General features: G+C 40.5%; 16 protein-coding genes and 5 long non-coding RNA genes across 30 annotated transcripts; 13 read left to right on the top strand and 8 right to left on the bottom strand.

Annotated features, from left to right (window-relative positions):
- The first annotated feature begins 1,259 nt into the window (after nucleotides 1–1,259).
- LOC143362559 (opioid-binding protein/cell adhesion molecule homolog) lies at nucleotides 1,260–81,487 on the top strand. The gene is made up of 9 exons (XM_076802833.1): nucleotides 1,260–1,358; nucleotides 44,608–44,815; nucleotides 46,381–46,539; nucleotides 57,759–57,887; nucleotides 58,056–58,196; nucleotides 71,405–71,554; nucleotides 75,106–75,171; nucleotides 75,531–75,632; nucleotides 81,134–81,487. Exons 1-9 carry the CDS (start codon nucleotides 1,305–1,307, stop codon nucleotides 81,343–81,345), a joined length of 1,221 nt encoding a protein of 406 aa, XP_076658948.1. The 5' UTR covers nucleotides 1,260–1,304; the 3' UTR covers nucleotides 81,346–81,487.
- Nucleotides 81,488–88,479: 6,992 nt separating this feature from the next.
- LOC143362387 (uncharacterized) lies at nucleotides 88,480–89,851 on the bottom strand. The gene is made up of 2 exons (XM_076802481.1): nucleotides 89,569–89,851; nucleotides 88,480–89,486 (listed from the first exon to the last, which is right to left on the bottom strand). The coding sequence occupies exon 2, from the start codon at nucleotides 89,359–89,361 to the stop codon at nucleotides 88,603–88,605; it is 759 nt and encodes a 252-aa protein (XP_076658596.1). The 5' UTR covers nucleotides 89,362–89,486; nucleotides 89,569–89,851; the 3' UTR covers nucleotides 88,480–88,602.
- Nucleotides 89,852–89,981: 130 nt separating this feature from the next.
- Brms1 (breast cancer metastasis-suppressor 1-like protein) lies at nucleotides 89,982–91,785 on the top strand. Of its 2 annotated transcripts, none has more exons than XM_076802483.1 (3): nucleotides 89,982–90,130; nucleotides 90,486–90,707; nucleotides 90,795–91,785. In XM_076802483.1, the coding sequence occupies exons 2-3, from the start codon at nucleotides 90,490–90,492 to the stop codon at nucleotides 91,267–91,269; spliced, it is 693 nt and encodes a 230-aa protein (XP_076658598.1). In that variant the 5' UTR covers nucleotides 89,982–90,130; nucleotides 90,486–90,489; the 3' UTR covers nucleotides 91,270–91,785. The 2 variants fall into 2 exon arrangements, with proteins under 2 accessions (XP_076658598.1, XP_076658597.1); XM_076802482.1 differs by lacking the exon at nucleotides 89,982–90,130 and adding an exon at nucleotides 90,201–90,291.
- Nucleotides 91,786–92,204: 419 nt separating this feature from the next.
- On the top strand, nucleotides 92,205–95,431 carry Eno (alpha-enolase). 2 transcript variants are annotated; one of them, XM_076802819.1, is made up of 7 exons: nucleotides 92,205–92,428; nucleotides 92,948–93,053; nucleotides 93,133–93,306; nucleotides 93,376–93,533; nucleotides 93,639–93,939; nucleotides 94,028–94,314; nucleotides 94,393–95,431. In XM_076802819.1, exons 2-7 carry the CDS (start codon nucleotides 92,991–92,993, stop codon nucleotides 94,712–94,714), a joined length of 1,305 nt encoding a protein of 434 aa, XP_076658934.1. In that variant the 5' UTR covers nucleotides 92,205–92,428; nucleotides 92,948–92,990; the 3' UTR covers nucleotides 94,715–95,431. The 2 variants fall into 2 exon arrangements, with proteins under 2 accessions (XP_076658934.1, XP_076658933.1); XM_076802818.1 differs by lacking the exon at nucleotides 92,205–92,428 and adding an exon at nucleotides 92,491–92,611.
- Nucleotides 95,432–101,959: 6,528 nt separating this feature from the next.
- Nucleotides 101,960–123,715, bottom strand: LOC143362546 (endoplasmic reticulum aminopeptidase 1). 6 transcript variants are annotated; one of them, XM_076802804.1, is made up of 15 exons: nucleotides 122,186–122,309; nucleotides 114,488–115,186; nucleotides 112,505–112,654; nucleotides 111,847–111,932; nucleotides 110,533–110,629; nucleotides 110,183–110,265; nucleotides 109,862–110,067; nucleotides 109,221–109,401; nucleotides 108,250–108,475; nucleotides 106,130–106,692; nucleotides 105,292–105,523; nucleotides 104,205–104,610; nucleotides 103,496–103,638; nucleotides 102,698–103,050; nucleotides 101,960–102,535 (listed from the first exon to the last, which is right to left on the bottom strand). In XM_076802804.1, the coding sequence occupies exons 2-15, from the start codon at nucleotides 114,525–114,527 to the stop codon at nucleotides 102,383–102,385; spliced, it is 2,919 nt and encodes a 972-aa protein (XP_076658919.1). In that variant the 5' UTR covers nucleotides 114,528–115,186; nucleotides 122,186–122,309; the 3' UTR covers nucleotides 101,960–102,382. The 6 variants fall into 6 exon arrangements, with proteins under 6 accessions (XP_076658919.1, XP_076658916.1, XP_076658917.1 ...); XM_076802801.1 differs by lacking the exons at nucleotides 114,488–115,186; nucleotides 122,186–122,309 and adding an exon at nucleotides 123,223–123,715; XM_076802802.1 differs by lacking the exons at nucleotides 114,488–115,186; nucleotides 122,186–122,309 and adding an exon at nucleotides 123,223–123,714 and having other exon boundaries at nucleotides 112,505–112,651.
- A 259-nt stretch (nucleotides 123,716–123,974) lies between these two features.
- Nucleotides 123,975–128,127, bottom strand: LOC143362562 (uncharacterized). The gene is made up of 2 exons (XR_013083667.1): nucleotides 127,922–128,127; nucleotides 123,975–124,112 (listed from the first exon to the last, which is right to left on the bottom strand). It is a non-coding gene; the product is annotated as an uncharacterized LOC143362562 (long non-coding RNA).
- Nucleotides 128,128–130,060: 1,933 nt separating this feature from the next.
- Nucleotides 130,061–132,784, top strand: LOC143362561 (high affinity copper uptake protein 1). Its single transcript, XM_076802836.1, has 5 exons — nucleotides 130,061–130,365; nucleotides 130,443–130,576; nucleotides 130,658–130,717; nucleotides 131,243–131,488; nucleotides 132,016–132,784. The coding sequence occupies exons 1-4, from the start codon at nucleotides 130,360–130,362 to the stop codon at nucleotides 131,439–131,441; spliced, it is 399 nt and encodes a 132-aa protein (XP_076658951.1). The 5' UTR covers nucleotides 130,061–130,359; the 3' UTR covers nucleotides 131,442–131,488; nucleotides 132,016–132,784.
- Nucleotides 132,785–132,880: 96 nt separating this feature from the next.
- LOC143362515 (uncharacterized) lies at nucleotides 132,881–133,495 on the top strand. The gene is made up of 2 exons (XM_076802747.1): nucleotides 132,881–132,995; nucleotides 133,060–133,495. The coding sequence occupies exons 1-2, from the start codon at nucleotides 132,917–132,919 to the stop codon at nucleotides 133,428–133,430; spliced, it is 450 nt and encodes a 149-aa protein (XP_076658862.1). The 5' UTR covers nucleotides 132,881–132,916; the 3' UTR covers nucleotides 133,431–133,495.
- Nucleotides 133,496–141,113: 7,618 nt separating this feature from the next.
- On the bottom strand, nucleotides 141,114–146,023 carry LOC143362460 (uncharacterized). Of its 2 annotated transcripts, XM_076802664.1 has the most exons (13): nucleotides 145,897–146,023; nucleotides 144,643–144,819; nucleotides 144,330–144,470; nucleotides 144,121–144,261; nucleotides 143,872–144,024; nucleotides 143,683–143,802; nucleotides 143,477–143,599; nucleotides 143,128–143,350; nucleotides 143,063–143,082; nucleotides 142,849–142,968; nucleotides 142,397–142,552; nucleotides 141,863–142,021; nucleotides 141,114–141,240 (listed from the first exon to the last, which is right to left on the bottom strand). In XM_076802664.1, exons 1-13 carry the CDS (start codon nucleotides 145,958–145,960, stop codon nucleotides 141,146–141,148), a joined length of 1,692 nt encoding a protein of 563 aa, XP_076658779.1. In that variant the 5' UTR covers nucleotides 145,961–146,023; the 3' UTR covers nucleotides 141,114–141,145. The 2 variants fall into 2 exon arrangements, with proteins under 2 accessions (XP_076658779.1, XP_076658778.1); XM_076802663.1 differs by having other exon boundaries at nucleotides 143,063–143,350.
- A 1,630-nt stretch (nucleotides 146,024–147,653) lies between these two features.
- LOC143362701 (uncharacterized) lies at nucleotides 147,654–152,482 on the top strand. Its single transcript, XM_076803088.1, has 5 exons — nucleotides 147,654–147,736; nucleotides 148,854–149,140; nucleotides 149,911–150,219; nucleotides 150,703–150,745; nucleotides 150,833–152,482. The coding sequence occupies exons 1-4, from the start codon at nucleotides 147,709–147,711 to the stop codon at nucleotides 150,721–150,723; spliced, it is 645 nt and encodes a 214-aa protein (XP_076659203.1). The 5' UTR covers nucleotides 147,654–147,708; the 3' UTR covers nucleotides 150,724–150,745; nucleotides 150,833–152,482.
- Nucleotides 152,483–156,472: 3,990 nt separating this feature from the next.
- Sosie (oogenesis-related protein sosie) lies at nucleotides 156,473–161,090 on the top strand. Its single transcript, XM_076802831.1, has 4 exons — nucleotides 156,473–156,982; nucleotides 157,853–158,002; nucleotides 160,462–160,596; nucleotides 160,671–161,090. Exons 1-4 carry the CDS (start codon nucleotides 156,523–156,525, stop codon nucleotides 160,745–160,747), a joined length of 822 nt encoding a protein of 273 aa, XP_076658946.1. The 5' UTR covers nucleotides 156,473–156,522; the 3' UTR covers nucleotides 160,748–161,090.
- A 1,191-nt stretch (nucleotides 161,091–162,281) lies between these two features.
- Nucleotides 162,282–170,398, bottom strand: LOC143362558 (EEF1A lysine methyltransferase 2). The gene is made up of 5 exons (XM_076802832.1): nucleotides 170,293–170,398; nucleotides 164,349–164,609; nucleotides 164,172–164,270; nucleotides 163,448–163,866; nucleotides 162,282–163,103 (listed from the first exon to the last, which is right to left on the bottom strand). The coding sequence occupies exons 2-5, from the start codon at nucleotides 164,402–164,404 to the stop codon at nucleotides 163,006–163,008; spliced, it is 672 nt and encodes a 223-aa protein (XP_076658947.1). The 5' UTR covers nucleotides 164,405–164,609; nucleotides 170,293–170,398; the 3' UTR covers nucleotides 162,282–163,005.
- Invadolysin (leishmanolysin-like peptidase, invadolysin) lies at nucleotides 164,198–296,445 on the top strand. Its single transcript, XM_076802811.1, has 15 exons — nucleotides 164,198–164,333; nucleotides 170,649–170,959; nucleotides 244,904–245,004; nucleotides 274,871–274,901; nucleotides 284,120–284,202; nucleotides 287,959–288,070; nucleotides 288,392–288,573; nucleotides 288,654–288,857; nucleotides 292,597–292,822; nucleotides 293,356–293,549; nucleotides 293,634–293,766; nucleotides 293,868–294,027; nucleotides 294,254–294,420; nucleotides 294,501–294,620; nucleotides 294,875–296,445. Exons 2-15 carry the CDS (start codon nucleotides 170,732–170,734, stop codon nucleotides 295,028–295,030), a joined length of 2,097 nt encoding a protein of 698 aa, XP_076658926.1. The 5' UTR covers nucleotides 164,198–164,333; nucleotides 170,649–170,731; the 3' UTR covers nucleotides 295,031–296,445.
- On the top strand, nucleotides 164,626–167,278 carry Fech (ferrochelatase, mitochondrial). The gene is made up of 8 exons (XM_076802830.1): nucleotides 164,626–164,763; nucleotides 165,011–165,209; nucleotides 165,291–165,512; nucleotides 165,630–165,731; nucleotides 165,881–166,046; nucleotides 166,122–166,229; nucleotides 166,791–166,955; nucleotides 167,022–167,278. Exons 1-8 carry the CDS (start codon nucleotides 164,730–164,732, stop codon nucleotides 167,217–167,219), a joined length of 1,194 nt encoding a protein of 397 aa, XP_076658945.1. The 5' UTR covers nucleotides 164,626–164,729; the 3' UTR covers nucleotides 167,220–167,278.
- A 5,639-nt stretch (nucleotides 296,446–302,084) lies between the features above and the next one.
- Nucleotides 302,085–304,888, top strand: Fnta (farnesyl transferase alpha). Of its 2 annotated transcripts, none has more exons than XM_076802560.1 (6): nucleotides 302,085–302,201; nucleotides 303,086–303,302; nucleotides 303,621–303,975; nucleotides 304,095–304,295; nucleotides 304,373–304,556; nucleotides 304,640–304,888. In XM_076802560.1, the coding sequence occupies exons 2-6, from the start codon at nucleotides 303,146–303,148 to the stop codon at nucleotides 304,736–304,738; spliced, it is 996 nt and encodes a 331-aa protein (XP_076658675.1). In that variant the 5' UTR covers nucleotides 302,085–302,201; nucleotides 303,086–303,145; the 3' UTR covers nucleotides 304,739–304,888. The 2 variants fall into 2 exon arrangements, with proteins under 2 accessions (XP_076658675.1, XP_076658676.1); XM_076802561.1 differs by having other exon boundaries at nucleotides 302,184–302,200; nucleotides 303,071–303,302.
- A 3,997-nt stretch (nucleotides 304,889–308,885) lies between these two features.
- LOC143362554 (Kv channel-interacting protein 4) lies at nucleotides 308,886–348,731 on the bottom strand. The gene is given in 8 exon segments (XM_076802829.1): nucleotides 308,886–308,908; nucleotides 308,947–310,580; nucleotides 310,615–312,813; nucleotides 316,619–316,831; nucleotides 327,973–328,046; nucleotides 333,373–333,561; nucleotides 344,511–344,840; nucleotides 348,422–348,731. Coding segments are annotated over 6 exon segments (1,227 nt in total). The 3' UTR covers nucleotides 308,886–308,908; nucleotides 308,947–310,580; nucleotides 310,615–312,702.
- Nucleotides 348,732–351,228: 2,497 nt separating this feature from the next.
- LOC143362486 (uncharacterized) lies at nucleotides 351,229–365,634 on the top strand. Its single transcript, XR_013083645.1, has 2 exons — nucleotides 351,229–351,326; nucleotides 365,430–365,634. It is a non-coding gene; the product is annotated as an uncharacterized LOC143362486 (long non-coding RNA).
- A 110,208-nt stretch (nucleotides 365,635–475,842) lies between these two features.
- LOC143362543 (uncharacterized) lies at nucleotides 475,843–476,796 on the bottom strand. The gene is made up of 3 exons (XR_013083665.1): nucleotides 476,783–476,796; nucleotides 476,417–476,684; nucleotides 475,843–475,943 (listed from the first exon to the last, which is right to left on the bottom strand). It is a non-coding gene; the product is annotated as an uncharacterized LOC143362543 (long non-coding RNA).
- Nucleotides 476,797–476,928: 132 nt separating this feature from the next.
- On the bottom strand, nucleotides 476,929–477,658 carry LOC143362542 (uncharacterized). Its single transcript, XR_013083664.1, has 2 exons — nucleotides 477,313–477,658; nucleotides 476,929–477,112 (listed from the first exon to the last, which is right to left on the bottom strand). It is a non-coding gene; the product is annotated as an uncharacterized LOC143362542 (long non-coding RNA).
- An 18,232-nt stretch (nucleotides 477,659–495,890) lies between these two features.
- On the top strand, nucleotides 495,891–517,614 carry LOC143362483 (uncharacterized). The gene is made up of 2 exons (XR_013083639.1): nucleotides 495,891–496,705; nucleotides 517,568–517,614. It is a non-coding gene; the product is annotated as an uncharacterized LOC143362483 (long non-coding RNA).
- A 17,323-nt stretch (nucleotides 517,615–534,937) lies between these two features.
- LOC143362633 (uncharacterized) lies at nucleotides 534,938–556,059 on the top strand. Its single transcript, XM_076802978.1, has 5 exons — nucleotides 534,938–535,292; nucleotides 543,285–543,532; nucleotides 552,976–553,116; nucleotides 553,323–553,460; nucleotides 554,410–556,059. Exons 1-5 carry the CDS (start codon nucleotides 534,938–534,940, stop codon nucleotides 554,626–554,628), a joined length of 1,101 nt encoding a protein of 366 aa, XP_076659093.1. The 3' UTR covers nucleotides 554,629–556,059.
- The last annotated feature ends 20,657 nt before the right edge of the window (nucleotides 556,060–576,716 follow it).

Genomic DNA, 576,716 nt, shown 5'->3' on the forward strand with positions numbered 1-576,716 from the left:
ATTAGGCGAGCGCGAAAGTCTGGAATTCTAACTCGAAGATAACGCGTCGCGGCACGCACAAAGGCCGGTCGCGTTTTACCAGAGGCATTCGTAACCGCGTGCGCTTTCGCGGTGCACGCGTTTGCAGTATGTCGCGTGGGATATGTTGTACAAAACCAAACTGTTCCGTGCCAGTAAATTCTCGGTGCTCTCTGTCGATGCAGCAGTGTGCAGAGAATGAGTTACTCGGAGAACGTGAGGCGTCACGTGTTTGCTCTGGGAACAATGTGTTCCGCAGAAACTTTGCCCTGTAATTTGGCCAGACACGTTCTTTTATTGAATCTCCTCGACCGGGCCACCGTCGCGTCGCGTCGCTCTAATAAATATCGGAGCTTGATATCTGCCCGTTCATTATTTAATTAGCACGATACAAGCTCCCAGTCGGTCGGTGCGCTCGATAATTAAGGCGACTTCATTAAGCTTCTTCGGCGTCTCGACCGACATGGATTCGAATGACAAGATCCGACGCCGTTTTCGCTGGACTTGTAATTCATTAGCCCATTTGCATCGTTAGCGTATATATATACGCTCAATTTATTTTTTCTTATAATGCTGAAATATTCTTGTAGACATTTTGTGCTTAAATATAATAAAAATAAGGTTTGGTGATGAAGGCCTTCTTTTCGTATTTCCTTATGATGCAAATGGGTTGATGTGTCGAGCTAACCCTCGAAGTCTACATAGTCCTTCTATAAATAATTTTAACGAATTAAAAATATTCTAATACAGTGAATTCTCGATTTATATCAGCAACGTCCGAGACCTCTCGAGTTTCGTGACCCCTCATGGGGTATACCCCGCGGTGGTGGGGATAATTCCGCGACGTTTATCGTCCAGGCCTTGGCGACATATAGAGAAAATTCACTGTAGCATTTTTAAATTCTCTGAATGTGTCCACAGTTTTAAATTTGACCTAGTTTTGTCATAGATGCATGAAGCCCAAATGCCTTACTAAAATAATTACTAGACTTTAAATCTTCATCTGCATAAACAATTCTATTGCTTAAAAATAAATCGAACGCTCACCGAGGAGTGAAATGAGGTGTGTTTTGTAGGTGTGCTTGCCCTCGAACGATAATTAGCGACGCCGCAGCTGCAAGAAAGAGGCGCACTTTGTTATAAGAAAAGAGATCGATTTCATCGATGGGGGCTGGTGATATATAGATCTAATGAACCCACGTTATAGCGGACTATTTAGAAGATAACGCTGTTGTGTTTCAGAGGGACCGAGCTTTACCGTGCCAATAACGAACGTGACGGTCCCAATGGGCAGAGAAGCGGTGCTCGCTTGCGTTGTCGCGAACCTTTCCACCCACAAGGTAATTTCTCCAGCAACGATGAACCTTAATCCTCTGCTTTCTTCCGCACTTTCTTCTATGGATAAAATTGCATTAAGCGGGCCCGATTAGCGAAAGTCCGGCTATATACAGAGCGCTGCTCGCCGCTCCGTTAGAATTTTAAAACGTTACCTCGAAGCGTCACAGGATCTCCGAGATATCATCCCTTTATTTTTTTATTTAAGCTACGGACAGGTTTCTCAACTTTACACGGTTCGTTTAGTTTCTCAATGCGTTACAATATTTTTAAATCACCCGATTCATACGTCATTTCCCGGATTGCGACTCGGAGACGTTATTGAAAGTTATCTTGCCATAATTCGAAGCAAGTCTCTTATATTACTACGCTAGTTCGTATTTAATAAATTGCTAATTTAAGTGAATAAAGTCGAGTAAATGCACTCAGTTTTGAAACATAATCTGCAGGAGGGAAATATTCTAGGTCGGAAGAATTGTTTCGTTTTGGAGTTAAAATTGCTTCGAGTGCAAAGGGTTAACAATAATCCAACAGCTATCCGATGTCGGATCTACACCAAGCAAAATTGACAGCATTTTTTCCTACCCTTTTGCCGCAAGAATCCTTCCGGTCGGCAAATGAAATTAATTGCTATCATTTTTATAAGCACAGTAGTGTGCGAATCAATGTGAACAGAGCAATATTTTTAATGTCTTAGTTTCTCAAGAGTAGTTCATCAAACGTGCAACAAAATGGCCGCTAACGTAGTCATGTTGCCAACTTTAGAAAAACAAAGACATTAAAAGTATCGGTGTGTTCACATTAATTCATAAATAAAAAATGAGTGGAAAAATGGACGTGTACACTACCGCTCAAAAGTATCCGGACACTCCGCGGAGGATACGTCGATGAATCCCGTATTTAATTTTAGAGTAGTATCGGTAAGTTCCACATACGAATAAAGTCGAGTGAATGCACTCAGTTTTGTCTTGGGGCCTCTGCGATTCTATTCATGCTGACAATTATCGAACACGTCACAAATATATGACGTCCGCAAGCTCGCCTAACAGTCAAATTAATTAGAGAATCTATATCAGAGAATCCACGACTTACTTCTGCTAAATTGTCTCAATATTTCACAAACAGTTGCATTTTTTCAAATATTTTACTGATAAAAATGGACAGCGAAACGAACGACGCTGGCGAATTTGACAATTTAACTCTGGTTAAATATGAGTTTTACGTAGCTGTAAAAATCGATCGCGCGTTTTGCCTTATGGTAAAATTGAATTGCCACCGATCGACCTCGTCGAACAGATTCCGTGCGAACCGCAACGACGAAAAATTCGCGGAACCTCGTGGCCGAACCGCATTAAACGGAGAAGATAATTGATAAAGGGAAACGGCTAGCAAATTGGTTGTAACAGCGCCCCCCCCCCCCCCCCGTGGGAATGGCGCACGATTCAGGTTTCATAATACGAAACGATAAAAAAGGTTCGCGTAATCGGTAGTTTCAACGATTCAAGTAAACGTAAACTCCATTGTCCAGAAATACATTCGCTGGCACGCTGCGCCCCCCCCCCCCAAGAACGATTCCAAATGGATTCTGGCAATATAGCGAATATCCTTCTCGTGACGCTGCAAACTTTCGTAAATTAAACTTCGTTCATCGCCGGGGATAATCGTTATTTTTTCTTTTCAATCCGCTACGTGACGCGTTGCAGTGCCCACTGTGAAACTCGGTTAAGTGGCCGGATTAACAGAAATGAATGAGATTTGGTTGATTTGGAACTGCGACGTGAAGCTTCTCGGAGGGGGAAAAAATTTCGAAATCCGCTTTGAGAGTGGTGTGCGCTTTGTTTGTTCGAGATGGGCGAAGAAATTATTGTTTATGTAACGCAGCGAGCGTTAAACGGCCGTCTAAGTGGACAACGGCACCTGGGGATCGTCGAAAGCGTCTGTTAGGATTGATGATTTCGCAGATTGGCAGACGCGCGAGATTCCCCGGATAACATTAATATTTGTGTTTGGCGAGTAAACGATCGCAGGTGATACAGTGGCAATTTCTACATTTCGGATAGGGGTAACAACACTTAATGAAGTCGCCGCAAATCCCTCGAGATTTGGCTGTTAGCCACGGCGCCGCGTATCATCCGTAAGCTAACTCTTCATCTTAACCGTGCGGCCATAGCTATGGCGTCGCCGCAGCGTCCTTGTCGCTTCCATTTTCCCAGGTTTTTCCTCGAACTGTCCAGTCCACCATTTTCTACACTTTTCACTGTCGTGCGACATGTATTATAGTATAATTGACGTGCGGTCGACGCGGTCACAAGAGAACAGTGGTCCTACACGATCTATGTCGCAGCATGTACCAGAGGATTCGGCTTAGATCAAGACTATACTGTACATACAAAGCTAGTTTAATAACTGTGCTAATACTTAAAAAAAGAAGCAGATAAAAAAGATAGTATAGAAGAGGTAGAAATAATTAATATTTATTTAAAAATCTACGGTCCATAGCTAAGGATTTGTGCTGAAACTTCAGTCGAAACGAAAGCCTCTTAATTAACGTAATTGAATAAGTTCTTTTAGAATACCAATATAAAATAATTATAAGCTTCTTTTTGACATAGCTCGGTCACCGAGCAGTTAATCGGCTTCCGTTTGTTAATTGGAAGTTGATGAAATATTTCAATATTCGGTCGGTTCGCCATTTTACTATCCGAGCGAAGTTCGCTTAGTACGTTTAGTTCGAAATTCTATTGAATTACTTATGTCGAACAATGTACGTAATTGTACAGTGAACAGAATATCTACGAATATTGTAACATTCGCGTCTATGAATATTTAGAGTTTAACGTTAATAAATGTCATGGGGCATTTTGCTCGAGACCCTTTAGAAATTCTGTTATTCGCAATGAATCGCGCCCGTTTACGTAAACATGTACACGTACGTGTATATGGAATTCAGGTCAAATCGGTGATACACGAACACACGTGTGTCGAACAGTTCCCGCGGAAGAGTTTCCTCTGTTTAATAACTTTTACCTGGCGTAGTCGCTGTTAGTAAAACGGAAGGCATCCAGTTATCGCATGGCCAATCAGCGAGCATTGTGCCCGAAAAATTGGAGCGTAAGTAAATTTCATTAATTCGCGATCGAACGATCATGAATTGCGGCCGCGGAAAGTCATTTCCGTAAAACAAATTGGCAATATCGCGGAATTTCTATTCGAAAAATCGACAGGCTGCATTACACGTATTTAAAAGCGGCTGGCAGAAACATGATTCTTATTGCATTGTTGCACGTTGTTTGGAAATTACCGAAACTAAGAGATCCTCTGGACTGAATGCAATTGCTAAGTTAAACATGAATTGTTGTCTGATGAAATGTAAATACTTGGAGTAGAGATGCGAAATGCACTCGCAGCATGTAGAGAGTAATTGTAATTGTACGACAACGACTAAAAACATACGAGTATTGCATTACATCCTCGGTTATTTCACACAATTATTCTTCCGCGGAATGAATCATGCGAATGTGGAAATGCAGTCAAAGTGAAACGCGAGAAACGTTCGTGGAAATATTGTTTTAAGAGTGCAATTTGGTCCAACTGCATACAGTTAAAAATATTTTTTGGTTGCTCAGCGTGTAGAGACGAACAATTTATTTCGATGCTCCGTATTCTTTTGCAAACGATTTCACGTGCCTACTGGACCGAACGATTAATTTGATTTCAGAGAATATTTTGTGTATCAATGCAGAAATATTTCGTGTTGTTTGGAATTGCCTCGTTTAGTAGAACACCGCAATAACAAATAATTGTGCGGGCTATTCGATTATATTTCAGGACCGAGAGCAAAAGAAAAGTTTTAAGTTCTTTATCAAGCAGTCGAGGAACCCATTTTACGCTTGGCAGTACAACGGTCGTGATAGAAGATAGATCATTCGTTTTAAGGGGTTCCGGTGTCCCTGGGGAACTGATGCACCGACGCCTTAAGGGTTTACACGTGCCTAGGAGCGATAAAAGTCGCGTAGCATTTGAGGATCTTTTTCAAATAGGAGGTTACATTTCGAAAATTTCGTTGAAACATTTCTAGGAACGTTGAGGAACGTCAATTTTTATTTAAACTGAACTCGGAAGAAAATATTTTCTTAAGACAGATAGAACCTCGTAGTAATCAATTTGTTACTATTAAGCGCGATTCCCTTTGACCCGGCGCTCATGGTGTTAGAATAGCAGCATATTGTCACTTGGTATGAAACACTTTAGGAAAAAATCCTTTTGAAAGGAGCCAGGGTGGAACGTATAAGGGCGATACGAGTACCTTGGCTGAGCAAGGACCGTGACTGTGCGCAATACCTATGCTTAAACCGACGCCCTTAAGCCAAGTCTACGTCCGCCCATTTCGGGAGCTGCTATATTCGTTTCAGCCTAACACCCTGGCTGTCTCTTTCCTCGCCACTGGCTCCTTTTGCACGTAACAACTTGCAACTGAATTTGCGATAATTAGAGCGAGCGAGAGACGGACAAAGCGAGTGCAGGAGAACGGGAGAGAGAGGGAGACAGATTCCTATTTCGGCGAATCTTTGCTCCGGCGTACGATTATCCGGCGGACGCAAAACTCGAAACAATCCCGTGCGGTCTCGTTTAAATAAATTTGAATTTATTTAAATAGAAATTATACCATCGGCCCGGCCGGTTTTCGCGTATCAAGGCTCGTTCGCCCCCTCCATTTTCTTTTTCGTTTCGACGAGTATTTAAATTTTACACCGATCGCGCGTGTTCCAAACGAATACGTAAGCACAGCCAGGCAGAAATTCGTCCGGCGAAATTGCCCGGCAAATTTCGGGAAAACAACGTTATCCTTAAATATGGAGGCCGGGGGACATACCAAAAGAATCTCCGAATCGCAATAATTAACTGCGGATTGTTACGCATTTGTGACACCAGTGGCCAAACAGTACAGTACCGTTAAAATTATTAACCCCTTAGCGCACAGTTTTTTTGAAAAAAAACCGGCCAAAAAGAATAAATTTTTGATATACTGCGCTTTTGTTCCATGGAAAAAGGATATATTTTATTCTTAAATAAATAAGTGTTATAGCTTACAATCCCATGTAAATGATAAATATCAATAAAACGATTTTTTTTTCTTTGCTTTCAGATTGTTATTTTCAATTCTCGATTATATTCGAGTGTGAAAAATTATAGCAGCATACAATACAACGCCGCTCGAATTATCTCGAGTGTGCACAGTTTGGCCTGTTTGGCGCGCTCGAATTAACTCGAGCGTACAAGTTAAGGGGTTAAGAGAAGAAATATATTTTTGTCAAAACCCTGTTGCTCGTAATTGACGAGGACAATTTTTATCTGCATAAAGACTCGCAGTCTAGCTATAACGTTAACCAAGTAGTAGAATCGAATTTTTGCATTTTAAAAATTAAAAATGATTTGCTAATTTATAGAACGCGTGTGTGTTATCGAGATTGGTAACAATTAAATCTAACGTAAAATAATAGATATCGCGCAAGATGTTAAGATGTTAATCAAATCAGAATCTTGAACGTACGAACATAATTGTTGGTTAACGATCAACATTGGCTGGCACGGTATTACATTACCGTTTAGCAATATCGGGAATGATGCGATGATTGTTTCGCGTTCCGATGGACAATTACCAACGACAGCAATTTGCATAGCTAGAATGAATGTTTAAACGCTTATCAAAGTGCTCCTCGTGCTCGGTTTTTCATATATCGTCGAAATTATCCGAGCACGTTTGTTGAAATTTGATTCGACGCGAGTACGAATAAATGGGTCCATTCGGCCATTTCATGCGCAGGCAGTTTTACGATTTCAATAATTTGGAAATATAAAATTCAAGGTGCGCTATTCGACTCGGCGAAGCACGTGACCCCGAGACGAGCCCGGGAATATTCGCCTATGAAATTCATATATTTAGTGTCGCAGCTGCCTGTTTATTTGACAGACTTACAATTAGAGTCGACTTAGCGTAACTATGCCAGGTTAAGCAGGGATATTGCGCAATTACGACTCCTGGCGGACGGAAGATGTTCCCTATCACCTTTCTACCTTCCCCACCTAACGAACACCGGAATGCCGGGAATACTGCTTTAATCAGTCGCGGGCTGCATTATTCGTCTAACTGCGGACTTCTAAACAAAAAGTGCCCGTAACCCAGCCTTTTGAACCGAAATACTCGCTCCACTATAAATGGCGTCCCAAATTTCCAAAACCGAACGAAATCATATCCTCATTTCTCAGAATTATTAACAGTGCAGTATTTTTTAGAACTACAAAGGCAAAACAGCGTCCATTATTTCTGCTTTGCCTTCTCGACACTTTGGTAATACAGTTAAGTCTTGATCCAAGTCCAATCCTCGGGTCCGTGCTGTGACATAGATCGTGCAGGGCTACTATTTTATTGTGACCGCGTTGACCCGCGTTATATGTGTGACCAAATATATGGTTGACGACTATGTTAACATACTTTGAGTATCATTTAATTTTTCCGGCACAGATGCTTCTATTTTTGTTTAAACGTTTCGTCAATGATTCATCAACGTTCGTGCGAGCGAGCTTACGTTGAACTCTGTTCATGAATACATGTATGAATAGTTAACGCGTAGCATTAAACGCAATTATATGATTGATAAGAGATGATACGGTGTAACGTTGATTTATGAATGAAATATGAGACGACGGAAAACACAGCGATCGTGACTAAAATATTAACAGTCATTCGATTGTGATACGTTATGCTGGCCTAAAATCTCTGCAGCGAAACATATGAAATAATTTCGGTTCCTTCGTTACTGTCAAATTAAAATCCGCCTGAAATTATACATTCTCCGCAAGAATATTGGATTTGTGCGTAAATCATTCGTCAGCAACAAGCGTTTCGCGAATTTCTGATTAAATAAACTTTCAATCTGTTGAATTCAATAGTCACTGGTACTTCTTTAAAATTCACGGTAACTCGCGGCTTTAATTAAATCGTGTATTCGTTTTTGCGATACAAAACTTTCAATTATCCATGGCAAAGCTCGCGAAACACTCTGAACATTCGAATATAAATAACGGCGCAAGCAATGTTGCAGCAAAGGTTAAACGCAAACGTGCAGATGAGACGTAAAAAAATCCTGGTCTCCACATTTATGATAGGATCATTTTAAAAGGAAAATACCAATTCAAACATAAAATCATTTTCACGTTGAGAACAAAATTTTCTGAATTCCATTTTAACCGTTTAAAGCTAAAAAAGACAGCAGTCGACACAACGGAAAATAAATTCAGGTGGATCCTGTAAAAAAATTTCGTCGCAACAACTGCAATACCAACTTTCGCATGTTTAGACTGGTTTTTCTGGAAACCGATTCGTGTCATCGAGATCTTTCTGTCGTCGAGCTCGGCAAACAACAATTTCCCTGGCGGTATAATCTTTCTCGGTAGAAGAAGTTCGCGTGGCACGACATCGGAAATTTTTATCAAACGATCTTACGAAACGGCAATTTTTATTTTTTTTCTTTCGTTTTTTTTTTTATTCGTCGAAAGAGGAAGAGAAGTAACGAGACGATTGTGAGACGATGTGAAATTCATGCGGACGGGTGTGCCGTAAATTCTTATCGCGCGCCAATAAATTCGATCTTGGATGATTTTACCGTAACAGGTACCCCGTCGGTGTATGTATTTTCTGACACCTGTCACGTTGCCGGAATTCTCCGGGCAACGGGGGACGACGGTATCAATGGAATAAGTTCATTTCGAGGCGGGTCTCCGGGAGAGACGGGCGTGAATATACGAGTGAATCTGCCGGAGATTTGCAACGCTTTAAAGAACAGCACACGCCGAAACTTTACTGGCCCCGCGGTGAACGCGTTCTTCTCCGCAGCCCTCCATTCGTTCGCACATTTTCCCCTGGCCGGACTAAGGCAACCTCGTTCACGAATCGCCTGAAATAGGAAACGTATTTCTTCCCTGACAAGGGAAATTCATTTGAGAAAATATGAGCTACATTCCGAAAAGGATTCCCCGGGCCCGCGCGCACGTACAATGCAACGCCCTGCACTCGTCCTGTTTTCTTGAGCACTAACGCGCTCCGGACTACTAAATGCTACCTAAATGCTCCCCCGTAATTTCCACGGCCCTTTAACCCCTGAATTACACCATTCTTGGCTTCTTCTGCCGCAACGAAACTCGAAACTGTGCAACAACGTGCCGTAAACCCCGCAAGATGCTTTTCATTAGGTGCGAGCAAAACCTTCCGCCATTTGCAATCGTTCGAACGAATTATAGTACGCCTTTCTCTGCGTGATTTCTGAGGTCATTTGAAACAACTTTTTCCTTTACGAGAATATTCTCCGCAGCTTCCTGAAGAAGTTATTAACGAAAAACACGGACCAATCAGAGCGCGGCTACAGCAGACGGATTCCGGCTCGACCAATGACAACGCCACGCTCAGCGCCACCTATCGCCGAGCCGGAATCCGTCTGCTATAGCCGTGCTCTGATTGGTCCGCGTTTTTCGTTAATAACTCTTTAACGAAGCTGCGGAGAATATTTTTGTAAGGGAAAAAGTTAATGAAGATAACTTTAATATTGCGGTAATACTTTTACCGTATTTTTTATATGATGATTTTATATGGTGATTTCCGGTATTCGTAAACGAAATTAACAATATTGTTTGGATTATAACGGAATGGTTAATGACTTTGTTTCTCGAAATCGAGAAAAAATTGATTTTCCATGGATACGGGATATTTTTTTTTATAAATTTTGTTCATCGTATCGAGACAGCGGCCGGTTCGACAATTTCAGCAGACAGTAGCCGTTCCTTCGCCTGCCATATTTATTGACACGGAGTTTAAAAGTTAATTTCACTCGATAAAACTCCGGAGGTTAATTTCATCCTTTAAACTTGAGTTATCACGAGTAAAAAAGATACACAGCCCATCCTGCGGTTAATCTATAAATCTTCAAAGTTTCATTAAACCTGACATCGGACATTGAAGGTACGGCTTGTAAGTACGCAGCTGGGAAATTATGATTAAGTGAAATATAATTGAGCCGAACTTATTGAATCGAGATTAAACAAGATGGGATATGAATTGCATCTGCTGGCACACTCGAGGAACTAATGAACAAAAGTGTTGAACAAATACGATTCGTATTTAAATTATTGGCTGTTCCAACCGTTATTAGACTGCGGAATTTTATGCAAAATAAAAATAGGCCAGGTCAATTGTAAGAAACAAATAAAATCTGCAGTCTAATTAGGCAGCAAACGATCACAATACATCGATGGGAAATATTTTTTTATTAATATTCACGCTCGAATGCGGAGGTTTTTCATCTGTTACTTTGATTACTGTTTGTGCAACGGATTAATTGCTTTAGCAATCTAATAAATGATTTAAACTTGCAATTTTTACCCTTTTTAGCAAATCGCTTGCAATCAATTCATTTTTAATACAATCTTAACGATTTAATCAGAGTCGGATACGAACTAGTAGAATTCCTAACATTATCGCCTAATTGGATCAAGGATTAGCGAATCTCTTTCCGAAAGATTACATTTTCGCCGGTGCAGCGCGTTTTGATTCAACGATAAGCGCGTGCGTTTCGTTCGGATCAATGGTCCGAGGAGCACGAGGAATTTTTAGTCGATAATCAAAATGCCATTTTCTGTTTAACGCGCGCGCGCGCGCGGACTCTCGCGGCCTCGTTAATTTAATGAGAAATTATCGCGGCGATATCGGGACGAACACCGAAATGAAAATCCGCGAGCGTGATCGATCGAGTTCTTTCGTCGGGTGCGAGTTAGATTTAAATTTACCGAACGCGCCGCGCGGGCTTTAAATTGTTCCAAACATTCGGCGGTTACCGATGTTGACACTAAACGAGTGTTCACCCTGCGCTAATGCTCGTTAATGAATTCTCTTTGATGTGCCGACACGATACGAAACACGGCGAGAGCGCGTTCAGTGTACATTCGTTCAAATTCGATCGGCCGCGCGCGCGCGCGCACACGCCGCGGCACATTTTATTCATTCGGTACTCACACGAACGTACGAAAGGCGACTAATTGGACTTCGGGACTCAGATTGTTAGGACGTCACCGATTGCCGCGAATTTCACCAATTGGAAGTCTAAACTCAACTGGACAGCTTTTTTTTCTCTCTTCCCTCCCCCACCCCTCTCAAACACGACGCGTTTCGAACCGGATAAGCGCGCGATCACTATGGACCGGATGTTGCTAAATGGAAATCGCTCATCTCTCTTCTTTTTTTATTACATTAGGTCGTTCAGAAAATTCTACAATTCTACAAATTCCTCGTAGAAAGCTCCGACCTACGTTGCGTTATCCGGGAACAAATAAACGCTGCGGTATTCCTCAGATTTCATTGAAAATGTAAAAAAAAGAGAAGAAATGTTACTTACCACGATTTCCTTACCCGGGCTTCTAATGAAAATTTAAATTTTACATTTACGCACAAAATCCGCAAAATTGAGATGCAAATAGAATTTTCTTCTATTTTTTTTCCTCGACTTTTCGAAGCTTTTTGTTGTCCTTTCTTCGTTTTCTCTTCCCGTTTTTTGAAGGTTTTTGTCGGCCGCGATGCACAAGAAATGCACAGTCTAATTATAACGATACCAGGAGCGCGCACGAAATTTCACATAAGGCGACGGGCTGAATACTTTCTTGCAGTATAATGCCGGTGTGTAGTTGTGTGAGCCATCGTGCAGGTTGTATATCAGATGCCCTATTCATGTCAGGAGGTGAATATCCGTCAAATACCTGCTAGAAATTGGATTAGAAGCGGCTTTCGAATGCAGAAATTTCCATCGTGGTACAGATATAATCATGAAAGGATTTTCGCAGTATTATAGGAACGCATGACTACGCATAAAATGAAATATTACTCCTTCAACGTGCAGCCAAGCATGACTTCGCCGGGTGGGTCTAATCAACGCGAATTACCTGTCTATTATGAAAATTAGTACAACGTTTGAAACCTGTTTATCCGAAATGCTGTGCGAGTAACCAAGCCGGGGCGGGGTAATTTAAAATTAATTTATGGAATTTTACGCACGAAAACGCGACGCCGGTATATATTATGTTTACTATCTAATTGATATCTCGTGCCACTTTGCATGTCGAAGAGGATTGTTTGATACAGATTTGTGGCTTGCAGTACAAATGAAATTCCGTTTCAAACGCTTTCTGGACAGCGGAACGATGGCGACCCGCATGAGAATCCCGCAGAACTATGCTAATAAAATGTGCTACTTTCTTTGCACAACCTTCTTTCCGAATGGCTCAAATTATTTCAGAAAATTGCTCAAACGAATCGAAAGTCTAGCGAGCAAATGCTTTACAAAGTCAACCTACTATAGTTGGTGCTAGGACTTTTGGAATTTTTTATTTTACATTTGCTATTTCTATTAGAAATTTTATTGACTCTATTATACTGTACATATGACTAAACTGTCAATAATTTGAAAAAAATATAATTTTAAATCTTCTGAATTTTTATTTTACAACTATTGATTATTCTATTACGAAAATGTTTAGACAAGTACGGGAAGATATAATTTAATCGCTTCGACTGCTCAGTTCATTTGCTATTAAATTATATGCTGTTAGTGTAAACGTTAAAATGAACGACCCAGAGCACTCTGGCCAGGGAGAGGTTGAAAAGCTGACGTTAACTCATTAGCGGAGTGCGGATCTTTATGCAAATTTACATTTTCAAGAGCGGTGGAAACAGGATTAGATAGAAGCTCACTCAATCAACACTTTAAGTAGTCAAGGAAGACGAAATCTGTGCTGATTTCTATTAAAATCGTATAGCTATAAACTTCCAACGATTCACAGTCCAGTAATGAGTGTAATCTTGCCACGGTTTATTTTCAATTAATTCGAATTGTACACCACGAGAAAGGGTGCAGAACCGGAAAATTAGAAACGGGATTCTTACACCTGAACTTCGTCTGTTATCTGCAGATTTCGGATCCTCCATCCACTGTTTCACGTACGTTTGGCAAGTCTGTGCCGAACGTGTAGGAGTTAATGACTCAAACGTAGCTCTTCAGAGTGGCCATTAATTAGCCTGATGACTAGAGTTAAGGTCTGCGTGATGTACACATAAGGAAACATCGTTTAACTTCGAGCAAACTTTCCGCCATATTTCTCTTTTGAAAATTTTTGGAATAATTCCTATTCAATGAACAGGGAACAGTTCCCATTTTCGGTCCCTAGGGCGCACAGTGGGCAATTTGGACAGAATCGGATTCAAAATCAAAGAACTTTCGATCGAAATGAGGTAGAGCGATGAAATTTTTTTTAAATTAAAGCTGAAACTTTGTAGAATACGGGAAAAATAGGGAGATTATTACCATCCAATCATTTCAACGAAAAAATTATTTCATTAGTTTTTGTCACAAAAATGTATTTTCTGCAAAATCCTGAGGTCGTAGACAAATTTTGTGGCCAGATTTGAAATCAGCGTGAAAAGATCTATGAGAAATGATGTATAGCATGTTAAAAAAAAAAATTTTCCGCGCGTGGTATTGGAAAAACTAAAATTTTCTTAAATTTATGCGCGTTTAACGAATTTTCTCGATGTTAAAAAACGTTCGTACCACAATCTCTCTATTTTGCCCATATTCTACAAAGTTGCAGCTTCCATTTTAAAAAAATTTCATCGCTCTACCTCATTCCTATCGAAAGTTCCTTGATTTTGAATCCGATTTTGTCCAAATTGCCCACTGCGGGGCGCGCTGAAACGTTGGACCGTTTTCGAGGTATCTCTCGAAACCAATCGATTTCTTCGGATCGAGATAATCGAGAGATCCATCGGAAAGGTTTGTGGGTGCGTGGCGGTAGCCTCGGCCCTGAAATATAATCAAGCTGGCGAAGTTAATATCGGCAGACGCGACAGCAACCGGCTTATACATGGAAGGGGCCATTCACGTGACGCCGCAGTTAAGAGGGTTTAGGGGCGAGCTAGGTCGAAGAAGGATACCGACGGTGATGTAAGGGCTTTCTGTGTTGGTACACGTGGATGTTAATCAGAATGGGATTTACATATGAGGCTCGCATTACTCGGTAGCCGAGCACATGCACCGAGAGGAGAAGATAACAGCCTCCGGAGAGAATGGCCTCGCAAGCGCAAGAGTCGCGTGCGAGCCTACATCTATCATAACGGGACACGTAAGGCATAATTATACATATATCGGCCTTGGGATTATTGCCCCATTTGCACTTCGGGTTACCGGAAATATTGATTCAACAACGACACCGTGGCGACAATGCGCCGAATCTCCTCCATTCGTCTTCGTTTTATCTCGATTCCTCGCGCTCCGAAACCTAATGCATAAACTAAAAATGTCACTCTCATCATACGGACGACATAATGCCGTGGATATCTTTATATTATTCAACATTGAAAAGTATTTTAATGAAAAACCGCTGAAATTTTATAGTGACGGTATGATGTCTTTGCCGAAAAGGTCAGAAGAGGTTGTGGAATGAAAGGGTGATTACTAGACTGCGGATCTTTATGCAAAATAAAAATTGTTCGCATCGATTTCAAGGAACAGAAACCAACTAGAATGTTATTTCTTTCCTTAATAATTTGAATAGATGAGAAATAATATATTGACGTCTTTAAATTTTCTAAATTTTCCTTCAATTTTCAATTTTATCTACTCAGCTTTCCTACAAATGCATAAAGATCCGCAGTCTGGTGATTACATATTTTATTTTTAGAATTTAAATGGTACAAGAGTAAACGGCGCGAACTGACGGGACGACCTAATATTTTATTTAACGCGATCGATCCGGATTCTAAGGAAAACGACGAACAGAATTTTAACGAAATTATTGCTCGAAAGTGAAATTGTTTCAAATTAAATTTGAACAGAAGGTAAATGCATGCAATGTAATACAGTTGAAAGGAATTAAAGGATAATGATTAATACATGCTCGCTGCTAGCTCGGTCCGGTTATTATCGTTCAGAGATATTAATTTAATACAAGTTGCATTGACTCGAGCCGAGTAGATCGATTCAACGGCACTGTTTGATCCCGTCGAAATCGGCTGATATGGTTCTGTTAAGTATCTCCTTTCAGGCCAGTTACACAGAGATTAATCCATCCCCCCACCCCCACCCCCACCCTCGTCACCGTGTTATCTTGAAATATCTAAATCCGTGCACGCATTCACTAAGGGAATCTCATTAATTATTCACGAGCAAATATCCGTGACATGAAAGCAATCACCTTGTCGTTCCTATCGTTTAACGTGTAGCTACTAGCCCGAATAGGAAATCAATGGTAAATATTAGACACCATTGATCACGTGTACCGTGGTATCATTATTTGCCCTGTATTTTGCGGCTCGCTGTACACAACTTGCGTCTCTCATTAAACCAGATTTACTTTTCGCTTATCCGAAGCGTCATAGGTTAGCGGTTCGGCGACGGGATAAAATCATGTAACGTTAATTAACGATGCGCTCTCTGCCTCGTGCGCGCGGATAATTTGTACAATTTTGTCAGTCGAACTCGAGAGTATCTCTGGTCGTTCTGACAGAATTTCAAATAAAAATTTCAGCGAACTATTTTAACACTAGATTTACGAAGCGCTAAAAGTGGCCAGTTTGGATTATTTTATACAAATACCAAGGATATATTCAGACAGATTTTTAGCAGGCTTTTACTATAATATACGTTCCAAGGAATGAATGTGTTAAGTAAATTTCCTACAAATGCATTTTTACAATCATAATAATTGTAAGTTAAAGAACATAAAACCCGTCATTTTGACGGGTCCCGTGAATCTAGTGTTAATTTACACAACGGTGCATTTTAATCTATGCACACGAGGATACGAAAACAGTCGTTCACGTTAGAAAATATTCCTCGCAGTCCCCGCCCCTTAGGTTAGGTTAAAGTAAAATGTGTAAAAATGAAAAGCGAATGTTTTATTTGAAAAACAGTCTTCTGGAACAGGTCATAATTTCGAAACAGACACACGACACGTAGAAAAGCGTGTTCGTGCCATAATGGTTATTTTCCGACAACTTCCAGCGGACGGTTAAATAATTCTGTTGTCGAGTACGCGACTATAAAAATCACGGCGCCACTTTTCGCTGAAGTTTTCCATTTGCACAAACTGTGCGATCTATATTGTTCTTGAACGCAGCGCGCCGCTACTGGTAATTATTGATACATTTTTGGCACGGGCAAGCCCCGGCGAAACTAACCGTGCTATGAGTGAAACGGGTCCAATTTACTAAGAACGGTTCACGGTAGAAAAACGACAACATGTCGACCAACGTTGGCTAACAGACCCTTGATTTCTATCTGGCTGTTTCGTGCCAGAAACAATTATTTTTAACGATTAAGATCCGGCCGGGTATGCGAGACTTATGACCCGTTCTCTGTATCAGGTTACGCGTGCATACCGGCCTTTCGCTAATTTCCTTACGGATTTCTAATGGCACTTTGGTAACGTTGTTTCTCGAAATTTCGCGACGTCCGAGCCAAGTTTTCGAACAGGAAATCTTGAACGCGGTTCGTTTCGCTTTAAGGGTACATCCGCCTATCGAGTCGAGCGAAAATGGGTCGTCTTTAGGAATTTATTTCAGGGAAACCAAGTGGCGTCGGGCTGAAAAACTTTTTGCCGCGTATTCAGTCATGATTCAGTGTAACACAAAAATTTTTGTTGCTCAGTCAACTCTCACGGTCATTCGCAGAAAAAATGTTTTTCTATTACAGTCTTGATAGCGCTCTTGCATCGAGTCTCACAGAGACAGATCATCTTTCCGAATTTATTTTGAGAAATCCAGGTGACGTACAGTTAAAAAACTTTATGGAGTGTGTTCGAGCGTGATTCAATATTATTTACAAATTTTTATAGCACACAGTATCCAGCGGTGGTTATTTTAAACAGACCCCGGCGCGTTGTGTTTGATCGCACAGGAGGATTTTTAAGATCGTGCTCGGGAAAATCGCAGAAATGCACGAATGCTGGAAAAATTTCTCCGCGATAGCGAATCGTGGCCGAATACATCGCAGAAAGTATTTTAGCCGTACGTCGTTTAGTTCTCCCGTAATAAATTCCTGAAGACGTACTTGTTTTGTGCGATCTGATGGAATGATTTGTAAGATTGCTCGAAGAAAAGCCTGTCTTCTATGGACGGTCGCTGGAGAACGCATAAACGCGGCGTGCTACAAAAATTTGTCCACAATACCGAATCATGCCCGACCACGTTGCAAAAAGTATTTCAGCTCTGCGTCGCTTAGTTCTCCTGTAATAAATTGCCGAAGCCGTTCCAGTTTCGTGTGATCTGACGATTTGTAAGATTGCACGGGGAGTCGCGTTCTCGCCGTAGGACGCATAAATTTTAACGGGTTTTTGTTAAGACTGTCTGTTTGCTTGATAAAGAAATATTCATTAATAGTTTATGAATTCCAGCGGGAGAGGACGGGGACGGGCTCTCTCGGAGCGAAAGCAAACGATTTCTATTCTGGACGGGACGTCACTCCCTTATTATTCATTTCTCGGGACATTAACTGTAAACGTGGTTGGCGGAGTCGTTACTTTCGCGAGAGGATCGGCCCGAGACGACGACCGGGAACGAAACGCTGAATCTCGATCTCGTTTCGCCGCCTTTTCGACTCCTATTATCGCGCGGCCCGGAGAACAATAGAAAGGGAAAAAGTTGCTCCGGGCTGCAAAAGCAATGAATTTCGATACAGCTTGAACGTCAATCCATTGGGAAAGGCTTGAGGAAAATGAAAAGGATTCCCCCCCCCCCCCGACTTTCTCAATGTCCCACGGAACAATGGATATCGATAGAGAGATGTCTTTGAAAGAACGAAACGCCGCGGACCCTCCTTTTTATCGTGACACGCGCCGCGACACTCCTTTCCATGCAATCTGTCGCGGCGCGATACATTCTGCACGTGTAGCGCAATTATTATTTAACTGACCCCGAAAATTTAATAAAACACCGAAACTCCGTAGCATTAAATTATGAATTCCATTTGGAACTCTCGTGCACGTGCGAATTTCATTTATTTTATCGAAAACAATTAATCAGTTGAATTAAATGCAGGAGGAGTGAATGATTCTGTCTTTTCTCTTTTTTTTTTTTTTGATTGATTGGAAAAATGCATATTGAGACGTAAATTATATCCAAGCAGAAGCAACTGCCGCGCAGCATGATCGTGTAACGTATTTTTATCGGAGCAACGTTCCGAGAAATTGAACATTGAAATAAATTCGAATTTGCTATGCCGCATCGAACAGCTGCGCGGACGAGATTTTATTATTTACATTCGAATAGTGAGCAGAGGAATGAATACATTAGATCGTCCAAAAAGTTCGCGTCGCTTCGATTCGAGAGATTGTGACATACTTCACAATTTATGTCTCATTTTACGAGCACCTGTAGGTTACATTCATTTCCACAATTTTATTACGTTCTCGTGATTTTTCGTGATCGAAACAGCTTTGTTGTCTTCGCACGTGATACAGAGTGCAATTCAGGTGCTTTTTATAAATTAGAAGTCTGAAGGAAATGAAAATTAGCGCGACAGCATTTGCGTGATCGGAATTTTCCAATGATATCATTTCAATTTATCGCTTATGCAATTCGCCAGCTGCAAATTCTTATTTAATTACACTAATTACGCTGTCCCGAACGTTCGCGGTTCACTAAAAAGTAAATTTACTTTTCTGCAGGTACTACGTGCAAATACAGCTGATAGAAAAACAGCGCGCCGCCGACAGCGACAACGAATAAAATTTATTTTCGCTTTCGCGGACTTTCATTATACCCTTTTGCGCGAAAATACGCAAAAGAAATATTTTTATAGCCTACGCCGGCTTCGCGCTTAAGCAGACCTTTTTTTTTTGCTTTGCGCCGGCGAGTAATGTTTATGCAATTTTTATTCAACTAATGCGCGCGGAGCATTGAATCGACCGTTCAGCCTACAGAGAATAAATTGATAGATTTTAACGAAGGTAGAAGAACTTTGAAAAATATTTTACATCCGAGTGTTTGTTTAACTGTGTTTTCAATGTTTTACAGCTGACCTTTTAATTTATTACTAGACTCTTCGACAACAATTCCTCTCAAAATAGCAGTAGCTTTTCATTTCTTACCGGATCGTGTAATAACAATTTTTCTTTAAATCATTCGCTGGAGTTAACCACACGGTTTGATAAAATTATATTTAGGATTATCATCGAATAGAAAAGTAATTAAGATACTGTTGTGGAACTGCTCATTTCTTCATCCCAGGTTCTTCATAAATGTATTTAGCGTTACCCTTTTAAGTCGTTTAGGTTTTCTTTGCGACGTTGCTGAACTTGCGACACCAAGCAAGCAACTTTTGCTTGTAATTAATGCTTCGTTCTTTGACGAAAATTCATTAACGATTCAATATTTTTAATTAAATTCCATGTCGCGAAACTGGACAACGTAGTTAATATTTCACTGAGTATTCTCTTGAGCAATGTTGCTAATTCTTCAAAATGTACTCGTAGAATTGTTAATTGGCATTTTATCTTTGTTCCTCTCTCTCTCTCTCTCTCTCTCTCCGTTTTTTCTCATATTTTCTAATAAGTTATATTTCACAAAAGATCAAGCCATTTAATTTCCACAATTGTGTTATAATTTCAATCGTGAAGCAACGAACCACGTGCAGCAACGTAATCAAATAATTTTATCTAGGATTGTTATGTGAAAGAAGATTTTTAAGCTTCTTTCAGCTGAAGTACAATTATCGAAAATCCTATTAACAGACTTCCCGTAGATAAAGTGTCAAGATTCCCCGTAAAATGAGGACGACAGGCGAGTATTTCAACGGCCACGTCCTTCTTCGCATAATTTTCTGTCCACCTGACAGCCTCAGTCTTTTGTCCACACTATGATCCTATGTAGTAACATGCTTCTGCACGAACTCTGGCCAGGATATAAACTTATCCTAACGTGATGGCGGCCAAGGAAACCGGAAGCAACCTCGTTCGATTTTAATAGCGCCATGAAAACGTTTTCCGCTCGTGACGTTTCGTTCCAGCGGCCGAAATGACGCCGTTGTCTTCATAAAGTTGAAAGGATTTCGCTCTTCTTGATCGTAAACAGTACCGAAGTCTATTATGGTTTACGAGCATGTGATATAATAATCCGCTGATAAAATTCCACCGTAATTTACTTGAATTACGAAATACCGGAATACGATCGCGTAAAATCCGGCTGCGCTTAGACACTGGATATTTAGACGAGGCTGCGCAAACACCGGAAACTTAACAAATAATAAACTCCGCGAATAAATCTATTCTATCCTTGGAACCTTGGAAACTTGAAAACTTTAATAAATTCGATTAAATCACATCTAACAGCGATCTCTATGGAAATGGTAAATTGGAAACGTAAAATCGTTTTCCGAAATTTTTCTCGAATTTCGTTCTATTTTCTCTGTTCCGGGCAAGTGTGGGTTCTTGGCTCTCCTCCGTGTTAATGGAAATCAGTTTACTTTCCATATAGTTTAAACGGCAACCATTCGGGAGGAGTATTTAGGTAACTTCGGGATTTACATGTTCGCCGGCATACTGCTCGGAGCGGTGCCACGATAATTCGGAATTTGAAACTTATTCCTCTCGTCAAACCGGCGAGCACAGCCTCGGTTTCGACTTCTGTTTCGGTCGTTAAGCCACGGGCAAGCCACGGGCAAACCTCGGGCAAAAACCCCGACAACGTTTCCCGATGCGATAAGCTTTTCGCCGAAACTGGGATACGCCCGGGAAGCTTGCTACATGTGGCAGGAATTCATAGTATCCACGTGTCTTTACGACTCTTCGGGGGCAATTAACGAGTCTGCCGATATTGTCCGGCCAAATAGGGTCGTCCGACAGAGTTCTCCATAAAAGTTTTATTAATTTCCTTATTGGCTGTCTCGACCTTCAAGCACCGGTGACCATTACCCGCGCGTAAACAACATTCTAAAGCTGTCGAAATTGCTTGGTCGAAATTGCCGTGTCCCTCTTTAGTCTATTAGCGATTACCATATAGGTGATGTATAAAACATTTCTACAATCCTGTAGATCTCGATCGGAAAATGCCAAAAATCGGAGTTTCAAGGCGCGTAACTTTGGAACCTAGCGAATTCCTCGCCTCGAAATTTCGATTTTTGGCATTTTCTCGTCAAGATCTGCAGGATTATGTATTGAAAAGTTAAAAATCTCTGGGTTGCCAAGGTGAAGTTTCGCCCTAGATACAGGATAATCAAATATTAAAGAAACCTAGCAAATTAATGGGAGTAGTTTACGCCCGCGATATTTCAAGTTTGAATTATAAGATAAGTCATCCCTGATTTCCGACTTTCCGGACTTTCGTACTTTCGTACTTTCATACTTCAACACTCCTCTGGATGCAAACAGCTGTCCCCACCTTGAAGCACCGGTGGACATTACCCGCGCGGCGTAAACAACATTCTAAAGCAGTCGAAATTGCCGTGTCAATCTTTAGTCTATTAGCGATCACCACACAGATGACGTTTAAAATATTTCTGCAATCCTGTAGATCTCGATCGGAAAATGCCAAAAATCGGAGTTTCAAGGCGCGTAACTTTTGAACCTAGCGAATTCCTCGTCTCGAAACTTCAATTTTTGGCATTTTCTCGTAAAGATGTACAGGATTATGTATTGAAAAGTTTAAAATCTCTGGGTTGCCAAGGTGAAGTTTCGCCCTAGATACAGGATAATCAAATATTAAAGAAACCTAGCAAATTAATGGGAGTGGTTTACGCCCGCGATATTTCAAGTTTGAATTATAAGATAAGTCATCCCTGATTTCCGACTTTCCGGACTTTCGTACTTTCGTACTTTCATACTTCAACACTCCTCTGGATGCAAACAGCTGTCCCCACCTTGAAGCACCGGTGGACATTACCCGCGCGTAAACAACATTCTAAAGCAGTCGAAATTGCCGTGTCCCTCTTTAGTCTATTAGCGATCACCACACAGATGACGTTTAAAATATTTCTGCAATCCTGTAGATCTCGATCGGAAAATGCCAAAAATCGGAGTTTCAAGGCGCGTAACTTTTGAACCTAGCGAATTCCTCGTCTCGAAACTTCAATTTTTGGAATCTTCTCGTCAAGATTTGCAGGATTATGTACTGAAAAGTTAAAAATCTCTGGGTTGCCAAGGTGAAGTTTCGCCCTAGATACAGGATAATCAAATATTAAAGAAACCTAGCAAATTAATGGGAGTGGTTTACGCCCGCGATATTTCAAGTTTGAATTATAAGATAAGTCATCCCTGATTTCCCACTTTCCGGACTTTCGTACTTTCATACTTCAACACTCCTCTGGATGCAAACAGCTGTCCCCACCTTGCAGCACCGGTGGCCATTACCCGCGCGTAAACAACATTGTAAAGCAGTCGAAATTGCCGTGTCCCTCTGTAATCTTTTAGCGATTACCATATAGGTGATGTATAAAACATTTCTACAATCCTGTAGATCTCGATCGGAAAGTGCCAAAAATCGGAGTTTCAAGGCGCGTAACTTTTGAACCTAGCGAATTCCTCGTCTCGAAACTTCAATTTTTGGAATCTTCTCGTCAAGATGTGCAGGATTATGTACTGAAAAGTTAAAAATCTCTGGGTTGCCAAGATGAAGTTTCGCCCTAGAATTGGTAACAGGGTAATCAAATATTAAAGAAACCTAGCAAATTAATGGGAGTGGTTTACGCCCGCGATATTTCAAGTTTGAATTATAATATAAGTCATCCCTGATTTCCGACTTTCCGGACTTTCGTGCTTCAACACTCCTCTGGATGCAAACAGTTTAAGTTCTAATAGAGTAATAGTAGAACCAACCGCTGCATCAAACTTTTCACGTTAAAGATTAAATCGATACTTCTAGTGTGCACGCTGTACACCGATCTTGCTAATCAAAACATCGTTTAACTTTTATGATTCTCTTGATGGGAGGATCTTGCGACGAAGATTAAAGATAAAGCAATTTGTTTAATCGTCGGAAATTATTCTAATACAGACAGTAAGATTTGATTGTGTCCTACCGTTAATTCGTGAGACTGCGGAAATGCACATATAAAAATCTTGAACAAATGAAACATTACAGGTACAATTTTGAAGTTATTTAAGAGGAAAGACCTCTGAGGCAATATTTAATTTGGAAAATATTGTCTAACACTCTGTGCTATTGTCACAAACGGCATGCATTCACAACCATAATGAACGGGAATGGGCACCATTGGGATCAAGTTTTCCACCGAATAGCAGCAGACAATCAGCTGATGATAAGTGGCGTGTCCTGCGGTGCGAAACATGCTTCCGTCAAGGTGGATCCGGAAGATTTATATCTCGCAAATATATCTATCTCTCGTAAATCCTACTCTCTCTCATACACTCTCCTTCCTTCCTTCTCTCTCTCTCTCTCTCTCTCTCTCTCTCTCTCTCTCTCTCTCTCTCTCTCTCTCTCTCGTCCTCTTGACCGTATAATGAAGTAGTTTGCGACGAAGGTCGTTCTGCTCCTTGGGAGCACTAAAGGATCCCAGTTATCTTAAGGGCTTAGGAACATCTAGACCAGTTGAAAAACATTGATTTTCCAAAAATATATTTGCGTCCCTGGGAACCCTCTTCCCGAAAAGTTTTAGCAGTAAATTCCCGAGGAAAGCCATCTTAAATAATAAATTTCCACGTTTTCTGAAACCGTGTCGTTTCTCGAGCTATGAAATATATTTTTGGGACCGAAGAACCATTTAAAACTATGACACGTTCACAATTAAACTGAAATTCTTGGGAATCATTTACGAACAGTGAACTGTGGATTTTTATGCAAAAGAAAAATTGTTTGTGATCTCCTAGCATCGAAACTTGGATTTTCGGAATTGTCTCGACAAAGTCTACACGATCGCGTAAAAAAACAGTTAAAAATTTCTGGTTTCCCGAGGTAAAGTTAACGCAACTCTTGAATAGACGTTACGACTGCTCTCGCCAAGTTTGAATAACCATTCTGTACATCTCGCGACACAAAGGATACGTAAAATTCTTGCCTCGCAGCGTTCTTCCACGTTGTTCCAAGGCACGATAAGAACGATAAGGATTCCAGTGGCGCGAGTACAAGTATGAAAAGACAAAGGTAATTGGCGCCATTAATTTTGACGGTATTTTAATGAAACGATTCGTCCTGGCCGCGGTGACCCATAAAAAATAACGGGACACAGATGGATTAAATATTCAAAATGTGGCAGTGCAGAAGGAATTTAATTATCTGATACTCGGTTGATCTATCTGCCTAACCTCCCCCGGCGAAGAAATATACGGGCTCCTTTCCACTGCGGTTGGGGGAGAGTCAGAAACCGGAAGTTATCCCTCCCATCCCGGTGCCGTGAAAGTAGGAATAGTTTTTGCCGTTGAAACCCGGCGATTCGTTCGGCAACTTATCGTCCTTCCAAACTTATTACACACTGACCAAATAAGAAGGTCCGGGGGTAAAATCGACTATGAGTTATACATCGGACATTCGTTATTTTCTAGTCGCCGCGCAAAAAACCGTGGCGGTAAGATCGCAACGATATCCGCTGGTTCTCACAAGTTATATCACTTTGCAGGAAAAAGTGTGATTCTTCGGTCGATACAAAACACACTCGCTATTTATTGGGAACCAGTGCCATATTTATTTTTTAAAGTCGAACAAAATATTCGGCCACCATAGACATCCAACTGTCGAGTCATCGGAGCCACTGTACGATACATGTCAACAACGCGGGACTTGCCAGCGTCATGTATCGTGCAGGAGACTCTCCTGCCTCCTCACGAGATGTACCCCGCGGTAGTGGGGATAATTCCGCGACGTTTATCATCCTTGGCGACATATACAGAGGAATCACTGTACTTATTAACACTTTGAACGCCCAACTAGAAACCCCAACAATTCCATAAAATCGAAGTAAGTTATTTAATGAAATAAAAATTGCAGAAAATTAAATGTATGATACTGAGTAATCCTCCAACTTTCTTGCATATCACAGATCCTAATCAAGTTTAGTACAATGAAAATATCAACGTAAAAATTCATTTTAAAACCTGCACAAATAATTCCGTCACCCACGTATTGGTGACGCGGCGACGAACGTGTTAAATTGTGCATTATAAACATTCATGAAGTGCAAGAAGTGAGAGTGGTGCCGCATCGAAAATAGAAATATATTAATTGTGTGTACGTCTATGAAGTGTTCTGGTTACGCAGAAATCATAATAATAATGAGATATTCGACACTCGGACTGGTCCCCATTAACGATAAGTTATCACCGCGTAATTGGATCCTTGACGAACGGGTAATGAAACATCGAGATAACTTTTCGAAAAAGATACGGCTCGCACGAAAAAGCCTCAACAATGGGAACCGAGAACGTATCTGCGTTTAAATTTTCCGAACAACCGGAACGCATTATCTTTGTACGAGAACGGGATTCGCATCATTTTACACTTTAGTTATCTGCCTCGCCTGTAGTAGCGTGTTAAATGCGGGACATTACTTCCGATCTTACCGAGGATTAGTGTCACAGCTTGAATCCGTGGCTCCTGGTGCGAGAATACGAAGTCCTCTGCGCAACCCACTGCTATGTAGAAAATACTGTCGATAGTAACATTATCATCGCCTTATCTAATCCGAGCTGTTCGATAATCGAATCAGGTTTCACCTGAAATAAATGGCGCGATTTAAGACTTCGCGAAGTTATCGTTGCGGGATCCTCAGGAATCGAGAAATTAAATTTACTGACATGAGTTCTCAACTTCTAGCTGACGAAAATTAGAAAGTGTGGCTTTTTCGAAGTTTTCGGATTTGTAGAGCTACTTGCAGTAACAATTTCCAAACGGCGATTGCTTCACTGCGATTTGTAAAATTAAATTTCAGAAAGTATTTTAGAAAATACAAATTTTACCTCGAGTGGCACGATCTTGGACTTCGTAAATTGTTCGAAACAAGAAAATTGTGATATTTAAAGAGTGCAATGACTTTTCATGTTTCCGTTGACGAAAATTAGAAAGTGTGGCTTTTTCGAAGTTTTCGGATTTGTAGAGCTACTTGCAGTAACAATTTCCAAACGGCGATTGCTTCACTGCGATTTGTAAAATTAAATTTCCGAAAGTATTTTAGAAAATACAAATTTTACCTCGAGTGGCACGATCTTGGACTTCGTAAATTGTTCGAAACAAGAAAATTATATTTAAAGAGTGCAATGACTTTTCACGTTTCCGTTGACGAAAATTAGAAAACTGCGACTATTTTAAACAATAATTTAATTCTAGTCGGGTCAAAGCATAAATTTCTCTTGCGTTTACTATAATGCCAACAAGGATATTACACACTGGTCGACTGTGGTACGATCTTTTATGCATGTGGTACAGTGGAAATTATTGGACAGTTATATTTTTATAGCTATTTTTTATGCTCATGGCGCAGAAGAACCTTCAAAGTGGAGGCTTGAAACACCTATTTTATAAAATAACTTTGGAACTGACGGAAAAGTGTGAAGTTGAAAAGAAGCTTCTATTCATAGTCTCCAAAGTGACGCAGAAACATTTTTAAAAGTGCATCAGATGGAATTAACATAAACAGAACGAGCCAGTTCGAGTAACATTTTTGTTCAACATTTGCTGACAGGGACTACGTGTTGAATTATTAACAATGAATAGAATTATTATTATTATTGGGCGATCGCCAATGGTACACATTAATGTTATAAAATTTTTATAGATTTTCGGGGATGTTTGACAATGCGTTCTTGTGTCAAAGTAGAATTTAAGAGGCGGCCGAATAGTTATGCGTGAAAGCGTTCAATAATTCAAAGGTAAGAGAAGCCATATTTTCCGCGCGCATACTCGGGTATCGAATATACGGGGCAACGGAAAACCAACATTTATGTTTCATCAAAGTCAAAAGAAAATTATATGTTTGTTTCTACAGGGTACACAAGTGAGGGAATAACGAGCGCGAAAGGTTCGTGTGTCCTATGACCGCTCGTTAACTTTCATCTCGGCCGTTTACGGGGTTGCTGTCTTCCGACAAAACCATCTAGCCAATATAAATCTCACAGTGAGCGTAACTGCGATAACTCATCGACGTGACAATGCGTTCTGTCTTCAGACCAGCGGAGCTCCGACGCGGTGGTCAATTTTCCAAATTCAGCTGGATTTTTTCCCCGGGAATGTAACCAAAGAAAAATCGGAAAAATCGAGAAAAATTGAAAAAAGCGACAGCGAGAAAAAAAACCTACGTACACTCATTCCGAAAATATTAACACTAGGTTTACGGAGCACTAAAAGTGACTATTTTACATTACTTTATAAAAATAACATGAATGTATCTATCAAAATTTTTAGCCACTTTTTAAAATGATATATGTCCAAAGAAATCAGTTTGTTAAATAATTCCTCATGGACGCATCTTTACAATCTCAATATTCGTAAATTAGATCCCGTAAATCTAGTGTTAAATACAACAGAATTTGAAGGGAGGAAAATATTCTGCAGTAAAACAAATAAAAAAATGACTATATTACTGTGTTCGCACCATATTTCTACGACATAAACCATCGACAATCAATTTTTGTGAATTGCCCACGACCAAATTTTATTTTGATTGGGAATCCAATTTGTAACACTCTATTTATTATCTTTTATCGTGTAACGAAAAAAAAGGGACGATTCAGTACGTTACCAAAAATTGAAAATGTTCTTTTCCGCGGTGGTTCGTTATCGGGAAAATTGCTTCAGAAAATACGATGTTGCTATTGTATTACGATACAATACGGTTTCAGCTTAATATTTAATTTTTTCACGGGTATCTACAACAAATTCGGATTCACGCGACCAACGGAAAATGTTCGATTTATTATTATGACTCTGTAGTTCCATACTGATGATCGTCAATCGCATACACTGCGTCGGCTGTAATAAAATATGTTTTTACGCCGTGTTTCGTATATTTTTATATTATTTTTGTCGTATTCGATTTATTTTGTTCAAATTAAATGCGTTTCGATGTACGCGCGAATAACGGTCCCATTGAAATTACTGCGCACCTTCCTTTTTCAATTTAACCGTGACCGAACAAAAATTTTGCGATTATCAACAAGAATTTTATTGTAATGCCAAAGTCCTTTCTTCTCCGAGGTATTTCCGCCATTAATTTCAGCCCTGAAACGTGCAAAAATTCCTACGGGAACGCCATTCTCAAAATATACTGAAACTAAAATTCCCATAAAATCCAGTTTACGTGTGCAAGCGTGATAAAAAAACACGTTAAATCTCAGCGAGTGCGCAGTCGCTGTAACGTTTACGCCAAGGGAAAAACTAGTAGCGTTGATTGCTCGTTACCTTCATGATTAAATAATTAATTTCTCTCGCTCGCATAACCGCCGGGCGATCCAAGATGTACAGTTTTTTTTTTTTTTTGGAGAAGTGCGCGCAAGTACCGACGACCGTACACGAATCATCTGGATCATAGAATAACAGGCGTTGCGAAATCGATGCATTAAACGAGCTTAACGGAGTAAGAATAATTAGGATGTTGGCAGTGCGCCGAGAATCATGCTTGCAGAACAGATTCGGGCTGGAAGAGAGTTCACACTTTGCTCATTACACGCGTTGTCACCCGCGTTTCTAACACCAACGCGCGTATTTCACCATTCTATGGTGAACACACATAGGCGGGGATTAATCAGCTGAGTCTGTATTCATTAAAAGATCGGTAGACGTTTGCTGAACGGTGGGAAACTTGAAATTCCTGAGTAGACTGCGGATTTCATGCGTCTGTGACAACAATGGGTTAGTGAAGTACAGCAAAGTCTCGATCCAAGTCCAATACTCGTGACATAGATCGTGTAGGGCTACAGTTTTCTTGGCCCCTGTTTTCTGGGCCCCTCGAGGGCTATGCCTCCCAGTGGAGGGGATAGGCGAACTGACTTAGATCGTGTAGCTCCATTCGACTTAGATCGAGACTTTACTGTGCGAAACAATAGAACCTCAGAAAGAATTTGCTATTAACACTAGATTTACGGGACCCGTCAAAATGACGGGTTCTAATATTTTTAATTTACAATTATTAAGATTCTAAAGACACATCCACGAGGAATTATTCAACAGATTTACATCTCTGGGTATGTGTTATTAAAACAAAATGGCTAAAACTTTGGGCAGTAAATTCTTGTAATTTTTATAAAGTAATGTAAAATAGTCGCTTTTAGCGCTCCGTAAACCTAGTGTTAAGAGAGGAAATATATTTTGACTTAACTCTTAACTTAACATTACATGGTTCTACACAAGGACTATTTAATGTTCGGTGTATATTCAATTTTCCGAAAACATCAAATTTTACGTGAAGGCACAAAAGAGAATTAGAACAGCGAACACAAAAAAAAAAACGGCGTACAAAGTTTAACAATCTTTCAAATAAATTTTAATTTGTGTATAATATTTGAACGTGCGAGGCACCGCCGTGTATTTAATAAAGCTCTCCAAAAAAAGAACACGAGGTAAAGAGAGAGAGAGAGAGGGACTTTAATAAAATTCCAATCTTCGTTACATGAAGTAATAACTGTAATCTGCAGGATCAATTGATACAGGAAATAAAGTCCGATATTACTTCAATTTCGCGATGTCTATTATAACGATGTAAATTTGCGTAAAGATTCGCTGTTATTATATTTTATCGGCGCAACCCGATCCCCGTGCACTTTATAATTGTTCCGTTGCGTTGGCGGGTTTAATATCGTCTCGATTTGACCGAGGAGGCGTGTTCGTTATCGGAACAATGATCGGTGTTTGTTCAGGAAAGTATTGCCCATACATACATATTCGCCGCGGGATCAAGACGATGATTATAACAGTGATGGAAGTGGTCAAGAACGAGATTACGATCCGGTATAGCAATTGCTGTTACTGTGTCCGAAACGGGTATTGGGCCGAGCGACGGCGGAATTTCCTGCAGGTCGTTAGATCGACGACTCCGATACCGTTAATCAGACGGCTCGAGGATTCTGAAACACGAAATACGGCCGAAACAAACGCGCCAAGAAGTGACAGTTCTATTAATGAGTCCCGCGGAATGATTTATCATTTTATTCACGGTCGGCCTTTGGATTGGCAGATTTTTTCACAAAGTCCGTGCAAACACACGCGCAATATCGGATCGACGGGAGAGCAATTTCCGGTGCGAGAATGCGCCAATTTTATTTATCTGTAATATTTATTTTAACACGGTTAACAGTCGACATTGCTTTTCCATCAACCCAACAGATACAAACGTAAAAGCCAATTGTCACGTTCGATGATTAAAAACCGATTTTTTGGCACATTCAGAATCGAATCGCGTTTCGAATATCAAAAGGAAAATATGATTAGCGGGTTGCATATTATGATTACCCTAATCGAATAAATAGATCCAATGCACGGAAACCTGTTACTTTTTCATCCGAATAAATTCGAAAATATTTTGCAGAGTATTCACGTTGATTTTCGGAAATTTGTCGTCGAAAGCTAGGAACGGCACGGATAACCGAACAATAGCGATGTTCAGATCCTTCCGTACACGGAGAAAATGATGTCTGTTGTCCTCGACCGCCTTTATATTATGGCCGGTATAAATTACGGACGCTGCGTGCGTGTATTTGTAGTTAGGTTTGTAACACGGCCCGAAATTACAGATTAACATTATTGAAACGGTCATGGGAATCAAGTACGTTTGTCGAGTTCATTCGGACCGTGCAGCATCCGTTTGTACGGTCATCCAACCGTGGTCGCGAAGCATTTCCGCTCCCTGAAATACTGCGCATTGCGGTATTTAAGAGCTTATTGTGAAGTTAATCTCACAGTGTTCTGCCCAGAAAGTAGCTCGTTTCATAGTTGGATCATCCAACAATAAAACAAATTATCCCCAACAATAGAATCACCGAGTCAAAATAATTTCAGACATTCTCTTTCGGATTTCGCGAAGTCGTAGCAATATTTTCTTCAGAAATATTGTACTTCTTTATTCGAGTACTTAAAACACTCTAAATTAAAAATTATTCTTGAATAATTCCACGAGGTCTAAATAAAATTTACCAATTTTTTACCGTTTCTTCGTTACTCGCTCGAAACAGTTTCAAAAATCCTGACCATCATGAATTGTTGCAACACTCCGTGGAAGAATCGTGTTTGCGAATTTTCCAATGGGATTTTCGGTGGAAGACACATCGGTGTTGTTAGTTGCAGCAACGAATTTGCAGAAAAATCAATTTGTTTGCACGTACCTAAACGGTTCGGCGGGCTATCGAGCCGAATAGTTGAGACGAATGCATCTCGGGAACTATTAAATCATCATCGTACGGACGCATCAATTCGCGAACTATAGTAGACTCTGTCTCGCAACCAGGATTTAGCCGGTTCATCCGGGGCGCAGTTGCATTGCAGCAGCGTTACCGGTCGCCGTGCACATCGTGTTTTCGTTTTGGTCTCGTTGAAAGAAAACATAACTGCGTATCATTGCGCCATTAGTAGATTGGTGGCGGCGCTAGTTGTTGAAGATACTATGCCGGCCAATGTCATAGCCTCGAGTGCGCGCGTTTAAATCAGATCGAGGTCCATTCCGGTAATTAAAGTATTCCGTTACCAGAGAGCAATTAAACAGATATCAATCTCACGGAATCGACGAGAAATATATATATATTTCTTTTTTATTTCTGGAATACCTTCGCAGCTATGTCATTCGCGAACGTAGTTTCGATTTTTCAACGATGCAGCACCGTGTAAATTTACATAATTTAAGCTTTTACGTCGCGTGACACACCGATTTCACGTTTCGCCGTTGAATTAATGTGCAATTAGCAGGAACAGCAACGAAAAAACAATTATCCAATCAACGTTAAGCGCGATGTCCATTAGTTTCGATATAATCGAGTCAAATTATCGGATGTAATTATCGCGTTTCATCTGTCGGTGTTAAAGTGTCGCTTCTTGCATCGGGTCTCCTGGAAAACAGTCATTTTCGGAAGTTTCCGAAAAAATGGCATAAACTGATTGCAAAAATACATTATAGTATACATTGTACACGAAAAGAATTTTAATTAGTACATTCTTTGTATACTGATTATTTAATAATCTGGTTAGATTGGACTTGAACGGTGAAACGGGGCAAGAGGCTATTTACTGCTGGAAGTAAACGTTAAAAGAACAATTTCGCTTCGTGACAACGCGTGTCTACATCCCCGGCAAAGACAAAAGAGGATGTCAGCTTATCTTCAAGCTGGAAAGTTCTCCTCTAGCGTGTGCTCATCCGCTTGACTTCATCTGATTGCCATTCGTTTAGCTTACTACATTATTTTACAGAAGTTATTCAAGAATGCCTTGACAAATTCATTCATTCCACGCCACTGAGTCTTCATGCGAACATTAATAACTATGGCGAATATCTGAATAATCGATCTACATTATTTGTTCGTTAACCTTTTAGCTCTACCGTACGCCATTACAGAGGCTTACATCTTTGACATCTCTTTGAAGGGCACGCCCACCATCTTGGATCGCTTGCCATACTCGCATTGAGAGCTATGTATTATGCCATGGCAAAATTTTAAAACCTATATTTTTTAATTAGGGAATTGGACAATGAGGGTTTAACAGAAAATTCGAAACCATCTGCTTGAGATGTAATGGCGGCTAGCTGAAGGTAAGCAAGGTTAGGTCAGGGAGGTCAGGTTAGCCCAGGCCAGCTCTGGAGGACCTCTAAAAAAAATAACTAGATCGTGCTACCCACATTTATAGCAATATTTTCAAAATAAACAAAGAATTAAAGACTAAAACCCAAAGAACTAAATTTGCTAAATAATTTCTCATGTATGCGTCTTTAGAATCTTGATAATTTTCAATTAAAAATATTAGAACCCGTCATTTTGGAAAGGAACACAATCCCATCGTTTTCCTTCGGTCGGTGAAACGCCATAGCGCGGTCGCGATAGTTTTTCGCGCAATAGTGATCGCAGCTCTATGACAGAGGAGGCAAACCGACAGCCTATAGGTATGTATATCGTTTCCCGCGGGACAAATGAAATTATTTCGAAAAGGACGACGTCGTTATTGCCGCGTGAAACGGAAGAAACTCAATTTCCGAAAAACTCGATGTCAAACGGCGTATTCTCGTAAATTAAATAATGCCGTCACGAGAATGAAATGCAACGCCGCGCGTCGAACGCGACAACTAATATGTATGTATGTCTCCTCCGCGATAATGAACAAAATTGCTTTCGGCTTGTCCATTTTGCTGATTGTTTTCGCGCGTCGCGGCCCCCGCTGTAAATAAAACGGTAAATGCTAACACCGGCGAGATCGGGGGAGCGAGGGGAGAAAAAAAAAGCGAGATCGAGAATTTATTTAAACAACGACGTTCGATCCGAGGACGCCGTGGAGCTCTTGGCAAGCTCTCTTAATTATTCGTATAAATTTTGCTTCTTACCGAGCGAATAACCGATCGATATAAATCATTCGGCCGAGCCGAGCATAATGTACTCGCTGGCTCGCGTTCAAGATGCCGATGATGTTACGCTTCGCTACCGCGACTTTCCGATATTTCCAGTATCATAGCGTATCGTAGATAAGAGATCCCTTTTGACAGTCACCGTACAAACGGAATAATCTACATATATCGTTGATCCTGTTTAATGAAACCTCGATGGCGAATTTCTTCCCCCATATTAAATTTGAATTAATAAATCCCAAGGATCTCGACTGTTTCGAAACAAACGAATCTACAACAATAGTCCAGACATCGAAGAACCTGTCATTAAATAATCTACAGATTTACACACGACAAAATTACACGCTTCTGAGGTAATGAAATAAAAATGTGTTTCTTCTTTTAACACTAGGTTTACGGAGCAGTAAAAGTGACTATTTTATATAACTTTATAAAAATAACAAGAACATGTGCCGCGCAAATTTTTCGCCATTTTTATAAATACCATATACCCAAAGAAACAAATTTGTTGAATAATTCCTCATGGATGTATCTTTAGAATATTAATAATTGTAAATTAAAAATATTAGAACCCGTCATTTTGACGGGTTCCGTAAGCCTAGTGTTAATAATTGTGATCAGTCGAAAATAGTGTAAGAATATTCTCAAAATCACCTAATGCCTGCATCGTTCTGAATTTTACCTATTTATTTTTAAATTCTCAAGACCTGTAGTCTTATTAATTTTATACACAATCCGGAATGTACAGTGGCCCTTTGAAACTGTTCGTAAATTATTTGAAACGGTTCTAAATCATTTTGATTTTTGCGTCAGCAAGACTGGTGAAATTAAACCGAATAAACTTGAATGCGAATACTTTTATGTTTCACTGCATACACGTACAATTTTGTGAAAAGATGCCGTTGAATGGAAGTTGAAATATTTCCTCCCCTTTTGTTGCAATGTATATAAAACGTTGCTGTCGAATTTGTGTGCGCATTTCTACGGCAAAAGATATCCCTTTTGAATTCAATTGATCTGAGCGCCAGTGGTCGAAACAAAGTAGAATTGCATAAAATTCGATTCTCATACGATCTCATGAAAATCGTATTTTATTTACGGCCTGGTACAAGTAAAAAGTAATGAAATTAGCTCGGTTTTTCTACAAATTAATTCGTACAGAATCGTTCAGGGGGTGAGTTTACAACCATTGTTCGTCTGTTATCGACGTATCCATTGATGCGCTTGTACACGGTATCTTTCTTTGAAGACTCAAGTATATCTTGGAAATAGTATTTCCTATAATCGGCCTTACGAACACGATAGACTCCTTCGCGATGACGACGTCATGGTAGATCCCCGCGGAAAATCCTGATAATATTTCTGTCATCGTTTCATACTTCAGAGTATTTATCCACGAGCAGTATTGATTGATCTTCGCGTTGCCCCGCGTACACACAGCAATCACTGTCATTTATTACTTATTTCGTAGCCGTTGCATCGCATTTAAAATGTTCTTCTCGCGATCTGCTTTTCGAGAGATGAATCTGGAAATACGTCAATAGCCATAACAGCTGTCCGCTTCCCCTCCAGTAATACGTTATGTTGTAAATCTGGAGTAATTGGAGTGGGTCGGACAGTTATTATGACCGTTAATATATCTCCAATCCTTCGTTTCGAAGAGCATAACTCTTTCCGAAAAAATAGGCGACCTATTCGCAATATGTTCTGTTAGATTTTTGGAACGACTGTAACGTTAGGTAATACTGTTGCTATACTCAAAACATTAGAACCTCTCAAAATTTCTTCAGAAGTATTTTAGTTGTCAATTACAAAAAAAAAAAAAATGATAACGTAATATGAACGATTACCTCGAAAAAATTAATGAAAATTGGTCAAATTTGCAGCGTTTATATAACACTGACCCCATTTTTGATCTCATAAATTATCTAAAATTGATAGATAAGAGTGGGAGCACCCCGTTGAAAGAAACCAGTGAAAGCACGCTAACGAGAGCCGAGAAAGTCCATCCATTTTCCGCGGAGTATCATCCAAAAATGATCTTCCATTCGATATCTCCCGATCCCTTATTTACTGTAGGCGGATGCGTCGAAAGTTTGCGCCTTATCCAGAAGGGCCCGGTGTGTTTATTGCGATATCCGCGACAATAAAATAGAGAGGTCGATCGCCTCGAAATGAAATGTTGCTGTATTATTTTTCTGGCGATCTGCCAGGCTAAACTCGAATCTTGTGGAAGCAATGAAAATTTGTTCTTGGAAGTTCGATTTTTAGGTCGGACGTTTCCCCCCCCCCCCCCCTCCCCCTCGCGGCGACTTCTTTGTATCAATATTATTTGCCGCGGTTATTTGTACACTTCCTTCGCTCCACCTTTTTCCAGCGTATCGCTTCCTCTGCTCGCTATTGCTCGTGTCACTCGGATTTGCCTTTTTCTACCCTGGCAGACTGACGTCGCAATAAATCTAGAGACATCATTCCGCGAGCGAAAATCGCGAGGTCTCCGCGCGCGGCCTCTACCGCTCCGATTATGGTTACCCTCCGATTACTTTACCGAAGCTGTCCCGTGCAAAAATTCGGTTAAGAGAATCTGATATGAAAATCAATTTTAACTGTATAATAAGTTGAACCCTCGGACCACGGGGACCATTCCTATAAATATGCAGGGCGAATCTAGTAACTGGGTCGGGCTATAACTGTGCTTTACCACTGCGCCGGTTTACTCCTGCTAAAACTCGCGCTACTTGATGATAGAGCTTGTGTCAAACAATGCGGAATTATTCTCCACGACTTTTCTTCTATCTGCGAGAAAGACTGTTCACCGATTTATTTATTGGGTTCATCTTTCTGTTGTTCCGATTAATTCGCCTGAATAATTGAATGTATACAATTTTTCTGGGAATGGTGAACATATTATAACATGTAGCGAAATTCGATTCAGTAGTTGACGGATTATATGCATTTGTGGCGGTGAAATATAAAATGGTAGAAGAGCAAACAGAATTTAAAAGTAACGAAATCATCCGCCCTTTAAAATTATTAAACGGGGAATCAAATTGTTCGGTTTTAGCGGCTGGTAATTTTTTTTTTTTTTTTTTTATTTAATTGTTTGATGTTGCTTCAACATCAAAGGTCATTAGCAACACGGTACATTTTCTTACAATGTATTATACATATTTGTATCCTTGATATACTTGGCAAGACCGGCGATATTTATTTTAATGAACATTTCAATATTCAACGGTGGCTGCACATAAAGTTCGCACTTAATGTTTTGAATTTCAATTCCTACGAGTGTAAATGAAACATTTAAATTGTTTGATCTGTAATTCAGAAGTCTTTTGGAGAACAATTATATGCTTCATACTGTTTCCGAGGTTTCCACAATTTGTTGAAAGAACATGATTTTCGTTCAACAATAGTTAGAACCATTTCGGCCACGCTATCAAGACCCATCGAGGTGTGACACGTACCAGTTAACGTTCACAGTACAACTGAACTCGCCTTAGAACGCATTATTATTTGGTTGACGGCCCATTTTCCGGGTCAGAGCATGAATACAATCCCCTCCGCGCCGGATTAACATTATTATTCATTTTTGACGTGTTCCTTGGATCCGTTAGCTGGTGATATTAACAAAATCGGCGGAGGCTAACGAAAACCAAACATAATAAAAACATATTTCACATTTCAAATTTCATATTTATCTGTAGACAATGGTATAAAGGATTAAAATATTTTCCTATTTTATAGGTTCTTGCTTTCCTATAATAATACGTTGTCACGTTGCAAAATTTGTCACTTTCCCTCCCATCAGGATCTTTCGAAGGGACCGGAACGCCCTCTTCCGGGTCGAAGGGTCGCTCGCATGCTTAGGGGGGGATCGCGAGGGGCGACCATTATGGTATTTCGCGGTTATGGTCCCAGGCCCGAGGGCCACTCGCGCGCGCCATTAGGAAAACCGCGAGTAGGGTGGGGGGAAACGAGGATCGACGCGTTACCGGAAATCGAAGGGTCACTGTCGCGTTGTCGCCCGTTCCGAAAAGACCTCTTAGTCGCGTCGCGGTAAATCATGCGAGTGCCGGATCAAGGTGACGACACCTGCCAACAAAGAACAACCATGAGAGATGCCTGGGCGAACAACGGGTAAGTCATTGATCCTCTTTAACACTAGAACGACGGGAGCAGTCAAAATGACTGGTTCCTAATTTTTTCTTTTACAATTACTGAAATTGTAAAAATGTTGTCATCGGAAATTTTTTAATGAACCTCTTCATTGAAGCACATATTACAATAAAAGTTGTATGAAGTCTGAATGGGCACAGTCTTGTCACTGTTACAAAGCAATATACGTCAGTCGCATTTATTGCTCCGTCGTTCTAGTGTTAATTTCGCGTGAGAACGACTCGTCTCTCGATATATGTCAAGAACACGGGTCTTGTCGGTGTCGTGTATCGTGCAGGAGACGTATGTCCACACTCCTCGGCGTCCGAGGACCCCCGAGCTTCGAAACCCCCCACCAAGTATACCCCGCGGTAGTGGGGATAGTTCCGCGACGTTTACCAGCCAGGCACTCGCGACATATATAGAGGAATCACCGCATACTGTTCTTGGTCAGTACAATAGACCATAGAACCTACCATAGAACGCGGTAAAAGAAAAATAATATAAAAACATAAATGTACAAAGAATTATTAAATAGAACGCGGCTAAAGAAAAATTATATAAAAATGAAAATGGACAATAAATGTAAAACGAATGATTTAAAATAGCTGTATAATCACTGTCACAGAAGTTTCAGATTTGTTGAACAATTTTTCGATCGTGTTGTACGGAAGTCGACTGTAGTTTGTTAGGAACCAGATGGAGCACCCTAATTTGCCCGAATCCGTTAAGCGTTTAAATAAATAACGGCGAGCAGCGCGCACGCGTGTCAGGCCACGTACACGAGGTGTTCGCAGAACTGTTTCGTCTTCAGCGGCGTCACGCGACAGTTTAACGACACGCGACACAATATTCATGGTTGTCCCCTCGGCGGAATTGAAAATATTAATAGCAAGGTCGCGTCGGTCGGAGAGAAACTTGCAGCCTCGCTTATTAATCGCCGACATGACAAAGCACGATTCTTTCTCTTTTCGCATTACGAGGCGAAACCGTTCCACTTTTGTACGCCGGTAATTTTTTCCTCTCATTTCCCCGGCGGTGGCGCGGCGTGGCGCAGCGATGCGCTTTTACGTCATAGCAATTCATTCTTACTTACAGAAACGCATCCGCGCATTGTGCCTCCCCGTTCCCCGCGCAGAAGCGTGAGTCTTCAAAATGAAAAGTCGGAAAGAAAAATGTACGGGTATCAACAGGTTCGCGTTCCCTTGCACCCGCGAAACAACCACTTTCACGTGGGCCGAGTAAACGCCGAAAACCGAATGCGTTTATTTGCACCTCGGCTCACTTTGCATTTCCACCCCCGATTGCACCGAAAAAAATGTGCATCGCGACGTTGTTCACCGTGTAAATTTTCACTGCGAACAGAGGGCACCGTGCATCAATGGTGTGTGCCCCCACTTGTATCTCATGCTTCATCCTTTTGATCAGAATAATTCTTGTTTATAAATTCCTCTTGTTGTTCGACTTGTTTGAATTTTTATGTAGTCGAGTAGTTTGAAAAGACCTAGAATTCCTACGAGCAACATAAATTACGAATTCGACAACGAAAAAATATTTTTCAGTAGCAACAATTGCGTCCCGTAGGTTTTAATATTGTTCGAATAATTATGAACGGTGCAGCACGTAAATGCACTCGTGCGATCGAGAAACAGTGCATTATCGTTAGCTAAAATTGCAGAAGATTTAAAGGTTGTTTAGACGGGAGTGGCAAACGTTGTTCCGATAATTCGCGTTCGCTATATACTTTTGACACTCCGACTATTCAAAATGGCAACCGGAGTGGAATTGCGATTCCGTGCACGATCGCGCGTCAAAGAGACATTAAAACAATTTTCCGTCCGAAGAGTAGGCTCCTAAGGTCCTGTAATTTGTGGCTCTGTGCGCCTCGAATAAATGTGCAGAGAGAGAGTCGTGGCTTGTTAGCGAATACTCTCATTAATCATGGCGAAACAGAAATTTTACAGTGAATTCGCAGGCGAAGAGAGCTTATATTTTAACAGGGCTCCGGGGTTAAACTCCGATAAAAATCCATTAGTATTAGCACGTTAGAATAATAATAAATCCTGCAATCTACTTGTCATTCGCAGGAGCAGTATCTTTTTTTTTTCTGTAAAGCTTGCGGGTAATCATGTGCACGGGAATGAAAAGCGAAGCTTAAGGTATTAAGCCCCTTTGTCTCGGCGCACAAAGGCAAACAAAGCGCAAATCACGTAATAGGTATCGTGTAATCTCTCGAGAATTTTTGACTGTGTTACCGGCGAGGTGAATGACCGTGTAATTGCGGAATAAAACCCGTAGCAATTCGGTTCCAATAAAGTTCCCATTGGAAAGGACCTTCGTCCTTGCTTTAAGCGCTTCTGCGCTTACGTACTCTTTATAGGCATTTAAACTCGCGAAGAACAAAGTGCACGCGGACAATTATTGGGAAATTACCGGTCCAAATTTTTGCTTGAATCGACTGCGGATCTTTGTGCGAAGTGAGAACTCGAAACAATAAGTATCCAATTTCTTCTGTAATAATTTTGATAATGGGACATTATTGGAACCGAAAATTCAAACTGCACACTCGCTGTGTCGTCAAATCTCTATTTTAGTTGATCCCGGCACATTAAAACTAGTGTTCCTGATTTCTCAACATTTTTTATTTCTCGAGAATTATCGAGAATTCTCGAGATATCTATTGGGGATTATTATATATTGGGAAACTTTTACCAAACTTTTATAAAGTGAAACATTACGCTTTTGTTTTGAAATGACTTCTCAAGAAGCACAATGCGTCTAATGTAGAATCGGACAATCTACTTCTTTTCTTCTTGTAACAAAATCTGTTGGCCGTAGAAAAATTTCTTTCATTTTGTGTGGATGCTGGCTTCGTCGTATACAGAACATGCAAAAGTTGCTGAAGATTGGGTGTCCTTTTTTCAATGGACTCAAAAATTTGGAATTTCTTTGTTAGAGTCCGGAATTTATTTTCTTCTGCCGCTAAACTCTTGACACTAAATTCTTGAAGGCTATCTGCAATTTCTAATTCTAACTGTTTTTTCCAGTGATAGTTCCTCATTCTGAGAATCTGAAAGTTTTTCACTATTTTCATAAGAATCATTGTCATATTTTCCAAAAAGTCTGCTTAGAATTTGTTTTGCCATTTTATACATATCTGCCTTAGATGTTAAATAAAAAAATGTATCTTCTGAATCCTTTTGCAGAGATTCTGGATTATGCAAATATTTTACAAGGGATACAACAATCTGGTCTCTTATTTTAGATATTTCTTCTTTCATAACAACAAGAAACTCATTACTCAATTCAGTATTCAGTTTTTCTAGTTTTAAATAAGAATTTAAGAGAATTTAAGAATTTATGTGTTATAAAACAAATGAGATTCATAAGAATTTTCCTAGATTTAAATTTCTCGAGAAATGAGAAATAATCAATTATAAAATTTCTCGAGAAGGAACACTAATTAAAACTGAGTACCTCGATCATCTAAATTCGTAAAGTGGATCTAAAAATTGTTTGAACGCTGCACTATCGAAATATCGTCGATATTTGAATCAGGATAATGTGGATAATGTTGAGAACAATGAGAGCATTGTGCAGTAAAATTAAACGATCGAACGAGCTTAGCTGTCGGTGAAATTCGATGGTAATTAAAACGAAGTGCCTGGCGATATAACAAACAGCGCCGACACATTTTCAACGAGTGCACTCCTGTTATTTCTATAAGGGAACGGTAAAATGGACAGTGTGATCTAGCGTTAACGATCGATTAGGTATTTCGCTGGTTGGCTGCCGTTGCATATTCTCGCGAAAGAAACGAGCAGCGAAATGGAACGGAGTAAAAAGAGCGAGAGGGGGCGTGCCCGCGGGCCACCTCCTTGTAAATAGCTAAATAATCGTAGCTCACCGGGCATTCTTAGCACATTTCCGCACGTTCGCAATGCGAGCTGCATTCCACGTACCTGTCATAATCCACGTAAGATACGAGCTCGACATAATAAAAGCCCCGGACACCGTCCGTCGAAACGGTCTCGTTTCAGAAACGAGCACGGCCGCGCACTAAGCGCAACCTATTTCGAAAACGCGACCAGCACCGGCGCGACGCGACGCGACGCGACGACGGTACGTTTTATATTCCGTTTCGCGATCGATTTTGTAATTTTCGCAATTCACTGGCTCGACCGAAAAGTCTCTCCCGGGAACTTTTTGCCCGGCGGAAGTCGCTGGAAAATTCCTTATTGGCTCGCGCGGTGTGTGTGTCCCCGGCGCATAATCGTTTAAAATTCCCGCCGCCGCCGCCGCCTCCCGCGCAGTATCCGTTTCTGCAAAAGAAATCTATGCGAATTTCGGAAGAACGGTTTGTTTCATTGCCGTAACTGCGACTCGTAATCATTCCACCGAGAATTTCCGCGCGACCTTTTATGGAGTTCAACGAAGCGGAAATTAATAGTACTTTCCTTTCGTTTTTATCGTAACGTATCTCTGTATCCAATGGAAGACTTTTTTCTCTCATTTTTCTCTCTCTCTCTCTCTCTCTGAGCACAATTTACAAGCACGGTGGAATGCCGCTTCGAAGCTTGAACGATGAATATTATATTTTATATTATTATTATTATTTTATATTTTAATATAAATGTATATCTGCAAGGGATTTTTATAACAAATTACGATATTAATTCCCTTTAGAATTCCCTAGGATTAAAGTATTCCAAAACACTAGTGAATTGCTTGCAAAAAAGTGTAACGAGATATTTGAAATTAATTCATTGATCGATCTAGATTCCAGGTGCACGGGAAGAGTGCATCGTTTCTTCTTTTTTCTTTTTTCGTTCGCTGTGCATCTCCAACTGTTTCGTCGTGTTACGTTATACAACATGCAACGATTTATTACATCACGTGTCAGCTGCTGTTTGTCCGCAAACTTCGCGATATGCTTGTTTGCAAATATTTATAAAAAGGCTTGCTGTGTGTCTGTCACGTGAGCCACAATCTTCACAGATTGTTTTAATTTCTCTGGGTGGTCTAGATTAATTCGACCATTTAATAATTTCCTAACGTTTATTCGTGGACATGTTGTGGTTACACTGTGGATCTTTGGCTCGTGAGAATTTTCAAAAAATACTGCTCGAGAAAATTTAATCGAATTTTTACCTATTTTCGTTTCGTAAAACGTGCAGTGATATTGTCCATTTTCGTAATTATTCAGATTGAAAGAGACGATTCTGTTTGCTTCAATTTCCTTGCAATTCGTCTAAAACAAGTTAAAAATTGCATAGGTCACTTCGAAAAGATGGTAGACGCTTTTTTAGTCAACTCGACGCCATATTGAAACTTAGTGTAATCTTATTGAGTTTTTTAAGACTACGTACGTGCTATAACCGTGCGTAGTGTAGAAAATGTTCCCGTCCTTGGAAGTATAATGCGTTTTCCGTTCCATCAAAATATGTAGTATGCGAGATACTTCCGGATCAATGAAATCGTTCTTAATACAAAATGAAATTCCCGCTTCATTTTATGGGCACTTACTGCGAGAAGATGGTTAAACATTCCTTCGGAACTGTATCAAATCATGCGAGCATTACAATTCACGCTTGTGCCTTGAAGTCTTCTCGTTCCGAGATAGAAATAAAATTATTTTCCGACCAAAAAACGATTTTCGGTCCAGCTTAGGATCGAACTTTAGGCGACTAATCTGCGTACAGACCGTAACAAGATTCCACCGTGTGTTTGAAGTTGTCCCCGGGAACCGTAGTTGTCCGATGTCTATTCCGCTCTTACAATACAAGGGGACAATGAGACATTTACAATTGTGCCATGCTCGACAATAACATCCTTTCCGCGGTACGGCTTGAATGACTATACGATGCACATGCTTCGAGACGCTGCACCACTGTTCTCAGCACTGTGCACCAGGGTTCATCAGACAGATACGTGTTTCTTCTCTCGTGCAACGCGACGCGGCAACGTGCGCCTCCGATTGGAATTCATTTTGTATTTTTCTTCCACCAGACAGTGAGAAAAAAATTACTCTCTAGGATACCATGAATGCTCAACCCTTGAACTTCATTTCTGATTAATGTCCGAGTCATTTCTGATTTCTTTCGATATAAGGCGATGGCTCGGGACCGGCTTTCGCCGTATTACGGACGAACAAGAAATAGAGGGGATGGCGATTTTCTTATTTCGAAGTAAAAACTTCATAAAAATTAAAAGAATGTGTCTGTCCAATTTGAGCTAATATATACCTAAAGAAATAAATTTGTTGAGTAATTCCACGTAGATGGATCTCCGCAATCTCAATATTCGTAAATTGAGAATATTAGGACCAGTTATTCTGACAGTAAACCTGGTGTTAAACAATTTTTTCTGGGTACTAAAATGGCTACGGATTTGAAAATTGGAGTCTCCCCTTTACAAGCACTTCGAGCGAATGAAGAGATTGTTTTCTGGGTGCTGCAGATGAGGAGATTGTGAAATGAAACGATAAAAAGCGGACGGTAACACGTTTTTCTTGTTTCTCGTTTTGCAGGTAGCATGGCTACGCGTGGACACACAAACTATTTTAACGATAGCCAATCACGTGATTACGAAGAATCACAGGATCGGAGTCACGCACACGGAGCATAAAACGTGGCACCTACACATACGGGACGTTCGTGTGCACGATCGAGGCGCGTACATGTGCCAGCTGAACACCGACCCAATGAAGAGCCAAACCGGCTATTTGGAAGTTGTAGGTTGGTTCGTTGAATTAACAAATTTATAAACAAATCGACACTTCTGGCACGAGCTCAACAAACTTTCCCAACGAAAGGGTTACTCTTGGTCTCCAAGACCGCTTTTACACGAGTTTCTAGGAATTGTTTCCCGGAAAATTGTTGAACCTTTTGCATTGGGATTTTGCATACATATTAATTGGTACGTGTGTGATTTGTTTAGAGCAAAAATGACACGAGTTACATACATTTTTATAGTTTTGAAAAACGTGTGGACATAGAAACTGGTTATCAGATTGCAGATTATTGTACATTTGTAGCCTGTCGTAATTTCTAAGGTGCAAGGAAATTTGTTCACCAATCTAACACTGAAATTATAATATTTTATCCCAGCCGTAAGGTTACGCTATTATCCTCGCTGGTAAAATAAATTCATCTCCAATTCCGCTACGTACGAAACGACACGTGGAAGTGGAAACTTGCATAAAGAATGAACGTTATGAATGTTAAGTAACGTAGAACTCGGAATATATTCAACCCTTTGCGGACTAGGATTTTTAAAAAATATTAAATGCCATCATTCATGTTCGCAGAGCGAAAATAATCCTCCAAGTCGGGGACGGGGTATAGCGCATTGTCAAGACAAATGAATTTTTTTCAAATCTGTCTGGACGAGTGAATTCAACGTCAAAAAACGCACGAGTCGCACGCTCGTACGTTTCCTCTAGAATTAATAGTTTCCGAGACAAACGGCCAAAAATATTTCGCAGGCTATGAGGTCTGCCTTCGGCCCCTGAATGTGAATGATGGCTGTTGAAAAAATCGAGTCGAATATGTTCTAGAGTTCCATATTATATGCAGGTTTCATCGGAATTGCAGCGACGCGAATAACAAGCGGTGCAGTTGTCTATTATCGACTGTTGCTAATTTCCAATCTTTAGAAAGCAATCAAAATCCATCGAGATCTTGAAAACAACCTCCACTATTTCCTACAGGTTGATTTCACGTGACTGAGCAGCAACAATTTTTCAAATTGATTTGTACAGCCGGTAAATAAATATTAGATAATATTCAGTCGACTGAAAAGATTTTCCATGTTTCGTAAAGACCTGTATAAAAATAATGGTCACTCTGTCCAATTAATTTCGATGGAAATATGCGAAAAGAAAATTCCAAAAAACCTTCACCCATTTATTTATGATACTTAATCGCACGACGCGAAGCAAACGTCAAAAAGTCTTAAATTTTCTGTAGAACTGTATACATTGCTGTATGAATTGATAATAATTATCGAATTTTTCAAAAGCGAGAAACTTTTTGGTCAATCAGTTCGATTTTAATAACGCGAGGAATTGACCAGGCCGCGGTGTAATTATATCAAGAAATATGGATAGCTGATGCATTCTGCAATTGGATTATCTCGGGAACAATAGGAATGGTGGCATAATGGAATTTATTATTGTATAACTTCGATTTCCTTTGTTACTCGCGGCGTCACAGCTGCGGACTCCAATCCTACGAATCGGTGGAGCTCGTCGTTAAATTAGCATCTGCTAAACAATAATACGTGTTGTTTCTGTTGTCAGTTCCGCCGGATATCTTAGATTATGCCACGAGCACGGACATGATCGTTAACGAGGGCAGCAACGTTACGTTGCGCTGCGCGGCTAAAGGAATACCCACGCCGAACATCACCTGGAGAAGAGAAGACGGAGAAACTATACTACGCGCACATGGCAAAGAAGGTAACCGTCGCAGATTAACACTGAGAACTAGCAATAAATGCGACCCGTGTATATTGCTTTGGAATAGTGGCGAGACTGTATCCATTCAGACTTCACACAACTGGAAATATTAAAAGAAAAATCACACTGAGATCATTCGAGAAATTTTATAGAAACTCACTGATATATTTTTAAATATTAATGCTTTCGCTTATGACGCAATAGCGAAAACCAGTACACAACGAATTTTGCCGGGATCATGACAGACCCTAGAGTACCATTGCAGAGCTAATGCAGCCTGAGCAGGAATGAATGAATTTATTTAATGATTTCCCATGAAAGTACTTCTACAACCCCACGGACAATAAAATGAAAAATGAGTTGTTTCAACCCCCCGCGATAAATCTGGAATTATAAATATACAACTGTTTCCTGTATTCAATTTCGGGTTGAACCAGTCCTCGACGTTTAATAATAATTTTCGCTGTGTTTCTCGCGTTTGTTCTTATCTCTCAATTACCATGAACTATTTTAGTTCAGTTCAGTTGTGTACCGTTTCAGTTCAGTAGTTCAACAGATTTTTGGAATTAATTTAAGAACATTAAAATTCTTGTTCAAAAGAAAATGCTTGCACTTCCTTCACGTTCAGCTCAGTCATCTAAGAGCCTAATGCCAGGCTTCCGGTGGGTGTTGATAGCGGGAAGAAATTTTTACTCCCGAACAAATAACCGTACAACCCAGTTTAGTTGTGTACTATTTTAGTTCAGTAGTTCAACAGATTTTTAGAATTGATTTAGGAACATTCAAATTATTGTTCAAAACAAAATGCTTGCGCTTCCTTTATACTCAGTCATCTAAGAGCCTAAAGCCAGGCTTCCGGTGGGTGTTGATAGCAGGAAGAAATTTTTATTCCCGAACAAATAACCGTACGACCCAGTTTAGTTGTGTACTATTTTAGTTCAGTAGTTCAACAGATTTTTGGAATTAATTTAAGAACATTCAAATTATTGTTCAAAACAAAATGCTTGCGCTTCCTTTATGCTCAGTCATCTAAGAGCCTAATGCCAGGCTTCCGGTGGGTGTTGATAGCAGGAAGAAATTTTTATTCCCGAACAAATAACCGTACGACCCAGTTTAGTTGTGTACTATTTTAGTTCAGTAGTTCAACAGATTTTTGGAATTAATTTAAGAACATTCAAATTATTGTTCAAAACAAAATGCTTGCGCTTCCTTTATGCTCAGTCATCTAAGAGCCTAATGCCAGGCTTCCGGTGGGTGTTGATAGCAGGAAGAAATTTTTATTCCCGAACGAACAACCATACGATACGACCCAGTTCAGTTGTGTACTGTTTTAGTTCAGTAGTTCAACAGATTTTTGGAATTAATTTAAGAACATTAAAATTCTTGTTCAAAAGAAAATGCTTGCACTTCCTTCACGTTCAGCTCAGTCATCTAAGAGCCTAATGCCAGGCTTCCGGTGGGTGTTGATAGCAGGAAGAAATTTTTATTCCCGAACGAATAACCGTACGACCGAGTACGTGGCGTCAGGGTGGAAATGCTGTTCGCGATAATTCCCGTTGCATCGATCAGTCTTAAAGAACGTAAATTCGCATAAAGATCCGCAGTCTAATCTTTTTTATGGTTCGACAGTGAACGCGTTAAATCCTCGCGAATCCCTAACCGTAAATTGCGAGCGAACAGTACGCGCGGGGGTGTTCCCAGGGGGTGGTGTTTTCAATTGGATCGAAGTCGATGCCACTGGCTAGCAGCCGTTCTTGTGTTTAAAACTTGAGCGTCGCGTCCGATGTATCATTCCGTTGTCAATAGCGTTTTCTGCGCGCGGCTCGACGCGACGCGACGCGACGCGGCTTGCGAAAAGAACGCGCGCATAGACCGAGAGAGAAAGAGAGAGAGAGAGAGAGAGAGAGAGAGAGAGAGAGAGAGAGGGATAGAGCAAGAGGAAAAAAAGCACGGTTTCCGTCCCCCGCGTTTATACGAAGTCAATAGAGTGTTAAGGAATATATGAGGTACGATGGACATGCAATGAAAATTTATCACCGGGGGCCGGCTTTCAAACTTACTTAACGAGTAGGACGCGTGCAGCGGGAACAGCGTATGCGAGAGCCTGTCGTTTCACCTGCATTGTTGGCATGCCGATGACGTCGGTATGAAATACAGGTCCCCCTCCGCCAGGTTTCATGCAGCAACACCAAAGTAATACCAACATTCTGATTCGCCGAGGCGAGGGTGTGGGGCGCGAGCATAAATCATCCCTTTGTCTTTTATTCGCGGCAGGACCGACTGTTGCTCGCGCCATATTCCTCCGCAGGAAACTACCTTGCCTGCGGAAAGAGAAATGTATCCTGCATTTTTTGAATGTTGCGCCGCGCGCATGGAATAAAGTATACCCCTCCCCTCCCCCTCCGTCCCGCGCTTTAACACTCTGTTCGAACCCGATAGCGTTATGCCGAAAGGAAATCGACCGTGCACGGGCCACTGGATTTTTGAGCAGCGCGCGATAAACTGATAAGAAACTCGCGGAATATTCGCACCCGATCCTCTAGACTCTCGGAAACGGTGCACGCGAAAATGGCGGAATGATCCTGGAACGGGGATTCGAATATAACGGGATTAGTGACGACATGATCCTTTCGAATTAGTGTCGCGGCTCCTAATGGCAAAGTACGATTGTGTTGGAAGTACGCGCGAATATTATCATCTCGTAAATAACGATGACACGACAATACACGTGGACCCGTTTTGAAGCTAGAAGCATCCAGTCGCATAATCCATAATTCAAAGATTTTTTCACAATTTTTACTTACAAATACTGCAGATTCGAACGTCTCGAAGCATTTTTCAAAGAATTTTCTCGTAAATGAAACTGCAACCATGCGATTAAATGGAACCGCTTTGTGCGATTATAGCATTCCTCCTAAAGATGACTATAGTAAACCATTTAAAAGAGTTCAATCTGACTTCTATTTTTCTGAAAACGAAATTCTTAATCAGCCTATTTTTCAGTCCAGTTAGCAAAATCATTTAAAACCTTTTGCGCGAAATAAAAAAGAATTGTTAGCTTTCGTCGAAGCAATTTTTCTGGTTTTCATTGTTTTTTTTTCTTTTTTATATCGTATCAGTATCGTGATGTTTGTCGCGTATCCTACCGTTAATTGAAACAAATATGCAGTTCAAATGTGGAATGTTTGCCAACGAGATGGGTGAATTTTTTCAGACAAATGCAACAAATATTAACGACAACTGATGTTTTTATTTTATCGTTATCACGGAGACTCTTGAGTCAATAAAGGAAATTTCCCTCTCATTTTACTCTTCACACAATTGAACAAATTATAATTTGCCTAAAAGTTTGCAGCCCAATAGCCGTAAACAGTGGTGTTATAGAAATGATCGAAGTCGGTCCATTGTGTTCGCGTGTGACAATAAAAGTATTGTTTGCCAAGTCGAGTGATCCCGGTTTCATTTGCTCGCAATTTTGCAAAATCAATCATTAAAATGTATGGTATTTGCTAGCCGAGCGTTTAAATTTCATTGTATGCGAATACATTTGCTTATCAAATTAGTGTGTGCATACATTGACTGAGCGCACACATTTGCCGAATTAACGCTTTCGCTAAACATGTATTTTGAATATCTGTCTATGAAAATTTAACAGTTACAATCGCCCGCGGCAAAAGTGTTATTCCGAGGATTACACAATTATGGCGGTCGATAGATTCTCGTTCGAAACGTTGAAGAAACCCTCCTATTTATGCTTAAAATAGTGTCGGACTTTGAATTTTGTAATTATCGAAATTGCCAAAACGCATAAAAGGTTACACGAAATCGGAATCAACGCGATCCTCTAATTTTTAATTCCTAATCTCTAATTGCCGATCTGAAAATTTCTGCCGCAAAGTGTAACATTGGGAACGCAGCGTTGATTGAAATCAGAAAGGGATTCGAGGAAGTTCGGAGTTCGCCAGTGTTCATTAAAGCGAATAAAAAACCGCGGGGAGCAACGACCAGAAAAAGTTCGTGAAACCGTTCGACATAACCTGAGAACATTTCGAAGTGTACCTACTTTCCTGTTATGGATTTACCAAGTTCGCGTTCAAATGGAAGACAGATACTTAGGAACTCTCTTCCTGCAAAAAAAGTCGAAATAAAAATGTGACTTGAAATGAACATCCATCTTTCGTGCGTTTTATCTTCCGCGGGATTACTTTACGGACCTGTCCAGATCTGAAATACTTTTTAATACACGTTTGCCTATTATTTATTCCATTCGTTCTCCTGCGAAGACTTCTCCGATAAAAGGACAGAAACGGAATAAAATCCTTCACGTTAAATTGAAATCCATTGAGCATGCGGACATGTATTCTTATATTCGTCTGTTTCATACGTACGTCTGCCATCGATTTTTCATTTACAATCATTTTCGTGAAAATATCAGGAATTTCAAGCGAAAAATAAATGTCAAGTGCAAAAATAATTGCGGGCTTTTGTTCCTCGATGTTAAAGCTATACAAAAGCCGCGGAGAACATTTTCGCGAAGGAAAAAAATTTTAATAGATTTCGCACGAATCTGCTTTCAGTTATTATTGTGGTTTGTTAATATTTATGACGACCGGTGACTCGGGATTTTTGCAACGACGGAACCGCTTCGAAAAAGCGAGGACGCATCATTTTCAGCGGGCGATGAGAATTCGAATTCAGTTGTAAATTTAATCAGCCGAATCGTTTTGTTCGCGCGCGGCCGTTTTCTTTGATGTGCTCCTCTTTCTCCTCTGTACGGTCTGTTCTTTTTTTTTTTTGTTTTTTTCTTTCGGTTTACTCATTGTCAGTCTGGGTACTCAGCCACGTGTGAATAAACCTGCGAATAAACCAACGATCCCATTTAGGAGCCGGACGCAAATACAAATACATGGTAAAGCTCCGGCAACGCAGCTGAATGTTGCCGCCGACTCTTTGTAAATCAAAGACCTTTCACGTTCTAACATTATTTACAGGTTGATACCAAACACAGGCAACGATATGCCGAATTCAACGAATCCGAATTCAAAGGCCTGACGTTTCGTCTACGCGATAATTGTTCAACTGAAATGGGCGGGCACTCAGAGAGGGCTGTTCTGGTTTTTCATTAAAAAAGAAATCGATTCTTTGCTTTCTCTCTTTAACCATAAGTGTGTAGAACATGCGTGCAAAAGGATCTGTGTGAATTCGCAAGATTGAAATATTGGTGGTGGAATCTTTAAACACGTCTTTCTTGAAACCATTCTTTTCTAATTGTGAGTTAAATTAGTTACAAAAAATAAATTATAGCGTAAGACATAACTTTGAAAATAATTCGTGAAAATTGTTCAATTTTGCAGCGTTCACTGCCCCCTTAACGTGGAATACGAAATATTGGATGCAGAATTTCGGCCTTTAATGCGAAATTCGAAATATTGACGAAACAATGAATATTGATTAATGGTAAATTGGAGGAATTCCTATTTCTTCCAATTTCACGTTTATTTGTTTTTTTTTTTTTTTTTAATAAGGCGGCCCTATTGGTAAATGCGACATATTGAAGAAAAATATGCATTGATTCGTGGTATTAGTTTTCTTTCAATATATAAACATTTGTAAAGCTCAACAATTTGTTCTGCAAAGAGAGCATGGATCAGGAACAAATTTAACGTTACTGATCTTTCTAAAGAAATTGTTATTTCTTCGAATTCCGCATTGATTTTCGTAAAATAAGCCGGCCCTAATGGTAAATTCGATATATCGGAAAAACAATGAATATTGATTCGCCATATCATTTTTCTTTCGAAATGAAACGAAGAAATCATTATTTTTTTCAATTTTACTTCTTTTATTTTCCCGAAACAAGAGCGCCCTTAATGCTAAATTCGATATATTGGGAAAGAATGAATATTGATTCTTAATATCGCTTTTGTTTTTGCACGAAATGAGGAAATTACTGTTTCTTCCAACTTTATTTATATCCGTCGTTACCAATAGACCGCGGACATTTGTGCAAATTTACATCTCACGACCCTTGCGTGTTAATACCTTCCGAAATTTAAAATTCTATTCAAATTTTAATCCAGCCGTTTTAGACAAACGCACAAAATTTTTATCTGGTTGAAGAAATTAATTTATTGTAGCTATTTTATTTCGTACAGTAAAATGCAAAATCTGGAATATGTGTAACAAGCAGTGACTCGACACCTTAAACTGTTATAGTTTCCTAAAAAGGGATCGTACAGCACTAAACTTGGACTCATTTTAAAGCTTGAAACCTCCGCTTTCATATCGCATCGTTTATTCTTTTTTAATTACTACACGTTGTTCCTTAGAAAATGTTTTTACCCGATAAAACGGGTGGGATGAAACAAGAGTATTTTCTCGAAAATACTGCAAATTGAAATATCTCCAAAAAACAATGGAAAATTTGTTCGATGACTGAAACTACTCTTGAAGATCGAATCTTCCCTCTTCCAATGGCTGCTCAAAAATTGACGTGGAATTTTTTTATGTCGGCGATTTTGTTAAAAATCGGAAACGCCCGGGAGCGCCGTATGAAAAACGATATCTCTTGAGCGACAGTCAATTTAATGCAAACGCGCTATCAATGTTGACAATCCCGCAGGAGCTGTTTAAACTAGGCGGTCGCTTTAAATATCTCAAAGTCGAGGCAGACTCGAAAACACGCGGCAGAGATGGCGCATCCGGTAATTGATGGCCCGCGGGGTTTTGCAGGTAATTAATTAAAGAGGAAATACGATTTGTATTGAATGGTTTGGTCAGTGGTTTGGAGGTTATCTCCCGTGAAAGTGATTACAGGTAGAGTCGACAGAGACTTCAATAACATAAATTGCTTTGTGCACAGATTAAGCGCGTAGGTAGAATGTCAGAGAGCCCAACGAATCGAAAATTAAACCGGGACTGACCGCTGTAACCGCCTTTTAGTTTTCCACCGCAAGATTTACGTTCGCTCTGTGTGTCCCTCTGCTCTACCGGTGTGGTTGCCACTGTAGTCTCTATCAGCGCTGGAAATGCAAGTTGAAAGCGTCCAATGGACATTCCAACTTTCTTGTTGTGCCCCGTCGTCCCTGTGTGTTGCTCTAGCATTATTGCTTCGGAACACAACGAGCCCGGCCACTTTGCTCTCTTCATTTCACTGTGTCCTTGATACAGATCGAAATGACATTTATCATTCTGTTAGTCTTCTTTTTCCTGTCGATCCTCCATTACCACCATCCCTGTAACTTTTCAACCCTTTGCACTCGGCGCCATTTTCATTCTAAAACTAAATTTTCCTTTCGTCTTAGAATATTTTCATTTCATTCGCACGAAACTGACCCGACTTCCACATATAATATTTAAATGTTCAGTAATCTATTAAATAAAAATTTTGTAATATTTTTTGCAATTTCTTTGAAATAATGCCACAACAATTCCTAGTGGTGCTTCAGAGTCACCACTCGAGTGCAAAGGGGTTAATGCTTTCAACCTTCCATTACACAGGTCAAAGTAATTTTTCGTACACATTTCTTGCAACGACTCGAGGGTTTTCGAGAGATTTTAATTAATTAGTAGACGCTCGTTCGAAATTACATAAACGCATAAAACCGGCAGTTAAAATCGTGAATCGTTGGCAACTCGTTTTCACGCGAGCTATATGTTATTTTATTGGAACAGCTGGCAAGATGGCGGCACCTTGCGCCATCTGTTGAATGGGTCTTTTTCCAAGTCAAGAATAACATGTACAGAGCGCCGTGAGTTTCAACGCTGAGGAAAACCATGAAATGCTTTTAATTTATGAGGAGTGCCAGGCGTTCGAATGCCGGCGAAACTGTACGTGCAAAGATTTGCAAATAAAAATCATTCCTCCGGCTGCACCCTTGATCGATCGACTGCTTCGAGAGACCGCCAGTTCCAATCGGGTGGAGTGAATGCGTCGAGAAATTAATCAACCGAACGAAACGGTTCATTTTTTACACACAGTGGGTCATGGTCCGCAAATTACAGTCTGTTAAATAATTCGAGGATATTTCATTCGGGATTACTGGGGCACTAATGGATTTTTCTAGATTTTCTTTCAGAATTAAATGGTTCTACAGTGGGATTAACAATGATTGCAAATCCGTCTATCGAAAGATACAAACGTGAGACATTGAGGGGACGCGAGAATTATCGAATTTACAAAGTATTTCGTGACTGAACAAATGTTTGCACGATCTCTTCGTCCAGAAAAAATACAAGCGAATCGCTTTTACCGTCGCCGAAGCAATATGGCAACTAGCTACTGACACTGCACGCAATCATCGAGTATTTGCAAACACTTGTCGTCCTCAAACACATTTTCACATGGTTTGCACATTTGCACGTTGCTTCCTTTAACCACTTGCAGACGCACTGTTTTTAAGGGATGAAACATCCCTTCTCATTTTTGGAAATACAGAAAAACGATATTTACTGTTTTAAAGAAGCTTGTGATAGAACCTTTGTGAATCAACAGTGTACAGAAATTTTTAAAAAATTGGCAAATACAAAAATTAACAGTAATACTTGTATCATAAATTTGTCTTTCAATTAACCTGCAAGAATACATGTGTCTAAAGAGCCAACAGCGATACATACATTAGTAATATTTAATATGCGGTTAATATACTTTATGATGTAATACTGTATAGAATCTTTAAGGAATATTTAGTGAAATATCCTCGAATCGGTTCAAACGTTTGGGACGATCGTCATTTTTACGTTAGGCTAGTTATTTAGGTTTAATGGCTTTATGGGTCACTTCTCTGTAGCCTTGTGTATCAGTCTACCGAATTTCATCGAGCTGTGAATGCCCCAATGTTTGCTATGAGCAATTTAGTGGAAGAATGATTGTGCTGCTCTTCCAAGGGGTAGATGGAGCATGAAAGGTTGAGAACACTGAATTCAATTATTCATAGAAAATGATCATAACATCCTACACTATTCCTTCATACGAAATATATGAAAATACAGAATAGATCATTAATGGTCTCTATTGCATTTTTCTATGTACTTTCACATTTTTGCGGGCAAGAAAATTATTATTTTTCTCGTTACTGATTTCTTTGTGGAACTTTCATCAACATACTAGTGACAGTTTTCTGGTTGAAACGACACCAAACACGACACAATTTGGATCATGTTTCCTCTTTTAATCCACGGAGCAATAGGACCTCGATTATCCGAACTATTCAGTAAAACATTCGAATAATTTGTACACTAATCTAATCTTCTTCACTGATTCATAGATCGTACGTGAAATAGATATCTACTTGGATAACAGAGAATTCAGATACTCTCAGTTCGGATAATCGAGGTTCCACCAAATCGTCTATTAAACAAGCAAATAAGGTTCGAACTACGTCATGTTGGGTATCATTTTAACCAGGAAAATGTCACGCCCATGATGGCGAACGTTTCATGCAAAAATAATCGAAAACAAAAAAGTTAAAATATCGAAACTAGAATTATTTTTGGCGTTTCCAAACGGTGCATCCAGCGGTACGGAGGATAAATTTTTCGCAAACGAGTAGGTCTCTTTCGCATCCAATTATTATCTGAATTTTCTCGATTAATATTACTCAAATATCGAGTAATGATCAAAAGCAGGTGTAACTTAATTATCAACCGCCCATTGCGCATTTCGAGTCGGCGATGCGCAAGCACGCAATCCGCGTTTTTCGGAGGATCCGTATAGCCATAACCGTCGCAGTAGGATATAATCAGAGTGTCCTCTGGTCGAAGCAAGAAACCGGTGTCGGACGTTGCGTCTGCAACATAATTCCCCCGCAACTATGTGCTGGTACGGTGGCAGCATCGAATACCCACTCGGATTAAATGGATTAACAAAAACCGGGGATTATTCGCAGTATCGATGGTGCGCGGAAGCCGACCCTCGCTGATCAGTTAATATTAATTTCGGACAGGCTATAACGAGCTTTTTGCCGGAGCGAAATCAACACCGGGAGTGCCCGGCTTCGCGAGTAATTATTATTCCGCCGAAACGGAAGTAGCGAAACCTGTGCCGGATTTATGACCGGGCACGGATAAATATGTTCTCAGTGAATCGCCGCGCAAAAGTTGATCCTCGGCTGCGAACTTTCCAGCGAATTTTCCAGCCGGGAACGGTGCGCAGTTCGCGCGAAAGACTATCGCGCGATCGAGCGATACTACTCGCGCGTGTATCTACACGCGGTTGCAACGTTTACGTAATTAAATGAGGCTCCGCGATATCAATAACACCACCCCGTAACGATACCTTCAAACATTTAATGACGTAATAAATTTATGTGCTTAACCTTTAATTGCTAACGTTATCAAACTTCTTGTTAATTTATTCGGCTTACGCGCCGGATAATGAACGGTTTATATAACCGGCAAACATTATGTAGATGTTGGTAGTTTAACCTCACTAATTCTCAAAACGCGTATGCTCGTCCGGAAGAAAGTTCGATCGTTTTCTGGGTCTAAAAAGTTTTGAAAAAATTTTTTTCTCGACGCATTATCACAAAACAGTTTTCATTCGATAATTTAATTTAATTGTAAATATATAAGAAAGTGTTAAGTATACCATCCAAGTGTAAGTATTGTAATTTGAGTTCGAATTGAATTGCATCGTCCCGTGAATTTTAACATGAAATTTATACAAAAACGCTATGATGCCTTAAGAATTCCTGGGCAATAAAGTTTTATCGAGGGTGAACGATATGGCTACATTGATCTTGTTCAACATTCTAAATTATAATAGCACGTAAAACCAGCTTATCTTTCTGCTGGCTGTGTTTTTCATCTTGGAATTATTAACCCTCATGCTCTGCCTGCGTAATGGACATTTTAATGTCCTCCAACTTACGTTAAATTAACCCTTTATGCCCCGAGGGCACTTCGAGGAACCATAAATGTACTTAAGTTTTTCTTTTCAGACTTAAGTGAATTTAGCTTACAGTGCTAAGCGTTTAGCTAACAGAAAATAAAAATGATCCAGTATTAAACACAAACGATTAACAATAAATTATGAAAACTTATTGCATTCAAAGTGCGTTGAGAAGTGTGCATATTTAAAATTTGTACATTCTCAATGGTTAAATATAGAGGTTAATTATTCTTCTTTTAAAATATTTTTCTCGCGTACTAACAACTCTAAAGAATACGAAGTACAGTAACATTAACCGTTTTTTTACTGAACAATTTTCTTGTTGCAGTGAAGAGCATAGAGGGATCAGTCTTCAACATCACCAAGGTCAACCGATCGCAGATGGGTGCATATTTCTGCATTGCATCGAATGGCGTGCCACCCACTGTCAGTAAAAGAATAATGCTCATAGTACAATGTAAGTGTCCTCAAACGATCATTGGATTTCGTTTAACACAGGTGATTTTTCGTGTCACAGGTGACACGCAACGAGTCATTGTCAATAATGTGAAATTATGTCATTTAGTGAGATGCAATCGCTGTGTAAAAGTTGCTGAACCAAAACGGGAATTATTTATTGTTACAGTTGCTCCGGAGATTTCGAAACATAATTATACAGTAGGAGCACAGGAGGGCCAGAGGATAACTTTGCAGTGCGATTTAGAGGCATTCCCGATGCTGATGAACTATTGGACGAAATCACCAGACGATGATGTCATCAAAAATGGTATGTGAAATCATGCTCTGTTATCATTCCCATCAATCTGTGTAGATTGTGTAGATCTGTGTACATCCAACCCAATGATCGTTAATTTCTGCAATTAATTTATTCCGAGCAGATACAGTCTCCACTCGATATATGCCCCACGTATCTAGCCTATAATTGTCCCAGAACTAATGAGGGGCCTCTCGAACTTCGCTGTCTTTTTCTACGTTCGGCAGTGGATCAAAGAATAGTATCTTCTAGCCGATCATTGTCCCTGGTCAGACCCATGTTTTGGACAATTATCGAGTAGACACTGTACTTCTGTGCTGCAAACCTTTTTCCTTCAGATTCAACATAATATATATAACACAGTCAAAATGTAAGATTGCCGAAAAGTTTGTCCAAAAATTTATCACACAAACTTCTCCTGCATTTTAATAACAGTGCTTTAGAATTTTCTCGAATGCATTTTTAAAATCCAGCTTAAACGAGCAACGCAGATTTAAATTAACTCTCCACGATATGGGAAAAAAATGCTCCTTAGTATGCACAGCTGCTGCTAACATAATTGCATTAAGAATATGTTTAACTTCGCGTTGCATATGTTTATAATTAATTTCGTTTAATTAAAATGTTCGACTGTCATTTCCTTTTTTAATATCAAGATAACGAAACGAAGTCGATTTAATTGACCTGCGAATGTATCGCTGTCGTTGAAAAACATTGCAACGTATACAATTCCGCATATGAATATAATTGTATCTCTTCTATCAGCGAATTGTTTGTCGATAGAACATTTCTATGTAATTAGATCGCTAATGAAATTCATGATTGAACAGCAAATGTTTTGTTGCGCTGCGTGAAATTGGTGAATACACCGAAAAGAAAATTGTTCGTAAGACAATTACAAATTAAAGTGAAATAACGCGGTTTCCCTTATCAACTGAGAAATGAACGATAACACGTTCGTTGAATGCAACGCTGGATGAGGTTTCGAAAATGCATTAACCCTGCAATGTATTCCATTAAGGCGATATCGCGAATACTGAATGCATCAGGATAATTAATTCAAGGATAGGAAGAAATCATACAGCATGATCTCGCGGCGGATGATTAACGATTTTTGCGTATGCATATTATATATGTATTCTTTATACAAAATGCACTCGCGTCACGTGAAACGCAATGATTCATCAAACGACCCGGGAGAGAGATAAAATACTTCGCTTCGAAATTTATAATGCGCAGCTACGATTGAAAAGAAATTATTAATGTTGACCAATATTGAAATTGATTGTTCGTAGAACTGCAACGAAATACTTTCTGGTAACTCATTATCGAAAACTGTTCATTCATTTCTTCATTCTTGACATACAATTTTTCCAAACAAAACGGTACAAAATATACGATGTTATGTTATAAGAATTGCCTCGATAATTTGGTGTAATAACTTCAATCATATTTCATAAGAATGTATTATGTAGAAACATAATGAATTGTTTTCATAAAACTAATCACGTTCATATATTTCTAGATTGACGCATTCAATTTAATTCGCGAACGTTCGTCTATGAACGACACTAAAAAAAAAAAAAAGAAAATGTTAAACTTTGCTTGTTTAGCTACCGTGTTTCGCGTCGCTCCTGCTCTTCTTTCTCGTGGGCACGCATTCCTTCATTAATTTCGTTTCACGGAAGTAATTTTAAGCTGCTGTGTCTAGCGTGCGGGGCTTGCAACTTTCAAAGCTGTGTGTGTGTGTGTGTGTCATAAATAGCCCGCGGATTTTCATGCAAAATAGAATTGTCTTGACGCAATTTGCAAAGACTGGTTACACGGAAGGGCTCGTTCCCTTTGTCGGCGATTTTCTGCCGTTCAAGTGAAAGTGCATTCGACATTACTTAACCGCGGATTTTATGCATTTACGACGAAATTGTGCGGCTGCTATTCGAAACGGTAAAAATATTAAAAGATATTAGAAAAACTTACCAAACTGATTAAACCGAGGAAAGAAATTTTTATTTGGCTGCTTCCAATTAATACAGAAATGTTTCATTTTGCATGAAGATCCGCAGTCTAATTGTGCTCTGCATGCGATTCGCGCAATTTCTAAAAATATATAAAAGTCCGCGGTGTCTAATTACAAGGCATTATTCGACGACGTCCGTGCACCGTTTAGAACTAAATGGCGACGTGGTTGCGTTAGTGATATCGTACTGAAAAATTTCATTAAAAGTCGAAATCGAAGAAGACGCGGATGTTACTTGGGCGAACAGAAAATTGGTAAGCAATGCCGCCAAACTTTTCCGCCGCAGCTTCCGAAGTTTCAGAAATTCCTGTCGGATGCTGGCGAAATAGTCAGCATTCAAAATGAAACCGGATTGCTTGCGGAAGAATAACCGAATTACCTAGAAATCCCTAAGGCTAGTAAAGAACTCTATGCAAATTCATTTCATCCTAAAAACAGAAACAATTCAAAAGAATCTGCTTACTTCAGTCGTTAGCAATCGGTGAATTAAAGGAGAAATTAATATATTCTTAATTTTGCTGTTCACTTCAACTCTTTAAAAATAAGGTTACAATCAATGAATTACGAGGGTCAATTTCTGCAGAATAATTTAAATTTCCTGTCTCACAAGGTTTCGTTATTTAGCAATTCTGAGTATTTTCTTTTCCGATTTATGCATGCCTCTTGCGAACAGCTCACCCCATAAAACTTATCTCTTGATTTTATTCATCGTCCACCGAGAAGGAAGGATGAAAAAAGCAGTGACTTCGTCGATCATGCTTGATTTCGCCCTCTCATGCTATACTCAGCATCTAGATAGAAATTTTACAGTTCTGCAGGTGATTTATAACGGTTCAGTGACATCAGTTAAACTTGCGTGCATTCGCCGCAGCTTTTGCAAAATTCTAGGCAATACATTTTATAAGATACCGTTTGCAGACAGACATAAATCTTAGGACGTTCCGGGGTGACGAAAAATTGTTGAAAAATTACCCGAGTTGTATTGTAGTAGAACTGCAGGAAAATGTAAGAATTGTAAATGTAGGAGAATCACAAAATTGTGAAAAAAGCTGGAATTTTGTGTCGAGTTAAAATCGATAAATCGTCAGAAATTGTTGTATCGCAGTTCCACGTAAACGAACGTCGTTTTTCGGAAAATGCAGATATATCCGGCGCAAATTGCATTGTGCGAAGTGTGCGCGCCGAGACGGAGTGTGAATTGGATAAAATCAAGTAAAACTCCGTGCGATTCGCTTGACAAGACACGCACACACACGTATACGAAGCGTACTTTCGCAACTGCGCGTTTGTAATGGACGTGTTCCTGGACTGCTAATTCAGTGAAGAGCGATTGAACCGTACCGGGTAGTGTAGTTAAAGCTGTTTTATTAACGAGCGTACGCACTGTACACGGCACATATGTACATACTGTACATTACCGGAATGGTCTAACAACGTCGCATTCGTATATCTACGCGAAAATGCATGGACCCATAATTACTTCGAATGAGACTTTGGTGCTACACTTTTCAAGGATTATTTACGGAACAATTCAGCGTCCCCGTGCGTGCAAGTAACAATGGACATCAATTTACGTAACACGGTTAAGCAGGGCTTCGGTGATCAACGCGGCAAAAATAATGATCCCGAAATTGTTCCGAATATATTCTACGGCTCTTTTCCGTCGACCAGAGTCGAAAGGTTACGGGCATTTATTCGCTTTTTCCTTGACCGAGACAACTATAGTTTCCCAACTTTTATCGGTCGCTGCGCGGTGAGAAAAATTGGCCAAAATTAATTTTCTCCGCATAAAGCATTAAGCAATGTGCAGAAGATACATTTATTTCTTAATAATTTCAGTGTGTTGAAAATAGTGAAAACAGTGTTTCCTAGTTCATTATTTCTTTTGACTATTTTGCATTTGATTTATTTACTTTTTTGTAAGAACGTGCACGAAATCCGCAGTCTAATTATCAGTACGACTTTGTCTACTCTTGATTCGGTGATTTCTGTGGTACAGAGAAAATGACCGGTGCCACGTTGAATTTCTGGCGAAGTATAGTTTCGCATAACAGTGATTTGAAGATTTCTTGTACACGCCTCGCATTTCACGGTAAGCAAGCCACACTTTCCCGTAATATCGCTGTAACAACTTGTTAACCGGTTGAACGTCACGTCGGTCACCGATGCCTGATAGTAACTTCGTATTCAGGTCGCATCGGTCACCGTTGACCCACGCTGGCAAACATACTAAATTGCGATTTATTGCCCGTCGCGCAAACAAGCAGAAAAGTCGCTTTGTTTAACCCTTAATTGTCGTGCTGGACGCTGACCCAATCGTTTCACCGTGCAGACTGGAATTATCATATTTCCTTTCCAATTAAGCGAACCGATTTGTTAAACAAATTTACGACGCTCGCTATGCCAAGTCCCAATCTTTATTGCATCCTCCTTTCAGTCAAAGACTGTTTCACTCGAAAGTGGTCCCAGGAACTAATAAATAGGAATTTTAATGCTTCACTATGTCAAGAAACATTGACACTAAACATATTTATTTTTCATCAAAAAATTAGTTTCATTGGTTCAAAGATTTGATAGTTTCGTAAATTAAACGTCAGGTAGTGCTACTTAAAATTGTATTTGGGACAAATATAATCAAACTGTGAACAATTTGAATATTTTCGCGAAGTCTTCCAGAATTCCATAACAACAATGGAAATCTCATTTTGCAAAGAAAATCCAACGGCGCGTTGGAAGGAGATGATAAACTTTCGTTAAACAATTCGACGGTCGAAATTCGTGTAAAACTTGAAGTAAAAATTTCAGACAGAAAAATCCCGTCTGAGGTATGAAGTCATATTTCCCGAAAGTTTGCGATTTCATTTCGGTTTTACCGCGATATGCAATTCCAGCCGCAATCGTGATGCTTCTTCCGACCATTTGTCGACAGCTTAATATCTGTTATTCCTTTCGCAAATCGTGCAAGTATTACGGAAATCCACGTGATCCATCTAGATTAAACCTGTCTCCATCCGTAAAAATAACTTTTCACATTCGGAACGTGTAGAATTGCGGCTAATGATAACGATAATTGCTGCAATTATTTCGATTTATTATTTCCCAGTTGCAATGGAACCTCGTTTATACGCCGCAATTACTGCTGAACCTCATATACATACACCGGCCTAAAACAATACAATTCTTTTTAAATTATATCAAAGCAGCTGACTGCTTTTCAGCAACTAGAAGAATTGGTTTTTGCAAAAAATTGCAATTGGTGAGAATCACAGGAGAAAATAAAAATGGCACTTTTCGCAACTTTTGCGCCTGTAATGAAACTTTAAAATATGCGTTTTGAAAATTGCACAAGTTCGAAAAGGAGAACCGCTAATTACATCGAAGTAAGGTAAAGACGATTATAGTCGAAATTAAATTAGGACCGTCTATTTCCGGTAACAGAGGCAATACACAAGTAATGAACTACAGATAATGCAAACGTGTAACGTCGAACGTGTAATGTCGGGATCAGCGCGAGCACTCGAATCGAATGTATAAATTTCGTCTGGCGATCATGAAATTTACGTTCATTTACCGAGAAGCAAACTATATCCCCGCGAAAACCCGGCCACGCGGTCCGTATTGTCACTGCCATTAAAACTGTCGATGCAATCACGAATTTGAAATTCAGCATATACTATCCGGCCGCGTATACATATAAAACGACTCGTCGATAAATCGCGGCAAAACTTCTAGGTGGCACTGTTGGGAATCGATGTGTATGCATATGTATACAGATATTCCGTGTAATTCCGCGTTACGCGATCCGAAATTATCTATGCTGCGAGATCGCGCGGGAAATATTGCATTAAGCTGACATAGAAAAATACAGGCGAGCACGGCTAACGAACCAATTTTCGCGATTGAATTTCTGCTTGATGGCGGCGGCACAAATATTTAATGTTCGCCCATCGAGTCGCATCAATGCTAAAAACTTCCCGTTACTTCGAACGACTTGCGTACAAAATAATATTGATCGAAATAATTTCAGATTTCTCTAATATTTTAGAATAGTTCTGATATTATAGGCCTAGGTTCTAATATTTTTAATTCACAATTATTAAGATTCTAAAGATTCCACGAGGAATTATTCGATACTCATTTCTTTGGGTATATGTTACTTAAAATTGTTATTTTTACAAAGTTGAATAGTCACTGTTGGAATTTATTTCATAAATAGAACAAAATTAATCTGTTATTTCTTTAGAAGGAAGGATCGCTCGAATCGGCTTTTGATATACATTGTATCTGCAGTTAATAGATCCTCGGTTGTTCATATTGGACTGTTGCTCGTCTGTTTTCCTAAAAACCGTAACGACGTGTCTGACAACGCGCTTTTCGAGAATCTATTGAAACATAAATTCTATTTCGTATACAGATAAAGAGTGTGATTTTATTATATATATATATATATATCCATATCCCAATAATTCAGTTTTAGTGCTCCGTAAACGCAGTGTTGGTAAACCAAGTCGAAAGCTCGTTTGATTCAATCCGGAGAAAATAATGGGATTTTCAAATGTGGTCGAATACTTTTTGCCGGGGTTTGGTTGTACACTCGTAGGATAATGGAGATGGTACGGATGATAGCGGGAACGTACGGATAATAGAGGTCTCGGTACATTGAACATGAACAGCTCGGAACGAGTTCGGTCAAAGGTGGCAGTAAATAGTTCTTGCAGAATTCCGCGAAAATCCGCAGCACTGGTGGGACGCGAGCATCGTGTTCCAGATAAATGAAAAGTTGGTGTGTGTGTGATTTAGATTCCTGTTCTTTGTTTCCGGCCGTTTCTCGCCGGGTTGATTACGTTCCCGTTTAACCGGGCAAAGTTCCGACCTTAGATTTTTATTGGATAGCCGGCAAATATTCCGCGGACAACGCGAAAGCAAAGGTAACGCGTATTTAAGCGACCTCCGCACGAGGGTGGTGTGCCTCAAGCTACTTACCCATGCCATTACTGTCCTTTCACCCCCTCTCGCGTTTCACTCGGCGTTTCACCCCACCCTAAAGCTCGCTATGGCATCGCGCGCGCTATCCTAGCCCTCTGGTCCGCAGCCTGCGTCGCAACGACTCCGCGCACCCTCCTCGGCCGTTTCAAACCAGACGTTTTCTGGGTTCGTCGGGGGCCATCCGTACAACTTTAATGACTCCCTGATTGTCATGACTTCTGGTACACGCGCGTCGCTCTTTTCGCCCGTGACGTGTGCGGTTCGCCGAGGGAAAACGGTGTCCGCTCCGTTATTAATTCGCCGGCGGAAACCTTCAAGCCGTCGAATCCCTTCCGAACGGATGCACTTAGGCTCGTCCGACGCTGCACCGTGCAACCGTGCACTCTCCCCGTCGTTACGCTGTCCCCAAACAGCTTCTTATTCTGGCCAGGCGAAATCGAGCCACAACACACACTCCCAAAGAAAAAGATAGCACGCGCGTGCTATCTTTGATTTCTCGCGTTCTAATTATGGTACAGGAAACGTGCCAATGATACAGAAAGACTACCTTCTACTAATATGTAAACACTATCTATATTGGAATTTCGACGAGATATTCTCTTAGGAGGAATGTAAGCACACAAATAGGCAGAGACAAAATGATAGCACACTCAAGGTTTATTTTGATTTTCTTCAATATGTCGCGAGGTTTAAGGAAGTTAAAGTGGTCAGTCGGTGTTCAGTGCTCTTCTTGATATTGGTATATGTCGCATTTCGCGATGGGCCGTGGTAAAAGATTATTTGACAGTGAAATAAACGCAATTCTTATTTTAAGAAAACGGAAAGTAACGATTACGGAAATTGCGAAAGAAATTGGTCGAAGCAGAAAAGGTGTATACAACGTATTAAAAGATGTGGATAACTACGGTAAAAGGAAAAGCACTGGAAGGCCAGCAGCCCTATCGCACCGTGACACAACAGCAATACTTCGTGCTGCATCCAATTCTTGTGCTACTGCAAGAGAAATTGCTTGCAAAGCTGGTGTACAAACTAATATTCGAAATGTTCGACGTGTGCTGCAAATGAGTAATATTATGAACCGATCGAGAATAAAAGCCAAGCCACGATTAACAAAGAAGCATAAGGAAGCACGCCTTGAATTTGCGAAGAAACATATACACTGGAGGAAAACCTGGAGGAATATAATCTTTACAGATGAAAAACGGTTTTGTCTGGATGGTCCAGATAATAGTGCATACTATTATCATGGCATTCGAAAAGGACAATTAACAAGAATTAGACGACAAATGGAAGGAGGTGGAATAATGATTTGGGGCGGCATAGGTTACAAAGGAAAAACGGATATTAATTTTATACAAGGAAAAATGAATAGTACAAGTTATTTGAGATTAATAAAAAATCAAATTGATAAGTACGCACAATGCATCGCGGGTCCAAAATTTGTGTTCCAGCAAGATAATGCTGCCGTACACACGGGAAAAATTATTCATGAATATTTTTCAAAAGAGAAAATTCCTGTTTTGGGATGGCCGGCGTGCTCCCCGGACTTAAATATAATTGAGAATTGTTGGGGATTATTATCAAGAGCTGTGTACGCAGAAGATAGACATTTTGAAAATTTAAATGACTTAAAAATCAGTATTAAAGAGGAATGGAAAAATTTATCGCTCTCTTCAATTGAAGTACTGTATAAATCCTTACCAAAAAGGATGATAGAAGTAATTGAGAATCACGGAGGTGTTTCACACATTATTAAACACAGGTACAGTTATATCATTTTCATATTTGTCTATTTTAAATGTATATAATATGGAATATTTTTCAGATGTGCTATCATTTTGTCTGTATTCATTTGGGTATGTGTATTTTTACGACGAGAATTCGTTGAAGAAAAGTCGATAAAAGTTATGTTTATATATGAGTAGAATGTAGTCTGTCTGCATCATTGGCACATATCCTGTACCATAATTATAACGCGAGAAATTAAAGATAGCACACGCGTGTGCTATCTTTTTCTTTGGGAGTGTGGATGTAAAAATTAATAGAAATATATAATATTCCTCGAAACTTTTCGGGAATTGAAATGGCACAGTGATCTCTCCGTATATGGCGGCAAGGCCTGGGTGATAAACGTCGCGGAACTATCCCCACTACCGCGGGGTGCACGACGTGAGGGGCCAGCGTCTTAGGGAACTTTCCCCGCGGCTTTGGCTCAAAGTCTGCCAAGTAATTTTTATCGAGCTCGGGCGTAAACAATAGTTATAAGCTGTCTAATGGAAAGGAAAAGAAAAACAACGACGGGCGGTAGCTTTCGAATTGAACGGGAGTTTTATTTCGGAAAATCTATTCAATGACTGGCCTGGTAATGCCCGGGAACGCGCGGTTCAACGTCGTTAAACTTTTTCATCTGCTTTTGAAACTCGAAGCGCCGGTGAAAGTTTTTCTACCATTTTCAACGGTCGATAGAGGAGAACTACTACATAAATGCATTCCACACTCTCGCTGTTACTTCCCCTCCCTCCCTCCCTCCCTCCCTCCCTCCGTCACTCCTGTTCCCCTGTGTTTCTATCGCATTCACTCATACATTTCTCGGTGAAAAAGTTTCCCTTTAACCGAGAAAATACTTTTCCGAGACTCGCCTCCTCGGATCATTACACTTATAAATTTCACTCTCTCACGGGCCCCCGAGCAATCTCGAACTGTTAATTGCGAAATCTCTTTACCCCCCGGCTTCTCGCCCGGTGCTCGCGCTTCGTTCATTATTAGGCTCGCGAACGTTTACCGCGAGAATTCATATTTTTCGCCGAGCAATTTACAAAAGGGAAAATGGAACGGAAGATTCTTTCTGTCGGACGACGATGATCGCCCTTTCATTTCTGAGATGAGCGGGCAGATACAGCACTGTGCATTACTGCTCGAACGATCGTGAATATCCAGAGAACGTCGCGATGCAGAAATTGCTGTAGCACTTTGTCAAAAGTCTGAATTACTTCTTCGTATCATTTTCTTTTTCTAACTTGTTGATATAATTTTACTAACGCTTTTATCTGACCGTTCATATAATTTTCATATAATTTTTCACAATAGAATCGTTGTCGCAAGCTGAAAAATTGAACTGCACTTGTTTTTGCTGGAGGAAAATTTCATTTTTCTTTCAACAATTTTCAACTTGTTCTCAGTGTTTGGAATTTCTCCCACCGTCCAGATCGTCGCGTAAACGTTTAACAAAAGCAAAGCTCGGCGATCGAGATTGATACGCATGCGATTAAAGCCATGGTATAATTAGAAGTGTGTTAATTATTCCGATATAAAGTCATGTATGCTAACAACAACGCGAAATATTCGCGCTCGCATTTCGAATGCGGTGTAACATGTAAAGTCTCTGTTACGTGAATAATTATAAGCAGTTCTGTATTTTACGTTCCATGACTGGAAAATTTAAAGTTGCATAAATTTCGTGTCTCGTGCCAGAGACGAATTCAAATATGTCCAATGTGAAAAATCATTCGTCTGCATCGTGTTCACGATTAATAACTGCAGTATTTATGGCAAAAATCAGTCGGTGAAACATAAATTGTTAGGAAAAGGAGTACAGTGAACAAACAATATTAATTGTGACAGTATTAATAATTGGACTACGGATTTTATGCATTTACTGTGAAGATATTAAATGATTTCAAGAGTGTTGTTACATTATTTTCTACTTATCATAGTCATTTTAACTTCTATCCCGTGCAATATTTCAGCGATTTAACAAACGCAGTTTCTGAAGAGGCGATTTTCCGAAATCCGTAAAATTTTATAAGCTGCACTGAACGCGCAGCACGGTCCGAATAGGAAATTAAATTTGTGTATAGTCGATAGAGGCAGCAAATTAACGTTTCATTCGGATTGTTGCTGCTGTTTTAGAATTTAAATTGTTCCAGCAAAGCAAGGCTGATCGCAAACTAATTGTCTTGAATTAGTTCCATAATTCCATATAATATGCTGAAATCGCTCCCACTTCCTGCTGCGTATAATAACGAGTGTATAGCGTGATTCGCTTCAATAATGGCAGTCATGGCTCCTTTTCTTTCGCTTTTGCCGCGTAAACCGTGTGGTGTAAAGTTTCCTCGTCCTCGGCGACGCGCATTTCGGAACGAAAACATGAAAACGAGGTGTCTAAAGAGGAAACAACAGTAATTGAAAGCCACGCTTAATGAAAACTAAGAGTCCTTACTCTGAATTAATTAGCACATTTGCGCCGGGATTAATATCAACACTGTGAATTCAGATTAATATCCACTTGCACGGCGAAAGTTGTTCGCGAAAATGTATCTGAAAATCGCACTGATTTCATATTTCTTCGTTCGTTGCTCGTTTGTCGCTGGTTTCTAATTAAATGAAATTAAGATCTTCTGAAAACTAGTGAAAAATTCAAGAAATTTTTATTACACACTTCATACAACTGACACAGTCTATTTACTACAAAATATATTTGATATTAAATGAAGTTAAATTAAGAGTTTCACATTCTTAAAACAATTTTAAAAATGGGAAAAAATTTTTATTTGGCTTCTGTTGCTTATGACTGACACAGACAATTTTTAGTTTTCATACAGATCCTTATTTCGTATAATTATTACCGTGATGTGAAATTAACCCTTTGCACTCGAGTGGTGACTCTGAAGCACCACTAGAAATTATTGTGGCATTATTTCAAAGAAATTACAAAAAACATTACAAAATATTTGTTACATTACAAAATTTCTATGTAATAGATCACTAAACATTTAAATATTATATGTGGAAATCGGATCAGTTTCGTATGAATAAAATGAAAATATTTCAAGACGGAAGAAAAATTTAGATTCAGAATGAAAATAGCGTCGAGTGCAAAGGGTTAAAAATGATGAAAGAAGTCATTTCTGGCCATCGTTAGCGTGATAGAAATATGGAAAGTTTTGCTGGGAGAATTAATGAGCACATAATAAAATAAGAAGTATAAAGTCAACAGAATTCACCGATCGATGATTTGATCGGTGATAAACGCGCGGCGAAAGAAGAAATATAGAATCTGTAAGAATTTGCCGATCCAATGGACAGAGAATCCAATAATTCCCTTGATGGATATGAATTCATGCAGGAGACCTTAATGCCTGTTTTTATGGTTGATCGAACGCAAGGTGGATGGCACAGAGTTTGAACGAATCAAAACGGCATGATATTGACAAATGCGTTTCGAAATATTCTTACGTCTAGTTAGACTCGAACCATCGATTTCTAATCAATTCGAGCACATATCCTTCCTTTCCTATTCGATACAATGATTTCCGTAAACGTTTTTCTGCGATCAAACCGTGGAACACCGAATAAATACTTTTTCGGTATTTATTTAATTATTTCCGACAAAAGTACCACTGGTATTTCAATCATTTTAATACATAAATCTGTAAGTTGTAATCTGAAGTTACACTCTCAAGACAAAAATTAATTAAATCAGCTGCTGCAATTGTTCAACTATTTCCCATAGAAGCACGACAACTGTTGTTCCAACAATTGCAAAGCGAAAAATCTAAAACAGATGGTTTTGACTCGTTCATAAAGCCTTGATCTAAGCCCAAGCCTCGGGTCCGTGCTGTGACATAAATCGTGCAGGGCTACTACTTTCTTGTGACCGCAACACGGACCGCGTAATCAAGCCACTAAATCCAGTTCCAATTATATCGTGTTTAGTGTCATTTCAATCAGAAAAATGCCATAAATAAGTTGGCGAAGGTCCCATAAAAGAATAATGAAAAATAAAGAAGTTTTGTAATTAGTAGTGGTTCACACCGATATACTCGCGGAGTGTGTCCCCAGTGGAGGGGATAGTGCGAACTAAGATCATGTGGCTCCGTACGGCTTAGATCGAGACTTTACTGTATCAGCTAAGTGTCTTAAAACTGAACGAAGCCGGAAGAAAGTGTTGGACGCGTAATGTTTTTAGAGGATGATAAATGATTGCACGCACGAATATTAGTATTATTACGTCGGACAACCTTTTGACTTCCCCGGTCTCGCGACGCATAAAACGGTCGGTATAACCTTTCGCACCCTTTTCGCTGACTTGCTGTAGGCACCGTCGCTTTAAAGTAGTAATTATTTTAGAATAAATTATAATGCCGGCACAGCTTTGTGGAAAGAAAAAGTAACCTCGGCACCGTCGCGTAGGCTAACCTCGTTTTTCATTTTCCAGTGACGAGGTACATACAGTCGGTCTCAGACGGCACGTACAAAGTGCACATGAAACTTACTATTCTCTCGGTAGCAGAGACGGACTACGGGTTGTACAAATGCATATCAAAGAACACGCTCGGCGAAGCGAATGGCAACATCACGCTTTATAGTAAGTACCGTTTTGTTGTAATTGCTGTTAATGTCCACCCTTAAGTGGTACAGTGTCCACTCAGGTCACGAAACACCGTACTGGGACTTCTAGAGAATTCTGTATATAAATTTTCACGGATACTTTTAAGCATTTACGACTAAATAATCTGAATGTTGTAACAAAAGTTAAAGAAACTCTAAATGTTTTTGGGGGCATGAGAGACCCTAGTATAAGGGTTAAGCAATATTTCACTTCAACGTGGTACAACGCACACGTGCGATCCATTAATGGTTAATTACCATCTGTCATTTAAAATTTATGTATTAAATTAGATAAAAATATTTTGGGGTTAAGACGAAATGGAAGAGAACAAACGAATAATTGAACGACTCGAATGTAAGGCGTAAAATATTTTCAAATATTTGCCGCGCTACGTACACTCTTTAACAATTGTGCTACACAACAGCGAGGTTATATAGAATGTTTAAAAACTATACTGCGAGGGATGGTATGGGGTATGTGTGCGAGGGACAAGCAACGTGGAAACTCAAACAAGCCATATGATTGCGGACGCGTAAAGTGATCATTCGAATCGACTGCATTCTTTCGATAAAGGGAACGAAAATTGAACTGCATCGCGGCGTGCTTTTAATAAAAGAGATGACGCGTGGGCCACCTGGTGCACTGCAACGCATGCTGCAGTCGCACTAAAATACACGTCACAAAATTGGGATTAAACAAGACACATGCACACTTGTCCCTATTGTTTCGTAGTTTTCACACGCGCGCGGTTTAATCCGTCTACTAACAAGCTTGGCTTTTATGTAGTGCCAGTTTTAATTAAAATACCATTTTTTCGAAGATATTCGAAATCAAAGAAATACACGAAGCTCCTGTAATTATCAGTGAAACCGTCGTTTATGTTAATTTTTGAACTAGGAATGTATAAAAAAAACCCTTCCCGTGTTTATAGGTACTGTTTCTATACAGCAGAAGGTTGTGTTGGTTACGATTGTGTTAGTTAACAAAATATGGCGAAACTCCGTATTAAAAGTTGCATTTTCCTTGAAAATTGTTCGATCGAAACAAGAAAGAAAAATGATAAAATCTGTTTAAAAATCTACAGGAGTAAAAGTTTCATAATTATGAAGGAAACTTTTTATTTATTATTATTTTGCGAGTTTGAAAAGTATAGCGAAACTGAGTCTTCGTTTCGCGATGCAATTAAAACGAGAACAAAAATGGTGAAATTTTTTATCGAAATATACAAAAGTTCAGCTTACATTATTGCCGAGGAAACTTTCCGTTTATCAATATTTTACGAGATCAAAAAATTCCCTGGAAAATTATACTATTAACCCTTTGCACTCGAAGCTATTTTAATTCCAAAACGAAACATTTCTTCTCACCTAGAATATTGCCCTTCTATATATTTTTTTTTCATGTTGTACATACGAAAATTGTGCAATTTACTCGTACAATACCGAAATGTTTAGTAGTTTATTAACACTAGATTTACGGGACCCGTCAAAACGACGGATTCTAATATTTTTAAATTGCGAATATTGAAATTGTAAAAATGCATCCATGAGCAATTATTTAACAAATTGATTTCTTTGGGTATATATTATTTAAAAAATGGCTCCAAACTTTGATCGATACATTCATGTTATTTTTATAAAGTAATATAAAATAGTCATTTTTAGTGCTCCGTAAACCTAGTGTGAAATACAAACAAATTTAATAAAAATATTTTGAATAATGATACAGCAATTTTCAGTGGTGCCTCGCAGTCGCCATTCGAGTGCTAAGGGTTAATGCAAAAGTAAAAATGTTAAAGTGAAATTTAGAGAATTACGGCACGCGTTTCGTTTGTTGCGATTTTATTGGTTGAAAAATACAGTACAGCTCTTGAAGGATGCAGTTCCTTTGAAATTCTGATATCAAAGCAGGACCACACTAGGTGCATTGTTTAGAACGCAACCAGCAATTTGAACAACGGGGCCAATCGGTGGTATTTAATTTGACCCCGGCAACAATGTACATATGCCGGGTTCGAGGATCAAATGTAACGTGAAATAAGAGCCCGGGCGATTGTGTTTCGATCTAAACCGGCCTGCCGGGGGCCTTTCTAAATGGTTTGGCAATCATACGGGGCTGGATATCAAAAAGTAATTTATCGTTTCGATAAAGTGAGCCTTTTTATCCCCGTGAAAATCGTATTTCCTGAAGAGCGGGCGTGAGCCGTGAATCACCGATAACCACCGCTGTCCCTCTGTTTCTCGGCAAAAAGAAGCCGCAGCTATCTATCGGGGCGTAATTGTGGGTTTCGCGTTTCTATACTCGCAGATTGAACGCGGCCCCGGGGCTTTGTGCTTTAATCAGTTACCAGCCCGATGGATTACCGACCGGTACTACTTAAATAGTCGTTCAGCTGTGCCCGCGATTTAAACGCGCATCTATACACTTTAAACGCCCGCCTTTAAATAGGGCAAAGTCGCCGTCGCCCTCGACGGGTAATTGCGCCGGGTGATTACAACAACCTCGGTCGCCAGAATTGTGACGAACGTCTGTTTCGATGCACACAGGTTGCACACTCCAAAGTCGCCGGGCCACGCGGAAAAATTAGCAAACATTTCTGTGCATCGAATTTCGAGGAAAACAATTTTATCCGAAATAAGGCGACAGCCGGTCCTGAACCATCGTCTTGTATCGGAATAAGACTGTGTTAGTAAATATCGCTGTGAGTAAAAAATGACACTCCATCACAGGCCTAGAACTCGCAGGAGTCCCAGGGTTAGGGTTGCGTATAATTAACCGAACAGAGAAATTTTATTTTATTTTTTCGATATTTATTTTAATTTAATTTAATTTAATCCGGTTTGGTTAATATTTGCAGAATTCGTTCGACGTATAATTGAACGATAAATGTTGCTTCACAGCCGTCTCTCCTATATAAACGTTACGTTTTTTCCTTTGAGTTGCTGTGAATTTACCGTGCGTCGCCTGTAACTTATAAACAAAAATAAATTGGACGCGGCGTATATGTATGCGCCTAGCGCTAAAATATCGAAGCCAATCTTGATTTATGCAACCGTGGCTAGTGTTTGTACCGGGGAAAAAAACATGTAAAATAAATTGTCACGAGTAGGCAGTCTCGTAAAAGTCGGGTTTTTATTTTTTTTTTTTTTTTTTTCATTTTGCCCGAACCTGCGAAGAATATGGAAACACAAACAGCGACATGTTTTTTTTAAAGGCAAACAGGTTAACGTGCGGTATGGTTAATTTCGATATCAAATTTCAAAAATTGAGGAAAAATAATCCTTTCTGCCGTGCTTTTTTATCGCTAATTCAAATGAATCAGAATTTCACGAAGTAATCCGAATTTTGTAACAATTGACAACAAACAATTGTTTGTAACAATTTCTTTTTTAAGAACCTGGTGGAAGATATTACATGAAATTTTGACTTTAATTTTAAATTTTAGACTTAATATAAGAATTGCAGTCTAAGAATTTATATGTCAACAAGTTTCGGAACCTAGTTTCACCTAAATCATATTTTCACAGAGATTTCAACGCCAACAACGCAATTGAGAACGACGTCGACCACTCCGCAGCCTACAATTCAAGAAGGTAAATTTTTTCTGTGACAATGTTAGTAAAATAAATAATATTTTTGATTTTTCCGATGGTTCATACCAGAGCTGTTCAGCGTCTGCCCGTGCGGGCATACACAGAACGGCGGGCACCAAGCCACGCCCCTGCGGGCAAGGCTGCATGTATTTGTGTCACACGCATTGCCACAGTTAAGGCCTCCGCTGCGTCACTTATAACCGTAGCTTCTTTGCCCTTGATGCACACTTGCCCGCCAGTAAGCATGTTGAGCAGCTGTGGTCTATACGATATTCTCAATACCATTTTTTCTCACAATTTAAAATATTTTAAGACGTTTGTTAACATCTCCTCTGAGAATTATTTCAATACCTTTTCAGTTGAAAACATTCAAAACTCGCGGCAAAGGCCATTACCTAGTGCTGAGCCAAATCCTTTTCAAATAACCGTTTCGTCGTTGCCGAACGTTGTTAGAAGCGATGGTAAGTAATTTTTCCAAGTTCTATCTTAAACGTTAATATTAGATCCATTAACCTTCCAAGGCTAATTTATCTGGCTCCGGAACGAATGAAAACTTTTCCACAAAAAATTGAAATATTTTAAATAGAGAATAAATGAAAATATATTTTAATGGCCACTTGTGTAATATCGCGAAATGTCTGAAAAATATACACACAGCACGCTGGCCGCATGAACATCCTTTTTAACCCTTTGCACTCGGCGCTATTTTCATTCTAAAACTAAATTTTTCTTCCGTCTTGGAATATTTTCATTTTATTCATACGAAACTAATCCGATTTCCACATATAATATTTAAATGTTGAGGAACCTATTGAATACAAATTTTGTAATGTAACAAATATTTTGTAATATTTTTTGTAATTTCCTTGAAATATTGCCACAACAATTTCTAGTGGTGCTTCAGAGTCACCACTCGAGTGCTAAGGGTTGACACACACAGAATCCAAATGCGAAAATTTTTCGCAAAAATTCAAAAGTAATGGCTACAAACTGCACGGAACCGTCTCTTTTCAAACTTTAATAGCCGTTCGCAATCATTTACTGCCATACAATTTAATAGCCGTGTGTGCTAATGTATATTCGGGGAACTCTCCCCTATCGTTGAACAAAAAGAAAATGATCCGATTGAAGCGCGGGAATAAAAATGATCAAACTCGTCCTATAATGTACACTAGAAGCACAGGGTTCAGTTATCGCGGATCAAAATTCGTGTCAGACAATGAAATATTACGGTTCGACGACGCAAGGGGGGCACCTAATCGGAGTATTACAGAGTGCATTCGCGTCGCGAGATCGACGATCGATGAAAATTGTGCGCGCCGATTGGTCGATATGCGTCCTCTAGATGGAAAGTAATGATTCCTCCAGGATGAATCGAACGCAGGATGGGTTCGGGCTAATTAAGGGATCGGTTCCGAGAACCTGGTCGTGCCGATCGCTGAGGGTGTCCCGCAGGGGTCGCGATTTATGACAGCATTGTTCCCGGAGTCAAGAGGTGCCTCGAAACCGTTGCACGTATTAATTGCTTCTCGCTCGCAGTTCCGCTCGTGGAACAATATGCTAGTTTCGCCGAATCGAAATACCAACTGCGCGAAGGATACCAGCTGTCCCTTCGGATCTAAAATGTCGGACTGCCGACTTTAATCCGATCGAGAATTCTTCTCGAGAAATTCGCAAAAACTCAACCTAAACTGACACCTTCCTCCTTCATAGAAAGATTAATAATTATTATTACATATATCACTGAAGCTAACATTTCTCCCTCGAGAGTTCACAGGAACGAGACGAAGAAGTTCCTAAAAATTAACCCCTCTACCTAATATTAATAGCAAAAATATCATTTTTATTTCTAACATCCTTCCCAGTTTTTCATTCCAGAATTTTTTGTTCTCAAGAGCTTCGCTTTAACAATTGGCGCGCACGCGAAATGCTTGCTAACTGTAGATAAACTGTAGAAACTGCGACAGTTTATGTCTTTGTCAAGATATTCGCAAAAATTCTAGCTGAACGGACACCATCTTTCGTTATGGATTTTTTGTCATCGGAAGAGATTTAACGATCATTGCACCGGGAAAAGCAGTTTTCATAAAATTTCACCGCGCTCGGAATTCCCTCTCGGTGAAACAAATTGTTATTTTTCTACGTTTTGTTTTCGACGCGAGAAGATCCGAGATATCGTTCGCAGCAATTCCGGTTTTCGTTTCATCTTTGACATTGTCTATTTCAGTAACACATGCGGTGTTGTCAAAACAAGTTTGAATATTCAAACGCGCGCTTCAACGCTTACATGCCGCGAAACTTTCCAAACAAAAATCGAATTAAACGACGTACTATGCGATACTGCGCGCGCGGTGCGATTTCTCGCGTCGTTCGACGGTACCACGGATCCCGCGGCTGTTGCGGAACACATTTTTTGTTTTTAAATCAGGAAGTTTAACAAAGCAAATATCGAAATTAATAAACGATGAAAAGTTCTCGCCCGGGTCTACCTAATTAGAGCGGTCTCAACGGTTTATTCCTGGAATTACGGGCGCCTTGCATCGTAGAAATGACTGTAACAAATCCAGCGTTTGTTATTTTTTAAAACGTTATTTCCACGATCGGAAACTTTCATGTTCTTCAACGATTCCATTGTAAATAAATTTCTATCTCGGGGCGGAATGTTACAAACTCAATTATAACTTTTAATTTCTCAGTTATATTGTGACTTTTTATACGACATTTTTTATCACTTCTTTTTCTTGTTTTGAGCTGTGCAACGTACCGACTTTTTAATGTGGCAAGAAAATATGATTTAGCTATTAATTAAGTGTACAGGGTTCATGAATAGTTAAAGAAACTGGCAACCTTCCGGTGCTCCAATGTAAATACTTCTCACTCTTACAATTATTTCAATTAAAATTAAAAAATCATTCGGTTAAGGGGGTGTTTTGGTTCTCGAGATCGTTTTCGAGTTTTTGGGAACTGTTTTTCAGAAGACCCATAAAATAAGACAATAAGTGTACAGGATTCATAAATATTTAAAGAAACTGGCAACCTTCCGGTGCTCCAATGTAAAAATACTTCTCACTCTTACAATTATTTCAATTAAAATTAAAAAATCATTCGGTTAAGGGGGTGTTTTGGTTCTCGAGATCGTTTTCGAGTTTTTGGGAACTGTTTTTCAGAAGACCCATAAAATAAGACAATAAGTGTACAGGATTCATAAATATTTAAAGAAACTGGCAACCTTCCGGTGCTCCAATGTAAAAATACTTCTCACTCTTACAATTATTTCAATTAAAATTAAAAAATCATTCGGTTAAGGGGGTATTCCGGCTCTCGAGATCGTTTTCGAGTTTTTGGGAATTGTCTTTCAGAAGACCCACCGAACCCTCTGCATTGTAATTTCGCAAACATATTTACCGATTTCTGAAGTACACGAGTAATTTAATAAATTAAATACGGACCGACGGTTATCGTGATTACTACGCTAATTGTACGGAATTCAAGCAAGTGCTTTCGCCCGCGTATTCCACAACGTTTATACCGAAAATTTTTGAAAACGAGAAATCAGGACACGCGCTTAGCCGCGGGTTAGTCCGCGCACGGTCGCAACGATTCGAATATGGTCGTGCTCGGGTATAATGAGACGGCTAGCGGTTCGAGACAGTGGATTCAATTATGGGGCTTCATCAGAAAGTTTGAAAACGGACAAAAAGTGGAAACGGTGGGCGTATTTTAACGTAAATACGTTATCCCGCTTAGAAATTCCGGGGAACTTCCCTTTAAATCATCGCCCCGGCGTAATGCGAGAACTTACGCACACCGAGGATGAGAAACTTTTTGAGGGGAAAGTTTAAGAGAAGGCGTGAAATTTACCCGCAAACTTTCAGCAACGTGGCACAACGCCGTAGATCTTCGCGCCGCGCCACGGCGACAAACGCCGCGCTCTCAACGGGATTTTGATGAAATCCCATGCGGTTTATGAACTACTACATCGCCTCGGTCCGCGGAAGTAATCCGGTCCTCCGTTTCTGGAACTTCCTTACAAGTCCTCTTTCCCGTATTCGCACTCTTTTCCGATTGTTATCCGTCGCTCGGCGCGTCGGGAAAAAGTCGAAACGGTAATCCTCCGCGAAACAACTACGCGGATTCCTCCGCACCCTCTCTCCCGCCGACGTCATGTTTACGGCTCTTTCTTTCGCAGATCAGCCGAAAGAAAGGTATTTAGAAACGGCGGCAAACGTTCGCGAGGACTGGAAGCACATAAAGCAGATTAACCCCACGGAAAGCTACAGCTTCCGGAACTTAAATTGGCCGTAAAGAAAGAGCCTAAAGCAGGATAAGCAATGCCATTGAAATTTCTATCAAAGTTAGCGCGTTCCCGCGTTGCGAATTCTTAACCGCCCCTCTGGTACACGCGAATTTATTTTTAACTCTCTAATTACCCAAGATTCGTCGCAATTTTAGTCATTTCGCGAGCACAAATCAAACTTATCCTCCCGGAATTATTTGTCCGTTGTATTTCGAAACAACGGAACGTGTTATTGAATTTTCAAAAGTTTCCACAATCATCGCTGCTCCAAGCGAATTCGCCGATTTTGCAAATTTACTTTTATATCAGCTTCATTAGGTATTGTTTAACGGAACAATACAAACTGGGATTTTATCCTGTCGGCGAGAATATCAGGTAATGAGATAAAAAAGATTGGAAGATGGGGTAATACGATTTTTCGAAAAACTAAATTATTCAGCAATTTTTCGAACAATGCGGTCTCGTTCGAGTGAATATATAAAATCCTTTCTTCGGGCTGATTTTTTGCTGTCTGCCAAGTTTTTTACACCCATCAATCTGGTAGTGGTAGGAAACAAATTTTTGTTCCCCTATTTGCTCGTTTGTTTTGCTCGAACGTCGTGCAAAACCACGCCAGAAGGTATTCCATGAGATTTGGCACGTGCATAAAGAAGTTGACGAGTAAAATGCTAGCGGCTGGCCGCGGTTGCATTACGGAACTTCGGGAAAATGGTGGAGCGACGGTCAGTTCGCGAACGTGTCATTGAAAAATCTCGGTTACCGGTTTACGAGGAACCAACATATAAATATTTATATGTATACTCGTAATACATGATACGAATACATAGACACGAAACTACCGCGAATTTAACGTAGAAACAATGTCGCCGCTGCGTCTAGGCAATTTTAAGAGGATAAGTGGCTAATGAGATACGGGATCGGTGTACATTATTAATTACCGAACCACATCTCGGTTGATCGTGTTAATCGCGCTCGATGAACAGCCCAGATCAATGAGTCTATTATCAACGTAACTGCAACAACAACGGTAAAGTGTTTCCACAAATGCATCCTGTGCAATCGAGCCTTTTTTGATTCCCACTTCCAAATATTAAAAAAAAAAAAAGATTTCATACTTTTCAGTAGAAGATTTTTTAGTAAACTTTTCGGTAGCACTATTGTGGTTTATAATTTAAAAAAAAAATGTTGAACTACATCCTGATACAGTATAATATTTTAAGGATCTTGTAAAGAAATTTCTGATAGAGAAATTGTGAATTGGCAAACAAATGGATGTCCAAAAAATGTCCAAATGTGTTCCACATTGTAGAAAAAAGAAATTAAAATAATTCCAAAGGAAACCGTTTTCTGCTATTATGTTGCAAGTGAAAAAACACAGTACAACCCTATATGTACATTTGAACGCACACCTTTGATGCATCTGGATGCGTCTGGATGCACACCTTCGAATTAGGGAGAGCCGTGAATTAGCAAACAACTGTATACCCGACAAATGTCCAAAACATTCGCTCAGACGAAGTTTCGCAGCGAACTGTGCTGAACTGTAGCAAACCAAAAACGAGGTTGAATGGTTGTTTCCTCTGATTGAAAGCTGTCCCGAATTCGCGGTAATTGGGTCGCGGGAATCACGGGTGTCTGATTATGGATCAATCATTTTTTCCTCAGACTCGCGGATCCACGGTAGAGCAAGCAACGGCGGTTACAACGAGCTGGAGAACAATATGGCAACGAAAGGACGGAAAAGCGTCGACAGCCAGGTACGACCACGAAGAATCGACAACACGGCGCAATCGATGTCATCCAGGGGCACCGGCGCGAATATTCTCGCGCAATCTAGAGCGGCCGCCTGCATAATCCTACTATCCGCGCTGTCGTAGTCGCGTCAGCCGAAAGAATGGTTATGCCAGGAAAATCCTTCGGGGATCAAGATTCGTCCTGTTCATCGTCATTTATCTCATCCGCGAAAGGGATCAATTAATGGACGCGGTCCGATAGCCGTTTACCGTCGCAGCCCACCGAAATCACAACGACACACGCGCACACACAGACGAACGCACGCACCGATTTCTCCTTGTAAACAATACCGACAAACGCTGCCTGCAAATTTTTCGAAACGCGTCCTTGTCAGTTCATTCGCGAATGCGACTGCACCTCTCAACGTTCTTGCCACTTTGTTACTGAAAGTCTGATTTTATATCGAGCGATTGCAAGTGATCGTTCATTTAATTGCCACTTAAAAGTTTAATATACGATAATATACGATTGGTCGCGAGAAAGAAACGATTAAAAAAAAAATGTATGTACAGTGGTTTCTCTGTATATGTCGCCAAGGCCTGGACGATAATCGTCGCGGAATTATCCCCACTACCTCGGGACATATCCCACGAGGGGCCACGAAGCTCGGTGTTTCATATTGGTCGCATTAAACTGGAAATTTGTAATTATTGTGATAGAGATATTTATAATTTTTGGACTCGTCGCAGAGCATGCTTTCTTCCAACGTTGAAACTGCAGCGCCGTGATATAAGGATGTCCACGGGAAAGAATTGTCAAAGGGGAAACGCAATTAACGTTTGATCCCAATCAGAATTGCTTGAAAGAATTTTGAACTAATTATATCCAGTTTCAGTGTCGTTCTGTGCTGCAGCTTAACGGCATTTCCCTTTATCTGTTTCGCTCGACATTATCGATTTCTCCCCTTTCTTTCTTTGTTGGTCAAGTTGAAAAGCTCTGAAATCATACGCGTCGTTAGCCAAATGAGATCCTTTCATTTCCGTCATTTCTACAAACGGAAATGATAGAACTCTCTTTACCCGGCGCACTTTTGTTCGATTGTTTCACGGAACGGTTCTTACTCGTGTAATTATTATCAAAGATGAAGATCGCTTTCCGTTTCATGTTTCATTCCACGCTTCGGCCCTCCGCTAATGTCGTTTATCCTAAATGACACGCGACGGTGCTTCGTCCGCGCAAGATTTCGCCTGTTACACGTTATTTGACGCTTTGCGGGGAATTATGTTCGAATTTTGCATTTTGTGAGCCACTTTTCTTTCCCGTGTTTTTTAACGTTTTGCAAAACAAATCGGAAAAAATTGGCAGACAATTTTTATTCGAATATTATACTTTACAACAGACCTTCGTGTCTGGAAAACGCGAATTCGAACAATTTTAATCCTAACGCGTTACTTAATACTTAAAATCATATTTACTATCGTATAAATCATTTTTCTCTCACATTTTTAATGTTTTATTTACATTTATTTGCTACTTTACAGTTTACTTGTCACTCACACTTTCATGTTCAACCCTAAATCCGAGTGCAGAAGAACACGAGCCGGTTGGATCCGTAGAACAAGATGGCCGCGCATAATAATATCATTGTGAGTAAACAACAAAATTCTTTTTGAGCTAGTCTACGTTTTCAACAACGCGATGAACAATACTTAAGGAAGTTGTGTTATTTACGTTCGACCTTCCCTACTTTGTACAATAGCACACTGTAATATTACGAAGATGTACAGTCGCAACAGTGTTTATCGATTAGGATAAAATTGTGATTCTACTTTCGCGCAGGGCCACAGACGGTTCGTACACCGAGTGTAACAGACGTTGTTTCTTTGCACCTCATTGTATATTTATCATTTACGCTAATAGTCCAATCAGTTACTACGTATTCGGCCTAATTAAACTAGTATAATATTATACGTGATCGCATATACGACAGAATACACAATTACTCTGTAGTACTTCGTAGGATGTAATGAAGCGCATCGTTTCCGTATCTCTACGCGTAGACGCGCAACAAGTGTGTAAATGAAGGTTTTACGTAACGTATAAGTGTGCGTGAGTGTGCGAGCAACCGTGCACAAGTGTTGAAATGGTTTAAACTTTTAAACTAATGGAACGGAGGAAGCTTGTGACCGATGTATGTATGTAGAATATCGTGCAAAATGGAGGCTCGCAGATTTGAATATATTTGTAAATACCCGCAGAAATATGATAGCTCAAAATATTGTAACACGTCTGACCTAAGTTTGTACATAACACACTGTGACCGGCGGTTGTGCATAGAATAAAAATGATTGAATGTTTCGTATTGCATTTGTTGTACATACACCGTATATGTACATACGTGTTCAGAAACTGTCGATCAAGAAGGGAAATTGTGGAATCAACATTTATATTTTAATTGTTTTTCTGTTCTCCTCTATTTAGGCTCGTTGAATTCATTTAGACGAAAAGCTTAAGGTTAATTAATGAAGCATTTATTCTATGCAATCAAATCTGTACAATTGTCGATGCTGTAGAATCCATTTTACTCGGTCCCGCCTTCAGCCGGCTGCAAGTAAGTTTTTAATAATAATTCTACAGAACATGCTGTAAATTAAATTTACAATTTTTGAATGGTACTAATATGTACACGTATTTGAATTATCTGATGATTAGGGACCGGTTAATCGGGAATCTATTGCACTCAAATTGTAAATACTCTAGACCCTAGATGCATTTATTAGAAATCACTATTGTAAAATGTTTTAATCATTAAGATCGTCGACGATAAATAGAACGAGATATATAATTTATATTTTTCAGTGAGATTTCATTGTTTGCTTGCTAGATTCTTTCTAGAAATTTAAATTATAATTGTCACAACTGCGATTTACTTGACATTATTCAATTATCAAAATCGTACTACTTGTATTTTGAGATGTTATTTAAGATATAATTCAATTCAAATCCACTTCGAGCATTAAAAACAAAAATGATAAAAATTAGTACCAAAATGATAATCTATTTATCGTTGCCGACATTCATTGTAAAATTTGTATATAAAATGGTAGAACCAGTTAAATTTGTAACGTGCTAAGGTCGGATTAGTTTTAGCAGAGCGACGAATCTCGTTCTAGTGAAAAGTATCTGATTCGGCTTAATACTGCTTCCTAGACATACAACAAATGACGTTAAATCGTTCTCAGGCCGTGTACTTCATTTCATGAAATTGTTAGGATTTTAAAACGATTAACATATAACTTTTTCACTTTTTCATTTCGATTAACAGTGTTCTAATGACGAAAATGTATGAGAAGACACTAATTTCACTTGTTGTATTTTTGAAGGATTGTAAAACAATTCTCGTAAAGGGAAAGTAATGTAAAAACTTACACCGACACCGTAGATCTCTGCAGTTCGAATGAAACTCTGAATGAGAGCAAATGAGCGCTTGTCATCGAATAAATCATCGAACGTTCAATCCAATATATGTAAATGAAGCATTCCGTGTGTATGACCGAACACTTCTCATAAATATTTGCATCTTAAAAGAAAGACATCAACTCGTACTAGTCTGAAATGATTTTTGTAAATAACCCGATATGTAATATACACTATGAATCTGTGTATGTACTTCGAAATTAACGAGAGAACGTAACTTTCGTTGCTGGAAAGACTTCGAAGTCATGCAACTCTATTCCACGAAATCATTCGGTTCCTAGATATTCCTTTGACATGTTTACTTATCCAATCGTTTGTAAATCCAATTTTCTCAAAACGTAGAGCCTCGGTTGTAGAATTTTATTGTAATTTAATGAACAAAGTAATTAAAGAAAGTACTTTGTATTGATCGCTTGTTACTTCTTACAGTCCCCTTTGCAGCTTATGGAAGAGTCGTTTGAAGTCATACATCATCTGAATTAATAATGTAAGTACGAATATTTAATGTCAATTGTAAAAAATCTATTTGTTATTGGAAAAAAGCAGACAATTCGAAGGCTGCCATCTTCTTGTGAAACGTTGAAACTGTTCGAACAACGTCACCGACAGAGAAGCAACTTTGAGGCGAGGTATTGGTTCTATCACAGACGAGGTAGAGGAGGAGACTTATATCAAGACAAGACCTTAAATTACTGCAAGTTACCATGTGCGGATAACACGGTTACCGAGGCGCAATCTACATTACTTATAAACATTTATATTGCATTTTAACACAATCAATTTATGTAAGAAAGAACAATGAATAAATAAAGACAACGCAAGGAAAAGACGTATCTGCGTATTAATCATTGAACCCTCAATTTTTCCGCACGTCCGATTTATCACTGCCTTATACTACTGAATTTCGTGCCATCTCCTTCGATATCATATTCTCCTAATACAAAATTACAATTTTCCGAAAATTTTCGAAATTTTTCGGATTTTCGACCGTCTGACTTGTCGTTGACTTGTACCACTTAATTTCCGAGAATTTTTCGAGCGTCTGACTTGACGTTGACTTGTACTACTGAATTTCGGATCCCTCCTTCGATATCATGTTCTCCTAATACAAAAGTTAAAATTTCCGAAAATTTTCGGAATTTCGGCCGTCTGACTTGTCGTTGACTTGTACCACTTAATTTCCGAGAATTTTCGAGCGTCTGACTTGACGTTGACTTGTACTACTGAATTTCGGATACCTCCTTCGATATCATGTTCTCCTAATACAAAAGTTAAAATTTCCGAAATTTTTCGGAATTTCGGCCGTCTGACTTGTCGTTGACTTGTACCACTTAATTCCGAGAATTTTCGAGCGTCTGACTTGACGTTGACTTGTACCACTTAATTCCGAGAATTTTCGAGCGTCTGACTTGACGTTGACTTGTACTACTGAATTTCGGATACCTCCTTCGACATCATGTTCTCCTAATACAAAAGTTAAAATTTCCGGAATTTTTCGGAATTTCGACCGTCTGACTTGTCGTTGACTTGTACCACTTAATTTCCGAGAATTTTTCGAGCGTCTGACTTGACGTTGACTTGTACTACTGAATTTCGGATCCCTCCTTCGATATCATGTTCTCCTAATACAAAAGTTAAAATTTCCGAAAATTTTCGGAATTTCGGCCGTCTGACTTGTCGTTGACTTGTACCACTTAATTTCCGAGAATTTTCGAGCGTCTGACTTGACGTTGACTTGTACTACTGAATTTCGGATACCTCCTTCGACATCATGTTCTCCTAATACAAAAGTTAAAATTTCCGGAATTTTTCGGAATTTCGACCGTCTGACTTGTCGTTGACTTGTACCACTTAATTTCCGAGAATTTTCGAGCGTCTGACTTGACGTTGACTTGTACTACTGAATTTCGGATACCTCCTTCGATATCATGTTCTCCTAATACAAAAGTTAAAATTTCCGAAAATTTTCGTAATTTTTCGGAATTTCAACCGTCTGGCTTGTCGTTGACTTATACTACTGAATTTTTCGTGCCACCTCCTTTGATATTATGTTCTCCTAATACAGAGTCCGATTTTCGGAATTTTAAAAATTTTTCACAGTTTTCGGTTTTCTAATAGGAGAACATGGTGGCAAAAGAGGTGGCACAAAATTCTCGTGACAGGGTGCGGAAAGAAGAACACATTAACTGTTGTAACTAAATATTCTTTATTTCTCACCAAATAAATTACAATTTGAACGCGTACATATATACTGGAACAAAATAGAACTAAAATATTGCGTGGTATGTGGGCCGTTTTGCATGCAGGACGAAGGTAGTGTACAGGCGATTGTAGCTGATACCATATGTGTAGTGTTACCCGAGTATATCTCCTTATTCTGAGGATCGATCTTTTGATATGTTTCACCCGAAGAACTACTAGCAGACTCTACCCTGGCAAGCTCGCAGGAATTTAAAAAGGAAGCCGCGCAAAGAAGAGTGTGCACAACTCGTAAACTGTGGAACAAAAACAGTGTAAATAACTAGCAAGTCTTAAATTTTAACTTTACAATGTTAAAGCAAATTCTAAATGAGCAGCTATTAGCTCGATATTATTCTCTATTTGTAAGATAATAAAGTTCTTACAAATAGAGAATAATACCGATTGCCCAGGTCTCACCACGAGGAGGTTGCTGCACAAGAGACCCGAAAGGAAGCCAGAAGGAATTCAATCCGCTTCCTTCTGACTCCCTTTCGGACAATGAAGATTTACAATCTTACAAACTAAATTTCGCAGATCGCTAAATGGAAAAGATCACTTTTCCACAGAAAGAAAAGTTCACTTTACCATTTAGCGTATGTCGAGTAATTATTGCGGGGCAAAAGGTATCAAAAACGAATCAGGCAGAAGGCTCTGATTCTTTGAAAGAGAGAAACAAAACCGAACTAGAGTAGAGGGTGACGCGACGCGTACAATGCTTGCAGAGCTTTCTGCCGACCAGTATACGATACCCGACGCTTCACACCGAGAATGATGACCAGGGACGCCTCCACCATTTGGTAGATCAACCTAACCCCAACTACCCGCCACGAGCAACGCTGACGCAACAAGGCGACGGTAAGACTTATGGGGAATGAAACCCCTGCTGCCGGCGCGAGCCACGCCAGCGTTGACATGACTTAGGCAGACATTTCACGAAGGAAGGGTTCTCTACCTGGCGAGTACTGCTCCCTGACCATCAATTCTCAGTGCATCCACGCCGAATATCGCAACGTGGACCGGTTCAAAACTTGCAAGCAAGGTCCGACACAGCCTTCTGCTGTGTCCGACACAGGAATGGTAAGGGAAGGGAGCTCTAGTGCCCGCGAACATGAGACAAAAAAATACATTGGGTGATCGGTCTACTCTTATACCTCATCATCGTGCTTTTCAATTTCGCTATCAGATAGCGCGACCAGCGGTTTCTAAAAAGAATATCGACAGTCGGTCATTTTGTGTACCAGTTCGAGCGTTTTGCCACAACGTGGAATGGCGCTATATTAAGATTTTATGTAGCAAACAGAGAAGATATGAAAGCAAAGACGAGGCGTGTGATTTGTGAAAAGGTTCTGTTTCACACTAAATCTGGGTATGATCGATATTGACAATAATGGAGGCAGAGAAACTTCGGGCGTGAGCACTCTCATATCCTCTCTGTAACAGATGATCCGTGCCTGTGATTGCATAGCGCCTTATGAGGGATTCGGCAAGAATCATTTGCAGTAGAACAAACATATGGTATTTTGGTTGAGGCACTGAAACCTCAGATGTGAGCACCTTCATTTCCTTTCCATTAGTATTTTATTATTGTTACATTCAAGGTACATTAATCAATAAAGGGAAATAGCTAATAATGTATATATATATATATGCTTAACTGAATGTATTAAAATAATGTCAAACATTTAATCTTGCTCTTCATCCAATTCTTCAAGGTGATCCAATTTAAGTTGTTTCAAACGATCTATTTTCGATATGTGCGCCAGTTTATCTTTCTTAACTTTTTTTATTTGTTTTTGTCCAACAACGTACTCTGGCATAATAATTTTACTACTTCTGAAAACTGGTTTGTCATCATGATCAACAATCACTGGCTTACTGAAGGTTTCCTCAGTATCGTTTTCTGGTTTTTTGTACTGAACTTCTGAAGTTGTTTTAATCTTTCTTGATTTAAAAACTATCTTAGATGGTTCCTTTCCAGTTGAAAGTTCAGATAGATGCATTTTCTCTGTGTCTTCCATTTGTTCAACCGATCTTCTTGCTCTTAGTTCGTTCAAGAATGATAAAGCAGCTCTGGTATTGCTTTGTTCAGTCATATCATCGTTAGAGACATCGTCCAAGCTATATTTCATCCATTTATGAGGATTCTTGTGATAATCTGGTATACTTCTGTTAAGCGCACGTGGTGCAGGACCTTCGGGTCGCTTAAATATACTTTCTTTACCACGGAATCGTCTTGTTTCATATTTTCGTTTTAAACCAGACCTTATAATTTGAGTATCATCTATTTCATCAACGACCATATTCTCATCTGCGGTCTCAATGACTGACTTAGTCCTATGACACATTTGCTCTGCATCTGACAGTTTTTCGAATAATAGCTTTTGTCTATTTGCAAACGCTCTGTCACCTCCATGCAAAACAAAATCTCCCGAAGTATGCATATTTATAAATTATTTATTTATAAACTTTCTCAATAAACGTTCCAAAGAAATTTAACAAGTTTCTATAAAATAGGAACTCTGCAGCGCAAATAACATTCTTTATATTGGTATCCTGTATAAGTATACTAAAATGTAACAATAGGTTAGAACAACTATTCCAAAATTCTTAAACAATCCCCGAAAATTAAATGTCCGAAAGCCACTTACTGTTACTGTAAAAGTTTTCAATGTTTAATACTTCAATGAACATAACGATTTCATTGACACCGAACTGCATTCCACGCTCACTGCCTTTTTACCTCAAATAGATTTAGTAAGAACGTATTTGATAATGTTTTGCAGCGGAATGCGCACTTGTCAATTGCAATACCGAGACGATCAAAACAATTGTTTACTCCACTCTGCTCCACTCTGATGACCCAAGAGTCAATCGACTGACCGAGGTAATAATTGCTCCTATTTTGATTTAGCTCTGTTTGATGCTTAAATTATTTTGTTAAATACTGCACAATAATGTAATATATGTATGCAACTGCTCAAATTTCTTAATACGCAAATATAAATATAAAAATAATTGGTTTAGATCATTTCTGCACGCATGCGCACACATGTTCTCAAAATATACCAGAGTTTCGCTTCTGGTCAAACTCTCTGTAGTTCACATGGTCAAACACGAATGGTTGGTTGTGTTCATACTAAATTTGACAGGCATTAATCGGATATAAAATATATTTAGTTATTATATAATTAAACATATAGGTATTTCACAGTAAGTATAATATTGATTATTTAAAAAGTAGCAGTAGCTATATTTTTTTAGTTATATAAATACTACATCTTTCGTGTAGTTTTCAGAAACTTTTTCAGTAAAAATTTCAGTTTGCACAGTAATAATTATTATCAAAATACGGATTTTTATTTTGTTATGGCGTTAGTATTAAAATTTGTAAATGTTTTCTATACTTCAATGTATTCTATTATTGCTTAAACATGAACTTTCGAAGCGGAGTAAACAATATATTTGAGGTTATGTTACCAAAACAAATTTGTCAAAGATATTGCCTATGTTTTCTCACGTTCTGAACATTTGTTTCCTTTATGATCAAGTTTTTCTTAATATCCAGACAGATGCCAAGTGTGAAAGATGAATCAGAAGCAGAAGGTGAAGAAATGTCACACGATAGCAATGAAAGTAATCAAAGTTCTGCATCATGCGACAGCAGTGCAGACCACAGCGATAGCGATGACTCTTCAGAGATGGATGAGGATGAATGCGAAAGACGACGCAACGAATGTATGGAAAACTTAGTAGACCTAGAACGGCAATTTACTCTTCTAAAGGAGCAGTAAGTCATTTTTTAAACATAAATTTGAATTAAAAGGATTAGCATTAACTAAGAAAATCATAATATAAATTTTAATTCAAATTACAGACTCTACAGAGAAAGGATTACTCAAGTAGATACAAAATTAGGAGAAGTTCGAATTGGAAAATCTGAAGAGTATTTAATACCATTAGAACGTTTGAAAGAGAATATGAAAACAAAGACAGAGGTAGCTGGAATATTAAAACAATATAGGTTACAAAATATACAAAATAAATTCCTGGCAGAGGAACAAGCTGCTTTACAAAATTTCGAAAGTGAAAAAGAATTTATCTGGGACTGCATTCATAATGATTTACAAGAAAAAATTCGAAGATTGGAAGAGGATAGGAACAATGTTGATATTCATGCAGATTTATGGTTAAACTCGACTGGTAGAAGACGTAGAAATCACACTGAAAGGAGAAGAGCGGTTTCAGTTGCCGGGCCTTACATTGTTTATATGCTTAACGATGCAGATATCCTTGAGGACTGGGCACTGATAAAGAAAAGTCTAACTAGCCGAAAAACTGAGATAATTTAAGTGTTTAAACGAATTCTGAACGAATGTAACACTCATTTGCAATATTGATACTTTCTCTACATTTGTAGTCCTCGTATAAAGTGCTTTTCTGTGCAACACTTTGATCTCAACAAGACAATTCTAAATTACAACGTGACCTGTGGAAAAATTCCATGGTACAATATCTCTGCCTTTCAGTAAACTCATTAACTGATAAATATATTAATTATTTATAAATACCGTTACCATAGTACCCAATTTAGGAACAGATCTATCTGCAACAAAATTTCACAATTGTTTATCATATACAACCCTCTCAATTATTTTGATAGTGTAAGTGCTACACCTCTTATATTCGTACATTCTAGTGTTTTTCACCTATTGAAAAAACTACTAGTATGTAATCGATATAATTATTCAAATAATTTAATACTAAATGTAAAAATAATTTTAAGTAATCATTATTTGTAAATTTAAATTGATATTGTTTGCAAAGGATTCTTTACAATATCAGAACATTTCTTATTTCGAAAAGTACGTACGTTTTTTGTTAAGAACTTATTTACCAAACTATCCTTCAAAATATATACGATAATTAATTTCATTCATAATGATGTTATATCCATTATACGTGTACAAATTGTAACATAATAGTTAAATATATTTCATATTTTTGAATAAACTTTCAAGAAAAATATTACTGGCATTAGCCTTTCTTTTTAATTAATACTAAATAATTTAATTACTATTTACTATTAATAATCAACAAATAGGGTCGAAATCTTTACAAACTGAGACGTTTACGTTTCGAATTTTGCGCATTCACAAATTGATAATTATCAAAGTATTGTGAATCATTGGGAGTGCAAAACACAGGTAGCAAACTTCATTGACAAAATCAACCGGCAACGACGTATTACGTAACTTGCATTATTTAATCTCCTGAAATTTCAAGGTTGTTAGGAAATAGTTCAAGTTACTTTTCCGGAATCTTAGGCAGACAGTAACATTTTCAATCGTTAATCTGCGATAAGGAACTTTAACCTAGTCGATTCTGCAATCACACTTCCGCGTGAAGTGTTCAGAATCGATAAAGAGCGTTCGCAATTTGGGGTCAACTGTAGGACAGAACATCATTCTGTTGCGAACACTCTGAGCGGATTGTCACGCGTTACGTTAGGTGAGCAATTCCCATCTAATTTCGTCCAATATTCATAAAAATTTGATCATCAGAAATCATTTGGTGCTGTAAAAGATATCTACTTTCGACTCGCAAGTTCTCGAAAGTGATTTTTCTCAGGATTGCTAAACAAATGATCTTAACAAGATTCGCGGGTGTTCGGTGTCGAAATTTTGCTGCAAGGTTATTATACGTGCTATTTCGAGAATATCGCAATTAATTTCTAAAAATTTCTCGCCTCTAAATCGCAAAATCATTTATTTTCCTTTATATTCTTCGTATTTCCTCCAGTGACCTTCACCAAGGTCAAATATTTCTGTCTGCAAAAGTCAAGTCCGGATACCGGTTTTTATTGAATATTTCGTATTGTCACTAAATAAATGTTTTAACACTGTTTATTATCTGTTAATTTTTTATCTTAGAGAGGGATTAAATAGTTATTATCGAAAGATTTGATTATAACGATAAATATAGAAATGGTATTGATTTTATATAAATAATAAGGTCCTTTCGTTCTAGATTTTCAATTTCTAAATACAGTACTAAAAGTAACTGCTCAGAAATGCCGATCCAAAGCATCAAAGCACGTCAAATCTACGATTCTCGTGGTAACCCGACCGTAGAGGTAAGGTTATGTGAAATGTCCTACAATATAGCTACATTTTTGTCGTGTTACAGTTTTCTTTAATTCCTATTCTTTGCAGGTTGACCTTGTAACAGACCAAGGCTTGTTCAGAGCTGCAGTCCCTTCCGGTGCATCTACCGGTGTCCATGAAGCCTTAGAACTCCGAGATAACGATAAGTCAAAGTACCATGGAAAATCTGTCTTCAAGGCTGTAGAGAACATTAACTGTACCATTACACCTGAATTGTTGAAAGTATGTTCTAAAACCTATTAAAGTAACATCTGAGAAAGATTAACTACTATTAATCTATTTACTATTTAGGCAAATTTGGAAGTCACACAGCAGACAGACATCGACAATTTCCTTTTGAAACTCGATGGCACGCCAAACAAGTCGAAGCTTGGTGCTAATGCACTTCTTGGTGTTTCGTTGGCAGTTTGTAAAGCTGGAGCTGCTAAGAAAGGAGTACCATTGTATAAGTAAGCAAATATAATTTTGCAGGTTTACATGTTTTAAAAAGCTCCAAAGAATAAATGGAGGATGAACGATTAACATTAATATATGTATTTGTTGAATTATTTCAGGTACATCGCGGAATTAGCTGGAAACCCCAACATTATTTTGCCAGTTCCGGCTTTCAACGTTATCAATGGCGGTTCGCACGCAGGAAATAAGTTAGCTATGCAAGAGTTCATGATCTTGCCCACAGGAGCTGCTAACTTCACAGAAGCAATGAAAATGGGTAGCGAGGTTTACCACCATCTTAAAGCCGGTATCAAGAAGAAGTTTGGACTCGACGCTACCGCTGTTGGTGATGAAGGTGGTTTTGCACCCAACATTTTGGAAAATAAGGAAGCTCTGAATTTAATTATCGATGCCATCAAAGTAAGTGTACTTAAACAAGGATACCCCCAGAAAGTAAATTTTATCAATGAATATACTTAATTTCTTTACTTATCACTTACAAAATTAGGTCGCCGGATACGAAGGAAAGATTAAGATCGGTATGGACGTTGCTGCGTCCGAGTTCCACAAGAACGGAAAGTATGATCTAGATTTCAAGAACGAGAAATCCGACCCGGCCACGTACTTGGAGCCAACTGCCTTGAAGAATTTGTATTTAGACTTTGTTAAGGAATTCCCTATTGTTTCGATCGAGGATCCGTTTGACCAGGACGACTGGGAGTCGTGGACTTCCATGACCGCGGCTACTCCCATTCAGATCGTCGGTGACGATCTTACCGTTACGAATCCCGAAAGGTAAATTTCCAAATGAATTTTTACCCTCCGCAGTGCTGTGTAATTTTTGGAGACCGTAACACTTTCAATTCGTTACAGAATTAAGACAGCCATCGAAAAGAAGGCCTGCAACTGTCTGCTTTTGAAGGTCAACCAAATAGGTACCGTTACAGAGTCTATTAACGCTCACAAAATGGCCAAGGGCGCCGGGTGGGGCACCATGGTGTCTCATCGTTCCGGTGAAACGGAAGACACGTTTATCGCCGATTTAGTAGTTGGACTCTCGACCGGCCAAATTAAGACCGGCGCACCTTGCCGTTCGGAACGTTTGGCCAAGTACAACCAGATTCTTCGCATCGAAGAGGAATTGGGTGCCGCTGCCAAGTTTGCAGGCGAGAAATTCCGTAACCCTCAGGCTTAAAACATTCGGACCTTTTTTTTTGCAATAACATGAGGCTCTAGTTGTATTCGTCGCGATGCGTAATGGAACTTACACTTCTGTTACCGTTGAAATTTTATCGGCGAAATAGAGTCAAATGATTTTATTGTAACCATAGTGTGACAAACCGTGGAAGTTGATAGAGGTAGGTTCCGGATATGATGGCCCAGTGTTGAAAATATCAACGACAAATCTATATAAATTAGGTCGTTGTTGAAACGAATGAACTATGCTCGTTGGAGTAATAGTTATTATTTACTCATATCATTAAAATTGGAGAGCTTAATACAGGCAGTTTACCAGTGCATTTAAAACGTACCAGTAACAGTGATGTAAACATATTGCGAAAATACTTGTTTCACCTATTTATTTCGAATATATTATTTGGACCTGGCTCAACATATTGTTGAAGTAGGTTACTGTGATTTAAATGTATCGAAGAGTAGATAAGCCTGGTGTCTGCCAAATTAGAAGCACAAACTGAAAATTCCGAGTGAACCTATATGGTCAGTGTTAACTGTTGCATGTATGAGCATCATACATAGCGATGCATGTGCTAAAAGTATTGAATAATAATTATTATTACAAACCGAATTAACTGTTACTTTCGTAAAACAAGTAGCATCAATCCTATTGTCACAACTATACTGTAAAAGCAGATATTTAAATAAAATATAAGCGACTATGTCTTAATAGAAATTTGCTACAGATAATTTATTTAAAATTAAATCCATCCTAATTTTTTCCAATTAATTATACTGCCTTAAGAACTCGTACTACTTTGCGTTTCGATAATCAATGGGGCATTCGCGGGCACTTCTTACAATTTGAAAATTTGTATTTGAAGATTTTTAAAATTTGCGTATCGGTTATCGAAACGGAGAATTGGCGTTGGGAAGTTCAATTGATCAAATTTGAAAAGATCCTCCAGCTTAAATACTCAAGGTGTGTGTCAATACTACTTTGAGTCTCTGCACATCGACCACACAAATAAGCCACGTGCAGCGTACTTTAAACATATAATATATTCATTTGTATGCTTGTACATATCTCGTATTTTTTTTTTACAACAAAATATCTATGACAACAGTACAGTAGAGAACGGTATACAATATATAGTTATATCAATAATTCATTCATAAGTATGAGATGCAAGACAGCATCGTTCTCTTAAGACAACAGTATCGGGTTGTGATTGCATTAAAATACATATAAGTATGTACTTTTCTTGATTACTCTGATGTCCAGTCTTTCGGTAGAACTTTTGCATCGATTTTTTATATTTCGCGTCTAGTGGGCTTGATTTCGATTCGTATCGCCTTCTTCGTTTTCTCTTTTCATTTTTTTTTTGTCTTTCGATTACGACAAAAGAAACATACGTATTCTTACTTGCATTCGATGTTATTCGTTAACACCTCAATAAAGTACGAGTTCCTTCTAATACTGTTAGACCATTGTATAGTATCAAACAATGTAGTACGAATCAATCGATCGTTAAAAAGAGGGACAACAATGGATTTAACGCTAAACGATACTCGCGATGAGTTCCACTTATAGTGGATCAAAAAAGTATTGCCACACTCGATCTTTTTGCCATAGTGTAAGCTAAACAAGTAACATAATGCTACGTTCTATGTCTCTAAGCATTTAATTATAAAATAATATACTGGTTTAGGAACGTTAATCATTTACCATTGCAGACTACTGTACAGAAAATGAAAAATCTATAGTTGAAAAAGTGTTAAAGCATGTATTAAGGAAAGCGATAAAAAATTCTTTTCTTAGACTTTTCGCAAACGATAATTTTGAAATTGGCATATTGTTTTTGTTTATGATAACGTGCTGAAAAAATCCAGTCTGCATCAATATGCTAATTGTTCGACTCACATTATCGGAAATGGTCGGAGCGCGCCATATTTGTTATCCACTGTAAGTGCAAACAGGTTGTCTCGTAAAAAGGAACATGAACAATCTGTGCGACACCTTTGTCCTCGAACGAAAGCAATGAGAGAGAGAGTTGCAGATATTTCTTAAACAATGTACTTTCGGATATCAATGTGAATGTTGTAAAGTAGGCCAATCGGTTTTCTGCTCCCTTCGCGTCCGAAACCCCATTTCCGGTTCGCGCGGACGCGAAGGAGCAATTTCGTTCGTTAAATCTTTAACAAGAGAATATCCGTTAGTGAAAAAATATGCTATTTACACGTAAGGTATCTAGTTGTGCGTCGATTTATTAATTCGCTGTTGGGGGTGTATCAAAATCTACTCAAAGGGGCGATAAAAGATACATGCAGCCGTTATTTACAGATGTTTTCCCTCCTCCAGACGTAAACATGCGTGTACCATCCTGACCGGAAGTGATGGATCGTCCCACAAGTTTTTCCAATCTGTTAACTTCTTAATTGTTTTCTGACTTTCTTAATTGTAAACTTTTACAAACACGCAAGACGAGACGAAGAAGATTGGGGTGGCCGTAATTTTGTCAATGCTAATGAAGTGTAGCGTATAGTAATATGGATAGTTTGACACAGTAAATAGAACAAATTATTGATTAAGAAAATAATAAACGACTGAAAAGCTTGTCTTTCCCAGTTGACAGGTTAATATTTCGGATCCTTAAAATCCTCTTTTTCCACCCTTTTCATAAAGACATTATTCAACGACCACACAAATTTCAAGACATTTTTTCAAGAAAATTTCAAGATTTTTCTTATTGTTTCCTAGTGTTTTCATCATTGAGACCGTCTCTAGATCGAACTCGATCATCTGAACCTAGTTAGACCCGTAACTTATTCGACGATCCAACACTTTATCAGCCCGGAATCAACGTAATCATATCCTGATCAAAACCATGTGAAAATTCGCTGAAATCTCGAAAGTAATCGCGATCCTCTCGCGGAAGACTCGCGTTGCAAGCATCGTCGGCAGTTTGTAAAATTGTAAAAGACTGCGGATATTTATGCGAACATAGGATTCTCCATAGACGAAGAATTATTCCCGCCGACAGAGGTTCCATTGTGTTCCAGAGAATTGTAGATATTGTTTAACACGTTCGCTACCAATGCGACACGACCACGGTGTTGTATTTCACGTAAACAAATTCACTTTTATTTACAACTATAACACATAACATGATATTCGCAGAATGTATAATGCAATAGAATGTTATATACACTATGGGAGATTGTTATCGAAAGAAAATACTGGCAGCGAACGTGTTAATTATTTAAACGATTCCATGACATCGAGTTTGAATAGACCGAGAATGTTGCAATTGCATAAAATCCGCAAGTCCGTGGATCTCGATCGGAGAGATCGATCGATCGTTCTATGGTGCTCTAGCGTGGTAAATAATCATAACGTTGCCATTTCTCGTTCGAATAACGACGTTCGGGTTGACTTCTCAATGAGTAGATTGCGGATCTTGCAAGATCAAAATGTTCTAAGACGATTGTTAGAAATGGTAGTCGAATAGAAATTCATGTATCTTGTTCTATCAATTTTTTAGAAATTTAATCGCGCACTCACGCTCGTTCTAGATGCATCGAGTCCGCAGTCTAGCGACAAGACATTCGAAATCAAATATTCGTGGGATTCGGACGACCATCGGTTACAAACGGAAGCGGCGGTAGTCGAAAATCGGTTTCCGGTGAACAAAACTCGCGCACAAGGTGTCCCAACAAGGATATTCCTGCTCGATCTTATTTTCCCATGTATGTACATTATTAGCGTATTCCACGGTTCTCCTTCGTAGATTAAAATTGGTTCGCTAACCTTCGAATGCTAAATTAATTTCTCATTTATCGGAAACGTAACGAAGCGACGGAGCGGACCGGAGACGAATGCACAACAATACGTATTAATACAAATTTTTGTTGTATAACCGAAATGATATTTCGAATATACACACTCATGTCCTAGCAGTTTAGACATGCAACAGACGTGCGACATGTGTAATGAACAAAATAACATTTCGATATGTTAAATTAACTTTTTTTTTACCGAGTTAGAATCGTAATACGAACGCTTTTACTTTCTTTAATTGTTTAAGGTTACCGTTCTATATAGTAATCGTTATTGGCAGTTTGGTTGTAACATTATAATACACTTGACATCAAAAATTGTCGCTATAATGTCAGGTAACTAATGTTTTTGTATAAGAATTTTTGTTGTAAGTGTTGCTAGCTGAACAGACTAATGGTCTCGTAAGAATCGAATACAGTGAATTCTCGATAATTCCGCGACGTTTATCATCCAGGCCTCGGCGACATATATAGAGAAATGTATTAAGAATGAATGGAATGATCAATTATCCAACAGTGATTTCATTCGTATGCCAGTGAAACGAGCAATTTTATATTAGTTAATAGAATTTGTTCAAACAAATTTCCACTTGTGCTTCCACTAATCGTGAATAGAATCATGGTGGTTTTCGTTGTAAACGTATTTTGTTGCGAAACGCGTCACGATCGTTCCCGGTCCATCCCGCCGTTCCCCGAGACGTTCCCTTCTGTTTCTGTTCGTGTTTATTGTCAATGGATAATTACTATAAGGTAAAATGCAACCCCAAGGGAAAACTACCTAATACGAGCGACCAGCAAACGGAAAATCGGTTAGCATTCTCGAGTCGACGAACTTCACGCCCAAAATCACACGAATATTCCATGAAGGCCAGTAGAAATTTGGCATGAACGTGTTGTTGTTTTTTTTTTTGTTTTGTTTTTTGTTTTTCTCTCCATCTACAATCTAGATACCTTCTGTAATACATCCGATCACGCACAAGGACACACAACTTCTCTTACGCTATTATGTACACACCACACAAAGCATCACATGGTTACATACATAAACTTTTTATACATTTGTCCATAATAAAATATCCGATTCTCTATTATGCTACTTTACATGGAGAATGATCAGCTCCACGCGAGACGTGTCCCGCGCCTCCAGCAATCTGCAGCGACATTAATACATGACACACGGTACATCGAATGTATTTTTTACTTTTTTTCCTCTGGTGTATTTATCGTCGAGGGACATATACAATCCTCGCAAATATTTTCGGTTTTCCTTTTCTTTTCTTTTTTCCACGAGGCCAAATTCTCTTTGTCCGATTATATTAGCATTTCCATGGGAGGGAACAACTATAGAACTCCGCTTCTCGACAAAGACTCGGCCAACAAAGATCCGCCAACCTTCTATCATGCTGATATGCTACTTTTAGAAGAACCATTTGTTCGCAAGATCGCTCCGGGAAGTTTCTATGTTTACTTGATTGGTTCTAACGCAAACATAACGTCGCCCCTCGCCGGGTATTTACAGCAAATCGCACTGTTATCTTGCGGGCGCAGCCAACCGATCTTCGAATTGCCGATCGTGAACCAAAACCTCGTTATGTAAATTAGTGTGATTAGAGACAAACACACTGACCACACCCTAATTCCTCGAATCATTGAATTATTCAGACAATAAAAGATCGGTACCTATTTCTCTTTTTCAGTACTTCGGACTTCGAATGCGATCCGAGGAAAATATTTGAAAAAATCCTCGTCCGTATTAATAATAAGTGCAACCAGGACTGTTAGTACATCTAAGATTTGTATGAAAGACCATAGTTATGCCAGGTCAGGACATTTTAACGTTTCGAACAGCAATCCAGAAGTTGCTCCTCGTTTTTATTACTGATTAAGTGAACCATAGGACAAACAAACGAATGCTATAGTTCTAAGCAACACGATCATGTTCTTTCCCTTCAACGTTACCAGAGTTCTAAGATGTTAGAAGTTTACGCTGTTGTTTCGTACAATAAAAATTGTTTCTCGTAGCTGCCCTCTTATATGTCAGTTAAGTTAATCATTTTGTCATTCTACGTACATTGTTTATACACTATTAGGTATACGTGCCCCGATTTCTGCAATTTACTTTGTAAATCGCGCAACACATTTTTCACATGCTCGTCTTATAGTATTGACCGGCTTATTGAACTTTTTTTAAAAATTCTTTCCTATGATTAAAGTCCCTTGGATTTTCTCAATTCGCCGTTTAAATATTTGTTCGCTAACATTATCGATTACGTAGACCCTACAATCTGCTAAGTAGTTGGTACTGGACAAGTTTGTATTTTTATCCCTGTGAATGATTAATCTTTACGATAAAACTTTTGGGAAACGATTGACCCCCTATTTAAGACAATAAGTACCATTTGTACTATAAATTACTTTTTCGATTTTTACCAAAAGTAGCGAAAATTTGAGTAGAGCGACCGACGCTGTACGGCCCTGACATTGTGCTCTGCAATTTTGCGAATTAATCGAGTCTTCACGCAAGGATTTGGTTCACGATCGTAATAGTCATCTCCGGACTGTGGATCTCGAGATGAAAATGGTCTGGGATCCATTGCAAGAAATCAGAGCTAAGTAAACATTTCTTTCCAATCATTTTAGCGAAAAATTAAGGTGTCCGATGTGCTTTTTTTCGGGGAAAAACTCGTAAAATCCGCAGTCCGGTCGATCTCGATCTTTGGCAACGTTCGACGTGTAAATAGACGTGTAACATAAGTTTGCGATCGAGGGATCGTTCGAAATTTCGTGCGCACTATAGGCCAAGAGAAATGATTTGTAATACGTAGACACACTTCGTTCAATTCTACTCCTGTGTTTGCGCCGCTTATCACTGGATTGCGAAATTGTGTTTAAGTAGCATCGTTCCGTCGAATTCTCGGCAAGCTCACTTCACTCTGTTCGATTAGTGTACTGGATGGATCAGAAATGGGGGTTGAGTATCACGTGGAGACGACTACTGTCACTCCTTGTAATATAAAGTATAGTTTATATTTAGGAGACTAAAGTATCAACGTTATCAGGCGTTTGTCGGTAGCCCCTCTCTTTATCTTTCTCTTTCTCTTCTTCTTTTTCTCTGTTTTTTTTTTAGTTTCGTCGTTTTTCTTTTGTTCGGAAAAATGGTGGGTTAGCGACTATCCTAGGAACAACGTTGTCTCTCTTCTCTCTAGAATTTCATTCTTTATACATAGTAATCCAATCTGCACGCACTGCGTGCATAATAAATAAATACTTTCGAAAGTGCGTATAAATCGGTGTATAATGTGTTACATATAAACAATTCGGCTTTGTTTCGATGCGTCGAATGATTCTTTCCAGCAGCGGAGATTTCGCGCGGCAAAATTTTTCTCTCTCTCTCTCTCTCTCTCTCTCTCTCTCGCTCTCTCCCTTTTCGGTTTCAGGGCAAATATATATTTTTTTGTCGTTTTTGTTATGTGTTTTTTTTTATGGGGCATGGGGGTGGTTTCGTTTTAAATCTCGAACTGCTCCTCCGTTCATCGTAGGAGTCGGTCCGAGGAGATCGTCCGCTGAAAGTAACCGTTCGACGCGCATGACGGAAATGGGTCATATATATTTTTTTTTTCTTTTGATCTGCGAATTATATCTAAGTGGTAAATAAATGATTTTTTTTTTCTCTTCAATTACCTCGTGTGTACGGACGACAGAGATCTTACTTTTTCGTTTCGGATCGTCGTGGATCGTGCGCGCGTTATCGCGCGTCGACGAGGACCACGAAAAACGTAAGTATCGTCACGGAATGACTGAATGATAGTTCCGCGTCATTTTTCTCCCATTCCCTGTGAGCAAGGGGTTAACTCGCGTAGTTTATATAGTCTATGAGCCATCTGTCAACGACCTCCGCGTGCTCCTTCACCCAGTGGATGTTGAACTTGATTTTCTCTAGGCTTTGCTCCAGAGCCCGCTGCCCGCTGCCAACGTCCATGTTCTTGAAGAATTCTGACACCTAAATTGCCAAAACAAAATGTTACATCAGTCGCCCATACTGAAAATAATATCCAAGTGTTAATCAATTCAAATGATTGAAGAAAGTGGAACCGAGGTTTCCGAGGCAATCTGAAATAATTAAACGAGGAAAAAGAACTTTTGTAACATGTTTTTCGCGTACTTCGTAGTAATCGTACTCCGTGAAGAAATCGGAGATGACAACGGAGATCAGTCCGCCCATCGTCAGCGATCCGTTGCCGAACAAAGCATGTATCTGCGGCCAATGCGCTTTGATGTGTCGCCACGCGAGAAACTGGCCCTCGGGATTGCTGGCAACCGAGGCTATGACAGTTTCCACATCCTGGGACCTGACAATGTCTCGATCCAACGAGCGCAGAAGGTACCGTTGCAACAACCAGGAATCTGTCGTTGCACCCAACGCTTGCAACATTATTCTTTTCTCACTAGGTACTTGAGTATTTTGATAAGTCTGCCAACAATAGTTCCATTCCTCCTCCTCACCGAATTTGATCCCTGCAAGCACACGTACTTTTTAAATTTCTGTCCGTAGCAATGGACTGGTCAACTTCGAAAACTTTTATTATAAATTTATAGAAATATAAATGAAAATTATATCTGCTCGATAGGACGATAAACACAGATTCCGTTTAACACTAGGTTTACGGGGCACTAAATATGCCTATGAAATAACGAAAATATATCTATTCGAAATTTTAGTCTTTTCTTTGACAATATATATACCCAAAGAAATAATTTCTCGTTCGTGCATCTTCACAATTTCGATAATTGCGAATTAAGGATTCTGGAACCTGTCATTTTTAATTTCTTGATTTTCCCTAAGTCGTAGCACTTATTTTTAAAAAGATACTTTTCTCAGATATTTGTGCATGTTTTTAGAAAAAATAAAATCATTTCAGACACTCACGTCAGACGACTCGTGCCGATCGTCACAGCTTACCTGCTACGTATACAACGTCTCGAATATTTGGAGCAATTCGTTCACCCTTCGACATCCAATTCTTGAAGAGAGATTTCGCAGGCTTTACAACATCGTCCAACTTCAGAGTTACAGCTGACTGTAGCACTGCAATTCTCAGTAATCTGCGCAAAGTACAAAGAATATGTAACCGCGTCAGTCAGCATTCGCTGCAGTAGAAAGGGACGGTTTTGATCAGACCAGCCGGGGTCAATTTCTATTTTATTACATAGAATACTTGTACAGTCACATTCTCAAATAGAATCTAGGTAAGATTAGATAAAATACGTACTTTTTGCAACGACTTATACAAATATTATCAGGGAAGGTTTTATATTTCTTCGATCAGAGCAAGTACAATTACGAAAACATTACTAATTGCTAGATTTTTTAGCTCGATTGCAACAAACTGGAGTAAAATAAAAATTTCTTTCTTTTCTTAATAGATTAAACATAAACCTCGTAGTAATCTTACTCTTTTGTGTTTCTTCTAATCATTACTGGGAGATACTTTATTTTTTGGAGAAAATTTGCCTAGTCGCGTTACTAAAATAATTTTTATTAGGATCATATAATCATTCTTTAATCTCAGGATCATTTTGCTTACGAAGCCACCGATAATTGACTAAAAATTCATTATCAAGAAAAGTGTATGTGACAAACGAATATTTTACATCATCATAATACTCACTTTTTCAAATGCGATCCCTCGTCAACCCAACCGACATACTTCGTGACCGGAGTTAACAATTGCTTCAGGAACGTAATGTATCTCTTGTATCCTGGACTTTCGCTCAGTCTACCTTTCCAAGAGTGCAAATACCCGAGCGCGGTGGCCCATGGTACGTAATCCCTCTCGTTTAGAAGATAAAGCGACAATTCGAGCGGTATGGTGGCATTCAACTCGCCAGCCTCGCATAATGTGAACGCGTCGTCGATCAGATTCGCGCGATCGGCTGGACTGAACTGTGTATGATCGTTCATGAGAGTATCAATGATGGTCCTCCACATTTCATCTGGATAACTGACGCGGTAGAATCCGCTTTGATTCACGTTGCATTTTATGTACTGGACGTCCTCGGGTATCTCGAATGTTACTGGAATATCAATGATATTCACCTTGTGTGAAATGCAATCTTCGGAACGTGAGAAATTATCAGACAATAAATTCATTCGTCCATGGAAATCTTGCTGCAATTATTTATCTTCTCATTCGTTGGTTAATGTATTCGGTTTACGGGAAAGATCTATCCCCTCTTGTGTGCAAGGTTTTACACATTTAACATACAATTAAAACCGTGAACACACGTACAAAAGAAATATCAGCACTGAATGCTTGTGAAGAAATGCAGGTCCACGAATTTAATGCATATACTGCATTGTTCATTGAAGAGTCACTGCAGAGTTCATAATAATAATGCACAGAGTACTTAACACGTGCCACGAAGTTTCTTGAAGATGTATTAATGATTTTCTTCAAAAAATATTGATAAAATATGCTATTAAAAAATGGCGAGACACTATTAAAAATAGTGTATTATAATTGACGAAGAAAATAACGATATTAACATTTGAAATGAGATAGACCTTTCAGAAGAACCCGATACAACGACTAATAAATATCATTCGAAGCAAAGTTCAACGAATGACTGAACAACCATTAATCGAGAACCGAAAGAAATTATTGGCTAATAATTCTGCCGGAGGTACAGCAAACATTGATGGCTCTAAATAGTAGCAGATAAAAATGTTCGTTATAATTGTCCTGTATATGTTACCATCGGTTAAATTCATCCACACGTTGTGAAGCTTGCGCGGTTCTTTGTCTGTGTAGTAGCTCAACGGGACGTACCACTTGTAGTCAAATGGCGATTTTGGTTGCAACAATTCGGTATCGTTTTCTCTCGGTGAAAGCAGAAATCGTTTCTGGCTTGCCGTGATCGTGTTCCCGTCACGTGTGATCGTGATCAGTGGAAAACCCATTTGTTGGGTCCATGTGTCCATGATAGCCTGCGAACACAATCATTTCCATCGTTCATCTTCGAGCAAATATCTTGAAAAGAAAAGTATTCTCTTCATAATGTCTATTAATGATTAACCCTTTGCACTCTCGGCGCTATTTTCATTCTGAAACTAAATTTTTCTTCCGTCTTGGAACATTTTCATTTTATTCGTACGAAACTGATCCGATTTCTACATATAATATTTATAGGTTTAGTAATCTATTAAACACAAAATTTTGTAATGTAACGAATATTTTGTAATTTTTTTGAAATAATGCCACAACAATTTCTAGTGGTGCTTCAGAGTCACCACTCGAGTGCAAAGGGTTAAAACACATACTAGGATTGTCTGCACTGCGAATTTGCTTATTTCCTAAAAATCTAAAAGGAAAATCTCTTCTAATGAAAGTAGGAGAAAACTATTATTCGTTTCTGTAAATAATCGTGTTCGAATTAATTTCGTAGGAAAATTCTAAGTGTAATCTTATTTTCAGTGGTAATCGTGGCTCAGAAATGAAAATTAAACTCTGTGGATTGCAGTGCCGTTGAAAATATTAAGAACGCAGAAGTGCACAAAGTATAGTGACTAAACTGTCTAGATTTTTGCACGTACTTTCACGTCAAAGGAGTGATTCGCGTTCCTGGTGAAAGCCGCCCAGAGATCCTTCGTGTCTGCGCTCCCATACGCGTGGGTCCTCAGATAATCGTTCAATCCGCTCTTCAGAACGTCCTCGCAGAGGAAGCCTTCTAGCATATTAAGTATGGAAGCTCCTTTGCTGTAGCTGATGTCGTCGAAGATAGCTTCGATCTCGTTCGGATCTTTCACCGGCACGCTTATGGGGTGACTGCTGGATAAGGCATCGAGATCGAGGGCCGGTTGAGTCTTATACAAAATAAATTGATCCATCATGCTCCATTTCGGTGAGATATGATTTACTCCTTTGTATTCGAAGAAGCTGGCCGCCCCTTCGTTCAGCCACAGATCGTTCCACCATTTCATGGTGACGAGATTACCGAACCATTGGTGGGCCAGCTCGTGGGCCACCACCACGGCGACCCATTCGTGGGCCCCCGTAGAAGTTTCCTGCGGGTCGTATAGTATGGATGTCTCTCGGTACGTGATTAGGCCCCAATTCTCCATTGCGCCGGCGGCGAAATCGGGAATCGCTATCAAATCTGCGGGAAACATCAGAATTGTGTTCTCCTAAAACGCGATCTTATCAAAAATCTCTTTCATCGATCAACTGGTCGCTCTTACAATCACAAATGGGCCGTTCAATGCGAAAGTGGTGTAAGTCAATATTTGCTCGGTTCAACACCACATTTCACGAATTGGTCGTTCAATAAAATAATTGTCGTGTTTCATAGAATCTTTGCTTAACGCTTCATTGTCCAACGATCAACTGTTTTGACTTGAACCATTTTCAAACGACTCATTTGCTTGTCGATAGATTGCGAATCTTTATGCAAGATAAAAATGTTCTGCATCGATTCCAAGAAAAGAAATGGAAGACTCATACATTTAATTCTTTTTTCATTAATTATTTCCGTGAATTGGAAACAATATATATTCTTAGCACTACAATTTTTCATGCAATTGCTACTGCAACACGTGCTTCAAAATTTCTCACGAAAACGCTTCTATAATTTTAACCCTTTGCACTCGGCGCTATTTTCATTCTAAAACTAAATTTTTCTTCCGTCTTGGAATATTTTCCTTTTATTCATACGAAACTAATCCGATTACCACATATAATAATTAAATGTTTAGCAATCTATTTTTTGTAATTTCTTTGAAATAATGCCACAATAATTTCTAGTGGTGCATCAGAGTCACCACTCGAGTGCAAAGGGTTAATAATTGCGGAATGAAAAATCATTCGGTAGTTTTAGCGTTAAATTCGTGTAATCCTTTTACTGTCTGAAATTTTACAGTCCCATTTTAATGCATAAAATCCGCAGTCCACTTTTAAATGTACACCAAGCCCGGGCAACTTCTTCCCCGCTGTCGCTTCACAACTCCCACTACCAGTGAACAGGTTCCCCCACTATCAACTATTTCATGTACGCGTGTACATCTACACTCCACAGGAGTTTGGTGGGGGTACCCAGAAGCAAGGAGAGGCGTGGTCTGTGGCTCGCGAGCCGCAAGTTGCCCCGGCCCGATGTATGGTACTATTACTCAAAGGATCTCAAACTGTTCAAAGATACAATTTTACTTGGCATGTACGTCTTGTTCTCATGGCGAGCTTACAAAACAAACTACAGTGTAATGATACTTCTCAGACAGTCGTTCTGATAATCGAGCTTCTACTGTGTTTCAAAATTGTTGGACGTAGAACTACAATCTCTTCAAAAGGAGCATTTGTTTTACGGATCTAAGATTACCGACGACACGAGTTCAAAGGGTCAATAGAGGATCGATGTTTTTAGACGTTCTCATACTGTTACAAATGTACCTTAATGTCAATGCATCAATTGCTACGAGACAGAACACACCCACTGTCACTAAAAATATTTTGAGAGCCAACGCGAGAGATTTATAATTCTTCGATTCGATTGTTTATTCGCGGAGCGTGCAAGCACGTAAAAAGAATGCTGTCGCAAAAATTGATAATTTTCTGGAAACACCGGATTAAGAGAACCATTTTGCAACTCGCGTAAAATTGTTCTCGCGGAGTGTTCGTTGTTCGCGTCGAGGGATCGAAGGTCTGTAATAGGTCTAGTACGTACCTTGCTTAGGTAACGGGTAATACACTCCGAAAAAAGATTCAAAGTAATCAATTGTACGAGCAGCAGTATTTACAGCATATTGCGCTTGTGGAAGCATCGCCTCCGCTGCGTAGACGCTTACGGAAACGTTTCTCTTCGTCAGCTCCGAGACTCGTTTGAAGTCGCACACCACGAATGCCACCAAGTATGTAGACATGTCGACGGATTCTTGGAAGTCATCGCGCAGCTGAGAACATCGATCTCGTCAGAAATACATTCGCATTAATACGAAAATGCAATCGGTTCAACATTCTGCTTCGTTTAATTACGTTCATAGAAGCGATCAGCGTCAGTAATAACGATTATGAACTACTTGACAAAAGTGTTTTCACCTTACACTATAATCTCGTATTAATCTAATCTCAGTCTCAATAAATTAATTTGATGACGAACATTTCTCAGCAATGCAGCTTCAATCTTACAAGTTTAATTTGTTGATGTGACATTTGTTCTTTTTTATTATTTAACCGTAGAGAGGAAGTCGGAACTCTTTCATGTTTACAATTAAAAAATTATACTTTATTATAGTATATATCTAGTGTATGGTGTATGGTCTATAGTGTATGATGTATAGTGTTTAGTATTTTCTCTGTATTAAAATTGAAGATATATTAAAATTTTGTGTTTGATATGTCAGATAAGGGCCGTGAATATTAGATGTTAATAATGTTTCAATACTTTCGAGACCGATTGTGACAAGATGTTTTAAACCAAAGAACGAGGGATGACAGGTGTGTCTAGTTTGAGCAATAACGTCCCACGTTTATCAGTCAATTTACCACCGATCGCGTTTCGCTTTTTATCGTATCTTCTAGAGAGAGAGAGATAACAGCTGTTACAAAGTTCGATACATACGCGATGCTTGTAGAAAGAAATTTAGATCGCGCGCGGTGACACGGATATTCTGCGTTACATGTGGATTTCGTACTCACAAGTCCCGTTCCCATGTAAAATCCCGCGTCTTCGGTGTTCATCACGGGCATATTGCAGAGCGCAATATGGAATCTATCCCTGAATATCGATACTTTAAATTTGGCCTTGAACTGCGGCTCATCAAAGCATGGAAACGCCGAGCGCGCGTACGTCGGCTCAAAATGCGTCGTGGCCAAGTACCTGTGATCGAAAACCAAAATAAAATGTAATAAGAATGTGCTGCCCAAATTTTTAGCTATTTTTGATAATAAAATATACCAAAAGAAACGAATCTAGTGAATAATTCCTCGTGGAATCTTTAGAATCTTAACCCTTTGCACTCGAAGCCATTTTAACTACAAAACGAAATATTTTTTCCGACCTAGAATATTTCCCTTCTATATACATGCTATACATACGAAAATGGTGCAATTTACTCTTACAGTACTGAAATGTTTAGTAATTTATTCAATACAAATAAATTTAATACTGTAAACAATATTTTGAATAATGATACAGGAATTTTTAGTGGCGCCTTACAGTCGCAATTCGAGTGCTAAGGGTTAATAAATGTAAATTAAAAATATTAGAACCCGGGATTTTGACCTAGTAAACCTAGTGTTAAACGAAAGATTGTTCGAGATTAGGGTTCTAGACCGACCTCTTTTCTCCTTCCGGGGTGACGTAGCTGCTAAGGTAGAACCCTTCGAGTTCACTGGTCAGCTTCGACGTGAACCTTAAGTGCACCGAGTAGTTTCCCCTTTTCCGAAATTTACTCTCCTCCAGCTCCAGATACAGCTGCTGATGTTTCGGATACTCCAGAAGCTTCGCGATTTTTAATCTATGGCCTTTACGATCTTGAACCATCTGGAAATCGATTGGAAATATTTACGTTCATCACGGAACTGAGCTATTGAAGCGAACAGACGAAACATCGAATAGAGTGATTTGTAGAAAGTGTTGCGTCGTAGGAATTGTTTACCTTTTCATTTATTGTCAAATTTTTACTATGGAAGACGATATAGTTGGTCTCTTTATCGACATAGAATTCGATCGTGACCTGTCCTGCAAATAGAAACGAATGTATCAGCTTTATCGTACATTACATATTTTCAGTATTGATCAGCAATAATAATAAAAATGATTTTCAACTTGAAATTCCTTTAAGATTAAGTTGAAATTATTATTCAACTTCTTCTTGTGTAGGAAAGTGTATTGAAAAAATTCATTTCCGGTACAGGGAAAATGTGCGTTATTTTCAATTATTTCTGGTATGGAGAAGATGCGTTTGTGGAATATTAAAAAAATAATTCTACGAACATGTATGCGTACCTTTTACTTCTAGTGTGGTAAGGTTTGGATGGATGGTAATGTTGTACCTAGTGGGATGGGCAAACTTTGGTAGCCTCACGTTATTCCAGGGGAAAACCTGAAACAATTCCATCAATTAAAACATAGAACTTTGAGACACCCCTAAATGTAAACCTCAATGGAAGCATAAACCTTGACGACTCGAATCATCAGCATAATTTTCGCAGTTCATCCCTCGAAATCTAAAACCTTTATTTCTTGAAATAAAAGAACTAGAAAACTTCTAGAAAAGAAGTGAAAATGTTTGCGAATTTATTTCTATATCCTTCGTTTTATTTATGAACGAAATGGAATTAGTATTGTCAGTAGCACAATGATTCGCTCTCCCTCCGTACGGAAACGCAAGCTTTGAATACCTTTCAGTTACAAGATTACAGACCTAGAAAATTTACATCAACATCTACCCGGGTGCGGCTATAGAAGTGCATGTCCCGTGCATTTCATCCCCACAATGCACTACTTCCCATGCATCCAAGAATAAACTATAACTAGCCGGCAGTCAGATTTGCGCTTTGAATTATGGTCGTGTCTCGCAATTGATTTCCCGCCAAGATGTTTCACAGTCATGTTCAGCTTTAGATGAAGACTTTCAAGCTTGAATACAACAAGTATCGTGCATGTGTACATGCTATGTGTGCTTATATTCGAATCGCTGTCGCCCGTTCTATATACTTCCCAGACGTCTGATTCCGTGAATATTCATTCGTCCCCGTCCGAGCACAATGGCAATCATAAATATTGCTGGCTCGAACGAATTAGGTATCATTTACAAAATTTAATCCTGCGTAAAAATTTCACGTTTGCGTTCAAGAATACTACCATTATTAAATTTCTGTACGAGAAAGAATATGAATATTAAACATTCCATTATTATGAAATAGTATACTGAAATATTAGCAAAACATATGAATATTCATACTCATAATCATATTTATATTCTTGTTATTATTAAACGTGTCGCGAATTGAAGTCGAATAGAATTTACATTGTTCTACCTAATGATTATTGTCATGCTACCCAACACAAATGAAAATAACGAAGATGTAACATTTTTTTTCCTGTTTTTGTACGATACTAATTAAGTGTATACTACAGTCGGGCAAGCTGCATCGAATTACCTATGCCAGGACAATTTCAGATTTTTACGGCGACGCATGATTTCAATTATCCCCGCATTATGTCGCGACTATGTGCGCCCGGGTATGCGCATACAGGTTTTGCTCTACTTTAGGATTATGATGATACAGCCAACAAAACAAACATAAATGACTGTACCTCTCCATTAGTTGCAAGAGGCTCACTGCTTTTTTCATCGTCCTCGATTTCCAGGGTAGCTGGCTTTTTTCCAGCGCAAGGGCAGTCTGCAATAATTAAACACGAGGACTCATTAAAACAACAATAAAAAGGGAAACGACGTTTACGGGACACCCGTCATAGAATTAGACTGACCGGCTCAAAAAGCATTTTTTAATAAGCAAAAATATGTGCATCGGTTCTTGTAAATTCAAATGAAATTCCACTTTTCTATTACAGAAGTTTAGCTATCAAAAAATATATGCACTACGTTGAACCTTAATTTATCATATTAAAGATAGCTTACGATGCATTTTAATAATATTGAACTGATAGTAATATTTTTATATTTGCTCGAAACGAAGTTATATTATCATCTGTTTAAAAAGAGGTATATGATGCTGTAGACACTCTACTCTGTTAATTGAAGTTAATTCTAACGTCTTCAAACATTATGCTGATAAGCATCATATCAATTACATAAATTTTGAGTTTCATCGAAGCTAGTAACGTGAAAGGAACACTGTGAATATTGTAGCTACGAAATAAATCATACGGCAAGGAGTTGAACAGTGAAGTTGTGATTACTATATATATATATAATTAATTATCATTAATAAATGGGTAAAGTCGACAATACCATTTTGTGGTCCCGCGAAGGCAATGATGAATGATATGGCGAAAAGTATCGCAAAAACGACGGTAGCTATGCAAAGGGCCCTTTTCTGCGAACACACGACCCCATTGTGCTCATAAATGCTACGTTTGTGCAATCCCGTGTTGCTATCTCCTGGAACAAAGGGTCACCTGAAGAATGGCCGACGTGCATCAGGCGTAAAAATGTTGTTTAATGCGACCAACGAATATATCAGCGATAAAAGGAAACCACGCACTCCTGTTTTCGTTGGGTCAGCGAACGTCGAAACATTCCAAAAAAAAAAATGAAAAAAACAGAAAAATCCTAAAATTATTTTAGATAGAAAACAAGAGTGTGTACAACAGCGAGTTTCGTGTCCACCGACACACAAGGAACGCGTCGAGTTTCATGATCTCGGCTACACACACTTGACACAGATTTTGCGACTGGCCGGTGGCAGGCCACGGTAACGTTAATGCAGTTCCTGGGAAACGTTCGCGACTCTTTTTACACTTTTATCCAATGTGGAACAGGAAACAATGTCTAGTTACGAATTTAAAGAAACGCGGGCAAACGCCTCGCCTCGCCTCGCGAATTTCTTAAACGCGAAAAATATTCGCCACTCACGCCGTAGTACCCGAAAAGCAACAAGATTTCCTCGAGATCTTAAATAAATAGATTTATTCCATAATGTTGGAGGCGTCTTTGTCGTGTCGACAATTTTACAGGGATCGCTTTCCAAAAATATGAATTTCAGATTTTAGGCTGTTTTAACAACAAAACTGGATCTATTGCGAAAAATAATAAGATAACGCTTTTGTTACTGCTAAAGTAGTAGTAAGATATTTGCGCGATTTGGTATCTAAGTAACTAAATTTATATTTTTAGAATTTCCTTGCAAAAGCAACGAGTTCTGAGGTTCTTCGTCAATATTTAGCAGCGCTGGAATCATCAAACAGGTCAAAATGACCTATTTCGGATCTCCTTCTCGCTAAGCCTGCGAGGATGCTTCCTGCCAGAAAATTTTCAATCAATTTGCTTATTCGTGCCTGTACTAAATCGCAAAAAGTCCAAATAAACACCTGGCAATAATTAAATTGCTTTGTGCAACTGTCCCATTAAGGGTCCAGAAAAAAGGTCCTGGAATAATGTTGCACCAATTTCAGCGGTACGCATAAATCCAATTCTGATGCATTCATAATCGAAACGACTGAAAGAAATACATCTCACACAAACGCAAACATAATCGAACGTTTCCTAGTACTACGAAGAAGCAGAAAATGGGTGAGTTTACAGGTCGAGTAGCATATGGGGGTTAGCCCGACCGCGTTTCAAGCATGATACCTCTACAGTGAAACAAAACAAGCTCGAGTCAGCCATCGAGGTGTCCAATTCGAGCAAAGATGGAGATCCGTTTCGAAAATCCGTCGGTTCGAAAACAAACGACACGGTGTCACACACGCGCCGCGGGGGGCGCGTTTCGTTGTTCCATTCGTCTCGCGAACAACAACACACGAACGCGTCTTGTGCATGATTTTTCTTATTCTTTATTTTTTTTTTTGCCGAGTGTGCCCCCACCGACGACACAATTCCTAGTAGGTCACCGCGTCAACAATAATATCACGCACACACGAAACGGGAACAGGCGGGTTAGCGTGGTTGAATTTGAAAGATCAGAAGCTTCTCTCTTATTGATCGCACGCACGTGCTCCTCGTATAGTCGATTCGCAGCCCGGAAAGTCGTAAGTGGGCCACCTAGTCGACCGAGTCCAAGCGATGGAAAAGAATCACGTGGGGGTCAGGGAAAAAAGAGGGAAAACAACACCCAGGGGAAAAAGAAAACCCTGTCAACCTCGGGAAAAGACTAGGAAAAAAAAAATTAAAAGGAAATCCATTAGTGGAGGGAAGATTCGAGTAAGAGACACAAGTAGCACAGGTAGCCAAAAAGGTGTCCAAGGGGGAGTTGGATGGCCGGCGAAGCCTCACCTGTCAGAAAGGCAACGTCATCCACATCCTGCTCGCTCATCGCGAAACGATTCGGCGGTGGTCTCCGACGAACGATTTCTTTTACCTGACCGTCGTTCGTAGCATAAAAGATTTTGATCAGGGGCTCTCTCTGTTCCGCCAGAATTTGGGCGGTCTTGTTCTCGTTCTCGTGGCTGGCTGGCGGTTCGCTGTCGTCGACGACGGACTGTCGATCGTCGGGCTAGTGTGCCAAGGTCAGAGAATCGTCGGCCGGGCGACGTTACGGAGAGATATTCGCGGGTGATCGTAAAGGGGGGTGGTGTGGTTGCTGCCGGTGGTGGTGCTGCTGGTGGTCCGTCAGCCTCCTTTTCCTTGACCCGGTTACGCTCGTTCGGTAGCGTTGTTCAGAAGGTGATCGCCGGGATCGAGATGATCGTTGACCGTTGTTTCGCCACGTAGACTGCGGTACCTCCGATCAGGGCCTGGAGCTGGAGCTGAAGCTGGAGCTGGGGTTGGTGCTGGAGCGGGATCAGGAACACGGGCACGGGCACTGGCACCAGCACAGGCACAAGAACAGACACGGGCACGGTCACCAGCACGGTCACGAGCGCAGACAGGAGCCCGAATAGGAGCGCGAGCAACGAGACCGCGAGGACCCGCGACAACGTGACGACGCACGAGCTTACGAGGACACCGAACAGCTCGACAACGCCGGCAAGTCTATAAGCCACGACGTGCCTTGACATTTCATTGGCATTCAAGCGTGGATATAGCGACTGCGGAGTAGTTAGGCAGAAATGGCGACTTTCCAAACCCCGTTGGTAGCCTGTCGGTCTACGGGGGTGGTTTTACAGCCCTCGCCGCACCGTACTTCGTTTCGCCTCGCCTTCCAGCGGAAGTGGCCCTTTCTCTCTCTCTCTTTCTCGCTTTCTCTCTCGTCCTCTCACTAGCGCGCTCTCTCCGTCTCTCTGTCTCTGTGTCTTCACAGTGGCGCCATCCGTGATCCACCCCGAGGACCCAACAACCTACACCGACTTGCCACCCCCGCTTCGATTTCGGGGTTGGTAAGAAAACTCTCTGCCCCGATAACCAGCCACACGTTACCCCAATCCACTGTTCTTTTCCTTTTTGTTCTTTTTTTTTTTTTTTAAACATGTTTCATCAATCTTTCCTCAACACGTCGACACTTCCACCGCCCATACAGCTACCACAAAAATTCTGCAGCACCAAAGTAATTTATTCTGTACGAGAAACGTACAGGGTTAAGGGCTGAAGGGTTAAACGCACAGGTGTTGTGTCGATCCACTCTTTTTATTTGTTCTTTTATTGTAGAGAACGTGTTCACGCTCTGACAGCCAATACAGCAACCAAGAAAATTCTATAAGATCAAAATAATTAATTTCATGGATCACAAATTGAAGGGTTAAGCTTCTAGGTTTTAGCCGAATTGACTATTCTTCTCCACTTCTTTCACTCGTTCAACGCTCAACACTTCAACAGTTAACACATCGACACTGTGACTGCCCGTACAGCAACCACGAAATATCACTGAGATCAAAATAATTAATTTCATTCGACAGAAATTGAAGGGTTAAGCCTCTAGATTTTATCTAAACTGACTCTTCTTTTCCACTTCTTTAACACGTTCAACGCTCAACACTTCAACAGTTAACACATCGACACTGTGACTGCCCGTACAGCAACCACGAAATATCACTGAGATCAAAATAATTAATTTCATTCGACAGAAATTGAAGGGTTAAGCCTCTAGATTTTATCCGAATTGACTCTTCTCCTCCACTTCTTTAACATGCTCATCACTCAACACTTCAACAATTAACAGTTAACACATCGACACTCTGACTGCCCGTCCAGCAACCACGAAATATCACTGACATCAAAATAATTGATTTCGTGGATCAGAAATTGAAGGGTTAAGCCTCTAGATGTTATCTGAATTATTGACCCTCCTTTTTGTTTTTTAGCCTGTGCTCGTCGATACAGGAATCCGTGTTACAATCGCGCGGCTCAGCGGATATTGTCTCCAAAAACAAATTGGAATGCTGAGAGCTTAAAACCGTCATTCGTTGCAAAATTTATATGGCTAATATTGCTTCGCAAAATACAGGCACCGTGGAGATGCAATTAAACCAGGAATCAACGAAATGGTATTCCACCGAACGAAATTCGAGATTCATGTAAACATAATTGTAACGAATTAAATTAACTTTTCGTGAAATTAATTTGTGGAAAATCACGTGTAACGTCATTTATAAACCGAATGCTATGTATTGTATAATTTCGGACGGGGATCACAACTTTTATGAGGTTTGAGGTGATCAGATAATTTTGTGAGATATAAGGGACACCGCCTAACTCTATAGTAATTTTTCTGATCGCATAAAAATACATTAAAAATACACTTTCCTTTATTTCCTAGCTGTTAAGAAAAATGATAATTTTTGATACTTCCCAAAAATCTTGACATCTTTCAGAAAAGATGAAAACTACCACTGAATTATTTAACGAAATAAATTATTCATGAAAGTACCGCTAGCATAGAGATGGTGAAAATTGTTTATAGAAAAGGACGCGGTCGATGCGAATTCTAATTTAGCACACAAAGTGGGATAGGATGAGCAATAGAACCGATGGTCGTTCACAAAACGAATCGATTGCAACGAGTCCCGCGTACGAACACTTTTGTAGACCACTATACACCCTTCTGCCGTTTAATTTCCCCCTCGCATATAGGGTAGAAGGACATTCCGCTCACACCTTGCCCATCGATTGCCTCTAGCGATCGACGACCGATGGGTAAGACGCAAACAGAATATGCATTCCCTGAAAATCGATCACTAATTGAGATTTACGACCCTGCTTCCCCATTTAACTAGAGACCTACTATGTTCGCTGACTAGGCACGCATGTTCCTCAAAAGTAGCGTACTACAGGTGGCCGTGACGTCACGATACAACGACACTCTACTTTTGTCTTTGCGCGGAGTCAGTGCACAAACAACGAACAAATTAATTTTGTGAGAAATTGACATAAAAATTTGTTCTATGTCGGTCATATGTGGATGAGATAAGCTTTTCTCAGCCCCTAAGAATTCATTTTGAAATTAATATTTAAAACGGATTTTGTTCAGATTCGTAGAATCTAACAGGGTCAGAGGACTAATCAAAAGTTTCATCAATTAACACTTTGAACGCCAAACTAGAAACTCGAAAAATTCCATAAAATCAAAGTAAGTTATTTGATGAAATAAAAATTGCAAAAAATTAAATGTACGATACTGAGTGATCCTCCAACTTTCTTGCATGTTACAGATCCTAATTGAGTTCAGTGCAATGAACATATCAACGTAAAAATGCCATATGTGGCTGACGTGGCGTTCAACGTGTTAAATTATTTTGATTTTCTGGGAAATTCTGGGGTCGTGAATTGGTCGTGTATGATGTTCGATGTGTGCGTTAAATGTTGGAAGTTTAGTGGAAGAATCTGCAGTTAGCTGGAAGAATTGGAACAGATTCAACACGTGCGCGACCAAGGCGTCGAACGCTGAGAGTTCGGATTAGTGATTATGACGTCGCGCCGAGAACCTTTAAGGAGGTTTCAGTCCATGCTAGACACGAGTGTGCTCGAAACCGATGGACCATTCGGGGAGTTCAACATCCTCGACGAACAATGACTTTTTGTTCGATTCTGACAATGCCAGTCGAAGAACAGATGCACGGTCCATTTCCGTTTCGTGATTTGTCTGTTGTCTGCGAAGGAACCTTTCGACCTATCGAAGATTCCTTCGCGATCTTGCTACTTTATTTACTGGAATGCTTTAAACAATTTCCCGCTTCCTAACAATTCTTCTGCCTGCACGAATTCATTCAGATTCCACCGAGAAGTACGCTCTATTCACTGAAATTGTTTAAATAATGTTTTCGAGCGCGGTAGAAATTGGCCACCGTTTTATGCATTACGAGGCTTTGAATAAAGTTTTCCTGTTTGTTAAAAATATTTATGAAAAATGTGTTCAGATGCGTCGTGTCAATATTTATTGTATTGGTACAATGTAGAATTGTTATAAAAATTAAATAGAAACATCTATGTTTCGGTAAAAATATCTTATCAGAATTATTAAAAGAAATATTTCTAATTTCTAGTAATTGACCCAGAAAATTTTGATTTTGGAGGAAAGATGTGCAGTCTCGAGATGAGTTATGGGAGATAGGTAAGCTGCTAACTGTAAGTAGGGACGGATAACGGGCAAACTAATCGCGCCATGAATCAAGCCGTTATTGTTTTTGCGGCGCGATTAATATTTATTGTGAGCGATCAATTACGTTTATGGTACCAGATATTTAGTATCGCTGCTGCTCAGGTATTATACATAAACACGAGGACTGTTCTATGCAAGTAGATACCAGAGACGTGCATCTGTTTTATAACCCTAATCGAAAATTCTGGTGACCCTTTTTGCCTGCTATTTTATGGTGCGCACCCTTGGGTGTGCTACAATTCGATACGACGGGCGTGAAACGAATGAAACGCGAGTCAATTCTGTCCCGATCCAGGTTGCAAAAATAACCCTAATCGACCGCAGCACGTGAACTCGAAGGTTCTAACTGGAGCAAAAAGTCCTCGACGAAATAAGAATTAAGAGGTCAATGAAATTGTAATTTCTACCGCACAGCTGACACAGTTGTTCTACTTAGATGGGGGATTTTTAAAAATTAATATCTCCGACAATTATGCAATTTTTATTTGATGTCAAAATGCACTCCGAGGGGCTAAACTTAGTCCCTGAATTTTTGGCTATTTTACTTTTTCACTTTGTTACTTTTTGTATTGTTAAATTTTGTTAAGCCCGATAAAAAAATCTATCACCACCTGACACATACAGGGTGTCCCAAAAAATGTATACATTGTTTAATGTAAATTCTCTTGCAAATTAAATATTAATTATATGTGAATAAAAACTGAAGTTACAATCGTTCAAACTGTGTATACATTTCTTGGGACACCCTGTATAATGAAAAGAAGTAACATTTTTAGTGAAATGTTTTATCTGTCTCTTATAATTCGCAAGTTGTCAAATAAAATCGGAAAATAGTTGAATTGTTCAAGGATAAATTTTGACTTTTTGGAATCGAATTTGGACAACAAACACGAATTGTTGCAAAAAGAATAGACACTGATATACGTATGCTAAAAATTCTATAATTGTCTGCATGTCTGAGTTAGGGGTTTCCCCTTGATATGAGTAAGTAGAAAAGGTGTGTCGATGTCAGACAACGCGTTGTCGCGCGTTTCTCTCGCTCAAGTGTTTCTTACATTGAAAGGATTAAGATAAAGTGTACTATCGAGTAATCGGTACTGAGAACTCAACGATATAGTAATAATCAAAGTATTTAACAATAATTGTTGCTCTAAGCAGATACAGGTGTATCGATTATGTTTGAGGAAAGTAACTTCGCTGATAAAAAAAAGATGGAATTTCTCGACGAAAAGTGTTTTACGTTACACAGGGTATTACGAGGAGTTACAAAAGTAAGCAAGAAAGTTTCCGTGTAAGTATTTTGATGAGACTTAATGTTTTCGTTGTGGGCTGGTTTTCGTAACACAAAAGAAACACAGGATCGCCTGCAGAAAGTCAGTCGCCTAACAATGGGGTACATTTTCTTGGCCTACTAGCCTACTTTGACCATTTGTCCAACTAGTATTTCAGATCACCTTAAAAGAATGCAGTTTCTCCTTGTATTTCCCATCTCAATTAAAAAACATACAAATGAGCGGTTCGTTGTCCTTTGTCTCCACACAGCTGCGAATTTACGACCTCGTTTTTGTCTCCGAATGCATACAGTATTATGCGATCTCCAGTCTTATTATGTCTATTTACGTCTTGGGTCACCTTGTCTTCTTAATTATCGTTCTAACACTGTAATTACCGGGAACGGAAGTTATTCTATATCAAATGGTTGCATCGGCAGTAACACGATAAAATACTAGTTATGATTAACTGTAATATTTCCGAGATATGAAAATATGGAATATGGAAAACGTGAAAATACTTTTCAGAAATATTTTCTATTTTTCACTAGAACATTTGACGGTTGTTGTCAAACATGAAAATGTTTCTAGGATTCTAAAAATCCCCGTGCTACTTTTACACAGTCCAATTTGAAGTGTAATCAATATCGATAGAACAGGGGCGCTTATAAATGTCTGAACTTTTGAACTTGTGACCTCTCCGGGTCAAGTTAGGCTTATTTTCGTCTTAGAAAGTTTATTTGGTTTGCAATATAAATTTTTCTAGTATTCATGAGCGTCATGTCCGTCGCTGAAGGAGGAGACCATATTTTTCCCGGTGGGTTTACACGTGAGCCTACGTGCGCCGCAAAATAATCAAACTTTTAAGCATTGGGGGGATGCATGTACGTTTTATGATCCTCACCTCGGAATGTTGGGTGACGTTGCTTGAACGTCGCCCTGAGAATAACGAAAAGGGACTAGTTTATGCTAGACAATTTTATGTGACAGAAGGGAAGAAAATAGACAAATATAGATGCAGCAAATAAATAAGAAATAAGTGATCAACAAAGCCGAAAATAAGCTGACAATTATTATATACTGTGTTTAGATATACAACAGAATAGGGGTAGCACGAATTGTGTTAACTCTATGTAAATTGAAATTTTTTAAAATTATTACAGTATAGAAAAGACTTTCTTTAACCTATTAAAATAGAGAACTATAACTCTTTGCGCAACGTCGAGTAAAAAATATGGAACTCGTTTTATGCGTTGTCGTTCTCCAGTTTCATTACGTAATAAATGTTACAACATATAAAACAGCAAGAGTGTTACGTGAAGATATTACGAGTAAAAAGAGGCAAATATCTTGTAACAAAACAAGAATAAACTATGAAACTTGCTAATTCAGAGTGCAGGCTTGATTCAAGTAATGAATTAATCTTCTCGCCACGGTAATTAAGATAATTACGGTCGTGTCTGATAAAAATCGAGAATACAGCGCTGTGCAGGAAGTTGCAAATTAAAATAGATACTCGCGGTAGGAAGAATTTCTAATATGTCATTATCATACTGAAGACGTTACGTACAAAGGGTGTATACCGAGCTATCATCAACATGACGCGACTGTTATCTGGAAAACCATTGATAATAGCAGTTGAGCGGCACAAAAACTCGCGACATGGTCGATAGTGGAAAACGACCGCCATAAACTGTCACGCTTATGCAAACTAACGGTGCGAGGGTGATTTGTAAAAGTGTGGTGGCACGTGATGGGACTTTGACCGTAATTACTATAATACGGTGGTGAAAAAAAAATTATTAGGACGCTACAATGTGTTCAGATCGAGTGACGATTTCAGGATTCATCTTTTTTAATGGATAATTCATTCGAGATTTTTTGAAAAAATATTATTTGTTAGTATTGCGTGCGACAATTAGGTCTAATTTAAACTAAAAAACTTCATGCTTGTTTTTATTATTCCCTTTTCATCTATTTACAATAATTTTTCAACCGAATATTTCATAGTTGAAGCATTTTTATTCGGTTTTAATTTATCTTTTGTGCACAATGACAGTGTCACATAAAGAATTAGATGAATTTACTCGGCTCAAAATATTTTCTGACTCAATTCTGTGAAATTAACGTATTGCACTTAATAAAAGTATATTTAAGTTTCGAATTGACTGAAACAGAACGAATGTGAGAACCTAACGGCGATGATGCTCTTTCTGTAGGAGAATTGAACGCAATGAGCACACGATTACTCGAAGTTTACGCGTGATGACGTGAAAGTGATTTAGAAGGTACAAGGAAATAAGCGAGGCTAAGTGGTGGAAGAAAAAGCGAGAGTGAAAAGGTTTGGAGAAAGGGACGAGCCGAGGGTTAGTGCGTAAAATGGTGAGAGGGGTAGTTTATGACTCCTAATTTTTACCTTTAGGCACGTAGCTGCAATTAAGGCGGAGATTTTAGGAGCTCGGAAGAAAAATGACCCACTTGGTCTACATTCATCATTAAACTACGTATCTTCACACAGAGAGACAATACATGCTTCATCAAAACTCGATCTGGAAAAGTTGCCGGAATCATCCAAGAAATATTTTAACTGTTTAGGAAACGATATCGAACGCTTTAGACAACCAAGATTAAAAATCTAATCATCTGACATACAATTCTCTAAAATTGCCGAACGAAAAATGTAAATCCTAATTAAACGTATCACGTGGCAACGGGTTCGAAAAGTTCTTAAAAATGTAAAAGAAAATGCAAATTGAATCGATCGCGTCAACTAGCTACCGGGCACTAAATGCGCCTAAAAGTGCATTTACTCCGACTATGCGAAATTTATAGTACTCTCTTATAAAATTTCTCTCAAACCAGTCACCGTGACTGGTCCAGTGTTTCTAATGTTAATCACAAAAATTAATTCTCCGTGCGAATAATGATAATTCTCCAGAAATTTTCTGAACGATGTTGAAGAAGTAAGAAAAACAGAAACTTTTCATACGTTCCCAGGTTTGATCGGTGGATCTGGTAGATGGCAGAAGAGGACCGGCAAGGTCGTGAGTGAACCTAACCGGCTGACGATCATTCAACCACGCTAGTTAGATGATTCAATCATCCAATTAGACCGTCGGACACCTCGACGGGGGGTTGTTGGAGAATCTTATTTCGACGGTCGGCGCGCGTTTTCTCAGAGATACAAGTGGACTTGAAGAGCTCACCTGAGTTCGCCGGCACCTCGGTGGTGTTGGCGGTTCCGTTTTGCCCGGGACTGCGGGAACTGGATGTTCTGCCGAGAGGTTCCATGCGGATCGCTTCGCTGCTTTCTCGCGTCGACGTTCCCCCTGGCATTTTGCTTTTCCTCCCTCCGCGGCTCCGCGTTTTTATCCGACGCGAGGCGTCGCAGCAGCCGCCGCGCGCGCGGCCGGAAACTTCGAGGCGGAAGGCGCACGCTTCCTCGGTTCTCTATTCCCCGCGACTCCCAGCGAATTACATTCTTCGACGTTGATGCTCTCGATGAAACGACGCACTATGTTCAGTCCCTCTGTATCCTCGTCCGTGCACCAACCGTACGGGAAACTGTTGCGCTGCGTGCGACGCTCCTCATCTTCGAGAACGCACCGACGAGCAGCTCATACTTTCATCGAACCTAACTTTTGCGCCGCGGATTCTAGACGGATATCAAGGCGAGACGATTTATATAATACTCTGTTACGTGTTGGTCCTCGCAGATTATATATGTATATATATGTATGTATATATATGTATGTATATATATATGTATGTATATATATATATGGTATGTATATATGTATATATGTAGATAGAAAAAGCCAAGCTCGTAGTATAAAATAACTTTCGTTGCGTAATTTACGTAAACGGTACAAAGAAGTTAATGGAAAAAGTGGCGTCGCGTCGAGGTGCTTCAGTTTATGCGCCCGGTTTCGAAACCACGGGGTTCAGCGAACTCTGGCTAATGGCGTTTCATGGTGCGTCGTCGAGACGCGAAAATTATGGACTTTGGAAAGTCTAATTGATTTTTCCCCGCTCCGGTCGTTAAAGCACACTGTCGTCCAACTCGCCGAAATCGATGCGACCTTCGAAAGTGCACCTGCAACAAATCATCGAGCAATTAACGGGGCTCGGAAAAATAGCTTTCGCCACGTGGGGACGAAATTTGGTCCTTCGTTGGGACCCATTAGGGTATTTAACCCTTTGCACTCGAAGCTGTTATAACTCCAAAACGAAACATTTTTACCGATCTAGAATACTGTCCTTCTATATATATATTTTTTCATGTTATAAATACAAAAATGGTGTAATTTGCTCGTACAATACTGAAGTGTTTAGTGATTTATTGAATACAAACAAATTTAATGAAGTAAAAAATATTTTGAATAACGATACAGCAATTTTCAGTGGCGCCATTCGAGTGCTAAGGGTTAATGCAAGTAATGACTAGATTGCGGATTTTATGCATTTATGAAGAAGATTACTAGGTGTAATTTTAAGTAGCAAAAATATTAGAAAAGCTGGAGCATACCATTGTATTATTTTCAATCTGCTAAACACAATAAGAAAGAAAATAAATGTTCAATTCGGTTCGTTGCAATTCGGGCAACAAATTCTTATTTTCCATAAAGATCCGCAGTCTAGTGATGACAATATATGCACAGATGTCCTGAGATTGTTATCGGAAACGCTTCTATAATTTTATCAATTGCAAAATTGAATCGGAAACACGTTACTTTGACCTGGTTACTTTGACCTCAGTGTTACATGCAGATAATGTTCTAACAGCACAGCTTTAAAATTACTGGTTACCACCTTTTGTTATCAGTGATTATACTCTGGGGGTTTTGAACGATTTTGTGGAACACTAGAGCACGCTCGTGAGCATGATTCGCAGTGTGCTGAGAATAATCTTGCTAGCATCTGTGCCACGGCTTGATTTTGCAGTCCCAAAATTATTACTACTGGCCTGTGGCCCTTTAGGTGATTTATGAGATCTGTGAATGTATAAATACTAAAGAGTGTCTAAAAATAATTATTGGATTCTTGTCCTGAAAAATATATTAACCGAAAGCCAGCTTTTCCTTCGTTTCTGTTTTCATGGAATATTCTATGAAAATAAATGTCCATGCGCTAATTATAACTTTTATTACCGCGGTTATGTCTTTCCGACTTCTGCGTTTCTGTCGAGACGCGTCGGGTTACCAAAGTGTACAAATACGGCCTAGTTTTCGAGAAGGCGGATTGTTTTTAGAGCGGGAGATCGTAAAATAAGATTTGCGTATTAATAAATATATTCTAAATATAATTGATCTCGGAAATATTCGTAATTTTCATACCGAATTGTTTAAAATAACATATCAGGTCTAGCACAAAAAGAAGACTAAGATATTATCAGTGGAATTATGAAACAAGCCAATTTTTAAATTAGAATTTTGTGCAATACATATTAGCTTGAATTGATGTCAGTGAACTGTAATTCGTATGACAAATTCGTGTGAAAAATCAATAGGAGAAATGTTTATAACAGTGTTTCCTCCAGCGGAAACGTTTCCTCGGAACAATCGATTTATTTAAGAAGAATAAATCTTTGATGCAACTTGCTCCAGTTGCGCGGCAGTGTAACATTTATAAATTTTCATTGATTTTATCGGACATAGAATTTATTCCGCCCCGTTACCATAATAAACCTCACGACACCATACGCGTCCCGAACGTACACTGCAAAGTTAATTATACACCGACAACGAAGACGTTAATTATATTTACCTATATTTTTTACGCTACGATTTTTTTCCACTAATGCGCGTGCATAAACCATGCGAAAGTATTCGTGCTGTACGCGCTCTGTATAGTATACGCACGAGATTAGTATTTCCACGGAAATTTTGCTTGAAATGCAGCCCTGCTCGAGAAAACCGCGCTAAAAGTTGTCGACGACAACAGGAGGATTGTTGGCATTACGAAACGACCTTCTCTTTTCATTTCGGTAGCAGTTAATTACGCGTTTAATGAGATGACGCTCCGTGGACGCCTCGGTCGTTTCGATTTTATCAGCGATAGTTTCTATTTGTTACTCTACTTTGTGTCCCCGGCGTAGAAACTGTTCCGCGTTCGGCCGATGACCCGGTAATAATTAGTATTCTCGATATAGGCTAACTGTATTTATTTATATACGTATAGCAAGCAAACTGTTCATCGAACAGATCCGTTACTGTAAAATTAAGTGTCAGTGAACTAATACTTAATTTAAAAAGACAATTCCAGTAATTACTTTCTTGTGTGATTTCATCCGACTTACAAATTGAAATGCAATAAATAATTTCCAAATATTATTCGATTTCAACTGTCTATAAATTGCGAAAACTGAAAAGAAATTATCATTTCAATGTACAAATTTGTTACATAAAAGTGATGTAGTTATAAAAATAAGAAAAGGCTTAAATAATTACTGCTATCGCATGCACTATGTAGGTTTAAACTCTTTAATCATCCAAGCGATGTCTCAAAAATCTGATTTCGCCCGCTCTTAACGAGTCGACTTAATTATTGCTTCTCCAACACTGCCTGATCGAGAAAATGATGGATCGTTCATTATTGCATCTAGTACTCTACACAACTTCTTTAAATTTTCCTTTAAAATATATTCACATAGAAACTTTCGAAGAACTAGAAAAATTAACAATATTCTGAAAGCTGTCACACCGATGAAACAAATTACATGCACCGGAGTCTTTCTCGCGTAAACAAATCGAATTAAATTAAAACAACTGCGCGTTCCAGCACTCAATCAATTTACGATCGCTATCAATTTATTTCCTCCAATTATAGCCCGACAAAAAAGCCGCTTTACGGTTCGTCGATTTCGCGAGTCAATTCCCCATCACCACCGGCGAACGAGAAATCCAAAGGCCGGCACAAACATCAAAATTCTATAACTCACTTACGGTCTCTCTCTCATTACTCGGTTTCCTCGAGGTTCTATCGGGCACAAACCTTTCAACTCGATCCCGTTCGATGGGCAACCCGTCGAAATAACCCGAGAAGGGTGTACAACTTTCCCATCATTCCGCCGCGGCACTAGGGTAACAGCATTCATGTGCGCGTGTGATGCACGAACATCGTGATAGAGCGTTGACCCTGCCCAGTCACGGTCCGCGGAAATCCCTCCGAACGAACAAATCCGACGAAAAAACACTTTTCCTACCACCACCTTTCGCGCAACACTTTCCACGGCAAAATTTTCCCGGTCGGGCATGAAAACCATTCGATATCACAGTACCACCGAACGCGACCAACGTAAACAGAATTGCTACACCCCTGGAAAAAGCATTCGATCAAACAAGCCGGGCGTTTACAACCGTGCGTACGACGACGAAAAATCTCCTACTCGGAAACAATTGCTCGCGAGACATTATTTTACACATTAGGGAAACTGGCGACGTAAACAAAGAGAAAGAAAAATTGTACAGAATTTAGTAAATATAAAAACCAATGGAATTTTCATCGTTAGAAGTTTCACAGAATGGTAGAAGACGATTTATTGCTATGGGGTGGTTAATTTCGCCTCACGAAAAGCGAGATAAAATTTATTTATCATATTTATCGAATCGCCAACCTTCCGTTTGATCCAGCAACGCAGAGACAACAGTCGAAAAAGAAGACACCTTCCGGTAGCGAATGTCGTTCCGCCCTTAATTCCCCGGCACGTAAATAAACAATAGCCGCGACGAGGGAAGGGTTGCGATTCGTAGGTTGCCAATAATTTTTCGCGGAACAATCACACTCGCGATTCCGATCGAACATTGTCGGCGAGGGGTTGTCGGAACGCAGGGACGGCACGGAATGTTGAGACCGATATAAACAGAAGAGGTTTCGAGCGTCGGAAGCGTATATTTAGACACTGACCTCTGAGCCAGGGTGAGCCGAGGTGAGGTGAGCAAGCCGGCGAGGAGTTCCCTCGTCGGTGAGGACACCCAGCGTGTCGCGATCCTCTTCGTGGTCTTCGTGGTTCCTCGTCATCCGTGCGTCGACTTTGTGCTCGTTTGCGCCTCTCGAAAACGCTGTTGAGAGAACCGGGGGTGCCGGCTAGCGGTGCATGGCAAAGGGTTCACTGACGGACGAAGGCGTCGCGACGACAACGACAACGACGACGACGATGATCGAGGGCGTCGCACTCCTTGTTCCCGAAACACACAAGGTTGACCGTAGATCGAATCGCGGGGATCACGCGGCTCCTACGTGGATTTCCGATTCCAGCTGCGGAATTACTGAGTTTCCCTCGCGTAGGAAGAACAGCCAGAGCATCGTCGACGACGCAGCCGTCAGAACGGTGAGGATTGCACTGAGGGGAGTTTGAGAATCGAGCGTGGATGAATTTCCGGACGCAGGGAGGCGCGGCGGTCAGGATCAGCCACAGGTTGCGCCCGCCTCGTTCACGCAGGCCGGGCATCTTGGCTGAGGGGAGGCCACCCTCTCCGACAGAAAGAGAAATCGATTAACTTAGGCATTCACGACTGCCAGCCCCCGGCCGCGCGACACCCCCCCTCCCCCTCTTCGGATTTCGATCGCTTTTCGGCGATGCCCCCGAGTACCACCACGTGGTACCCTCCAACCGACGAATTTACCTGCCCTCATTGTTCACGGGTATTATTCCAGCATGTTTTTCTGCCCGCGAATTTTATGGTTGACCGAGAAAGTACATCTGTTAATTTCGATACTCGTCGATCGACGGGTTCGAAGAATTTTACAATTTTGAAAATGATATACAGTCGAACCTGCTTTTTTTATGTATCGTTTAGTTTAAAGTGGTCGCGTTAACAGCTGGGTCATTAGCGACCCCATGGTTCACAATCGAATGTAGAAGAGAAGCTTACGGTTTTAACATTTACATTGTGGTGGGGTACAGCAAAGAACAAATTTATAACAGTTTGTATATATCGATAGATTTAAAAAAAAAAAACAGGAGGACGCTTCAGACTTGTGCGGTCCTTTTCTATGCGATTTTCTTTTATGCGGTATATAATTGCCAACGGTGTTGGCATTGTAACATCCTTGTAATGTTCTCATCGCAAGAAGATGCGCGTTTTGGACTGCGACGAGTGGTATTGAATTATGCGCCTCCATGTTTAACCCTTAGCACTCGAATGGCGACCGTAAGGCGCCACTAAAAATTGCTGTATCATTCAAAATATTTTTTACTTTATTAAATTTGTTTGTATCTAATAAATTACAAAACATTTCAGTACTGTACGAGTAAATTGCACCACTTTCGTGTGTATAACATGAAAAAATGAATATAGAAAGGAAATAATCTAGGTCGGAAAAAATGTTCCGTTTTGGAGTTAAAATGGCTTCGAGTGCAAAGGGTTAAAATGAGAAATTGAATTTTTTTTCAAATGTTCCCATGTGTAATTCATTTATTTTGGAAAGTTTTCTCGCTATTCCCGTAAATCTTTGACATATTTTCTAAGTGAGACTTTTCCTCTCGGCAACATTAATTTCGTTTGGCAACCTAACTCTGCTATAATAAGGACATTATTTTTTTTAAATTCTAGGCTAAATACTGAGCGATCAAACATAGTGATTTTTGAATGCACCCTTACCATCCTCACTCCACGGAGGGGATAGCGATGTTCTTATTTCGAAGTAAAAAGCGTGGTCTTGTATCGGAATAAAATGATTTCGAGTCACTTTGAAAGTGTTCAATATTTTAATTATGTTAAACCTTCCACGTTATCTTTCCTGCAACATCCTACCGAATTGTTTCTACAACAAAACCAGAAAAACATTTTCTTAAAAAATTCTATAAAACCATTCAGCACGTTGCACTGCAAGAATAATATTAACGATAGTTCGAAGTGTTTAACTTCCTTCGTGTTTTTCTGTTTCGCAATCATTCTCAACCATATTTTTTCGCATTTCGCAACATAGGCGCACTTCCTCGTTGAAGACACGCTGTGCATCTCGAGAGACAACGTGTCTATTCTTAGAGGAAAATTGAATGCAGTTATGCAATTTCACGGCGAGGTAATAACAGGTAGTTGCAAGAGAGTCGACGGGAAACATAACTGGCACGGCGGTAACGGATGACGATTCGATTACGCTGTTTCAGATATCTCAAATGAAAACGGTTTTTAACGAAAACTCGCGGAATATTCTTCGGACATTTGTTAACGCGCGATATCAGCATCGAGATGAGAATGTTTCCTGTGTTGCCGACTGATAAGAAAGATATCGTATCGGAGACTTGATAAACCAACGGAACAATAATTTAATGCTGAACGATCTTATTATAGTGTATCTAGTCCACCTGACAGTGCCGAACACACCACTTCCGTAGCAATATGTATGTAAGTATCGACACGTTGCATTACACTTATGTTATAACGTAAACATTCAGCTTTCCCATAAAGTACATTTATGTCAGATGTCCTTTCATTTTGGTGAAAACGAAATTATTTTGTTTAACGAATGGAAAGTGGTGGACTGGCCAGGAATTGGATGGTCAATGCTTGGAATTATTCTTTTAGTCACGTTATACGAAGGACTGAAGAGCTATCGGTGAGTGAAATCGTTAATTAACTTTTCGAAATAGAGAATCAAATATCTCTGTTAATTCCTCTTCTTTCTTATATATCATAGTGATCATCTGTATATCGAGACTGCACGTTATTCGAGGCTTAGGAATAAAAGATCGAGAACGTATGTACTTTGTTGACATTAAAATCCAATTTTGCATCCACAGTTTAGCGAATTCATTCTAAAACCACTAAACAATTCCCTGTTCTGTTAATATTTCGTTCGTAGCAGTGGCAAGCTTCAAATAAATGCATTTGGTTACATAATATTTTCTAAAGACACGTGCTTCGATTCCATTATGTACTGGGTCTATTTTGACCCGGAAGAGGACTATTCTAATAAATAATATTATTGTGTAAATATTCTATGAACACTGCAAAAATATAAATATAAGGTATTGATAATACCTTTATTTCATTTTGGCCGCGAAGACAAATTTTTCGGTATGAAATCATTTCAGTTTTCGTTGAACTGAAATGGAAAGTGAAAATTTGCATTATGGTTAATATTAATTCCGCATTCGTGTGAGAATGATGTCAAATATAATATTCTTGTATAATCGTCTGGAATACCTATTAATCTTTATTGAAATAGGCGAATCGTTATCTTATCGAACCACAAGTGCCTTTCAAGTGTACTCTGTTTCAGGGCATTACTCTTCTCCAAGGTACATCTTGTTCAGACGGTCGGACACGTCATACAGCTGATCATAGGATACTTTCTTATGCTAATTTTTATGACATACAACGTTTGGCTGTGCTTAGCTGTCGCGATAGGCACCGCAGTGGGTTACTGGCTGTTTTCTTGGGAAAAGTCCAGCGGCGACAATATCGACTGCTGTTTCTAGAAATAAGCCCAGACTGTTGTCTAGCCTAAACGACCCTAGACAAACAGGTGCGAGTACAAATCTTAGTTTATGATCTTATTTAAAGATCTAGATTAAAGATAGATTCTTAACTGATCGAATTCGAGGAGTATTACCGATTCCATCATCGTATTATTTGCATTTTCTCTCCAACTCTTAATCCTTCGATGAATAATTCAATAATTGGTTCCGCAAAACAAACATTAAGGCTGCAATGAAATTCTTTCTTTTATAAAATAACTCAACAATTGGTCCCGCAAAACAAATATTAAGGCTACAATGAAATTCTTGCGTTTACAAAATAATTCAACACCTTCATAAAACAAATATTGAAGCTTCAATACAATTCCTTTCCTGCTAATTAAAATTTGTGCCAATCAACATTGAAATTCGTGTTTGAATTGTTGAATCTATATTCGAAGTTCCTTGTTCGCGAAATTGATGTTGAACTGTGAATTGTAAATCGAAGAATTAATGTTTTCTGTTGTCTGATGAAATAATTCGAAAAGATTTTCTCTCGGAAGAAAATTTTTTGATCGTTATTGTTGTGTTCCAGGAATTGTTCTAACGAAATGGACACGAGGGTTGTCTAGTCGTGAAATTAGAATAAACGAGGATACCGTGGAACGTCCATAATTCGATCGCACAGTGCGCCCGTGTCGCTGCGGAAGGAATACTACGGGTTTAATTAGAATCAAAAAATCGCATAAACAAAATGATGACGAACAATAGCACAGAGACTATTTTCAACACGAGTACGCCATGCGTGTACAGAAGACAGTTCAAGTCGATGAACGAGATACTGCTGGGATGGGATAAATTTAATGCTAGGGTGTTTCTTAGTCTGCTTTGTCTCTTTTGCATTTGGTGCATAACATTTTTTATAACGTACAAGCCACACATTTCTCACGAAAGTCACGAAGGCCACGGAGGCCATGAAGGCCACGAAGGTCATAATATGTCGATGAGTATGTGAATTTCCACGAACCTAGAAGTATGTAAACATATCACGTGTTTCTAATTAATATTATTCTCTAAGCGCCTACATAGGAAAATGATTATTCTGATCGATGATATCGTAACAATGTGCATCTTCGAAATGTTATTTACAGGTGATTAATGTTATTAGCTCGCTGAACGTAGTCATAAGCGACAGAAATCACATTCTGAGCAAGACTAACTGCAACGTAACGAAATATTGCAATATATTAATGTATTGAAGAAATATTTCGTTAAATTGAAAACCACGATAGCGTATTATATAATCGTTATGCTAACATTTTTAACTTCTTGATCGTACAGTATAAATTTTTTATGAACATGTATTATTTCATTTTTCATTTCTCCTCTTTCACTGTGTACATACGTTAAGAGCCAGGTTATTTTCATCTTTTATAGTTTATCTGAGCCACTGCTGCAATATTTTCCAGCGAACCAGACGATCGAGGAGCAACAAAATGGTGGTGCATCCCCGCGGAACGGTGGATCGCGGATACAGGATCCGAAGGGAGAACAAAGTCGCAGTTTTACCGGCAGGTTGCCGGTGACTATCGTATTGAAGTCTCATTGTCTTCGAGATAATATCACGTGCTCGTTTTAGCCCCCGTTCCGCAGTTCGAGGACAGACCCGGCGAGAGATCAACAGTTATCGCGGAACCCTTTCATTCCAGTGCTGCTCATCCGCTTCTCCCCGAGGTGCACCCTCTCACCATCGTCGCCGCATCCACCTGTCTTGGCCAGCCTTTGTGCATTACGCTTTTTGAACCCGATAATCCATGGGGATTGCGCCCTCTCCCCCTTGACAGTGCGTCGTTTCACATCTTTCTCCCCGGCGTGGTTAAAATTCGCTATCCGCCGATAACCCTTCCCGAAACACGAGCATTTACCGGCTCGAGGTTATTTATCACGGAATTCGTATCGCGGTTCCCTAATACCTTGACATGTTTACGCGAACCATGTCTCGGCAGTTGAACACGATCGATAACCGCGCGAAAAATAAACCCTTATCGGGCGAATCGTTTCGCGCGATTACAAATTTACACAGTGCGGATTTACTGTCCCCCCAGAGGGGACACGATTGGCTTCGTTCACATTTTTCACGACAAAAGCAGACTTAAGCTTAATCCTGCCTGGTTAATCTCGAATCTTCGCGAACGAGGATTATGTTAAACATTACAAACAGCTTCCTCGGTAAACCTAAACACTGGGAGAACAGAAGAATATGTATTGATCTCTTGGTGCTCAACCCTCGAATGACGAGGGCTGGTACAGAATTATGTACTACCCTCCTAAATTCTCGTTTTGTAGCAGACAAATGGAATGGTCTAAAAATAAAGTCTGGAAATAATTAAATGAAAATTTTTGGCGAGTATCGAGTGAAATTAAACGATTCGTGTAGAGTCTAGTAAGAGGATTAGCATCGATCCCAAAGAGGTGAGTCCAAAAATAAAAGGAAATTGATCGGGGACTCGAATAGACCACCTCGTGAAATTGTCAGAGGCCTGTTAAATAATTAAATTAATTGCTTTGCAAAATTAATGGAACTCCGCGGCACTGATTCTCAGAGGGTTAAATGTTCGAGGGTGCACGAACGGAACGAAAGCTGTCGCGTTCGACGTTTGACTCATGCTACGAAGAGAATGGTGGACCCGATGGATCGAATAATCGCAGAGGAATCGTTCCCAACCATCATCCGGGGAGTGTGTGTGTGTGTGTGTACGCGTGTGCGACTGGTCGATACTGGCGTCGGCTGCTGGTACAGAGCTGTGCGTTTCTCTTTTACGCACTGTCCCCCAGAAACGGTCCTTGCTCTCTCCCCGTCTGATCCGCTCGCCTAACATCGCGCCACCTCTAATGGTATCATGCAGAACCCACATTCGCGAGTAACCTACACGCCGTTACTAAACCGACAGTCCCCCCCTTGTCATTAACATAATCGGACAGACGACGAATACTCGGCTAAATAAATTGCGACACCCTGGACACGTCTCAGTTTTATAGCTCGTCACGAGATCCAGCCACCATCCTAATCCAATGAATCCGGTGCATGATCGGCGTGCTCCACTTTTCACGCTTGCGAATACAGTGGAAACGCTCGATTATCCGAACTGGATGCGTCGAATGACAGCGGAATTATTTATAGTCGCAACAGCTAGATTCGATCTTTATTGATTCACATAATAAACGAACTGCGGATTTTATTTATAGAAAAGATGAGCAGGTGAAGTACGAAATACGAATTTAATATCACTGGTAAATTATGCGCAACCCATTAAAATTATTAAGGGAGGAAATCAATGTTCACTCCTCTTTCTTGCAATTAAATTTTTCTTTTGTCTGCAAAAAATATTGTTGCATATGTGACTCTTTAAATTATTTCTTTCAGATACAGGAGCTTCGGATAATCGGGGTCTTACTGTAATAATAAAAATGGAATTTTGTCGGGTGAAATGAAATGAGACTTGATCTAATTGTTCGTAATGGACGCTTATAGAGGCGCAGATTGTTATGAATTTGTGCACAGAGACGCATAGATTTATTGGGCACAGAATTCAGTTCGGATCGAACTTCCCGTTTATCGATTCTTCTCGCTTAGAAATTCGGAACAGGCACAAGATGCAAGAGAGCAAAACAGTTGATGAGAGGTGTGTCTGTGTCGCAACGAAAACTATCTGGCCACCATCCAATCTAGTTGACGTCCACGTGTTGCATCCGACACAGTGTTGCAGCAATGAGCGCTGTGCAACAATGCAGAAACGTTTACGCACGTATTACTGTGAATGAAGCTGTTGCGTGATATGGAACAGTCTTTATGTAACATTTTGTTCATTTACAGTTGTCGCAGAAGTTTTGAAATGGACTACTTCCGGGTCACAACCCGCTGCGCGTGTTTTCCTCGAGTCAGAAAATTATTTACCGTTGTCATTTCATTTGTTTTAGAACGTGGGCGTGAATTGCTAATAGTTATTTAAAAACTACACGGGAAAGTTGTATATTTTATATTTTCCTATTGCAAATATTTATAAATTGTATCTGTAAACTGTGTGTGTTTGAAGAAGTTGGCAATGAATGAATTAGAATTTCTAAAGAAATAATTTTAAACCGAGCGGTCATTGAGAATGTAGTTAATTATCGAAACGAAATATTCTAATAATTATTGTGGACGTTCTTTTCAGATGCAATGTTAAAAAACTATATTGAAGTCGTGTGATAAATAAACAATTTACAGCAACTCAAAAGTGTATTGTGACGCCATCTACGGCAGAACGTCAAAACTTTTAGTCCACTAGTTTCAACAAATTGTTATTAGATGGCAGCATCATTTAGATTTTCTGTCCCTGTCGTACCCTACGTCTATCCTTGTTTTCCATCTTCGAAAAATCATTAATAATTGATTAATTAGGCGAAAATTCTTTGTCAAAACACCTCAGGTAGATGTGCTAAGATTCGGGATAACTTTTGCAATCATAAAAGTACATTAATAAATTGTGTGAACTGCAGATAAAATTAAAGACAGAAATTTTGGGAGATTTTGAATTAATTTGAACTCTTACCTTTTCGATAATATTTCAGTGAATAATTTTTCAGATAATTGTCTCGTCGTCCGCGATAAATACCATGAAACGGTCTGCAATTTTCTAGTCGATAAGTTAGTCAACTTCGCTTTTTAATCAATAAATCCAGTTAGCATGGAACAAATATTAGAAATAACTTTAATGTACCAATAATGTAGGCACATTACAATTTTCTAAAAAGATTCATTAGGCCCACAATTGTACTTTTTCTTGAACCGTTGACATAACTCATCCATCTTAACACTTTAATGGCCGCACGTCTACGCAGTCAAACGTCGCCAGGAGTCGTTTATATTTTTGAAGAATTAATTAAAAAAAACTTTATTAAACCGACGAAATAATTCAATATGTGACAACATACACATAAAACAAAAAACAACAATTTAACAACAAATTTAATATTTTTCCTTTGTGTGATAATTATTAATCTTGTTGTTCCGGCTATCACACGCATGTGTGAGCGGCCATTACAGTATTAACAACATGGTAATACATTCGTAGGAACAACTGGCACTTGCGTGTTCCGCATATGAAATTCATTTAAATAAGTATTACTTCATGCTGGGGTCGTTCCATGAGACATAACAGTAAAATGTACAACACTACATAAATATCGAACGGCGTCGAGCATAGGTGTCAAACATTTACCCGATAGATCGTAATCGTGTTACATTAATTACTAATTCTTCCCTATTCTGGTCTGCAACCCACGTTCAGTTCTACATACAAATCAAAATTACTATAGACCCTCTAAAAAGGAAAATCCCACAAAATTATTCTCAAATCCCACGGAAAAGTCAATTCACAATTTACAATTTGTCTTCTTTGCGTACATAATTAACAGAAATATTTCTAGATCAAGTCTTCAAAAATTCCTAGCTCAGAGTACATGAAAAATAAAATTAGAAGAACCTCCATCTGAATTTTGCAATTTCCATTCCAAAAATTTACTGTCATTTAAGATCCACTTCTTGCTAAATATACCATCTTTATTAAATAAATTTGCAGTTACTATAAATTTTTATTGTTTAAAAGGTTATAATGTTCTGTGCATCTTCATGTCTCTTTTTTCTGTTGAGGTACACTTTACACCGTAACATGTTCCGTTAGGGCATTTTTGTCTTGCCGGTTGAAATAATCGATGCGAGTGGCGTTGCACAGCGTATTTCAATAAGGCGTAAATATTTTTCATGTTAATCGGCGAAACGGATCTTTGTATACTCTCTTCAGACAAGTCGAGGATCGTCAGTCGCGACCTTGACCTCCGTGTTGGTGGAGTAACAAATAACGCAAGACACACATAAGGGGTGCTAATACTGGGCACGCGATCCAATGTGTATAAGCTGGACTGCAAGGAAATCGTTGCGACAAATCCTTCGGCCGTTCCGCGTTCTCGTTTCGAACACGCGCATACAGGGTGAGATATCCAAAAAAGTTCGCATACAACCTGCGCCCCTTTCGAACGCAAAAATATCGTTCAAATCAAATCACCGGAAATTAAACGAGCACAATAACAAACCTGGCAAGAGCCGGTCAAACACCGGTATCGTTAGGACAATAAGATCCCTTTAAATTTAAGGGAATTATTTAGTATGTTTTAAACAACATTTATTTTAAACCGTACGGGAAGAAGAACTCGATGCTGCAATAACGTGTTTCGTGTCATGTACCTGATCTTACAATAATATTTTTCAATGAATGAACTGTTAAGAACAGGTGTATTACTTTTAATAATATTGAAAAAATAAAAAGTGAGATGTTCAACAGTGTTACAGATTCAAGATCACCTAAGTTTTCAAACAGCTGTAATATAGATTTCAAAATTGTTGATCTAAACCAGCATGGAGTCGCTGCACCCCTAATAGCCCCTCTAATGGTTACACTATTCAAAATAGGTAGAATATAAATATAATTGTGTACTGAAAAGATGAATGCAACTACGTGTAATAAATTGTCAGTTGCTTCCAATTTTTTGAGAACACCGCATGCTGCTGCATTTTTGGGAACAGAAAACATAATTTAGCGTAGTTTTGCCGACGCCACACCCTGTATAAAAGCGAGGCAAGATTCATGCCCTTCCGAGCGCAATCACGCGTTGCAATTTGCACTTACAGATTGCATAGAGCGAGCCCGGAATTTCTCAACGATGACGTCTTTTTCACCCGGGTCTTTGTCACAGATACCCTGATATCGCACACGAATTTCCGGCTCGAGATTTGCATCGTTGACTAATCGTGCGCGAATTTGTCGTCGGGTCCTGATCATCAATTCTGTTATTCACGGTGGTTGTTATCTTTCGCGTTTTATCCATTCATAACAGCAAAAATGTCCAGCTATTTTTGCGATCGTGGCTTAATGTAGGCATTTGCGCTAGACTGCGGACTCTATGTACTTACGGCGAAAACAGGTACGCGAAATACAAAACAGTAACAACAGTAGATAAATTTTAGAAAGATCCTTACACTATTTTCAATGTATCAGAATTATCGAGAGACCAATTTATTTTTTATTTCACTCCTATTGCTGCAAAAAATTTGTAATTACAAGGAAAACATCGCCACCCTTTGTAAGTATTATTATTATTATATTATTATTATTATTATTATTATTACTATAAAAAGAATTAACAAAACATTATGATTCTTCCTATATTTTCATATTTGTATTTTCCATTGAAAAGAAGTGCAGGAAAAATCGCTATAAAATCATATATAAAATGTTTTGTTTTAATAGAAAGGTATTATTAATGTATTTAACTCGATTAGAAATGATGTCCGCTTGCAGTCGATCATGTAGTATGTCTCGCCGTGTCGTCGAGAAAATGTTGAAGTTATGTTGACCATGAATCTAGAGCTCCATCTTGACGACCGTCCGCCATCTTGCGGACGGTGCCATTTTGGTGGGAAATTCCGGTAGCTCGGCGGAAGCGAGGGGTTTTAAAGGTTTCCGGGACAACTACAAATGGTACCCGGTTCGCGTCGATGGTATCTAAACAAAGAGTCAGGCGAATCTTCGCTGTCATCCTGACGGTGGTCGAAAAAGAGCAAGGTTCGAGGTCCTTGCGGCCACCAGACCCTGAGATTAAAGTCGTCCGTCGAAAAAGCTTGAAATATCCTGCAAACAACCTCGCAACCGCTGCAACGTCATTTCTTGGACGAGCTAGCATTGGCTACTAGCCTATTTCACGGGGAAAGAAGCCAGGTCAAGCTCTGCTATCGACTGTCTATCGGTTTGGCGTGTGACCTTTGCATCCTTGCGCGCCATATCGTTTACGAGTGGAACGAACCTTCAGATTGATAGCACAATTCTATCCGACATCTAGCCGGATACAGAATATTTTTAGCCGAAAATAGGCGAATAACTTCCGAGTTATTTGTTTTTCGATGACAATGGGAGGTCCGACCGGATCACAACTCCGTGCTAGCACGTTCGCATGTGCCACACGTGGATCACGAAGATTTACAAGAATTTGATACATCATTCTTGTTCAAAGTCAAGCTCTGGAAATGAAATTCTATCATTTCTACCAAAAGTGTCAAAAGGCAAACTTTTGAAATAAAAATTATTTTGAAGCTGATTTTTCTAACAGAAAATAATTATACTAATAGGCTTTCAGTAAGTAATGCTTGTAAGAAAAGCTTGTTGTTATTGCTTCCAGAAAAGTTAGTGCTTCTCTCTGCGTCGGAGCTTAGATTATGATCGATTATTGCAAATCTGAAGAAACACGATCCGCAAACAGAGACTAGCATTTTCGTTAACAAAGGACTCTGTGATTTCTTATTCATAGACTGCGGAGTATAATGCAGTTATGGCATGATCAATCGTACGAAATACCGGGAAACACATCTGTCGCGGCTAGTTTCCAGAATTTTCATATTACCGCGAACAATTTGATTCTGGTTCGAACCAACTGTGAAAATTAAGTAACAGATTACGGCGACTAAGTGTTCGGCATTGTGGCTAATGAAATAGAATAATTGATTCGTTCGGTGATGTGAATTTGAAGAGGCCTTCCAGATTGCGTGTTAGATTGCATGCTTAGACTTTTGTGCCGTGTGAACGGACATTTGTAAATCTTTGTGAAATTTCACAGACGCGCGATAAGGGAATACGGCGAAACGGAAGCGGTCTATTCCACGTGTCTGTTTTAAGGACGAGTAATCGCACAGGAAGGAATGGGCCGTAATGGCCGACATTTGCAGAAGTAGCGAATTGGTCGTGTCGGACAATGTGAATCGTTCGAAGTATAGAATGGCCGAATGGTTTAGGGCATAGTTACCCTATTTTTTCTTGGCTCGCAGCCCTTCTCTCGCCAATCTTTTCCATCTAAAACCGACTTCCCTCGAATCTACAATGTTTCTAACTTTACTTTTGCATGAGAAAAGACTAGACCGAAAATAAAATAACCAGGCCCAGACATTTTTATCACAAATATTATACGTATCACCCTGTATACTACCACGAGCGTACAACACTGCCAACATAAGCGGTTAATGGGTGACTGAATCTCTGTTTAATTCGCACGCCTTGACCTCTTGTTTGTGACGTCACGGTCGTGACGCATTCGAACCGGGACGTCATCGAAATCTGAGGATCGTTGCTTTACTGATGAAAATAGCTCTAGTAAGTGATCTTACGATCGCGTGTCACCCCTTTTGCTCTGCACTCAACTATTGGCTGTGTTCCTGAAAGTAATCGCCTAACACCTTATCATGTCACTTCTTCTTCAATTTTCTCCTTTTCTCCCCGACAATGAAATGAATTTTGCGACCGAAAATAAAATCGAGGAAGAAGGAACGCGGATTTCATTTCCACTATCAGAGATCTGAAAATACTGTTCCTTTTTTTTTCTTTGAAAAAGTTGAGAACTATGCTACCTGTGTGACTCACGACTACCATGGCGTACACGGCAACCATGTTTCTTCTTATCGAACGACCCACATGGAACGCGGAACAGTTTTTCTTCGAGTCATTCGGCAATTTAAATAACGAATTTGAATGATTACTGGCACCGATAACTGTATTGATTGTATAGCTCGAACTATATCTTATTATTAAAGGTAGATAATAACCGCTTCACGTTTATTGGTATTCTACGTCACACGTAATTGTTCAATAATCTCTTGTTAAACTGTGATAACTTATCGGCAGTAGTATCGACATTGCAATCGATAAAAATCCCCCAGAAATGCTTGCGACGGTGTTACCTGAAAAAGAGAATGATCTATTAGATTTAGCAAAAATGGCTGACATGATAAATTGTAATTCAAGCTTAATTTTTGCACCGCTGTTCTAATAGCACTTTGAAAACGTCCTCTAGCTACGTGGTAATTAATTCAGGTCAGAGAAAAATTATAAAGTCCATATAAAGTGCAAGGGGGTTAATACTACCCTTACGGATGCTGAAGGATTTATTTCTTCTTTATATTCAAGAAACTTGGGGTCATGAGAGACCTTAGTCAAAGGTTAAGAAAATCTTTCGGAACAACTTAATTGTACTTTTCCGCCATGGAGTAGCTTTTGCTAGGAACAACTTTATTCCCAAGGCGATTTTGCTGGGGGGATGTCAGGTTCCAAATGTGCTGCGTCGCCTTGCAGATACGTGTTATCGGCGTGTAGAATCGCAGAAATTGCAACGCAACTTCGGAGAGAAGGCATGCGACCACCGGTCACAGCGTAATTGCGAGCACATTACCTTGCCGCATAAAAGCGTTCCATGCGCGACTCAAAAAAACCACTCGTTAAAGTTTCGAGCTCATTCCTCTAGCATCGTCGGAAATCAAATGCAAAGGAACCTTTCGATCGGTCACGAGTCAAGGCTGTGCTTACCGTTATTGTTATATCGGGACTCCTGCTGTGTTGCGCACACAGTGTCATTTGCGCGAACGTAATCGTCGCCGCATGCGCAACGATCCTTCTTGCACCTTACCCGGTGCTCGTTGGAACTCAGATAACATTCCCCGAGATTCTTGCAGCTTTCTCCGAGAACTGTAACAACCGAATTATGGCGGTGAGATTGATCAAACCGCATGCAATAGTTTCGAACTTCTCGAGCCTCCACGGTACCGGTCGTTACCGATAAACATCTGTCGAAACTGTGCAAATAAATTGCGGGCTAGACCGTCCTTGTGCTACAACAATTTTAGTTGCTTTTCCATTTAGATTTCTCGACGCATAAAACATCTGTTCATCTCATTTGAAACTTTATAAGATATTTGATACGCGAATTTCATTCGATTCAAGCTTGCGTATCTCAGGCTGCAAACATTGATATCTGTTTTCGATAAAAATCGACACCGTGATCGCTCGAAGAATACCAGTCTGTTTAAATTGTTATCGATAAGAATATCAACGTATTTTTACCTCTCTTCGCGTTGCACCTATCAAATTTGTAATGCTGATCCTCGCTACACCTGCATGTCTTCTCTACATCGGTCTCATTCTTGCTTAAGCAAACTGCATTTGGCACGTTAGTGGAACACTGAATGTCCGCCTCACAAGGCTCGCCAAAGGATGCAACTAATAGACGAGAATGCATACTGCGTTACATAAAATGAACTTTGTTTTCACTCAGTTCTTAATCATTGGGATCAAACTTCACTATTAGACAAGCCTAAATACCGCGAAACATTTACAATCACTTGAAAATCTGTTAGGATTTTATCACGTGATAAAAAAGAACATTTTTTGTTAAAAAGAGCAAATATAATTGACATATTATTTTCCCAGTTCGAGAATGAAAATTCGGCAAATGCTTGCGTCGAGTTTGCATTCATGTTAATGTTAATTACGTTTATCCTGATAGAAGCACTAACCTGGTGCACAAGATTTGAACGAGGTTGACACATAATCCTCTTTGCAAGTGCAATGATTTTCCTTGCACTCCGAATTTTCCGGTTGACAATCGCCATCGCTGGTGCAATTGGAACCAATACCTTCAACGTTAAAACATCGAACAAATAAATATGTATTAAAGTAAACGTCAGGATGTTGAGAAAGAACGGTGGAACCGAAAGTGCATTCGTTTACCTACGTAATCCTCCAAGCAATTGGTACCGTCCGAATTGACGTGAGTACCGTTTGGGCAAGCACAGACGCCATTTTTGCAAGACAGCTCGCCCTCCATACCGTCGATGTGACAATCGTGATCTTGTTGACACGTTTCATTGAGTCCAATATTCATCCAGCAAAACATTTCAGACTCGACAAAGTGTGAGTTTTCGTTACAAACGCATATACTGCCGTCGCAGACACTGTCCGGTCCAAAAAGGGAACACTGCTCGTTGTGTACACAGGAATGTTCGTACTGTTTCGTAGCTTTTGTGAAAGAAATGATTAATTACAATACTATCGCGACCACAAAATAATGTAGGCATAAGTGGGCTACGGGAAAATGAAACAGAGTACACTTTGATTAAAATTGTTATTTTGCTAGTTACATACCTTTTCGACATATCCGATTGTCCAGTGAAGCGATTTTTCCTGCTTCACAATTCCATACTTCATTTTTACACTCTGAATATTTTATGGCAGGCGCGTCGCTTCCGTCGCAGTGTTCTCCGAGCTCTAGAAAATTCGCTTATATTTTAGAAACATCGGAAAGATACGGGCTACGGTAAATAAACTAATTATTTAATTGTTCAACTTACCGGGAACACAGGTACCAGTTTTATAAAAGTGTGCTCGTTTGCAGACACATTTGCCTAAAGGAGTGCATTCTGCATTGTTTATACAGTCTGCGTTCGTTTTACAATTACCCAAGTCAGGTTCTACGAAAAATATACGTTTGCAATTATTATTCGCTGTTCCAGCCAGTCACCGCGAAAGATAATACAAACTTGTTTCAATCGCGTTTCGTTCCTGGAGAACGCCGAGTTCAGAGAATGATTCGGTACTATTTTCCGTCTGCGTTTCCATGCACTGCCCATCCTCGCAATATGCGGTTGCACTAAATTTGCAATCATTATTTATTACGCAACTGTCGCCAACCTCTGCGAAAATAACATATAAAGTAGTTTAAGGGAGGCTTTTTGTGGAAATATTGAAATAAATTGTAAGAAATGTGGAATTATTGAAAAATTATTTACTTTTCCCTTCCGGACGACAAGTTCTATATTCGCGTTGATAATATCCCGGACTGCAACTGCATTTTCCACCGTTGCAGTACGCTGCACCGTAATCGGCATGCACATAACAATCAACGTTCTTGTCACACTTGCTAAACAGTCCTGCGGAAGTGTATCAATTTAATCGAAATATCCAATGTTCTTTAAACAGAATCGATTATTCGAAATACCTGAATATGCATTACATCTCCCGTTCAGGTAATAGTATCCATCGATGCATGCACAAGCATTGTTTATGCACGTTGCGCCGCTGAGTAAACGTTTAGAGCATTGCATTGACTCGTCGCAGTAATCGCCGTATGTAGTTGCGACTTTAACGTTTAAAATGAACGTTCAAATTAAATCGACAACTATTCGATTAGACACAGATGAGGATCGATGGAAGAAATCGATTACAATACGATTGATGAACGCATTTAAGGAGGATTAATTACACTTTCGAGGATTTATTTAGGAGGATTGATTACACTTTGTGTGACATACCTTCGATACATGCAGTCAAGCTCCCATTGATAACGTAGCCGTCGGTGCATTGACATGTCTTGTCAATGCAACGAGTGTTTCTCATGGTGCAATCTGCATCCTTAGCGCACTCATTTCCACTCTTGATAATTGTTTTAGCAACATCGTTTCCTTCCGACTCGACGCTGGTCGCCAAACCTACAATCAACGTTAGTGGTAATCAATTTTATATTATGCTGTCATCATGAGTGCAATCCGTGCATTTTTAATGTTTATTCTTGCAAAATTTGGAAGATTCAGATGAATTTTTATTACATTATCGACTTTCTGATGATACAAAATCGAATTAGTCAATTCGATAAAAATGACTATTAAATAACATTGATTGATAAAACTTCAGGCTTCTATTCGGCTTTTACTGTTTGCTATTACGTTTATGAATATGCTATGGCTGTCACCATCGACATGCACCGTTCTCATTCATGCATTAAAATCTCCGCTCACTTTCTCTTTCTAGTTTTTCATTTGCTATACACGTTATACATTTAATACTTTTTTTTTTAGTAGACTGTTATGCTCGTTCCTTCATTCCCTTCTAATTCCACTATTTAATTAAATCGTGGTATATCTTTGTACGTTTCTCAAAGCTGCGCGAAATCATTATTATATTTAATTTTCTTCTTCAATTAGAAAATTATCGTCTTAAGCACTGTATCGGTGTAACGAAATGATAAACAGGATTTCTGTTAAATTCGCAACTGTTGAACCTGAACAGGTGATTCCGACTGATCTAATGCGGCGATATCATTGTGTCCACAATCAGACGATGGATTAAATGCTGTTCAGATAAACGATTTTAGATCGCCGAGCTCCCACTGTGTATAAAAATTGCTACACAAAGCGATAGCCGTAATTTCAAAAATTCTTGTGATTTCAAATGAATATAGTGAAGTCCAGCGTTGCATTGGAACATTGTAAAACACCTTACAAATATACTAACATCTTTTCTCCTAAATAAAAGAGATGATCACAGAAAAACTTCCTTTACCATCCCGAGTAGATTAATCATTTGCACATGGTTACTGTTGCACTAATTTCCAACAAATATGGGTAATATTATTTCACTAAAAAACAGACGACCGGTGTTGCTTAATATCTAGTCAACAAACGAACAAGTTCCATTACAGACTCCTGGTTTATGCGATTAAATAATTTTTTCTCGTAACAGCATACACCGTTGTGTCAGCCAATTTTAATATAAAACAATGTACTCACCCTCGTGCAAAGGACACAGCAGGACCAGCAGCAAACCGAATATGCTCTTCCGAACGTGTAGCATACTCGCGGCTACTGTCTCCGATGAAAACGCAGGAACATGTGAAGTGAACCTCAGTCATGGTTTTTATCTAAATGTGCCGTATCTGATAGAAAATGAACACCTGCCGCGCTATCAATAATCCATTTATCGGACACGAACAATTTGATGGACTGTTCGCTAGTTCATTATTCACCGAACCAATATCAAGTTGTTGCTTTTATGCACTGTTTTCAATGAAAAATAAAACTTACATCACAGAATCTTCATTGTCGAATCAATAACAAAACGGAAAATAATAGAACTAGGCAACCACATGCAATAACAAAATATTAAAACTATACGCGATTAATAGACTTTATGCAGTTCTGGAACAAATTAGTAGATCAGTAAAAACATTATAAAATTCGCACGTAATGTGTTATTTTCAACTGCCTAAAATTGCTAAGGAAAGAAACACGCGGTCTGATTAAAATGACAGTAAACACGATATAATCTGAACTGTATTTAGTGTTTCCAAGCGCTGGCCTTTTCTAAATAGTAGTTCTACACGATCTATGTCACAGCACGGACCCGAGGTTCGGGCTTCGATCAAGACTGTACTGTACTTCTTTATTCAATTACCATAGCAAAAGTATGAAATCTGAATAAATTCAATCTCGTCATTGTTGTAAGAGAAAATGGACTAGACTATGTATTGCGCGTGGCAATAAATGTACGAAACATTGTTTCAGAGGACTGTGCATTCACCACCTTCGAAGATACGGATGTAAAATCTACCGAAACAAATTTTTCATCTCGTTATACGTTTACTGTACTTCAATTGTGTTTGGGGCTCGTTAGTTCCCGTGTAAAGGGCCTAGCAGGATAAGACTGGTCCAGCGGCGCCAGTACGATTTTTCTCGGTATTGTAAACAATGGTATTGGAAAACAACGGTTTTAGGTTGAAAGATAATCCCCCAAAATTTTATGTCGCTAACCCTTCATTTAAGGATAATATGAGGGTAAATACCCTTAACTGTATCATTTTTTTTCTCGGTTGTCAATTAAGATATTCAGATGGAACAAAAACGAAAATATTCGAACTTACCTCCTTCATATCATATATTTTTTCACAATTGTGATCAAATTATTAAGGGTAGAAAAAAATTATTTAATTTTTTAGGGGTGGGGTTTGCAAGCAACCCTTCGAGTGACCACTTCCAAAAAATTCAAGAACAATCTTCTGTTACCTATTTAATATGTACAAAAGTTTCAAGATCCTTAGATTGGTGGAACATAGTTAAATATTGAAAAACAAATGAAATTACGCCATTATAATAGTACAATGTATAGTGCAGTGTTTCTTACGACTCTAATTCCTAACTCCTTGATCAATTATTACTTTTTAAATGCGACGCATCGTATTATATTCTAGTTTTATCTTCCTGAATTTATAAATAGACATTATGTAGGTGTAAAAGAGAATTTTAGGAATCAAAATGACGTCCACGAATGGAAATTCTTCCGCACAACGTCAGCAACAGCCAAGACTGCTGTTTGAATCTCGCAGCTGGGTGTACCAGTCGGTAAAAGGAGCGAATCATCATCGGAGAAGGAGTTCGGGGTGAGTGCACCTTTCTGTATGGCGGAAATCCGCGTCGAAAGAGCAGCTTTTATCATGGAGATAGACCTTTCCCCTCTTTCCGATAAACTTCGCCAGTTCAAGGCTAATTTATACTTTTGCGTTCACCATTGACTTTTCCTGGTCAGTTTACAACTGACCGTTCATCATGCAAAAACAGCTGAGCGTCGTCGACGGTGGGTACGCTTTTCTCGTTGACACGTCAAATACTCCAGAATTCGCATAATCTGCTCGTAACTACCCGAAATATTCTTTCGTAAATTCTCCTGTCATTACAATGTCATTTTCCGTTGTCAATATTATTCGTCGTTAATACAACCTTCTCTCTTCGATGGGTTAACCTATTCGCGAATTGAACTCGCCTATTGTTTCGCACAATAATCGAAAACATCCTTAACACTAGGTTTACGGGACCTGACAAAGTGACGGGCTATTATATTTTTAATTCACAATTATTAAGATTCTGAAGATACAACCGTGAGCAATTATCCAACAAATTTATTTCTTTGGGTTTTTTATTGTTAAAAAATAATGGCTACAAAATTTGCGCAGCACGTCCCGGTTATTTTTATAAAGTAACGTAAAATAGTCACTTTCGGTGCTCCGTAAACCCAGTGTTAGAGTAAATCTTAAGAAAAAAAATACATGCAAAATGACAGTGTCTTGTGCAAACATAGCGTCCTAAATGTGATAAAAATGATTTTTCTAATATTTTTGAAACAGCTCGACAACAATTCAACTGATGTAGGTTTACACTGAATTTGTTTTCAATTGTTGTGCTCGGATTGTTGGCTTGTCTTATCCCAGAACTATAGCAAATTCTTAGAAAAATAGTTAGAGGCTTGACTCCATTACTGCAAAATTTAATTTTTGACAGTGAATCTAGCAGAGTAGTCAAAGTGATTTAATATTGCTTATTTTGTAATTATTCAGATACTTTTGTGGGAATTTGCTCTCTAACTGGGATCTGTATTATGCTAAAAAATCGCGGAAAATTTCAACGATTGCATTACCACGATGCGACGTAATGCGCATCACTATTTAAAGCCACAATGCGCATCGTGGTGTTCGGAAAGTCCACATTTTCGCATTTTCATTGCAAATTTGCAATGCGAACAGGTCGCAGTTGATCAAACATCGTGACTCCACATACTGTTATCAAAAGAAACGATGGTATAGAATGCAATGACATAATCGACGGACATCACCGGCAGCGTACATATGTATAGGACATATCAAAATCGGTATATTTTTTGTTTATCACAATACTTTTTAGTCTGTTTGTTTACGCAGCCAAGCTTCTAGACGTAGAAACTGGATTGCCAGAGGTGCACTCTTTCCCTAGGAAGGGAGAGCCGAGCGTAGTCGAAGACGTAGAAAATGAACAAACAAAAGAAAAGAAAGAAAATAGAAGTTACATGAGAAGGGTGGTCTGCTCGAAAAGTTCCTTATGGATGGTGTTGCTATTTCTCGTGGCATTCACCTCTTATTTAGTATGGCAGATGCCGAGACGTAGGAATCGCGAAATCGTGGAAATTACAGACTACACAGATTCGATTGCATACCAATCAGTTGCTAACGTGAGTATCGTAAATCAACAATCTTAAAAACAATCTTTTTAACGCGGATGGGACATGGTATCGCTGAAATATTTTTCATCCGACTTTTCCGTTGACACGAGCTCAGAGTTCACCTTATGTACGACATCAATATTTTTATCGCACTATTTCGTAAACGTAAACATACCAAAGTTCATCTTGACACATAACGCGGATTTCATTCGTCGTGAAAACCAATTCCGTTCTATTAATTGCTGTCAAATTTTTGAAAAATCAGACGAATACATTATCGAAATATTTTTCGTGTGCATAATTCCATCCGTCTTGCGAATCAATAAAAGAAAGATAATTTGGAACTTGAAATAAAGTTATAGCTGATTAATTGCGAGAGCCATGAATTAGTTTTGTACGCCTAATCTTTGTTGATTTGATGCACGAACACTTAAAACGAATAAAAATATGCAGAAAATTCTTTGGCTTAAATAGAAATTCATTCTGGGAACAGAATTTCTTGTTTGTATTACGTTTAGGTTTCCTTCAACAGGATTTCGGTATAACACGGAACACGCTCCGACAATTTGCGTTATTCTTGTTTTGTTCAACGTTAAGTTCGGTTTCGATACATGTGGTTTGTTTTCAAAATGTCCGTGTTCGTTTATTGAGAAATGGTAAACCTTGCGTTTCGAGAATTTTGTCACGTATTTGTCAGATTCGACACGAGGGAATTAATTACACAATCTAATAATTGAACGTTTTCAAGAACCCTATAAAAATGTGGACGTTTGTTGCAGAATAAATTCTCAACCGAAGAACCCTCAGAAAATGCGAACGTAGTCAGCGAAATACGATGCGATTATCCAATTAACGATTCGATTATTCAAGATAGCGATGAAGATATATCAAACATAGAGTTTGGGGAAGCTATAGCGGAAGCTGTTGAAGCCGCAGAGGAATTCGATAATTATTTAAATGTTGCGCCTTTAATCGACGGCAAAAGAAAAGCCAACAGGATTCTAAGTCAGATTTGGCTTAGGTCCCAAGGAGTACCGGAGGAGTATCTAAAAAAACATGGCGACGAGACGCTGTTTCGTGTGGTGCGGGTAAGTCCCGCTTTCTTAACATTCTCATTTCGTTAAAATGTTCTGCTAACTATTCAGACTTAATTGCACACAATCGTTACGAGATTATCTGAAAATGTTCGTCATTATAAATACCGAAGGTATGTCCCGCTTTCTTAAAATGTTCATTTCGTTAAAATTTTCTGCTAACTATTCAGACTGACTTGCTATTATTACGAGATTATCTGGAAATCTTTGTCGTTATAAATATTCATAATATTGCTTACACATCAACAGGATTATTTAAGTAACTTTCAAGGTGTAAAAATTTCACTTTGGATTCATCTTTTATACACTTTTATACACTTCATTTTTTGGTACTATTTAGATATTTATACTCTGACTTTATATTATTAGTAAGATTATATTAGAATTTATTGTTTTAAGCTGATTGAAATGTTAGCAGTTTAAAGTGTGTAAATACTATACAATGTTTGTCTTAATCGAATTGTTCCTTTTTCGCAGAAATTTATCCGTAGATTATGAAGAATGGATGGAAATACTAAAAGTAAGAAATTACAAAATTTTCATCTGCTACTTTGCAGTTTTACATCAAGTATGTAATTTCACTAATGGCGAACATTGAATGTTTTAGGCTGCAGCGCAAAGGAATGAGGAGGAAAAAATACTACAATCATGATTAAAAACATTATTTATGTAGTTTTTTATTCTAAATCGAATGAGACCATAATGAAGTGGATACGATTAATAGTTTTCGAGATATGGTGATGCAATTTATGATTAAAAAATTTATAACCTACTGGGACAGATGATTATTTTTCAACTTGATGATAATTCAGTATTCTACTTGCCCGCGGGCACCCGTTCCACTTGAAAAATTTTGACCTCCTGTACGTTCTAGATCATTCTCTAAACAATTTATGAGTTTGACGATTCTTAGTCATAGTCGACTGCATAAGACCTAATTCCTTCAGGTGAATAACCATGTCCCGCTAAGTTGTAGCACGCACTCTGTCTACAAAAAAATTATTTCTCACAAAATGGTAACTAAAGGCGAAAACCTATTGAATTTATATCACGTACAGGAGTGTTACTCTTGCTTAAAAATAGTTTCAATTAGTAACATTTAGTAACTTGAGTTCTGCACTCCACAAAACGTGGAATAGCTTACAAAAGACACGAGCACCATGTATATCAAGATGTCCCGAAGAAGAAATAATAATATGAGTCCCTAAATTGAAATAAATTATTAGTTTTATATTTTCCTTCAACTGTGGAATTCATATTATTATGAATATAAAAGTATTTATAATGCCAGGTAATCGGAACACACGTTTTCATATACACTATATCGCGACGAGCTATCGAGTAACCTAAAACAATTATGCGTTGCGACGCGAATCATTCCTCTGACTCGCCAAATACGATTAATTATTAAAGAATAGAGTGTAAAAACTCTAATTTGCGTAAACATCCACGGTCTGCACACGATGATACCGTACATACCAATGTGATAAAAAGACGTTTTGTTCAAAGTTTTATAATGACTCTATGAGAGGTTACATTCGTTTGCTGCGTTAGCTTTTACATTGAGTATATTCAGTTATTATGGTGCTAATCAACAGTAGTGATTATGCAGGTTATATTTTATGTTATAATAAATTTCTCTATTCGGTCTGTTTGCGACCATCATCAATGTCCACGCATTTCTTTTTGAACATAACCCAACAGACTCATTCTATCTTCTGCCCGTTTCTCGTGTAGCATACTCAACTGTTGCGAAAATGTCGCGAACAGGGTTCGTTGTTATTTGACAAAATCATGTCACAGAATAATTAATGCATCGTTCGCGTAGCTGCGCATAGGCCTTGAACTTATTTATGCTAATATGTAACGATTTACACCAAAGTCACTCCGATAACGTTCCCATACGTAGGCTAATAGGCAATTACAATTGGCTGCGCGACGATTACGAAGTGGTGAAGTAGGTCAGTCTTACTATGTTTCTGAACGAGATCTTTATCAAATAACGCACATAACCCTTACAACTTTTTATGATGTGCCATAAATTGATTACCTGTAGCACGGTGCTCGCACTTTGCGTTTGTGCGACTGTGCCACCGACTGCGTAATCGAGTAACCCCTTAGAGCATGATCTCTATTTACTGGCAAACAATATATGAACTGGCAAAGTTGGTATCATTTCTGTAGATCTCTGTGTAACAAAAGAAGTATAAAATTTTTGAAATAAAGTGTAAAATTCATAAAGAAAATGTACATGTAATTAGTCTTAAAGCAAGAATGAAAATTGAAATGTTCCTTTAGGTCTTATTCGCCTAAACGTAGCGTCGAACTACATCACTTTTCTATAACTTATTTCATTGTACTTCCTGCTTGTTTAAAAATACATACGAAATAGTTCACAGTACCGCCATAACAAAGCAAATGAACACCCAGAGGAATTACGATTGTTGAATTTGTGGGATTAACAATTTCGCTAAGTTCGAAATTTTTATTTGTTTGTTGAAGATTTTTTTTTTTTTTGGTGAACGTATTAGACTCGTAATACTGAAAATTCTCGCTGCTAATGTACTCCTGCTATTTTTGCATGCTCCAAAGGTTAACATATTCTGCTTCAGGTCGGTTGGAACGCGATATGTGATACCCCGGTAATTTGAATTCTCACTCGATTTGCATTAATTTTAAGCAGTCTCAAATCTGGTTGGAAATGCTGACAATTTCTGTTGGTTTCAAATGTTGCGAATGCTATCAGTGTTTTATTTAGTTTGTGTGTGGCGTAACAAGGTGCAATGCCTAAAGACGCCTTGAACAGGTCTTTTAATTTATTGCATTGTCAGTGAAAGGATACAACTTTGATTTGGCTTCTTGTAATTGATGCAGAAAATCTTTTTTTGGCATAAATGTCTGCAGTTCGTTGATCAAAGTTTTAAAGTGTCCTTACTCGTAGAATTAAATAAAAATTGCCATGATATAATGGTTGAATATTTTCAGACTTAAAAAATTAGATTGGCTAGAAGCAACAATTCTACTCGTAAACCCAATTCTATTTAATAAGCAAAACAGTAGGCAAGCTGAGAAGTTCCTATTTCCAGGTAGCTAGCCTCCTTTCCAATTTTCATTAATCGTGAATTTAAATGATTGAAAATGTAACAAAATAAACGAAACGACCCAGGTGTACCTAGATAAACCTTCTTCCCAACAATGTTTCGAGAATATTAATCCAATCTCTGCGACGATTAAACCACGCGCAAGAAACCTATGTACGAAAAGACATAAGAGAATGATTATTATCGTCTACATTAACTGGAAAAAATCACATCAACCGTACACGCCTTGGACACTAAACTTCTTGTGACACGCACAAAACGCGATACGATCTGTAAAATTGATATCTGCGTCCCTCATTGCTAACTCATGCTGTATGTTTATCATTAAGTCCTGTCGGCGCGACATGTAATAATACCAACGATCATAATGAGTTACGTGACCTGTACGTATTTGACAGTTCCACGTTTATTACACGTGTCTACCTCCTAAGATACAATTATGTGTCAGGGATTCGACTAAATAGTTATCGTTTGTTTTTAAACAAATTCCATTCCTGTATGCTTCCTATTTCCTGTAAAACTTCTTTAGTAACAAGATATTCTAGAGTGTTTAGAATAAGTCACATATTTAGAATATCAATTTGACAGTAATTATAATTTATAGGGGATAGACGAATTGACTAAAATCGTGTAGCTCCGTTAGGCTTGGATCAAGACTTTACTGTACACATTGAATACTACTCACTATCTCTTACGGTAATTGACGTTGTTAGTATTAATGAACAAGTGTACTCGGTTTGGTTCTCATAATTTATAAGTTCTGCCTTAAACTAGCTTAGAATTGCCGTACACGAAATAAACTAAATATTTTAAACTGTTTGTTCTCCCGGCACCTTTTCCGTCGCGTGTAATGTAGATTGAGTATAGTCGTAGATCGTTATTTCTGAGAGACAGGTGAGATTACACGGTGATGTTTCGATTAGGATACATAAGTTATAGGGAAATCAATTGATCACGTAAGGGTAATTGCATTCCAGCAATATATGTCGGACGAAGAACATGCCCGAGCCTCGAGTGAATATTCATGATCCACTCTTGATGACTTCCGTTTCTTAGAGAACAACCGAGGAAGGAGAGAGCTGCTATAGTTGCGAAATCGTTTCTGGTGGGATATAGCTCGCCTAATTCCATCCAGAAATCGTCGAGAACGAACGTTTCTCTATTTCTGAATTTTCTGTAATTGAATCAATGACCTTACAATGATCATACGTTATGAAAATTGGAAACTATGTCGGAAAGGTCGTGTACCTATTTAGAATGTTAGAAATAAATCTATGAAGGTAACTTGTAAACGAAAATCTCCTCGAACAAATGCAAAAATGAATATTTTAATAATTGCGCCACGGTTGAGATGTCTGAAACCCTGTGAAGGATGTACATTAATTTGCCATTATCGCGATCATAGAAACGTCTGAATTCGTTCGAACATGCTTCCAGAAGCATAATCTCTGTTGAATGAATCGCTCATAATTAGATTAATAACCTTAGATGGTAAGCACAGCTTTAAATGAAGCTTGATTTTCCAATGGATAAGGGGGTTGTATGACCGTTAAAGCTTTCGTGACTCGTGTAAAACGAAACGCACGTTTTCGTGCACATTCCCCTTCGAACGTTGATCAAATTTCTGATTTTTCGACTATCTCGAGTCCAACATGAAAGAGAACGTGTTAATAATTAACAGAATCTTAATATTAATGCTGTGCGCTCGAATGGGCGACTCCGAGGCGTCAAAAAACTAGCCGTAATATAATTCAAGAAAATGATCGCGTTACTATCTTGCGATGGTTAAGTTGCTATTAATGTCAGCGCGGAATCAAAATTTTGGAGTGAAAAATGTCTTGAATTATATCTTGAGAAATGATTGAATTATAAAAATTAGTAATTCGGGAAGATAATGGTTCCTCGAATCTCTCGGATAAAACGGAAGCGATATCAAAAGAGTTCTCGACCCGCATTGATTTTTGAAACGTACAGCAGTCTCATATAAAAGAAATCAACGACACGAGATCGATAGTCCAAAAGTTTTTTGAATTAATTATACCATTTTATGATACAACGAAGTTTCACGGTGATTATTTAACAGTGTCGATATTTTAGTTACAGATAGCCCAACCAAGAAGAAACAACGTTCACACGTGTTTCTAGTATGATATGTGTGCGGCAATGGTTAAAATAATTGCTGCAATTAGTTCGGAAGAAGAGCCTTATCCTTCGCCGATTATCTACAATAAAAACACTATGCAGCAATCACGTCGTGAAGCGTAATTACCAAGTTGCTTATTTTCGCGAGATAAAACGTTCGTTTCGTGTTCGGCGAAAGTTTTTACTGTTCTTCGAGAAACATAGTGGCCAACATGAAAGTTACAACCTGGCTCGTGGCGCGTTTATTGCTTCTTGAGAACGAACTGTGCTCTGTGCTCCAAATTATACATTTTCCTTGTACCCGAGTGGTACGCAACGACAATTTATGCTCGTGAAACATCGAGACACACACATTGCTCGACACGCAACAGATTCTCGCGAAAATGTCTAGAATTATCATTTTAGGGGGGACTTCCATAATGACTTCATATTGTGGACGTTCATAATTTGATGTGACAATACAGATATATCTCGTTTCATATTAATGTTAGTTTTCGTCACTTGTACTTTGAAAAGTTTGTTTCACATCGAAAATTGCCGTCTAATAATTATGTCACAATTACTTTCGTCGTATAACTTATTGGTTGATTCCAGTAAGATATAGTCGTTGCTAGTTTAGGTGGAATTTGTATCAACAGAATATTCGTTAACGACTCTTAAACGCGCTTATTTGCGAAAATAATGTGAAAAGCAGCTTTATCCGAATGAATCATTATCGTCGACAGGGAATATCAGCTAACGACCAATAAATCAGCTGGCTTCGTAATTGTTCTTGAATGCTACAAGTGAAATTAACCGGGGATGCTTTATTTCAGTGCGACACTGCTATATTTCCCTTGACCACGAGCGACGATCGAAGGAACCAAAGCATACTCGGATTCTTCAGCGACGTGGTAGGCGAACTACGTTTTCGTATAGGGTACACTCGGCTGGGGTAGGTATAGTAGGTGGCGGCAGCACATGGGGTGTGAGGTGGGGGTGGCTCAAAGGCTTAAAAGGCCTTCCAACGTCCTTGTAACACGCAGTTCTCAAATAGCACGTAGGAGTATTACGTATGAAAAATAAGTTGCTTCGAAGCGCGACGAGAAATCGGTTCGATAATTGTAAGCCATCAATAATTCTCATAAATTGTAACAGAACAGGACGGTCACTTGTACGAGTCTCTTGGTGCACGTTCGAAACAGTTCGAGGAAGATCCTTGTGCCGCATACGACCGATTAGGATCAAGGGGGTTTTTCAGTGGCGAATAGCCCAGTGTTTCCGGTTCGCTCTCGGAGTTTCGCGATTTTGTAACTCGCAGTCAGTGATCAGTGAAACAGATTCAGTGACAACTCGCTCGCGAAGCCTCAACGTCAAGCACCGAGACATGAAGAAGGGAAGAGTCTGCATCATATTTGCGCCGTTCTTTTTATTGCTGTTCTTCGTATCACCATCCGCCACTTATGCCCTGACCACCTTCGGCAAAACCAACCCCCAGAACACAAACCAAAATCCACCCCCGCCGCCGACGCCAGGTTTGTTTGAACACCCCTTCTTAGTTTTACCAATTGTTAACACGTTACCCGACGGAGATTGTTGGACAACTCTTCAAAATGGAGGACAGGTTGCCCTCGGTAACTTAATTTAATCGATCCCCTTGGCATTATTATTTAAAGACGATTTTTTTTTTGGATTTCTTCTAATGCGACACTTCTAATCCTCAGTGACGTAATTTAACGAGTTCTTTTGAGATTATTTTACAAAAGATGACTCTTGAGCCTGCAAATATCGTGCGATTATGATAAAAACGAGTGGGTGAGATTCAAGCCAGTAGAACGATTGAAAGATACATATTTTTCACTTACTGAAATTGTTTAATGGAGAAATACAATTCTATTTGGCTCCTGTGTCTTGCAAACGCAACAATTTTTTCGCATACTTAATTACGCTTACTTTCATGAATCATTTTATAAAAATCTACCGGGTAAAATTCCCTGCACCAACTGCAAGATTTCTCGAGATAAAGATAAAATAAGAGCAATTAATTTTTATCAATCAGAGTACGTTTTCTTAGATTTTACCAACCCGTAAATGCATAAAGGCACACGTACAATCACAATTGATAGCACGAAATAGATAAAAAAATGTAAAATTTGAACTGTTTTACACTGCTGGCGATACAGTGTTCATTAAAAATGCAATAGAACCAGAAGAAAAAATCGCAGATCAATTTTGTGAAAGGTCATTGCAAAGGGCAGATTTCCATTTATAAACTCAGAATTAAACAAATCTGGAAAAACATTGTTCTACACTGGAATAGCTTCAGCAGAGTCGTTTCAAATTTGCGCAAGTAGTGTAAGCTGAAGATACTGTTTATCATTACGAGTAAAAATTTTTAATTGCAGTTGGAAAGGCTCGTGAATGCAAGTTGGAGTCCGACTGTGCTGGTATACAGAATACAACGTGCATGGCGGATCCACGGGACGGGAGAACGCGTTGTCTGTGCGGGGACTATACTGCACCCCTAAACGGAGCTTGCACCAACAAATACAAAGGTTAACAAACCCACGTAATAATTAACATCGGAAACTGTTCTGTGCAAGAATTGTTACACCCTCAGTCATTGCACTTTTCTATTAACCCTTTGAACCGCCCATAAAAATCACCACACTACAATACGGGGAGTAATTTCTGCGTTACTGTTTATATTTAACCCTTCGCACTCGACGCTATTTTCATTCTAAAACTAAATTTTTCTTCCGTCTTAGAATATTTTAATTTTATTCATACGAAACTGATCCGATTTCCACATATAATATTTAAATGTTGAGTAATCTGTTAAATACAAATTTTGTAATGCAACAAATATTTTGTAAAATTTCTCGTAATTTCTTCGAAATAATACCACAATAATTTCTAGTGGTGCTTCAGAGTCACCACTCGAGTGCAAAGGGTTAATAGATTGTCAAATATATTAAGTGTTGGAACAACTTCGAGTGCGAAGGCTTAACCCTGCAAAGTAGTCTTCTCAGACTAGGAAGTAGCACACTGGGATCTCCATAAAAATTCAGTTAAAATCTACTAATCTCATATCTACGAAATTTCATACTTCGTCTTGCAATGGTGACGGGAAAATCATTGTACCTACGGTAAATTTTACTGGGGTTGTCGGGGACTCCCCGGGGTGAATACGTTTATCGTTGTTTCATAGTTGTTCAGGGCGAATCAGAAAACACGAGGGATCGATGGAAAATGCAAAAAGTATAATAAATTATCGCGGAGCTCGATTTAAGGTCGCTTAAAGTTTAAAGGAGACCAAAGGTAAACTTTTTCGAGAAGAAATTGAATTTCTGAGCGCGCGGCCGGCTACTGTCATTTGCATACACTCACGTGCTCTCCTGCAATATGTGAACACATGACGGCGTTGGTGCCCGGTCTATGGTTATCTATGCAAATTCGAAAGCTTTAAGAATATCGTTGCGGCCCGCCGCGTCGCGTCGCGATTTTCTCAACATTTTTTCGGAGAACATTCGACATTTGGTGAGGCGTGTTCAGAAGACGAATTTACGACTCGAGTTACTGCCTATAAACAGACATATAATAACTCGGCTGTTATTTATTCCGCGCAGTTACATTTTTATCCCATTTCCTCAAACCCTTCTCGAATAATGTTGCAGGCGGTTTTTCTATTTCGAGCACAAGAAAAATACGTGCGCAATTTCTTTACGAACCTGTTAACTGTGCAGCCGGTATTTTTAAAATACCATTGTGAAAATTTATATGTATTTGACCGACGCCGTGTGCAGACTTTTCCAAATGAATTTTTAACATTTTTCGGTTTGTCCTCGTTAAATGTCTGAAATATTTAAACATCAAAGTCACTAGTTTTTACAAAAAATTGCCGCTTTATGACGAGTATATTCGTCAGACTCGTTTCGAAATCACTTAACCAATTCCACACGCAAGTATACGCGCTCTGAGGTAGCCTAAAGGTTGATCGAACGTTAAGAGTCGCGCGCATTTGCGTAAGGTTGCGTGTTAACGTGAAATTATAACGTACAAAACTTTTGTGTAAATTGGGAAATCCACAGCTCGGTAGGAAGCAGCATAAATTTATTCCCATTCTTTTTATTTCGAATAAAAAGACTAAAGACTCAAATGACAGTCTTCGAAAGCGTGCCTAAGCGTTCGTATCTCGGTGTCCTCCGCTTTTTAATTGTTTCAATGGCAGTTCAAGAGGTTTTACAATCTTATTAACCAATTTGTCCGTTAACAGCTTGTCGGATGTTAAATATCCGGTTTTTCGTTTATTCACTTTTGTGGCTGCGCGTTACTCATCGCGTTGGAACGTATTCGTTATCATACTAATCTGAAGAAAATGACTACGAGGAATAAGACGATTATTACCTGTACAAGTCCGCCATTCGTCAGGAATGAGTGATAAAACAGTAGCGTTCACGTGACTGCGACAACTCCTTAAAAAACTGGAATACATTAATCAAATTTCTTGGGTAAATAGGAACCCATTACGTATTTGCTCGATAATGGGTCCAATCTCCTCCATTAGCGATTATATCTCGACATCGTTTGGGCAAGTTGTTGACCAATTTGTCAGCGTAAAAGACAGGTAACGAAGTTTGCTCAGAATGTCCCACCAGAATGGCACTCGAATACAAAGTAGCTGCTTAACGACACGCGGAAACAATTGAATAATTTGAGCAACACGATGTGTTTATCAGTGGAAATATATTTTTTAAATGCCCTCGTTACGACTCCAATTGGAACCATAGAAATCTAGTAAGCACGGTTACCTAATTATGAAAGTCAACAGAATTCGGTAAAAGTTGATGGAAAAGATACTGCAGTTAGGACATTGCAGGATCTATAAGAGAATTATTGTTCCACAAGTATTCATTGAATGTAACAGAAATTATAAATTGTACGGAATGTTCTCGCAAGTGAAATCACGAGTGATTCGAAGATGCGCGAAATTGAACATTTATTTTGCTTTTAGCAATGCGTACACCATGCAACGAAGACTCTGAGTGCGCTGAGGGCGCGCACTGTGCGCAACGAAACAACTCGCTGACTGGAAGGCGTTGTTACTGTCAAGAAGGATACTACGAAGAAAGTCCCCTAGTGTGTAGCGGTACGTAGCATTTATCTGAAAACATAATTTCAACATCTCAGCAAAATTGCATAAATTGTACGTCTCTTTCACAGGTAGTTCATCCATCCTCGTGTTTCACATGTCGATTTTCCTAGCTTTTCTAAGTCTGCTAAAAACAACTGTTATTTAAACGGATTCCTTCGAAACGTAAAATATAAATTTCTCAAAAAATACAATCCTATACGATACTAAAAAAAAAACTCTTAATCTTAAGCTCGACACATGTCATATACCTAGTTGTAATAACAATAGAATACAATGCTTATTCATTGAAAGTCATCGTAATATTATATCCGTAGATTATACCGAAAAAACATCAATTGATTTATAACTAAAAATATTGTATTACGTACGTTACACGATAGGTATGTCTTAATAAGTACGTATCTGAAATTGTATAATTATGAAACTGTATTTTTGGATGCCTTGTTTGAAACCGGAACATATGTAACGCGAATGCTTGTACATGCATACATGTGTGCTTTAATTCTTAATTGCCTGGACAATGCATGCTTTTCATTTCAAATTTTATTATCACGGACTTTGTTTGTTCTTTATTCGATATTTTATCATTTTAATGTATATTGTTGCGAGAAATTCGTAATATGAAAAAGGTTTAAATTAGGGATTATTCATTATAAATTGTAATTATTATATAAAAATGAGTTTAATATTTTAATGTAATTGTACGTAACAGACTTCTATGCTTCTTCGAAATATTCTAGGCAGTTAAGGATTAAAACGATAGTATGCCGAATCCCTCCATTACTTAATAGTATAACATAATAATGTAATCTATAATATTAACATATTGCGAACCAGAATTTTTCCGAGTATTGAGAATGTTTTACACGCGAAAGGAGATTAGATACCGAAGACTTCGACATTAGGAGTAGAGAAGATATGTATCATTTTATGGCACTTACTTTTTGTCGAAACACCAGCGAATTTCAAATCTATAACCAAAAACACGTGAATATAATTTTTAAGAATTTTCAAAAAATTATTCTAGTTTTCCATCGAGAATTGTTATTCCAAGCATTCATTTGTTAAACTATCGAAACTAAATATTCAGTAACATCGTTTTTCTACACAAAATTTCAGGTTTAATTTACACAAACGCCATATCAATTTTAATTTTCATACTTCATAGAAGATACAAAATATCCTTAAGATTGAATAGCTGCGTACTGAGAAATTTAACATGTACAATACCGTGAAATTTTCATTTATTAAAAAATAAATAAACATTTTATTCCATAACTATCGGAATAAGAGAAGAAACAGTAGAACAAACATGGCGAATATAAATAAATGGTGAAACTCTGACTGAAGAAATATCTGTATAAGCATAATGGATTTTTGAAAAATCTTTATTCTTAATTATACACGCACTGAGAAAACTTAGGAAACAAAATAATTAGGAATAGTAAAATAGTATATAATAGTTTTTCTCTTTATTATTTGTGCAGAAAATTATTCGAACGAAATTCGGAAAACTTGAAATCGAAAGAAACAATTGAAACAAGTGTGCTAGAATTATTTTGTTTCTTAACTTTTATCAGCAGATGTATAGAGTAACATATTGCACAATGTAAGTAGTGCAACCAATCAAATGTAACAATTAGAATTACATAGACAGCCAAAGGTTTTGAATCACTTGACAAGTCTCGTTTGTGTTGCATTAATGAATATTATGCTGATTTAAAATTAATTTGTTCAATGAAATTTACGTTACGTATCATTTCTATAAATTGTAATACCTGACCACGTATCTACAATTGAATTAAATTAATTTCTAAATTAACTAAATTTATTTTGTATGTTGGGAAATATATTGTTTTTGATTGATCAAAAATTGGGTGATTCGATGCTTTTGAGCGACAAAGCACACATAATCATTTTATATGCCAACAATACCCTACTTATCAATGTGACTGTATACAATCAGATATACAAATTATGTAATAGTAATTTACACTAATACGAAGTATTTCAACACAGAAACTTATTTCTGCGCTTATTTTAGCTATGGTGCATTTTATAACGTTTGTAACTTAGTGATAGTACTATAGCAATATGCATTACTTACTTTTACCATAAAAATATATTACCAGCACAATTGATTTGAGCACAAATAAATATATTTCGGCTGTCTAAAAATTTCATTACTACACTCGTCTGATGTATGAATTTGTTGAAGAAGTAGTTAGATGAAAATTTATTTCTGTTCCTAAGAATTTCAGCACACTAAAAATAAATTAACAGTGTTCTGAAATTCTTCTAATATATTTTTTATTTCATGTTTTTTATAAATGCAAAATATCCACAGTCTTTCAACTATGTGATGAAGGTACGTCGAAAACTTTCCGTATATTTGTTAATTCTTTATTTACTCTTTTGCAAAACTAATTGTGTTACAGTGTTTCCTTTTTGCCCCCCAAAGGAGAATGAATCTGATGGAAGAACATCCACAATGGTGAAATCTGAAATATTGCAGAATTTATTTATCATAGTTACCACTATTACCTAAACTAAAACTAGATAGTATTTCTAATATATTCATAGCAAAATCAAGAAGCACGTCAAAATTGCATAGAAACATGAGCCGAAAGTATAGAAGAACATTTCTTCGCACGAGGTTACGTATGCAAGGAAAACGTGTCTGACTATTGCTAACTGTTTCTACTTTCAGTATATTTCACTGCACGAGCGCTAGCCGAATTTTCAAACTGCAAATTAATCTACTCTACGTCCTCGAATTTTTATATAAAATAAAAATTACAGTAGTACTTCATTTTAGCTTCCAAATAATCAATAAATGGCTTACTGTTTTGGAAATGAGCCTCCAATTCTTCCTTGGTCCAGTTACAAGATGTTAGAACTAAATAACCATCTGGTAATAAAATCTTTTTAATAGTTTCTATGTACAGTTTCCTTTTCGTGGCAGGATCTTCCGGATGCAAGCTTATTGCATCGTAAGTCCCTTTATCGTGCGCTACTTTGAAATCTGTTGGTAAGTCGCAGGATCCTGCATCCAATATATCACAAACTTTCAGATCAATGCGCGACAAATTATTTTCTTGCAATACCTCGTAGGCCAGATCAATTGCTTTCTGCGAGTAATCTACGCCCATCAGCTTTGCAAAACCTTTATTTGCAAGTTCCACTAACGTCATTCCATTCCCACATCCTATATCGATTATTTTATCATTCTCCTTATCGATCTTCAGCTTTGTAGTTATCCAACTGGAATATTTTATCATAAAATATACTCTGTTTTAAATTGCTCTGAGTATTTCCTATTATTCGTCAGTATAAAAAGAGAGGTAGCTCCAATATTTAAATTGTACTTAAATAAAATAGCATGTTTTGATTTTTGGAAGAATACTAATCGATCACTGGTTGGTAAGGCATCGTTTAAGTATACGCGCTTTGCGAAAGATAGCGCCACAAGTCACGAATCAGGACGTCTTATTGCTTATGACAGGACTTACCTTTTGTGGCGAATACGCGTTTTATGGTATTCATCGTGTATTATTTGAGTAACTCACCGTACAACTTTCTGTGAATTATTCCTGCCGAACCATATTTCGCCAACGTCCCCGTGGTCTTTGAAATTGTCGAGTTCTTCCGCGTAAACCCTTTCCCAACTGTAAAGCAGGACCGTGACTAATAAAGTAATGCAAATAGAGAGTTTCATATTTCTATACACGGTATGTAATACTTACTAATCAAGAGTACCCAAATCTGACGGACCCAATTCCTCGATGGTACGGTCTGTCATAATTTTACGTGTAGTTTAATCCTGTTGAAAATGTTTGATAATCTTATCTACTCATAGATTTCAAACTTATTTACTGTTATATTTTGATTACAAACACCGATACCGCCTACGATATTTAAAAAAATGTTAATAATCTCTTGCCGCGTAATCACGTTGTACGGTACTTCTTTTCCGGAGCAACCATAACCTTCCCGTTGCACCTAACCTGTAAGTAACACTACTGCCAGGTTGTCACTATCGTGATAGTGCATAAACTGTATTTTCGCATTCGTACTTGTATACTTGATTGTGTCGCATCATACCTCGAAGTGTTATTTTGTTAAACATGGCAAGTAATTTGTCAACGCTGCTGCAGCTCGGTAAGTAAAGATAATGTTCAATAATATCGTACTTTTTATATGTATATGAGAATACTATGAAATTCGAGGAAATGACTATAGAATGTTTATATCGTCAAATAGCGGAATATTCGAAATTCATGTTACGCAATGTTGTTTCAACAGATTTTTTTTTATTACGTTCGTTAGATATTAAATCTTGCTTTCTTGTTTTTATTTAGTAGTGTTGTTTTGTGTGTTTCATACATTTTTCTGGAATGTTACTCAGGGAAACAAAGTGGGAGAGTTTTTGCTTTACCATGGCGTTATATGTCTGTAGCAGCGAAACCTAAACAAACGCATAACGTTAAACCAAAGACAGGAATTTTAATGCTAAACATGGGTGGGCCTAAGAATACTGACCAAGTACACGAATACTTGTTACGTATAATGACTGATCGAGACATGATCCAACTGCCAGTTCAAAGGTTGATTTGCACAGGCCGATATTTGCTAGCTCTGCGACAAATTTTTACAAATGGAAGTCTATAATGTAATGTACGTTACAGTAAATTAGGTCCTTGGATAGCAAAACGTCGTACAGCTGAAGTACAGAAAAAGTACAATGAGATTGGAGGTGGGTCTCCGATTTTAAAGTGGACAAACATGCAAGGTGAACTTCTGTGTAAACAATTGGACAATGTCTCGCCAGAAACTGCACCACACAAGCACTACGTTGCTTTTCGATACGCAGATCCTCTCACTGAGAATACGCTGCAAGAAATAGAACTGTAAGAACATTCAAGACTTCTGGACACTACTAGAATTTGATATCAGTAAATGTAGACACTTATCACAAATATCAAACCATCGTTATTACTCATACTATATGAATGCTTACTTTTCAGAGATGGCATTGAGCATACAATAATATTTTCTCAATATCCACAATATAGTTGTGCTACAACTGGATCCAGTTTTAATGCAATATTTAATTATTATAAGAAAAGGTAGTTGTTCTTGCTACTTGAAACACAATTTAAATTACAGCTATCTTATAGACAGAGAATCTTGTAGACAGCAATTATGTTCCATTGTCTTAGAAAAATACCTAGTGAGTTGAGGTGTGATCTTGTGTTTAGGAATTTGTAATTTACAGGATACTACCCCCAAATATGAAATGGAGCATAATAGATAGATGGGCTACTCACCCACTGTACATAAAGACAATTGCTGAAAGGATTAAGGAGGAGTTAGTTCAATTCCCTAAGGAAATAAGGGACGATGTTATCGTTTTATTTTCAGCTCATTCACTCCCGCTGAAGGTTAATAAATCATAGTACCGAACATTAGTAATGAGATCTTTTCCAAGTTGAAATTTCTTGAGTCTTTATGTTTAGGCTGTGAATAGAGGAGATGCTTACCCATCTGAGGTTGGAGCAACTGTTGCCTTAGTTATGCAAGAACTAAATTATTGTAACCCCTACAGTTTAGTTTGGCAGTCCAAGGTACCGACATTGTTTTGATTTTGTGTGTTTGTAACTAACAATTTATAACATCAATTATTAAATACAATACGACCTGGAAATAATTATTCTACTCGGACAAATATTTTTTGCACTGCATAATTCGCTATAACACGCATGTTGCAGCAATTGATTCATAAAGTTGTTCAGAAATTAATTCATTCATGAATATGAAATTCGTAGTTTTAAAAAAGTGCAAGTAGTGTACTAGTTGATATTACGAAAGAAAAAAATGCAAGATTAAAAATTGCAACTATAAGCAGAGTATCATTAAATGACAAAGAAGTAGATAATAGTGGAGAAAGTTTTCGTACAGTGTACAGCTTATACGAATATTACAAAAGAAGACGATGGAAGATTAAAAATTGCGTCATAAAGTAGTGTATCATTAACTAACAAAGGGTTAGATAATAACTGTGAAAGTTTGTTTGCAGTGTGTTTATATTATGAAGAAAGATTTAAGCATTAAAAAGTACAAGATTAGTTGTTAAGAGAGTTATTAATAATTCAATGGACGGAATTTCATAAGTAATGTATATTTAGGTAGGCCCTTTGCCTTGGCTAGCTCCCTTCACCGACGATGCTCTAAAAGCGTACGTAAAACAAGGGAAGAAGAATTTTATATTAGTCCCGGTAGCTTTTGTTAACGAACACATCGAAACGCTCCACGAGATGGACATCGAGTACTGCAAAGAATTAGCAGAGGAAGTAAGCGATTTGCGTAACTTCGCGTAAGATTGCCGACAGAAAATTCTCTAATTTGCTTATTTTCAGCTTGGTATTGAGAGAATAAGAAGATCCGCCGCTCCAAATGATCATCCTCTCTTTATAGACGCTTTGACGGACATTGTTCTTTCTCACCTGAAATCGAAGCGATCGATAAACCCTAAATTTCTGACACGTTGCCCGCACTGTGTAAACGAGAACTGTTTGCAAAGTAAAAAATGGTACGCGAAAACATGTACGATCTGAAACAAAAAGCGATACAAACAATGTATACATGGTCTGTAATAAATTATTTTCACGCGCAATTACTCGCACGTTATTCTTATGTTCGATAACCTCCCATTCTAGAAACATTAACATTCCTGCGTACTTAACATGACAAACAACTTAATTTCGCGGCGTAACTCCGTGAAATGGAATTCCGATATTTTGCGGTAAAGTTTCAGCTTCTTCATTTTTTACAGTTACTTTCATTCCCAGCAACGTTTCCTAAAGCTTTGATTCAAAACCTTTTAACATTGCGCAATTGCCAGCTGAAAAACGAATCAATGAAAGCAAATTCATTAAAATTACGTCCATTTTATTCGTTAGCGAGAGTGTGCCCGGACACGAACGTATATTTCAGTAATTGAATGTGGAGTGTGTGCACAGTTAAAGCAATCTTTATGCTATTTTTTTTAAATGCTCAGCGATGTTCGCAATTATTCGAATAATTTTAAACGTTCGAGGAGCGGTATATTATTTTCTGTATTTCCGTTGCCATCCCATTGCGTGGCCTCCGTAATTTCCTTTCATGCGAGTTCTTTCCTCGAGGAAACATAGTTTCTACTTTACTATCTAACTTGATTCATAAAAGGATCAAACTGTGGAAACTGAGATTTATGATATGTTTAATTTCAACCATCCTGCGCATATAAAACTTTTTATTAGCCTACGAGACTCCTATGTACACACATATGTATTTAAAATAATATTGTACAACAATTTTCGGTCTTTTTGTTTATTCTTCGTTAATTGTGTTGATTTCTTTACTTAATTGTATTTCTTTCAATATGCATCGATTTCTGTATTACAATTCTGTTAGTATACAAATTTTGGAAAAACGACTCCTTCGTTTATAAGTATGTGCTTTTGTTTGATACGTTTATTATAATTTTGTTAGTATAAAAACGGGAGGTAAGATAAGGTTTATTTAATTTGGAAAATTATGCTTTCGTCTTTTTTATAAATTGCAATTTTATTGTTATAAAAAAGTAGAACGACTTCTATTTTATTTATAACACCTTCGATCGCTTATATTTTTGATATTATAAATAGAAGAAAAATAATTTCTACTATATTGACAGCACTATGTCTTCGATATCTTCGTTTATTGATCGAAAAACGCTCTTTATTATGCTGGTAATAATAAATCTCGATTTTTCTGTTAATTCGTGGTTAGCGTTTATTTTGTTAGTAATAATTCTTAACATTTTTCTGATGGAAAAGCTAATGAGAAAAATATGAAAAAATATTTAATAATTCTTATAATTTTTCTGATGGAAAATCTAATGAGAAAAATATGAAAAAATATTCTAAGCACCAATAACAATCTTAGCAGACTATGGACGATTTTCACCTTACACAGACATCTACACTTCCATCATACGGAACCTTGTAAATCGCATAAAGAGTATTCTTTCGAAAAACAGACGATAATGGCAAGTCTAAGGACGATTTCTACAGTATCTAGAACTACACGCCTTTACGCTTGCAATATTCCGTAAGTCAAGCAAACACGATTTCTAGCCTATTTACTGCAACAAGATATTATCGACATTCAAAATAGAAAGCTAGAATAATTTTTACGATATTAATGGCCGTCTTAGTGAATTAAGAACGATTTTCACGGTACGGAAACAAACACGCTTCGGAGGTTCTTAAATTTCCAATTAACCCATTTTCAGCTCTATTGTAAGTTACATAAAAATACGATTTTCAGATCATTTGTTTCAATGAAATATTCTCCACGTTCGAAGTAGAGAATAGGGACCATTTCGACAGTCGATTTTTCTTTCATTTCCCATCCGTTTGCGAAAACTAGATGACTTTTGATTTGAACCACCGATCGTATTCTCACATTGTTCGTATTTTAATCGCGAGCTTGGTATTCACTGATATTCAAAGAAAACAAAGATATTGCACGTTTTATGAACATTGATACGTCTGTCACGTATATTAAATGTTGAATATAATCTCAAAAAGATATTTCTCATACTCGTTTAAAATGTGGCAAAAATTTTACTAAAATAGTCGGTGATTTTTAATTACCAAAAATATAACGGTAGTGGTTTCGTTAACATTTGATTGTCGGTCACAAAATGGAAGATTGGTTTACACTGTCTAAAAATATAGTATTTTAACACTATTAACGCGTTTCCTACCAGAAGCCTATTAAAAAATAGGTTTACTTAACAATACAAATTTTTTAGACATTCCAAGCAGACATACAGGATTCTCACACTATTAACACTAGGTTTACGGAACCCGTCAAAATGACGGGTTCTAATTTTTTAAATTTAAAATTATTAAGATTCTAAGGATGCATATATAAGAAATTATTTAGTAATTTTATTTCTTTGGGTATATATTATTTTTAAAATATTGCTAAAAATGTGGGTAGCACATTCTTGTGATTTTTATAAAGTAATGCAAAGTAGCCATTTTTAGTGCTCCGTAAACCTAGTGTTAATAGTAATCTTAGTGAACTATTGACGACGTCCATGTAGACTCTACACTTCCTCGACATCCTAAATCGAGCAAACACGATTTCCATTTATACCGGATATCGCTATTTACACCGGATATCAAACTGCTGAGACTCTAAATAAATAAATAAAAAAAAAAAGAGTATTTTCTTCATTTGAAGTAGAGAGCGAGGACGATAACCACAGCGTTAATAACAATCATCAGACTGCAAATTTTCAGGCAAAATACATACTTTTTTCCGATAATGGTATTAACAAACTGAGTATAATGTAATAACCCTTTGCACTCGAAGCCATTTTAACTCCAAAACGAAACATTTCTTCCGATCTAGAATACTTCCCTTCTATATATATTTTTTCATGTTATACATACGAAAATGGTGCAATTTACTCGTACAATACTGAAATGTTTAGCAATTTATTAAATACATGCAACAATTTAAAAATGTAATAAATATTTTGAATAATGATACAGCAATTTTTAGTGGCGTCTTACAGTCGCCAATCGAGTGCTAAGGGATAATATTCTTAAATTTATTTGACGTATTCACTTCTCTGTCGTCTTTACTCACCCTTTTCTGCCACAATTGCACAAAACTCTGCAGTATAACAATCACAGCACTATACTAACGACGTTTACCACTGTACGTACCCCGCTGAACTGGCCACTAAACCGCTGCGACTGAATAAATCAGACAATAAATATTTATAAAAAGAAATGCATATATTGTCGAGGTATAGGACCGTCCTCAGCATAATGAATCGAGTAAACAGGTTTCCGCGTTGTTCTACTACCTGCGATCCGGCGCGCTCTAAGTAAATGAAAAAATAAAAAAAAAAGATGTTTACATATTTCGGGCATTCGAGGTATAGGGTAAGGACGATATCCACAGTATTTATGGGAACGGCCTGTTCGATTTCTTTGCAGGTTACTCTCAAAGGAGTTATTGGGGTGACAGCAGAGAGCGTCTGCCGTCCTCGAGGTATCGAACGTGAGTGGTGTGGCGCTGGATGCCGCGACACCTATATAAATGCGCGGTGTCGGCGAGCGCGCTCAGTATGTGTCATGCCTTCGAAGCGCGAGTGTCGTCCGTGATGGCGGTTCTAGTGCGGTTGAAGATGCAATGCGGCACCGTTATATTGCCGCTCGTCATTATTGTCGTGGTGTGTTGTGTGGACCATGTATGTGGAATGTTCGAGCACCGACACTGCTCCCATCATCATCCCCGGGCGCACGAGGTAAGCGTTTTACACCGAAAGAGTGTGCCATTCTCGCTCTCTTCCACTCTCTCCTCTCTCTTTCTCGCTCTCTCTTTTTCTACATCTCCTTTTCTCTTTCTCCTCTTTTCACTTTTGTTGTCTCCCCGCGCTCGCTAGCCCGGCACTGACTCGACACTTGCTCCGCTAGCATCCGCTTTCCTTGCAACTATTTTCTAAATTTATTTCTCACGGGTTTATACTGTTTTTTATTTGTAAATATTAGATTTGTTATATAGTTTGTACGGTTCAGGACGATTTGAGGTTATCGGGTCCTGTCGCTTCCTGGCAGCAGGAAGTTGCCGGCAGGTTCGTTTGTAGAATTTGTTTGTGGGGTTTGTTATTTTTCTGGGGGGGAGGGGGGAAGTTTGTTCGATGTCCGACTGGTTTTTGATATATCGGGAACAAGTCCTGTTCCATTCCCGCAGGAAAGAAATCGCGTGACTTTAGCGAAGCGTGCGTTTCACGTGTCACGTGTTCAAGCTGTCTCTCTCTCTCTCTCTCTCTCTCTCTCTCTCTCTCTCTCTCTCTCTCTCTCTCTCTTGCTCTCTTCGTCTCTTTCTCTCCGTCTTTCTCTCTCGCACACCTGTGTCTCGCGTGCGTCCCACTTCCCGCTCCGAACCAATAAGCAGCCGTTTTCCTTCGCTGTTGATCGGCTGTTTAAACGCTCCGCATTATTGCGCTTTTAATCGTTACATTATTGAGACCGAGCGTCGCCGGCATTCTTGTTGGCTCTCGCGACCTCCGTTTATTATCCGATCTCTGAAAAATACCTCTCCCATTAGAAAGAGATCCGACGCCAGTCGTTCTTTGGTCTCGTTTCCTCGCCGCCGAGCAATTAGCGCGAACCGTCACCGGCCGCGATCGCGCGATTTCCGCGATCCTGGATCTCGCATGATACACACTATACTCGGACGATACGAATGAATCGTTGTTACTATCGGACAGAGCGGGTCTTTATGCAGAAGAAAAATTCTTTACGGCTGTTGCCAAAAAAAGCAAGGGCCTACCTTGAACCCTTAGCACTCTGCGACTGCAAGGCCAAACTAAAAATTGCTGTATTGAAAATATTTTTTACATTATTAAATTTGTTCGATTGTTCGAAAATTGCACCATTTCCGTATGTATAGCACGAAAGAATATATATAGAAGGGAAATAGCTTCGAGTGCAAAGGGTTAATAGTTTGTGAGTAGGTCGAAAGCAATGTGTTTGAATTTGAAAGCAAATTAATTCTGTGCACGTCGTTTTTCGTAATTGAAATCACTAGTCTGCGGATTTTTTTTTTGTTTCGAGAAAATTATTGTTTGTTTAAGGTTACGAATCGGTTCCTATGCAACGACCTAGTAAATTAATCGATTCGCTGTACGAACCGTTCGAACGAAAGGAAAATACGAAGCAACTTGATCGGTCTTTTTGTTATGGGTTTGAGATATTACGTCGCGTACCGTGAATGCGTAAACATGGCGGGTCTAACTGTGTCAGTACAGCTCCGCTCGTTAAACCGGCATGTATGTTTGGGACGTGGCATTGATCCTGTTCAGAATGATGTTCGTGAACTTGTTTTCATGCGCCGTGCCGGCGAGCCACGTGTTTTCGAAGCGGACACGTGACACTCTCTGTCTTGCTATGTTATACTTTTCCACTGTTCGCGGCTCGTTTCACCTGCGAGAATACGGAATGTCTCTCGCATAACTGGGCGGAGCAGTGTTGTTCGCCGAACGATTCGACACGCAGGAAATTGTAGTCGAGTGAATTTAAACGACTTCGGACAGGTTTCGCGTTCTTGTTCTATTTTTGTTCACTCGTTTCCGTAACGCGTTTCAGCTTCCGTCGAAGTAATTTTATCATTACAGCGATTGCAAACGATTTTAAATGTTGTTAGATCTAACTTTAAAATTGCTTTTTAACACTGGGTTTACGGAGCATTAAAACTGAGTATTTTACATTACTTTATGAAAATAAGAAGAATGTGTCTATCCAAGTTTTCAGCCATTTTTTAAATAATATATACCTAAGGAACTAAGTTTGTTGAGTAATTCCACGTAGATGGATCTTCGCAATCTCAATAATCGTAAATTAAAAACATTAGAACCCGTCATTTTTACGGGTTCCGTAAACCTAGTGTTAATGACTTTGTTGTGTCTTGAGGAAGCGTAATAATTTTGTGTTTAATAACAAGTGAAAATGATACGTTCTAATATTTTTAATTTAAAATTATTAAAAGTCTGAGGATGCGTACGTGAGAAATTATTTGGCAAGTTTATTTCTTTGGGTACATATTATTTTTAAAATATTGCTAAAAGTGTGGCTAGCACGGTCTTGTTATTTTCATAAAGTAAAATAGTCGCTTTTAGTGCTCCGTTAAACCTAGTGCTGAGCAATTACGCGAAAAATGGACGGAATCATTTCGATTTTACGTTCCGACATTTATACGTTGTCTTTGTTTTCCTTTCATCGGAAAAATTCCGACAATTATGGCAAACAAAAGTCGACAAATATTTTTCTGGTTTATCCGAAGCTTCGTTTTGTATTTTCCCCAGCATCCTATTGTTAATGTTCGATTCATTTTCCGCGGACAAAGCGTGTAGGCAACGTTTTCTCGTTTCATACAAACCGTCAATAAAATACGCTAAAATTCGATAAACCAGAATGAGAAAACATTGCGGTACGTGTTCAATATAGATTCGATTTACCGTAGTTACGAAGAGATAACAGCCGGGGAAGAGCACTATGTACTCGAAAAGAGATTTGCTGGTTTCATCGTATCCTTGGGGAGTCGCCTCTACCATATTTTCTATTTTAGAGGGAAACTCTGATTCTTGTAACCTGTTAGAACACCGGAGGAAGTTCGAATTGAAAAGGGAACTCGGTTTTAAAGTTCCCGTGTCACGTGTGTATGTATATCGATTATTATTTCAAGCTGCCACTGTTCGCCGGAGACGTTAGTATTTCAGTTTGAAAAAAAAATCTCATTATCGAAACCGCGAACAATTGCCACGAACTTCGGCTTTCGCGAGAGATAATTCGACTGTTTTTTTTTTTTACATTTCTACGAACTTTGACTTTCGCGAGAGAAAATTCAACTGTTTTTCTGTCGACTAGTTTCTACAAACTTCGATTTTTATCAGAGAAAATTCTGTTTTTCCATCTGGTTAGTGTTTCAGCGGTTTTACAGGTGTTTTTAAAGAGAAGTTTTTGGGTTAATTTTGGAAAATAATGTAACGTTATGTCGATTTAAATGACAAGAATACAGTGTCTTTTTTACAAATAATACGCGAGTCGTGTTTTATTCTTTACATGACAGAATTTAATCGAAATATTGTGTTTATTTCATACCATTGAAATAATTCTCCGTTTAAAATTTATGAAAACGGAATCGTCTTTTTTGCATTTATATTTAACAACTCGAATTTTTTGCGTTGTCGTGTACGCTGCTGCGTGTCATTTTATTCAATTGCATATTTAAATATTCCGGTATGTTAAACAGCCAGCAGAACATTTTTACGTATTGATAAATCGCAGTTATTTGAAAATGTACTAACTGAAATGTTAAATTTACATTCCCTCAAAATAGCCAATTTATTAAATTCACTTGGAGGAATAGCTCTCGTTCTTCCAAAATCTAGAAGAATTTTATTTCAGAGCCGTTTTTCGAATAAGAGAAATCAGGGTAAATAAATTCAGAAATATATGCAATTGTTGTTAGAATAAAATTGTTTCAGCAGATGGGTTTGCAAAAACTGTCTGGAGCGTGTTCCGAGTTAGAATGCGATAGGGATTTCGCCAGGTTTCCGAATTTAAACGACGGTTTAAACTGGATTTATTTTTCCGTTCTCCGCAAATCGAGAAATCATGATTGGCAAGTATGCGCCCCGTCGCGAACGTGTTAATCAGAATTGCATTTATCTTTTTGTTTCGCGGAGTTTCTGAAACTTTCGGTCCTCCGGCAGACGAATGAAAATGAATTGTCGACCGCTTAGCGGCGCGAAACATTTTTTTTTCTCTCTTTTCCTTGCACTCGTTCTCTCTCTCTCTCTCTCTCTCTCTCTCGTCGTTCGTCTTTTCTTTCTTTTCACGCTTGGTTTTTATCCGTCCAACTTTTGCGCCCCCAGGGATCCCACGAATTGCATAGCCATGCATATTCGAAACTTTCCATGGCTTTTCTGCTGGTACACCAACCCCCCTCCCTCCCCCCATTCTCTCCCACCGTTAATAAAGAACGATCCATCTGGGGATGTGCTATCGATCGCAAAACACAGACTGTAATTTTCCACTTTGATATGGTTTATATTAAGATTCTTTTTTTTTTTCGTTCGAACGCGCAGTATACCTTTGGTGATAAAAAGCTTTTTGCGGTGCTGTTTACCTTTTTCTACTCGTACACGCTGACGCCGAGTGCGTGCTCGGAACTGCAGCGCGATGCATAAGGACGGATAAACTTGTTCTCTGCTTTTCATGCATTCAACGAAACACGCGATCCTCGATAAAACTGTGCGCGCGATCGATGAATCGACTCGTTTCGACAATCTCGATGAGTCTCTACATTTTTGTTATAACCGGGGCTACTCTCTGCGAAAATCAAATTTGGCAACAGCGATTTCAAGTGAGAACGGCACTGCTTAAATCTCGGCTAATTGTTTTCGTACCACGAAAATGAATAATTTTCGGATATCCGAATTTATATAGTGGCCGATCGACGATTTATTTTTATCGCCTCGCGCCAACAATTTAATACAGAATGTGAGATATAAGTAGCTTTATTTTATTTGTGATAGCTAATATGTAGACCAATGCATAGCAGAGTAATTTTCAAGTGTCGCCGATCGTTTTAGAACGATGTTCAATTATTAACGTTGAATTAACGTCAATTATTGATGTTGAATTATACACGAAAAATTTGCACAAACCGCACCGTGAATTGCATCAAGATAATTATTAGAGTACTTAAGCAAAATTCCAGCTGTCATAGGTTATTTTCGGAAAACCAATATGAAGAAAAGGTTCGGTTCATCGACCATAAAATTCCTTATGGTAAAAATAGTGATGCTATTAGCGTTCGTTACTATACATATTTTATAGTATTCCAAAACCGTGAAAACACTATAAATGCGTAAAGATCCGCAGTCTAATAATGATGATCCGCTGAAACGTGATAATCCAGTTACTATTTTTGTGCCGCCGGATAATCGTGCATTAATCGCGATTAAGAACTTTGATCGTCACAGAATGGCGTTGGTGTCCTTATCATACTTCTTGTCCGTCTGTTCCCAGTCTCGTTATAGTTTTCCCTGACAACGTTCCGAATTAATTACGGGTGATTGTTTGAATAGACAATAGTAGTCGTGGCAAACCTGATGCCGACATAATGGAGTCCCGGTGCACAGAGGGTCACAAAGATTTCGGATGTTGTCGTGCTAATTAGTACGACGTTCACAAACGAATTCAATAATCCATTTTCCGTCCGTTCACAAAGACAAGATGAGTTTTGATTTCGACGTGAACCGCCGCAGTCGTGTTCTCACATTGTTCGCGTTTTAATCAAGAGTATGGTATTCGCTGATATGCCACGAAACCAAAGATTCTGCAGGTTTCATGGACGTGAGTGAATTCATTTGTTATATTAAATCTGTAATACACGCGCTTCTGATGTTCGTGTCCGTGGAAGTATGGATAAACATTTTTACGACCGCAATGCGGGAAAAATGTTATTAAAACGATCCAGGTGATTTTTAATCCCATACAACGAATACAGTAGTAGCAGTCGACTACGACATGAAGATTGGTTTACAAAGTACAGTAACATTTAGAAGAAGAGGTCTATTAAAAAATAGTCAAAAATTATTTATTGTCAAAAAGGAGCTCAAAAATCTTTGAAACAATAACTCCAAAAAATGTGGCTTATCTATAATCCGAGACTGTTATTGTCAGTGAAAAATTGTTGAAAAATGTTCAGCTATAAGTTTCGGAAAACAGTTCGGTAACTGTCGACAGACAACGCGCTCGCAGTTATTAAATTTCCTCGCGTTAATTAGCGATGCTCGAGCAACAAAGCGATCCTTTCGCAGGGGCCTCCAGTCTTTGGCCGTTTAAAAAGTTGGCCGTTTTAATCCGCGGCACGGGGCTATCGGAGCAATTAATTGTTTTTCAATGATTTCGATTAAAAGTGGTTAATCGATCCGCAGGGTGAAAATCACGAGCCAATTAAATGCAAATTGTCGCGTGCCAGGATCCCGGGGATATTGCACAGAGAAAAAGAGAGAGAGAGAGAGAGAGAGAGAGAGAGAGGGATGGACGGCATCAAGGGGTGTGGAGAGCAGGGAAAAATTAAAACACGAAATGCCTCATTTAGTCTGGAGGTTTTAACGTATCAATATTTATGAACAAATGATTCGGCGGTTATACGAGGGAGGGAAGCGTATATTTGCACGATAGAGCGGATTTGCTAGTTTCGCGCTCGCACGGGGGGCGAAAATAATGGTAATCCTTGCGCACCCCCCTTCGGCACGGCTTTTCGTTAATTCGTCTGTAACGTATGATCGATCCGAAGCCGAATCGAAATCAGAACCCGTTTGCCCGCCGCTGCTGTTGCAATCCAATCGGCGCCGCTTTTCGCAAATATTTGCGCGCATTCGTGTCTCCGGGCGCGAGGACTTAAATTAAACTATTAATTATTTCGCCGGCGGGGCTGCGCCAACTGATTTCCAAGATGCGCCTCGCCGTGACAATCGAATTATTCCCCGTAAAATACGCTAATACACTCTGCCTGTTGTCACTTTTCAATTAATCGCAGTGCAAATTTAAAGATTTTTTAAAAATCACGAACAATCCATTCGGTACATTAATACTAAAGAATTACTATTATCACACTCGAGCACGTTGCATCGTACTTCATACATATACAGAAATATTTCAAAATGTTTCACGGGTTCGTTTGAGCTTCTGAAACTGTTGCAGTAATCGGAGAAATAAAATAGTACTAATTATTCTTCAGTAACCGTTAGAATACGATAATAATTGAACACTCCTTGAAAGGGAACGACATTTTATGTCTCATTGAATTAATATTTTAATCTGAAGCGTCGAAATTAAATTCTAGGGATTAAATATTGGATCGCAGCGTAAATTCTTTCGCTTATCTTCAACACGTTCTTTCCCACCATTAACAAAGTAAAGGATCACAGTCAATCGATTATAAAATCACTTACCGTGAACAGAGTTCCTACTGAATCACGATTATCTGTATAATTGACGAGCTCCAGCAGAATCGTTGAAACCCTAACCCATCAGAACGTGTCGGTTTTTCGTTCCCCGATTTCTACCATAAATAATTAGTCGAGATGATGCTCGGGTTTTCCCATGGCCGTGGTCGGGCCGACGACGCGACGCGACGCGACACCAGGAAATCGTTCGTTAGGCGAAATAAACGACGATAAACCAGAACTGCGATACTTTGGAGGGCCCACCGGGTAATACGGTATAACGATAAGTTATGCGGTGTTCGCACGATTTCTCAGCTGCGTGGAATGGATTTTCTGGTTGCGGCTGCTTTAGGTGCATTACATTGCCGGGAGCATAGATCATCGGGCGGAGAATCGAATACTCTCCTGTTGCGATAGAAATCGAAATTTATGGTTGAGCACCGTGGAGAGTCGCCGCGCGTTACCTACACATCTACGGGTAGCAGTGCTCTCTCATCCCCGTTGCTCATGGAATTCAAAGATAGCTGCAGAGAAACGTACAGAAAACTGTACGCGTCAGTTGAACCGGGCACGTGCTGCACCTTCCATGATTGTTCCACTCGCTTGTGTATGCGTTCTCGCGATACATGAACGGCTCCTATAGAGAGCTCGAGATGGAATCCGGCAAAAATGACTTTTTCATAACACGCCTCCCGCATACTGGCGTGTATAGTACACGGCCGGGCGGGCGACACCCCCGGCGTGTGTTCGTGTGTGTACACGCGCGTGGCCCTGTGTCGCGAAATTGCTCGCGCGGGCAAGTGCATGTTGCGCGCGGGGCTCTCACTCGCGTCGTCACACGGAAATCTCGTTCAACTGAAAGTATAACTCCTGTAAGGTGAACCATTTTTAACCGAATTCTCGTCCCCGCGACAGTATGGAGGTAGAACCGAGTTACTTTGTAACTCATCTCGCCCGAGGGAACTTTTCGAGACGCTCCCGCTGCGTCGCGAAGAACATTAGGCGCCCGGAAACTAATTCGCCACCTTTCCCGCTCTTCGCTGAGACACCCCTACGAGTTATCCTTTTTAATAAACGACACACGTACGGCCAATGATTTTCTCAAACACCTACGAATGTTAGTTAACGCCGAACCTAACCGAAACTCTTCGAATCGGTTCTATTTTTCGAGGGAAACGTTTGGGCCGCTTTCGACCGTCTGATCATCACGTTCCTTTTCTACTTATTCCCGGTACACACGCGTAACTTTTCGACTAGCGATCTCCTAGGATTGAAACTCGGATTTACGACATTTTCTCGCCAAAATCTACAGGGTTGCCTAAAAGAAAACTAGTAATTTCTGGTTTCCTCAGGTGAAGTTTAACCTTTTTTTCTCCTGGATTTAACACTATTCCTACCGGGACCGGTCAAATGACCGTTTTTGAAATTTCGATTAGAATCTCTTATATACAACGTAATTGAATCGCCTTTAAACTTCACGACTTTTCCTAAAATATGCGTATAATACATTTTTCAATATTCACTTCTTTTTTATTGTTTATTTTCTGAGAAAAATTTGTAGTCTGTCTTACCTACCGCGACCGGTCATTCGACCGGTAGAACGATTTATATCTTTTTGTAATAGTACTCTTTCAAAGACTCAATTTCAAAACTATAAAGTCGTTACAAACGAAAGGTAAGGCAGTTGTGGTATGATTTTAGCCGAAAAGTGCCATCCAGGGACTGCTTTACGGCACTTCAAAGTGTTTACAGTTCTCGCTCGCCTATCGGCCTCGCGGTGTTTGTTTGCCTGATTGGTATCCGAAGCGGTCCAGAACCTCGGATTTTCTTACATCGTCTTATCTACTATGACTGTAAAATAAATAAAATCATAGCCGAAGGAGATGCCTAGACGTCTTCTCACGAATTCAAATCGGTAAAGTCTTGTGAGCTGAACAGAGAGCATCGAAACGTGAAAGTTACAAGGAGCATATTCGGCAGTCTTTTACTATTTTGTAGTTTTATTCTATTATTATTCTACTTTTATTTTATATTGTATTCCGTGTTATAAGTGTCATTTTCAAAAAAGTGACCAAACCAACAACACTTCGTAGTAAGCTTCACATTTTATCTTTCGTTCATTTTTTTATCCGTCTTGATTTACATTTTTATATTTTAATTTTTATTTTATCCCTTGAATATTCATTCCCAAAATGTCAAGACGTTCGAAATTTTTGATATTGAAAATGACAATACGGAAAATTATGATCTATTTGAGAACGACTCGAACACCGATGAGGACGAAGAGAATGTTTCGAACGTGCGTAGAGGACGAAAGAGAAGGAGATTTTTAATTACTTCCGATAGTGAGAATGAGGAAGAGGTAATCGAAACTGCTGTAGACGGAACTGTTTGGCAAGAAGTAAAAGAAGGGTCTAATCCTGGAAGAGCACCTATTCAGAATATTTTTAGGGGAACATCAGGCCCAACAGGGTATAGTAAACGAAATATTATGCGGTGCAAAACGAATAAAATATACATTATATACTCCTAAATAAAAGAAACTATATTTTTATACTGTCAAATTGGCTATTATCTTCATTCTATATTAAAAAATATAAGTTGTGCTAAAGACCGGTCATTTGACCGGTCGCTGTAGGAATAGGTATACATGAAGTGTCGGTAGGAATAGTGTTAAAAATTCGCAGTTTACGCAGAAACAAATAGCACTGCGACCGGGAAAGTCGGATAAAATCGACGCAATTTGTTTAATGGGCAAGGAAGATTGGCATCTTCGTCGACCAATCGGTGCAGAAACTATTTTGCGGTTCCGAAATAATTCCGTCACTTAAATTCGGGTTACACGGTAGTTAACGTGTTAAATGGATAAAAGTTTGATGTCGAACGATTCGAACGAGCCGCAACATCGTCGCAACACGCGAGCAGCAACCCGTAACAAGTTGACCACTTTTACTTTTCGCACGTAGTGCACAAACAAAGTGATTTGCCGAGTTGACGTGGCGTGAATTTCGCCGTGTTCTCCAGCGAAATTGATAGATCGGATAGAGAAGTTTCGTTCAGAAATTTACAAATCATTATACTCATCTCGGTGGTGTAACTTCGATAATTTCGTACGAATATTTCCGGCGTGTTATACGCGCTTTTACTGTTTTCTTTTAGAGTAGTTCAGCAAGTAACTGCTTCTTATCGTTCTCCTTTATCTTTTAATCATCTCATTACCCCCTGCATCAACATTTGCGCTAATTAATGCGTCCGGTTAACTGGTTCTTATCACGAACCCATATTACGGATCCATTCCGCGCGTCATTGAATGGGAAAAGTTTAAAGTTTTCTAGCGTTCTGTGGAAAAAGATTATTTCAGAATTCACCTTTTAGGATCCATTAAAAGCGGTGCTGCTTGACATGCAAAATCAATTTCAATGGTGCGATAAATCACACCTCGCCGCTAACTAAAATACGGCCGCATGTACAACAGTATAGATTGACCAATCTTATATAACACTTCGTCATCTCGCTTGCTCTTTTGTTGCTAAATTGGGTCAGTCTCGACCAAGCGAGAACAATGAAAAGGAAAGCGAGCGAATGCACCAAGTGCGAGCGGGACGGGGAACGTCTCTTGGGAATGGTCGGACGGTTTCACGGTACTCTGAAATCGGTCCTACACCGTATCGATGGACCATTTCGGGACCATTTTATCTGTTTAACAGATTCCACACTATTCTCGAGGTTTGCGACCATTTTTAGACACCGAAGGATTCAATTTTATCCTACACTACATTGTCCGAAGAGGTTCGGTCAATTTTGCTAACGACGAAAATTTTTCGTTTTCAATTTTATCTTGCTAACACTTTTACCCCGACACACGTGTGACATTTTTCTGGTTAAATTGATACCAAACACGACGCCATTCGAGCCATGCTTTCTTGGTTAATCGACGATTTAGTGGAACCTCGATTATCCGAATTCTACAATAAGCGTTTCACAAGTGTTACTTGTAAATGATTATTAAAAAGGAGCAAATTTTTCAACGAGTATTTTGCCAAGAATTATTATCTTGTGGAGTCAGTCAGGATAGTTATTCGTAAAGCTTGATTTAGGTTAATAACAACTGCAAGACAGAGATTGACGAAGAGTAATCCGAACAAGAAGATGTCGAAGGGCAGGTGTCGAGAACTTTGGAAACGACCCGGTCGTTTTTCGGATAGGTTGGGTTTGTAGAATCATTTCTGCAACGTTGTGTGTGTACGCAAACGTATAAGCATCGTCTCGTATATCACGCGGAAGACGCAAAGATAAGGTGGCTAAAACAATGAGGTCTGAACTGTACGGTTCTACGTACACAACAACCGCTCGCAAAGATTTCATTACAGATACCGGGAAATGAGGCTGTCATTGGACAAAGGCAATAACACTCGATCCACCGTACTGGAAAGTCAAACGCGCATGAAAGTTGGTCCCTCGCTCGGCCCATAGTACTTTGACGGGGTAAAATAGATTTAACACTGTTGGAACTACCGAGTTGACAAAGTCGCCCGCTTTTGCTCTTATTTTCCGTCAGCTGAATTTATCTCGCGGCCGTCGAGTAGGTAAAATATTTATACGACGGGAAAATGAATGATCGAAACTGTTAATCTCGAAACTGTGAATAACTGCGGTCAGGCGAGGCAAATGATAAATCAATCCGCGGAATATATGTTTGCCATCAACAGGGACGGACGAGGGTTAATTCTCTTTGAAAAACGGCCAACTTGTAAAATACGTACGATTTTTGGTAATTAATGCTCTACCACTTGGTGGTTCTCAACTTTCCAAACGGATGCAATTGTTTTAAATAATCGTAGAAAATCGAAAATGGTGCGTCGACATTCTTAACTTTTTACTGTTTGAAATTGCACCGACCCATTTTCGCTAAGAATGCATAAAATCGTCAGTTTAGAGATGGCTGTCTTCGCGCACGCATAATTATTTAATACTGCGTAATCGCTGGCCTAATACGAACATAAGAATCCGCGCTGCTACAATTTTCGCGAGCCAACTCGGTTGCACCAGAAGCTTTCCGCAGTTCCGAGAAGCTGCTTAATTTTTCGCGTATTTTGCGAACCTCTCCCTTCCCCTCCCCCGTATCCATGGAACAGCCATTTCGAGGTAAAATACCAGTCACAATTTTGTCGACGTTATTGCGTTCTGTGCCGCGGGGCAAATGACTTCTGCTGGAGAGTGTACAGTTTTCTGTTGTAATCAAACGATAACGTGATTCCCATCCCGAACGATCGTGCACGTGAAAGCATTGTTCGAGAAAGTTAACGACCCGTGTTCCGGTATGTCATCATTGCTATGCAACAGTTTGACGCGTGCACGAATCTTGATCTGGGAACCTTATCGGGGAGCCGCAAACGGTTATTGGAAACTGGTGGTCGGCAGGCAACGGAACAATAGTCCCCACAACGCTAGATTCATTTTGTCATTGTCGAAATCGTTAAAGTGGTCCGAGGAAAATCTGTAAATAAAACTCCAACGTAAAACATTTTTCATCAATTCGTGGAACGAAAATTATAAGACTTCCTGAAAATTGCCAGAATGAAAATTTCCTATTGCATTTTCTTTTTATTGAAACTTGGATTTGAACTTCGTTTGGACAAAATTATAAATCTACCACTGAGAAAGGTAGCGTCCTGGCAGTGTAATTAAACAAAACTGTCAACAAAATTAAATACTAAACTGCTTGAAGCCTCCTTTATTTATTTTCTAGTACCTCAACATTCGATAAGATTTTATGTAACCTTTCCATGCAATTCTGGACCAAGTCTATGTACGTGAAAATGGTCTTTTAAATTCATATTATCGTTCTTGATATCAACGGTCTCGTAAAATAAATATGACGAAAAATATGTTCGGTTAACTCAGAATATGAAAATGCGTAGTGAAATGTTAATACGCTAGGCTAGACATTCGATACAGAATTATACAAAACAGTCTATAAAAATCTGCCTTGCCGAATAATTGAAAATTACCACGTTGTTGGTGACAAACGTTCATAAGAGTTCTCTTTTATTAAATCGCGGCGCGACACCGTCTCGTCGACAGTGTTTTATAATTTTGTCCACGTGGAACTGTTGCTTTAATTCATGAAATAGTTGGTTCCAAGCAAACTGTTTCGCATACAACGTTGTTTAACCGTCCGTACCAAGCGTATTGTCCCAAAAGATTGCAGCGGCGACGGTTCAGAAAGATTAAGCCGAAAACCTGGAATTTGTCGAGAGCGTCGGGATGTCCCGGTAATGAAGAAGAATTTAATTAAGGCAGGACCGAGAAAGGCGAAGAAAACGAAGAGTCGATCCTTGCGGAACCGTGTGACGCGTGCGAGCGAGCGAGCTTTTGTTCCGTCAGCGCGGCGCGGCACAGCTCGACGAATATCCCTTCGACCCTCGATTTTCCAACCTGGAGGGCTCGATCGTGGCCCGCCTACAAACAAGATCTGATTAGACGAGCGAACAGGCGCCTCGGAGTACCAACCCAATCGATTCGAATTCAGAATCTCGAATTTACGCCGGTTCCTGTCCTCCGGTTGTACCTCGGAGCCCAAACACTCCGGCTTCCCAGTGCATCGCAAACTATCTGGATTCCCGAAGCCGCTCCGTGTTGCGAGCTGACTAACGTAGACGGATACAAGGAGCCCGACTCCAACCTCTCAGGGTATCTATTAGCATACCTTCCAGTCTCTTCGGAAATGCACGCGCCAGTCTGCGTAACGAGCCGAAATTATTTATGAATTTATGCGTTCGACGCGCTACGCGCTCAATTATTTAGGTCTCGCTCGCTTCTGTCCACAGTTGTCTCTTCCACCAGGCGTCATACTCGTCTCTTTTACCGTCAGTATTAATCCCGATTCGATCCTGCTATTAGCATATCTTCCAGTCTGGAAATGCACGCGTATTTCTAGTTTTAATAACAAAAATATTCAAGTATTAACCTGTGAAGATATTAGAAGAATTTCGTTATATTATGAAATGCATGGTTACTTAGTTCTTTAGAATCGCATTGGACAATCTTTATTTTGACCAGAGCAGTGTATTTACTTAGAAATAACTTAAATCATGGAATTATTTGAAATTATTGGAATTAATAAGTCTTAACTCATTTTAATACTGTATGCAACGAGAAGTAGACCTCGGTACTGAATCATGAGAAAGATTTGTAGATCCTCCGTGGTCTCGTAACGAACGACTGACGGAATGAAGGACCGAAATCCTGAGGAACGTTCGAGCGATCTTAATTCGATGGCCATTTAATTCGGTGGAATCGTAAGGATCTCTATCTTCGCGAACGAAGGCAATTTTCAAGAAGTAACATTCTCGATCGCGCCCCGATCTCTACCAGGGAAGTTTCTTGCTCGCGGACGAGTCGTTATTCACTGTCGGGGAATTTCGAAGTATCACACCGGGGCCAAGTCTTAGATTAATTAACATTTTCTGGCGTAACAGTTTCTCTCCCCGTGACACGATTGCTCGACTGCGGAGCGTCAAACTTTTGTTCGGGGCGAAACGGCCCGACGACGTAAGCAAACAAAGAGGACGAGTTCTTCATTAGGATCTTTCGTTCTGGACCGGAGGCGAAACTTTCCTGTACACGTACAGTGGCAGCATCCGTGCAAAATTCAGATCCTCTCGCGATAAAGCCGAGTTGGCGCGAGCGCAGCCGCCTCTCGCAACAATTTCGATCGCAATCGTTCCCCCAGAATGTCTATCGAAATAATGGCGAAACGATGGGTGGAAATTAAAATTCCTATGGCATTCCCGGCCCGTTCATTCAACTGTATGATTGAAGGCGAACGTGCTCGTATAAAGTAATTCAATACATCCCGCGCATGCTTTGCGAAACTGGAAACGAGGTTTTTCTCCATGATAATCAGTGGCCTATTGATTTCAAAAGCAGCTTCGTTGGACGTCCGGGCGCGGAATTGCGGAACGTTAGGTTAGTATTATACTATATCGCGTTTCAGAAAAGGGTATCGCGGATTTTTAGGTTGTCTTTACAGATCTTTAGGATGTCTGTAACAGATCAAAGCGTCGAGAAATATGATAGTTCGAGAGCGAAAGGTTTTTTAATTTCATAGTGAAAAGATCCCAAAGTTGATCTAAAATATGTGATATGTATAACAATTCTTGAACGTATCAATATTGGTCAAAACTTTGGTGTCTCACGTTGCTACCCTCTCCCTGTACGCTATATAAAAAAATGTAACTTGTGTAATTTTGATTATTTTCACATAGGAAAAATCACACGTGTACTTCGGATACCGATAAACACGTGTGCAAAATCCCGATCGAGAAGGTTCGATGTATAACAATTCTTAAAAGTATCAATATTGGTCAAAACTTTGGTGTCTCACGTTGCTACCCTCTCCCCGTACTCTGTTTAAAAAAATGTAACTCGTGTAATTTTGATTATTTTCACATAGGAAAAATCACACGTGTACTTCGGATACGGATAAACACGTGTGCAAACTCCCGATCGAGAAGGTTCGATGTATAACAATTCTTAAAAGTATCAATATTGGTCAAAACTTTGGTGTCTCACGTTGCTACCCTCTCCCCGTACTCTGTTTAAAAAAATGTAACTCGTGTAATTTTGATTATTTTCACATAGGAAAAATCACACGTGTACTTCGGATACCGATAATCACGTGTGCAAAATCTCGATCGAGAAGGTTCGATGTATAACAATTCTTAAAAGTATCGATATTGGTCAAAACTTTGGTGTCTCATGTTGCTACCCTCTCCCTGTACGCTATATAAAAAAATGTAACTCGTGTAATTTTGATTATTTTCACATAGGAAAAATCACACGTGTACTTCGGATACGGATAAACACGTGTGCAAACTCCCGATCGAGAAGGTTCGATGTATAACAATTCTTAAAAGTATCAATATTGGTCAAAACTTTGGTGTCTCACGTTGCTACCCTCTCCCCGTACTCTGTTTAAAAAAATGTAACTCGTGTAATTTTGATTATTTTCACATAGGAAAAATCACACGTGTACTTCGGATACCGATAATCACGTGTGCAAAATCTCGATCGAGAAGGTTCGATGTATAACAATTCTTAAAAGTATCGATATTGGTCAAAACTTTGGTGTCTCATGTTGCTACCCTCTCCCTGTACGCTATATAAAAAAATGTAACTCGTGTAATTTTGATTATTTTCCCATAGGAAAAATCACACGTGTACTTCGGATACCGATAAACACGTGTGCAAAATCTCGATCGAGAAGGTTCGATGTATAACAATCCTTAAAAGTATCAATATTGGTCAAAACTTTGGTGTCTCACGTTGCTACCTTCTCCCCGTACTCTGTATAAAAAAATGTAACTCGTGTAATTTCGATTATTTTCACATAGAAAAAATCACACATGTATATCAGATACCGATGAACGCGTGTGCAAAATCCCGATCGGGAAGGTTCGATAGTTCTCCGGAGAAAAAATTCCGCGCGCGGACAAGTTTGGAAAACCCGGAATAGCCGCTTAAGAAATGTCGGTAGGAGGGCAGATGGTCCGAGCGTCGCGATATTTCAAAGCAAAAGTCTTAATTACGTTATCACGGCCGGTTGCATCCTGTCTTACGGTCATATCGCGGACCGGTTGATCTTGGCCGGTCGCCAAGAACCGTCACTGCCAGGAATTGTAACGCGGAAAGGAGGCTGCTTCGAAAGAGAAGGCAACCGGCAAGCAATGGGTGCACTAGACGCGTCGTAGTTGGAAGATTTTAATTAAACCCCACCGCCGACGGTTGTTTGCAGTTTGTAGTCCCGCGGAAAGCAGAAAAACCCCCGGTAATGACAAGCGAAAAAATAGATTCTTATCTAACCGTGCCCGCTCGCTCGCTCGCTCGCCGAAACTGATTTCCGTGAAACGAACGAACAAACGAATCGAAAATCGGGTAAATCGAAAATCGTATCGTTCACTCGGAGATGCTATTTATCACTGGCGGAACGTGATTAAAACTTTTCTAATTATTAACGCGCTGCAGGCGCGAACGTCGCTCACTCGCATGCTCGACCGGCAATCGGATTATTTCATGGAAAAGTAGAAACGATAGGTTCTTATCTCCTCGTCATATTATAACGACTCCGACGCGTGGTGAACGCTTCAAACGAAATCGAATATTATGCCTTCGTTTTAGAGATAATTAATTGCGGTAAACGTAGCTGTGCAAGAAACGTTAATTTTCTTAAATTACTCTGGGATGTTCGAAGGTACAGTTAGAGGGTAATATGACACCACCTAAGGGTTGAACATCTACCAAGTAGCTTGGCATTAAATGATCAAAACATTAGAATGGTGGTTTCACAAAGCGATTTGCAGGTGATCGTGCATCGATAGGCTCTCTTCGGGAGTGCATCGAGCCCCCGTGCACCGGCATAATCTTCGATAAACCGGAACCACTATGGCAACGCGTCTGCAAAGTATGGGCATCGGAGGACCTTGATCGCAGAGGTCGCTGCTGGCTTATCCCACACAATGAACGATCGGATAATGCCTAGTTGTGCGGAGTCGAGCTACAATGCAACGCGGGATGGAAGGGAGGTGGCTGGCCGAGGGACCGTGCCAACAAAAACGAGGGGCGAGGATATAACGGAGTACCATAATCCCGAGAACCATAATTGATCAGGTCAAAGCGCGGAGGATCAGTCGAACTCCGGTATCGCGTGTTACCTCGGCACTTTCTGTCGACACTCGTCGGAGTCCGGGACACGACTTTGCAAGCAAAATTTTACGGGGAACTCTGCGACGTGTCCCGAGCCCATTAAACCCAAGTTTATTTCGCATACGGCTCGTGTCTACGGGATACGGATTCAACTCGGATCTATTTTACAATCTCAAATTCCATCAAGGCGGGTACTACTTTATAGGGTCTTATTCCGATCGTGCGCGGAATTCGATGGGCTACGAACTCTCGAATTAAGAGGGCATTCCCGGTTTCGCGAGACGGTTTCTCCGCGGACTTTTCGGAATTTTTTTTTCGGCAAAACTGTCGCACCTTTTTCACTGAAATTTTGCACACGCGTTTATCGGTGTTTGAAGTGTACGTGTGATTTTTTTCAAGTAGAAATAATCGAAATTACACGAGTTATGTATTCTTCGAGTCGAAGGCTGCCTTGATTCCGGTCTTTCTACTGATCCGAAAAGAAAATAAAGTTCATTATTGATTTTTCTGCAAATGTTGCACAATGCTTGTACTTGGAGAGAGTGCGATGAAATCGATTTTTTGGAATGAAAAATCAGAATACCCGCTCGAATCCAACATTTTCCACGCGCGGCGTACTCCCGGTTCAGTTTTTTCGTCTTTTGTGTCGAAGAACGCAGAGATTTTCCTCGGCCCCCTCATTGTTCACAAAGCTCCGGTATATCTAGGCTCTTAATCCGATTATTTTTTCGGCATTCTTCGTTGCATGCATAGCACTGCAATCTCATCTTATGCTAAAGCAGGCTTCGTATTCGTTTGTGTTTCAAACTCTGTTTGAAATGCAATATCCTTTAGCGTTTAATCCTTCTTTTTCGTGTTTTAAACGCAGGAATTCGGGCCGGGCCAAAATTCGCGGCACAAATGAGGTCGGGAACCGCAGAAAGTGTTCGTTTTGTTGGTGCGGATATAGAAAATGTTTTAATGGACGTTGAAAATGAAGTTGGCAATACTATTTGGTCATTTTGCGGTTGCGTCGGGCTTTTAGATACTTCCCATTACTCTCCTATCTTTTCAGATTAACTTTAGTTACTTTTTAAGGATCTTGAAAAAATCCTAGTCCCAATGCGAAACGTTGTACAACTTTTCATGTTACATTGCACCCTGTTGTAAGTACATTGCACTATTCTAAAAAAGTTTTGCATGCAGCTCACATATCTTTGGCACATATTTTGCATATACTTTGCATATAATCTACATATTTCGACATGTACAATTTGCACGAAGATTGCCATTTAGTGATAATATTTAAGCTTCGATTTTTATGTCTTTTTCACACAGAACGGCTTAATAATATTCTTCTATTCTACTCTTTTTTTTTCATTATTAACACTTCGAGTGCGAACCTAGAAGCCTAAAAAATTCCATGAAGTCACATAAAAATTTCAATGTTAAAGATTTAGAATGCTGAGAGTACTCTTCGAACCTTTTCGCGTTTAGGTAATCCCTAACCAAATTTACTATATTTTTCCATCACAGAAAATGTATTATAGTCTTCCATTTCTTGCGGCAGTCGAAGTGTTGGTCAAATATTTAACCGACTCGCAGCCAAATATTTTCGAAGACGATTCTATATCTGAGAAAACCGTAGAAAAATCGTTGCCGGCCCTGGTGGCCCCTTTTCCAGGTTACTTCAAACATATAACAGAATCTAGGACTGCGACAGGGTCGATTGTGCAATATGTTTTCGAGAAGCCATGGCTTCGTTCAATATATTGGCGCACGTTGAAAGAAAAGCGAAAGACATCCACGGGAGCGAGCGTGTTCAATTTTGATAGTAAAATCCTGATTGTTTCCCGAGCCGTTCACCTATCGAGCCGGCCTTTGTACGCCCGATTTGCATAGACGGCTACAGTACGAAAAGTTTCAACAACGGTCCGGGTGCCATTTTCCAAAACGAGTAACAACCCCCGCAGCTTTCCAGCAAATTGTCCGCAAGTTAATTTCAGATATATACAGTACTAAAATTCATATTAGATCGCGAGTTCTGAACTAATTTTCGGTTCCGAGAACTTTCGGAATATTGCTTATCACCGGCGCCAAACGTCGATTGTCCACCCTGACTTTTCCAAATTCCGTCGCATCGGGAATTATGGCTGTTTCGAACTGCACTGCGAAACTCGGCAGTTGTTCCGCGAGTTTTTTTTCCCACGAATAATTGGCGTGCTTCGTTGTGTGCGCGACATTGGCAGGTAATTAACATACCTTCGTTTCCAGATATCGGTACGGAATACGAACAAACATAAACTTTTCAGGTTTTATGTTCGATAGCGAAATGTTAGGAAAACGTTCCCGCAATTTCTTCATAACATCGAGTGTAAAAATTGTTCTGTGATGTGTGCATGTTTATATCTGTCGCTACTCGTTTTAATATGAAATACGGAATTTTGCGAATAAATGTGGTAGCTTTTTGCGTGAAGATGTTTCAGAAGAAATCTTTATTGCTCAAGAAAATTTGTTTTTAAAGGATATAGTTAAAATGCGGTGGATACCGTTTTATAAACTGACGAAGTTTGAGAGAAACGCGTAAAATAATATGAGCGAACATTGTTATAACGCACGGAAAGTTCGTTTCCCTTTTTGCCGTGAGAACACTCTAGGTGTAAACAATGGCAATTAACCTCACCTTAATTACCTTAACCTAGCAGCGTCTAATAGCTCTTGTTCCATTGTACATTATATGAAGAACATCGCACAGATTAGTGTTTCCCTTTCCTTTTTAATTTCATCGCGACAGAGAGAGAGAGGGAGAGTTCAATGAACTTTTGCGATCGATCAAACATTTTTCTAAACGATTAACAAAGTCCAATAATAATAGTAAATTTTACTTTCTCGAAGGTGACTTCTCTACAACTTCTCTTTAAAATGTTATTTCAAGCAGAAAAGCAACTTTCTGCAGGCACTATCGATATATATATGTTTTTTTTTTAATTGCAACGACGCAATATACTCGCGCAGCGTTCATATTGCCGGTCCATGGAAATTGGAAATTTGTAACGAAATGGTCAACGTAACATAGTTCCCATCCAGTCAAACATTTTTGAAAAAGGGAAATTCAGATTTTTCCACTTTTTTCCACAATTTTCGAAGGCGATATTTTCACCTCTGTGTAATATAACTTTTACAACAGAGATTTGAAACTTCTTAAAACGCTGCGACAATTTAGCTACTGGAAACTTATTAATAGGCTTTTTAATGACTCCGCCGGGCCGAGGAGTATAATAATGTACTTTTAAGTGGAAACTCCAAAAGAAATTAATAGACGATCTTGCTGCGAGGTAACTTGGTGGTTTAATATCGCTATTAAAGAATCTACATTTGCATTTTCATTAAATGCGAGTATTAAAAATTACATTGCACTCGTGACTAGAAACTGTCAATGTGTGTCTTCCACGGAACATTGACACAATAAAGAATAGATGGAGGGCGAAGCCGAATGTTACCCGTCGCTAACATAAACCAGGAGGGTAGGGGGGAGTGGGGAGGCGAGGAGACAGTAGACCCTTCGACTTTGGTCACTCGGAGCCACTTTGTATCCCGAGATTCATTGTTCACCGCAACTCGAGTAACCCACGAGCTTGAGCTATGTATTATGCGGGACCACCGGCAGGACGCTATATAAATGCTGCTGAAGGTAACTCTTCCTTGTCGGCCCTCATACTGTCCACGGCCCAGCCGGATAGTATGTATAACATGGCCGTGTCGTGCGTTACTATGTCACAGTGTCACTGCGATTCTAGGAACCAATCGCGTCTCGTGGTCGAAGGCGTTTGCCACTGACAGCTCGATTGGTCTATATGTCGGCGCGACTGCTATAATCGTGTCATCTTATTTTTACAATATTCCGTGACAGCGTGTAATTCTGATTTATATGGCATTTTCAATTAAACCCTATCGTCTTTAGATAGCAAAATGAAGCGTCCAGATTTGTCCTTAATTCTACCTGTAGAATTCTTTATATCCAACGAAATTGAATCGATTCGGCTAAACTTTCCCTCGGGAAACCAGAGATTTTCAACTTTATTTTATGTAATCCTGTAGATTTTGGCGAGAATATTCCGAAAATCGAAGTTTCAATGCTAGGAGATCACTAGTTCAAAAGTTATTAACCCTTTGCACTCGACTGATGACACTGAAGCACCACTAGAAATCGTTGTGGCATTATTTCAAAGAAATTACAGAAAATATTACAATGTATTTGTTACATCACAAAATTTGTATTTGACAGATTACTAAACATTTAAATATTACATGTGAAAATCGGATCAGTTACGTATGAATACAATGAAAATATTCTAAGACGGAAGAAAAATTTCGTTTTAGAATGAAAATAGCGCCGAGTGCAAAGGGTTAATTGGACATTAATTTTTGCATTAATGATTACTTAGTTTATTCATCAGCAATGCCACAATTATGTATGTGAGAACAACTACAATATTTTCCAACTGCTTTAACACTAGGTTTACGGGACCCGTCAAAATGACGGATTCTAATATTTTTAATTTACGATTATTGAGATTGTGAAGATCCATCTACGTGGAATTACTTAACAAACTTATTTCCTTAGGTATGTATTATCTAAAAAATGGCTCAAAACTTGGATAGACACATTCTTCTTGCTTCCATGAAGTAATGTAAAATCCTCACTTTTAATGCTCCGTAAACCTAGTGTTGAATTAATGTTTTAGTGAAGTTACATGCGGGATTATAATCGATTTACCGGATGTTGTAGCAAGTTTATAGACGAAAGGAACGCTTCGGATTGCAGAGGATAAATTACGAGTTACTATTTGATAAGTGTGTTTAAAGAGTCTCGAGAGAATCCGAACGAAGTTCTTTTTTATTGCACGATTTCATTAGGAAAAGATACAGTTTATTTGTTTCTTTGAGATACGGAACCGACCATCCGTCATTCGCTAAAGCTTTTGAACGTCGCCTATCTCGAGCGGAATCCATTTATCCATCTTCTACGCTTCGTTAATCTTCGCCGAGTGACGGAACAATCTTGGAATGACTAGCATTAATCTGCGAAGCTCGTACTATTTCGCTCGAATCGGCCTCCGCAACACCTTTCAAAATTTTATTGATCACTCTGCAGTCTGCCTAGCGTTCTCATATACATACGCGATTTATACATAGATTTACAAGCGATCAACAATCTATACAAAATCGTATTTCGGGACGTGTACAGTTCTAGGTTCAGTCGAAAAAAGAAATTCTTGCAAACTTTATGAGAACGGCGGAGCTAGATCGACACGACCTACGTATAAATTTTATTATTCTTCTATTAATCATTTTTTTAATTACGCGCCCTACCGCTCGGGAGTAGTCCCTCCGTCGTTTATGTCAGAGCGACTAAAATCGAAGCTGAGTGCAGCTAACGGCATAATAAGCACGCATAACTGTTGAACCAGTGAATTCCTCTCCTTAAAACTTCGATTTTTGGCATTTTCTCGTCAAGATGTACAAGATTAGAAACTAAAAAGTTAAAAATTTCTGGTTTGCGAAGACGAAGTTTAACCCGGCTGATTATTTTAACATCGTCGGATCGTAAAGGACCATTTTTCGGAGAACGAGGGCGGAAAGGAATATTTTCGAGAAATTTCACGACGGAACTTTTGCAGTGAGATGGATGGTCTAATTTTCTGTTCCCGCGATAGTGCAGACGTTGGCCGGCTCGGCACGATGGTCCAGACAGTATCGACAACAGTAGTTAGTGCAATAACCTAGTCGGTGTATTCCACTTTCCTCGTGCCGTAATTAAACGCACGTGTCACTGGCAATGATAACGCTTCGCGATATGTCGGGATCGCACGCCGGATCCGGTGGGAACGTCGCATCCGCTTCAAGATAATTGTGAGCGATCGCTCGTTACGAGCGTCGTTAACCACCGAGAAGCGCCATTGGTTCGAAGCGTGCTTGTCATTGTAGACATTAGCTGATGATGCTTTACCGTTTTACCCCCCTCTCCCCCCCACCCCATCAAGGCTTTACTGCCGAGCTGTATCCAATGAAACGACACCTGACGTTATGAAGCCGCCCGTAACGATCGCCCGGATCACATTTTCTTTGGTATAATCACCTATAATTAGTCGCGAAACTGTCTCACCGAAAGCGCCCGTTCTTGAATCATTCAGACCCCACAGAAATTTCTGTAGCGAAATTTCCATTTCCTTTTATTTACCGAGCACGTTCTCCGATGTGCGAGTGTTCAATTATGTACTAATTTAATATTATTATGTGCTTTAATTTAATATTGTTTTTATTACCACAGTGTCTGTGGTATTAAAAATCATTCCCAAGCTTTGGAGCCTCGACTTTTTCTCATCGTTCATTTTCGAAGACGCTATCCTGGCCCAAAATGTTACAAATTGAAACGCCTGTGTGACACAATATTTTTCGCGAGTGAAACCACATTTAACCCTTTGCACTCGAGTGGTGACTCTGAAGCACCACTAGAAATTATTGTGGCATTATTTCAAAGAAATTACAAAAAATATTACAAAATATTTGTTACATTACAAAATTTGTATTTAATAGATTACTAAACATTGAAATATTATATGTGGAAATCGGATCAGTTTCGTATGAATAAACTGAAAATATTCCAAGACGGAAGAAAAATTTAGTTTTAAAATGAAAATAGCGCCGAGTGCAAAGGGTTAACCCTTTGCGGACGAGAGGCGACAGTCGGTGTATATGTTAGACTTTGTTATCTCCAACCGATAGGGTTGCACTATTGGTTCTTGGAAAGGTTCCTTAGCTGTTAGTGGTCTTTAATACGATGTGCGAAATAACACATCATAACAGAGACATGATAATGAAAGATTCTTCTAAGAGTGTAGCTCTGACAATGGTTCCGACATCAGTTGAGGCTTGGCGAGCGTGGCAAAAGCATCAGAAGAATTTGTTTAACGTGATTTTGTGTGAACGACCTCCAACCCTGACGAAGTTCGTCTAAACGGAAAACTTCATGTAATTCTTATTGGAACAAAGAAGGATTGCAAAGTTTGTTCTACCCGAAACAAACCAGGTGAAAGACGTGAGACGACACATTATTGTGATACATGTCCAGATAAGCCAAGAATGCATCTTGGTCAATGCTTTACAAAGTATCACACAAAGCGAAACTGCAGATCATAATTTTCGTAAAGATATAGTTTTAAAGATGTAAATATAGATAAACAATGGAGATATAACGTTTTTATAAGATAATTTATATGTAAGATCATTTTATTGTATCATGTAAGTCACTCAACACATTGGCAAAAATCGCCTCGTCCTGCTACCACCTCACCCCGCCGAAAAAGTGGTGGTCCGCAAAGGGTTAAAGATTGAGGCAATCGAACAATCCGTGGATTAACAAGAAAATTTATAGAATTCTCGGACACGCCTTCGACGAACCGTGGCAAACTGAACGAAAGTATATAGGAAGGTTTCGAATAAATAAAAATGAGCGCGGAGAGATAAGGTCGCGATAAGCTTTTTCAAAGGGAGCTAAGTGAACCCCCGCCGGTCTTTCGGAAAGGGTAAAGGGAAAAGGGAAAATCTGAGGAAAAATTGAACGGCCGGTGGCAATGCTTCCTTCTCCCGGGGCAACGGAGAATGGGGCGCTGACTTGCTCTCGCCGGCGGTCTGATAAGAGATAAAAGCGCGGGGGTGATCCATCAAACTCCCGGGAAGAAGGGTAACAGCCGATGCAACCGCGGCGAGGGTGCAGTCGCGTTTCAGCGGACGAAAGCGATCCGAAGCATCGATTTTACGGGAGGAGGATCACGCGCGGGACTATCTTTCGAGACCGAAAGAGAATTCCCCGGTCTGGTTCTGCGCTCCCGAGGGATCTCCGGGCAAACGCCGCGGTAGATCGCTAAAAGAGCTCAGACACGTAATTCAGAATGAACGTCGAGGGACGCGGAAACGCGCTGTCTGCTCGCCGGCCACGGAACAAAAGGCGGCTGCGCCACGGCGAAGAAAAAAAGAAGAAAACGTCACGCGGCGATTGTTGCCGAGTTTCAATTGCGAAGTTTTCGACTCGGAATTCTTTTTTCCACGTTCAGAAAGACACCTGGCCCGCGAGGAGCTGCAGAAAGCGAGGAACGATGTCGCCGGGTCGAGCTTTTCTATCCGCGGAACCACAGTGGCTCGGATAAGTGTCGTTGATGCCAACATAGTGACCGAGAAAGTTCGTTCCACTTCGCGTCGGTTTTGTCCTTAAATTGTACGTGTTGTCTCGATTGAAAGCGGGCTTCTTTGTGCTTGAACGAAAGCTCGTTCGAAACTAATTAGAGAGAGAGAGAGAGGAAATAATTCAGTGTCTTCCTTTCATTTGTTAACAGAGGACGGAGAACAACAATATCACTCTGTTATAGAATCTTGTTGTGTAAGCCTCCGTTTAAACAGTGTCACGTGTAGTGGCAATCGGTCGCAACCATATCGTTGCAACTAGATGCTAACAACATATTTGTACTTGCAAAGGAACCTATTCACAATCCAGACATTTATTTACTTAACAGAACCTTTTGCGAAATCGATAAGACGCCGGGAGAAAGGTCAATTGTGCTATTTTAGTAAAACTAACATTTTCATTGAGAAGGTGTAAAATGTCACGGAGGTTGTTCGATTGTCGTTATTTATATTGCAATCTAATAAGATATTTAACGTCGAGAGGCAGTCGAAGTGCTTTTCCGATACGAGGAGGCAAAAATTTGTGTAAAGAACGTGCACAAAATAGTAACAAATAGCGTGCGCAGATTGTGGAAAGATGGTGGAAGTCTCACGCGATGATTTTTCTAATTAAAGTATTGTTTGATCCTGTTTGTATTTAAATTTGCTCGGGCAACCCGCTCGAACACCTGATGAATATTCAGGGACTAGTTTATGGAGTTAAAAAAGTAGAATAAAAGTTTCGAAAGATAAAGTTCCACGTTATAATGAGGACAAGAGGATGAGAAGATAATATAGAGTGGAAGGAAAATAGAACTAGACCCAACCGAACGCTGAAAGCACTAAAAAGACTTGGTACGCATTGTCTTCGAGAATAACGAACCTGTATTTATTTGGACAGGAATTAAATTTTCTTTCGACTTTTCGAATTAGCTTGTGGAGTATTTTTTGCGACGAGGTTGTTGGACTGGCAAACTGACTGTCGTTATGTCAGCCTGGTCGTTTCTAAGGTGTTTGACACTCGATTGGTGTGTACCACGTCCAGCCTTGTGTCCCGCGTCAATAGCTTGTCAGGAGTCGACGACCACGCTATATGTCTTCTATCAACAATACCTTGTTGGCTATCGCACGAACTGGGACACAGTGCACGGGCTGCGAAAAGGTTGGACTTGAACCCTTTCTCTCCTCGTACAAAGCATCGCCTCCTTCGCTGAACGCGTTCCGTTAAGCCACTGTCAATTTCACTGAAAACGAGAGCGAGCCAAAAATTTTGGAACACCGATGCCTCGCTACGAATTTTTCCACTGGAGACAGAAATGCCACAGAGACACAGCCAATTCACCATAAAGGGGGAACAATGCAGGAATTTTGGAACGGTTACGTTTTATTACGATCGCGTTAAGGTACCAGAGATTTAGCTAATTAAGATTGCACGATAAGACGCGCTGCTTCTCTCCTCGAATTCCATTAACACACTGCCAGCTCACCGCGAGGAGAGAACAATGCAAAAATCTTGCGACATGTCCTTTGGATTGCAGGTTTGCATTTTTGCCATAGAGACTTCAGATGTTTCTTTTACCAAATGCGTTCGGTTGAGACATCGCCGATTTAAGAGAAGGAACGATAAATCTTGAGCCACCCACATGGCGTTGCAATTTTGTACGATATCTTCGTCACTGAAGACGGTGATTTAATTCCCGCGAAGATTACAAGATTAGACGATCGTGTAAGACTTCAATTTAGTCAACTTCAATTAAGTCAATTTAAAGGAAGCACCGCGGCGAAGAAATTCAGTTCTAATGTTCGAATCCGCAATTATGAGATCACAAGGTAATACGATAAGAAAATTAGGACCAATTACTTGCGGATTCAATCTCGCGCGATAGAACTTAACAATAGATTACCCCGACGTTCTATTATTCAACCACTGCATTACGCATACGACGTACAACGAAGTCTCCCGGCCGAACTTTGGATTTATGCGAACAACTCCGCCGGAGGAATGTTATGAAGCAAAGATTATCCTTGCACACGGAACGTCTACGGAACTACGTTTCTACAACTACAATCCCGACTTGCTGATAAGTACAACGCGCGCACCGCTCCACGTTTATTTTCGTTAACTTTGTTGGAATCCGTTCGCTGGCGAGTTAATTAACAATGTAACACGTTGCAGTGACACTTTACGAACATTTCGCGAAACTCCTGTCTCATTATGTTTTACCGTAGCCGCTCTGCCGAGCCTCGAACGTCACTGATTTTCGTTTCTCAGTATCAGATTTATTCTTCCAGAAGATTCGGTCCATCCTGTATATTGAGTCACAATGATTACAAGATTGCATTTGTTTTTTTTTTCTAGATTAGGTCCAGTTCAGATTATGTATTTTGTATTGCGACATGTGCTTGACTAAAGGAGTTCATTAACACTAGGTTTACGGAGCACTAAAAGTGACTATTTTGCATTACTTTATAAAAATCACAAGAACATGCTACCCACATTTTTAGCAATATTTTTAAAATAATATATACCCAAGGAAATAAATTTGCTAAATAATTTCGCATATATGCATCCTTAGAATCTTGATCAATTTAAATTAAAAATATTATAACCCGGCATTTTGACATTTGAATATTGGCTCGTACCTCTTTTTATCAATAAAGTAGAGAATAGTATTCAATCGATCCAGTACAGTACAGTTATAGTAAGTATAGTAGAGTACTGAACTTTGACAAATGAGAGATCCGCGTAAAAGTGGGGACAAGTAATTTGAAATATTAAAATTGAAAGTGAATACATACGATTTACGGTAAATATGTAAATAATATATTTGAGTATCCCTTTTATAGGGTTCAAGATCAATAATAAGTAAGTAGAACTGCATTCGTGATTCGTTTAGAGTATTTTGAAGCCCGAAGGGGAGTTTTTGAAGCACGGTCTTCTTTTGCGCGAACAAAACAGTCCACTTGAGCGATCGGAATGATTTTTCCGACGTTTCGAGGGTTCCCGTTTCTGATAATGATTTTCTATCTCGATTGGAGATCGGAGCATTCGCACGCGTTTCATTTGATCCGGATCACGAGCGATTTTACAAAGAGTTTGATAGGTTGTGTGAGCAGAGAACGCTCTATGATGCTGATTCAAGTGGTTACGGAGTTTGAAGAGTTAACTCGCAGGCTGTCTGGCTTCGATCGACCCCTTCGACGGCCTCTCGTGCACGAGTCACGTCAAAAATTCTGTTTCAGCTTGAAAAATACCCGCAAGCAAAAATACCTCGCGTGTCTGTGGCACCGAAGAGCTCTTTCTGCGCTTCGTGTGTGTGTGTGTGTGTATGTATATGTCTATGTCTGTGTGTTTTTTCCCCTCTATTTTCTGTACCACTTGCCCGAAGCAGGTTACAATTTTCACCCCTCTGTGTGGACGCAACACGTAAATGCGTTCCGATCAATGAATTTTCAGCTCGACAGCGATGCTTGCCCGCGAGGATACAATCCTATCAACGGTTTGCACTAAAGTTAACTACACGTCGAAATGGTTTTCCGTAACAATTCCTAGCGTCTCGATCGGACAATCAACCGTCCCGAAAGTTTCTTCTCGAGAAACAGCTCTTCACCCTTTAACGTTTGCAACGTTTCCGAAATTGTTTGACAAGCGTCACTCTTTACTCTGGCAGTAATATTTGCCTTCTGACACGTTCGAATTTGTATTTTCAAGCACGGTTGATTACCTCGACAGCTAATCGCCGTGTAATTTAAGAAAATGACGGGTACACCGGTAAGATAGTTGTTCCGCCAACAGTTTTCATTCGTACAAACCCGCGCGCACGCATTATGCATATTGCTTGCAGCGGGCTCTGCCACAAAGTGCCCGGCCGCTGCAGTGATACTTAACAAAAAGCAAAGCAAGTTTAATTGGAACGTCCGACGCTATTTTCGCTGATGGTGTAGAAGCTATTACGCTATTCTGACAACACTTTGTATCATTCGCGAACGCGTGCGCGCGCGCAAGCGTTCACCGGCTCCTCTCCGTTTCCTCGTATTCCAGAAAACGTTTATCTTCCATTTTACACGGGGGAGCGATGTCTTCAGCGTTCTGCGGCGTTCCCTGCAGACGCGCGGGATGTCTTTCCGATGCACTTTTATCAAACCACTTTATCGTTGCCGGTTATGCGCCGACACATACGGACACTCGCGTTCCTTCTTCTACGTTTTCGCCGGGGTCCTTTCTGCGATACTATTCGAGGAGCAGAGCCACTCTTTGCCCATGAAAATTACAGCGGAACTCTCCGGCGCGTTTCCCGCACTTCGTTGCGCTTGATAAATATTCCGGGATATGCAGATGACGTCAGTTGTTCCGGACGAGCTGCCGTTTCTCAGAAATGTGGATCTAAAATTTTGACGTTACTCTCGGCAATTTTCTTGTCAAATCATCGAGCTTCATTGTAATCGCAGCTGCATCGGCTAAAATCGTCTAATTAGCACGCTTCTCAGGCTCGGATGTTATTTCCCTTCTTTTCTCCTTCATGTTTTTATAGCGTTCGTCCACAGACAAAGAATGCAAGGTCCGTTCTGACCCAGAGTATTCATTTGTTTATATTTTCCCGCGGGATTTGTGTTTCATTTCATTTTGCGTATTCTCTCTGGCTGGAAGTGAATTTATGTAAAATTTTAATGATGCAGTGGAAAAATGATTCCATTATTAACACGTTCGTCGCCGCGTCACCCATATGTGAGTGACGGAATTATGCGTGCAGGTTTTAAAATGAATTTTTACTTTAATATATTCATTGTACTAAACTCGATTAGCATCTGTAACATGCAAGAAAGTTGGAGGATTACTCGGTATCAGACATTTAATTTTTTGCAATTTTTATTTCATTAAATAACTTGCTTTGATTTAATGGAATTTTTCGGGTTTCCAGTTGGGCGTTCAAAGTGTTAAAACACGATATGTAAGGATAAATATTTTCCTTTCACTTTTGCATTTTTGAAGTGACGAGTATAAACGGTACATTATCCTGTTGTTATTATTTATTGTACCATTGCCACGATAATGTGGAGAGATGGGTCTCGTGGGCACTCGCTAGCCGAAGGATCCCACTGTAAAATATCGAGCAATGTCTCGCTAATGTTATTGAATTTCACAATTCTTCTAGAAACCCCTGCGGCTTCACGATACCGTGGTCGGACGATATAGCGCAAATAACGTGACGATTTTTCATCGCTCGTAATTTATTTCGCGTGCTTACGCTGTTGTCGCAGCTATCGGTCACCGCCCACGTGTAAATGAACCGGAAACGGGAAAGATATCGGCGAACCGCGTTCCCCAATACAAAAGGTGAGCGAACTTTACGAATTTCCAATCGTCGCACCGATATTTTTCTATTCGACTAAACAGAAAGTCCGAACCACATTTCTCCCGAAAATAAAACGTTCGCCCGCGTGTGTTCCATTAATAATTTTTATCTCTCCCTATGATGAAGAGTGACAGGTATTAATGGGAACCTTGTTATCGACTGGATATATCCAATTTTATTATTTATCGTTTCGTATGAAATCGCTCTAGCAGTTTCTAAAATGACTAGCAACGGCAGAATTATAACGGCTTCTCCGTATATTAGGTGTGCAAATTAATTCGTGCCTCCAACAATTAATTAGTTGCAAATTTATTCGGTATCGAAGTCTCTCGAACCGTCATATTAGTGATTTATTAATTACTTGTGGCACAGACTAAATGCGCGCAGAGTGATATGGAGGTCATTCTGCATAATGGAGTAGAATGCATTACAATCGCTTGTAAATAAGTACACGAGCAGGAGTGGTTACGAATTAATTCCTAAAAATTCGTTTTCACTTTTTCGACTAAGAAAAGATAACGAAAATAGTTCGGAAAAACGATGCAGCAGAGCTGAAAGGTGATCGACCTTGCCAAGGGAAACCGGATTACGACGTTGTTTCAGCCGGGATTAATCAAAAAGTGCATTGTCCGACGCCGCAAATTGTGTGGTATAATGATTCGCGGAGAGGACGGGTGACGTCCGTAGGACGCAGATGAATTTCTGCTCGATCCCCCGTGATTTTCGTAGCTGAAACTCCGCAGCTGCCTAGCCCATGGCCATTATCCGAGGCTCCTGATTTTCGATCGGCAGAAAATCTTTGATTAAGTCGCGCCCCCCCCCCCCCCGATAAGTACGAGCCGGAATATCTCCGACGGATAGACGACAGTGGATTCATTCACCGGGGAACTTTCAGCTTAAAAACTGTTTCCTTCTTATTCCAAGTTTCTTTCCGTTCGGCTGAGTCTCGGTGTCTTCGTCCCTTTCTTGAAATTAATCGCGATCCTCTCGAGAGAGATCCCCCCCCCTCTCTCCCGGGAGCCTACCTCCGATGAACTAAATTCCTCCTCCCGTTTATCGGTTCTATGTACCTATCGCTTTTTTTTATTTGTCCCACTTTTTCTCTCACAATGCCTAGAGGAATTGAGGAAATCTCATGAATGCGTGTGTGTCGTCTGCGCGCGTGTGTGTGTACGAGTGCAAGCGCGTTTGCGTGTATCGACGGAACTGCCGAGTCGCATGGTTCAGCGTCGGTCACTTCGGGAGTTTGAGAACTAATAGCTTGAAGCACGCAAATAGAAATTGAATCGCATGCTCCTTTCATACGTTAAACCAAACGGGAATAACTGGTGCGCGTCCAGCGACGATTTAAATAAGTGAATATTCATCGCGATGAATCTCCCGCGAAACAATATACCGACGAAGATTCCTACGGCCCAACTTTTACGCGATTTTTGCTGACGAAGAAGTTGAAACATTCTTGCCGAGGGGGTGGAAACAGTCCTCGAACCTGCGAGCTAAAAACACATTCCTTGAGGACTCTAAAAATTTTTAAACAGTTTCTTAACCCTTTGCACTCGGCGCTATTTTCATTCTAAAACTACATTTTTCTTCCATCTTAGAATATTTTCATTTTATTCATACGAAACTGATCCGATTTACACATATAGTATTTAAATGTTTAGTAATCTATTGAATAAAAATTTTGTAATGTTACAAATATCTTGTAATATTTTTTGTAATTTCTTTGAAATAATGCCGCAACAATTTCTAGTGGTGCTTCAGAGTCACCACTCGAGTGCAAAGGGTTAACACTAGAACGACCGGAGCAGTCAAAATGACTGGTTCCTAATTTTTTCTTGTACAATTACTGAAATTGTAAGAATGTTTTCATCGGAAATTTTTTAACGAACCTCTTCATTGAAGCGCATATTACAATAAAAGTTGTATGAAGTCGGAATGAGCACAGTCTTGTCACTGTTACAAAGGCATGTTACAAATTAAAAATCTCATATTTTTGTCCGTATAATTTTAGAAATTAATTTGCACAGCCAATAATATTTTTATTCCGATCGCCAGAAAGTAATCGAACGGGCACTGAAATATTTTCTAAATTATGAAGATTAATTGAATGGTTAGCGTGTTTATTCGAAAGAGTTGCGCCGCGGGACATTCGTTTGTGGACAGCTTTTGTATGAAAATCTTTCGCAAACATCGGTGCTTGGAACAGTGAGTCTCGCGAGCCCGCTATTCTTTTGTTCTTTATTCGCCGCAAAATTTCATTGAAATCGGCGCGTGACAGCTCGTGTGGTTCCCTTGCAAGGAAAATTATTCCCAGTAATATTGCGTGACTGCGCGCGCGCGAGCTCTGTATTTGATTCTATCATTACCTCCTGCGCAATAACTCTGGAAATGGTGGAGTCCTTCTCAAGTAATATACGTGCCTAAGCTAACACTTTTTAAGAATATCGCCTTTGACCGATCTTTGCTCCGTCGCGCTGCAATGTTTGCAAAAGAACATGCTCGTAAACGCGAACACGATTGCATCTTCGTATTTTAACAGCGGTGCTCGAGAAACTAGGTTTCTGAGATGTTTTGAGATTCTTGTTGATTTTTATTTTAATGGACGAGCGAATTAATTTATCGGGTTATTTTATGCGCGGGCAGTTTCGGTAATTGCGAACTAAATAATAATTTGATTTCCATTTATCAATTCGGTAAAAATTAATAAAAATTCCAAGTCCATTTGAGGACCAAAAATTCGCGAATAAGGTGCATTTAATGAAATGCATACAGATTCACAATTTGATCGTTTGAGATATGTTGATAAAGGTGTTGAATATTCTTCTTTCAGTTTTGCTACGTGGAACTTTATTTCAGTAAACGTTACTTCTCCTTCGTTTTGATTTGTTTAAGTGATCTGTGAAAATTGGAGTATGCATACATGCCTGCAGTATGGTTATTTTTCGGTCTCCTTTCGTTTGGCGATGGCTCCTTTGCTGGATTGGTATTACTTCCGCAGAGTTTGTGAAAGCAAGATGCTACTGGATGGATTTGCCTTTTACATGCATGAACTTGTTCGTTTCTAACTTCTTTGATGCATCCTACCTTTTTCATGCACTAAAGACAGTTCTCGATATTATCATATTGACGTTGCGCGGTGCACCTCGGTATTTGATACTATTTATGTCCCGGTATTTTCCTTTTGTGGTGCAGCCATCAAATACTTTGGCAATATCGTAAATCGAGATCACAGTATGGAATTTTCAAATATTCAAATCTTTAAATATTTAAATTCTCAAATATTCAAATTCTCAAATATTCAAATTTTCAAATATTTAAATTTTCAAATATTCAAATTCTCAAATATTCAATTTCTCAAATATTTAAATTCTCAAATATTAAAATTCTCAAATATTTAAATTTTCAAATATTCAAATTCTCAAATATTCAAATTCTCAAATATTTAAATTCTCAAATATTAAAATTCTCAAATATTAAAATTCTCAAATATTTAAATTTTCAAATTCTCATATTTAAATTTTCAAATTCTCAAATATTCAAATTCTCAAATATTCAAATTCTCAAATATTCAAATTCTCAAATATTCAAATTCTCAAATATTTAAATTCTCAAATATTCAAATTCTCAAATATTCAAATTCTCAAATATTCAAATTCTCAAATATTCAAATTCTCAAATATTCAAATTCTCAAATATTTAAATTTTCAAATATTCAAATTTTCAAATATCCGGATGTTAATATTTTTACGCATCTAAGTGTTTAAAACTTTTAATGTTTTAGGGCTATTAATATTTTTATTCCGTAACAGTGGACTTCTTTCCATTTTACCGAAATTTTCATTTCTACACCACTGACCATTTTTCACTGCAAATTATTCGTAACCTTAATTTGACGTAAATGGAAGCTTCGCAAACTCGTTATCATTTTGCACAAAAGGTTAACAGCTTTAATCATCGTTAACGACATCGGAAAATGTGAACGAATGTTTCCATGGTAATACCACCTAACGAAATAATAAAATCATAATGAGATCATCATACTACAATATAGAGTTACATTAAACTTAATGAAGTTTATTTAATGGGGCGAATGATGCCTCTTGCGTTGCATGTTACTTTCTTCATTGAATATCAAATCAATAGTATGGTTTCATTAATTATCAACACTGCTGTCATTAGTTTCTGATTATAATACGTACTCAAAACCTAATTATAATTCACAACAGCACTTTTACAATACCAATAATTACTAAATGAAACATCCAAATCTAATTATAATATTATTACTTCTACTGGCCGTTCCGTAATACTAACATTGAAACCTTTGTTTCAATTTCGTATAATTATCCGAACATTTTGAAATAAACTAAATTAGTTTCATCTTTGTATGTTGCAACACTTATAATGCAACATAGGCGAGAAGATTATGTTACGATCACGGTATCAACCATACGTCGATAATATAATTTACCACACGAACTATCGAGTAACAAATTGATGTTTATTGCTTCGCAATAATGACAATACTGCTTCTATTATATAAAAATTTCCGAAGAATGTTAATAAATCCAGTAATTGCGAAGGAATAAATCAGGAACCAGTCATTTCGACCGGTTCGGTAGTTTTATCGTTAAGTAAACTTTATTCTGACGTACAAATAGATTTGTGGGCCGCAAGCCTTTTGTGCGATGCAACGTGTTTGTCACGGAAGATCGTGTTACGGTTCACAGTATCAACCGAACGTTCTCAAACGCAGAATTCGCGCTTCCTTCACAATAACATGTAACCCGACAATGTTCCCTCAAAGCTTCAGAAGTCACCGGGCTTGAACACGACTCCGGCGAGCTTTCGGGAAGTAATAGCAAGAGGTTCTGGGGAATTTGCGAATAATAGAAACGACGGGGAGGGAGGAAGGGAACGGTGGCATTGATTGCGTTCGCGCCTTTACGCTATTACGGCTCTATTGGCAGAAACAGCCACCGCGGAGCGTCAAAGCGCCTCTATACAGCGGCCGTATGTTGCCGAGCTTGTTACTCGATTCACGGTTTGCCTTCCAATACCTTTGTCGAGGAAATCCTCTCTTAAGAAAATCCAATATCCACCGACCACCCCGTGGATTTGTACAAAACGTTGTTGTCGCCCAGCTGTCATCGCCTGCAAACAGCCTCGCGACGCAGAGTGCTCGGAAAATCGTCAAAACGCCACGAGAAAAGTCGCCTTTCAACTCCGTTCGAAATCAATGAAATTTAACAAAGCCGCGGTGAAAGTTTAAAAAAAGAAAGGAAAAAGTTACTTCGACTGACCTCAGAAATCACCCATTTCAAGAAAGTACCCTGTATAGAGTACAGTGAATTCACTATAGGGGGGATAATTCCGCGACGTTTATCGTCGAGGCCTCGGCGACATATATAGACAAATCACGGTATATGAATGTCAATTTTACTCTGCAGCATCGAGAACGTAACGAGACGATAAAAGCGTACGGTAAATCATTAAACAACTAGCTGAAGGTAACCATTAGCATAAATTTGAATATATGGCGGCCTCGGTAGTCCACTTACGGATTAAACGTGCACTCGGACCCCTCGATTTATCGTACGATCATCGTGCTGAACATTCGGCGACGTTTTATTGAGATCCAGTAATTCTTTGATGTTCAGGGTTCGTTTCGCCCGACGGGCTAAGCGTGCCGAATAGTTGTGAAAGCGAGCGACGGTGTGGGTGCACCATTCGGAAACGGTATCGCGAGATAAAACTTGGTTGTAAAAATGAAATTACGGTGTGGCGCTAAGTTCTGCCCTTAGGTTTTCCGCGGAACGCCTCCTCTACGCGACCCGTTTCTATAATGCAACGATGTGATGCATGCGCTTTCGTGGCTCGTAGGCTAACGGGGTCGGCCGTGAGTTATGAAGGTGGCGAGACCGCCGCGTCCTTGGAACAACCGGGAACGCATCCGGCGTGTTCACCATCCGAAAGAGCTCCGGAGAGCTACTCGAATCCGACCAACCTCGGAGAGAATCTTTGCACGTCGCTGAATTAATGTATTGTCGCCACGTGACGCCTCGGGCCCGTTCTTCCAGACGCCTCCTGGCCGCGTTAATTTCTATTTATTAGGTTGGCGAGAAAGTAATTTCGGTATTTTTAGGTGAAATAAAATCCAATTTTTCTTATCAAAGCAACGAACTTTAATCAATAAAATATTTTCCATCTTGTTCTATGATCTTTCGCCATCTTTCTGGTAGCTTCATAATTCCGCGCTCATAACACTTCTGATCCTTTTCGGTGAAAAACTGATCCAAGTGCGATTTCAGACCATCGTCATTAGCGAAAGTTTTACCATTCAAAGAGTTTTGTAAACTTCGGAATAAATGATAATCTGATGGTGCAATGTCAGGGCTATATGGTGGATGTGACATCACTTCCCAACCAAGCTCCAATAACTTTTCACGCGTTACCAAAGATGTGTGTGGCCTAGCGTTATCATGGTGGGACACGATTCCTTTGCGATTTGCCAATTCTGGCCGTTTTTCTTTGATTGCTGTGTCCAGTTTTGTTAGTTGTCGACAATAAACATCCGAATTAATGGTTTGGTTCGTTGGGAGAAGCTCAAAATACACAATACCTTTGTTGTAATCCCACCAAACTGACAACATGATCTTCTTTTGGTGCAATTCAGCTTTCGGCGTGGTTTGGGCAGATTCATCACACTTGGACCATGATCGTTTTCGAGTTGTGTTATCGTAAACAACCCATTTCTCATCACCAGTGATGATTCGCTTCAGAAAAGGGTCGATTTCATTTCGTTTGAGATGCATATCGCATACGTGGATGCGTTGCGTTAAGTGAATTTCTTTCAATTCGTGTGGAACCCGAATATCGAGCTTCTTAACGATTCCGAGACTTTTTAAACGATATTCTATAGTTGTATGCGAGACATTTAACCTGTCTGCAATCTCTCGGACAGTTATATGACGATCCGATTCAACAATGGCTTTCATTTGGTCATCATCAACTTCAGATGGTCGACCAGAACGTTGGTCGACTTTAAGTGAGAAATTTCTAGAACGGAATTTTTTAAACCAATTCTGGCACGTGCGTTCTGTTAAGCAATCCACACCATAAACTTCACATATATCTTCGCGAGCCTTGGCAGCTTTTTTACCTCTACGGAAATAAAAAAGCAATATGTGCCTATAATGTTCGTTTTTGCAACTCCATGTTGAAATTGACACAGAACTAAAAATTTTAATCAAAATTACGTGTAATTTGCTTCGAAAGTAACCTAAAAGATGCAGTTATGAAATGCCAGAAAGAAAACAAATGCAACGTTAACAGAAGTCAATCGAACAAAACATAAAGCCATCTATTAGTGAAAACCGAAATTACTTTCTTGCCAACCTAATAGCTCGCGGCCGTGTCGGTCCGAGGACCTTTGCTCTCTGAAGTATTCGACAGGACTTTAACTCAACGAAAAGGTCTGCAAGTGTAGACACCTTTAAACGAACCCTAACTCTTGCCAAAGAACGTGCCAGAAAGGGTCCAGTAGCATTTAAAATGTTGCAATCAGCAACGTGGGCCCACGCATGAATAAACGAACCGGTTACATTAAGCCGAAAACAACCCTTCTTTCGAGGGTTGGCACTTCGTCGAGCGTAGACCCTTTTAATCTCGAAGTTCTGCTTTTCATTGTATTTCGACTTGAATTCGTCGCCGGGCCGAGAGAGTTGATTTTCAACATTTTCCGCGCGGTTCTCTCTCCGCGTTAACGGTGATCCGGGGGTAGTGGTTGTACCAACGAGGAGAGAGACTAAGTCTTCGTTTCAAAGGAGAGGCGATTTAATGTTCGTTTTCTCTTTCTCCCACCGGTTTCGTTTTTCTGGCTTTCTCTAAGCATCCCTTCACCATTGAGGGACGCGGCCACGTTTTCTTTCCCCGGCGCCGGCGGAAAGCGCGAAACCGTCATGAATATTTCACGAAAGCGGCGCGAGGGTGGAAATGGCGGACGGGATGGGTGGGATTTCATCTCCCGTCGCGAATATTAAAATATCGGAAAGGGGTGAATGAAAGCGAACGCCCGTGCTAACGGCGCCGCTTTGCGCTCGATACAGAAGCTAGGAACGCCGAAGAATCGAACTGCGCGGCTCGTTCTAATGCGAACGCTCTGCCATTGATCACCTCGGTCACTTTGCGGAACCTTGCGAACCCGTTATTATACTTAACACCGAACCCACCACCACCCGTCAAAATGGCCGGTTCTGCTGAATAAAAAATTATGACAACATTCGTGGACGTTCTACCCAACAGCACGCACGACCGTGAATTTTCTCCGAATTTTCGGCTGCAAGATCGTTTTTTAAAAAATTCCGGAAGTTTAGAATCTTTCTATGATTGCTAATGGCACGTTCGACTAGTTCGGACTGATTTTTCTAATAAGCTGTTGTAGCTAGAGGACCGTGCTTTTTCATTTTGTTAATTTTCGGAAAAACGTTAGGTTCTTCTGAACATTTCCGTTTCGCTCATAAACGCATGAAATCCGTAGCCTGCGAATCATTAGCGGCTCATTAACGTCCTGTTAGCTGTTAACATAATTTGTTAACAGAAAGTAAATGTGGGTCGAATGGGGTTGAAAAGATCATTGGAGTTGGCGGGAGGGTGCAGGGGTGCGTTTCCCTTCGTTCATTAGCAGTTCATTTGTCAACGTAAAAAGCCGAGCAACAATTAGCGTAATGAGTATGGATGCTGTTAATAATTGTTGCGAAAAGTACCGGAGCATCGCATGTAAAGAATTGATTATCTTTCATCTTCATAAACCATTCTGCGGGTGTCGGTTGCGGGTTATTGATCACATTCGGGGCCCTCGCTATTAACAAAACCTAATTTCATTAGCTCTAGGACAACGCTGTGGGGTTGCTGGCGACCCCAAAAGCTTTTAATCTCGTCTGCAGAGGTGTGAATAAACATTGAAATTTCGTTGACCCTTCTAATTTGTGTCACGGTTTATGAAATAACGGGGGCAAAGGGTATGGTGTTTTCTTTCATTAATTATCCCATAGCTGACCGAAAATTACGGTAGAGGCTGTCACTGGATCACTTTTGACCCATGTACAAATTTTCGTCGTTTTAAAACGTGAACTCTGTTCTTCTCGCATTTTCTTTTGCATTTCTAGTAAAAATGAAGAGTACACGAAAAATTCGATTAATCTTATAACTTGTTACATATATTTATCATTTGGAGGTTGTAATTCCTCTGCATTAATAAAATAATACTTCCACGATCAATAAATTGTGGTCAACGACGAAGAAACTTAAACACATATTTGTGCAGGTAAAATTTCAATTTCATGAGCTCGACCAATTAAATCAGTCTTTTGAAATGTGTACATATCTTTGGGAGTGCTTCATTCTAAGCCGTCAGAGGCAGGAGTGATCTCACTGAAAAGATTGCAGTGACCCATAGGAGACTGTTACTAATTGCAAAAATGTTTCTCCAAGGCACACAAGTACGATACAAATTACATCTCCTCAGAAAGTAACATTTATATCTTGTGCACTAATTGGAAACGTAGAACGAGAACTCGTAGACTATTCTGAGAGATCTGAACTCCTTATTACATTCTAAAATGCAATTTTCTCAAAAGACATGTAATCTCCAGAAGACGGCTACGAGAACTTCATCCTGCATTTAATTGCGTTATGTATCTTGAAAATTCTCAACTTGAATTCTCTGTACAAGACAATTCGATAAATAAAGATTGTTAGTTGCTCTCTAGAATTTGAGAACAGCTATGAAAAATATGACAAAATCTGATTTACATTCATATAGGATCAGAGTAGCATTATCTAAATTGAAAGTAAAATTATTATTACATTCGGTGCACCGCAGTTGATGATAGAAATTCTATATCGCAGCTAATGTAAGGTTAGGACGGTCTTAGCATGATCTTCGTTCCAGTTAGGTGGCAACTCGGCGGGCTTATGCCTCTGCAGATAGCTCCCGAATATGTACTCTATTTACTATGGTAGCTAATGGAGGTGATAGGTATACTACATAGTTTATTTCCAAGTCTACACTACAGGTGGGGTGTGTTACGAAGCCAGGCGTTCATTAAGGGTTGTTACTTGTCCCATATCATAATATCTTGTTTCGCTGCCTCTAAATTATCTGGCGATTCATACGAAACAATTTATCATAGAACAATTGCCCTAGAATCTTCCGTACCAAGTTTTCATCGTAACAATAGTTTCCTTGTTGGAAAATACTGTGATTATCGAAAGGTGCAATTTCATGTGAATAATTTCTAGACTTTATGCATTTATGGCAGAAGTGAACAAGAATAATTTAAAAATATGGTTATACTTTTTTGAACCTATTAAAATTATTAAGAGACGTAACAAACCTCCATGCAACACTGTTTGTTGCCATTCAGATGGAAAATTTGTATTATAATGATACACAGCGATTAAACAGCACAGTGTTTCGTTCCACGAATGGAAACGGTTTTGTAAAATGAACAATGCCGTAAACAGTTAATTTGAACAACTATTTGCCTGATGGTTTATCTCGTGCGGGTCCGATCTCAATTGTTGCAGCCCTCGGTAAACTTATAAAATTGTATCCGCCCGTATTGTGCAATTTTTCGGTGAAATGCAGTGTACACGGTGCAGAATCGTGCTCGAACAACAACGTGATCGATTAATCTCCCGTGTTTTCTCCATTTGTCTGTATGATATGTGGGGATTTTGTTCAATTAAAGTTTGAATACCAGCGATATTCTCTGGACCACTGCGGAGTGACCGCATCCCCACTCCGTGTTCGCAACATGCTATGTGTCCAGCAAATTAAAATTGCCTTGTTCGAGGCTTTTGTTCGAACGATATTCCACGGTGCAATCGCGAAATCCTGCGAGAAGGAAAAAAAAGCAACAACGAAGAAAATTTATTAAACCCTCGATTCGTCCGTTCCGACGTGAGTTTTAGCGGGATATCCTCCACAAGATAAAATTAAGCGATTAACGTGCAAAACACCGGTGGCCGAGTGTTCCTCGATTTTGCTCGGTGCTGTACTTAAAGTAATCCGTTTCTGGATTACGGAGCAATTTCCTGCACACGCGTTACTTCCATCTGTGTATTTTATTGCACGTACCATCGTGTCCGGTGCATCGCATGCAGAACGCAAGCTGCTGGAAACAACCTTGTATTAATCAATGATTTATCTTCGACAGCTTTTCCAATCGGAGACGGCGAACGCGCGCCCCTCTCCTTCGGAAAATGGATTAACATTTCGCCAGAAAAGTTGAAACTGCCTGTCCTCTAATGTGTCCGCCGAGCACGATGCTATTTCGCGCATCCGCACCCGCCGTTTGCAATTATTTCAAATTGTTTCCGCGGTAGATTATACTTATTTCCATTATTGGATTACGAATCTTCGTTCAGCTTGGATTTGAAACATTCAAAAGGTCAGGGAGCTGGTTTAAAATCAATTTCAAATCCACCGGAAATAAGACGAGGAAGTAATACGTTATCATCTTATTTTTGCTTCACCGAAATCTTTAGCATTCCATTTTTACTCCATTGAAGTCCTTCAGCCAGAGAATGACAGGTCCGAGGTAATGATTAAATTTTATGCATTTGGGACAGAAATAATTGGAGAATGCTAGGCCCAAAAATTCGCTCGAACCTAAAATCACACGAATATAATTAAAATCGTATTGTTCGTGGGACGACCCAATGATTCGAGCTAAATTTCAGGATTTTTTGATCGGTAGCAGTTTTTAAATAATTGTTTCCCTAGTGATCCAATCCTCGGAACATTCCGCAAGAGATTCAGGTCGTTCGGTGCAATTTTAAGAAAGTCATTCCTTTTCAGAGGGCGCGCTTTTGTCCAGCGTTGCGGTATTAAAACAATTTAGCCACCGGCCGGAGAAAGAATCGGTGACGTTTAGTGCGTCGGGGAAATTGATCGTCCGAATTCTAACGTAACGAATAGAAGGCTATAGAGATTGTTACACGGAAGCAGCAACCTCTCCTCTATTTCATTCCACTGAATGGTCGTGACCGCAGTGGTTATTCTGGCATGAAATTAGACTGGCTGTTTCCAGTTTTCACTATTTCGGCCAGTTGTAGTAAATAATTGCCTGTCATTTCGTACCATTTCGGGTAAGTGGATCCCCGTGAAATGGCCGCCGAGTGAAATCCAGCGGATCCACCTTCTCTCCCGCCTTCTCCCTCGGCTCTACGGCCTATTCTCTATTCCAGAGGACACACGTCCCCCCGAGAGAGATTCCTCGGTAATGCACAGAGGTAATAACGGTATTTATGATAATAACGCCGGGCCCCAACGATCAGGAAGCGACTTGTAAGCAGGAACAACCCCAATTCGACTGTTTAAAGGGCCACCTCTGGTTTCCGAATTTTTTACGGTGAAACCGTCGAACATTTTGCACCGGGATTTTGCACAAACATTTAGCGGTACTCGAACTAAATTTCTGATTTTTTTCAAGTAAAAATAATCAAAATCACACGAGTTATATATTATTTTATAGGGTGTGTTTTGAGAAACATACCGATCCGAAATAAGAAATGAAATCCCGAAGAATCGGAAAGCCTTTAGTAATTTTTATAGAAAATTAATTACAATTATTTGGCAAACCTAGAGTTATCAATAAATGCATCTTCCCTGTAGTCGTGCCAAAATGATTTTGGTAATTGCATCGAAGGCAATTTCTATTCCATTTTTGTTCCGATGCAAAACGGAAAGTGGGCCACAAAAGCTCAGTTTCTCTGTTTCAACAACTATGTATCAACGCTGCTGGGGATCTATGATACTCGAACCGTGTATGATCGTCACAAAATGGCGGCTTCGGTATGATGAATATCCATTAAGAATCCATGAGTTTCTGTACGTACGTCCAGTGAAACAATGGAGGAATAAAATATTTAATCGGAGTGTACGCGATTCGGGAACGTAGGTGTCCATAAATTTGGACAGTTAGCAGAGAGTTAGGGAACAGATACAGGGTTTTAGGATACCATCCGGGTGCTCCTAGATGATCGGTTCGTCGGTTTATGACGGCTATACACGCAGCACGTTGATGCTTTATAATCCTTTGACCGGGATTTTACCAGCTTGCGAACGTTAAACTTCGGATTGAGTGCGTCACGGGAACAGAATAGCGCGAGATTGTTGCATAAACATATATATTTCATTTACGCATCAATACCTGGAAGAATGCAGTCCTTTATCTTTTCAAATCAACATTTGTCGATTTGTTCCAATGCTTGGCATAGAATAAATACAAACTTTCTTCTTCTTTCTATTTCTGCAAGAAATATTCTGCTTCAGATTTGTACGAAATAAGTTAGACTCCGGATTTCAGTTAAACAAAGACACCGGAAGAATTGAATGACGTTATCGTATGATTTTCGACTTGTTACAATGATTAAGAGTGGAAATGCATTTTCCTTTATAACCCTTAGCACTCGAATGGTGACTGTAAGGCACCACTAAGAATTGCTGTATCATTATTCAAAATATGTTTTGCATTATTACATTTATTTGTATTCAATAGATTACTAAACACATCAGTATTGTACGAGTAAATTGCATCATTTTCTAATGTATAACATGAAAACAAATATATAGAAGGGAAATATTCTAGGTCGGAATAAATGTTTCCTTTTGGAGGTAAAATAGCTTCGAGTGCAAAGGGTTAAATCCAGTTTCTCATAATTGACATAAACAATTTTTATTTCACTTAAAGATCCCCGTGGTCTAATGATTTCGCAATTGACCGAGTCGATGTCTATTCTCGACTGAAATCCCATTTCACGAAATCAATCGGCTCAGTACTATAAATATCACGTGATGTTTCGTGTCTTGTGGCACCTAGCATGATACGGATCGAGGGTTCAGGCTGAAGGGACGCGGAAGGCCTCGCTTTGCATACCTAAACCCCCTAATATCCTTTGTATTATGCGCAACCCTCGACTACATTCGTCCACACTTCCGAACGTTAACTTCTGACATACATATGGATCCGTGATCTGTCAAAATCGTCGGCGGCTGGCTTATCGCAATTTGCATCCGGCGCGGTAATGAGTCCGCGGGAATTCGGCTGCATATGCTACACGTTAACTGGCACTAATTGCAATTCGTTCGGATGATCGTTACGGACCAGTACGATTTTAATCAGGCACGCACCCGTGCTCGGAAGCCTCTGAAAACTACTCCAACAGAAATAACGAAACAAAAAGTTGTTGTAGGATCTGGTGTACAAATTAATTCGTGCCTCTCACGATCTGTTAATAGTAAAATTATTTTTAATTCAAATCTTCTATCCTCTAAATTACAGATTCAGTAATTGGTTGTAGAATAAAGTCATAGAAAGTGCTGGCGATTGTTTTCGACGGTGGAATATATTTTGATTGTAAATGATCAACGAATTCACAGAGCAGAGGCTACCAATTAATTTGCACACGTAATGAATGCAATAAAATAAAAAAGTTCTATTGGGTGGGCTAGAATATCTTGGAAATTTCAACGTTTAGAGATGAGCTTCACTTTGTTGAATCCATTTTAACATTTTACATGTTTTAAAACATTGATTAGTCACGTATGGATAGTATCTTCATTCTTATAAATAATACTGTCGCTGCGACGTTTATTTTCGCAAAGGCTTCAGCAAATTGACAGGCCGCTTAAATAAAATATATAAATATACAAACTTGTACATGCAGAATTGCATACTCCAAATTAACTCCTCGCGTTAAAGTGACATCTCAGACATATGGATTTCAAATGTCTGACTCGACTATTTTAAACTTTCCATCGTAAACTCTCACATAACATGACACGTAACAGTAATTTAACCTTTTCATTAGACATTCATTTTAGAGTAATACGAATTGCTTTTTGCTTTCGATCGGGAAAAATTCAATATTACGTTCTGTTCTGAAACGTCGGAGTAAAATCGCGAGACAAGAGGATGACGGCGTTACCGAGGTTACTTTCAAGATGAAAAATAAAAGGATACGTTTTGTCAGGCGATAGTTACGGCGTGCTAAAGATATTACGGCCGAGTTCTTAGTTTTCCACGCCTGTAACAATGTTTGACATTAATTCCGCCGGAGTTCCGATAAACTTGCAGGACCGATTGTGCCCTTAGGTATCTCGCAGCCTCCCACGGAATTGCCGTTCGGGATAGAAAATCCCGGCCGTCTACAACGTAAAAATCTCAACGACACGAGAGTCGGAAGAAGTTCCAGTTCGCCATCGCGCCGTTGCTATAACAGAGTTGGACCGTATGACTGGATAAAGGAGAAAGTACCTTGTATCGGCTGACGCTGAACGACAACGACCGTCTTCGGAATTCGTTGCGCCACTACCGATCCCATACCATCCTCCGTGTCCGTAAGGCCAATTCGCTTGATCTCTAAATAAGAATTAAACCGAAAGCTAGCAGGAGAGCGCAGTTCCCATGCAAATTAAAATCGGTACACACGGTTCGTCGCTTCAATCTCCATTTCTCCTTATCGATCTGCTATCTCGAAGGTACTATTATCTAGCCGGGTAATCCTCGTCGGTAAACTTCAAAAGGTAGTCGACCTGTTCGACGAAATTAAAAGATCCACGTTTGAGGAAGCTGCTTCGGCAATGCAACTGTCAATTAAATATTGACCTCGCTGTCAAATCGACTTCAAGCATTAACGAGAATCAGCCAGATACGAAATCGTGAATAGAAAGTCAATATCAGCGAGAGATCGATGTGACGGGGGATGGCAGCCCATATTATTTTATTTTATTTTATTTATTGGGTTACAAATTGGCAAATAACGTAACGCAGCAGTTTGCGGAAGCACAGTTGAAGAGGGTAAAAGGAGCTAAGTCGGAAACGTTCGTGTCCTGTGGGGGTGGGGATTCGGCGATGAACTGTTCGTGCTAGTCAGCTACGCTGTTGACTCTAGCGAAGAAACAATATTACAGGAGAAGCGACCTAATCACCGGGGTCGATGTTGCACGCAGGAAGCAAAGACAATGCTTTGTTCTTAAGGAGCGGTTACGACACCGGAGAAGCCAGATGCGATCCAATTTGAAGCACAGAAAGGTCTAACCGTCGACAACAAACCCTCGGGCACACACGAGACCTGATCAATAACACCACTACATTTATATTGCTTCCGTTTCGACGAGATGCTCCGTTCCACTACACCGAGCGTACACCGTTACTTTCGATCGCAAGAAAAGGTCTCCTAGAAAAATCAACTGGCGCTTCTCTACGAAATTTCTATTGTCTCGGGTCGGTCAGTCTTAAACATGCCTAAAAAATCGCTTTAAGAAACACGAAAACCTCATTTATGTGTTTCATGTTCATTTTTATCGATTCGGTACACCCAGAGACAAATTTAGGTTCCCATAAATTTCTACAGGGTCGCACGGACGCTTCGATATTTCACGGTTGTCTCGGAATTTTTTATATTCGCCACAAGTAATGGGAATTTCATTTGATATCTTATAAAGATGAAATGTAAAAATTTCTAGACTGCGGAGTTTAAAAATGATCTGCATTCATCTTGAGATGCAGGAGCTAGATTCATTTCTATTCTTAATCATTCTAATAAGACGAAAATAATACAAAATATTCTCACAATATTACCGATTCTAGTCATGAATCAATATTATTACTCTTCCATATTCCCTTCGTCACCTTTCGTAACCTTTAACATTTCTTGCGTCGTCTCATCAACCTGAAAAGTTCCATAAAATCGAGTTATTTACTTAACGGAATAAAAATAGAAAAATTGAGATGTATGTAGCGCACTGAATAAATTAGCACGAGGGTCGACTCCCAAGTCTGCGAAAATAACGAATTAAAATGTTACGTAGAAGATGCATGCTGTCAGGGGAGAAGTTATTCGGACCGATAATAATGAACGATAAATTTCGTTCTATTTTTGCAAAACGAAGTTCACAAACGTGACCACGATTATCAATATTCTACACGTTTGGCCAAAAACGGAACATGAAATGTTAACATTTAGCATAAATATTGTTCCCTGTGTGGATGGTGATGCTGCATCGGAGCACTTTACACAAAAATCGATTCGCGGAAATGGAGCTCTCGCAAAACCGAACGAATCGCGACCGCGAGGGGGTTAACATTGCGATAGTAAACATTGCTGCGAACGATAATGCGGCTCCCGGTGGGAATTCTTAGACACTCGATACACAGGAACGGAGACAGGTAACGTCTCGATTTCCGGTGTCTCGTTAGCGCACGTTAGGGCATCTGCCTTTACCCTTATCTTTCCCCTGTGGGAACGTCGGCTGACTCGGTTCGTTCTTATCGGCGAGCGAAAGGCCGATGCCCGCCGAGTGACACCTGGCCTTTGTTCTCCACCGAATTTCTGGCATAATCGCCCCCATTGCGCGACAGAAGATACACGCTTCATTCTGTGGCTTCGTCCCGGCATTTCCGCTGGGCTGCTGCCCTTTCGGCACAGTGTGACTCCGCAGGGACGATAACGGAGCCCTCCTTTGAAGCCTCCGAGTTTTACAACCACGTGTGAATGCGCCTTTAAGACCCATTGACGGTTGCGGGGAACCTAAGTGATTAGTACGCTGCGGATCTTCGCGAATAGAAAATTTCAGCTTCAAGTCCGAGGTATGCGAGTCGCATAAAAATACGTTTCTCCTGTTAATAATTTCAGTGCGCGACTGATGGATCTTTGTGCAAAATAAAAATCGTCTGTGACCCCTCTTCTAACACGTTGAATGCCACGTCACCCATATGTGGCTGACGGAATTATTTGTGCAAGATTTAAAATGAATTTTTGATATATTCATTGCACTGAACTTGATTAGGATCCGTAACATGCAAGAAAGTTGGAGGATTACTCGGTATCGTACATTTAATTTTTTGCAATTTTTATTTCATTAAATAACTTACTTTGATCTTATGGAATTTTTCGGGTTTCTAGTTTGGCGTTCAAAGTGTTAATCATCCTTAGTTTAATAGCAATACGTAATGCATTGGATCCAAAAATTATTTGAATATTTTCCCGATATTTTTGAAACACGAAGAGAAGTTATCCGAATGATTCTTCGTTGATAGAACAACAGTTTAGGGTGTTCTCGCAAGCTTCGAACAAGGAAGAGGGATATTAAATCTAATTTGAGAGTAGGTTATTGCGACGAGGTTGGAAATTTAGGTGAACCAAGATAGCGGACGAGCTACAGGCATCTGTAAATCGTATAGACGTTGCATGTGGAAAGTAGTAGTATTGATTTTGGGTGTTTGAAACGAGTGAGTACGTAGGAATAATTAATGGTGGCCCTGGGAAAGTTGGTGAAACGAAAAGAAACATGCAAATCTGTCTGGTGATAATAGCAATGGTTCTATAGAGATTAGAGTTAGCTGTATCGGATTCATGCATATGTAAAGGTACATGGATCTACATATGTATGAGGAGTCTTGTACTTTCGGACGATAACAGTGTTAGAATAATGCCGATGCTGATGGCGGAGGTAAGAAATGAAGTGCAACGAGATCCCCACCTGGGAGGCGAGTCGATATTTTGCGTTCCTCCTTCTCGATCATGTGTATCACGGATCTGGTAAATATTTATACTGTGCTTGCGATACCATTTTCCAGTTTTATATCGAGATAATACGAGCTCTTATCGATAACCTTGCCTGGAGTGAGTGCCGCACCGAATGCAAATTTATTACACCGTTTTCGCATTATTAATATCTCCAGATTAATTAACACGAAATTTACTGGACGACCCGGAATGATCCGTATCAAAGTCTGTATTTTACCGTTTCTATAAATTAATGAATTGATTTATTCTTATGCACACCGCATTAAAAGTCGCATCGAATTCAGTCAAATGTACCCTCGTAAATTTTTCTAAGCAATTAGAGCTGCAATAAATTTACGACTCTACAAGCTCAGCACATTTCGAGAAATAGTAAAATATGAAACGAGTGCTATAAATTACCTTAATGCCCGTAGTCTGCAGATGGCTGACTCGCTATCGAGACACACTACTTTCCTAAATGGAGTTGTCATCTATTCGATGATTAATGCGCGAATCGTTGCTTCGTGAAACGCATAATTGACAACTATTCATCGTTGCTGTGTCAAAGAGAACTTGATTCTCCGACACGTGCCAAAAGAGTGCTCGTTGTTCTATGTAAAGTCTGATATTATTAGAAAAAGCTTTGAAATTATTTTTGACAATTTCACGAGGATAGATCTGTCGAATAAACTGTAGCTAAACATTCTCGACGGATTTGATTCTGCGAGGTTATCGATAAATCGAGGGATATTCAGATAGGGGGATATCATTCGAGGCTAGCACAAGGATTACGAAGATCGTCGAATACGTTTTCAGGAATGTGCCGAATACGCTCTAAGAAATGTATCTCGCGGAGATAATGCAAACCGAAGAGGAAGAGAGCGCAAAAAGGATTGCCATGTGAGAAGCTCTACTACAATCGGATTCGTTCTCCGAACGTAAGATATTCATGAACGGATTCCTGGTGAAAAGTTTTTCTGGGCTGGTCTTTATCCGATTTATCTTCTTCCGTCGGCAATCCTGCCTTGTCAACCGGTAAAAGATATGAAACACAATACTAATTTTTCCGAAAAATTCAATGGCGAACGGATCCCCGCTGTAGAACCGCATTGTGCATCGTGAATAACGCATCGGTGGGACGTTTACTGCGTTTATACAGCTCCTGAAAATGTGCATCAGACTATTCTATGGACAATGGTAACCGTATTTTATAGAATTCAATAAAGAAGAAAAGGGACAGCTGGCAGTTCAGGAAAATATTCGGGATAAATATTCTTGTCTTTGCTAAAATTTTTCGTGATAAATGCATTGATGGTTGGCGAAGGGAAATTGTGAAAAACGAGTAGGTGAAATTTAAGAGAGCAAAAGAATTGTTTAAATCTAAGAATATCAGTGTAATATTTTCAGCTTATTGAAATTACGAAAGAACACAAATGAACACAAATTTCTACCGTCAGTAATCTTGATAAATTGTAGATAACGTTAAGGATGCCCTGAAATGCATTAAAGTGCACAAGATTGAAGTTTAACGGAAGTGACATATAAAATTGAACAGTTTTAATATTCCGTCGATTCCGACGTGCGCCAAGGGCGGAATTTTGATAAAAGAATACAAGCCCGGGCTATCAGATTTGCATTATATCTCCATAAGTCGCTCAGGCTCGTCGATTCTTATTGCTCTCTTCGAAACTTCCCTAAAGGAGGCCCATCGATCATTCATAATCTTTCATATCTCACCGGGCGAGACAGGCGTATGAAAAGCCCCGCCTAAAATCCGAAAACGTTTATCGAATAACATTCAGTCTTCAGACAGCAGCAGAGAATCAAATATTTCTCGCGATGCTTAACGTTCCTTTCCAAATGGGATGGGAATGTCGAATCCAGTTCCACAATTCTCTTCCATTTAACTTCTCGTTCGATCTTTCGCGAGAGAATTACGGCTGTGAATGCCGACTGGTTCTTATATCGATCGAATACAGTCGAATGTAACCTTCCACAGCACAAAAAAAAAAATGGTCACGAGCTCAAAATCCCTAATTTCCTTCAACAATTCATCCCCCATTCAGAATACGTCTCTTCTAAACGCTTGGCTCATTGAAGAAAAATAAAACATGTTAAACTTTACTTCAGGAAACCAGGAATTTTAAACTCTTCTTTATGTAATCCTGTAGATTTTGGCGAGGCAGGTCCGAAAATCCAAATTTCAATCCCAGGAGATCAATACTTCAAAAGTTATGCATATATAAAGATGTGCAATTTTTTGACAGGGAGCCTCTGTGTTGGTGTGTATAGCGAGCGGAGCCGCTTTCGGAAGGTCAAAGTAGGGGCTTCGGCTTCTAATAATTAACTTAACATTAAATTTCTCTCACAAATTGAATTGAACTTTGTATCGTCGACATTCGCGATGCATGAACGTTGCACATAATATTATGTTCCAGGACAAAGTATAAATGAAACGCGAAGATACCGTCGCGACGGTTCTAAATGCGCCGTGCCATTATCCGGCCGAGGTTATTTTTTCTTTATCCGCGTTTAAAAATCACATCAGCATGTAATGGCGCCGACGTCGGAGGTGCGATTTCCTTGATTTACGATTCGAACGAAACGACTGGGTCTCGAGTCCTCGGCTACCTATAAACTGGCTGCTTTTATTTCCCTCTTTCGTGTCAACGCGTACACGGGCCGCCCGGTGTTGATATGCAAGTTTTGATAAGTCGTTTCTAGAGCCACAAGTTCCTATAAAGTTATTATTCTTATCGCGTCCCCGATCGAGGCCCGGCCTCGCCTAAATGACATCCTATCCGAGAACAATGTCCGCGGAGACTCGCTTTTCATCTAACGACGCTATTGGACCGACACTTGCCAATAAAAACGGACGATCAATTAATCACTTTATTATACCTTTTTACCGGGTTTTACGACTGTAAGCACGGGGGAGGGAAGCCGGTATCGTACCACTTAAGATATTTTATGGCGTATTTCCTATGTGACGCGGTGATTTACGCGCGAGATAATATTGCGGAATGAACTCTGATATCGAATTTATTTATTGTTGCGTGAGCTGCGCTACTGTAAATAATTCCTCCGCGTGTTTCGTTGCGCGCTGATCTTATAAAAATGGATTCGACCACAGCACGGTGAGCAAGGGTGCGACGAATATTTTTTAAAATGTGGAAACGCTCGGAAGATCCCTCGACTATTTTGCAAGCGGGGGCGGCTGTACTTCTGAGATTTTAAGTGTTGACAATTGATGGTTCTGCCTCGGAGGCGAGCCGTTTCAACCCCCAGACAGCTGAACGCTTAGTCGCATGTACGGCCACGCACACAGTCGAAAAACGGAGGGCAGCGACCTCGACGAGAGGGCCTCTTCCTTGAGTACTACCCTGCTACGATTTTTCCACTACTTTTCCCGTGTTTTCCCTTTTCCTAATACCCTGTTGGGCGAAATTGTAAGCCCGTCTGAAAATTGCTGGTGTAGAGCTAATTGCATCTGTATTAAACTACAATCCATACCACGGAGAAACATTCTCCCGTACACAACTTTTCACAACTTCTAAATTCACAACATAAATTCTATCACAGACATATTAAATTCTGTATACGGAAATCAATTTTTTTTTTTTTATTGTACAGTTGTAACCTCCGATGAGAGGTTATTCTGCAGTCTGTGTTACATACATAATATTACAATAATAACCTTATACTAATGTGAAGGTAACGCAATAGATACATATCGGTTGAAGTCGCTTAATTGGTAATGGACGTTATGGTGACATTCTATACACAATCCACAATCTTTCAGGAAGGAGCACAAAATCTTACATAGAGTGTTTGTAGGTCTGTGGAGTAGTACATTGCACGACATGGGAAGAAAACAACCCTGTAATGTCAGGTTAGATATAAATTTCAATCTGTGCGTGTCACACGATCAATATCCTGTGTCTCGTGACCACATGAACAGCCAGGGTTATTTACCACATTGATTTTAGCTAGAGAGAAGTTAAGACTATAATGACCAGATCTAATTCTGTTAATGGTCACAATGATTTCTCGAGATAAATTTTTCCCCGTGTACCTGGGTTTCCTTCTTCCGCCGTGAAAATGTTCAAAGTAGTTTCTGCCCTTGAATCGGCCTTCGGTAACTATATATTCATTGGTGTTATTGAAAGCACGTGATTTAGAGATCTCCCTTAAATCGGTATACGGTATTTTGAGAGAGCAATCTGGATCAGCACTGTTCCTGGCAACATTGGCTAATTCGTCAGCATTTTCATTACCATAAATACCCAGATGGGACGGTATCCAGTAAAATTGAATTTCGTTGGAATCAGGATATTTTGTGCGGTGTTCATAAATTTTATTCTTGATAGAGAGTATGTAAGGGTTAAGGCTGATATTAGTGGAGGGATATCTAAGGGATGTCAGACAGCTTAAGGAATCAGAAAATATAATAGAACGTTGATCTTTTTGTTAGTAAGGGCAACGTCCACAGCATCCATAAGTGCGATACATTCAGCTGTAAATATGGATGAATTTCTATTTATGCTTCTCACTACTGATAAATTCAGATTGTGACATACGTAGGCTGTTCCAACCACTGTGGTGTCCTTACTTTTACTACCATCTGTGAATATGGAGAGTGCACCCTTTTCAAGTACGAGCTGATCAATCAAGAGGTTGGGATTCCTGGATTCAGCCACAGTCCGGAAATCAATTTAATTTAATTTTGAATTTTATATAATATATATTACATACTGCTATACATCATATTGATATGAGAATTTGGAAACAGTAAAGTTACACAAATGTCGACGTTAATATTTTGCAACGTAACATCAAAATGAATATAAATTAGTTACTTCAGCATCACTGTGTTTTCCAACTTCGAACAGATAAGCGACAACATATTTCGCTGAACCAAGTTGAACCACATTTTTCGTACCCACGTGATAACTTGATGCTTTGAATATTCATTTGAAGTCTCGTTCGTTAATGGACGGAATTACAAACTGTTTTTTTCATGATACACGAGGAGCACGGTGACATTGTTAGGACAGCGCCGGCGGTACACAGTTATTCGAAAAGTTTGCCCGTAGAGCTAACTCGATAGTCATTAGGAAGTGCTGTAATTGGGTTCCTGAGAGGCAAATCAAGCCTCTCGGATATTTGCCGAATTTCGTAGCCGGAAGTTTGACTGACCATTCACCCAGTTAGTTACCACACGTGTTCCAAGTCTCTATAGAGCAAGTGTATCTGAAAACAGTTGGCGGTTACACCTGGGTTGCTCCTTGTGCCACTGACACACCGCAAACATTTACTATATCCGCATTGCGCTCACTTTCCGGCAGTCCTAATGGCTCAACCAAACCATAATGGCTACAGAGCTGCGCGTTTCTTTTTTAAATCAAACTGCGTTCCGCCTAACTCCAGCTGGAAAGGGCCAAAGGTTCTTAGAGCAAGCTGAATCAAAAACATAATATATTGTTTAAAATTCTAACCTTCTATCTCGGGGGTAGTAATCGTATAAAGTGGAAAAATTAATTTTTCCCTATTTAGCGACGTTTAGATATTTTAAAAATATTCTACCTGCAATTGCAACAAACTGGAGTGAAGTAGACATTTATTTTCTTCCTTAATACATTTAGTGAAAATAATATAAACGTCCGTCTCGAGCGAATTATTTCTACTGTGAAACTATAGTGGTGAATTTGGTGGTTTTCGGACCTGGAGGAATGAAATCGGAAGTAAACAGAATGGAACGATTGAAAATTTTTCGTTTCAACGGGAAACGATGGTGTAAGGCGCGCGCGATCGGGAATTCATAGATTTTAATAGAAAAGCAAGCGCGGAAAAGTTTAAGAGGTGAAGAAAGAGAGGTAAAGCGAGAGGTGCAAGTGGTAAACGTAAGCTAAGTCGCGCCGCAAGTGTGCACGGTGCCGCGAGGGATTTTCCCGGGAAATGGAAAAGTCTCGAACACCAAATCCCTTGCCTCGATGCGAAACTTTCGAATACCATGAGAAGAAGAATGAATATTACAGGCAGACAGAAGGTTCGCGAAACAACTCCTCGCCCTGCCGAGTAATTTCGAAACGTTCGGAACAAACGATTTCAGCCCTTGCACTTTTATTAGGAGCTTATCCGTGTTTCGATAACAAACGGGAAATCCGCGAACAATTCGGAACGCCGAGTTCCGCGAGAAATGGAATTCCACAAGACAAATGAAAGGTGCAACTAAAACGCACACATTACTATTGTGCACAATTCAACTTTCGGTTTGTCGATCTTCCCGCCATTTCCGCAAATTATACGAGTAAGACTTCTTTGACCTTGAAGTGACCTCGAAAACTCGGATCAATAAGCCAAAAAATAAAGTTCTTCACGTGTTTGGTACCATCCAAAATTTAGCAGTTGCAACAAAAAGAAATGTATAGAAATTGAGAATATTATTAGCGGGAAAGTTAATGAAATAGTGAAAATATTTTTAGAATGGTCGAATGGCATCGACATGACATTTGCACGGTAGTGTGAGTAGCGAGCGTTAATATTGACAATGTGACTACGCGGGGGATCGATAAATTAACAATTGATCGCACACTGAGGGACGAACAGCGGCTAGAAATTATTTACCAAAATACTATTTGCAAGTGAATACGTTTGACATGGAACAGGACGAATAACAAAGATTTGCCGTGAAATCCTCTGCGCTCGTGTGCACGGGAACGAGACTATGCTTAATTTAAACAGTTTGCTGGAAACTTTGCTGGACACGTAATTATTTCGCAACGACTGACATTTTCAGTGATAGAAACGCTGCCCTGTGATATTTTCGTTTAAAAATTTTAATTCTGCCGTCCCGCGAGAGGGAAAAAGAACGACGACAGAATAAAGTTGTCCGCGAAGCCAACTTTGAAATCTAATTTCACTCGCACGAAGAGATGCACGCACGTGCGTCGAAAACACTACAAATAAATCTACAAGTGTTTCCCTTTTGAGAGCAACCACTCGAAAGAATCGCCCTCTCTCGTTCAAGAAACGCTGCGCTCGTTTTCGCGAGACTAACGACGTGCACCCTCTATTATCAAAAGTAGCGTGCAGGTGTATTGTTTATTCGTTGGTGTCACCGGAGGCACAAAATTGCATAGAAGGAAATTCTAAAAATCGAGAGGGTAGCGGAAACTTTTGAGAGTCCATTAAGCTTAAATGTAGGAAATGATAATTGTTATCAATGCCGGACAATTACCGAAAAAAAAAGAATCAATAGTGTTTGGACTAAAAATGCATAAATGCAGTTTCTATGAAAGCGAATAAAGAGTATAACGTCAAAAGTGTCCCGTGCTTTACAAACAAATTCCGAACCGTCCATACGGTTTAAACTCCCGCCGACTTTACATGTGCTGCGTCACATTCAATTTTTAATGGCCCAGATTTTTTGATTCGGAAAAGCTCGGTTTTCATGTACCGATTCAGCTAAATATGAACGGGTCAAGTGTGAAAGGGCACACTGTGTAGCGTTGTGTGTATACACAGAAGCATAGCAGTAATAGGAGAACAACATAAACACTGTCCTGTCTCGGCACGTCTCGCATAATTTGTGAGAATTTCGTCCGCGCCTGCAGTTTCGCATATTTGCATAAACCCGGAGGAACCTACAGTTCACGGCTATGGAGTGACGAATGCTAGATGATGCGCACAGGGAATCGAAATGTCACCTTGCCACCTTCGCATGATCAGCATCCTGTTTTCTAGGTCCATTTCCGTATGGATTCTGTTAACCCGTTCAAGTGATCTTCCGCAGAGCACGTTCAATGTATTAAAAACATTTGGACACGACGAAGCCCGTTTTATCGTATTTGCCGAACAATTTCGCTGGAAATTTCGCTAACATAATGGCGCACCGAACACGTGTACACGGAAATTGTTGCAAACTTCGCTGAACGCGGAACGAAATTTTGTTGAAAAAACCGAGCTAAATGAATCCGGACAAATTGAACGGCAGAGCTCATTCCACAAAAAAGCAGAATCTCCAATTGTTCGCTTCTTTGAAACTTGTGAAAGCTTTTGCGCAACACCGTGGCGTCCCTTCCGTTTGCGTTTTTATTTATTCACATCGGAACCGGTTTAAATGTAGATGGAAATCGCCGGCCGATAGGGGAATACGTAATGGACTAACGAAATTCAAGCGAATTTGTTTTGCTTTTTGAAAAGGAAAAAATGTGTGATTGAGATTCGCGCGCCCGGTATAATGGAATAACTGTATACAGTGTGTAGATATATATATGTATACGTATACATTCGGTGGAAAAATGACCGCTTATAAACCATAATACGCGGCGAGATATGAAATATCCCAACGTTTCAATTCCAGTGACGTATCAAGATAAAATATTCAAACACTTCGCCAACTCTACACGAGTTCTCGTCGTTCTGCCAGCAATTTAAATATCGTTTTATGGGACCAGGAAAATAATACTATTCCCCGCGCTCGAATTATTATCTAAATGTACCGTGTCACCGGGCTCGATGGACCAAAATGCTCGCAGGCCGCACGAAAATTTAAATTTCTGTTGTACAACTATCGTTTGTTTCCTTTTCCATAGTGCACACCGCGACAGATCATAATTTCTGGCTGGGATAGTATTTGTTGCAACACGGCCCGCGGACTTTCATGCTTTTGTTGCAGACAGAAACTCTACGAACATTTGCAAAATATCACTCCCGATGAAATATTACTCGGTTTCGTTTCATTTTTTAAGGCACGTTGATTAAATAAAAATACATATTCAAATTCATATTTGCTTTCGATAAAAATATTGTGCGGGTTGCAGCAAATGTCAAATTGTAATTTTTAGGGAACAATGAAGTGGCTTAAAGGTTAGCATTATTAAGAAATTCCTGTGAATAGAAATTGACGGAAACAATTTTGAGATAAGATCTAAAAAGCAGTCTAAATATCTCGATTATAATTTCCATGATAAAATGATAATTCCTGGTTTAGTATTGTTCTCAGTGAGCATTTTCGAAGCGTTACATCCGGCCGGTGTTTTCGCAGCGTAGATATGTAATGCGTTCGCCGGCGCCATATTTCGCACATTTTCAAACGGTATTAGGTACGTTTCGTATGAGCGGGCCGCGCCGGCTGCGTGCGTCCATTTATCACCAATATTGCAAAAGTCTGTCATGGTCTCTACGATGAATCGAGAACTGCAAAAGAATCAAAGGGCAGAGAGAGAAAGAGCTGGACAGATTGAAACACAGCGTCAGCAAGGAAACCGAGTAAAGGGAGTGGGTGACACTGTCTCCGTGTAATTTCAATTTGAAAGTGACAGCCTGACATTCGTTTGAAATGTAATAAATGCGTATCGGTCCGGACGTGTATCGTCCTGCTATAGACAGTGAACGCTAGCCCACAAAAAAAAAAAAAAAAATAAAATGTGCTATAAAATTAAAATCCTCGCAATTCTTTCCTTTTTTCCACACTTTTTACAAAAAAAAATTTTTTCGCTGGTCGATTATGCTGCGCAAAGTTACGGTAAAAGCTTTTACAAATAAATGTCCAGTACGGTGTAAATTGTTTAGCGGACCGATAAACCTGTAACAAATTCAAATGTTAAAAAGTGGATCGATAAAATGTGGATTTTGTTGTGCAGAACAACGTTGTAAAAGTTTCAGTAGTATTCGGTGGGTAGTTTTATGTCCAATTATATGCAGTTCTAAAATTACACGCAAATTGAAACAATAAGGGATGCCTTGGATTTAATTAGATTTTCTGCGATTTTTATTGAAACATGGGGTTGAACGAAAGAATTATATTCCATAGATTACACAATATATTCCGTATATTCTTATATAGTATACAGTAAAGTCGGACGGAACTACACGATCTTAGTCAGTTCGCCTATCCCCTCCACTGTAGACCTACACGATACATGTCACAGCACGGACCCGATTCGGCTTAGATCAAGACTCTACTGTACTCTACATTTTACATTTTACATATATTTTCTATATTCTATATAGTTTAATATACTATATGGAATATAGCTATATTCCGCATATATTTTGTATTGAATACATTCAGCATTCTGAAAAAGATTCTCTAAAAGAATTCGATACTTTTTACAACTCCGATAATTATAAAATAAAACGTATGAAACCGTTCGACTGGCGGGTGTACGTTTCGTGTAAAAAAAAAAATAACTATGAGGAGTATTTTTAATGAGTTTCAAATGTAATTCACGAAAAAGATGTATCAAGTGTAGTACGTTCGTGTAAACACATGTTTGAAGAATCGAGTGCTCGGCCCCGCGAGTGGTATGTAACCATGATAGCGTATTCCTTAATGAGAAAAGTTTAATTATACCGGCGTCTGGGCGGCAAGGGCGAATTGCATTAATCTTATATTATAATAACCAAGAATCTAATAGCCATTAACCAAATTTCGCAAGTTTTCTACACGGGGTGGTCGCGTATATGCGGGGCAAGTGTTTGCCGGGGGAAGTTTCGCTGTTGGTATTCGAATTGAATCGCGGCAAGTTTCTTAGGCGGCACGTTAAAATTCAATCTTCTTGGCATAAAGTATTTCCTTGGGAGTTTTTTGTTTCGGAAAAAGTAATTAAACCGGGATTTCGCGAACCGCGGCCGCGGCCGTAGCCGCCGCCGCGCGTCGCGCAATAACGTGGGAAATGAATAGGGGTTAGACATTTGGTTCGGCCATTGTTTTGCATGCGCACGATCGTCGTCGTCGTCGTCGTCGGCGACAAAGACGGATGAAATTACACTTCTTGCCTTGATCGCTTATGTTTGCCAAGTTTCTCTTTTAGCCCCGTAGCGGTTACAACGTACTTGCCCCGCAAACTGCGATACTCCCACGTATCGCCGCCGTATAAAAGAATGTCACTGCCACACGATTACATAGACGCTTCGCAACTATTTACCTTGTTCCTAAAGAAACACGATAGCATTGATATTCTTCCCCTGACGTACCGACTAAACAGGTAATTTATATTCCATATACCGCGTGTTCTAAATATTCTATATCTCTGCGATATATTTCATACATTCAACATTCTGTGTACTCTATATTTTATATATTCCACCTTCTGTAAATTTTACAACTATTCTATTTACTTTGTTCCTAAAGACACACGATAGCATTGACATTCTTCCTCTGACGTAGCAACTAAACAGGTAATTTATATTCCATATACCGCGTGTTCTAAATATTCTATATCTCTGCGATATATTTCATACATTCAACATTCTGTGTACTCTATATTTTATATATTCCACCTTCTGTAAATTTTACAACTATTCTATTTATCTTGTTCCTAAAGAAACACGATAACATTGATATATTCTTCCTCTGACGTAGCGACTAAACAGCTAATTTATATTTGCGGGTGATTTATGTTCCATATACCGCGTGTTCTAAATATTCTATATCTCTGCGATATATTTCATATATTCAACATTCTGTGTACTCTATATTTTACATATTCCACCTTCTGTAAATTTTACAACTATTCTATTTACTTTGTTCCTAAAGAAACACGATATTCTTCCTCTGACATAGCAACTAAACAGGTAATTTATATTCCATATACCGCGTGTTCTAAATATTCTATATCTCTACGATATATTTCATACATTCAACATTCTGTGTACTCTATATTTCATATATTCTACCTTCTGTAAATTTTACGCATATTCCATTTCTATTCCACATTCTATAATTCATGCATTCTCTATTCTGGATATTTCTTATTTCACACGTTCTATATTCTATATTATACACAAATTTTATTCTGCATATACTCTACATATATTTTAGTCCGTATATTTTATATTCCGTGTATTCTCTGAAAATAAAAGACACCGCGACCAAGCTGGCACACGTGTATGCAAGAAGAACGAAATGCACGTAGACTTGTTATAGTTTCCGCTTCACCTGGAGACCACTGTTTGGTCAAGTTAGCGACTGCCAGCAAGATTGCCAAGTTTCAGGGTATGGCGAACGTGCCTGATCATCGATTGCAGCGCTTTGCAACGTGTTACTCGTACCGTGGAACTCGATAATCTGTAACTATGCGTGCTCGACTATTACCACCACCGCATCTACGATACGGTACATGCGGGTATGCACCCATACGCGTGCATATCAAAATAGAAGTCGCGATCGTCGAACACCCTCCCCTCCCCACCGTCAACTATCACGATCACTTTGGTGATATCGGGCCATTCGAACCCCTTGCGAACGAGACGCTATGGGGGCGCAAACGAAAACAAATACTATGGAAATTGCACGAAGTTAGGTGCACAATTTTATCGCGTTACCTTCCCATTCGATGTTATTACAGTCTAGATACTCTTCTCGGCCGGAAATGCACGCGTTCTCTGCTCCGAAATTTTATAAAATCTTTGATGTCGCTATGATTCCGTACTTTTTAATATATTTGCCTGAAATAGGAATAAAATGCAATATTCTACATTTTATAAAATCTTTTATCTTTCTGTGTTTGCATCTTACTTAATATATTTGAAGTATGAATAAAATGCAATATTCTAAATGTTATAAAATATTTCAAATACGAGGTTATTAAAATGGATTGAATTGAGGGGAGCAGCCATTTTTCACGAGCGTATGAGGGTCAACATCGATCAGATTAGAGAAATGGATTTTGTTCGAAGCTCGAGCCGTTCTACACTATTTTATGTAAATCATTTCACGAAGTTATACCTCATGAAAGGCTGATTAATTCCTGACCTTAATGGGGCACGTTTTACAATTTTCATGCGCCCCACATTTCAGTGGTAAAAATGTGCTTGACGGCGCTATCCGATGAATCTGTGTTAATAAAATATGATCAGCTGTAACGCCGTCACGTGCGCCACGCACGGCCGCGTCTTTTATGCAGTAGAACGTACGTAGCTGCGCCAATATTTTCTGAATCGTTCGCGTTCACAATGACGTTCAGTTGCTGTACAAATATGCGAATCTGTCTTTCCGTTCATAACTTTATTTTTGCTACAGAATCTGTAACGACAGACTGTCCAGTTTTGTAGACTAGTGTGAAACATAAATGAAAGTTCCGGTTTTACTACTTTTCGGATATTTTTAGAGGCTACACGTGTACGAAGATCGATAGCGCACGCTGTCGCAGCTAATGCACCGAGCTGAACTCTCTGCGCAATGATTCAGCAGTATAATTGTTTCTACAAACAAGGGCCGAGTGGCGGAGCGTCGGTTCAACTGAAACCCTAATTGTTTGTATCCTGTCTCGGTGACGATTAAATTCTGATTTAACGCTAAAGGATGCTTTCGCTCTCGAAATTCACGGAGGTCCATTTCCTCTTCTCCTGTGCCATCAGCAGACATTTCCTGAAGTGGGTACTTCAGAGACCTTTTATCACTTAGACTACTACAGTCTCGCAATCTAGCATCGATTCTTAGAAACTATCGGGGTCCGGCTGCAATTTTTCCTTCTGAAAGAAATTTTACGGCTCGCCCCGCGTCTCGTTCCTACTTATCGCATTCAAGTTAATTAAAAGAAAGTCCCTTCCGTTTGATTAAACGTTGCGGGACTTCGGTGCATTTTGACATAATGCATTCCTGGAAATGAAAAGTTCTGTGACTAATCTCGCGAATTATAATAATAATAATTGTATCACTCTATATACAGTGTCTACTCGATAACTGTCCAAAACACGGGTCTGGCCAGTGACAAGAATCGGCTAGATGTTATGCTTTGAAATCAAAAATTCAACTTCAAAGCGTGTCAATTGTATAAATATTGCAATATTATAGATTAACCATACTTCACACTAGATTCACGGGTCCCGTCAAAATGACGGATTCTAATATTTTTAATTGACGAATATTGAGATTGCAAACATGGACCCATGAGGAATTATTTAACAAATTGATTTCTCTAGGTATATATCATTAAAAAAATTAAATTTCAAAGCGTGTCAATTATATAAATATTCCAATATTATAGATTAACCATACTTGACACTAGATTCACGGGACCCGTCAAAATGACAGATCCTAATATTTTTAATTGACGAATATTGAGATTGCAAACATGGATCCATGAGGAATTATTTAACAAATTGATTTCTCTAGGTATATATCATTAAAAAAAATGGCTACAGATTTGGATAGATATATTCATGTTATTTTTATAAGGAAATGTGAAATAGTAATTTTTAGTGCTCCGTAAACCTAGTGTTAACAGTATACAATATTTTACTTCACCGTCATTCCTCAAATCAGTGTTAAATTTCGTACCTGAAGTATCGAGACTTAAATCTTTGTGAACGGTTCTTTTGAGCGAGCCTGTAGCTGATTGTAAGAGAATTTCCTGACGGATTACATCGTGTTTGACAGAGGAACGCTTTGCGAGTAGTATCGCGGGAGCGGTGCTAGCTATCATTCTATTTGCTTGCTCTCCTCTCTCGAGTGTTTACGGTTGACTAGGCTCAAAAGGAATCAATAAAAATAGGATGCGAGGTGGGCAGCGCCTCTTCTTCTTCTTCTTCTTCTTCTTCTTCGGCAATAGCGTCACGTGCAGGCTCCGTCTACCACCACTCCCACGGCAGGATGTCAATCGCTACCTCTTACGTTGCCAGCCTAGTTACTCGAGCCCCGGCGGCCACACGGCGTATAGATTATGCGCGCCACTCGACTTTACTTCGGCGATTTAACATGCATTAACTTGTAAACTCGCAACTTGCCGTGTACCGGGTAATGCACCATGCCGGCGCCTTTTATGAGACACCACAAATGCATCTACTTACCGGCATCTACGCCCCTCGAAACACCACGCCCATCTTCCGCCTCGTGTTGCCCTTTCGCACAACGATCGATCCTCTCTCCCTGTTCCACGCTCGAAGATCCCACGATTGTTTAGATCGTCCGTGATAGCTGCTGCGCCAAACTGTTCATTACGATTCATTACAGGGTGCGTTCGATGCGGCTCCGTTTCGCGTTTCACGACGGCCGTCTCCATCTTCTGGCACGTCTCATCGTTCAAACGTTTCAACGCATATTTTTGCGTCTCTCAAGTCAATTTATGCGCAACAGTAACGCCACAGAAAAAGAATATTTGTACGAATTTTCTCTGCAATTAACCCTTTGCGCTCGAGCGGTGACTCCGAAGCACCGCTAGAAATTGTTGTGGCATTATTTCAAAGAAATTACAAAAAATATTTTTTACATTACAAAATTTCAATTTAATAGATCACTAAACATTTGAATATTGTACGTAGAAATCGGATCAGTTTCGTACGAATAAAATGAAAATATTGTAAGACGGAAGGGAAATTTAGTTTTAGATTGAAACTAGCGCCGAGAGTGCAAAGGGTTAAGTAAGATGCTTGAAGATATTTCGAGAGAGTTAATGTAGATGCGATCGTTTAAAGGTGGAACTGCTCACGCTTCGAATTTATAGGAACGATTAACTAATTGATGAAGGGAGTTTGCAATATAATTTTGCCACGACAGCTTCCAGTTCCGGCTGCAGAGTGTTCCGATACGTACACCGATATCGCATGATGCATTGCACGCGGCCAGATGGTTCCGTTCTTCTGTGGATGCAAGTTTCACCATAATGTCGACCGTGTCATTCCCATAAACGTTTTTATGGAAGGAGCCTGACGCGGCGGCAACTTTCTTCCTGATATCAACGTTCTGTCGAACAGATCTTCGATAAACGTAATGACTACACGGCCGTATTTTAATTGTCATCGTCGCGTGTTCACGCTTTTATTGCAGTTTGGATCTTGTGAAATTCGACGCGGAAAAATCGGATCAGGAGAAAATTCAGAAAATTAACGGAGATTGCGAATGCATTTCGGCTTCCGGTGTTCCGTGTTCGGCGATTACGCAAGTGTCTCGTTGTCATTCCTCGAAGATAGGAATAAACGGATCGATAAATGATAATGCGACTAATTTGTTTGGTGTAGCGGCACGTGATCTGAATTTTAAATCAGTTTTGTTTACACGTTGCCGGCGGCATTAATGCCGAAGAAAAATGAAATTTAATAGCCTTATTTACGGTACACCGCATCGCCGAGCGTAAATGATTTCGCATCGTGTACTGTCATTTAACCGGCGCGACCGACCGGATAAATTGCATCCCTCGGTAAATTACATTCTCTGACAAATTGAAAGGAACTAGTATAGTGAAAATGAGATAATAATACCTTAAATCAATACCAAAGGGGTGATTAATACCGCGGGGCAGTGCTAGTTCGCGCGGAAAGTGACGTGAAATTATTGCTTTTTCACGAAACCCATTAATCTGACGACCACTTGAAACTGTATCAACGGTTACGGGAAAAATGTTATACTAGCCCGTAAATAACGAACGCGAAACGCAAATAGAAAAGCCGTTCGACCACAAAGAAAACACGCTACAAATTATATCACCAGGAACGGAATTACGTCACTGTTGGACGAACTTTCGCAAAATCAAGCTTGCATCTAATTTTTTTTTGTTTGAAAGCAGAAGCATCAATTTGCGCAACCAGCAATTTACCGACAAATTCAAATATAGACACAACGGAAATTAATTGTTTGTATCTGGTCAACAGAAGATCGACAATATCAACTTTTTCCATGAAAAAATCAAACTTCTATTCGTTCGCCGAACCGAGCAATTGTTATTTATTGTTAAACTGAGAAACCAGTACAGGGGAAATGAATTTTTCGATACGAGAGTAATCGATCGTGAAATGAATTATTCTCTCTGCAACCAAGCTTGCATTCGATTGCCAATCTGAACAATTGTTATTCGTCGTTAAACTGAGACACCAGTACAGGGAAATTTTCTTTCCTGAACAATCAAGCTTTTATTTGTTTACGCATTACCTTTAATTCTTCTAAAATTCCGAAATAATTCCAGTCGTCCGGTCCAGTTTGAAGAGAGTCAGTTTTTGAAGGGAGCGCTCTCAATTTTGCGACGAATTTGTGTTACAATATTTCTGATTAAGCGGTGACGTAGGTGAAAAAAGTAAATCGGATCGGCAACAGCGGAGATACGGGTGCGGGCCGGTGCTGCGCAGGATGGAAGCGCGTGATCTACTTAAAATCTTCTGAATGGCTCCTAAAGGTTTTGCAGCGCCTTAATCATCCTCTTTAATGCGAGCGGAATCGTGTGCGCCGTATTGAATGGGAGTTCTGAGATACCGCGTCGGAGCTTTTTATCGTGCTCTCGTTGGTTCTCGAGCAGACTCCTGCATAATTCATGGTATAAACAGCGTCAGCGATCCGCGAACTGGACGGGCAAAGATCCGTAATATCGAAGAGACTTCGGCACATAGCAAACTTCCACAGACACCGAGGGGAGGGGGGGGGGGACTTCTCAGGTGGTTCCCGACTTTCGAAAAGAGGATTTCCTACCCCTCCCGCAAAAGACCCAACGATCCGCAAACGATATCCATAACTTTGCCGGAGCTGCATCGCTTTGCGCCGCCATCGCAATTGTTGGAAACGCTATAACGCTTAACCGCTCGTAATCTGTCATTCTTTCGCCGTGCTCGTCGAAAAAACACATCGTTGCGCGTGACTCTGAATTATTTCTGCGAATATTAAAAATAAAAAGTGAAATATGACGTCGCGTATACCTACATTTTTTTTTCCATAAATACTGTACTATATTTCTATGGACGAATACAAAATGATCATTGCTTTTTTATACGCGGCCTGCAGTCATTTTGCGGTTATAACGCGTGCGAACTTTTGAAATAGAAACAGACGTGTTTAATAAAAATTGGTGGTGGCTTTGTATTTCACGGTATCTTTTGCTATCAAAATTCAAGATTCACTTGCCTATATAGACAACGCTTCGGACATTAATAACACTTTTCGTACAACCGTTTCATTCAATATTCGTGCAGCAAAATTTCGGCAGTCTAATTTTATCCCGGAATCGAAAGAAGCGTCATGTTCTGTTAATTATTCGTTACGTTGGCCCATATTTGATGTTCAATATTTTACCCCGCAGCTATTTCGAACTTAATTCTGAAAGTGTCTTTTTGACCGAATGGTATAGTTCCTGAACGTGTTTTGTTCCAAATTAGTGCGAACGCACCTCGAGTGCGCTGCAGTCGCGGATTGTGCACCTCGGTTGAAATAATGTTGAGAGAATAAGCATATTATCAACAATCCTCTTAGATTACTGTTTGAACGAAACTCTGTATTTGGATATTGGAAAACGATAGAAGACGAATATTTGCTTGGATTTCTGGCAGCGATTTTTCCGGAGACCGATTGAAGACACACGTGTCCAGAAGATCAGTGCGACATCTCGTCAGATGTTCCTATTTATATATCCAAATACCAGAAAAGAACGTCTTGCTCCATTAATGCAGTTCCCAATATCATGACCCGCAGGATTCCCATCGGAGAGTCGAAACTGTCTTGTGTGTAGATACAAGTAATGCAACTGTCATTTGACTAATTGAATTCTGTCAGCGTTCTGACAAATATCGCTGAAATTACTGCATCGACGTGCACGTGCCAAGCTGTAACCTCGCGAGACTGTATCTATTCTACAGACATTTCACTGCCTTCGGGCCCGGCCGCCCTTTGTCGTCAATCAGCTAATTCTATCTACCTGTGCAATCAGCACAGAACAACAAAACCATAATATCCGACAGTTCGATAATCAAACGATCGCTGCGACAATTAACAGAAACAGAAATCTATTACACAGGGTGTTTTTGAGATCATGGTACAAACGGTCCCGATTCTACGTGCAGAAACGAGTATAGAAAAGGGAATAACATTTTCTCTTTTGACGCCTCATTTTCGAGAAAATCGAATCACCCTCGAATGGTACCCTAGGGTCTTCCGTGACCCCAGGAAAATTTCCTGTGTACAGTAAAGACTTGATCTAAATCGAACGGACCTACACGATCTTAGTCAGTTCGCTTGTCCCTTCCACTGGGGAGCGTGTCCCGCGAGGGGCCGAGAAGACATGTCATAACAGTAGTCCTACACGATATATGTCACGGACCCGAGGATTGGCCTCAGATTACGACTTTAAGGGTTAAAATAGCCCACATTAATTTTTCGTCGGATTAATTGCACTTTTGGGACAGCCTAAGAATTTAATACGAAACGTTCATTTCTATTTTGAAAACGATCCGTTTCATCGCTTGACACTTCCTCTGCGAATTATTTGCAAGCAAGATTGCGCAGGCCTGGCACAATGGAACATTTTGCTTTCGTTCTGAATAATTAAGGGGAACGTTTACCCTCGAAAATTATGTTTCCAGTAGAAGCGCTGCGAATAATACTCAAGTGCGAGTGTTCTCGTAAAATGATGGTCACAGCTGTTCGTAAAGCATTAATGAAGTCTGACTGAGCACGCTAATGCCGCTCCTGTGTATCCGTTAAAGAAAAATGAAAACTGTAAATCACTTAAATTGCGAGTACGAAGGAAAGTTTCGCCGTGGTTGCAAAAATAAAATTACCTAAATAACCGATCCGAAAATCATTCTGCAAAGTGTCGCGTTTGAACTCGCGACGAGGGAGCACAGCAGCGTTTTCAAAGACCCGCTCAAAGCAATTCTTTTGCAAACGCTGGCTCCAAGGATTCGAGAAAGGACCCCAATTCATAATCCGTATAAACTTTCCCCGGGAAACGAGTTCGCTGCAATTTTTGAATATTAATTTTTCAACCTCGCCGCTCCCGGGAACGAGAGAAGGTCAAAGCGCGTGTTTTATGAAACTTGCGGATGCCGGGACCTTTGACGCGACGAACGCAGCTTGCATCTAACGTGTAACTCGAGCGAACATTCGGTATTACTGTCGCGCGATGCACTTTCCAATTATAGAAAGTATACACGAAATTTTAGGCGAAGAAAGCCCATACCGATTTTATAAGAATTTTATAAACGTCTGCCTAATATGTCAGCATTTTTACATAGTCAGTACGAAGCTGCAGCAGTTCAAATTCGACAATTTCATAAAGTGAACTCTTCTGATCAACGTTTATAATATTGCCCGATTTATTTTCGAACAATCGTGTCAATTTGTCGACATTAATAATTTCAACCATATTCTGGCGTTGCGCTGACATCGGCTTTATTAATGCAAAACCAGTGACATTGGTATAATTAATGCAATTAGTGAAATGCACACTGCTGAACACTCGTCCGTAAATATTCGGACACTTTCATTGTCTCAATAATCTGTTTTCGAATTAGAAATATTAATTTCAGTTGATATTGTACTCCGCGGAAACCGGTGGCTCTGATAATAACTGTCTTGATGGTGATAAAAATTCTATGGAAAATTAGGTTAACAGGACTGGGATCCATTCTGACCCAAAGAATCGTCCTGTCTAAACTCTAATTTTTAGAGAGAAATAGTTTAACCCCGAAAGGGGTCTTGGGTCGACCCTGACGCAGAGTTCCAAAAGTTCTGTACCCTGATTTTATTTTTTCAGTGGCCACTTGAAACTAATTAAGTACAGTCAGCTCGAAAAATTTACATTCGAGGATTTGAATGGACGGCTGCGAAAAATCGTGGAAGCGTTCGCATTTCCCGAGTAACATTTCGTTCTCCGTTTATGCGACCAATCGGAACATCGTTACGCCGAATACGAGTGGGTGGTCTAAACCAGACGTAGATCGTCGAACTTGTTCGGGAACGTGGAACAAAGCACCGACAATAGCGGAAGAATGCGATGGCAGTTTCCAACACCGGTGAACCAGACTGTCGAAGCTAGTCGAGCATCATTATTAAGCTAATAACTCTCTAAACAAAGGGGACCGTCGTACTATTATTCTCCACTCGAATATTCTCCAGACAAGTGAAACCGTTCGTTATCGGCGAACTTGGGTCCCGGGCCTTCTCGAATTACTGCACGCACATGTGAACTTATTTTCGTGTTTCCGTCAGTTTGACGAGTTGCTAGCCTTTCTCTGCCGACCCGTGAGATTATTTTCGTTAACGTCTTCGTTCGTGTGACATGCGACAGCGCGAGGCTCGAGGTTTGGGAGCACGAAGCTCTATTGTTTGGCCTCTACACCGACCAACTTGGCTAAACAACTTTCCGTCGTTGTTTTCCTGGAAATGCGTTTCGCGTCTTCGACGATTCAGCTTTGAAATTGCGAATTTTCACGCGAGCTCGGATTTTCTTGTCTTCTACGATGAAAATCGACCATTGATTATGGATTATACGTATTTAAAAGTCCAACTCGATATTCGAAGGCAAATTTAAATATAAAATATATCCTAGAGTTAAACTAGTTATTAGCCATTTATATCAGATTTAATTAATTCATAATAACATATAAATATTCATACAATTATATACATGTACATTTTATAATATTTAAAAGACCTATTAGCAGGTTCTCATAAAAGGTCACATAAAAGTCCTCTAAATCTTTTCTACGTCCAAGTTATTAATCTAATATGAATTCTACAATCGACTCGCAGATTTGAACTATTGACCCCCTTAGAGTTTTCGGACTCGGTTCTTCCAAAATGCTTGCACACGTGCATCCTGCATTTTTTCTATTTTTCACAGCGATCCTTCATCTCGGTTCCTTGGGCCGCCCTTAGGCAACACAATGAGTTCCCATCCTTATCTGCTCATGATATCGTGCCATCGATAAGAAGCTTTCCGCCGGGGTCATAAACTTTCTGCAAGCACAAAATTGGATCGGATTAAAACTTAACGCGGATCTCCGCATAATTGCGTTTCCAACAGTCTCCTCTTGTGACAATGAAACCGGGCTTCTTCTAATTACACGATATTTGCTCTCGCGAAAGCGATTGTTAGCGGTGCTTCGAGAGACGACGGTCCTGAAACGGACGGAATCAATTTTTCAATTCAAAAATAGCCTTTTCTAAATATAATGGCGAGGTCTTCACATTCGATCCTCTGTTATCGAATTAGCATTGTCTATTAAAGTACCTTCGAGTGGTTCGCGTTTAAATCAAATTGGATCGTTACTTTTCCCCCGATTGAATTAACACGTGAACTCCCAAATTTGATTCCATCCCCGACAAGCTCTTGTTTAAATGATCCTGTTCGAGAAAGTACAGCTCGTGCAGTTTTAGGTATTTTGGCTTCAATAAATTATGGTATGTGCTCCGTGTGATGAAAAATATGTGTACAAAAAATCAGTACGAAAAATCATCCAGTTTCTCTTTTAACCAGCAAAATCGATTATATTAAATATTTTCTACAATGATTATGATCTGTGCGTTAACATAAATTTGGTACACCAATCTATAGGAGGAGGAATTAAAAAATATTTTGTTTACGGATCTCGTTACATATCAAAGAAGATACATCCTTTACTAGACTGTTTTAAATATTTTTGAATGCAGACTGACCATGAAATCCGTGAATGCATAAAATCTGCAGTTCAAGGGTGATATATTTATAACACACAGCAAACGAATTTTCCTTAATCGGTTATGCGAATTATAATTCGAGGCCCGCGCTCGAGGCATCATCGTGTCGGTATTTAATTTTTAAAACTTCTCCGGCCGCATTGTCGTCAGAAATGAAATGTAGAAGTTCCCGGGGGGAAAAGTTCGAATCTGCTTTCCGTCTACGCGAGGACCGAAATTTCTGACGGAAGATTCGCCGGAAATTCCGCATTGTTATCGACGTTCTATCCGCCGCCGGACGTAACAAGAGGAATTGCTGTAACTTCTCGACAAGGGAAGAATGTCAAAGGCGAGACGAAGCAAGAAAGTCGAAATCCTTCATTATTGCGGAAATGTCAAATAGGATTTAGAGTCCGATCGTTCCCGTTAACGTCCGCGCTACCATCGACGACAGCGGAAACTCTTCGGCGCGAGTACTTCCGGTCGAAGAGTACAGAATTTGTCAATAGTATTTAGCTTTCTCGCATCGACACGCTTCCATCTTCGTTCCAATGATTTCTCGGCTGTTCTACGCGCTTGTCTTGTTGAAAGGATTCACGAATGTTGGTGTTTTCCAACCGATTGAAATTGTTACGGGAAGATCGACACCTGGTGCAAAAATCTCGAGAAGTCCGACGGGTTTGAACGAACGTGCCCCAAAATTCCGCGGGAAGCGTAATTAGGGAAATGTTCTACTTCGGAAATAATTCGTGTAGTGCGAAACAGAATCTTGCTTTGTTGGTTATTGAGCATTAGCGGGACGATGCACGTGTTCCTCGCTTCGATCCGCTTTATCACGAGGTCGCAGGCGCATTATGTAGATTGTTATGCTCTTAATTACGAGCCTGGGGTGGAGACACCTTATCCACTGTCAACCAACAAGCATCTGACGTAGCATCGATGCATTTTCGAACCCTGGAAGTGCCATCTACACATGCAGCGAATGAATAGTCTTCAACAATATCAGCTGAAAATGTCTTAATAAATTTTTCAGTGGAACAGAAATCATCCCTATTAACCCTTAGCACTCGAATGGCGACTGTAAGGCGCCACTAAAAATTGCTGTATCATTATCCAAAATATTTTTTACGTTGTTAAATTTGTTTGTATTTAATAAATTAGTAAACATTTCTGTACTGTACGAGTAAATTGCACCATTTTCATATGTATAGCGTGAAAAAATATATATAGAAGGAAAATATTCTAGGTCGGAAGAAATGTTTTGTTTTAGAGTTAAAATGGCTTCGAGTGCAAAGGGTTAAGAGAATAATTTGTTCTACGATTTAGATTCGTTCTGTCGATTTATCGCCTAAAGGAATAGTTTTAGCATTTATATTTTTTCTGTGTTTTTCCTTTACCCCTTAAAAACTATAAAAATATGCCGTCTTGTTGTTCCCGCTTTCCCGAAACTGTTCGGGCGTCCTACGTATTTCTGTGCCGGTATCGTTGACTATAGCGTACCTGTTTTCTTATATTTTACAGGTCATCCACGGCGTTCACGTGGATCCTGCACACGAAGTGAGAAAACGTAGCATCAGCCAACCACTTCGGATCCTCTTATCATACGACGAAAGCGTCTTCAGGTAAACTCGAGCTTTTTATAATCAAAAATATCGTAAAATGGCACGGAACGGCGTCCTCAAATAATTTTTCCTAAACGAAACCGACACGAGCTCGCGCATACTTTTTTACGAGAGTATAAACTTGAATGTTTACATATTCACCACACAGATATATAAAATTTTCATTTCGCATAGTGCGTTCGATTTATTCAAAGTTCTAATACAGAGTTCAGTGGCACCACCAGCGATACTGTAAATACTTTTCTTGTTAAGAATATTATAGTTAAACCAGATTCAAAGCATAAGTCTTGAAATATTTTTCTTTCTCAAAATTGACGGCGGTTCAACGACGGTTCTCTCCCCTATTATGTGCAATTAAAATATAATGCAATATGGGAAAATGTTAAAGAAAGTTACTTTTCCCCCCGGTTTCATTCAATCGCTCTGTTCTTGTTTCTGATAAATACAATAGCAGGATGGCATCGCGTTATCTAGTACCATCTGCACGCGTTTCTTGTTACTTACGACTTATAATTATCCCGTGCATGTACCGGAGTCGACAATATGCAGCAATTTGGCTCGAATTTCATTCTTGTTATGCCAGCACTATCGCCGAGGATGTCGGGAAATTTGCTGGACGGCTATTGTTGCCAAAACTTCCCCCTGTTTTTACGTAAAGCCCTCTGTGTTTCCACCTGCGGCGCGACATCGCGAATATTACTTACATCGATGATTTTCGAATGAAAAAATCGGTCTCGGTGCTCAACTGTACGCGATCATAATTAAGCGCGCGTTCAAATAGCTGTGCTCGAACTATTTCTATTCCGCTGATCTGAATGACTAGACTTAAAATAGTAGAAAAATTGAAAGAATTCAATATTCAATATTCACGTCAATATTCTATTTTCGAACGTATTGAAATTATTGAGGACAGAAAGAAAATTCCATTTGGCTCCTGCTTGTTGGCAATTGATGCAGTAAATTTTTATTTTGCGTAAATATTCGCTGTCTAATAATTGCACCACCGAGTAACATGATAGCACAAAGATGGTATAACACTGAATTAAAAATAATAGTCACGGTGCGAACACTAGTTTTTTTTTATACGACGTTAACTAAGATGCTCTATTTCCTTATTTTATGTTTTATTCGCATAGAAATAACAAAGAAAATGCAAAGAAGGTAAATTCTGCTAATTTTTTGCAGAATGGAATTTTTGAATTTTTGAAAACTTCGCCGTAGAAACGCTCGGAGCGCTAATATAGGAACGGGTACAGATTTTTCTTTTTGCTAGATACGAGAATAATTCTTTCCGAGCGTTCTCTGTTCGGGATCGCGCGTCATATTTCAATTTCATCAAAACGCGCGCGGCACCGTTCCCAAAAAGCGGTCCGTGAAAAATGACCTTGGAGCCAGTCCGCTGCTATTATCCCAGTTTGACACAACTATATCGCCCGGGAAAGGTGTGCCCTTTCGCTCGGTCTCGTGACCTGTTTCAACTGCAGTGTTCGCTATTATCTAAACTGCGATCACGGACTCCCTCGTTACATGTTCGCGTGGAGGATTCGTGCTTCTGGCACAGTGAATATAAAATGGAATATATTAAAAGCAAACTGCCCGGAGGTGTGAAATGTGCGAAACTATAAACGAACCATAAACATGCATATTAGCATTTTTTCTGCGTGACATCGCACAACTAACCCTTTGAGGCCGGCGTTATGTCAGCGTTGCGTTTCACCCGCGACTTTTATTCTGCAAGCCGAACTCGCGCTTCAAGGAATCCTTGTAACGCTAATTATTTATTTGATAAGCGTGGATGTAGGTAAGAGTCCAATGGATTTAGATGTCGCACTTTTTAAATTCAAATTCTGTTAAGCGTTGAACTGCATTAATTCGTGCAGAAAAAAATATTACAGTGTTCTGCCTTCGCTCTTTCGAAAGGATGACGTCTCGCTGCCGAACTACTTGGACACTTTTGAATCGAGTTTTCTCGAGAACCCTTTTCTTGTAGTAAAATAGAATGAGGAACGGAAGCTGGCGTTTCTTCTTTCGCAATGTTACGAACTCGAACAACTCTACGGAGTATAAAAAACTTTGTTCCGCAATGGTCACACGTGGGACAAGAGCGCGGACACGTTCGAATTCGTGATATTGCAAAATCGAAAGAGCAACTTTTCGGTTTCCATATTCGTTTCGACGTAACCTTTTCGGAAAAAATGTCCGACTATCCTCACAGTCGTGTGGGAGCTTTTAAAATTACAAACAATAAATAACCTTTCGAAAACAGTAAAGTTCGCGGATGCTCGAGCAGAGACTTCGCGCCCTTCGAAACGAGCGCGGGCGGAACGCTGCAAAATATTTTCCGGTGAAGTTACGGAAGCTCAATTTTTCGGTTGTAATCCCGCGTTTGTTTAACTTTGCGGAACGGTGTATTCTAACACTATTTCCACCGCGATTTCATGCATACTATTTTTTTTTTTAGCATCACCCCCTTTATACTCGAAGAAGTAGATTTGTCGAATAATTTCGATGCAACTTCGCGGGCTCAGTAAATTGTTATCTAAAAATTTTGCGTCTTTGGAGATAAGAGTAGTGTTGGAGAGTATTTCGGGTCCGGTTTTGAAACTTCGATTCGTAAGATCGGAAGTTCACGAGCGTTTCGCGCGCTGCCCTTTCCACCTAGCATTTACGTTGTTGGCATGCTCGGGCTCGTAAGGATTGGCCACGCGCATACTTTGGCCTTTATGATATAGACCAACAGGCACCCGAAGGAGCACGTTCCCCGACTCCGTCTGTAAGATAACCGATTACCGACTGTTTATACTTAGACAGTAGTTGTGCAGGTTATACACCGCCTCTGAGCGTGTATGCACGTTTCGTACATAACCGGCAGATGTTACGAGAACGGAACTGTGTGTAAACAAGCTCTATAACAGAGATCACTCGTTCATTATCTCGAACCTGCCAAAACTTGACGACGACGCGCGATGCACGGACCAGAATTCACGAGAAGCATTCGACAACCTGGGTCCAATAGGTGTGACACCTAGATTTTCATGCAAAATAAAAATTGTTCGCGTCGATTACAACGAACAGGGGTCAAGTATAAGTAAATTCTTTTCATCCGTCTTCTGCTTTAACACTTGGCTGACTGCCAAACGAGAAACCTGAAAAATTCCATAAAATCACAGTAAGTTATTTAACACTAGCTTTACGGGACCCGTGAAAATGACGGATTCTAATATTTTTAATTGACGAATATTCAGATTGCAAACATGGATCCATGAGGGATTATTTAACAAATTGATTTCTCCAGGTATATATTATTTAAAAAATGCCTACAGATTTTGATAGATATATTCATGTTATTTTTATAAGGAAATGTAAAATAGTCATTTTTAGTGCCCCGTAAACCTAGCGTTAATGAAATAAAAATTGAACGAATTAAATGTACGATATTGAGTAGTCATCCAACCTTGTTGCATTTTACAGATCCTAACCAAATTTGGTACAATTAATATATTAATGTAAAAATTCATTTTAAAACCTGGACAAATAATTCCGTCTTGATATATGGACATAATGGTACGCAGCCAATTAAGAAACACTCTTTTTACGCGTGAGAATGTTACAACTGTAAAACTTATGGTAATGTTTAATCGGTCCGATGCGACACGAGAGTACGTGAAAAATATTCCACGTCCGTTGTCCTTGTGGAAAACGCTGCGCGTAGAAAATTGGAAAAGTGTTCGACTTTATCTCATCGTCCATTAAATTAGAAATGTATTATTAACACTTTGAACGCCAAACTAGGAACCCCAAAAATTCCATAAAATCAAAGTACGTTATTTAATGAAATAAAAATTGCAAAAAATTAAATGTACGATACCGAGTAATCCTCCAACTTTCATGCATGTTACAGATCCTAATTAAGTTTAGTACAATGAATATATCAACGTAAAAATTCATTTTAAAACCTGCACAAATAATTCCGTGACTTGGCTGTCAACGTGTTAACACTAGGTTTACGGGGCCAGTTTGGATTATTTGATAAAAATATAAAGAATATACTCAGCCAGATTTTTGGCAGCTTCCACCATAATGTATGTTCCGAGGAATAATTGTGTCGAATGAATTTCCTGTAAATGCATTTTTACGATCAGAATAATTGTGAATTAGAGAATGTAGAACCGTAAATCTAGCGTTAAATTGCACCCACTCGTTTTCGCGTAACATCAGGGATTTGATGATAGCGTTCGGTGGAAAGTTCGGCATAGTTCTTCGGCCAAGTGGATGGAAGTCGCGCGCCGGGCAATATCAATTTGCGCAGTGTCTAAGTAGATTTATACGTACACATCGGTACATTTATTCAATATTGGGATCCATCCGGAACAGATACAAACATTTGGCATGGCTCCACTCGATCCCCGGCATGGCCATAGGAGCCGTTACAAATATCGTGAACGGTCACAGGTGAATTCGAAATTGAATAAGGCGACGTCACTCTCGAAACGAACCGTACACACGAATGGAGCCCGCGGTTCGTCTGGCGCGTGGCCAAGTTTTCGGGCCGACGGGCTCGACGGGAATTTTAACGCTTTCTGTTCCATTGGATGCTGCTATCACTGATCTCCTGGGAGACATCGCCCCGAACGTGCAAATACCGACGATATCGATGGATCCGGCTTCGCCGGTTAATTCTCCGGCATCGGGTTCTTTTTCCTCTCTCTTTTTCCTCTCTTTTCTCTTTTTTCCTTTTTTTCATTCGCTGTGTATGACCGACACGGGATTAATTATCGATAACGAGGAAACACGATTAATTACCGGGGACAGTCCGATCGGCCAGAATGGAAGTTACAGTTCTCGATCAGCCGGAACGAAAATCTCGCTTTATTAGGGCTCGTGCGATCAATTGAACGCGTTCCGCGAATCAATTTCTCGCAGCGTTTCGAGAAATTGCCGCGCGCCAACACCTCGACGAAGAGTTTTCAACCGAGCGCGACGATGCGTATGATTTTAGTACGATGCGTTACTTCGATCCGTAAGATCATTTAGAAACAGGTTGATTTAATGTCACTGTTAAAAATCCGACATTGCAAGAACCTCGCAGTTATTATACTCCTGTGTTGCTCCATGCTGAAGTTAACACGACCGCGGTGGACAGCTTTTATGATGATCGGTGCGCGCGTTTCTTTCGAAAAACAGGCTGGAGAAACGCCGAGAATTTTAGGTTAAACTTATGGCAACGTTAAATTGGTCTAATGTGATGCAAATGCGCCGGAAACGTACAAGGTTAGCGTCCAGCAGAAAAAGAAATGGAGAAAGGGAACGTTGCTTCGAGAAATACGGTCGTTCGAAACTCTGGGAAGTATGATTAGTTTATAGTTAACACGTTGAACGCCACGTCAGCCATACGTGGCTGACGGAATTATTTGTGCAGGTTTTAGAATGAATTTTTACGTTGATATATTCATTGTACTAAACTTAATTAGGATCTGTAACATGCAAGAAAGTTGGAGGATTACTCGGTATCGTACATTTAATTTTTTGCAATTTTTATTTCATTAAATAACGTACTTTGATTTCATGGAATTTTTGGGGTTCCTAGTTTGGCGTTCAAAGTGTTAATAATACATTTCTAATTTAATGGACGATGAGATAAAGTCAAACACTTTTCCAATTTTCTACGCGCAGCATTTTCCACAAGGACAACGGACGTGGAATATTTTTCACGTAATCGTGTCGCATCGGACCGATTAAACATTGCCATAAGTTTTACAGTTGTAACATTCTCACGCGTAAAAAGAGTGTTTCTTAATTGGCTGCGTACCATTATGTCCATATATCAAGACGAAGAAAACGTGACGTTCGTGTCGCAATTTCTGCCGCGGCACATTCACCTTGACATCTCGATAAAAAGACGACCTTGAGGTGAACACACATTCTTCTACGGTTACGCGGCGAGATCTTTGCGATAGTTCGTTTACATTTCTCGGATTTTTTATTTTCCGGCGTGTTTCCCGCTGACGAATCCGTTTCGGTAATTCCCAAATAGAGAGCCGTTCGGATGATATTTAAGGGGTTGTTTACGGGTAAATAAGGCTCCCCATGGGTAGAAGAATCATGGTAAACGCAGTTTAGAAACTTGCGGACTAATACTCTGAAAGTTTCGCCTACCCGAGCCGTTGAACTTCCGGTTCGGAGGTTAAGAGTTACTTCGCGGGGATTCCAACCGTCATAAAACCTATTCGAGGCGGAACATATTCTATTCACGACATGCCATGCCGCTGGTTCACTCGGGAATTTACGACAACGGCTCCTAACAGTGAACCCGTGGCGCAACCCGTCATTAAATTGTGTTATAGTTGTTTTAACTATTGGCATTTGCATGGTGTTTAATTTGCCTCGAACATGCGCGCCGACACGCGAAGCATCGAAATCGAGAATGTTTATCAGATGTTCAGGTCGGAGATTTCGCGTAAAATAAAATGATACTATTCAGAACTAGTCGTCATTTTTACAGGATCGCATTCGTAGGCTTTCGGAAGCCTAAATTCAGATTTTGAAAGTCTTCTTGCTCGAACGTGGAAGCTTTTCGGGAAAAGAAAACGAATATCTACGGTTCCCGTGGCGTATGCGTGATATAATAATTATTAGGGTGTGTTTTAAGTGGTCATTTTGCTTCGTTTGTAAACGACGGGCTGAAATTTCCTAATAAATGCGATCCCCGAAAAATGATCACTTAAACACACCCTAATTTCGTGTATATTATTACCATATAATTCCTTTTTGCAATTGTATATTATGCACACGCGAAGGAAACCATCGATATTCGTTTTTTGGACACCGTGGTTAAACTAATGACTACTTGGATTTAGAAGTTTTTGCCATTGTTCATAATTCCATCTAGCCGCTTTCCGTTGCATAAAACCTCGACAGATGCATTTTGCAGGTCTCCAGGGAATCAAAGTTTTTATCATCGTGCGGGTTTTGCGAGGATTTAGCAAATAATCTGTAGGCGCGAGATTACGCGAATATGGAGGGTAGAACGTGAAACTTAAAGTTGAATGAGTCGTTGCGGGGATATTAAGCGAACAATTTTATTATTTTACGTTCACTTTCTGTGTACGAGTGATTCAAAAATTAATCTCTCTTCGAGCAATTTTTTTCCCTTGAATAATTTCAACAAATTGACAATACCGTGGATGCTTTTAAACTTTCCTAACGCTATTGCTGTTTCTTTCTAATTTCTTCGCTTTCTCATAAATGAATAAAATCTGTTGTCTAGTAATAGTTCTAAAGAATCTCGACGTATCAATTTTTGTTTCATCAAATAAAAATTACTTTGGTAATTTTGGTATGTTGAAAGTAGCTTAATAAGAGACATCTTGACATTTCACTTTTAACCCTTTGCACTCGAGTGGTGACTCTGAAGCACCACTAGAGATTGTTGTGGCATTATTACAAAGAGATCACAAAAAATATTACAATTTATTTGCTACATTACAAAATTTGTATTTAACAGATTACCAAACGTTTACATATTATATGTGGAAATCGGATCAGTTTCGTATGAATCAAATGAAAATATTCTAAGACGAAAGAAAAATTTAGTTTTAGAATGAAAATAGCGCCGAGTGCAAAGGGTTGATTTCGTTAAAAATACGCGCTCTGAAAAGACGCGCCATAATTGCAACCCCGTGAAATATTGCAAAGTATCGTGGCCGTTGTGGTGCGCGATCGGCGCTGAACGTTGCACTGTGCCGGTGATGCTATCTCCATTTAAATGGCCGTTCTATACGCCCACTGTTGACATCACGGGGACCGTTCTACTTACTGTTTGCCAGTTATAATGAAATGCAGAATATGTGGTCGTTATGGTCGCGCCATAGGACGTTGTTACCGGAATTATATTTCCGCTAGCATGTAGTGCGTTATTAGCAGTTCTAGGGATTTGCGTTCCACTGGCACTCTTCTGCGAATCTTGATAACAATACTTCTCGTTTAACGCACGCGATACCTTCGCCGTTATGCATTTCAGCGTGCTTACGGATAAACAACGGCACTTGCGAACGATACGCGACCAACTCCTTTCGAACAATGCAACACTCGTGACCAATAACGCCTAATCTCGAAAAACTACGAGCCCACTATGCTCATAACGAATTACCGCACTCCGAGTTTGGAGAAATCAGAACTTGGCCTAAGAAATTATTTTTTAATACCTGGTTCTCATATTTTGAATAAAACCCTTTCGAATTCCTTAGATTAGTCTGACAGAGTCTCTCTAATTACTGGGCTGTCGACATTTTTGCATTTACAGTGAACAGAAATTCTTTAGAGAATTGAACAGAAGTCCGAATCAGATCGATGGATCAAAGAAATTATTTTTTAATACCTGGTTCTCATATTTTGAATAAAACCCTTTCGAATTCCTTTGATTAGTCTGACAGAGTCTCTCTAATTACTGGGCTGTCGAAATTTTTCCATTTATAGTGAACAGAAATTCTTTAGAGAATTGAACAGAAATCAGAATCAGATCGATGGATCAAAGAAATTATTTTTTAGTACCTGGTTCTCATATTTTAAATAAAACCCTTTCGAATTCCTTTGATTAGTCTGACAGAGTCTCTCTAATTACTGAGCTGTCGAAATTTTTGCATTTATAGTGAATAGAAATTCTTTAGAGAATTGAACAGAAATCAGAATCAGATCGATGGATCAAAGAAATTATTTTTTAGTACCTGGTTCTCATATTTTGAATGAAACCCTTTCGAATTCCTTTGATTAGTCTAACAGAGTCTCTCTAATTACTGGGCTGTCGAAATTTTTCCATTTATAGTGAACAGAAATTCTTTAGAGAATTGAACAGAAATCAGAATCAGATCGATGGATCAAAGAAATCATTTTTGAATACCTGGTTCTCATATTTTAAATAAAACCCTTTCGAATTCCTTTGATTAGTCTGACAGAGTCTCTCTAATTCCTGGCCTGTCGAAATTTTTGCATTTATAGTGAACAGAAATTCTTTAGAGAATTGAACAGAAATCAGAATCAGATCGATGGATCAAAGAAATTATTTTTTAGTACCTGGTTTTCATATTTTGAATAAAACCCTTTCGAATTCCTTTGATTAGTCTGACAGAGTCTCTCTAATTACTGAGCTGTCGAAATTTTTGCATTTATAGTGAAGAGAAATTCTTTAGAGAATTGAACAGAAATCAGAATCAGATCGATGGATCAAAGAAATTATTTTTTAATAGCTGGTTCTCATATTTTAAATAAAACCCTTTTGAATTCCTTTGATTAGTCTGACAGAGTCTCTCTAATTACTGAGCTGTCGAAATTTTTGCATTTATAGTGAAGAGAAATTCTTTAGAGAATTGAACAGAAATCAGAATCAGATCGATGGATCAAAGAAATTATTTTTTAATACCTGGTTCTCATATTTTGAATAAAACCCTTACGAATTCTTTAGATTAGTCCGAGTCTCCCAAAATTTTTGCATTTGTAGTGAATCTTCAGAGAAGCGATAGAAGTGGAAACACGCGGGAATTGAGCATTGTTTAACTACTTAAAGCACTTACAAAGAAAATGGATATCTAATGTCAGTTTTGCCGAATTTCCCTACGAGAGCGTAAATTTGCATAAAGTTTCGCAGACTTTCCATAGACTCATCGAGAGTGTACTAACTAGAACTGCAGAGCTTGTGCAGTTAAACAGTGAATCTTCAAAAGAGTTCAGGAACACCGTCAGTTCAGCGTTAGAAACAATTTGTCGAAAGGAGAAACGGATGTATTAACTATAGTTTTCTTTCTATATTTCGAAGGTACAAAATCGTCGCAGAATGAGGGCGTACCTGGTCAAACAATTTCAACAAAGTTAATTAACTCTCTTGGGTATAGCATTAACCTCGATCAATCGTTCTGGATTAATGGAATTTATAAACGCGGTACATAATCGTGACTGCGTTACAGAAAGGAAAAATGCAATGGCAAAACGGGAGCAACGGGGACCTCGGAAACGTGGCACGATTAATGAAACAAAGAGAAATTAATTTCTGCTCGAAAATTGATCGAACCAGTTAAAAGTCAATTTTCCTCAGAACTTGCAATAAATATGATTCCGTTACCATTTTAGTACACCACGGAGATAAATAGCAATCATTTAAATTGCACGAAATACTGAAAATGTTCTTTAAAAGTGCAATGATTCAATTAAATTATATCTAAAATTATATTTATGTTTAATTTCCATCGAAAAGGTGAATGGAAACGTTAGCATAATTTCATCCAAGTTCACGAATGATTATATCTACAACAGTCTGGTTTACAGGAGCATCCCCTATGAAGGGGTTAATTTCCTAAAATATACTTTTCGATTTTTTCCGAAATTTTTTTTTCGAAGGTTTCCGAATTCTAGGACAGGCGTTAACCAATTCGCGAACATAAGTCGATGTTTAGTTGCGGGGCGTGAGAAAGTCGTTACCGCGTGCAACCGTTTGTGAAATATCACTGCATCCGATGTTTTTCAAAGGCTGCAGCTTTTCGTACGGCGCGGCGGCGCTGGTTGCAACAGCATCAAAGGGTCGTCCTAATTGGTCGTTTACATTTTCGCGTGTAAATTGTACATTGCCCATGGATCCCTCCCGCGCCCTTCGGCGTCCCTTCGCGCTCCCTACCACCGCCTCAGCCTTCGTTTCGGTCAATGTTTGCCCTGGCGCAATGGTAAGCTGTAACCGTACGGTTTTAGTTGAAATGCCTCGGAGCGGCGCTGCGCCGTCCACGTAAATTTACCGGCTCCGCGTTCGTGATCGTAAATTAACCATAATATTCATATATGCTTATCGACACTGTTAATTACATCACACTAATGGCCGCGGCTCTAAGGGCTGAATCTATAGCTTTCGAACCGGCGACGTTTGCCAACGAGTCCGCCAGGAAATCGACAGGTCGAAATGTGTTAGCTTGTTTCGCGCCAAATGTCCGATCTTTAACGTTGGTATATATATATATAATATTTATATAGGAAAATATTTATATAATTAACCCTTTGCACTCGACTGGTGACTCCGAAGCACCACTAGAAATGTTTGTGGCATTATTTCAAAGAAATTACAAAAAATATTACAGAATATTTGTCAACTTACCAGAAATCGGACCAGTTTCGTATGAATAAAATGAAAATATTCTAAGACGGAAGAAAAATTTCGTTTTAGAATGAAAACAGCGCCGAGTGCAAAGGGTTAACACTAGGTTTACGGGACCCGTCAAAATGACGGGTTATAATATTTTTAATTTACGATTATTGAGATTGCGAAGATCCATCTACGTGGAATGACTCAACAAACTTATCTCCTTAGGTATATATTATTTAAAAAATGGTCGAAAACTTGGATAGACACGTTCTTCTTATTTTTATAAAGTAATGTGAAATACTCACTTTTAATGCTCCGTAAACCTAGTGTTAAAACAGTGGGACACAAGGTGCACGAACGACCTAATAGCAACGGTACAGAACCTCTGCTTCCTTCTAATTGCAAGTAGGACTTATTGATCGAGGTAGACACCATTATATTTGACATACTCCGTCAACGAAGTGTCTGGACTGCATTACGGCGGAAATTTAATTTTTTGATCGTTATTGTGGAAAATTGTACCTCAAAATTATGTATTATAAGCCTGTAGACGATAATTGTACTTCATTTACATTCGAATTTTCGAAGTTACTATTTTATATTATTTTATGAAATTGCCATAGATGTATTTATCCCAATTTTTAGCGATTTTTATTATAAAAGTCGTCAAGGACTTATGCTGTCGGCCAACCGACGCGTCTGTTCATGGCTGACCGTTTCTACTTGCCGTGTATAGCAACGCGTGCTCGCCGAATTCTGAAGCAGAATTTTCTTGGAAATTCAGTGTCGCATGAAAACTCGTATTTCACATTGTTTACTTATTTTCTCCGCAGGAATTCATGTCTTGTCTGAATGGACCATGGATAATGAGAGTTCCGAATTACACGTGAAAATGTTTTCGGTAGTCTGAATAACGCATTATTCGGTTCTTGAATTAGTTCAATTTTCCACCGTGCAAACACTGTGCATACATGTAATATTCACTTTAAACTAACAAGAACGTAAACCAAACATACGATGTTTGTTTGCTTTCGATATTTCGTATGGACAAGTCCACATAAACATCGCTTCCATAAATTTGCTTTCAGTTTATGAACGATCCTGTGTCGAGAGCTCAATTAATTTAAATAAACCAACTCGCGTAAAGATCGAACAAATCATTTCCTTTTGATCTGGGGGGTATTAATCCTACCGCGTTTGCGATTGAATTGGATTGAATAAATCAATGTCTACCTCAAGGATATCATCGTCCTTTACCTTTTACATTTTAATTCTACTATATTTATGAACTCAATTAGTTTTAATAAGTCGGTTCATCTTAATTCTATTACACCTCCAAAATAATATAATCGTCGTTCCTTTTGCTCTAGATATTAATTCTGCTACATTGATAGCGTAATTAATTTCAACGAATCCGTCCTCCTTAAGGATAAATAAATCATAATTCCTTTTCCTGAAGACGTTAATATTCTGCTACATTCAGAACTTCATTAATTTCAATAAATCAACCCGGCTTACGGTTAAATAAATCATAATTCTTTCCGCTTTGGATATCAATCCGGCCACATTCCGAGCGTAATTAATTGCAATAAATCACTTAAGGCTAAACAGATGGTAATACTTTCCGCTTGAAATACTAGATGGCAGAATCGAATATTGCAGAACGAACTGTTATAGAACAACGCCGGAAACCCGATGCCCTATTTTCCGTGGAATTAATGGCGCTATCAGGTATAACCGAAACTGGACTCGTTAGTTATTGTAATTACAGTAATTTGTATTATTTCCAATATTTCCAACTGTTTTTGATTAATTCCCCGCATCCGTATGCAGTCGTTTATTCCATCTGGTGCCCGCACGCGCGTGTACCCGAAATTCGCCCCCGGGCTAAAAACGAAGTAAATCGGATTGCGCTCTCTATCGCATTTTAATCGGTCGATATTGTACATTATTTATATTCGGGATTCGTTAATCAGTCGATGCATGATAGATTATGTCCTTCGGGAGCGCGGAACGGTATTGGTGTGACGATAAGCGAGCATTAATGCCGCCCATATTTTTCGAAGATTAAATTTAATTATCGGACGAGTGCACTTAATTCTCCCCGTGCCAAAATTCAAATGGCGCTCGGCTACGGGATAATTGATATTTTCAATCCACGTGGAATTGTTCGCACGCTCGGAATGCAATTGTTGGATTCCGCGGAGTTTTTCGATCGCCAGAAAAACACGGATTCGCGAAAGCTAAATCGCGTGGAAGCGCACTTCGAAAATCTTAAATTCATCGCATCGATATTTTACACTCCCCTAACTCTGCAATGGTGTCTTGGGGTCTCTCGTGACCCAAACAAAATGTCTGAAACTTGAAACTATTTTAATTTACAAAATTTTAGAAAAGCCTGTGTCACTCGGTGGTCTGAGTAAACGTGGCACCGCTTCATGATTAATAATCGGGATTCTTTTGAAGGAGTGCTCTCATAAAAATATTCTGCGCAAGTAAGATGTCGTTTCCGTCGACAGAAGTGATAATTAACTTTCTTGCGCGCACCAGTAGTAATTACACTCTCCCGGTAAATATTTATGCATTCATGGAATTTTTAAATCCACATTTTCCCGTGGGTAATGCGAAGTTGTCACGGTTCAATAAATTTTTACGCTATCAAGATCCAGTGGAACAGTTCTCCTCGGCTAGTCGTTGCTCGCATGACGCTGAAATTATAGTACGTCTCTTCCTACACGTGCTTAACTGGGTCAATTTATTACTAGGATTGCTAGTGCATTCTTCGCCGCGATTCTCTATTTTTTTCTTCGGTGCTCTTGCCATTCTATTTCCTCTCGTTGACTCAAGGGAAGTGTAACAGTGAAAAAAAAAAAATAGTACGACTCTATTGGTTATTATTTTCTCGCTGGCAATGCAAGTAAATTGCTATTATAGGCACATCCATTCGTTGTAGTAATGACGAAACTGCACAAAGACCGCGTAATGGCGCATATTGTGCAGTATCGCATAGCATGCGTGCCGGTACACCTGATTCTCATGCCATTCAACTTGACTTTTGCAGTGTTGCTACTTTCACTTCATTGAAACATAGCCTAGAAAGCGTAGTATGGTGTCATTTGTATTACGAAAGCGAGGGTAACAGCTGCATATACAATGTAGGCTGCAATCATTCACACATCCATGCGTTTTTAATATTCATTATGTGCTTATTTTTAATAGCCACTATATTGCGTCCATCGTTGCACCAGCGCTTATATTCCAACGTGTAAAGGAAACTTCGGTAGCATGAAACGCCTGATCTCGAAAGCTCGTCGAGAGTAAAGCAGTTTATTTATTAACGTTGTTAAAAATCTATTGATCACTTCACCCTACCACGTCTCGATGTATTTTTACACTTCGGTCGCGAAGTATCGATTATTCCGCCTTAAATTTATGACCAATCAGGATGTGCAATACACGATGGAAAATTTTATTGCAACAAACATAGAGCAATAAAAACGGGAAAATTCGAATATATTTTTTGTCAATTTCACTTTATTAAAATTGTTTATTTCCTAATTTCTGTTTCAGAAAACTCGGGAAATATTTATTACGCACAATGACGCTAAATGAAATTGCAGGTCGAACAACAAATAGCGTTTTTCTTTTCCTAGTTCAATACATTATATCTTCCGTATTGAACCGATCGGTACATATTTTGTACGGTGGATACCGCGCTTCAAATTAACATTGTTTCCTTGCTGTTACGCTGTTCGAATGTTTGGCAAGTCCGACGTACAGCACAATACGCGTTCATTTTGTACTGTGTAATTCATAGTTGAACGGACGAAGATGTTCCACAGCTGTGTATAAATCAATAGTAGTACGCGCAACGTCGTTAATCGCAATATCGCATGATAAATAGCATGTTTCATTCCCTCCCCCATTATTTATACAAGTACGGCATGCAGTGATTCCAGCATGATCGACGATATATTGTCCGGGCATGTCAAAATTATCGAATGAAATTATTAATCGGCCGTACATCGTCCGCCGGTGACGCGAGGATGAATGTCTTTCGGTGCGGCGTGCAATTTTTTCACCATTTACCCTAACACCGCGATCGATTTCTCTCTTCCTCCGATGTACTCTAATTTTGCTTAGACAGTTCGCGGCACTGATTTGTTCGACGGGGGCTAATGGCTGGCAAGAAATTTGTTAGAGAATGCTCGAGTTACGCGGATTCGGAAGTTCGTATCGGAGCATTACTTACCGACGAAATCAGTATCGAAATCTTGGGAAGTGCTCCAAGTTCGATTGGGGTCTCTAGTCTCCGCGCCGGTTCGGGGAGGGCTCTCTAATTAAATCCATTATTTTATAGAGAACTTCGAAGTTGGACCAACAGGAAGTAAAATGCGTAATTACCGCCGGGAACGTATCGGTGAACTCGAAGATAAAGTCACCTGATATCACCGCCAGTCTTCCTCGACGGTAATTAATGTCTACTTGCACGGGGGGTCGCGATCAACCGTAATTATACGTGGCAAACTGAGCTTTTGCGTTTCCTTTTTTAACGAACGCTTTGCGGGCAACCTGTTAGAAAGCGTTTCGTCATCTGTGCCACATTCGGAAGAAACTTTGATCATTCTTTAAGTATAATCATCCCGAGAGAGTTTCCTCAACTGTATTTTTATCTCAAATAATAATCCTAAAACAATTTTAAAACATTAGGCAAAAGCTTGGTAATTTTCTTTCAAACAATCCCGGGAGAATCATGTCAGCTGTGATATATTAGACAAAAGCTTCATAATTCCACTCAAATCTCAGAGAATTAATTAAACTACTTCTGGAAAAATCCTCCTTCCATTAATCTTTATTCTCGTGTAAATTAATTATTTGACGTCGCTTCAACCTCCTGTCGTACATAATAAATTTCGGTTCGATTTCATGGTTTTCTCCGTCGATGGTTGTATCTTGTGACGGTTTTGTAAAATGGAAAATTAAATTATTTAAAATCGGTGGAGGCTTGTCGCGTGTCCACGTAAGTTCTTTTCGAACGTCAAATTTGACGTCAGAGGGAATGAACGATGTTTCGGAGCCGGGCGGGCGTTTGATGCGTTTTTTCCCCGGAAAATATGAGGCTTGCAATCGCATTAGCGACGCGGAACAGACGGAACGAAACACAGAGGCTGCGTTCGGGTGTCGGTTCTGTAACGGAAGTGCGCGGGGAACGTCGATAATGGCGGCGCATCGATCAACGTCCCTTGATCCTTTTTAATGCTAACCCTCGGCAAACAAACGGGCAAAATATCGCGCGACCAGTGCACATGTCGGGGCCGAAATTAATGCACGCGATATCGCGGCCGCGCGGCCGTACGTTCATTTGTCAGAATTTCTATATGCATGTAAAAATCGCAGAACTTTGGAACGAACGGTCACCGTGCGCAGTCTGCTTCGAGCCGAATCAGCGGAATTGTCGTTGCAGACACCTGCGGCAGGATCGAGCATACATATCTCTCTCTCTCTCTCCCTCTCCTCTCTCTCTCTCTCCCTTTGGCTATGTACGAGTACATACATCTATCTACGTATGTATGGCACGCGGGTACACAAACGTACCTCTTGAATATTCATCCGAATACATTATTCCCGGCAACTTACTTCGACATTTAAATAAGTCAACGAATTGCACGCCGCCCCGAAGCGTCATTATTCGACGCAGACGCGCGAAACTGGCCTAACTAAAAATTAAACGCTTCCCGGCGAAACTTATCCGTGGCCGGGCTTGCTCTGATTGCGTCGCGAATCGAGTTTGAAGGTTCGTTATGCGATCTTCTTTTGAATAAATCGTGAATCCTTATCGCGCCGACAGCTTGGACGTTCGAAGCGAAGCACCTTCTCTTGTTATGATTATGCAAAATAAAAATGGTCTGTATCAACTGCAAGACACCTTTATTTATTTAGTGCTCACAAGTTTCAAATTTCGGCTGCTAATTTTTCCTGTTCGATCCATGACGGGATTGAAACATTTTCAATGAAAAATTCATTATTTATTTATTCATTTTCTGTGAAAAATTATGCCGCGAACAGCGTGACAAATGTAAGGTACAAATGATGAGTGTAAAGTGCTTCGCACGATGTACACGATTGTGACATTAACAATGTTCATGCAGAAGCAGAACGAGATTATATTCTGTAGAATATGCATGACCGAAATTGTGAATCACTGTGTTACATTTACATACGTTCGCCTGGACCGTTATTACAGTATATTGTATTCGCTGTGTTGCGGATATTCGCGCAAATTAAGTGACATTAGTTGCTAATTTAAAAAGGAGTCGGTTGGGCTACATTGAAAGTCATTGTAACAGTAGTGTACGAGTACATATACGAAACGCCTTAATAACGAGAGTGGTTGCTGTACTGGAAATTAAAAACTCAGTGTGTAACATCTCTGTAACTAATTAGGATGCAGTTACAAATAGGAATGAAAAATAATTGCAACGGTTCAGTATTATAAACAGCTATCAATAGAAATGCGATACAAACTAATATTAAATGAAAAAAAAAATATATAAAACCGTGTCAATGAAAATAGTTCCTACGTGACATAAAGTAACACATTGATAATCGAACTACATAATTTTCTTAACGAAATCGAGCCCACCAAATTAAAGTTTAAATCCATAAAATAAAAATCCTAGCAAAAATCGGTTTTCCCGAATGCATCGTCGTAAAAATGATTTTCTGAATTTCTGCGGCTGGATTGAAAATCGTGGCAGCGACAAATGACCGAAGGCGCAATCAACGTGCAGAAAACTCATTATAACGGCTGACCAATAAAATACATAATTACTGACACAAATTACAAAATGAAAGTGTACCACGGTAGCCGAACGATTGCCACCGCAAACGAAAAACTCGTTGCAACGTCCGTTGCAATTCGTGCAATCGAGGCTGTCCGCGAATGCAGGTTTCGGCAACCGGTGGATGCGGTTGTAACGCGGTGCGGGAACCGTTGCTGAAATTTTCGTAAGATCATCGCAGCGTTTTCAAGTTCCCGTTGATCACGGTGAAACGGGCCAAAACCGGCCGTTGTTTACGCGGTAATGTTTTACTTTTACTCGTATTTGATTACGGCCGGCGATTCCGCGAGACGCGGCCAGTCGACCGCGATGCAAATGATGCACTCTCCAGAATTAAAGTGTTTGCAGCTACACCTGCACCCGAATGCAACGGCGCGGAAGGGACGACGCCAACGCGCTATACTCTTTGCTGGACGAGTACGTTGTGCACAGTTCAGGCGCTCGTTTCATTTTCCATTTGTTAAATTTCTCTCTGCTCTGCTGTTGTTGCCTTCTTTTTTACTCTTCCCCTCTCTTCCTCTCCCTCTCTCTCTCTCTCTCTCTCTCTCTCTCTCACTCTCTCTCTCTATCCACGCGATGATCGATGCTTCTGCGCGGTGTCTCATTTATTGCGCCTGCACTTCCGGCCGTTTCATCTTCGGCTGTTTTTCTCGTGGCGTTCATCGTCGCGCTTGTTACTACAGAAATCATCAGCGAAAACGATTTATCTCCGCTTCTCTTATTACACGTATCCCACTATTTAACACTGTCTTCGTAACACCACTTCCAGGTACCTACTCTGTTTTCAATTTCAGTTTCCCGGAAACTCTTGTGCGTCGCTGAACAGCAATTTTTTTTATCGAAAGTTAGTGGAGAACCTGCGACAAAATGATTAAGAAATAAGTGCCTACGTGGCTCCTGTATCTTGCAATCGGTACAGAAAATTCTTACCTTGCAGAAAAATTCCCAGTATAGTCATGCAAGAACAGAAACGATAAAGTTTATCGTGCAAAAATAAGTTTTGCAACGTTCTCACACCTCGTAGGTTCTAATAAAATTGGTTAAAAACATTGTGTGGGTCATGCGTGACCGCCATGGCTCTCGAAGTGTTAACAGAAACATTAATTTGTAAAGAAATTATTTGGCCACGTTATTCGAGATAATTTGCAATGCTGCAATGATCGATCACGTAAATGATTGATTACGTGGCGTTACATGAAATTTAATGTGCGTATCGTCCGTGTCAGGAAGATTGAACTGCGATCATGCTAATAACAGGATACAGAGAATGTTTGAAAAGAATAATATTAAATTAAATCTGATGTTTTCGATTCAGAATATATTTCGAGGTGGATCGTGGATCATTGGCGGATCGCGAATGTAATAGGCATAAGTTAGGAAACATCGTTCCAGCCTGGAAGCTAAATATGTCAGTGTTAAGGTGAGTCGGGCTCACCGAGCAACTGTGATCGCTCCTAAACGTCTCCGGAAATCCGGTGATCGTGATAGATCTCTGTATAATGTCCATAAAGTTCCAGGACGGTGCAAGGTTTATGGTCTACTCTTAGCCCGGCAAGACCTGCGCATTGTCCACATTGCCTCTATCCCCATACAGCTGTAAATCACTGCCGGATTTCTGATTCATTGGACTTGGATTCCTGATTCATTGGAATACTGTAAACCACCCTTCTGATGCAACCTGGATTTCTCGTATTTTGTCCGGGGATCTCCGACTGTCTACCTAAATAACAAACTTATGCACACGAACTACAAATTCTCAAAAATTTCAAATCAGTATTCAATGATTTAATTGGCGGTACGTAGTGCGCGGTCGGCGAGGCCGCAAGAGAACAGTGGGCCTACACGATCTATGTCACAGCGCGGACCCGGGGATTAGATCAAGACTTTACTGCACATCTATTTCTTCTATTCATTTTAATAAGTTGCAAGTATCTAAAAATTAAAAATTGCTGTATCATTACTCAAAATATTTCTTACGTTATTAAATTTGTTTGTATTTAATAAATTACTAAACGTTTCGGTATTGACAAGTAAATTCCACCATTTTCGTATGTATAACGTAAATAGAAAATATGTAGAAGGGAAATATTCTATGTCGGCGAAATTGTTTCGTTTTGGAGTTAAAATAGCTTCGAGTGCAAAGGGTTAAAATCACTTAATCTGTCACCACTTTGTGTTTCACCTACTCGTTTTTCTGGTAAATGCATAAAATCGTATCTGGTGCAATTCACACTTGGTATAAATAAAAGAAGATTGCAGAAAAGCCTCAAGCTGTTATGCAAACCTAATGCAGGTGCACCAAAAATCAATGTTCCCCGAATACGTCTGGAGCAAGCATTTCGAGTTTCCAGGGGGAGGCCGAGCAACGAGAGCTTAAAAATTTCGGATAAAGTATCTCGGAAATAAATGTATCCGGCAAATACATTATTACTGGAATAATTGCGCCTCGTATGGCAGATTCCACCCCCACGGTCCGTTGCCGGAGGCTTCCGCATACCGCGAGATGCCTTTGTATTTTCAACGAAGCTCCGGTTACCTCGGGGGAGCATACTTAGGCAAACATAGGACGACGCATAATCTCGTGAAAAACAATAATGCAGGTTGTTCGCCGTACCATTAGCCTGATAGAGATATTACCCCATTTTTTACGTGTACAGGCGAACGTCAAATCCGCTCCCATTTTTACTAGGCGCCTCTGAACGTGCGCAATTGCAATTAGGTACTTTTCAACTGAACTTAGAGCATTATTTAACACTGAACCTACCAAGCAGAAAACATATAAAAGTGAATCGTCTTATAGCAGGGAGAAAATTGAGTTTACTTAAACTTTGTACGATTTTCATTATAATGCGTGCTTAATCGAGGAAGTCAGTTCAGTAATTCCCAATGAAATCGTTATTATAATTTCAATAATTGTGAAATAGAAACCCGGTCATTTTGACCGTGATAGGTTTAGTGTTAACCCTTAGCATTCGAATGGTGACTGTAAGGCACCACTAAAAATTGCTGTATCATTATTCAAAATATTTTTTACATTATTACATTTGTTTGTACTGAATAAGTTACTGAACATGTCAGTATTGTACAAGTAAATTGCACCGTTCTTGTATGTATAACATGCAAAAAAAAAGTATATAGAAGGAAAATATTCTAGGTCCGAAGAAATGTTTTGCTTTGGAGTTAAAATAGCTTCGAGTGCAAAGGGTTAAGTTATCCTGACTGTGGGTTTTGTACGTTTATGACAGGAATGAGCAAATCGAGTACAGAACGGTGAGAAAAGAAAAATTGAAAAATGTCTTTGGATTATTTCCGACTCGTTAAAGTTATTGAGAAAATGTGTACGCAATTCATGTATCTGGAAATCAGTCTAGATAATTTAACACGAATTTCTATGCACTTGAATTTTAAGAATTTGGTCTTTAATCGACTTTATGTCGGCGTCGCATTATGGTCTACTTTCCATAAAAATCGGTAGTCACGTAGCAGGGGATTCCGCAGAAGTATGCGGGAAAATCGATAGCTGATATCACGTAGGATTGTCGCAGATAATATCACACCGCGAAAAACGCGGTCCGTGTTCCCCGCAACCACTTTACGATGGGCGGCCTTATCCTTGGATCTACGATCGATATCCCCGAGATAGCGATCCTACTTGCATAAGCTCGCATTAACATTCGCCGTCGGAACTCCGTTCTGGCGGATTTACAATTTCGAGGTTAACGAACAGTTGAAGAAATCCCGGTCTGCAGCTCGATCTTCGCTCCGACCGAGTAATTCTATTTTTCACGATCGGTAATTACATTTCGCTAAGTGCGTTGTCGCGAAGCATTTTCATTTTTGCTCGAGTCCTGGTTCTCTTGCTGCTTGCAATCTCAGCTTCGCGTTTCTTACGGCAGAATTGACAGCTGCTTTCTCCCTGTTTCTCGCCGGTACGGGATTTCCTTGAAAAACGAGTGCGGGAGATGCGAAAGGGTAAACGCTGAATGTAAGAATTATTCTTCTGAACTATGCTAGTCCGAGTCTGGCTTATTCAACTTAACAGAAGAAGAAATAAATTAATGCTTCTTGCAATTGCTTCAGAATTAGGAAACAGGATAGTATTTATTCCGGAAAAATCCAATTCTAATCTTTACTCTTCTAATTCTTATTCTAGTGAATTTCTGAATCATTCGGTTACCGATTTGCAATCGCTATTTCGGGTCAGAAAATATCCCTCGGTAATACAATTGAATTGTTTCTTTTGGAACTATTATTTAAAAGAAGATTCTGAACGTTCTTATAGTCATTCGGAAGACTATTAATTACGTGGTATTTCTGTAAATTAAGGGAATATTGTTACTTGGCCACGTCAAGAATAAAAATAATTTCCTATTCAATTTTATTCGAATAAAATTACTTCCATCAAGACATTTTCTCATGCATTTAATTTCTTTGATAGGCTTTTCTGACATAGTTCTGATAACAATGATATGGTTCCTCCCGAGCTGTTATCGTATTTGTCCCAATAAAATTGTTAACAGCTCCAATAGACACGGATCCCACCGGTAGACACTGTGCACACATAATACCTTTGATACGATAGTGACCACTAAACATAGTTAATTGACGAGTACACATTACAAAGGCTATCGATTCGGTTAGGGTAGACTTTGACAAACCCGAGTCACCTAATCTGTGCTAGGGGGAAGATGATAAGCTTTTGACATTGACGTGAAATCAGTGCAATAGGTGAACAGAATAATAGGGCTTTCTAGAGCCACTGTTTAACACCGATGATAGACGCACAGCAGCACGTTTAATTATGTTGCGGAATTAATACCTGTCATTGTTAATGGGAACTGCCACGGACGATACAACCGCACACGTTATTTACAGGATCTCTATTATACTACTTATTTCTGAAGAAAGCGAACACAAGTGCTGAATTTAATGGAAAATTTATCAAAAGTGGATCTCGCACTGTGAATTTCTCGCAATTGGCTAATACCATTGAATCGCTGATAAATGTTAAACTAGCATGAAAATACCGAAAATAACAAGATTAAATTAATTTATTAGACGTGCAAATTAATTCCTGATACTCGTAATTAAGTAGCTGTGATATAATTTTAAATCGACATTAAGGTGAATAACGATCGACGTTCGTCTTTCAAGTGAATAAGTAAATAAAAATGTCCGAAAACGGTGATTCGATAAGTTGAGCGTTAGCCAATCCCCGCCGAGTATCTTTCTCGATAGCCGTCGCGTCGCATTAATTTTTAATCCATAATCCCGGCGAGCATAATTCGAAACGCGCGGCAGGGAAGACAGTGTGTCTATATGACACGCGGGGTGATAATATTTGTCTACATATGTCGGGCGGACTAATGCGTTGAAATGCCGATAATGATGACACCGTAATTCACCGAACGGTGATTGCTGTGCTCGAATCAGACATCAGCGCGCGGCGGCGGCTGGTGATTTGCGGGGATAGAAAGCTGAAAACAGCGTGGGCTCGTTTAGCGCACTACAAACCCGCGTGTGCCGAGTAATTGGGAGATTAAGTGCATCCAATCGATGTTAACATCGGTGCTCGAATCGAGCGCGATAAGCATGCGAAATTTACATCACTAGAAAATCCATAAATACGCCGGAAAGCATTCTCCCCGGCTGTCTTGTAAGTTCGCTTGTTGCTCTAACACCCTGCGATTATCGTTTCGAACGTGTCCCAGGAAAATCGTGTGAAAAATCACTCTTTCGTTTCCGAAACTTTTCCCATTTTCTTTCTTTCTCCACGAGCACTGGAGTCTCTGTTATCTGAACTTCGAGTGTAAATAGTTTTCTATACTGCGACAAAATCCAAAAAAAAAAAAAAAAATAAGTAAAAATTGCTAGCGCCGTAATCAAGCAACTGTTCCATTTATCCGATGCCTCGCTGATTAATTCAGAGAATCGAGGTGCTACTTTGTTAAAGAATACAATTTTAACCAATCGATTTTTGGACTAGTTTAGATAGATACTTTTTTTTATTTTTTTTTAGATAGATGCTTTATTGATTCCCCTCAGGATTACAATTTTTATACCACCCGTTCCTTTCTCCGCCTTTCCCCTCACGCCGGTCAAATTTTTGGATTGTGATATTTTCGACTTATTTTCTGATGTAGAATCAGCTCTTGCGGGGTGTTGCACCGTCGACACCGGGACACCCGGTACAGCAGTTGTACCGTGAAACGGTGTTTCTCTTGGTTTAGGCGAGGCCATAACACGATTCCGTGCACGGTTCCGCGAATTAACGAATTTCGAGGTACAGGTGAAAAATGACCGGGACCGTTATAACGAACGCTCGGTGTCAGCGTGGCGAAAGTGTAGACAGTGGGCCGAGCGTGGGAAAGCAACGAGGAGGGTACCCAGTGGATGTCAAAGAGCATCAGGACGGATTTAACGGATCTAAAAGTTACGAGGGAATCGCACGGTTCATAAGATTCGAACTCGGTTCGTTATTCCTCTCGTTGTGAGGAACCGGGAGAGTCGGTTATCTCTTAATCCGGGGCTGAACTTCGCAGACTTTAATCTTGCGATTAGAAGCCCGGGCTCTTTGATTCCACCTGCGTCCGATCATTACCACATTCTCTTAATCAGCGCAGCTTCAAATCCGAATCGCTTCGAACAAGTGCGAATCTTCTGTGCCGACTCGTACTAATAAGCGGATGCGTCACGTATAAATCCTATTCACAAAGAAACACTTTATGGAAATAACAAAAATTCAGCCTTGTTGATAATTGAAATTGTAAGCTATTCGCGAAAGTGGCTCCGACATAATTGGCTCCGCTGTAACAGCGTCTTCGTTGCGCAAAGAATCGTGGGAGTTTGATGGCGGTGGATTCATCCTGACGTCGCCGGTCTCTCTCTCTCTCTCGCTCTCTCTCGCTCTCTCTCGCTCTCTCGTTGGCGGAACAACACGCCCGACTATCAACAAGTCAGCATCCACATGGAAATTCAATTTGAGCTGCAGTGATTGCGAGTCCCGTGACGGCTACAGGTGACAATGTTCGCGAGACCGTGCCATGGAAATGCCAGGTCGAATAATCTGAAATTGAAATTACGGAAGTTAAGAGCTTTGTTCCAGAGTCCCAAGCACAACTGCCACTACGGGGGCTAACGCGACAAGGCACCTCGACGCAAACGTGGGAATCGTTTGACTAATTCCGAAGGAATTGTGAACTCTCTCCTATTTCCATTGTTTTTCCGCGGACCGAAAGTTTCCTCGACCTTTAATTTTCCAGTAGAATCTGGCTGAAAACTCGATCGAAGCGTTCGACGAAATATTCGATCGAGAATACAATGCCTTTCGCTTGGCTTTGTAATTGCTTCGGACGATTTTTCAACGATTTCGCGACGACGCAATTTAGATAAAATCGATTGTTCCTACGCTCCGGTGGCAAAACATTTCCTTTCGTCAAACTCTCCGCAGACATATTTGTGAGGTTTTTCTGATTAGAATGAGATCAAACACGATACAATTTGCATCAACTTATTCTATTTTTGGGGCGTTTCGAGATGTAAATTTCAGAACAGCGTGATTTTTGTACGTTGTATTGTACCATGAATTGCAGCTGAAAATGAGACATTCTTAACTACGTGAGGCAGTGTTTTTCTCCGTTTGCGGCGATTGCCTAATTTCGCTCGGAGAGTTGAAGGGACCGGCGAATTTTCGGGATTGCAGAAGATTACAAGGCCGGGGTTAGGCGAACGTAGCCCTTCGCCTCGTATCCGGGAGCAATCTTTCCTCGCCGTAACGTACAACAAGACGTTTTGCGCGGAGATATCGAGGGAAAAGTTTCGGCTGCAGACATCAAGCAAAACTGGTGACAGAGCGCCGATGTTAGGTGAAATACGCCCGCGAGACAACAGCTGCTCGTATAAGTTTAATCCTACGCGCAATATAACCTGCTGGAAGCGACCTCTTCTCTTCTCTATCCCCCTTTCTCCCTCTCTCGCCTCGGAATCTCACCAGTTCCTTACTCAATCCCTTATTCCTCCTGTTGTGTTCTCGGTATGATGTAATAAAGAGCCCCAACCTCCTCCGTTTCGCTTCCCTTCCGCTAAATTCCCTTCTTTGTCCTTCCACCTTCAACCAAAGCCTGTTGAAAAATTCTACCCTTCCGCCGGCTTCGATATTGAACGTAATTACGGTCCAACTAAAACCCGTAAGGACGTCTCGAAAAGAATTATAAACACGGCTAAATCAATTTCCGGTTCTCCTCCTATTCCCTCTTCTTCTTCTTTTGAAAGCTTGATGTTGAGTGTGTGTCATTTTCCTGCCGAATAGGTACCCTCATCCGTAATACGTCGAAAGCCGTCCCCGAGATGTCGCCTTATATCGAAAGAAAACTGTTGTAGCGGCCAGCCTGGGACATCTGGTTATGGCATGGGTATTGCTTTACGCTCTTGGAACGTGACTTTGGGGATTTTTATAAATTAGGTACGGAGTGGCCTTGTCACCGTTTTAGCTAATGTCCCATTCGTGTCCGTTCCCAGGGCGTAGCACTTGTATATAGTTTTCTAGGCCCATGCCATAAATCTGCCAGAGGTCCCATCCTGCCCTTCTCTAGTTTCGCACTTGACGATTGCCAGACGCCCTGGGCCTTTCCCAGGCTCTGGCAACTCTTCACCCGTGGTGGGTGGTTGATGGCCCTTGGTTCATCAGGATGGCCTTGGGGCCATCAGGATGTTCCTCGGTCCCATCTTCCACTTTCCAACCGTCCACCCCCCAATTGGTCCTCGTCTCGGCCAATCCGGGATATCTCTCGTCATCCAGGGAAGGGAGGAAAATCCCGAAGTAGAGGGAGGATCTACCCTTACGTGGGTTCTTGGCTCGATCCTCCCAATCGATTCGACTCCAAGCACGCTAGGGAAAACGACGTTCTCTAGCTGCTCTCTTGTACACTATTCGTTTGTATTCGACCGGCTCAATCATTGTAAATACAGTCAACTTTCTTAGTTTGCTATATTTGGTCTTCCTTTATTACACGAGGAAAACTCCCATCCTTAGTCGACACATCGCGTGTAAATCAACATCATAAGCTCGAACATCCTTCGGGATAATCACGAGCAATTCAACAACTGTATCGAACAATTTTCTGCATAATCAGAGTGCTTTCAACAATCGTAAAGTAACCACGAAACACAAAGGAGTTTCGGAGAAGGAGAAAATTTTCACTCTAAAATGTGTTTGAAATTTATTTGAAAAAATTTGTTTGTATCCACCAGAGATCCACGCTTCGCTGGTTGAAATAAAAATGAGAAGGGAATATTCGCGTAAGGGATAGAGTAACGGGACGGAGGTTGAAGTCGGGCTGACAAATATGGAAATAGTACGAACGGAATATAGTATATAGAAAACAGCATTGAAAGCGTTTCACCGAGCGGAAGATCGCGCGGCGACTGCCGAGCAGCCGATTTGAATTCGTGACACGCGGTAAATAGATTTGGCCATGGCAAAGTGACGCTTCGGATCTTCGGCACGGTGCCGGGCACCTGTCTGCCACCGAAACCGGTGGGGTCCTGAAAAGATAGAAGCCGCGCGCATGACTTGGCCGCCGTTCGTACCTCGTCCACGGTTCACAACAGTTTATTTCGTTTCGTATTCCATAGTTGGCCTAGCCCGACGCTCGGAGCTCTCCGTGGCGTAACGCTCGATTTCATTCGCGTTTTGAAATCTTACACCCGAGCTCGTGAAACTCCCTCGCCAATTTCGAACGCCTCGCGATCCCCCCCCCCCCCCTCCCCCCTCCCCCCGAATAATAAACTGCGAGCGCGCCTCTGCTTTAAGACAGTCGCTCGACGATCCTTTTGTTACGCCCGCCCACGCACAACGCCCGCGCGAGTATCACGCTAAAATGCAAAACTCGTTTGTTTTTAATGATTCTCTCGGGACACTTTCACTGTGGCATACACGCGACATTTTTTCTTATCAAAATCAGACCAAACGCGGCACCAATCAGATCACAGTTACTCGGTAAATTAATGGAACATGAGTGTTGCCTTGCTGTGAAATTAGCACTGTTCTTAAATCAAATATCAACACTTTAATTGGAAATCCAAATATTCGGATAATCTGGGTTCTACTGCATTGTGAATTTGACAAGTAAATATCGGTCCAAATTGTGCCGTGTTTGGTCTTGTTTGAATCAGAAAAATGTCACGAACACGTTGGTGGAAGGTTCATAAAAGAAAATAATTGACACCAGAATGTTATTTAATTAGCCCTTTGCACTCGAAGCTATTTTAACTCCAAAACGAAACATTTCTTCCGACCTAGAATATTTCCCTTCTATACAGGGTCATCCGTTTTGAAACGGCCAAACGTCAACCAGCTATAGAGGACCCCAAATGGAACAACTTTCACCCCTAACACTTTTTTTGATTCGAAGTTATTTCATTCAGTCTCCACGGCGTGCCCCATGTCAAAAAAACCAAGATCCAAAGGTCATACAGAAAAGTTGACAATAAAAAAGATGCCCCTATTTATTTTAAACCAAACAAAGGAAAAATCATCAAGATACATAATTGCAGTCCTAATATGTTAATCTTAAGTGAACGGAAAAAATGACGGGTTTTTGCAATTATCTAAAAATCAAGACCGAATCAAAAAAAAGGTTAGGGGTGAAAGTTGTTTCATTTTCGGGTCCTCTATAGCTGGTTGACGTTTGGCCGTTTAAAAACGGATGACCCTGTATATATTTTGTTTCATATTATACATACGAAAATAGTGCAATTTACTCGTACAATACTGTGAAGCGTTTAGTAATTTATTAAACACAAACCAATTGAATAATGTAAAAAATATCTTGGATAGTGATAGAGCAATTTTTAGTGACGCCTTACAGTCGCCATTCGATTGTTAAGGATTAGTACTTGTCACGTCGATATAGTACTTTCACGAATGTCTTGCGCATCGCTTCAAATCGGACACCCCGTGTAAGCTGCAGTGAGAGACGAGACAATTTATGGGATGACTTACAAATAGTATTATGTGTAACGAAGACGCTGAAACGTGCAAGGAATTGTGTTCGAAATGGGACGGATGATCAACAGAAAGAGAGAGCTGGCTAGTAGTCGAGGAAAATCCGACTGACCGTTCTCGGGCACCACTATACCTTAAACCTAGGTATAGTAGCACGCTTTACGCTTGAATTTGAGCTCTCCAGAAAATTATAGAGGTTGGTTTGCAGTAGCGCTGGCCAAGCTAATCCCACCGTATAATTAACCACTAACAACCGTCCTGGGTTCTCGTACAAACCTACGTCATAACTCATGGCTAAGCTTCCACGAGTGCATGTAAGTGCCCGGCCTGTGTACCGGTACACACGATCGCCTTTCTTTTTTTTCTTTTCTTTTTTGTTACTATTCTTGCTACACAATCGGAAAAGAAATAACGTGTTCGTGCAATCAGAGAGGTAGAGGGAGTAATTAGGACCGTCACGTGCTGCAATCCGAGCGAATCACACTTGTAACGTTATTGATTCGATGATAACAATTGACCAATTTTCTTATGAGCGTCACTTATTATTCATGCCGGGTCGCGCAATTGGGCCGGCAATCTTGCGTTTGGTTGAAGAAGAATAAGGAAGATTCAATGCTGCGAGACTGCAATTGTCAACTATACCACGACCTTAGCTGTCGTTTGAAATCACGTGGGCAAAAGGGAAATGGATATGCTAGCAACAATTTTCTTCTCATTTTTTAGAAACGTATACTTGGTGCTGCCGTTTTATAAATGTTGAAAAAAAAATATCAGAAAATGCAGAAAATTTGTTAGAAAATTTTTTTAATCGATTATTTCAATTAATTAAAATGTTGGATGCTAATTTTGTATTTGTTAATATTTTCTTTTGCAATGTACTCATGCTTATTTCTTTTATTACAGGTTGGACGACGAGAAGCTGTATCTGATCAATGTAAGTAGTTCAACATTATCCACTTAAAATTCGGCTAATTGAACATTTCGAGTAAATACAAGTCGCATGATTAAATCGGGAATGTACAGGAGGATTGTTTTAAATGAAATGACGTAGCTGCTGAAAGAATTAAATGGGAAAGTTCTACGGTCTGTGTACGCACATAAAAGTACGCTTTAGCTAATCTGTCTGACCATTCCCGTTTATTTCTACTTGTTACGGCGCGGCTGACTATCGGGCCGGTCGATTCAGGAATGGATAAAATACTGGTTCGCGTAGTAAATAGTTAATCGTCTGTTTTATTATAAATCGTGCATACAACGGTGGTGGTAACGTAATAATAAAAACAGTACTTTATTTAAAAGCTACGGAAAATGGTTCACGTTCAAAATACTTCTGTCCGACCTCGCACAATTGATACTCCGACCACGAAACAGTAAACTGACCAACGTAACATTTTATTGACGTACTGTTACATATAAATGGTCGTGATTAAATTACAAATTGCAATGGCCGTTCCGCTTCTCTGTTCATTTTTATTGTCAACGAATATTTTAAGCGCGTGCGTGAAATTTTATTTTCCTTAAAATCGATGAAAATTCGGAGACCTGCGTTTTGCAAACAAATTCCAGACTAGCCTAGACATCACTCAAACCATGTACAATTTTACGTATTCTGTATCATGCAAACGCAATTGCAATTTTATGTTACAAATTTTTGTTTCCCTCAATAATCTATCACGTGGGGATTCCATTTCGAAAAATTATGAACTTTAAAGTCCTGTAGCGTATAGACAAATTCGAAATCGGAAAAACTATGACTTAAACTCGCACTAATTTCATGTATATTATATAATACAAATTCGATTACAATTCTAGATTATGAACATTTCAAGGAAACTATTGATATTCATTTTTTCCAAGAGTCTTCCACGTGGCAGGTCGGATCAGAAGAATTGCAAAATGTATATGGCTGTATCTTATAAACAAATACGATGCTAAGAAAATGATGACTTAAACCGTCCCTAATTTCATGTACCTTATGCAATACAAATTCGATTACAATTCTAGATTATGTATATTTCAAGGAAACTATTGATATTTATTTTTTCCGAGAGTGTTCCACGTGGCAGGTCGGATCAGAAGAATTGCAAAATATATATGGCTGTATCTTATAAACAAATACGATGCTAAGAAAATGATGACTTAAACCGTCCCTAGTTTCATGTATATTACGCAATACAAATTCGATTACAATTCTAGATCATGAACATTTCAAGGAAACTATTGATATTCATTTTTTCCGAGAGTGTTCCACGTGGCAGGTCGGATCAGAAGAATTGCAAAATGTATATGGCTGTATCTTATAAACAAATACGATGCTAAGAAAATGATGACTTAAACCGTCCCTAATTTCATGTACCTTATGCAATACAAATTCGATTACAATTCTAGATTATGAACATTTCAAGGAAACTATTGATATTCATTTTTTCCGAGAGTGTTCCACGTGGCAGGTCGGATCAGAAGAATTGCAAAATGTATATGGCTGTATCTTATAAACAAATACGATGCTAAGAAAATGATGACTTAAACCGTCCCTAATTTCATGTACCTTATGCAATACAAATTCGATTACAATTCTAGATTATGAACATTTCAAGGAAACTATTGATATTCATTTTTTCCAATAGTCTTCCACGTGGCAGGTCGGAATAAATAATTAGAAAAACGATAAAATTGACAAGCCTGTATGGGCTTAAAGGCAGCCTAATTTCGCACAAATCATGCCACTTCGTAGTTGGTTTTGGAGAATATTCTTTCCATTGACGTCAAAAAATGATCGATTCGCAGCACGACGATCGAAGAAAACCCTCGAGAGCCGTTTCCGTCGGGGATTTTTCGAACGATTCAGAGAGCCAAGAGCATTTATCGGTGTGGCAAGGCGTACCGCTTAATTACGACAGCTTTTCTCCCTTTCCTCGCGGCGCGCATCTGGCAGGAACTGGAAATGGAGCGTGGTAAATGGACGCGTTCTACGTCGTATCAAACGTTGCCGGCGTCATAGCAGTGTAATGCACCGCGTCGTGGGCATAACTGTATGCGCCAAATAACCGGAAATTACCGGGGGCATTTCAATCAGAGTACCACGGCAAGCTTCGAACACGCGGGACCATCGTTTACTCCGCATAATACCTAGCCGTATGATAATCTCGCAAATCGAGCCGGAGAGCAACCTCTGAAAATCGATTGCTCCGTTCTCTAACAAACCTCGTCCTCGCGAACGATCGATCCTCAAACACTCTCCAGCTCCCCCTCCTCCTCTTATACCCCCCCCTCTCCCTCCCTGCGTATTCGTTGACAAAGTTGACTGCAAGCTGTAATACCGTGTTACACGCCGCTCAGATTTCTATATTGGCTCTTGGCTCCGATTGAGACGACTTTACTCTGCTTTATTGCTCTCCGCTCCATAACGGAGATCGGATGTTTCTAAAACGAACCTGTGTCCTCGGAAACGGGAAGACAATGAGGAGAATATGATGGTGAACGTTTTACTCGAAATTGTGTTTATTAAAGATTCAATTGATCGATTTAATACAAATTTTTACTTTAAATTACGATCGTTCGCGAAAGGGAATATCGTAAGAAAAATTTTATCAAACCTCGAAATTGGATATTTACGAGTAGAATGAAATTCTTGAAATTCTAGAATGACTCGCGAAATATGACACTTTCTTACTCGCTACTTGGTTGGCTAGGTTTTATTATAGTTTTTACGAAGCAAAATATAATAACAGCTTGAAATGAGAAGTAACCTAGAGGATAATTGGCTTTGTACGCAGGTGAACGATGAACTTTGTTTCTCAGAATCTCAGCTACAGAAAATAGAGTTGAACATTCGCAACAAGGATTAGTTCCTGTAATATTGTGTAGCACTGAAATCTCCGCATAAATTTGCAAAGCGTCGGCAAAATTATACAATACCGCTCGATCGGTTTTTCAGGGGCGAGAGCCGCTCTGCCAGGAACTGATAGCTGGTTAGTTAACCGTGAGAGGGAAAAAAAACATCGTCGGTTTCATGAATAAAATGCTAGTTATTGAGACCGTAAATCGTTTGGCGAACTAGAACGAGGGCCCCCGGAATCTAAAGTAGAAACGCAGGACTCTCGCGAGGCTCGCCAGGATTTGTGCATCAGCCGGCAGCAACAGTTGATTTATTCCGAAAATTTTCACCGCGATAGTATCCCGGCACACACAGCTTTCCCCTGTAAGTCGAATAATTGCTGGCTCCTGAAAGTAAATGAATCTAATTGCATCTGAAATTTAAATAGGACTCGGCATTTGCATTTAATACCGACATCGAACTAGCCATGCGGGGGGTCGATAAAGCGGGACCAACCTTTTTCTCGTTCGCTATTTCGTCTCCGATGTTTACCCTTTCTTGTAACAATACAGTTCTGCCAACTAATACTTTCCAGCATTTCGCCTGAACGCGTTCGAACGAATCATTCCGGTAACGAATTGAACTTTTTCAAATACAGCCTGAATTTCGGATACTCGGTTCACTCTCTTTTCATTCAGATTTTTGTTTCCTCAGAATTTACAATCAAACAAATAAATACGTGGACTGAAACTGCGAAATTTAACCCTTTATTTACTGAATTTCTTAAAAGTTTCTTGCGCTAACTTTTCTAAGGACTTGATTTAAGTGCGAGTCAGCACCCTAGAGCACAATTTTTATTATAAATCATCGGGAAGGTTATTAATTACATGGAAAATAGTTTGGGGCTCCGAAGTCCCAACCATGAAATAGTATACTATTTTCCAATAACTTACTAAAATGGAAGAAGAAATAAGTATTTTATACAGTAAGGAGCAAAACTGAACACACATACGACATTTTAACAAAAATAATTTTTTATTCAATATTTGCATGTAGAATACAAAAGAAACAAAATACTTGGTATTATCTACAATCTTTTGGCTTTTCAAAGCAAACTTAACATTTGTGACGAATGTCTGGACATACTTAAAAATGAAGTTACAGAATAAATATAGTGCTCCCCCAACAAGGATAACTGATTTGTCGCAAAGAGTGCAGGAACGGTGGTATTCTATTACACCAGAATACTGCGAAAATGTAGTATTAAGTATGTGCCTAAACGTATTCAGGCAATTACCAAGGTTAAAGGTTCATGGACGAAATATTAAGTGTACGAAAATCTGAAATGTTTACTCAAAATTAGTTGCGGTGCAAAACCGACTACGCGAAAAAAAAAAATTGTATGAAGCGAAATAATAATAATATCACAAACGTTACGTTTGTTTCGAAAAGCCAAACGATTGCAGATAATACCAAGTATTTTGTTTCTTTTGTATTCTACATACAAATATTGAATAAAAAATTATTTTTGTTAAAATGTCGTATGTGTGTTCAGTTTTGCTCCTTACTGTATATGCAGACACATGAATCTTCTAGAATCCATCCTAGCATCCATCTTGGCCTCGCATCATCTTATGTACTCGTCTCCAAGAAACTTCCAAAGAGAAATAAGTTTGTGCTGTCATCCAACAATCGAAGAACGAGCTTCGTGGAAGTGTACTTCAAAGTCCCGATGGGACTTGTAAGTCCCGTCAGTGAATAAAGGGTTAAGAGAATTGTGGATATCGACGCAACGCTGTACAACTTTCACTCGCAACATTGGCGCGTTTTGTTTCAAGCATCCGCGATATTTCAAGGTGGACTGATAGAGCGTTGCGCTTCGAAATGGCACGGCGGACGGTCAAATGGCAATTTGTTCGAAGGGTTGCGAAAGAGCATCTTCGCCGCGCGGCCAGCTATTACACGCCGGAGAACGGTACGGGGTTGAACGACTTATACGACGTTGATAAGACAACAGAAGTTAGCAATATTGTGATAAAGGAGAGCACTGTCCCTCCCGTGTAGTGATAAACGGCCGCGTCCCGACGCGCAAGGACGCGCAAGGACGCGCGCGATTGCTCAGAGCTGGGAGAGAAGGTCGCACGTAGGAAGGAAAGGAAGCGGAACGATACTAACGAGAATAAAGAGCCGGCACAATGGACGATGCGCGCCGAGTTAGCTTCGCGCTAACGCACGCACACATAAGGAAACTTGGACGCACGGACCCGTGATTATGTGAAAAATCGCGAAAATTCGAGAAAATTCGAGTGAACACGGCTTCTCCGCGAGACTCCGACACGGGCGAGCTTCGCCGAGTAGTTTCGGTATTAATCATGATAATTAACTCTTTGAGTGGACTTCCGAAGCGCAATTACTCAATTGATTTATTGAATTATATGGAAACTTGGGCGTACGGACCCGCGATTCTACGAAAAATCGCAAAAATTTGAGTGAATGCAGTCTTTCACCAGGCGGCACGGCGGCAAGCTTCGGCGAGTAGTTTCAGTGGCAATTACGATAATTAATCCTTGAGTGGACGTTCAAAGTGGACTTCGGAAATGCGATTGCTGAATTGATTTATTGATTGTATGGAAACTTTTTCCTCGTGACTACGAGGAAAATCGCGAAAATTTGAGTGGATGCAGTCTTCCGGCTTCCACGAAGCGGTACGAGGTTCGCTCGGTAGTTCTAGCGTTAATTATAATAATTAACCCTCAAGCGGGCCTTGAATGTAGACTCGGAAAGTGCAATTAGTCGATAGATTTACGTGATGTTGATATTTGCTGAATTTGTTAATGGAAATCAATTTTCTACCGTCTTGAAACCTTTCTTCTGTCTCTTGTATTATAGTTTACAAGCTGCGGGCTAACTTCACCGAATTTTCAGCTAATTTTAACTCCTTAAAGTGAATTTAAGCACACAAAAGGTTGTATAATGTACACCCCTGCACATACATGCTCTACATATCCTGGAAGTTTCATAATTTTCTGAATTTCCGGCTTGAAGATCTTCCCTTGTAACTTTTCAAACTGTTTCATAAACACCACATTGAAGAAATATTAGCTGAAAGTTGCACGGGGGCTGCAGTAATTTAATGTAGAAATTTGAAATTAATCTACCGAACCGTTTCTGGTTTTCACTCTATTTTTTAAAATTACCTTCTGTGATTTTTCTTGGATTTTATTTCCTGTGATTTTTTAGATCGCGACGACGAGTAATTCCGCAGGTTTCCGGCGATTGTTTATGGGGTTGTGAAGTGTGAACAATTCAATTGGAACGAGTGAAATAGAGGGTCGTTGCGAACGTAATCGGTGAAAAATAGTGTAAGACGAGAGGGAATTAAGCGTTTGCACATTCACGGGCATTCAGGGCTCCATTCGAGTGGCTCCGTTTTAATTATCAGGAGCTTGCCATTAGACCGATATTAATGACGCGCTCTCGTTCGAGCGTAACTTTGCCGTTCTCTGAACAGCTGAACAGCTTAGCCAAGTAACGATTATTTATTTAAGCCGGACGAAAATAGCAGTCGCTCGTTTTTCCTTCTCAGATTCTCTACGCGAGCGTTTGCAGACGCCTATTGTTAAAATGCTTTAACACTATTTTACTCGTTCGGATAATCGCTGAAGATGCTTTCGAATTTCACAAAAGTGTATGGAACCTGTTACGTTATCGACCGAAGCGATTCGTAATTAATGAAAATCAGATGCTCCGAAATATGCTGGACATTTTCGGAGATTTATTTTCGCCATGAAATCGCACGTGTACTCGGTAATGCCGTGGGTTTAATAATTTAAAAGATAATTTGGAACTGTAATTACATTTTTTAATCAGCCAACCGTCCAGATAAGCAATCTCGTCGAAACGCAAACGTACTCGTATGCGGGTTGTAGATGAAATAATGCACGGCATTAATTGGAACGAAGAAGTAAATGCCGCGGGTGCGAGTTCTGCATACGTAGATGGGCTTAATTTAAACCGCTGTCGCCGGACGGAAATCCGGCCCGAAAAAAAAAATTCCACAGCCGCTCCTGTATAATATCAGGCGAAATGTATTATCGATCAACGCGCGAGAACAAAGAATGTGGATATTACACGGGGACGGCTCGATGTATTTGGACTTGTATCACGCGTGTACAAAATAAAAGCCGCGGAGCTTCGAATGGAAATTAAATCAATAGGAGCTGGTAACTCGAATAAAAGAAACATCATAAATTTCGTGTAACATGATCCCCGTGCACGCAAACATATCGATATTTTCGTTCGTATTATTCTCAATATTTCTGGCTGAATATTCTTATTGTATCTCTCTCGATAATTTTCCTCGCCGCCGTTATTATATTCGGAATATTATGCTGTTCTGTTTATTTTTAAGTAAATATACCGCCTTCAGGATCGGTGCAAAGGATTTCCCACGTTCGAGTACAAATGGGTCAGCGCTGTCGCTTTATTTAGTCGACTTTACTCAAACAACCTTCTTCCTGGACTCTGTCGCGCATCGAGAAAAGAGATATTCGACAAAACATCATCATCTCGGATCTGCAGCAATCCTTATAAATCTCGTCGCACTCCGAGTGGAATCGATTCCTTCGCTCCGTCGCAATTTCGGGAGAAAATCGTCTCTGGGTCACAGGACTCTAACTCCATCGCATCCGTTGTTCCGATTTTGCTGGAAATAAAATCGCCCAGTACACATCAAATTAGGGGTGCTCGGGATTTACTCATCGTTTTGTTCATTTACAATTTAAAATACAGATTTATACAATACGAACGTGCTCAGCAGGGTCTCAGCGTAGTAGATTATTGGGGAAAGCGAACATCGATGGGCTCTTTGACATAAGTGCAATAGGATGTTGCAACTGACGTTTTATGGCATAGTGTACGTGATATTAGGGGGGGTTTAAGTCATCACTTTCCTGGTTTCGAATTTGTTGGTAAGATATAGCTCTTTGAAGTTTGCAATTTTTCTATATGGAACCTCCACGTGGTAGATTATTAGTATACCATAAGTATTGATAGTTTCTCTGATCTACGGGGAATAAGGAATTTCAACTAAGGTTTTATGGTGTAGTGTACGTGATATTAGGGGGGGGGGGTTTAAGTCATCATTTTTCTGGTTTCGAATTCGTTCGTAAGACACAGCTCTTTGAATGTTACAATTTTTCTATATGGAACCTCCACGTGGTAGATTATTAATATACCATAAGTATTGATAGTTTCTCTGACCTACGGGGAATAAGGAATTTCGACTAAGGTTTTATGGTGTAGTGTACGTAATATTAGGGGGGGTTTAAGTCATCACTTTCCTGGTTTCGAATTTGTTTGTAAGATATAGCTCTTTGAAGTTTGCAATTTTTCTATATGAAACCTCCACGTGGTAGATTATTAGTATACCATAAGTATTGATAGTTTCTCTGATCTACGGGGAATAAGGAATTTCAACTAAGGTTTTATGGTGTAGTGTACGTGATATTAGGGGGGGGGGGGTTTAAGTCATCATTTTTCTGGTTTCGAATTCGTTCGTAAGACACAGCTCTTTGAATGTTACAATTTTTCTATATGGAACCTCCACGTGGTAGATTATTAATATACCATAAGTATTGATAGTTTCTCTGACCTACGGGGAATAAGGAATTTCGACTAAGGTTTTATGGTGTAGTGTACGTAATATTAGGGGGGGTTTAAGTCATCACTTTCCTGGTTTCGAATTTGTTTGTAAGATATAGCTCTTTGAAGTTTGCAATTTTTCTATATGAAACCTCCACGTGATAGATTAATAGTATACCATAAGTATTGATAGTTTCTCTGACCTACGGGCAATAAGGAATTTCAACTAAGGTTTTATGGTGTAGTGTACGTAATATTAGGGGGGGTTTAAGTCATCACTTTCCTGATTTCGAATTTGTTCGTAAGATATAGCTCTTTGAATGTTACAATTTTTCTATATGGAACCTCCACGTGGTATACCACAAATATCGATAGTTTCTCTGACATACGCACAATATAAAATTTTAACCGAGTTCGTATAGTCTTCTACACATGAAACTAGTGGGGGTTTAAGTCATCGTTTTGCTGATTTCCAATTTGTTTATACAATGCTTTCGAAGTTTTCAGTTTTTCAAAATTGAATCTCCACGTGGGTGTCGGAGAAAGCGAAAATCGATTGTTTCTTCGCTATGCAAGTAATGTAAAATTGCAGTATGATTTGTATGGCATAGTACTCGTCAAAGTACAGAATGAAAAAAAGTTCTGAAATGAAAGTTCTAAATGAAAAAACATAAAAATCCTTTCTGTTTCAGAATACGATCTTGCCAGAAGCTGTCCATTTCTGGGAACGTGCACTCATGGTCCGTGGAACGAAGAACACTATTAGGTTAAACAGGTACTCGAAACGTTTTGTTCAGATTCTATACGGTTGACTAGTGTTTCATTTAAATATCAAAGCTAATATTAGATTTAATGACCACCGTCGTTGACCGCTTGTTAAAATTGTATAAAGTGGAAAGTCTCTTGGCAATTCCTCCGGCTCTTTAAATCCGCGACCCCCCAGTGACTCTGAGATAACGAGATCCCAGGTTTATCAATCTTTCACGAGGCTTGTGGGATTTTCAATGATTTTTGACATGCTACCCGAGCTTAGCCCGAACTCGAAGGCAGGGAAATTCGTCTGAAGTATAGGTGGATGAGTGAGTGAGCTTCCGTGGTTCCGAAGAGAATCCGTTGCATTATTCAGCAAGCATCCACTGAATGTACAGTACAGGGAGAGAACGTTTCTTACTTTCACGGACTCTGCTCAGTCTGCCAGTAAGAATTTGTCTTACAAGGAACCGTCTCGAAGTCATAATCACCGATTTTCATGAACTCTCGCACGGATCTGGAATATTAATAAATATTTTACACCTTTTCCCCCGTCGACTTCCTCAAAAATTACTTAGCAAGATAACGCACAGTCTTCACCGCGAATTTTATGCATTTCTAACAAAATTGAGTTGGCGAAAATAGTGAGAATATCAAACGATTTTAAGAATTCGATTATTCTATATTTTAACGGTACGAACAGTCAACTGTTCGTTTATTGGACCGATTTCGTTACAAAGTTGTCTCACGGTTTAGCCGGACGATAGCGCATCGTATTTTCTCTCGTTTCGAATTTTACCCGTGACATCCTTTAACTTTCCCCATAATGTTCCGTGCCTCTAATATTTCGTTCGAAAGTCTCACGCGGACCTGACTACCCTCGGTGTACATTTACCGACCAGGTCTTCAGGAACCCCTATACTTCTCTCTTTACGGCTTTGCCACTTTCTCCGAGTTCCTCCACGCGTCCTGTTTTTCGATTTCTTCGTCGGCTATCTCGTTTCGTCATATTTCCTTCTCTTTTATTTCCCCCTTTTGGGAAACCGTCGTTCGCGTCTGAAACTCGGCTCCAGACCCATCACCGCGCGATTCAATTATTCAATTACCGCTACCTCCGTCTGCTCAATTAACTCCGTTGTAAGATTTTTTATTTAATTAATGTCGACCGTGATTCGATATCTGTCAAAATGCTGTCGATATCAGATTTTTTAATAATCTATCGCGTTCGGGACAAGACAAGATTCAATTATTGTCTGTTAGTCAATTGTTTCATTTTGGTGTTGTTCGTTAGATTTTTAATTCACCGCAACATGGACAAATCCATTTTCCAGTGATCTATCCCGTAGAAATTTGATTTGGAAAAATTACTAAATTCGAATGACTGTAGTTGATAAACAAATGCGATTGTAGCAAAATTCTGACTTAAACCCCCCATCATTTCATGTATATTTATCATACAAACCCGATTATAACACTATGTTGCGCACATCGCAAGAAAATTATTCGTTTCTCCAATAATCTTTCACGTGGGAGTACGAGTTAGAGAAACTGGACTGTAGTTGATAAACAAATGCGATTGTAGCAAAATTATGACTTAAACCCCCCCTCATTTGATGTATATTTTATCATACAAACCAGATTATAATACTATGTTGCGCACATCGCAAGAAAATTATTCGTTTCTCCAATAATCTTTCACGTGGGAGTACGAGTTAGAGAAACTGGACTGTAGTTGATAAACAAATGCGATTGTAGCAAAATTCTGACTTAAACCCCCCATCATTTCATGTATATTTTATCATACAAACCAGATTATAACACTATGTTGCGCACATCGCAAGAAAATTATTCGTTTCTCCAATAATCTTTCACGTGGGAGTACGAGTTAGAGAAATTAGACTGTAGTTGATGAACAAATGCGATTGTAGCAAAATTATGACTTAAACCCCCCCTCATTTCATGTATATTTTACCATAAAAACCAGATTACAATCCTGTGTTATGCATTTGCCAAAGAAACTATTGATATTCGTTTCTTCGAATAGTCTTCCACGTGGAAGTTCAGATTCACGAGTTAATTCGTGATTAACGCAAGGAATAACATTCGTGTGAAAGTATCTATGCTTAGTATTCACGTTTGCTATGTCAATTTTGTCTCTCGTTACCTCCTGGTAAGAGTTGATAATCGGAACGTCGTCATCCAGTTAGAAGGTGAAACGGGAAATTCGCGACGGTTACGGTTACCATAGTCGTTTGTTTATCGGAACAAAAAGCAATTGTCAATTTGTCAGTGCAGAGCCGTCACTCGCAGGAACGTGTTAATTTGCACAGATTCCCAAGTTCGAGCGCGGCTCAAGTGTTTTACAAACACGGGCTCGACACGCTGAACCGCGTCGCGTCGGCCCGTTCGAAACGGGATACGTCTTAATTAACGCAATTAATATATGCTTATCCTGTAGCGTTGGTTAGCATCAATTAGTGTCAGTCGCGGCGTGTGCCTTGTAACGGACGATCGTCATCTGTCTTGGAGGAAGACGGACAATCGGCGTGTGCGTTCGTGTGTGTCTGTAACAACGGGCAACATCGATTCGAAGCTTCGTAGCCAGCGAATTTTGACAGTAATTACTAGCCGGCGGATGTTTGCGGAAATTTATGCGTGTTTGCCGCGGGACTAAATAAAATTCGTCATCGGCGCCCAGCGATTTTGTTGGAAATGAAACGCGACGCGGCTGCACGGAAAATTGGTCGGGACCGTGTCGGAGTGATCGTCGCGATTTTGTTTGCACTATACAGATCCGAACGTGAACGATGAACTTCGCAAATAATGATTCACGGCAAACGTTATTACCCTCCGTTAATATTAATATTATTCCCGATATCCTGACTAAATTCGGACATATCCTATCGGATTACGCAATTAGCGTTCCTCTTCGAATCCCCCGACTATAGATATTGGTAAGTACCTAATCCATTAATCGCGTTGCACCGAATTCTATATGGAACTACATAATAGCCGAATAATTTCCAGGATTTTCTCACTCGAAAATTGCTGATCTAAATCAGTGCGATCCAGCATAAGCTCCAAAGATTACGGAGCTTCTCTGCTACCATAGAGGGGGCGTTATGCTGAAGGAAACAAAACCATGGTGATCACGTCCGACATTCTCGGACGATAGTTGTCTAAATCATTGGAGATCCTGCTTCGGCGTAATTCCCATTTTTACGGGGTCCGCCATTCCATAAGCGCACTGGTTTTCATTATTGGCTCGATCTTCTCGCCTCTCGCGTTCTGTCTCTCGATCCGAAAGATCTACCGTAAACGCCACTAAACTCCGGCGACTAAGGTGTCCTCGAATGTTAGAGAATTTACGGTTTTCATATCGTCGCGAATATTGACGCCGAAATCGAGCGGACCGCTCGATTTCAGAATGGAAATGTTACTCCCGGGACTTCCCGTGAAATCAGCAAAATTTGTGTACCAATTTCCGCTGGTGCGTTACGAAGAGATTGCGAATCCGAAGTTTCTTCGATCTCTCTCGAACACTCGGACTCTGCAGTAAGTTTTCCAACCTTGGAAAAATCCCAGTGCGATGGTAATATTTAAAAAAATACGTTCATTGCACCAAAGGTTAAGACCTAGAAAATGCAAGAAGATGGCCAACTCCGTGCCATATATTTTAATTTTTATTTTGTCGAATACGTTGCTTCGATTTTAAGGAATTCTCGAGGTGGCCGCGTTGCCAGTGAAAGTGTTGACGTCGAGTTAATTTCGTGTGCTTCAGGAAATGTGAAAGCAGCCAAGTCTTCATCAAAGATCACCACATACACTGCATCGACACCTGCCGGCCTACCACCATATGCGGCGACGTAGTCGTTCCCGAAGATCACCTTGACGTAAGAACAAAATCATTAATCATGTTCGATAATAATTACACGGTGAACCTGCTATTACCAGTCGAAGTTAGTCTGCGGATTCTTCGTGCGACATAAAAATTGCTTCGCTTACAAGAACACTGGAGTTACATAAAAATACAAAAAGAAATTCATTCGATTCTGCTCGTGAGCATTGCACTCGTAGAAATATTTCCGGAGGAAATTTTGCGATAATTTTGCAACGCTTCACCTAATACTTCGAGTGTACGGAAACGTTTGACAATTGAAAGAAGGATGCTTGCTGGAACGATCACTCTCCGTACAGTGTACGTATAAATTTAGGTTTGTCGAACGTGCAACGCGACCGGCCACGATTGCGGAATAGCGGAAGGCAGCAGAGCCGGTCGCGGAATCGACGGAGCAGATTTCGTGTTCTACGTGTCCGCGATGCAAACGAAGAAATGCCAGAAAGGGTTGACCGTGGCGTACGCCGCGCACTGCCAACAGGAAGCAGCGTTGGACCGGTGAAATTCTTTAACTAACTATTTGCACGTTCGATCGGTGCCCGGCGTTTAGACTAATAGCGAGTCGGATCGGGTTTCAGGCCGATAGCCGGTCACGCCAATCTCTGTCCGGAAAGCATCAGCACGAAACCTCAAGAACTGGAAACGCTGCTGAGCACCGTAAAACACGAGATATTGCACGCCTTAGGATTTTCTGTGAGCCTGTACGCCTTTTATCGAGATGAGAACGGCGAGCCGAGAACTCCTCGACGACCCGACACCGGCAAACCCGCGTTGAACGAGACGTAAGTCGATCTTTCACAATGTTAACGCTAAACCTAGCCGAAATGACCGGTTTTATATTTCACAATTGTTGAAACTGTGAAAATTCATTCGTGGGAAATAGTGGAATCAGTTTCCTTGACCAAGCATTTATTATATTGAAAGTTACTGACGATCTCAGTAACTTTGCCTCTTTATGAGGCAATATTTATCAGATACTGTTCGTGCTTGGTAGGTTCAGTGTTAACCCTTTGCACTCGAAACTATTTTAACTCCAAAACGAAATATTTCTTCCGATCTAGAATATTTCCCTTCTGTATATTTTCTTTTTCTTGTTATACATACGAGTATGGTGCGATTTCCTCGTACTGAAATGTTTAGTAATTTATTAAATACAAACAAATTGAATAATGTAAAAAATATTTTCAATAATGATACAGCAATTTTTAGTGTCGCTTTCCAGTCGCCATTCGAGTGGTAAGGGTTAAACGTGCCTTTGCCACCTGATTTCTCAATTTTTCGTCGAAAAATATCTACTCGTCCATGATTAACACGTTGACTACCAAGTCACCCATACGTGGCTGACGGAATTATTTGTGCAGGTTTTAAAATGAATTTTCACGTTGATATATTCATTGTACCAAATTTTATTAGGATCTGTAACATACAAGAAAGTTGGAGGACTACTCAGTATCATACATTTAATTTTTTTCAATTTTTATTTCATTAAATAACTTACTTTGATTTTATGGAATTTTTGGGGTTTCTAGTTCGGCGTTCAAAGTGTTAAATAAAAATTGGAAAACATTCGTGTATTCCTCTTGGAATGATTTCTGTAATCGACGCAGGTCCAAGTTTAAACATTTTTCAACTATCCAAGCCCACAATTTTTGACGAAACATATCAATTATTTACATAGAAATTGAAGAATTGTATACAGAATTGTATAAAACTATCTGATCACTAAATTTCCCATTCCCGAGAAGTTGTCGATATTCGAGCTATAAAAATTCCGTTTAAAAAAAAAAACAGCACAATAATGTGAACTAATTATAAAGCTCGAAACCAGTACCCTCGCAGACTATTATCCATTTTCTTTTAACTACCTTCTCAATTCCTGCTGAAAGATGTATCTGTATACCTGACAATTTTTTTCAGTAACAATTATGGACACTTGACCTATGTAAATTCCTTCCCCAATTTCGACGAACTCGCAGTATAAAGCTTGTTTGTGTTTCTTCGCGAACCCCATTTCTTCTGAAATCCATGAAGGTACATTTTCGAAAAATTCCAGGAAGTAGCATATTTCGAGGTATAAAAGTTCGAGCAGCGTATTCGGGAAACGGAAAACAATTTTTTGTTTCGATCTCTGTGGGGGAAGCAGCGGATTGATCGTACGGTCACGTCTCGGATTTAATTGCGATTCTTTCGGGGGACCGAATTCCGGTGTTAATTTAGCGGGGTCGTGAAATTAATTTGACCCGTGACGTCAACCAGTTCGCGTTCGGCAATCCGAAAGACAGCAATAACGTACTTTGTCTCTGGTGTTTCCGCTGGCGGAGGAGCTTTTCTCCTCACGTATGCCAGCCGGGGCCTCCGTCTTGGCATTGGTGCATCTGCCTTTAAAATTGGAAAATTCCTTGTGTCCTTGGGTTTTATTCGGGTCGACGGACCGTAACGAACCCGGTTCCGGCGTTGGCAGGTGGGTGTGTTACTCGTTTTTCACGGGATCCTTTTTCCCTCGCACCCTTCGTTTTACTTTAACTAGCAGCGTGGCAAGAATCCCGTCTGTTCCTTGCCACCCTACTCCGCCTTTCGAACTTTCATGTACATGTGACCGTGAGTTTGCATTCTCTCACCTTCCGCCGCCTCTGGAGCTACGGCGGATTCCCTTACAATGCGAATATCGAACGGACCGACGTCAAAGTGCGCGATCGATTCTCCCATCCCGACGAAATCACTTCGACCAAAATTTTAGATCATTCCGTGGGAAATAATAATTCAAGTCTCTTTAATCAAGCAGACATTCTAATAAAAATTGCACAAAATCTAGATAAGTTTCGGTCTTTCAGTGATCGGTAGTTCGTTAACACTAGATTTACGGGACCCGTCGAAATGACGGGTTCTAATATTTTTAATTCAATATTATTAAGATTTTAAGATTGCATACATAAGAAATTATTTAGCAAATTTATTTCTTTCCATTTTTGCGTTGACAAGATTTGAGATCCGTCAAAATGACGGGTTCTAATATTTTTAATTCAATATTATTAACATTCCAAGGATGCATACATGAGAAATTATTTAGCAAATTTCTTTCTTTCTGTATGTATTATTTTAAAAATGTGGGTAACAGGTTCTTGTTATTTGTATGAAGTAATGCAAAATAGTCGCTTTTAGTGCTCCCGTAAACCTAGTGTTAATAATACTAGTGAAATCTCTTCCTTTCCATTTTTGCGTTGACAAAATTTGAGATCCGTCAAAATGACGGGTTCTAATATTTTTAATTTAATATCCTTAAGATTCTGAGGATGCATACATAAGAAATTATTTAGCAAATTTATTTCTTTGGGTATATATTATTTTAAAAATGTGGGTAACACGGTCTTGTTATTTTTATGAAGTAATGCAAAATAGTCGCGTTTAGTGCTTCCGTAAACCTAGTGTTAATAATACTAGTGAAATCTCTTCCTTTCCATTTTTGCGTTGACAAAATTTGAGATCCGTCAAAATGACGGGTTCTAATATTTTTAATTCAATATTATTAAGATTCCAAGGATGCACACATAAGAAATTATTTAGCAAATTTATTTCTTTGGGTATATATTATTTTAAAAATGTGGGTAGCACGTTATTTTTATGAAGTAATGCAAAATAGTCGCGTTTAGTGCTCCCGTAAACCTAGTGTTAATAATACTAGTGAAATCTCTTTCTTTCCATTTTTGCATTGACAAAATTTGAGATCCGTCAAAATGACGGGTTCTAGTATTTTTAATTCAATATTATTAAGATTCCAAGGATGCATACATAAGAAATTATTTAGCAAATTTATTTCTTTGGGTACATATTATTTTAAAAATGTGGGTAACACGGTCTTGTTATTTTTATGAAGTAATGAAAAATAGTCGCTTTTAGTGCTCCCGTAAACCTAGTGTTAATAATACTAGTGAAATCTCTTCCTTTCCATTTTTGCGTTGACAAAATTTGAGATCCGTCAAAATGACGGGTTCTAATATTTTTAATTCAATATTATTAAGATTCCAAGGATGCACACATAAGAAATTATTTAGCAAATTTATTTCTTTGGGTATATATTATTTTAAAAATGTGGGTAGCACGTTATTTTTATGAAGTAATGCAAAATAGTCGCTTTTAGTGCTCCCGTAAACCTAGTGTTAATAATACTAGTGAAATCTCTTTCTTTCCATTTTTGCATTGACAAAATTTGAGATCCGTCAAAATGACGGGTTCTAATATTTTTAATTCAATATTATTAAGATTCCAAGGATGCATACATAAGTAATTATTTAGCAAATTTATTTCTTTGGGTATATATTATTTTAAAAATGTGTGTAACACGGTCTTGTTATTTTTATGAAGTAATGAAAAATAGTCGCTTTTAGTGCTCCCGTAAACCTAGGGTTAATAAATACGAGTGTTAATTGCATCGCTTTCTGCGCCCAACTTCTCGCCGGGTGAAATGTGTGTATAATTATTGTGTCGAGTTCTTAACTCGAGTAAAACTGTGCTTGATGTTGGCAGGCTGGAGACGTACCAATGGAGCGAGAACACTGTCAAGACGGTGATTAGACCGCACTGGCAAGTGCACGATGACTACGTGAAGAGATCGATCCAAATGATAGTTACACCGAAGGTTCGAGCCGAGGCGCAAGCACACTTCAATTGTCCGGAATTGGAGGGTGCGGAATTAGAAGATCAGGGCGAGGACGGCACGGCTCTGACACATTGGGAGAAGCGAGTGTTCGAGGTCAGTGTGCGTTGCTATAGTGCTGGCAGAAGTAATCACACTGTACGACGTTTATTAAAATTTCTGAGCGTCAAAGTCGGGCAACGTTTAAAACCACTTGCTGGGTTGTTGATCAATTTTTTGAAATTTTGACTGCCTGTGGGCACATTAACTTTTCTATTGTTCCTAACCCGGTAACTGTGTACACGTGTCACAATTAAGTCGTTGGAATTAGAAGGTATTTATACCGAATTATGTAACAACCTGGTGTTTTACATGAAGAAGATCAAATTACAATCACTATCGCAGCGTAGCATGAGAGCGTCAATTGCAATTAACGAGTAAGTTTCCAATTTAACAGTCGTGTAACCGCGTTCCACTAAAATAAATGCTTACTCACTAATTGGATTCATGGTTCACCACCAGATACGATTAATCTTCAATCCTTCATTGGATCGAAGATATAATACAATGTTATTATTATTATTATTATTGTTAACTGTTTTACACTTTAGACGATGATAATAATAGAGTTGCTACCACCGTTTCCACAGAACGAAGCAATGACAGGCACACACACGCAGAATCCAGTTTACTCGAGAATAACGCTCGCTCTGATGGAAGACACTGGTTGGTACAGTGCAAATTATTCCATGGCGCAGGAATTAGGATGGGGCCGAAATCTCGGTTGCAATTTCGCAATGAAATCCTGCAAAGAGTGGATATCCTCGAAGTCATCGCGTTTGTCGTCAGTATCTTTATCAAGCCTCTATATATTTCGCATTAGCTCGATCCCTGGCAAATATTCTGACGCGTCTTTTGTATCTTCCAGGGGCAAATCGATTCATCCTTTTTGCAACAAGGTGAAGCAGGATCCGCTACAAACGGAATGCACCGACGATCGAAGCTCGGTTGCGCTGTGCAACTTGGTCAAACATCCACACGTGTTGCCTAAGAAATATCAGGTACGAATTCTTTTTCGAAATTTAATTTGTTTGGTGAACGCGTATGCAGTTCGCCGTATGGTAGATTGAATTTCATTTAACAGTTGATTCTTGGATTTCAGAATTTCGACTCCATCCCGGGCGTGCCGCCCGAAGAAGTGCAATATTATGGCGGTTCGGTGCTTTTCGCCGATTATTGCCCGTACATTCAGGAATTCACGTGGAGGGCGCTGAATATTGTAGTCAGAGGATCTCATTGTCTTTATGAAGAAAATAATCCAAGTAATTATCATCGTTATTAGATGCTTGTCTGAGAATGTCCCGGATGTGAAATATTAGAAACCAGTTAATTTTATTATAAAATTGATAACATCTGGTTACACACACAATTTTCACTTGTAAATTCTGTGTAGAGAAAGTCCCAAGCATTATAGAGTGAAACATCATACACAAATCTTTTGTTCTGTACCCTGTTTTGCAAAATTAAAAACGTTGTTTCGCGGATTAGATCCGGACAAGAATTTCGCTTTGGAGAAGTACGGTCCGCACTCGAGGTGTTTCGATCATACTAATCAAATGTGGGAAGAGAGAACGTGCAACCAAGCGCGACAATGGCGGCATTGGGGTTCCGGCTGTTATCAGTATAAATGCGAAGCTGGTAGATTGCACATCGTGGTGAGTTTGCCTTTACAATTAATATACAAAACATAATTACAAACGAATAGAGTAAGGGCAAATGATCGTTTCAATTACAGGTGGCGAACTATACCTATACTTGCTACCATGCTGGTCAGGAAATAGCCATTAGGATAATACAAAATGGATGGCTTCACAAGGGTGCTTTAATCTGTCCACCGTGTCGAGATATATGCCAGGTGAGAACTATCATCAGTTTCACTTTCAATTGTCGTGTATTCATAATTTATATTTATGTGTTATTATTTCATACTTGTAAACGTGTCTATTTAAAAAAATTTTAAATCTAAATCACACCCCTACACATGTAATTTATAATCAGCATATTCGAACTGCAAATATGCACAGCCATCGTACATATATATTTGATACCACAACAAATATTTCTCTAGATAACAATAACGTTTGTAACCGGAATGTTTATTTTCTCAAGGCCGAATTAATGGAAAAACATGAACAATGTAAACCAGGGGATGAACACCCTCCGGCGACGTACTACCACAGAGACCACCTTTACTGTGCGTCCGCAGGAAGAGTGACAAGCATGTCGATGTTAATAATACTAATCTATTTTTTCGTACTTAGATGATATTTCGTCGAGCCTAGGTAATATTTTTAACAACGTCCAAATTAGATCGACGAATTGTTATAGAGAACCAACGAATCGTCGTTCTAAAGCACTTTCCAATCCCGGATCTAATGGCGCCGAGTGTTATCTTTGGAACCAAATAGTAAGTTCCCTGAACCTAATAAAAAGCCGGGGTGGTGATTTTATGTTAATGTTTTAACGTGTGGCAGCCATCGCTTCGACGATTTTCATATCTCGAGGGGTATCTAGCGACGATTAGGATATACCGATCAACAATTGTTAAGATTCTACCAGGGCGGGATGATCGATAAACGTTTAATTCTACGTACTGAATTTTTACCGTATTAAATATACTTGTTAAACGCCTTATATTTACATTAAGGTATCTGACGAGGCATTCGTGAAGTGCCAATAATTTTTAGTGTTATATACACATTATATACGTTTATGCCTACTTGACTACGCTGCCCGTTCGATTCTTATCATTCCATTGAGTCAGTATAGTTTCAACATTACGAGTATCTTGTAGCGCATTATGATTAACGATTCTATTTTGTTGACTATCGACGAGACCAGTCAGTGGCAGTTCTAGCGAGAGATTCGTTTTAAATTAGCAAATCGTGTAAGTGCCAATATTATCTGCCAACATCTTACAATCATACATCTGCACGATGATACGAAATTACTTATCCATATTTTAGTTTTTAATATCTTCGCGATGACAACGATTTTTGTTTAGGTATTTAGTTACTGCTATTGTTTCTTTTATTCTTGTTAAAAATGTAAAGACCAACGCGACGTGTATAATTTTTTCCGTTGAAGGAATCATTATCTTTCATTATAATTTTTTCACCGCAATTGAAGTTACTATTGATGTTCTAATTATTTTCCAAGCTAACGAAATCGCAATATGTAGTCTGTAGAGTATAAAAGTATCGATTGAGAAATCTGATTATTTTTGCTCAAACACTTTTGTCGGGAACTTTTTCAATTATATTGTCCAACAATTTGGGTCGCCTATAATATTATTTCTACAATGCCTGAGTTTCACTATTAAACGTAGCAACAGATTTAGAAATTCGAATATTTAGTAGATTCTAGGTGAATTGAGTAGAATCTTATCCCGACTACATAGGATGTAAAAAAGTGCGATATCACAATTAAGACACGTAGCAAAATTACAAGAAATGACAATGTCTTTACTTGTATTTATGTACACAAGAAACCATGTATAGTCATTCGTAATACTACGTATCATACGTTGTTTTGGAATTATTTCGATACGGATAGAGTTACGACATTTCCATCATTTGATAATAATTTGATTACATTCCATTGTTAAGACTACTATACGTTAAGACAAGAGTTACTGTAGTTTTCTTGAACGTACGAGAAGTTGATCATTTTGTACAAAGAATATACGTTCGTGAACTATACAATAATATGTTCATTCTTGCAAATCTACTGTCTATATTTGTACAATGACCTACTTGTCTACGGAGCTTGTGCTTGCGATGATTTGTAAGGGATGATAAGACAGAGAGAGTGTTGCATTAATGGAAAAGATCATTTCTGAAACTTATGTTGCTTGTGTCACACATTATTGATGCACATAGTACATGTATATTATGTATTATCGACAGATGTTCGCCTAATTTGAGCTTGAAAATTTGTATTTACGATATGTCAATTATGGATAAACGACTACCGATGTTATTAAGGGCACGGGAATAGAAACAGATTTGTATATGTGGTATTATTAGCAACTATTCCTGTTCTCTTGATAATTTTTCATACGGAAATGCATTTTACGTCGATATTTACTTACAAACATTCGGTGCACTGTTATCATTGACATAAAATATTCACGATACTATCGATGAACCGATTATTAAATAATTTTTTTAGCTGATTGTAAATAACTATCACTTATAAGTAGACTGCGGATTTTTATGCATTTACAATTTATGAAGAATGATTAGAAACATAGTGAATTTGATATAACTGAATTCAGTTTTAGCTTGTTTTTATATACCGAAACAGTTGCAATTTATTAAAATTCCGCTTTCTTGAAATTCCTTTGTGAACAGAGGGAAATTTGCATAAATGTTCGCAGCTTGAGGCACCAACAAGTTTGTCACTATACAGTTTAAGAAAGGTGAACAAAGTCAATACGAAAGGATTACAATTAAAACAATCGTATACGAGGGATGATACTCTAAAGGATTGTTCTGGGATGCAGTAATACCTTGTTAAAAATAATTTGTAATAACATATAAAGAATTTTTTACTTTTCTCTTTTTTGGTAAATACCAAACTATAAAGTCTCAATTAATATTTTCACATATTCCCACGTTCAAACAAATAGCTTTGCATTAAATATGTGTACTGTCTTAGTAACAACTGCTGCATTCTCTGAGAATGGAAATACTGCGAGCAACTTAGTATTACTTTTTGCGAGTCGAAAAGTTGTACATTACTGTTGAGTAATGCAAAACTCTGTCGAGAATTAAGTGAGCAGAACGAAACGTGTCCAAGTATGTGTGCGCGTGAGAATGTCAAAATGCCTTCAAATGCATATTGTACATACATAGAATGCACGAAGAACTCGGAATTGTCGAGGTGTATTTTTTCCGATTCCGAAGTTGATGCAAAATTGTTGAACGAGTCGAATATTTTAATCGAATACTCATCATGCCATTTTCAGGTGTAGAAATATATTTCGATTGTTCATATGGAACGGTCGAAGAGGAAAAATGCCCTCGCGATTAGGACAAAGCAGATTTTATATATAAGAATAATATTGTATATTGTACCGAATCGTAGACCCTGAAAATAACGTTCGAACAACAATCGTGTTGTTTTATAAAACGACATTATAGGCAGAAGTAAAAATCAAAGCACGCGTTGTTGTATTGTAAGTAATGTAGAAAATGTAAACTATAATACAAATTTTATAACAATAGATCAACTTGAAACATTTTTCAATTTTATTACACCCTAATTCATCGTGTAAGAATCAACAATGACTAAATAAAGACAATGTAATGAACAAGTCTTACCTGCGTATTAATTATTGAACCCTCATCTTCTCCCGAACATTTCCGAGTTTTCGTGCCACCTCCTTCGATATCATGTTCTCCTGATACAAAGGTTAAAATTTCCGAAAATTTTCGAAATTTTTCGGAATTTCGGCCGTCTGACTTGTCGTTGACTTGTACCACTTAATTCCGAGAATTTTCGAGCGTCTGACTTGACGTTGACTTGTACTACTGAATTTGGGATACCTCCTTCGACATCATGTTCTCCTAATACAAAGGTTAAAATTTCCGAAATTTTTCGAAATTTTTCGGAATTTCGGCCGTCTGACTTGTCGTTGACTTGTACCACTTAATTCCGAGAATTTTCGAGCGTCTGACTTGACGTTGACTTGTACTACTGAATTTGGGATACCTCCTTCGACATCATGTTCTCCTAATACAAAGGTTAAAATTTCCGAAATTTTTCGAAATTTTTCGGAATTTCGGCCGTCTGACTTGTCGTTGACTTGTACCACTTAATTCCGAGAATTTTCGAGCGTCTGACTTGACGTTGACTTGTACTACTGAATTTCGGATACCTCCTTCGACATCATGTTCTCCTAATACAAAGGTTAAAATTTCCGAAATTTTTCGGAATTTCGGCCGTCTGACTTGTCGTTGACTTGTACCACTTAATTCCGAGAATTTTCGAGCGTCTGACTTGACGTTGACTTGTACTACTGAATTTCGGATACCTCCTTCGACATCATGTTCTCCTAATACAAAGGTTAAAATTTCCGAAATTTTTCGGAATTTCGGCCGTCTGACTTGTCGTTGACTTGTACCACTTAATTCCGAGAATTTTCGAGCGTCTGACTTGACGTTGACTTGTACTACTGAATTTCGGATACCTCCTTCGACATCATGTTCTCCTAATACAAAGGTTAAAATTTCCGAAATTTTTCGGAATTTCGGCCGTCTGACTTGTCGTTGACTTGTACCACTTAATTCCGAGAATTTTCGAGCGTCTGACTTGACGTTGACTTGTACTACTGAATTTCGGATACCTCCTTCGACATCATGTTCTCCTAATACAAAGGTTAAAATTTCCGAAATTTTTCGGAATTTCGGCCGTCTGACTTGTCGTTGACTTGTACCACTTAATTCCGAGAATTTTCGAGCGTCTGACTTGACGTTGACTTGTACTACTGAATTTCGGATACCTCCTTCGACATCATGTTCTCCTAATACAAAGGTTAAAATTTCCGAAATTTTTCGGAATTTCGACCGTCTGGCTTGTCGTTGACTTGTACCACTTAATTTTCGGAATTTCAACCGTCTGGCTTGTCGTTGACTTATACTACTGAATTTTTCGTGCCACCTCCTTCGATATTATGTTCTCCTAATACAGAGTCCGATTTTTCGGAATTTTAAAAATTTTCACAATTTTCTGTTTTCTAATAGGAGAACATGGTGGCAAAAGAGGTGGCACAAAATTCTAGTGACAGGGTGGGGAAAGAAGAACACATTAACTGTTGTAACTAAATATTCTTTATTTCTCACCAAATAAATTACAATTTGAACACGTACATATATACTGGAACAAAATAGAACTAAAATATTGCGTGGTATGTGGGCCGTTTTGCATGCAGGACGCAGGTAGTGTACAGGCGATTGTAGCTGATACCATATGTGTAGTGTTACCCGAGTATATCTCCTTATTCTGAGGATCGATCTTCTGATATGTTTCACCCGAAGAACTACTAGCAGACTCTACCCTGGCAAGCTCGCAGGAATTTAAAAAGGAAGCCGCGCAAAGAACACTATGCACAACTCGTAAACTGTGGAACAAAAACAGTGTAAATAACTAGCAAGTCTTAAATTTTAACTTTACAATGTTAAAGCAAATTCTAAATGAGCAGCTATTAGCTCGATATGATTCCCTATTTGTAAGATAATAAAGTTCTTACAAATAGAGAATAACACCGATTGCCCAGGTCTCACCACGAGGAGGTTGCTAGACAAGAGACCCGAAAGGAAGCCAGAAGGAATTCAATACGCTTCCTTCTGACTCCCTTTCTTACAAGGACGATTTACAATCTTACAAACTAAATTTCGCAGATCGCTAAATGGAAAAGATCAATTTTCCACAGAAAGAAAAGATCACTTTACCATTTAGCGTATGTCGAGTAATTATTGCGGGGCAAAGGGTATCAAAAACGAATCAGGCAGAAGGCTCCGATTCTTTCAAAGAGAGAAACAAAACCGAACTAGAGCAGAAGGCTCTGGTTCGAGGGTGACGCGACGCGTACAATGCTTGCAGAGCTTTCTGCCGACCAGTATACGATACCCGACGCTTCACACGGAGAATGATGGCCAGGGACGCCTCCGCCATTTGGTAGATCAACCTAACCCCAACTACCCGCCACGAGCAACGCTGACGCAACAAGGCGATGGTAAGACTTATGGGGAATGAAACCCCTGCTCCCGGCGCGAGCCACGCCAGCGTTGACATGACTTAGGCAGACATTTTACGAAGGAAGGGTTCTCTACCTGGCGAGTACTGCTCGAGTACTGAGTACTGAGCGACCTCCGATCGGAGGAATACCAATTTTATGTCAAAAATATAATATAATTTTAAGAAGAGAAACTTTTGAAAAGTCCCGACGCAAATTCGCATTAGAAATACAGAAACAATAATTGACGGGCATTCGTTGAATGAAATCTTATTCCAAAACAAAAAGTGTATATTTGAACTGTTACTTACATAGAGCTGCTGAAAGTTGACCAACGTGAGCGGTGAAGGACCAAGCACCAAGGCACCAAGGAGCACCTTTGTTCCTGCACCAAGGACCTCGCCGTTTTCAAGAAGTCCACCCCGAGCTAGCTTAAGATGGACCAGGGAAGTGTTAAATGACCGTTGGTCCACCTTAAGCTAGCTAAAGGTAGACCAAGGCAGGCCAGTGATGTCCAGTGCAGCTCTGCAGAATCCCTGGTCAACTGGAAGGTAGGCAATAGTGGGCCGGGGTGGTCAGGGTGGGCCAGGGCAGCTCCAAGGTCATTCGCCCTCCTGCTCCCGCAGTACTTCCGCTCCCCTCGGAGTGCGCACCTCGACTGACTGACTGAGCGCGGCCGCCGAGATCCGTTGCGCGGTGCGCGGTGCGCAACTCCCCCACCCCAATTAATTTCGGTAGATCTCGATCGCCCTGATAATGATTATTGATAAATTTGTTATTTCTGGCTGTTTAATGTTTGTAACAATTTCTTTTGGTAATGATATCAACAAGCACTCCCTTGACCATCTTGCCATCTAATTATTTAGTAAAAATATATTATAGAACTCGAGATACAGAATAACTTTTAAACCATGAATATTCGCACGCATTAATTTATCGTACGCAATTCACTGTTAAATTTATTATTTCTGGCTGTTTAATGTTTGTAACAATTTCTTTTGGTAATGATATCAACAAGCACTCCCTTGACCATCTTGCCATCTAATTATTTAGTAAAAATAAATTATAGAACTCGAGATACAGAATAACTTTTAAACCATGAATATTCGTACGCATTAATTTGTCGTACACAATACACTGCTAAATTTATTATCTCTGCTTGTTTAACGATCATAAGAATTCCTCACACACGCACACTCCCTATACCTCGTATGTGTTCTACCATTTAATGCCAGATGGCGATAGTGGTAAATTTCAAGATTTTACCACTGGCGACATCATGGTTATCGAACCGTAATTGGCTGTCGGCAATTTTGGTTACCAATTTTAACATTTTCCCACTACGTATAATGGCGCTATTTTGAGATTTTACGGAGTTAATAATTCGTGCCGTTATTCTCATAGTTTCGTGTAGTCTCGTATGACGAATCCGGCAAGAATGATTTGTGCTCATAATAAATATTAATTTCTCTCTATTTTTTTAATAATAAGTAATCTATTTGGTGTGTTATAGATTCAAAAATTTCTGCTGTACATCCCTGTAGCTTTAATATAGCTTGTGAGCACTTGAAATATTAAATATTACCCTATTTTTTACACATGTGTTGTTCTTGTAAGGGCGGTTAGTTCGATTATTTCGCCACCAGATGGTTATGGTTAGGTTTAATAAGTTTTTGAAGATAAGAGGAAGGTGAGGTGAAGTCAGGGGGAGCAATCTCCCATGTATAATGTGTGGACATTAGCAGTGCCACCTAGACCCATTCCCTCCTGACCTCAACTAAAAGCTATATATATAGCTATACGATTCTTCTACAAACATACACATACGCATATACACATACACATATATCTACTGTACAGTACGATTACTACATAAATTTAGAAGTAAACTTATATAAAAAAAAAGTATATAATATAATAAAAGGATATAATATGTTTTGCAACAATACATTATTTTTACAATATTTTATGTCAAAACATAATAATACATAATTATACATGTAACAGATAATTACATATAATATCAAACTTATACAAATGATAATATCTTCATCCACTTATTTTGTACACTCTTTACACTTGCTGCTGCACTGCTCTGCACCTCACTATCCTAAAACAAACTTTAAAAAATTGTATAATTAATGCACAAAGTAAAATTCGAAAAATAAGCTCAGAAATAAGTTCACCGAGTTCGCTCAATTTTGAAAAATTATTTCTAAAATTGATTCGACACTGAGCAAAGTTTTTTTCAATATTTTTTCAATATTTCCTGGGCTTATTACTCGAATTTTCAATACACTTAAATTTTTGTCTTATTAAAACAATATGAAGAAGGTTTTGAAGGTTATAATATCACAGTCCGCAACGAGTCACACGATCATTCATGCCATGCAGCAGTGGTTTTGGCAGGAATAGTAGCGTCCAATAGCAGGAAAGATTGGAACATCAGTCACGTCCAATCACGTTTAATCATGTGATGGCTGTGAACGTGGTGCCATCTAAGCTCATTCCCTCGCAAGTGAACTAAGCGGTCCAAGGTCATACATAAGAGTTTCCTCCCCCTGGGTGAAGTCAGAGAGGAATAGTTGAAGAGGCTTATTTTTGCCTGTAGTAAATAATAATATTTCATAAGAAAAGAAATGGGGGATAGTTCAGAAGAAGATCTGAACTGTGAAGACATACCCGAAGACGCGAACTGGGTATTATACAAGGATCGGGAAGAATGGAGAGACGTGACTCCATTACCGCAGGATGACGGTCCCCATCCTGTTGTTGCAATTGCTTATTCTGAAAAATGTAAGCTATTTATTCTAATTATTACATTTCCTTTATTGAGCCTACAATTAGTCTACCAATTGTCTTTCTTCTTTAACATGTTCTGGAAACATAACCTCCAATTGATTTTACAATTCATTCAACGCTATCTTAATCTATTAAAATAGTGTACATTTTTTAAAAATTAATAATCCAATTTCTGTCAATTTTATTTTAGAAATTCCGCAGAATTAATTATTTTGTTTGTCTATGTACATTTCTTAAGAGGATTTATATTTTGCATTGTGTGATCTGTAGTAAGTATTCCTAATAATTATTTATATGTACTGCTGTTTCAAGTTCAGGATGCCTATGACTATTTTCGAGCGATTTTAAAGTCTGGAGAAAAGTCGGAACGTGCACTTGCGCTGACAGCAGACTGTGTCTGGCTGAATTCAGCAAATTATACAGTATGGCAATATAGGAGGGAAATACTTAAGGCTCTTGGGAAGGACTTAAGAAATGAGTTAAAGTATGTCGGCTGGTTAACCGGCCACTTTCCCAAGAATTATCAAATGTGGCATCATAGAAAAATTATTGTCGAATGGCTCCAAGATGGTTCTGCGGAGTTGGCATTTACAGAAACCATTTTTAAAAAAGACGCAAAGAATTATCATGCATGGCAGTACCGCCAATGGTGCATAAAGACATTTAAGTTAGTATATTGCATTCCCTTTTCTCTTTACATATACTATATTGGTTCAAAAGAGGCATTGGATAAATAAAATTATTGCATTTAGTTTAATGAAACTAATGTAATAAACTTCTATTCAGTTTATTCGATAACGAATTGGAATACGTTGAAAAACTCTTGGATGAGGATGTTCGCAATAATTCTGCTTGGAATCAACGGTATTTCGTGATAAAGAATACAACGAACTTCGAACAGAGTGTAATTGATAAAGAAATTGATTATGTCTTGGAGAAAATAGACTTAGTAAAGGGAAACGAAAGTGCTTGGAATTATCTTAGAGGGTACTTATTATTTAGTTAAATAAAATAATAAATTATTTGAATAATCATTTTTTGAATATGGATTATATGATTTCTAGTATTTTAATGAAAGATAGCAGTGGTTTGGGTTATAATAAAAAAGTCAGGCAGAAATGTGAAAAATTGTATATGGATGGGTGTCGCACTAATCATTTGCTGGCTTGCATTGTGGACATTTGTCGAGAAAGTTCTGTACAGGAGGAATCAGAAGATTCGTTGTTCCACATATGTAATGCTATTCAGGTATTTCATCTTCTCGCATATTTTTATTTCGATTAGCAGTACCCTGAATTCTACAGATATCTGTATTTATACACTTTTTCCAGATGTGTAAAGACTTGTCAGAAAAGTACGACACGATAAGACGGCGATACTGGGATTATGTTGAGCAACAACTTCTTAACTACGTCTGTGCAACTGTGTAGATTACTTCACATTTTTATAAAAAAAGCATTTTACTTAATTACCACTATACTATGATCTTTTTACTTGGAGGAAAGCTATATATTATTAGTTTCCATGTTGAAACGATGATAAATGTATGAATATAGAATAAAATTGTTCAAAAAATTGAACGAATACGTTGTTTGACAACCTCCAACGGTCATAGTAGAATGTTCCTTTTTTCGATAACAAACACCAAACCCACCTTTCGCAAGAAATAACGGGAACCGGTGAACATTGATTATCTATTTATTTATAAAATAGTTACATACTTTCAAGTATGATACAATAACTAATTACAATAATAATAATATCCAATGTTTAGGCTTCCATGTGACTTAGATAATCGTGAACGCTGCGTTTCAAACGATGAGTTCAATACTAAAAATACTTCCGTGCGCCTTTGAAATCTGAAGTTGCTTGAGAATCAACGTCAACCAAAAATCATTTCTGACAGAAGGTGTTCTAGACGTACAGTTTACCTTCCGAGGCGCCTTAAAAATATCTAAAGCGAGAAGTAAATTTCGTTGCGAATAAATAGCGGCAGTGACTGCATTGCTTGAACGCTCAAACCAAACAATTTATTCTTCGTTTAGTATGAATAAATGTTTAGGAGATTATTCAAACGCTCGGAAAGTCCGCGACCTTTTATCATTAAACTATAATGTACATACAAGAATCGTAAGTACAGTACGAAATGTAAATATAGTTTTCTAACGATCAAATTAAAAGCGTATCAATGGAATTTCTCGACAAACAAATGTACATTTACGGTGTACGAATACATGTTCAATGTTGTCCGATAACAGCAGATTGTTAAAACAAGACGACTGCGACGAATTAATTTACCGCGTGCTCGTGAGAAGTGGTTTTTATGCATATCTGAGACGCACCGTGTTGTCTTAGAAGTTTCTCAATAAGAACAATCAACGTCGGACGTGACATAATCGGAGAACGATATGTGTGAACAACAAAGTGGCGTTAACTCCGAAAGGATGAGAACAGATAACGATCGATATATCATCTCGACGAACAAAAACATTGCGCGAGTCTAACGCGATTTTCTTCTCTTCTATGTAAAATACTCGCCGGTACGACGACGTGTTTCTTAGGTTTCTCTATCCTAACATTTAACAATTAACATTCAAACAATTAGCCCGGTTACATGCACAGACCGATCGAAAACAAGTCCTCTTCCGTGGCAGACAAGAAAAAAAAAAAAAGAAAAAATAGTGGAACACTAATATCCATGTAAATACGAACAGTTTGACACGACGATTTCGTAGAGAGCTTTAGAGAGGCTGTCTGTGGCTCCCTAATTTTTACATCGTCCGAATCGATCTCGAATCGCGTTCATTGCTTGCAAAGAGGATTGCTTCCACCGGTACATTAAAGCTACCAGATATACGTAGTTTTACCACGAATTTATACATATACACTTGATTTACACCGAAAATATAACGTCATATGAATATTTTTACCACTTTCTCTCTGTTTTAGTCTCTCTTTGCTTAAATTTCTTCATATTTAACATGTTTTGCGTAGTGTGTATCTTTCTCTGATCGATCGACTGCGATACGGTGGCTGAAAAATCGCTTATCGCGTGCCGATCACTTTCCGAAAAGTGAGCGTACGGATTTTCAAAACAATTCCATGAAATTGATATCAGATCTATTAGAGTTGCGAGTGTGTTGCTAGGTTTTACGTGTTTTGGCACTTTGCGTCGTCAGGTCCGTCATTTTACCACTAATATTGCCAAGGAACAACCGCAATTACGATCTCGTCAAAATAATCGATAAACAATTGCATAAATTGGGTAACAATGACCCCGTAGTGGGGATAGTTCTGAGACTTTTATCGGCTAGGCATTTCGGACATATATAGAGCAAACAATATCGTGAAATCACAAGCATGATTTCTTCGTACCGCGATCTACGACTTTGAGATCGAGATCGTCGAGGAATTTTGCGCCGCCGCGTTTAAATTTGTACATTTTCAAAGTTGTCGAAGTTTCGCGATTTTTCACACGCCGTACGGTGCAGTCGAGATTTATTTAAATGATCTCAGTATACCTCTTATTAATACGTAATCTATACGATTGGACCATCTGTCAGCCATACATGCACAGCCTGACCATAATCTTCCGTGGTTCTATTTAATAATTCATCTTAAGTATTGATACTGACCATAATTGGCTCGATGACCGCGCGAGTACTATTTCACCGGTCTAAGTTCACCTGTTTACCGGGACATCAAGCCCTAAAACTCGCCGCTCAATTCCCTTTTGATCTCTCTGTCCAGCAGTTAGGCTACACCTAGTAGACACCACCGAAAATAGCTTCAATAAAGACGGAACTAACTATCGAGAAGGAGATAGATTTCGTATAGATAAGGTAGATTGTTGAATCCTATTCAAGTACAGTGTTGTCTACTACAAAGTAGACGAGATATCATGTGCATTTTGTACCCCTCGCGAAATTCTTTTTGTCCTTCACTCGTTCTCTCCTTGGAGCACAAGTCGATCCCTTTCAAATTTCCACTCTTTTTAGTTTCAAATTTTTATTCGTCACTCACATCAGAGCTCAAATACAGATCTACACCAAACATTGTTTTAATGTTTTTATTCGTCTGCTGGGAGAACAGAATCTGCTGAATTATGTGAACGAAAAAATGATGCAACCTTTACTACAGTGAATAATTGATATTGAGAATTTTAAATCGTGTGTGGTGCTACAATATCAATTTTAAGCACAGTAAAAGAAAATGTTGTGTACGTGGATGTGTTCAAATTCACTAAAAATTGAAGAAGATTAAAATCATAAAGACGTGTTTTTCGTTGTTACGCCTTGCTCCAAAGAGTTCACGCGATGATTTACAACTAAAATAGGCCCAACAATGTTTGCTATGATACACGGTATGTCTCTCTTCAAACGTTTCCTGCTTGTCCGCACGAAAAAAGAAAACCGAATCGCTCGAGTAGAATGTTCCAGCTTAACTCAGACGAGTCTGTCGTTCAAAGATAGCTCCACAGCGACGATTCCCGTTCGAGTTGTTCCTCCCGACACTATTTATAATTTAACAATTACATCAGCGAAGACTACGTTGCTCTAGTTTTACTTGGCATTTGCAGAATGAAAATCTCGACACACACGACCGTGCCCGCGTCTGTGCGATTCGCACACCGAAACGAAACACCAGAAATCCAGGAACGTTCGAAATGAAATTTAACGGGAAACAACGCAACATGGTCGATTTTTTTGTAATTAAAAAATTGCATTCGGGGCGTCGCGTGACGGTGTGCAGGCGCACAGACGAGGACTCGGCCCGACGCACTCGACAAAATACAAATGTCATCTCGAATTTACCTCTTATTGTCTACATCGATGAACTTAAGAGAAACACGCTTTTTTCGATATTTTCCCTTGATTGCAACCTTAGAAAATACGAATTCTGGTCCTTTGGAAAAATTCCAGAAAAATACTCTGTCCGCTAGACTGCTCGGGAAGAGGTAAAATTTTCTATCATCTGATTAGTAGTTTGTTCGTGATATATGTATTGTATTCCTACGATGCGAATTTTCCCATCACAATTATCGACACCGGTGTCGCGCGGAGCGTGACCGTTTTCGATATCATTTTCGAGTCAACCTGATTCCACATTTTTTCCCCTCCGGTTCTATCTCGTTTTTGTCCGTCGTTCTCTCTCACCAAAACGCCCTATGTGACACGTCGAACACGTATGTAGAAGAATTTCTGTTTAACGATCGGCGACCACTGCGAATGATCGTCGATTGCAATGCTCTCTAACATACAGAATCTTAATGACGTAAAGTTCTAGACACACTAGGAGTAAGATAAGACAATTCGCTGTTTGTTGTCGTATGAGTGCCCTCGCGATCGAGCCTACAATAGAGCCTGCACACAACGGTGCATTAACACTATTTGCATTGGTTTATAAAAATAACGAGAACGTGCTACCCAAGTATTTAGCAATATTTTTAAAAGAATATGTACCCAAAAGGTGGAATTACCGTCGTTGCAGACAAATTTTTGTGAAACAAATTATACTTGACCGAACAATCTATTATTAAATCGCCTGAGTTGTGTTAAGGATTATTTTATCCATTTGTCGAGAAGTAATTAGTCAGTTACCTCTGGAATGGAGTGAATCTCTGAAAAACGATGGGGACTTTTTTTAAATTTACGGACAAAGGGTACCGGATCAATCTTCACAAAAAGTATTGTATAAAATTGAAATATTTAAGAGAATAAAAGTATTGAAGTAACTAGAGTCTGAAATTCTGCGCAGTTGAGAAACTGTGTAGATCTACTGTATTCTCGATCATCGGGTGTGTTTGTATAAGTGTGTGTGTGGGTGTGTGCGTGTGCAAGTAGTGTCTGATCTCCGACATCTAGATCTAACATTTGGTTGATATTGAAAATAACTAGATAACGCAATTACCCCGTTCCTTTTGTCTTTTCTATACTTATTCCAGTAACTTCAAAGACATGCGGTAGTGATCGAGTTGATACGAGGCAAGCGTCGACGTTTGCCTCAGTTTTTACACGTTAACCTTATGTTCTAATTGTAAGGGTTAGGCGCTGCTAAAAATTGGAGAAATACTGGTGTCTATTTCTCTCACTCTCTCTCTCTCTCCCTCTCTCTCATTTCTCTTTCACGTTCCCCATCTCTCTGTCTCTCGTCAGTTGAGCTCCTTCCGACTGATCACGGATGCATCGATTTCTGTGTTTACGTATCTCGAGGTTACAAGCTCGCAAACGATAAGCACTTCCGGTGGAGTACGGTTGTCGTCTGTTGTCTCTCCCGGCGGCCGACTTGAACTTTTCGATGCACCGTAAATCTCGGTTAGGCGAATTCGCCCTATTTACAGTTACGATCGGAAGTAGGCAGTGATGGAAATGATTAAATACGTTCGGAGAATATCGTCTCGTCGCCCGTCGTGCGGATGCTTTGGTCCAGTCATCGCACAACGTCCCTCAATAGTTAATCACAATTAAATTCGGTCACCGTGAAGTTAATGTGTCCTGGTCAATGTACGGACGAAAATCAAAGGAAACCAATCCCGGCGGTCCTTTTCTCTCTCTCTCTCTCTCTCTCTCTCTCTCTCTCTCTCACAGCTCGTTTTCAATTCTGTTCGTCGTTCTCTCCGTTTAGCAGCACGCAGTCTTTACAAGCTAGTGTTCTTACCACGATTAATATACTTCGCTTACCTGTCACAAAAATAAATACTTCTATTATGTCGCTTAGCCTACTCGCTTACGTGCTATAAACAATAAGTCCGGCCGAACGTGACCGGCTGCTCTAGCGGGATTTACCATATACTTTCTACCACTCATGCTAATCCCCTTCGACACCGTGTTCACCTGCTACTATTTGTCGTACTTGTCTCGATTAACACTTTACCCACCGCGGGAAACAATAAACAAACGAGGAACAAGATTCTTATGTACCAAAGCTGTCCAAAGAAGGAACACAGGATTTGATTAATTATTGGAATCTGTATTTCCGCTTGGAAGTTTTTGCAAAGCAGTTTTAGTAACGAACCACGCGCAGGAAATTTTTCATTAACGTTAAATAAACCAGCAACCAGATTTTTCACGTACCAACGTTCCAAACGAGGAACTGAAAATGTTATCACTTCTTTAATCACTTTCTTCTTATGCTTTTCATATTTTTATCTTCCGAACCCTTTGTTCTCGCTCGAAAATGTTTATAAAACAGATTTAGCAATGAACCACGGGCAGGAAATTGTTCGTTGATATTAAATGAACGAAGGGAGGAACAGAAGATTTGACTTTTCTTCTGGATTCTTATACAGGGTGTCCCGAAAATATACTTCTCGAACAATAAATACCAGGAAAGTAAAATAATCAATCCGAGAAGATTTAACACTAAACGTACCATGCATTAAAAATAGCAATCCTTGCCTTACAGGGACGGCAAAATTGAACTGATTTTCAACTTTCTGCAATTTTCGATACAATAAATGTTTGAAGAAAGGAAATATATACCATCATTTCGGACAAATTCATATTTATAGCTTCGGTAATTGTCAAATGAAAAACCAAGCACTCAGTCACGGTAAGTTTAGTGTTAAACGACGTTACAGGGAACGGCTCGGTTTTCGAAAATAAGGGAACAAACGTAGATATTCTTTTGGACGCGCGGAGGAGCGGTCGGTAAAGTGTTCTGAACTCCCGATTCTCCTATAATCCGTTAAAAACCCTACGTAAACGAATGCTACCCGTTTTGACCAGCAACGATGGCTTAAAAGGGCCAGAGTCGCGTCGAATACGTGACCTATCTCCGCTCGCTAATGTCTCGTTGTGCAACTGAAAGTGCATATAACTCGGGTTTTTACAACACCTACGAAATCACTGGATCATGCCTGGAACTGCGTTTCTCTTTTTATTATCGCGATATCCTAGCTTATACACAGCCGGACGAGTGAATTAAATTCGATTCGTCAGCTTCTGTGCGACGCAAACAGAGCAAGCTGTGCGTGTGCTTGTGTGTGTGTGTGTGTATGTGTGTGTACGCGATGTGCATGTTCTTTTTTATCTTTTTCCCATCTCGATGACGGCGATATTAAAAAATGAAAAAAAAAGAGAATGAAAGAAGAGAGAAAAGGTTACTCCGTCACGCTAAACAATTTATGTCGTGTGTATTTGTGTTCGTGTGTGTATCTCTCTCTCTCTGTCTCTCTCTCTCTCTCTCTCTCTCGATATACGGAGCCCGCTGTTCGGCGCTCGGTAAGCGTTTGTAAAAAACACGATCCTTGTAAAAAAGTAAACTACGTTATTATTGTTACGGAAGCCTTTCTCGAGAATCTAGGTATCGATATCCGCCGCGTTTCCTCAGTATAAAAAAAGGGTCGATGCGATTAATCGTACTTCTTGCCAAGATATCGTTTCTCTCGTTCTCTTTCTCTCTCTCTCTCTCTCGCTCGCTAAGCAGACAGAACAAACGTAACGAAAGATCGTAGAAAGCTAAGCTCAATCGTTTGGTTCATACAAACGTTTGTATCCCGTGTGTTTCATCCCCTGAATGACACAGCGAAACACTCCCTCGGCATCATCGAAAATACCATCGCGCCCCCTCCCCCCGTCGCACACAAAAATGGTCGTTTCCCATAGCTCGGTGCTACGCGAGAATAATATTCCGTTTCTCTCTCTCCCCCCCCCCCCTATATTAAACCGTCAACCGTCGTGTCTCTCTTCATCGATCTAATCAGGATCCTCCGCCTGAGATAATTACACCGTTTCTCGTTTTCATCGTTTGTAGCGCGCGTTCCTTAAAAATCATCTACTTACTGGACCACACTGGCCCATAACAGGTTCCACTTTTGTTAACTACTAACAATCACGAAATATTGTTTTCCTTCGCTATTTTTTTCGTTTTTTCCATTTTTTCCGTTTTCTTAATCACCCCGGCGCCTCTCTCTCTCTCTCTCTCTCTCTCTCTCTCTCTCGCTCTAGCGACACGTATATCGACGCTACAACTAGACATTTTTCGGAAAGGGTCACAACACACGCCTCGCGAATCTCGTCCCTTGTCAGACGGAATCGTTTTTGATCTGTATATAACATCGTGCCTTTTTTTTTATTTCATGTTTTTTCTTTTGTCTCGGGGTTTCGCGCGTGACACGCGGCCACGTTCGAACGTGGTTTCCGCCGTCGACGACGACGAGAGGTACAGGAAAAATATCTAGGTCGGTTTCCGGCGAGAATTTCTCACGACCGGCTCGCACACGCACGCTCTCGCGGATCTCTCTCTTCTCCCATCGCTGGGGGACCTTCCCGAAACATCCTCGAGGAAATGCTTTGTCGACTCCTATTTCCAGGAGGTGGCAACGTTGAGCGATTTATTCCGAAACCGACGAGTCCCTTCAGGTCCATGGAGTGTATCGTGGCCGTGCCGAGTGTCAGAAGGCCGTGTCCAAAGCCGCCATACTCGTCGAGATGTCCGGGTCCGCGCGACAAGCCTCCAAGAACTCGGACAACGTCACCACGCCGTCCTTGTTCCCGTCCATCTTCTGCAAAACGAACGGAAATCGAGCGTTAGGCCATCTCGTGGACGCATAACTGCCGGTTTTATGGCATTTACGACAAAGAAAAAAGAAGTTGCATTTCTGACGAAAATCACCAGAATTCGGTGTACAATAGATTTTCAGTTGAAAATTCGTTGTTTCGATAGATAATCTTCAGCTGTTTGCAAATGCTTCCAATAATTTGATCACGCGATATTGTTATTCAGGTACACCGAATTTCATCAAGCCTAAATACGTTTGTCACGTTGTGGCTAGAAATGAGATGAAACTCGAACATATTGGCGTGTCAGTATGTGACTCTAATCCTTGTGTGGGTAACCAAAACCGTAGAGATCATTTTTAATCAAAATGAAAATTGTCTGCATCGATTACGAGAAATAGAAACCAAGTATAATTATATTTTTTGACTTCCTAATTTTAATAGACGAGAAACATTGACATTTGAAATTTTATAAATTTTCCTACAACTTCAAATTTTATCTACTCGATTTTGTTATAAATGCATGAAGATCCGCCGTCTGATCATTAGTGTTCAACATTGGTTTCATAAATGTTCACTTTGAGGGTGTAAGTCTATATAAGTAAGTTTTATGTTACTTTTGGAACAACGTTAACAAATTATTGAAAGAAATATAGTAACTGGCATAAGGTGGCCTACACGAGGGTTAAAGCTACACAGAGGGTCAATATAAGGGTGTAAGTGATGAAGGGGTGGCTGGATGATTGATTATAGAAATCACCGATGCTAGTAAATTACGTTACAATTACGTGAAACTGCTCGACCCTGTTTCTGAGTACCATACGGACCACACGTATTGACCGTATTGTTATGAAGGGTTCTCTAAAGTTTCGCGGATGGTTTTCAGAAACAATGGAACTGATTTTATCAGAACTTTCCCTCTGCCGGGTTTGCGCGGACTGCTTTTAATTAAAAGTCTATAAAAGATGATGTATCGTATTTGACGCAGCTCGCAAATATATTTCCTTTGTTTTTGCTTAATTAATGCTCGCCGATGTATCATTTCGTATGTAATCATTTTAATTCGCGTTGCCAGCGAGCACGGTTTTATTGTCGAAGAAGATAGAAAGAAAAAATGCTCTCTCTCTCTCTCTCTCTCTCTTTCTCTCTCTTTCTGTCAGATCGATCGGTAACGTATTTCGATACAATATCTCGTCGAAGAAAAGTAATAGCAAGGAATGAAATCGCAACCACTTTAAACTTCGTATTCTGCTTTAGTGTCGCCAAGGGACGAACTTTAAATTGGCAATTCCGTGTTGCAACTATGCTCTTATGTTCTTCTTTGTCGGCAACCAGACGAATTTGTACTATTTCATACTTGTATGAAGTATGGCTGCGAAGTTTCTATCTGTCGGCAATGGATGCGCGCGTGTGTGTGTGTGTGTGTGTGTGAAAGAACTCCATTATCGATGAACAAAGGATTGCGGAGCTCCTAACGAGAGTTGATTCAATTTTTTAATGAAACGAAATTTATGGAAACAATCGAACATAGTTCCAACAAATACCAGTTGGAGGTACATACCGAGTTTTATAATGGATCAGAAATGATTACGTAGGATTGTTCGTTAGCGCAGTTATTAGCAAAATTAAATAGGGTCAGAGAAAATTCCTTTAAAGCTTCCAATTTGCAATTTTTCGACGGTTTATTCAGAAAAAAGGATTTCTTTTTTTTTCAAAAAGGAACAACGGCTATTTTCAACTATCATTACTTTATGATTTCACAGAGGACAGTTCCTGCCTCTCGGTGAAGTCATTAGCATCAGTATTAGTAACAGCGAAGTAATAATTACGAGGAATATCGAGGGAGACAGTTTAGAAAGGTGCTTAACGATGTTCCATTAATAACAATCGTGCATATATTTCATGAAGACTTTATAATTGACCCGTCCAAAAATGGCTCACGGTTACCCAATATGCCTAGCACGAACGAAACTTTTTATGAGCATTCACGCTGATCTCGCAGATACTTTTTTGCGGTAAAAAGACGTTCGATTTTTCTTACGAAAAGTGATAGAAACTTCGGAATTCCTGATTGCTTGTTCCGGTTGGAGGAGGATTTATAGGGGTGGCGAAATTTAAGGCGTTGTCCCCGGATCGTGCAACGCCTGCTGACCCCATGATTTAGCTCCCTTACGCAGGCCACGCAGGACCTTGTACAAAGTCCCTTGTTCAAGGATATTGGTCCATAAATTAGCGTCGCGTTTTCAGCGTGTACAACCCCGCGCAGCACTAGTTCCGTCCTTCTCCCTAAAACTTATGTTTTGGCAGGGTCGAGATCGGAAAATCCCTACGCGTCGTTACTTATTTATTAAAATACAAAATACAAATAAAATTGTTAGAGCCACTTGCAAAAATTGAGGGCTTGCCTTAACACTAGGTTCACAGGACCCGTCAAAATGACGGGTTCTAATATTTATAATTTGCAATAATTAAAATTCCAAAGGCAAGATTCCATCAGGAATTATTCAACATATTTATTTCTTCGGGTATACGGCATTAAAAAATTTGGGCAGCACATTCTTGTCATTTTTACAAAGTAATGTAAAATAGTCACTTTTAGGGTAAACCTAGTGTTAAAATAATCAATTTTAATAGTTGGGAAAATAACCGAACATATTCATGTTACGTCGAGTTGTACACATAGCTATCGGGCGCCCTGAAGAAGTCTGCCAATATTATTTACGCGGTTCGTCGATACGTCAAAAATGGCCGTATCCTCGTCGACCATAAATTTCGACACGCGTCTCGGCGACTGCGGGCACGTATTATAACAGGGACTTGTTTCTGGTGCGAAGGCACGGGATATTTCCGCAAATTGTCTCCGTCGAACGAATCGAATCGAATCGTCCTTTATTCGATGCGGGGGGAGATAACAATGGGTACGAGAGAACACTGTTGCAGACATTGTCATTCGCAGCTAACAATGTGACAGCCGATAAAAAGGTAAGAGTTTTTCCGCTATCATCGAAGCGGAGCCACTTTATAAGCAGGCACTCGTTTTCTTTCGCTCGTTCCTGTCGAAGTGAACGAGCCTGGCTGTCTGTTCGCACTTGGAAAAACTTTCTGACCATTCTACGCTAGAAAATTCAATTTAGAAAAATGTTTTTCTGTGATCTTGTATTACTTCGCGTCGTCGATGTGCGACGATATCGATTTCGCCTAAAATATTGCGCGTAGGATATTTTTGACGACTCTACTGAGAGATTTGTGAGAAATTGCTGCACTTAGTAGTATACTGTGTATTTTTATTCAGTCGTTTTCGGTTGTTCACTAGAAAGAGTTAGTTTCTCAATGATCTTCATTAAAAGACATTATTTCACGAAATACTATTTTGTGCAAATGTAAAAATCTGTTTGGTATCTTGCCTGAGCAGTGTCTTTTTTTATTTGTTAAATGGAGTACCGATGTATGTTCAATTTATTGTACGATTTGCGACTGCAGACCCAGTGGAGGGGATAAGCAAACTGACTAAGACTGTGTAGCTGCGTGCGGCTTAGATCAAGGCTTTACTGTAGTTTCAATTCTATTGCATTCTTGAGACTTTATCTGACCCAATCATACTGTTTAAATGGCTTTATTTTGGAAAACTTTCAAAACCGATCAAAGTGACGTCAGAGGTACCGTTTAATACAGCAGCATGTTCGCAGAAAAGTAGCCTAACTATTTTCGTGGACTGAATGATTAAAGGAAACGCTTGTACGATACTAAAACGAAACTGCCGGAGTAAAAGTAGGTTTTCCGGTAAAACTAAAAACGCGAGAGAAATGGTACCTGGAACATCCGATCGACTTTCTCACGTACGCGTTGATGGTCCAAATTTGGATCGGCGAACTTCCCCATCAGCTCGTATACAGCTGTCACCATGTCCGTCATTTCTTCCCTGGTGATACAGCCGTCGCCGTTGATGTCGTATAGGGAGAACGTCCAACGCAGTTTTTCATCGATGGAACCTCGAGACAGTATACTGAGGCCGGTAACGAAGTCCTGGAACAGCGAAATCAAATTGCTGCCTTCAATCCTGGCTGATCATTTCATTTTCGAAAATTCAATTCGCCGCGCGATACGCTGCATACGGTAACAGCGTCGTATCTCTTAACAATTTTTATTTCGATTACCAAAAATTCGGTTTCGTAGCTGTGACGTTTGTGACACATAAATTGACAATTTATCAATAACTGGAGAGCCAAGTAGAAATATTTTTCTTTCAACGATTTTAACAAACTGAAATTATACAGGTAAAGTTCGCCTGTTCACCTTCACCGCAAATGCGTGAAAATATCCTTCGCAATACAAGACTTCATAAGTGACCCGTCATGAGACAAAAGTGACGATTTTCGCCTGAAGTTTTGCTTGCAATATAAAGGGCGGGGCGGAAATTGAAGTGCAACCGAGCAGGGAGTGATTCTACGTTTAAAAATAAATCGAAAAAAAAAAACGAATAACATATTTTCGTTTCACAACTCGTTTTCGAGAAAATCGAGTTTATAGATCCGTCGGGTTCGCGTGCTTTGGTAGGTGCATGCGGGAAGTAGAATAGGTTGGTCATGATCAGACGCGCCAGACGATTCCTATCTAATAGCACGCGTGCTGAAATTTCTCGAAAACGGAGCTTCGGACGAAATAATATTACACCAAAATTATATTTTTGTTTTTTCACATCAAAACATTTCAATGGAAAATCTATCAACATTAACTTCACCGTAAAAAACGATATAAAACCACGTAGTTTCACAATTTTACCTTAAAAATTAGACTTTTCTCTCTTATTCGACAGAAATTCAGTAATTAAATGATCTTGAAACTCTGGGCCAAAATGGACCCGCAGAGGGTGGTAGGACCACCAACAGGGTAATACGCCGACGGTAAATAAACATTGCTCTGCATACTTGTTCCAGAAACATTGAAAGTATAAATTGATGATAATTAAATGGCCAGAGGGTGTAGTTTAGCAATTTTGTTAATTAAGCGAACGCTACGCATACAGCGAACGTGTTCGTGGCAGTGGTTATTAACCATAAGAGCAGCGTTACGAAGAATAACAGAGACGAGAATAATAAGACGGAGGAAAATAATAAGAATGCGGATGCAGCCTGCAATCGTTGGATCTTAACGCAGCGCTGCAACCCGCTCTTACCGGGTAAACAGGGTTCCTCTGCGTCATCTAGTAGCCATTTACCCGGGTTATATGGGTTGCACTGGGTTGCTGAGGACCGAATCTGATTTGGGTTACGGTTACAATACCGGGTTCAAGCCACCGGGCACGTCCTCTTTTAATTCGATTCCGTTCGTGACGCGTTTGTGCTAACGTTTAGCGAAAGGGTAACTTTGATTAGCTCGCGGAGCATGAAGTGTCAGAGCCCGGTGCATTAGTATGCGTGGCCGCACGTTCGTAAATGAATGTTATCGGCGAGGGTCACTTTCGCGTGCTCCTCTCTCTCTCTCTCCCTCTCTCTCTCTCTCTGCGCTGTTAATCTTACGTTTAGAGTTCTAGCTTTGTCATTAATTGTTTCGATAAAGGATTGTTTACGGCCCGAACATAACGCTTCAAGTATGCGATAAAATTCACCGTTGATAAGAAGCGTTTATTATTTATCGCGAGCATACTGTTCACGATCCTTAATAAAATTTTCACTTTATTTATTCGTTCTTTGATCAACGTTTTTTAACGTACTCTCCGCTCTTTTTATCGTGTCTGATGCGACTGATTCAAATTAATCGCCAGAAGTGAGTAATTAAAAAGTTGTCTCGGTAACTATATTTCCTGTCTGGGATTTTTCACGATGCTTTCAATTTTTATGACTTTAAAGTTGTCTAGTTTGATAAATTTTTCATGACAAAATTAAACCGGCACGAATGAGAGAAAAAGCGTGATTGCGTTCGCCAATTAGAGGAGTTGGAGAATGTAAAATATTTTGGGTCAAGGCAGACCCGATGAACGAATAGTGTTATCCGGCGACGTGTGTGATGTACTTGTTAGTTTGCGAAATCTAGCCTTTGATGAAAGTTTCGCGAAAGAAGCAAGCTGATGCGAACGAGAGGATAAGCGCGGCTGCATTTAATAATTAGAGGAGGTAGAATGGTATCCTCTGGGACCGCAGCGCCGCTCTACGTGTTGTTCTTGGGGTGGTTAATGATTACCCTTATACCAAAAAGCTGTGTCTGTCAGAGCGTCAGAGCTGTTAGCGCGGCAAATTGCATTTCCTGACGTAAAAGAGTAACAGGACGGCAACGAGCCTGGGAGATAAAACGGGAAAGCTAAAGAGAACGGGCGAGCGGAGTCTTTGAAAAATAAAGAGACGAGTTCTGTAAAAGGAGACTACAAGCACGTTGGAAATTTCGCAAGAAATGAGAAATTCGCGTCGGAACTCGGTCGCGGCTTTCCAATGTCCTTCCATCTAATTGTTTAGAACCGCGATAGGAAAATACTCCATTAACACTAGGTTCACGGGACCCGTCAAAATGACGGGTTCTAATATTTTTAATTTACAATTATTAATATCCTAAAGACACATCCATGAGGAATTATTCAACAAATTTATTTCTTTGGCTATATGTTATTTTAAAAAAATGGCTAAAAATTTGGGCAGCACATGTTCTTGTTATATTCATAAAGTAATGTAATATAGTCACTTTTAGTGCTCCGTAAACCTAGTGTTAAAAAGTAGCTTAAATCACCACCGAGTGCAATTGTCAAGTCTTGCGGCGGACAAGGGCGCTAATGTGACGTCAGCGGGAAAAAATAATGTGAATGGACAGCTTAAGTATTGTCTCACGCGTGTTGGATGCGAAGCTCTAAAAAAAAATGAAATAGGGAGATTTCTGGGAAAAACTATTTTTAAAAATTACTTCCCCCAAATTCCCTACTGACACGCATTGTCTATGACCTTCGGCCGAAGGTGACGAACACAAGCAACGTTGCCCGCCAACTCGCTTATGCCCGGGGAACCGAGTTCTCTGCCCGCACGGGCAACAGCTGAACGCGCCCGGTCGAAATCTATACTATCACTATAGTGTTTGCTCACGTGCCTCTCGGGCTTCCACTAATATTCACCAAATCGTAAAACCTGTAGACGGCTACGAAGCTTAAAATAAAACAAGAACGATACTTAATCGTCCTTACGTGTCGGGCGTAAAGTTTCATGGACTTTTCGTTTCGCTTGCTACAACGTCCTGTTCGATTTTTACACTTCCCGGCACGCCCTTCTTTCCGGAAAATTCTTTTACGTACTTTCGATAAATCTTCGTTCACCCGCGCCGATGAAGTTGCACAAGTTTCCGCATAACTGTGGAAATCATTCATTCTGCGAAATTACATCCGAGGGATGCTAAAAGTTCTTTCGAAACTGCGACGATGAATAGCTTCCTCGGCGGTGGTGAATTTTGGAAGATTAACTGTTCAGAAAATCAAGTTCTCCTACACTTGAATTAATATATATATATAATTTAATTGTTTAATGTTGCTTCAACGTCAAAGGTCATTAGCAACCCGATACATTTTCTCACAATATATTATACATATTTGTATCCTTGATATACTTGGCAAGATCGGCGATATACTCCTTAGAACTTAACAGAATGGGTAAGGATCTAGGCAACTTAGCATTTTTCCTTTCATTCTCATATCTTTTGCATTCTATTATTAGGTGATTTATGTTAATTGGTACTTTACATATATCGCAGATCGTATTTTCTTTCTTATTTAACAAACATGAATGGGTTATTTCTGAGTGCCCAATTCTGATTCTAGAAATTGAAGTTTGAATTTGACCATCTACTGGACTTGGAAATTTGTGCCACTCAAAATCCGCTCCTCCATTATGATATTTTTGTACATAATTCCTTTTAATTTTGTCAAATACCTGTTTCCTAAAAATTTCATTTAGGTGGTTTTTAAGATCGTTTAGTCTGGTATAATGGGTGATTTGTTTCATTTTTGTGTTGCAGGCTGCTAATTTGGCTGCTCCATCAGCATTTTCATTACCTTGTATACCCATATGCGATGGAATCCAGCAAAAAGTAATGGATTTGCCGGTTTCAACAGCCGCGTTATAACTTTCTTGTATTTCCTGTATACATTCATCGGTTGTGTCTTTTACAAAATTAAAGATTCACGATCGGAGATTTTTTAATCAATTTCTGCAGATGTCTACGTCTACTTCGACCCTCCACTTTTGATAACAGAAGATTACCCCATTTCAATCAAATTAAATGCGAAAAGGATTCGATGAAGGATTTACGCGAGTGCCACGAAGAGACATATATGTCTGTGACATATATCGAGAATTCACACTGTATTTGACATCGTGCACGCAGTAGTCGGCGAACGTCTCGACATCTTCCGTCGGACGTCGCGTAATCGAAAACAGCAAAAGGAATTCGCAATGGCGGCCGATGACATGACTCGTGGCGTGTATACGACGCGATCGAAAGCACTTTAGGGCTCACGTTCGCGGGATAAATTGGATTAGTAAACGTTTCAATTACGGCGGATCGCGGTATGACGGTATTTTCTACGCGGAAGTATGCGCGGCCAGTCGTCAGGAGAACGCACGTAGTATTGTTCGCGGTCGTGGGACACGCCGAGTTGATCGGACAATCGTTGAACACGCGACGCTCTTCAAGGTTTCCGGACGAATTTGCTTCCGGGAAATACTTTCGACGTCGAAGGCGCTTATGGACACAGCAAGAAAGGGGCAGACGCTCCGAGCTCTATTTACAAACCGGGCAGGCACAATGCTCGGAGCTTTCAAAGAAAAATCAATAACCTATACAAACATAATTTCGCGAGCAGCCCGCTAAAAGCAGGTACCCTTTCACGTGCAAAGTCATTTACATCGATCAGGACTGATGAAAACCGTTTCGTGGACGGTTTCGGATATTTTTATTTATTATTTACGGAAGTTCTCTCTTCCACCGTCTCGCGTAAGATCCACGGGACTCTTATCATTTCTTGCCCCGTTTTTATTGCGGTCGTCGTCATTTGTCCGCGCGATATTCTTGCTTACTCGAGCTTCGCCATTCTCTTGTATTTCTTTGACCTCTGACCTGAATCCTCGAAATTTCCATATCCCGGTCACACTTCGTCCAAAATTGATAAAATAAAGACCTTCTTGAAGCTTCGACTCTCCGCGTCTTGACCCTTCGCGATAATTTTATCTAAACGAGAGTCCAGAGGGCGAAATCCGCCGTTAAAGAGGAGCATGGCGGACTATGAAAGTTTCATGCTGCTCCCGAAGCACTGACATCACTCTTTTTGTGTACTCGATCGAAAAGTTACGAAAACTTTCTCGGACTTTCTCGGAGCCGTTAAAAATCGCTAACAAGCAAATGTTGCAGGGAGCGGTTAAAAAATAAAACGAACACCGAATGAAAAATTCAACCATGTTACTCGGGGCAGCGAGAAGTGTGCTTTGCTTGCTCAAAATGATCGAGACCGACTTTCGTGTTTTCGCTGTAAACACCCCACAGCCGTGCGTCTCCCCTAAGCAACCGGGAGGTGGAGAAGAACGACTCTTATTTCTCTTCCCCTCGATTCCCCCCACCACCCCGCGCTCACTATACTCTTCATAAAACTTTCCGTCTTTCTTTCCACACTGATTCTTTCTTATCCCCACTTCGCTTTCGCTCCTCGATAACATTCTCTCGCCAATTTACTTCTGCTCGCTCCCCTCTTCCAATCTCTCTCTCCGCGAGACCATTTTCCACCCTTCGCGTACTTTGTCCGCGCCTTATCCTAATCTCGAACGTTCAGAATATTCTACGCAGCGCGCGCCGCCACACCTACGTCTCTTCTCTCCTGCGAACGATCAAACCGCAAACATTCTTTTTCTCTCCTGTTCGCCCCTCACCTTTCCTCATAACTATCCTCGATCTACTTATGCTGTACCTCACACTTACCCCCTGACGCCCCACCCCCCTTCCTCCCCTCATTGCGTCACGTATCCCAGATATTTAAATTCCTCTGCTGCCTCGGTACCTTCGCCCCCAGTATTCCCATCGTACTTCCCTCGGTTCCTTTATCTTCGTACCTTGCGCATTCTATGGCGCCTTATCGGCCATACATTCGCTCGCTTAGCGTACCATTAATCTCCGAGTAAATATATCCTAGTATATCTTTTCTCTCCATCATCCTAGCACAACATTCAGTTCTAATTGACCCCCTTTCAACTCTGTGCAATCGGATTCGCGACCGACATTTCAGAGTAGTACAATTTTATTTTTCTCAACATTGAACCTGCAAACTAACTACAGACGTACGATTTTCTTTTTACGCTGGGAAATTATGAAGGACAACGCAGAAAATAAGGGGCGTCCTTGAACGATTGGGAAATACGAGAAATTGAGTGATTCCTTTTTGCATGAAATTATGTTGAAAAGATCAGTATATGCATGGTATTGTATGATATTTCCAGTAGCATTTTCTGAATATTTTAATTAAATATCTGCAACTGCAAGGACGTGGCAGCCATTTCCCCGGAGCCATTTCTGCAAAACATCGTCACGGGATTTTCTCCAATTTGTTTTTATATTTTCGAGAGATTTTATGTAATATATATTTTCTGTATTAAACTAGCCAAGATAAGCTAGTTCTCGTCGAGGGGAATTTTGAGAAGATAATTTTTTGGAAAGGTTGCAGCCGTCTGTAAACTGTTTTCTGTAAATGGACATTTCTTTAGATATTGTTATCAGCGTTTAATTACAGTTTCGGCGTCGGGTCTTATTTAGTTCATTCCCGTGTACGTTACTAGTATCGATGGGGTCACTCGTTCAAACTCACGTTTGATTCCACGCGTTAACTTCCGGTTTTAACGTAACCGCATGCGGAAGCTTGCCCGTGTATGTACATAAGTAGAGTACATACGTGTGCGACTGGTAAGCATTACAACGGGAACGTAGGAATTCCACATTCACAAATACAAGACCGCGTTTACATTAGATCTAATTGCAAACAGGGATGCTCGTCGGAATAAATAGCAATTGTTGATTTAGGCTGCCGTGAACGGGTCAACAGGAACGGTACATCGGACAAGATTTCAATTTAGTGCGTAACCGACTGAAACGCGGAAAGCGTTACGATTTTTTAGAAGAATGGCACACCTCGCTCTTTGCGAATGCTAAATAAATAGCGCCTTTTGTTGTCGGAACATTACGCTCCGTGGACATAAATTTTTCGCGCAACCGTATCATTTTAATCGCGCTAGATGGCCTTTGAAAATGTTCGAATATTTTTAATTTAAAATTATTAGGATTCCAAGGACACGTGAGAAATTATTTAGCAAATTTATTTCCTTAGGTACGTATTATTTTAGAAACATTAAAAATGTGGGTAGCACTTTATTTTCAAAATGGTCACTTTTAGTGCTCCGTAAGTTTTAAAAAATAAGTTTACCATTTACAGAAAGATTACAAAACACGATTGTTTCCAAAAATAGCCTTTTTATCATCACTATTGTTTCCTGCTGTTCTCTGTTACTAAGAATGAAATTAATCCTCCGTAAATGTTAAAGCTTCGACTTAACCAGTTAAGCGTGGAGTTTAATTTGAAAAATCCCTCACGGCGTGGAATTAAAATCAAGCAATGACGAGTATAGACGTCGAACGCAGGCCAAATGCGGCTATTATAAAAGCCAAATCCCTTGTAAAGCTAAATGAGAAAGAATTACATTTTTATTCGATAAGAAATTAACAATTCGTTAACGTTAACCGCGCCGCAATAGAATTTTGAATGACGTGTATACCACGTCAAACACGCTTAACTGGTTAAGAATTCCAAAATGTTCGGAGAACGATTAACGCTTTGACTGCCAAACTAGGAACCTGAAAAATTCCATGAAATCAAAGTAAGTTATTCAATGAAATAAAAATTGAAAATAATTGAATGTATGATACTCAGTAGTCCTCCAAACTTTCTTGCATTTTACAGATCCTAATCAAACTTGGTACAATGGATGTATCAACATAAAAATTCATTCTGAAACCCGGACAAATAATTCCGTCTACCACATATGGGTGACATGGCAGTCAACGTGTTAAACACAAAATGCTTTGGGAATTAATTGAAAGGGACTCTATTAGGATTGGGTATTTAAATAATCGACTTCACTGGAGAATTCTTTCTATATCTGTTTTATTAAACAGCGCGGAAGGACGATGTAACCAGTTCGGCTAACGGACTCGAAGTGAAGAAAAGAAAAAGCAGGGGCGAAAGAGAAATCTTTCGTCCACTTGAAATAAGGGAAAAACCCAGGCCTGCATCGTTTATTGCCCTGGCCCTCGGGTACGACAAATACCAGGCCTATGGGCCCGATGACATCTGGTCTGTTATTCTAAGGAAGAGAAAGCTACAGTGTTTCTCATGGACAACGTAATTTATTTTTGCTCTTTTGGCAGTTGCATTATTATTGCTAATAATCCAACAGACTCGTAATATTTTCGGAGACCGTTGATTATCGCTACTGAGAGAACTTGTGCACGACGAGAGCGCTAATTGGACCGTGGTATAGCGGCGGAATTTCGGAAACGGGCAAAGATTAGAACAGCAAGGTGGAAGCTTGCCACGGTAATGCGATTAGGGCGAAAGTAGCCGGACACTTCGCCGGCGCTCGAAGGAGGCCATGAATTCGCGCGAGGAGGCGAGACGGTAAGAGGGTGCGATGGAGAACTTGAAGATGGAGGAGTCGTGTCGTCGTCAGATGAAAATCGCTCGACAAAAAGTGTCGTGATATAAAGAAGCCGTGGGGGGGGGGGGGTGTGGTAATCCCCTCGCGTTCGCGAAAGCTTGGATCCCGAGGTTCGTAATGCGATTGATCTTGATAGGGGCTTATATCGGCCGAAAGTGTTACCGGACCAATGGCCCGGCTAACTTTTGGACACATTGCCAGGGAGCAAGGAATCTGTTGGTCCAGGGTTAGGGGGCTGTAAACGAAGATTATCCGTAATCTTCTTACTTTGGATCATCTGATCAGAAATCCCCCATTCATCGCGGCGGTATACGGGCTGCAGAAAAATTATTGGTATTCCGTTTAGGGCAAGGGTTTCTCCTAATCAGAGACTTAAACATTCAGCTTTGATGCGAGACCTGAAACGTTCGCGAATTCCTATGGGAACGCATTCTGAAGGGAGAGGGAGGATCTAGGGAGGAGAGATTTAAATAATGGGATCAACAATGCCATTATTCTTGCACCGAAGGAACAAAGCTGAAGGACTTCTCTAGGGTCTGTACCAGTCCTCTATTTGGTACAGCACGGATTCGGTCAATATGGCTTCCATTTTGGAACGTAGCGTGACACGAGGGTGCCTGTATTTGTCACAGAAGAACACAAACAAGCGAAGAATATTCAACGCGTGTTTGGCCATTAATGAGACACGCTCCGGTATTAAGTTACCCGATTCGCCGAGATAGATGCGCTACGTATAGCCGCGGAGACTTTGAATACGAACTCCTTTGAAACCTAACCGGCTGCGCAGTGTGCTATAATCGCGATCGTGCATAATCTGTAATCACCTCATTTCATCATTATGTATGACTACACGCCGGAAGCTGCAGCTAAATACCTCTTGGTGATCCCTATACTTGTTCGAAATGTAATCCCTTCGTATACATTATGTTTCACTAACTTGGGAAAACATTAATTGATAATCAACAGCGAAGCTCATTCTATCCGAATGGATCGCTGTCGATCCAGAAAGATTCAGACGTAGCATAGACTATGAAAAGTAATAACATTGTAAATGGTTTGGGATTGGAAAATAAATTGCAATAAACTATTGCGAAGTGAACGTAAGTGAGAATATTCTAAAATACAATTTATGTGTAATTTGATGGAACTTGTTGCACCAAACGTACTAAAACCTTTTTGAAAGATGAGAAAGAGGTTATAATATAATTATTATTGCATATCCTTCGATTGTAGTTGAGCTGACCATAAATAATGTCAGCAGGAAAAGAATTTTTCTTGTAATATTTTTTTGCTGATATTGCGCACATATTTTCACAGATTTATAGCTCAATAAAATATTCTGTGAATCGATGATAGACACGTGGAGCTACAAATATGCTTTTTATTTTCTTTTATTATATATTTTATGCACAACCGTATAAGCGGTTTATTACGCCAATTTTTATGGAATAATTCTTTGCGCATCAAGTTCGACGTGTAATATTTTCGAAACCCGCCGGTCAGGGGGCGGGGGGCGGGATGATCTGATAGAAAGACTTAATTAAATGGAGTTGCACATCAAAGGTGAGTGTAAAAACTTTATCGTGCGCAAAAGTAGAGGAGAAGAATGAACGAGGAAAATGTTGGCTGCGCCGAGAGGGAGAGAGCCCCGGTAATGTGCGAGTTTGGAGCAACTCGAGGGCTAATTACACAAAGTACATTTTCAGTCTGAAACCACGAGAGATAATTGTGTTCGTTCGTAATTATCCCTCGACGACTTCGCCTGGTCTCTTTTATTTCTTGAGCGGAAATCGTAAACAGAGGAAAGACAGAGAGACACAGACCAATGGCACATCGATCCGCAAATTAACCGCGAACCATCGATTAAATTCGCCCCTGATTATTGATTGGAAAACTTCGTTAGGTCTAGGCTGCTCATTATCGGCGCCCGACCGGATAATTAGCATTAATCTTCGCCGGATATTTGTTCCGCGCATACTTGCCTATTCAAATTGTCCGGGGTACTAATTGTACAAGGCGCAAACAGTTGCGCCGAGATCGTGCGAAATATCGATCATGCTCCCTTCGAAATAAATACCGTCAATCCATCAACCCCCTCGTACCCCTCGACAAAGTCAGGTGCGCGGACAATCCGCGATTTTCTCTCGTTTCACTATGAGATTACGCATTGTTAATTCCTTTCGCATACACACCAGAAATATTTATTAACCCCAGCACACTCTCCGAAATTAGTTGCACGGAGAAGTCCTTCCGAGATTTCCCCCCATTTTCGTTTTACCATGAATAAAACACGATCGATTGAATTAAACAACAGAGGAGAAATTACAATCCAATCGTAGAATCGGAGAATAAAAGATTTTACGGCCTCTAAAACGAAAATGGGCGAATTTGAATTCTTCCGTTAGACTAACATAAGCAATAAATAAAAGAAGTGAATGTACTTACCTCGAAGCTGAGAATACCACTATGATCCTGGTCCAAGGTATTAAAAACGTAATGCGCGTATTGGCTAGTGTTGGCTGCGCAAAAGAGAACGAGAAAAGATGCAATTAGTACAATCGAAATCGCTGGAGAATTACGCGGAAATAATTTCCCCGATCGCACTCGGAGTTTCATTTGATTTTGATAGCGCTCGACTAAAAATCACTATATGCGTGCTCTTTCCGAACTATCCCGGCGAAAGTTTCGTCGGAGCAGAGGGTGGAAGACAAAGTAGATTAACTCGTCAAAGTTGCAGAGCTCGCACCCCAGCACGGTTCCTGACAGAAAACGATTCTACTGTCACGTCGCGTTACGACAATAGTCGAAAATTAGTTTCTGACGCGGAGCTTCACGAAATCCATAGCCGGCCGAATTTTCCCGACCGTTTCACATCGGAGAACGGGCAATTATGCTCGCGCGCGCTCGTTGTAGAGGGGACACCCTGTATACCGGTAACGAAGATCTTCCATCGGTATTTAGTCGTTTAAACTCGAAACCGGCAACATTGCTTGTAGACTCAGGAGTTGACGACGCTGTGCAAATTTCTACATAGTTTACCCCCGCTGAACAAACAAACGATATTAAACTGGCGGCGGATATTGAAGTCGCTTTCTGGAAGATATTGCGTGCATCAATTTTACCGAGTTGCGTCCCCGGATGGAGACGAAAGGTATGCTTAACGAGTCGAATCCGTCTGTGCCGAGGAGTGCGCCAATTGTTTGGAAAACGACGCGCGATTCTGTTTGCAACAAATATTTCAGTATGCGCAGTCTGAAACGTTCCTCGCCGGATTTTTCATTTTTATTTTAACCCTCGCAGTTCTAGGCGTACGCCGGAGTCATTTCTGACCCACCCGGTATTTCATTATAATTTTCTTCCGATATAAGGCGATGGCTCGGGACCGGCTTTCGCCCTATTTCGGATGAAGAAGAAAAAGAGGAAATAGTGAATTTCTTAGTTCTAAAGAAAAAGCTTATATCGGAATAAAATATTACATATTGACGCGGTCGCTCGAGCTTTTATCCCCACCACTACGGGTCAAGAATGACTCCGGCATAGTATACGGAGGGCTAATGGAGCTTGTGTTCGCCGCAAAGTATTTTTCTCTGAATTTAATTAAAGTAACAGCATTTACTTGTAGCAAATGTTCCCATAGAGAGAGTTTGAAACGTTCCTCGACGGATAAAAATGGCCTTTATGTTGAAAATAATTCTGATTTACTAGATTTTCAACGAGGAATTCAATTCTGACAACTTTTTGCAAAAGTTCCCACGAAAAAACAAGAATTAGGAGCGTTCTTTAGAAGACAAGGTTTTTAAACGAGAATATAATTTTTATCTTCAATTTGCCGTAAGCAAAGTGATTTTGTTTTCGCTAGATTTTTAGTGTGAAATTCGTGTTCTTCGTTTCCCCGGTGGGCAAGTACGTCGCATAGTTTATATCCATATTCATCTGTGCCCCCGGGGGCATCATAATAATAAAATTACCCGGTGTGCAAATTAATTCAGCGCACATTCTGATTATCCAATTTACATTTTTATTTGTCCACTTACGAAATCAGGAATCGGACAGGATTTATACTAGCGGCGCGCATTATTTTCTCTCTCGCAAAATTTCCCCGAGTTCTACAATAATTTCGACCACGATATATTTCACTCTGAACAAAATCCCAACGTCGTAAAAATGATCGATTCTCCAGGGGAACGGCTTTGTTCTGGGATTAATTAAAACAGATGGCTTTTCGCAACAATGTGAATCGGTTTGTGTATAAATCATCTTATCTTTCGTAACATCGAGTGACTTTCTCCTGTTTTCCAGTTAAGTTCTATTTGACTTCTCCGTCAGAATGGAGAATATATTGTTGTGCCAGTTTTTTCGTTATCAAGGAGTCTGTTTCTAACGATTTATGGATTTTGTTTCTGAACAATCAAACCACAGAGGATTAGTTTTTTTTGCAGATTAATGGTCCAAAATTGAAATAGGACGATTTTTTAACACTTTTGTAATATTTTCCGAGAACATCCTTTCGTTACTGTTTTTCCGTGAAATTCGACAATGTTTATAGTGCCACTTTTATTCACAAATTAGGGTCCACATTTCCTCGTCAATGACAACTCTTGAGTACTATTATTCATAGCTAAAAATTATTGACATTATTCCAAGGAATTATTTCACAAACTCCTCCAAAACCAGAGGTCAGTTGTGACTATCGGATAAGCGGTCGGAGCAATAAATAAATGTAGAGTACCGTGCCCGTCTCGGAGTCTATTTGCCGGGCAGTGACAATGTATTCAAATTTCCTGATATTTAAAGAACGGCCGATTTGCATGTAGATGGGATTTTTCGTTATTCATAGAATGACTTGCTTTTAATTAAAGTTTCTGTGTAAATTTCGGCTGGCAGGAGTGATCTATCGCGAATCACTGGACACCGCTGACAAGAGATAAACGGCCGAAACACAGAGCTATTTGTCGCCGAACTCTTTTTTTCCACCGGAGTTCCCGCGGTTCGCGCTCGTAAATTCTTGTTCGATCTTCCTCTTACGTCCGGACAGCCGAACAAATCACGATATCGATGCAACCATGTAGCTCGCAGCCATAAAATCGTCCACCAAGAGGAATTGCGCCTGCCAGTGATCTGCAATTGTCTTGCGCGGCCTGCACTCGCCTTCGAGGTTTCAACTGCGCGCGTGCAACGTTGCGAAACGATTGAAATTTCCCGTGGAACACTGCGCGCACCCGAGCCGGGCCATTTCAACCCTTTGCACTCGGCGCTATTTTCATTCTAAAACTAAATTTCTCTTCCGTCTTGGAATATTCTCATTTTATTCATACGAAACTGATCCGATTACCATAATATTTAAATGTTTAGTAACCTATTAAATAGAAATTTTGTAATGTAGCAAACATTTTGTAATATTTTTTGTAATTTCTTTGAAATAATGCCACAATAATTTCTAGTGGTGCTTCAGAGTCGCCACTCGAGGGCAAAGGGTTAATCTACATTTTCTTCAAAGCGATTTTTATCGAACGGTCAACTTTCCGGACAGTAATGGCTCGCGAATGGCACAATGGTCAAACGACTCTTCGCAATCGGGTTTTTCAAATCCCAAATATCGTTGCGATGCGACGTCGATCGGTCCCTACGCCGGTGGATTTTTGAAAGTAACAGTTACCGTGGATTTGCAAAAAAAAAAACGCGGAGAAACGGCTGGCCGACGAAAAAATAGCCGAACGGTGGTGTCGATATCGCTTACGCGATTGGATGAAAAGGGGGACGCGTAAAAATGCAAGGCCATTTTGACGTGGGCATTTGCTACCATGGTAACTATAAATATACGCTCGACGACGAACCACGAAACTGTTTACATTATTCGATTGAGTTTCCTCTCCCTTTGTATTTTTCTTCCCTCCCTCTCCCCCCGCCCCACCCCTCCCCCTCTCACGCCAGGCTCCCGTTTTGTACACACGCATATATCTTTTGTATTGCTTATGCTTTACGGTGGAACGCGCCGACCACCGAAAGAGAGAGAGAGAGAGAGAGAGAGAGAGAGAGAGAGAAAATTTAAATGCGAATACGCGCCGCGAACAAACATGACCGTATCGCGTTCTCGTGATCGTTAAACTTCGACCTCTTATGGAAATATCTTCTCCCCGAGCGCGTGTTTTCTCTAACGTCTCGTTCCACCCCCGAAACACAGAGGCCCTATCAATTTTTGAATATAATACCAACTGAACTAGATTCTTTACTTTTTTGATCGAATGAAATAAAATAAAATAAAATAAAAACGTTCCTACTCGTCAGTTTCTTTTTATCCAATTGAAACATCGTGTAAAAAAGTTAACCAAAATTCGACTCGTTATCACTATTTTTTATCAATTTCCATATATGGAACGTTGCCATATATGGCTCGAATGCAATTACACGAATTTGTTTAAACCCAACAAGTGAAAGAACCGTTGTGAAAAAACAACATTTTCTCAAGCTTCATTCGAATAGAGAAAAATATTTTTCTTTTTTGCCAAAAACCGATAGCGCAATAATTTTGCGTTAAATTCTGCAGATCAACAGAACGACAGGTTGGAAAGTCGGAAGCAATTTTGAAAAGAAAATGATTAATCCGCGTTAATGTAGTCTGGCGATGCAATCACGAGCCCGTAACCAGGAATGCATAACCGTGCGCAGTTTACTCCCGGTTAAACCCTGTTGTTTACTGTTTTATAATAGGCTATTATGCGCGAAAGTACGACATTTGAAATTCAAGTACGCACTGCTGCACACTGAATAATAAAGTGGATAATGGGAAAAGTTATACATGGTGGATTTTCATGTTGCGAGTTTTTGAAGGGCATCTTTCGACGGAGCCGTCAAAAGAAAAAAGAAAAAAATCGCGATTTTTCGGAAGACGAACACTGTGCTGCCTCGTGGACCGTGAGTTACGCGATCTAATTAACAGGCTGACTTTCTTGTCACCCATATCTCGCAAACGAATATTCACCGGGCTCATTCTTTGGACGAGATATATCCCGCGAACCGACGTTGTTCATTTGTTCGCTGGATGTCTCTCGGCCATGCGAAAAGGTTAATGAATCGCTGATCCGCTAATTAGCCTCCGTGCTGTGCTTGGATCAATATGACCATGCGCGATACATCATTTAACTTTCTGTTCTTCGTGCAACGTAAGACTCTCTAATAATAAACACGCTGCGGATTTTCCTGCAACAGCTCACCCCAGCAAACTGTCGATTTTTATTCAATATTTTTATGCAATATGTTTATCTAATACATTATTACATTGCTGATATTTATGCATTTGGTGATTCAATCGTGAAATAAACTACAGAAAAATCATACTCCCGTGTAAATAAACAATCGCACATCTGTTTCCAAATGAAATCTAGTCGAATAAGATAATAAATTAAATCCTCATTTTCCAAACATTTTATAGCCGCTTTCTAAATAATTCTATAAATGTCCACAGTCTGGCAGTAAGCTGTAACTAGACTACGGATCTCTATGCACTCATGGCAAAAATGAGTAGGTTTCATTTAAAGCAGTAAACACATAACGTAAAAATATTTTTATATTATTTTCTACCTATTAAACACATCAAGAATCTAGTCTAGTCGTAACCTTGCAATTATTTTCTTATGTTCGATACGGTGTCCTCGATAAGTTCAATTAGGCGAGCGCAATCCACGGTAATAATTACACTCGTTCGCGAGAAAAAGTCGGCGTGAGATTTCAATTAACACGACTCATCAAGTCGACTCGGTTCAGTTGTTCCATGAACTCCCGTGGGCGCGACATTAATTAAAACAGTGGCAGACAAGCCTCAAATATTACAGTATATCGTATACTCACCACCTTGCGGAAAGAACTGCGAGTAGATACACTTGAAAGTTTCCTCTCTCACCACTCCCGTGGGACATTCCGCCTTGAAGCTACGATATATTCTCTTCAGCTCGGCCTCGGTGAATCTTGTGGCTCTGCAGAGGCTCGCCAAGGAATCCGGTCTGTACCGTGGCGTTTGCTCCTCCTCGTACTCCGAATCTGACAAATTCAAATCGACGATGTCCCATATTAACCATCTCACTTTTTAAATAATCCTCCCGCACGGTGCAGAAACACTCAACCATTAAACAGGACGCATGCAGAATTAGCGTGACTCCAAATAGAACCTCCGTAGTGACAGAGGATTTATTTATAATTAATTTTAATCACGTATTTATATTCGGAGTGTATCAACGCTAAACCTACCAAGCATTAACAGTATCTGGTAAATATGGCAACCCCAAATTTATTTATTTATTGAGATTGTCTGTAATTTTGAATATAATAAATGCTTGGACAAGGAAATTTATTTCTCTAATTTCCATGAATGAATTTTTATAGTTTCAGTAATTGTAAAATATAATTCTGGTCGTTTTGACCGTGGTAGGTTTAGTGTTAAATAATTTACTTTCGTGGATGAATCCACCACAGATTTGATCGAAGCTTCACTTTCACGACACTTTCAAACGCGTGCGATTTTTTCCCGGCTCCGATGCAACAAAATCGAGGGACAAGGTTAATCGCGTAATGGCATTCACGGTGTACTAAGGCCTGGGCAATTTGCGGCTCGCGAGCCACGGACCGCTCCTTCCCCTACTCCTGGGTCCCCCCACCAAACTCCTGTGGGGCGTAGACGTGCACGCATACATACGTTCGCAGTCACGCGGCCATGCGAGGCAGAGCATGAAACAGTCGATGGTGGGGGGAACCGGTGCACTGGTAGTGGGGGTCGTGAAGCGACAGAGGGGGAGAAGTTGCCTGGGCCTGGTGTGCTTTAGTTGTCGGTACACCTTCCATACAAACCTCGATAACTCGGCTAAAAAAAAATCGTACCTCAAGTTTCAGGGTGTCGTTGCGAAGGGGAAGCTTCAATCTTCAAATCTGCGGTGGATTCATTCGCGAGGAAAATTTGTTGACGTTTTTACAGACGTTTGAACATGCAGCAGTTTCGACATCACTTTGGTTTCTGAATGTTCAGTTTCCCACTCGCTACATCGTGCAAAAAATATTGCGGAGGAATATAAACAATGTACAGTGGAAGTAGAGGCTTCAACCTTGAAATCGAGTCCCAGTGTATCGTTGTACAATTTTTCTAAACGAAATTACCGCAGGAAGTGGGTTAACTTTAGCTTGGGCATCGCGACGTCAAAAATATGTAGATTTTAAAAGACTGACCTCGAAATTGTCTCTAGTGAATTTGACAAAAAATGAGGGATTATGCTCGAATTATCTAGCCCGTGTACACCTTGAAGAATACACTCGAATCCGCGGGTTCTGCAAGTTTCCTCGCGAGCACGAGATTGTGTTGCGGGGAGACGGGTTTTGCGCGCTGTCTGCGCGCGATAACTAATGCAAAGATATATCCTTGATTTTCAGTTACGGAATTCCTGTATTGCTCGCATGAGTGGAGTATATACGCGCGTCTCCGCGCGGTGTATGATGTGCAGCACGTCATAAACTTGGGCTGTCTAAGCTTTACTCGCGGGTAAATTGGGCTTCTCCGGCTCCGCTATCATTGTCAAGGAAATCAGGATGCTAAGCATGACCTGACTTACTGCCTTCTGCCTTGAATACAACCGACTCCGGTCCTCTGTCTTTCGCTGTACCGCCGCTATTCGCTGTCGGCGAAGCGAGGGGGGCAATGGGACATGGCGAAAGCGTTTGATCGTCGTTCCGTATGAGTTCGCAGAAATCGTTTCGCGATCAGAAACGGTTTCAGGCGGCTTTGAGACTTCGGACGGCCTCGGGAAACCATTCGAGTAATGCGCCGTACTATGACTTTTACGCAGCTAAAAAACCAGGTTGAAAAACTTCATAATAAGTGCTCTACGGCTGAACGAAATCCGCATGCTGTCCCATCACAAAGTATAGATCAAAGCCTACGGTTAAACTTTACCTGAGGAAACCAGAAATCCTTAACTTATTTTTAGGCAATCCTGCAGATTTCGGCGGGAAAATACCGAAAATCCAAGTTTTAAACCTAGGAGATCTCAATTGTTCAAATGTCAGATCTAGAGCAGATCAAGATCTCAGCAGTGAAATGACTGCTTAGGTATATGTGAAGTGCCGGTACCGGTTACTGTTAAAAGAAATATAGTTTGCAAGGTAAAAGAACTGATTTGGTTAGGAGAAATGGAGTTCGCATGACGGAAGAATTGATTTGGCTGGAAGAAAAGGGACTCGGAGATATCTGTTTTATCGTGATGGGAAATTTGAGAAAATGTGGTGTAAATTTCTTGGCTGTGTGCTATTCGCGGCGAGCTGCCACGATACTGATTTACACTAGCAATATTTACGAAACATAGTCCCATCTACGCTGTCCAAAATGTTATCTATGTTATATACACCACTGTGTCTGATCCTACGCGATACATTACTACTGGCTGGGATAGTAGTACGCCGTATAATCATACCGTTACAATAGATTACGGTACAGATATGAAACGACTCGTGAGAATGAACGCGGTGCACGGTACTTTATTCGACTCCCTGCAAATAAATTTCCAATCAATCAGACGGTGCGCCAACGATTTATCATTTATAGAATTCGATAGAACAGCTAGCTATAGATGATAATGTAATACGGGATAAAATTGGCAACCGTTAAAACACCAATTTGCAAACGTCACTCGACGAAGTACATACCGTTCTCGAAAAGAGCAATCAGCTTTGAACCACGCCTAAATAAATTGAATACAGCGTTTCATGAAATTTCCGTCAAGCAAATTAAGCAATCGTTAAAATTCGAACGCAGTGCAACACGCACGCTGCACCAAGGAACCACCCCGTTCGTTTGCGGTACTCAAAAGGACAGTTAGTCCTGTAATACGTTTGGTTAAGTAGTTAGCTCGCAACGGAAAGTAGTTAAATCGTTCATTAAAAGTTGTAATGGAATCGAGAAGTTCTACTCGCACAATATTAGAAAGTTGCACACACTCCCAGACACGCATACACAGATGTACGTGTATACAATGTAAAATATCTCTTTCCGCGAAGCCGTGCGCGCATAAATTGTTCGCCGCTCGATCGAGAAAAGAAAAATCGAACGGTCGGCGATTCGGTTCGGCGGATTTCGTTCCGGTTACGGGAATGCATCGGTTTCTCGCCGCGGGGAAGTATCGCCGCAAAAATGTGCGATCGTAATTGAAAATTGTATCGAGTACACGGAGAAAATATTCCCTCCCGACTGGCAAGAGTTTGATTCGCGGAAGATTCGTCGCAATCTACGTTATGACGCACGCGTTCTATCAAGTCAGCGTCGTCGTGTGACGCGCAGAAAATTTAGGGAAGAAGAACTAACCCAGTTTTCGGATTGGCCAATTTCGTATTTCCGCTAACCGGGTTAATGCTGTTGTTTCGAAATTTTAGGGACCGCGCTGCCGTATTTATTTTTCGTTGCGACTCGTATTTAGAACGGGACGGGGGTTTGGTCGCGTTCTGTCTCGAATCAAATGAAAAATGAAAATGAAAATTCAGATTTCCTGAATACGATTCTTTGGATTAATTCGTTTCGTAATTTTATATATTACGAAGGGAGCCTCTGTGATCGATGCTACGCGAACGCTTTTAAATATTTACAAACGCAAACAGGCTCTCCGGAGATACAATAACGGTTGTTTGCTCGCGGCAATAAATTGATTTGGCGCGCATTAAAATTCAATTCTATCAAACGAGTAAGCGGAAACTTTTAACCCCGATAACAGGTCCGCGGAACAGACAAAGATATGCTGCTTTCTCGTGTGTTTTCGGTATGAAAGAAGCTCGCGCAAGGGCCGTCGAATAGTTCGGTCGTTGTTCGTACCACCGCGACCGATAAACGGGAAACAAAAGAATCAGGGTATGGCTTCTCTTATGCAATTTGAACGGTTTTCGAGAGAGTTGCTCACATTTCCCAGTCGCGTCAATGAACTTTGAGGAGCCGCCCGCTTCAACGGGCTCCCTCAAAAGATTCGTTGCACCACATCCTCCAATATTCAGTCTTTGTTCCTGTCAGTATATCCGATATCGTCCCTCGGCACTGCACACGTGCACACGTACGCGTCCTGGTGCTTTTACATCGACTGAAAAAAATGAATGAAGTTCGTCAATCCGAGCGATTCGTGCCACGTCGACCGTAAGCAGCGTCACATTTCGTGGAACGATTATGAGATTACATACTCATTGTTGGGACGCGTCACCGAGATACGTGTTGCTTTAGTTGACAAAGGTGGAAGCTGTACTAGTTTCATATTTTATCACTGGAATTTATAATATTTGTACTGCGCATTTAGAAAGGGAAAATCTCTCACAGAAATATAGGGTAAGGGACTCGATTACTGTGGGGGTATTATTTATAAATATAAATATATTATAACACTACAGTGTTGATTAAGTTGACAAAGGTGGAAGCTGTACTAGTTTCATATCTTATCACTGGAATTTATAATATTTGTACTGCGCATTTAGAAAAGGAAAATCACTCACAGAAATATAGGGTAAGGGACTCTATTACTGTGGGGGTATTATTTATAAATATAAATACATTATAAGACTAAAGTTTTGCTTTAGTTGACAAAGGTGGAAGCTGTACTAGTTTCATATTTTATCACTGGAATTTATAATATTTGTACTGCGCATTTAGAAAGGGAAAATCTCTCACAGAAATATAGGGTAAGACTCAATTACTGTGGGGGTATTATTTATAAATACATTATAACACTAAAGTGTTGCTTTAGTTGACAAAGGTGGAAGCTGTACTAGTTTCATATTTTATCACTGGAATTTATAATATTTGTACTGCGCATTTAGAAAGGGAAAATCTCTCACAGAAATATAGGGTAAGACTCAATTACTGTGGGGGTATTATTTATAAATACATTATAACACTAAAGTGTTGCTTTAGTTGACAAAGGTGGAAGCTGTACTAGTTTCATATCTTATCACTGGAATTTATAATATTTGTACTGCGCATTTAGAAAAGGAAAATCTCTCACAGAAATATAGGGTAAGGGACTCGATTACTGTGGGGGTATTATTTATAAATATAAATACATTATAAGACTAAAGTGTTGCTTTCGTTGACAAAGGTGGAAGCTGTACTAGCTTAATATTTTATCACTGGAATTTATAATATTTGTACTGCGCATTTAGAAAAAGAAAATCTCTCACAGAAATATAGGGTAAGGGACTCGATTACTGTGGGGGTATTATTTATAAATATAAATACATTATAAGACTAAAGTGTTGCTTTAGTTGACAAAGGTGGAAGCTGTACTAGTTTCATATCTTATCACTGGAATTTATAATATTTGTACTGCGCATTTAGAAAACGAAAATCTCTCACAGAAATATAGGGTAAGGGTATTATTTATTTTTAAAAATAAATATAATTAGGCACAGTAATTGGTACCCCCACAGTAACTGGGTCCCTTATCCTAGTTCCCCGTATCTTGAAATGAATGCGGACAATTTTAATTTCGCATGTTTTTACGTGGAAGTAATTTTTATATATTGCAGCGAGATAAAAAAAAAGGTTTTTGTATCTCTTGTCCGAACATATCTCGTTAATGACTGCAACAATATCGGCTCTCCCGAATAACATTATAGCTACGCGCCACGCTGCAGTTTTAAAATTAATCCTTCAGTCGGATGAGATATCGTTGTTAAATTTATATTTAATACTAGGTTATACGGAGCAGTAAAAGTGACCAGTTCGGATTATTTTATGAAAATATCAAGAATATATTCTGGCAGATTTTCAGCAGCTTTTATCGAAATATATATGTTCGTAATAAATTTCCTATAAATATTTACAATCACGATAATAATTGTAAATAGAACCGTCGAATCTGTACACGGGCAGAAATTTCGCTTCTCGATATCGGTTTTCATTTTGCAACGTTACTTCCGGCTTTCGGCCGCGATTTGCAACGGTTAACGCCAAAGCGTGACGACATATTAATCTGGCTAACGTTAATTAATTCAACGCATTGATACTTGTACGTTCGAATCGTGCGATCCGCGTGGACGTCGATGTATATATATATATATGTATCCATATATTTAAAAAACAACAAGAACGGTCATTATTACGCACACTTGCACATTCAAATGAATCCGCGCGCGCGCGCGCTACGGAGGCTATTGTCAGGTTGTTTCGATGGGTATCGACGCAGGCTTTTATTCGCTTCGACCAAACGAGGCGTTGAATTGCAGCCCGGAAAACGTTTCCAGTATTCAGATGCCTTCCGTGCGCGCGCGGTTCGCGTGCAACACCAAAGAAATTTATCGTCCCCCTGTACTCTCAATAGAAAATACTCATTTACCTTTTTGCAACTTCCCCTTCGAGGTTATTTGTATTCATTTTTCGTAACGCTTACCCCGTTCACGTTTCGCACAGACGCGCCTCCAGACTAATCATCGCCTTCCTCTCGCGAGATCGTTGCACAGCTTTACGCGTTTGCGACACGTGGCGTCCTTCATATTAACCTAATTTTTATCTCATTTCAATCCGAAACTATTTTACAACGAACGGACGAGATCTTTTGTTCACTTTGGAACGGTGAAAGTAGTGCAACAAGAAGTCTAATTCAGGACTTGAAATGATCAGCTGTCTTTAAATAAATTTGAATAAATCGTAATTTACATTATGGAATTTTTTGTAAAGAGATTTGGCTCTCAGAAACTTCTTTGAAAAGTGTTCCTATGAGATTTGATTATTTTAGAACGTTTCTTAAACTCGTTATAATAATTAGACTGCGGATTTTATGCGTTCATCGCGGAAGCGTGTAGATGAAATGCGAAACGGTGGAAACATTTACGGAATTTTAAAGGAGTAGTTGTTTTTATCTTTTTCAAAGAATCAAAGAAGGAAATTATCGTGTACCTAGTTCCTACGTGCTGCAATTAACTCAAACAATTTCTCTCTTGCATAAAAATCTGTAATAACAATTATTTAACACTGTTGTGGTATTATTCATGGTGTCCAGTAATTGTCAGGATTACCGAGAGCTTTCTAAAAACCCATGAATAAGGCATTAGAACTCGACCAGCCATTCTTTATCCGTTGAACCTGAAATGTTTTTGAAAAACGTTCCCAGGTTAAAACAGAACCCATTAAAAAGTTCCCTAATTCCTCCCATCCGATCTAATAGTGATTAACGACTCTTCCCGCGGTTCAATAACATTTATACGAGTTTGTTTGTCTGTTGTCGACGCGTTTATCGGACCCGGCCTCACTTCCGGCAGTTTTTGCATATTTTTCTCGTAAATGCGTTTGAGGTAACGCCGCCGACGGATGATGCATATCGTTTATATGAATTTTCATGACGCGCGCCCGGGAAATCCAAGTCTCCGGTGTCGGCGGATAAGTCATTCCATTACTGGTTAACCACCAGAGGATTGCATAAATAAGTGGTGTGTTCAACAAATGCATGTCACGCGTTGCAATCGGCGCGACGATTAAGCAGATTCGAATCTCTGAACAGCCCCTAATTCTTACTTTGCGAGCGTAATTTTCTAATCGACGCGTGCCTCGAATTATTCACAATTTGGGCTGCGAATTTCCTGGCAAAAGTCAATTAGGCCAATTCAAAACTGCGGGGACATTTTTCGACTGAACCCTTGCACAAATATTTGAGTATCAGTTTTTTAGACAATTTTGTACCCACTTCACTGAGATCCAAAATCTCTTATCGGACTCAAAATAAATGTTTAATAATTTTAAATTTGTAACTTGTAATAATTTGTAAATTTGTAATAATTTAAAGTTTGTAACTCTGAGGCAAAATGGACCCAACATCCCCCATTTGAGGGTTGAAATTGTCGCGGTTGGACTTCCACAGTTTAGGATTGACTGAGAAAATGTTTACTTCGCATAATGCTTGGCTGGATCCTCATTCTTGGACCAGCTGGACGAAGTTAGATGAAATGTAATCGAGAGCAGTAGTTTACGTAAATTATTTCCACTTACAGAGTATTAACACCGGGAACAATATCGAGAGGCAACGAGACAGCCCGCGCGAGAGAACTCTGGTAACCGGAAAACTCCGACATCTTCCGAAAGTTTGTAAGCTCGTCGAAAACTTGCGTGGAAGTATCGGGAAATTTTTTATCCCGCCCGTTATTTTACTTCCGCGGCGTGGAACCGCGGCTTAAAGACCAACATGCTTGTGTGTATCCATGTGTTTCCAGACGATGCTTCACCAAAAAATCATTTCTCTGAAATTTAGCTGGACTCGCGTGCAACCGACAAAAATTCGCTAAGAAAATGTAACTTTTGTCATTTTACATCAGTTTGCACAGTCGAAATTGGCAAGTGGACACATAGAAACGGAGAAACGTGCCAGAATCGTGCGAAATGTCAGGCTTGGTCATAAATAATATCCGTTGTGGTTGATGAAATATACAACGGTTACAATTAACACTAGAACTACCGACTAATAAACGCGATTGATGCATATTGCTGTGCGATAATGACAAAACTGAATCTATTCAAATTTCGTACAATTTTTATCGTAACGTGTGTTTCAATAAAGAAAAGTTCATTCAAGAATTTCAGATGGAAACATTTTTCTAATTTTTCTCTAATTATGAAAATAGAATTGGAAATTATTTTGACCGGCTCGGTAGTTCCGGTGTTTAATAACGATACAACAGCGCGCGTGAATTGTTTGTGTTTGCACCACAACAACAAACTATTTATGACTCGAACTGACGTTATTCGTGGAAGGCTGGTTAATTTCCAATTTTCCGTTAAAAGGAACGAACCTTCCACTGAAAGCAGTGCATGCAGGGTAAAAACAGCGCGGATCTACTATTCCGGAAGCAGCCGAAGCTCCTGAGACTCACACGTTCGAAGGAAATGTGGCCCCCGGTGCGATGTAGCTCGAGGATGCGATAGAGCATGCAATGAATTGGCATGAACTTTGGAAAGCGTGCATCCGATCCGGCGTTTATACCACTTGATTTGCGAACCCGAATTTATCCGCTAGCATTTATACGCTCGCGTTTAGCCCGCGCAATTCGACCTCTCTGTGCTCTAATGCCACACACGAGAGTAGATTACTATGTATTAACCTTTTAGATCGAAGTGATCCAACGGCATAAAGCAGCGAACGCTATCGGCCATCGACGCTTCAAATTAAAATGCGCGTGGATCGCGTTACGTTCGACGCAGATTAACATTTGATTGCTGGCCCAGTGGCCTGGACAACTAAGTAATCTATTCAATGACACACAACATTAAAGTGAAAATATATTGTCCTGCGATTTGCAGTTTCATTGTCGCAAAAATGTTGTACTTGAAGGAGGTGACTCCCGAGGTCACTTCACGTAACTTTTTCCTTTGCGAAAATGCTCTCCGCGGCTTCGTTAACGAGTTATTAACGAAAAACACGGACCAATCGGAGCGCGGCCCCGCCGAGCGCGACGTTGGCATTGGCTGAGCCCGCTGTAGCCGCGCTCTGATTGGTCCGTGTTTTTCGGTAATAACTCCTTAACAAAGCCACGGAGAACATTTTCGCAAAGGAAAAAGTTACTTCAAATGTCCTGGGGAATCGCCTCCTTCAAGTGCAAAATTTTTGGGACACCCCGTATAAAATATAAAATATTTTGTGAACACAGATCGCGAGATATCATTATTACGCATAATTCGTAGCAGCGAAATCGTCGTGGTCCATAAACGCGTTAATTCGAAGCGATCTATACACATATAACACTGATCTAAGGCCCACCGCTGCGAATCATGCCAAAGTAGAGTTTCACATAACGATAGATTCTACGCTAAATGGGGTAACTAGGTAAAATGGTTCCATGTTAAGCTTCAGAATCCTCGTAAAATCAATCGCGAATTGCAGACAATGGAATGCTCCTCGACTATATGGACGCGTATTTCGCATTCAAAATGGGGTTCGTGGAAGTATCAACTACGGAAAATAATCGGTTCTACTGGTAAATCGATCAAGTGTCCTCGTTATGTAGTTCCCTACAACACCAACGTCAGGGTGCACTCAAAATCATGTTACTTCGCACAAAACAGGTACTTTGACCCGGTCCCTCGACCCAGGGAACCGATAATAAAGTTACCGCACCGAATCGACATCAGACGCACGAGGCTGCCAGCCGTGTGCAAAGTTTAAATCGGTCTTGGTTGCTTCTATATATTTCGCGGTCCTTTTCAAGGATCATTTGATCGGAAGTGTCGATTCCACTGACAGGAGACGTCGCGCGGCTCGAATTTGCTGATACTGATGAAACTTGACTTATGAGATATATTCCACACGTATCTCTTTATAGCTGCCAGTTTTGATCCTTTTACGAAGCTTCTAGCAACACATCCGCGACGTTTTTCTGATTCAAATGAGCTCAAATATGACATGACGCATATTTGTTTGTTTAATATAACGCACAACGACGTACAACGAGATACAATACCATTCATTGTACAACTCATTAGTAAACATTCCACCCAGCATTGTATCCAGGTAACTACAGTGATTTCTCGATATATGTCGCCAAGGCCTGGATGATAAACGTCGCGGAATTATCCCCACTACCGCGGGGTATACCCCGCGAGGAGCCAAGAAGCTCGAGAGGCCTCGGACGTGAGGGAGTGTAAACATAACACGCCTCCTGCACGATACAAGTCGCTGGCAAGACCCGTGTTGTTGACATATATCGAGAATCAGTCGAGGCTCAGTTTGTATCGTGAATTAAACGCTTAAATACGATTCAAACTGCGTCGTGTTTGGTCTCATTTTTCTCAGAAAAATGTCACGAATATGAAGATAGAGGTTTACTAAAAAAAATAATAAAAAAATTACGTCACTTGAATACTACTCGTGTCTGTACACGATGTGAATGTTATTTCGGTCCTGTATTGTTCGGATATACGAATGTTGCAGCTCATTTTGGACCGTTTGACGATGTTGGATGCACCCTGCACTTACAACGACCAACAGGTACAATACCTAAAGCGAATTTCACACCGGTCCAAGCTTGGCGAACGTAGTTGATCAGCCTCCTGTAGAGCGGCCTGGGTGGTCTCTTCGTGGTGGTTCCCTCCTCTTCGTCCCCCTGTATGTCGTCGTCCAAAGCACCTGGCGGCGGGCCCACACCTGTCAGCGTTCCCACCTGGTTCCTTTCGCCAAGGATATTCACGACTTCCCGTAGTTCAGGCGCTACGCCCTGCAGTCCTGGAGCGTAATTCGCGGGGGCGACGCCTGAACCCAGTAGGTTCACGCCGCCCCCGCGACCTCTGCCCTGGCCCCGGCTACCGCGACCCCAGGAGGTCCCGCTACCTTCACAATTTCGTACCGAATTACGCTCAAACGGGTGGAAACGCCCAATTATCCTTAACCCTCTGTGATACCCTCCAACTTTGAAGTCACACGCAGAACCCGTTCGCATTTCCTAACCGGGATGTATGATTTATTACAACTAAATGGGCTGCACCAACCTTTCTGCAATTTTGGCGATTTTTTCCTACACCATCGAAGCGACTGAAAATATTTTTGTCAGTAGAAAATAGTTACGCGTACGCTACGGATTATTGTGTACGCGACCACCTCGTAGCAGTTTTTCTTTTGTTGCGGTTCTTCAAACTTTTATGTACACACTTTGATCAGACTTCAAGCAAACCGGACCACAGAGAGTTAATTTTTCATACATCGTGAATAATTCAGCTCAATTACCTTGAACATTTCCGTTTTTATTGGTGACAGGAAATATTCAAAGTGATCGAGACATGTTGTTCACCCTGTGTGTCTATGCGATTTACCCAGAAACAAGGATGCAGTTCGAAAGAAAAGAGACTAACACTTTTGGAAAATTGGTATTTCGGGAAATTTCTCTTGACAATTTTCCCGGTCGGTTCCAGAGACGTTTTCAGTTTTATGCAACCTAATTGCGGTCTTCCGCGTACTATGGGCACTTTTCTCCGCCGCAGATCCACGGACGCGGCCATACTTGTCCCGATTTATCACAGTTAGCTCGGTCTCGAAGCACAGCCTTATAGTTCTCATGCTATACGCAACAACAGTCGTAAAGATCGTTTATACGAGCGAGGTCTGAACGAGATACTGTCGGCAAATCAAATTGCCATGCTAACGCAGCAACGGCCTGATTAGATGGAGTTTAAATGGTAAGCGACGCGACGAGACATCCGTGTTTTGGGTAAATTCGCAGAATGAAAAACGGATTTGATAATGCCAACATGGAAACTGCTGAATTTCTCGTGCGGACCACGGGGAATCCTGTTAGAGCACTGTCGGCTCGGTGTTTGTATCGCGTCCAGATTTGGCAAATCCGTTGTGTCGGAAAAGATGAGGTCTGTCTCGTCATACACGCGAAAAATGTGTACCGTACCATTTTCGCACGCCCAGGAATACGTGAAAGAAGATTTTGCATCGCTGAAATATGCACCGCGATAGGAACGACACGTTCGCATAACCGACATCCTCCCGTATTTTACGGCTTTCGTTTTTCATCTGTCGTACGATTACGTCGACAAATCTAATTTCGTTGGATACGATTTCAAATCAGCGGTTCGCGAGCGATGCAAAACGTTTTACTGCGTACGCTTGGGACAGCTTCGGAACTACTTTATTCTTCGCGGAACTAATTTGTTTTTTAACGAGAGGTCGACAGATCGTGACCCAGATAATTATACGTACAGTGTGCGTAATGTGTATAACGTGCATAATTCGTGTAGTGTATACAATTATAGTTATTTCACGTTAAATGTAGCATCAATTTCTTTTTCTACATTGTTATCGCTATGGCACCTGTTGACCGAAATGCACTCGTCCCGACAATCAAAAACGAGGTTACACCGTGATCCCGAATTTTTGCCCACGCGAAGTATAGCGTTACCGGTGGTTTTACGATGCGTATCGGAGTACCAATAAATTTCGTAGCTGCTCCGATATTCGCATAATTCAAGCCGGATACGTAATACACATAACGAACCTCTATGAATACGGGACCGGACCCGGTTTGTAATAAACTCTGAATAATTCGCGGCGGTAGTTACAGACATAAATTATGCGGCCGATTGATCGTAATGGGGCAGCCTCATTTGTACATTAAATGAGCAGTAATTGCACGTGGAATTTAAGCGTTCGACGGTGGCAATAGTGATATCTGTTTTTGAGGAGTAACGATGACAGCACAGTATTGGCCACCGTCGTTCCATTACATTAATCAATTTTCTAATTTGCCGGGGCGATTGAAATCATTTGTATGTGCACGGTGTACCGTGGCGAAAAACGCTAATTAGCGTGTTAGCCGATTCTAATAATTTCTGCAATTTATATAATAGAATTGTGCTAACACTGATTTCAGTGGTCAAGTAGTACGAGTCAATCTTTAGGGCGGCGGCAGCTGATTTTATGGTTGTTTATACAAATACTTGTTTCCTTCATATTTACTTACTTCAAATTCCACTAATAAATTATTATCTTTCCATTAGCAAATTATTTTTCGCGAATCTTTGTCGTTTAGAAAGTAATTGTCATTTTTGTGACAGCACGAAGAGGTTACTCATTAGGAACGGTGCACTGAAATGCAGATTGATTTCTTAACAATTAATCACAACGTTAATTGGAAAGACCCGAACCTAAAAATGGACTCGTCTTGTAGATTGAACTTCACAGAAAATGGTATTTTTCGATTGAATTTAAAACGCCCAATCTTGAAAAAGAAATTTTCAAAATAAGATTTTAAACCCTGGACACTGCTACTTAACCAATAGTTAAAAATTCAGCCTTCAGTGAACTAGCTTGATCGGTTACTTTCGTAAAGTTAATTCGTTGCAATACATCTTAATTTCCTTCAAGATTGGAAATGGTAATTTTTGATGAAGCTTTCGCAATCTTCGCCACTGTACGGTGCAGTAATTTAAAATTTGCCAATAACCAATGATTGGGGTCGCGGCCCTTCGATAGGGTTAATCACGATCAACAGTGTTCCGTGTAAATGTCTGATATGGATGTTAATATAGAGATTGACCACGATGACCCAGATATCCCGTGACATGGAATAAGATATGTTGGATTTATCTAAGAGCAGGCTGCACATTGCATCAAGCTATGCAATTTCTACAACCTCCATTGTGCCAATGAGAAAGTCAAATTAGCCACTTAGGAACCGCGAATACCAACGGGAAGAAAAATTTAGCTGCAGTTTGTGCATTTCGGTCGGAATACTACCCCACCGTTCTCATCATCATTGAATCGTTTAATCACGTGGAACCATAGTCTGAACTAGCTGTAGAAAAATACATGGAAGGTATTTTCTTACGTTATTCTCACATTCACAATTCGAGAAACATGACCAGCGTAGATTTTGGTTATACAGATCTTGTAGAATTCGAAGCAAGCTCGAATGAGACTTTATGACAACAGTGATCGATGACAGAGAGAGAGATAGAGATAGAAAGAGCTTACTAAATTTCGTGCCTGAAAATTAGCGAGGATCTTCTCATTCGAACAATAACCCGCTCTGTTCCCCGTTCGAATTGATTTCGTTGTAACAGAAACAAACAAATCAACCGACCGCGAGCTGAACGAACAAATAACTTTATGTAATTATCAATGGAACTAGAAACAGATTTAACATTCGAAACTCCGGCGGAACAGGACGTGTCGATATTCTCGATTATAATTCGACGAAATTAATTGCGTTCGAATATTCAAACGGTCGTAACCGGCCAACAAACGATTTGAATAACAACGAACTAGTTATAATTGAGTTCGATGGTCAGCGGGGGTACCGATTGTTGCGCGTATCGCGGCATGGGGTCATAGATCGTTGCCGTGTGGATTATTGTTCGAACAAAAATTCATTTTCTACGTCACTGTTTCGGCTTTGAAGAAGATACCTTGACGCTTTTTATAGGAGGGGAGCCCCACCACAGGCCTACAACCCCCCGCACTCCCGGCAACAGAGGAACTGATGGTGGCGAGGCAGGGGGCCCCCCGACCACCGCCCCCACGACGTTCCAAGTCACGGCGTCTGCACCCACCTCCACCCCCGCCGCCGCCACCGCCACCCCCGGCGGACAACACCACGGCGGCCCCAGGGGTACGTTAACGCGCCCCTTTCCGCGCGGAGCTCCTTCTCCTCGAGGAGGGCCCCGCGAACTCCCAAATCCGCACGAGCAGTCCTCTTCCGAGTCTCCTGCAATTCATTTTTGTCTCAATTTTCTCTCCCTCCACGTCGACCGTCGCCGAAACTACCCCTACTTCAGGGTAGGGCCGCCCGACTGCTTGTGCTTCACTGGAAGGTCTCGCAGGAGATTTGTCCCTCCTTTGCTCCGGCTATCCCCACCGTTCAGCTCTGAATGATACGTGCTATGGGCGTGACCGCTTTAGGCGTGCTCCTTCCACTCCAACCAATCAGACCCGCATTCCTTTCGGGGCACTTCGAGTGAGGCACGCACAGTAGCGGCCCTTGGCCACAGTTGCCAGACAAAGTCGTCACGCTTCCCCCTCTACCACGTTTACTGGCAGAGGGGGAAGCAGGGGGCAAGTGGGCGTGACCAACGTGTCAGTTGGTGGGGGAACCGCCTGGCCAGGAGTAGGATTCTAAAGGAAGAAGTGGGGAGGAAGTTAGGCAGCCCGGGGTCTAGCTTGTGGCCCACAGGCTACATTCCCCCGAATTGCGTGCTTTCCTGAGCTGCTCGCATTAATTGAACTAGCATTGTTCAGAAGAGGGCACAGATGGCGTGGTAACCCTTTTCTCTTCGATCGAGAAAAGTTGAAGGAGGGCTGAGGTTCTAAGCGAGGCTACGTGGACGTCGCTAATGCGATAATTAGTGGGGGAGCTAACCGACTTAGGAATCGTAAAGAAGAAGGTACCCTGACCATGTCCATCTCCAACGTTCCCTTACCTTACAGCAGGGCCAGAGCTTAACTTCTTCCTCTTTACGATCCTACTTTCAGTCAGTCAGCTTTCCCACTAATTGACAGATTAGCCACGACCACGACTCCCTATTTAGGCCTCCTTCCGTCTCGAGGAAGAGAGAGGGTCACTTGACTAGCCGTGGCCTTGTCGAAACTATGCCAGTTCAGCAGGGTAGTGGAAGTTGTTGAGCATAGCACGCAAGTCGAGGAAGGTATTGAATATGGCCCGTGGGGCACAAGTTGGGCAGCCCTACTTTACAGAATCATTGTAAAACAAGAGTACGAATTACGGGTAATTGTTCACAAAGCAGACGACCTCACCGATGTCAACCACCTTGAGATATGCGTCAAGGTCAATATTCTGAACACTAGTGTGTACACCTGTGATTCCGACTCTCTTACAACACAATACAGAAATAAATCTCTGATTAATCGTGAATATTCACAATGTACAGAAAAGTGGAACGTTTAAAATTGATCGCGTATGCTCACCCTGAATCACGTAGGTGTTGCCTATCGCCACGAAATTAAATGACTTCTCGAATCAGCGTAAACGACGGTGAAAAATCCACGATGTGTTAGTGCCTCAACTGCGTACGTGAAACAGCCCAGACGGATTTCGTACACTGTACAACTTAGAAACACAACTCTATGTTTAATTTACAATTTAAGGCGATGCGGCGGGGTCGTTGGCGGGACTATCATAATGCTTGCATCCGAATGTTAGGGTTGGTTAGAGCGACATCAGCTGGTGTTGCATGTTATTGTTATCTGAAACAAGCCAAGGAAAAACGTGCGTGTTAATGAACTGTCGCACACAACGATAACACTGTGTCAATAAAAAGTAATACAGCAAACGTACACATACAGAAAATTTCTCCGCAACATTCATACACCCTTTTCACGTTCTCATTATCTAAAAATGTCCAACGTGTGTGCCTCCGAATATTGCACAATGGAATACGGAGAAATGTCAGTGTCAACACCGACATTAAAAACAAAATGACTTACGGCGAAAAGAACTAATCCCACGTTGCCGGGACCCCGTTTTCCGCGATTTCATAGTTGTTCGCTAAACAAATGTAGGACACGCGTGCGTCTAAATATTGCAGAATGGGAAATGGAAAAATGCGGAGGCGCCCTTTTATCAGGGTATATTGCGCGCGGAGGTTCGGTGCTCGCGCATCGTACAATATTCATTGATGCCGTAAGGAGCACAGCTAACTCTCACAAAGGGAGCAGAACAACGTATCGTCTTTCCTACGAAAGATATGCTTTATTATGTTTCCTCTCGTGAGCTCATCGGCAATTGCCGGAAGCGTCGTAGTATCTCCCTCCCATCCAAATTCAACGTCAGCAGACAAGGCCGTACTGACAGTCTGCGTTACGACGAGGAAACAATCTTCGTTGCGCATAATAATCTCTCGCGATACGGAGACTCTTCATACAGACCTGCCAGCCTTCGAAAATATTATCACTGGATTTTCTGCATTCGCGACAACAATTACTGCTCCACGAACCATCCAACAATGCTTCCCATAACGAAATCACACACTTACGTGCTCCTTTGCTCATCGGTTCACCGAATCCGTGTCACACGCACACACATACATAATTAAAACGTTAGACACAATACGTTCCAGAGCCGAGTTCCGAATTTGTCACGAGGTCCTGTTAACCCTTTGCACTCGGCGCTATTTTCATTCTAAAACTTTCTCTTCCGTCTTAGAATATTTTCATTTTATTCATACGAAACTGATCCGATTTTCAATACAAATTTTGTAATGTAACAAATGTTTTGTAATATTTTTTGTAATTTCTTTGAAATAATGCCACAACAATTTCTAGTGGTGCTTCAGAATCACCACTCGAGTGCAAAGGGTTAATTATTCCCACGGAGTAATTCATAAATTTCGTTAAATCTGGTATTTCTAGCGATATTAATGAAACACGAATTCAAGACAGACGAAGGATTAATCAGTCGCTCGCGAAAGTCTCGAAGAATTGATGAGAAGGGTGTCCGACGACTCGTCCGACCTAAGGGCACGAACTAACAAGATTTTGACCCGCAGGGTCTGCGAATATATGTGCCCCGCTCACGCTGACAGAACGAGGCTTATGTTAAAACGATAAAGTCCGGGTCGGGGCGCTCGTAAAAGTAACGCCGGGCCGAACATCTTCAAGATCACTTGGGATAGAGGATCTCCTTCGCCGTGCACTTTCTAGGTACACTCTCTCGCGATGAAAGCGTCGACGACGGTCCCTGCTTTAACCTAAAGGCTGACGGTGGGGTGTGACTAAACAAAATAATTTCATTCTACGCTTTCTTGCTCGTCAACGATCTTCACCTTGGCTGCACAATTGGAAAAAGGAACCGTGGTCGACAGAATTATTTTACCGAACTTGGAAATGAATTTTTAGCACAGTCTATTGCGTAGACAAAATTTTTATTGGGATCTACGAGGTGCGGTAATGTTACAGAGATCAGTGTTACGACAGACTTTGTATTTTCTGTACTGGTATTATTAACACTAGATTTACGGGACCCGTCAAAATGACGGATTCTAATATTTTTAAATTGCGAATATTGAGATTGTAAAAATGCATCCATGAGCAATTATTTAACAAATTGATTTCTTTGGGTATATATTATTTAAAAAATGGCTACAAACTTTGATCGATACATTCGTGTTATTTTTATGAAGTAATGTAAAATAGTAATTTTTAGTGCTCCGTAAACCTAGTGTTAAATAAGTGATTCTGTTTTTGTGTGACTTTTGCGTCAGAAGATTCGAAACTGTTTCTGGGTCGACACTCTGCCGACAATATTTGTTGTTAATATTGCACAATATTCGTGCACTATGACGCAAGAGATGTGTCCGAGACCTCCTTGTCAAAGTGTTAGGACCGCATTCAGCCCGTGGGAAGACGGAATCCAATCTATGGATGGAGATTCATTTAACTCACTTAACCCGGCGATCAAACACGGGCCGAGTTAAGCGTAACTTGCTTAGCGTTCACCGTGATAAAGCATATTCATCCGACCCGACGTAAAAAGCGAAAATAGTCGAATCTCTTCGGAACAGTAACGAACGGAACGTTATTGCAGGGAAATTTGATGGCGGGTAATACGCGCTTCGCGTAGGAGTGAGCATTATGCAGGGATTATGATGGGTACAGGACGTTTCATCCCTCTTAATCCCTCCTTCATGTTCGTTTTAGATGCTGAATACCTTCGATTATTGGAGACCAATAGCGCGGGTCGGGAGCGCCAGCTATATACCGTGCGATTAACTATAGTATAATTCCGTTTCGAGAAAAATATTCTACAATGTCAGTACTCGAGCCCGTGACAATATCTATTGTACGTATTTTATTGTACATCATTCCAAACAAACTTTTGCCAACTATACGTGTTCCAACAGCTAGATTTAACGCGTTTATGGTAAACCTATGGAGACATTTTACCGAGCTGTATAAAAAGAAGCCCAAGAATTTTCTTTTAAATAACAATTTCAGAAGAAATTATTCCATTATACTAATTTGAAAACTTGGTCGAATTTTGAGCGAAATTGCTGACGCTTTTAACACTCTGACTGCCAAACTAGAAACCTCAAAAATTCCATAAGATCAAAGTACGTTATTTAATGAAATAAAAATTGAAAATGATTAAATGAATGGTACTGAGTAGTCCTCCAACTTTCTTGCGTTTTACAGATCCTAAACAAATTTGGTACGACGAACATATTAACGTAAAAATTAATTTTAAAACCTGGACAAATAATTCTGTCACCCACATAAGCAGTTTACTGCCAGAAGAGTTAATTAATTAATCAATTGAGCACTATTACGCTACTTTCGGTTCATTTGAATCGTTACAAAATACAGAACCCAACTGTGCAACTAACGGAGTCAGTCAACTCGACTATTTTGACTTTGTCGAGCTTTTAGTCTATGCAGATCACTTATCCAGTAGAACAACTATGTACAGAGTGAACCTTAACATTGAACTATCCGTCTATCTATATTCAAATGCCATCAGACCAAGGGAGCAACTTAACGATCGGCCGATTAAAAATCATGAGTATAATGACTGTGATCGAACCGTCGCCGGTAAGGGCTTCTACCAAATTGTGTACAAGTTTTGATTAACATCAATGTTAATGCCGCTGCGATCCCGCTGCACGATAGACCAAAGTTCAGCGTTACCGACTGTGTGTGGTTGAGCCGGAACTCTTTTGGGAATTGTTCAATTTGCATGCGACGACCGACTATTTACTCGTAAACGACCTCGCTGACACAAGCGGAAAGAACTGGCAGCTTGTTTTCGGGTTTATGCAAACTCCGCGTTTAACAACGGGAGGGTGGCGAGGGGGGGGGGGGGGAGAGGCTGAAGTTTAATAACAAGCTGCACCCCCTCGCGTTTTGTGGCCCGCTCTTTCCGATTCACTCTACTTCGGAACTCCGCTTCTTTTCGTCGATCAAAGTCTCCCTTGTAAGCAGATTATCAGCGCCGAAGTACGTTCCGATAGCGACTGCATCCGGGGACTCGTTGCAACGGCGATAACTCTGCCAAACTTATTGTGAGAGTATCGCCGCCTACCGGCAATCCGTCATAACTTGGTCCGCAAAAACCAAGTTTTTCGGAAGTTTTTCCAGGGAAGTTTTCAAGTATTTTCGCGAGTTTCCCGGCGAATTCGCCGAAAGAACGAACGGAAGAAGAAGAACTGCTCCCGGAGAACGGGATACAAACGACTCATGAATATTCTATTGAAGGGAGAGAGGAGCACGGCGACGAGATTTCGGTGATTCACTGCCACTTAGGATGCTTTCATATTTATGCGTCCCGAAACTATCCCCCGGCCGTGTGTCCCCTAAAATGTTAAGTTTCAGTTAGCTGACAGCTCTACGTCCCGCGAAGGTATATCAGTAAACGAGTTTCTTTAGTTCTAATCCGATTGTTCACGTGATACAGGGTGTCCCGAAAGTTCAGGATCACGGATCATCCTGTCGTTGGCAAGTGTTGCGAGCTAGGTAAGCGCTCCCGATAAATTAGCGTCCGAAGCGAGATTACAGGAGCCGTTTCGCGACTGCATATTTCGGGTAACTCGCGCGCTTACGGCGTCCTTACTTCTACGCCGGTGATCGCGATTAACGTGTCATAAACCGCAAGGTTCCGAGCAGCAGTTAACTGGCCCGCTAAGCACGCAAGTCCCTTGAGCCCTGGTCCCTTTGCGGGCAGCCTCTCCGGCGAATTTTCACCCCCGTACCCGTGCCAGACCTTAAATTCCTATCGTATCGACCTCTCCCCCCCCCCGTTCTCCGACAGTCGATACTTATTTAATTAATCCCATTATTAGTCTGCGGGTCCTCGCACGTTCGTAGCGAATTCCGATAAGCGGACTCTGGCGGATCTTCGTGTATGCGCATACAAATTTTTCGGAAAAAGCTTGGCAAACACTTCGACTACTTTATGGATGCCGCAAGGAATTCATTTTTCGATGAAACGCGTCTTCTTCTAGTTCTCTGTTTTATATCTTCCATAAAGATTCGCGACATTCACTGACAAGCGATAGAACATGCGAAAGTTTCAGAGCAGAGACGTACGATACAATTTGAAAATAAAAATAGCGTTTGAAAAACACGAGGTAACCTTCAAATAACCATTTCTTAATTAGATCATATTAATCTATATAAAAAATTACGAAAAGAATATTGCAGCACAATGTATAATCATATATGAAAGAGTTAAGAATATATTAATACGACTGGACTGTTAATGTCTGCTTTGTCGTAGACCGTTTGTAAACAATTGTGATACTATGCACACGGTGACGTCTTTGCGCGTGTCGCTCTATGAAAAATGATCTTTTTTTCGTCCACGCGGCTGTAATGCAATTTTCGAGTTCGAAATAGCTGGCATGCCTAAGCCACGTTGGTATTTTGGGCCGCGCGTTACGCATGTTATGGAAATTTATGCGACATAAATAGCCCGAATGCAAAATTCCTCGATCATATTCCGAAATGTTGTATTGTGAATTCGAAATACGCGGACGCGTATAAATTTGCGTTCCGCGTGCAGCTTCGGAGCACTGTTTCAAATAATAATTAATTTCACCTCGTTTATTTTTCGCCTGCATACATTATCGGTCGCGCCGTTTCCGCGGTACCATGCCAACTCTTTTATAAACAATGGCGATTGCGAGACGCTTCCCGCGCGAAATTGACTTACTAATTAGCAGAAGACTTTTTCGCTTTTTCAGTATCACGAAAAATGATGACAAATTGATGCGATCTATTTGAAAAAATTGGGAAACTATTACAGAAGAATATTAAGAAAAAATTGATATTTTTTATGTATAGGGCTGTAGAAATTTTCGGTGCCCTTTACTTTTGGCACACCCTGTGTGAATTTCGGCACAGAAACCGCAATTTTGAACGGTACAGTGCCGTGACGTTATTGAAGGTTGTTCCTTCAATTTCCACAGCTGATGGAATACAGAAGTGCGGCAGACATCTGACGCAGGTTAATTGAGAAATCGACAATTTGTCATGGATATTTCCGAGTGTACGTGACTGGATTTCCTTTTTGTCCCGGCGGGTATAGCGGTCTGTTAAAAACGGCGATTCGGCACGTAATTATACCGTGTCCTTATTGGAAGAGGTGCTCTTACCGGTTTTTGGCAAGCGCAGCAGTTTCGCAACGACTTCGGTTGCACAGAGCGTAGACCCGACTGAAGCAATTACCGGCAAGAAATTGAAATCGATCTACGTATTCTGGAACTATCGTCTGCTCGGACGATAATAACACATCACTCAATAAGTCCTCGGCCCGACACATATATGGCAACATTGTTGACAGACCCACGTGATTTCCGGGTAGTACTAACCTTCAAACAGTACGTGTCAAAATTTCATGGCATTCTGACCGTTAGTTTAGAGGTTACAGACGTTTTAGTGACCCCAGTTTTGTAATTTTCAAGACACTGTTTTTTGATGGGGAAAAATACTGTTGGAGCCAAACAGTGGCTTGATAAGCATTATGGGGACTCTGCACCAGGGAGATCAACTATTATCGACTGGTATGCTGAATTTAAACGCGGTCGTACAAGCACCGAAGATGCAGAACGCTCTGGTCGCCCAAAATCGGCAGTTTTGTTCCGGAAAACATAAAAAATGTCCACAAAATAGTTTTAAAAGACCGTAAAATGAAGTTGCGCGAGATAGCTGACACCTTGAAGATATCAGAAGGTAGTGTCTTTGCAATTTTACATAAAAATTTGTGCATGCGCAAGTTGCTCTTGAAGTGTGTGCCGCGTTTGCTCACACCGGACCAGAAACAACGCGTCGACGATTCAGAGCGCTGGTTGGAGCTGTTCAAGCGAAATAAAAAGGATTTCTTGCGTCGGTATGTGACAATGGATGAAACATGGATCCACCACTACACGGCTGAATCAAAAAGATCGTCCAGCTGAGTGGACAGCAGCCGGTGAAAGTCGTCCAAAACGACGAAAAACTCAAAAGTCGGCTGGCAAGATTATGGCATCCGTAACAGGAGCGTTGGAATGAATGTATCACTCTTGAAGAAGAGTATGTCGATGAATAAAGTGGAATTTCTAAAAAAAAATTGTTTTTCTTAGTTAGACCGGAGACTCATTGAGTGATGTGTTATCAGATTGCGTCACGAGATAACGGTTCCCATTTTTAAATAACCGCACAGTCGCGAGCGTCTTCCTTATTTCACTGTACGCGTTGTACGTCACAGGAAGAAACCGTTCCACTCGAAACTGGATGCAATCATTACTCGGTTGGAACGTTGTGCGCCGTTTATTTTGATGAGAGAAATTCCGGCGACGTCTGCGTGGCCACGGAAATGAAATATTTCGATCGACCGCAGGACAGTCGTGCAAGGTTTATTCGTTCCCCGAAAAGCTATTCTCATCCTCTCGAACGACTATCTCTTGATATTACCAGCTTCCACTCTGAATTCCGCCGCACGAACATCCTGATGGGCCACTTTTCTTTCCTCCCAATCTTCTTCTCCCGGATTCTCGGACAGTTCCCGATCTAGGTCTCCTGTTCTCTCTCTCTTTTCCGGTGTTATTCGCCGATTGAGAGAACGATCGACCGGCAAGACGGCGAAAGAAAGCGAAAGGAAAACGCGGGGAACGATAAAAGGGAACGGGAAACAATGAATTCGGAAACGTCCTATCGGAAAAGAGAAATAACCGCGTTACGGGCCGAGCATGCAACCGTAAAACACGTCGGATGAGCGGAGAGCAATCAGCGGTTTGCTGTACACGCTACCTTTACATCTATATTTCTCATTTAGCGGCCAAAGATGTTCCCGTTCCTCCGGCGCGATAAATTCTCGCGTGAAAGACGCCTATTGGATTGCTTCCTTACGTTCATCCTTACCGGCCCAAAACGAGGAGGAAACTGATGGGAATTATTTCTGCGATACGGCATTTATCGTCGGAAAAATACCGGGCTCCCTTTGTGCAGCTGTTTTTGAGACATTGATGCGTTTCAGATGGGCTAAAAGAAAAATTGAACAGCTTCGTTATAAATAAGATGTTGGATTCTGGTTAGGATCTCTTGTGAACCGCTAATAACCGCAGAATCTGCGTTCACTTCTTACAGTGAAATCTCTGTGTGACTCATTTTTAATACTTTTCGTCAACAACCAATCTTAACCCATTAGCTGCCACGATTCCTATTTGGGGATTTTGGAATTTCACGTACACCACTCGACGCTAGAAATATATTTGGTACGTCTGACAGTTTAGTTTTATTCTTTCATTCTAAAATTTGACAGTTAATGAGTTGAAGTATCACGATTTTACAATTCTACAATTTTATCTGTGCTCGTTATAAACTCAAGTTCATCGCTCCGCACGGCGTCAGCGAATTTCCGCGCATCGACTAGAAAGATATTGTGCGCAACAACTGAAATTCCTCGAGCTTTCTTCAGCCTTTCCTCGTCCTTTTCGCCGCTACCGGAAGAGGGGGGTCTAACGAGTGCTTCCACGTAAGTTTCGCAGTGTGATAGACGGCGAGGCTCTCGTTTCGTGCACGCAAACGAAGCGAAAAATCGGGGTAAAAGTACGACTTCACAAAGGGTTCGAGAGAAGAACCTATTCCTCAAACGACTGTAAGAACTTTATCCCTTTCATACGACACGTTCTTATAGATAAAGAGGGGCTCTTTCGCGCTGTACAGCTCTGCACTTTACTTAATCCTGAAAGACAGAGCAAGACAAAGTGCACAAACTTCAGGAAACTACGGCCCCTCTAAAAGACCTCACCTTTCACTGGCGAAACTTTCGCTGTTGCGAATCACATAGTCGCGCCACCGGGGGGTTGAAATTTGAGTTTCCGGGGGGGTTGAAATTTGAGTTTCCGAGGGGGTTGAAATTTGAGTTTCCGGGGGGATTGAAATTTGTGTTTCCGAGGGGGTTGAAATTTGAGTTTCCGGGGGGTTGAAATTTGAGTTTCCGAGGGGGTCGAAATTTGAGTTTCCGAGGGGGTTGAAATTTGAGTTCCCGGGGGGTTGAAATTTCAGTTTCCGAGGGGGTTGAAATTTGTGTTTCCGAGGGGGTTGAAATTTCAGTTTCCGAGGGGGTTGAAATTCGAGTTGCCGGGGGGGTTGAAATTCGAGTTGCCGGGGGGGTTGAAATTTGAGTTTCCGGGGGGGTTGAAATTTGAGTTTCAGGGGGGGTTGAAATTTGAGTTTCCGAGGGGGTCGAAAAATCTCAATTTTGGATCCTGTCCTACATTGGAGTTTCATAAACTTCTACTATTTCAATTAACCTTAAATTATTCCTGTTCGCTAGGAGCAGTTGCACGCAATACAGCAACAATAATATCACGCAAGAAAAGCACCGAATTTAAAGAAAGATGTCGATGAAAAATGCATACATTCTATCCGTGTGCCGGAAGGTCAATGCACAAAGATGCAGCAGGGCAAAGTTGTCGCACGACTCGCGACAAGCTGCGCGGATGCTGCCACATAGTTGCCCCATTAGGGGGCACGTGGTTGAAATTTGAATATCCGAGGGGGGTGTAAAAATTTCATTTTGAAACCCACTCCCCTACTTAGAAGCGCCCTACATTCGCGTTTCGCGCAACACTGTGTTGCATCGTTATTGCAGCCACGTTTGTCGGATGTTCGGGAACGGTGCACCCGCAGATAGGGGAACGACGACGCAATACTTATTGTTCACCTGGAAATCGTCTCTGGTATCGGGTGTTGCAACGTCGTCGCTCATGTTCTCGCGACCAAGTCTGGCTTTAAAGTTCGAAGAGATTTATGAACACGCATCGCGGACGAACTCGACCCTGGACGGAAGAGAACCGGTGGAGTGAACTTGTCTTGCGACGGAGGACACGGGGCCTCCAACAAATCTTCGAGTTCCGTGGCAGGGTCTGCGACGCCAATGGATGGGCCCTTATAGACGGACAGATAGATGTGTTCAGGCTAGGCAGCCTATAATTTCCAGACGGTGCGCCGAAGAAGACAGCGATATCGCGCGCCGGGGGACCTTAGACATTTCGTTCGGCTGATTTACATAACAGATACTTTACGTGCACGTAACTTAAATTGTCGAGCGTTCCGTCCCACCTCGAACCTGACCGATTTATCGTACATAAATTAGCCCCGAACACTAACGACCGAACGGAATCGGATCTCCCTCTCTCTCTCTCTCTCTCTCTCTCTCTTTCTCTCTCTCTGTGTACATTGCGGCTGACCTGTTCGCGCGCACCGAGACTCCACCACTTTCGCCAGGACAATTGGCTCTAGCCGGGAAGAATCCTCGGGGAATGGAAGCTTCGAGAGGTTTCGGACGTCGGTATCCATTATCGTTTATACTACGTCCATACCGCATGCAATATTTATCTTAGAACAAACCGCTGCGCCAGTTTAACCTCCTGACTGCCCGTCACACGGCGAACCAACTCCGTTTATTCAACCGACCAATTTTTGGCTGGAAAAATATCTTTGCCCCCTCAATTGAACGTCGACGAACATATTTTTTTATAATCCCTCCGATCTTCGCGTTAAAGGAAATTTTCACCCTTTGCGCTCGAAGCCATTTTTACTCTAACACGAAACATTTCTTCCGACCTAGAATATTTCCCTTCTATGTATATTTTTGCATGCTGTACATACGAAAATGGTGCAATTTACTCGTACAGTACTGAAATGTTTAGTGATTTATTGAATACAAATTTAATAATGTAAAAAATATTTTTAATAATGACACAGGAATTTTTAGTGGCGCCTTACAGTCGCCATTCGAGCGCTAAGGGTTAATCCGATATCGGGGCGATTCTTTCAAGTGAATGTAGTGGTATTAGGTCGTCCCATAAGTTCGTGCCGTTTACTCTTGGTACCATTTAAATTCTAAAAATAAAATATGTGATCACCCTTTCATTCCACAAACTCCTCTGACCTTTTTGGCAAAGACATCATACCGTCGCTATAAAATTTCTGCGGTTTTTCATTAAAATACTTTTCAATGGTGAATAATATAAAGATATCCACGGCACGAACTTATGGGACGACCTAATTACTTTATTTTGTTCCCCTTAGGGTTACAATTCAACTCACCCTTCCTTCCTCGCGCCGCTCCTGCCCGAACCTTACCTTTCAAGTGAATGTACTTAATAGGAATTTTTTAAATACTCAACTCTCAACATATTTGGCAGAAGAATATTTTTCCCTGGAGATGAAGAATATTTCTGTATTTTTTTTTTTCATAATGATCCGTCCACTTGTTGCGATTAAAAAAGTTTGTTACAGCTGCTGACGTTTTAACGACTCGAGGTTGTAGGAAACTTTGAAAATTTAATAGCATTTGGATTAATTAGGATGTCCCGATGAAATGCAGGATAAAGGGTGGCCCTTAAAATCTGTGCCGAGATTGTCAAATCAGTTCGACGAGTTGAGGTACAGAGTAATCTTTGGCACCGTCGGGCTTAGAGCAAACTGTATAACCCGTCTTCAGGAAATCGTGAATGTACAAAGCTACGCAAAGCTGTATAAAGCTTAGCTAAGCTTCCGTGTTGTTCCATTGTCCCCTTGATGTTCCGTTCATCCAAACCGTCTGCCGCTTTACGGGAAACTTGCCACCGCCGACACATCCGTGAGCAATGCGCGCCGAATATTTCAAAGTGAATACCAGAAATTGTTTTCTGCTTGCGTTGTTTTTGCCTCCGACTTGCGATTAAATGCTGGAAACGTTCGCTGACTTCGCTCTGATCTTTGTGAACATTCTCTAACCCAAGTTAATGGAAAATAGGACTGTTCGCCTCGTAAAAATATTTTTACACAATTTTTACGAGGAGCTCCTGCGCTCCCGTAGACCTTTCCAATTAGTTTTAATCAATACTGTATATAATGACCACCAACAAGTGTAGGCTACTGTAAAAATTTGTGTACAATGTTCAATCCCGTCCGAATAGATTGCGATAAGTTTTTCAACTCTACATCGTCCAGTTTTCTTGCAATAAATTCCTAAAGATGACCTATTTTTGTAGTTCAGTGGGCAGTACGAAAGGCAGACTTCTTTTATCAACAAGCGTAGCGAACGTCGCCTGCGATAAGAAACAATAAATTCAGTGAACTGTAAGAATTCTCTATAATACTCAATCATGCTCGAACATGTAACGAAGTATTTTAACATCATTCGGTTTTCTCGCAATAAATTCCTGAAGATAACCTATTTTTGTAGTTCAGTGGCCACTATGGGAGACAGACATTTTTTTACCAACAAATGCAGTAAACGTGGTCTGCAACAGCGTACTGTAAAAATTTGCCTAGGATATTCATTCATGCTCGAATACATACCAACAAGTTTTTTATCTCCAGATTATTTAGTCTTCCTGCAATAAATTCCTAAAAATTGTCAGACAGCGGATTCAGATACGCCGAAGAGGTGCAATATGCTTTCTTCAAGTAAATATTTTTCTGGCCGACTGTACCTCGGAAAATGGATGGCCTGCATGAAACAGGGCTTTCGCTCGCAATCAGAGTCGCGAAAGTGTCTTCGGCCAGTCAAAACTCGTGAACTCGAGCGAACGTAACGCGTCGGGGCGAAAATTTAAGTTTATGGACAGCGTTCAAGTTCTAACTTCAATCGCCCGGTGTCATAAATCCGGACTTCTTTGGCGGAAACGAGATTATCGTTAAGCGTATATCTTACAAATCGCTGCGGAAAATATGGAGACGGATCCTCGGGTAGTCTTGTCACATCATTGTTAAACTTCTGGACGTGCTTGTCCGTACGCGAAAATAGGATGCTGAGAACCGAGCGGCCATTTTCCGAGCTCAGGCAAACTGGAATTTCGTTGTGCAGCCATAAACTGTCGCGGAATGGTCACAGTGAGACTCAGTTTTATTAGGTATTCGAACAAGTTTCGGCCGTTCTTTTCGCATATAAAAGTCTCTTGTTTGCATGGTAAAATAGAGAATACCTTATTCAAAATACTTCCCATCGTTAGCCATAATCTTTTCGTACTTCTCACGTAGCGAACATGGGGTGTCACTCTGCTCAACTTTAAACACGCATAACTTTTCAACCAGCGAATTCCGCACACTTAAACTTCGATTTTTTGGCACTCTCTCGTCGAAATCTACAGGATTGTATAAAAGAAAGTTGAAAATTTCTGGGTTGCCAAGCTGAAGTTTAACCCATACTATCAGCTCTATTAGTAAATTGCAAACTTATTCCAGTGGGCTAGAAAAATCCGAATTAATTAGGACACGTGTATTAATTTCAGTTGTATTCGAGGTTCGTATGCAACAGAAGATATCTGAGACTCGGATAATCGATTTTACCTTGACAAGTAAATCTGCGTTCAAAAGATCCAATCAGCGGCTGACGAAATAAATTGTGCAGCATGCATCGACGGAAATGCCGGGAAACTTTGGAGTAAACCAACGTTTTTGGACGGTCAAAGTTTCCCTGTTGGTCGCACCGTCGTCCCAGCGAACTGTTAAACCGTCTGCTACACTAAGCTACCGGCGACCGTGTGCTCCTATTTGCATCTTATCCGGTGACCTTATTAACATTGACGCAGCACTTTATTCCCGTTTGTACAAGGCTTGCCGGTTAACCGATATCCCCCTTCGTTTATCTTCCAGGTTATCTCTGTTTGCTCAAGACGGGAAAATCATTTTTTCCTTTTGTTTACGATTCAATTCCGGGAGAAGTTTTAAGGATTTCCAGAGAGTCTCTCGCAATTCGTTCGACACACAGGAGAGATCCTGGAAACAGGTCAGCCGAGCAACTCCTTTGTTTTTTCGATCCGAGACAACTATGTTTGTTGACCGACGTTTCCCCCTACCCTTACTTTATTGCGTTGGATGAAATAAATTTTCTTGGAATTCCCTTCTCCACCGTTTTACCTTCTAACAGTTTCTCTCGGACCATTAGGTGTGAACGCACGGTGGAGCCATTTTGTGTTTGAAGCGTCATTAAACGCCAACGTTGCGTCAGATAAAATCGAACTATGACACGTCGAGAAGGTAGTGTCAACTGAAAAACGAAAAGTAAATATAACTATAAAATGGACGTTAACATTAAACGTTAAGATCATTTCAGTGAAAATGCACCTGTCGTTTACCAGCTCAGAAAGGTAGTATCGTTTCATGAAGCATCGAATGAATTATTCGACAGCCATCGATTCGTTCAACTTGCTGTGTCGAAGCATCGAGGAAAATGAAAGTATTAAGCAGCAGTATTAACTGTTATTATACGCATCGTGTATTGTGCATACAGTTAATGTTATCATGTTACGAATTAACGTATTCAAACAACGAATAATATGCATTGATTGTTCCTGTACGATGCCATAAAAATACAATACCAGGTTCTTTAATATAATTTCAGTGAAATTGTAATTTACTCCTGTGTACCCACCACGTATTCACTAGCATCTAGATACAATAATGTATTGTGTTACCTTTCAGTAAAATTGTAAAGAATTTTTCCCGTTTATGCGCTCCCTACACAATGAATAACTTAACTAACTAATCACTGAACGTGGACGAACATTCGTTTCTCCACGAGTACAATCCATGCACGCACAAAACGAATGATTCGCAGGTACACTAAAAGCTGGATGACTCGCTTAACCCTTAAATGCATGAGTGGGGTCCGCAAAGGACCCCAGTGTTGGATTTTGTGTTAAAACATTTTTAGCCACGCCATTTGTGAACTGAGAGCTCAGCTATTTGCTTCTGTCAATATTTAGGTTATGTTTAACGTGTTTACAGAAATAAATTGTTGCTGTAATCAAAGTTAGCGAGGAATTAGGCAAGTGGGGTCCTCAATGGACCCCATGTATGCCATTCATGTTCCTAATATTTAGTTTACCTATGCACTTAAGGGTTAATTATTGATAAGAAGGTGAAACGTATGCGCGTGTATTTAATTATTGATGAAAGAAGTCTTAAGTCAATTAAGGAGACGGAAGTTCTAGCGCACGTAATTACGCGCGCCCAGGTACCGCCGAACGTTCATTAATAGTAGCTCAAGGCGCGACATTATTGGGTGTATTATTTGATATCCAATTCCCTACACAGTATAACCAGATATTGGCCGGTTCGCCGCCATTACGTGGTTCGGACTATTAGGGTGTTCGCCCTCGATTACTCCCTAGGCCGTTGCAATTTCGATTCTTACTTCCATCTCCTGTATCGATCTTCTCTCGAGCAGGAAACACGGTCACCCGATTACCTGTTCGCCACAGTTGGCGCTTCTGAGACGACCATCGACACCTGACAGACAGTTGTGCCAGCAATGAGCAGGCAGCATCGCTTTTTCGCCTAAATTCACTCAGTTTACACTGGGTTTGCGGAAATCGTCAAAATTACGGCTCCTAACATTTTTAATTCACCAGTATTGAAACGGCGGGGGTACCCTCCATCAGGAATTATTCAACAAATTTGTTCCTTTGGGTAAATATTATTAACCAGTTAACCGTGGAGTTTAATTTGGAAAATCCCTCACGGCGCGGAATTAAAATCAAGCAATGACGAATATACTATATATTATATATTATAAAGGCCAAAGCCCTTGTAAAGCTAAATGAGAAAGAATGACTTTTTTATTCGATAAGAATTTAACAATTCATTAACGTTAACTGCACCGCAATAGAGTTTCGGATTGACGAGTATACTCGTCAATCACAGTTAACTGGTTAAAAAGAAGCCTAAAAATTTGGACAGACACATTCTCGTTATTTTGGTAAAGTAAAATCACTCCGAGTGTTCCGTAAACCAAGTGTTAATTCTTTCTAGAGTGATTTCTCTATATATGTCGCCAAGGCCTGGATGGTAAACGTCGCGGAATTATCCCCACTACCGCGGGTTATACCTCATGAGGAGCCACGAAGCTCGAGGGACCTTGGAGATAGAAAGATCTTTCTGTCGGGTTTCGATTCCTTGCGATTGACGTAGAAGATTTTTATATGCTGCATAATGATCCGCAGTCCATGATGAGTCCATAGAAATATGAAAATCTGCATTTACCCTTAAATTACTTGCAGAAAAATCTGCAGTCTACTAATGAGTATGGTATCTTGAATCTGATTAATCGTTAGTTTCACGAGATAGTATCAAGTAGACCGCAAAATCATGCTGAAACATGATTATGCCGTAATTAACGTCCGACGCGGCTCAAGTTAATCGTAATTATGACCACGGACATACTCTGCCCGATTTTTCTGCGCTGATATCCAGCGGAGGTTTTGCCCCCCGGTGGAAATTATGGCAGCCTTTTTCTAATTATTCGAAAACGCAATAAGTTTCCGTACGCAAAAAACAACAACGGTGTCAATTGCAAGACACAGGAGCTGAATATAAATTTATATTTCCCACTAACAACTTTGACAACAATACTCTGAAAGTCTTTTAATCTTTTCGCTGGTTTAAATTGCACCTATTCGTTCTTGTCAGAAATGCATAAAAGCCGGAGTGACATTTACACAAGGCGGATTTTATGCATCTATGACAAAAGCGAGTAGATGTAATTTAACACGGCAAAAACGTTAGAAGGATTCAAAAAGTGCTGTTGTGCTATTTTCAATCCATTAAACACATTAGAAAAGAAAACAAATTTTGATTTCACTCCAGTTTGTTGCAATTCCGGTAGAAAATTTTTATTTTGCGTAAAAATCCGCTGTCTAGGTATATCAACACGCTATCATCGCCGGTTACTATAAACCGAAGCTGTAAATAATGAATATACCTGCACAATGTTGTTCGATGGGAATATATTTTCGACAATCAATGAAATCTAATTTAAAACGAAGACTCTCGTGGACAGAACTTTTATTGCGCGATTTTATTTATCTATATACAAGAATGGATCCCGGTGAATGCGAACAACAAAACGAAGAATTCGATGTTAGAATTGATCAATACAGAGCATGCATAGCGCCAACGATGACAATAGAAGCACCTATAGTGTTGAAAAAAAAAAAGTGAACTACGAATTTATTGTCTTTGTAAGAGCTCCTCTGTTGAATTGCACTGTTTAACACCAATTTTACGTTTGCCCGAGAGCAAAATCGAATTACACCGCGCGATAAGGCGGACCTTCTTTCTCGAGAAACGGTGTTATTATTTAAATGAGAAAACAGAGTTTATAAGTGGTACAGATATAAAAAGCTCGATACTAGTAAAACACTTTCATCTCAAACGATAACAATCCTTTGCTAACGTTCGTGTGGCTATTTTCGCAGCAGCGGGTCTCCACGTGCCAGAACCGAGGCTTATCTCTCTAACATCCGTCATCAACACGTTGCAGACTTAACTAACAATGTACAAGCTCGAGTAACGTTTACTTTATCGGTCAGCATCTCTGTCGGAGAAATCGCACGACTATAGTTCTCTATTACAACCGAACTCAAGGTTCTTTTAAATATGTAAAATTATGCATGTTTCAAATTAATAATTTTTTCTGATTTAAACTGTACAGGAATAATCGGTTAAAACATATACTCTTACACAACTATTTCTGTGGGTCAACCATCTCCATGTATATTTTTAACTAAAATATGTTGTGTAGAAATTTATATTTTTAATCTCGCAGCACCTCGGTGTACATTCATTAATGCTTTGGCTAGGGGTGGCTCACCGGTATGAATTTTTAATTACTCCGAGAGACCCAAATAATTTCCGGTTAAATGAAAATTTCAAGAAAACTTAATCAATTCTATTACTGAAGGGAGCTTCCTGGTTTACCGAAAGAAACCGCTATCGCAACTGAGAAGTTCATTAAGAGATGCTTGATTATTAAAGTTCGACGTCTAGGAAACTGCAGGGTAGACCGCGGATCGTGAAAAAGAAAAACGTGCTAATTCGATCGCGGGGAACAGAATCGAGATAAGACAGTATCGATTCGTTGAACAATTTTAAAAGATCGAGAATAAGGTAACAGTATTTTTAAATATTTCTGAAGTCGTTACAATTTTTGATTGCCCTCGGTCAGATTTGTCATAAGATCTACAATCTATAGATAACCGACGTCAGATGAATTATGTATATATACAGAACTACTAAACAAGCCTACACAGCTCCAGAAGTGACCAGTGTCTTCTAAAAGTGACACGATTGAATTTAATTAATATAACAGAAGAAATTTATTCATTTTTCAAGTATCTGGATAATTGAAGCCGCGACAAGACCGGCGATGGCTCGGACGGTTGAAACAGAAATTGGGGGAAGGGGAAAAATCTATTTCTGAAAGTCTGGCGTCTTGATTAATATTGTGAGGTTGCAAATTTTACACGTCCCCTCTGCTGACCCAAATTCACCTTTGATGCGTGTTATCGGAGGGCTGGTCCACCCTCTGTCTGGTCGACCGGGTCTCAAACGGCTCAAGAGCACTCCTAGCTGGATTCCCGGGAAACAATATAGTACCGTTTAATTAATTGCGTGCCGTTTCGCGCCGAGCACATCCTCGCGCACCTTTCAGGACTTGACGTTTACCGAACCGTGATCAAATCTGTCAGACGTACAATACAATTCAAAAGTCCGACAGTTGCGCCGGCTCGTCCACACCCCTCCATCACGTTTTCATACGATTCGTCATATCCTACAATGAATTCATTCTACAGCTTTGTTCGTTATATCACTCGTTCGTCATACACTACGTCCGCGTACGTATACGGGACGAGTCAGCAAGAATTGCTATTGCTTTCATGAAAAAAATTAATACAACCGGAAAACAACAGTACTGCTGCATCGGTTTCAGCTGATTAATATTATTGAGAAAAGAAATAAATGTCTACGTAGCTATCTTGCAAATAAGATAATTTTTATTTTGTATAAAAATCCAGAGTCCCACCTTTTCTCCCATTTATTTTATGAGTAATCAACGAATCTGGTAGCAAATATAAATTTAAAACTAGGTTAAAATTAACCTAGCACTTAATGCATTCTGAACACGATATAAATGAACTAAGAGCGTACGAATATTGTGATGCGAATATGCAATATGAAATTGACTTAAATTTTGTGCAATGCACACGTACGTCAATTGATAACGAAATCAGAACTTCTAGTCCTCTTGGAGAACTGTGACGGGTTCATCGGCTGAAGGCTTTTTGAAAAATAAATCCAAAGCTGTCCGTTTCAGTCCGGATTTTTTAACGTTTTTTCTCCGTGCTCGTTGTAAGCGTTTTGATTTAACGAGAAAAAACGGTTCGGGTGTGGCATTCGTCCGTTGCAGGTTCGTTCGTTGCGAGCAAGAAATTATTTAAATTATTGCACGTTGCATACAACAACGTTTTGGATCGGAGAAGCCGCACAGGAAAATAGAGAAACCTAATTGCGCGGAATGAGAGCGGCTCACGAGCTCTAAACGATCCTTGGCAAGGTTTCCTCGGAACTGCGGACCTTTCTAATTTCCTCGAACGCTTTCAGTGGTTATTAAAAATTCGTGTGATATTAGAAAACATCAAAATGGTCGAGAAAATGTTTTAAGGGCAATTATTGATGTGCAAAGGAGTGATCGAGTCGATGTTTTCGAGAAGATTGAAAATTTGTCGTCATTAGCAGCGGCCCGAATGAAGGATTCCGCTCCCCAGGAAGAAATCGACGCTCGTCACGAGTTTATATCAGATCGAACTTCTTTAGAAATAGCTTCGTCCACACTTCGGAGCAATTACCGACGTCCAAGTGTGCTGGAAAATCGTTATTCTTCGCAACATTGGAAATTTTATGACAGTTGCTGAAACGAACACTTCTATTCTCCTCGAAAAATTGTCACTTTTATCAGATTTCATCGGATCGAACTACTCCAGAAGAGATTTCGCCCACGCTTTCGCACTGTTATCAATCTCCGAGCGCGGTAAAGAAGTTGGTTATTCTTCAAAATATCGAAAATCTTCCGACCTCTCTACCAGTTTATACGGAATTCGAGTGCTTTAGAAAAGAGTGTATCCTCGCTTTGCAGCAATTATCGATTTCAACGGATTCGAGAACGCGGTTATCATTCAAAATATTGCGGACGGTGCAAACAGAAACCGTTCCCTTCGAAAACATTGAAAATCTTGCGAATAAACAACCGCTGAAACGAAATCTTCCATTTCCTCGGGAATGTCGTCACTCCTGTGAGTTTACGTTCGATCGAACTGCTTCGGAAACAGCTTCGGTCACGTTTTCGAACAATTATCGATATTCCAGAGTACGTACATTACACTGTCATCTTCGAAAGCGTTGAAAATCTGTGAACATTGATACCGAAGCGACGAATCGTTGTTTTCCAGAAAAATCGCTACCACAAAGTCCTTCAAAAAAATCCTTTCTCCATATTCTGGAGCAATTACAAATTTTCAAGCCAGAAAATGGTTCCTCTAGAAAAGGAGAAATCTCTCCATTAGAGATCTTGAGTCATCTGTTGAACAATCGATTTCTGTTTTCCTGTCGCCACTTGTTTGAGTTTATATTGCACCGAAGCGCTTCGAAGAATCTTTTCACAGTTTGCAGCAATTACCAATTGTCAACGATGCAAGAAAGTAGTTGTTCCGCAAAACATTGGCGATCTTAAGTCGTTAACATCTGCTGAAACGCTTTTACAAGTTTTTATCGAGCTAAAGTGCTTTACAGAAACTTTTGTCCACCGCTCCAGCGAAAGTATCGACTTTCGAGGATGCAATAAAGCATTTGTTCGAGGAAATCTTGAACAACACAACAAAATCTTCCGACAATTATTCACGCCCAGGGACGCGAAGAAGACGAACACCCCGAAATCGTTCATTTTCACTGAAATACAGTTTTTACTCTATATATGTCCCAAATACCTAGCCAATAAAAGTCCCAGAACTATCCCCACTGCCACGGGGTACCCCGTGAGGGGCCCAGGTCGCATGGATCAAAGAATACTATCTCCTGGCCGATACATGTCCGTGCCTAGACCCGTCTTTTGGACATAGATAGTGTAACCACTGTATCGTCACTCTCACGAGTCTACGTCACATCGAAATGCTTCGGAAAAGATTTTTAAAGCGTTCAGAGAGTCTCCCGACACGAATGCTTTCCTGAAGCGATTACTCTTGTTCCCCAAGAAAAATGTCCACCCGGTACATGAAGTTTTTCCGCGTCGCATAATTCCGACATTACTCAGGGCAATCAAGTTACGTTGTCCGGCGTGTACAACGTCGGATGAAGTTGATGCATAATAATCGAGGTCAAACTTGCCGAGGGAGAGAGATGTCTGTCTCTGTTACAAAGGGTGGAACGGACGATACACCGAAAGGGCAGAGATTAAATAATGGGGCAGCGTGTCTCCTGTTGGAAGATTACCCGGCAACTTTTCGCTAAGATCAATCCCTTTGCCACGGGGTCGCCTAAAGGCTGCCAAGCCAGGCTATTCGGCAACAGGTAGAGTAATACATTACGCGCGGATAGTAACCTGCGGCCTCGGCATGCTAAAATCGCTGTTCGCAGGATGTTACCCAAATTATACCCGTCATTAAATTTCTGGCCCGCCGTGAAAGCGACGCGCCGATGATACAGAATGGTTGTTGAAACGATAATAGCAATTCGTGAGGTCCCCCGATGCGATGTCTGCGTGATCACGGCAGCCCCGAAACGCCGACAATTAAACCGCCAACCGATAAAATTTCATGACCCTGCACAACGATCTCTTACTTTTCAATCGGGATAAAACCTCGTTCATGCGAATTGCCTCGGCCGAGAGATGCCATCAGCAACGGTAAATAACGCGACATAGTTCCTTGTAACATCGCCGATTCACGCAAACGGAAACAAAGTGTGTTGATGGTTGCTATAATTTATGTAAATCTCTTACAAACTTTGGAAGTAACGCGTGACCTTTATAGATAAATGCATCAAAGAGAAAATAGATTTTTATAGAGTCCAAAAGAATTTTGGTATGAACCAGTGATTTAATTTAAAACTGATACCTAATGTTCTGAGAATTGTTCTTTTGTTCTCTAAGTTCCAATTTGCTGTTATTAATCGCAGAGAGGAACGAAATTGCGGCCCGACTCAATAAATGATATTAAATGTTATTTTCCCGAGGGAAGAGAGGTTCGATTTACTTCACGGCTGACGTTTCCAGTCTCTTTCTTCTGTTACGAGAACCCCGGAGAAGACTGCACTTTCGTTTTTTAGGCTCTACAAATGTAGGTCGTCAAATATCGTCCCCGTATTTGAAGAAGGCCGTCGTTTCAGCCCCCCTAGGCGCCAAAACTGCGGCGAACAGACGAGGAATCTAATTTTTGAGTGTGCTGTGTTCCGGGAACACGATGCCTGGCACACCGGCTTTCTCTCCCGAAATGGGACAATAATTATGATACGACCCGACGGTAACTCAATCGATTGTATCGGGTCGGTGGGAAAGCAATTTCCACCGAATATAGTGTCAGCTATTTTCTGTGATTTCTCCTATTGTTCGGTAACCTTTTTAACTACTCGCGCGCTGTACGGGCTATAATTGCGCGTGCAAAGATTTTTCTTGAATATCGGAAATATTTTCTGCGAAAAAATATACCCGTCTTAAATGTCAAAATGTTGATTTCATGGGAAAGTTTTAAGTTAGTACGATGTCAGTTTATATGACAGAAAATTGATTATAGAGGACTATGTGTAAAATGATTACAGAATGTTCCGAGTAACCGTGCTGCTAATCTTTGCAATCATCGAGACACGCTTCCGCAAGTGTCCATTTATTGAACAATATTTATGGTGTGGCCTCATGGAAATTGACTGTACTAGATTGTCGAGGGTGTCTCCCGACGCTAGTTGTTTATGGCCATGTTGTTCCGTAAGTCAACCTACACAGGGTATGCCGCACACTATGTCGGGTTACAGCACAAAGCTGTATGTACTACTGTGCCTCAAGGGGTCGTAATTACTACCACAGTTGATGAGCTCGTTTTTCACTATGAATATACTTTAGTTGTTTGCAGATAATCAATAAATTTACAAAGAAAGGACCACGAATTAATTTGTACGTCTCATATGTCATTGAGATCTACTACTTAATCTTCTTATGGACCAAATACCGAACAATTTTAAGTGACTGACTCTGAAAATTCAATTCAAATTAAAAAATGCGCAACTCAATAATTAAGTTACGATGCCGGAAAAATTCAGATCGCCTAGCAAGCTCCAAATTTGTTTGTTTGCGAGTACGCATTTTCAATTTCGAGCAGCAGCGGCGCGTCCCGACCAAGTTTTAATGAATTGTCTCGGCGTTGTTCATTAAAAAGTAATCGATGGGGAAACGAACGGAATAAAATGTCGGAAAGTCAGTGACACGATCCGGAAGATCCATTTTTCAGGACGGGGCGCTTGGTTTTTTTCTGTTTCGTTACACTCGAACAATACGTCGAGGGCCGAACACGGCGTTGCGTGCGAATTTCACGCGACTCGTATCTTCCGCAAATATATTTATCGGCGTTCAGGTTTTAACGAGTTCATGGCTGCGCGAGCATTAACATCCGTGTCGATCAATATGATTTCATTTCGAACAATGTCGGATTTTTCCGCTGAAATTTGTCGGTTTCGCCAACACAAATTTTACCAAATAATTCGCCATTTCAATCTCGCCGAACAATTCGTCGGCGCGCTTTTACGTCTTCCTGACTTACGGTTCACTAAACAATTTTGGACAGATACTTTAAACAAATGCACCAGTTTCGCGTGTTCCCATTTGTATTAAAAAATTAATATCTTGAACAGACCATTGTTTGCCTTCAGTGGAAGTATTTCCAAAGATTTTTAACTTTTCAGCCACCATTGTTTGTTTCGAATCAGTAGAAAGACCGGAATCAGTAGTAAGGTCTATGTTTTCCGAAACACACTCAATAAGAAAATATATAACTCATGTAATTTTTATTGTTTTTACTTTGAAAAAATCACACATGTACCTCAAATGCCAATGAATGTGTGTGCATAATCCCAGTACAAAGGGTTCAACAGATTTTCTGAAAAAAATTCCGAAAAATTCGTGGGAGAACTGCCTCGGGACACTCCTTCAGGGTATGAAGAAAACCTGTGCTGAAATAGTTAATTTTACCGATTGAGATGTGTCATAGATGTCGTTATCTAAAAATTAGGATGAATAATGGGCACCATAGTGCGCGAAGTTTGAATGGTCATAGTTTTGTCAGGCTGGTGTCTAGTTAGAGGTACTAAGAATGTCGAAAGGATATGGGGAAAGCCATTAGGGAAACTGTGCTTGAATAGTTTCTGTTATCTTGGTAACGCGTTCTGCATAGTGTTTCTGTTAGCATACGTCCGCCGCCATTGGACCCCGACTGGCCTGCCTCACGAGTCCGTCGACGGCTGGCAGGTTGCCTGCATCCCGGGGTATCTGATCCGAATTTTTAATCGTGTATAACTTTCAAACAACGCCTCCAATGCAATTTTGTCACTCTTGATTTTCATCTTATCCCGACGTATAGAGTTATCCTGCAAAAAGATGCCCACCTGTAGTCACGGTGCACACAGGGTGTCCAACATCCTCTCATCAACGCGATACTTCATTTGGAAAAATTACTTGCAAAACCGTGCACGTTTTTCCACACTTTGAACCCTTCAATATTAAAACACAAATGCACCGGTGTGCACAAATTTCTGGCCCAACGGATTTCTCTTTACGTTCGCTTTATATTCCGGGAACAAAACGCAATCTTTTAGCGAGTGTGCAGAAAATAACAATTTACGCGACTGCACTTTAAAATTTATTACCTGCACAAACACACGAACGTAAACTTTCAGAACGCGACGTATTATAATAACCTTATTCACATTTTATGCGTTGTGTAGGATTGACGACTATGAATGGGAATACCCCTTTAATATACGTAGCGACGTGGCGAAGCTGATATCGGAATTCGCGAGGAGCCCGCGGACGAATATAATAAATTCGAGTGACCCAGTTTCGCCGGCGAATAAACCATAAGGCCGAAACAAACCGACGATGTACGAGGTTTCCATCCCTTCGGGTTTCTTGTTCGCGGCGACGGGACGCGTATCCCCGGCACCAATTTTAAAGATGAGCCCTCAGCCATGTGAACGAAAGGGATGAAAGTTCCGAGCCGTGTTCCGGTTGTATACTACAGATCAGAGTGATAAAGGAACTTCGGTAGGTAAGAATGCTTGCGGAAAGTTTTAGCATTCTCGAGGTAATCAGAGCTCCTAACGAGTACCGCTCAGTCTACTGTCATTTCGGACGAATCTGGGTCAAACCGATTGGCACTTTTCCAGCTAGCAAGCTGAACTTCTGAAGCCACCTTGCTGAAGTGCTGACGATCGTGATTTCCATTCCGTGAAAGACATGATCATAATATGTTTCAACCTTTCGATTGTCTGATTCACGACTACGCGCCCTGGGTGCTCGATTCGTAGTACTGTGCCAGCCGCCTTTTAGCTGTCATTCCTGCCAAACGACACCGCGAACCTTGTAAATTACCGTTGATAATAATGCAACAATGTCGCACAATGGTCAGGAGATCGACAGTTCTTCAGATTGTATTTATTAAAAGCCCTGTGAGGTCGTACATGTACATTTTACAAGGGTTAAGAAAAATTCTAGTGTAACCATTACAAAAATCGTTTCTCGCATTTTCTTGTTTGTTCAAAGCCCAGAAATGTGTTAATAACGTGTTGTTATTAATAAATAGATCGCAACCAATATTGTGTAGTGCAGTTTCTACTTCTATGCACCGGCGATCTTTGTTGCGTCAACGGTCTTTGTTATTACCAGTGGCCTTTTCTTTGTTCATAGTCGTTCGTACGCTCTCCTCGCAGAGAAAGACTCGAGAATGGACAATGCTCACGATGCATCGGATGCACACTTGCCTGCACGTGTTAGGATGAAAGCTATCGAGATTGGTCCTGAGATCGCACGAATGAACTCGAAAATATTTTTGCAAGACACTCGCGCAAAAACCGACTAGATCAAATGCAAAATATAAAAGATATTCACAGGATTTTAAAACGGTGTGCCATTTTCATCCGGATACAATTATTAAGAAAATGAATTAAACTTATGTAGCTTCCTGCAATATTCATTTTGCATTGAAATCCGCAGTTAAAGAAATTTAAAAATCTGTAAAACTGAGGATTGGAATGCACAGATTAAAAAGTGTGTTATAAAAATTTAGAAAATAGATGCAACTTAATAATTTATATAAATTTTTGGGGGATAATTTAATTTGTTACGTTCTTGTTGCCGATGGAACGCACGGACTCGTAATTGTTTCCAGTTTAATATTAATTGTCTTTTGCGAGGCTGGCAAGCTAATGGCAAGCGTTACGTTTCCATCCAGTCTGGTAATTTTAACATTAACCGACTCTCCCCGGCGCAACAATTAACTTTGAAAGTGCGGGGAAACAAAACCTTCCCAGTTTAAGTATACTTGCTACACTTGGTCGCTACGTGTCCCACTCGTGGCGGTGGATGCGAGCGAAGTGAATAATGTATTAACTACTTGCTGGGAATCCAACATTGAATTAATTGAGCATGGCGCATACTTAAAATTTACGGGTTCGCCGGCTAACAATAGACTTCCGAAAGTTATCGCGGGGAAGTACGCCGGGCGGCTCGCATCACCGAACCTAATTTATTGTTAATAATATTGGAAAAAGTTCCGGAAGGCCGCCGTAATTCAACATTTCCGCCGAAGTTCGACTCACTTCCAGACATTTTTCTTATCGAACAATGGATAAGATTCGAACTGCTATTTTCTTGTAATAAAAATTTAAGCCTCCTCAGAAATAGTCGCATAAAAGACATAGTAACTCACTCGTTCAGATTTCGTTTCATTTTGTAGCGTCACATTTTAAACAAATAGGTCTCGCAACACCGACAAAAAGATTGTGAAAGATTGTTTAGCAGTATGTAAAAATAGCGAATAGGTGAGCGTTCGTCGTGAGGAACGTATAACGGTTAATCGATGATCTTTCACGAAGGGGCAAATAGTAATTAGTAAGTAATACGTCAGATTGTAATTGCATGTCTCGTTATTAGGGCAACAACTTTACACATTCATCCGCCGAAGAATGTACGCACAGAAACTCCGAGATCTATTGTTTTCCACTCTGTAGAACGGAGCTAAATTACCTCCTACATTAGCTAAGCCATCCAAGTTCAGCTTCATAAATTCCAACGTCAAGATTAAATTAAGGCCCTAAGTGAGCTGATCTCAACCAACTTTAACGTATTTCGAGGACGAAATCTGCTCCGTGGATTAACAGGGCAGATTTTCCGAGTTTCTTAACTTGCCCGGTACGCTATTAAAAACTACGCAAAATTGCGATGAATCGCACGATCCACACGATAAAATAACCTATTACATTTTCGATAAGAGAACATTTTCGGTACGAGAGAATTCAAGAAATTATAAAATCGAAATATTCAATAGAAAAGAAAATTCTTGATTCCCTTCGAGGGCTGATGAATATAATTTCAACCTGTCCTTACTAATACACTACGTATTTTATACATGCACGACAAGAATGTGTAGGTGGAGCACAAAATTCTGAAACCTCGATTACGTTATTTGTAGGCTACAGAAAATTTTCAGAAAATAAATATCTATGCAGTTCTTGTTTCTTACAAATTTTTATTTTTATTTTTAATTATTTGCTGGTTTTACTGGACTGCAGATTGGCGAAGTTTTAAATGGAAAAGATATAGCCGCTGTGATGTGAGATGTTACGTGTCGCCCGGCGTTAGGGGAACGTCCCCTAATTTTCTGGATTTCCGGCAGCTTTTCTTACGATATATCGTCGAATCGATTCGATTCCTCGAAACAGGCCTCCGGCTGTCTTGTCTCGTGACGGTGAAAGCCAGGTTTGATCGAGCGACAATGATCGCGCCCGCCAGCAGGAATAATGAATGAAAATCCTCTGTGGTGGGGGTGGAAGGGAGGGGGACGCAAACAAAATGGTCGGATTGCGGTAAATATCTCCGATAGATAGGCAATTTAAGCTTCATTGCGAAATCGAGACGAGTCGGCCGCGAATTCATTTGTCACCAGATATAAACGGCTGTCAAAGAGCGAAACGGGATCGGCGTTGGTTATTATCGTTCGACTTGTCGTCGTCGTCGTTGTCGTTGTCGTCGTTGTTACCGACAAACCTTCTCTCCTCGCCTATTGTGTTCCCCCCGGCGCTCTATTATCCGAACGAAAGATTTTCGGCGAACCGTTTCGAACACACCGTATGAATATTTATGCCCTGCGAGAGGAATTAACTTTCAAATGAGTGGGCCGCGCTTTAATGAAAATTCATAAACTCGGTGTCGCTCAATATTGAAACACCTGACTGGATTCTATTTGAAAAAGCCCCGCCGAATGTTGTACATATTGCCCCGTTGTTAGGAGTCGCGCTCAAGATGGTGTCTGTCTTGAAATTCTAATTAAACGCTCGCGTTGGGACTAATTACATTCACCGGATGAATGAATACTGACTTTGCGATCGTGGATATGACAAAAATGCTTCCATGCGGAAATAAATTCATTTGGCTTCGATTTGGAAAGGAAACAATGAAAAATCTGAACGTAGTCTAGTATTTATGAAGTTATACTAGTTTAACCCTGGTATGCTCCACAGAAATAGTAGAATAAAAGAGACTTCTACACTTATAATCAATAAATTATGTCCCGTTTATAAAGTCACATTTTAAAGGAACACGTGTCACACCATATATTGACTTCTTCCACTGATTTGCTCCCCTCCAAGGGAAATGAATATAATACGATAATTGTGTCTTCACAGTGGCACCAACGGAGAACAATGGGTTAAAATACAGCTGTTCTTGTCTCGTTTCCGAATCGGGAACTTTTGCAATGATACAAAACCTCCGGAACCGGTCGATGCAGCTGGTCCCGCGAATCCGGCTCTAATTGCTCGCGTTTATGCTGGTTTATACTCGGTTCCGGAGTCGATTGCACGGCGGGGAAAAACGGCGGCGGGCTGAATTTTTTCCCGGCACCGAATTTTCCAAAGTAATTTCCCGCGGAAACTCGGAAAACCGATCGCCTCGTGTTCGGTCATCGAGGGCTCCGACAATGCCGACGCGCGGAAGAAAGGGAGAACGAGGCAGTTCCGGTGAACGCCGCGCGAAAGGTATATCCGTTGTTTCTTTTCATGGGATTCTCATGGGTTATCTGGCTCCGTTTTATTCCGAAGCTACATAGGAGCGATGCGCCACTTCCTGGATTCGTAAGGATCAATTCAATCTCCCCGATAACGTCGATGGTACAAAAGATCCCGTATAAAGAGGGACGTACTTTCTCTCTCTCTCTCTCTTCTTCTTCTTCTTCTTCTTTTTCTCTGTCGCGCCTTTGAGAAATCTCATGTGGGACACCGTGACCCCTTTCGCGAGCATCGTTCCGAAAAGGTCCCCAGGCACGAGGTGAACAATTTTATCAGAGTACAGTGACCAACCGTATACGCTCGCCGGTATAAAGTTTTTTTATTCGCCAGGGCTCGCTGGCCGCACTTTTGCGCCATTTTAAGTTTCGCCGAGCGCCATATTGGCTCGCTCCGTCAACATGGATTTGCATGGAAAAGCGGTCAACTTTTCTTTAATCGCGCGCACAGCGCAGCCATCGTTCACCGGGAACACTTTTATCTTGCGAACCGTGCTTCTCACGCCGAGATTCCGTTGCAAAATGCACTTAACACTAAACCGTCGCCGGACAACCGACTTGGTTTTATTATTCAACAATTCTTGAAGTTAGAAAAGTCTTTGCATGCGAATTGATCGAATAAATCTTTTTATCCGAGCACGCACCGCCATAGCAATTGAGAGGAGTTTAAATAAATCCAATTTTGGCATTTTTATAAGAACCAATCGCTGTTGGGGCTCGGTAGGTTTAATATTAACATCTGCTCAAGTAGGCTCCCCATTTAGGAAAATTTAGAAGACTCAGAACGCCCGTATAACATGTCCAAAAAATTGTTTAAAAAGACTGTATACGTGAATGATCTTTTTATTATGCATTCAATGTTTTAGTATTATATATGTATTGCCGTTTATTGTAGTCCAGTAACTGTACAATCTTTTCGAACAATTTTTCGTACATTTTATTTATTGCACAAAGAGTATCTCAGTAGCGTTTCGTTGCATCCTAAAATTTTACGTGTGCCATAAACGCACAGAGAAACGTACGATCACTGTTCGGATATCACGACGACGCTTTTATTGTACGCGAAAATTGTTGATTTTCTATTCAATACTGTTTTTGGATAAACATCGATATGTTTAGATATCAGATATAAACTGTTGCCGATGGAAGGAATAGATGCTCCGCTTGTATATCGTAAAAATGCGAAGAGCTCCTATAAAGTTAGATCCGGAAATTCTTCCTTTCCGAGGTATAACCGCTTTTAGTTTATTTACTTCGGCGGAGAGAAATCGATAGAAGTGATTTCCTTCCGAAACTATGTACGCCTCTCGTCGACGTTTTATGAAATGCCGAACATATTACCGGATTCGTGGAGTTTCAAAGCTAGCCAAAAACTGCAAATGAGTTTTAATTGCTGGATTCCAGGAAAATTTCAAAAACACATCTTTTAGATTCGTGTGTGCCACGTACAATCTGGAAATTTCATCGAAAATTGTGAAAATCGCAGTTCTGTCTAAATTTAAAAATTCTTTGATCTTTCGAAGCTTGTCACTGACTTTGCCTCAATCGAATTTTCTGGAATTTTCATCATGTTTGCAAATCCCGGATAAAAAAGTTGCAGAAAATATTCTTCAATATTTTCTCCACGATTCAGCAACTTAAGTTCGTTTCTTAAGAAATTCCTTTACAAAAATGTCTAACAAACTTTTGCAGTTGGCTGGGTACCATATTTTTATTTTACGATATATTCTTTCTATAATTTCTACATTCAGATATGACTCCTGGCACTCGAGTTTTTATATTGTTTAGTTTGCTTATATTTAATAAACTATAAAACATTTAAGTATTCAATTGCTCCAGTCTCATGCGCACAAAATGAAAACAAATATATAGAATGGAAATATGGTCAAAAGAAATTTTTGTTTTTTTAGATAAAATAGTTTTGGGCCCCGAAGGTATATATTTTGATAAAAATCGTTAAAAATGTCTCCGAATATTAATAAAAGTCTCCGTAGATCGCTGGAGAACGCGAATCACGAATTTCCAATAAGGAACGACGTATAAGTATTCTTCGAGCTGGAGCTTTCGAACGATCCGCAAGGAAAAGCACACATTCGCATAAGTATTCGTGTGCAAATCCTCGCGGCGAATGTGTGTAAACATTGCACGATGTATTCCGAATGCGTCTTGCGGGAGAATGTGTCTACCCTGTGACACGCGAAATATATATGTGAGCGCAAATACAGGCGTCGACGGGCAGAAAAAAAGGTGTCTGAAGTGTCGGTTCGACAAATTCACGACCGAACACACTCGGAATTTTCGTATTCAAAAATATTTCTCTTCTCCGATTCAGAATTCTTCCCGCATTCTTATTCGCGCGAAAAGCTTGCGGAAAATGGCGAAAATGAAAAGGCAAACCGGTGACCGAAACGGAAGCCGTCTGTCGCCGATTAATAACAATTTTAACCGCAAATTCATATCGCTGTGATCCGGGCCCAGAATTTTGTGGACAGGCATGAAACTCGTTTCTTTGTTATAAAGAAAGTTATCGATAGACGGAGTTTCACTCAAAGCACCTATGATTAGAAGTTAACTGACAGATAAGTAAATAAATATTTTTGTAGGTCTACCAAAAAATCGTGGGAGTGGTGGGACGGACGTTTACACGGACCATCTCGAAGACAATTTTGTTTCACTTTTATCGAGTGATACGAGTCGCTCAATTAGTCTATCAAATATTTGGATTTCGCCGGCGAGACTGTGGAACTAGTTTAAAACGTAGGGACAGAGCTCGGTTTGTCAATCGAGTACTGATTGCGAAACTGCATCGACACGAGTTCACGGATTGCACCCATTCACACGTTGATCGAGTATTACTTCGCAATCCTGCACGAAATCCGAAGAAACGTGCCCCCCAGTGTAATTAACCGACCAAACTCACGTTACCGGATTTGAGTAACTCTGACAACTCTATCTCTGGTCGTCCGGTTGGTCCACAGAGAAATACAATTATTGGAGAAAGGAGCAATTTTAACGAGAAACGGATAATCCTTCCATTAAACTTTCACGAGTGCGATTAAAGCAATGTTTAATTTTTATCGAAGCTGTACGCGCGCCGACGCGAATGGAAAATATCAAATTATTTCTAGCGTTCCGATAATCTTCGTTTAGGAAAGGTTTTCATTGATTTTTACGAGTCGCCATTGAACCGCGAACTTTATGCGTTTATTAGAATTTCGATATGCTCTAGAATATGCACTCCGTATGTTGTAGAGTGACATGGTCGACGCAGTTTAATATGCTTTTTATTTTATATCGGTCGTAATGAAACTTCTAGGCGAAGTGGATTTTTACGAGACTGATTCGTTATTAGATGCTTCGCCAAAGTGTTCCGCGATTTTTATTAGACATAATAAGAATGCGAACTTTATGCGTTTGTTCCAATCATGAAATTCTGTAATAAAGTACCCGATGCTGTTTAACGAGATCCTTACGTTATATCGGTTTCAATATCAATTGCTACAAATTGGTGCATAAAAATTTGTACTTACATCAAAATTCTGCAGTCTAGACATAATTAGAATTTAATAATACACATGGTTACTGTTTATTGCAATTGATATTGACCTCAGGCCAGTGTTGCAATTTTTATGATGAAATCCGCGTTACCAATAAATCTGAAAATACATAATTTAAATACGCTTTTTCCAATCTCTCAGGTCGTGTAGCTTTCCCGTGTTTTTAACAATAAATCTTTCGCGCGCTGTCAAAGCTGTCTAATGAAAGACTAACAAATTGCGATGAATCGTTGCACCATCGAAGTGTTTGGAGTAGATAAGCCATTTTTGTTATTTCCGATGACGTTTTCAATGGTGGGAAGTCGCGTATGAAACGCTGTTTAGTTTGAATTTTATTTTCGGGTTCGATCCAGGCCGTTCCTGTCACATCTGGCTACAATCGGGCATAAATCGCGAATGATCCTTGCTCGTCGCACAGAGATAGGGATTCGTCCTGTCCTGTTCCCGCTCTTCAGTCTTCGTACGGATTTTATTTCGCCGTTACATCGATATGAGCGTCTCTTTGATTTTAACCGCCTCGTGCGCGCGGCCGCTCGCACACAGAGTTATGGCGAGCAAAAGAACAGTGGAAACGAGTTCTTTGATGTTCACGGATTCGCCGGCTCTCTTTTCACGGGCCTGGGCTGTCTTGATTGAAAGCGAACCGTGGAAATGTGACCGGAAGAAAACGGAACTTTCACCGAACCAACATCTGTCCGCACTATGCCCATTACAAGATATTGTTACACGGTTTTCTCGACTGTTACAAAACTGCCAAAACTATCCCCACAGCTTCCGCAACTCGTCAGTTCATTGATTAACCTCGTTGTTGCATTAACAAATATTTTATTAACCCCCCACCTTACAATTTAGCCGTTAATTTAAAATTCAATTATTCACCGTTAATCTTACAATTTTGGTTCAATATTCAGAAGCGAGAAATGTGTAGCGATCCTTTATTATTTAATCGAATTATGTTAGTATGCAAATTCCAAGCGTGAAAAATAGAAAAGAAGATTTATATCTAGTGACAATATTCACGCAATTTCATTCATAAGAAATATGATCAATGTGCAAAATAATAAAACAACCAAGGCGTCCGTTCAAGCAGGAAAGAACTACTTAAGGTTTAACAATCTCCTCAGATAAAAAATATTTGTTCAGCTTGTAAAAGACACTTTTCGTTCCCACGCATCCCGCATGTATTAACCGTAATATCATCGTAAATTCTTGCGACAGTGAAACATTTTTTACGGCTCCGTAAGATTCGATATTGCTTTGCAACATGGCTGCGTTCCGGAATGCCTTTTGATGCTAGATAACTTTCGTAGGCCGTAAAACCGGAAAAAGTCTACAGAAAATGCGGCAACGCGTTGACTATGGGGAACGCCGTAACGTTTCATTGTATTATTGCGAATTCTATTGCGTTTGATGGGACCAACAATAAATTCCTTTACTTTGAGCGTTAACCTTCGATTTGTTTCGCTTTCAATTATGTTCACTCACGAACACGGTTCCTCCCCTTAAAATTCCGATTTTTGGCATTGTCTCGTCAAGACGTACAGGATAATAAAATAAAAAGTTAAAAATATCTGGGTTGCCAAGGTGAAGCTTAACCTCGTATTTTCAATTAATATATCAAATTCGATGCAATCAGAGGGAAAGTATACGTTTCAAGAATTTTAAAAGCAAGAAATAGCTCAGTCGTAACCAGAGAGAGAGTAAAAGAGTTGAATGTTTAAAGACGTAGAAATCGTTACTCAATTTCCGCTCTTGGTTGAAACGAAAATACCAATTTCTTTGAAGCGTTGCAGGTTTCGTAACAGAAGTATCGTCCCTATTTTTGCAAGCTCCCTCGCGAGAGCTGCTGCAGGGATTGATCCACTTCATAAACAGCTTCTTGGCCGGATCGTTTGAAAGCATTGCTTGCCGATCACTCGGCACGCGCCAACCATTCGAAACGGGGTTGTGTTAATAGCTTGGAGAATTTTGACGTCATGCTCGTTGACCGTAAAAGTGCATACGACGCAATACTTACACGCGAATCGGTTCTCTAGCATCGCTCCTCTCTTTCATGTATCATTTCTGCCTCGGCAAGCTGGCAAAAATGCGCGCATTTTCCGTGACAGTAATGCACATTTCGTCTCTTGTAACTCACACGTGAATCCCGGTGATTTCAAATAAAAAATTAATTAATCGAACTTGAAGTCCTTCTAAAAATTATAGGAAAATATAGAGCAAGTTACCTAAGTAGAAACTACTTAACACTAGGTTTACGGAGCATTAACAGTGAGTATTTTACATTACTTTATAAAAATAAGAAGAATGTGTCTATCCAAGTAATTCCACGTAGATAGATGATCTTCACAATCTCAATAATCGTAAATTAAAAATATTAGAACCCGTCATTTTGACGGGTCCCGTAAACCTAGTGTTAATGTTGCTTTCGAAATGTTAAAAAGTCTGCAAATAATCAAGTTAATAAATCGAAATTGAGGGGAATACCTCTCTCTGACGTTACCGGATCAGTCACGTGACATTGCGATACATGCACGCGTCACGTGACCGGGCGAAAAATGGCGGAATGGCGTCGTGGAAGGGGTAAGGCAGAGTGGGAGAAAAGTCTTAATCTGACGACACTGGGTATCGGGTGCGATGCTACAGAAGAGGTGACTCTGTAATCAAAGTTCAAATTAAGGGATGCAATCATCGATATTCCCATATCGAGGCTCGAGACTCGACGGGAACTGCCTCGTTGATGGAAGGATAATATTGTTGATGAAAGAAAAACTTCGTTCGCGAGAAACTCGCGGTTGAGGAAGCTCTTATACTTCCCGAGGACAAATATTTTGCCAACGAATAAGATCGCCGACGATCATTTTTCCGTTGGTATATTTTTGTGACAAAATGATTTTTAATTCTCTCAGCTGGATTTTCCTATAATGTTTTATTCAGCCTTGCAGCCAAGAATTCGACTTTGGTTCACGATTTTTACTAAACTATCTTATCCACAGACTCGATTCATTCACATCCCTACTCTGTCCTCCATTTTTACCCTATTTATCGCACCCCCTCCTTTCCCCCTAGTTTTCGTTTCATCCGATTATTTTTAGTGACTCGAGCTTTATCACAGCTCGAAAGAATGCATTCCTCGGAACGAGAACTCTTTACACGCATCAAGGCCACGCAGTCGCAGCTACCACCCCCGCTAATCATCGCGAATCTCGCGGCAGGTGTTTATTAGATTTGGCGACACGTATGGAAACACCTCAGCGGGTGCTAGGTTTAATTGTTAGAACGACTTCGTTCTCGGGTGGTTCGAGCGCAAGCGGAATATGCTACGATCTAATTCAGTCCACGAGAGCTGGGGATTAAGAGCTTCGACATTACAACTGTAACGAGAGGCTTTTCCGATGTAAAACGTAGTACATCGCACGCGTTCGCGTCCCTGGAAATTGATTGGAGCCTCGCAATACTAAAATCAAACGTTGTTCGACTCGTATTACACGCACCAACATGAAATGACACGCAGATTTAACAGGCTGCACGCTTTCAACCCTTTCGGGACGAACGACGACGACATCAGAGGATTGTACACCTAATTCCTGAAATTGCAAACATATTTATATCACGTACATGACAAGAAATTAGTGTAGGTCTTCCCATAATTTTTCTCTGAGAAAAACAGTCTTAGGACTTGAAGAAGAAATACAATTCCTATCACAATACAATCCAGAAGGATTTAATTTATTGAGAGGACATTTCTATTGTAATGGTGCCTTGTTCGAGTGCATTTAAAGTCGCTGTTAAAAATCTGTTGAGAATCGGGCACGCGTGGGTAAGGAAAGATTGAAAAGAGTTTAGAAGAGAAGTCGGGGTTGTAGAGTTATCGAGGATTCCGTTAGCGGAAATGGATTTTGAAGCTTGGCCGCGTTGTTTTCCAAAGAGAATCAGCTGGCATTCTCCAGGCATTCCCGTGTCGTCGAGGAATACACAAACAACGGGTCGCATTAGACTCGGCTTACGTCTTCTCTCAAAAATGGCATTGTCAGTATCGACCGTGTGCTAAAGCCAGACGGTTATCGGAGCCGGCGACGCCGCCAGCGAAATAATACTAAGTACAGTGAATAAGTTTCTGTCGTTCTTTCAGTGAATAAAAATCCCTCGTTTCGAGAGAAAAATAGAAATTTTATTCAAAACGCTTCCCCCGCTCGACGAAATTCCAATGTAACGGTACCCGCTCGCCGTTTACGCTACACTGTAGTGTTTTAAACCATCTTTACCATCGTGCGCACGCCACGCCATCGCAAATTACACAAAAGTGTTATCAGTTCCGTCGTCTATTAGCAAACGGCAGAAACTTGTTCGAGTATCTAATATCAAAAAGTGTGCCAGCTGCTACGGTTGATAATTCGTGGAAGGGGAAGAGGGGCGGGGGGAGGATTTTAAAAGAGCACAGTCGATCGACGCCATTCGACGTTCTATTTTTCGCACGGTATCGCTCGGAGAGTCGAAAATTGCGAGGCTCCACAGCCGACTGCGTTCCCGTTTATTCACCCGTGTAATATATTCGCGCGAGGACGAACGCGGAAATCGTGGAACAACAAACTTGTACTCGAATTACTCGCTTCGTACTCTCTCTCTCTCTCTCTCTCTCTCTCTCTGCTCGCAACAGCAAATACTGCACCGTAATTCACGGCTCCAACGGCGAAAGAAGATGTCGCGCGCAAAAAGCGAACTTTGCGGATATCAGCTGACCGGCGAATTTTATTTCAACACCGCAACCGCCGCGCCGCTAAAACCTACCACCAGTATCATCCCATTTGAATAACGAGATCGCGTTTTTGCATATGCATTTACGCGTGAACGGTAATCTAGCGCGTTAACACCTCTGTAACATCAACAATTATATCTGCTTTTGCAGGAAACATGGGGGAGAGCAGCGCAAACAGTTTTACGTGGACTGTAACAATTTTAATGGGCTGCAATGTTTTTTATTTCTATGTCAAATATGAAAGCGAGAAATAGAATTTAATAAATTTCTTTTTAGTATATCTCTTGGACAAATAATTTTTTTTTAATTGACATACACAGTACAATATGTACAAACTGTATTTTAGAATTTGTGTCCGTTTCTCAAATATTTAATTGAGCATAAAAAACTGTGAATATGTCTCACTTTAACAATCTCTGTTGCAAATATTATACGTGTGCAGAGGTCGTACATTTTTCTTTTATTTATACATACACAGTACAATATGTACGAACTATATTTTAAAATTTGTTTCCGTTTCTCAAATATTTAATTGAGCATAAAAAACTGTGAATATGTCTCACTTTAACAATCTCTGTTGCAAATATTATATGTGTGCAGAGGTCGTACATTTTTCTTTTATTTGTACTGGTTGATTGCTTGGATGACAAACATAAAATTGCACAGAAAGGGTGAAGATTACGACTATTAAAATTATAAATTAATGAACGATTGAAGAGGAGAAAAACTTCTGCACACACCTGATGAGTTTAGTGGTCAGCTTTTGGCAAAAATGAGATGAAAATCGCGTTCGTTGCAGTTTCAAGTTTTGCGCATAAACGCACGAAAAACCGCAGAGTCCGGGGATAAGCAACGAGTTACAATAGGGGCGCCGGCTCTATCTGTTTTCGAATCTATCAGCTGTCTCCAAACAGGCCCGCGGGGCCGTCAGTCATCGTCAACAGAAAAAGTTTGGTTTTTCTATTTTCGTGCGGCATGCCAACGCGATCGTGAATTCGCTTCGGTGGAGACGCAAAGCGCGACCGAACGGCAAACATTCGCGAGTGTTCACGCGAGTTTCGACCAATGTCGGTTGCGCCAAAGAAAATTCGCGACCGCGCGCACTCGTGCGCGTCTATTGGAATGACAAATGCCCGGCCACCGTCTGCAGGAGCATCAAACCATGCGGTCGCGTGTAATATGTAGATCGATATTATTATCTATGCCTTCCACTAGCACATTTCTGCTCCACCACCTTACCCATCAAATTAATTATAAACAGGACTAAAACTCGTTAGTAAGACTAGCTTTACCACTCTTTTATTCAAATTTCGTTTTGCATCTTAGTTTATTAACGATTCGCAAGTTAATCAATGCATTGAAAAATAAAATTGCAAAATACTGGAGCCACGTAGACATTTATATGTTTCCTTAATAACTTTGCGGGGTTGGAAACAGTAGAACAGTAATTTTAAATTCTTTAAATATTTTTGTCACGAGTGCATCTGCTGATTCGCAAATTAATCATTGCATTGAAAAATAAAATTGCAAACTACTGGACCCATGTAGACATTTATATATTTCGTTAATAATTTTGGGGGGTTGGAAACAGTAGAACAGTAATTTTCAATTCTTTAAATATTTTTGTCACGAGTGCATCTGCTGATTCGCAAATTAATCACTGCATTGAAAAATAAAATTGCAAAATACTGGAGCCACGTAGACATTTGTATATTTCCTTAATAATTTTGGGGGGTTGGAAACAGTAGAACAGTAATTTTAAATTCTTTAAATATTTTTGTCACGAGTGCATCTGCTGATTCGCAAATTAATCATTGCATTGAAAAATAAAATTGCAAACTACTGGAGCCATGTAGACATTTATATATTTCGTTAATAATTTTGTAGGGTTAGAAACAGTAGAACAGTAATTTTCAATTCTTTAAATATTTTTGTCACGAGTGCATCTGCTGATTCGCAAATTAATCATTGCATTGAAAAATAAAATTGCAAACTACTGGACCCATGTAGACATTTATATATTTCGTTAATAATTTTGTAGGGTTAGAAACAGTAGAACAGTAATTTTCAATTCTTTAAATATTTTTGTCACGAGTGCATCTGCTGATTCGCAAATTAATCACTGCATTGATAAATAAAATTGCAAAATACTGGAGCCATGTAGACATTTATATATTTCCTCAATAACTTTGTGGGGTTGGAAACAGTAGAAGAGTAATTTTAAATTCTTTAAATATTTTTGCCACGAGTGCATCTCCTGATTAAAGATCAATTGGCTGAGAAACCCTTAACTATGAATTTCTTATTTTTTCAGGACCTTTAAAGAGGCAAGTGAAGCGTTAAAAATGAACGAAGAGGTGATATTTTGTTTTTCCATCGCCGCAATCTAAATAACAGCGAACTTCTCAAACGAAACATCCGAGACCGTTAACCCTTTGGTAATTAAACGTCGGGGGGAATGCGGTTGCGCACCGCTTACAGGCATTTGCATATTGGTGCAACGTGTGAAGTGTCTTGCACGTATCCGGATACTCCAAAAGTTCTCACATACTTCGAAACTATATGGGCTAAGGAGTGGAAACTGCTTCGGCGGCGCACTTAACGGAGTTCCAAGTTAATAAAAAAAAAAAAAATAATAAAGAAGAAGAAACGGAGAAAAAGAAGAGACAGATTTGGAACTTTTAATTAAGAATCTGGCAAGATAAAATTTAGACCATCATTTTTGCCCTGGATAAAGCCTCAAAGAGTAAAGTTTTAATTATACGAGGTTGCTTTATCAGCCCAGGCACATCCGTTTTACTTTGTCTTTAATATCCACTCCTTTTTTTCCCCGATCGGCAACGCGTGCTCGTTTAGAAAGGGATCTAATAAATATTTAGAGGGAACGCAACGCGAAACTTTCCCGCCAATCGTTTTCCTTTAATTAAAAGGATGAGAGGCGTTCCCTTGAAATTTTATAACCGTTATCGTTCCTTTTTATCACTCGATTTTGTGTTTAACATCGGAAAGACTAAGCATGGATGTACATGGTTGATATAGTATGCACTAACATGAACATTATGACGCAACAAAGTGAAAGAATTATTTATTGAATTAACATTCCTCCGCCGGCAATATTGCGTTTTACTAACGCGGTCTGCGTTACTGGTCTTTTATTCCCAAATGTTTATTATTCCAGGCTGCAAAAAAACTGAAAAAATTCAGAGGTAGTTATTGAAGTCTCTAATTTAATGTGTAAGTGTTGAATAAACGACCCATAATGCCAGTGGAGGGTTAAGAAGAACATGAAAAATTAAAAAAAATAATAGCAAACACTAAGTTAACACTAAATCTACCACGGTCAAATGACCGGCTTTATATTCTACAATTATTAAAATTATAAAAATTCATTTGTGGAAAGTAGTGGAATAAATTTCCTCGTCCAAGCATTTATTATATCGACAATTACGGACAATCTCAATAAGGGTTGCCATTTCTATTTACCAGATACTGTTAACCCTTTGCACTCGGCACTATTTTCAATGTAAAATTAAATTTTTCTTCCGTCTTACAATATTTTCAATTTATTCAAACGAAACTGATCCGATTTCTACATATTTAAACATTTGAATGTTTAGTCATCTATTAAATACAAATATTGTAATGTAACAAATATTTTCTAATATTTTTGTCATTTCTTTGAAATAATGCCACAACAATTTCTGGTGGTGCTTCAGAGTCACCATTCGAGCGCTAAGGGTTAATGCTTGATAAGGTTTAGTGTTAACTCGTCCCAGTTGAAAACGTTCCTAGGCACATTAAGTAGTCTCGGTTAAGTGACGGGTTCCAGTCCGGCGAAAGTCGGCGATCGCGCGCTCTAAATCTGCAAGCAGTTGGCAAGTAAAGCTAAGGGGAGGAGCGGTGGCATAAGGGGACAAGGCTGTCGGGTAAAAATATTTTCAATCTAGCGGCACAGTATTGGCGAGCGTGGATATCGTTTTGGTCGGGCTCGAAAACGGATCGAAAAGCGTGGTTCTCGCCAAATGAAATCTGTCCATTGAACGTCGACCAGACATGTATCTCAGTGTGTAAGCTGGTCGCGAGCCCTCGAAATCTCTAAACACACTTGGACGAAATGGAATTGCAAGTGACGGCAAACAATTTCGAAACGATCGTGCGTGCGTGCGCGCGCGCGCGCGCGAATGCGAGCGACCGTGGACGCGGGAAAGAGCCAGATCGCTTTCACGTGCATCGCAAATATATGGACAGTTGTATTGTCCCGTCGATCGGCCGCCCGGTAGTAACGGCTGTGCGCCGTAGTTGCGGCGTTACTTCGATCGATAGAACAAGTAGCGGCCCTGTAATAGAATACCAGCTGGGCCACAGTAAGTACTGACGGGTATCAATCCGAACAGAAACGCTATCTCTGCGCGTCATCTATCAGACGGGATATATATGTCGGCGTAACTCGAGTAAATTGACGCCGGGACCCGTTGGGTTTCGGTCTGCAATTACCGCCTACATTCCAGCAATATGTCCACGCGAGCCGAGGATCATCAACGTAGCTATTCACATATTTCAATGGGGGGGGGACCCCCCCCCCCGGCCATGTCGCGGCCAACCACTGTTCCCGGTTGCAGGTCACAACTGCAGAGAGACCTGCGCTATCAGATCGGTGCACCGCTGATACTCTTTTCCGCTCTTTTCTTCTTCTATTTTTTGTTTGTTTCGCGCCGTACAACGGCCATAAAAATCCGAGCGAGATCGAAGCGAAGCGATTCGTTCCAACGGAAATTGAAAAGTCAAGATCTTTAAACCGCGATCCATGCCTCACCGGCGCCCGGCTATCGGCTAAATGAACGGCGCCCCGCGTGTATCGTGAACTCGGTTTTCGGCTCGAATAACGATGGCGGTCATCGTTCGTTCTTTGAAATGATTCGACCTCGTGTCGTTTCGTGCGAATCTGTGCCAGCGATTTTGCGCGAGATCTGCTGTTGCGTGGGTTCGATAAAATTGTGCGATTTTCCCAAGTCGAACTTCCGGTTTGAGTCGTCATCTCACCGATTTTTAATTTCTAAAATGTAACCGTCTGAATATATTTTCTGAATCTTCCACGTGGTAGATCACAGGATTTAATTAATATTCATTGATTTCTTTTACGTACGTGTACTATACAATTTAAACTGCGTTTCTATGACACAATATACGTGAAATTAGGTGAAGTTTAAGTCATCATTTTGCTGGTTCGAAGTGTACATACAAGATATAATCGAAAAACAATTTTTTATTCAGTACATTTCACGTTGAAACTCTCACATTTCAGAAATAGTAATTTTACAATTAACACTCAACGAGCTGTCAAGTGACAAACATTACAAAACTTAAAATACTCAATTTCGTAAACAATATCGAAATCAGCACAACCATGACACTTAAACCCCATCTGACTTCACCTAAACATCAACATACCTTCGTTTAAACAAAAACTTCCACTTCGACCCGTTTGGAACAAGCCCCATAATCATCCCTCAAGGAAGAACTATGAACCTCGCGACGACAGTGAACGCGTTAGAGTGGCACCGAGTTAAAAAGGGATTAAAGTGCAATTCACCCCGCCAGAAAGTTATTGTTGTTGGCCTGAGTCGTCGCTTCCGAGCCGCCGAAAATGGCGACTTAATGTATCCACTCGAGCGCGACTCTAAAGGAACGAACAGTCTCGGTAATTGATTGTTAGCCTTTTACCTTTTCCTGCTGGCTGGCTCTATTCATCTGTGAATGCGGGGGCGGCGAAGGGGTTAAGAGGAAGTTGTAAGACGTCCATACGGATGAGTCATAAGGGCGCACCACCTGTTGCCATGGTTACAGTCCCGAGTGCCTCTCTCCGCAGGTTTCAAATTGTCAAGCTCACAAAGACACAGTCGCTGCTAAATCCTTGGCTGACTAATTACCGAGTCTCGAAAGAATTTCGTTAGCACGTTGTTCAGCAAGTTGCTCGTGCAACCGCGACAATTTACCTGGCGGGCAACGAGTGCCGCAACATTTTTACCGAGGCTGCGCAAATGAATCTTTACCTGATCTCGAAAACCCACTTCACCTAGAAGGACCTGCTTCCAACAATGCTCTGCTTCAACCACGAAATGCTTTTTCTCATTTGAACCAATTATTTCGATCGATTTGCCTCGAGTTCTCTAAATGGAAAATGGAACAGATTGAAACTATATATAATTTCGTGATTGGTTGCCCAAGAAAAATATTTGTCGATTCAAACAGTGGAAAATTCGAAAGAATTTAAGAACGTCGATTATTTTCGACTTATTGGAATCGCGAAGGAAGGAAACAAAATTCCTGTCTCCAAATTTTTATCCAAATTTTTATCTGGCTCCAGCTGTTTGAAAATTTAGTCCAATCATTACCCGGTTAAAATATGATTTAAATATAATTATAGCTCGCTTCAGATCGAGAGCAGTTTGACCATCCTATTATTTTTATTTTATTCCGCGCGGCGTTTAGAAAATCCGAAAGAAGTCTAACTAGAGTCCTTTAAGTCTTTTCTACGAAATACTTGACTTCGAAAGTGGGTTCACAATGAATAGCAGAGTAATGAGTTGCTAATTGCCGCCGAGCGGCGCGGCGCGGCGCGTTGCGGCCCGGTCTGTCTTCCACACTGAGCTGACCGTATTGTACGAGAGGAGTATTATTTGCATGAAGTCTGTGAATGAACTCGGCCGCCAGACTCAAAGTCGTTGCTACCGTGCAATTTAAACATTTAAAAGGGAACGACGGGGTGCTCGTCTCGACAATCAGGTTTCTTCTACGATCGCCGAGCATTCGCTCATTGTTTTATTATTTTATATAATCCTCTGGCTCTTCCGATAGAGGAAACTTTAATTAAAACAATCGCGTAACATTTTCCACTCTTTCTATCTTCCCCATTCCATCCGGCGTCCTTGCCGCTCGGAGGTTTATTCGTCCTGCCAAATTCTGTTTTCAGACTTTTCATTTCCTGAATAAACGAACCGTATTCCGGGGCCGCGTTTTTTCCCTCTGTAACCTCTGGAATTCTTCGGTGCAGCATCCGTTACAGAGCCCTTCTACGCTTTGGGGAAAACAAGTTTCGGGCTTTTTGTTGCGAAACGGTCCTTAACGGAACCCAGAAAAACTCCAATAAAGGACAACAACAGAAACTCGTTTCTTTTCGGGGCCAATATTAATAAATCCGGCGAAAGACGCGAGTATTAACAAAGAAAAATGTCCGGGCAAAGACCACTTTGCAGGTTAAACGTCCAGCTCTCCTAAATTCTTTTTACCGGTTTCGAGCAGGCAGCTATCGAACGAATCCGGCTATGTAAAGAATGGAAAATCGATGGAAGAACAGACTGAAGTGGGACAAGAATTTTTTAGATTTTTATATCAATTAATCCTAGCTCCCTTAAATTTTTACTTATCGATTTCGAACGAGTGCGCGTAAAGAATGGAGAATCGATGAAAGAACGGAGTAGGACAGGCATTTTTTCGATTTTTATACTAACGGGTTCTTGCGTGCGGTAAACGTTTTCCCCTTATCACGTCATGAATAAACTTTTTAGCATTTTTCGTCATTCCGAGTGGGCAGTGTTTCACACGCATTTCAATTCCAGTTACGGGTATGGAAACATACGACTGGATGTTTTATCTGGCCAACATTCCTCAGTGCCAACATATCACGAGTAATGGGCAATTCGTTTTACTCGTAGCGTGCTATCTTCCTTTTTCCGGTAACGGGGCCCGGCTATGATTTATTATTTGTGTTTAAAACGATGATAAATTAAACCTCTGTGCATTAGAGCCGCGGCGGCGCGCCGTCTCGTTGTTAAGGCATCGTTGTGCTCTTGCAACCGGGGTCTGGATTGATGAATTTTCCGAAACTCGAATCAGACCCTCGGGGTAGAAATAACGAGTATGCAAAATAGGATGATTCGGTCCTCGCGCGTTAATGTTTTCCCGACTGTCAAGACTCGGGGGAACGATTTCAGAGGCAATTCTGCTCTGACACGATTCCGGAAAAAATTCAATTTCTTCTGGCAGTTAAGCTGAAAAATTACAAAAAAAGTTTTTACGCTCAATCGTTGTTTTTTCCATTGACACCAAACAATTTCGCAGTGGCTTTTCAGCTGTCACAGAAAATTAATTTTCAAATTTAATCGAAAAATTGTCTTACACTCTCCACGAATACACACGAAAAGAATGAGAATTGTTAGTCGTTTCACTGAAACTGAAAACAATCTTATAAGTTTGTTCAACTTTTCTCGTAAGAATGATTCTGAATTGTTTTCAAAGTAGAATGAGCCATCGAAAGAATAATTAAAAATTAAGGAGAATATTGTTTCATGTTCTCCTTGAAGGCAGTAATAAGCAGGAATAAAATTGACGTCATCGTTCGGTTCATTAATCTTAAAAGAATTCCTTAATGTTGTCCTATGCTTGGTAGAAGAACGAGTCATGGAAAGAATGATTAAAAATTGACGGAAAAATATGTTTACATTGTTCATGAGTGGAGTAGTAAAATGGGGAAAAAATAGGAACTATTATTTGTTCCATTGACACTGAAAAAAAAAATTGTTTTTGCAACCTCCAGAGATGCTGTCAAAGTAACCGCGAAAATGAGGAATGTTTCTATTATATCGATAGCGGAATGATTTTCTTGGGCGGACCGTGAGAAATGGCCGACAGTTAGATAGGAAAATCTCGACAACGCCGAAATCCCCGGCTGAATAGCTGCTCCGAGGTTTAATGAATTGCAGGGGCGATATATACCGGGGGCGCAGAATCTACCGGGTCTTTGAACCTTCTGGCCGGAGGTTTCTCTGGAAAGACACTTGATAACGAATCGATCGACCTATCACTTTACTGGTGATGATTTTATTCATGCCTAACAGCCGCGTGACCGGTTAAGTGGTATTCGAGGGATACGGCCCGTGGATGAATGCTCTCCAAAGGGACGAATAGCTGAGGGAAGATGGAGAGAAGGAAGAGGAAGTACCGGTAGATTGCTGACTGGTTGAAAAATTAATGGGTCGAGTGTCGGGGTTGGTTAACAAGGGGAACAGAGGGACGGAGAGAGAGAGAGAGAGAGAGAGAGAGAGAGAGGGAGAGAGAAGGAGAGAAGCCGAAAGAGAAAATGCCGATAGCTTCGGTACGCGGGGGTGGTATCGTTATTGAATGGGTTCGTTTAAATAAATTTCCCTAGCGAGCGAACGGCCGCGGCATTCGTTATTTTTGACCGGACTGTCGTGAAATACAGTCTACCCCGCCCACAATTGGATATTGATTGCTAAACTACTATTTATTTCGCAACTTTCTTCCGTGTCGCCATCGATCCGCACCTACCGATAATTAATTCCCAGACGCTGACCCCCGCGAATCGACCCTCGCATATATTTAAGCATCCTTTCGATTGTACAGCACGCGCCAGGTACAGTGCTGTGCGTCAATATCAATACTATTTGACTGATGCAGTAACATCAATTATATTTTTCTATATATATATATTAATAATTTAAACCTTACAACTGAGTAAATGGACTGAAAACGCACGCCTTCTAATAAAAACAATTTTAAAGCAACAAAGTCTAATACTTGTGGGTCATTTCTAAAAAATCAGAATAATGGTAAAAATTTATTTGTCACGGGTCCAGGTACAATAATACAGGATATTGATTAATTTACTATTTCGTGATCCAGTAAAACGTCGCTTGTTGGACACTATTCCGCTCGCAATATTTATTAACGAATACGAGAAGAAACCTTACGTTCGGGCATGCCGGAGCGTAGATACGAGAATTTTTCTTCATATCGCAGAAATTATGGTCGGGCAGTGTCTTATTCCGTATTACATTTTTGGCACGGCGACGCGTATTTATGAGAAACAATATTCCGGGTATTTCCCAACACGTGGGACATTCTTGGGAGAACTCTGTTTCGACGGCTGATGTAATTAAGAAAGCTTCATTACTATTACCACCCAAAGAACGCGACTGAAGTTGCAATTATGGGCTGTTTCGTAAGTTTTTACCCGGGCCACTTATTAACCAAGCAGTTTCATAATGGAGACAAGAAAATATAAATTTATTTCATCACAATTGTGACCATTTTCTTAACAAAGACTTTAACAACGCAGATTTATGTCGGTTTCGTGAAACTTCTCTTGAACCAGTGTCAATGAGAAAACAATTTGATCTCGGAGACAAAGAGCAAGAGATTAACGTAGAGATGATTCCGCTCGCGAACTGTTTTACGTTTGTCTTGAGCCATTGAATGAAACCGTTCAACGATGGCAACACAGCCCGCAGGTTTATTTTGGTGTAATTGTGAACGTGACTTGTTCTACATGTTTCGGGAAACGCTCGTTTGAGGGCAAAAATCCACACGTGAGAAATATACAGATTTATTCTGTACCTGTACTCACAGCTGGATGGGACTTGTTAGAGTGGGAAAGCCCACTCGTGGAGGGTATCCAGGCGATTAGTCCACGCTTCCAGCGGAAAGGGTGAAAGAGGGCGGAACTACCGGCGAAGGTGGACGAGTCGGATAAATTGCAGCGTCGCCTTTTAATTAGTTCATTCGGCGAAGGTGCTTGAAAACTCGCCCGACTCTACGCGAGAAATCTCTTTCTCCCTCTCCTGGGCATTCCTTACACAGCTCGTCCGACTTTCCAGTTATTTTTATTCCTGTGTCTTCGCCGGCTTTGTGCTCGTAATATCGCGCTTTATCTACTGGATGTCGAACAATAGCCCTTTCAAGTACTACGCCATTACTCGGAAGAACACCAACCGTTTTTATTTTTAACACCAGCCCTCGCACAATTATCGTGAAATCAGGCTTTCCAACGCAACAGCGACAGCAAAAATTATTACATTACCAAAACGATTATCAGAGTAACTTATCGTGGGCTGATCCCAAATTTTTATTCGAGAAGAAAATTATTTGAAGCAATTGCAAGAAACACGAGTCGAATATTTGGTATTTAAAAAGTATCAGATTAGGTCATAATTTCGTTGCATTTTTTTCGTAAAACACAGAAAACAACCGTAGTCTTCTGTATAAAATTCCATGGATTGTTAACAAACGAGGGGAAGTATACTTAGAACATTAATAAAAGTAACAAAATTATAAAATTTACTTTTACTAATCGTATTGCGTCTACGCTCTTAGTCGACAAACTAACGGCGAAAGCAGAAACGCGACGAAAGTTGCGAAACACGCGTCATCTTCGAGCCTCGCGGCGCAGACGCAGTCGTTCGTTATTTTTGCGAATTTAGAGAATTCTCCCGTTAATTAGAATGTCCCCTTTTAGTCGCTCCAATTCAGTAGCGATTGACGTCCCCGGTGAAAATCCGCCATGCGCTAAGCCGCTCCTCGGTGACAACGAAAAGTGACGCTGATTGGTTACCGAAGCGAAATCGTAGCTCCCAAACTAGCATAAAGCGACACGCCGCCGGCAAACTCAGGCGGACTGCATCGTGAAATCAATACACTTTTCGGCAACCCGACGAAACTCAACTCGAGAACAAGAATCCCACAGAGCATCCATCGAATTCCGAAATTGATCGAAGAACATTCCAGAATCTCCCAAAATAACGGTATTATTATCAGAAATATTCCAACACTGTCTTCATTATAATTTTCTTTAAATTGTTATCTCGCGATCAAATTGACTCGAAAATAAATAGCTCCGTTAATCGAGGAACAGAGATTCGAACCAAAAAAATATACCAATGGAGAATTATTCTACCAAAAAATATAGGCGGTACTACGAGCTATACTTGTCGTTAAGAGTGCAGAAATGATTGGCGAGTTTCGATGGCCACCTCGCCGAATTAATTCGATCGTATAAATTTGCTGGGACGACTTTACTGCTTCTTCGTGTTCTCGCCGGCTTTGCCGATGCAATTCATCGTGCGGCAACGTGTGCATGGACTGTGCACGCGTGCATTAGGCGGACGATGCAACGTCTGTCGCAGATCCAGTTTTGCCAGCGGCAAAATATACGTTCGCCGTGTAACACGTCGCTTGTTTGCGTCCGGAACGTCCACGCAGGAACACCTTTGTTGGCAATCCGCTTTACATTGGCCCTTAATTTCAGGAACCAGTTAATTCCTAAGTTCGTGACGCGATGCGGAAAATACGGTGGGAGGGTCAAACGAAATAATTTAAATAATCGTACAAGCGTGAAAACTATCAGATCAATATAGAAAATTTTACAATTTAACTTCGATCTTCGATATTGTAACGAATAAATGTTTCTTTTGGAGTATATATAGAACGAAAAAGGGAAGGAGATGTAAAAAATAGATATATGAAAATTATAATAAGAGCTTTGCTGGTCGAGCATCGAGAATTTTATTGCTCACTTTGGAATTTGCGGTCTTGTGGAATAAATACGTAATGAATGAGTTACTTAACGGTTCCGAGTTAATGTATTGGAAAATCGAGAGCTGCAAAGGGAGATCGCGAAGGGTTAAAGGGACAGGAGTCGTTTAAACGATCGTCCGGGCAACGATCGCGTGAAAGTGGTATCGCGATTAAAGTCTGAGGAAGGAAGCAGCTCCTTATCTAAGCAAGATATCGAGAAAGGGGATTGGCAAAGGCGAGACTGACTGCTAATGAACTTAATAGCGTTTGATGCCCATCAACCTAAGAAGTTCCCCTGAAATTGAAAAGCTGCAAACTAAATGTGCACTTTAACAATTCCCTGTGTGGTTCATAATGGTACATGTGGATTTTGTAATCCTATTTACTTAGTCACATATATTCACTAAATAAAGATATAACATGCACATTTATTACTTCTATTTAATTATCGAATATTCCTGTTGATAAACAGTTTGAAACATACATTGTCACAGGATTTTAATCGTTCGTATTCGATGAATGTAACGCGGTACGAATATTTCTGTGGCCCATTGTAAATTATATAAACAAGATAAATATTCACAATTTGCTCTGGTATTTATTCTGTCTTTCCTTTCATTCATTTTTAAAACATATGATCAGTCATCCAGAATTTTTTCTCAGTCTTATTGTCTACAATTTCTGTGATCTGTATGATAAAAATACCTTCAAACCACCAGCAATTTTGCCGACTTCTGTTATGCATTATTCGACTCTCGCTTATCTTAAATGTCTTTTTTAAAGTTAATTCGATTTTAAAGTTAATTCGACACAAGCCCTGTTTCATGCAATGTGAATTTTCCCGTACTTCTGACGCAGTACGAAGTACCGTTTCCAATTAATTGTCAGACACCGTGTAGATGGTAGCATATGGTTCCCTTATTCTTGCGAAGGGCAGGTTGCCCATTTGCCATCGCGTTCTTACCGTTGTTCGCGAGTTCGCTCCGGAATAGCAGACAGCTCTCCCGCCCTGCCGCAAACGCGTTATCAAGGTCTCATGTAAAATATAAATTACGCGAGTCTTCTTTCCTCCCACACAGTATTATACTCCGGTACGAGCGGCGCCAAACTACCAAGAAATCGTTCCGAGATAAGCCAAAAATGTAGAATAAACTGTTTTCGCATGATTCACAGTGGCGGGGTAATCGAACTTGAAAATGTGCTCACCGTCTTACCTCTATCAATCTTCCGATGAAACTTGCGGGAGTTAAAGATAAAAGTGTGCAGAATAAAATGCGTCTAACAATTATCTGATAGAAAATTGTTTCTTTCGCCAAAACATTGTTGAAGTCTACTTTCCAGTTGTAGGATAATCCAAACTTGAAAACTTGGTGTCACCGTGTTACCTCAATTAATCCCCCGATGAAACTTGCGGGAGTTAAAGACAAAAGTGTGCATTTTAAAATGTGTATAACAATTATTCGATTGAAAATTGTTTCTATCACCAAAAAAAAAAAATGTTAAAGTCTACGTTTCAGTTGTAGGGTAATCCAAACTTGAAAACTTGATGTCACCGTCTTATCTCAATTAATCCCCCGATGAAACTTGCGGGAGTCAAAGACAAAAGTGTGCAGTTTAAAATGTGTATAACAATTATTCGATAGAGAATTGTTTCTATTGCCAAAAAAAATGTTAAAGTCTACGTTTCAGTTGTAGGGTAATCCAAACTTGAAAACTTGGTATCACCGTCTTATCTCAATTAATCCTCCGATGAAACTTGCGGGAGTCAAAGACAAAAGTGTGCATTTTAAAATGTGTATAACAATTATTCGATGGAAAATTGTTTCTATCACCAAAAAAAAAATGTTAAAGTCTACGTTTCAGTTGTAGGGTAATCGAAACTTGAAAACTTGGTGTCACCGTCTTATCTCAATTAATCCTCCGATGAAACTTGCGGGAGTCAAAGACAAAAGTGTGCATTTTAAAATGTGTATAACAATTATTCGATAGAAAATTGTTTCTATCGCCAAAAAATTACTAGAATCCACCCCACGTGTTCTGTTTCTGCTGTGAGGTTGATTACTCAGACTCGAGAAGAGTAAATTTTATTGACCACGGATTGCACGCTCGAACGGCGTTCAACGATATGAAAAATATATTGTAGGAACAGTGTGAAACATATAAAACGTGTTGGATCTTTCTCGGCGCATCTTCACGAATGCATAGAATTCTTTAATGAAACCGTGGAAACGTTCCTATGCATACGGGAGTGTCCGTGACAAAACTAGTTATACGCCCTTTATGAAGCTTTTGTTAAACGATTGAATCAACGTGGACGAATCAAAAGCTGGGCCCGCCTGTTGTTTATGACAACTTTTCAGCTGTACGTGACATCAGATAGTTTTATTTCTCCGTGACGTTGTCCCTTTGAGCTCTCACGAAATCTGCAGGAAATCTCTCTCTCGTCGCTGGTGGAAACGCATGAAAGCCCGTGCTTAGGACGTGTAATTCAAACACACGGCTGTTTAAAAGACTGCTAAATTACCGAAGAACATTTTCCACGTCGAGCACACCCCCACAAAAATGTTTAAGTTCTCTATTTTTAAACGTTGCTTCTTTCTGGTACAAAGCTCGAACCACTCATTCATAAAAATAATAAAACTGTGCTTATTTCAATTTTTATTCAATTTTCTATTAAGGATCTAGAATATTTTGTAATTAAGACCATTACGGGACCCGTCAAAATGACGGATTCTACTATTTTTAATTCATGAATATTGAGATTGCAAACATGGATCCACGAGGAATTATTTAACAAATTGATTTCTCTGGGTATATATTATTTGAAAAATGGCTACAGATTTTGATAGATATATTCATGTTATTTTTATAAGAAAATGTAAAATAGTCATTTTTGGTGCTCCGTAAACCTAGTGCTAATGGACTCAATTTCCTAGAAGTACCATGTATGCACAAATAACTGACCATTTAATGACCATTTATTTTTTTTTTCGGCCATTTTTATTTCTGCACCGTTTAACTCTTTCCCATAAAAATGCGTTCTCGGTAAAAATTCTATTTATCTTTCCACGTACTGTACGCACAAATAAATTAATTTGGTGATTGATTCCAAGGGAAATATCGTTGGGCGAAGGGTCTTGAGGCAGCAAGTATCGAGAGATTCTGGATCGTTCGTCTCGTGCACGGGAAGGAATCGATCACTCCGCGATCGATGCTACCGCGAGAATCACGTGACGCTTTTCTCATTGTTGTCCTTCGAAGTCGAAAGCCCGGTTGATTGATGGTATCTCTCTCGCAATCCGTATATGTCTGGTTGCACGGCCTCCCCCCCCCCCCCGCTGCTTTGCAAGACAATGATCGCCTCTTTTCTCCTCCGTCGCGGCGGAACATTGAATAAAAAGTAAAAGCCAACGACTTTCGACCCCCTTTTCGCCGGCCTCATATTACTCAGACAATCGCATGAATAAAATATGGACGTGATGCTGGGAGAGTGCCACGCTGACGGTTCTAGACCGGGTCGGGTCGGGTCGGGCCGGGCTATCTATCTGTTGCCATTTCGCAAACAATTTCCACCGAGCCCGTCATCATCGGTGGTTACCGAACCGATCCCGAACAGGTGCAGTCCGACAATTGCTACAGGGATGCGGTGACGCGGATAAGAGCAGCCTAATGATACAGATTCGATCGAGCATCGAAACGCGAACTGTACAGGAATTCAAGTGCAACCTGCAATTGGATCGTCGAATAACACGGGCTCGGCTCGGCATCGCGAGAACAGACTTCGCCGAAGTGCTGCATTTTAACGCGTTTTTCGGGGAACACCGAAAATTTTCCGACACTTTTGCCATACCCCCCGGACATGCATTATCCAATTTCTATCGGAGCACCCGTGTCATTTTCTACTTAAATTCGTTAATTCATCCGGGCCCGTCTAGACTCGGATGCGTTCGCAGCGATTTTATGCATTTCATTGCACACAGAATCTGGAATTTTCATTAATCTTTCAACATCTGAATTTGTCAACTTATAATTCGGAATATCGCTTCTCGATCCAATTTATTCATTTAAATTGATACATCTATTTCGGGATGATGCACTCTCGCGATGTTGCTATGCACTTTGCAGCTGGCAGAAAATTTAAGGATTTCGCTAATATCCTGAATTATCGAGTTTCTATCGAAACTGATACAACCCTTTCGCGTTATTGATGTACACGAGCGTTCATTTCCAAATGATCTATCCCCCGCGCTGTTCCACGCAGTTTTCAGCGCAGAAGAATTGAAAATTTTGATTTAATTTCCGTAACGAACGAAATATCGAATTTCGGAAATTCAATTGAAATGAAGAAACCGATCCGCACTCGGGGAACATTTGAAAATATTTATTAATTTCCGAACCGTGGAATTATCAAATTATTTTCCACTGGGAATTTATTCATTTAATTCAGAACCTACTTCTAGATTATGTACGTACTGCGTTTTTATGCTTTCATTAGCACTCGGAACGTTCGCGAATTTCCATTACCCTCTCTCGACGCCCGAATCATTGCATATTAACGAAGGAACTTATTGCTTCCCACTTCAGTTTATTGATTTAAATGGGTGTCTGCTGCCAGACGATGCAATTTTCAGATCTCAGAATTTTCTATAATCTCCGAACACCCGAATTAGCAAGTTTCCAACGAATCAACTTATTACTTATCGGTTTATCGATTTGCGCGGGTGTTGTTCGTGTTCTGGCGCGCACACACACACACACACACACGGACTGAGATCTCATTAATGCGTCAAAGATAGATGTAGAAGTAAGCGAAGCGAACCGTGTCAGAATTTCTAACTTCATTCTCTTGCGTCATCGACGGAGCCAGTTTTAGCCGAGTCATCGAGCTCTATCGATACTAAAAATCCGACTCGAAGCAGCTCGCGAGTGTCGTTTTATATTCAAAATTCGCTTCTGATTGAGAAAACGGTGGCGCCGACGAGGTAACATATTCTTGACGATCGAAGGGGTTAGCCGGCTTATTACTAAACCGATAAACCAGTCGCGACAACTTCCAAACCATCAACTCTTTAAGAGCAGAGCGCGTATGCTTGTATATACGTATCACCGAGAGTCCTCTCCGCTATGAAGAGCCTCCACACCGAGAAACTACTATTACTGCTCAAAAGTGCTGCGAACTGTTGCGAAAGCTGAGCGAGGCCATCGAGGAAAAACCGTCCAATAGCGTCCGACAGGAAAAGCGTAATTTTTCTGAAATGGAGCGCTCCGCCTCGGAGCGGTTTCAAGATCGCGAAAAAGTCGAGTGACTTTTCATTTCATTCGCCTTCGAATCACGCTATCCACTTCTTCCAGAATTTTTTCACTCCCGATATGCGAACGTTTGTGTCTACCGTTCGAAACAGTCATCAAACTCCTGTGTTTTTACGATTTTCTGTGGATTCCCATCGCGTGAATATTTAGAGTTTTGTTTAAATTTTTCGGGGTCTTTTGAACACTATTTTCTGCTCCTTCTTTACGTGATAAAAGAGAAAGAAAGTGAACTGCATTAATACAGTATTGAAATAAGAGCAACTCAGTCTTTAGTATATTTTAACCCTTTGCACTCGAGTGGTGACTCTGAAGCACCACTAGAAATTATTGTGGCATTATATTTCAAAGAAATTGCAAAAAGTATTACAAAATATTTTTGTTACATTACAAAATTTGTATTTAACAGATCACTAAACATTTAAATATTATATGTGGAAATCGGATCAGTTTCGTATGAATAAAATGAAAATATTCCAAGACGGAAGAAAAATTTAGTTTTAGAATGAAAATAGCGCCGAGTGCGAAGGGTTAAAAGACTATTTCTATTCTACTCTACTATCTTCGTAATTATTTTCGAGAATAATTTAATACTCGAACTATCGTAATTTTCTTTCAAAAAATAGTACAATAGTACAATTTTCGACTAAATTTCGATCAATTTTCGATCAAATTGAACGCGAATAAAATCCCAATGCAAGAAATATATGCGGAAGTATGATTACGAAATTGGACAAATGAAGCTACGAACGGTCTTAAGCAACATCAAGTTTATGGTTGCGAGAAACGTCGGTGGTCCGGGGTTGTCACTTTGCATGAGAATGCGGGACAGTAAATGCAGGGGACTGGAGGAGATCGTTTGCAGTCGTTTCAATCGTCGGCGGTGCGATTGACTTTGAAAAATGAGAGTAGAGAGAATTGAAAAACTCGACGGGGGCCTTTTTATTCTTCGGAATCCCATAGGCGTTGGGAGGGGAGAGGCGGGATTAATTTTTTGGGATGCACCTGCGAAAACTTCGTCGAGCGTGTCTGGGCCTCGCATTCCGTTTCTTCTTCGGGCACACGTTTCTCGTTTCTCGTTTCCGCGCGTTTCCAATCCCTCAGACTGGGCTCGGGTTTTCTCTCCGGCCGACTTATCTCCGGCGATTTGCCATCACCTCGGTGCGCCCTAAGTGCGCGTATCTTCGGGCTTCCGCAACGCTGACTGACTGGTAATCACACATCGACGTTTCCCTAACATCGGCCCCGCCCCGACCTGTACATTCTTCCGCGGCCATTTTTTCCGAGATTTATTTCGATCGAAATGAACGGGGAATGAAAACGAGAGCCCGCCGAATGGAGATTGGATCTCCCCTCCTGATTTACTGTAATCTTATTCGCTGCTCGAAACGAGATAGTCTTCCCGGAGCTTCCCGGACGAACAGGAATGTTGATTGACAGCGATTCACGGCTGACGAATTTGTTTAATCCTCCCCTGGCCCGGGCAGTTTTCACGATTTCGTGGCCGGACCTCTATTCCAGTTTTTACGTAACGATTCTCTTATATACAGGGTGATTCGCGAGAAAGAGAAATATCTCCGCTAGGATTGAAGATCCTAGAGAATTTTACAGGGGTGAAACTTTAACACTAGGTTTACCGGAGCACTGAAACTATTTTACGTTACTTTATAAAAATAAGAAGAGTCTAACCAAGTTTTTAGCCGTTTTCTAAATAATATACAGGGTGGCCCACATAACTCTGAACAGCTCAATATCTCGAAAACTATGCCATCGATTTTAAAGTTCTTAGTCTTAAATTGCATGGAACTGAAGGGCCTTTCTGACTACATAAACGTGAAGTGGCCTCCCTTCCCCTTTAACGGGGGAGGGGAGGTACCTTTGTAAGTTTACATGGAACCCCCTATAAAATGTTACATATTTAGATTCTACCGGAAAAAACAAGTCAATTTTGTCTGAAACATTTTTTTGTCAGATACTTCCATGATGAGATATAACAGTTTGAAGTTTCGAGTTGTAGGTACTTGAAGCGCTCGGAAATAGCGTTATGGAATTATACGCGCTTGAGTCCTTTGCTTATTCGTGAAGAAATAAAATGTACTTTAAATTAAATGTTCAAAATGTCCACCACGGGCTTGTAAACATTTATTTACTCGAAATATCAAAGTTGTTCTAACATTTTTTAACATTTCGGGAGTCACTGAAGCGCAAGCGTCACGTATTCTTTGTTTCATATCCTCTTTTGTCGTCGGTGGTTCAAACATAACTTTGTCCTTTACATATCCCCATAAGAAAAAATCTAAAATTCACGTTTATGTAGTCAGAAAGGCCCTTCAGTTCCATGCAATTTAAGACTAAGAACTTTAAAATCGATGGCATAGTTTTCGAGACATTGAGCTGTTCAGAGTTATGTGGGCCACCCTGTATATCTATAGAAATAAAGTTGAGTAATTACACGTAGGTGGACCTTCACAAAGAAATAAATTTCCTGAATAATTTCTCGTGTATGCAACCTTAGAATCTTAATAATTTAAAATTTAAAATTATTAGAACCAAGGAATTGACGGATTAAAGATCCGGAAACCTAGTGTTAAATCTAATTTTAATAGAATTTTAAGGGGAGAATAAAAAACTGAATTAATAACTCGACCGGAATTGCAAATGAGGCGCTTGAGGCTTCGAACGTAATTGAAAGGTGAACGGGTACGAAGCTGAACTACTCACGCAAAATATCGTCACGCAAAGCATGAACAGGTGCGCAAGAGCTATCGTAAACCTTAGGTCAGCCACTCACCTGAAACAGAAAGCACAAAGACAGTAAGCATAAACGGTGTAATGGAAATTCATAACGGTCGTTGAAAAACTATGGCTGCTTAAAACGAGACCAAGCATGTTCGTTCTCGAGGTATTTGCCAAATAGGCACATTTTCCGCCACAATGCGTAATAACTATGAAGATGCAGAGACCATACGAGGCCGTTATATATGTGTATCACTGGAAATACGTCCGAGTACGTCCATTTGATGTATTCTCTCGCGTGCGAGTTCCTCTTTTCTTTGCGAAAGCTTTGGCACTGGTATTCCTTGGAACGAAAACGGTCAAGGAATACGTTACCCTCTGAAGCCTTTATACTCTGCCCGACCATAATTCAATACTAATTGTGAACGGGTTCCACAGGCTTATGTAACTCGATCGTGAAAGCATATTTCGGGTAAACGGATCGCGTTACTGTCGTGGAACATGCATTCTGCAGAATAACTTTCCTCGGAGGTATTCAGTCCTTTGATTTTATGAAGTCGGGAAAATTTCTTGCGGCAAAAATCAAATACTGTTAATAAACTGTGGATATTTATACAATTCATATTTATACTTCTGTTCTTTTTACCACAAGGAAGCTTTCGGAACAATCAATAAAATGTGGTTCTAGGTTTCATAAAACTATGTACGGGGAAATGGGAATGTGCTCAACGATCCACTGTTTAATTATTATTGTATAGGTTCTCTCGATCGTTAGGCATTCTTTGACACGTTTGCATAAACAGACTGCAGATTTTTATTCGAAACAAAATTTGTCTGCGAGATGTTACATAATCATTTATATTTCATTTCTTAGTAATTTCGAGTAAGTTGAGCTTGAGGACAAGCTTGACAAGTGTCATTAAATTCTTTAGGTATTTTCACTAATAATCAGAAAAAAATTCGTCTAGCTGTAACTGCATAAGGGTCTACAGGATAGCAAGAATTGCAGTCGCATAAGTAAATCTGCTGAGAACCACATAAGTCGTTTGAGGCCTTTAAGAATCGTCTTACAAGAAAACCATCTTGTTCGTCCCCGAACCAGCCCTTCAGGTTTGATACCGAAGAGAAACTGTGTTTCCCGACCAGAAACTTTGAGTTCGAAACCGAAGGGGAACTGTGTTTCCCTGACAAGGGTCTCAAAGGTCTCCTTAAAGATTCAGCAGCCTCGGTGAGATAACAGGCATGTATTCCCTCGATCCCCGAGTTTGAGACCAAGAAATAAAACCGCATTTAAACCTGAACCCTTGAAAACCGAAAAACTGTATTTTAACGCAGTTCTCAAAGAGCACGCATCATTTCCCCGGTAGATGACTGTTCAAAGTTTCGGCCAATCGAAGTGAAAACTCGCGGAGAACTGCGAGCTTTTCGAGTCGACGAGAAAGGAGAGACTCGGATAGCGGGGCAATGAAAAAGTCGAAAGCTCGAAGGAATCGTCGGGGGCTAACGCGAAAGGATAGGTAAGTAAGCTTCGTGGGAGTTCCGATCGCCAAATCTGTGGAAAAATTAATCAGGCTCAAGCGAGACCGCCTCCGAAAGGAAGTTTGGACCGAGGTAAAACGCCGGAGGAAGTTGAAGATCCCAGAATTCTCGGGAAATCGTGAAAGAAAAGATACAGCCGAACAGTTACAGCTTTCGCGGGCTTGTTCGGTAAACGAGAACGAATGTTCACTGGCGAAAAAATGTCTTCGAGCGAGAACGAATAAAGAACAGTCGCCTCGAGATTGAAAAAATGGAAACGAAATTCCACCGAGTCCCGGGATTCAATTTTTCTCGCACGGTGTCGTAATCTTCGGTTTCCCAGGCGGTCTGTTTACTGTGAAACTTTATGCTAATATTTATATTAATCACATTCATATCAAGGATACAAATATGTATAATATATTGTAAGAAAATGTACCGTGTTGCTAATTACCTTTGATGTTAAAGCAACATTAAACAATTAAATTATATATATATATATACTTCTGTGGTGTCATTTTCGCAAACAAAAAAATTGGTAAAAATGGTCATTTCGAAAATAGAAATCACTTGACTACGGTTCGCGAAAAGTATCGGGAGTTGTTGGAACGCCATTAACGTTTGCCTTAAGAAGGTGCAATTGCAGTTGCTGTTTCTTCTATTAAAACTTACAAACCAGAGCTACTTTGACCGTGAAATCGATAGAGGTAACCTCGCACATAGGGTGTACCTTTTCACCAGGTGAAGCACAAAAGGAATCGTTTAAAATTCGCGAAGTGAAAACGCGGAGAAAAATGTTTCCCAACGCATAAACGTTAATGGGCCCTCGGAGAGTTCGGAGAAATGAATTTGGTCTCTGGCCAGGAGGATAATCAGCCACGGTAATTGGCAAAACCCGTAGATGAGCTCCGTGTCATTGATTCAACAAACGCGGAGGTCCACGCGCGCGTTTTATGCTCTCCCAGAAATCTGTTCCCTTGTTTCGCTTTTTTTTTCCCGGCTTTTCCCATTTTCACGGAGGAATGTCACGAGAAATATTCGCGTTGTAAATTCTGCAGCTGCGGCGCGGCTCGCTTTTTGCGGCATAAAATTGTCGCGAATTTATACGACGCGCTTCTTGTCCTTCGAGGATGTATTTTTTTTTTCTTTTTGATGCTCCTCTCTTTCCTAGATTCGGTAACCTTGTATAGGCCGCGAATATTTTCCGCGCCGTTAAACCGTATTAATGTTTTCAGGTGTTCGCGAATTTATTCGCCAATCTTTCTCTGCTCATACTAACGCTCCCACGAATTATTTAGCAGGTCTATGCGGCGGAGTATCCTTTTAGGTATTCACAACGCAACAACTTTTCCTCGGGACGTTAATAAACGCTTGGGAATTATTGTGCAAGCAAACTTGGAATTATCCTGGTTAAATTATTAAGCTGGCCTATTCGCGAATTAAACTCTCTTGTCTTCATATAAATCTCAAGTTAAATAAGACGCGACGAATGCTGGAAAAGTTAAGTTTCATTGTTCCATGGAAAATTCAATTAAAAATTTTTCTCGCTACCTGCTTCTCGCTACCTGCTTCTCGAATTTTCGGTAAAATAATATTCTCTCATGATTCAATAGAGGTTGAAAAACACTCTTGAATTTTTTTATTGTTAACCCTTCGTTTGTTGTTGTTAAAAAAAAATTCTTAAAGATATTTGAACGATTCTAGATTCTTTCAAACAAAACTTCTAATCTAAAATGATAATAAACCATCTTTTTTTATGACCTTGCTACTCAACTTTTGGCAAGACATCATTTTCTCGATTTGAGCGAAGGTTGAAGGATGTATTTCTATTTTTTTTTCTATGATGGTCTTTTAAGTAGTAGCTGTTTAAAAAATTTGTTAAGTTGCCGATACTTGTGCAACTCGAGAATATTCGTGACGAAATTTCCCACTGAAATTGTTGTCGATCAAAATCCTTGAATATTGGTAAAAAAATGTTTCTCCCTATTTGAATAGAGATTGAAATAACATTGCTGTGTTTTTTTCTGAAAAACGTACACACACTATAATAACGGTGGAGGAATTTAAATCTATCGCTGTCGAGGGACTGGAAAATAAAATACAGTGATTTTTTTCTCATTTAAATTGGTCTCATTTCTAGGAAAATGCAAATGAATTCGGGATAGCTCTGCTTGTTTCGCTATTTATGCAAAGTTGGAGGTTCGCCTCGATATTCGTGTCACGGAATCAGTGATGAAACCGAGGATTTCACAGTTTTATTGCTTAATTATTTCCCGAAGCCGGAAGACATCGATTCCTCTCGGACAGATTGGACAGTATTCTGTTTGACCCAATTAGGTGACCAGTTCCGAAAAGTAACCGCGACGGTTCTTCGACGTATCCTGGCAAAAATAGCATCATATTTACCGAGCCAATCTCGATCGTCGAATTCGAGGAAGACTGAAAATTTAAACGGAGATTCTCCTGCAGCATCAACAGAAACCTGAGATTCTCAAAAACTTCGTGAATATGATTATTGGACGAATTTTTTGAGCGTATACTAAATACGGAAAAAATTATTAATTACCATAATACTGTATATATATCTTGATAATCGTTAATTGAATAGAAAAATGTGTTCGCACTTCACGCCCAGTTTCCCCGCGTATAAACAATATTTTAAGGCAAACGAATCCCGTTGTGCAAGGTTGTCGCGCGAAGCTGTTTTAATTGTATTTTATTCCCCTGTAGCGTCGAACAGAAGCGAAAAAAATATCCGTGTGACGTAACCCGCTACGATTCATAGAACGACACATGTTTCCCGTGGTGTTTTTCAATAATTTTTCCCTCGGAACGAAATCCTGTGCGTTCGTTGGGCGTTATTCAGCCGAGTTCCGCTCACTTGCACACGCTAGGGAAAAGAGTGCGTTTATGATCAGCCTTGATGGCCGCGGTTAAAACTGCACCGGCGTCTAAAATTAATTCCTCCCGTTAACGCTCGCAGTTTAATAGTTGTTTACACGCATGAAATGTCCGCGCACTGGTCACTGCCATTGCGGGAACCAGCGCCGTCGCGTTTCGAGTCGGTTGCGCGCAGAATTTCCAAAATTACCGTGTAAAACCTATCGACGTGTGTCCAACACGCGTTACAAATGTCTGAAGAGACGTAATTCTCAATGACGTAAAAGCCGGAACATGTTAACGTGTTCTAACACTATGTCTGACCACTCTGCAGCCTTAAAAATTGCCTGAAACCGAAATAATTTGACGAATGACGAGTTACATGACAAATTGTGCATGAGTTACACACACGCACAATATAATACTTATACAACTTAGATCTACAAAAGGCACCTTTCAAATTTTTGTTACAGATACAGATAAAAAACCGTGACCTCTACTTTTTTTCATCGCAATTACGACCAGTATCAATTACAAAAAAAGATTATTTATGCGTCAGTGAGAAAATTGATCCTTCTAACATCTCCAAAAAATTCGAGCCATTTTCTCCAGTTTTAAAGAAGTTATTTATTTTTAAAAGGTGTACGAATCACCGACTGTGTGCAAAAGAACGTTCCTGAATAAAAATTTTAATCGGTCTAACCGTGACTGTTGAAAATAGTTAAAAGCGTCGGCTGTCGAAGGATTAGACGTTTGTTGAAAGTTGCAAGCGCGAGTATGCGTCGAGCAGCGTAACGTTGAAGAATGCAGTCGAAGAAGGTCGGGTCAGGTCGAATCGGACTCGGGCTTCCCTCGGCATTGACTGAAGCTGCAAACAGTATCCCACGATATAAGAATATCGAGAATTTCCGGGATTTCAGGTACTCGAAACACGTTCGCTGTACAGTGGGCGTCGTTAACGGTACCGCGACTACATACGAGCTATTCCCGCGTACGAAAGCAAACCGAGAACGTAGAATAATATTTATTTCGATTTCTGGCCGGATACACTAATTCCATTTCAAACAAGTGTACAGCTCGGAACAAAATTCAACGCGTACCTCAAACCGGTGCAAAAGTTTTAACTCGATAAATACTTTTAATAACTCCAAAAATTTATTCTGTTTATGGACATACATTACAATAGAGATCGCTGAAAATCTGAATAAATACACTGTCAAAGTCTGTGAAACATTTATCGAAAATCCAGTAAAAACACTTCAAGTGATCGCTATATTTTTTCAGAAAAGTGCAACATTGTACTGCACGTGAACATCGAATGAAAAATTGTTTAAATTACACAGAGTTTTGCAGCCCATCGTACGTATAATGGCACATCCACGAGGATTGAATTGCAGTTATCGATCTACGCAAATTCCAGGCTAACGACATATAATTCAATTGCTAGAGCCTCCGTCAAAGTGTCAAACCGCCAGAACAATCCGCAATTTGAACTTTCGAATTCCTCGGTCGTCGAAATTATTGAACGATCGCGGGCCGGCGCCGGTTATAAATTCGACTGTGCCTTGTGTTTTGCGAACTTTTGATTAACACCGTTTATCTCGCGGGGCCTAATTTAAAAAATTAACCAGGAAGGCAGTAAGAGAGAAGAGAGCTCGGAGGGAAACTTGTGCTACTCTGACCTCGACTTATAGTCACATTCGCGGCGCAGTAGCTTTTAACGAGGAACCGAGTTATAGTCTCTAACTCAAAATAAGAGACCGGCTCTCTCGCCGTCGCCTCCGACAACGACCGTGTAGCAGGGAGACGCGACACTCGCAAACTTGTCGCACTAGGTCCTGTGTGTCTCTTCTGTACTTAAACGTAACTTTTCTCGGGCGACCCGATAAAGTATATTCTTTCGCATGGCCGACAGTGTTTCATTCTTTAATGTTTCCCAGTTTCCGCAGCGGTGTTCGTGCGGAGGATTGTTAATTGTTTAGAACCCAGTTCCCTCCCCTTTCCATTAAACTTTTTCGGAAACTTTCCAAGTCTTTCGTTCCGAATTACGTGGCTCTGAGATTTTCAATTCTACACTAAACTCTGCGATCGCATTAGAAACGACCGCCATTAGATATTTATAAATAATTGTATATATCTTCCTCCGCTTTACTCTAATAATTTGACACAACAATTCCTAGCTACGATACCACTGACAACTTTTAGAATATTTCTACATTTATTTGTATATTTCAGGATGCCAGAATTTTAAGTAGATTTAAAGCTTATTTCTCTGGCATAGTCACTTTCAGAACCTGGAAGATACTACACGTTCCTGGATGGTCGAATTAAACTGGTCGACTCTGGGAGTCTCAATTCTGAACTAAACTCTCCGAAAATCCATTAGAAACCACTATGATCCCCTAATTAGCATTCTCAGACTGCACGACATTAACTACTCGGCTGCCTCTTGAATTATTATTGGGTTGAGTGGAAAGTTCGTTTCTGTATCACGACGCGAGGTAATTAAGTAATAATTTTTCCAGTGTTCAGTGAAGGGAGCTAAGCACCCTAATTCTGCCAGGCAGTGGCGCCGATGAGTTCAAGTATCGAACCAGGAGCAGAACGGCGCATCCTTATTTTCAGATTGAAACCGCGAAAAAGTCGTTATCTCGGACACTTTCCGGTGTCCTGGCACAGCCGCGACGCCGCAACGGGAAACGTGTGCGCCGATACGATACGGGATAGCAAACCACGGATGCATCCACATAAGTCCTTTCAAACATTCTACCGATTCCGCAGGACAGCGCGCCGCATCGGTTGGATAACCGCAACTCACACGCAGGTGTAAGCACCAGAACGATCGTAGTCTGGGTGCTACCACTATCATCGCGATGGTCCCACCTGTTACAAGGCCGGCGAGCGACAAAGGGAGTGAAATACTCCCGTGCTGTACGGAGCTCGCCGGGCCCTGGGAAGAGATTCCCCATACCCATCTCTATCACCCAACCGCCCGTGGTACCATTATAGGAGCGATTTTCTCCTCGTGGAATTATACACCTACTTTCGTTCACCTTATCAGCCGGTGCTTGCTACCAGATAGGTAGTCGAGTGCTAACTTCCTAATTCGCAATCCTAATTCAACGTACTTCGAGACTTTTCTCTTCAACTGCCAGCACCTACGGTTATTAGCAAAATGGCAACCAGGTACCGTTGCAGATAAAATGTTGCGTTTGAAATAATTATTTTATTTGGATGCAGTTCGGCTTGAAACTTTGTGCAAAGCGAGCAGATGTGATTTTTTCAGGGTCCTCTAGCAATAACCTGAACGCGTTGAAATAGTGATGTGAACGAGGTACCCTTTTGTAGAACAAAGAATATGAGCAATAGGGCTTACTGGAAAAATTATTTTTGTACTGATCTAACACAGACTATCAATTTCTATAATTGATATTAGAGCAAACGGAATGTAAAATGTTTCCATGTTTCTGAGGAAAATCGGTATGGCTAGAATAAACAAAATGGGAAGAAAATATTTCATTTGGCAAGGTATCCTTTGATTATGCGGAAAATCTTTTATTCCAAAATTGATGTCTTGTTGGTTGGAATTTGTAGAGGCACCTTTCTCGAACAAATTTAATACTTTCCAGCGGGAAAAAAAGGTTCGTTTTTCCCGGTGTCTGTCGCTGTTAAATATTCTAGGAAACTCATCTCTGTGTCATATTTCTCGGGTACAAATGGTCGATTCCAACCTCGTTAACAGCTTCACACGCAATCCCTATAATACTTGAAAATCGACCATCAATTCGTGCTGGATAAAACCAATCGCCCTCGCGTTTGAAATACTATCTCAACTATGCTACAACGATGTACGATCCAATATTACGTTTTTTCTGTATCACGGGCCTGAAAAATGGAACGAGGAAAAGTTCGGTATCCAGAACGGCTGCGTACACACGAACGACGACTTTTAAAGCATTCTACGCGGAGATGAATATTCCAAATTTTAAATAGCTTACCGCCGCTGCTCCCCGACGACGGATTTCCTAACTTTATACGCATTATATACGTTCCGCATACATTACGCGAAATTATGTTACTTTAAATTAGCTTGCTGCTCCTCAATTTACCGCGGTCTAACGAAATTTTTAACTAACGCGCCGGATCAAACTTCACGCAACTGCGCAAACATTTTCTGCTTCGACGAGGCTGTTACGCGCGAACAATTAACTGGAAAGTTTCGCAATATCCCCTAAACAGATTTCATTTAAAATAAAAAGTGTGCCGTCGGTATCTATTTTCAAAAAGTTTTAAAAGGATATGTATGTGACCCCACAAAAAGTATGTGACCATTTAAATTTATAAAGAAAAAGGAAGATGTTCTCTTGAATTTTATATTTATATTACTGTTACATTTGTATTTGTCTTGAAAAGTTTGCGTAAATTCCTAGCTACGAATCGTAGTTTCGAAGGTAAATGCGTTGCTGCGGCGTTCTTTTTCGGAGCCGTGTTAGAAAAATGTTCGCAGGAATGTTCGGTCGCGGAAAAAAAAAGTGTCAAATTGTTCCGGAAATGGAGCGGCCCTGGCACCACTCCATAACTCGAAAATTTCACCGGTTCGTTGAAAGCGAGAGCCAATCCACACATTCCTGGCCGCGCCGATGTCACGATTTTCATCGGCCATAAAAAGAATCTCATTTCTCGAAATCTGCAAACCGTGCGGGGAATTCATACCGCCGGGCCCTTAAATACAAGTTTCCGGAGAGCTCGGTTATGCTATAGCCCCGGATCAAATTATATGAACGAGGACCTTTGCGCAAAAGAACTTTCCGGCTTTGAATTATCCCAGAAATGAGACTCGTAAACGGCGCCGGTTAACCACAGCGAAAGAATTAGAAGTTATACTGTTCCGCGAAATTTCGATCTTACGCAAATTTAATGCGTTCAAAGACATTTTTTCAGCACGGTCATTTGGACGCTGCAAATTTACATTATTTTATACGATCCAGGGCAGGGGGGCGTTTCTTTCATAGATTAAAACGATTCTCGTGGCAAAAACCAACGGGACAGAATTGCAAATTAAAAGGTTCTTTAAAATTTCGATCCTCTGCAAATTTAATGCAATCATAGTAACACACTTCTTATTTTTGCAAGTGTTTCTCCTAGTTGGACTTCAAATAAATGGTTCCTGAGGTAATTACACGATTCTAAAAATGTATGGACCTCGGCATGTTCGGAATAATCGTAACACAGTTATTCGAACTAATTATTGGGCTGTTCAAGAAAATTATTTATTGAAAATTATTTAATCAAATTCAGGACTCACTCCAGTATATTCTTACTATGTAATATTTGTTTAACTATCGAAAGATCGCTTGTTTGACGACTGGACGATTCGTTGTCGAATAGGGGAAATTTATTTTAAAAAAGAAAAAGAAACGTACACGACGCGTGATTGAGAAAACATCAGTTTAAAGCTGAAATTCCCCTTAAGCCCGATAAATCAGGCGAGCACTCGAAAAGTTCTTCGAAAGCTGTGTTTACTGCGCATTTACGTAAATAATTCGCAGCGTCCGTGGCGCGTCACTTACATCATAGAACCGCAGTTTTCTGATCGTGCGAAGCTGATTAAGCGGGACGCGTGGGAGGTCGAGCTTTAAAAAGAAAATTTCTTGAACATAAACTATCAAAAATCTCACAATCATCGAACAAGTTCTTTCGTTCGACTTGATTCGTTGTCCATGTAAAAAATTTCGATTCGTGGCCCAGTCAATTAGCGGTCAAATGGCACGAGAAGCGGTTTTAAGATGTTGAAAGGACCATTGATTCGCTGAATGAAAGGGAGAATGTGTTTTAGAAGCGTTTTTAACGAGACGGCAATGAAGTGAAACACTTTAATGGAGAAACTTTGCTATATACAGCTCTGGAACTACGGTGAGGAGATCGTGTCCGATACGCTGCAAGCTAATGTATACTGATGACTGTGTGTGTGTGTGTTTTTTTTTTTCGAATAGTTTCAACGTCGTTTCTATTTCGTTTGCAGGCAAAACGAAGAACGTGTTTTGTCTCGATATAATTTCCCATGATAATACTCTTCAGATTTATTAGAGCCCGCAGGAGATCCTGCCCGTCTGACACGCTATCGTGATGCGAAATACTAATTCATCAGACTTAATCCTGTTTGCGTCATACTATCGATTGCCGTGTTAATGTGAATGTAAACGCCCTTTGGGCTCGATATGTGCAGTTTGATAAAATGCAACACAGGATTTAGAGTGACAGATGTGCGCTTGGCATACAAAAAAAAATCACCCAAATACATGAGGAAATGGAAGCAAGATAAGCAAATATTTATTTAATATTTCCCTCTTCAAGGTTTAAATCTGTTGTTTCCCAATCACGCAAATTGCGAATTTTTATACAAAATAAATAATTTCTGCCTCGATTCGGAGAAACGAGAATCGAATAAAAATTGATCTTTTCTTTTCAAGACTGTAGGAGCAATGTTGTTACATTCTTTCATTCGTCTTAGTTGTTCCACCTTAGTCTGTCCATTAAGTAGAATGTCATTGCAATGGTCAGACATCGTGTAGAATAAAGAGTACTTTAAGATATGCAGGCTAATTTTTAAATTGTTGCCAGAATTTCTTGTACTTTTTCTTGAACACTGCATCTGAAGGAAGCTGAAAATATTCTTCCAAACCCAAAAAAAATTTCCAAAAGACCATTATAAGTTAAGACCGGTACAGCGCAGTTGACGCAAAGTAAACGTTGAGAGGTTAAAATGAAGACGGACTTTTCCTGCAGAGTACAACACGGAAACAACAAAAGCGACGGTGAAAATTACATTACGAATAAATGCAGTTGCACGCGCATTTGTCGCGCACGTCGGAGAACATATTGTACAGCCGGATGTGGGGGACGTGTCCTGCTGCTGACTTCCACAGTTTTAAATTTCTCCCCATATTCAGGCGAAATATATTTCCCAGGCTTATGAGAAGTTTCCCTTATCCCTTCGCCCGTTTATCCGACTATTTCTTCAACCAACAGCGATCCCTTATCTTCGCAATGCCAGCCGGAAGGATTTGGGAAGCCTGTAACCCGTTTGTTTCCCTGGTTCAGCCTCTACAGTGGAGTGCACTCGTATTTCTCAGACGGGCCATTCGTAAAAACGAATTTTGTCCCGTGCAAATTACACTTTTTCCTGCTGGTCGCCTGAATAAAATCAGACATGGCCGACGCGACGGATAAGACGGTCTTCTGTCTCTGTTCACGACCATAAGTCTCACAGGAATACCAACGGCGTTAACGTTAACCCTCCTTATGCTGTGCCCGAGTCATTTGTGACCCGTAGCGGTGCGGACAAACTCTAGTCAATACGTACAATTTTATTCCGATATAAGACGACGCTTTTTATTTCAATATACGACGAAAGCTTGCCCCGAGTCATGGCCTTATATCGAATGAAAACTGTAGTGTAATATCGGAGTGGGTCTTTGCGAAGAATGTACGCAAATTTGTTAGCGTATAAAATACTAAAATCTATTAATTTTAAATTTTTGTTCGAGTGAAAAATTACTTGTGGTAAGTTAAGCTTGAAGTGCCCTTCGTTCTCACAGAAATAATTTCCTCGGAACACTTTCGCCGCAGCAATTTATCGACGATTTGTGCACGTGACACTCAAATATATGTAAGGCGGGATTCATGGGCGAACATGTGCTCGCTTTGCATACGAAATCCCGTGGAAAAAAATACGTACGATCGATCTCGTCACGGACACGTGTCGGCCGAAAGCCAAAATCAGCAGAAACGCGAAAGTGTGCGCGGATTTTACCGGGAATGCCACTTTGACAGCAATATCTTACACGTGACACACACACGGAATTATATAAACCGCTCCCCTGCGTTTTATTCAGCTTGTGTCAAAAGAGAAACGTCGGTGAAAATCCGACGGGAAATATTAAACTCATTTTCGTACCGTCCAAGACATTCGCGCGAGCCGCGAAGGGAAATTTCGAGAATTTTGCGAAAATTTGCGAGGAGAAAGTGCGTTTTGTGGACGTGCGAACGTTTTCCCCGATAGAATCGAGCGGATTATCGCAAATTAATTTTTTGTAAACTGCTTTCATTTGTTATTGATTTCCAGTATCGAAGTCCATCAGCGATCGGCAGATGATAATTAAATAACACTCGGGGCAAATATTTTTTAAACGGCCGGCGTATGGAAATATTTGCATGCCGGCGGACAGTCAAATCTACAAATGATCGATTCCATTCTGCACGATACACATAGGTGTTACTAACGGTGTTAACCCTTAGCACTCGAATGGCGACTGTAAGGCGCCACTAAAAATTGCTGTACCGTTATTCAAACTATTTCTTACATTATTAAATTTGTTTGTATTTAATAAATTACTAAGCACTTCAGTACTGTACGAGTAAATTGCACCATTTTCGTATGTATAACATGAAACAAAAATATATAGAAGGGAAATATTCTAGGTCGGAAGAAATTATTCATTTTGGAGTTAAAATAGCTTCGAGTGCAAAGGGTTAAAATTATTTTTCTTCGGAAAAAGACCTCATTTAAAATACAATCTAAAGTGGAAAAAATAGATGAAATATTTAATACATTTTGAGGTCGCCACGATCTGGTTTAATTTTGTTAAAAATACCCCGTCACTGTTTCACCGCATTTATAACGTGACTGCTATTTTAAGTTTATTACCCTCGGTAATAATAATAACTTTATTAGGTTTATTAACCCTCGGATTCCTGCGAGTTCTAGGCCTATGCCGGAGTCATTTCTGACCCACGCCGATATTTCACTACGGTTTTCTTTCGATATAAGACGATGGCTCGGGACCGGCTTTCGCCGTATTTCGAATGAAAGTAGAAGTGGGAATTTTCTTATTTCGAAATAAAAAGCGTCGTCTTATATCGGAATAAAATTATACATATTGACAGTCGCTGGAACTTATCCCTACCGCTACGGGTCACAAATGACTCTGGCATAGCATACGGAGAGTTAACAAAGATGATTCGCCTGAGTGCGAGTCGCGGGACCACCGTCATTCAACTATTTGCATAATCTATTCTAATCTAATCGTTTCAATATTCGCGTACTATCGTAATCGAGATCCACATGCATTTATATCTATGTGACACGCGTACACAGCCATAATCAAATTCCAAACAGTGCGAGGATCAAATGATTCAAATAGCTACCGATCTCAAGATTCTATTGCATTGCTGGCGTTCCGTTGGTACAACAATTCAATTATTTTTCGACGCTCAACTGTCAACTGGATAAACGACATTAATTAACAATATTTACCTGGGAATCATAATAATTATACCTTCATTTTTAACGAGGGTGCTTCTATTCAACAATTTCAGACATTTTTACGTACAATAGTTACGTAATGCGTTTCTTAGCCACGACATATGATCTAAAATTTTGGAGAAAAATGCGCGAAGCAAACCCAATTAATTAAGAAACCAAAATTAACCACAATTCGTGGTTGTTCACAATTTCATACACGAAAACGAAAATTTATATCTATTGTCTATGAATTCTCTAATGACTAAATATCGACAACTGAATAGAATTTTATTTTTTAAAAGAAATTAGTAACATATACAGAAATAGTCTGGGGATTTTAATACTTTTATGATACAAAAATTGCAGTGAAAATATATGAACCACTCTAAGATGCATTATTTTCGTTCCATTAAAATGATGAAAAAAGAAATTAATACCTATGCAGCTCCTCTGCATTTTGCAATTTGTTCCGACAACTTTTATTTTGCCGAAAAATCCACAGTCTACCATATGAGAATGTATACTAGTAACATGACGATCGCAGGAGCTATTTAGGCGACTACCCCTAGACGGACAAACTAATTCTTCCAAGAATCACGTCGCTGATTGTCATCGGTTATTTTCTGTCAGGGACACCAATAGTCTTCGTGGACGGCCGAATCGTGTCGGAACGTCCGCGAGGTTTGGATTTCCTCGACTGACCGTGGACAAATGATATCAGAAAGGCGGCCTTGAGTGGAATCCGGATATCATGATTGTAGTCGTTATTCCCGAAGGGCTGGACCGCGGGGGGCTGTCGATCGCCTGCTAGGAAGCACACAGCTCCCAGGAAGTATTTACGAGCTTGTTTTCCTGAAACAAGCCTGGTTATACGGGGTAAAACTGTCCATCTACGGTGGTCGCCTTGGAGACAGGACGGAATCTCGATCCCCGAAGACCTTGGGAACCGGCGACTTCCTGTTCTGTTCGCCTTTGAACCAACGTTAGGGCCCGCGACGACTGTCGGGCTCCCCCTTGAATATTCCGAGTCTTTATCGCGTTGCATAATGCAGCAGTCGTCGTAGATCTTGGGGACACCCTTTACCCCCACCCTTCCCCCTTCACCCGGTTGCTTCGCTTCTATTTCAATTAATGCCCATTGATTCGAGTCGGAGGTTGCTAGTTACCATTACGCCCGTCTATTATAATTTGCATGAAAATCCGCCGAGACCGCAGGACAATATATTGTTAATCGTTGAAACACCGACGACGCATTACCCGCTGATATACAGGGTGTACCAGCGTTCATGGCAGAAATGTGAATGGAAGCGATTACCATACGTGAAAACGAAACGTCAAAAATGTGGAATAAATTCTTTTTCCATTTGGTGCCTCGTTTTCGAGAAAATCGTGTCTCAATGGGAAGGTCAAATGACTCAAGGTCACGCTTAAATGAGACAGCCTGTATTCATGTGAACTTTTCAATTTTTAATTCAATTTATAAGTGTTCATATTTATTTGATTTAATTGATTTTTTTACGTTAGTGGATTGCTAGTCGAAGTGATAATATAGTACTAGTAGTGAAACAAATTTTTACAGTTGAAAAATACAACTATGGCGGACGGAAGTAGAAGCTTCATTCTTTAAAACGAGTTCAGACTGAGTAGGATGATACGATGGTGGGTTGATTTGTTAATAACTTTCCTTCGGATACTTTTTATAAAAAGAAATATTTAAAGGTGTTAAAGTAGATATTTCGTGCTTTAAAATGACCCGGGGTAGATTGCAAATCGATTTTTCTGCACGAAGTGTTATAATAGGTGTGATGTGAACAATTTTTCATCCGAGTCTCAGAAATTTGTCAACTTTTGACGCTGGTCAATTTTCTAGGTGTGTAACGATCCAATATATTTTCTGAGAAAACAATATGACGATGTAAAAGTAAAGGCTTCGACCTTCAATATAAGCCGAAGGACAACGAGTCCAACATCGGCAATTCTTCATGTAAAATTTACTCATAATTAATTTGTACGCAGAAAACTAACATATTTTATGAGAAAGCAATTTGCACAAATGGAAGAAGAGGTTTCACCCTTTGAGATGAGTCCAAGATGAGCGCTATCAATTTTCAGCTCAAAACTCACAACGATTTTCTTTACAACATTTTCAATACTTTTCTTCCGCGTTTGCAGCAGAAGTTATTTGCAACGAAGTGAGTTACACTATCAGTTCGTTTCCCCTTTAGTCAAAGTGGAGTGACAACCGAAACAGAAACTGCATTACGCCATGGCGGTTTGCAGCGCGAGTGCAGGCGTTCAGCTGCTTTGAGCTTTGCCGGTACTGTTCTGCTCGTAGGTCAACAGTCATGGCAGATTGGTTTAAAATCGTGAGCTGCTCGGCGTTAAGTATACCTCAAGCCGGGGTTCACGAGACGTGACTCTCTCACGATTCCCGAGATTAAGATGCACTATCGAGCTCGTTTTACGTCCAGTCATTTCATTCATTATTTCCACGTATCGACTGTTATCGGGCAATAAACGTAAGCGTGTTGTCGACGAAATAAAATTGATATAGTTTTCGTGTTCACGCGACTGTGCACTCTGTAGTTGTGCAACGGTTTCGGCAACCCGATGGGGCACCATGAACAAAGCCGTGGGAACCGCAATGTTTCTGCGAGTCGCTTCTTCGTGTTTCCGAGCCAGCATTTTCCCGGCGAGCGAACACAACAGCGAAAAAATAAATATTTCCACGAATCTATGGGACAGCATGATCGTTTCTCCAGTGGTCTCGCCGAGTGTGTCGCACGCTCATTTAAGCTCAATAAAATCCGAACGAACGCGCGGAATTTAATCGAAAACTACGCCGCGCGGTCCGGCTAATGAAAAGCGCTTCAGGAATCAATTCGATCTGTAAACGATATACATAGACCCGGGTTTCATTATCGCGAGATTAATGAACTGACCGGGATACAAAAGATAATTAAATGGCGCACGAGTCATGGCGGGGGTGCGCGCGAAAGCCACCGTGAACAAACATTCTCTCTCTCTCTCTTTCTCTCTCCAGCTCTCGTTTTTGAAGTCGAGGATTTCGACTATCATTTTTCTCGCTGGTTCGGCCCGGGCAAATATAATGAAAAGATATTTGAAACAAAGCGTCAAGAAACTAATCTTGTTCCCCTTTGTGCGCGCCCCGCGTTGTTATGAACCGGAGCCAGCACCGGGACGCTATCATTAAGGACGGAACGTGAGCTAGAAATTAAAGCATTCATGCAATAATGCACGCGAATATATTAAAAACCTCGCCGATACAAAGCTCGGCATTTTTCTAGATGAATGTGCACGCTGTTTACCACAGTGCGCATTCACAAGGTGTCCGACAAAATAATGTAACTATTACGCTACGGTTTTAGGCCACGATTGTTAAGAGGAGTGCGCATCTCTTTCGGTAAGTGAAAAATATTAGATTGCTCCAAAAGTTTGTTTCGTTTCCAATCAACACATTCCACGCAAATTCAGATTGGTTTTGTAACACTGGTAAAGCTCGATAAAGCTCGAAAAAATGTAAAACATTAATGAACAAACGAGTTCAAATTTTGTATGTTTTTACTACTACATGTAACACGTATGTTAGTCAAAGACTTTTTCGAAATTCGACCTAAAGTCGCATTTGGCAGCATGATCTAGGTTGAAGGCACGAATCCAAAGAGCAAAAGACATGCTTACATTGATACGGTTGTACAATTTTTGCTATTCCGTGCTTCAAGATTCCCTTTGACTAAAATGCGCATCTAGTTCGCCGTTGCACGCTCCGAAGATTGAAAGTTTATGGCTGCAGCCATACTCTGAGAGAAAGGAACACAAGATTGGCTTATGTTCTACGCAACGAAAAATATTCGTACGCAACAACCCGCCAGTTTGATCGTGCTATCGAGTAACAGATTACAATGCCCGCGCAACGATGGCGTCGACAGAGCGCAAGGGTTTAAGTGTCGGCTTTTTTCCCCGAGTCCGATAGATGTGTGGACACTTACGGACGTGTACTTAAGTGTCCGCGATTTTTAACCCGACCCAGAACCGGAAAAAGCTCGCGCGACCCACCCCCCGTAAACTTCGGGTTACCGTCGCTGGCTGGTAAAAGTCGTTCGCCGCTTTACAAGTTCGGATGTCGTTTCGCCGAGATGTTAGCAGTTGAAAATTTTAGCAGTTTAACTTCTGTGACGTGTGGTTTAAATCCCAGACAGCTGAGCGTTCGGCCACACTCGCGCGCGCGCGCGCACAAAGTCGAAAAACGCGTCGTCCCGACAGACGTCACTCCCTTGAGCGTGCCGCTGCGATATTTCCACAGAGTTTAACGTGTTTCCCACTTTTTTTATCCCCCCACCACCCCTCCTCGAACATCTGTAAAACGTTTGTACGCAGCTATCGATTCGCCGCGTTCCTTTTGTCGAGCGAAGAATTCCGCGCTGTTAAAATGCACGTCACTTGTCAAAGTCAGGAGAAAAGCCTTCGGAGAACGTTCGACCTCGAAATTTTGATAACGCGAAGAAACGCGACCTAATTGGCTAACCGATTCCGCAGAGACCAATTCGACACGGTTCAGAAATTTCACACGTTTTCGGATTTAAGCACTCGTTACAGTTCGTTGTATCTGTTTAACACATGAGACTATACTAAGATACTATACTTATTCAATTAATAACAATTTAAACCAATCACTCAATAAAATTAAACTGGAAAGATCCAATTTTTCATTGTGATTATTCCTATAACTCTTCTATATTCTTCAGTTTTAATAAAAATTAATTATCTCCAGTATAAGTCCGGTGAAGAATTAGTGCGACACATATACAGATTCTACATGTGAAAATAAGTCGACAAAAAGGAATAATATTTTTTCGATTATCGTCTCGTTTTCGAGAAAATCGTATGTGAAGATCAGGAAGTAGAATTGGTTGGCCATGGTCAGACGCGTCGGACGATTCCTATCCAATAGCACGCGTATTCGCTGCATTTTTAAACTCGATTTTCTCAAAACCGAGGCCGTCAAACAAAAAAATGTTATTCCTGCTTTTCGACCCATTTATACATGTAGAATCAACCCCTGACCAGCTGTTGCCACCGGTGCGACCACACCCCATGTAATCGACGTGGTGGTCAACGTGTTAATATTTGCGTCTCTGTAGAAACGAAGCAGCAAAACTTGTACGAATTTAATCCGACAGTGGTAATATTCTTAATTTAATCTAACGGTGCAATATTCTGAATGAAATGTAACATTGTAATATTCCTAATTTAATTTCACCATTTCTTATTTTATCGAATACTCTCAGCTCAATCTAACATTCCAATTTTCTCGCTGTGATATATAACAACGAAGTTTCTAAAACGCGCGAGGAAAAGTGACGGAATCCGCAGGGTAAAATGGTTCTGCCGGAGACAGATTAAAACTTCCCGAACTTTTGAAACACTAATATTTTACTAGTAGAATTACAGTCCCGCTGTAATCGTTTCCGCTAGCACTGTTTGCCCAACTGCTCGAGCTCTGATGTAATTAATGAATATTATAATTCATTCCTGATGTTTGTTATCCACTCGCGAATTTTCTCGTTTCCCATATAATTAACTTCGTAGAGCGATTAACTCCGGGGTTAACGACACGAAATCTCAGTTTCACTTCTGCCCCGTTCTATTTCGCGTCTCCGCACCCTTTGAAGGGACAACTCACTCAAAAGGACCGCTTTGACACCGTTCGACGAACGTGCTAACGCTTTCTACAGATAATTGTGAATAATTAATGATTAATTGGAAAAAATATATCATTTTCAGAATATTAAAATTATTGAAGTGACGGAGTTATAAAGATAGAACAGCTGCAGTAAATATAAGTTGTCTTAGTACTCCCCGAAACCCTGAAGAACAATGCTCGACTGTCGATTTATGATCTCGCGGATATATTATCATAATGTGTAATCATGAAACGTAAGCAATGACGAATGACAATGTGATAACTATACACTGCGTACTCTGAATTTACGAAGAAAACTAGTAGGTCAAATGCAAAATGACAAAATCTAGTAAATAATTTAAAAATACTGTCATATCTTCAGCTCTACAAAATTATCCAGAGTTAATTGCAATAAATTTTTATTGTACATGAAAAAGTGATAGCTTCTAGTAATGGGAAATGGGTACACCTGGGCACGTGTAATTAATTTTGAAACGCGTTCTCGTGTCAGTACAGTGCGCAGACCCAATCCCTGAAGGGTTACTTTCCAAAACGGGCAACTCGCCGAGTGAATAAAGGGAATACGCCGTTGCCGGCCGCAATTAAGAAAAGCAAAATCCCTCGGAACTTTTTCAATAATGTAATATGACAAGCCCCGTTTCCCCACGACAATTTCTACTTAGGATCCCCTGAGAACTTTGACACGCGAGGAATTCCCTTTCTCCTCTTGTTCGCGTGTTGCCAGCTGACGGGCCCGCGAGTTACTTTAAGCGATCGAACCCATGAAACAGCTGCTGCGAACTGCAATTCCGTTGCGAGAGAGCGAGCGAGAGAGAGAGAGAGAGAGAGAGAGAGAGAGAGAGAGAGAGAGAGAGATAGAGAGAGAAATATTCCTCGCGGATCGTAGAGGAAAAATCGAGAACGTGGTACGACATGATTCCTCAAAATTTCCCATCCCTACCCGCTTTGATTCATCAGAATGAAGACTTTGTGCGCGGCGGCGGCAAAGTCTACCCGACTAAGTTAGATGAATCAAGTTTTGCGAGTGGATTCCGAGAACCGGGAAAGAGTAGAGGACCTTCCGCGGAAAGTTACGAACTTCACCCCGGAAATCCAATATCGGGGACGGACGTTTACCAGATTGAAAAGTAATGTTTGTACATAGTCGTGTTGGTTAACTTCGGGGGGTATCGATGCTGCTGCTGCTGCTGCTGCTGCTACTGCTCCGCACTATCGCTGTCGAAGCACAACAGACGAACTGCGATTCTATTGGCAGCGGATCATCGACAGAAACTGTGGGAGCACCGACTGGAAACTGCGAAGCACGATTACGATAGCGAGCACAAAATGCGAGCACTTTTTTACTCGTGGAAAAGATTGCATTGGGTTCGTCGAGTTTTTAAATTAAAATTCAAGGATAAAATTCAGATATTTATTCATAGGTTTATTTGGCAATGTTACCTAAAAAATGACAGAAAGTAATGGAACAGTATATCTGCAATTTATTCGTGACATTTATTTATTCGTAATATTAACCCTTTGCACTCGATTGGTGACTCTGAAGCACCACCAGAAATTATTGTGGCATTATTTCAAAGAAATTACGAGAAATTTTACAAAATATTTGTTACATTACAAAATTTGGATTTAACAGATTACTAAACATTTAAATATTATATGTGGAAATCGGATCAGTTTCGTATGAATAAAATGAAAATATTCTAAGACGGAAGAAAAATTTAGTTTTAGAATGAATATAGCGCCGAGTGCAAAGGGTTAAAACTTGGATTTTCTCGCTAAAATCTACAGGACTACATGAAAAAAAGTTAAAAATTTCTGATTTTCTTAAGTGAAGTTCAACCCATTGCTAACTTTCAATTTGTTTTTAAAATTTCGTGCATGATCTCATTTTAAATTGGCATGGCAATTGCTACCCCCACAGTAATCGAGTCCCTTACCCTAGTTTGATAGACAAATGACTGGACTGTTAGTATTAAATGGTGTTTAGAACTGAATTTTCGGTATAATTGAATCAAACTATACGCTACTTTGGCCTTCACTGTCAAAATCAATGTATGATACAGAAGTTAAAATCATTTCATGACACCGAATTCATCGAAATTTTGTTGTAATCGACAGCAGAAATTGTGGAACCATAACCGTCAATGTAGGCTCATATGAACATGATGATTAATCTTTCTACCGCGTTTAAATTAGTACGAGATATAATGAAATTTCTGCTCTCTGTGCGGTGCGATAAAAAGGTTGATTAATGTTTCACGATTTTGAAGTAATATTCTCTGGATAATTAAACGAAGATCCGGCAAATCCAGCAACACACTCATTGTCAATACCAGAACTGTGTGTATTATGGTTTGTATGGCATTATAGATGAGAAACTATTCCAATTAGCAAATGGATAGTGTTCCACTAACACAATGATACATATTCACAGCGGAGCGATTATTTCATACTAATTACGTGGATGTATGCCAGTGGCGATTGATAAGCTAGTAGGTTATAATTAGATCAGGAACGGCTAAGACATTTGTGTAACTACATTCTAGTATTACAGTTGCTGAAGAACATCTAAAAATAGAAACTTCATAACTGTATAATTTATGATATTCAAGACCATTCACTGCTTTATTTACCAATTTTTTGAAACATATTTTTGAGAGCACTTCTTTCTTAAACACATTAATTTTTCTGTCGTACTTAATGCAGCAGCTGTTCAGTCAATTAATTCGCCAAGAAACGGAACAATTGAATGACGATTTTTGATACTCTGGGTCAAAATAGACCCGGTGATCTCCTTTGTAAAAATTTTCCACTCCTTGCGCAATATCACTGCAGAAGAAGACCAACCGTGTCCGCTGCAACGAGTCGGCGTCCCATTTTTGGACGAGATGATTAATATTTGCCGAAGTTTAATCGATTTCGCGATAATCAATGTCGACCGAAGTTACATAAAAAAAATTTTCGGGAGTGTTAATGCTGGTAGAACTAATTAACGACGAAACTGCACAACAGCCGAGACCCGTTGGAAAGTGCGTTCAACAACTATAATTGCATTCCGCGCGAACAAATTTTCGGCCATACGTATTTGCCGCGTTGAGCGCGCGTTCGAAAAACAAAATGTACAATGAAACTTGCGCTGTCCTTAAATTACTATTTCCACGGTGTCGCGCTAATAACGTTCGCGCGCGATTGCGTGTAATTTAACGGGAAGATTTCATTCTGCCTCGACGCATGATTATTATTATTTTTCGCGATTTCTATGGAGAGGGATCGCAAATTACGAACGGGGCTCTACATGGATTTGCCGAAAAACACGACACCGCAATTGTTCCCGCTTTCTTTGCCGTCACCGTCTAAAATGATCAAAGAGAGCGTATTGTGTTTCCGTTCCGCTGGCAAGGTGTAATTAATTAATATTTTGTTAATTACGGTCGCCACGTCTGCCGCGACGCGCTGCTGATTACGACAAGTATTTTAATAACCCCGCTAACGAGACTGAACATTTATATTATTAAACTTCTGTCGAATGAAATTGACAAGGGACATCGGCCAACGCGAAATTGCCAATTATAACGAAACGCACGTGTGCAACACCGACAAACATTCGACACATGTATTCTTACAGATGACAGATTTCAATGATTGCGGGGTGAAAACAGCTAACAAATTGGCAAGCTAATTTAAACTTATTTAAAATTATCAATCATTATGAATGAGCGATTGAAAAATATTGCATACACCTAATATTATAAAAAGGGGATAGAGCATATGAGCTGTACTTAATATTTTCGTTTATTTTACAAGATAGGTTTCCTATTCTCAACTTTTGGAGCCATTTTCATCCGAAACACGAAGATGGGCTAAAATATGTGTGTGCCAAAATTCATTACAATTGACAAGTGTGCTTTCTCAACTAGAAGAACGACGCGTATTTTTGCAATCCAGTGACATAAAATTAGGTCACCGGAGATCCCGACATTTTAGAGCACTTACTATCAGAGCTCTATTATGCAGCCATGAACGCGTTTCGAAATCCTTTCGCTGCGATTTTATTACGCGCTATATGCTTCTAATTCGATTTTCCACTCCCGTTAGCAGTACTTTTCAGGATAACAGCAAAAAAAGCTCGATATCCGGTATAAGTAATGGTTGTTACATGCACGCCTCGTTTATTTTTTTTTTCTCCCCCCATCGCGATGTTTCCTTGCGAGCTACGTCACCGTCGCTCGTTGTCACCGCCATTTACTTTTATTATCCTAAAGTGTTCACTATTATCCCGGGCTGAAACTTTTCTATCAGAGTCGTTAAAAATTATTTGCGCATGTACTACGCTGGAAAAACTGCATTACTGTCCCCAAGGAAGAAGATACAGCGGCTAACAACGCTTAATGGAGATACGTGAAAGAAATATTGAAGGATGTGTTCACCGGAATATTATAATTAAATCAAGGAATTGGGGAAAAAAGATATTGTGTAAAACCTAAAAATTATTGGGCAAAAATTAAAACGACAGCGTTAAAAATTGTTGGAATATTTATTCAACAATATGGCGCTGAGTGAATACGTCAGATCAGCTTTTTTAATAAAAAACAGGAAGTTTATTTACCGTCATATTGAAATACGTTTTACACTCAATACATGAATCGCTCGCACAAGTGTTTACTTTCATTTAATAAACAGAGATACTATTAACACATTTGCACGAAATTTAAATCGATCGAAATTAGATTGTCAATAAATCATATTGAAAGAGGGATTACAGAAATAAGTTTGTAAAAATGATAGAAGGTGTGACACGGTCCACTGTCATCAGCGACAGTTGATCCAAATTGGCTAATTTCCGCTGATTAAGAACAGGCCAAAGTAATTTACAGGGCCGGATTCGAGCCCTAGGTGTTTCGAAGACGTAGCAACTTTCGACAAACCTAACGGGATGCTGCTAAACACGAAATTACTGGGGAACTTCCCCCAGAAGCGTTTGACGTGATCAAATTAAGATCATCGTGTAAGACGACCCGAAAGATTTTAATTACAGCTTCCTTTCCAGTGCGTTCCAGGATTGAACACGGCGGAAAAGCCAAGGGGCGACCGAGGTTCACCATGTGCACGGGCCATCTTTTTGCCATATTTTTCTTACGGCTGTTATCTAGGTCTGTCTTCCACAACTGCGCCAGCATTCGAAGCCGTTTTTCCGCTTAATGACCTTCGCCCCTTTATCCCAGGACCGCCCCCAGAATAACTCCCGAATATCTCCGAACATGATCAGCCACGATCAGGATAATACCGACACGTTCGACAGAAACCGCGACCAGAGCGGCCATCTTTATTCCTGGGAACGCACTCTGGCGAAAATTCTTCAATACTAATATTCTTTAAATCAGTCAAATAAAAATTCATTCTTTAAGGATTCAATCTTTAAGGATTCAATCTTTAAGGATTCAATCTTTAAGGATTCAATCTTTAAGGATTCAATCTTTAAGGATTCAATCTTTAAGGATTCAATCTTTAAGGATTCAATCTTTAAGGATTCAATCTTTAAGGATTCAATCTTTAAGGATTCAATCTTTAAGGATTCAATCTTTAAGGATTCAATCTTTAAGGATTCAATCGTTAAAAATTCAATCTTTAAGGATTCAATCTTTAAGGATTCAATCTGTAAGTGTACAAATTAGTTTGTATTAAAATTGAACACAAAACACTGTTAAACGCGATGGCAACTAATAAATTGCCGAGGATTTTAGCCATTTTTGTATATAGCAGTGCAATACAGTTATTCGAGAGTGACACCTCTGAATTTGAGTAACAATTTTCTTGAAATTCGGGGAATCACTTCATTGGAAACCAAGAAGAGAAATTAGGATGGTCCATTACGAATAATTGTGTACGAATGCGGCAGACATTGAAATACGAACCTCCTGTAGATCCTAGACGATAATTGATGGCCTCGTTACCCAAGTAAATGAGACCAAAAGAATGAAATGTCTAATTTATCCAGATTTTGAAGATGGCCTATTTTTCTAGCTGGTTTAATTGAATTCCAGTTTGAAACTCGCCCCTAATGGTAATATCTTGCCACAATGTTTGCCTAGCGAAACCGAGCCAAAGTTAGTTGTTATTCACCTATCCAATCGATATTTGTAATTAACCTTTCTATTCATATAATAGTTGCATTTCTACCTCTCCCATGACCGTATGAAAATTAAAACCGAAGTAGCAGAGCATGGTAATTGCGAATTTGATACGCTTGTAATAAAAATAACTAAAATTATGCAATAATGAAAGAATTATAACCGAACCCTGTTAATGTATTAAAATTCTAATTTTAATGAAAAGAATTAAAAATCTCGTTTTTAATATTCATTATACTTTAAAAATAAGTATAATTAATATAGACGCAGTAATTGGTACTTCTCAACAGTAATGGGGCCCTTTATGAATGAAATTTTGTTCTTTTATTGTTAGATTTTTAATGTTACTCGCTATTATTACCCTGAGAACGTTTCCGTTGTAAAATAAAATCATCGGAGACCGCTTTAATTTTATGTTTACGCTTAGGAACTAAAAAAGAAATAAAGAATTCCCAATTTTGTAAATCGTAATCTAAACAATCCTCGGAGCTACTCGATAACGTTCGCCCGATTAAAAAACTATGAAAACCGGTTCGATGATTGGATATTACGGAAGAGAATAATAATTAGCAGTAGCCAACCCTGTTGCCAGGTAATTGAGTTTCGCACGCGTACACACGCACGTATACGCGCATATTGCACAGCATCCACGAAATTGGATGACATAGTATACGCTCGTACTACTTGCATTCAAATCTCGGCGACTCGTTTTCACTTTTTTCCCGAGAGCACTGCATTCTCGCCGACACTAAACTCTAAAACGATCAATGAACTACGATCGGCGAAACGGCGAAACAAAAAAAAAGTGATTCGAGGCTAAAACAAATGGCAGGCTGCAACAAACAAATACTTTTATCTGTTGATTAAATCATTCATCGGGCAACGGCGAAATTTTCGTTTGTCCATAAATTCTCCACTATGCTGCGCGAAATCGCTTCGATTTTTCGTTAAACGCAGGAAACAATGTTTCACCGGCTACCGGCGAATATTTCAACAAACAACCCGCCGTAAATGCGATTTGTAAAAAATTTCTCGATCGGAAAAAGTGTCAGAAGTGTCCGCGTACATTGCGTATCATAAATACACCGATGCCTTCAAACATTTCAATAGCGTGACCTTTTGGAAATAGATTATGCCGTAATATTGTTTTCTATTGTTAGGACAGTGTCTGCGATTAATAATTACGCAACGTTGCTGATTCATTATGTGCGACCGTCCATACGTACAACTTTATTCCGATATAAGACGAACGCTTTTTATTTCGAAATAAGAAAATTCGCTCTTCTTCTTCTTCATTCGAAATACGACGAAAGCCGGTCCCGAGCTATCGCCTTATATCGAATGAAAACTGTAATGAAATGGCGATTAATCTTTCCGCTATTTTAAATTGCACAAGAATTGCACAAAATTCACTATTTAGACACTGCCTATTAGTAATCAATAGAAGCTAAAATGATTGCACTTCGCGATAGTTCAATTGATATTTCAATCAATGATCTAGTGGAATCGATGATGGAGCGTAACATTTTTCGTTCATCTCGGAGAAACATTTTCCTCAAACGATTCGAGTGCTTCTTTTTACCATGATTGCGTCTTTTAGCTGCCCGCAATTGCACTTCTCGACCGATGTAGCTGTAACCTCTATCTTCAACGTGAAAAGCATCAATCATCGCCTTTTCGCTGTCAGAAAGTTCTTCTCCCAGTAGCATTTTTCTTGTCAACCGTTCTAGCTGACGTAATTGACACTTACGAACGTCAAGGAAAACATACGACGGAAACATCAACGAACAAACAATCCAAATGTTCGTACCCGTTACAGAAGAATTATATTCAGCGTTGGCAATTCATCGAGCACTTAAAATCTTGTTACTTTTCCGCTTTTATAAAAATTACTGTCCTATTTTTAACCTTGTATTACATATAAGATTTTAAATCATCACCATAATTTCTCCCTAGGTCATTAAAATACTGATGCATCGGTACACTTCTGACACGCACTATATTTTTTCTGAAGTCCAAAACAGTCAAAGAAAGGCCGTTGTAAAATAGTGAAGCTACCCGTATTTATGACCTGACCGTAAACTTTATGCGTTCATGACAGAAATTAATAGGTGAAATAGAAAAACGTGGTCACTTGAAAAATTCTAACAATATTCTATTACTTTCGACTTACTGAAAAATATAAAAATATTTCCAGAAGAAACACATCACACAGCTTCCGTTCCTCGCAATCAAATCAGGCAATTTTTATTTTGCAAGATCCGCTGTCTATTTAAAACCAACTGAACAATATACCGGGTGACCTAACATCACCGACACAGCTCACGGTGGTCGAACGTGTTAATTCTCTTTCTCAGATACGAGAGTCGCCTCCGAGACGAGAATGTTTCCATCAGGAGCCTTGCATTCCATGTAAATATTAAACGACTCATCCCCCTAATCTTTCCCCACGCTATCGAAAACATTGAAATATTGATGGATCAGCGTATACTTCCGACACGCACAGGTCCCCGTGCGCGCGCGCGCGCGAGCATTATTAAATACCATATTACGCGCGGGACAGAAACTGACGGTGACATATCCTGGCCACGATGCGTGCCTCGAAATATCAAAGGATGCGCGATAGGCACGGGTAAATTCAACGTTTAATGGGATTCGAACCGACCGGTCTCTCATTGTCGCTTATGATTCCCCCATTTCCTCGGAGGCCGATAAAGCCCAACGTCTCCGTGAAAAGCGTCGGCGAGAGACCTGTCTCGCGTATCCTTTCTCGTTTAAAAGGCGACAGGGCGAGCACCCTAGACAGAGGAAGCGAGAGGGGGTGGTAGAGGGGTGAGGAGGGGAGAGCTCGGTGTGCTTTTGGCGCGATAAGATAAAAATACCCGTTAATGAAACAACATCATCCTCCTGTTCAGGGGAGCTTTGCGTCTTTCCGGGGGGGAGGGGGCGAGAGTTCCCCGAACTCCAATTTCAAAACAACTGGCAACTTTCACAAAGGGCACCTCTATCGCTCCCTCCATTAACCAAATGGAGCCGGGGAGCAGCCGCGAAATCGCGAGTGCGATCGCGTTCGAGCAGGAATGGGAGGAGGCAGGTCCTGGCCAGCCCCGGAAAACTTTTTCAACGGTCACTCGATCCTTCACCTGTTAACCGCACAGAGACGAGTCAACTCGTCCTGCAAGTCAGCGAACGTATCGTCCTTCCAGAACTTTTCGTTCCACCCCTACGAAACGCGACTAATCCCTCAAAGTCGTCTGAGCACTGTACAGACCCTGACAGATGTTTCAAAAATTTGTTACACCCGATATCGGATCATCGGGGGCCTTCGGTGCCATTATTTACCTTTATTCTTTATTCGATCGGATGTGTAGTCGGAGCATCAAAAAGTCTACGCGGATTTTATGCATTTAGGACGAGTATGAATAAGCGCAAAATTCAGTGGACGGATCAAAAGAATTTGCAAAAATACAGATGTCTCAGTTTGAGCCGATTAATATTATTAAAGAATGAAATTTCTACTTGGCTACTGTTTCGTACGATTCAGACCGAAAATTTTAATTTTGCATGAAGATCCGCGGTCTAATGATTATAGTAATACCATGCAGCGTCGATCATGCGTGGATAAATTATTTCGTCAGTCAGTCAGTAGTATTTCAAATTCAAATATCTACAAAATTTAAAACTCTGTGATTATTATAAGATGAAGTACGCGGAAATTGATGGGGAATAGTTTTTACAGTAGAATGAATTTTTATCGTTTGTAAGTAATGAACAAATTCACGAAGAAAGGGCTACGAATTCGTTTGAACGCCTGATAGGAAGAAACCGCCGATCGGGCGTCGTCCCCGAAGGGTTGATTTACTACTTTATTGCATTATCGTATCCATATTGGTGCACGTTGGGTGCACTCTATTCGTGTTAGTGGTGATGCGATATTCCACACAATGGTCAGCTGAGAATAAAAAAAATTACCTAGTTCGTAGGTTAAATATATTGAATCGTTTTTTATAATATCACGGTATCCGTATTGGTGCGAGCCGAGTGCATTCTGTTCGTCATTGTGGTGACGAGAATTTTGAAACGTTGCTTCCGATTGTGAAAAACAGTTGAGAATGGAAAAATCGTCCGGTGAACAAGTTAAAGATATTCAATTCTACTTGATAGCGCGATAGTATCCATATTGGTGCACGCTGGGTGCATTCTATTCGCGTTGCCAGTAAAACGGTATGTTTTGCGACGTTACTTTCAATCGCCTGGCGCCGGGTTTCCAAAGGGAAAATCGCCCGGTTAACAGGTTAAAGGGTGGAGAATACGGTGTTCGAGGATGAAGTTTGAAATTCGCTGTACTCACCAGAAAGGCCGCGCGTGGGCGCGTGAGGGCTGCAGACGGCGGTAAAGAAGCACAAAACAAAAGGCGGCCTTCTTCAAAGGAGAGATGAATTTGCACAGCGCGCGGTTTATACCACCGGTAATCGAACGACTCCGAACGGGTCCACCAGCCGATAAAATAAAAAGAAAACTGACAGGAGAGGCTCGGATCGGCAGAGAGACGAGAAGTGTGCGTGGGATTGCGTGTCGGGGCGCGGACTGAACGACTGGGAACACGGTCTCGTCTCCGGTCTTGTCCCACCCCACCGTATCCTGAAACCATCCCCACTCTATTTTCATCCCTCCACGAAGCTCTACCCTCCGCGACCCCACACCCTCGACACTTCCAGTACCGTTCGTCGTCAGCGCCAACGCCCTTGCGCACTGGGGACTCGAAGGAAGCGTGGCCTCGTCGCTTCTTCGCCACTCGACACCTTCAATTCTACCTGGCGCCTCTGTCTCTCTGTCTCTCTCTCTCACACACCCCTTTCTCTTTTTCCCAGCCGAAGATAATCGCTGTGCCCTACCCGCATGCAAAAAACCATCCCCCATCCCCCCCTAAGTATCACCGCCCCGGATAATTGCCCCATTAAACACCGCAGTATCCCTCTGCGGCCAGGTGTTGTTTACCTGAGTCCACGGCTAGGAGGCTCGATCTTGAAAGGACGTGGTTGTTGCAGACTGTGTGCAATAAAATTTTCATTAACACGTCCTGTGTATTTTTTCTACACTGTCGTGACATTGGCTAATTTCAAGCAATCATTCACTTTTGTATCAACACACCGCCGGTCAAAATGACCGGTTCCGGATTTTTTATTTTACAATTACCGAAGTTCTAAAGATGCTTCCCTTGGAAATGAGTAAATCAATATGTTTTGTAGCGCATGTATTATAATACGAACCGCTAAAAATCCAAATAAGTAATGAAATGATCGTCTATTATTTTCATGCACGAAATACTCTTCGAAAGGTAACTGTAAAAATGTTTTGACATTCGTAATTATGTACAGGGTGTCTCGGAACAGGCGCAAGCGCAAAAATGAGTGCAAAAGTAAGTAGAAAAAGAACAAATAACATTTTTCTGATCGACGCTTCGGTTTTGATAAAATTTGCGAGTCTGCATGCACGGCGGATTCGCGTGTCCTAGCACTCACGATAAGTAGAATTGGTTGGTCATGATCAGACGCGTCCGCCGAATCCTATTCAACGGCACGCGTAACCGCTGAATTTTCAAACTCGATTTTCTCGTGAACGAAGAGTCATCCGAAAGAATACTAATATTATTATATTTCAATTATGTGTTTCCCGGCACAAACTTTAAATAATTGTTTGAAATAAAAAGTCCGCGGCATCTATAGTGGATTCCTTTCACCGAAAAGAAATATTGCTTATGATTTTTAATACTAGGACGACACTTAGGCAATAATTTTCGCGGCACATCGTCGCCACATCGAACATAACGAAATCACTCGAGATGTTCGATGGGCTCGCAGGAGCGTTCCAGTAGAATAATGCGCAGACAATAAAACAAACCGCCCGTGAATATTCAGATTTTAATCCGCCTCGTGAGCACGAGGCGATGCACGTTAAATACTTCGCAATGTATGCATTCTCATGACCGTCGTGTCTCCGTTATTAACGCAAAATGTGTCTCGTTAAATTAAACAAAAAACTGACTTATAGACCGCGGAATGCAGATGTTCTGCAAAAAATCATAAGAAAGATAAAGCTCACTAAAAATACCGTAAAAGTTTGACAATGCTAAAAAATTCATAAGTACCATAAATGCACAAACACGTGCAGTCTAATAATCTTAAACAATACCATTTTTCGTAGATCATTACAAAAAGATTGCAAGCAGGACAAAATAAATTGCAAACGCTATACAATTTTTATAACGAGCACGTGTCCCTGCATTTCAAAAATTTGCAAGTGCCATAAGTGCAGAGAGGAGACTATTTGTTGCGAGATACTTTTAAATGAAACAAACAGTAGCCAGTACCATCGTCCAATACGAGTCGTACTTTACGAACAGGTATAGTTTTCTATGCAAAACTGCATATAGAGTTCAGACCGCGCCATTACGTATATTATACATAATTCAAAGTTGCGATACTCTTGCAACTTACCGGAAACAAGTCATATCTCGGTGGAATGGAACAAATTACAGTAGCGCGAACTGTGTTGCCGCGAGTCGAAATACGCGCGAATGTTTGGCGTCGTGTGCGTTAACTTTTTACAGTTCGATCATCAATTGTTAGCAGCGTTTCAGCGCTCGTATGAAACTCGTATTTCGCTTGGTCAATGCGTGAAATCGATCTTTCTACAGAAGCCAGGTTTCGGTTCCCAATGCGTTGCTATCGATGCTGTTTATACAGTGCCTAACTCGGATCTGTCGGCGTACAGATTGATCACTGTTTGACAGTTAACGAGGCCCCAACTCTCCTTCCTAATGCCGATTTCATAATCGTCCGTGATTACGATGTACCCTGCGTTCCCCGGCATAGCGATCATTTACACAAGATCTGTTTCCGTTTGACAAACTTAAATATTTATCCCAGTGTTATATCGGTTTTTGCGATTCTTCGTTGTGCAAAAAGCTTCCTTAATTAACGTTCCTCTTCTTTTCATCAGCGATCGGAAATTTTCATCCACCGCAGTTTTATTTATACATGTTTGCGAAGCCGAATTGTCGGTACAACGAGAGGCGAAACAGAAGCTGGAAGTTTATTTAGGAAGATTAATTGAACTTTTTATTCTGTAACAGTGGTAGGATGTAAAAGCTTTCTGCTATATTACGACTGCTTTATCATTTTTGTAAGGGAAAACTGAGTTTAGAATTTTAGAAATATTAATTTTATTTTTGACTTCAGAATTTTGAGAACTATTTGGACTAATATTCTCTTTAACTAAATTTCTGACAGAATGAAAATGTGTTCTATAACGGAACTGCTTAATAATTTAATAATCTTTGAATGTTACTGTTATATCATGTGTGCCATCGGGCCAAACGGAATTGTTACCGAACCAGATTTACATTTCAAGACTGAGCAATAATTCAAAGGCAATTTCAAGGGGCTGATCTTCTTACGAATCGAGTATTCGAGATAGAAGATGCATTCTCTTACTTATCGGACATTGAGATTACATGAAAGACTCCATGGAACCAATGCATCTCGGTGGATAAGCTCAAGTTCTCATTCTCTTATGTTCGAATCGCTGGCGGTTAAAGCGTTATCGATGATTTGAAGTTAGTGAAGGGTGGATCATCGGGAAAAATAATGGAGGATAATAGGGATGGAATAGACTGGAATCCTTATACCTTCTGCGCCTACAAATGTGCCAGGGGTGCCTAAAAATGCATTATCATGGTCATTGATTATTGAAATCACCCTAATACCCGAACTAATAGCCGATGGTATACGATATTAAAATGTTAAGAATTTTCTTCCATGTAAAGATTGTAATTACTGTGAAATGATTTTTCTTAAGTAGAAATATCGAAATATAGTCAGACGTAGGGCAATACTGAACTGAATCATGTTTTTAATGCAAACTAGCTCTTGTATAGCTCTGAATGGACTTTTCCGAAGTAGAAATACGCAGAAATAGTCAGACACATGTGAACGTTAAATCTAAGTATTTCCTAAAATAAAGTTTCTGATAAAAAATTTGCTCTAAAGTTATGAATGGATTTTTCTTAAGTAGAAACAACGAAAAATAGTCAGACACGTGATAGTGTTCAGCTTAATTGTCTCCTAAAATAGAACTTCCTACAAAATAGTTGCTTTACAACTGTGAATGGATCTTTCCAAGTAGAAAAACCAAGCAATGGTCAGACTCGCGACACTAGTACACCTAAACTCACAATTAAATCTCGTAAAAAAACATTGCTTTACAGTTTTGGATAATGGTCAGACACGCGATAATATTACTCTAATTGCCTCTGATAATTAACTTTTGTCCAAAAAAATCTTTGCTCTCCAAATGCAATTAACACTTCGGAAAGCATCATAGTCGTAATTAAGGAAAATCTTCGAATCGGTGGAAACGAGACAAAAAGTGTACAATGACTTTAGCTCGCTAATTGGAACGTGGCAATTTGCGGACGGTATTCCAAACGGAGAAGCCAGCATCAGGAGTAGCAGCTCGAAACGAAGCGGATTTGAAACTATCATTTCGAGTCAGTGCTGCCAGCACTCCGGCAACTATTTGAATCCCAGAAATTTGATCTTCGAATTGGAGATTTAGTAGATTCTTCAGACGGTAAATTGAATGCCGATATAAAAGATCGATTAGTGGAAAGGATCTATTAGCTGTATCAAGCTCTGGGTACTAATGAAGCACCACTCACAGACCTCTCATCCTCTCTACGCTAAATGTAATTTAAAACCAATCTTTAATCAAATTTTTAGTTATTCCAATTGATGAAATAAATTTGTGAAAAATGTCAGCACGGGGTAATAAATATTACGAGAACAACAATCGTTGAGTTTGGCATAAACTTCCCTGCGATTTTCTGCACTACGAATGAAGGAACAGAAATAATCCATCAAATGTTTAAATACTGTACATCGGTGGAACCGGAATTTTATCGCAGCTATCAATTCGAGCGAATATCGAGCTGCAATATTTTACTGAAATTAAGATAATCGTCAACAACGTTTTAAAATATTTCTTCACGCCGGATGCAGGAACATTGGTACCAGCATATGTAAATGTAAATTTATTCTATCCGACTGAATACATTCCCTGTCTCCGTACAAATTAACATAGAAATTGTTGGAACTTTCTTGTTTCGTTGCACCATTGTCGGCTGTGTCTGTTTTCAGGACGCAAGACGATTGCATTCTTAAGAGGAGATGCATAGCTTGAAAAATGAATGCTAAGAACAATCGAAATCTCGGAAAATTTTGTTTATGAGCCTCGCGCAAAATAAAATTAAAAATGCTGGAAAAGTACAAGAACAGACAAAAACTAGGAAATTTATTAGACTGAAAAATTTAGACTACACAACCTAACGCCACGATACAGGAAAAAGAATGAAGACACAGTTTTGCTCGAGGCATTAAAAATTTGGCAAGTGTACAAATTCTTCACTGTCAGCGACTGTCCCCAAAAATGTAATACTTGACAAAAGATAAATGGCAAAGAATGATTGGGTAAAAAGACACGGATTCCGAGAAAAAGAGGGCGACAGTCGGTAATGGGTCGGCCACCTTTCACAGGCAACCCCAAAGACAGAGGCCGATGACTGGCTAGACATATTGATTCGCTATTTTCAGAGGTGACGATGTAGGTATTTATCTTTAGCTAGGATGCGATGCTCCGAAGAACCACTCTTATCTCCGCCTTCTAGACCGGTTGATGTATACGGAGCAAGAGAGTGCACTCGCGAGAAGCCTTGCACACGCTGCTGTCTCATTGTGCAAAATGCAACCGAATATGGAGATCTCTCTGTTCGCGCGCGCACACCAGCTCTACATTAGGGATGCACTTTGCTTTCTGGGTTTTGTGTTCGGCTTCAGTCTAACCGGATACCAAATCATTTACGAATTTAACACTTTGCCTACCAACCAGGAACCATCTGCACTCGAAGCTACTTCAACATCAAAACCAAGATACTGCTTCCAGTCTAGAATATTTACCTTGTATCTTCTTCGTTTACGATCCTTTATGCACCTGAAGTTCAGCCCAGTTTTATTCGCATTATTTTACTCGCTCATTCAACACTTGAATTTTTAGTTAATTTACTTAAAATAACTATCTCATTCCTAAAACGGGAAAATGCTATTGGGAACGTAATCTAATTTCTTCCGAGATTGTCAAAAACTGGAAGAAATAAAATTTTACAGAATTTGGTGACATTAATTCCTTTCATAAGTGATGACAAATAATTGAAGAGTTTTTTGCTTATTAAAAATAATTATTATTCTTAAATAAAATTGTAAATATACCGAGGACAAAGATTAATAGTTAGAGTGTCAATTTCCGTTCGCGTTTATGACTCCTCGTTTCACGGTCACCGATACATTGAACGGAACATAGCAAAGAAGCTAAGTCAGAGTTCCGGCGGCCGTTGAAACCTCAATTTAAAGAACGCAATTGTTTCCGGCGATGTTAAAGACAGAATTCCCTGCCGGAAGTTCCAATAGCATCGACCGAGTCGGTCTTTCTTTTCCGAAGAAAGTTCGATACTTCCAGTCACCGGAGTTAAGCGTTCTGATGAAACTTTCATGAGAAGTCGGATCGAAAATGTCAACGTTAAATTCTTTTAATCGCGTCCCGTTCAGAAGGCAAAGTATTTCCGGCGATCTGCGAAATATCGCCGGAATTGCACACCGATCCCACGCGGAACGCACATCTCAAACGGATCTGCTTTAATCAACTTATTATTCGACAGGTTTTTTGCGGCCGGTAAGATTGCAAGAGGGTAATTAAGAAAACAGTCCGAAATAAAGTAAAACTCGACTGCGGCTTCGAGCGATTCATCGAATTAAACGTCAAGCGTGTTTGTATGGGTTAATGAAACAATTTATGAGGTTCGGGTAGACCATCGGTTGTAAAGCGGACTTCGTAAATCAATCCTTGCCGTTTTGCTGGGCAATATCACACGGAAAATTTACATCGGACGACACAAATCGAATCTCACTATGCACTTTTTTGGATGCACTCGCTGGATGCAGTGCTAGTTATCACAAGCATGCCAATTTCACGATATTCGCTCCTCACAGTGTTTTACGTTCTACATTATCACATTGAATACTGCATTTCAAGGTTCCATATTTCAAATTAAAATGAACGCAAAGGTTAAACTTCACCTTGGCAACCCAGACATTTTTTACTTTTCACTATATAATCCTGTACAGCTTGAGGAGAAAATGCCAAAAATGGAAGTTCTAAGGTGAGGAATTCATTGGTTCTTAAGTTATGCGTGTTTAAAGTTGAGCGACACAGTGCAAGTGTGACGTGTCAACTTTGCACTGAATGTGTATTTCGGAAGTATATGAAGGAATGCATGTCTTTGCAAAGTATTCCCAGTGTTCAAAATTTGATTTCTTAAATATTATTAATACGTTAAGTGTGAAGGAAAAAGAATGCTAAGACACTTTGCCAAAAAAGTACTACCACCTGTGCAACACATAGCAATTGTGCGAAATTCTGCAGAACTGTTTCGAGCTGGCTTTAATTAAAAAATGTCGAGGGAACGTGACACTTTAGAAACTGGTTCTTTAACATTGAATTTATCTTGCCAAAATTTTTGCAGCAACTGCGAGAAATCCAATGAGAAGTGGTTTCAGACGTCCATATTAAAGAACAAACTTGACGAAAAGATTGCCTTAAAGCGGATACTCCTTTCCGCACAGTTGCTATTATTCAGCGTTTGTAAATTTAGCTCATGGTCGACCGTTATTCGAATAATAAATTTGGAAAACGGTAATTCGAATAATACATTCGTTTATTTAGCCATTTGTTATATGGAAATAACCGTGCGTTAGTTTATTTACACATAAAAATAATTTTTCACATGGACTGTTTCATTATTTGGCCACCAAATGAAATAATTTCTCATTTTTATACGAATAAATATTTACACAAATAACTACTTGTCATTTCCATTATTTGGCTCACTTAAATAAGAAATTATTTGAACATGACTTGTCGAATTTCATAAGAACTGCTAGTATTTTCTGTATATGATTTCTAAAATAAGTAAAAAATTAGTCGAAGTGATCCACTATTTCAAACCATTACTTTTTATTCCAAATAAAATGTACCCACGTCTGAATTTGAGAAATGTTGAGACCAAATTCCAATTTCTTTTTCCGATTTCATCTTCCTACGTGATCGTAATATATTTTTCCAATTTTATGAAATAGTGTCATTAGATTGTTTGATTGCACACGTCGGTGGGATACCGACTTATAAAGTCGTACCATTAGCCTTATTATAAATTGTCTATATAAATCATCTAATTCCTATGCATGGAATACGTAAGCAGATATTGGGAAATTCTGATCATTTATCTTCGGAGCTGGACTGTATTCTTACTTTGTGACTAATGGATGTAAGCGTAAGCAGCGATATTACCGAAAGAAGAGAGCAGAGTGATCGAGAAAAGAATTGGCTGTGATAATTGTGGCGGTCGGTGTGTCAATCAATTTTTACATTAAAAAATTAATCACTCATTGAACTTGAATTGGCTTAAAATTGACGCAATTCTGGAGGCGCTCAACGTCATTCATTTTGGAGAACGATGGGCCCCATAACTTTTGAACCAGTCAATTCCTCATCTTATAACTTCGACTTTTAGCATTTTCTTGCCAAAATGTACAGAATTATGTAATAAAAAGTTAAAAATCTCCGGGTTGCCAAGGCGAAGTTTAACCCTTATTTTTGTTACTACTACTCATGCTGCCAGTAAGAAATGATCGAGAATAATATCGAATGTGTAACTCAGTAAATATTATCAATATGTGTTTATCAAATTTTGACAAAACAAATCTGACATCTTTACGATGTTCAGAAATTAACGTATGAAAATGGAAATCTGCATAAAGTTTCGCAGGCCTAGCGATAACTCTGACACGACTCGTTAAACTGCATAATTTAGTTGCACACCATGTTTAATACTGACTGGAGCTAATGTCTCCGCACGTAGGTGCCGTTTGTGACTGATGAAAAACGTTTACCAGCGAAATTGGTCGAAACTTTCTGGCAAACCACGAAGAAGGTCAAGTAAAGCGCCATCTTTAACGAGCCAAGCAGAGGAAAATTACAAGGGCGAGGATTCTTGCACATAGTTGAGACATACTAACCGCTTCTTTACGGCTCCTTACGTTTAAACCACCGCAGCAAAACCAAAAGTATTAAACGATCGCTGTGAGAAGCGCAAATGAAGATCTAAATATTACATCATCCGGTAAAAAAGAAACTGGAGCGAAGCGACAATAACAAAAACTACTGTTTAAATAAATAAACATAAAACATGTCAATATTCTCTATTTTCTTTTCTACATAATGGTTGAATTCTCTCGGTCTATCTTGTACAAATAATTTTTCTTTCTGCTCATATTGTTTGTTATATACAATTTTAAAATTTATTTAGACAATTTTTATTTTGCATAAAAATCATTCAATCTTTAAAGGTCTGTCTCGAATGTTAAGTTAAATGGCGAAATCGCAAACGTGACGAACTTCTGGACGGTTCGATGTTTATGCAAAAATGAACATTTATGCTTGTTGGATGAATATATTACCACGCCTCGGTGAAGCATGGCGCGTCTTCGGTAATATCAGGGGAGAACTATGCTACCCATAAGCGTCCCATAGCTGTTCCGACTTTTCAACGAGAGCGGCATAATACCTTATCAGCATATTTTCGCAATATTCCGGCAGTTATTTTTTTCTTTCGAAAAGATTAAATTTTTTGTTTGCCGTATCGTCATTAGATCCTCCTTAGCATCGAGTTATGCGATGGCGAAACAAGTGCAGAATGCTTTTCCCTGACGGTGGGATGGAAGACGTTGAGAAATACCGGCCAAATGAGCTAACTAGTTACGGGGCTTTAATGAAACAAAGCGAATGCCGCGCGAATAGCAATCAACAGTCCCGGGGAATTAAATTTGAAGCCTTTATCGACAGACGAAATTATCGTGGAAAAGAAACGCGCGATTTTACAAGTTACAGCGCGTTCGCACCCTCTCATTCCGGCCGAATGAAACGCAAAAAAGAAGACCGGGACAAACGCGAATTTCCTGTCGGTGAGAAAATGTACAAATACTCTTCGGCAACCGGCGATCGAATTACCACCGAATCGAATTATGCAGAAAATTTATCATCAAACGAATTGACGCGTTACACAATCTACAGAAATGCGTGCGCAGAAAATATTGGCAATTCAAGTGCTTTTAGCCAAACTGCTTTTAATTCGAAGCGCGAGAGAAATGCATTGGAAACAGTAATTGCAGTATTTTTTTATTTAAATTAGCTAGCTTCTGAAAGCACCTTTCATTCGACTGTGAGAAATGCAAGTGTGAAAGTACTTGTTACAAACGTTTCTTATTAAATAAAATAATTTAAATTTGCAGTGAGAAGTTTTGAAGTTTTGGTCAAAAATATATTTCAAATGAGCAGTAATAAGTGCAAGTATACTCAGAATATTTATTTGAATAGTACTATTAAGTGAACAATTGAAATAACCATTTTGTACAACTAGAAATTTGAAAGAATGTGTTTGAACTTGTGTTGAGCATTTTTTAATATTAATCAGGAAAAATGAATATTATACCAATCACCGATTTGTAATATAATATAACGGGATTTTCAATGCATTTTCTAAATTACGTGTTTATTTAATGTGTTCGTATGAATGGCCGTCGAAATGTCGTACACCCTCTTAGAACACAATCTTTCTCGGGAAAAGCGTGGTTTGCAATAAAGTTCTTAACGGGTATATAGCTGACTATAAAATACGTCCGGTTAAGTACACTAGAGGTGGCTCTGATGCAAACGACGCTAAAAGCTAAATTCTGAAGTGGCTTCCTCCAAACTCTTTTTCCCTTGTTCATCTCGTTATTTCTGCCAAAGGAGAATTTACAAAACAAATATTTGATCTTTGAATTCTATTAGCTCTAGTACATATCATCTGCAAGTGTTCGAGCATCATTCTAACCACAGTGTAAGGTTGAATTTAAAAAAATCACTGGCACGAATTTTTCTCAAATTGAGATTTCCTAGCTACTACATTTTCACGTATTTTAAATGCATCGATATTAAAATTTAAGCCTTAGAGTTTCAAGTATTTTAACAAAGAAACTAACAAAGAGTTGTAACAAGAATTAGTTCGACCATAAAACAGTAACTAAATGGGATTTAAGAATAATTTGTTAAAGGGGAAGGTTAGCTAGATTTGCAAATATATTCCAATTTCTCACTGTAATTTTAGTAGCTAATTTGAGCTTGGGTTAACCTCTGTAATTAGGAGAGATTGATAACGATATCACCCGATTCGACGCGGCAGCGTTTTTTTCCTAGAGATTCTTTCCCAGAATCCCGTGTTACTTTACTTTTATAACATTTATTATACATGTCTTGGACCGGGGCAAGAGAAGATGATCGATGCATCCACTTTGGTCCGCATTGTTGCTAGCTTGCAAATTTCCGTAGGGGTTTGGTGGGTGCATGTATTCCGCGCCGCTTGCCAGAGATTCAATTTTACACTGTTTCGTGCCGGGTTATATGATATATAATTAAATGGCTGCTTCTCGGTGCGTATCACTTTCGGTAGTGAACGTTGTCAATTTTCGAATTGAAAAAAAATAGAAAATCCAACACCAATCGCAGCTGAATACACGTATACCATACGCCACCCAATTATTCGTATTTCGCAACGTGTACGTGCAATTTTGATACAGGATATTATTCGATATAATGTCGCATTACGCTTTCACCACATTACTGTCCGAAGTTTTAATTGCACTCACGACTCCAGTTGGGAAACTAATTTCACGTATCGCGTAAAACATCTTCAATATTTTGTATTAAAAGTTGCTACTGCGATATTTCGCGGACTCTACAGAATAAAGTGACAATATAACGTTGTGAACATAGAAACGTGCTTAAAGTATGACAATTCTTGCAGATCTTTTTCAATTAATTTTTAATCGTTCGTACATAACATGATAATTAATTTTCGAAATTCAGGGTAATGCAGAATCTATATGAAGGAATAGTGTGATTTTCCCTCATTGATGAATGAAATTGATATACCGAAAGGAAATTATTTACTGCTCAATAAAAGGAATTTTTTGAGCCCAACAATAAACATTAATCTACCAAGAGGTAGTCGCTAACACCGTCAGCACCGGAAGTCGAAGTCGGAGTGCATACGCGACCGGTATAAAGGGACAGCACGTATTCCGCGTATAGGTGTTATTTGCATTCAGAAATGGAGTCATATTGTTCCAGACGCGAACCACCAGTGAGCAAGGAGCAATTAACACCGAGCATCGCCTTCGTTATGCCGTTAGACACCGTCCGATTCGTAGAACAATGCTATCATAACACGCGACATCTTCGAGACACGCCCGGCGATCGGTCCGTTAATTAAGCCGAACTATCTCGTAATCTGTGCATCTCGTGAAAATCGCATGACCCGCGTGAAAATGGAACTATCGTGGGTTCATAGACCGAAGCAAAACTCTCGTTCTCCTCGGAACGATCCCGCAAAATTTAACAATTGATGCTTTGTTAGTTTCACTGCACTGGGGGCATCGAAGTAACTCACTATCAGAATTGTGCATTTCACTGCAAATCGCATTTTTGAATTTTTGTCGACTCTGCGTTAATGCAGTTAAAATCTCCAATGCAGTGGGACTTTACGATACCGAAAAATCAATTAACAAGCCCTCAGCTATAGACCATGGATTTTCAGAAAATAATGAAATAATCGACGGCAGGTAATGTTAAAATAATAACATAGAAATGGCAAAGTACATTTCACGGATAATCGAAAGCGAGTCCGGCGCCGCTCAGCAAAATAAAAGTTTTGTGAAAAGTGGCGGTCGACGTGAATATTTCAGTAGCGCAACAGTAAAGCGTACAAAATTCCATTAAGCAGTCTAGGTTACACACATTTCGCATTAACGTTTAAATCGAAGTGTCTTCGCCACGTGTGCTCGGACTTCGATCTTTTCGTTTTTTTTTTTTAAATTTTTTTTTCAAATTATTTCTCGCTGTCCTTCGCCAGGACGGGTCGTCTGAACGCGATTAACACGGCTTCAAGTGCAGAGGATAGAAACGTGTAGGCTAAAAATGTAAGGGAATCGGACGACCTGTGGTTCCTGAGATAACGAAAAATTCTCTGTACGCGGCGATGGGCTCTCATAGAAATTCGAAACGCGCTGTACCGCATACAGATCTCAAGGCGAGATGAAACCCGCCGCAGAATCGTGCTAAGCGGTACACAAAACGTGTCAGATATCTGTTTTGGACAGGAACCAGAATCCTTCGTCTCTTTAACTACCAGCCGTTCTAATATGCCCTTGTTTTCCCGATTCTCTGTTTCCTTTGTGCGCCCGAAAGAGACGACAAGGGCGGCCGGAATTATGTCCCCCATCGACTCCTGTTTCCTGACAAATGAATTTCTATTCCGGCCAAAAGGAGAAATCCGGCGTAGAACGCCAAAAATAATTCTCATTGAAACGTGATCAAACCCTGCCAAAGACAATGCTACATACATTTGATTAATATCAGAAATATTTAGGTATACCTAAACAATTTTTAAAAGGCGCAAAACCTTTCTAAACACAAACCCAAGTACAACGATACATTTGTTTATACCATTTCAAACATGCTCAAACATCGTTTCATGCATACGTCAACGAATTAATCCTCTAAAATATTATTCGATATGGTATAGTCTGTATTAATGAATTTTTATCTCGAAAACTATTGGTCAGATTCAAGCGAACTTTTTTTTGTTTTAAACTAGAAGGTGCATCCTAACTTCGTATAATTTTTTCATTGAAAAATTAATTTCGTTCTGGTGCAGGTACAAACAAATCTTTATTCGTACCAATTTGAATGTTGCTTAGCACAGATTTACAATTTTCTGTGTTAAAAATTTAATTTTTCAACACAATAAAATTTCTCGCAATAGACGAAACCTTTCTGCGTAAAACAGAAAAAAAGAGCACCACGATTCGACAAGTATTTTCCGAGATAAAAATTCATTAGTCTTTATATTGAGAAGTATTTAAAAAGACGACTCGATTCAAACCTTTTTTCCCAATTTACAATTTCGACTTACGTGCTCTTTATGCAACAAACTGTTCAACGCATTGAACAATAGTTTGTTAATTGTCCTTTTCTTGAGTTTAAAATACTTTTTTTCTACCTTTTCTATAAAATAAATAATTCCGAGGAAAACATGTTTTTGATACAAGAGAATCATGGTTATTGACAACTTGAAGCACTCCGAGGTTAATGTGCGGGGCCAAGGTTCGCATAGTGAGCCCTCGGCTTCCTCATTCAGCTCATTTTGTCCGATTTGCCAAAGTCTGCGAGCTATTCGAGCCTCCTTCGCACTACTTAGGCTACGATACTCCTGCCTGGTAACTCGTTAAGAGTCGTGGGTTTCGGTGACTAATTAGCACCGATGTCCTACAACGGCATTACCTTCGGAACAATATAATAGCCTGAGCGTAGAGAACACCGGCAACAATGAACGCGTCAATCTCAATGGTTTTTACACCGGAATTCGAACGATCCTAAGAGCCACATAGTCGGATTCAAGCTTCTGACGACGTTTCGTGTAGACGCAACTCGCTTTTAACTGCACGGAAATTGTTGTTTTCTGGGTATCAATCTGAAATCGCCTTATATGCTCGTCAGGATATTTATCCATGCGAAGCGATACAGTTTCATAAGCTGTATCTACATAACTACTCCGAACTTCCGCCTGAGAACTTTAGGAACATAATCTTTATGCATACTGCTATTAATTAAAGCAAATATTTGCTGTAGAAATCAATTCTATCTGATTCTCAGATAAAGGACAAACGTCGTTAAGAAATACAGTGGGCGATCGAGTTATTACAGCTACTTTGGTTGCATAATCTGTGCTCCAATTAATTAAAGCAAATATTAGATTGCAGAATAAAATTCTATCCTATTTGAAAATAAAATATGATCATTCTTAAGAAGCGATGTGACCAAATTCTTAGAGTGACAGGATGAATTATACGAGTGGTTATTATGAGTGTTAGGATGTATTATACTTTCGAAATAAAATGATTCCCAAATGTTTCAATTTGTGAACTTGAATGTTTCATAAAAACGTAGAAAATATTCAATGTTCCTAGATTTTCCTATAAAAATTTATTACTTTAATGCGAACACGTGGTCAGTCTGTGCAATTGTCTCTAATTATTTGATCTCCACATGTTTTCGATTAACAAATAATTTCGATGTGTTGTTTGCCGTGGAGTTGATTGTGAACGTTGTGAACATTGTGTCCCGCTCGGACGTCTCGAGCCCGAAGCAGCCCGATTAAATTATGTTCGAACATTTCGAGGTTAATGCAGGTTCGAACATGGTTGAGTGACTCGAATACCCATCGCTAGTCATTGCAAGTGGCTGCGCGACCTGTTCCTACAATACGACGAAGACTCCGCAATCACGAGTGTCTTCCCCAGATATCCGCGCCCCTGCACCCTCAACGCCACCAATCATATTCACCCTCAGATTACATCGAATTGGTACGCCAATTTGCATTTGGTTATTAAGGATCATTGTGCGAGCGTATATGCGGACCACAATAAATATTGCCGTCGAGTTAAGACCACATGAGTTTCCTCTGTTCTCTCTTCTCGGCAAACGCGAGTTAAATGGGGTCTTCGAGTGCGTTCAAGGTCACTGTTAAATTTCATCCCCCTCTTTACATAAATTTGACACTATTTCCTCTGTTCTTGAAAAGCAATCATTTATTATTTACACACATCTGTTTATTCCTTTACTAAACAGTTATGGATCCGTTGAAACTTATTCAAACTTATTGAAATTAAAATTATTAAAAGAAGAAACTCACTTTTATTGAGCTTCTATCTCTCGAGACTAGCTTTGAGATTACATAGAGAAAATGTCGCACAAAAATCCGGAATTTATTTATTATTTACCCTAAAACGTTTTCTCGTTACGTTTCCATTAAGATATAAATTTCATAGTGGGATTCTGTATTTGCAAATACTCGAATCGCAGGAACACGTCGATAGAGGATGGCAGTTATCTCGGCAAAGATAGAACGTTGAAATAGCAGGAAGACATTGTGCGTCGCGTCACAGGAAATTGACGGATGGCCCGACTAAAATGGATTATACATATGTAGTTTCCGCCCAGAGTCATTGTCCAGCGGCGTGGGAAAAAAAGGAACGTGAAAATCCCGGAAGGCGGGCCGCATTTACTGTCCCAGGTGACATTTTCCCCTGTACTTTTCTCCTGATGGACATTCGTACACCTATCGCAGCATCCTGTAGTGTTCCAGTTGGGAAAAAAAATCGCGGCTGTTAGCATCGATCCACGGTTCGAGAGATCGCGAAAAAAAATCGACGGTCGCTGCAATTTCAAGTAAAAACAAAGCATCGAACGAGACGGACGAAACGCACACTTCAATTTAATTTGGATCACACACTAGAACGATTCATGCTTTTCTATTTATCTTTCAATCGTCATTTGACGATTATTTGGAAATTAGCAGCCCTCGCAATTTCAAGTAGTTACGAAGAAGGCGGAAAAATTAGTGTGTACTAATTTTTCTTTTAATTAATTTAAATCTCTTCGCACGTTTGAAAGTTTTCATTCATTTTTCAGTATTCAATTATTCGATCACGACGTTTGGAATTAAAGAACGAAATGAATTTGAACCTTGTTTTCGAACTTTCTGAACTCACTATTTGTTTTACGCTTTTTCTTGATCTTAAAGTAAAAGAAAAGAAAGAAATGCGCGTTCCATTTTAATTTGGACTTCATTTTCTTCTTTCTACTTTTCGATCAAATTTCACGATTGCTTGGAATTAATTAAACTACCCTCATAACTTTAGATCGAAGCAAGACAGTGAAAGAAAAGAAAGAAATGCACGTTTTACTTTAATTCCACACATTATTTGATCTACTCGATCACAATGCTTAATTGTACGTGCCTCCAAAATTTCAGGTAGAGACAGAATAATCAGAAAATTAAACTTCGTGTTCCTCTCTCGGTTCAAGTATTCTTTCCTCGATCATTTTCACATTTCTCGAGGTTAATTTTAACCGTCCTCCGCAATTTCGAGTCGAAACGAAGAGGCAAGAGGACGAAACTTAAAATCACATTTTAATCTAAATTAAATGCTTTACATTTACGTTTCAATCTTCTCTTATTTGATCGAGATAAAATTACCGCTGCAGATGTAAGAATAAGGTCGCCGCTGGCCTCAGCCGCTGCAAGTAGTATAGCCGTCTTATAGCGCGGCCGGCGCCCGATTCGCTCGCGCTCGTAAACTGTTTATTAAGTGTCAATAATGCTTTATTAAAAAGCGTCGCGGGATAGCGAACACCTCCCAGATTTGTGCACAACATCTCGGGGGCGCAGCAAGACGATTCCCTTCAGACACTCGTGAGAAAGTTTCCTCCGCAACGTGTGTGTGCCAACCATAAAAGTCAACTCTGCTTGGTCACACGCGGAGATTCACTGTTGATGTTCAGCTGAGCACACGTGTGGCCGGAAAGTTCATCCCCGAGCAATTATTATCGCCGCTCGAGCATTGTCGGAGAGGCGCCTGCCTGGTGGTTTCATATTTTCTTTGCGAGCCTAGCTCGTTGCTGTAAATATATATCGCGAACCATGAATCATCCCGAAGTAGCAATCACCGATTATGCTCGAAATTTTTCCCCGGAAAGCTGCACGGTAAAATACTGGATACGCGTTCCAACTCGTCGTTTCAATCTCCGCAACTGGTTGCAGATGAACTTGTTTCGCGATGTCGAGATTTTTCGGAAACTGCCGTTTTAATGTCTGCGAGTGACGTAGCTGAATTTTTCGTGACGAATACATTTTTGGTTAATGTTGCCTCGGTAATGGCCTCTTGCGATTTCAGCCGAAATTTCTGAGCAACGATTTTCGCTGCTGATAATTGCTTGGCTTCGGGTTCGAGTGCACTAGTATTCGCAGGAAGTAGAATCGGTAAGTCACGGTCAGACACATCGATTCCTGATAGCACGCGCGTTCGCTGAATTTTAAAACTCGATCTTCTCAGAAACGGAGCATTAAGAACAAATAAAACATTATTCTTCCTTCTCGATTTATTCGTTCATGCAGAATCGCCAATTTGCAGCTTGTACCACCAAGTCGATGACACCCTACATCATTGATTAACCCTTTGCACTCGGCTCTATTTCATTTTATTCATACGAAACTGATCCGATTTCCACATATAATATTTAAATGTTTAGTAATCTGTTACATACAAATATTGTAATGTAACAAATATTTTGTAAAATTTCTCGTAATATCTTTGAAATAATACCACAATAATTTCTAGTGGTGCTTCAGAGTCACCACTCGAGTGCAAAGGGTTAATAAAACTGTTATTTTAATATGTAACCCTTTGTGTTTTATTTGCAATTCGAGCACGTACTTTTACGTATTAGGAGCATCGTGCTAACAAAGTGTAAAGTGTTTGAACGATCGATATTTTGGCTTGGTGCATGTCCCATTAGAACACGCCGGTGTCGCTGTGGTATGTTTTCCCGTAAGTAATTAAATCGCGGAGAAACCTAGAAAAATCAGTGTCGCGTCAAGTTGCAAAAGCAGGGAGATCGAACCTCTTTGCGGGTTCCGTGGCGGTTAAGTCCGGTATCGAGTTCCCGTCAGGTCCCGCGTCCTTAAACCAATAATGTATCTGTCACGAGCGTTAAAATGGATATTCGACGCATTCGATGCACGCCCACGCGGGAGACTCAATTTTATGACCGTATGGTCGTTTTACAGTTCTACGAGCCGATAGATTTCGAATGAGTCGCGGGAGAAAATCGAATTGCCCTCGTACCATTCGGCTCGGGACCCGTAAGAAAATTGCAAGCTTATCTCCGGACCGATTGTCTCGCGAGTGGAACTAAGCTGTTACAACGTTACCATTCAGCGCAAAATAGAATACAGTCGTCGCGCGACGGCGACTCGTCATTGTTCGTATTTTCGAAGAAGCGTGTCCAATTTTTCCAATCATGCTGTTCCCCTACGAGCTTTTCAATAAAGCAGATTTCTCGAGATATTTTTTCACCTTCGAGTGCATTTATTCGTTTTCAATTAACCTCCGGGCTTCGTTCTCCGTTTTCTTTCGTGTAGGATCTGCAGAAACTAATTTTACGTCAGCTCGCAAATTGCTCTCGTGGCATTTTATTGGACTACATTATCAGCTTTCTCTATGTGTTCTGCCAGCTGGTAATTAATTTCGACCAATTTCACGTTTGCGTCGCGGATATTGCTGAATACCAATATCTGCGAGTGTAAGGAGAAAGCCAGCAATTTAATTAGTCGAGAGCCAAGCGAGAATCTTGTGCAAGTATTTTGTTCGTCGCGACGAGAAATAGTTCGTGTAGGCGAAGAGTTTTATTAAATTTTTCAGATTCATCATCCGCGATGATGAGTGCGTTAGCATTTAATGTTTAACCGGTCGTGCCTCTTAATCCCTCTAGATTCAACAACTTTCTGCTATTTTCCTGGTTGTTAGCGGTTCATGTAAATACTGGATTAGGGGAAGCTTAAAATTGTAATCGTCGTGACTAGATTTTTTAAAATTTCTACAGCAACTTTTAACTGCAACCTGCTAAAGGGTACGTTACAAAAAAATACTGGAACATATTGTTTTAACCAAAGTCGAGGAGTTGGATAATTGAACACATTTTTGTTCCAGAGAAACTCGAATCAATATCAGCAACTTGAATTTTTTAATACAACAGACACGTTTGTTGTAAAAAAAAATACAGAAATATCTTTCAATCTTCCTCTAAAAAGAGAAGAATATTCCCTGACCGAATACTGTGGAGTTAGATAGTCAGAAAAATGTTTAAACAACACGGCCCATCATTTTCGTTGCTCACTTCTTTTGCGACATGACCACTGAATCTGCGGGGCACTAAAAGTCTACTAAAAGTTAATTATTCAGATTTGTTGTGCATATTTTTTATCAGTACACAACAGTACACATTGGAGGAAATAATCTTAAAAAATTTGCCACCCATTTTGTCGATTAGTTCCAGTATTGAAGTAATTACGATCGACGGGGTAGCGGGTTTATGGTACGAAGAGCGGCAGGATAACTGTTACGTCGCGTTCCCGTGGAAAATTATGAAAATGATTATTCGTCGCGTTGTATAACCTTAAACTTGTCCTCGCGCGAAAATTCGAGCAGACATTTAGTGTCGTTTCGGGTTGGATGGCGACACGACGAGTGCCTCAGGCTTTCGTCCATACCTCCGGCGAAGAATAACTAGGGCGAAACCCCTATCGGGGATGGACGAGCGGAAAAAATTGCACCGTTGCCCTATAATCAGTTCATTCGGCGCTGAAGGCTGGCCCGACTCTTTCCGTCGGCCGCGCGGAATTTTTCTCCGGAGCGTTTCTTAGCTAAATGGATTTTATCTGGCACCATCAGCAGAGCTTGCCCGTGATCCAACACCAGGCTGGCCACAATTTTGCCCCCAAAAATAATTCTCACGCGCACGGCCGTTCCCACAATGGAAAAATATGCGTTTTCGTTGACAACTAATGCTAGATAAAAATTTTACGAAGGTTAAGCCGTCCCATATAAACCCTGAAAAATTTATCTCGACGTACACTTGGATTTCTTAGAAAGAAACAATTTTATCTATACAAAAAATTTGTAATGTTTCTTGTACGGAAAGCTTGTTAAATTTTACTTGACCCTGGTGTTGCATTCGTGTTCTACGGTGTAAAAAATTTGTCTGGAAAAAATGCATCTCGAACGAGACATTTCGCCAACGCGTGCACGTCCTCTTTTCCGCGTTTTATCGCTGCCATACTCGGACGCACGGTCTAAACACCGTGACGTTACAGCCAACACAGTCGAATCGAAAATCCTAGTCCGCACACGGTACTCCGGTTAATACCTCTTGTGTTTGAGCTCGCTGTTTATCCGAGGAGGCTGTTAACTTTTCGGAAAAAAGGGATGTTGCAGATGGAACGGATGGAAAACAAATAATGGATGCAACTGATTGATGCCGGGGCTGGAGTGGAGTTTGCGTACGCGCCCCGCGAGGAAGCTAGTTTTCATGGCTGAACGAGTGCGTCGCTCGCGCACTAATATCGCTATGTAACTATTCTTTATTTGATTTTCATTAAACACAATGCCCGCCCTCCGCGTGGCGTTCGACTATCCTCGGATTAGCGTGCTTGCGAACGTTTAACACCGTCGAACACGTTCTTCTGGAAAATATCGACGTCGACAGAACTGCCCGACCGTAACACTGATGTGTCTGTATGCCTTTGTAAAATTACCGAAGTCAATGATTTCCCGGGAAACGCGCTTATATTGCAACCGTGAATTCACTCGGATGCGAATATAAATGCGTTTTAACGATTCAGTTCTGTTTCGTTGCACATTAAATTACTTAAACACACTTGTAGACAACTAGATTGCGAATTTGTTTGCGAAATAAAAATCGTCTGAATTATCTTCAAGCTACAGAAGCTGCATAGACATTTATTTATTTCCTCGGTGATAGTAGAAAGCTGGAAATAATGCAACGGTATATTTAGATTCAAGCTACGGAAGCTATTTATTTTCTCAATAACAGTAGAAAGCTGGAAGTGATGCAACAGTATGTTTAGATTCTTCAAATAATTTTACAGAACTCATTTTTGCTAAGAATAAAATCCTATTAACCCTTTGAACGCCAAACTAGAAACCCGAAAAATTCCATAAAATCAAAGTAAGTTATTGAATGAAATAAAAATTGCAAAAAATTAAATGTACGATACCGAGTAATATCCTCCAACTTTCTTTTCATTGTTACAGATCCTAATTAAGTTTAGTACAATGAATATATCAACGGTAAAAATTCATTTTAAGAAAATGCTGACGTGGCGTTCAACGCGTTAACAACTGAGAAGAAAATATTGAAGATAACTGAACGAATGATATTAGAATTTACAATTATTACAATTTAAAGTTACGAGAATTAATGTTTCAAGTAACAATAATTTCAATGATCAGTTTCCGTAATCGTGCTTCCGCTCGAACGACGAGCTCGAGAGTTGGTTGCGCGCGAGCAATAATAGCACGAGTTAAACTCGCATCGCGCGGATTCGAGCAGAGTCGAACGAGCGAACGAACGAACTTGCAACACCCGGTGGATACAAATAAGACTAATTCGGAAATGGCCCTCGGGTCTCTTAGCTTTCGCGAAGACTCCTGGGGGACCCATAGTCGGAGAAACAGAACCACCACCCCTCGCAGCTTGGCCCCGGACGAAATACGTTCGGGGTCGCTGTCGAGGAATATCGATAAAGCGGCCAGGCTAAGTTAATCTGTCCGAATATTCGGCACGGGACGGGGTCAGAAGGATCTCCTCGGTTCCTGAAGGAATGAGAAATCCCGGGTACTTGGATTCCCACCCCGAAATCATCTTCTCCCGGGGTACAAGAGCCCCATCCTCGAGAAGGTTACGCTCGAGAAGGAGGCGCGCGCGGGCACGGATAGCAGAAGGATGTACACAGAAGAAGAAAGAACAGAGAGAATGATAAGACAGCAGCAACGGTGGCGTCAGCAACTGTGCCGTGACCAGCGGGGGATGTAAGAGGTTTACTGTTGCTAGGCAACTTGTTGCCACGGGCACCCGGCATGCCACCATCAGAGGACTCTCTCTCTCTCTCTCTCTCTCTCTCTCTCTCTCTCTCTCTCAGTAGGCTACGACTTTGCGCTCAGGATCAGAGAAATTAAAGGAGGCTAGCGGGTAGCGTTGGAAATTAGCCCAGGTACTGCCTGCATCCGAAATTCTATTACAGAAAGTCGCCGTCCGTTAACGCGACGTCACGAATTATAAATGTACCCTGTGAAACGCCTTTTGGAAAACCTGTCAACTGCTCTCCGCCAGCTGTTCCTCTCGCCTCGACCCTACAGCCAACTATCTATTTGCGAATCGAGCATTTTTCGAACGCGAAAATTCCCTTTTTCACATCTTCCACGACTAAAATGGTTCTACCTTAAAATTCTAAATACTCAATTTTCTAACTGTACGGTCGCGTTTTATCGATTAAATTATTTCGCGAGATTTGTCGAACGTGTTCCACATTTTCTTCCAATAGAAACCTGGATTAACTCATTATGCCGTGTAATTATTTCTGTTTCATCCAACGCCTAAACAATTCTCAGACCACTCACCGTGCACGCGGTAGTAATACCCCAAGTTTTCGAACTTCACGAATTCGTTCCGCGCTTGGCGATTTTATCCGAGCGTTATACCCCCGCGATAAACGAGTCGCTTCTGTTCGCATAGTGAGGACCAATATGAAAGTTTCAGCATGTTCTATCAAACGTGTTCTCGGAGTTTGCGGTCTGGAGGTCGCCGCCAGCGGATACGTTTTGATACACGTCAATCCATATTCGCGCCGAGTACTATAACACGGATCATACGTTCCGATGCTCCTTCTCAATCGGCCTGCGCTTGTTTGACGCACAACTGCCAATACAACGCAGCGCTGGGAACTTTGCGCGAATCTTTCTAATATGACAGAAAATCCCCCAAAAACCCGAAATTTACAACATAAATCACAAATATTTTCTTTGCACTAGGACACATCCATTCACACTATATTATAATAATATGAACTGCTTTTAATAAAAATTGATTTCGAATGGTTTGTTGTTTTGTTAATGTTTCAGTTCGTTCGAATTTTGTTACTATATTTAACCCTTTGCACTCGAAGCTGTTTTAACAAAACATTTCTTCCAACCTAGAAGATTGCCCTTCTATATATTTTTTTTCGTGTTATACATACGAAAATGGCGCAATTCATTCGTGCAATACTGAAATGTTTAGTAATTTATTAAATACACACAAATTTAACCCTTGGCACTCGAATGGCGAATGCAAGGCGCCACTAAAAATTGCTGTATCATTATTCAAAATATTTTTTACATTATTAAATTTATTTGTACTTAGAAAATTACTAAACATTTTAGTATTGTACGAGTAAGTTGCACCATTTTCGTATGTATAATATGAAAATAAATATATAGAAGGGAAATATTCTAGGCCGGAAGAAATGTTTCGTTTTGGAGTTAAAATAGCTTCGAGTGCAAAGGGTTAATAATGTAAAAAATATTTTGAATAATGATACACCAATTTTTAGTGGTGCCTTACAGTCGCCATTCGAGGGCTGAGGGTTAATCTTCGTTTAACACTTTGACTGCCAAACTAGAAACCTCAAAAATTCCATAAAATCGAAGTAAGTTATTTAAGTGAAATAAAAATTGAAAAAAATTAAATGTATGATATTGAGTAGTCCCCCAACTTTCTTGCATTTTACAGATCCTAATTAAATTTGGTACAATGAACATATTAACGTAAAAATTCATTTTAAATCCTGGACAAATAATTCCGTCACCCACATATGGGTCACATGGCAGTCAACGTGTTAAAGTAAAATCGTTAATTTGCAGAGAAGTCTAACTATCTTCGCACATTTATAATCTAACAAAAGAGACTAGGTGATTTATTTATAATTTGTATCTTATTCTCGAAGTATTCCGCAGAGTTTCTTACATTCCCCGATACTGTACGAGTCGTCTGGAGGCAGATGGTGTGGCTAAACCACACGTAAATCGATAAACCCAAGCGAGAAGTTTCTTTGTTATTTATAATTCGGCCCATTAAACTGAGATACAGATTAGAGGGTAGGAGACTCGTCCAATTTTCGAAGAATTATTCTCCAAGCTTTTTCTCACAGAGATTAAACTGTACCACTCGCGTCCCCAGTATCTCCGAGGTAAGATTTGCCTAAGGCAGTCGTTGAAAACGTATTAATCTGTGCTGACTAGGGAACGACACTCGGCGATAAATCTTCTTGACAGTCGAAATCTTTACGAAAAACATCGGACGCTCAAAGATCGTTTATCTCTCCTTATATGTCGCTGGAGCGAGATGATTAACAACACGAGAGCAACGAATGTCGCTTGCGATTCCTCCGCGTTTAATGCGCGTTTGTTCGCAGTGTTAGAAGCTAATACCTTCCTTTTCCTCGCAAGCGATTTTTATTTATCGATTTTCAAACTTCGATGACTTTGCTCGAGCATTTACTAATCTAGTGAGCTAGATAACACCATCGAACACATTTTCTAAATTTTGAAAATATTAATGTAACTACGCAGCACTGAAACCGACTTGTTGGTTATGCCTTATCAATTAAATATATTTATTAATTTTCCATGAAAGCATCTCGAATTCCAATAACCGGTTCACCATGAATTCTGTAAATATTTCAACAATGTCATTAAATTTACATGTTCTGCGATGCAAAGATTCTCGGTTGTTGTCCATTATACGTGCTGGCGAACCGCTCATCAATAAAATTATGATGAAGATTATCTTTCTCGAAATTAATCAGCAAACACAAAAACTGGTTAGCGAGGCGGGAATGACGAGTTGCAAATGATAATTCAATGTAGAATTCAATGTACAATATTTCGCGGGGACAAAATTGTCGTGATTAAAAGAATTTTGATACAGACTACAAGAATAACAGAGTACAAATTAAACATTCCTGCAACGGTTACTGATAATTGTCGTCACGTCCGTATCCTGTCCCGTCCACGCGATTCAAACATATTTCATTAGTTTCCCATAACTTGCAACGGGAAGTGGGACAAATGGCCTGTGGAAGCCAGAGTTCCGAATAAACCGCACGTTTCGAATGTAAGGAAAACCCCGGAAACTATCCCAGGATTCCTTGCACTGTATCATAATTTATTTACACGCGTCGCCGAAATATCTCTACAGCTTTTTGCGACAACGCCGGAGATTAATTGCGCGTGCAGCTTCTTCAGCGGGACCAAGAAAAATGAAATTCTGCCTCATTTCCCCTCTTTCATTAATTGCTTTCGGAAGCTGCGCATTTGTACGGGCGTCAGAAACTCGCTAAGTTGATATCGCAGGAAGAAAATTTTGAAAACTTTAATCGAAAGATGCCGAAGCATTAATCGAAGTAATTCATTCCCTTAACGCTAATTAACGCGTTTCAAATGTCCTTTTCACTGCCAGCACTGTGTAAGTGGCGACAGCGAGCACACATGTTTAACACTAGATTTACGGGACCCGTCGAAATGACGGATTCTAATATTTTTAATTCACGAATATTGAGATTGCAAACATGCATCCATGAGGAATTATTTAACAAATTGATTTTTCCGAGTATATATTTTTAAAAAAATGGCTACAGATTTTGATAGATGTATTCATGTTATTTTTACAAGGAAATGTAAAATAGTCATTTTTAGTGCTCCGTAAACCTAGTGTTGAGGGTTAAACTTTACTTCGGGAAACCAAACATTTCTAACTTTTATTCATATAATCCTGTAGATTTTGGAAAGAAAATGCCGAAAATCCAAGTTTTAACGTTAGGAATTCACTGGAGCTAACAGTAAAATAAACTTGCAAGGTACCATCATGAAACGATCACTCATGGAACGACTAGATTTCGTTCTACATTTAAACCGACGCGTTTTATGGGTCCCTTTCGCTTCGAGCACTGTTTAAACGACAACACCGACGACGTTTAAGTGTTAAGAGGCACGCAATTTATTTCCACCGGCAACAACTACTTAAATGGCAATAATAACCATCAAGCCAGCGATTATGTCAAGGAGAACGCTGCGCCGAGCGACGTTAGCTTCGTAATTTATGTCGAACGGATCCCTTTTTCTTCCGTTGTTGTTCCCGGGTTTTCCTGTTATCAAAAGAATCCGAGGGTGGAAAGAAAGGAAATCGTTCGAACCTGCAGAGAATTGCTTGTGCTTCGAGCACTCCCGAATGAGAGAGAGAGAGAGAGAGAAGCAAAAGGAAAAGCGTGCCTTTCGTTTGCAAAAGTGCATTGCCGATGCGCTGGGTGTGTCGTTACGAGTGCAACTACTGCAAACTTCACTCCCAAAGTAAAAATATCAGTAAGTTACACCGGACAACCCCGGGCTACAATTCCCTATTTTTTACGGGTATCCTTGAAATTTTTCCGTTACGTTGGTATCGAACGCATGTAGGTCATTGACTAACCGATCATTTTTCGGGACCGAACGTGTCGGGGATTCTGATGACACTGAAATATGATGCAGCGCACCTGAAATTACGGGGGATTGGGTTTAGTCATCGATGGTTTAGAGTCGTTTGAAAAACACAAAGCGCGCGATCGACGTTCCGTATCGTTTAGGTGAGCTATCGCGGTTTGCGAACCTCGAGAGAGGTTTTAAAAAATTATTAGCTTATTTAACACTTTGAACGCCCAACTAGAAACCCCAAAAGTTCCATAAAATCAAAGTAAGTTATTTAATGAAATAAAAATTGCAAAAAATTAAATGTATGATACCGAGTAATCCTCCAACTTTCTTGCATGTTACAGATCCTAATAACGTTTAGTACAGTGAATGTATCAACGTAAAAATTCGTTTCAAAAACTGCACAAATAATTCCTTCACCCACATATGGGTGACGCGTCGACGAACGTGTTAAAAAATCGCGAGTATCAAATTAAGAACAAACCACGTTGTATTGTAAGCGAACAATGGTTTTTCGACTAAATTGAGTCGAAAGGTACGCGGGAGACGGTTCTGTTACAAAGAAGCCGGTAAATTGTTCAGGGGCGTTACACGAACTCTCGAAACAGCACCGATCTGTATCTCGAGGATTTAGGGGGGTAGCGACGGTCGAAGCCTTTCGAGTGTCCAAAATTATATCAATCTGTCTTCCTCTTATCTTCGCTTCCAATTTAAGGAACCTCTGAAACGCGCGTCCCGAGGTCGAGAAAGTTGCTCGCACTCGTTTCCCCGAAGGTTTTCGCGCGGCCGTCGAAGAATTCGGTGCACTAATTTATTCCAACACGAACAGAGATATTTTCCCGGCACTTTCATAATCATCGCGTGCACACCCCGCTTCTGTAAAACGAAGCGGATTTGAATAAATTGTGATAAATATCACCGTACTAAAATTCAGAGAAAACTTCCGGCTCGCTCTCTCCGTTTTTCCGCGTGTCTCTCGTATCGCGAGGGGAATTTTATTAAAACCACTTTTTCAACCGGTGGAGAGCGCCGATCGATAATATCCAGTTGTGCAACGATGTTAATGAGAACTGGTATCGTGTAACATTGGAGAATGAAGTTCATCGCTACAGTGGAAATTAACGCGTTATCATACTCTCCTTCTTTTACTCCGCTGCACTTTGATCTCTGGAGGAAGCTTCCTGCAATTTGTATTACCCATTGATTTTCTAAATTTTTTGAGATCGTCCATTTTGTCGCCTCGTCAATTATAAAATTGTGAACAAGTGATTAACATATTATGGCTCTTTCGGCTTCGAAAAATTAGAACTTCTTTTTATTGAAATTTTGTAGCTGAAAAAATACTGTGGTAGTATTTTTTGAAATTCAAAGAGACGATTCCGGTATAAAACTGAAGAGCGCATTTATGCGAGCAAGATATTAAATTAAAATGTTAATCGCGTCTTTCTCTTGCAGCTAATACGTTTTCCAACCTTGCAACTGTTTAAGTTGGAATCTGTAGAAATTATTTTTCATTAAATTTAATGAAAATAGCTTACAGTGACTCTGATATTTTAATTCGTTGGATTTTTATAAATGGTTGCAGTTGAGTTCTTTTAGTGAGAAAAGAAAGTCCTGTCTCCGGATTTTTAAATTTTAATGTACAGAAAAATATAAAAATAGAGTTTACTCGATTTGCCTGATGATAACAGCTGTTTTCTGAAAAGGCTGAACTTGTTCCTGCATTTCTATGGTGCGAGTGTATTAAGCAAGTGAAGTGACAGATTATAATCGTCTTTATAAGCGCCGACTTCCTTTGTACTTCGAAATCTGCAGACAATACGCTTCGCGAAGTCTGATACGAACTTTCACAGTACCCGACAATGACCTCTCCCCGTGCGTATACTGTCTGCAACCATGACTTCACTTGATACCTTATCACCCCGTTCGTCCGAGGAAAGTTTTGCAATTAAGTAGTTTATGTTTTCTGAAGAACGTCAGTTCGACCAAGTTACTGCCGTATACAGCCCGGGGTGCACGTAGCAGTTTTATTCCAAATTTTAGTTACTTCTAGATTACTATTTCTCCACAAGCTGTAACACACTATGTTTCTACAAGAGTGACCATCTCAACGAATTTTATCATTCTTTTACCATTTGTATTGTGGAACGTGAATATACCATTGGGATAACACGTTAATAAACGTAAACGAAGAGCGAAGGGTTCTGGAGAACAGCCAGATTGCTCTGGAACTGATAAGTTTCGAGGTTTGACCTGGAAAGCATTATTGTGCTCGACGATACAACTATGGCTTCGACAACGTCATTAAGTGCCCTGCACGTGTTGCTGCTACCTACCTAGTCTGCTAAAAACTGTTTTGTCGAAACATTCTTTTCTTTTAGAAAGTTTTCTTTGAGGAACCATGACTCTGACGGATTTATTTAGGGGCTTAAAAGTAGGCTGAAGTTATCAGGAGAATATTCTCCATTCGTGCTATCCACCGAAATTCGACTAAAATTGAGCAATAAATAAATAGCCACCCGAGCTCTAAGAAACGAATACTGAGATCGAGAAACGTTGAAAAAATATTTATAAATGATTCTGGAAAATTCCTTTCCAAATGAGCTCCCCCTTTTTTATAAAAAAAAAACCGCAAGTGAACAGTTTAAATTTAGCTTATGGATTTAGTAACTACAAAAAGTTTCTTTGGTCTTATAGAAGACAACATACGAAAGAGTTGTGCAAAAACTATTATAACTCATAAATAACCTCCCCACAGACAAAGAAATGCTATAACCATCTAGCGTTCACACCCTCTAACTAAACCACCCCGTATGGGGAGGCCACAAGTAGGGAAAACAACACGAAGCTAACTAACTTATAAAAATTATCTTGAGGATACCAATATATATTATATGCACCCATATTAAGCAAGAAACAATTTATATATCGCTATTAAGAGCTTAACAGAAAATCATACCGAAATTACCATAATGCACCACAGTAAAATCGGCAAGAATCATTTGACCCGTTAAATGTTAAAATAGCGCCATTACACGTAGTGGCAAAACGCTGAAACTAGTAGACAAATGTTACCAACAATCGATACACTATTTTTTTTTTTTATTGTACTCGCTTTAGGCCAAATTTGCCCCATGAGCAGAGATATTAGGTCCTCGTCTGTGACATGACACAAAAATATATAAAATATTTGATAATTTATTTTTAGGCAGAAAGCGGTGGCGTCGCCTGGTGTCAACTTTGAAACACTATGTTCCGAAGACTGCCACCACCGACGAGGTACAGTACCTCGTCAAAATAGAACTATAAGATTTAAAAGAAAAAGTTCGATATCATGTCGAAGAATTGTTTTATTGTCACAGCCATTGGCTCGATGCGATCGTCGATTTTTAATAATTTATAGAGCAATTAGTATAATCTTTGCGCAACAAAATATTCTAAATCGAGAATCACACCGATTGCCCAGGTCTCACCACGTGGAGGTTGCTGCGAGGGAGACCCGCCCACCCACTTAGTATTTTTTTATCGTCCTACCCGACGGAAAGTTACAAAATTACAAAATAAAAAAAAAATCCGTAATTTTGTATAAACTCTTCCTAATACACATTTGACAGTGCTCTACTTTCGACCACTGTACAAACGAATACCAAGAAGAGCTAATTGCAAAACCTACCCGTCCGAATTGCTACCTGCCTATTATAAAAACTAATTTTTTCCCCTTGCCTACACATTTTATAATTGTGTTTTTTTTTTCTGTGTTTCTCCCATATATTTCCTACCTAACAAGTGTTTTATATTTTAACTGTGTGTGTACCTAAGTGTGTAGTGGGTAGCTAACCCAAATTTGCTGAAATGTATAATTCAGTGAATATAATAGAACATGCAACACATATGCAACACATATGCAACACACATGCAACACAACATGCAACCATATACAGATAATAAAATAATAATAATAAATAATAAAGGTATTGGAATTACCAAATTCCTCTTAAAGTCAAATTGTTTACCTTGGTTGTATTTTGGTTTTACCTTGGTTTAATTTTTTAATATTTAACGCATAACCAACATTATGCACATCCTGAGAACAATAGGTAGTGGGGTAATAATTATACCCGTTCTCATGTGGTTTACCACTACCTATCAGGAAAATCAAATATCTGAAACAAACTTAATTTTAAATTAGCACATGAAAAAATAGAAAATAAATTAGAAATGACACATTTGACATATTTGAAAAATAACAATTGAAAAATAGCACACATTTAAAAAATAGTACATATCAAATATAACATATATTAAAAATAACATATTTAAAAAAAAATCACACATTTCAAAAATAATTGTCCACTCGATCTATATTTGAAACAAACCCGCGAGTGGACTATTTTCTCGCAATTCTAAACTACAAATTACGTCTTCAACGTTTAAAAAAACAAACAAACGCGAACAGTGCATATTTTTATTCGTGACGTTAATTGAATAAATATTATAATACGTAAAGCTCCCGTGCACTTTAATTTTTGTACGCAACACTATATTAATTTTTAATTATCACATGAAAAAAAATTTTTAAAAAGTGACACATTTGAAAAATAGCACATTTAAAAAATAGTACATTGCAAAAATAACACATTTAAAAAATAACATAATACATGAATAATCATTTATGATTATTTTATTTGTCTTACCCTGTCAAGGGATGAAATATCTGAAACAGACTGAATCTTCGGTTAACACATGAAAAAAAAAATGAAAAAAAGACATACACATGCAAAATAGTTGTCCACTCGATATATCTCAAACAAACGCGCGAGTGGACTGTTTTTGCGCAACGCTACTCTACAAAAATGTGCATTATCTTCAAACAACGCGAGCAGTGCATTATCTAACGCAACGCTATTTTATTTTTGTCAAAACAACAAATTCCCGTGCACTTTCATTTCTTTTTCCGCAACACTAAATGGAACCGCGATTGCAGCCATTTGAATTTACGGGGAGGGAGTCAAACCGAATCATTCTTTCGCAACGCTAGCGTCTACAAATAATACATAATAAATATGACAAAACAAACGCGAGCAGTGCATTATTTGTCGCGACACTAATTTATTAAATTCGATATAGAAAACTCCCGTGCACTTCAATTTCTTTACACGCAACTCTAAAGGGGAAGCAATGGCTGCGGGTATTTTAGGGGCAGCCACACCGGCTGCGGGTATGCAGGGGCAGCCACACCGGCTGCATGTAGTCAGGGGCAGTCATACGGTGCAGTGCGGCATTTTAATTATCGCAACTCTAAAAGGCGAGATTTCCTAGCGTTTGCATATCGGAAAACTTTCATGTTAAACCGATTCGAATCTCTAATCCTTACTGTACCACGCGAGTAGGGGACTATACTTCGCGGTCCCGACTATTATTACAAATTCGGACATTGCAAAATCAGTTTTGCATGGCGCAACGAACACTAAGTTCTATCGACAAAACTACTGCACCGGTCTACGTAAAGATACCCCGTCTTTTACCTTACGGGCCGACGAGGCGTTCGATACGTTTTACATACACATCGTGTATGTCTACTAACCCGGTCGAACCACTACGTTGGTTAAAACAATACATGCTTTGTGAAACGCAGTGGTAGGTTCTTTGCATTTAGCGCTCACACACCATCAAATGGCCATGGCACACGTCGCTACGTTCAGGTGAAGCTACAGTGATTTCCGCCATCGTAAGTCACGCCAACACCATGGCTCCCACCGCATTAGATGGTAATACAATGGTCACCATGACATTGTCGTGCGTACCACCACAGGTGACGTAACTTAATACGTCTTCTTTTTGTGCATGGTATTTTCGTACGACAACGGACACACTTGTTCCATTACTGGAACGGCAAACGAGTCGTGTGTTAGGGCACACCGCGCGGAATTGAACGCAGCAACGTGTACCGTGATTTTGCGCTAACTGCGACCTGAGAACGTACCAATACGTTTCTTCTCGACGCGTAGCGGTCCGGTGGACACATGCTCCACGTTTCGACGGTAAGAAAAACTCTAAACTTGAAATACAGAACTCGAGCAATATAACTCGAAAATCTAAATAACGAAATCTCCAGAATTCAATGTTCGTATGCTTTGTGCGCAACTAATTCTGCAATGTTAATCATTTACTTTTATATACGCGATCGCGGGTTTAATCGTTAAATCTCGTGTTTTCCGTTTTCCAATATGCACGTTAATCGCTAAGACAATCGCGACAACAAATTCTCGCAACGCTAATTTCTCAAACAGAAATAGTATTTTTATTAACTGATTCGCGGCATGCAGGGAAGTATGACAAAGTCTATTGGTGGAGAGGCCCGGCACCTCCACCATCTTACTTTGTCATTACCAAAAACGGTGGCTAAAAGCAAATTCTGTTTTATTTATTCGCTACGCTAATTCGACCCGTTGTAATTCTCTCGCAACTCTAATCGAAACCGCGAATGCCTGCACCACACCGGGCAGCCATTTTGACTGCACGTTGCAGCTCGAGCATGGGCGCCTGAAATGTCGAAAAAGACTCGAAACGCAAACGCGATTTTTTTTTGCTGCGCAACGCTAATTCAACGAACAGAGGATCGATAAAAAGAATTCTTATAAAATCTTAATATCTGAAAAATTGCCTCAAAAGCGGCAATCAAAATGAGATGAGATGTACATCGCGACTATTTAATTCGCAACACTACGCCATAAGCAATCTAGATCGCGAGTATCTCCGCAACACTAACTTTCATCCTCCGCTCAAAATCGATTAATGCAACACGTCTTTTTTTATCGCAACGCTACTGCAAATCGCGGATGTGCCCATCTCGGCTGATCGTTGGGGCGGCGAGGCCTGCCCATGTGTGCAACTAACTACTTCTACAACTACTTCCAAGTATTTCTACAAGACGAGTATAGTGACATGGTAGTAACGAAGAAACGACATGCAGTTGCTGCCCTCTTGAGTGACTGTTTGTCGGGCCTCTTCTTTTTCTTCGCGGTCCGCCGAACAACTGAAACCCTAAACGTGCTCGCAGGGAAAACGATCGACGACTTCCGAGACGAATCACAAGTCTCGAGAGAAGCCGATCGTTCCTCTGGTGCAATCGAGCAGGTGCGCAACGTTTCGAGGCCCTAATCCGCGCGCGTTCACGTTCACGTTCGCGTCCGCGTCCGCGAGAAACTATGCGAGCACGAAGGATTCGAGCACGAATCATTCATCGAACGTCATGCCTCGTTCGATTTCGATTCGAGAACCGAACTTCGAGCTCTTCCAGGAACTGACTACCGGGCGAATCGCGGCCTACCCGAAAGTGAAAACGGTAGCCAGCCCCGGCCCCTACCTACTTAAAATTAACATTCGCACCAACAAGGTAAGCTACCTACCTGCCTAGTCCTATATTTAAAAAATGGCAAAAAACACATGCTCACCAACACATTCGTTAAACGGTTCCCATTCAGACGCCAGGGTGCAATAAACCTAATACCTAGAGAGAACGTCCCGGGACGCCTCCGACACCCTAACGTCGAAATCTCACACAAACGCACTAAGGTACGTACCAGTTTTCCTGAAATCGACTGACAATGGCAGTGACCTTTGCGAGATAAATCAATACATCGAAATAATCTATTTTGGAGATTGAATTAAACTACGTGTGTAATTCTGAATATTGTAGACGTAGTTTTCGAGAAAGTTACGAGCGAACATATTCCACGAAGATCTATGTGGCATGTCACAGATCGACAGGAATATGCGTTATTGAATCTAATTTAAAGAACCGACGCAATTCCACTGCCTAATCACACACACACACAAGTGGAAAATACGTCGTGCACGATACACTAACCATTGTCAGTCGCCACACATATATATTATTAAAACAATATTCCATGTGCCCGTTGCTCTCACCCTCCCGAGTAGCGCCTGGGCACGCGAGAGGATTCGAGCAACGAACAGGGAACCTTAATATCCTGAAAATCCTAACTAAAAGAATTCGTTAGATTGTGTATACGGGCTAATACTTATGCAATCTTGCAAAAGGACTCTACTCGTAATTCAAAATGAAATCTCAATTTATGAATGAAATATTGAATTATTGAAACAACTGATACAAAATTTTAATTATCAAGCAAAGAGACTTAGAAAGATTGTAATTTAATTTATTTATTTTCAATCCTTAATAAAATATTTAAAAAACCCTCGGACGATCCTTTCAACAAAGCAAAGTTTCGAGAAAATGGAAAGAGTACTCTACCAAATGTGAAGTACTAGTGAAAGAGTAACACAGGTTAAATTCATGTGTGTGTTTGCTCTGTTTCGAGGATCTATCCGTCGCGAATCGTCTTTCTGTACGTAAGATCTAATGTTCAAATACGTTTTTTATTTAATTCTAAATCAATTAAAGAAATAAATAATTATCTTGATGATAAGAAACTCTTGCCTCTAGTAATCGTTTACCAAATTACGGAAGATCTTTATCTTCTCGAAATTTGGTGACACCATTATCGAAATTGTTTCATTTAAAAAAAACGCGACGTACAAAAAGACCCTACCTAGCTAAGAAACAGATTACTACCCGCGGGAACGCTTGGCGTTTCCCGCGGTCACTGTACTACTCGTCAAAAACAATTTCTACTGATCAAATATAAGAAAAAAGACCGTTGTTTTTGCACTTACTACTTGTTGGAGGGACGAGAAAGCTGCGTTAGAGTCCTGGAATCAAAAAAAGAGACAAAAAGATATTAAAAAAATGATTCGTAAAATTCCATCGATAAAAAGAGTTTATTCAAATGATTTTCGAAATATAATTTAAAAAGAAAATATTCAATAAGATAATTTTATTGGAAATATGTCTTTTGTTACTTACATTCTCTCCCCCTTGAAGTCAGCTCTACACGTTGGCTCTGAATCTGAGCTAGCGATGAGTAGAATTACGCTAGTCTTATTACCCATGATTTCCAATATATTCAAAGCGCATTATCAACAATTTATATTTAATTCAGTAGAGGCGAAACGAGACGGCTAGCGACTGGGTTTCCAAGCCCATAGAATCCACCCCGGATTCAAACGCTCTACAACACCATCCACCTGCCTGGACGTCGTAACGCCAGGACAGATGCGCCCCTTCGTTCAAAACGTTAGTTCAACTCGCGAGTATACACTCCACGAGCTGGCCGTTTTGAATATAGACCGAAGCCTAGTAACGCTGGCTTTACTGCCAGAGATGGTGTGCCGCGGCCTCCTGCTGCGAGGTCACCCCTACTTGAAGAGTAGGTGCGGACCTCCACCGTCTCGATCCAACTTCTCTACTAATAAGATATCAAAAATATCCTAATCTCTAAGATAATGGAACTCTGAACATATTGGAATCAAAGGTTGCTAACGTAATTTGAAGTCGGCGTTCCCCACGAGTTAAGGTAGCCTTCAAAATATAAATACGACATGTACAGAAGAGTATTCGTTTAGAATACATACCACAAATATATACAATGCAATCAACAAATGGATTAATATAATGGATTCGTAAAAAAATATAAAAAAAGGTCCAAAAGATTAGGTTCGAAAAGGTCATTTCAATAAAATTATCAAAAGATTTTCATAATAATGAATACGTATTGAAAGTCTCAAAAAAAAACGCGACCAGTGTACTGTTATTTGTGACGTTAATTTAATAAATATTATAATGTGTAAAAGTCCCGTGTGCACTTTAATTTTTATACGCAACTCTACATTAATTTTAAATCAGCACATGAAAAAAAATTGTTTAAAAATGACATTTGAAACGACACATTTTAAAAATAGCACATTTGAAAATAGCACATTTGAAAATAGCACAATTGAAAATAGCACAATTGAAAATAGCACAATTGAAAAATAGCACAATTGAAAAATAGCACAATTGAAAAATAGCATATTTGAAACATAACACATTTGAGAAGTAACACGTGTGAAAAATGTGACTCATAAAAGAATATAAAAAAAAGGTCGAACCGCGATTAAACAATATGTTGGAGATTAGTGTCATTTGAATTAAATAATCGATAAGTTTCACTGTTAGCTTTACATTGACTCGAGAGTAAATCGATGATAAATTATTATTCATTTTTCACGAATGATTTCAAAAGAAAACGTTCAATAACAAAGTTTAATTGCGAAGATGTATTAGTACTCACAAATCCTCTCCTGCTCGAAGAAATCACGTTACATCTCGAACTCGGCTATCGATATCGTATTTTTATCGAAGCCCATTTTTTCCCCTCAGGCTCTATAAAGTCAAAGAATAAATCCGAATTAATAGGAAATAAATACTTCAAGTTGAATATAAAATCAAAATTAATTTGAACCAAAATTAAATAAAATTGATTTCTCTCTCACGACACGAATTTAAATACGACAGTAAATCATCGCGAGAAGACAACGACTCGAGAATAAATTGAAATTTGAAATCAATGGGCACAGTACTAATTTTAATAAAAATTGAAATAAATAATCTCGACTACTATCGAATGATAAAACATAGAAAAATGGTACTCACCAGGTAAAGGTCCTTGTGTTGCGTCGTATAATTTTTCGGCGTCTCGAAACAACACTGTTCACAAGGACGGAGGGTAGTTCTCGGAGATATTCGAAAACACGTTCGATCACTTTGACTTTCTTGATTATAATGAAGTCGCGGCCGGATCATTGCGACCGCGAAGGTAGGAGTGAGGGTGGGGGACAAAAGGCCCGAATAGTGGGCGCTTACACATAGAACATCGGGGACGATTGTCTCCGATGATCGGCGATTGCCTCCGAATTCGGATCGGTGGAAAGGGGGAGGCTCGACGATTGGCACGTGACCGCGTCCAGTAAATATGGCGCACGATCGAGAACGTAGGTTCGTACCTGTTTAACTGCGTCGCACCGAAAATTTCCCTCGTCACAACACATGTGACGTCACGTTCCGAGAACTGTCCCACTAACGTACCAGTTTTCAGTCGTAAATCATTTTATTGCAGGGTCATCTGAATATTCGTTGCCGTTGAATATTCAAAAATCTTTTTAATTTTTACCATTTTCATGCAAATATAAAATTGTTAAAGGTTTCGACATTTTTACAGACCTGGGCAAAACTTCGAGAAAAAATATTTAAAATGCTACTTTAAATAGAACGAAAAATGTTGACGAATAAAATATTTTTATTTTGATAAGCGGATACGTAACGTAAAATATTTTGATGTTGCATTTCAAATATTTCCTTACAATGAAAATAAGTTGAGCAAATAGTTAACATTATAAATTATAATTATTGGTTGCTCCAATTGCTTGGAGTTAGAAGAGCAAATAAAAAAGGCACTTTACAAAACTTTTTTATTTGAGCCTGTAATGAAAATTTTAAGTATATGTTTCGCAGATCTATGTTAGGTGTACAGGGTGTATACAAATTATATGTCACGACCATCATAGCGTGACTCTACACCTCTGGATCGCTGGAAATCGGTTAAAAAAATGCACCGCAAAATTCACCTTGACCTTGGAAATCAAGGTCAAAGTGTCGACAAATTTTCTTTTATTACATCGTATAGTACTCATCACTCAAATTTTTCGATACTTTGACCTTAATTTTCGAGGTCAAAATGAATTTTACGGTGCATTTTTTTCACAGATCTTCACCGATCCTGAGGTGTGGAATCACGCTACGATAATCGTGACATATAATTTTTATTCACCCTGTACACATGCTGAAAATTTTATCGAAATCTGTTGACGCAGGAAGAAACGACACGCATCGAAAGATGTACGATCGTCATTTTAAGTTTTAATTGTAATTGTATTGTTTGCTATTTTTTGTACCTTATGGTCTTCCGCACCGACGATATACCGTCGTTGGCCTTCTGTTTCTTACTCCAGGCAAAATATATCCTAGAGGGCGGTAGAAAACACCGTATTTTTCGAGCGACACATTCTCCAGCAAGGCTGGCAATCTTCAACAATACCTCGTCGGTGCTGCCACCGATGGCGACACCATTATTTGTGGAAACTAGCCTACTATCGATAATGTTTGTCTACCAGTTTTAGCCTTTTGCCACCGCGTGTAATGGCGCTGTTTTGTCTTATGTGCCTTATAACAAATTCGGCAAGAATCATTTATGTTTATACTGAATACTCAGTATTGTTTATTTTTCCAGAAATAAATAAACTTTCTCCTTTAATACGGACATAGAATATTCTCCAAAATATTTTGGTGCTTTTAATGTATTTTTTCTTCTATCTTTAGGTATAGAAGTACTTCATGACAAGTGAAAGGTCAAGGACTTCCTGATAAATTACTTGCAATTTGTCGTTAAAACGATAGATCTTTCACGTGATATCGCTACAGAAAATTCACCTGAATATTTTGATATCCTCGATACATTCTATATTTGTTTAATCCCACGATTAAAATGACTAATGAAGATTTCTAATTGGTTGATTACTTACAGGAGCTGCATTCGTCGCTCGACTCTTCGGCCTGTGTTCCATCGACCCATGCTTTAATTTTGCGCCAGACTGCGAGAATCAAATAAAGCAAATGGATATTTTTATCCCTGTCCTATCCAGAGATAACAATAGTTTTCCTGGTGTATTTTTATTGTATAACACAACACGACTGAAGGCGTATATTAAAATCATGTCTACTACTAGATCTACTAGGTCCACCAGATCTATGCGAACAATCTAAATTTATTCTTAACAATATCGTCACTTACTACTTGTCAAACTTTTCTCGAGGCCCGATTTATGACGTCTCTTAGCCTTACGTTTGGCCCTTTCCGGTCTGTGTTCTTCTATATAATCGTCTATGTCTTCTTCCATGTCTGCTATGATTTATTAATTTTCAATGTTCCCTTTAAACTAACTACAACTGAACAAATTCAGAGGTAGCAACGAAGCACTGTGTCGCCAACGAAACGGACTCAAACCTCGACTCAGAGGAACGTAGTAACACGCGTTAAAGTAAATTAATAATCACAGATCACAATATCACTATAGCCGCTGAAAGACACGGGCATCGGTAAGAAGAAGGAAACAAAACTTCTGCAATTAGAAATACTAAAAATAAATATTTGCTGCTCTCGCGAATGGACAACAGGTACGCGACAATGTTTCGCACGTTCCGAATTATGAACTGAAGTATTTTCGGGTGTCGTAGGATAACGAAAAACTGTCGACAAGTCACTCAGTATCATCTAGCCAGGACAGAAGAACAAACGTTGGCAGGAAGCCAAACCCCATGCCAATGTCAGTTATAAGTTGGGCCCGCAAACTGCTGTAACAATGCTTTCACACGTATACGTGTCAATGACATTGACAATACAATTCTGAAGTACCCGTTCGATACCCGGCTCACAAAGTCGTTCGTAAAATAAACGTTCAGCACAAAAGTACCTATTATTCATTCTCCATGTCACATGAACCGCAGACTCCATCAACAATACTTCCCATTTAACCTACGCTTACAACTTCAATCAACTACTGTACTTATCTTAGGAACTACTACTTCCTGAACCTAATTTGTTAAACAACGGATCGGAATTGTACGCTGTACGAATTGAACAGCAAATTGTAATTGTACAAATTGAAAATGCTGTTCTGGATCAAGACAGAAATTGATCAAGAACATTCTAGCTTTTTCAAAGTAATAAACATCAAGGAGATTTGACTGAAATCCAAAAGTTATTCCTGAGTGAAGCTCTTGGAAACCTTTCTTAGATACTCATCCGTGGAATATTCGTAATCTTGAAGTGACAGTCGAGTGAACAATCAAATTACGAGTGAAAGTCTGTGTACAGGGTAATTTTGCACATGCTTGAACATTAAAACAGTCAATTTCAATTCCAATTCTGAACTGAAAATTTTGGGAAATACATACCCTCAGAACGAACCGTAATTAGAGTTACAAATTGCCTAAACGTAGGTTGGTAGTCGTTAGCAGCAGCCCTCCCTGCCCCTCCCACCCCAAGGGGTGGCAGAGGTGGCCCCAATAGATAGCTCTCATTGGTGGGCCCCATAGGCAGCTTTCCGGACACTTTTAGCCTCCAGTCACTGGGTACCATAAGTTCAACAATTCCTTGAAATTTCGAGATCATCTTTGGAAATAAATTACGACATAATATTGCTTGATATTCCTACAGAGTATCCTGAATGCAAATATTAATATTAAAACCGTCAGTTTATGGTAATATTTGGAAGGACGAGATACTTATTAACGTTATGAAAATATTCAAAATATTGAAATTTTCTTATTTTTATAAAATTACACATAACTTTTCAAGGTTTAAGCATTTCATTTGTCAATTTTTTCTACTTTTCGAAATAAAAATTCCATGGATATGTTGTGAAGTAAATTATACCGCTTTTCTGACTGTAATGGTGGGTGTGTCAGCGAAGCGTTTTGGTTAAAAAACGTTGTTGGCGTTACCTATCACCCTGATTACATTACTGTCCAGCAGCATGTCAACGACGTCGCTGGGAATCCCGTGTATTGTAGATAGTTCACGGGATGACTGACATTAGTGGCATTAGATCAAGGGTGAGCCCGCAGTAGGGGGCAGGCGAGACTGCAATGGCTGTTGAAAATGCACTTTGTCGGTGCGTTACGGTTAACTGTATAGTCGCTCACTGTTTCCTGCCATCTGATGGGAGGTGGCAGTTTCCAGATAGTAACTGTCGTTGGTGCAATCATCGGCCAGTCTACGGGGAAGGCGTTTAATACCCTTTAGCGAGCGCGCCTGCTCACTGAGCGTCGCGCTGTAAGAAAGTCAACTTGTCTGCGGAACAGTTAACTTCGCACTGCAAAACTTCTGCTAAGCAAACATGATTTGCTGGTTAACCGACCGTATGCCCCTCCAGTCACGAATCTCGATTATTCGAATCTTCGATATCCGATTTCATTATCGTCTAAACATTAAAAAGTTTTAATTTAACACTATAGCTAGGTAACTATTCTATTATCAAAACACTCGCGTTCCACTGATTAGCGCAGACAATTGAGGCTTCACTGTATGCTGAAAGTTCAAAATTCTTTTAAAATCTTTTTATTGCCACATAAAATGCATAAATAGAGTTTTTGAAGTCGCTATACAAGAGTCTACTGTACTGTCTTCACTTGGCACAACACACTGACAAAAATTGAGACTTTATTTAACTTTGACACCTACGTCCCAGTTTTGACATAAGTTGAACACACTACTGAAAAGATTGGGGTCGAAGGAGCGAAGAAAACAGAATAGACAAGTCGATTTTTTCAAAGTTCTGGAATGGCTGCCTAATTTGTAACACTAGAACGGGGAAAAAACGGTATGAAGTTGATTCGTCGTCGTGGAGGAACGAGGAATGTGGACGCGGATACCTCCCGAAGGCAGGCATTAAATAGGGGACAAAAGGACACGGTACCGAGAGAGATTCACATTGTAAATTAATGTCGGAGGCTCTTTAACTAAATTAATTGCGCCAATGGTAATTACACTTAGAACGCGCGCCGCGGGTGCCGTCGTGGTTTTAAACGGTGCTAGCACTTCTTCTAGGAGAGTTTTCTTGCCTCCGCCTCCGTCTCCTCTCGTTCTCTTCTGAAGTGTACCAGTCGGCCCGCTGCCTGTCGGAACAACAGAGGAGACCGTGCTTGCCGACCTGTTCGCCGGCGATAGTCACAGAGCCTCTCTCGTCCATTGACTGGCCGTGCCGAGCGTGAAACACGTGTTCGCACACGCACAAATATAATTAGTCAGAAATTTTTCTGCCGATGGTGGCGATACAATGTTCGTCCGCCTCTTTCACTGCGGCGACACGCATACCACGGCCGTGCGAGCCGACAGAGATGCTGCTGCTGTTGCAGGCTGCTTCGGCAAATCGATGTTGCACTCTTCTTCGACGGCCGCACTCTTCCCTCGCCTTCTGTCCCTGTTGCCGGACTTTTTCCCGTTTCGATACTTCCTCTCGATAACGAGGCAGACTCGAAGATTTCGAACACTGTCGCGCGGCGACTGCCGGCGTCGGTCGTGTGTGATGATACATCGTGACAATACATCGTGAGAAATTTTATCAGATTTTGTAGGACAGAAGCAGATTAATAGGCGTGTTGAAGGGCCCTGGCCGGTTAAGGGGGTTAAAAACGCCCTTCGATTTTGGATTGAAATGGCTCGTTCGATCTTATCAAGAAAGAACCAAGTTCTTGCCCCGTCTTACTCATTTAATCGCAATTAAGCATTCTATAAAAAAATCTGGCACGTTTAACATATGGAAGCACACGTTGGAGAATTTTTTCCGATTTTTCAGTTGCAAACTTTCGTTGTAAAAAATGAAAAACCCGAGAAAACACCGATTCCATATTGAGGTTCAAGAGCGACCACTCAGAACATTAAATTGAATAATAAAGCGTTCTCGTCTCGTTCTATCTCGAATTTCTGTGCAATTTGGGTCACATTATACTTTCTGTGATTGCGTAGGTCTCTTCATGCTGGCTTAAACGCTGCAAGTATAGCAAAGTAGTGGAATCTCTATTATTTGCTGCGGCAACTACGGCTCCGGTTATTAAACGAAAAGGTGCTCGTGTGGGATAAGGTTGGTGGCGCAAATTTTGGAAATTCGTAGGTGAGGAAAGGGGTGAGTGAAGGGTGGGGCTGCCGGGCTTGGAATCGAATCGGGTCGTTGAAACATGGGTTCGGAACACGTCTTCATTTTAGCAGTTCGAAGGTGGCGGTGGCATTCCAGGGGTTCAGGACGCGGGCCGAGCGGAAAGGACACGATATTCCTGTGCACGTGAGGATCGACGTCCCGGAGAACGTGGTCGTCCGGCGTCCTCGTCAGTGGCACAGGCACCTCGTGTATCCCAGTAGTCTTCGTCGTGTGGGTCCGAGCGTGCCGGACATAGCACCGCGTCCCCGCGATCGCCATGGTTTTGCCGTTGCGCGACCTGAGTTTTTCACCCGGCTCTCCTCTGGCGGCAACTCGAGGCCTGGCAAGCCGGGAGTGCATTACACGTAATTAGACGCCAGGGTGGCCCCGAGGTATGTCCGACAAACGGTCCTCCTCTTCCCTCCTCCGCCTTCCGAGATCGCGTTTTCCTTCTCGGCTCTCTTTCTTCTCGTCTCTATCCTTCTTCCCTCGTTTCTTTCCTCCTTTCTTTCGTCGGGCCTCTACCTACCGTGTACCTGTTGCCCTCTCTCCTTCTACTTCTCTCTCTCTCTCTCTCTCACTCTCTTTCTGTCTCTCTTCTTCCACGCCAACACCCTCTTCCGCCCCTCTTCCTCCTCTTTACCATTTTGTCGTTGTCTCCCCTACCTTAATCTCTACCCGCGTTCACCGATACCTTCTTCCAGCTCCACGAGCCGCAGTCCACAGCTTCGCCGAGACCAACGCTGAACCCTCGAGCGGACGAAGCGGAGAATCTTCCAGGCTTGTCGTAGTATGCGAAATGCACCCCTGGAATCCATCGAAATCCATTTTCATCCTTTGCTCTGTCCGCAGTGCTCCATTCAGCTCTTCAACAATTGCTGATGTCTCGCGTCAACCTCTTCTAGCTTTGATACCGTCCGCGAAATATTTGTCGCGTTTTTAGTTTCATTTAAAGGTCCGATTGGTATTTAACCCGTAGTCATAAACGTCGAACGACAATTAGTCGATCGATCCTCCTGTGTACTATTTAACCAAGAATAACTCTCTTAAACGTGGGCCAAACTATTCCTGCCTTTCTGCGCAACTGGGACGATTAGTTTGTTAGATGAGGAGTAGTGAGAATATTCAAAAAATTGCATTTGGAATCGTGAACAAAATTGTTGAGATCGATTTTTACAACAGTTTTCAGAATATTCAGACTACATGCAGTTCACACCATCTACTATTATCGATCCTTGTGGCTTTGCATAAATTCTGAAGACTTTTGGTTCACTCGTGAGAAAGTGATTCTAATTTAAAGGGTGTTCGTATTTTTGATACGCGCGTTCGTTCTTCGTGGACAGAAGTCTTTCGTGAAATCGCAAAGGCTTACTTTTGGCGAGCCGACAAAAACCGGATGACCTAACGCCGCAGATACAGTCTTCTGTGACTCGGGAACGTTTAATTTTCTTATTCGGACGGGAGTCTTCGAAACGAAGATCGTTTGATCGCCGCCGATCGGGACGTTCCGAAGAACCCGGCGGAGCGAGAGCCGCGATGGCGAGCATTTAGCGCAGCAGCCTAAGATCTGTTTGTGCCGGTTTTTTGTCGTGACAGCTTATTATGAATAATGATTTATATCTTGTCCGTCGGGGTGTTCTCCTCTACGGAGTGAACAAGCCGCGCCAAGAGGGCACAATAAGGATAGAATGAAGGGGGTCGTAATGGAGCGAGGGAGAACGATCGAAGGGTTAATAACGGTCGCGTGTTGTAATACCTGCCATTATCCACAAACCAACTGCCTAACAAGCTACCTGCTAATAACACAGAACGGCGCCGCACACACGATCACGTGCGTGATCTCTTTACTTGGCGGACCCTTCGAATATTTTTGTCATTGCGATACCTAATCACCCGGTGGTACGATAGTTCAAGCCGATCAATCGGTACCAGTCGGCTCTAATGACGTTTGCGGCTTGGGTGTCTCGCTAGGAAAATACGCGGATCTCTCATTTGTCAAAGTTCAGTACTCTACTATACTTACTATAACTGTACTGTACTGGATCGATTGAATACTGTTCTCTACTTTATTGATAAAAAGAGGTACGAGCCAATATTCAAATATCAAAATGCCGGGTTCTAATATTTTTAATTTAAATTGATCAAGATTCCGCGGATGCATACGTGAGAAGTTATTTAGCAAATTTATTTCTTTGGGAATATATTATTTTAAAAATATTTTGCCAAAAATGTGGGTACCGCAATAGTGAGTTTTAGTGGCCCGTAAAGCTAGCGTCAACGTAACAGATTGTCTCGTGTCAGATGTTTGCAACTATATCGCGCAGGGATCGAAAGGGAAACGGGTGATCGACGTTCGGGATTTATATATAATGTGCACCCGGGGGTAATAGGTGCATCGGCCTACTTACGGGCCGCGCTACGGTTCCAATTAACGCTTATTATAGAAAAGACCGAGGTAAAACAAATCAAGCCTGTCGACGCAAGAAGACAAGTAGGCGGCGAGGTCCGCACAAAAGGTACTCGGCAAAAGTCAATCAGTAGCGCAACAATTATATCCGGTCGAACGGAGTTCTCCGATCCCCTTCTCTTTGTACCAGTTGGCTTCACCTGTCATCGGCCGGCGATCCAGGAGCAAGAGGATCAACCAAATAAAGAGGACGAGGAACGCGAAGAAGGAGCAGCGTTTACGAGTCGCGAAATAACAGGGCGCAACTATGACTACCAACTTCCGACCCGCCGGTTTTCTCTTGTCCACCAATCGTTCTCCTCGCGGAGATATTCTTTATGCACTGTTTACTGCAACCCGACTGGCGCGGCGCAATCTTCGAAATGTCTCGTGAAACGCTCCGCGAGACCATTACGAACAATGTCGACACTGTGCTTTATTGTAACCTCGCGCCATTTAATCTTTAAGCTTGGTCGCGATAGTAGAAGAATCTTTTTGCAGTGAAATATTATTTTCTCACCAGCAAAGAGATCTTAATAATGATTTTATTTACACCTATTTATATTAGGACCTTGAATAAGTTCTCGCTGTTTCTTCAAAAATGGCAGTAGCAGTACCCCGTTCGTGGAATTTCGAATGGTAACACACATGCAAGGCAGTAGCGTATCTAACCTTAAATTTCAGTGTATGGTAGTTCACTTTAGTGTAAACAAAGTAATTTTTTCTTAGTTCTGAAAATGTCTACTTTTGTGCCAAATAAAGTGTATTTGCGGGGAATTTTATTGCACTACTTTATTCAAAAGAAATCTGTAGCTGAAGCACATAGAATTCTTGTTGAGACTTATGGTGACAATGCTTTGTCGGATACGACATGCAGAGACTGGTTTCGACGCTTCAAAAATAATGATTTTGAACTTGAGGATAAAGAACGTTTTGGCGCACCGAAAAAATTTGAAGACGAAAAGTTGGAGGAATTACTCGATCAAGACCGATGTCAGACGCTAGCAGAACTTGGAAAAACATTACAAGTAGATGAGTCAACTGTTTCATAACGTTTAAAAGTTTTAGGAATGATCCAGAAGCAAGGACATTGGGTAAAAGCTTTTATTTTGTAAAAGAAACAGCGAGAACTTATTCAAGGTCCTAATACTTGCTAGTGATTTATTATACTTAGAATCCTAGAACCGACTTCTGACTAATACAAGAACAATTATAATTTGTCTAATACTAGCCTCTTGACAAAAATAAATAAAAATACCGTATCTTTCCAAATCTTTTACGAGCCTAACGGCCTCTTTAACCCTCCATAGCCAAATTTTGTTGCCCGCTTAAGTCCAATTAAGGAGTACATCATTTGAAAAGTGATGAGTATGATTCTGAGAAGAACTTATGATGCTGGTTGCTAAAATGGTACTTTTTAGAAGTTCCAAAATGCTTAAAAACAATTTTTAAATAGCAAATCATTGTGTACGAATTATTTCTTTCGAGTGTTCGAACAAAACGCCACCCAGTCACTTGACCTATATACTTTTTGCAAGAACGCATACCAAATTTCTCCGGGGACCAAAAATTTGTTAATATTGGCAAACTTCCTCCACGAGCTAAAATATGGTCGAGTAACAGTGACGTAATCGAGACGATCGGGATCGCGTTTTGATTGTTGGTAGGGCGAGGGATCGATAGGTTCAATGCCACTCGAATTCGATGCCCAGTCACCGTTTAACAAGGGATCGTGAAGAAACAATGTAGTTAGAAGGTTCTCGGTCGTTTTGTCGCGAGAATAGCTCGCCTCCATCTATGCGTGTACACAGTAGATACGTTCGTTGGTCGGATGCAATTACGGATCGGGGCCGGACCGAGAAAAACGCCCAGTGCATCGCTTGCCAATTACTGGAAGGAATGGCAAGGAAGGCTCCAATTTGCTGTTAACTTCTCTAAACGAAGGGCGGAAACAGAGCAGAAGGGTGTGGCGGCATTTGCCAGTCGCGAATCACACGACCTTCCGGAATTGGGCATACGTGCGACCATATCGATCACACCCCCGCGTGCAAACAGCCATAAACTTCTCCGAACAGCCCACAATTATCATCGGTTACTGTTAAAAAGTCAGCCGCTTTAATTCGTTTAATTCGTAATAATTCATTATGCGACACACTTACGAACTTGTCGTGACCTCGTGCGTTCGCGTCGAAACTGCAATCATAATCAGCGTGGAAATCGTAAAGAGTCGAAGTTAGTTCAACACGGTCGAACCTCGTGAGACGGAATCAGATAACAATTCAGAGGTCCTTCAATCTCAGTCGTCGGTATTGTTAATTCCCTTTTTATATTAAATCCCTTACTTAAAGAAACAATTGGGGGGGGGGGGGAAACGAAAGTACACAGTTTCCCCTTTAAGACGAGCCCTATTAGGTTACCGTATGATTTCTTTTCACGAAGTTACAGTCGTTCAGAATGAACAGGTAAAATGCAAAACAGAATTTACGAACACTGTCACAATATTTTCGACTGGTTAAAATGATCAACAGGAAGAACACCTTCTGATGCAACAAAGACATTTATTATTCTGCATAAAAGCACGGAAAGTGCATCGGACGGAATCAGATAACAATTCAGAGGTCCTTCAATCTCAGTCGTCGGTATTGTTAATTCCCTTTTTATATGAAATCCCTTACTTAAAGAAACAATTGGGGGAAACGAAAGTACACAGTTTCCCCTTTAAGACGAGCCCTATTCGGTTACCGTATGATTTCTTTTCACGAAGTTACAGTCGTTCAGAATGAACAGGTAAAATGCAAAACAGAATTTACGAACACTGTCACAATATTTTCGACTGGTTAAAATGATCAACAGGAAGAACACCTTCTGATGCAACAAAGACATTTATTATTCTGCATAAAAGCACGGAAAGTGCATCGGACGGAATCAGATAACAATTCAGAGGTCCTTCAATCTCAGTCGTCGGTATTGTTAATTCCCTTTTTATATTAAATCCCTTACTTAAAGAAACAATTGGGGGGGAAACGAAAGTACACAGTTTCCCCTTTAAGACGAGCCCTATTAGGTTACCGTATGATTTCTTTTCACGAAGTTACAGTCGTTCAGAATGAACAGGTAAAATGCAAAACAGAATTTACGAACACTGTCACAATATTTTCGACTGGTTAAAATGATCAACAGGAAGAACACCTTCTGACGCAACAAAGACATTTATTATTCTGCATAAAAGCACGGAAAGTGCATCGGACGTATGCGCGGAAAAATTGCGAATTTGTTGAAACTCGAAAGAGTAAAGTCGCGTACAATGGATGACAATGGGCGGGAGACAAGGAGGTTCGCGATGCAGGAAACGACGTGTTACAGAAATAAGAATAAGATGTGAGGCGAGTGGCAAGGCAATTCGTTGGCATACAGATCATTCGTTTCGAGGACGCCGAGTGAGAATAGAACACAACATGGATGTGAGACACGAGTGAGCCGAGTCGGACAGGTAATCGAAAATGCGATGCGAGTGCCACGCCGGCGGTCTTTGTCGGCAAGCCTGCACGAGCAAATGCAAAAGGCATGAATGCAGCTGAAACGGCACGAGCGGGCACGAAAGGCGTACGGTAGAGAGCGACGTCTGCTGACGCAGTCCGGGGCTTCCTCTTTGGCCAGACTTCCCGTCGGAAACGATCGTCGCGATTCGCCTCAACTAAGCGCCCATTCCAACCTCATGATTAGCCTACGGATTTCGTGCATTTATCAGAAAACTACAGCGCAGTTGGCTCCCTCTTAACGCGCTCGAAAAAATTGTTTAACCCTGCGTGCACTCGAATTTTTTGAAATATTAACACTAGGTTTACGGGACTCGTCAAAATGACGGGCTCTAATATTTTTCATTGCTGAGATTGCCAAGATCCATGAGCAGTTATTGAACAAAATTATTTCTTTGTGTGTACATTATAAACAATTTCTTATAATTTGGAAAATAGTCACTTTTATTGCTCCGTGGAATATGTTTCTCAGAGGACTAGATTACATATCAAAGACTTAAATAATCGCTCAAGGCAGAAACTCTATTCTTGTTTCGATTTATTAAGCAAATTAAACTTTGTGAGAATCTACGAAATATAAGAAGGCTATAGAAATAATCGCTGTCATGACCTTTTTACTCTTATATTATTTAGTAAGCTGACCTGACATTGTTGATTTTTATGAGCACTGGTGTGGCAGTGTGTGTATATGTACCTTCTGTGGCAGTGCAGTGTCTTTTGAAACAATTGTTTGCACCCCTGTTAACCCCTGGTATTTAGATCAATTTTAATATGGAAATTGAAATTTCACACAAACAACTAAGTTAATGTAAATGTGATACAATAAAAATCGCGTGGATTTTTCCCGTCATTAGAGCGTCAAGAATTATGCAACATTCGCGCTTGTAATAATTGTCTAATTGCGACGCATAAATCATCGTAGGTGGTCGAAGATGCAGGTGTGGGACACGTATGGCGATGCCGAAAATCGCGACATCTTCGACACCGCATCGACATCCGGAGGAAGGCGTCTCGGTTACGCATATTAATTATGACACTTATAGATGCTAATTAATTCTTCTAATTAACTAGGCGACGCGGAGACGCGTCGACCGAAAGTGTTAGACTAGGTTTTCCCAGTTGATCGAACAGAGAATATTAAAGTCCGATATCGCATAAAGATTTTGCGCAAATTGGATTTCGAAAAAGGCAATTATCCAATATTTAATTGCGCAGTATTCCTTTCGTCGTCGGAAAATGTCACGCAAATAATTATTTAAAAATTCAAGAAGATAATGGTAACTACTGTACTATTAAATTGTAGTATAATACAATTGAAACAGAACCACTAAGATTATATTTATACACCAAAAATTTTATAAACGAATTATGAAGTCACTGTGGTATCTGCTTCTTAAATAATACGATGGATAAAATGTTGATGAACGTGTTGAAGCATTTTGTTTAATACCCGGAGTATCCACGAAAAAAGTGAATCACATTATTACCAACCGATTAAAATTATTAATTTCTATTTCGCATTTATGGGAGAAATGAAAAGTTGTAAAAAAATTGAAAGAATTTGAGTAGATAGTCACAAAGGCCTAAAACAAGAAAGTTCCTTATTACTAATTTTTGCTTTGCCTGTGCATTTACGAGAAAAATGTGTAAAAATATTGGAAAAACTAGAAAACGTCGTCACACTATTCCCAACTGATGAGCATTACTAGCACAAGGAATAACTCTCTGTTCCCGTTAATTTTTGCTTTGCGTGTGCATTTGTGAGAAAGTGTATGTTGTAAAAATGCTGTAAATTTGAGGATTACTTCCAGCTGCAGAAGATATTAAAAGAAAAATTAGTAACTCTCTGTTCCTGTTGCATTTAGCAGTGATGTGTTGTTAAAGTATAGGAAAAATTTGAGAATAACGTCACACTATGTTCACACACTGATTTGTGTGGCTAGAAGGACGAATATGCATCTGTTAATTTTTGCTTTACGCGAGGATGCAGCGACGTTCGAGCGACGCGAGACGCTGAAACAGCAAATTGCATGTCCTGTATTAAAGGAGTCCTCCGGTTTGCCGATAAAGGCAAGGAACTCTAAAGGAGAAGAGGGCAGATCCGTCCCTTCCTGCGTACCGGTGCGGCGGATTCTTGCAGGACAGATTCTTGGTGGGAGAAATGGCGGTCGAGTGGGAAACACCGGGCGAACCATCGGAGGGGAATCGAATTGACTTACGAGACATTCTTGCACAGGTAAATACTGGTAATGTGCCGGCGAAAACCCCCCGCAACAGGATTTACCACATTACTTTCATTCCACCTCTAAAGATTTTGTCCGGCCGGATTTGTGGGGCTTTTACATTTCTCGCCGCGCGGAAACACGATTGACAGGTACTTGTTTCCATTTCCGACGATATTCTAGCGCCGAAAGCGGCACCGCATCAATATCGTTCAATACTGTTGTCTTACGCGGAATTTTTACAGAAAAATCTGTGTCGGAATCGCGTCGTGAATAACGAACGAGCTCGCTTTCTTCTGCCGCGGCGAGCATCTACAATATTACAGCTTCGATCGTACATTATGCTATAATAACGTCGCTGCCGGTGGCCATTCGCGTGGCCATCTTGTACTTCGATACTAAAGATGTATCACGTTTCATCTAATTAACACTAGGTTTACGGAGCACTAAAAGCGACTATTTTGCATTACTTCATAAAAATAACGAGAACGTTCTACCCACATTTTTAGCAATATTTTTAAAATAATATATACCCAAAGAAATAAAATTACTAAATAATTTCTTATGTATGCATCCTTAGAGTCTTAATAATATTAAATGAAAAACATTGGAAATCTAGTGTTAAACTTCTATTCAAGAAACTCCACTTACTTAGGTTTCTCTCGATTTTTATTATATTCCCTATTTATTATCTTCCCCCAGTGCGTCCTTGCAGATCCGATAATTATAAAATGCAAGTTTAATTTAAGTTTTGGAAAGCGTAAAATTAAATAACAATAACTCCAGCATTGATTTTTATTATATCTAGACTTCAATGAATATTGACATTCAAAGCACAGCAGAATATAGTACCCTGTTTACTTATTGTTTAGGCAAACGGGCTGGCAATATAACATTCAATTCCATTCTTTAAAAATTTGTTTAGAAAAATGTAGAACCGTGTAAATATCCATAGCGAAATTAGAATCTTTCGGTCAGTGAATTTTTCACTAAAGTGACCTATGTAAATCGAGGTTTGTGTTAAGTTAAATACGATTAGAACGTACCTTAAAAAGATTTCCTCCCACGGATATGCAGAGCGGAACCAAAATGGCGTCCAGGAAAGGCCAGGTTGATTTCGATCAAATTTTCATCGATGAGGCTGAAACGTCGATTCGATCGGTTCGGTGCTCCCGTATCGAAAGAGATCGATGTTTAGATATCTTGAAACTGAAGCAACATAGAACCTGAGACATACTACTGACTACCAACAGGGTCGACGCCCGGCGAAGGCCGCTAACGACGCCTAATCTTTTCCAGGAAGTTGTCACAACTCGCCGCTCTTCTGGTATCGAGCCATGCTCAGGATCAACCGAAGCTTCCCGATGCTCTGAACTTACAAGTTTGTTGCAAGAAACCGTGGCAGGTCCGAATAACTATGGCCCTGCGAAGCAGATTTCAAAAATGCAACAAATCAATCAGTATACAGTCAACAACACAGCTTAAATCTTTCAATATTTTGATAGTTCACGAAAGAATGAAGACTAGCCAACTTAGAATAAATAATTACATGCTATTTACTTCCAGAAGGGAAATTTATCAATTTTAAGGTCAGTACATTTTAAAGTTGGTGTAATTATAATTTCATAATACTTTACAGTAGACCTCAACGAATGCACCTACTTAATTTTGATATATTTCATATTTACTTGCATAAAATTGACAAATGAAAATTAATCCTGCCAATATTTGTAAAAATATTGGACGAATTTAAGAATATCTGAGAATAAAAATTCTTAAAGTAGTTTCAAAATAGTTACTAAAGTAAGAACGCCGTTACTTGCATTTGATAATTTTATAAGCATACTTTGCGTAGACCCCGAACAGTCCCGACAATTCGTTTAATGATTATTTATTGAGAAACGAGTCACGAGAAATTAACACACTATTTCCGGTAACGAAGCAAATTTGTTAACATATTGTCAACGAATGCCAACGTTATACAATGCAAGGTGAAAAGCGTCCTGGTCAGCTTAATGTGCAATTAGCGTCGACAAGCGTTTCCGTTGTTATTATTCGTAGGAAGCGAGTATAGTGTTCGCTCGAAAATATTATATAAGACCGCCGTCGGTTATACTCAACTTTGTGGCCCCGCACTGGTCGTCACTTTCATCTATTGCGACGACTTTCTATTCATTAGTACATACATCTCATTCAGAGAAAAACTGTCAATCGTAAGGGGAGAAAATGAGAGTAGTTTGTGTAATTTACTTTCATGTTTTCTTTAATTATTTAGAAACTTGCACAACGTTGGGGCACACCCATATATGATTACAATTCCGTCTTGTCACTTTTTCTTCGTAGAGGAATCGTCGGAAAAGTCAAAGCAAACAGGGACGATATCGACATTAATTAAAAATGCTCCTAGCAACATTTTCTTCGGCGTACGCACATTATATACAGGGTGTTCGCGTCATTACTGGCCAGCGTCTTTCTCCAAAACTATTGTGATTCGAAAAGAATGAAAGAGGAAAAAGTTTAACCGATGCAGAAAGTGCACATCAGTTTTGCATATTGACATTATTTTTCGAGAAATGATGGTGACCTTCAACTTTTGAAATGGAATACCACATAGCGTGCCACCTATTGATTTTTGCTATAACGAAACGCTTTAATCAAGAACTGCTATTACAGTCTACAAGTTTAATAACCGTTTCAAGATACTTCGTTTTTAAACGGCGCTTGCATTTATCAGACGTACGTATTGTTTAGTAAATTTGTTTCTTTAGCGTCACAGTTAAAAATCGGACATTTCGTCTGCAGCAACGCAATAAAATAAAATTCAGCAAATGAAACTTGCGTGGTTCAAAGGTGAAAATTATTCACGTCGGTCCGTCGATTCCGTGCGGACTTAGTGCACTCTTTGTGCAGCCGGTCCGCCATCTTAACGAGATGTTGCAATAATGGCTACCTGTTATACATTTCCCGTAACCTCGTCACAGGAAAAGTATGGTCTGCGCTGCGAAGGATCCATACTCTTTCCATCCTCGCACCGTGCCTCCGTTTACCCGTCGCCGCGTTGCATAGCGTGCATGCAGAGTGCACCGTGCTATGCGCCGTGGCTCGCTCGCAGACGAATGCACCGTTCCCGTTCGAAATCATTCACGCGAGTAGCTCCGAAATTTTTGATGGACGCTGAACGAGCCGAACGTTCCAAACGGACGAAAATATCGGCGAGAATCCGCGACGCGGATAGTGTCGGCGTTAGGACAATTTCAAATCTGCCTGGCCACTATTCTGGCTCAGGTACTGATCTCTCGGAGGTTGATGGGGCGTGGCGCCCGCAGATGCAAGCCCTGCCATTGGCTAGTACCTGTTAAACCATCCACTGACACAAGAATTCTCGTCGCTGCATCGGTGTAGCGATTCTATCGATCACCTCGTGCCTGCATTCAAAGATCCAGCAACGCCGCCTTCGTGTCGGGCGCGATGCACGCACGTGGCCCACTCATTAACACGTTAGGGGGCTGCTCCACTTTCCAAAGAATCGATTTAATTGCATTTTCTTTGCGGAATATGCGTGCCAAAGGATTTGCTCGAATTCGTAAAACCAACGTAGCTATTTGAAATTTCTCGGGAACCCTCAAAACATACCCTGTCGTCGATCCAACACATTTTCAAAAATATAGAAAAGTCGGTAATTTGCCTTCAAAATGCCACTGAATAATAAACAACTTCATTATTCTGCTTCCGATTAGCAGGAAGTCCGGAGTAATGGCAACCGTCTTCTCCAAAATATATAACTCGTGTGATTTTGATCATTTTTACTCGAGGAAAATCACACGTGTACTCCAAATACTGGTAAATATGTGTGCAAAATCCTAGTGCAAAAGGTTCGAAGGTTTTTCTGAGAAAAATGCCGAAAAATCAGAATGCGCCCTTCAAATCGGAATTGTCGACTTCCAGTGGCTTTTTCTATTAAGAAGAAGCGTTTTATTCGCCGCGATTGTTGCAGTTTGAACCGCGTCGCGCGCGGGTAGCAAGTATGCACGGTGGGTGGCAAAGTTGAACAATCGACCGCGAACTATTAGTAGCACGACGTCAAGAGTAACGGTGTATGACGCTCGCCGCGCGTTTGACTTTTAAAAGGGACTTGTTCCGTGTAACAGGTGCGAGACTGAAATCGTGGAAGGCATAGCCTGGTTCCGCGTAAGCTGCCGTCGATTCTAGCGAATCATGAAAATTCATAAGGATCGCCTCCAAGTAGAAAGTTACGAGGTTCTTTGCTCGCGACCGCGTAGCTTTTCCACGAACCGATACTATTGAAAGAACTGAAACATGGCGGATCGCTTCTTAATGGACGCGGATGCGGAGAGCGCGAGGCGCACCTAACGCGATTATCTTCGAATCACGTGGCCAGATTGTGCGCAGGGTTTTCCCAATCGACAACGCGATCGGTGGACGGCGCATTTTCTTCTTTTGCGGCGTACGCGATTTCTTAACAGCGGTCAAAGTAGCAATGTTCATTTCTCGGTCAAATTCTAAAGCGAACTGTAAAGTTTTTACGACCTTTCGGCTCGTAACGCAAATATGTTCGTTGGAACTCCGTATTTCTTTTTATTTACCCTCAACCCTCCATCCTCAATTCAACCCACCAGTGAAAAATTGGAGCTGCTACCACCCCATCGAAATTTATGCTAATCATTCAATTTTCTTCATCGAAATTCTAATAATTCTACTATTTTAAATCGCAGATAATTACAAATCCGTAGTGTGTGTAGTGTGTAATATCATTAACAATCTAACTATTTCTGGCTTTATTTCTGAACTTATTTTTCTATTTCTTGAATTTTTTAAATTAGAGCGTGACTATATTACAATTGCAACTGCACGTGTTACAACATAGTATTAATAAAATAACAAATTAGGAATATTCGACTGTTTTAGTTAATATTCGCTAGAGATAAAAACCCGGTTAGTTTTAGCGAACCTTTTATTTAATTGTGAGCCTAGTAGAACTTTAATGGAGTATTCAAATTTATCTTCCACGATGCTTCTCATTCGCTGTGAAACGAATTACTCATGTATCGAGTCACATTTCTACGCAGCAGCATATTTACATTGAAACGTGAATGCGTTATCAATTTTTTAAAAGAAAATCTGAAATTCAACGACGATTCGCAGGTACTATGAAAATATTATCGTCGTGTGGTAATTAAGTAATAATTGGGCTGTAGATTTTATGCGGTAACAGGATAGCGCGAAATTTAACGATGTTTTAATCAATTTTCTAGCTCACTCGTGGTCAAACAAAGTTCTCGATCATGTATATGAACGGGTTATAAATCCTGTTATTTTCGTCGACGAACTCTCGAACACTTTTGCCTATTCATAGAACCTTGCTGCGTGTCCGTGTAATTTTAGGTTACGAAAACATCAGGAAGTGAATTCCAATGAACTCGAATTTCGTTTCGGAACGATAGAATCTAGAGGGTAAAAACTACAGTAGAAGTCTCCTACAGAACGTTAGAAAATTTCAGAGAAAGAAATCTAAATCAGCATTTTATATATGGTCATTTACAACACACCATGATATTTCAGGAAATTCGATTTTTCTATAGCAATATTTTATCATACTTTACAAGAGGGTACGTTGGAATTGACCCTCGGGCTCCTGCGAGTTCCAGCAGGAGTTCTTCCATTTGTATAGCTGAAGATGTTGGAGTGATTCCAATATTCGCTGTTGTGCAGCACCAAACCAACGGATGCTTCGCAGAATAATCAAACGTCTCAAGAAATCTTCACCAAGATGGATAGCTGTAGTTTAACGCGATACTGATCAATAACGTTACCTAACGTGACGCAAGCCCCTGTTTTACCCTAACTTGTAAATAGCACTAGCTTCGAACTTGCGTCGCACGTGTGCCATAACTGCGTTCTAAACCTAAATCTTCACACCAAAGAAACAAACAAGAAATTCGAAAGATCTACATACTTCGCTCACCAGGCAATTTCAAAAATTACAATTAACCCGACTAATTGCTTCAATCCATTGCAAACAATTTCGTCTAATAACGAACACACCTCATACCATTTTTATTCTAACGTGTGCTTCAATAAAGAAGTTCATTCAAAAAGTTCTGATAGAAAGTTCTGAGAAAGTTCTGAAAAGTTCTGATTTTTATAATTTCAGTAATTGTGAAAGAAAATTTTAGGAACCAGTCATTTCGACTAGTGTTAATAAAACATTTGAACAGCGAAGATGAGAAGCAAAACAAATGAAGGTAGCGAACGCGTTGAGCATGGACTTGTTGATTGGCATGAGCCGTAGACTTTTAAAAATGATGAGATGATGAGTAAACAATTTATTTGCCAGGAGTATTGGTAGGCTTTACAACAATTGTATGAAATGGAAGATTAGAAATCTCTTTTTATTAGAATCTCGAACGAAATGATTGGATCACGTTATTGAGGGTGAGTTGTCGGTTCGTGATCGAAGTTTCTGTTGAAATAATCCTGAGCCGTGTGCCGTAGAATAATGGCGTCACGATAAACGAAAGATACGCTGCAACCGTGAGAATAGTGTGGTGGGCAAAGCGGTTCGCGCGGCGACGAAACTGGTAATAAGAGAAAAGTGAATGAAAAGTCGGCACGGCGGTGAGTCTACGTCGAGCATGTGTAGGTATTGTTGCCAACAATATGCTGGCACGTCTACACACCCGCCCGCGCACTAATTTCAATGCAAATAAAGGTCGCCCACGAGAGAGCGCAGACGCCCCACTCTCACGCGATTCTGAGCACGCTGGTAGCCATATATCTACATACTAGCATACTAACGCGGAGGAGGCACTTATGTATACATCGGTACCAAATACCGACGGCAAAGCTAGACCGATACACGCAACCGCCTTGTTCTCCGTGATCTCTCAGCGAGGCAGCCGGCTTTCCTAGCAGCGGTCGTTCGGTCTCTCAGCGCCTGTTTCTTGATCGAACGGTAGTTTCGGAATCGATAGTTTCCATTTCTCGGAGTGGTGGTTCCTCGATTAATTAGTGCGAGCTGTATGGATGGCTCGGATCCCGGTGTATTCACCGTTTACGTTTCTGACACCGTTATCCCGTCCTTGAGGAGATACCAGCGTCGCGACGACCACGCGCCGAGAAGCCGCAGAACCCGCGCATCGTCAAATTCCCTTCAGTTCGATCGGATCGACGGTCCCGTGTATACGGCAAGTTCCGTGTTCCAGGTTGTTTCTTTGCCGAGCGGAGCCACTCTGTCCACCGACAACCAGATTCACCGGAACAGAAGGTATGTTTGTCCGTTTTGAAATTGCGTTTTGCATAGCACAGCTGATCCCCGCAGCGCCATCTTCGCTTCGGCTTCGCCGCGGACGTGTGCCGCGCTGTTAATTAGATTCTCTGCTTCGCTGAATTCCGACGTTTCTGTTCTCTGACCTTCGCCACCGGTCAATTCTTCTTCAACGCGTGGAAACTTCTTTCCGGCGGCTTGTCGTTCGCCAGTTGCATTCACCGGCTCATTCTTCCATCTGCGATCGACATTTTTATAAACCGTTCGGTGCTAATGTAAATTCGTACGAGTACACTGCGGCTTTTATGCACTTGTGGCAAAAACGGGTTGGTTAAAATATTAAAAGAATATAAGAACGTCGGTATGTTGTTGTCAGCTTGTTAAGACTCTTGTACTATTTCTTGCAATCAGTGAGAACAATGTTTATCTCGGATAAGGATCTTTCTTGCAGTTTTAAATAAATTGCTTTATTTTTGGGCCACTTTTGTAAGCATTGGTGTGGCAACGTGTTAACAAAGCAGAAGATTACAGCCGTTCATCAATTATAAAATCGTTGACTGTAAGCAGCTGTTATCTAATCACAGTTATCTGCATTTGCAACGAGTCACAACGAAATTGTTGGAATAGATTTCTATTTGCAACCGAGTGGATTTATGTTACGATATTGAATCTTGAACTAAATTGAGTTTGGTGAAACGAGGGATAGAGTGGATTTTGTTTAACTGTGTCGGCTTCAGTCGGATCTGAATGAAACTTTGCTGAGCCTTTTATGATCCTACAAACTCTATAGACTATTTAATTTTTGGAAATATTAAGGTGCATAAATACAGAAAAGTGGAAAAGTCTTCCGACAGATTTCTCAATCTGTATGTTCGTTTCTATTTTCTCTGCAGTTTCTACTATTTCCGTCCGATCCGTTTTGGCCAGTTGCCCTTATGTTCCTTCGAAAACGATGTTTCTAGTCTTGGCCAGCCAGGTTCGAGTTCAGCGATTGATTTGTTAACTGGAGATGATAAGTCAATTCGTCAAGAATTCGCTGTCACTGGATCTTCCACTAGATTATGACTTTGTCATAAATGCATAGAAACCCGCAGTTTAGTTATCGGAAATTATTCATCCAGCGAACAACTCTTTCGCTTGGTTGTGTCATAGCAGCACGTTGGTATAAACTATACCGTGTTTGCGTTGCTCTCTCGATTGTACTTGTTTCTCACTACGTACTTGCACTTGTTTATAATCCAAAAGTCATCTACTATAATCGAAAAGTGCACCACTTGCCTTGTCATGTCGAGTCAGACTCGTGGATTCTGAACGCAATCTACCAAATATGCCATTCAGTTACGATAATAAGTAATTTTCTTGAATAAGCCATCGAAGCAGAAGTAAAATTTCGTTTATTTATAAAGCAACTGTGAACGACGAAATAGTAGTGCAAGCGGCGAAAAGATTAAAATATTTGAACTCAATCTTGGTCATCGAGTTTCATGAAACGGTTCGACTCATCTGTCCCGTAATAGAATTTGAAATTGTAATTCCATGTCAAAGAACACGGTTGCGCAACGAAAGTGATTCAATTAAGTAAAAATGGTTTGCCGATCGTGTTGTGTCGAGCTGCCGCCGGTTCGCGATAACTTTATCGCGTTTAATATTCACTTTTCAATATCTTTTATGTTTCCGCGCCGCACAATTTTCCGGGAAACGTGATAACGGTGCAACCGAGCGCGAAACGGAGGGAAATGCAGACGACAGTGATCAATATTTCTTAGGCGATAGATCGGTCCGATAACGAGGATGGAGCGAGCTCGACCGGATCGAAGACGAAGTAGACATTCGTATTAGGTTGCAGCAAAAATAATTGCGGTTTTCTTCTTGAATTCCACTGTTGTATATTTTTATTTATTTGCCACAAATATGCTCATTCCTTACACACTCTCATTCATACTGTATGTATATTACATTTAAAAATTAATTTATCAAATGGAAAAATCATTTAAAAAATTTGAATATACTGTGGAATTATTTCCAACGTTTCACTATTATCGAGAGAAGAAATAAATATCTACACAGCTACTCTGATTTGAAAATAATATTTTTATTTTGCATAAAAATCCGTGATCTAGTCGTGATCAATTGCAGAAGGACGTCCATGACCCTCTTCATTTTCGAGACAGAACGTCGCTTCGGAAAAATCGCCGAAGTTCAAACTGGTAAAAAGCGGAATTATTTTTGCACCAACGCGATAGTCTGGTGTCCCGTTATCAAGATTCCAAAATATTGAACTTGCCAACCATTCTTCGCGCGGTGCGTAATAATTATTATTGCCACTCTCGCGGAGTAGTTGCATCGGCGCGATCGTGGTATTATGTAAGAAGAAGACCTTGACGACCGACCGCAAATAACCTCAACTTCTCACTTCGATCGCTCCGTCGACTATCGTAAAATCGAAGTTATCAGTGACCGGCATCAGTGGAATAAACTTTGCCTTGGTTAGCCTTCGCAGAAACAAACTATTGATCCGATAATAAACCGTAGCACGGTTCTTTGCAGAAACGCGAGATAGTTACGCTAGAACCAACCCGTTGCGAAACCTGCGAGTATGTTTAACGCGTTAGGTGGATGATCAACGTAATTTTAGTTTACCAAGATTACACAATTTAGCGTCACACGACGATTAGATAACCAAATCTCCGTTTTGAATCGACCGGAAGGTTTTCCCGAAGATCGATCATTTGTCAATTAAATTGTTACAGTTATCGTACAGCTCCGTTTATTTTAATTTAATTTTTAACCCCCGGCTCAATTGAGTTTACTCACCGCACAAAAGTTTATTTAATCGTGCTGCAATTTGAACTGATTCGTATTTTAATTCGAAACTGTACAAGTGTTTACATTGATTAATATAGAAAAGATCGATTAGGTCATCGGTTTTTATGTACAAAATCGATAAGCTTCGCATTCTGTACGCCGTTGCGAGAACTATGTCGCGTTCGTGTTTGCTCCCATTAACGACGTTAACTGAAAAAATCGTTTAGTATGTTAATAAAAATGGCCTAAATACCGGCTCTCAGAAATACGAGACAATTAAGCTCCCGGTGATACGTTTGCCCTACAATCTTCCACTGTGTTAGGTCATTATGCAAATGTGCTTCAATTTCATGTTGAACATTTGTTTTCGGTTTATTTAAACAGGAATATTTGAAAATGAAAAATGTAAATTTGGGACGGTAAAAATTAATGGAGAACCCTGTATAAAAACGTTTTTTTTTTTTATATTTTAAGCTGTATTCATAAAAAATTTAATATAGTAAACAATGTTGAAAACATATATGGCGAGTCAACAAAAAGAAATCGTAGAACAACCAACTTTGACTCATCGTTGAGGACGAAGTCTCATTTCCTACAACCCCGGATTTATTTTTATGAAAGGTACTCAAGACTATCTTGATACAATGTATTATACAAACATCCTGAAGCAAGTAATAACTTTATCATTGCTTTATCAGTTCTAAACACCTTGGCTTATCCTAGTGCCGGCACACTCATAATTCCAAGTGCGATAAAAACATTCAACTGAAAGTGATCGCTGCAAAATGGAAACTTCACTGTTTCCATTATATTTTCGATCACGAATAAATTTTCCGATCTTCCTGCAGAGGTTTGGGTTTTCCAAATTTTTGAAAAAACAAAGTACCTTCGAATGTTCACTTTCTCACCTGTTACGCTTTGGAATAGCATCTTTGGGAGAAATAATCTCAGCATATCGAAAGCTGAGGCTTCAAGCTTTTAAATGAGGGTTAGTAAATTGATCTGCGATTTTTTTTAACAAACTTACAATTGATCGAGTGCCAATAGTTTTGTGCGATTCATTTTCGAAGCCCACTCGAGAGTTAAATGGACTGTTCGTGTGCTTCTTCTTGTGAAAAATAGACTATTGTAATGACTATAATATAGCGGAGACGAATATGTGTGAGTAGTTTCGTTTCGCACACACAGGCAATCGCAAAATACTTTTTTCTACCGTCGATAGAGAAGAATCGGTCAATCGGTAAAGAAGTTCACTATAGTAGACGTGTGCTATCATATGTACACGCTGACACAGAACCCGTCTGTGATGCTAATATGCATACCTTCTGGCATACTATTTAAGCCACTATTTCTCCGTAGGCGTACGAGCGAGTTAATCATTCCTTCTACAGATGTCTCCATACATGCGATAATCTAGCGGCTAACATCCTCACAGTAATTTCTAATTCCAATTATCGTTCTATACTTCGACGATAATTGCGCTTCGTTCGGGCTTGAATGGAAGTCGACAATAATCAGGGACATCCGGTATTTAAAGCTTTTCGAAATGTTACAATATCTTTCGAAAATACAGAAATTGATCGTGCAGTATTGAATTTTTAGAATTTTAAACTGGAACAAACAATTACTGTAATGTAATTCACACGTTAAATGTGCATCAAAATTAATTAAATTCGTAATTTCTTTCGCACTATTGCAACATACTACGTATCGCAACAACCACGTTTTAAAAAGGCTTGAATAAATCGTTTAATATTCAGATTCATATTTCACATGAGCGTAATTGCACCGACAGAGGCATACGTTAAAATAACAGTTTCTTTTTCGTCCGAGTATTTGTATTTCGTTCACGAAGATGTCATTGTAAGAACAAAGCAAGGCATTAAGGAAGCTAACCGTCGCGTAAACTCGCGCGACAAGTTTCGTTCACACGATATTGTCAACCTCCGGTCAAGTACGATTCGGAATGCTCAAATTTTTTCACTAAAATGTTCTTCCGGGCCCACGAATGCCCATTTTCACCGCTAGTTCTCATCTCAGTTTGTAAATAAATTTATTTACAATTCGAAGCGACTACAACCATTTGTTTCACTGCAATTGAAACCTTTCGTTATTTCTTGTAAAAAGATTAAACTTTTGCCATTATTTAGAAGAGGCAACGTCTGCCAAGAAATTTACTTCTGCACTAATATTACTCAAACAAGTCGACGATGGCATCATCTGAATGTTTCTATGCTCCTGTAAATTATTTACAGTTTACTCGCCACTGGAGTTTCTTGATGTCCTGGCTAACATGTCCTGTAAACATCCTTCTGCAGCAGCGACGGAATACTTCAACAATGCGCGTCTAATTTAATAATCGGGACTGTGTTATCGCATGCGGAAAATGAAGATCGCAAACATTTAATCGCACGTGTAATAAATATCGCTCTGAGCCCATGCTTTTTCACGTGCCAGCAATTTTCGTCGTGAGTCATTGTTCACTTTAAATGACTCACAAAATTGCAGACACGCGTTTTCAACCTACTTCCAAATTCTTTCGTCGAAATGTGAATCAATTACAGCATCGCCGGACAGTGATATAACATCAGGGTGACGTTACTGTGATATCATTCGCATACCTCTGTTCATTCATTAGAAATTAATGTGCATTCTTCGGTCATTTGGCCCATTTTTCGGATTTCTAATACGAGCTACAACCGTCAAGCATATTGTTAGAATTCTGTTCTGCAGTGCAAGATCTTAGCAATGGCACGATTTTCTTATACAGATAGAAGTCAGCAAATTAAATAACGATTACAACTAATAGTACTAATTTCAACAGACATGCAGTTTAGGTGATCATTCACTGGAAAGGTCACCTCACATGGCTGCTGTTTGTTGCAATTGACGCAGACTATTTTATGCATAAAATCTGGGGTATAATCGTTTCTTTCTTGCTCAGTCAACATTAAATCACGAATCTTAATATCCGACTTGTATGCGTTGGAACAACATGTCTTTCCTAATTGTCACATTTAACTCTTCAATCTTGTTTTATGGTGAACATAGGTCAGTTAGAATCGCCGAAAAATTAAATTAATGAAATTCTCGTTTGCAAAGGGTTACAAATCATTGGACAGTAGAGGTGTGCGAGAAGCCGCAAATATCGGGCCGCGCCGGGCCGGGTCGGGTCGGGTCGAGTTAGGTTCTCGGAAGTATGAGTGTGCGAGAACCCGAAAATTCTGATACTCGGAACGGGTCGGGATTTTTAAAATCGTGTCGGACTCTCAAAAGTATAGATAAGTGTGCGAGAACCCTTTCCGACTGGATTCTATGTAGCATCGGATAATTGTCGGGTTGTACCACACCTCTATTAGACATGGTGCGTCTCTGATATCAGTGAAACGGTTCCCGGACGTCCAAGAGCGTGCATCCGAGATAAGAGGTTTGTTATCGCGGGATCATGATCATCACCTGATTGGGAACAGGAGGAATGCGGTCCGGGTGATCCCGGGTACAAAGAGCGACGCTGAAATACGTGAATACTGTAGCGCCCTCGCGCTAACATAACGAATCAGGCAGCCGGTACTCATGGTCAGCAGGCCAAGGTCAGCGGTCTTTGTAGCTGTCGAATGAAAAATGAGAAAGAGAGCGAGCGAGTGAGAGAGAGACAGAGAGAGAGAGAGAGAGAGAGAGAGAGAGAGAGAGAGAGAGAGAGAGAGAGGAGTACACGAAGAGAGGGAAAACCGAGAGAAGTCGAAGAGAGCACGGGACACGCGACGCGATAGATGGCGGTGCGGTCACGGATACTAAACCCGACACAAGCCGCGCAATCGCGACCTTAAACTTTTCGCACGCACGATCATTCGTGTGTCACTGACCACACGTTGCGCGCCGCGCCGCGCCGGTACGCTCGGCTCACGTGTAACAGCTATAATGCATGACTATAACGCCCCCGCAATCGCATAATAGCGCCCCGACACGCTGCACCTTGCCACTTCGGCGTGACACCCTCGATTGTCAACGTGGTCGTTATTTGCGTTAGCGATGCAATGATTTTGGGGTGCTCGCAACCGGTTGTCGGGATCATTGTTTTCAACGGGGACCAAAAGTAACAGCTCGGACATTTTATGAAGAATATCACTGATTACCGGGATTTTTCAAGGGCCTAGGAATATTTCCTGTAAGAATACAAAGAAATATTTCTTTGACGTCTTTTGGGGATATAGATCGTGTGACCTTGATTTGCATACCTGGAAGGGTTTACGGTCTCGTACGGGATTTCCGGTGTCGTTGCTTCACGAAATAATGTTCGACTACATTGACACTTGTCCGAGACCGCCAATTTAGAAATCAGTGATTCATGTATATTGGCCTTATTACATTGCACTTTCACTCGGTTCGCAACTGTCTTCGCTTTCTCGTTAAAAAGGTGTGTTGCAGCGATCTTACGGGACAGTCTTCGCGTTGACGTCACGGCTATTCTTTTTCTACGAACAGTGAAATCCTACTCTCGAAACAAACGGGCGCAACCTGGACACGGTCTTCCCTGGCTAGATTTTTTTCTTTCCTGTTGGATGATTTATCTACAAAGTGAAATCATTTGACATTTAGGTTGCACTTGGTGGGAGAGCCCAGGGATTTCCGGAGTGTGCCGTACTTTTACTAATTCCGATACCTCCAACCACCCACGCTACAAATTCTGATAAGTTCATAGATGTGTCATCATGTTGCAGATTCACCGTACTATAAAAATAAATGGCATTGGAAGTTATCAGACCCTGAACTACACATGTCCCTAAGATTGCTCTTCCTACGTCCCTAGGGTGAATGGCAATTTTCTGTTTCTAGAGACCTAATGCAAAATAGTTGGATTCCCTTCTTGTGTTTTAAAATCTACGTGTTTAAAATTTAACACAAACTAAAAACACAATTAACGAAGTCGTACCAAACAATTTACAGCTTACAGAATCGTGCATTATCTAATTCACAGTAGTGGGAGCAAAATTCGAACACTTTTCAAAATGGTGTCTATACCTCGTCTCTGTGCAATAAAAATAAAATTTAACAAAAATGAACAACATCATTTGCTTCCAAAAGTCCAAATTATTAAAATGTTAAGAAGATGGTGTATTCATGACACGCCTTGTAAGTTAAAAAGGAACGGTATTTCACAGAGAATTCTTTGTCTCGAAATTGTTAAGGATTAAATATGCACAAAGCGATAGGTAACGCGAACAGATGTTAACAAATTAACTGCTGTATCACGGTTACAGGTCGGTTTCGTACAGTCGTGGCAACAGTCCGTGAATACTAAATCTCGGCGCGTTTCGCGCGATCTCCGCGGCGCGCTCGTAGGAGGATCTAGAAATCGATCAACCGAGCTAACGTTTGGAATTACCGGCGCGCTTCGTTGTGCAATCCTCTTGACGTCATTCGGTCGTTACACTTGCCTGCGACTGATTCATACACCTCGGTGACTTGCGCGCCGCATACTCTTGCGCGCTCTCTTCCTTCGCTGCAAATATCCGTGTTCCCTGCACCGCCAAATTCGAAATTCCATCGACCCTGCCAAAAAATAATTTAACTTTCATTCATCAGATGTAAATTGCTCCACGGTTCTTTCTCCATTCCGTTTATCACCAAACAATCGAAATAAAGGGTGAAATAAAATTATCTGCTCTTTTCTAAAAAGCTGTCCTTTTTTTATTTTGGCATTCTCCCACATTTCGGCCGTTTTGTCATGAATTAAAAGTAAAATTCACTTAACATGGAGTGTTGACATCGTTCCACCGTTAATAAAACTGTTTCCCACGTCAAATACATATATTTAAATATAGTTAAAATTATAGACGTCAAACAGGTTCGGAATAACACTATCTACGAAAATCATCAGCTCCCGCAGAGCTGGCTGCGAAAATCTCTGTGCGTCTTTTGCAGAAACCTAATCCGACGAAGACACGGCGTGTTTCTTCTCGGATCGATGAGATGCGAGATAACAGAGATTACCGAAGAAAGCCTGACGTTCGTCTGTCTAACGAGCGTCATTAGAAAACGTCTATCTGACGCAAAAGAAGCGATTATACAGTGGAACTTTGACCCGAACTAATCGCTAGGCACACCGTTCGAATAATAAAATACCTGTGTTGTCGTGCATAATCTTAGGCAGTAATAACCGCTCTTAAAACAGCAACAGCAGCATCACAATTATAAAACAATTAATCATACTTACCGAGCGCAACCAATTAAACAACGCTGTTATAAATTTATGAAACCACTTTTAAAACAGTAAGAATTACAATTCACTAATCCTGTTTACAAAGTGAAATCAATTAAACACTATTGTTACAACTTTATAAAATCACCGTGGTCGACTAGGAAATAATAATTACTTTTAAGCTAGTAACAGCAAAATTCTAATTCACCAATCCTACTCACCAAGTGGAATCAATTAAACACTATTGTAACAACATTATTAAAATCACCGTGGTCGACTAGGAAATAATAATTACTTTTAAGCTAGTAACAGCAAAATTCTAATTCACCAATCCTACTCACCAAGTGGAATCAATTAAACACTATTGTAACAGCATTATAAAAACACTGTGGTCGACTAGGAAATAATATTCACATTTAAAACAGTAACACCAGAATGATAATTCACTAATCCTATTTACCAAGTAAAACCAGTTAAACGCCGCGGTTACAACTCCATAAATTCACTATGATCGATCGCACCGAGAATCGTAATTTTAGAACGTATGACTCAAGAATAGTCTTCGCATTTCCGCCGAGTCACGCTGAATCGTGAAAAAATATGTTCCAGGAAAATTTTCAGATTTGCAACAATGTCACACACTTAGGATTCGAATTAGATTTCCCAAGATGTTTTATGTATGATTGGAGCAACCGTGTGGTCGGCGTCAGGGGAAGTAAACAAATTGAAGATAGCGCGACGCGCATCGCGAAATTCGTAAGCGAGATCAGTAACCAGGAGTTTCCAGCGTGCCATAATTTATCGTCGACGTCATCGCGGTTACGTCCTTGCCGTGACGCACGTAATCGATGATAACCGGTTGCATAATCTGGTCTAGGACGCAACGGTTCCTCGTCGAAAGAAAGAAAGAGGTCAGAAACGCGAGATAACGACGCGAGCACTGCGCCACCAGAAGCCGTCGACGTCTGTAATAATTTATCCGGCTGTATTATTCAACACTCGTGCCTCAGCGCGTGTGTAAGCAAACCACATGCCCGGGGATTTACCATGGCAAACGCTTGGTTACACTTCAGATTGACGGACGATCCGCGTTGCACCTGCACTTCGTACGACATTGCTTACGCCGGAAAATTGCGCATCCGGCACGCAGGAAAACGGAAAACTGTCGAAATACTCGCTGAACATTCTCGCCGATCGAAACTGAAATGATTACGTGATTGCAAAAGTCCGTGTCCGTTTTCTAAATCGAACACAAGTGACTGCGTTTGATAATAACGGTTCTATTTTTATCAAGCTATTGTCAGACGGTTCTGAAATCGCGTAAAAATAAGTGGAACGTGTAAAAGCTGGTGATGTAAAAAATTACTGTGTAAAAGTATATGCCCTGTACCTTCAATTAAAAATTGAACAAAATGACCGAGGAAAATCTTGTATCAAATTTTAGAGTGTCGCTGTAAAAAGGTTCAATCTACAAATTTATGGCATGGAAAAAGATTTGCAATATTTCCAAAAATGTTTCAATTTATAGCATCCTTGAGACTGCGTTTTCCCAGCAGTTACGTCATGCGAAAACGTCTTAGAAGATGGACGCTTCAAGCTTTGAAACGAGTTTGTACGAAATTACAATAGGTTTTGAAAAATTAGAAATTCAGTAATACTTTTTGGAGCCACTGTACATTCGCAAAGGATTTTTTCGTTTTAATGGAGGCAATGTTTAGAAACGAGACGCAGAAGGAGAGTGATACGGCAAACATTGAAGAGGGAAAACGGATCCTTTTGTGCGTGCCCTCGGAACGTGAATATAATAAGCGTTTACCCGATGATTGAATGTGTAGAAGGAAACAGGTCGAACCTGCGCGTAGGATCAAAGACTGGCCTAAACGCGTCTCGAAGTAGGTCGGCCGTCTAGCGAGAGTGTATTCTTCAAGTTGGCTGTAACTCCTGATCACCGAATCAATATTATCATCGTACCATCGGTGTCCGTTGATCTTTCCACGACGATCGAGCACCGATTATTTATCAACAATGAACCTCCACAATTTTGATTGCGTAGTCTCCCTAAAAATCGAATATCTTTTAATTGTATCTTTTGAAAGTATAGGAAAATACTTTTTCAAAATTTTCTGCCTAAATGCATTGCAATGACCGAGTCATGACTGTTACGACAATAAACAGGTAATTAAAACTGTATAAAAAAATTGGTCCGTGTGACGCAAGAACAGCTAAATAGATTACAAGAGAAAATTATAACGTAAGGCCCGCCAGCGCTTTAAACAAATTTATAAAAAGTTGCTGTACCTTAATTGCGGCCCCCTTAAACTAATAACACGCATGATCGTTCCACGCGGCGTTCGAACGACACTGATAAACCATAATCGCTTCATTCACAGTACAATCATGCGCGGGTGCACTAAATCCACGAGGGAGATGATCTGGTTACTCAGAAACTTTCTAGCTGGTTTCTCGGAGTCCCCCAATGACTCAGCAATCGTGCTCGGGCTTATGGTCTTCCGCGGACTATGCGAAGCTATCGTCCGAACTCCGGAACTGTTTCCTCGCCCGATTTTATTTTGCAGCATTGGTATTACATTTAATTGCATTACGAAATATTTTTCGAAATTCTGTGATTATTCTTAATTTATTTATTCAGTTTCTGCACCTGTAGCCTTCCCAGTTATTCCACGGGAAAGTCTGAATATTATTTTTAGCCAACCGAAACCGCTTTACGACAGAGGCGCGTCTAAATTTAACTCCTCTTTTAATTTAGTCCACGAAGGTGTGAATTTACATAACGCTCCGCAGATTAAATTTATTTAGAAAGCTACACGCCTGCGGAGCTCGTTTATCTCTCACTGGAACGACGCGATTCCGATACATTCTCCGCTTTTTTCCTACGGGCGATCTGTCCGGTGAATCGACATAATTGAACGAAAACATAACATTTATGATGCCCTCATCAAATTAGTCATTCTTTTTCGAGTTCAAAGACGTCTCGCTAAAGACACCCTCCTCTTTTTATAACCTGTTTAGCAGTTCATTCATTTATTCAGCAGTTGTTCGAACGACTTCCCACGTATTCAAAGTCACCACTGTTGTCGTGAGTTCTGCAATTTGTATTTTGAGTTGGTTCAATGGTCCCATGATGAACGTACCTCTGTCCGTTCATTAGCAGAGTGCGGATTTTATGAGAAAAATGCGTAAAAGTAATTCGAAACAGGAATTAATTCGTAATTTCGAAATTTTTTAAATTATTGAAGAAAGAAGGAAATTTCTGTTTGGCTCCCACGTTTCTCAATTGAGCGAGACAATTTTTATTTCGCAGATCCACAGTCTATTCATTAGAAATTGATGATTAATAGGCTTTAACAGGCGGTAATTTTCTTTTCAATAATAATTTCAGGTGAAGTTGTTACATCATATTGGTTCGAAAAGCCTGTCCAGTTATGAATGAAATAGCTGTAGTTTTTGAACAATTTTTGGAAAAACTTTCAACCGCTGATGTTTGACTTTAAAAATTAGTCTTCTCATGGGAAGAGCGAATACTAATTTCAACCGGCATTCGGTTCGAGCGTTCATTCACAGGGGACCGTAGCAGCAAAATTTTTCACCGAATGCCGGCACCGTTTCACAAATAAAAAATCCACTATTTACATATTACGATCCTCCGCGGGCACAACATAATCGAGCTCACGTTCGCGGCAGACTTTATGGACTGGTGGAAAAAAGATGAGAAAAAACAAGAACAGAAAAAAAAGAAAGAATGATACGGGTATGCTAATTCGTCACGCGAGCCGGTAATATCGGAGTCAGTATAGTCGCGCGTCACTGACCGGTTCAAAACGGTCCCCGGGTCCGTGTCGCAGGATGTGCTAAAAATGACGAGAGTCCACGCCGAGTGTGAGAATCGCGATCGTTATTCTCCCGCCGAGCTGATTTTCGAGCAGGGAAATGTCGCCGAGGATTCCTTGTCTCGCAGACAACGGGAAAAATCCTTGTATTGTTGTTTTTTTTTCTCTCTTCTTTTTTTTTTGTTCCACGTCTCACCTTCGGCCGAGTGACTGTTCGGAAATTAATGGCTCTGCGCCGAGCGTGTTGTAACGCTACGGCGCGGACGATAAGATGCAACCTCGATCGAGAATCGAAGGTGAGTTTCTTCTGAAAGAGAGCACCGGATGCTGGAACGGAGCTACCTGACTGCGATGCAACGCTGTCACTCCCACCCACCTTCTTCGGAAGCGGCTGCACAAAGGATCTACCGATCACTGTATTCGAAATTTTGCACTCCCAGCCTTTGCCAGGGAGGATCTTCCGAAACGTTAAAAACGGCAAAATTAATTAATTCTTTGAAGTTCTACTTTTCAATTTTCTAATACTGGCAGAAATGAAAACGAGGTACACTATGGCCATTGAAGATTTGGAAACAACCGATGAATGTATACAGGAAATCCAAGGAAGTTATAACGCGGCTGTTGAAACCGGCAAATTTATTACTTTTTGCTGGATTCCATCGCATATGGGTATGCGAGGTAATGAAAATGCTGATGGAGCAGCCAAATTAGCAGCCTGCAACACAAAAATGAAACAAATCACCCATTATACCAGACTAAACGATCTTAAAAACCACCTAAATGAAATTTCTAGGAAACAGGTATTTGACAAAATTAAAATGAATTATATACAAAAATATCGTAATGAAGGAGCGGATTTTGAGTGGCACAAATTTCCAAGTCCAGTAGATCGTCAAATTCAAACTTCAAGTTCTAGAATCAGAATTGGGCACTCAGAAATAACCCATTCATTTTTGTTAAATAAGAAAGAAAATCACCTAATAATAGAATGCAAAAAATATGACAATGAAAGGAAAAATGCTAAGTTGCCTAGATCCTTACCCATTCTGTTAAGTTCTAAGGAGTATATCGTCGGTCTTGCCAAGTATATCAAGGATGCAAATGTGTATAATATTAGGACCTTGAATAAGTTCTCGCTGTTTCTTCAAAAATGGCAGTAGCAGTACCCCGTTCGTGGAATTTCGAATGGTAACACACATGCAAGGCAGTAGTGTATCTAACCTTAAATTTCAGTGTATGGTAGTTCACTTTAGTGTAAACAAAGTAATTTTTTCTTAGTTCTGAAAATGTCTACTTTTGTGCCAAATAAAGTGTATTTCCGGGGAATTTTATTGCACTACTTTATTCAAAAGAAATCTGCAGCTGAAGCACATAGAATTCTTGTTGAGACTTATGGTGACAATGCTTTGTCGGATACGACATGCAGAGACTGGTTTCGACGCTTCAAAAATAATGATTTTGAACTTGAGGATAAAGAACGTTTTGGCGCACCGAAAAAATTTGAAGACGAAAAGTTGGAGGAATTACTCGATCAAGACCGATGTCAGACGCTAGCAGAACTTGGAAAAACATTACAAGTAGATGAGTCAACTGTTTCATAACGTTTAAAAGTTTTAGGAATGATCCAGAAGCAAGGACATTGGGTAAAAGCTTTTATTTTGTAAAAGAAACAGCGAGAACTTATTCAAGGTCCTAATATATTGTAAGATAATGTACCGTGTTGCTAATGACCTTTGATGTTGAAGCAACATTAAACAATTAAATAAAAAAAACGAGGTACGGAGAAGTTGCAACAAATTTTTAAGTAAAGTCAGATTCTGAAACAGCTGCGACGGTTCTGGCGTTAATTTACCTGAATCATTGATAGTAAAGGGCAAAGGGCTGAGGGGCATTTTATCTAGAAGCAAGAAATGAGTTTGCACGAGAGAAGCAGATATGCGGGCCCCATGGAAAAAGTTTTTGGAGCGGAGAAATTTGGTTGCAGGTGAAAATAATCAACTGTCACACCGACACACGACATTCTCCAGGACACGAAACGCCTGTAACGGGATTTCGATCTTACGCAATACACCGAAAAGAGAGTCAATCGTGACTAAACATGTACCGAACGGTGGTCCCCAATAAATGGCAGCTCTCGACGTCCGCGGAATTTACCGGTAATGATTCACTGCTATTGGCTGATTGTGAGATCCGGTGTATGACTCGTGACGCATTCCGTTACGATCTTCATGCGCTTCCTTCCGATCGAAATCGATATTGTTACACAGAATGGCCCGGCACAAGGTAGACACGAGAATGTCTAAAATGTCCCCCAGTGGGGATTATATCAGAAATATTATCGTATGCAGTTTATTAGAAATGAATTTCATGTGTTCGCCACGTCGACTGTCCCACGTATACAAAGTCGGAACAATTTAGAAAGAATAGACAAGGATAGACAACCTTTACTATCCTTGTAGACTCTAAGAAAGTTGGCTTAATACATTGTAAGGAAAATTGATTTTCCAGCCTGACTGACGTGGCAAACTGATAATTCTAATTTTAGCAGAAGGCAATGTACACTTACGGTAGCTAATTTAATTATTGGAACCTCGAAAAATGTATTTACTGTCTGCGCAACGTTGCTTAACCCTTTGCACTCGAAGCCGTTTTAACTCCAAAACGAAACATTTCTACCGACCCAGAATATTTCCTTTTTATATATATATTTTTCATGTTATACATACGAAAATGGTGCAATTTACTAGTACAACACCGAAATGTTTAGTAATTTATTAAATGCAAACAAATTTAATAATGTAAAAAATATTTTGAATAAAGACAGAACAATTTTTAGTGGCGCCTTACAGTCGTCATTCGAGTGCTAAGGGTCAATACGTCCTATAAGTAATAGGGATTTAATGCAGCCGTAATTCGATCACCCATAGTATATTAAAAAAAAATAATAACGTTGAAAAATCCGAAAATATGAACCTCACTGTATACGTCGAGACCAAAACACTGGGCATAGAAATTCATCCGGCGCCTCGTCATTGCGTCAACCACAAACCGCTCGAAGTTTGTTAGCTTCTAAAACAAATTTGAAAACGTCATAGCAGTTACCGGGAAGCGTTGACGATGATCTCGTTGTATGAAAATCGTCATCTCTTTGCTCGACGGGATTCCCCAAGGCAACGGTTTGAGATATGGGACAATGGTCAGTGTTAATTTTTACGCCTGATGTAAGACCGCCGGGCAAAAGTTAATAAAGCATGGGTGTTATTGATTTGGTGACAGCGTGCCTCTCGTCGGTAAAAGTCGGTAACGAACGTTCCAGTACTGGGAAACGTTACCGGCAATATTCTCTATCATCGAATAGACATATTCTCGTCGGTGCGATCCGAATGGGTTTTTTCCTATGAACTAAGAGCAAAGTTGCGCAAGAGTCCCGTGGGGCAAAGTTGCTAAAGAATTTTACTGAAAAGTATGAATGGACGGTATTGAGCGGTGCTTACGAGAATGAAGCGTACTACAGATTTTGAGTCATCGATTATACAGTGACCACCACTTACGCTGCGATAATTGGACTCGTGGCACGCTGAATTATACATGCGTTCAGCGATTATCGAACGGAGAGGCAACAAAAATCCAGCAACTCTTACTTTGTTATCAACTTCGACTTGACGTCTCTACTACACGATCATTGGATCCAGCTTTTAGCAAACACATGTTAAAAAACAGCTTCATATGAACTACAACAGAAGTCTTAGAAAAGTATTAAAAAAGAACAGATTTATTAAAGGTACTCTTCAATCCAAATTGCTCTTCGTTACGTGAAAATATGAACGAGCCATTGAATTGCGCTCGCAACAAGGTTCGTAAATTAGTAAAAAAAAAAAAAAAAATAATCTCTGTGATCCAAATCGCCCTAAATCACCGTCTAAAAATATCTGTTTGCATAACGATCTAGCAGTCCCAATGATATGTCTAAATATAAAATCTTGTCCGACGGCGAGAGTAACGTTACGTGTCGGGAACCATGTAGGAACCAGGTGACGAATTCCCAAAATTCGTCGGACGTGAACGAGAACGATTCGACCTCGAGATCGTAATCGTCTACGGAATTCAGCCTACGCGCGGTGAGAATGAGGCCAGAAAAGCGTTCCTTCCGCGAGTGGGTTCGTCGATTCCGCAAGACCTTCGGTTTCCGCGTCCGAGACATTGCTCCGAGATGAATGGAGCATTCCTAGAATCGAGCCGGGATGATGATTCAACCGGCGGGACGCACTATCCCGTTGGCATCCTCTCCTCCTTAAAAAGTAACCCTAAACTTCGTCATTGCATACGTGCCGCATGAAACATCGAGGACGCGTTCGTGAACCGGCTCCCGCAGGAAATACCGAAACCTGTTGCCACCTGCGCTCTCGATCGAAAGTCGAATCGCTAATTTCATCCTCGATTTTGCGCAACGCTCTTCGACTGCACATCTTTCTTTGCGGTTACAGTACTTGCGCATCTTTCAAATACACGGGAACCTGTGTGTACCGTAAAACTATTCGTGGTGTTCAGAGTCTCTCGTGTATAGTCAAATTCATTTTGTGCACGTTGTTATTTCGCTAATTCACTAGCGTTTCATGCGTCACGGCCGAAAAAACGATTCCGTGCGGATAAATCGAGCACGGGCGTTTATGAATGAGAACGCGAGCGCGTGATCGAGAAACGGAGTATCGATTGCGCGCAATCGCTCAGTCATTGCGAGAAGCAGCCAACAGATGGTCGCCTGTAAGCCGATCTCCATCGCGGAGAAGTATTATGACACGCTGATAACGCGAGGATCCGTTTCCTTTGAAGGCATCTCCGACGATTGACAGATAACGGGCGAAATTGTATCGAAATAGAAGATTGTTGTGCGAACTCTGTTACAGAAAATCATTGTTGGCTTTCGCCAGACTCAAATCATCGAATATTACGAAGAGTCTTCACTCGGCAAATCCATTACTTTTTGCTGGATTCCATCGCATATGGGTATGCAAGGTAATGAAAATGCTGATAGAGCAGCCAAATTAGCAGCCTGCAACACAAAAATGAAACAAATCACCCATTATACCAGACTAAACCATCTTAAAAACCACCTAAATGAAATTTCTAGGAAACAGGTATTTGACAAAATTAAAAGGGATTATATAGAAAAATATCATAATGAAGGAGCGGATTTTGAGTGGCACAAATTTCCAAGTCCAGTAGATCGTCAAATTCAAACTTGAATTTCTAGAATCAGAATTGGGCACTCAGAAATAACCCATTCATTTTTGTTAAATAAGAAAGAAAATACGATCTGCGATACATGTGAAGTACCAATTAACATAAACCACCTAATAATAGAATGCAAAAAATATGAGAATGAAAGGAAAAAAAATGCTAAGTTGCCTAGATCCTTACCCATTCTGTTAAGTTCTAAGGAGTATATCGCCGGTCTTGCCAAGTATATCAAAGATACAAATATGTATAATATATTGTGAGAAAATGTACCGTGTTGCTAATGACCTTTGATGTTGAAGCAACATTAAACAATCAAATTATATATATGTTAACACTGTGCATGCAGTTTTATCGAAAAGCTGCTGATCTAGAAAGTGTTAGAAAATCTACCCTCGGGGACATTGAGAAACATAACAAGGCCTGCGACGAATATCATAGTAAATTGATAACCCTATGCAGCTCAGCAGAGTCACCGAAAAACCGTTCCATATTTCAGGTGAAGAGGTCAGATAAAAATCCAATTAAGAAAAATGAATAATTGGATGTTGAACAGGGAGGAAGAGGCAGCTTAAAAGTCCCCGTCAGCTTCGGAGATAACGGAGATTCGCGAATCTCTCTCGTGGTTCGAGAGGCTGTAAGTCAGCTCCGGGATCGTCTGCGCACAAGTGCGGATCATTTCCTCTCGGCTGATTCATCTGCGCCACGCGGGTCGCAGCGGATCGGCTGCGAAAGGTCGCAGGATTCGTGTTACCCTTTCCCGTGGGGTGCACCTGTGCCTAAGTTCGGCGACGCGCATTCCTCTCGGGATCACAGGCCACGGTCTCGTTTTCCCCAGTGTTTCCATCCTTTGTCAGCCCACGTCCATTCACCCAACCGCCTGGCCTGGCCGGCTCTCCCGATAAGATTGCCAGCACAGCACACGCTTCTATGCCATGCGATTGCGCCACCGACACGAGGTGGACGCGAAAGAACCCACTGGCATCGTTCGCATGTTCATTCATGCCCGTGCCCGGCTGTATCGATTGAATCGACGATAGAAGCCCCGCTAGCGGAAGTTGTGCAGCTTTCGAACGCCTTGTCTTATCACCGGGCAGCCGTGAGATCGTTTCGCTATGGTTTATGTTTCAATGGTGACGCGAATCTCCTCGTGCCGTGGCGCAAAACCGTCCAGCGATTCGCTGCTACCGAGCCCCGTTTCACATAATATTTTCATAATATTTTCACCTAAAATTTTACAGGAATATTCGGACACATTTTTTTTTTATTTAGCATTTGAAATCCTTCTGGGTTTATTCTGCTTTACAGGAATAACAATATAAGTGGGTACAATAATATATAATACAGAGATAGAACAAGAAGAGTACAATAATAATACAATTGAATACGATAACAATGTCCGTTAAACCTAAATATTTAGATTGCGATTTTTGAAAAAGGAATGAATACAAAGACAAGCTTCAATATTTGGCTTCGCTATAAGTGTGTCTACATTAAGAGGTAGTTGAAGGCCCATACTAAGTAGGGCCTTTGTTAGCTTGCGTCTTTGTGGATTATACAATTCGCATTGCCATATTGTATGGTCAAGGGTTTCGCAGTCACGATTGCATTTGCACTGGCTATCATTGACAATGCCTACTCGCGCTAGTGAAGCAGCCAGGTTATAGTGATCGGAACGCATTCTGTTGACTGTAACGATAAAACTTCTCCCTAGTTTTAAATGGGCGAACCTAGTGTTAACAGGGCATTCTGACACTGTTAACACTAGGTTCACGGAGCACTGAAATCGACTATTTTGCATTACTTTATGAAAATAACAGGAACGTGCTGCCCATATTTTTGGCAATATTTTAAAAATAATATACACCCAGAAAAATAAATTTGCTAAATAATTTCTCACGTATGCACCCCCAGAATCTCAATATTTTTAAGTTAAAAGATTTTGAAAAGATTTCTAAGATTGGGAAAGTTGCAATTGGTCGGAATCCTGGGGAAGATGTTAAAGTTTGCTTTTTACACATTTTTTTTTTATCTGGGCTTGCATTGAAAATTTAGAAACTGCTTTCTAAATTTGCTTTCTAAATTAACTGCGTTATATATACTTTAAAGATTTTATATATTCCCGACAAAGCGACTGGCATCGAAAGGTGTAAAAATCTTTAGATTCATTAAAGTTGCAGTTACAGGTATGTCTTGCACAGATATTAGTCTCTCTCATAAGTTGCGTAATTACGACTTTGATACTCTCGTCGGGGGTTGACGACCGAGGATTTCTTAATATATGTAACTTGTTCAAAAGCAACAAAAATTGAGTTCTCGATCGAGCAAGTTAGACGGACAGAGGAACAATACTCGCGTATTGCACTTGAAGGATGACTGCATTTTTCTTGTGCACATATTACTGCAGCGGTAAATCTGGCTCTCGGAGAATGTGAGAAATCGTAGGATAAACATGCTAGGGGTATTCCAAGATTATGTGGTTTAGCCGCCTACAGTGATCATTACACAGACCATAAAAACATCTGTAAACGTTTCAACAAGGTTTCAATATGAAATAACGACGAAGCCAGCCTACCGTCTAATTATGACCATTACGAATTATTAGCAATTAAATCTACGATGTGTCAATGTCAAGTTACCAATGGAACAATTAATAGAGATGATAAATTGAGATGCGGTCGGCTAATAACCTGTATCGTGTATATTATGTAATTAAAAATGTTGCACGCTTGATCGATGCAAAGTGAAACGTGATTTTTATTTTTCTGATTACAGAATTCGCCGATAAACAATCTTCGAGGAAGCTGTCTTGACGGTTAAGGTAAGTCGAGGCCTCTAGTTTATTTATTAGGTGGTCAAATTAATTCTTAGCTGTCTCTTCGTGAATTTATTGATCATTCGCAATTAGTATGCGTTCTACTTTCAAAAAGAATCTGAATCAATTTGTACGATTTTTCTTTATCTCATAACGAACAAGTTTCCAATTTTTAATCTGAATTAATGTTACAATTGATTAACTCTGAGAGCCACGAATTAATTTGTACGGCTAATAATAAAATTGTTATGAATTATAAGTTATTACGAAACCGCGAAAGTGTGAGAATAAATATGATGATACTGTCTGTAGCAAGCAGAAAAAATAGAAATGTTTGGTATTATGCGTTTGCTATGTATACACTCAATTCGTTCACGGAAGCTAAGAAAATCCACGATGACGAGGTTTTCATGACGCTACATGGAAATAATTCACGTGAGTGGTAGTGCGTCAGCAGAGTAAAATGTCACACCTATGATTTTCAAGCTTAATATTCGTGAACCATCAACTACAGTACCATTCTTAATTAAACATTTCAAGAATCCTTTTCGAACGCGCCAATAAAAATTAGAGAATTGAATACTTTGCTAAAGAGGATAACAAGCACAATAGTAATTTCAATCGTTCACTGTCACAAGATAGTGTGATCACGATCACGATGGAGAACGTGTGATTTCTCGTAGAAAAACAGTGTGTTACCGTAACGATTTCGTTCGAGGTTTTGCTCAATCATTTATCCGATGTGACATCGCGAAGTGATTCCATCCTAGAAAAACACATTGCCATAATGTTAAGCGTGTAACTTTATCTGCCGAGACTCGACTATTTTTACATTCGAGGAAGTCCCTCGCGGTGACGTAGATAACGTAATTTCTGTCAGAAGAGAATCGTCATAGTCTCGAACCTGGCGTGGATCTTAACGAAACGATGCTTTACGCGAACATTCTTGGAAAGTGTTTGAACAACAATCGTGCAAATTACTTCATAACAAACATTCGTCATTTCCTTCATTCTGCCATAATAGTTACCGCTTTACACAACGCTAAATTTATACTGTTCAAAACAGTCTGATTGTAATCGTTAAAACAAATTTGTTTGGCACAAACTCTTGTTCTTTGGAATACAGCAATATTGTCACCAAAACATTAAATATTATTATATCATTATAATATTATATATTATTAAACTAAACCCTTTGTCGATTGGGAATTTTTTTAATGAAGTTTTCAATTATGATAGCAACTTCATACGCAAACCCATCAATTTTCTTATGGGATTTATATTTGTAAGGAAATTGTTAAACTCTTTTGTAAGTCGCCGTTTGATACAACGTAAGAGACGATGAATCGATTAATATAAGAAAGTTTGTGAATCGAATAAGATGATGACTAAATGTAAATTAAAATTTGAACACCGGATGCATCTGCGTTGCACATTCTAAGAACATCGCCACCTTCGAAAGGCGGATATAGATGCGGTAATTTGATAAAATGTACTTACTAGATCCTGAATTACCTATCGACGAGCAGCGTTAGCCCTGAGCAAAGTAGCACTGCAATGACACACACCTGGAAAAACCAAGCAGTACTTTTTTTTCAACCATTGTCTTTCTCATCGATTAACAAAAATATCGGTATCATCTTCTTGGTAATCAGAGATTGTAGATATTCGAGTATCGAAAGCAGAAGTTTCCCTATGTGTCACTTTGGACCTTGTACTAGCATTCTAAGTAAAAATAATAGTCACGTTGCAGTCACTTTGAGTCGCTATCCGCTTGGACATTGAATTTTATCACTATTTCGCCTTGCAATGACAAAAATTTATATTTGCATGATCATCCAAGGAAATCCCCTTGTAGGAAACTTCTATCAACATTTTCTAAGTAGACTGTGAATCTTTTCGCAAAATAAATATTTTCCGTATCAATTCTAAGAGATTTTAAAATGTCTGTTCTATAAGAATACCTTCCGAATCTCCTCGAACGGGACAAATAAAAATAATAATAATCGTCGACATGACGAATTTTTTAATCTACCGATTATAAAGGCGCATTTGTGGAGAACTTATTTGCGTACTAGCTGAGAGAAACACGTGAAAAGAGGATTAGCGAAGATTGGGAAATGGTGAAGCGAAGGGTGTGATTTCTCGTTGGTGGTTCCGGAGCATATTGCAGGGCGAAACTGCACAGAGCAAGTGCATTGTGCAACAGGTTTTATAGGTCACGATTCTCAAATCCTGCGTTCGCAGCTGCGGGTTTCGCGAGCATACCAGGCAGATGATCGGTCGAGGAGGGTGCGGTAGACAGATCGCGATCGGTCGAACACGCTTCGGTGACAGAACGGCTGGTAATTATGCGAGCCAAGCCCGCGAGATGACCTAACTCGCTCGAAGCCGACATTGCGGTCGTCTCGCGAATGCTTTTCTCGCGGTTCTTTCCTTCTCGCGGCTTCTTGATCACGCGCTAAAAATAATAGCAGACAGACCTGACCGACCAGACGAGCCGAAGGCGAGCGTGAATCAAACGCAAGAACGAAGGAACTCGCGGCTCGACGTTCGTCGATCGTTTACAATTCAACGACCACGGGATGCAGCTCATCGGATGCACCGCCGAAACTCTACTTGAGACCCGGTAAAAATAACCCGAGCCGGTCGAATGGTTCGCTTCTACAAATCGTCGACGAGCTCCTCTCCGAGGCGTCGAACTCGGCGCGCGGGTTTCGCGCGACCCGTCGCTGTCAACTTTTTAATAAGCGAATTCGAATCGACCGCGGCGCGCGACGTGTTTACGCGCAGCAGCATGCACTCTCGATGATTCGCCGAGACTGCTGTACGATTCCACGAAACGATGCTGGAATTCTTATAGTTCGTGACAGGCCGTGGAACATTGGTTTCATCAGCGAACGATGATGGTGCCGCGAAGAAACAATTTTGTTAACGCCGGGGAACCTCTTAAGAAAATGATTTAATCGTGCAACAGTTAAGATTGATTTTCAGCAGCTGCATCAATATAATGCTCGTGATTACGTCGTAATCACTTTAAAGTTTCCTGTTGGTTTCTTGTGTAACGTTGTTGCTGCATATTGTTTTATAACAAAACGTCTGATCGCCGTGGAGACGAACGTAATTCGCGAAAAAGAAAATCAGTAGCGTTTGCGTTTGTCGATCGGTTACGCACATGCGTTAATTGTAACGGAGAACAACGAAATTCAAAATTAATGGAGGCACGAAATAATCGTTTAGAGAATAGTTTTTTCAGGGTTCTATTCTCTGTTTAATCGCAATATTAAAATTACGATTTAAAAAACTCAAGGTTAATCTCGACAAAAATGCAAAACGGAAAGTCAGTGTTACATTGTATGCTACTCTCAAAACCGGACAACTCTCGTTTCAGTCATTTTTGTACTGAATACTCTATAAATTTAGGTAGCACGCTTAATCAACCTGTACGATTAGGAACCGTTGATATGAATTTAGGCGAGCATTGTACCACATACAGGGTGATTCACAGGGTACCGAAAGTCCGCCACCAAAATATTGCAGAGGGAACCGCTTTCTTCAGGCTACACTTAAGTGTCGGCGAAGAGACCGACATCGCTTTTCCGTCACTGGAAGATTCCCGAGGACGATTACCGTAGAAATCAAAGTTGACCTTCACAAATCCTTGACGCGTCCTCCTGTAAAAAAAGACTAATGATACCAGTACGTGCGTCTCTCGAGTTCATTTAATCCTCATCGAAACATATCCGAAGTAATATCTGGCGGGACATGTGCGCACGGTTTGATCTCTTGGCTGACATCTTAGCCGAAAAACGCGTTTCCCTACGCGATCGCTTGGCAGCGTTGCTGCTTTCGGGTTCACTGGCCGGTAAATCACCCTGTGGAAATCTCCGTCGAGGTGACGCGGTTCGCCATAAGTTCGCGGGGCTGCGATCGTGCCCCCGATTTTCCAGTAGCTCGGCACAGCTGATCGGGACTCGTGCCGCGAGAAAAGACCGCGGCAGTGCGTGTTTGAGTGCGCGATCGTGCAAACGACATTCACGGTCGGATAACGTACGTCGAGTGAAATGCTCGAACGTGATCGCGACGCGAATGTTCCATGGCGTGGGACTCGTTGCCCGAGGATCTACGCTGCGACGGATCGTGGAATGCCGCCTGTGAGTCTTGCAAAACGACGACGATCCTCCTTTGTGTTCGCCCGGCCGAACCGTTCGGTGAACCGAGCCTTGGATTTTCCGGCGAAAACAAAACCGGGACCCGCGGACATTCCCAACTACCTGCCGATCTTTTGATACTTCGTCGATCGTGCGACCAGCCGGTGCACACCTGAGGCCCCTGAATCGGAAAGTTGAAATTAAAGTACCCTCGATGTCTTTGTCTTTAGGAAACAGCGCAGCAAGGTCTGAAGGATTATGTTTCTCTTAATGCGAGAGGGTATAAATTGTGGACAGTATGAACAATGTTGACGGGTTAGAAGGTAGTTGACATAAATTAGTAACCCTGGACAATTGATTCTTGTGACATGAAGATAATGCGTAACAATTTCAATACTAAGCAAAACAGTTTCCGTGCACAGATTAAGAAATCTATTCTTCACCTTTACAAGGTAAACCCTAACCTAACCTAGGGCGTCACTTTACATCTGCTTGCACCGATTGGGATTTAACCTATAAGAGTTCAAGAAAGTAACTCTGCAGTTTTGTTTACAATGACTAAACTGTTACTATTATTATTTTGGGGGGAAGTTTTACTGCTATTATGGGAAATAGTTCAAGAATAATTTAAACGTCGTGTAAAGTTGACGGTCGGCGTGTTAACAAATTGAGCCGGCGGAGTGGTGGCATCAATGGCATTTTAAGCTCGATAGTAGAGCCCGCGAAAGCAGCGAATGTTTGTATAAATATAATTCACTTGCGACGGACAGGACCCATCCCGTCCTTGGGTAGTATTTACTACGCTTGTCGTGGATTTGAGGTGACAACATCAATGACTGTTATCGGAGCATCGAGTCGCATTCAGGAACAGTATACTCCTGCAAAATGATGGTTATTTCCGTTGGAGATTTTTCGAGCATAATTGCAAATCCCGAAGAAAATATAGACTGGTGAAAAATTGAGAAGTAATAATAATATTAATAATAATAATGAATTTAGTGGAGAATAACTTGGCGGGACACGCGTATAATAAGTTGTAAAGCAGGTTGTAGCTTGTGGCCGCGGACGCGAATAATATAATTTATTAGAGGATCGTACGCGAGAACGACACGATTCTACTCACACCTAACTGTCACTGCTGCTCTTTTGTTTACCTTCTTTCGCGTCCGCCGTCTTCGTTGACACATGTCCACGGGCCAGTGTCAATTTCACATCCTTTTAATCCCCGTCGATCGCTGCACCCGTCAAAATTCGCCGATAAACCTGCATGGGAACGCGTTCGCGAATCTTGTTCGCCGGCATCGCGCGCGAAACCGTCTGGTAAATATATCCCCGCACGACCGACAGAACGTTCGGTGACAGGAACACGCCAATAAATGAATGTTGACATTACGGCTCAGAAAATTTTTAAGTCGCCGCTGCCTCGATGCTAAACTCTCTTCCCTGCTCCGGTAAGCTGTTTCATTTTTCATTCTATTACGTAGCCGCGCGAACACAATGTCGCTATTCGCGATCCCGCAAATTCCGCTCGCGTTTGCTGAAACGGAGAAAATTAACGTTCGAAATCGAAGCGTTTCTGGTCATTTCGTTCGATGATTATCGATCGCATCCGATTACGCTTTTAAATCGAAACAATTTTCATTTATTCGAGGAATATCGCAGCGCTGATATTAATAAGGTTAGGTAATGCCCGGTTAGGTAATTAGCTAGTGACAGAGAACGTATTTATAGAAGTATACATTTACAGAGTAATTTAGACTTTTATTCGATTTCTGTGAAATGATATCAGTTGTAAAGTTTGGAAATTTATTAATTTTGTGTCGAAACGTTAAGGTTAAATATTAGGGTTTGCGAAAGGTGTGAAGGTTCGTTTTGCGAGAATTTCTTTATAGAAATGGCTGTCCAGAAATAGGGAATCGCACAATGTAGGACGACGTTCGTTACAGTGACCGTGCAGAACTCGACGCAAGTAATCAATCCAATTAATTATAAAAATACACCTCCGCAAGTTCTGTTCTGCATGACCGGATCGACGTTATAGCAGCCCGACATACGGGACTTTCAACGGTTAATTAAAAGAAAATTGCGACAGACAATTTAATGGGACTTTTTGTATTCTTTTCTTCGTTTTCGTGAAAGATTCGAACTGTGGAAATTCATTTTCTTATTTCACTTCGCATTGCACGGTAATCCGAAAAGAAAATCCTTCCAGGTAATCCTCGCATTCAAGAAAAAGCAATGACAAATTCGACAAAAATTTTTGCATTTCATTAAGAACATACCGAACTGTAAACAAGAACATAATTGCACAGTAGTTCAAGATAAATAGGTTTCAAAAACTTTTGTCCAAGTCATCGAACTTTAGTTTAGAAAATTAATTAAAAGTAAACTGCGATAGATATTTTAACGAGACCTTTCGGAGTTTGTGCTGGATCTTTTAAGCTGCGAAAAATCATTGTTTGTTTAACCTCGTATTGCATCGAGGCACTCGTAGGGTAAGAGTTTCCGAAACCGACGGGTGGTTTCGGGAGTGGTTGATTCGAGTGAGAAGAAACGCTGGCAAAAATCGGAATATATTTTTTGGTGAGGTAACAGAAAGTGTTGGAGGATCCTCCCGGTGCGGTTTTGTTCCCGCTATCTGTTTCTTTGGGCCGCACGCGGCCGATATAGCTCTCGGGTATTGAATATTGCGCCAGACAACGAGAGTGGTGTCTGGGTGGTCCTTGTGCGGCCGAAATGTTAAACAGAAAGGGCAAAACGGACAGCAAGATGGTCACAGTATAAGAGTGAGATAAAGAAAGACAGGAAAGCCCGGGGTCCCTATTGGGTTCTTGGCGTGCCTTTCGTACTCCTGGAATGTGGCCGATGTCTCTATCCGCTTCTTGCAACGCAAGCGATCGCGGGGACCACACCAATCGATAATTGCCTCTTTCGAAAAATTGCTCCCGCCTTTTTCACTTGGACCAGTCAAACCTTGTTTTTCTGGGGAATACGCCGCGCTGTGTACGCGCCGTGAATTCGATCGCGTAATACCGAGCCCGCGACATCCTGACCGGTTACCTCCTTCTACAACCATCCGAAACCTACCCCGGAACAGAGGGTACAACGAACTCAAATCGCTCCGTTCACGTTTACCTTTTCGAGACCGCGAACGCACCCTCAACTTCAAATTCTGTTCAAAGTTCCTCTCGAAATTCCGTTCGGTGGTCCACGTTGTTACTCATCAAGTGATTATTAGCACTCTGAAACTTGGTCTGCTTATTTGCGCAAGTTTTTGGAATAATGCAACAATTTTTGTAACCAAAACTATCTAAACTAATTTCCAGAGTTATTCTGGAAATTCATTGGCCCAGGTAATGTCCCTATTGCCACTATTGTATGCATCGAAGCTTCTTAGCTTATTCGAGCATGTTTCGAGATCGTACCAAAATTTTTGTTAGTTAAAACATTCGTTCGATTCAAGTTATTCCCATAGTTACAGTGATTTCTCTCTATACGTCGCCAAGGCCTGCATGATAAATGTCGTGGAGTTATCCCCACTACCGAGAGGCCTCCTGGGCGATACACGACATTGGCAAGACCGGTTTTGCGGACATATATCGAGAATTCACTGTACTTGTTCCATTTGATTCGAGAATTCATAGTGAATCGTCCAAGGACTCTCTTGTAAATTTATTCAACTACGTTATTCAAAATTGAAACGCTGCGATATGCAGCATACTTGAAAGACACTGGATCCGCATAGGGAGATCATGCGGATCGCTTTAGCTCGAAGCAATATTTCACTTGGCAGCGGGCAATCAGATTGCACAATTCTGACGATTGTGTTCCAGTTCCATCGAAGCAATTATCGGTTCTGAGGGCACGCATTGCTCGACGATGCGTGACCGCCACGCGCAATAGTGTAACGCGATGTTAATTCGCGTAACTAACGGTGTGCCTCGGTGTTATGCGTCAGACGCCGGCAAAAATCATCGGGATGACTTCGCCGTTGTGTCCCGGCATCGTCTCGGTTTTTGACGGAAAACAAGCCCGATTCCCGAGAAACAATAAAACCGTTTTGACTCACTGATTAAACGCGCCCGTGTCACTGCGCTCTCGGCTTTTTTCTTCTCTCCCTCGATGATGTCCACGTGCGCCACGCACGTTTTCTGCGTAAAGTCGACTAGTCACCACTTAACCCTAGCGCAGCGAGTTTCAACCAGATGGAAAACCTTAACATGCAAATGGCGAATTAACTGGTTGCTGACGCGCGTTGTCTGAAGACTCTTTTCTGTTTTGTGGATTTCGACGTCGTTTTCAGATCGATCGAAGTTTCTGGAAACTTGCGCGCGGAATTCGCAGACGCGTACGCAATCTTGATCCTCGTGCGTGTTTCTTCTTCTTAAACGCCTAATTTATGGACGTGTGAAATTTGAATGAATTAGGCACTCTTCCAAATGGAAGACGTCAGACTGCTCCGGCAGTGAGATCGTTAGAAAAGTTTCAGAATGCTGTTACACCGTTTTCAACCAATTTAGATTGTTGAGAAAAGAAAGAACTTCGATTTGGCCCTTGTTCTTTAACAGTCTATGCAGAAAGTTTTTATTTTAGAGGATTCCCAGAGAAAGACACGATGGTTAAGGGATGAAAATGTTTTTCTATTTAACAACAATTATGCTACAGTGTCTTCCTCAGTTTCTGATATGTGATCCTGTTATTTCTTTACGTCGATCTGTTAACGGATACGAATATAAAATAAATAAAATATGTGTGCGAGCGATGGCCTCGAAGAATTCGCTGATAATTTTTAATTGATACGTTGACAACATCATTGAATGTTTCCCAAACATTTATACGGAAGTGAGCCTGACAAATACTTACGATGCAAAGCGAAGTAAGAGAGATACTAATAACAATGTAACATTAGAACATTTACGTTTATCTTTCTGCGTCCGAACGGATCACGTATACCGAAATTTCTGTGTGTTATCGTTCGGAATTATAATGCTGATGCGGTATTCCACATAATGCGCGATAGCATGTGTGTAGGCACGGAAAACGGTATCTCTAATGGACCCACTGTCAAAGTGCGTGAGGACGGTCACGTACAGTCCCGTGTAAATTAAAATGCTACACCTGGTCGAATGTATCATGACCTAAACTCGCAGCTATCTATCGAAGATCGAAGTTTCCAAGCTTTTAAACGTGCCACCGGCAATCGGGGCTGGAGTCGATTAACCATAGCACTCCCATAACTCCAGTCGTCACGTGCAGTCCCAAGGGGGGGACACCTCGAACCCATTTTTACTCATTTCTCCCCAAAAAAATTCTTTTTCAAAAAAAGTTTCTTAATATTTAAGCGTGTGATGCTTTATGAACACCTTTTACTTTTGTAATTTTTTGAGAATTTTTCATCCAAGAAAAATCTTTGGGTTAAGCAAATTATTTTTCAATTCGCCGATTCTTGCCAATCTTGCCAAATCACTTCAATTAGAATTTTTCCCTTCGTCGAAATCTCACATCCAGCAGATTGTTGATTTCGTCGCAAAAGCGTAAGGATACGCAGCGATTCGTATTCGCGTGTTGATTGTTTCGAAAAACAAGAAAGATGAAACTGAGTCACGTGTTTATGATGCGTTTCATAGTAATCCATATTTATTATCGCCAGCACATAGTATCCGCATAAGTCACGAAGGTCCATCGAGACCTACACGTGACTTTGTTGACTACGCGCGAGTAAAAGTCAAGGGAACTGCGTTCGTCCTTTTTTTTAACGAGATAGTCACGTATCGTCAAGAAATTCTTATAAGGTTGCTCCATTCGATATTTTTTTCTGGTCCACGCGATACCGGAGAAACATTGTTTTCTTTTATCGAAACTTCGAAGTCACGTAATTCATTGTTTCTCGTCGCAATAATTTCCGCGCGATGTTTTACGCTATTGTTACATTATCGAGCGTCGTTCGAACAATATATTTACTTACAGATTCGAAAACCTGTTTTCCCGGGACAAAATGCTTCGCCAAATTCATTTCATTTTTTTTATTTTTTAATCAATAAGCGATAAATGACAAAGGACAAACAATATATTCATTGATATACGCGATCTGCAGTTATGAACGACGGAATGAGTATCGCGGACTAACAATGGATATTACCCGAGCGAAGTATGAAATGGTGTTAACATGTTTGAGGGGTGAAAGCAACCAAATTTGGGGTCGCAGAATTTATTTTCTCCAAACTTCTCAGACACAACTCGACGAAAATTTCAAAGTGTAATTCCTTCGTCTTGCAATGACAGATTTTCAAAGAAATAATACATTTAAAAAATATGAGTTGTTAACAAATTAGACATTTTTAATTACCATCTGAGGAAACAATGAAGTACCTACGTGCCAAATATGTTTTAAATTTAGGTTCAAATGGTAAATCGGCTTGTTCCGCTCGACCTTTGCGAGCCTAACTTGAATTTTCGGGTATCGGAATTGGCACGCGTACTTCCCGAAATGGCCGCAAAATCGTGTAAGAGCCGGATAATAGAAGAAAGGGCGTAACGATTATGTGGTGTCGAGTCCGGTCGAACCGCTAAACCATGCGCCTTCGCCCGACCTGCTTGTGTTTACCCTTTTTAGGGCACTGCACTGTCGACGTTAATCGCAGGTTTAAGCCCTCGGGTTTACTTAATAGGGTTCTTAATACACTGGCAGGCGCAATTTTAGGTTACCCGAACTAATCGGATTACCTTGCTGAATATGTCAATAGTTGCGAGCTAGGACCGTCTTAGTCGCGAAATTGTCCAAATAATTTGCGACGGAGGCATTCAATGTCCTCGAGGCTAATTAAAGATAGCTGCGCCAAGAATATCGTCGGATTATCTAGTTGTCAATAGGAAATTATTATTAATGTAACTGGAACTCCCCCGTTGCATTTAACTCTTAACTGAATACGTGACTTTCGGCTATGCGAATTAGCTACAGGAAAAATATTTAGTATTATCGTTTCAAACCAGGTATGCCTATTGGCTAACCTTCGAAGAATGCACACGATTTATTTTTTACAACAATAATAAGGTTTATCGAAGTTGTAGCGATTGGGAGACAACATTTATAGTCGGGGAACGTGATTCTAACGAGCATAGGTATCTCACGTACTAGAATTAATAAGAACAATATTGAAAAATAGAAAAAACGGTATTATTTTGAATGTTTCCATTTTTTGTTGCATAATTCATGTTCAAAGAACACGTGTTGAATCCATCAAGTTGTATTAAATTATTTGATTGATTAATTACTTTCTCAGTGTAATGAGCAGTTTTACCAAATTTTCGAATTCAGTCGCGATGCTTGGGAAGCATGGGTTCTACTTGCAAGAATCCTCCATCAAAAATTATTGTTCCATTAATAAAAATAAGTATATAATTGTGATTTTTACAGAAACTAAACTTTAAAAAGTACCAGATAATTGTCACTAGCTAATCTAGGAAAATTCTGCAATATAAAAGATTGATTCTCTTCTTAATTAAGGTACATAGAGCCCTTAACTTGGAAAACTGGTTAATTAAACGGACTCTAATCACCGACCACGAATCCCTCGAATTTCCAATGCACCGTGCAGTTGCACACAGCGTCCACGATAGCGATCCTTTCGTTATATAACAAAAGATCTAGCCGGTGCATCGAGGATCAGGCGTATGGTGTCATACTCCGTGGCATTTCTTGAATGCTGTGCACTTGACCCCGAAAATTAAACGTGACGTAGCCGGCGTACGCTTCTGTTCTCGTGGGCAGGCGTCCTTTCGCAACTATTGGCGACACCAGGCGTAATAGTTGCGAAAATCGCTACGTCACTACGTTAACAAGCCGACCGGCGAAAGTAGAAGGAAGCGATCGAAATGAGACGACCTTCGTCTTCGAAACCGACGCCTTTTACTTTTTCGGGGACCGATTTGATTTTTACCGTGTAACGCCCCGGTGACGTCCGCTGTTACAGACTTTGATCTGCCTGTGACGTCAGTAGGTGCCGTGATCTGTGGTGCCCATAACCCAGAAACCGTTATTACGGTGTCCCACTAACGTGATTTCCTAAGTTGATGTAACAGAAATCGTTTAGTCACGTCGATGATTCCAGGTATCGACTCGTTGCACTCAGGATCGAACTCGTACGATCTCTGGGTCAACGAAAAATTTTTAGAAAGTCGTGTCTAATTTTTTAGCCAATAAATAACTTCAATTTCAAGTCCTATCTGTGTATATCTCCGAGATCTAGCCAGATGTTAATCAAGTCTAAATAATAAATCACTTCTTGCTAAAAATCGAATTTTCTTTCGCATACAACAAAATGGCATATCTTAAAAACACTCTTGAAAACACGGAGTATTGACGAAGCCACGCGAGTATGTTAATCTTCAGTTTACTAAAACTTTCAATTTAATTTGTGAAATCTTTTAATGAAATCAGTTTAATGGAAATGTTTCCTATTTTAAAAAATATGACTTGCATACCCGAAAATTGTACAAAAATACACCACACAGTTTTCCCCAAAGGAAACTGTCTAAGAATGAAGTTATCAGCAGCGTGGAGTTCCAAGGAATGCCACACGATAACATTTTCCTGGCCCGGTTTCCGTAAAAAGGGTATCTGCATATGCATCGACTTACTCATTGAGCTTTGTAATCTCGGTAGCCTGAATGGATTATCTAACAGCGATTATCCGCGCCGGCTATAGGAATGATTCAGTTACCGGCTGCCCGTTATTAAGGAAATTTCCCGCTGAAATTTCCCGGCGGCGGAATCGTTTCTGGAAAACTTTCCGGACGAAGGTTCTCGCGAGCCGTTCCCGAATCACGGGTGGGTCTAGGATTTCGAGGGCAGGTGGAGAAGGTCCAGCGAGCACATAAGCGATACGTAAGAGCTGGTGAAAGGAAACGTCATCACCGATTTCAGGTGGGAAAGGAAAAGGTGTCGGTGGTTGCGCATCAAGCGGGGATTTACGCGCGTTAGGGTGGAGGATCCGTAGGGTTACGATTCTGCTGAAAATATGAAAGACTGTGCTACCAAATGATCTTACCATGTCCGAGCTCGATGACGGACGGGACGGAGGAAGGAGCGTTAATTGAAGTGGCTATTATACTACCCGCGGCGCGGCGCGCGGCGTTCTAAAACGTCCGTAAACATTTTATGCAAAGTCAATATTATGGAAGTCCGCCGACCGATAACGTCGCGGAATCTCGTACGGAGGCTCGCTCTTGTGCGACGATGGCGCCGAAAATTTCGCGAGGCTCGTCGCACGTCGGTCGATTACAAATCAATCCTGTCGAAGGTCGAATGAAATGAAGGAATGTGCTAATGATACACCGCGATCTATGCACCGAGGCGAGTGATTCATTCGGTAACGTCGACGCCGACGACGCGGACAGGTCGAGACTGTGGCCGTGTCCGTTCGAGAAAAGCTGAACAAATGGAAAAACGGCCGTCATTGTCGTCTTTATCGAGCGTGCCCCGCGACACGCTCGTTATCACCGGTAATCTCGGGATGCAATTAAACGACGCCGTTCCGCGGCCCGCGAGAGACCGGCCGTAATTATTACCATTATCGTCATCTTCTCTCTCTCTCTCGCTCTCTATTATTAGTGTTACGTACCCACGTACGCGTTCTACGCACACACACACACACGATCCCGTCAGGATACACGGCAGGCTCCGATAGCCGCCATCGCCGCTTATTAATTTACAAGAGATGGACTCTCGTAAATGACTCTCTGCCTCTCGTCGATGACGCGTGGAAGAACGGTGTGTTCGACTATTTCGAGTGCCGCGTCTCTTTGTCAACAACGATAATAAACGACGAGCAACCACCGCACGGGTGCATACGGTGCATACGATGGCGCTAATGACGCGTTCGGCCACCTGCGCGCCGAGGATCGCCCCAGAAAAACCACTCGCTCGGATACGATTCATTTGTAAAAACACATTAACGTACCGCTGATTCTCACGGAGGAAGCGAACCAGCTAACGACGTGTCTTCCGTTGCGGCCGCGGAAAAAGAGCTCGCGTGCCAGCCGCGGAACGTTCGTGCAGCTGCGAGGACCGAGGACTCCGCAAGACATACCATCTACTCGAGATATAGCAACTCCGAGAACCTTCGGAAATTTGTCCGCCAACGGAACAACTGTCCTCAAGATCCAACGGTGCCGAGAACCTTCAGAAATCTCCACCAAGCAAGAAAATCGCTCTTGAATCGTTAATCAGCGGGACTGGAATTGTTAATGAAAATGAGTCTCCTTAAGGACGTATTCTGGAATGGAAAAACATCGCCATCTCTCTTTGCTATTGCATTTTATCGAAGCATGTGCATTCTGAAACTTGTCTGCGAAAGGATTTATTTCAATGTTCCGTTTGTGCATTTCTGCGGATCCTAATGCAAAATGTTTCTCGATTGCAACGAACTGGAGCGAAATGAAAATTTATTTTCTTCCTTGATCTATGTTTCTTAACACGTTCGTCGCCGCGTCACCCATATGTGGGTGACGGAATTATTTGTGCAGGTTTTAAAGTAAACTTGATTAGGATCTGTAACATGCAAGAAAGTTGGAGGATTACTCGGTATCATACATTTAATTTTTTGCAATTTTTATTTCATTAAATAACTTACTTTGATTTTATGGAATTTTTCGGGTTTCTAGTTGGGCGTTCAAAGTGTTAAGGTGGAAATAATGCAACAGTATTTTTCAAATTCTTCTAATGTTGTTACTGTTTCAAATTACACTGTTCTGAATTAACTTCGTTTCACGTTGGACGTATACAGCACAATTTATTGTACCAGTACGAATTTAACTTAGTCTTGCGAGCAAATGGATAGAAGGAGGTACTAACATTTTGTTTAACAAAGGAGAAAAATTGTACTCCTATTAACGTTCTCCTACAATTGATGTTCTGCTATTGTTCATTCAAGACTGATAAAAACGAAGTTTAGAACATGATGCTCGTCCAGAATCAGTGAAAAATGTGTGAAATCTAGGGATGACCGAAGGTCAACAATATTTACAAGAACAAAGTACCATACTGCCACAGTACCTGCAGAAAAGTAATTACTCTTGCAACACAGTACTCTGAAACTGTCACGTTGCAAAAATTGCGACAGCCCTCCTAAACGATCTGCTTATAGCTTCGCATATAGCACAGTATTGGCTTGGGAAGCTCCCATACGACTCTCCGGCATGAGAATTTGTATTGCTATAAAATTTCGCTTACCGCGGACCGACCTAGGCGCGTTATAGTGCTTCGCGGGGGCTCGTCTAGGTAGGATATGGAAGAGTATCGCGTAGAGAGACAATCGAAGGATGGTGTGGTGGATCGACGACGACGGTAAGGACAACTGGATCTTCAATGATCTGTGGTAGATGGTATCGCGGTGCACCTGCGAGAGAGAGCAAGGTTGGCCGAGCCGTGGAGCGTGCCGGTATAGCATCGAGTTTCCAACAGGCTGATCGTGAGACGAAGTCCAGATCGTTTCGTTTAGATGCCGGTCTTCTACTACGCCGGTGGTGGGGATCGCGCCCATGGATTGCGGTTTAGTGGGGATGGTTGGTCGCTCGCGGGGAGTTATGAATGAGTCGTGGAGTCCTGACCCACGAGTCATGGATGGTGGGAGACGCGGCGGTGGTGAGCGTGAAATAAAGAGGAGGGAATTCGACGGGTGCCGGAGGCGGAGGAGCAGAAGGAAAAGAGGTTCTTCGGGGGGAGGGGGAAGAGAAGGAAGAATAGGAGAGAAGAGCGTGCAACGGGGAGCGAGAGGGGAAACGAGGGAAAGAGAGAGAGAGAGAGAGAGAGGGAGGGAGAGAGAATGACGAGAGGGAGCAGGAAAGCGGAGGGAACGGGGTGGGGGAACGCAGGATTGACCGAAAGCGGGGTACGGGCCACGTGCTACGGTGCCTTTACAATCGTATATAGGCACCGGTGAACCGAGCTTCCACGATCATACACTGATAGTCATATAGTCGGGGCGCACCAGATAAAAACGGGGAAGAACCGTGGTCGTCGACGTCGAAGAAGGGAAAGACGAAGGAAGGAAGCAACCGAGCCAGCAAGGAAGGAAGGAAGAAAGGAAGGAAGGAAGGAAGGAAGGAAGGAAGGAAGGAAGTAAGTGAAGGAAAGAAGAAAGGGAGCGAAAGAGACTGCACAATAGACGGAGAAGGAACGGACACAAGAGAAACGACCTACCGACAACCGAGACAGACAGAAGTCCACCTTCCACTTCCATTCCCTTACGCAGGTTCACTCCTACTATAACGACGAGCGAACAGCCTGCCTCTGCTCGCTCGCCTGCCTATAGCTGGCTTCTCCTTCTCTGTTTCTATACCGACCTACCTACCTACCTTCTCCGCGCCCGTGGTTAACTCGACAGAGAGACGAGAGGTGATACACTCGATACACTCGGCCGAACGAGGGCGACGAAGACCTCAGTCACCTCTTGACATTCGGTATGGTACGACCTTACCCCGCCGGCGTGCGTGCGCAACGAGCCAACAGGGCCCTACGACGAGGCTAGGTCCCCGAACAGTGTCTCCGGAGGGGAGAAAGCCACCCGCAAAAAGGGACACACGCAAGCGGAACAACGCCGGAATCAGAAAAGGACGAGAGCCAATAGAACGGAGAGAAAGGGAGAAAGAGAGAGAGAGAGAGAGAGAGAGGGAAAGGGAGAAAGACCACCCCTAACGGAGCGCAACGAGAGAGACCTTCGATCCTTCCGTGTCCCCCGCCATATTCTTAAACACCTACATCGACTCCGAGACCCCCACCCACCCCCCACCCTCACTCCTAAGGACAGCTCTCAAAACCCCCTTCCCCCCTCGTATAAGAATCACTGCAACGGTTGTGTTGGAACCAGTGCCAAATGGGTTGTGTTTCCGTGCAGACAGTTCTCAATTGTGATTACGGCTACCGATACCCGAAGTGACCGGTGAAACGTTTCGACGCTCCTCCTCGAAGCTTCCTACGAGTCGTGCGGGTTTTACTTCACCAGTATTAGTGCGCGGCATATTTGTCTTTTCTTTTGTTTTTCTTCTTCTTCTTTATTTTTGCATTTTATTTCGGATCTCTGCCGGAAGTATACTCTACTACGGTATAGAACGACGAGATAGCCTCGCATCCAGTCACGGAGTGCCCCCCCGAGTGCGAGAGAGTGTGCTATGTGAAGCAGCATGACAACCATCGAAGACAGAAGAACGATCGCCGATGATCGACAGATGACAATGGAGGCAATCCTCAGCCGCGACCAAAGGACCACCGCGCACAGAGTTCTCGATCATCGTCGTGACCCGACGAGCAACACCGTGGTCCAGATCACGCCGGCTGCCACCATGAAAACCTCGATGAGATGGTGCCGCGGCCTGACAGCGAACGAACACCGTGACCGAGTGATCGGCCCCGGGATTAATAAAAATGACCATGCACAGAGACACTCGGATAGTGATTCATACTACGTACCTGCATTTTACGACGATCGAAGGATACGATCGAGACACAACGCATCAATCGCCGCGACCACGTGGCTGAGTAAGTCGAACTACTGACTTAGATTGCCGGGGGAACATGCGCGACAACTGTTGCTCCTATCGCTCCCCTTCTCTCTTTTCTCTTCCACTCTCTCTCTCTCTCTCTCTCTCTCTCTCTCTCTCTCTCTCTCTCTCTCTCTCTCTCTCTCTCTCTCTCTCTCTCTCTCTCTCTCTCTCTTCTCTTTCTCTTTCTATCTTTCGTACTCTTTCTTTTTCTCTCGCTCCTTCTCTTTCATCGAATCGTCAACGGAGTGACGTACGTCGGCGGAAATCTGTCGGGATCTCCTCGATCCTGAAGTGTCGCAAACCGATGGCAAGTGACACTTTTTCCCATAGTATTACCTCCTTCTATAGCGGTGCGAATTTAACATTGAAAGTTGGAATACAGAAAATTGCAGAACTTAGTCTTTCATGTATCGTTCAGTAGATCACAGAAGACAAGGGAAACTGTGTAGAATAGTGAATACGTCTCTGAATTTCAGAAAGTATGGGATCGCCTAATAGAACGTCACAGAATTGATCCTGCAGGTGAAGATTCGCCCATTTCTTGTCTCGCATGCTGTCAAATCTTTCACTTCTCCGCGCTTGCACTATAATTTGATATATTTCGAATTGAGCAGGATCTCGCGCAGTAAGATCGTCCGGACGATCTGGTCCGATCGAGATTAGATCGGCGAGAGCGAAGGATTCGTTGAACCGTCAAATTATCGCCGGTCGTTCTATCTAAACGTTGTCGCACGGTAAAAGTTGCATCCTCTTTCCGGTGCAACTGAAGATGCATCCTCTTCTCCGAATTGATTCGGAAATCGCTTTATCAAGACACGCTTCGCTCTTGCTTGCATACCGCATGCGTCTCGTGTTATTGCGAATCGCTGAAGAAGGTGGCGATTTAACGGAGCGCGGCATTAAAAATTGCATCATCGATTGGCAATCATCGTCGATCGTTCAATTAATTTCTCTGCGAATCGCGTTGAAGTTTGTACTCGCTCAAATTACGTCTTACCGCGGGTAGTCAGCCGAGTCCGGCATGTAACAGAACTGTACAGAGACTGGAATACATTATCATTTCGCGTATTTTTTACGCTCGATGTGCATCCGATGGTGACTCACACGAAATTGATGTTTTCTTACATAATGAACGGCTTCTTCGTCTTCTCCGTGTACGTATTCGCGTTTTTGAGACTTTTCAACCGCGAGCCTCGATTTTGCCGCGCGAAACACGGTTCGAGTTTCACGTTCGCGGAGAGTTCTTAATGACGATTCGTTAATGATACCGGGCTACCTGTCGCGACAAGGCACGATTCGATACGCGGCATGAGAGTATCCAGTGAAATTCACGATCAGCGACGTCGTTGCGCGTCATCGGGTCGTTAGACGTCAGAAACGGTGGATTCGACGTCGAACGCCGCCGGAAAATTTGAAGATAATTCACGTGTCGCTGTGCGATGCCATTACGACAGGTGCGATCGATCCGGCAGGACGTGATCCGGTGACATTTTTCCATCGGTCCATTGTCGTTCCCATTCCCTTTTGCGATTTGACGTCACGCTCGAGAAAGTCGATGAACACGTTAGTCATCGTCACGGTCCTTATCGGAAGCTCCTCGTCTGATGCATTAACATACTTCATTATCCTTTCTATCCTCCAAACCCCATGATAGAAATAACACCACCCGTACGTTACAACCCATCGCGATCAAAAGATGGCGGATCTTTCCGCACCGGTTGCATTTTCGAATTTGTAAAATTGAAAAAGAAATATTCATTCATTAGACAGTCTTCTTACCGTCGTTTTCGCCGATGAAACGGGAATTAAAATTGGAACAAAACGTCGGTACAGTCGATAAATCCGGATCAAAATTAATGTTCACGGTGTCGTGATTTACCCGCTAATTGGACAGAAGACTGTTGGCGTTTTACGAGTGTAGAGCAGAGAAGTTCCGGTCGCGGCGAACCGTGTGACCAGTGAAAAGTGTGAGGCTAAACCAGAGGAGGCGTGTGCGTTCAAAACACACCCACCTGTTGAACATTCTTAAATCTACAGGTAGGGCCGGAGCTTCGCCATTCACAGATTCCGCGAAGTGTACACGAATTTCACGCTCCTCGTGCATCTGGAACGTCCCACGAAACACAAACATGAAAATCTGGGGGAGCATTCAACTCGATTCGAAACTTAACAAATAAACGTTAAGTTACCTTTTTCCACACCCTCGCTTCTACATATTCGAAGAATACGAGAATAAGAGTTATTTCCCCTAATATTTTTGCACTGGTGCAGATAATGATAACTGCAACAGCCACCCTTGTTAACGCGATTAGAGTACTCGAAGAGCAGCTACTTCCTATTGGCCGGAAATCGGAGATGAAAAGGTTAGGCTAAGGGTTCGCCGGTGTTTCATCCTGATCGAAGTCGGTCCGGTTCGGCGTGCCAGCTGACATTCAAAATCACGGCGACGCGGAATTAAGGATGAACGTGGGCAGCCGGGGGATCGAGGAAAAATGGTCAGAGAACGGCGTATAATAAATCGACGAGCGTATATACTTACCGTGTACCGCAACCTACCGCAACGCACTCCGGTCCGGGCATGGACACGATCGCGAAGATAAGGGGGTGGCGGGACGGGCGTAATGGGGTATAATTGTCGCGAGCAATGCGAGGACAGTGCGTCATTACCGCATTTTTCAGCATCTTCTTGCCGGCGAACTGCGGAGATGCGTCTTGCACCGGTGTTCACAGGCTCCGCACGCCTTACTTTTTTCCACGGGGCCGCGGGTTCTCAGGAATTTCGTTGGAACGCCGTCGCCGAGCGTTGTCGTTGAGGTAGGCCCTAGCTGTACCGTCGACACCGTCCAGGCCACACGGGGCGAAAGTAGAAAAGACGCGGGTGCCGACCGTTAGATGACCGTCTCTAGTCTCCACCAAATGTCCGCGATCTAATCCCGCGGCTGTCGCGCTTCCCGCGATCCACGAAAAACCCGCCGGTTTCTTGCCGCTTCGATCCTACGCCGCGACGCGTCACCTTTTACCCCGGTAGATCCTCCATTCGACAACCATCGTCTCCCTTCGTCACGCCAACGCTCGTTTCGAAAATAATTAGGTAGACGATTCTCAGCCATTGCGTCGATTGGTCTCATCTCTTACAGATTTACAGGACCCCTCAATGAAATTATGGATTCTAATATTTTTTATTTACGAATATTCAGATCGTAAAGATGCAACCGTGAGGAATTATTTAACAAGTTGATTTCTTTGGGTATATATTACTTAAAAAATGGATACGTTCGTGTTATTTATATAAAATAAATTTCACTGTTCCAGCACTTCTATGTGACTTGAAGATTTCCTTATTTCGATTTCGCAATTTCTTTTGCTCAGAATTGAATAAAAGTTACGAAGGTTCACCTTGTCCTCCCCGGTTAAACAATTGCGGAATAGTGTCTGAATGAAAAATACCGAGTTGATGCATAGAAGGTCCGAGAAAAAAGATAGAAATTTCGTGGAAATGCGAATCGCACGATATCCAACGTATATCATTGTTCGGCACTCGAATGGTGAACCGAGGAGGAAGAACCGTGGATCGTGGTCGTCGATACCCGCCGGCCGAAGGAATTAATTAACGATGTGTCGTGGTTAACGAGAAAAGTTTGTCAGCGGATTCGCGTCGCGACCGAGATAAGGGCGACGGTGGTCCCGCGGACATAGCAAATCGTATGATGCATTCCAGGTGGGCAATGTTGCAAGTCGGAGAGGCGAGCGTGTCCACAGGTGGCTCTTTCGGTTTCTTACGGGGCGAAAGAATGCGAACTTGCTCGAAAGCGTACACCTATCGCGGCGATGCCGCTCGCGCGGACAAATTTGGCCCGGCCATTCCGCGGGCAGAGGCATATCGCGCGGCAATTAAATTCCATTAGTACGAAAACCGACGTTGGCTCAAGCGATTAAAGAAACCCGCGCGCGCTCGCCTCGCCTCGCCTCGCCTCGCCGCGCCGCGCCGCGGCGAAAGTACGGCGTTGATGCGTACAAAACGCCGCGCGACAAGTAAGGAAACGTAATCGCGTACGCCGGGATCATTTACCTGGATCACCCGGCCACTTCTGGTACGATAAAAATACTTGACGCATTATCGTAACCGTCGTGTTTTTCGAAAGTACGCTGCCGGAAAGTCAAACGCCTAACGATATCGTTCGAACGCGCCGCTCTGTTCGAGCGCGTCGCCGTAATGCTCCGCGTTTGCCATTTCAATTCGCGTTCCGCGGAACCGTTCGCTTCCTACCTCGCGACAGACGGAAATCGAAATATCAAACGGTCCGCCGTCGTTAGCATCCAGTTTCGAAAATTCTTCCGTCGGCCGTTGCCGATCTGCAACCGATTTTCCCTCTTCGATTATCATATTGCCACAAACGCTTCTCTTCTCGAACGACACAACGACCAAAACGCACGCTAACGTTCCACGTCATTTGATTTCACAAAAAAACTAGTTTGAATTTACACTGCACGTATGAATCATTAGCAGGTTTCGTAATGACTGTGTGTTGTGTCTAAAACGGGATCAATAATTTTATAAACTCTTTCGATTTATCCACAACAGCATTCTAGCTTACATGAAATAATTTTATTTGGCACTGAATCTATTCATTATTCTCCCGGATTCAAATCGAATTAGTTGCATATTTGTGTTATTAACTCACGGATGCAGTTTTCGGTAGTAATTTTGCGAGGGTTACGATAAAATTTGTGTGCCCTGAATTTTGTTTGTTGCCAAGTCGAATTGAGAAATCGTCTGGTGAAAAGGGTTTTGGGTGTCGCGGCGAAAAATCGGCGGGAAGTGCAACGTGACCGCGGATGCAGCGTCTCGCGACGATGCATATCGGTGCAAAGAGACCGTGTGTGGTCTATCTTCGAACGGATTCCAATACAATCTCGGTTCGGTTGAAACCGAGGCGCGTGTCCGTTCGCTTATCGAACGTTTCTGTCCACCGTGGCTGACAAAGAAGGAACGCGTGCTGCGCCCGGAGGTCGGTGCAATCGAGAAACGCAGTTCGACGCAATCGCCGGCCGCAGACAGAAGAAAAGAGACGATGCACCGCCGTTAGCCGGTGCACGCGTCGAAACGGTTTTCACGGTTACTTTGGGGCGCGAACTTCCCCGCGGCAAATGATTCTCTCACCGAGACGCGAAACGCACTTAAGAGCCGCTCATTAATATGCGTTAAGTGTCCGAGATGTCTCCTCGGCCTCCCTCTCCTACCCTCCTTCGTACTGCATCGCTGTCTCTCTTTTTCTCTCCTCCTCTCCGTCTCTCTTTCTCTCTCTCCCTCGATGTCCGTTTATTTTGTCTGCGACCAGCGCAGTTGCCGTGCGCGTTGCATCACGCGCAATGCACATTACAATTAAATTTGCCTTTACTCGGATGCGCGCTTTGCTCAGCCCCCGATTCAATTGTCCCTTCGAAGGCTCAATTTGTTTGAATTGATGTTTCACTGTTTCGGGAGGAAGAGAGATCATTGGGTTGTTGAGAGGTCACTTGCCGTGTTCCTAAACAGTTTATGATTGTATCAACAGATTTGTAATTTAGTATTCTTGTTGTCCAATTGTCTTCAGTAATCTGTCCGTCAAAGCAAATGTTGAACGTCTATTCGGTGGGCACACGTCGATAATTTATTTAAGTAAAATTTTCTGAGTCCAGGTTTCTTCAGCAGGTATCGATGACAGAAAAACCAGTAGGTCATTTGACCCGGGAAAATAAATTTCATTGAAGTAATTTCGTTCTCTTCCGATTGTTCATCATAGTAAAATAAGACTTTCTTCCTCTTTTCCTTGATTTAGCTCGCACAATTTTCCATAAAACTTGTTGCAAAAATTCACGCGACTGCTTCGAACGTGCCGGAACGCTCGCGCGAAATTTGTGCGGACTCGGTGGGATCGTTTTGGGGGAATTAATTCCGGAACATGGCGGTGTAAACGCGTGTGCTAGAATGTCCGCTGGAAGGCTGTGTACGACGCGGTTTAATGGCGGTTTGGGCTGTTTTCTCGGGTTGCGTGCGGCTAGAAACATTGACGTCGAATAACACTGTTTAGACGGCCGGACGAGATGTTAATACGGGAGTAATTCGGTCGGTGGGGCCGGTTGGTACAAATCAAGCACAAGGTATTCGCTGGAAACGAGCGTACCTCGCGCAACAAACAGTATCGCGGTGGAAAGACGAACGGCAGCGTTCCGAAACGAGAGAGAGAGAAGAGTTGCGGCGGTTATACACATCCTCCGAATGCGTACGCGACTGCTGATGGTTTGTCGTCGTAGCGGTGCACGTGATTCCAGGCCCCTCATCAAGGGTCGTAACTCGTGAAATAATGCGACGACGAATTCACGTGGATGTAATTCGACGAGCGGTGATCCCGAAACTGCCGGATGATCATAAGACGGTCTCGATCGAAATCTACCATTTAGGCACTCGCTATCGACGAAGAGAAGTGTACCCGAGGGTGGGGCGAGAACGGGGAAGGTCGAAACAACAAGCCGGAAGCTTCTTCGTGATGATCACTCTCTCCCTCGGGAGAGGGTATCGGGAAAGGATCCTTCCTCCCTTTCTCTCTCTCTCTCTCTCTCTCTCTCTTTCTTTCTCTACCGTCAAATAGGACGTTGATTGCACCGACAGGCCGAAGTCAGCTTCGCTTCTTATCCTCTTAATACACGAACAATTCGGTTAATGGCGCGCACGGTTAACCGGTAATCGGGAACAAGCCTAGCAGAAATCTAAGGAAATCGGCATACCGAGCCGACTCGAGTCCTCCGCGCACCTTGTAACCTGTGGTTTCAGGTGATATTTTATCTAGCAATGCTTGAAACAGATTCTGAAATTACACGGCGATCCATCATCGTTTAGGGAAAATCTCTTCATCTTCGACAGCTCCGATAGCATATCTATATGTTTACTCTGTGACGATCTAGATTGGTTCCTGTTCCAATTTTTCTGGGAGGTAGCACGGCAGTACGGAAACTTCCAATGATTCGCTTTCATTATTAATGTTTAATACAGAAATGTTTACATCGAAGCGGTAGAATCATTCCTGACCAATTCCATTTTCCAAAGTCGTATTCAATATATTAATATAACGTTTCAATCAACTGTCTAGCTCGTGCAATATAACAGATCCGAAGGTAAATGGACCCATTCTTAAAATTCTATCCATTTGCTTTAAGACACAGTGACTTCTCGATATATGTCCACAACTCGGGTCTTGCCAGCGTCGTGTATCGCGCAGGAGACATACCCGAGCCCTGTTATGTTTAAATTCCTCGAGTCCCTCACGGGGTATACCCCGCAGTAGTGGGGATAATTCCGCGACATTTATCATCCAGGTCTCGGCGACGTGTATAGAGAAATCACTGTAGAAGTATGTACGCACGTGTATGAACTTTTGTACGTACGTTGTCCGGTTAACATTAGCACCACGAGACCCTTTGAAATGTTCCAAATTGTTTAAAATTCAATAAATTAATCTCTCCGGACGTACATTGTAATAAAAATCGTCTAAATCTTAAAACATAAGCACGACCGAAGATGGTGAGCTTTATGCATTTACAGCGAGAAAATGAATAACCGCCATTTAAACCATGACAAGAAAATTAAATGGATCGAAGAACATCGATGCATTGTTTCCAACTTACTAAAAATGACATTTCCAAGTGGTTCCTGCTTTCCTCAACTGAAGCAGAGAATTTCTATTTACGAATATTGAGATTGCAAAGATGCATCCGTGAGGAATTATTTCGGTTCATTGCAACGTGATACGACCGTTGGCTCCGTGAGAAATTATTTAACAAATCGATTTCTCTGGGTATAGAAGAATTATTGAAGGAATGGCTACAAATTTCGATAGATACATTCACGTTATTTTTGTAGAGTAATGTGAAATAGTGATGTTTAGTGCTACGTGAACCAAGCGTTAAGAGTAGATTTCGATAGCTAATCGTAGGAATTTATGGTTTGCAGGGTTAGGCAGTCTTCTGGTGACTCTGCTCGTGGTCTCGGTGCAGAGTGCCCCGACGATGACCCCCGAGAACAGACGACTGAGCTCGCCCCCGAAGTGGGTGAACCCCTGCGGCCTAGCAACCGGAGACTTCACCGGGGACTTCACCGGTGATATGGAGGTGGACCAGCTAACGGACTCGACCCTACTCGAGCAAGTTTTCGTGCAGGCGAAAATAGCGCTGCAGCAAACGGAGTTTCGCGGGAACTACGTGAGTACAGGATCCGCATCGTCCGGATCGATCTACATATACGTATAATCGTCCGTTCTTCGTCATCGTCATCGAGGTTCCATCCGGTCCGGGGGAAAAGAGAAACAAAAAAAGAAAAACGCGTTCGACGGTCCGCGCGCTCGCGATATCGACGATCCAACCAGACGAACATTAAGTTCATCAATGGTTCGATAATTACTAACGTGACTTCTGGTGGGGATCGGACACGGGGAAAGGGGACATCAAGCGGAAGGCGGTTATGGTAGTACTTCCGGTCGTACGGACGTTGATCGTTGAATCCCAGAGACCTTCGAAAGAGATCTTCGACTTACCAATGGTGCTCGATGTACTCGATTCAAGGTACACGCGCGGCTTTACGTTTACTCTATGTTCAGGGAAACGAGCGATTTCAGACCGGATAACGATTCGCAACGAACGAAAACGAAACTGGTGGAAGCGGGGGGAGGGAGGGGCGTTTTCGAGTTGCGCTGGAATGCGACAGGAAGTGCAATTAATATCTAGAAGTGGAGGATTTCTTTTTTTACCTCTGTGTTCCCTTTTTTCGCTCTCTTAAACGCCAAGATCGCGTCGACGCGCAAAAATAGATTTTCTTGCGCTCGTGCCCGGGAAATTGTAATTAACATTTAAATACGGGTTCTCCGAATGTAGGTGTAGATTATTTTGTTCGGGAGATCGTGATCGGCCCGTCTCTCTTCTTTATTTCAATTACATTCGCCTATATTTATATGTTTCCTCCGGTGAACGGTTATTCATGACAATAACTCATTCTCGTCACGCAACTGATCGGCGACTACAGACGATTCGTCCGTGTGTTTAAGTATTCGAGTGTTCCTCTTAGCGCGAACGGTTCGGAAAGTGGTGGCGCGGCACGGGATTACCCTGTTTCTCTGATTTCCATGCATCCTGCGCGCGATATTTATTGCGCGTAATTGCACAGATCGAAAATGCACTTTGTAATCGGGAGGAGATACCCGGCGCGCACCGCGCGGCGGAAAGAAAAAGAGGAGGAGACCTCACGTTCGACTCCTATTATGCGTCGACGATTGGTCGAAAGTGACATTTTCCCCGCCGACAGACGCCGCTTCCTGTCCCACCACTCTTCGGGCCGTATTATGAAATGTGTAAGCGATCTACCCGCGCTCTTCCCCTCCTCCCGCAACCCCCCTACCAAAAAGGAAGAAAAAAACAACGAAAAATAGATCCGTTCGACCGCGCACGAAGATCCTTCGTTTCGAAAGAATCTTCCCAGCCGATCGTGCCTTATTATCTCTAACCAAGGACAATAAATCACGGTCCCGGTTCGGCCTGTGTGTGTTGCTCAAGGTTCCTCTCTTCTGAAACGATCCGAAAAAAGAGACGTGGAAACCGCAGGATCGAAGCTACGGTTACACACGCGAAACTTTAGTCTCGTTTTCTTTTTTCTTTCTCTTTCTTTTTCACGAGAATAGATTAAGCTAGGTCACCTCATCCCCCCCCCCCCACCACCACCACCTAGTTATGCATCGTGCACACGTGTCGACATGATTTCGGGGACCATAACTGAACGTCCTTACACGCCCGCCGGAGTTCTTGGACCCACCTGACTCATCCTTGACAGCCGTTCTCTACGCGTTTCCTGTTTCCACGTTGCCCACGGGATCCTGGATCGTTGTATGCACCGTGCAGCTTGGATTACATCGCCCGTTTAAACCCCCGCTTTCGCGGTCTCTTTCGCAACACCCCACTTCACCATCGCCATGACCCATTTCTGATTCCTCGTTCCGCGATTGGTCGAGAAGTGCAGGTGATTTTTAAGAAAATTTTATGAACGATTCAATTTTACGTAGCCTTTCGACTGGTGAATGTGCTAGGTCCGACGGAAGGAGAGGATACATGAAAAAGGTTGAGTAATAGTTATCTAGTCAGTAGTTTCTAGCGTTCATAATTAGCTTATGTCAAGCTAAAGTCGGTTAACAGCTTGTTTTCCGAGTGCAATTTATGTCGTCTAGCTGGCTCAGAACTTCGCACGTTAATTATCAGCTTGTGTCCAGCTGGAGTTTGTTAATAACTGGTTTTCTGGTAGCAATTGAATTTAGTCAGGTTGATGCTTCTAGCTTTATAAAAATTACCTTAGACCAAGTCGATCAGGCACGATTCTGGGCACAATCGACGTCTTCCAAGTTCGTTGCGTCTAATGTTAATGAGTTCTACCTGAATTGCCACAACTATTTCCCTTTTTTAACATATTTAACAGGCTGGGAATAATACAACAGCATTTTTAAACTTTTCCAACGTCTCCACTGTTTGGAATTGCACCTACCCTGTGATAAATGCATCAAATCCGCAGTCTATTAATTAGCTTAAGCCAAGCTGAAGTTGATCAGTCATAATTTTCCGAGTGCAATCGAAGTCGTCCGGTTGGCTCAGTGCCTCCACCAAGTTGATCAACAACTTGTCTTCTGGTCGCAACTGAAGTTACCCAATCAGCTTACCGCTTCTGGCATTAATAGTTATCGTTAGACCTGAAGAGCTGAAATCGATCAACCACGATCTCCGGCGATTAAAGTGTAGCCAATGCCTCAGTTATAACTTTCAGGTGCAACATGCGAACTAGTGACTATTTCGAATCGACGTAGGGAGTGACACGCACGAATCGAGTGCACGTTCGTCGAGATTAGGATTCACAGCACGCGACCACAAAAGGCGTTTGCGTCTCTGCGCGTATAGGGCTCGTTCCGGCCCTATTCTGTGGCCCCGTCGAACTCACCGTGGAAACGGTCGTCGTCGTTACATCATCGCTGGACGATACTCGATACCGATGTTTTCTAAGTCAGCGCATAATCTGATATCGTTCGGTTATCCCTCCCCTCCCCCCTTCTTCCTTCCTCTTTGGCCCGCTTGGGAAAAACCGGGAGAGGACCAATACACTTTGCTCTCTCATTCTCTCATTCTCTCTTTCTCTCTCCATCGACAGTCACCTTTCCCAGACTCGAACACTTCGCCGGGTTCTAAGGACGTCCCTGATGATGCTGATATCTCTCTCTTTCTTTCTCTTTCTCTCTTTCTCTCTGTCTTTCCGACTCTGGCAGTCCAGGCGACGCACTGTCTGGTAGTCCAGTGACGTCACCTGCTAGGTCTTGTTATCGTTTTAACGTTGCAGACACTACGACGAGAAAAAGCAGATTAGACAGAGGGTACGGAGAAGCGAGCAGCTTTCGTGAGACCGATCGCGAACCCACGCGCAGGTGGTCAGCGATAACGTTCCGATCCGCGAATTCCTTGTTCGTTATCAGTTTTGCGATATTCGACATCTGTTAAGCCCGCCAAGCAGCACAACTGTGCGGCGACTGACTCGCGAATTCATCGTCGCGAATAGCTTGCCCTTTCTCTGCTCGATGATGTCGTTTTTCTCGGAAAATCGTTTTGGATTTGATTTTTCAACTCGAGGCTTCAGCATTTCTCGATAATTCAGTTTCACACGTTCGCAGCAGCGCAGATTTATTCTTTTCTATTTTTTAATAACAATTGTTAGCTACTTGGTAACGGAGCTCCCGCCCTACAGTATGATCTAGTTAATTTCAGCATTAATAAATTGATGGTGTTATTTTGTGATAATCATTTTCAAGTAATTCTATAACGCCCCGGTCTCCGGTGACCATCGGATCGGTTAGACTATTATAGTTATTGTTCGTGGAAGATTTACTCTTACTTTCAAGTCTAATTTATCTATGGATTACGAAATGTAAAATCCCAGAAATTCATCGAACATTCATTTGAGGAAAAACAAGGCGTGTTATTTTTAAATTATCATCAAAAGGCTATAAAGATCGAAGGGGCAAGATGTGACGTCATTTTTACATTTTAAAATATGCCCCAAGTTGCTTTTCCTCAATCCACAAATCTATACCTAATCAGCGTAAGAAACGGCGCTGAATCCAGTGAAATTAACGAGTCTTATAAAATAAAGAAACGAGCAGGCCGACAAGGAAAATATTAGATGTGCAAATTAATTCATAACTCCCGCAATGAATTTATTTCTTTAAGATCACTGTATCTACAAATTATTGCAACTTCTATCGATTCATCATCAATTACATATATGCAATCACGTTTAACAGCTGCAAAGTAATGAAGACTAGCACGATCAAATAAAAAAGTTAGAGATTCTGACTGTGCATTTTGATTAATCTTTTATTTCGATCGTGCGTAAACGAGGCGAAGAGGGGGCCACGAATTAATTTGTACATCTAAATACATCTTGTCTTGATGAGTGAATCGAATAATTCGGAGATAAAAATAATGGAAAATGGTAATAATTGCAGCGTGGTCGCGATAGAGTCGTTTTCGGTAGTCGATATAGTCGAGCATGGATAATACCGTTAGGATGATATTCGTCGTTTGGCAGTGTGCCGGCGCGTTAATAAGCGGCGAGAATCGATAGATCACCTTTGTACATGTGATTACAGCCGATATACTGTTGTCGGTGGATAGGAAGTTCGACGTCTATGAGTCGCGTATACGCGCATTGGGTACGTGAAGGAATCGGATAAAATATCGGAAGCGGAGGATTCCAATAAATCAGAATCGGAAGCTGCCCCTCTCCCCGACAAGGATGGGGCATCTATACCCCGGTACTCCGCCTGCATACTAAAACGCAGACCGGATACACAACCCGCCAGTGCATTTACTTGCCTCGATACATTCAATACGCACTACGACACGTATTTTCTGCTACTCCACTCGCTGGATGTCGGTCCGTACGGTTTCATTCAAGGCTGACATATTTTTCGAACACGATTCATCGACGCCCATTCCACCACGTGCACCCACCGCCATTTATTTTCTCCCCTTTTCGCCCCAATCTTCCAACAGAATTAAATCAATTCCAACGTGTTCGTTTGCTTTCAGTCTATTCTATTGACATAATTACTTTCGACGGTTTTCCTCCGAGACTTATTCCTTTTTTCTTTTTATGCATCCACAACGAATCATTCGGATTCCTCTGTGCACAATCTCGTCTCTGAATTTAATTACTAGCCACTAATTAATATATCTGTCACTGCTGCGCATAATTTCGTGGAATTACCTGCATCGCTGGCATAATTAACGTCAGACATTTTTTGAACGTCTCGATCTTTTCCTTATGGACTAATTTATACTACGTATGGCAGCTTCGTTTTATTATTTCTCGTTCCTTTTCGCACAATCTTAGCACAGAATTTAATTACTAGATTCCAATCGATATGCATTTGCTACTTTCTAGTCTATCGCTCTAGTATAACATTCATCAGAAATATTTATTTAACGTTCTGATTTTTTTCCTCCGGGATTAATATACTGACATCCTCAAACTTATTGATAGTATACTTATTGATAGTATATGCTGTATTACTTTATACCGTATAGTATACTATATGACATTTAATCGAAACATTTTTGTTCCATTTTGAGTACATAGTACAAATAGTATAAATTCGATTTGAAGGAAAAATTTGGCAAGGGGGCGGCCCAATTGTCATAGGAAATATTGTAGAGCGTTTTCTTTTCTTAACACTAGGTTTACGGAGCACTAAAAATGAGTATTTTATATTACTTTATAAAAATAAGAAGAATGTGTCTATCCAAGTTTTCAGCCATTTTTGAAATAATATATACCTAAGGAAATAAGTTTGTTGGGTAATTCCACACAGATGGATCTTCACGATCTCAATAATCGTAAATTAAAAATATTAGAATCCGTCGTTTTGACGGGTCCCGTAAACCTAGTGTTGAACAGCTTTACGGTCCAAGTTTCGAACAGAAGCTGCCAAAAGCTGTTGCAACGCTTTCGATCGTGTTTGAAGAAAAATCGATGAAACCGAAAAGACCTGGATTTTTCTCTGGGTGTTTCTTTCGTGGCTGCACGAGCCATTGAATCGGTTCGTGGCCGTCGCACCGAAATTTTATAACTTCTAATAAGCGGTGGAGCGGTGAAGCCGCGCTAGAAGAAAGACCGAGAGACTAATTGATTTTGACGGGTCCTCGAGTGTACCGCAGCGACCATGCCTACTCTTGCCAGCCTACTTCCTGTCAGTTTTCAGCCTGGTTTTACGATTATTCGTGCTCCGGTGTGGCCGAGGAGACTTTTACGAGGCACAAAAGACCCGCGCGTCTCAGATTTGTTCGCCGCCAGTGGTTGTTAGCGACAATTCCTTTCATTCTTCGCTTTTTCTTCCTCCCGTTCCTATCCGTTCTCTCGCCGCGATTCTTTTCGTCATTGTCTTTCTCTCTCCCCCTCTCTCTCTCTCTCTCTCTTTCTCTCCCTCTCGAAACAGCTGGCCAATACGAGAAAACTGGGCAAGATATTCGCGACTTCTCCGCCACGAAAATTGATCAAACCCGGGGGGCCTTTAAAAGACACGTGCGCATTCCTTGTTCCGACGGCTCGCAGGTATTTTGTATCGAGTGTGTCCAGGAGTCCTGGATAACGAATGGCCGTCGGTATCGAAACAAGCTATAAAACTCGACGATGGAATTTCTACGGTTCTTCCCGAACGATCCACACTCGGAAACGGTGATCGATTAATCCCGAAATCGGTCCTAAAGCCGTATTTACACTTCTTCACTCTGGACGTGCTGCACGGTGCACTTGTACTTGAAAATGTCGCGTCAGGTTCGAGAGTTCAAATTCCTGCACACTTTGCAAGCAATTTTCTCAAAACAGAATTTTGATATCGTCATGCTACGCTTCCCGAATTGGTAGTGTGTGTTTAGCTTTGCCTGACACGAATTTTGAGAACGAACGATTCATTCGCTGGTAGCACGGTGGTTCTAAGGAGTGATATGTATTCACTTGTCGAAGGTGTTATCGCAACCGCAGGTCCTCGGAGCAGTATCGCATGATATTTATTTCTATTCCTGGGCCAGATAAGAGTTTCGATAATCTCGTTATCACCGCGAGACCAAGCTGGACCGTTGGGGTCGGAGACACTTGGGTGATACGCGGGGAGAAATCGATCGATATGGATCTAAAATAATGCTCGGGAACGTGCGGCGTACGCCTCGACGTAATTCGTATCGAATCATGCAAGAATACATTACACACAATTTTTCGGAGCTGAATCTTTTAATTTTCCTGTGACAAATTCCTCAATACACATGAGGAATTATTCAACAAATTTATTTCTTTGGGTATATGTTATTTTAAAAATATTGCTACAAATTTGGGTAGCACATTTTTGGTATTTAAAATAGTCACTTTTAGTGCTCCCTAGTGTTAATTTCCCGGTTCCTCGACAAATAAATGTGCAAAAGGAAAAATGATTTGGTCAACGCATTTCTCTGCTCCGTGATCACGTTTTCAGTTTCTGGCCAGCGTTTCGCCGACGAGCCGACCTTGCGACCGCTTTAGGCACCTTTCCGCAGCTCGTGCGCGGTGCTTACGGTTTCACGAAACGTGTACTAATGGACCATTTCCAAGTTGTCACGCGGAGCGAGGGCTGCTCCCTTCTGTCGCGATCGGAGCACCTTGTTACCGATGATTCATGGCGGTTCGAGCGTTCGAGGCGTTTAGCGATTAGCTTGCCTGGCCCGGCGCGGCGCCCGAGCTTTTTCGCACAAGTCTCTCTGCAAACCGATGCAAAAACATCCAACGTAAAATTGTAAAAAACTCGAAACGGAGACCGAAAATATTGCGACGCCTTTCCGTTCAAAACGTGAACCGTGGAACTTTCTTAAAAAATGTCCCCGACTTTCGATGGGAATGGCGAAACTAAAAATTTCAGTTTTAAATTATAAAATGTAGGAACAAATCAATCATTTTGCACAGAGAAGGCTTCTTATAGGAATAACTTTGATTCCACAATGTCAGAGAATAATGCGAAATGTGGATAAGGAAATTCTTGACAAATAATTTGCCAACAGTTTTCGCGTGACCGTGGTCCAAAGTGGGGCTGTCAATTTTGACCCGGGTGTCCGCGAATTGCCAAAAAAGTCAGCGACTCGAGCCGGACGCGTGCTGTTCGCTCGCGATGCTGTCTGCTTACTCATCTGTCAGCGCGGTTCGTTCCCATCGTACCAGGAACAAGGGATATCGAAAGCCTGATCTCGCGCGAGGCGCTGCTCCCTGTTTAATCAGTGACTAAACCTGTTATTGAACCATATTGCTCCCCCAGCGAAAGAGGCGCGGACATTTTTGCATACACGGCATTGCACCGGAGCCGTGTTTCACGGCCGCGAGACTCTTTTTTAGTTGAAAATAAAGACATTCATCTCGTTCATGGCCTATCATTGCTACCCTTCGCGCTCGAATACAGGCCATTTGCATGTAACGCAACAGTTAACTCCGGCAAAACCAATTCTTTTACCCATTAACATCGCGCCGACTACATACCAACCGCTGCTTACATCGAATCATTCTCGTTCTTTTTCGCACGACCCCGCCGTGAAATGAGGTTACTTTGTATTTGATGAAAATATTTGTTGCAACCGCCGTTTTATCCCGCAAACGTCCTTCTCTGAACGGTCTGGTGTATCTTTAACCGTTTCTTCAACAGAAGCGATAATTATTGTTACTGAAATGGTTACACGCGATTAAACCACCAATATCGAAGCGTTGGAAAATATTTTTCTTTTGGAAAAATTCGGGACAGTATATGCTCAGAATTCCAACAAAATCTCATCGATTCAGTTGTCTAAAAAAAAAAATATATAAAAGATCTTGACTCGGATAAAAACTGCATTTTTCCTAATCGAGTGTGCAAAATTTCAGAACGCTAGGAGAATGTTTCGTTTCAAAGATGAAATTTTGTAGCTTCGACCACGTTGCTTTTGCAGATCATGTTGCAGAACGTGCAATGTGCATGAAATCAATTTTTTGAGTCGCTAGAGAATGCGGCCGAAAACAGAGCAATTGAAAAGGCAGGGAGGTTCCCGATCGTGTTCCACGATCGTGATTCTTTTTAGCTGAAAATAAAGACATTCGTCTCGTTCATGGCCTATCATTGGTACCCTACGCGCGCGAATATAGACCATTTGCATGTAACATAACAGTTAGCTCTCCGGCAAAACGAATTCTTTTCCCCCATAAGCCGATTTTTTCGGGCGGCCAGCCGACCGCTGATTGCTTCCAGCAAATTGTCGGTTGTGTGCGCGAGAGCGCCTCCTCGTTGGCGAACCGTTTATTAAGTTTTATGCAATTAAATCGCGGAGAGGTTACATTGTAGTCAATTTGTACGACGATAACAACGATAACGCACGCTAGCATGTGCTTCTTCTCCCGGCGAGCCACGTGATTCAAACTTTCTTATTTGCTGTTCGAACGTCTGCCGTTGGGATAATGCTACTTTTACGAGGTTTTCGGACTAGAGGGACGATCACGATGACGAATTTCGCGTCTGTGTGAAGATCGATCGTTGCACGATTAAATATTCGGATGATTGAACTGGAATTGTCTCGATTTTCAGGTGAAGCGAATCTTCAACATGGACTTCGAAGACTGGCGTCCCTCGTTTGCAGACTATCATTACGATTGGCTTCCGGGGCCAAGGGAAATTCCAAAGCAACTCGGAGAGCAACTGAATCAAGAGTATCTTGACAGTTTAGAGGTGAGCGAAAACGACACGAATTCCCTATTGTTTAACACTTGAAAAGTATCGATTTTAACACCAGAATTTGTCACGATAGCAACCAACTAGAAAATATTTCACCGAGAAATTCTTGATTACATTTAAATTCGCTAGCTTGCTAGTTCTAGTATTGAGCGAGTCCTATAAACGAATTTCTTACTGAAGATCGTCGATTTCATTTACAGCTTGACACTGCTTTGATCAACGCGTACGAGTACATGCAGAGGTACGCAGTGGGTTTGGAACAGATGGTCTGGGATCAAGAAGATCTGCAGCTCGACTTTCTCGAACAATTCAAAAGCACGGAAAACCACCTGCGATCGGTAAGTGCCAAGCGGTTCTAGTTCCACTTGTTCCGTAGATTTGTACGATAAAAACCAAAGGAACACCTTTCACAATGTTGCCGAGCAACAATTAGCCCGAGTTATATTGCCCGGCGTGGTCGTAAAAAAGCTGCCGTGTTTACGAGTTTTACGTAAAGTCGAGTTTTGCTAAACCTTCTGGCTGCAACGCAAAAAAATTTACGGCTCTATCGTTACCGACGATTTATCGAATCTCCAGTCGATCTCCTCCGCTCCGATTTCGTTCTCGATCTTTGGATCGTTCGAAAGATTGCATGCGCGTTACACATTTTTACTTGGTCTTTTCAACGCGGAGGTTTATTCGTTAACCGAACAACGCAGAAACTTATATACATTTAACAAAGGTTCGGGAACGAAGCGCATGTTCAACCTGATATTCAATTTTCCTTTTCTTATTCTTCTGAAGTCTGACTCGACTGTAGAACCACTAGCGTTGGCAATTTCACGTTAAAAGAATCAATGCATAAATGAAAACGTTATCATTTTTATATGGAGCGTGAACTCATCGAACGCCACGTGAATTATACTTACTTCGCGCTGTTTGGTGAAGAGGTTTCGCGAGTTAAATATAACCCCATAATCGTGGACCGAGCTCCGCAAGAATAAAATTACGTGGCCCCGAGGCTCCGCCTCGTTTTTCTATCATGGCGTACAATTTCCAGCCAACACTGTAGACAACATTAATCATCGCGCGGTTAAAGAACATATATCTGGTAACGCGTCTCTAATAATCGATCTATCCGCTGATCTACGGTCGCGCGGGATCGTGCGCGACAGACGAACTGAACGCGCCGAAACGGATGATGACACCAGCTTGATCTTGAAAGGGTTCTCGCAGCTGGAACTATCGATAAGTTTTCTCGATCGCGATCGAGAAGCGTGTTTAACGCGTGGAATGCTATGCTTGCAGGTTCTGTGCGAGTTGCAAGTGGCGCTGGTCGAGCGTCAGCTGACGTCGCGGCCGGACGTGACCCGTGACATCATGGATGCGAAGTCGCGGCAGTCATCGTCGGATACGGACCGGAATCTGCGAGACTGGCTGATCTTCCGCGACTACATGAACTGCCTCGAATACGTGGTTCAAGTGTTCGAGCACCTGCACGGCCGTATTCGCGGTCTCCAGTCCTGAGGGTGGCAAGGTGAAAGCCGTCGAAGGGCTACCAGGCGTCGACTCGCCCATCTGAGGAAGTTGCCGGACCACCCTAATCCGGTCGGTCATCTTTGAGGTCACTGGCACAACAGGCGGGTATAACAGAGAAGAAGGGAGGAGAGCAGGCTCCGAGGCGTGCTCTGTCAAGCAGGCTGAGGGGGCTGTCGCACCGTCCCCGCGGCGATCAACGATCTATCTATCGGTCACTGACCAGTATCTCACCGGTGGACACTACCAAACTGCGCCGATAGATAGCTTCATTCTCGTCGCCGGGTAGCTAGAACCGTCCCGAGCCGAAAATGGCCGAGCAGAACTCTGTGATGACCGGGAGGATTAAGGAAGATGAGCAGGCAGAGTCGCACGATTTACGTAGCCCCGTTGGCTTTCGCCGCCCAGTGCACGATCGTGCAACACAAACACACACACACACACACATACACGTAAACACACGAACTTATAGAAACATGCTGTACGTTCACCAGAATGTCGAATGTTACCGATCGCCGTCGTGTGCGATATTGGTGGGAAACGACGAACCGCCGATGAACAACCGATTCTCAACTCGAACAAAGTGTTTTGGTACGATGTCTACGAGACGCCACGGCTGCCCGTGCCAGAGGGTTTTCGATTTTGAAACTTCCGGCCAGTGTTTTATAGAGTGATTCGAGTGCCCGAAGCGATCTGGTTACGCTGGGAAAAAATCGAAATGGAAAGGTCCCGGCAGACGATTTTCTTTGTCTTTCCCATTTCGACGGTTTTCCCGCGAGATTCCACGGCGGCCGTGCCCCGATCCGAGGCATTGCATTTCGTTGAGCGTCGGCGAAAAGAAAAGATACGAGCACACGCGAGACAGAGAAAGATGGAGTGAGGAGAGAAGGGAACGGATTCCGACGGAATCCATTTTAAACGAGCTTGTGCACCGCAGCGGTATTATATCCTAAGTACACAAGAAAATACAGTATTCGCGCTTTAAGTTAGATGATTCGCGACGCAGCGAGAAAGGAAAGCTGAAAATTCGTACGCGTAGCCGATTGTCCGTCGCGTGCTATCCACGCGAGCAAAGAAAACGACACCGTTCGAACGTCGGTGAACCTCAGGCTCGGGAGGATTTGTTTCCCGGGGCCGAGACGGTCCCCATTTAATCCTACATGATAATTTATTGACTAACTGTAACACTATTCTATTCGTATTTATTCAGATTATTTATTTTATTTTTGTAAAGATTTTACATGTCCGATCGAAACTGTATTTAACGTGTCTAGCTGAGCTTAAAATTGCCTAGAGTGTAAGAGAAAAAATAGAAGGATATATTATTATTATTATTATTATTATTATTATTATTATTATTATTATTATTATTATTATTATTATTATTATTATTATTATTATTATTATTATTATTATTATTAATATTATTATTCATGATTATTAGTAGAATTATAATAATATCGTAGTGGAAGAAGATGGTAACGCATCGACGCGGCCCGACGCCATTTTACGTTACGCGCCGCGCTGCTGCTGCTACTCCCTTCGCCCCGTGTGAACATGAAACATATTCGATTAGGGCGCCTAGCCTCCGTGCTCTTCGATTCGGCGTGATATCGATTCTGTGTCCGACATTGGCCGACGATTTTTAGATTCTCTTTGTCTCGAGATTTTTCGTTTTTTAGCATTTTTTTTCCCCCCGTTCGATGCCACACGATCGAGACGTACCTTTTCGACTTCGTACACCTTTTCTTAAGGGTTTTTTTTTCTTTTATCTTTTGATTTTACGCAGCTTTAACGTGTCTCTAGACGAGTTTTTACTCCATCGATTTTATGTTGTTTTATCGCTACGATGTTCGTCGCTTTTACGCTATTTTATCCTCGAAACCGAGAAGGAACGTCGACGTCCGAGAGCAATCGACAGCCGCCCCCCCCCCCCGCCGTACTTACAACTTATTTAAAACGCGATTTTTACCATAAATCGGTCCGTTTCCGTTCGGTCGATGGCTAAGCAAGCTTATCCGTAGATAGTCCCGCGCAAGGCTAATTAGGCTAAAGACCTGTACGTACACGCACCATACGCGAAGCGCATTCTCATATTTCCATATCATCGTGTCTGTGATATGCATCGTCGTCCCGCGTTGTGACTAATTGTTATTTGTCGGATCGATCCGCTTCATTGTTCCGAGCGAGAAAACGGAGGAGGATGAAACCGAGGAAACCGGTGTGTGAGAGAATGAGTGGAAGAATGCGCCTGAGAAAGCGAGCGAGAGAGAGAGAGAGAGAGAGAGAGAGAGAGAGAGAGAGAGAGAGAGAGAGAGAAGGGAGTGTCTGGGTGGCAATGTCGATCTCGTGAATCGATCTCGAGTATATCTCATTTTTATCATGTCTCATTTTGTACGTTTTACTTTGATAGATAGCTTTCTCGTTCTTTCGGTGCACACCGATCGGTTCTCGATCTTTCGTCGAGCATTTTCGTTTTCCCTTCCGCGCAACCAGAAAGACTGTCGTTCTAGAATTATACGGGTACAATAGTTTGGAGAATCGAGCGTGTATCGCGAAGAAGTTAGGATCGAACATTGGCCGTGTGATCGCAAGCAGCAGCGCAGCCTGTTCGAGCGTCGAGCAGGGGAAACGAGACTCTACCGATTCTGCCGATCTATATATTCTCTTCTTTTTTTTTCTCTTCTTCGAACGCGACTCTACCCAGTTCGTCCAAATTCAGCGACACCGGCACGCTTTTTCGGCGATCTCTCTCTGTCCCTTGTCGTTTACGAGAGAGGTGTTGTACCTCTGTGCAGATTCGTGGATTCGCCGAAATACTTGCGATCATTTTCGATCGGAGAGTTTGCTATTCCGAGTATTGACAGAACACTGAGTTTTGACGGTCCGAGACGTTTCGAACGGTCCACGAAATCGATGCGCAAAGTGTACGGTAAATTTTCTGTAAAATAATCACTGATCGCTTGGTTATATGTTGTATATAAACATTTCCGATGATATAGAAGCTGAAAAATATAATTATGTATGTGAATATGTAATATGTATACGGGCCCCTTCCCCAAAACGCCCGCTCTGTTGTATCATATTAAACCAAAGACAGTTCGACATGAACATACACGGAATATTTATTTATTTATTTTCCCACGACCAAGCGCAAACACTGTTTGAAAAAGACTTTAAATCTTCAGAGTAAACACACTCGGTTCTGTGAACAATAACCTAGTCAAAGTTGTAAATCGCGAGAGAAATTAACTGTTCGACATAATTCAATTGAAATTTTCCTTCGTCTTCCATCAAGTGATCACTGTCATACAGTATCGTTTCTAAAAGTAAAGCAGTTTCAACAACACTAGGTTTACGGATCCCTAAAAGTGGGTATTTTACATTACTCTATAAAAAATAAGAAGAACGTGTCTGTCCAAGTTTTTAGCCATATTTTTAAATAATACGTAAGAAATAAATTTGTTGAGTAATTCCACGTACATCACTATCTCAATAATCGTGAATTAAAAATATTAGAATCCTGGTGTTAAATGTGTCTCCTTATTTCCCGTAGCGAAAGATCAAACAGTCTGAACAAACAAAATTGAAAGCCGATCTACGCGGTGGTTGTATCAATAAAAGGCGCCAAAACAAAAAAATAGGAGGATGATCCCGGGTATAATAAAAAAAAAAAAGTGACGACAGTAGCAAGGTCTAGCTCGGATTCGTTTCGACCGCGGCTCGAAGGGATCGCTACTTAATCCCATGGTTGATTTTCTGTCTGGACAGGAGAGAGACTTGTCGTTTCCCATGATCAATGGCCGAGTCGTTGTGCCATCGGTGCTGCCTACGTCGTCGATGTTTGAGAGGAAACGCGTAAGTACATGATCATCATCCCGGGTACGGCTCTGTCCCAAGCCGCCGTGTTTGTCCGCGCTGTTAGCTCGTTGTCATCGCTCTCCCAACTTACCTTCTCATAAGGATTTCTACTTCACTCGTGCTGACCGTCTGTTTGACGACCCATGCCCGTTCGTTCCCTCCCCGTGTCCTCGCCCAGGTGGTTTCCCGAGCGCCGCCAAGGTGTCAATGTTTTGCCTAGCCATTAAGATCATTAGTCCTCCTTCCTGCATCGCCGAACCGCTCGGCTCCGGGCCCCGGCCATCAAATTCTAATCGCGCCACCACGGGAAACCTTCCACCATTTCCAAATCAAATGTCGAAATTCGCCTCTTCTCCTTCGATCGGTTACCCGAAGACACTCGTCGGCGAGTCATTAAACTTTGTCCTCGTCAGGCGTCAACACTTCTCGAGATTTTCCAATGCTTCTATTTCCAAGCTTTATTTATTAGAATCATTAGGCTCCTGGACTATCGTATCGGAGTGTTATCAAACTCTCCCGTTCGTCGACTGTGAACAGATATTTCGACATTTGCTGATGTGGAAGTAAAATCGAAATTGGAGTCGAACGAGGCGATGGATGATTCACGGTCGCAGCTCGTCGGCTGTCACCGGAGATGCAAATATTCGTCGGCGTACCGTTATGGGAGTCGAGAAGTATTTAGGCTGGTTAACAAGACAAGAATGAGCAGCGAAATCCGACAAAAAGCCTGGGCGCATGCATACCAGGCCCGGGAGCGAGAGGGCCGAGAAGGATGACGCGCCGGTGTCTTCGCCGATGATGCAGGTAGGGATCGACGATCGGATCTCATGCGGCGAGGTATGAATGAGTCGTGAGAAGAGGCCAAAAAAATCGGTCAGTACCATGAATGGCTGGGAAAACTGCGACGTTCCCGCGAAGAATGTGTACCTCTTCCCTCTCTCTCTTTCTCTCTCTCTCTCTTCCTCCCTCTTCCTCTTCTGCCTTCTGCTTCTTCCTCCTTCCTCCACGGCCGTGTCTTTTTCGTTTTGGCCGATCCTCGATGACGACGAAGCGAAGTGCCGGCCCGATCCTTTTGCACTTGGTTTTCGAGCAAGTCCTGGGAGCGCGGTCCGGAATCGTCTAGTCTCTGTTGCCGCGGGCAAATACTTCGGCTCCTTTCAGCTCGAAAAAAATAGGAGGCCTCGTTGTAATTAGGACAGTGCGCCCGCATGGCCTGCTGGATGGAGTCTCTCTTCCACCACCTTCCTCCTCTCCATTCTCCTTCATCACCCGCTATCTCGTCCTTCCTGCCTTTCTCCATCTTTCATTCTCCTACTCCTTTTCCTCCTCCTCCTCCTCCTCCTCCTCCTCCTCCTCTTCCTCCTACTCCCCCTCCCCCTTCCTCTGTCGTCCTTGAATACCCGAAGGCATCCTGCCGCTACATTCCTAGTGACCCTCGAGACAACTTTCAATAACGTTGAGACAAAAGACTTCCAAAGTTGAGTGGTCCCCGAGCTGGACCGCCGCGCCGTGGAACCCTTTCGTGTGTAGACATAACGCCTCGTGCGTCACGCGGATTCAATGACGCGGACGGTGCACGCTCCGAACGAGCCTCTTCAACGCCCCAATAAATCCCCGGCTTCCAAATGCACGCCGGGAACCTTGCAAAAATTCGCGACCGTCTTTTGTCGCAGCCCGGACCTTTACCTTTACGCGACCAACAATTCCGAGATTCCGTTGGTAATCGTCTCGAAAACAATAGTTACGTGACCGCACGACGTTCGATTCAGTTGAAACTTTACACACTTGTAGAGTGAGTTCTCCCGTCTAGGAATATCTACCATCATAGGATCGATACTCGATACATTTACTAACAATCAAAGTTTCGGTGTTCCAAGTATCCCCATAACTTAATGGTAACGCGAAGGGTCCGCTCTACATAGATCTTCCCTTAATTTTAACGAGCTGTGAACAATCCAACAGCATTTCCAAATCCGCTGAACGTCTTCATCGCTAGACTGCGGGGTTTTATGCATTAAAAAGTGCAATTTAAAGCAGTAGACTAGTTGGAGGAATTTAAGAATATCAGTTTACTAGTATCAGCTTAATAAAGCAAGAACAAAATTTCTATTTGGTTCCCGTTTCCCGTAATCAATGCAGTTTTTATTTTGCGTAAAGATCCGCCGTCTAGTGATCACAACTGAAAGGGTTCGTTTCAGTACCTTGAAATTCAGATTGAACGCTAGGAAGACGAGCGGCTACAGGTCTCTGTCGTCGAAAACAAATATTCTATGTAGCTTTATCGGCTAATCGACTACCAGAGGTTAGTATATCTTTCGCCGCACGATTTTAGCTGCAAAGACGGACAGAGACGTTCCCGATGGTAAATGATGTGGTTCTCTCGGTGGGTCCCGATAAGGGCCACCGACAAAGGGCTGTGGGTAAACAATTGGGATGCTTTATGACAGAATCCGAGATACGGTGGACATCGGAGGGCATTAGGACGACGCTGGTTTCTCTCGGTGAACGCCGGAGAATGGCTTCAGAGAAAAGAGGTGCCGTTCGTGGGAACCGTGAGACCGCTTCCGAGAAGTTTTGAAGCGCGGCGTAGACATCGGCTCGAAAAAGAAAGAAAGAAGAAAAAAAGGAAAAAGAAAGTGGATAGAAGCGATTTGGGGACCGAGAGAGGAGAGACGATCGATATTATGGAAATGGTTTGGCTCTTTCGCAACATAGAGCCCCGGAGTACCTGCGCGGTGGCGATGATGGTGGTGGTGGTGGTGATGATGCTGAGGACCGATGCGATGATCGCAAGCTTCATCGGCCGGCTACGGACATAATTTCGACCAGCTGTTCCGGGCCAACGAGATGCATTTTGTCGCGGAGATAACGTGCCCGAGGACGATTCGGGTGCGTGGGTGGGACGGCTGATAACCGGTGAAACACACGAACACTTTTAACGACTAATTGCCGTAGATAGGACCCGCTCGAGAAGCTGGGTGTGGAACTGGTATATATCGTTGATCGTCCTCGCGAAATGCATGGGAACCGGAGTCGTCTGACCCGGGCATGTGTCATCGTTCCCGTATCCACGTGGATTCCACGGCGATCTTGATCTAAGCGGACTGACCACTATCGTCTACCACCTCTGACGGACTGTCCACCACAAACTCTACGTTCACCGCAAATACCATTTTTCTACTCGATTCTCCTCGATCGTGGAAAGAAACTTTTCTTCTAATCCGGCTCTTTGACGAAACAATCAATTTTTCCTTCACTTTTACTTCGTTAACTCTAGGTTCACGGGGCACTAAATATGCCTGTTCCACATCACTTTATAAAAATAACGAAAATGTATCTATTCATAGTCATTTCTTTTACAATATATACCCAAAGAAAGAAATTTTGCAACTTTACAATTTCGATAATTATGAATTCAGAATAGTAGACCGTAAACCTGGTGTTAACACTAGATTTACGGGACCCGTCAAAATGACGGATTCTAATATTTTTAAATTGCGAATATTGAGATTGTAAAAATGCATCCGTGAGCAATTATTTTAAACTCTGATCGATACATTCATGTTATTTTTATAAAGTAATGTAGTATTCATTTATTGTTCCCCTCAGGGTTACAATCCCTTTACATCATATCTCCTTTAACTCGCACAATCGCGTACCACTTTTTATAAAGTAATGTAAAATAGTCATTTTTAGTGCTCCGTAAACCTAGTGTTAATGTAGACTTTAGGAAACAATTTATGAATTCAATAGTGATCGTCTCTTAGCAATTTCGTGAGATAATCAACGAAAGTAAAAATTTGAAAGAGAGAGAGAGAGAGAGGAGTGTTCTCTGAAACTCTGAAACTCTCGTGCAAAGTAAGCTCGTATTGTCGGTCCAATTTCGGTAAACCAACCAAGAAGAATAATAATTCGTCCAAAGATCGGAAGTCTGTAGTGAAGCGGGAGTGTTTCGTCACGAAAAATAGTGATTCGATCGTGGTTCGGCAAGCCATTACGGGTTGTTACAGATCTTCCAGGCCCTTATGGGAAGTAGTAGCGGCGAAGGTAGTCAGTTTGGTGGCGGTGGCAGCGAAGGGTTTAAGAACGTAGCCCGAAGCGGGAGGACGAGGTCGCGACATCGTGACCACGGCCAGCCACTGATTTACATATTGTCCACCGGTGAACCAGCATCGCGGCTTTTTGTTTTGGAATGCCTGCCGAGAGCGAGGAGAGGTGCCTTCCGTCTTCGTTTTTCACGGTGAGCCTCTCTTTTTCTTTCTGCTTCGCTCGTAATAGCGTCCCGATCCCGACGCCGGTGCTATCCACCGAGCCACCAACGTCGATCTCCCCGAGAACTCGGAGAGAAGGCGTCGGAGTAATGCATTCTCATTTTTCGAACGGCAACACCCTTTCTGTCGCTCGCCATCCCGGCGTACCATCCTATACGAAACAACGCCGACGATCGGGCTGATTAAAAAATTCTTCTAGTCGCGCGTCGCCGATCCCGAACGATAAAACGGCGCGCAAGCGCGAGCACGCGTTCACCAACGCCATTTTTAACCCTTCGCGCCCGGCCGCCGACTCTGAGACGCCTATCAAAATTACTGCAGAATCTTTTCGTCCTGCTTTCCACTCACTGCCTCTTCTATACAAATCCTTATATCGGTTTTCTACTTTTACTCTACTACTTTTTGTTGGAATGTGGTGAATACTATCCAAGCGTTTATTATATTGGTATATATAATATAAGAGTGCGCAGTTACAATATCGATAGTATGGCTCTGCTAAATACGTGTTGATCGTACGAGGTTCACAACGAGAAGAAGGAATACCGTCGCACGGGCCGGCGACTCGCGTACCACACGAAGATACGCACGCATCATACACACGCACGGTCGAGCGCCATCAACCAAAGACGCTCGGAACAAACATACATGTTATGATGTCCTTACAGAGATGTCGCGATTAGTATAATTTGGCTAGTGCTCCAACACTGTTAATTATTAGGTGTTCTAAATTACCGAATCGGCAAAAATCGGAACTGTTCTTTCTCCCAACTCCCAAAATCTTGGCTTTTAATTTCCGTCCCCTCTATAGTATCTTTTCTATTTTACCTATGGAACAAGATGGCGGCGTACGTGTGGTTTCGCGTAACCCGTGTCCAGAAGCGCCTCGCGGAGCATTTTGCTAGGTGAAATTGTGACGTGACGTGCTGCTGGTTGTTGACGAACGCGGTAATTAATGGGCCGACCCCGTCCCCGAGACGGTTCTTTCTCGTTAAGAAACGACCGCACAAACGCGCTCGGAGAAAAATAAAGGTAATATCGACCCGGTGAAAGGTACCGGCACGCTCTGCGCCGGCATTGTTGCAGTCCGAAAATGAGGTTCTCTATGCAGCCGTTCGATTGCGGAACCACCGCACCGGACGACCCCCGGGCCAGGTGGACGCTCGGAGTGCGCCCGATGGTTGAAGCGGAGCTGTAAAACTCGGGGCAGATTAAGGTGTCGCAAAGGCGTGTAGACAAACTGCGACGTGCTGCGAATAATAAAACGGCAGGTTAAGGGTTCCTTGCACCGCGCGCTTTTGCAGGTATAACTGTGCACTCCGCTGGTCACCTCCGCCGCCTCGGAACCGACGAAGGCCTTGGCCCCTTTAGTCTCTTAGTTTCCACAACAATGCGACAACACGAGGCGCCGTTCCTGCAGTCCCCGCTTTGCAAACGTCGAAAGGTGCAAGGTGCTGCTGGGATTCCCCAAGTTCACCGGCGAATTATGACTGACCACGTAACAAGACTTCTTTGAACAGTCCTCAACCTTGTCTTCGACTCTTCAACAGATGTTACATCCTAAACCTCGTTTATTGACTGCAGCTTTCTAATCTCCGTCCGCCACGTTTACCGCGTCACGCGGCCCAAGAAGCAACACCTGACACTGTGCTCTTTCTGAATTTTAATCGAAGAGAGAAGCTGTTGAGGCTCCAAGGAAGATCCTTGGAAGACAATGGAAGAAGATCCTTGTTGGTCACGGGAGAAGCTTGTCGAACAAATCATGATTACTGCCACACTGCAAACAATTTCTCCACTGACAATTTCGTTCTAACGAAACTGCTATTCTTTTTAGAAGGTATTGCCTACAAAGGGTTAACAATTAATTTACTACTACAGTGGTTTCTCTATATATGTCGCCAAGACCTGGATGATAAATGTCGCGGAGTTATCCCCACTACCGTCACCGAGGAGTGTAAACATAACACGGCTCGAGTATGTCTCCTGGACGATACGTGTCGCTGGCAAGACCCGTGCTGTTGACATATATCGAGAATTCACTGGTATTCTAATAAATGTAAAATAAAGTTTATAGAAGGCATCGTTAGCAGATCCTGAAGAAGAGCCGCGAAATTGTCGATAATGAGATTATTTCGTCGAGTTTCACACGGGGTTTCGAAGCGGAGCGAGAGAGGAGATTGTAAATGCGAACAGGTGAGCGAGGAAGCATCAAATTCTAAAATAAGACACGGAGCGCAGGATGAAGACCTTTCGGGAAAGGTTCAGCAAACCGCAAAACCTACCGTGAATCGTTTCGGAATCGACGTGTCCAGTTCTGTTGGATGCCGCGCCTCTCCTCTTCATCGTCCCACTTGTTGCCGACCGCAGCTGTGCACGAGGCTCATGCTGATGCCTTGTTAACATCCGCGAAACGACTATCAAGAATCCCAAAGAGCTCGCCGCATTAGAAACCGGCCTGGAGAAGGAAGCTGGCCTCCCCGGATGACTCCGGCTCCCATGTAGATTTGTCAGACGCAATAATATCGCCTGCGTTCCGTATACCTACTGCACCTAAAGCACGTTAAGAGGATTCCTACACGATTATGAGCCGGCGATCCCGGAACGCCGGTAATGGCGACAGATAAAGGACTGGTTGTAAACAATGACGGTGTTTTTTCTTATTCGAGAAACCGTCCGGGGACGTCTTCATCGATCCCCAAACGATCCGGGTCAACCGGATAATTGAGACAAACTGCCGCGACTTCGATACTCGAGACTCTCTTCAACGTTGATTTCTCGACTCTCTAAAAAATGTGTTGTACTGCGATTGTTGTTGTGAAAATCACCGCGGAATGCAAATCTGTTTCATTTATTCCCTACAAAATTTTCTACGACATTCGCAAATGATTTCAATGCATATTTTTGTACCTGAAATGTAAATTAATTTCTGATCATCCGAAAGCGTAAAAGTCTACAATAATTTCACTATTTGTCAACGACAATATTACTAGATTTACGGTACCCGTCAAAATGACGGATTCTAATATTTTTAATTTATGCATCCATGAGGAATTATTTAACAAATTAATTTCTTTGGGCGCATATTACTCGGCTAAAAATTTTGATAGATAGATTCATGTTATCTTTATAAAGTAATATAAAATAGTCGTTTTTAGTGCTCCGTAAAGCTAGTGTTACAAAAAGAAGTTGAAAATATCCAGGTAACCGGTTATTTGCACAAGAGTGAAACCGCAGAAAATCTGAATAATATCTGAATAAACGGTTGTGGCGTTGATAAAAATGTCAGAGGGTTAATACGCGAGGAGAATGTTGAGTATCCAGAGTGGGGAACAATTTGATTTTGTCGTGGACATTGTTGGCACGGTTCATTAGAGGATCCGTCGGTTAAGAAGCGCGGTCCAGAGACAGCTATTCGGTTTCTTCCGTTTGTGGTATTTTGCTAAGGGATATAGCAGGGTCGGCGGGCGCAAAATATACAGAGTCGACGTGAGGAGAGATCTCGTCGGCGGGATGAAACGGGATCACCCGCACGTGGGAAAGTGCGAGGTTTAACCGTGGGGGGTCTTGGTCCTGTTCTATCCTGTCCCGCCTTGTAACCTCTCTCGTTCTTCGTCCCCTCCATTTCACCCACTCTTTACTTCCAGAACAGAGCTGTCCCCGCAATGCGGAATCGTATTTCTTTCGGCAGAGCTGTCCGAGGTAAAAGCCGGTCGGTAGGTAGCTCTCTTCGAGTCCCTTCATGACGGCGTCTCTGACGAACACTATGGAACCACGCGGGCCCGCCATTTTGTCGCGCATGAACGAACATCCGAGGCCCGGGAAAAGGCTCGCTAAACGCTCCCACACGGAATTTCGTTTGGCCAATTAAAAATTAATCGTCGTAACCGTACCGAAATGTCTTCGAACACATGCGTCAGAAATAATCCTCACACTCGCAACCAGACTGCGGGTTTTATACCTTTACGGTGAAAATGAAGTGGGTGCCATTTGGTCAATTGCAACTTAGTATAATCCTCCGTGAAAGAAGCGTACTAAATTATCCTGAAGACTCAACATTTTCCAAGTCGTTTACAAATTTTGTAAGGAAGAATTGTGCGCAAAGATTGGCGTGCGTCCTGTCGAAAGCTTATTTTGAACGTTACTGAAGTGAGTAAGTGACTAAATAAATTAATGTGACAACCATAAGTGGGTAAAAAAGACCCCGCATTCGTCACGGGAGGGTTGAACGTGATTTGCATTCATCATCGACCCTCGAGTAACCCTCTACCCAGCATCGAAGTCACCGAAATCCAGCGCTCCTGTATTATTTGATGTCGTATATCGTAAGCTTTTACAAACCTATTTAAAAATTTGAAAATGAGAGAAGACCTATCTATTAACAAGTTAACACTTTGCAGTCGAGTGGTGACTCTGAAGCACCACTAGAAATTGTTGTGGCATTATTTCAAAGAAATTGCAAAAAATATTACAAAATATTTGTTACATTACAAAATTCGTATTTAATAGATTACTAAACATTTAAATATTTTATGTAGAGATCGGATCAGTTTCGTATGAATAAAATGAAAAGATTGTAAAACGGAAGAAAAATTTAGTTGTATATTGAAAATAGCGCCGAGTGCAAAGGGTTAATATTATTTAATCTTATAAAATATGTACGAGCCACGCAATTATCTTTTTAGCCTCGAACGTTAATTTTTCTGTAACATTAAATGTACCTGTTGAGTCCTATTAAATGTAAAGAGATAAAGATCGTAATATCTAATGTTGAGTCCTATGAAACGTAAAGAGATAAAGATCGTAATATCTAATGTTGAATCCTATGAAATGTAAAGAGAGAAAGATCGTAATATCTAATGTTGAGTCCTATGAAATGTAAAGAGAGAAAGATCGTAATATCTAAGGTTGAGTCCTATGAAACGTAAAGAGATAAAGATCGTAATATCTAAGGTTGAGTCCTATGAAATGTAAAGAGATAAAGATCGTAATATCTAATGTTGAAGTCGTATGAAATGTGAAGAGATAAAGATCGTAATATCTAAGGTTGAGTCCTATGAAACGTAAAGAGATAAAGATCGTAATATCTAAGGTTGAGTCCTATGAAACGTAAAGAGATAAAGATCGTAATATCTAATGTTGAGTCCTATGAAATGTAAAGAGAGAAAGATCGTAATATCTAAGGTTGAGTCCTATGAAACGTAAAGAGATAAAGATCGTAATATCTAATGTTGAGTCCTATGAAATGTAAAGAGATAAAGATCGTAATATCTAATGTTGAGTCCTATGAAACGCAAAGAGATAAAGATCGTAATATCTAAGGTTGAGTCCTATGAAATGTAAAGAGATAAAGATCGTAATATCTAATGTTGAAGTCGTATGAAATGTGAAGAGATAAAGATCGTAATATCTAAGGTTGAGTCCTATGAAACGTAAAGAAATAAAGATCGTAATATCTAATGTTGAGTCCTTAATTTTTCTGTAAATAAAGTACTCCGATTTGATGGTATTTCAATGGAAGAAAATGAATATCTGTCTCTATAAAATTACTCGAAACGTCCGAAAAATTTCGTGATCTTTCACGGCTGAAATATATATCGACTACTTTTGTTGTCCCGGTCTCTTAACCTCGTAGAGAGCCCTCTATTAATGCACGCATATTTGTATCCAGGCATCTCCGATTACCACAAACGGAGTCTGCTTTCGAATCGCGAGCTTGGACCACCGGCGATACACGCAGAAGGATTGCTTTAATTTTTCTGACACTCGCGTCAAATATATCACGGCCGGAGCGATAATATATTAGCTACCCAAACTGTCCCTACCGGTTTGCGCACACTTTCGTCCGTTCGTTATGCTTGAGTTACCGGTATAGTATCAATTAGCGCGACTACTGAACATTTTCGAGAAACCACTGGTTCTTCCATAAAAAAAAGCATCCGATGAAAAAAGAAAAATATTAATGGAGATAGTATTTAGCTACCACTTCTACAGCCTCGATCTCGCTGAAAGAGTCGCTCGAAGGTTGCGATTTTAGAGAACACAAGCTTTTGAACTGTCCTTTTATTCGCTACTATGTTGCTATAGCCGAAAAGAATGTTGCAGCGATGCATAAAAAGTTATCTGTGACAATAACTATAGAAATTACAAAAATCTAAATATTCCTTCCGACAAAAATGCGATTTTTGCTGGTATGCGGGTTTCCTTTGAAATTTTGCACACCCAATAAAAGCAGAAAAATCTGCAGGCTAATGACGGTCCTAATGAATCATTTCCGTTCTATCCCGGAGGAACGTCCCGAATAGTCTCACCGGCTAGATAATTGACTCCAAGGATGTATATATGTATTATATGCATGTATCACGGTATATATGAGTGCGCCATCGATTGTAGCAGTTGGGTGGCAAGGGAATCTCGTTTCTCGTTAGTCCCGTGAGAGTGCCAGGTACTATCGTGTTGGCTGAAGAGACGTTCAAAGATTCGAAGGTGACGATATCGAGCCTGTGACTCGCCAACGTCGGTGCTGATGACCTGCACCGAGGCTTGCTGTATGTTTTACGGACGTTCGCAAACTAGACCAAACGAAAAACCACCTGGACACTTGCACGTTCTTCGACGTGCCATTAAAACGTCTCGCGGACACCGTTCTGCCTAGTGTCGTCTTTGAAAGTGGCGTCCTCGAGATGCTGGCTTGCACAAACTATTCTAGCCACCGTAGAAAACACGAAAAACAATGGCAAATCGTGTTCTAGGTTCACAGAGAACAGAAGACCCTCAGTAAAAATGGTCCCTTCAATAAATCATCTTTGAAGCACAGATCTCTCTGAGTAATGAAAAAAATTTATAATAAAAAAACAATCTCATGTTACAGAAAGAGGGGAAAATATATTTTTATCGAAAAATTCAGGAGTTAAAAAAAGAATGTTTAACCTATCGTTCCAAATCATTTTCCCTTGCAATCATAAGATACGTTTACATAGAAAAAGAGAGATACGTTTACAGGAAGAATTGAGCAGGTAAATGGTGAAAAGAATTCTTCTGGATATGGAACAACGACAGGTTAACAAGTCCGAGGCGGCGAACGAGTGGCAAGAAAAACGTTTCTCGCCGTGGAATTAAAGCCGTTCGGTCGGCTGATCGAGCACGGAAGAGCACCGCCGCGCCGTCGAAGATATTTCTAATCTGAAAAGGAACGGCCGCGTAGTAGATCGTCCGATAAACCGTCCAGCGAAAGGAAGAAAGGGCGTATCCGCCGAAAAGGAAAACACGGCACAAAGGAAGGTGCTTCAGTTTTCCCACTGAATCGAAGATAGATGATAGCCGGGGGAAGAGAGCATGGTAGAAGAGAGAGAGAGTGGCACAAGAGTGGGATGACCGTGGTTGATGGACGAAGCGTCGAAGCGACGAGCCGGCCCCTAAATCATAGCTTAAACAAGCCCATTGTTGCGCATTTAGCGTGTGAAGGAATGTTGCCAAATCCGAAAGGGATTGTCGGCCTGTTTGGTACCAAGATAGAAGGGCTCGGCCCTCGTAGACCAGTGAAAAAGAGAGGTCTAGACGAGGGGAGCAGGATAAACGAGGAGGAGGATGATGGGGGAAAGGTCTTGGATGGCCCTAAAAGTGGCGCCAGCTTGTCGTGCGCCTCTCTTTTTCCTGTCAACGATGCTGTCTTTCTTTTACCGACGCATCCCCCAAAAAACCGGCGTACGTTCCACGCAAAGTGTCGGTACGAACGTGAGACCTAGGAAACTGTCCGCGTAAAACGAGACGCGCCCAATCCGCCGGGATTTCTCGATCGTCCACCTTTCACTATGACAGAAACTGCTAGTTATCGGGCATTGTGCCGCGTCCTCAATGAACAGCCCTTACACGCGTCCATGCCGACGCTGGAAGGAGGAAATGGTCAGGCTGAATGAGAGAAAACTTTTTCATTGAGAATCTTCGCCCGGCTCCAGGAACTCGGGATACTCAAGTTATCACTCTGCTATTTTTGATAGTCAAAACGCAACCCTTGGACGTCGCAAAAGTCACCCTCCCGTTCCGTAGCCACTTCTCACTTTTTTGAACAAGATATTATACGCTTAAGGTGTCTCTTTACAATATTAGCCATGATTCTTCAGTGTGCGAAACACAAAATATTTGCCATTTCCTAAGCCTTTCCCCTTGGACGATATCTCTAGACCAAACCTAATGGGCGTTTACCATTCTGCATTTATTGTATGGCATCATGAATAGAATAGTCCGTTGCAAGAGAGAGAGCAATGCCTGAGCTTTTTCTTTCACAGAAATCTTAACACATAAGGAAAACAATTTTTCATAAACATAATAATAAAATTAAAATTGTCTACCTGAATTGCAACAAACTGGAGCGAAGTAGGAATTCATTTTCCTTCTTAATATATTTTTTAGCTAGAAAATAATATAATGTTGATTTTAAATTGTTACTACTGTTTTGACTGTTTCAAATTACACCTGCTCATTTTCATGATAAATGCATAAAATCCGCTGTCCAGTTATAGCAGATACAAACACTTGGCAATAAACTGGTAATGGCTAAATAGCGCGAGGTGTCAGAATTATTAAAAATCTAATTTTTTACGATTTTGAAAATCCTTTGTCAAACTGGATGAAACAAACTCGTTGGACAGACTTTCTGGATCTCGAATCGGCACGAGCAACGCGTTAGAATCGACTCGTGCTGGTTCCCTCGGCGCAATGTATCGTAATTAGTCAGCGTTCCCCCATCCAATGCGTTACGACCTGTTAGACAAGTGTAGTGGCGTGAAACTACTCGTGCTACTTGAGTAGTAGCATCAAGTGGCGTCACGCTCCGCCCTCTCGGTTTCACGCTCTTCATACTTCGCCGATCTGCGAACATAATCTGCGGGGAAATCAGGATTTCATGGGTTGGCTGCTGGCCGGCGCATCTCGCTTCTCCGATCTACAAGGGGTCACCGCCATTTTTGAACACGCTCGCCTATTAAACGTCCTGTATAGCTTCACCGTTACTGTCCCTTTTTTTTATATATATAATTATTACGTTAACTTGCACGTAGAGCGTGGAAAACACTCGGGCTAAAGTTATTGAATACTAAAAAATTTTCCACGATTGTTACTAAATGAATGTATTGAGTAATCTCTCGTACGACTACAATCTTCAAACATTTTCATAACTTATGAGTATATCAATTATTTTTACAATGAGAAACCTTTCAGTGATACGAGAATTTTTGTTTCTAGCTCTGACTAGTTGTCTCCCAAAAATATGGAAAAAGACGTATTATTTATGGGAAAAGTTAATAACTAGCCTGCGGATCTTTAAAAATAAAAATAAAAATCCTTTGCATCACGCAGTAGCCAAGTATGAGTTTAGCTCTCTCTTTTGTGTTTTAGTAAGTGGCAAAAAATGTGTTAACATTCCTCGCTTCTTTTAATCTGTCTGCTCTTTCAAATGACGCTTATCCACGTTTCGTCGCAGATGCATAAAATCCGCAGTTTGCTAATAACTTTTCGAAAAGCGCCAAGAGACGTATCGAATCGAGACAAGAAACGAATAAAGGGTTGATCTACGATTATTTTCAAACGGTTACCGCGGTGCTAAACAGTTTTATTCACCGTCGTCGAAGAGAAACGTCAAGGAATGCTCGCGACGAGGTACGTCCACCAGGTTTCTGGTCGTGAACATGGTACTCGCGATTACGCTAGCAAGCAGATCGCACGGCGAGGCACGTCTTGGCCACATAGACCATTCAAAAGAGCCCTGATGGGGTCCGCGCAACGTGGCAGACGATGCAATAACACACGTTGCACGACTTCGGCGACAATGTGCTGGCAAATTGTATGCACGCTCCGGTACATTGTTCGCGGGCAAGCATTCGAGACGGTCGGAGTCGCGATCGTAAGCTCGAGGACGAGGATGAACGAACTTGCGACCCTTGTTAGAACTTTCCGAGCCGAGGACCATTTCCTCCGAGCAATATATTTACAACAATCGCGGTCCACAGATTTTTGCGTTCGGGTACCGTACGGCTGATTCGCAAGCCATCATTTTCGAGTCGTTTAAGCGAAAATATTGCTGCAAAAACCAAATCCATTTCTGACCTTGAAGTTTTGCGATTTTTATATGTTGTGAATTTTCTGAAGTAAGAACTAAATAATCCTTCAGATTTAAGCTCACAAAAATTTTTGCAGCTAAATCTTTAACACGTTGAACGCTACGTCAGCCATATGTGGCCGACGGAATTATTTGTGCAGATTTTAAAATGAATTTTTACGTTGATATATTCATTGTACTAAACTTGATTAGGATCCGTAACATGCAAGAAAGTTGGAGGATTACTCAGTATCGTACATTTAATTTTTTGCAATTTTTATCTCATTAAATAACTTACTTTGATTTTATGGAATTTTTGGGGTTTCCAGTTTGGCGTTCAAAGTGTTAATCAGAGTGGGGAGAAAATGTTTTCTGTTTCTTGTAGACAGAATGAAAAGGCACTAACTAAAACTAAAGTTAATCTATTGTAAAATGTTAAAATAAAAATGTTGTTCAAGATGTATTCACAAATTAAATAAATTGTGTAAGCTTGGATAAATCTCCCTTCTAGGTTTCAGGTAAGCTTCAATAGAAACATACACATTTTCCTGTACTTTTTAAATTTCCAGACGCAACAAATGCATTAAGACATAAAAGAGCGTGTATTATTTACCAAAATCAATAGTACATTAGTCAGAAACAATTTTTCAGTCATCAAAAGAATAGAGTCCTATTTACTTTGCATATGACCTTCATAGAACTATCCAAGGTCTTTGCAAAGTCAAAGAATAAAGTGGAAAAATGAAGGAAAATAAAAATGTTCCTCATCGATTGAGTGATACGATAAACCAGTTGTTCTAACATTTCTCAAAGAAATCCAAGTCCTATATTAAAAAAATTCTCATCTTTTTAAGAGTGTCCGAGTACTATTGCGAGTGACAGTGTACGAGTCGGCAGTAGTTTACTATGCGCAGAGGCGTTCGGCAGAATCGCCGGGTCTGGAAGAAAGTCAGTGCATCAAAATCGCATCGGACGGAGGCGGATTGCGGGTGGGTATTGTCGTGAGCAGCGTATTGTATCTGACTGCTTAAAGTTAAGTGCCGGCGAGAGACGTCCAAGGGGAAAAAAGGGAATAAAAGAGGGTAAGAAGACAAGAGGAAGGTGAGCTTCGGAGTTGGACGCATTCCCGTGGAACCAGCAGGACGATCGGTGGATCACTCGAGTACACTTCCTGGGCCCCCATTGTCGTTTCAACGCCATTCATCGGCGTGTCCCGGGACCCCACACGGCGATTCCGACGGAAAGAGGAATATCTCTGGTATACCTTCGAAAACGCGTATACCTACTACCTGGGGACAAAGAGCCGGCGCAAAATGCGTGAAAGCAAATGGCGCACGAGATACGTCTTTCTCCGTGGCACGGCTGTCAAAAGGTGAACGCGGATCTATAATGTTTGCCGTCTTAGGCAATTGAATTCCCCAAATCATTCCGCGCCGCCTTTTGCACGGTCACGCTTCGTAAATGGCGGAACCGGTCTCGAGAAAACCGTGCACTCCAATTTTCCGCCGTTTACGTCGCCGGACCACCGTGGAAATTAGTATGTGCCAACACCCGTTTCTCCCCTCAACGCGATTCCCATGCGCGAGTGTCGAAACACAAAGGAACGCGATTATGTTTCATTCGTTCTCCCAAGCGGTGAAAAATATTTTCCTTTTATTGGGACTCTTACGAAAATTCTGCATCAAGATTTGCACTGTGCAGATTCTAATCCAAATCTTGTAATAGCGCGCAATACTATTTTCTATTTTCAATAAATGTCGAAATAATTCTGCCAACAATCGATGCCGATGATTTTAATCGAATAATCTCTGCCCGTGGTTAACGGTTCGAATTTTGATCGAGGTTGCTAATGTTTGCCGTTTTATGCGCAAGATTCCACGGCGAGGGGAGAGTCCTGTGGCGAGATGATGGTCCATTGAGGGTCTATAGACAGTCCAGGGGGACAATTTGACGGGATTAACGAGGTACGAGCGACGGAGGATCCTTTGAAGGATACATTGGCTTCCAATTCTCTGATTCACGAGCGTGTTCGACTCCGTAAAGTCATCAAAGCTGGCAAATATTTGGTCTGCCGGACCGAGAGAAAAAGAGAGAGAGAGAGAGACATGGGGGAGATAGAAGCGAGAGAAAGAGACGCGTTGGCGGGGCCTTAAACTCACCGTGGGCACGAGACCCCCTTAATGAAATTACAGGGAGGGCGCTGCCGGCCAATTAGCGTGAGAATGTCGAACGGTGCTGGAGTTAGGGAGTGTCGGATAGAAGATCGTGCTTCGTTGGAGAAACGGAGACGCTCCTGGCCCGACAGAGAAACATCGATCTTTGGAGGATATCTCCGTCGTTTCGTTGGGACCTACCTGAGTAGCCCCGGGGACTCATCGTCGGGACCAAACACGACGGTTTTCGGGTCCCGAGAGAGTGCCTTATTCCTCGGTGTTGTATGTGGTTATTGAGTTGTCGGGCCCGCAGGGGACACATACCGAACCCTCGTGAAACACGATCGGACACGGATGCACACGAGCACGCAAACAAACAGAACTATTCTTCTATGGGCAGGGGGAGCCACACCGGTTTCCGATTGATCTCTTTCCTCCTTCTTCTTCTTCTTCTTCTTCTTCTTCTCATCCTCCTCCTCCTCCTCCTTCAGCCGTCTTCCCCCCCGCCTAGCGTCTCTCGTTTTATTTCTTTTCCCGCCCCCACTAAGTGGACACTGTGCTAATTTAACTCTCGATTTCTTTCGGCTACGTACTCCCGTACGAATCCTGCTGCGCATCAAGTTCTGTCTGAAATTTGCACACGAGCCTCGTTAGCGGCATAAATTGACACGGACACCCTTCAACGTAGACGTTCGATCGATCCTGAGATCTCGCTGTATTGTTTCGACGTACTCTAACCCTTTCCACTTGAACTTGATCTAACTCAACGTCCAGAGACACTCGTTCTTCTCAGAAATACATAAAATCTAATAAGCTAAATAATAAACAGCATATTTCGTTATGTTGAGTTTTACTCAATTCGTACGTCGAGAGGTCAGATACAGACGAAATTAGCGTTTTTTGAAATTTCTGAAAGCGTGGCAATATATGACAGATAGATGACAACAGTATGATAGTTGGGAAATGCTAATACTAATACTGAAAGGGGAAGTTAGTGGACTTCTATTATCCGAACGATCTAGTTGTCCGAATCCTCTTGTAAACTGTTTGGATAAGGAGGACTATATTTGACTAATGTCTCAAAATCACACAGTATAATTTTTATGCAATTATCTTCACTGTTATTTAAATGTTCGCATGATTCCCGGCAGCATATCACTTCTCATGGCTGCCATGATATCTCGGTAATGAATTTATCGACCTTCTCAATATCTCTATTTTGGAGAAGCCCTCTATAAGGGGTCTCCATTTTGGATGTGTGTAAAATTTGCAGAGAAAAGATCAATTAATAAGATATATTAAAGCAATAAAGATAACTGCAAGAAAATTACACTGTATCACCTTGAAATAAAGGCAAACGTATACACGAAATTTTCGAACATTACCATCAGTAATAATCGAACCATTTTTGAAATTGCCAAAAAATGACAGAACGGGAAAGGCCCCCTCTAAACGGGGTCTCGCTCGATTCGAGTGATTCGAAATTACGGAAGAAAGGTACGATTGTGACAGGTGATTTTCGGTGAACAATGCGGCACGAATTCGAGACGATGACGTAGTGGTATGCTCGTTGCGAGTCCGATAGCTCGCAGGAGCGTGAAAAGCAGTTAACCCCCACTAGGATCGGAGGCCACGTTCCATCGCGGCCCGAACGATATCGAGCCTGGTAATCTCGATCCGGTTTAAACCGAAAAAATGTCACGGTCC

This window comes from Halictus rubicundus, chromosome 17 (assembly GCF_050948215.1).
Source record: "Halictus rubicundus isolate RS-2024b chromosome 17, iyHalRubi1_principal, whole genome shotgun sequence".
NCBI lineage: Eukaryota > Metazoa > Arthropoda > Insecta > Hymenoptera > Halictidae > Halictus > Halictus rubicundus.

Bases quoted from the DNA above. Each gene is read 5' to 3' on its own strand.
- LOC143362515 (XM_076802747.1), top strand. From the start codon at position 132,917: ATGGTGGTGCATCCCCGCGGAACGGTGGATCGCGGATACAGGATCCGA. The intron at 132,996-133,059 runs GTTGCCGGTGAC...TGCTCGTTTTAG, and splicing joins AGTCGCAGTTTTACCGGCAG to CCCCCGTTCCGCAGTTCGAG.
- Fnta (XM_076802560.1), top strand. From the start codon at position 303,146: ATGGGGGATAGTTCAGAAGAAGATCTGAACTGTGAAGACATACCCGAA. The intron at 303,303-303,620 runs GTAAGCTATTTA...TGCTGTTTCAAG, and splicing joins AATTGCTTATTCTGAAAAAT to TTCAGGATGCCTATGACTAT. The intron at 304,296-304,372 runs GTACTTATTATT...TATGATTTCTAG, and splicing joins GCTTGGAATTATCTTAGAGG to TATTTTAATGAAAGATAGCA.
- LOC143362633 (XM_076802978.1), top strand. From the start codon at position 534,938: ATGACAACCATCGAAGACAGAAGAACGATCGCCGATGATCGACAGATG. The intron at 543,533-552,975 runs GTGAGTACAGGA...CTCGATTTTCAG, and splicing joins CGGAGTTTCGCGGGAACTAC to GTGAAGCGAATCTTCAACAT. The intron at 553,117-553,322 runs GTGAGCGAAAAC...TTTCATTTACAG, and splicing joins AGTATCTTGACAGTTTAGAG to CTTGACACTGCTTTGATCAA.
- LOC143362558 (XM_076802832.1), bottom strand. From the start codon at position 164,404: ATGACAGACCGTACCATCGAGGAATTGGGTCCGTCAGATTTGGGTACT. The intron at 163,867-164,171 runs GTGAGTTACTCA...AAAATATTCCAG, and splicing joins AATTCACAGAAAGTTGTACG to TTGGATAACTACAAAGCTGA. The intron at 163,104-163,447 runs GTAAGCCATTTA...GCAATATTTCAG, and splicing joins GGAGGCTCATTTCCAAAACA to ATTTCACCATTGTGGATGTT.
- LOC143362460 (XM_076802663.1), bottom strand. From the start codon at position 145,960: ATGCTACACGTTCGGAAGAGCATATTCGGTTTGCTGCTGGTCCTGCTG. The intron at 142,553-142,848 runs GTTAGTGCTTCT...CTCGTCTATTAG, and splicing joins GTTCAAATCTTGTGCACCAG to TTGCATCCTTTGGCGAGCCT. The intron at 142,022-142,396 runs GTAAAAATACGT...CGGTTGTTACAG, and splicing joins TAGGTGCAACGCGAAGAGAG to TTCTCGGAGAAAGCTGCAAG.
- LOC143362387 (XM_076802481.1), bottom strand. From the start codon at position 89,361: ATGCATACTTCGGGAGATTTTGTTTTGCATGGAGGTGACAGAGCGTTT.
- LOC143362561 (XM_076802836.1), top strand. The intron at 130,577-130,657 runs GTGAGTGAAATC...TATATATCATAG, and splicing joins GAAGGACTGAAGAGCTATCG to TGATCATCTGTATATCGAGA. The intron at 130,718-131,242 runs GTATGTACTTTG...ACTCTGTTTCAG, and splicing joins AGGAATAAAAGATCGAGAAC to GGCATTACTCTTCTCCAAGG.
- LOC143362546 (XM_076802801.1), bottom strand. From the start codon at position 123,352: ATGCCAGGGGGAACGTCGACGCGAGAAAGCAGCGAAGCGATCCGCATG. The intron at 110,266-110,532 runs GTACGCATACAT...TTCTATTTGCAG, and splicing joins TACCACACTAGAAGTAAAAG to GACAGGTCACGATCGAATTC. The intron at 104,611-105,291 runs GTAACATATACA...TTGATATTCCAG, and splicing joins GTGGATGAATTTAACCGATG to TAACATTCGAGATACCCGAG.
- Invadolysin (XM_076802811.1), top strand. From the start codon at position 170,732: ATGCCGCGACACCTATATAAATGCGCGGTGTCGGCGAGCGCGCTCAGT. The intron at 288,858-292,596 runs GTAAGTCGATCT...TGATGTTGGCAG, and splicing joins AAACCCGCGTTGAACGAGAC to GCTGGAGACGTACCAATGGA. The intron at 294,621-294,874 runs GTGAGAACTATC...TATTTTCTCAAG, and splicing joins CGTGTCGAGATATATGCCAG to GCCGAATTAATGGAAAAACA.
- Sosie (XM_076802831.1), top strand. From the start codon at position 156,523: ATGAAAAATAAGTTGCTTCGAAGCGCGACGAGAAATCGGTTCGATAAT. The intron at 156,983-157,852 runs GTTTGTTTGAAC...TTTTAATTGCAG, and splicing joins ACCCCCGCCGCCGACGCCAG to TTGGAAAGGCTCGTGAATGC. The intron at 158,003-160,461 runs GTTAACAAACCC...TTTTGCTTTTAG, and splicing joins TTGCACCAACAAATACAAAG to CAATGCGTACACCATGCAAC.
- Brms1 (XM_076802482.1), top strand. The intron at 90,708-90,794 runs GTAAGTCATTTT...TTCAAATTACAG, and splicing joins TTTACTCTTCTAAAGGAGCA to ACTCTACAGAGAAAGGATTA.
- Fech (XM_076802830.1), top strand. From the start codon at position 164,730: ATGGCAAGTAATTTGTCAACGCTGCTGCAGCTCG. The intron at 165,513-165,629 runs GTAAGAACATTC...CTTACTTTTCAG, and splicing joins ACGCTGCAAGAAATAGAACT to AGATGGCATTGAGCATACAA. The intron at 166,956-167,021 runs GTAAGCGATTTG...GCTTATTTTCAG, and splicing joins GCAAAGAATTAGCAGAGGAA to CTTGGTATTGAGAGAATAAG.
- LOC143362701 (XM_076803088.1), top strand. From the start codon at position 147,709: ATGCAAAAACAGCTGAGCGTCGTCGACG. The intron at 147,737-148,853 runs GTGGGTACGCTT...TTGTTTACGCAG, and splicing joins ACAGCTGAGCGTCGTCGACG to CCAAGCTTCTAGACGTAGAA. The intron at 150,220-150,702 runs GTAAGTCCCGCT...CCTTTTTCGCAG, and splicing joins CGCTGTTTCGTGTGGTGCGG to AAATTTATCCGTAGATTATG.
- Eno (XM_076802818.1), top strand. From the start codon at position 92,562: ATGATCTTAACAAGATTCGCGGGTGTTCGGTGTCGAAATTTTGCTGCA. The intron at 93,940-94,027 runs GTAAGTGTACTT...TTACAAAATTAG, and splicing joins TAATTATCGATGCCATCAAA to GTCGCCGGATACGAAGGAAA. The intron at 94,315-94,392 runs GTAAATTTCCAA...AATTCGTTACAG, and splicing joins ACCGTTACGAATCCCGAAAG to AATTAAGACAGCCATCGAAA.
- LOC143362559 (XM_076802833.1), top strand. From the start codon at position 1,305: ATGGGCAGAGAAGCGGTGCTCGCTTGCGTTGTCGCGAACCTTTCCACC. The intron at 57,888-58,055 runs GTAAGTGTCCTC...TTATTGTTACAG, and splicing joins AATAATGCTCATAGTACAAT to TTGCTCCGGAGATTTCGAAA. The intron at 75,633-81,133 runs GTAAGTAATTTT...TTTTTTCCTCAG, and splicing joins GAACGTTGTTAGAAGCGATG to ACTCGCGGATCCACGGTAGA.